Raw genomic sequence first — 566,159 nt, 5'->3', positions numbered from 1 at the left:
ACCTTCTCAAAGGCCTTGCTGAAATCAAGATAGGCTACATCCACAGTGTTCCCTTCATCTACCAGGCTTGTAATTCTGTCAAAAAATGAGATCAGATTAGTCTGACATGACTTATTTTTCAGAAACCCATGCTGACTTTTAGAGATCACAGCGTTTCTTTCTAGGTGCTCACAGACCGTTTGCTTAATGATCTGCTCTAGAATCTTTCCTGGTATTGATGTCAGGCTGACTGGGCAGTAATAATAATAATAATAATAATAATAATAATAATAATAATAATAAATTTTTATTTATACCCCGCCCTCCCCAGTCAAAACCGGGCTCAGGGCGGCTGACACCAACAGAACCACAATAAAACATAAAAACAATTAATTAAAATACAGATTAAAATACAGTATTAAAATTTAAAGTGCAGCGTCATTTCAAGTAGGCCATAAATCCAAGCCATGAGGGAGAAAAACACAGGGGTCAGGCTGAGTCTAACCCAAAGGCCAGGCGGAACAGCTCTGTCTTGCAGGCCCTGCGGAAAGATGACAAATCCCGCAGGGCCCTGGTCTCCTGGGAAAGAGCGTTCCACCAGGTTGGGGCCAGTACTGAAAAGGCCCTGGCTCTAGTAGAGGCCAATCTAGCCATCTTATGACTCGGGATCTCCAGAATATTATTATTTGTGGACCTTAAGGTCCTCCGTGGGGCATACCAGGAGAGGCGGTCCCGTAGGTACGAGGGTCCCAAGTCGCATAGGGCTTTAAAGGTCAAAACCAGCACCTTAAACCTGATCCTGTACTACACCGGGAGCCAGTGCAGCTGGTAAAGCACTGGATGAATGTGATCCCGCGGCCGGGACCCTGTAAGGAGCCTCGCCGCGGCATTCTGCACCCGCTGGAGTTTCTGGGTCAGCTTTAAGGGCAACCCTGCGTAGAGCAAGTTACAATAGTCAAGCCTGGAGGTGATCATCGCATGGATCACTGTGGCCAGATCGGTAATTGTTTGGGTCCTCTCTTTCCCCCTTTTTGAAAATAGGGACAACATTTGCCCTCCTCCAGTCTGCTGGAACTTCGCCTGTTCTCCAGGAATTTTCAAAGATTATTGCCAGTGGTTCTGAAATCACCCCTACCAGTTCTTTTAATACTCTTGGATGTAGTTCATCTGGCCCTGGAGACTTGAATACATCTAAACTAGCCAAGTATTCTTGTACTACCTCCTTACTAATTCTGGGCTGTGTTTCCCCTGCTGAATCATCTGCTCCATATTCTTCAGGTCGGGCATTGTTTTCTTTTTTGGAGAAGACTGAGGCAAAGAAGGCATTGAGGAGTTCTGCCCTTTCTCTGTCCCCTGTTCGCATTTCACCATCTTCTCCTCTAAGTGACCCCACTGTTTCCTTGTTCTTCCTTTAAAATGTTAAAATGATTAAAACATTAAAACGTTAAAATGATTGTAAAATTATTGAAATTTATAAAACTGAAAATCATAAAAAGGAGACTGCGGAAGGCGATTACTAAAATAATAAATTACTAAAATAATTAAAATCAACAACTTCTTTACCTTCTTCTCCAGGGATAAGATGGAGATCTTGGGTGAATTTGACAACGAATCCCCGCTCTACGTCTCTTTCTGCAAGCGGATTTCCCCAGAGGACTTTGAGAAGCAATCTCTGACGTACACCCAGAAAGCCCTGCAGGACCTTTACACCAAAATGGAGCAGAACCCAGGAATCTGCGAGTCGATTGTGCGCAAGAGGAAGCAGCTGGAGAGTGAGGAGGCGGGTATGGCATCCTACTTGAAGGTAAAGCTCGGGGCACCTCGAGATGTCTGGTAAAGAGGGTCGAGAGAGAAAAGAAAAAGAAGAGGCAAGCCACGAAACGGAAGTTTTCTGGATTTTGAGGCTTGCCTCTTTTGTGCCGTGTTTGTATTTAGAGCTTCTCTTTCTCTCTTCGTAGTAAACTAGCTGCTTCCAGACATGATTCAGCACAGTGGAGAATAAACCCCAGTTCAGGGGCCTGAGATGCCTCACCCTCATTGTGCCAGTTGAGCATTTAATGGCAGAATTTTGCATCAGAGTGCAAGTCTCTCTCAGAGTGCTGCCGTATCCCAATAATCCACATCAGTGGGTTGCTAATAGGGTGATGACTTTTTTACAACCTCATTTCCCTGTATCAAAATTTGATGAGCTTTAATTAAAGATTAGATGAAATCTTACTTTCAAAGAGATTTGAGTAAAAAAAAAAACCTCACGCACAAAATGATTTAAAAATTTTTATTTATCAGTTTTTTGACCATTTTTGAAGTCACTGTAAGCAGATATAAAATTGAACCCAAGCTTTAGAGACACATATATACAACATTACATAGGGCCATCAAACACACAAGGAAGCTTTTTTTAGCTGCAGTAACAGTATAGACGCCACTAGAGGACGATGTTTTGCTACCTCTCCTGTAGGTTCTTTTCCTAGCATGCCTGGCAGGGTCTGCTGGCTGAGTTTTGAGGTCCCCAAAAGGGGCTTTTACCTTGCGCAGGTGTGACATTTGTATACCCTATGTTGCTAAGAACACTCCCCATTGTAGAATGTGGCGTTGTGTCCAAATTTGATACGAAATATATATAGAATTGTTAATACAATTTTATGAAATGATAAAACGGCATACAAAATTATTTAAAATGGTTTGTGCATAACCTTTTTAAATATTTCAATGGAATATACCTCATTTTAGTCATTAATAGGCAAACGTTCATCCATTTGTGCTACAGGACATAATTTTTGAGAAAAACATTGAAAAAGTCATCACCCTAATATACCGTACAACAAAAATTGAATGTATTCCGTTCTTAGCCCTGCATCTAATCCCCATGCAAACCCACCAGGCTGGGCAACCCCACCTGACAGCAGGTGATTGACAGGGGGGTTGTCCCACCCACCTGTCCTGGCTTGGCCTGTGGGGGTGGCAGCAGTGGTGGTGACAGGTCAGGATAAGTTTCTCCAGCCCTGCCATGGTGTCCAGCCTCTCTTCCACCCAGCCAACCCTTCTCTTCCAGGCCAAGATCTCTTCACTGTTCAAACACAGCAACTCAATGGAAATGGAGGAGATTCAAGAAGAGGTGGAACAGCTGAAACGGGAAATGCAGAAGGCCAGCAACTACGCTTTTGGTTGGTCCTGCCTTCCTCTAGGTAGAAGGGCTGGGAAGGGGCTACTTCTGGACTTTGCTCCAGCCAGGAGAGGCTGTGGACATGCCATGCCTCTGAAGACATGGTTACTTTCTCCCCGAGGAACCCCGGTTTCTGGAGCTTATCTGTCGCAGGACCACAACTCCCAGCACCTGTAACAAACTACTTTTTTACTCCTTTTCAGCGGCCAAGAGGGCATCACAGTTGGAGAGGCGGGCAAGGAAGACCGTGCCATGCCAGGCCAGGCTTTCGGAGCAGGTTGTTGCAGCCATGCCCAAAGTCTTTGGTCCTTACCCAAAGCAGGTTTGTGCCAAGATGCTTTGCCCCGCGCTCTTCCCCCCCCCCCCTGTAGGAAATCAACAAATCTGTCCGTTTTGGTGGACTGGGCAATAATGAGCCTTCCCTCTCCACCCCCAAACAGGCAGAAAGATCGACGGGTTCTATGAACGCGGACTTGAAGCAGCCCCAGGTTGGCATATCACCAGTCAATCAAAAGAGGTGGGAGCTGATTGAAGGGTGGGGAGGGGGGGGCTCAAAGTGGCAAGACCATCCCACAATGCATGGGTGGGATAGAGAACGTTAAGAAGGTAGTCGAGCCGTGTTTCCCAAAACTGGGTCTCCAGCTGTTTTTGAACTACAATTCCCATCATCCCTGATGACTGGTCCTGCTAGCTAGGGATGATGGGAGTTGTAGTCCAAAAAGACCCAAATTTGGGGAACACTGTAGTAAAGTGGGTTGTTGGTTTTTTTTACAGAAACTTTGACAGGCCTCATGCGGTAAAACAATACCATGAAGCATTCGTGGAGGCAGAGCATAGCCATTGTAGTTAGTAGCCTCCTCCACCTCGCTTTTAAAATCATCCAGTTTGGTGGCCATCACCAACTTTTTTTTTTTTCAAATTTAGTGAACTACCCTGAGATCTTCAGATGAAGATCTTACAACTAAGCAGCAAGTGCAAATGAGACTGGTCTTCAACTGGCGCTTGGAGGCTGTGGTGGGCTGGATGCAGCGGTGGCTGGTGTCGATGGGGACTGGTAGGGCAGAAGGCAGGGAGCCCAACATTAGGTGGCGCCAGAGCCGATGAAAGGCGGAGCCAACTAGTTTGAGTTTTGTCCCCATCCTCTTCCCTGCTTAATTATATGAGGGCAACACTGAAACTGAGGAGGAGGAGGAGGAGGAGGAGGAGGAGGAGGAGGAGGAGGAGGAGGAGGAGGAGGAGGAGGAGGAGGAGGTGGAGGAGGGAATTGAATGGACACTCCCAACCCCTCCCCTGGTAGTTAAGTAGGAAGGAAGGCAGGTGGGGGTTGGAAGAGAGCAGGCTGAGGTTGGTGGGGCAGCACCCTATTCACCCTACAAGTGGACAATGGAAGTATGAGAGGTAGTAAATGTGACAAAATTAAGTAATCTTAATCCAGTAAAGGGAAGGTAGGTAATACCGTAATACAGGGCTTTATTCATTGAAAAAAAATGGATTTTATTTATTATGTACTAGCTGCTATGGGCCCATGTTCCTTGGGAATTTGAAGAAACAACAACAAAAAATCTGTGCAGTTTTGATATTGGTGGTTAAGATCAGTGTAGTATTGAAAGGTTCAGTCCACCATCTTGATTCAAAACAGTGTCCAGTTGGATTTAAACAAAGATGAAAACCTGTTCCTTGATTTTAGGAATCACTATGCAAAATTAGGGACGCGGGTGGCGCTGTGGGTTAAACCACAGAGCCTAGGGCTTGCCGATCAGAAGGTCGGCGGTTCCAATCCCCGCAACGGGGTGAGCTCCCGTTGCTCGGTCCCAGCTCCTGTCAACCTAGCAGTTCGAAAGCACGTCAAAGTGCAAGTAGATAAATAGGTACCGCTCCGGCGGGAAGGTAAACGGCGTTTCCATGTGCTGCTCTGGTTCGCCAGAAGCAGCTTTGTCATGATGGCCACATGATCTGGAAGCTGTATGCCGGCTCCCTCGGCCAATAACGCGAGATGAGCGCCGCAACCCCAGAGTCGGTCACGACTGGACCTAATGGTCAGGGGTCCCTTTACCTTTATGCAAAATTTAGTTATGATATCTTAAGATATCCAGATGCATAGCAAGCAAACGACTTCCCCGGTGTAGCAAAATGCAAGAAAATATCCAGCTGCATACACTAGGAGATCAAATGTTTTTATTCAGACAGGCCTTTTGCCTTGGCTGTTGTAAGTACGATGCAGTTTGTTCAACTCCTACTTATGTATTTTACCTGCTTAAGGCTCTGTATACATCATGAACACCCACGAGAACCATGGGAACTGTCGTTTGTTTAGGATACATTGGGTTATCCTTCTATAATGGGGAAAAGACAGTTCCCAGGATACTTTGGGGGGTATTAATATGTTTTAACTGTGCTTGTGTGGGTGTTGGTTGGCCACCTTGAGGCCAGTTGGTGGGAAAAGTGAGACACAATGGCGAACCATTTCCTTTCTTTGTTTTTAGCAGTACAGTCAACCTTCATCCTGTTATGCTGAGCCCCGGTGGCTGCCGTTCCTCATTCCTGGGTAGCAACACCTTCAGCAGGGCGAAACCCTCCACTATTCCAAGGTAGAGTCCACACATTCCTGGTCCTCGTTCCGCTGGTGCAAGGTGGTGTTTCGTTTTGACAATGGGCACAAAGAGCTGGCCTGTGTGGCGTCCATAGCTGCCAAGTCTCCGGTTTTCCCTGGGAAACCCCCGTTTTCCCGGCTGTCCCCAGCCGAAAAAATGGATTTTTTTTGTTTCCCCCCGGTTTATTCTGGCGTGGCGGCCATTTTGGGACTGGGCGGAGCATGCTCAGAAGCGACTTTTGATGCTGCTGTGCCCAGTTCCAAAATGGCTGCAGCGCGACTTCTGGTGTGACGGCCATTTTGGAACTGGGCACAGCAGCATCAAAAGTCACTTCTGAGCATGCTCCACCCAGTTCCAAAATGGCCACTGCGCAACTTCCGGTATGCTACTTTCGGTCCGGTCCCTTATTTTTCAGAGAGGAACTTGGCAGGTATGGTGGCGTCTCTGAGGCGCTTCTGCTAGAAAAATCCCATGGCCTTGAGCCAGGCCCTAAATGTTCCCATCTCAAGTTCATCAGTGGGAAAGACTTTTCCAGACCCTGTGAGAAGGGAAAAGGGAAAGGGGCATGGCATTTATTGTTTTTCTGGGGTGTCATGGCCCCCCCTTCTTTCCCTGCATGGGTCCTGGGAATTGTAGCCTTCTGGGAGGGCTCCCAGTGATAGGTCACAAGTTCCCTTTGCAATACTACAACTCCCAGAATTGTATATATATGCTACAGTTTGTAAGGCCTCGTTTGCACTGTGCATTTAAAGTGGAATATTATTATATTACCATATTTTCCCGTCTATAAGACGCCCCCATGTATAAGACCCCCCTCCCTATTTTTGGGGATTGCCTGGGCAGTGTGTATGGAGGTCCTAGGCTGCCCAGATGACAAGACCCCCTTCTCGGGGTTGTTAAATGATGATATTGATATTTGTTATGAGGAAAGAAAATTAATAAAAAATATTTAAAAAATAAAATGAAACGACAACGAAAACTAAAACACATTGATATACCTAAAAAGCAGTCTTTAACAAATCCACTTTAAAACAGTTGTTTAATAATAATAATAATAATAATAATAATTTTATTTATATCCCGCCCTTCCCAGTCAAGACCGGGCTCAGGGCGGCTAACAACAAAAATATCAAAGCAAGCATAAAAGAAACAATTCAATTGAAATCCAGATTAAATACAATGTTAAAATTCAATTTTAAAATTAGGAATCTACAAGTGCAACCTCATTTAAATATCTGTAGGATAAAACCTTAGGGGAGGGTAACACCGGGGTCAGACTGAGTCAGTCCAAAGGCCAAGCGGAACTGCTCCGTCTTGCAGGCCCTAAGAAAAGATGACAACTCCCGCTGGGCCCTAGTCCCCTGAGAGAGAGAGCGTTCCACCAGGTCGGGGCTAGTACTGAGAAGGCCCTGGTCTTGGTCGAGGCCAGTCTAACCACTTGAAACAGTCATGGCTCCAACCCACTAAAGAATCTTGAGAACTGTAGTTTGGAAAGGGTGCTGATAGTTGTTGTTGTTGTTTGTTGTTGTTTGTTGTTGTTGTTATTTATTAAATTTGTATACAGTGGTATTCTGGTTCTCGAATGGCTTAGTTGTCAAACTAATTGGCTCCCACATGCCAGGAACCCAGAAGTAAGTGTTCCGGTTTGCGAACGTTTTTTGGAAGCCAAACATCTGATGTGGCATCCGCTTGAGTGCAGGAAGTTCCTGCAGCCATTCAGAAGCAGCGCCTTGGTTTTTTAACGGTTTCGGGAGTCGAACGGACTCCTGGTACAGATTAAGTTCGAGAACCAAGGTGCCACTGTACTGCCCTATATGCACAGGTCTCAGGGCGGCTGCAACATAAAAACGCAATATAAAAACACGAAATACCATATCAAAGCACAAAACAGGGGATTAGAAGAATCCCAATGCCCCCTCACAATGCTACAATTTCCAGAGTAGTCCAACTAGCAATCCCTCTGCCCAGGGAACTCTGGGAATGGTAGCTCCGTGAGGGAGATAAAGGGTCTCTCCTAATGAGGCTCAGCAACCTGAACCAATGGCAGCTCCCATGATTCCTTGGGGGGGGAGCCATGACTGTGTGGTGTCAGTGGGATCTACAAAGGCGGCGCAGACGCACCGCCGTCATGAGATATTAGGGATTCCTCACGGGGGCGGTTTCTCTTTCTCTTCCAGGACTGCTGACAACAGTCCGACTGAATCTATCCAAAGTGCCAGCCCAGCCAGCACATCCTCACTTCTGAACGCACCTTTGCTGGCCCAGCCGAGAGTCAGAAAAGAAGACACACAGGATAGCGAAAACCCGGGCCCCGGTTCCCACCCTACGGGGGCCTAGATGTCTCTTGGTGTAGCGGAAGATGCTAAGCAAATGAAACTTCAGTGCATGATCCTTACCCGTGTGGTGGTTCTGATGTCCTTGCACAGGGGTAGGCAACCTAAGGCCTGTGGGCCACAAGCGGCCCACAGGGGTCGTTTAACCGGCCCACGAGCCGCCCCCGAACCGAACCGGCCGCTCGGCGAGTCCCCGTGCGCTGCGCTAAACCAGCACAGCGCGGCACAAGGACTCGCTTCCACGGCACTGGAAATCGCGTCTGTGCAGACGCAGACACCGGAAAACGTGGGTGTGCATGTGCAATCTGGTCCACAGAGGGATCTCCACTGGAGTGAACCAGCCCAGGCAAGGTAAACCTTGCTGACCCTTGTCCTAGCACCTCTGGAGGAGGAAGGGGGAGACAAAAGGGCTAATCAAGAGTGGAAGTAGGATTACCTTCTTTGTCTGCCAGGGCCCACTTAAGATTTATGCCTTTTTTCATCAACCGCACAGATGCCTCAAACACCTTATTGGCTAAACAAGCCTTTGTATCTTTACAACATAATACTATTTGGCGTCAAAACCTATTAGATATTGTATCCAGATACAATCTACCCGAGTTTAATACTCTCAAACTGATCTTTGAAAAAGACGCCTTTTTAGACACCACGAAGATAAAAAAATTCTGGGTTTTCCTACCGGTTCCCCCGAGTAAAGGCAGTCAAAATCTGTGCCAACTACCTGGTGGATATCACTGATCCCACCCTTCGGAGAGCTTTCACAATGGCCCGGTTTCAAACATTGCCAACTGCATACCTGACCGGTACGGTAGATTTACAAAAATCCCAGCAGAACACCGTTTATGCCCTTGCTTCATGAAAATTAAAGAGGATCTTATACATTACCTACTCTATTGTCCCATTTACTCGGGCTTTAGAGACGCGATGCTGCAAACTATACCCTACTCTATAATCAATCCTGAAGATAGAATAAAATTTTTGTTAGTTGATGCTAACCCACAAATTACCCATGTGGTAGCGGTCTTTGTGATGAAGGCCATGAAGGCCAGGGAAAGATTTATGGATGTTAAAGTAAAGACCCCTTCATCGTCTGTTTAACTCGTTGCTTGTTTTCCTTCTCTTTCTGTTTTGTGGGATGAAGGTTTTGTTGGGGTAGTATGTAATGAATTTTAACATTTTTAATTATTGTTGTGTTGATATTTGTGTACAGGCATGGTCCTCAAAATAAACGATTTTGTTGTTGTTGTTGGTAATAAAAAATTCTTTCCAGTAGCACCTTAGAAAGCACACGGAAGCTCATACCAATGACAAACTTAGTTGGTTTCTAAGGTGCTACTGGAAAGAGTTTTTTTATTTTGTTTTGACTACGCAAGACCAACACAGCTACTTGCTTGTAACTGTTATACTACTTTGATAGCCATTGAAGATGTTGGGGACCATAATTTGTTAAGGGTGCAGAGAACTGTAGTAGTGCTGGAAAAACGGGGGTTTCCCAGGGAATACGGGAGTGTTGGGACTCCAACAACATCTGCAGCGTCGGAGGTTTCCCATCCTTGCACTGTGGCAAACGCTTGCAAACGAAAGGGGTGCCCACTTTAGTATTTTGCGCTGGGACTTTGCTTACAGGGGTTGCTGAGCTTGCTGCAGTGGGGTGGTGGTGTTGTAGCAGGGGCCCAAAGGGCAACAATTAAGGTGATAATGTAAATCCCTATAAATCCTGAAATATGCTTATATTAGTGAATGATGGTAACCTGTTACTTTAAAGAAACCGATGATTCAGCAAGAAGCCGTTCCTACTGGGATAGAAGGTCAGCTAATACGTCAATCACAAAGAAGCAATTCATAAACTAGAACATAAATTGTTGCATCTACACGTAACACAGGTTCCCATACAGTACATGCAAACTAACAATATGTAACAGACCACGGTGAGAATCAAAGTTTAGATAGCGATGCTTATTGCGCATGTGTATTAAATATGAAATGAGGTAATGATGAATATAAAATATAAAATGATGTAATGATTTATATGATTGGTTAAATCGAAATCCTTTGTCTGAAATGTTATAAATTCCTCTGCCCCACGTTGGGCGGGGTTGCAGTTTTGCGAAAAGATTCGACTGTAACCTTATTGCTTTGCAATAAACATAATGGGACTCCTAACTCCTCTTGTCTCTGAGTTTTATTGGCTAACTCAGAAGATAAGCCATTTTTTGGCTTGCTACAGTGTGTGTGAAACCCCCGCCACGGTTTAAATTTGTTCAGAGGCTTATATTTGTTATCTGTACATATAAATTAACATGTGCTCACCTTGAGCTTCCTGGAGGGGAAACGTGGGGTATAAAATGCAAACAACATATTAATTACACGTTGGAACTTCAACTCCCAGCAGCCAGTCTGGGCCAGTGCACTGTGATATGAGCACACATACACACATGTGTGGTGGGGGGTGCAGGGGTGCCAACTTGAATAAAATATTGTGGGGGGCCAAGGTAATACCCGCCCTGTGTAATCGATCACATGATGCAGTGCACACACACCATTTGAATGGGAATGCCTGGTCCCCTCAAATATATTATTGTGGGGGCCAAAGCCCCCGGGGCCCCTAGGAGTTGGCCCCTATGGCAGGGGCAGGGCCGGATTTAGGTTTGATGAGGCCCTAAGCTACTGAAGGTAATGGGGTCCTTTATATGTCCAGCTGTCCTTTGTCCACCACAGATTGTCACTGTTTTTGTGTTGAATATATGCTATATGGAAATTTATGGACCTAATAGGTATCTAAAGCCATTTGCGCATGTTGCCATGCAACCAGTCCATGCAGAATGTAGGCACCCTATATATAGAAATGAGCAAACCAGTGATATTTTAGGGAGCAGGCTAGCAGGCCGGGCCCATGACTTACATCATAGGAGCCTGCACAACATAAAACACTGTTGCCGTATGTAGGTTTTATTTTATTGGTTTTTTATTTTATTATTTGGAAATGTACATCCAGGTTTTTGTTTTTCTTTAAATTTTTGCCCTCCCCCCCCCAAAAGAGTGGGGCCCTAAGCTACAGCTAGTTTAGCTTATATGTAAATCCGGCACTGAGCAAAGGGTGGTAAGATTGTTATATAAGGCAGAGAAGCTTCAATCTATAACAGCCATGCTTATCGTTAAATTATAATACAAGAGTAAAAATATAAACATGAAATAAAATATTATTTTTCAAGAAGCGGGGGGAGGAGAGGAAAAGCGGGGATGGAGAAAAAACAGCAGCAGCAGCAGCAGCAGCAGCAGCAGCAGCAGCAGCAGCTGCTCCCTCCTTTCCTGTAAGCACCCACGAGGCGCCACTAGGGGGCGGAAGAGGAATAAAAAAACCAACAACAACCCTGCGCCGACGCTCTAGCCTTTTCGTCGGTGGCCGCCTTGCTTTGCCCGCGCTTCCGATTCGGTGCTTCCGGTTGGGCTCTGAAGGTTTTGTGGACGAAGGAGGATCAATCGGTGAGAGCTGGAGGGGGAGGGGGCGCGTGACCGTCGGTTAACGGCTTCCCTCTTTCTTCCCTTCTGTCCTCTGAGGGTGGGGTTGCCGCTCCCAATACCCCCCTCCCTATCCAAATCAGAGCAGGTGGCGGGGAGGGGGCTTTTAGCCCCGGGAGGTATTCGTTCTCTGGGCGAGGGCTCAGCCTCTTGGTACTTGTGGCGGCGGCTGCAGGTGAGAAGAACTCCTCTGAACACGCGCAGACACTTACCCAAGGGCATTACTGTAGATAGATAGATAATCTTTATTGTCATTAGGTCCATACAGAACAACGAAATTGAAAATAATAATAATCTACACCAGACATTCAAAACCAACAAGCCTGCTATCCCATCCTGATTACCCCCCCCCCAAATAATAGACTCTGGTACCCCATAATTAAATACAATATACTCCCATAGAGACTACCTTACACTGCATTTAAAACCCAAATCGCATTTGGATAGAAACTGTTTCTCAGGCGGCTAATCCTAGTCTTCATAACCCTGTACCTTCTTCCAGAAGGCAGAAGCTGAAAGAGATCATTTCCAGGGTGCACACTGTCCTGCACTATCTCTACAGCTTTCTTATGGCACCTGGAAGCATATTTTTGATCCAAGGTGGGAAGAGTGCACTCGGTTTTCTCTCTGCAGTCTTTACAACCCTGGACAGCATTGTTTTTTCCCTGGCCGTGCAGCTCCCAAACCACACACACAGACCATAAGTTAATATAGTCTTACAGTCACCAAGGATGGGGAGGGAACTTCTTATGAAATACAAACTAATTGTATTTAAAAGGTTGTCATTGTGGTTCAAAGGTAATGAGGCCTGGGACCCCTCTTGACTTCTGTGTTTTGTTTTATTGATCAAATTTCTTCATCGTCCTCCCTTCCTTTAAAGGAGCCCAAAGAATTAAGCGCAGCTGAGGGTGCTTATTGTATTATATATACCAAATTCAAAGCTTATATATATAATATATAAGCTTTGAATTTGGTACATGTACCGACTGGGATAAAAAGCCCCACTTTAGATGGCTTGTTGGATGAGGAAAGTCTTCAGTGGGTGCCAAAAAGAAAACAGGAGGCACCAGGGGTGGGGATTCGAAAGAGTAGGGACCACCATGCTGAAAAGCCAGTTCCTATATTATATGGTGTTGATCTCCTGTTAGGATATTATATGCAGAATGACATTTCCTGCAGTCACCTCTCTTTCTGCATATTTTTTTATGCCCAGTGGTAAATCTGAATGTTTCTGGGTAATTTAAAATAATAAAGGAATAATCCTTTGGTGGTCACGGGCACACTTTCCACATTGCCTTGCAGAATGGTTGATATGAAAGTAGATTTTACCTGAGTCTGTGTGAGATTAACTGACCCCCCCCCCTGCCCCTTTTTCATGGATTTTCAGATTCTTGTGTTTTAAGAAAATGTCGTCAGACTCCAGTAAGAAACGGAAGCCGAAGGTCATTCGGACAGATGGAGGCCCACCGGAAGGCAAGAGGGGCCGGCCAGACACTGATCAGGTAGTTTCATTGTAACAGAGGTACTTGTGGGCTTCTTAGATGCTGTTTTGAAAACAGAGCGGTTTGGAGTTATGCATGTAAAAGACACTCTAGACTTGGGGTTACTGTATTTTAACTGCACCTGGGTTTTGACTAGTAACCAATTATTTTCTGGTGAGCTAAAAGTAGTAAAGAGTGTCAGGAATAAAAGGGGGTGGGAGAGTCTCAGAGCAAGCCTGCCCAATTCGTGACCCACGGAGCCTTAACACAGCCCACCAACCATGTGTAGGAATCTGCCCGGGGCTCAGTCAAGCCCCCTGGTTTTGCTGCCTGCCAAAATGGGCAGATGTTTCCAGACATAGAGAATGATATCTTCATCAAATTTCATTCTCGAGGTGTAGCAGGCTTGTGTGCTGCAGGTTTGTGGGCATAATTTACCCTTTCTACTGCTTCAAAATTAATATAACTCCCAAGAACCATCTGAAGGAGCCTTTTAGTGACTAGGATGCTGTGATGCCCCTAGTGTAGCGCTACCTCTCCTGTCTTTGAAAACAGATTCTCAGAGGGGGCGCTGAGAAATGCTTAGCCAGTGTTCTCACCTGGCCTGGAGCTTTCCCTCTTAGGCTGTGGAAGGCTGTACTCAAACTTAAACTTACTTTCTCCTTGAGCTTTAATGCGGCATGGTCTCTGAAACATGATAAACTGGAAGGGTGGTGATGGTGTTTGCAGTGCCCTCTCTGTTCCCATTTGCAGGATGCCAAATATTACAGTGAAGAGGCTGAGATGGACCTGCGGGACCCCAGCAAAGATTACGAACTTTACAAAGAGACCTGCCAGGACCTCCAGAGGCTTATGGCGGAAATCCAGGAGCTGAAGAGCAAAGGCAACAAAGACAGTGTAAGGCAGGGGTGGGGAACCATATGTGCCATCTGTGTGGCCCTTGGACTCTCCCCAACCACACACACACTCCACTAGCCTCGCTTCAGGTGTTTTTGCCTGGCTGGGATGTCTCCTTCAACTCTGAAATTGACTTTTGCGTGCCTGCATTGAAGGTAGAGAGGAGTGTGAGAGTGTGAGCAGAAACAAGCTTAATGTACAAGGGTAAAACTACATTAGCCACCCCACTCACATTTGCCTGTATCCCTGCCAGCTATGGGCATGTGGCCCCGGGAAGAATCCAATCCTCTGGCTAAAAATATTTTTCCCACCCCTGTCAAGGCATCCTAAGGTGACCGGGGGCTTGGGGGGGGGTAGATAAACCCTAGCAAAATTTAGATATTTGAAAGAGGAAAGGAGAAGCCTGGCAGATTTAGGAGACAGGGGAGTTAGGTACACAACTGGGTCTTGGGCTGTGGTCTGAAGGCACATGAGGCTCTCACCTTGCTGAAGCTGAGCAGGTCTGGGGCAGTGCTTAGATGGATGAAGACCGGGAAACCTCACAGAAACCACCTTGGGTTCCATGATGGTGTAAGAAAGGTGGGATATAAAGGTAAGAAAATTAAGGACCGTCCTGATCAGCTTCCTCTTTTCCCCCTCTCTCTGCCTTTCAGGCTTCCGAGATCGAGGAGCGTCGCATCCAGAGCTGCGTCCACTTCATGACCCTGAAGAAACTCAACCGTTTGGCTCACATCCGGTTAAAGAAGGGAAGGGATCAAACCCACGAGGTATAGTTGAGTCCAGAGAACCAGGGAAGGGCCAGTCACCCCACCCTTTCACCCCTACTTGTGTGTTGTGCTGAACATTCAAATCCAAGTGAGGAGGACAGATAGGAGAATACCCGTTATTTTGGACAGATGGAGCTAACAAATTTTATTTAAAAAGAAGTGAGATTGTATTGGTATTGATAATGCAACACCGTTTTCCGACAACATGGCTTTCTGTGTTTTCTTAAAACACACTTCCCCATGGGGTAAAATTAAATTTGTTGTTTTGTATGCTTTGCATATGTAAATCAGGGATGGGGGACATCAGACTCTGGGCCAAATGTAGCCCTTCAGGACTCTCCCCAGGCCATGTACCCTCCCAAGCTTTGTCCCTCCCAGACCTTACTTCCCTCCCCTTAGTGATGGGATGGAAAGTGTCCTCAAACTCTGATCATGCCTCTTGTATGCCTGGATGGAGGACAGAGAAAGGTGTGTTGAGTATGTGTGTAGAAACCAGCCTACTACCGGTATACAAAATAAAATTTGCATTTGTTGCTCCGCCTACTTTTGCCTCTGGCCCTGCCCACCACTGGCAGGTGGCATCTGGAAGGTTGCCCACATGAGCATATGGCCCTCGGGACTGAAAAAGGCTCCCTATCCCAATGTAAATCTTCTGGGATCTCAGTTCAGTCTCACCAACTTGCCACTTTTTTTGAGGTCACATCACTGGCCTTGTGTCTCAGCCGCAGGAACTTGGATTTTTCACTGCCCTGTCTTGTAATGATTTCGCTGTGTGCTCTCTGTTAACAGGCAAAGCAGAAAGTGGATGCTTATCACCTGCAGCTTCAAAATCTGCTGTATGAAGTCATGCACCTGCAGAAGGAGATCACAAAATGCCTGGAATTTAAGTAAGTAGCTTTAAAAAAAAAGGATGTGACTGGAGGGTGGAAACACCCCCAAAAGTTAGCCAGTAGACCAGGGATCAGCAAACTTTTTCAGCAGGGGGCCAGTCCACTATCCCTCAGACTATGTGGGGGGCCGGACTATATTTTGAAAAAAATATGAATGAATTCCTATGCCCCACAAATAACCCAGAGATGCATTTTAAATAAAAGCACACATTCTGCTCATATAAAAACACCAGGCAGGCCCCAGAAATAACCCAGAGATGCATTTTAAATAAAAGGACACATTCTACTCATGTAAAAACATGCTGATTCCCGGACCGTCCGCGGGCCGGATTTAGAAGGCAATTGGGCCGCATCCGGCTCCCGGGCCTTAGTTTGGGAACCCCTGCAGTAGACTAATGAGGCTTCAAACCTTGCGCCAATTTTGTTTTGTTAGTCATCTTTTTCTCCTCAAGTGCTGTTGACCATCCTTTTTGTCAAAGATGCAGCCTCCAAATTCTTCCAGCATCTCATTATTACAAGCCTGGCCACTTGCAAAATAAAAAAATAGCTTTTTAGAAGTTTGAACTGTAAGTTACCATTATCAGTTGGTCTGCACAACTTTGATAAGCCCATTCCAAGGCCCAACTTGAGAGCTGTCACTGAACTGCAGCTAGCTCAGCCTTGCCGTCCTTGGGCTACATGTGATCTTGGGTATAGAGGAAGGTCCTCCACACCCACACCCACTTATTTATATTTCTCTTGAACCCCTTCCTTCAGGTCCAAGCATGAGGAGATTGAGCTAGTGAGCGTGGAGGAGTTTTACAAGGAGGCCCCTGCAGAAATCAGCAAGCCGGAGATTACACTCGCTGATCCCCACCAGCAGACACTCTCCCGCCTCGACTGGGAGCTGGAGCAGCGCAAGCGGTGAGTAGGATAGCCCAGCAGCTGCCAGGTGGCTTTGAGCAAGCTTACGGTTCTCCGCCCCTTCCTTCCGCTCTGCAGTATCAGTCCTTCTAATAGCCTAAACGGAGCTAATGAAAGCAAGAAGCAAATAATAATATTTATTTATTTATAAATACCCTGCCCATCTGCCTGGGTTTCCCCAGTCACTCTGGACTGCTCACAGCAGAATAGTAGTAGTAGTAGTAATAATAATAATAATCCCTAAACAAGGCTGCCGTTAGATGTCTTCTAAAAGTCAGATAATTGTTTCTTTCCTTGACATCTGATGGGAGGGTGTTCCACAGGGCAGGCGCCACTACCAAGAAGGCCCTCTGCCTGGTTCCCTGTAACTCACTTCTCAGAGGGAGGGAACCACCAGAAGGCCCTCAGAGCTGGACCTCAGTGTCTGGGCTGAACGATGGGGGTGGAGATGCTTCTTCAGGCATACTGAGCCAGGGCCGTTTAGGACTTTAAAGGTCAGCACCAACACTTTGAATAGTGCTCAGAAATGTACTGGGAGCCAGTGAAGATCCTTTAGGACCAGTGTTATATGGTCTCAGCAGCCACTCCTGGTCACCCGTCTAGCTGCTGTATTCTGGATTAGTTGTAGTTTCCGGGTCACCTTCAAAGGTAGCCCCATATAGAGTGCATTGCAGTAGTCCAAGCAGGAGATAACCAGAGCATGCACCACTCTGGCAAGACAGTCTGCGATGTTGGCATGCTTGCGGGGGCAGAGGACCGTGCATTTTAAAGATTGCCAAAAAGTGAACAGACCTGGAAATTTAGAAGAGTGGTCCCACAGTGTTCCAAGTTTATAAATATTACGAGAATAGGACTTGAGGAAGAAGGGCTGAAATGTCAGTGGTAGAGCTGCTGCTCTGCATGCAGATGATCCTAGGGTCAGTTCCCCAGCATCTCCAGGTAGGGCTGTGAGAGCCATTTGCATGAAACCCTGGAGCACCCCCTGCCAAATGGACAAATTCAGCTTCTTATGAAGAGCAAGCGCCCTGAATGCAGAAGGCCCCCATGTTTGGTCCTCCAGGTAGAGATCCCATCCTGAAATTCTGGAAAGCCACTGCCAGTCAGTGTAGACAATACTGAACTAGATGGACCGTTGATCTGAGTCACTATAAGGCAGCTTCCTGTGTTCCCAGGCTATGTGTGTGTCCCCCTTCTCCCTCCTCTACTTTCTCCGGAAACATTGCCGCTTGTTAGTAACTGCGAATCTCTTACGTGCAGGCTGGCAGAGAAGTACAAAGAAAGTCTGGCAAACAAAGAGAAGATCCTGAAAGAGATAGAAGTGAAGAAGGAGTACCTCAGTAACCTCCAGCCTCGGCTCAACAGCATCATGCAGGTGGGTCAGGCTTTTAAAAAGAGTTGCTCTAGGAGTTCTCAGCAGGAGGTTAAGAAACCCACACACTCGGTTGGTGCAGCATGGGAGATGGCCTTCGATACACATCCAAAGCATGGATTACAGAGCTGGTGCGGGAGGTTGCTGGACTACATCTCCCATCATTCTTAACTATTGGCTGGGGGGTTGGAGTCCTGCAGACTCTGGAGGGCCACAGATTCCCATCCCTGCTGCGGAGAAAGAAAACCTGAATATATATGAGCGCTTTTCAGTAAGAACAGATTCTAGGTGGGACTTTTATCACAAGCCCCATTGACTCTGTCAGAGACCGTTGCCTTTCCCTCTCCTTCAGTATGCTGGTTATTTTACTACTACTGCAGTTATGGTATTATTATTATTTATAACAGGGTTGGACAGGCCTCCCGAGGTTGTTGGAGCCACCAGACCTTTCACACGCCAGTGGTGGGTGGGGCCAAAGCAAAAATGGGTGGGACAGCATGTGTAATTTCCCCCCTATGTACAGAAGCTCAGTTTCTGCACATTCTCACCCACATCCTGCTCTGTCCTCCACCCAGGCAAGAAAGAGGCGTGATCAGAGTTCAAGGACACAGCCCAGCCAGGCCAAAAATACTTGAAGGAGGGTTCCAGACAAGGGCCCATGAGGGGTGCAGACTGGGGCAGAGTCCCAAGGCCCAGATAGAGTCCTGGAGGAGGGGCACCCTGAACCTGCAGTTCCCCACTCCTAGGATATAAGAACTAGAGTAGCTTCAAGAGGTGTCAGGGACTACATCAAATGAGGCAGGGGGCCACATGCGGCCCCTGGGTGACAGGTTCCTGCCCCCTGTGCATTAAAGCATAATATACGTAATAATGAAAGGGCACGTACTGACAACGTAGCGTAATAAAAACAGCATCTTTGGGGGCATTTTGGTGCCAACCTGGTCTCATGGGTCACTGCCCAAACCACAGAATTATAACCCCCATTTTCCCCCCCTGTCGGTCCTCTTTCCTACCAGGCTTCACTCCCTGTCCAGGAGTACCTTTCCATGCCTTTTGACCAGGTTCACAAGCAATATGAGACGGCCAGGCATCTCCCGCCACCCCTCTATGTGCTCTTTGTCCAAGCCAGTGCCTACGGCCAGGCCTGTGGTAAGTTATTATTTCAAGGTAGCTGAGCTTTGAAGGGGCGCAGAGGTGTCAAATTTCACAGCTCCTTGCAGAAAGCATGACATTATCTGAAGACTGTCACGTGGGTGTGTCCCCACCCCCACCCTTAATCTGATCCCTGGCTCCCCTGAGTCTGCAGGGTTGTGGGAGAGGGAGAGGGAGAGGGAGAGGGAGAGAGAGAGAGAGAGAGAGAGAGAGAGAGAGAGCAGAGCTGCCCAAAACCTGATGAAGCAACTGCATTTGAGAACCTTGTTGCTTCCGAGCTTTACGGAGTTTGTGGGAGTCATCTTTGGGGAGGTGTGGCTAACAACGTCATCTCCTTCACAGACAAGAAGCTGGCTGTGGCTATCGAAGGCAACGTGGAGGAAGCCAAAGCTCTCTGCAAACCTCCAGAGGACTTCCAGGGTGAGTGAGGGTCCATAAGCTGCCTTCACTTGCTGTGAATGGCTCTTCAGCTGAGCATGTCCTTTTGCTTCCATAAGTTTCCAGGTTCAGGAGCTCCAGCGAGAGGATTCCCACTTAGCTTGGGCTGGGAAATGTCCCAGAGAGCAGCCGCCATTTGGCATAGACCACCAGCCTGCCTTGGCTTGGCACACTCCAGGACCACAACTCCCAGCATCCCTTCCCATTTGCCATGCTGGCTGGCTGGGTCTGACAGAAGTTGTTCTGCCCCAGACTGGTGCCCACCGAAAGTTACTACCCTGCAGCTCCCATCAACCCCTGCCAGCATCGCCCGAGGATCAAGGCTGATGGGGAGTCACAGTCTGACAAGGGCCGCAAAATATGGGTGGCCCACTAGCAGCTTGCATGTTAAAACTGAGCTCAAAGCTAATCAAAACTGTTAAACTTGTAAAGAGGAAATTAGGAGATTCTGTCCTTAAGGTGTCTATGCCCTGGCTGCAGTTGGATACACGTGCTCCATAACTGGGGAGGAATTGCTGCTTCGTTACTGGAGCATAAGAGGAGCCCTGGTTCTGGTCAAAGGCCCACCTAGTCCAACACCCTGTCTTCACAGTGGCCAAACAGCTGCCCCATGGTCTGAGTCGAAGCAAAATAAAAAATGTCCTTCAGTAGCACCTTAAAGACCAACTAAGTTTTTATTTTGGTATGAGCTTTCGTGTGCATGCACACTTCGTCAGATACACTTGAAACAGAAGCAACCAGACCCTTATATATATTCAGAGGGTGGGTGGGTGTGGGTGTGATGGGAATGGGTGATGGGCTGTAAGAGTGGTAAACTTGTTGATGGCTGTTAATGACTGCTGATTACTGCAATAGGTCCTGCCGGGGGGGGGGGGCAAGGGCTGAGGCTAAAGAAAGCTTGATCATGCATAATGAGATAAGAATCCTATGTCTTTATTCATCCCAGGTGGCTCCGTGGTTTTAAGCTTGGTAATGATTTCCAATTCAGCAATTTCTCTTTCCAGTCTGTTTCTGAAATTTCTGTTTCTGGTTGCTTCTGTTTCAAGTGTATCTGACGAAGTGTGCATGCACATGAAAGCTCATACCAAAATAAAAACTTAGTTGGTCTTTAAGGTGCTACTGAAGGAATTTTTTTAAAGTGGACCTATGTGCAGCAACTGGTATTCAGGTGCATACTTCCTCTGCTGGCAGAGGTGAAATATAGCCATCATGGTTTGTGGTCGTTGCCAGCCTCTTTCTCCGTGCATTTATTATTCTTATTAAATTTCTATATCATCCTTCATCCGAAGATCATGGTGGTTTACAATATAAAATAAATAAATAAATGCATGCTATAATAACAAACAAAGGACACAGATTGTTTAATCAGCCAAAGGCCTGGGAGAAGAGGAACGTTTTGCCTGGCGCCTAAAGATAATGTAACGAAAGTGCCAGGCAAGCCTCCCTGGGGAGAGCATTCTATAAGCTGAGAGCCACCATAGAAAAGGCCCGTTCTCATGTGCCGCCCTCTGGGCCTCTCGTGGGGGAGGCACACGAAGGAGGACCTTGGGTGATGATTGCAGGGTCTGTGTTCGTTCATATGGAGAGAGGCGGTCCTTTCTTTTAAAGCCGTCCAAGTTGGCGGCCATCACTAAAGGATCTGTTGCACTTGTGTCCTACTTGTTTGCTTTCCACCAGCATCTGGTTGGAACAGAATGCTAGGTTAAATAGGTCTTTGTCCTGATGCAGCCAGGCTCTTAGCATTCATTTATTTGGATTCACAGATGATGAGAGTGACTCGGATGCTGAGGAGGAGCAGACTACGGTAAGAGCTCCACATCCCCACTGCGCGATGAAATTGCAGGGAGGGAAGGGAAGTTGTGGGGAGGTGTCTCCTTCTGCCTTGAAACCGGTATCCTGTTTGCCATTAGACCTGTTCTTTCACGTCTAATGTGCCTTGTCATTCACCCGCCCCGCCCCCATTAAAAACCACAAGTGAAGGGCCTTTCCTGTGTGCCATTCCCATCATCAGGGTTGTAACAGAGTGGGGAGAAACACAGACATACTGGGACTTGGTGATGCACTTACAAACAAAACCATCTCCTTTGGTCATCTGCGTTATCATTTCCTTTTGGCTCTCCCTGGCCCTCACTTGGGAGGGACTGCAGAAAGGGGCATAGCTCAGTGGTAGAGCATCTACTTTGGCTGCAGAAGGTCTCACATTCTATCCCCAGCCTCTCCAGGTAAGGCTGGGAAAGGACTCCCTGTCTGAAAACCTGGAGAACCACTGATAATACTGAGTTAGATGGGCCGGTGCTCTGACTTTGTATACTCAAGAGCTGCAGCTCAGTGTACAGAACGTTGCAAGTTCAATTCCCTGCATCCCCAGGTAGGGGCAGGAAAGCCCTGCCTAAAACCACAGACAACCACTGCCAGTCTGTGTAGGTGATACTGAGCTAGCTAGATGGTCTGACTCTATATGAGGCAACTTCCTTTGTTCCTCGTGAGCACTTCCTTTCCTCTGTGGTGTTGGATTTAGAATTTTGAAACGGAGCTTATTCAGAATGGGGCAACAGCCCCTTCAAAGGAAAATGGAAAGATTGGGCCACCCTAGTGGTGGGGATGGGTGGGTGGCTGCGCTTGTCCCTCCCTGCTGCCCATCTCACGCTTGCACTTCAAAGCACATGGGCAGGACAGGTAGCAGCAGCCCAGGGTGCAACAGGTGTGGTGCAGAGCCACAGCAAACAAAGTGCAGACTTGCAGGGGAAGCGCGTTGGGAGAGTGGAGGCAGGAATGTGTCGTGATTCTCCCTTCCCCACTCTAGAAGCGTCGCCGCCCAACCTTAGGGGTGCAGCTGGATGACAAGCGGAAGGAAATGCTCAAGAGGCACCCACTGTCCGTCACCGTCGACCTGAAATGCAAAGGTACGTAAGAGAGCAAAGCGGCTCATCTGTTGGTGGCCCTAAACTGGGGATCTTTCCCTTCTCTGGAAGTTAGGGGTGCATGAATATGTCAATTTCTGTATCAGTTAGTTGCTCATTTTTCTAGTCTTAGGCTGGTCCCCAACATCTCCTCGGCAGCTTGCAATTCTTTGATCACACACAACACACTTTCACCAAAAAATTGTAATCGTTTTCCTGCGCCTTTCTCCCGATATTCAAGCAACTTTGCCTTAGAGGAAGTTTTGCATGTTACTTTCACTAAAACGTGGCTTTTTAATACACACTTTCCTCCCATGCATTTTTGTACACATTTCTTTGGTTGGAGAACGGCAAGCGAGAAGCGTTATCTGAGTTCAGGGATATATTTACAGCCAGGCAAAAGAACCCTCAAGGAGGGTATGAAGTAGGGCCAGGGAGGGGCACTGTATGTGGAGAAGGGGTGTGGCTTAGGAGAGGGAGAGCCCCGAGGGCCAGACAGGTAGAGAGTCCTGGTGGGCCATATTTGGCTCACAAGCCTGAGGTTCTCCATGTATTATAGCTAGTGAGTTCCAACAGGTATGGGAGCAGTTCACCCTCCTCCCCATCCTCTCACAATGGTTTAAGCACAACTGGAGGTTGTTGCTCTCTCCTTTCTCTCTCTCTGCACCTTCCCTGCTCGACACATTGCCTTCTCCCTTCCTAAACCCCTGGCATTGGCTATGTCATTGCAGATGGCAGCCTCCTCCTCCTCACCTTCTACTATCTGATGAACCTCAACGTCATGACGACGAAAGCCAAGGTGACGGCAGCTGTGGAGATGTCTATGCCCATCAGTGCCGGGTGAGCTTGACGCAGAGGGGGGTGAGGACAGGCTGTTGCTGATGGATCCCAGGAGCCGAGGGTGGGATCAGCTGGGAAATTATTTCAAGAGGTGTTGCCAAGCAAACCTGCTGTTGTGGCTCCTGGCAGAATTCTACTTTGCCCGGTGGGTGGTGGTGGTTGTTTTTTAACCCCCAAAGAAAAAGGAGAGATTCCAGTGCAGTCTTTCTGAGATGCGGAAAGTTTGTGAGTGTTTTCTGCGTACCCTTTTCCTGCAGCACCTGGCAAAGAGGTACCTCATTTACGGACCCGAGAAGCAATGTTAACCTGCCTTAGATCTTGATCAGGGGTGGGCAGGCAGTTAGCGATTTGGATCTACTAGAACCCCAAGATCTGCCAACCAGAGCCAAGTAGAAAAGGTGGCTGTGTTCTCCCTTCACTGTTGGGGGCAGTATGCTGGGGATCACTACACAGCTCCTACCTGCGGGGTTCCCAGAAGAGGCATCTGGTTGGCCACTTTGAGAACAGGAGCAGCTTTGGTCTGATCAAGCAGCCGGTCACTTCCTGTGTTCTTTGCAGGACAGAGAACTTCTGAGCCTAGGGATTTGCTTTCCTTATGAGAACTGAACTAAACCAACACAAAGGAAGACTTGCAAAGCCTTTGCAAATCTCTCCCTCTCTTTACTTTTTAGTCCCCAGACCTTAAAGGGAGGGAGGGACAAAAGCTTCTGCAAGTCTCCTTCCCCTTGCTGCCCCCCCTTTTTACATGCACACACATAGACTTCCCCTTCCAGATTGGGCCGAAACTATGGAACTCTCTGCCACAGGAGGCAGTGATGACCACCAACCTAGATGTCTTTAAAATAGGATTAGGCAAATTCAGGAGGAGAGGGCTATCCATGGCAACCAACCACGCTGGCCGTGTTCTGCCTCCTCCCTTGAAGGCATAATTGCTTCTGAACACCAGCTGTTGGAAACCACAGGAGGGGAGAGTGCTCTTGTGTTTCGAATCCTGCTTGCAGGTTTACCACAGGTATCTGGTTGGCCACTGTGAGAAGAGTACTTCTGGGATTTTGACATGGTGTGAGCTGCGCCCACCTGTCACATTTGGCCCCACGTGGCAGATAAGGCTTTGGCCTGTGGAGCCAAAAGGGTTCTGCACCCGTGCTCTGTGCTCACTATATAGGTTACAGCGCAGAAGCATCAACAGACTCACATCTCTTGCTCTACACAGGCAAAACCATTTGTTAACCTTGGGTCTTGTTAAATTGTCCACTTAACTATACAGAAGGCAGCACCTTGAAACAAGCAGGCACAGTTGCTGCCCTGCATTTGGAGTCGGTTAGCATACACAAGTGCGAATTTTAACGGTTCCATAATTTGAAGAATTATTATGGAGTAACAGAGAACAGGATTTGTCAGCTGCTGTTCTCAGATACTGAAGATCTTGAGTCTTCTGGTCCGTGTAACGGAGCAGTGGGCCTCCCATTAAACCACAATCAGCCAGAACCTCAGGCCTAAAAATTCCCCAACCTGAACTTTCCCATCTAACTGGGCAGAATTTGGCCTTCTGCCTTACACTGCAATACGTTGTTTGGGGCTGTACAAAAGATGGGCACTGCCATCGAGTTGCGCCAGGGGGCACTGTGGGCACACGAGTTTGCAGAGTCACTTGCATGTCGCTTGTAGGCATTGCAGTTATATATCCCCTCTTGAGCCTCGTTCGCCCCTAAAGAGCGGAGAGACTTTAGCGGAAGAGACAAGATCTGTCTCTGATCTCTTAATTTATCTTGGCAGCGAGACAGGGAGGAGCCTGATGAGAGAGAAGCATTCCTATGGGTCAGATAGCAGGGAAAAAACCAACAAACGGATCTATGCAGAGAGGCAGTCCCGCTCTCCCTGTCGCCCCTATGTGCCTCTGGTGCTCTGTTGAGTTGGCGAGGATAAATTGGGGGCTGATTGCATCTCGTCTCCCTGTCTGATTTAATTACTCTCTAGCAGAGTAATCGCTTCCTCTCCCTGTGCAGGGTCGCTGAGTCTCTCTGCTGAGGCTGCTTCCTCTTATTCCTCTTCTGCTCTGTGAGTTACCTCACCTCAAGGAGTGGAACTTTTATTCCCTTTGGAATTGTGTGTGTTGGGGTGTGTGTGTGGAAATCTGGCTTGGAAGCACAGCTGCCCAAATAGGCTTGGGAGAAGCAGCTTGCTCTTTCCCCTGCAGTAGCCTGCTTCACACGCAACACTAAACCATGTCTAACGTTAACTATAGTTAAAGCGGAGATGTTAGGCAGAGCACCACTTAAACCTTTGTTTATTGCATGCACACGCACACTCCCAATTAAGGCAGTTTTAACAGTGGGAAAAGCGGATGTAAATGTGCCAGCGCAATTATTCATCCTTGGGCGGTTCTGCTGTTAATGCCTGGTGGTAGCCTTCAGTCACCTGACTTCCTGCTTGGCTAACTACCCTCATTCTTAAAGTCGCTGATAACCACGAATGCTGTGATCCGATTGTGCTCCTGCCTAAACACAGGGTTCTCGGTGGCCCTCATTATCTGTGTTTAATGTGACTTTTCAGTCTAATCTACTGCTGATCAGAGAACCCGTTTACTTCTGTTGGCAGCATTTGAGGGAAAGGGGGGAGCTGTGGGGACTGCCTGCATTCAACTCTAAAAGGGGAGGGGGAATATTTATATGATCTGAAGAGAATCCAGAGCAGGCCTGCATACAACTCCAGATTCATCGTTGCGAGATGACAGTCTGCGGCCCATTTAGAAAGGGGGACAGCGCAGACGACGGGAATGGATGCAAAATGGAGTTTCGAAAGATCTGAGCGACGTCAGAATGTTCCAGCGGGCGAGGGGAGGAGAACACAGACACACACAACAGAGGTCCCTGCAGAATTCCCATGGCAACGCAGCAGAAGTAAACTTGCACAGAATCTTAGGGTCGATCATACGGGGAGATTTTTCTCTGGCAGATCCGACTTAGATGGAAATGAAACACAGTTGCACAAGAGCCCATCTAGTCCAGCATCCTGTTCTCACAGTGGCCACCCAGATTGTCTTGTCTGGGAAACCTTCAAGCAGGACCTGAGCACTCCTCCCCCTCCTGCGGTTCCCAGACCCTGGTATTCAGAAGCATTGCTGCCTCCGACCAAGGAGGCAGAGCCTACGCATAGTGGTTAGTAGCGATCAACAGCCTTGCCCCTCCTCCATGAATTTGCCCAATCCTCTTTTAACACCATCGAAGGTTGGCGGCCGTTGCTTCCTCCTGTGGGAGCGAGTTCCATAGTTTAACTCTGCTGCGTGAATAATGACTTTTTCCCTTTCTTTGCTGGATCTTCCGACAAAGGGTAGCCCAGGAGGATCCTGAGTTTCACATCGCTTGTTCCTATTTCTTTCTAGAGACTTGCTGTGCCCCGACACCCTCCTGAGCTGCCTGTATCCCGGAGATCACGGAAAGAGGACTCCAAACCCCGCCAACCAGTTCCAGTTCGATAAAGTCGGGTAAGCTGGTAATGGGCAGAGGTGCTTGCCTTCTAGGCCTCTCCTTCATGGCTTCTCACCTGCTCCCTCCCTCCCTCCCTCCCTCCCTCCCTCCCTCCCTCCCTCCCTCCCTGTGTCTTCCAGGATCCTGTCCCTGAACGACTACGTTGCAGAACTGGGGCACCCTTACATGTGGGTGCAGAAGTTGGGGGGCCTGCATTTCCCCAAGGATCAGCCCCAGGTAGGTGCAGAGCTGCATTTGAACAAGGGGGAAGAGGCAGCCCAAATCTCGATAGGCAGCCTTTGCCGGCACTGCTGGACCCAGTTCTCCAAACTGCAAATGGAGTTAGCGTTTGCTTGTGGGCAGGTGAATGAAGATGCACTGGGGGGTTTACGGGGGACATGGCTACTAGCTGTGATGGCTGCACTCTGCCTCTGCAGCTGGAGGAAGTAATGTTCCCAAACACCAGTTGCTGGAAACCTCAAGGAGGGGAGAGGGCTCTTTTGCTTGGATCCTGCTTATGGGCTTCCTATTGGGGCATCTGGTTGACCACGGTGAGAGCAGGATGCATGGGTGTGGCCAGGATTTATTTTAGGTGGGTCAGGTTTTATGTTGGGGGGCAGAACCGGGTTATCTGAGACACAGTTGGCCAGTTAAGTATTTTTATTTACTTGTTTTAGGGGGAGCAGCTGCACCCCCCTGGCTATGCCCATGGCAGGGTGCCTGATTAGATGGGCCATTGGCCTGATCCAGCATGGCTCTTCTTATGGAAGTGAGTGTGTGTTGTGTGGGTATAGATAGTCGGTGTGTGAGAAAGTTTGTGCATGTTTAGGTGGTTCCAAACCATGAGAGCAGAGTCCCAGGGCAGTGGAAGGAGGACTCAGCAATTATTCTTAGGATAGCTCAGCTGATTAGAGCATGGTGCTGATGGCACCAAGGTTGCAGGTTCGATCCCCATATGGGACAGCTGCATATTCATTCCTGCATTGCCAGGGATTGGGCTAGATCAGGCACCCCCAAACTGCGGCCCTCCAGATGTTTTGGCCTACAACTCCCATGATCCCTAACTAACAGGACCAGTGGTTGGGAAAAATGGGAATTGTAGTCCAAAACATCTGGAGGGCCGAAGTTTGGGGATGCCTGGGCTAGATCATGGGTAGGCAAACTAAGGCCTGGGGGCCAGATCCGGCCCATTTGCCTTCTCAGTCCGGCCCACGGATGGTCCAGGAATCTGTGTTTTTACATGAGTAGAATGTGTGCTTTTATTTAAATTGCATCTCTGGGTTATTTGTGGGGCATAGGAATCCGTTCATTTTTATTTATTTTTTTCAAAATATAGTCTCCCCCCCCCCTCCACAAGATCTGAGGCACAGTGGACTGGCCCCCTGCTGAAAAGGTTTGCTGGCCCCTGGGCTAGATGATCACTTCTATGACTTTATCCAGCATTCTCTTGTCTGTCAGCATAAGGACAAGTTTTAATGTTGTGCACAGAGGAATCTGGATGATGTAGGGGCCTCAGCTTTTATTATCTCATAGAATCATAGAATTGTAGAGTTGGAAGAGACCACAAGGGCCATCCAGTCCAACCCTCTGCCGAGCAGGAAACACCATCAAAGCATTCTTGACATATGCCTGTCAAGCCTCTGCTTAAAGACCTCCAAAGAAGGAGACTCCACCACACTCCTTGGTAGCAAATTCCACTGCCGAACAGCTCTTACTGTCAGGAAGTTCTTCCTAATGTTTATCTCAGATGAGACTGTGCAAGGAAATAGGTTGCAGCTGCGAGAGAATCCAATCTGGTCAAGCCAGCCCAGTTTCCTGGCTCCTCAGTGGTGTGGAGGTAACGTCACTTTTGCCTTTATCCCATTTGCAGAATCCTGTGATTGCCGATAACTCGCTGAGTGCTAGCCACATGGAGAGGACGATGAAATTGCTCAAGATGAGGCTGGAGTCCCGCCTTGCTCTACACAAGCAGTTTGCTTCCCTTGGTAAATCCCAGCTGCCTTGCTACTTCCCCCAGTAGTGACACTCTGGATTCCAACAACCACACACACTCTGAGCACCAGATGCCCCTCACCCCCACGCCTGGGACTCATTTCAGCCCCAACTTACAAAGTGAGGTGGAATGTTCCTTCATACAACAAATAATCCCTGAACAAAAAAACCTAGCATGTCAGGAAGATGTAGCTAGAGTCCCATTTCCTCTGACACTGCTAGTTTTCTGGGTGCAGAGATTTTTATTTTCTATAGAGAATCGCATCATGGGAGCCCCCTACCTGTAATCTGAGGTGGCAGCCTCCCAGATGCAAATCTGCCACCTCCAGGCCTAACTTGTTGTTTAGTTGTTTAGTCGTGTCCGACTCTTCGTGACCCCATGGACCATAGCACGCCAGGCACTCCTGTCTTGCACTGCCTCCCGCAGTTTGGTCAAACTCATGTCCGTAGCTTCGAGAACACTGTCCAACCATCTCGTCCTCTGTCGTCCCCTTCTCCTAGTGCCCTCAATCTTTCCCAACATCAGGGGCTTTTCCAAGGATTCTTCTCATGAGGTGGCCAAAGTATTGGAGCCTCAGCTTCACGATCTGTCCTTCCAGTGAGCGCTCAGGGCTGATTTCCTTAAGAATGGATAGGTTTGATCTTCTTGCAGTTCATGGGACTCTCAAGAGTCTCCTCCAGCACCATAATTCAAAAGCATCAATTCTTCGGCGATCAGCCTTCTTTATGGTCCAGCTCTCACTTCTTTATGGTCCAGGCCTAACTAGTACATCTAACTTAAAAAGCATTTTTGCTTGCTTAGAAGCAGCTAAATTTCTTCAGTTAGGAACAAGCAGCTGTGGGAGCCCCGGGGCACAGGCATGGGCAGTGGGGGAATTGTAAGTAATTATTCTCCCCATGCCTGTTTCCTTGACAAAAATCACCCCCTGGAAGCTGCTGTAGTGGCTCCTTTGGGGGCAAAAGCTTTGAGAGGCAATTTTTGGCAGGGAGATGATGTGGAGGGGGTTCATCCAGATTGCACCCCCCCATTCTCTCCACTGACTTTCTCCAAAATTGTAAAGTTTTGAAGCTACAATAGAAGGGGAAAGGAAACATATCAGCTTCATAGACCGTTAAAATATCCCACTGATCTTAACTTGAACATATAAATTAATATAGAAGAAGAGAGTTTGGATTTGATATCCCGCTTTATCACTACCCGAAGGAGTCTCAAAGCGGGTAACATTCTCCTTTCCCTTCCTCCTCCACAACAAACACTCTGTGAGGTGAGTGGGGCTGAGAGACTTCAAAGAAGTGTGACTAGCCCAAAGTCACCCAGCAGCTGCATGTGGAGGAGCGGAGACGTGAACCCGGTTCACCAGATTAGGAGTCTACCGCTCTTAACCACTACACCACACTGGCTCTCTATACACACTCCATGTGTCCGAATAGGTGTCCTGGGTGTGATTGACAATTATCAGCTATGCATTGAAACGTAGCCAGGACAATGGAATCTTCAGAGCACTGAGTAGTATGGGGCGAACACTGAACCTCTCTAAAGACAAAGGTCTAAAAGTGGGTGGCTAGCCCAAGGTCCAGATCGGGCTCACCAAGCTATGGGAATTGACCAGCCAGTTCCCACAGCCCTATCTCCTTTGTGGGATCAGACCACGATCTCCCTGACCCAGCCTTTTTGGCAAGAGTCCTAGCAACCAACAGATATTCAGCAGCTCACTGGGAATTAGCCAAGGGATCCTTGGGTCCGCTGCAGTACATCTTCTGCTTGTCACTGATTGGGACAATCTTGGTCAAACACTGCCTTTGCAGCTTCCAAGCACTTCTCTGTTCCCCCCCCACCCCCACTTCCATCTCCAATGGAGCAAGCTTTGTGCTAATTTATCGCTCATCAGCATGTTGGCCTCACCACCAGCTGTTACCTGTCAGAACTCTTTTGAGCCTTCAGAGGTTTAGAACCTTTTTTTGCTTAACCATATATGACAGGAACCTAAAGCCACAATTGTTCAGCAGCCAGATTTGCCCTTCAAGCTGCCACTTCTGAACATAACATGTTGACCTTGCTAGGGAAAGGGGACTCTCTTCGATCATATTTATGTTACTCTCTTTTTTCCATCTTGGACTTCAGAGCATGGCATTCTGCCGGTCTCCAGCGAGTGCCAGCATCTCTTTCCGGCAAAGATTGTGTCACGGTTGGTGAAGTGGACAGCGCTCACGTACGAGGATTACCTGGTAAGTGGAGTCTTGTGAGAAAGAATTGACCTGCTAAACCAGCCTTCCCCAATCTGGTGCCCGCCAGCTGTTCTGGACTGTCTGGGACTTGATGGGGAGCTGTGGCCAAAAACAGATGTGCTGGCTGGGGTGTACTCCAAAACCACCGGGTGGGGAAAGGCTGCCCTGAAATACTTGATTTGAGCTGGGAGGGAAGGGATCAAAAAAGCCCATTTAATGTCATTTCAATGCTACATCTAAGAATGCTTCCTGCTTTACTTGAAAATCATATATGTGTGCATGCTGCTTAAGAATAGCCATGTGGAGGGAGAGTCAATTACAGCTTTGCTCAGTTTGGTTGGTATCGTATCTGTTATCGTTATCATTATGTCAGGGACTGGACTGAGGAGGAATGGTGGAGACCGCCCCCTTCTCCTCCTGCTGCAATTCCCAGAGAAGAGGGGGACAGTATAGATTTAGAACAGTGGTTTGCAGAAGGTCATAGTTCAGAGGCTGTATAGGGGAGAAGCTGGGAAATATTGGGAGAGCAGCAGGAAGAAGAAGCACCAGGGGAGAGACAGCTGACAGACTCAGTGTCTTTGGAAAGCATTCTAGACCGACCGCCCCCCCCCCCCGAACTTGGCAGGCATTGAAAGTAGGAGAACAGAAAGCTCAGAGGCTGAAAGCACAGATCAGCCAATGTAGGGATGGCGTATAATAGCAGAGGTGGAGGGGATAGGACTTTACTTGGAGCAACACTATTATCCAAGAGACGGCATTTCTATGTCTCTTTCTGAATATTGATTAAAATACATTGGTATGAGCTTCTTGCCTTTCCATTACTGGCAGCCTGCTATGAGGGAGGGGGATCGGATTCCCTGAAGCCTGACAGATGATTACTATTTTAATGAGGCAATAAGTTTTTGGAAGTGGAATGCTTATTCTAGCTTTTCCATCTCTCATCGCTGGCCTCAGCTGCCCATTTTCTGCACTGTGTGTCGATCTGAGCCATCTGATCTGCGTTTGTGTTGTAAAGAGACTCCGTTGTGTGTGGACACGCAGTGTCCCTATCTCTAGACCCAGCTCACCGCCTGCTTCTCACTCTTCCCACTGCAGGAGCTGTCCTACACAAAAGATGTCGTCGAGGCCGGTTTGGCCGAGGACACACACCTGTACTACATGGCCCTGATAGAAAGAGGAACAGGTGGGTGATTCTCTTTCTCCTGTGTTTCCCCACCCCAAACAGGCTTGAGAAGAAGGCATGGCTGCCATGCAGAGGTGGGGAACATAAGAGTCACAAGAGCCCTGCTGGGTCAGGGCAGCAACCCATCTAGTTCACCATCATCCTGTTCTCAACAGCGGCCAACCAGATTGCCTGTGGGAAACCCACAAGCAGGACTTGAGCACGAGACCCCTATCGCCTCCTGTGGTTTCTTGTACCTGGTATTCAGAAACGTAATTGCCTCCAGCCGCAGGGGCAGAGCAAATCCACAATGGCTGTGCTCTGTCTCCGCGGTTGGAGGCAGTAATACTTCAGATTAACAGTTGCTGGAAGCCACTGCTTTCATTCTGAGGGCTGCATTCCCTTGTGTGCAGCCTTCCAGGGGCCGCTTGCCAGTTGTGATCGAGGCCAAGAGAACGACGAGTAAAGCTGTGGGTTACCTTTGTTCAGTGGTCAGGTTCATTGTGCATGTCTCCATTTTTTTTGGTGTTTCCTCATAAACCAAGAGGGGCTAGAAATTTTGACCATTCCATGATGATATTCCCTTCCCTTCTGTGATTAGCCAAGCTGCAGGCAGCGGTCGTGCTGAACCCAGGCTACTCCTCCATGCCTCCCATCTTCAGCCTGTGCCTGAACTGGAAAGGGGAGAAAACCAACAGCAACGACGACAACATCCGGGTACGGTGCTGGGCCCAAACCCAGGGAAGAGGACTCTCAACCAGGGAGCCTATGGCCCACCAACTCCCATCAGCCCCAGCTTGCGTGGTCAATGATCAGGGATGATGGGAGTTCCATCTGGGGAGTCACAGGTTCCCCAACCCTGATACAGGACATGGCTGGGCAATCTCCAAGGGACCCCTTTTCAACTTCTCCTTCTCTCTCCCTTCTCTGGTTCTCTGCAGGCCATGGAGAGCGAGGTCTCTGTTTATTACAAAGAGCTGTACGGTCCCAAGCCAGGCTACCAGCTCCTGACCAACCAGCTGCAACGCTTGTGTGTCGTCCTGGACGTCTACCTTGAGACAGAGACCCACGACAACAGTGTGGAGGGGCCCAAGGAGTTTCCGCAAGAGAAAATGTGTCTGCGCCTCGTCAGGTAAGGAGGAGCAGGGCATGTGTGTGTCTCATTGTCAGACTTCAGGGAATGTGCTTCCTCCCCTGTGGCAGTAAATAAGAAGATCAAACAAAAGGAAGTCTTACCTGTTAGATTATTTAATAATCACAGTGAGAGAGAAAAGAACATGTCTCCTAGAAATGGCGGTGCTACCAATTAAGGCTCACTCCCCACCCCCGGTCCTTATTAATCTATGTCACTCCTACATCTTGTAGTCTGAGCTTGTACTCTCTGCGCTTGGTGTTCTAAAACTTTCTGAGCTCTCCATGTCTTTGGAGAAGGGGGGTGAATGCCATCCAGAGACTGTGAATCTGTTAACCCTCGCTCTCCCAGTGTTTCTTCTCCTAGCTGTTCCCCATCCAGTATTTTCCAGCTTCTGCCTTCTGAACTATGCCCCTCCGCAAACCACTGTTCCAAATCTATACTGTCCTCCTGCTCCTGCGAAGATTCAGGATCAGGGGAAGGGGGTGGCTCCCACCATTCTTCTTCAGTGCAGCCCTCCTCAGCATGGTCCCTGACACTCACGCTATGGCACATCTAAAGCAGAGTAGCCAGACCTTTGGGGGGGGGGGCAGAGGGGGTTTGTGCACTTTCAGAAGATGCCCAGGCTTTGGCCCATCTCCGGGTGAAAGAACCTCTGTAGTTGCAAGTGAGCAACTTGATGCCTGGAGAGCTGCTGCCAGTCAGTGGAGACACTATTGAGGTAGATGGGCAGCTTCCATACAAGGCAGCTTCATTATGCACCTTGTGTAGAAAGCTGTGGTGTTTTTTTTAACTGGCTGTGACCTACATGGGGCTTTGTTTTTCTCTCTATCCCCTCCCAAAAAATTTGGCACACCTTGTTCCTGCTGTCTCTTCCTTCCCTCGCCGCCCTTTATCTTTTCCCACCTTGTACAGCTATGAGCCTTACTTGGCACTTCTGCTCATGCTTCTGGAGGGCTCATTTTGCCTATTCCTATTCCAGCGGGGAGGAACAGTGAGCTCTATCTCTAGCAGAAAGATGTTAATTCCCCTGGATTTTGGCGCTTTGATCTCATCTCCAGTGTCTTCTGGGAGCTGTCTCCCGTTTTTCATCTCCTGCCGTGGCGCTTTCTGATTTTTGCACCCCCAACATTTGGTGGCATTGTGACTGGGGCTCTGCCCGCCTCCTCTCAAGCACCTATGTACTTTAACAAAGGCAGTTGAAAGGAGCAAGGAAGGGTATGCTGTGAGACAGCCAGAGCCGCAGAATCTTTGTTTCTTTTCACAAAGGCGGAAGTGTGTGTAAATCCACTCAAATAAAAAGGAGAGAGTGGAGATCAGGTATTTGTGGGCAGCTGGTGTGATCAATGAATGTTGGGGTGGCGAGGGGGTTGGTGGGGAAGCAAAGGGGCATCACAAGAACCCTGCTGGGACACTTTCAAACAGGACCTGAGCGCAACATCACTCTCCCCACTAGGGATTCCCAGCAACAGGCATTCAGATGCATAATGTCTCTGGCAGTGGAGCAAGGCCATCAGTAGTTTTGCCTGTCATGACTTTGCCTTATAAAGCCAAGAAGGTTGGTAGCCTTGTGTAAAGCTTGGGAGCCACCACGTCAAGCTTGCCAAGAGCTCTCATGCACAGTTTCCTGGTTCTGTACAGTCGTACCTTGGAAGTCGAACTGAATCTGTTCCGGAAGTCCGTTCGACTTCCAAAACGTTCGAAACCAAATGGTGGCTTCTGATTGGCTGCAGAGAGCTCCTGCAGCCAATCGGAAGTCGTGGAAGCCCCGTCGGACGTTCAGGTTCCAAAAGAACGTTTGCAAACCGGAACACTCACTTCCTGGTTTGCGGCATTTGGGAGCCAAAACGTATGAGTTCCAGGGCATTCCCAAGGTACGACTATACTGTACTGATTATTTGAAAGGGGACTTTCATGAGGACTGGGGTTTAAAAGACAAAGGCTCAGATTCTGTGACTTCTGGAAGTGCACCGTAGATTCCATCCTAAAATCCAGACTCCCTTGGTGTTTTGCTTTCATGTTATGTACCACCTATTTGAGTTAAAAGGTGGCACTGTCCTTAGTGTTCTCTCGTATAGCAGTTGGCATCCTTTTTCCCTCCTTGTGGAAGATCTTTGGGTTCGGAGGCCCTTGCCTTTTTAATTCACTGCCAAGAGGATAGCATTACTTTAGCTCAAGCTAGCCAAGCCCTTTCAGGTTCTAGCACAGTGCAAAAATTATTCATTTTTCTTTATAAAAATATTTTTATACCACTGTGTCACTTTAAAAATAAATCAAAATGGTTTACAAAAATAAAACCATACAACAAAACCATTAAAAAGCTTTAAAACAGTCATTAACTAACCACTGAGGAAGGATGTATTCTTAATTGCCTGCATTGGCCTGATGGGATAGAAAAGTTTCCAGCAGGCATTTAAAAGTTGGCACAGAAGGCACCTTCTGAATCTCTAGTGGCAGAGAGTTCCACAGGACTGGGCCAATGACTCTAAAGCTTGGTTTGTTGTTGTCAAATGAGCCTCACCAACTCTGGGGATGACCAATGACTCTCCAGCAGATGATCTCATTGATCAAGCTGGGTTATAAGGGCTCAGGCAATCCCTGAGGTACCCTGGACCTAAAAATTCTTGATCATCTTCCTCTGTTACAGCCAGCAGATCTCTACAAAGGTACAAGTGTGACTTTCTAAAAGGCCCTTTCATCATGATCCTGATATGGGATCCACAGATTTTTGAAATCATTTGATGAGAAGAGCCGTCCCGCAATAGCTGTTGATACTCAAGAACCTCTCTTCTTTCCTAGGGGCCCCAGTCGGATGAAGCCCTTCAAGTTCAACCATCCTCAGGGCTTCTTCAGCCATCGCTGACTCCTCTGCGGCTGGGATCCTCCCTCCAGGCAGCTTGATGTGAGGAGAAAGAGAGAGGAGAATTGTTGCCCTCTGGGATTCTTGGTTGGCACAGTTCCAGCTTCATCCTGTCGATGACTTTCGCCAGAGATTTCTGCCCACCTCAGTGGTTTTATCCATTCCATTCTATCTGTAGAGGGTGTCGTTTTAAATATTAAATTGAGTGTGTGCTTTTACGAGTTGCCTTTTGTTGTTCATGTAGCTTATTTGAAACAGAGGGTGAGGTTTTGACCCTGGCAACATCAGCACAGCCCTTCTGGCTACACCCAGATGCTCTGCAGTTGTTCTCATGTGCAGGGCAGGTACAGAGGCAGCTGGGCCAAAAGCAGTATCAATCAGCTGCAAAGCCCTGTGCCCCATAAGTGGTTTAAGAACCATGTAACTTCTGCACAGGCAAATGGGGTGTCTGTTTTCCTACAGCCGCATTATTATTAGAATTAGAATTTATATAATGCCCTATACCAGGCATCCCCAAACTTCGGCCCTCCAGATGTTTTGGACTACAATTCCCATCATCCCTGACCACTGGTCCTGTTAGCTAGGGATCATGGGAGTTGTAGGCCAAAGCATCTGGAGGGCCGCAGTTTGGGGATGCCTGCCCTATACCCAGAGGTCTCAGGGCGGTTCACAGAAAATACCAACATAAAAACCACAATATATATAATCAAAATGAAAACAACAACACAGTAACCACCCCAAAAAAGAGCCACATTGTTAAAAGGGCTTAGGGTGTCAATTAGATCAACCAAAGGCCTGGTTAAAAATGAACGTTTTTGCCTGGTGCCTAAAGGTGAATAATGAAGGCGCCAGGCGAACTTCTCTGGGGATGGCATTCCACAGATGGGGAGCCACTGCAAAGAAGGCCGGTTCTCGTGTTGCCACCCTCCAGACCTCTTGAGGAGGCACACGAGGGGGGGGGGCTCAGAAGATAATCTCAGGGTCCAGGTAGGTTCATATGGAAAGAGGCGGTCCTTGAGGTATTGCCCTGAGCCATTTAAGGCTCTATAGGTCAAAACCAGCACTTTGAATTGGACCCAGAAGCTAATTGGTAGCCATTGCAGTCCGTCCAGGATCGGTGTAATATGCTGAAACCATCTTGCTCCGGTGAGTAACCTGGCTGCTGAATTCTGTACTAGCTGAAGTTTCCGAACCGTCTTCAGAGGCGGCCCTACGTATAATGCATTGCAGTAATCTTAACTTGAGGTTACCAGGGCATAGACAACAGTAGTTAAGACTATCCTTGACCAGAATGGGGCGTAGCTGGGCCACCAGCCGAAGCTGATGGAAGGTACTCCGGGCCGCCTGAGCCTCGAGCAACAGCAAAGGATCCAGGAGTAGCCCCAAGCTACGAACCTGCTCCTTCAGAGGAAGTGTAGCCCCATCAAGAGCAGGTGATTTCCCACCCGTCTGGTCTAGGGAACCACCCACTAACAGTGCCTCAGTCTTATTTGGATTGAGCTTCAGTTTGTTGGCTCTCATCTAGTCCATTATCGAGGCAAGACACTGGTAAGACGCATCCGTCTTGGAAGTTGAAGCCATCGCTTTCCTTGCACCTGCCTGGGAAAGGTGTCTTGTACAAAACGACTCCTGGCCCCCCCATGCTGCTCGGATCCCTGCCACACTTTTAAAATAGAGAACGCGGAGCTTCGAAGCTGCCAGGATCCATGCCAGAGCCTGACTTGCACTAAAGTGGGCTGCTGGCAGTTGCAACTGAGAAGCAGAGCGGATAGCCTGGCTAGATGGAGGGTGGGGGGAAAAAACTGTCCCTGCTGTGGGGAGAGATGTAATTGGGCTTGCTGAAGCCAGAACTACTGTTGGCAAATGCATGGCCCTCTTGTTCAAATCTTCCCCGGCTTCCTTGGGGGAAGCTGACAGGGCCTGGGGCAGGTTGGTCTCCATTTCCACCTTCAGAAAACTGCCTTCCTGGCTTCATCTTTCTGCCAAGTCAGCTGGCTCCCTGCCGCCCGAACGCAAGGATGCCGAGAAGAGAGGACTGCATTGCAGCTTCCATTAGGAGCCTATTTTTAGCCTCAGCATCTGACTTGCTTCTTTACCCGCAGAAAAGGAGAGTGCTGGAGGATGGGATGTGGGCACAGAGCTAGGAAGAGGAGTTGCAGGAAATCATAAGGGAGAGAGAGCTATGGGGAAGGGATCTGGGGCTCTGGGAGAGTGCCGGAGCCAGGCCTCCATCCACGGTCCAGATGCTGTGAAAAGGTGGGCATGTTTGCTGCATTGCATTCCTGTGCCCACTTTCACTGGAAAATAAAAACGCTGGTTGCCAAACAGGAATTCACCCACAGTGTCTCTCTCTTCAACGGGGTCCTGCAGCAGTCAATAGATTCCATAACTACATTCAGTATTAGTAGAGTGTTTTCTCTTTCAAAGTGCTTCTTTACAACAGTCCTGCAAGGCGGGCAAATAACAGCCCCACTTCAGAACAGTTTCAGCAAAGGTTTTCCAGGGAGACACAAATCCCATGTCTGTCTCTGTTCCTGGTCCCCCCAACCCCACCCCAGCCTGTATCAAAGAACCTGTGCTCCTCAACCTGGTGGCCACCTGACATTTCGGATTGCAGCTCCAAAAGCCCACCCTAGACATGCTCAGATTTTTCCAGGTCGCTTCACCTTCCTGTTTGTTGACCCCCTTGAAGCTGCTTGTGGTAGCCATCTTTCGCGGGTCAATGGGGACTTCCTTACTCTCTGTAAGAGAGTTTAGCGATTGAGCATGCCCTCATGAGCCAATCCTCTGGCTAGGCATAGGGGCCCCGTAAGTTGGCATTCAACCAAACATGCCTTGGATACCTTGAACGTCTAAACTAGATGTTGGGAACCTTTGGTTCTCTGGATGTTGCTGGAAGTACAGATGTTGCCGTTGGCCATGCTTGCTGGGACTATTGGAAGTCGTAGTTCAGCAACATCTGGAAGGCCAAAGGTTCCTTTCACCTGATACAAGAGGAACTAAAGACCATGCTTATTCTGGTGCAGACTTCAACCCCCGAGGGGTCACTGTTGGGCAAGCACACCTATGTCAGATATGTCCTCTGGGGGTCCACTTCTGGCAGTTAACAGTGGAGGATTTGCCTAAAGCTTGGAAGCAACTAGGGCCCCTGTACACTCAAAGCATTCTCTGTTGAGGGTTCCACTGCCGCAAGGGCGGCCGTCTATTCCTCAGGTGCAATAATTCACTTTTAGCTCACTTTTCTCTTTGACTCAGGGTCCAGCTGTTTATACCAAGTAGGCTGCAAAAGTACTTCCCACAGAACACTGCCTTATCATGTGGAATGCGGAGGGCAAGACCAAAATCTGACACATCTCACAGCCCTCAGACTGTCTTCCCAAAGCCAGGGTTTGAGAAGGTGGCTCAAAGCTCTGGCAGGGTCCTGGAGCCTTCCCACCTCCTGCCTAAAGCTGAGAAAGTGCTAACTAGGCTTGAGAAGGAGATAGGAAGACTCTGGGGCGGGTCAGCAAGGTTTATCTTGCCTGGGCCGGATTGGTCCCACGGAGCCAGATTGTGCACACACCTGCGATTTTCAGCGTCTGCGCAGAAGTGATTTTCGGTGCCTGTGCATGTTCAGACGCAATTTTTGGCGCGGTGGAAGTGAGTCCCTGCGCCACGCTGTGCTGGTTTAGCGCAGCACGCAAGTGGGCAGCTCAGTTCAGGGGCAGCTTGTGGGCTGGTCAAATGACCTCCGCAGGCCACTTCTGGCCCATGGGCCTTAGGTTGCTAACCCCTGCTCTAGGACCCTGTCAGAACCCTCATGCCTCTTTCCATATAAACCTACATAGACTCAGATCATCTTTCTGAGGCCCTTCTTTGTGTGCCGCCTCCAGGCCTTTTCTGCAGTGGCTCCCCATTTGGGGAACACTCTCCCCAGGGAGGTTCGGCTGGCACCTTCATTATACACCTTTAGTTGCCGGGATAAAAAGGTTCCTCTTTAACCAGGCCTTTGGCTGATTAACATCCGATGCCTTTTAAAAATGTGGCCGGGGTGGGTGGGTTATTGTGTTGTTTTTTTGTTTTTATTTGTATTATCTCGTGTTTTTATGTTGTGATTTTACGTTGTAACTGCCCTGAGACCGGGTATAGGGTGGTATACAAACAACAACAACCCCTACCCACTCAAGAACCCTACTGAGTGACCGTGGGCCTGCCTAACCTACCTCACAGGGTTGTTGTGAGGTTTAAATGGGGAAGGGGAGAACCACAAGTCACCTTGAATTCCCTGGAGGTAAGATGGGCTAGAAATGGAAGCCCTGCAGCAATCTGACCCAGGCTACCTGCCTCCAGGCAGGCAGGCAGGCAGGCAGAGGGTTGCACTGCCTATCATTGGCTCTGGCTGTGCCTACTTTTGATCTTTCTGCTTTCTGACAGGCAGTGGCTCTCCAGGGTCTCGGGGCAGAGGCGGGTCTCTCCCTGTCGCCTGATCCTTTTAGCTGGAGGCTCGGACCAGGGGCTCTTCTGCATGCAAACCACCAGAGCCACTCAGTGAGACATTGTGTTATGAAATGACATTGGCAGAGGGCACTTGCGCCCGGGAACAAGGAGAATGCTTTGCATCTCTCTCTCTCTCCTGATGACTCCTATGTATATCCAATTAACTTTCATTTTTGATGTTTGGTCTTCAGACGCCTTTCCAATTCCTGCAGCCGCCAAGAATTGTTTTGAATTGGCTCTTGCTAATTAATGTTAAGTAATTGTGCAGATATTTTCTCTTTTTCCCCCCTCCTGGGTTTTCGTCACAAAAGTGCCAAAGTCTTTTTCACCTTGTAATGGGTTTTCCATGTAGAGCAACTGAGCTCTTTTTCTCCAGGAATAAAGGGAAGGGAAATCCTTCCACTAAAGCAGGGGTAGGCAATGTGGTGCCCGCAAGATACAGCTCCTATCATCTGAGACTGAAAAGCCAAGCGACTGTGTGGTGGTGTGCACAGGAATAGATTGAATCTGGAGCAGCCTCCCCAAAATCTGGTGCCCACCAGAAGCTTTGAACTACATTTCCATCGGCCTCAGCCAGGCCCAGTTCTCTGCTGGAATGGGTCTGGATTTCTCTGCAAGCAAGAAGACCTGCTTGGAAGACTTGGTGGGCAGGGCTGGCTCTACCATTAGGCAAAATGAGGCAGGTGCCTAAGGCGGCAGATGCTGTGTGGGCTCAGTGGCCTGCTCAGCACCCAGTAACCTATCCTGCTGACTTCAGGAGGACACGATCCTATTGCAATGAGATTCATCTGATCAGCCTCTGTAGGTGGAATAGGGACACCATCGTGGCCTTCGCCTCAGATGGCAAAATGTCTTGGACTGGCAGGTTTATCTGCATCCATACTGGCTGCCACTTTGTTTCCAATCCAACCCATTTCAAAATGCTGATTTTGACCATTAAAGCTCAGGAACATCTTCCCCTGGCCTAAATGAACCTTTCTGGACACTGAAATTATCACCTGAGCTCCTCAGGAAGGGAGGTCTGGAGAATGGCGACAAGAGAATGGGACCTTTTTCATAGCAGCTCTCCATCCTTAGAATGCTCTTCCCAGGGAGGCCCACCTGGCCCCAGATTTGTCATTGTTTGGATGCCAGGCAAAGATGTTTTGTTTTCCCAATGCGGCACCAATAATAATTTGATGTTCTTTGTCCTGTGTTTTTTTTAAATATGTTTATATGTAGCTATTGCTGTGCTTCATTCTCATTGTAACTCACTTCTGGATGTTTTGTGGTTGGGAAGCAAAATAGAAATCCCAGAAAGCTGTTGTATGTGTAGAAAGAGCATGCAGAGCCAAAGGGGCAGGCAGGCAACCGGACAAAGATCTGTGCAAAGTCTCGCTCCTCCACATAGACGCTTGTCTGGCTTTTATTACTGCACTGATAAACACAGCTTGAATTCTCCAATCTGAGATGCATCTCATAACTGCTTTTGGGAAACCCCCAGCGAGGCTGATTCAAGTACACGAAGGATCGGTGTAACATACACACCCCACCCCATGTGTGATTATCCCTGTATTTGGGGCTGGGAGGAGAATGAGACAAACAAAAGCTGATTCCAGGGCATTGTTGTTTTGTGAATGGGATTCAGTCACATACCAGCAAATTCACAGTACGCAATTAAGTGGGTTTGGTGCTCTTGTGCAACAAGATCTTTCCCTCCCCTCCCAAAGAAGGCAGACTTTTTGCAGCATAGAAAGTTGATAGGAATACGCACTGGGAAGTTGTACTGGACAAATAGGAATGAATGCTCAATTGTCTGCAGGTGTCATATAACTCTGCAAGCTGCAGATCAGGACAATTTCTCAATCGGTGAGGAGTCTTAGAGTGAACGCAGGCAGCTTGCATACTTGTAGGATCTAGGACAGCCTTGAGCAAGGTGCAAAACAAGGGTGCGGGTTGCAGTGCCAAATCGAAAATACTGCTGCAAAGTGGGAAAGCCACTTGGGTATAGGCTGGACTTGTAGCAGAAGCACACCTGGGGCCAAACCAAAGGCGAAAAGGAAGATCCATTAAGAAGACCAGTGGATCCATTGGTTTTAAGTAGTACAGGTTACTTATGAGGACATTAGGATGCTCATATATATTATATGAGCAAGCTTGGGAACCAGGTAATGTTAGGCAGGAAGCCGATGGACAGTGAGTTAATGCCAAGGGATACAGAGGAAGCTGCCTTATGCAGACCACTCAGCTCAGTTTTGTCTACTCTGACCGGCAGCAGGTCTTCAGAGTTTCAGGCAGGGGGCATTCTGCCAGGAGATGCTGGGGAATGAACCTGGGACCTTCTGCATGCACAGATGTTCTACATTGAGAATATATATATATATATATATATATATATATATATATATATATATATATATATTAGCACTTAGAATTCAGCGCCACAGGACAGGGTTGTGGCCTGTAGCCTTCTGCATGAAAAGCAGGTGCTCTGCCATTGAATCCCAGGCCTTCCCTTAAGATGCAGAAATACAGGAAGCTGCTTTATACAGCATCTGGTCCATCTCAATCTTGTATTTGCTAACTGGCAGCAGTTGCCTTGGGCCTTCTGCATGCAAGCCAGTTGACCTCCCCATCTGGAAGCCTTAGACTGGGATGAGCTGCCTAGGCAAGTGCATCTCAGTCCCTAATGCTCAGGGTTTCTAACAGCCTAGTTAAAGGAACAGAGGAAGTTGAGGTCAGAGAGCATTCGGTCCAGTATACCTCCCCTCCCACCCCCATCGTTCTGCCCAGACACGGAGGTCCAGCTCAGAGGGCTTTCTGGAGGTTCCCTCCCTGCGAGAAGCAAAGTTACAGGGAACCAGGCAGAGGGCCTTCTCGGTAGTGGCTCCCACCCTGTGGAACGCCCTCCCACCAGATGTCAAAGGAAAAAACAACTCCCAGACTTTTAGAAGACATCTGAAGGCAGCCCTGTTTAGGGAAGCTTTTAATATCCGAAGGACTATTGTATTTTAATATTTTGTTGGAAGCCACCCAGAGTGGCTGGGGAAACCCAGCCGGATGGGCGGGGTATAAATTGTTGTTGTTGTTGTTGTTGTTGCTCACTGAGCCCAGGATTTCACTCCGGCAACGACTCCCCAAGATCTTGGCCATTACTTCCTGATCCCTTTCAGCGGTGATGCTAGGGACTGAACTGGGGACCTTCTGCATGCAAAGCGAATCGTTCACCACTGAGCTCCACCTGCCAAACCTTCCCTCTTGACACCCCAGAAAGGAGACCATGACACAAAGGAGATAGTCAGCTCTTTGTAAGCATTTTCATTTGCTTTTATTGCACAGAAGCAACTGGAAGTGAACGTTTGACTTGCTGTAGTGCACTTCTTTTTTCCGGTGGGTGGGTGAGTGTGTGCATGTGTGTGCATGGTGCATGGGTTTTTTTAATGGTTTTTTTTTTTAATGACAAAGGGCACATCTAATACGTCAAACCTAAGCCAGGTTTTCAGCCGGTTTTGACCGGCCTGGCTCCCTCCCAGAAAACATCGGGAACCGTTGTTCTCCTGCAAAGGGATTCTGCTGAGAAATCCCTTTTCGGTATCCATGGTAAACTTGTATTTCCCAGGGTCCCTTAAAGAATGGAGGTGAGGAACCGAAGCAACGGAACCACTTTTGAAACCCATTTAGGTTTCCGGTATAAAACGCGCCCTGAATGACCTTCCTCCTGAGACCAGCTATTGGATGAAGCTCTCGACAGTGTGAAAATGAAGACAAGGCATTTTTTTTAAAAGATCATTTTGGAATTCTCTAGCCTACTGTACATCTCCCGAAGCATAAATCCCAGCTCTAACTGCATACATTCATTTATTGCATTCGACCCATCGTTGCCCATACTTGGAAATAAATGCACTTATTTGAAAAGGGAAGTCAAGTTTTGCTCTGGATATTCCCCTCCCCTCCCTCTCCCCGTTTCTTAAATAAATTCAAGTGTTTAAATGTGGCATTCTGCGTATATCACATTCTGCTATGGAAGCTATCATAACATTATTGAACCACCTTTTGGGGGGGGGTGGCGACGGCGGCTCGGTTCATTGCTTATTTGGGGTGTCTTGTTTATTTTTCTTTCACATAAACATATTGCTAACATGAGCTCCACGCCTCGGCGAGTGAGCGAGAGTCACCACTCGCCTAAGCAGAAAAGGTCCAGCCTTGGAAAGGGCGAAAAGGGAGCCCGTCCTGAGGCAGGGAGGGCCCTTGAACAGCTCCTCCGACATCCGCCGGGTGCCTCCAGCTTCCGCCCTCTCACTTCTCGCTCTTCTTCGCTTTTTCCTCTGCCGCGGCCGCCGCCTCTGCAGCTTTGCTGTCTTTGGGGTCTGTGCTGGACGACTTCTCCACTTTCTCAGCTTTGGGCTTGGTGGCTTTGGCCGACTCCTTTGGCAGCTCAGCCTTGGGGGTCTCCTTGACCTCCGCCTTGGCTGGTTCTTTGGGCTTGGTTTCAGCTTTGGGCTTCTCCTCCGGCTCCTTCTTGGGCTCCGCTTTCTCCTTCTTGGGTTCCTCTTTCTTCTCTTCCACCTTGGGTTTCTCTGCCTCCTTCTCGGCCGGCTTGCTCGGCTCCTTGGCCTTCGCTTCTTGGGCTGGAGCCTTTGGCTCCGACTCCTTCTTGCTGGCTTTCTCCGCTTCCTTCTCTGCCTCCAGCTTGGCCTTCGCTGCTGCTTTGGTGGGCTCCTTTTCCTTCACTTTATCCTCTGCCTTGGAAGGGGCCTCCTCCTTCTTCTCTGGGGCAGGTGGCTCCGGCTTGGTGGCTTTCTTCTGGTCTTCCTCCTTCCCCTTCTTCTCCTCCACCTTGGCTTCCTGTTTTGGCACATCCTTGGCCGGGCTCTCCTTCTTGGGCTCCTCTTCTTTCTTGCTCTCCTTCTTCACCTCCTCTGCTTTTGGCTTCACCTGAGCTTTCTCCTCCTCTTTGGCGGGGGCCTTGGCCTCCTTCGCAGGTGGCTTGGCTGGTTCCTTCGGTGGCGGCTTCTCCTTCTCAGGTGACTTGGCCTTCGGTGGGGTCTTAGCTTTCTCTGGGGACTTCGCCTCCTCCTTCCCTGGAGATTTGGACTCCTCCTTTGTCGGGGTTGCCCCTTTCTCCGGAGATTTTGCTGCCGGAGACTTGACCTTATCCGGAGACTTGCTCTCCTCCTTGGTGGGAGATAGAGCTTTTGCCGGAGACTTGGCGTCTTCTTTGGTAGGGGATGCGGGCTTTTCAGGAGATTTTGTTGCCTGAGCCTTGGCCTCTTCCTTTGTTGGAGACTTTGCTTGGCCTGGGGACTTAGGTTCCTCTTGCGTCGGGGAGGCAACCGCCGGAGACTTGGGAGCTGGAGACTTGGAAGCTGGAGATTTGGGAGCTGGAGACTTGGAAGCTGGAGATTTGGGAGCTGGAGACTTGGGAGCTGGAGATTTGGGGGCTGGAGACTTGGATGCTGGAGACTTGGGAGCTGGAGACTTGGATGCTGGAGATTTGGCATCATCCTTCACTGGCAACTGAATCTTGTCTGGAGATTTCACCTCTTTTTCTGTAGGTGTTGGTGCTTTTTCTGGAGCTTCTTCCACTGCTGGAGATTCCTTCTCTTTTGCCTCTCCCTCTCCCTCTTCTTCTTCTTCTTCTTCTTCCTCTTCACCACCCTCTCCTTCAGATTCTCCCTGTTCTTCTTCCTCTTTTGCGTCTCCTTCTTCTTCTTCCTCTCCTCCCTCCTCTCCTTCCTCTTCTCCCTCTTCCTCCTCCTCTTCCTTTTTCTCACCTCCCTCTTCCTCCGTGACTTCTTCAGTCACTTGAACTTCCTCGGTCTGCTCCTCCACAATCACCGTCTCCTTCTCGGACTTCTCCACCACTTTGATCTTCTCCTCGCTCTTGACCTTGATGTAGGTGGAAATGCTGGGGGCTTTGGGGAGGGCTTCAGGGAAAGGAAAGAGGCCCAGCCCAGCTCCCATGCGGCATTCCTCGCCTTCCAGGAGCTTCCTGTTTCCAAAAAAAAGGTGGGTGGGAGAAATCAAAGGAAGTCAGAGTCTGCTAAACCAATTAGCTGCGAGTACCAATCGCCATGCAGAAAACCAGGAGGGTGTACAAAAATGGCCACATCGACACTATACATTTATAGCGCTATGATATCACTTTAAACGGTCATGACTTCCCCAAAGGATTCTGGGTGCAGTAGTTCAGTAAGGGTGCTGAGAGTTGATAGGAGACCCCTATATTCCCCTCCCAGAGCTACAATTCCCAGAGTTCCCTGGCAAGGCAAGAGGGATTGATTGTTAAACCACTCTGAGCATTGTAGCTCTGGGAAGGGGAATAAGGGTCTCCTAACAACTCTCAGCACCCTTACTGAACTACTGCTCCCAGAATCCTTTGGGGGAAGCCAAAGTGGTACCAAAGCGCTTTGAGTGTGTGGTGTGAAGATGACCAGTATCTATTTGTTTTACTTTGGTTGGTGAATCATATTTATTCCCTTGGCCTCGTTGCCAGGAAAGTGCCTGGAAAATAATGGCTAGATCTATGTCTCTATTTAGACATAGATCTTGCCATTATTTTCCAGGCAGTTTCCTGGCAACGAGGCCAAGGGAATAAATATGATTCACCAGCCAAAGTAAAACTCCACAGTTTTAATTAAAAACTCACCCAGGGAAGCAGGGTTAGTGGTCTCCCAGGGACCAGAAGCATGACTCATCTCAGCAAGAAGCTGCACCTTCAGTTGTGTGGGCCCAACTCTGTGGAACTCCCTCCCACTAGAAGTCAGGCATAGGTCATCTCCCTGCTGAGTTTCAGGTGCCTGATTAAAACCATTTCATTCCAGGAAGCTTTTGTGTCCTGAGTGCTCCTCTGATGTTTTAAAATATTTCAGGTGTTCTTTGTTTAAATTTCTGAGGTTGGAGGTTTCATTTTTGTTTCAAATCTTGTACATTAAATAAAAAAAGTCGTTGTATGCCACTATGAGACCTAGAAAAGCGGGGTATACATTTTAAAATGAAATATTTTTTTACAAAATAAATAAATAAATAAATAAACAAACACAAGGAAAGAGTGGGTTGTGGAGAAGTGGAATTGAAGGACCGAGGTGAAGAAAACAAGGCTGGACAGGCACAGCGATGAGTCTGTGCACGACAGCATGAAAGGAAACGATGCCGTGTCTGGAGGAGGAAGGGCTTACACCTGTGAGCCTTTCAGAGTAGGGATATGAAGCGACACTTACCTGTAAGCTGCAATCTCTATATCCAGAGCCATCTTGACATTCAGCAAGTCTTGGTATTCCCTCAGCTGGGCTGCCATCTCCCACTTGGTATTCCTCAGCTCATTGTCCAGCTGCGCGATGCTCTCCTATGAAAGAGAGGCAAGGAAGGGTGTGGGTCATCTTCAGAATGAAAGGCGGCCAATGAGTGAACCGCAGGGTCGAAGCTGGCCCTAGCATTAGGCAGAGTGTGAGGTGACTGACGCTGAAGGGCCACAGTGATGACCCAGTGTGGGGTAGTGGCCGGTCCAGGGTCATGGAGGAATCAAAGATCTATTACTGTATTTTTCTGTGTATAACACGCCCCCATGTATAAGACTATTTGGGGGGACTCAAATTTAAGAAAATGGGGGGAGATGGCCTAGAGTTGTTGAGATATTTGGGGGCGGGGCAATTGCCCAAGTTTGTTGAGCTTTTTGGGAGGAGATAATAATAATAAATTTTTATTTATACCCCGCCCTCCCCAGTCAAAACCGGGCTCAGAGCGGCTCACACCAATAAAATTACAATAAAACATAAAAAGCAATTAATTAAAATACAGATTAAAATACAGTATTAAAATTTAAAATGCAGCCTCATTTTAAGTAGTCCATAAATCCAAGCCATGAGGGAGGAAAACACAGGGGTCAGACTAAGTCCAACCCAAAGGCCAGGCGGAACAGCTCTGTCTTGCAGGCCCTGTGGAAAGATGACAAATCCCGCAGGGCCCTGGTCTCCTGTGAAAGAGCGTTCCACCAAGTTGGGGCCAATACTGAAAAGGCCCTGGCCCTAGTAGAGGCCAATCTAGCCACCTTATGGCTCGGGATCTCCAGAGTATTGTTGTTTGTGGACCTTAAGGTCCTCCACGGGGCATACCAGGAGAGGCGGTCCTGTAGGTACGAGGGTCCCAAGAAAATCACTAACCCAACTGACAAACGCTCACGATCGCTCATGTTGCAGAAGCAAACAAACGCCTGCCCGCTCAGCAGCCACCAATCGCACACCCACAGCGGCAGCCAATCCAAAGCAGCCCTTGCAGCAGCCACCAATCACCCACCAAATCGTCACTGACAAGTTGCAGCTCACGGCTGCAAACACTCACCCACCCCCTCTATGCACTATCCGTGTATAAGATGGCCCCAGATTTTTTTTTTTTTGCTTTTGTTTTTAACATTATTTTAGAGTTTAAAAACCTTGTCTTATACACGGAAAAGTACGGTACTATTTTTGTAGCCACCAGCATCCTAGATCTGCCCAATCAGCATGAAGTTGTTTTGCTCTTTGTGCTGATGAGAGCCAATCGGAGTGAATGGAGGAAAGCCCCTGAGGATGGGCTCCTAGGGTCACTCTGGAGAAGGAGTGCAGGAAGAACACGGAGGAGGAGCTGCTCTTTATTTTCCAAAGGTAAGCATTTAGGAACCCTGAAGGCACCAGGTTCCTCAGTTTCAGGAGAACAGTGTGCAAATACTCAAAAGGGATTCCTGGGCTTCTAGGTAAGGTAAAAAGGTAAAGGACCCCCGGACTTCTAATCCCCTCCACACACAGGTGCTTCTGGCAATGGCATTATTCAATCTTTGTTGTATGCGGAAGACGCACCTCTCTATCTTAGCCTCTGATGTTTGAGATGTCTTATTTTTAGGACCCAACCTCTTCTTATGGTTGCAATTTGTTTTCAATTGTTTTTAATGGTATATTTTACATTGTGACCTGTTGGGCAGGTAGCTATTGTCAGTGCTTTCTTTCTTGAAAACAAACAAACTTTTTTTAAGGGATGCTCTCATTTTGACTCAAGAAAATCACCATTTTATAGTTCAAATCAGGAAAAATAAATACAGTGGTACCTCGGGTTACATACCTGATTCGTTCCAGGGTGCGGTACGTAACCCAAAAAGTACGTAACCCGAACAACTGCGAAAGCGCGCTCCTGCGCATGAGCGCAGGCAAACCCGGAAGTAAATGCTTCCGGGTCCTCCAAGTAAGTAACCCAAAAAGTACGCAACCCGAAGCGTACGTAACCCGAGGTACGACTGTACATCAAATGGACAAAAGTACAAACATTCACAACATGTTTAGGTGTATGTGTCCCCCTGTGTCCCCCCCAGAAAAAAAAGCACTGGTTATCATTATCATCATATTACAATTGGAGTGTGTGCCTCTTCGACTAGGCTGCAATTGGTGTGTCTCAGGCCTCTACCAGTGGCAGTTAATGCCCACTGGGGCCGCTTGGGCAGAAGGCAAGGAGCCCAACACTAGGGGGCGCTGATGGCAGGCAGAGCCAACTAATTCTAAGTTTTGTCTCCGCCCTCCTCCTCCCTGCCAAGTTCTACAAGGGGCAACAATGAGATGATAGAGGAGGAAGCTGGCAGCCAGGGTCACTTCCCTGGACTCGTAAGTAAGAAGGAAGGCCTGTGGTGGGCTGGCTGAGGGCAGGCAGAGGTTGGTGGCACTTCTGACCAGCCTCTGATGCCTTCCAGTAACTAGCAAAGTAGATCCCAGAAGCCTGAAATCTGCCTGCATTTCATCTAGCCCAAACCCAAGCACTCTCAAGCCCCATTCAGTTCAATGGGAGGGCTATGCATGCACCGAAACCAGTGCAGTCCCACTTGAACTGCATCCAGGTCAAAGATGTTCAAGTTGTAAGGGGAAGAAAGAGATTTCACTCTTAAATATTCTCTCTCTCTCTCTCTCTCTCTCTCTCTCTCTCTCTCTCTCTCTGTGTGTGTGTGTGTGATTATTAATTATTTAAAGGTATTTAAAGATAGTTTTAAGCCACCCTTCACCACAAAAGTGATCCCAGGGCAGTAAAAGGATTGAAACCGCAAATACCAATTACAAATAACAGAAAACCAAGGGCAGATTAAAAAAAAACTGTTGCCGAAGCACTAACAGCAACATGTCAACCATCAGTATCCTGTGGCAACCTGTGGTACTGAAAACTCATTAAGGGTGGGCACCTGCCACTTCTTGGGAGTGTGGTGTAGTGGTTAGAGTGTTGGACTAGGACCTGGGAGACCAGGGTCCATGAGGAAACTGACCAGGTGTCCTTGGGCCAGGTCAACCCCTCTCAGCCTGACCAACCTCACAGGACTGTTGTGAGTACTGTAGGGGGGAGAGCCCTATATACATCTCCTTCTGTTCCTTGGAGGAAAGGTGGGATACAAGTGCAATAAATCCAAACAAAAATAACAATAAGGAGATGTGCTCAGCAGTGCAAGGAGAGGCCGGTTTCCATTGGCTGCAGAATGATCAGACACACAGGAATGTAGTATGTTGAAGGGGCATGTCTATAAATGTGACATTTACAGCAAAGAACTGCTAAATGGTGCCAGTATTGTTAGGAAGCTTGCCCATTTGGGAGAAGGTCAGGGAGGGCTGTGCATACTGTATAGGCAAAATGCACTTCTTGCCCTGGACCACTGCCTGAGACTAAAGCATTTGGCTTTCCATTCTCTTCTACAGCAGCCATATTCTAGCTTTTTGGTCTTTCCACGTCAAAGAACCTGAGTCTCTTGCAAAGGGTTCTGGCAGCATATTCTAGGATCCACAAGCTGTCCAGGTTAGGAGCATCAACAAAACACAACTCATAATAAGGTTGCTTTGAGGAGCGTTGTTTGTATGGTGTTTATCTGCATGTGTGTCTAAGGGGGGGGGGGGGTATCTTCAAGCCAACCAAACAAGGGACTCAGCTACATTAGTTTTTTTTTATTAAAAAAAAACCCACCAATGTTTTGAATGCATTATAAACATGCAACACGAGATGGCACCAGAGAGCAAATAAAAAAATCTGTGCGATTTTTACATAGCTTTTTCTTCTTCTTTTTTTAACGATTTCATTTCTAACTTTTTATAGTGCCCCCCCCCAGTGTGTAGATCCACCTAAGTTCTGTTTTTTTAAAAAAAAAAATAGCTGTATGCCTTAGGTCTCATCTAGACTATAATGTCATGGCTCCCCCCAAAGAATCTTGGGAAGTGCTGTTTGTTAAGAGTGCGGAGAGTTGCTGGGAGAGGCCCCTATTCCACTCTCAGAGCAACAATTCCCAGAGTTCCCAGTGAAGAGGGATTCATTGTTAAATCGCTTGGGAAACTGTAGTTCTCAGAAGGAAACAGGGGACTCCTAAGGGTGTTAAGAGTTCTTAACAAACTACACCTACTGTAAGCCCTACTCAGAATAGATCCATTGAAATTATCAAACCAAAGTTACTCATGCCTATTAACTCCAACCGGTCTGCTCTGAGTAGGACTGTCATTGACTATCACCCTTTTTTTCTGCGGGGGGCAAAAGGAAAGATGGCACCCTCCATGGGCGTAGGCAGGGGGGGCAGGAGGGGGCAATTGCCCCCCCTAGAAGCAGGGCCGCTGGCCAGCCTGCCCCGCTGCCCGCCCGGTGCCGTCTCCCTTCTCCATGGCTGGCTGTGGAGCGGGCGGAGGGAAAGCCAGGCAACCGCTTTGCGCGGCTCTGGGGCTTTCCCTCCACCTGCCCCGGCGATTGCAGAGGGGGAGGAGGGGATCGGAGCAGCCCGATTTCGGGCTGATCCTGGCTCCCCCTCGCCCCTGCCAATCGCGGAGGGGGAGAAGGGAGTCGGAGCAGCCCGATTTCGGGCTGATCCTGGCTCCCCCTCGCCCCTGCCGATCGCGGAGGGGGAGGAGGGAGTCGGAGAAGCCCGAAATCGGGCTGATCCTGGCTCCCCCTCGCCCCTGCCGATCGCGGAGGGGGAGGAGGGAGTCGGAGAAGCCCGAAATCGGGCTGATCCTGGCTCCCCCTCGCGCCTGCCGATCGCGGAGGGGGAGGAGGGAGTCGGAGCAGCCCGATTTCCTCCCCCTCTGCCATCGCTGGGGCGGGAGGAGGGAAAGCTGGCAAGGGAAAAGGGAGCTTTCCTTGCCCCATTGTGGCCCCTCCCCCTCCCCTTGGCCCCTCCCCTTGGCCCCGCCCCTTGCCCCCTGATTTTCATCCTGGCTACGCCCCTGGCACCCTCTTCAATCCACAGACAGATGTTCATAAGGGTGGTCGTTAGATCTTCCTTCAGTGCTGGCAGTGGGAGAAGTTTCAACACTTCGTTTCTTAAACATTCTTGTCTGTTTTCAGCCTAAGAGAGCTTGGCTTATCCTGGGCTACCCTTGGGTTATACAGCTAAGACTGGTGGATTTAATTCCAGGTGGTGAACCTATATATCACTGGACTATGGCCCCATCCATAGTCCTGGTGGGAAGCTGATGAGACCTGATATTTGAAGGGCACCTGGTTGGGGAAGTCTGTTATGGGCAGCTGCCATTGGGCCACACATTACCTGATAGGAGAGGACATCAACATGATGGCGGTCTTCGATGTCGGCCCTCTGCCTCTCCAGGGATTCCTTCGTCCCCTTGAGAGCTTCGAGCTCGGTGGTTTTGGAGTGCAGCTGATGGCGGTATTCGGAAATCTCCTCCTGTGCTGTACGGATGGCATCGGTATTCACCTTGGCCGCTTCTGACAGCTTGTCCAGCCTCACTGCAACATGGGGAAGGGAAAGGAGAAACAGCATCTATCCAGTCGCAAAGCATGCCAAAATATATCGTCAAGGAAAGAGCACCAAGTACAGGCCAATCCTACTCCATCCACAACGGTCTAAAACAGAGGTGGAGAACTCCAGTCCCAGGGGCCAAATGTGCCCCCAGGGGCTTTTGATGCAGCCTTTGAGACTCTTCACATGCTGTGCCCCTTCCTATGTGACAGACCTCAGTGACAGGCTCTCTGCTATCCCCTTAAAGGTAAAGGTAAAGGGACCCCTGACCATTAGGTCCAGTCGTGACCGACTCTGGGGTTGCCTATTTATCTATTTGCAGTTTGACGTGCTTTCGAACTGCTAGATGGGCAGGAGCAGGGCCCGAGCAACGGGAGCTCGCCCCGTTGCGGGGATTCGAACCACCAACCTTTTGATCGGCAAGCCCTAGGCTCTGTGGTTTAGACCACAGCGCCACCCGTGTCCCAGGCTGCATTTAAGCCATGCACAATTCAGAGCTTTCTACGGGCATCTCTCTCTAGCCAGGGAAGTAGGAGGCAGGATCACAAGAACACAAGTGGATCATCTAATCCAGCATCCTGTTCTCACAGTGGCCACCCAGATGCCCCAATGGGAAGCCCAGAAGCTGGATCCCAGAACAAGAACCTTTCCCCCTCCTGTGGTTTCCAGGAACTGGTGTTCAGTAGCATTACTGCCCTCCAACCAGTGCCAGATTTATGTATAAACTAAATAAGCTATAGCTTAGGGCCCCACTCTCTTGGCCCCCCCCCAAAAAAAATTTTAAAGGAAAAAAAACCTGGATGTACATTTCCAAAATATAAGATAAAAAACAAATAAAACAAAACCTACATACAGCAACAGTGTTTGGTGTTGTGTAGGCCTCTATAATGTAAGTAATGAGCCCCGCCTGCTAGCCTGCTCCCTAAAATATCACTGGTTTCCTCATTTCTACATATAGGGTGCCTACATTCTGCACGGACTGGTTGCATGGCAACATGTGCAAATGGCTTTCGATACCTATTAGGTCCACAAATTACCATATAGCATATATTCAACACAAAAAAAAAACAGTGACAATTTGTTGTTGACGAAGGACAGCTGGACATATAAAGGGCCCCATTACCTTCAGTAGCTTAGGGCCTCACCAAACCTAAATCCGGCCCTGCCTCCAACCGTGGAGGCAAAGTGCAGCCATCATGTCTACCAGCCTCAATGAATAGCTTGGTCCTCAATGAATTAGTCCTCCAGACCATGAATTCGTCCAATCACATTTCAGGGTCACATTCCAGTCTGGCAAAATCACTAAATAAGGGGATAGCTGGGACGCGGGTGGCACTGTGGGTTAAACCACTGAGCCTAACGGCTTGCCGATCAGAAGGTCAGCGGTTCAAATCCCCATGACGGGATGAGCTCCCGTGGCTCAGTCCCAGCTCCTGCCAACCTAGCAGTTTGAAAGCATGTCAAAGTGCAAGTAGATAAATAGGTACCGCTCCAGCGGGAAGGTAAACGGCGTTTCCGTGGGCTGCTCTGGTTCGCCAGAAGCAGCTTTGTCATGCTGGCCACATGACCTGGAAGCTATACGCCGGCTCCCTCATCCAATAACGCGAGATGAGCGCCGCAACTCAGAGTCGTCCGCGACTGGACCTAACGGTCAGGGGTCCCTTTACCTTTTAAATGTAGCCTATGGTACACAGGCGGCAGTGAAGCCTATTGCTCCACCCATTTTTTGCCACTGGCCACGCACACCACTGCAATGCCGGCCCACTTGCCCCAACCCCCTCCAGCTCTAGCTAGCCCTAGCTAGCACAGTTGCAGAGAGATGGGGGCAAGAGAGGAGGAAGGGATAATAATAGGCTTAAGACAATTCAGCTGCTTTGGCCAGCTCCTGATGGGAACCTCCAAGCCTCCATCACTTCACTTCCTGAGACGAAAGGGCAGCCCAGCCCCCCTCTGCTGGGATCTGCAACATGATTCAGCATCATCATCTGGAACTAGGCAAGTTCCGGGGAGTGGGGGATGAACTGTGCATTATTAGAACATTCTTAACAGAGGTTGTTTTTTTAAAAAACAACAACAACAATATACTGGTTTTGCACTCGTTTAAAGCTGTTCAGCTTTAAAAGTGGAATGAATCTTGCTCCCAATTGTACACATAGTCTTGCCTCAATATGCGCTCTTCACAAAAAAAAAAACCACAACTGATTTTTATGCTTCTTGCCTGTGTTTTGTATTATTTAAGCTGCTAGCTTGCTGCGTGTTTGCAGCATTGTAAGCTAAAAGGTATACAGCCTTGGCTATAAAGGAGGGTTAGATCCTGATCACCCACTAGATTCAGCAGGGGTTTCCTAGCTCCCAGATGCAAGAGGGAGGGGAGGGGAATTTGGATTTTCAGATGGCATCCTGTGGAGGGATAATAATCCGTGTTACTGCCTTGCCACATATGCAGGCAGATAGATGCAGAGAATGAATGTGACCCCCTTTCCCTCTCTGCTTTCCAGTCGCCCGTGCTGCGATGATGATGAAGGGTTTTTCCTTTTAATTGGGGTCATTAATGATCTGCTAAAATTAAAAAAGAAAAGGCGCAACTTAAAAAAACAGAACCCAAATCAGTTGAATGCTATTATTAAGTAGCTGTGAGCTCTTCTGACCTCTGCTCATACATCATTTGTCTCTTTGAGAAGGGCGCCTGCTGCATTCACATATTGCTTACTGCAGCATCCTGAAAAACAAACCTTAATGTGTTGGTACTTCTGATCCTCCAGAGAGGATCAGCAGCAGTAAAGGTGGCAAATGGAATGGAGCCTAAACGAATGCTGTATTCTCCATGTTGCATAAATATGTATTTATTTCATTTTATTTTATTGCACTTTTTCTCAAAGGAGCTCAAGGTGGCGTGCATGGTATTCCCCCCCCCCATTTAATCCCCGCAAGAACCCTGTGGGTAGGATAAGTTGAGAGGCTGGGTGAGAATTTGAGCCCTGGCCTCCCATGTCCTAAGTCTGGCACTATAACCACTGAACCACACTGCCTCTCTAATGTGTAGTCAACATATGGCTCTCCTCTGCAGAAGGCAGGATAGCAGCCTCTGATTTAGGAATATTTTTAAAGGGGTTGAAATAAATGCAGGATTCCTCCCCTCCCCCCCCACCTGTGGCTGGGAAATAAGTCATGATTGCTCAGGGCAGCTCTGCATTCAAAGGCAGTTAACCTCTGAATACAGGTAGGAACATATGAAACTGCTTAACTGAGCCCAACTGTTGGTCTGTCTATTTCAGTATTGTCTGCACTGACCGGCAGCAGCTCTCCAGGGCTTCAGACAGGAGTCTTTTTCTAAAACCACTCGGGGGTGCCAGGGATTGAATCTGGGACCTTTTGCATGCAAAGCAGATGCTCTAGAGCTGAGCTAGGACTGTTCCCCACTCAGCTATGACCGCCATATAGAATAAGCTTTTCCCAGGATCATTTCCAGCTAGGGGACCATAGAAAAATGATATGGGCAAGCAGTGGGTAGGAAGAGCAAAAAAAATAAATAGATGAGGTCGGTTAGAAAAAGACTGTGCGGTTTAAGTGATCTCAGAAATGAAGGGTGAGGAGAAGGAAACACCTGTGTGTTCGTGGCCATAAATGGATGGATCCTGACCAATGGAAACTAACATAGACTAACAGATTTTCCTGCATCTTGAAAATAAGGCTGTGCTTTGTAGGATTGCAAGAAGTTTTGTAAGGAGAACTATATGAATTATTGTGAAAAAGGACTAAGAAGGAGTTTATTTAGGAATAACTATTTAGCAATAACTATTAAACAATAATAGGAATAGCAATAACTATTAAAATAAAATGCAAAACCAGAAAGAAAGTTAGAAAACCATTAATCGAGGTGGACAGAGGTCCTAGGCTGTGATAGTCAAAGGTTTGTTATATTGTATAAGATGGGATGTTATGTTTGGAAAACGTGTGCAAAAACCAATAAAAATTATATCTCTATGAAAATAAGGATGTGCTTAGAAGCTAGCTCTTGTGCCTGCCTCCCCAGGAATGTGGGTGATGATGACCCACCTCGCAGGGTTAGTGTGCAGATGGATGCTAATACTGCAAAACACCTGGTCTTTTAAGAACTGCATAGGAATTATGATTTAAACAGTTGGTGCTGAGGAGGACACATCCTGGTTTGGTGGTGGTGGTGCTCAGTCTCTCCAAGCGAGGAGGAGGACCCGCCGTCTACAGAGATTGCTTTCTAGAGTGGCTGAACCAACCCCCTGCCCCACCTCCCTCTGACCCAGAGCACAGCCCATGCTGCTGCTTGAGATGCCAAAGGATGGAAAGAAAGAGAAGCTCCAAAACTTATAGACTGGCAAAATAAACTTCAGGAATTTGCCGAAATGGCACAGTTAACAAACAGTTTGAGAGGAAAGGTTAAAGAAGAATTTGTTTTAAAAAATGGGATAGGTACAAGAAATATGTTAGAAAATACACTGAGAACAAAATTTCTATGATAGCGTTTGAGTAAAAAAGGGAATAAAATTGCTTGGATTTGTAGAAAATGGGTTGTTTAAAGCAATAGGAGTGTAAAACGATATGTAAAAATAGAGATAGCATGGATTGAATATACACTCTATGACAAAAGAGGAAAAAGTATGCTGATGGAGATAACAGGAAGTCCAAAGACAAGATATTTCTTTTTATTTTTTGTATTTGCATATATTTTTCTTAACTTCTTTTTCTTCTTCGTTCCCCCCCCCCTACCCTTCCCTTTCTTTGTTGGGAAAGGAGGGCTCGAGATATTGTATGAAAAATGTAACAAACAAATGTATATGTAAATAAGCATGTGGGGGAAAATGTACAGGTTTGGTGAAGGAAAATAAATAAATATTATTCCCAAAAAAGAGAGATGCTTCTTCAAACCACCTACATACACAACTGATCTCTTCATAGTAGGATCCGCAACAAAATTTTGCAGTGTCTCCCCACGCTTTGTTAAGAGCGCTCCTTTTCAGATTTCCAGCCTGCCCTACTCTAAAAGGCTCAAGCAAACCAGTTATTCTCTCCCCTACCCCTCTTTCTTGGTTTTCTGCCTGTTCCAATTGGCATTCATTATTCCGTAGTTCCTGGGGCTGCTGGTTTTGGCTGCTTGGTTGTGTGGGCTTTTTCAGGGGGGGGCGGAGTCCCCTAATTTAATTTTCCTTCAAGTATTTTGTACTGCTGCAGACTTCAGGATTCACCAAAGCATGCTTATAAATCTTTCTCATTGGCCAATTTTGAGCTCAAATCCTGTCGGCACTCAACCACCTGAACTCAGTATTACAGGGAGCGCAAACAGCCTCCAAAGACAATGGTGTGTGTGTGTGTGTGTGTGTGTGTGTGTGTGTGTGTGTGAGAGAGAGAGAGAGAGAGAGAGAGAGAGAGAGAGAGAGAGAGAGAGAGAGACTTCAAATCTCTCCCCTTCTTGGTGGAGAGACTGTATGGTGTCTGAGGAGTGACAGCCTTAGAAGACACAGATTAGCTGACAGTTGCCCTGACTGATCTACATCTGGGTGACCTTGGGCTAGTCACACTTCTTTGAAGTCTCTCAGCCTCACTCATCTCACAGAGTGTTTGTTGTGAAGGAGGAAGGGAAAGGAGAATGTTAGCGGCTTTGAGACTCCTTCGGGTAGTGATAAAGCAGGATATCAAATCCAAACTCTTCTTCATCTTCAAAGCTCACACAACCCCACTCCAGACCTCCAGATAGGAGGCGCCCCTCTCAGAAAGGGAGAGCTGGTCTCAACAACCTCAACATACTTTGCCAGATGGGCTGGCCTTGGTGATGTCTGGGCCTGCAGGCAGCCATTCTTGTTGGGGAAAGACCTACCTCTGCCATAGGGTTCTTTTGGGGGAGAGCATAGCAACTGTGGGATCAAGGACAGGAAGCCTGGTGCATGGGGATTAGTTTACCATCAATCACTACTGCAGTTGTGCTGCCAAATTAGAACTTCTCTCAATCCCACCAGCATCTGAATCACGGCAGGTGGTTATCCACAAGAAAGCCCCTTCTGCGGCTGCTCCCATACAGTAGCTTTTCTTCCCAAGGAGAGGTTAGACTGGCTTCCTCTTTGTTATATTTCCACTGTCAGCCTAAGACCTTCTTATTCAGACACGCCTTTGAAAACTAAAGTGCAGACAATGCTGATCACTAAGCCACGGTCAGAGAGCAATGTATATTAACTGCAGGTTCTAAATCTGTTCTGGTGTATTTTAATTATTGCTTTTAGCCGGTTTGTTATTATTTTTGTGTTTTTTAAAATAATGTTTTTAAAGGTTGCATTTTTTTTGTAAAAAGGCAAGATATGAATAGATTAAATAAACATAGCCATAACACCCCTCACAAACTCAATCTGTATACATGATCAAACAGTCCCCCCCACCTGCATTTGGGGGACTTCATAACCCCTTTCCTTTCTTTTCCTTTCACTTTTTTTTAAATCCTGCAAGCCATATATCTTCCCCACATTTGCCAATAACCTGCCTCTTGTATGTGGGTGGTGTGACATTTTCGCTTAGTGGCCATCACTAACTACTCCATTGGGAAATTAAGGAAGTGACAATATGTTACGATGTCTGGATGGTTTCACCTAGAATAACCACAGGAGCCAAAATCAGTAGTGAAAATGAACTCAAAAAGCCCCTACAAATGACCATACTATGGGGCATTGGGGAGAAGAACCATCCTTTTAGCACCTCGTCTTGTGAGCAAAGGGGTGTGTGTGTGTTAAAATTGACCTGTCTGCATTGAGTGACCTTCAGGTGTCCATCTCAATTACTTTCCGTTGGTGGTTCTCTTTAGGCAGATCAAACTGCTTTTGCGGGGCCAACCTGACGATCTCATCTGAAGCCGCCTTTCAGTACAGGAACCTGCCTGACAGGACTATAATAGAGCCATTAGGTCACATCCCACTCACTGTTAAGCCTGTGCCATTTTCACAATGCAGGCATGCTGAAGAGCTGTCAAGCAACATACTTTAAAAGGACTTGTGGGACAGATAATTCTAGAAGCTCTCTCTCTCTCTCTCTCTCTGTGTGTGTGTGTGTGTGTGTATGTGTTGCAGTTTGCACCCCCAATGAAAAGGAAAGAGATGTGCTGCTTTTTGCACAATGAAAGTGCTATATGAAACATTTAGTTGAATAAATAATAATAACCTGGTGCCACCATATGCCAGGCTTTTCAATTTCTCACAATAACATAAACAGAGTTTGGCTGTTGGAGCAGGGAAATGACCCATCCAGTCCACTATCTTGTTCTCACAGCTGCCACCCAGATGCCTGTGGGAAAACCAGCTTAGATATTTGGCTCACATCCCTGCAGCTGCCCTCCTTTATGAAAGGAGGAGGGTAGGTAGAGCTGGTGGCTACCAAACAGGAATGGCTAAGGAAAGACAAGGGAGTTGGACACTGGGTGACTTAGTTAAAGCTGGACTGCAACAACAGCAGGGATTTTTCCAATCTGTAGGAAGTAAAGGTATGTCCCTCCTGCTAACTTCCCCTTACAATGCTAAGAATGAGGAGGTACATTTAGGGAGAAGTTATATGTGACTCCCCTCACCAATCCAAGGAATAAATTGTGGCATTGTGATGGGAGCCTCTCTCTCTCTCCACTAGTAGCACTCTGAGCCAGTCTTTGTGAGACTTTGTGCATGGTCTAAAGTGGTGCAGACTAGGACCTGGGGAGCCAGGGTTCAAATCGCCATTCAGCCATGGAACTTAGTGGGTGACCTTGGGCCAGTCACTGCCTCTCAGCCTAACCTACCTCACAGGGTTGTTGCAGGGATTAAATGAAGAGGGGGAGCACCAGGTACGGTGCCTTGAGCTCCTTGCGGGGAAACGGTGGGATATACCGTATATAATGCAACCAATCAATCGAACAGCGGGATCAGGACCCCCGCCGACAACGGCACAAAGGATGAGGATCAGCACCGCGGACAGCGCCTGCCCCTGCCCCGCGCCTGTCAACGTGATAAAGCAAGCGTCCTGGGGAAAATGGCTGGATCAGGACCCTGGACAGCGTCATTCCACCACACCCTGGGGGCGCTGATTGCGGGTTAGCATGGCCAGGGGCGCATGGAGAGGAAAAGAGCGGCTAGGAGGTGGTAGAGACCGTGACTCGAACTGTCCAACTATCCGGCTGGTTCTGAGAACTTGCTTTTGCTGCAGTCCCTGAAATCGGCCCGTGCTTGGGAGTAGAAAGGGCTCCGTTTAGGGGGGAAAGGTCGTAGCAAAAAGGTTAAGCACCTGCTTTGCATGCAGAAGGTCCCAGGTTCTATCCTCGGCGTCTCCAGGTAGGGCTAGGAATGTCCCCATCCAGGAATCTCTGGGGTAGCAGTGTAGCCGTGAGCTACACGGACCAATGGTCTGACTCGGTGTAAAACAGCTTAGGTTCCCTCCCACGGTCCACCTAACTCATTGGGAGGCGCGAGCGCTTGACGGACCGCCCGAACTGCATCCGATCCCGACGTTACCAGCCTTTCCGGGGCGTCCCTGCCCCGCCCCCACTTCAGCGCGCCTTTCTCGCTTCAATAGGTAGGTGTGTGGGTGGATCCCATGGGAACTGGGAAATGGCCAGAGGAGGAGGGGAAATGGGGCGGCGGGAGAGGATCGGGGCCCTGGGGAGGAGAGGAGAGGAGAGGGGAGGGGAGGGGCTGTAAGAAGAAAAGTCAGACACCCTGCTGCGCCAGCCTGGCAGCCGCCTCCGCCCCACAACCCCCCTCCCCGCGTGCAGCTGACTTTGGCTTCAAGTTACTGCAGGAGGCAGGACTGACTCAGCAGAGACTGCGGAGCGGCGCCACGTGCCCCTCTGCTCGGCCCCCAGACACAGCGTGCGTCCCCCCCCTCCAACCTCGTCCCACACATGGTTACTCCCACCATTTTCTCTCCCCACTCTCTGCAGCAAGGCGGATCGGCCCCTTTTTCTTAGGTACCTCCGCAGTACGGATAGGTCTGGTGACAGATTTCGTTCTCCTCCCGGAGGGGGGCGGGATATAGCCGCCTTTGCACCAAGGAGAGCCATGGATTCATCTTTTTTTTCCCTGTAGAAACTGCAGGACACCCTCCTCTATCCCCCCAAGAGTGACGGCGCAATACTGTACAGTACTTTCCTTCCACCGCTGTCCACAGTGCTGAATCAGTCTCCCTCTCTCCTCCCCTCCCTCTCGTATTGGTGCAATGGAGCAACGCGCCCACAGTCCAGCTATCCCCAAAGTTCACCACTGCCCCCTAAGCCCCTGAATGCATTCTCTCCCCGCCCGCCCCCCCCCCGGCCCTTTTGGAGTCTTCCTTCCCTCGCTATAGAATCTGGAAAGAGAGTCTTTCATCCACCTCCCAACTTCTTTAATAGACTATCCACCCCTTCCCTCAACATTTCTTCCCCTCCCAACGCATTTCCTAATCTTTTTCGATCTAAGCTAGCGTGCCTGACCTCCATGGCAGGACATCTCCCTCCAACACACTCCCAGCTCAGCAGCTGGGGTGGGGCGATGAACAGTGCCGCCCCCCCCCCGTCGCCCCTGCAGAATTATCTTGTCCACTGCATTGGCCTATGTTATGCAAGCAATTCTACGCGGTTCGTCTGCTTCACTTGGGGAGGGGGGGAGTTAAGCTTTACCTGTAAGAGTGTTGCTATCATAGGTTTCCCAGTTGAAGCTATTTAGACGTACTGGGGGGGCACTGAGATAAGGACACGCCCCCATTGCAACGCCTTCCTTTGCGTGGAGACTTCTATGACAAGGTCTCCATTTTTGCAGAGTAATGGCTTATCAAGGGATGCCACTCCCCACCCTGGCACGCAGAGTACAACCCCCCGCCCCGGAAAAAAAATACATTTGGAGATTCCTCCGCTCCATGCGACTTGTTTCCCTCTTGTCTTGGGTTAGGAGCGCGATTTCAGGGATGGGGAGGGAGGCGAATGTGAGAGGGGGGAAGAGAGGAAGAAATAGAGGATTTCCCCGGTATGTTTGTGTGTGAAGTTTTCGCAGCCTGCCCTTGAATATCCCCAAGATGAAATGGCTCTTTATCCAAAAAGAAGAAAAATCAGCAGATAATTTTGCAAGCGCTCCTTTTCACAGCTAACAACGACCAATTATTTAATTTGCAATTATTGATGACATATTATTATGCTTGACTATAACGAGGCGGTACATTATTAATATAATAGCCAGAAAAATATAGTCCTGGAGAGGAATGAATCATATCTGGTTCTTTGCTCCCTACTATCTGAGGGCGGGGGAGAAAGGGGACCATTAATGAAACCCACCAGCCCCCATTCGCCGACCCTTCCCAACGAAGGCGCGCTCCCAGCTTTGAAACTTCCAAATAGTTGCGGGGGGCTGTATCCGCTCTTGGATTATGAAGTGCGGGGGACACCCCCTCCATTCCTAGCCGCTCCTTTGATGAAGCGGCTGCTAGGAGACAGCACTTTCTCCCTCTGCTGCCGCTGAGGTGGTTCTCCGGCACGCCTTCCTTCCTAACTGCAGGATGGTTCTCCGACCGACCCCCTTTAGACTAAGGTACCTCCCCACGCAGCCCTACTTCCCGGCCGGCTCTCGGGTGGCTCCCCGGCGTCCCCTTCCTTCTTCCTTCCTATTCTTGGGGCAGTTCCCGAGTGGCCGCCTCCTCCTCCCTTTCGACAAAGCTGCTGCCCCCGCCCAGGTTCCCCGACGGCCCTCTCCATGTCCCTGGAAGGGTTGCGGGTGGGGTGACCTCCCCCTCCCTCCTTTGGACAAAGCTGCCCCCCTCCCGCGCAGCTCTCTTATCCCACCGTCGGGGGGGGGGGCTCCCTGACGCCCCCCCTCCTTTCCGGGATGGCCTGCCCCGTCTATAGTCTCACCTCGGAACCACTCCTCGGACTGGATGGAGCTCTTGACGGTGTGTCCCTCGAGCTGGGCGCGGATCTCCTTGAGCGCAGAGGTGACGTCGGAGCGGGCTGCGGCGTCGCGAGCCTCGACGGCCACCTGGAGGGCGCTGCTGCCTTGGATCTGGAGCAGCAGCTCGGCCACCTCGTCGTCGTGGCTGCGGCGCAGGAAAAGGCTCTCCTCGCGCAACGCCTGCAACTTCTTCTCCAGTTCGCCCTTGGCTAGCTGAGAGTCGTCGGCGTACTTGCCCAGCGCCCGGATGGCCGCCTCCACCTCCTCGCGCTGCCGGCTCTCGTCGTCCAGGCGCTGCTTGAGGTGCGCCAGATCCTCTTCGAGGTGCTCCTGCTCCAGCTGCAGCTGCCCCTTCTCGGCGCTCAGCACCACCAGCGTGCCGCGCATGTCGCGGATCTCGCGCTCGTACAGCTCCCCGATGGCTGAGCGTCCGGCCTGCTGCTGCCGCAGCGCCGCTGCCTCGGCCTCCAGCTGCCGGTTCTGCTCCTCTAGCGCCCGCACCTTGTCGATGTAGCCGGCGAAGCGGTCGTTGAGAGCCTGCAGCACCTCCTTCTCGTTGCGCCCGCGCAGGTCGCCGTTCAGCGACGACTCCAGGCTCTCAGTCGACGAGCCAAGCTGGCTCAAGACGCCCGCGGCCCCGGACGCCGACGACGCCCCCAAACGCCGGTAGCTGGAGACCGCCGAGCCCCGCGACCACGACTGCGAGTGGAAGCCGCTCGACGCCAGCGAGCCGCTGCCGCCTGCGGAGCGCGCGGCTGCCGTCGAGTAGCGCCCGCCGGCGAAGCCGGGCTCCTTGCGGTACGAGGGGCCGCTATAAAGCGTGTCCATGCCGTAGCTCATCATGGTGGTGGCGGGGAGGGCGCCGCTGCCGTCGGAGCGACACGCCAGAGAGGCCACTGCGGCAGAAGGGAGCGCCGCGGTTCTTATATACCGCACGCAGGCGGCCGCCGAGCATCCCGGGGCCGCCCCTTCTGCGAGCAGGGAAGGAGGGAGGGAGGGGGAAAGAAAGAGATGGGGTGGTAGAGGAGGAGATGAAACGGCTTCTTCTCCCCTCCCCCTCTCTCTCACACAAAAACCTACGTATGCCCGCATCCCACCCCCTCCTGCCAAAGGAAAACTCTGCAGAGCTTTTCAGTACGTACCGGGGCTCAAAGTCGTGCCCCGCCTTCCTAACCTGAGACACTTACGGAGAAGGGTTCCTCGTTTGAAAAGAGGTTCCGGGGCTCAAATTATGTGTCTTACCCCTAACGTGAGATATATTATTTAGGGGGGTGGGGCGGTATTCCCTAAGAGGTTCCGGAGCTTAGGTCTTTCCTCCACCTCCCATCCTGAGATATGTGATGGTTGAATTGTTTGAAAGGATCTGGGACTGGTGTTCGGGAGTCCCCACTCAGTATATGACTTTAGTGTAATTGAAAAGGTCCTGGGGCTCATGTCTCCCCCTCCCCCAACTCAAGGTGTATGGTGGTTTTATTGATTTATTTTTCTTTCTCCAGATTCTGACACTTAAAAAAAAATACCCATACCAAACTGTGTTACAAAAGTAATTGCTGAAAGTATAAATATACAGTAAATTAGCCCACCAAACAATATTTCAGGATTCAGATTACATTTATTTAAAGCACAATATATTACAAATAGGATTAACCATCTTCTGTTTAATAAAATATTCGAGCTACTCTATCATACTATTTTTTCCTTTACAGCATTCATTGTATTTTATAACCTGTAATCAGAACAAATGAACCCATTAATTACATCCACATTTCATTGTTAAGAGGTTCTCGGGCTCCTTCCACTGGAAGTATGTGGTGGTTAATTTTACTTAAAGGGTCTCGGGGTTCATGCCCACAAATTCCTTCATGGGCAACTTACAGGGGCTGCATATCAATGGGGGGGGCGTGGCAGGAGGCAAAAATGGGCGGGGTAACAGATGCGACGGTATCGTAGGCTACAGTTAAGCCGGGCACATTTCAGAAGTTTGTACCCAAACAGAGTCTCTCTCCATCCAAGGAATTCAGAACTGGCACATCCCAGAGGGGCAAAAGCGCAAGGGGAGGGAGATGGAGCAGAGCCAGCGAGGGGCGTGGCATAGGGAGGGCGTGGCCTGAGGGCCAGATACAAGAGGCTTGGAGGGCTGCATATGTCTCCCACACCTGAGACTGTGGTTCTTCACCCCTGATTTAAACTGAGGGCTGGAGAAGAGTGTTGGACTAGGACCTGGGAGATTGGGGTTCAAATCCCCACTTGGCCATGGTTGACCTTGGTGGCCAGCCAATGTCTCTCAGACTAACCTACCTCACAGGGTTGTTGGGGGGATTCAGTGAGGAGGGGGAGAACTGTGGATACAGCATCCAGCTCCTAGGAGAAAAAGGTGGGATATAAGAATTGTTGCTATTCCTCTGTCTCAAGAGACGAGTGTGCCTCAGGGCAGGGGGAGTCAAGCTGCTGTGATAAAGGTAAAGGGGCCCCTGACCATCAGGTCCAGTCATGTCCGACTGGGGTTGCGGCGCTCATCTCGTTCTATAGGCCAAGGGAGCCGGCATTTGTCCGCAGACAGCTTCCGGGTCATGTGGCCAGCATGACAAAGCTGCTTCTGGCGAACCAGAGTAGCGCAAGGAAACGGCGTTTACCTTCCTGCTGGAGCGGTCCCTATTTCTCTACTTGCACTTTGACGTGCTTTCAAACTGCTAGGTGGGCAGGAGCTGGGACCGAACAACGGGAGCTCACCCCGTTGCAGGGATTCGAACCGCCGACCTTCTGATCAGCAAACCCTAGACTCTGTGGTTTAACCCACAGCGCCACCTGGGATAGCAGCACCAAAGTGACCTCCCTGGGGTGTAAGCCTGGGCAGTTTGTTTGGAGGCCCTGGGCTGCCCATGAACCGTCTTAGGAACTCCACTCTGGATTTCTGTAGGGTTTACTCCTTGCCTTTTCTTCTCCCAAAGATATCCTGCAAGGCAGCAGAGGACCAGACTTTTCCTTCTCCTGGATGGGCTACCTTCCCAGGCTTAGGAGCCCCATCTGCCCCTTACTTACTTCTGCAGCATGTGCGGAAACTGCCTTCGTGACTGTTGGACCTACTATTGGTCTTGTCTGCTCAATCTGCCAAGCCTCTCTTTGCACGCAGGGGAAGTCCCTAACCCAGTGAGAGTTTGAAACCCATTGGCTACCCTCACCTGGTTTAGCCAGCCAGTCAAAGCTGTTTCCCAGCCTGTGGTTGCTGCCGCATGCTGACAGCTTCCAGGACCCACAGGCGAGAGCTGAGTGCAAGGTGAGGACCAAAACTGGACAAACCACCCCAGAAGGAGCAGGACATTTCCCCTCACCAGAGGTACTACCCCTCCCCTAACACCCCATACACCCCAATGTAAGTGCAATAAAAAAATAAATATCCAGTTGATATCTACACATCCTGGCGGTGGCTCACCAAAATTTCAAACAAGGGTCTCTCCTAGCCTTACCTGAAGATGCTGGGGTTTGAACCTGGGGCATTCTGCATGCAAAGCAGGTGCTCTGCCACTGAGTTACAGCCCTTCCCCTAACAATAAGTTAGGATACGAGTTCTTATGGTTCTAAAACGAAGAAGAGCTGCAATAAATAGGAAGCTATCTAATATCGAATCAGACCATTGCTCCATCTAGCTCAGTACTGTCTGCACTGACTGGCAGAGGCTTCCCAGGGCTTCAGACAGGGAGTGTCTTTCCCATCCCTAAATAAATAAATGAGGCGGAGAAGGTGGATTCAGTAGGTCATTGGAAATGGCAGGCATGGGAGATTGCCCCATTTTGATGAATGGGGTGCCAATCTCAGCAGATGCCTCCTCCAGCCTGCTTACCTGACTTTATAACCAGTCCAGGGGGTGGCGTTGCCTGTCAGTTTCCTTCTCCTTGATCTTTCTCTCTATAACTCGCCAGGGATGGTGGGAAAGCTAGAAGTAGTTGGCTCTGCTTGTCCTTGAATCTGGTACCACAACTACTGTTGGGCTCCTTCCCTTCCATCCTATTCCATGTCTCAAGGGACACCAGCCACCACTAGAGACTGCTCAGGTTGGAACTGAGTGTTCAAACGAAGTGGCATTACTAGTATTATTACAGTCTCAGAGCTGGGGTGGCCCTGCTAGTTCAGGCCAATGGCCCATTTAGTTCAGCATCCTGTTCCCAGCTAGCTTCTCCCGGGACTTGTGTTGAACCTTGTGGGGTTATCTCAAGAAGGAGCCCATAGCTCAGTGGTAGAACATCTGCTCTGCATTTACAAGGCCCCAGGTTCAATTCCCTGGCGTCCCCAGGGAATCACCCCTGCCTGAAACCCTTGAGAGCTGCTGCCAGTCAGTGTAGACAATACTGAACTAGGTCGGTGAATAAGTCTGACTCAGCATAAAGCAGCCGGAGTGGTCAATTTCACTCCCTGCCCAGAATAGAAAAGGGACCTTGTATGTTCTTTGCAGAACTCACACCAGCTTCCTCTGTTCACTCGTTTTCACGACTCCTTCCTGTACCCATATCCGCCCCGATCCACCCACTTCTCCACGCCGCAGACGATCCCCTCTGTTCCCTCTCAGATGCCATTTGTGACATGTGGCTGGAGCAAGCAGCAGGGGCTACCTCTGAGCGCGCAAGAGAGGGGTGGGCGCCTGCTGCTGCTGAGCTGCTGGTATTGACAATTCTTTCCCTCCCGGCCCAGGGCTTCCTACCGCAATCCAGGTGCGGGAACAGGAGGGAGGGGCCGCCTCCGCTGCTGCAGAGGGCCAGGTCATGCCAGTCCGGTCCTATTTCTGGCCCAGTTCATACGTGCGGCTGTGCAGATCCGCATGTCGCGCCAGGGAAGGGGGCGGGTTGAGATAACTCCAACTGGGAGAGTGAAGTTTCCGTCCAGGAGGGGGCGGAGGGAGAGCAGACAACCTTGATCTCTCCACTCATCCCCATCATCATTGTTTTCAAAAGAAATCTCTCTCTCTCTCTCTCTCTCTCTCTCTCTCTCTCTCTCTCTCTCTCTCTCTCTCTCTCTCTCTCTGTGTGTGTGTGTGTGTGTAGTTTAACAGCAGCAGCAGCAGCTGGGCCGTAGTCACCAAAAGTTTTGTTTTTCATTTATTGATTGCATTTACATCCAACCTTTTTTTCTCCCAGGAGCTCAAGGTGGTGTATATTAAAGGGTTCTCCCACCCTCTTCAACTAATCTGCGCAACATCCCTGTGAGGCGGGTTAGGCTGAGAGGCAGTGATTGGCCCAAGGTCACCCAGTGAACTTCAAGACTGAGTGGGGGATTGAAACCTGGGGGGGTCCTAGCCCAGCACTCTAACCACTGCACCACCCCTCTCTCTTCCTATGTTCCTGTGCAACAGAGTGGACCCATGCTGCGAAAAAGGAGTGGACCCATTGAAAATAATAATAATAATAATAATAATAATAATAATAATAATAATAATATATCATTTATATCCCGCCCATCTGACTGGGTTTCCCCAGCCACTCTGGGCGGCTTCCAGCAGAAAAATAAAACACAGTAATCTATTAAACATTAAAAGCCTCCCTGAACAGGGCTGCCTTCAGATGTCTTCTAAAAGTCTGGTAGTTGTTTTCCTCTTTGACATCTGTTGGGAGGGCGTTCCACAGGGTAGGCGCCACCACCGAGAAGGCCCTCTGCCTAGTTCCCTGCAACTTGGCTTCTCACAACGAGGGAACCACCAGAAGGCCCTCGGTGCTGGACCTCAGTATCCGGGCAGAATGATGGAGGTGGAGACACTCCTTCAGGTATACTGGACCGAGGCCGTTTAGGGCTTTAAAGGTCAGCACCAACACTTTCAACTGTACTCGGAAACGTACTGGGAGCCAATGTAGATCTTTCAAGACCAGTGTTATGTGGTCTCGGCGGCCGCTCCCAGTCACCAGTCTAGCTGCCGCATTCTGGATTAGTTGTAGTTTCGAGTCACCTTCAAAGGTAGCCCCACGTAGAGCGCATTGCAGTAGTCCAAGCAGGAGATAACTAGAGCATGCACCACTCTGGCTAGACAGTCTGCAGGCAGGTAGGGTCTCAGCCTGCGTACCAGATGGAGCTGATAGACAGCTGCCCTGGACACAGAATTGAATGGGCATTAGTTAGCCATCATGGCCATTTATTTCAATGGGTGTACTGCTCCTGGCTACCCCGTAATCCAGGAGTGAGCAACCTTTTTCAGCCGTGGGCCGGTCCACCGTCCCTCAGACCATGTGGTGGGCCAGACTATATTTTGGGTGGGGTGGGGGGGAAATGAACGAATTTCTATGCCCCACAAATAACCCAGAGATGCACTTTAAATAAAAGGACACATTCTACTCATGTAAAAACATGCTGATTCCCGGACCGTCCGCGGGCCGGATTGAGAAGGTGAAGGCCCCCGGGCCTTTGGTTGCCTACCCCTGCCGTAATCATTGAATAGAATGATGTTTTAAATGGCAAATGCTTTTAAAACGTTTCTCACTGTAACCAATTGGAGATGTTTTTAATTGTAAATGTTTTTAGAATGTTTTAAACTAAGCTAGAATGGTTTTTCTTCATTTTTATTTATTTATTAAAATATTTTATTTTCATATTTTAAAAGAAATATTCATATACATTTTCAATCTTTACACATCGAAGATTATTTGAATCCCCGGGCTTCCTCCCCACCCTCCCCCGGTTTCCATTTCCCCCCTATCCTTCTATTGCATCTACAGTGGTACCTCAGGTTACAGACGCTTCAGGTTACAGACTCTGCTAACCCAGAAATAGTACCTCGGGTTAAGAACTTTGCTTCAGGATGAGAACAGAAATTGTGCTCCGGCGGCGCGGTGGCAGCGGGAGGCCCCATTAGCTAAAGTGGTGTTCCTTTACTTAATAGAGTTTTTAAAAGGTAAAGGTAAAGGACCCCTGACAGTTAAGTCCAGTGGCAGACGACTCTGGGGTTGCAGTGCTCATCTTGCTTTAAAGGCCGAGGGAGCCGGTGTTTGCCCGCAGACAGTTTTTCCGGGTCATGTGGCCAGCATGACTGAGCCGCTTCTGGCGAAACCAGAGCAGCGCACGGAAACACCGTTTACCTTCCTGCCAGAGCGGTACCTCTTTATCTACTTGCACTTTTTGGCATGCTTTTGAACTGCTAGGTTGGCAGGAGCTGGGACCGAGCAACGGGAACTCACCCCGTCGCGGGGATTCGAACCGCCGACCTTCTGATCGGCAAGCCATGGTGCATCTGCAGCAGCACAACTGGGCGCCTTCATCTGCCCCAGCAGCAGCAACAAGACACGACTCTCCCATATTGGTCTCAACAGCCACAGCAGACGCTGCAACCGTCCAACAGTTTGACTTCGTACCCAAAGGCTACAGTTTGACTTCGTTGTCTCCCAAGACAGATGGGATGCCAACCAACAAGAAATGGGGAGATAAAATGAGAAAAACTGAAGACTATCACAAAATGGAAGACTGCCGCCTAACGCCTGCTGGAGAAGGAAACACCGCACTTAGTCACTGAATAATAGAACAGGAGAACTGGAAAATTGAAAGTGACCCCAAAGGTCATCTCGTCCAACTCCCTGCAATGCAGGAATCACAGCTAACCATGTGCCTGAGGCTCAGCAAGGAGTGTGTCCCATGTTCCTTTTTTGTATGATTCACTGAACACCCACATCGTAGCTTACAGCCCTCTCACCCAGCCTGGGAAAAACTCAGGAGATTGAGATAGCTAGACTGACAGATTTGGGATGCTATTCTAGAATACTATTTTGGCGCTCCTCTTTCTGGAAGCTCACCCCGGCATTTCATAGCAATCCCTCCCTGAAAGGATGCTCCCTGTCTATTTGCTCTGTCCTTCAGAGGACATTTCTAAAAGGCAAAGGCTTCCTCTGACCCCCACAAGTAAAGTGCTCAGAGAAATCTATTTCCCTGGGCAGCAGGAAACCCATCAGTTGCTGAATATGATAGAGCATTTTCTCTCCTCCTCCTCCTCCTCCTTTAAAGACGCAGCCGTTTCCTGGCTCAGAGGCTGCTGTTTGACAGCCAGGGTTAGATATAGTCACACACACACACACACACACACACACACACACACACACACACACCAAATGCTGAGCATTCCAGCTTCAATGGAAGCCAAGGAGAGCTGGCTTGCCTCAGCACATCTGGGGAATCTGCTCCTCTTCCAGTGAATATGCAAAAGGGAAGAAAATGCTGCCGTGTGCTTTGACCTCGTCAACAATTGTGGGGAAATGCTGGAAGAGGCAATACAGCCGAGCATCTTGGCAGGGTGCAGGAGAGGGACGAGAGATCAGTGTGACATTGAGAGGAGTGAGCCGGCGCGGGGGGGGGGGGGGAGCTCCAGGAAACTTTAAAACACTGAAGCCGAGTGTGGTTGAAAACTGAGCACCAGAGAGAGAATCCCACCGAATAAGCTAAGCAGAAGAAGAGAGGTTGGCCTCCTTTCAGCACACGCCTCTAAGGGGTATAGCTAAAGGACAGAGTGAGGGAGTACCGTCTTTTTCATTTATAACACGCCCCCATGTATAAGACGCCCCCTATTTTGGGGGACTCAAATTTAAGAAAATGGGCGGGTATTCCCCAAAGTTGTTGAGCTTTTTTTGGGGGGGGGGGGAGGGTGGCCCTTATCCTATGTCCCATCACCAAAAAACAACAGCAAATCGCCCACCCAATTGCTGCAATGGCAGCCGATCATCACCAAAACTTGCCGCAGCCACCTAGGACAGGCACCCCCAAACTGCGGCCCTCCAGATGTTTTGGCCTCCAACTCCCATGATCCCTAGCTAACAGGACCAGTGGTCAGGGATGATGGGAATTGTAGTCCAAAACATCTGGAGGGCCGAAGTTTGGAGATGCCTGACCTAGGACGATCTACGACTCGTGGCAGCAACCAATACCACGTCCCCACAATGATGTATGACCCCCAATTTTTAACATGATTTTTGAAGGGGGGAAAAATAGTCTTATACACGGAAAAGTACAGTATTTTCATCCAGGTAGTTACCAGGAGCTGAGAAAGTAGCGATGCTTCTGAATACCAGTTGCTGGAAATCACAGGAGGGGAGAGGGCTCTTGTACTCAGGTCCTGCTTGAAGGCTTCTCATTGGGGGCATTGGCTGGCCTCCTTGAGAACAGCATGCTGCACTAGGGCAAATGCGGAAATGCCCCACCAGATTTTGTCTGCCCTTAGCCAGCCTGCCTCCCTGCCTTTTTACTTACAACCAGCTCAAGGGGTGGTTCTGGTCCACAAACTTCCCCCTCCTTAAGTCTCAGTGTTGTCCCTTGATAGATCTCAGCAGGGAGGAAGATGGGGAGAAAATAGAGATAGTTGCCTCCGCCCGACACTGGCTCTGGCGCCACCTACTGTTGGGCTCCTTGCCTTCTGCCCTACCATTCACAATGGTTACAGCAGCCACTTCTGCCACTGGGACTTGCACCTTCACGACTCTCCTCATTTGCTGCTAAGGGCTTCCTACCCGATGGAACCACGAGGCATCCCTTGTTGAATGGAGAAGAGCCTCCTTGGGAACAGCTGTACAGTGTCTACAGAGCTCTCTGTGACGATGCAGGCATTATGGGAAGGATAAAGAGGAGCTAATCGAATCACACATCTCTTTGCATTAGCCATTTAATGGGGCTGCCAATTCCTTTTGCGCCATCCAGATTCTGGATGCCCTTCACAGCGCTGCGAGGAGGCTGCTGAAAGCCAGTTGGATGCATTTCATTAGGCAATGGGCCTCATTTATTATCCCCCCACCGAAAACTGCTCCTAAGTGAGATGTTAATGGACACAGGGAAATTAATAGGCAGCGTGCTTTAAAAAAACAAAAAACTTAGCTCCTTTCTCTGTACAGAACTTCTCTGCATAGGGACATAGGAAGACCCAGTGGTGCGGTAGTGGTTAGAGTGCTGGACTAGGGCCTGGGAGACCTGAGTTCAAATCCTGACTCGGTCATGAAACTCCCTGGATGACCTTGGGCCAGTCACAGTCTCTCAGCCTAACCATCCCACAGGGTTGTTGTGAGGGTAAAACGGGGAGTCAGTGAAACATGGACACCACCTTGAGCTCCTTGGAGGAAAATATAGGATAGAAGTGTAAGAAATTGTAAATACCCAGTAAGACCATCTTGCTCAGTATTGTCTACACTGACTGGCAGCAGCTCTTCAGGGTCTCCGATGGGAAATCTCTCTAACCAGCCCTACCTGAAATTGCCAGAGGTTGAAACTGGGGCCATCTGCATGGGCTCAGCCACCCCTTAGGTTGCCTTATACTGAGTCAAAACCATTGGTCCATCTAGTTCAGGCATCCCCAAACTGTGGCCCTCCAGATGTTTTGGCCTACAACTCCCATGATCCCTAGCTAATAGGACCAGTGGTCGGGGAAGATGGGAATTGTAGTCCAAAACATCTGGAGGGCCGAAGTTTGGGGATGCCTGATCTAGTTTGACGCTGCCAAAGCTGTCAACACTGACAGCAGCTCTCTAGGAGTTCAGACAATGAGCCACTGCTAGGAGTTCTGCTTGGAAATGGGATTGAACCTGGGACCTTCTGCATGCAAAACAGAGACCTTGCTGCTGAGCTATGGCCCATGAACTGCAACGGATCTCCATGCCTTCTGCCCCTCACCGACCCCAAGAGCTCTGATGGCTATGTTCCCACCCCCACCCCCACCGATGAAGGCTGTATGCCTCTCTGAGAACCAGAAAATTCCACCTAAACATTAGGAAGAACTTCCTGACAGTAAGAGCTGTTCGGCAGTGGAATTTGCTGCCAAGGAGTGTGGTGGAGTCTCCTTCTTTGGAGGTCTTTAAGCAGAGGCTTGACAGCCATCTGTCAGGAATGCTTTGATGGTGTTTCCTGCTTGGCAGGGGGTTGGACTGGATGGCCCTTGTGGTCTCTTCCAACTCTATGATTCTATGATTCTATTCTATGATTCTATGCTGCCTTGCCACCCACTCACCCTCCTTCCCTGTAAGTGGCCATGATGCCCAGTGTTGGGAAGTCAGGAGAGCAACACAGCCACACAAGCACCACCCGAATGCTGCTGCTGAAGTGGCAGCTCCAAGCTCTAGAGCAAAAGACAATGGAATGCAGGTTAGCAGTAGGTTTCTTTAGGGGGTTAATGATATGCTGGTTGGCACACTCAGCTCTGCCATTCAAGGGAGGGGAATAGCCAAAGGTAGGGCTGGCCCTGATTTAAAGGCAGCATTGGAATAGTCACAGCAAATAAGAACACAGATTCCTTCAGCTATTGTGCTCTGAAGGGAGTCAACAATTAGTTTATTCATTCTGCTGGGGAAATCTCAAGTCGGGAGCGAGTGCTGCTTTTGCACTCAGGTCCTGCCTGCAGGCTTCGTAAAGAGGTATCTGGTTGGTCATTGTGTGAATGAGATGCCAGATTAGATGGGGCCCCTTTGGCCAGATCCAGTGGGGCACTTGCGTTCTTAAAGAAGCTGAAGATTTGACACTTAGCAGCAAAACCAGCCCAGGACGTTTTGCAAACAGCACATCCTGAGTGCGGGGTTCTATTCTAGACCGTCTACAAATCATTCCACTTTATTAGCCGTTCTGCGATGCTGGCCTGAATGATAACATATTGCTGCCATCTGGAGGGGCACTCACTCAGAAAAAGCAAGTCCAAAACGACAGCAGCAACCCTGTGGTATTTGTGGCATGAAAAGCTACAGGATTTCTGCAGGTAGTTACAGGACTTGCACGAATGGGAAGTGAAGCAGTATGTTCGCCCATAAACTTTTGCAGGCACAAACAGCATTAAGTACATAAGGAGAGCCCTGCCGGATCAGGCCCGTGACCCATCTAGTCCAGCATCCTGTTCTCATGGGAGCCACTAAGATGTCTGTGTGGAAAACTTCTGGCAGGACACGAGCACAAGAGCAAAGTCCCCTTCTGTGATTTCCAGCAACTGCAACAACAACAACTTACTATTACTTATACCCCGCCCATCTGGCTGGGCCTCCCCAGCCACTCTGGGCGGCTTCCAACAGGATATTAAAAACACGATAAAACATCAAACATTAAAAACTTCCATAAATAGAGCTGCCTTTAGATGTCTTCTAAAAGTCAGTTGTTTATTTCCTTGACATCTGATGGGAGGGCGTTCCACAGGGCGGGCGCCACTACCGAGAAGGCCCTCTGCCTGGTCCCCTGTAACCTCACGTCTTGCTCCTTCAGGTATAGGCTTTTGATGGCTATTACCGGTAGTTAGGATGGCTATGCTCTGCCTCCACAGTCAGCAGTAGCAAGGCTTCTGAATATTGTGTTGGTGCTGACCTTTAAAGCCCTAAACGGCCTCGGCCCAGTAAACCTGAAGGAGTGTCTCCACCCCCATCGTTCTGCCCAGACACTGAGGTCCAGCTCCGAGGGCCTTCTGGCGGTTCCCTTGTTGCGAGAAGCCAAGTTGCAGGGAACCAGGCAGAGGGCCTTCTTGGTGGTGGCGCCCGCCCTGTGGAACACCCTCCCATCAGATGTCAAAGAGAAAAACAGCTACCAGATTTTTAGAAGACATCTGAAGGCAGCCCTGTTTAGGGAGGCTTTTAATGTTTAATAGATTATTTTATTTCATTCTTCTGTTGTAAGCCACCCAGAGCATAGCCATTTCATTATTCTCCTCCATAAATTTGTCCAATCCTCTTTTAATGCCATTGGTGGCCATTAATGCCTCCTGCGGGAGCAGGTTCCATAGTTTTTGCTGTGTGAAAAGGTTCTTTCTTTTGGAAAGCAGGATCACTCCAATAGCATCCTCAGCACAGACAATCCTGAACGCAGAATAAAAAGGACCTCTGGAGGGGCGCTCAGTGGAAGCCATGCTTAAAGGGGAGAATGCTAAACCCAGGTGCTAACTGCTACAGGAGAGCTGCTCTCTCACAGTAAGACTGTATCATAACACCTTTCACCTAACAGCATCTCACATCCTCTTCCCTCTTTAGGCCCCTGCTGCTGCCGTGGGACTGCCTTGCTACAGACATTCTCTCCTTTCTCTGCTCCTGAGCAAAATTGGCTCCTCTTCTGTTCTCCCGGATCATCTCAGGACAAACGGCAATTGTGCATCTCGCAGGCTTCAGGGATCCCTTTTGTCGCTGCTGATGCAAAATGTTTTCTCTTTCTCTCTCTCTCTCTCCCCACCCCCATCTTCCTCCCCTGCAGTGACTTCTCTCAAGTTTGCTGTTGTCAGGCAAGATGGAAAAAAGATGGAGGGCTGCTTGGAGTCGCAAACCTGCAAGATGTCCCCAGTCAATTGGCCTTGTGTCACAGGGAAGGGTTGTGCTGGGACTCCAAGATTGCATTGCCTGCCCAGCCACTGAAAAAGGTGCCAGCCAGGGACAAGCAGCTCCTCTCCTTGGCTCCTAAGAGTCCAGGCATCTAAGGTATGTCAAGGCCTGTGAGTCTCTTGCTGAGGGTGGTGCAGCAGTACCCCCATTCACACTGATGGACCAGCCTTCAAGGGCTAGTCGTCATTGGTAATAATAATAATAATAATAATAATATATTTATCAGGGCCGTCTTAAGTCCATCCAGTGCCCTGGCGCTAGTTCCCTCCAGCGCTCCCCTCCAGAGCCTCTCCAAGGGCCCGGGAGTGCCAGGTGGACCGCGGCAGCAGCGGGAGGCCACCTCCGAGGACTCCGCGTTGTGCCTCCTTCTCGTTTCCCCAGCGCTGGGTTCTGCTCAGTCAAGCTTCGCCACCAATGCACACACCGCGGGACCAGCAAGAGCTGCTTGGGCGCTGTGCGCGCGCTGGTGGCGAAGCTCGACTGAGCGGAACCCAGCGCTGGGGAAACGAGAAGGAGGCGCAACGCGGAGTCCTCGGAGAAGGAGCACAGTCCTGGCCAGATCACCGGAACCCTGCGCTCACTTGGCGCCCTTCCAGCGCCCGGCGCCGTGGTTCTCCGCGCCACTAGCGTCTATGGCTAGGACGGGCCTGATATTTATTTATACCCCGCCTGTTATGTATTAAGTTAACTGCAGTACTCCTTCTGGCCACCGTGGCTGCAGTTCTTACCCTGCCCACTGTGGCTGCAGTTCTCACTCAGGTCCACAACATGCAAATGAAGGATTGAGAGTGCTGTTCACTGATTGGGTAGCTAGGGGAAGTTTGTTACTGTTGCAAGTTACTGAGTACTATATAAGCCAGTTGGCTAAGCTACTGTTCAGTCTGGACTCGGAGCTAGAATAAAGAGCTGGTTATTTTGAGAGCTGTGTCTTCATCCTTCTTACCCACTATTCAACACCGCCCATCTGGCTGGGCTTCCCCAGCCACTCTGGGCGGCCTCCAACCAAACATCAAAAACACAATACAGCATCAAACATTAATAACTTCCCTAGACAGGGCCGCCTTCAGTTGTCTTTTAAAAGTAAAATAGTAAAGTAAAAGTAAAATCGTTGCTCATGGCCTTGACATCTGCTGCGAGGGTGTTCCACAGGGCAGAAGGCCCTCTGCCTGGTTCCCTGTAACTCGGCTTCTTGCAGTGAGGGAACTGGCAGAAGGCCCTCAGCGCTGGACCTCAAGAGTCTGGGCTGAACGATGGGGGTGGAGATGCTCCTTCAGGTATACAGGGCAGAGGGCGTTTAGGGTAGGATTCTCCTGTGAATTTGTCTAATGCCTCCTTTCTGTCTGCCTTCCACCTGCAGCCTAAAATAACTGAGACACTCTGCTCTGAAAAGTGGCGCTGGCTTTGGACTCAAGTGCAAATTGAATTGTGTCCTGAGAGAGTGGCCGCCTGTGCCCCTGCAAATGCCAAGGCTGGAGATTCCAAAAATCCACATTTCTGCAAATTGCATCAGGGGGGATTTCTTCAGGTGGAGGCTGATTGGCGTGACTTAAAACCAGCTGGGGCTACTGTAAATTGTTCTGTGTCCAGATAAGCTAATCTCCTTCTGCAAAGTCATTGGGGTCTGAATAAGCTTTTCAAATGAGATAACCAGTAAGGATTTTTAAGTGGCAAACTTCCCCCACTGACTCTTCCAACACTGCAATGAAACTGCAGCAACTTAAAAGTGGCTACGATGATGAATCAATGAAACAACAATAATTATTAAGCTCAACGCAATGATTAAAATAATGGCTAAATAAAATCCCAGTCTTTAAAGCGTACTAAGCAGCAAAGAAACAGGAACATAGGAAGCTGCCTTATACTGAATCAGAACATTGGTCCATACAGGTCAGTGTTGTCTACACTGACTGGCAGCAGCTCTCCAGGATTTCCAGGCATCTCCTAGACCTACCTGGAGATGTAAAGGATTGAACCAGGCCATTCTGCATGCAAAGCAGATACTCTGCGACTGAGCCATGACCCTTTTTCATATTCCCCATTATTTTCAAATGTCTGGCTGAAAATAATAATAATAATAATAACAACAACAACAACAACAATCCAGTTTATAAACCCACACATCTCTATAATATGTCCAATACAAATTCATTTCAAAACATAATATGACAATCCAAATAAAGAACTCATATTGATGAGGCTAACATTATACCATTTTAAATCAATTACGAGTTAGGCAATGCCAATGAAATAAAGACATAACGATGGATATTGTGTGTTTAAAATATATAAACCAGAGTCAGATGTGATCAAATGTTCCAGGGCAGTCAGGCAGAAGGGGAAGGGTTGTAGATCAGTGGTTAGAAAACATCTCTTTTGCATGCAGAAGGTCACAGGTTCAATTCCTGGCTTCTCCAGGAAGGTCTGGGAAAGACTCCGTCTTGAAACCCTGCAAGTCAGTGCAGACAGTACTGACCTAAATGGACCGATGGGTCTAGAATCAGTATAGCGAAGAGCTGTAGCTCAGTGGTAGAGCATCTGCTTTGCATGCAGAATGTCCTGGGTTCAATCCCCAGCATCTCCAGGTGGGGCTGCAAAAGGCCTGGGGAGATGCAGCCAGTCAGGACAGAGGCAGCTTCCGATCTCCCTATTAACAAATAATATAACCCAGAGCCTCAAAGGTGAGGGATATGACCTTGGGAGGCTCCTGCAGGCCAGATAGAGAGGACTGGGGGGGGGCATTGGCCCACCGGCCAGAGGTTCCCCACACCTGCTCTCTGTGGTACCAAAGGTGAGTCCAGCTGAAGGTCTCACCTTGCCTTCCATATGTCATGTCAATCGTGTGCCTTAATATGAGCCCCAGCTCAGCTTTTCAGTGTCAGGACTCAGCTTTAGAAGGCAGGAAGTAAAATTAAAAATAGTGTTACTAAAAATATGCAGAGTGTCTTTACCGTGCCTCTCAGTAATTGTAGACATACCCTCCTCCCATATCAGGCTGCAGACACAAGAGGAAGGCAGGGCAATTCCATCACCTCTGCTAGCTGCTTTTGTATCTCCCCAACGGTCACCTAACAGCAGACCTTCCTCAAGGCCTCCTGAACTGTTTCCATCCCAGCTTGTTGCTGCAAAAAGCTGCAAATTGAAGGACCATTGCCTGAGCTTGCTTTTCTCCTCTGCCCTCCTCATGCCTTTTTCCTTGTGTGTCAGGTCTTTTCGATTTTAAGCCTGGGGGGCTGAAGGCTATTGCTCCCAGCTGTTGGCTGCCTGGGGCTGATGGGAATTGTAGTCCACAGCATAGGTAGAACATCGGGTGAGCCCTGCTGGATCAGACCAGTGGATCATCTAGTCCAGCATCCTGTTCTCACAGCAGCCAACCAGACGCCTGTGGGAAGCCCGCAAGCATGATCTGAGCACAACAGCTACTCTTCCCTCCTTTTGGTTTCCAGCAACCAGAGAACACCAAATTGTCTGCCTGTGATACGTAGTCTGGGCAAGCCGCTGCTGAAAGCACTGCTCTGGTCATAGCATCCAGCTCAAACAGCATCTTTAAGGAGCATCTCAGCACACTGAGCATAACTAACAAATTGTAGCACTTCTGCAAAACATCTCTCTATCCGACACACAGCCATTTTCACCCCAGGATGCTCTGCAAACCAGGAACTTTCCAACACAGTGCCAAAATGTTTCCTCCGACCTAGCACAACATTTCCTCCTGGGCTCTCTCTTTTTCCTTCACAATCCGCACCTCCCCACCTTGGCTTCTGACCTCAGACCTGCCTGCCAGCTCCTTCGCTCTTTCCTGCCTCTCACCATCCATGCAAAACCTCTCTGTGGCTTTTAACAGCTTTGGCGTCTGGAACTGCTCCTGAGGAAAGGTGATCTTAGAGGTCCATCAAGCCTCTCCTTCCCCCCCCCCCGCCCTCCCCAGCCCTGCTGCCACCCCCAGCCTCATCTGCATCTGGAGAGGGCTTGGGTGTTTGGGCTGCAGGAGTGGCACCCCCCCCTCCGCATTGCTCTCTGCATCTCCTTCAAGAGCCAGAGTGCTGAATCATTAGCACTGAGCAGGAATAGGGGGCACCCTGGCTTGGAGGTGCCTTTTGGGCCACCCACTTTGCTTGCAGAGACTTTAGAGCAGGCATCCCCAAACTGCGGCCCTCCAGATGTTTTGGCCTACAACTCCCATGATCCCTAGCTAACAGGACCAGTGGTTGGGGAAGATGGGAATTGTAGTCCAAAACATCTGGAGGGCCAAAGTTTGGGGATGCCTGCTTTAGAGGCAGGACTGGCAGGCTAACGGCGTGGGTTAAATTGCGAGTAGCTACCTGCACGAGGAGCAATTTTAGACTATCGGGACTATAAGGGGAACAGCCAGAGCTCAAAGGTATATAGAGCATCTGCTTCGGAGGCAGGTTCAAACCCAGGTAGTGTTGGGGGGAACTGCCTCAAACTCTAGAGAGCCACGCTGCCAGTCAGTGTAGACAATAATGAGCTCAATGGACTGATTTGGTATAAGGCAGCCCCCTAGACTCCTATTAAATCCAGCCCTTTATTGAGAACAATGAGGACTAGGATTTTAACGTTATAAGGGGAAAGGCCATAGCTCAGAGACAGAGTATCTGCTTTCCGTGCAGAAAGTCCCGGGTTGAACCCAGAGTCGTGTGCACAGAAACCTCTGACCTCTGCATGGCTACAAAGACAGTCTCCCTTCCAGGCACAGATCAGGTCCAGCAGTGCTACAACGCTGACTTCTCTCAGCCCATTGAATCTACATGTCTGCAACTTAAGGGCAGACAGGGGAAATGGGAGTCATTGTGCAATTCTGATAACTGGATTTGAATGCAGTGTCTTACATTTGTCATCTAATTGCAGCATTTGCAGCCATGGTTCCCTAACTCCAGCCTCTCAGACAAGATCAGGTTATAATCATGCATATTTATACAAAACAAAAAACAAAACAACCCTCCCCCGCAGGAAGGCAGCCTCATCCTTCCTCTTCCATCTCTCCCTATCCTGGACAGGTTTGTCACTGAGGGAAAAGAGCACCATCTCCTGGTCCAGAGATGCAACAGCATCACATCTCTGTATCCTCAGGACTTTTCCCTGAAGGCTCCTGCATCTGACTGGCCTGGATTGAACCTGCTTAGCTGATGTAACCAGATCACACCTAGGCGTAGTATTGCAGTAGACACATTCCAGCCTTCTCCAACCGGGTGCCCTTCCAGATACTTTGGGCTACAAGAGTCTCTGATTTGTCCTGCCAGGTTTTCAGACAAGAAACCTTGCCCTGACAGATCTAGAGATGCCAGGGATTTGAACCTGAAACCTGCTGTGTGCAAACTAGAAGCTACACCACTGGGCTACAGATCTTCCCCAACTCCATCTAAATGCTGGCAGGATGAGGCTTAACATTATTATTATTATTATTATTATTATTATTATTATTATTATTATTTGTACCCCGCCCATCTGGCTGAGTTTCCCCAGCCACTCTGGGCAGTTCCCAATTGAGTGTTAAAAACAATACAGCATTAAATATTAAAAACTTCCCTAAACAGGGCTGCCTTCAGATGTCTTTTAAAAAATAGGATAGCTGCTTATTTCCTTGACATCTGATGGGAGGGCGTTCCACAGGGTGGGTGCCACTACCGAGAAGGCCCTCTGTCTGGGTCCCTATAACCTCACTTCCTGCAATGAGGGAACCGCCAGAAGGCCGTCAGCGCTGGATCTCAGTGCTGAACGATGGGGGTGGAGACGCTCCTTCAGGTATACAGGACCGAGGCTGTTTAGGGCTTTAAGGGTCAGCACCAACACTTTGAATTGTGCTCGGAAACGTACTGGGACCCAATACAGATCTCTCAGGACCGGTGTTATATGGTCCCAGCGGCCACTCCCAGTCACCAGTCTAGCTGCCGCATTCTGGATTAATTGCAGTTTTCGGGTCACCTTCAAAGGTAGCCCCATGTAGAGCGCATTGCAGTAGTCCAAGCGGGAGATAACTGGAGCATGTACCACTCTGGTGAGACAGTCCACGGGCAGGTAGGGTCTCAGCCTGCGTACCAGATGGTAGACAGCTGCCCTGGACACAGAATTAACCTGCGCCTCCATGGACAGATGTGAGTCCAAAATGACTCCCAGGCTGCACACCTGGTCCTTCAGGGGCACAGTTACCCCATTCAGGACCAGGGAGTCCCCCACACCTGCCCGCCCCCTGTCCCCTCAGTGCCAACTTTGGCACTGAGATCCCACAACCAGACTTGGATGTTAACTGGGGCACAATTTTATGGTTAAGAATGGAGGGGGGTGTCCTTAGACTCATCCCCATCCATGTGCATTCTTTTATCTTTATAAAAATAACTTCTTGGCCAGTCCTAAATTCCTCTTCCTCTCGCCTCATTTTACTACATTTTGCACATCGACTGCAGCCGCCTTTGGATCAGGATCCTTGTGCACTTGGAACAAGGTGCTTTTATGTCGACCAGCATCCTTTGGAAAGTGCCCTTTGGAAACAGCCCTAGTGGCTCTTTCTGGCTGCTGAGTGGGTAGCTTTGGGGAATAGATCTCTACTTCCTTTTTTCCCCCTGCTTGCACTTCTTCCTTGATACATGCATCAAGCTGCACTGGGGGTGGCATGATGATAAACAGAGTGGAAATCCTTGCAGGCTTCGACTAGGCTGGCCACTGCGAGGAAAGGATGCTGGAATAGGTGTGTGGTCCAGGTGAGCTGGCAGCAAAGTCTCTCTCTCTCTCTCTCTCATCTAAGATTTATAGATTTATACACATACACATATGTGCAGACCACCAGTTTTTGTTCTTCGTTCCAGGTGACATGCAAAATTCCTTTTGTGAAGATAGAAACAAGATGTTTTGACGGCCGCCAATTTTGGCGGCTTTAAAAGAGGATTCGACAAATTCACGGAAGAGAAGGAGGTTAATGGGAGGCATGATAGCAGTCAGCAGATATTGAAAGGGTCTGTCATGCAGACAGGACCCACACATTGTTGGGAGGGGGCATTACAAACTTATAGCACGGGCCTCCTCCCACACCCATGCCGTAATCCTGTCTCAACTAAACAGCCTCATGAACTAAAAGTTCTCTCTGACATTACATTTTCTACGTTGCATGGAAGCTCAGTGGCAGAGCATCTGCTCTGCATGCAGAAGGCTCAATGCCCGGCATCTTCAGGTGGGCCTGGGAGATACCCCTGCCTGAAACCCTGGAGAGCCGCTGCCAGTCAGTGTTGACAATGCTAAGCTAGATGGACCAGTGTTCTGACTCAGTACAAGGCAGTCCTGTGTGTCTATTTCATTCAGTCCCATCTAAAGATAAGGACTAGAATCTTAACGTCGGGAAAGTGTGGGGGGAAGTGGGGAGGGGAAAGGGTGGGAAGAGGGGGAGGAAAAGTTGTTCTGTTTTGGTGTATTTATTTATGTGTTTTGCTTTGTTTTTGGATATTCTTATAATTTCTATTAAGTTTTGTGATTTTCCTCTATTGGTTTTTGTGTGTGTGTTATTATTTTGTAATGTTTTTAAAGATTTGAAATAAAGATCTTTTTAAATTAAAAAAAAAGAATCTTAACGTTTTTTAAAAAGGGAAAGATCATAGTCCAGAAGCTGAGCACCTGCTTTGCATGTGGTAGGTGGACTAATGGTCTGACTCTGTATAAGGCACATTGCTATGCTCACATGCCTTAAGGGAAAAGCCATAAATCAGTGTTTCCATCACCAGCATCTCCAGGTGGGTCTGGGAATGTCCTGTCTTGAAACCCTGGCTAGCCATTGCCATTCAGTGTACAGCAGTGGTTCCCAACAGGTGGTCCGGGGACCCCCAGGGGTCCGCGAGCTATGCCAGAGGGGTCCGCAAGATGCTATTAGAATAAAAAATATATTAAATATATTTCGTATGATAACAGATTTTTTGTTTTGGCCGCTTCCTGCATGAGCAGAGTCTAGCGCAAAACCAGAATTAGATAGAGGCAGTAGTTCTGCTGTATGCCGTTAGGTGGCGCTTTACAAACACTACTGTTTTGCAAAGAGTACTACTAACGCTCACCTCCCCAAGATGCTTTGTGCGCGTCGGCTTCATTTGTGCGCTACTGCGCAGGTACCCTGTCTTCTCCATTCCCCTCCCTCCTCCCTGGCGCGCGCTGCCTCTTTGCAAAACAGTAGTGTTTGTAAACAAAGCGTTGTTTTTCGCAGAAGCTACAGTTCGCGTAGTTAAAAATGGACCATTGGTTAAAAAGTGGTTCATCTCATTAAGAACTGAAAATTAAAACTAACTGTATACTGATGGAGTACTCTGTTGTAACTGTAAAAAAACGTATAAATATAAAATATAAAAAGACTTAATTTGGCTCTCACTTTTTAATTTTAGGATTAGGAATTAATGGGGGTACTTGTCACAATAGCGGCTCGATGAGGGGTCCTCGAGAAAATTTTGTTGGGAACCCCTGGTGTACAGTATACAATACTGGCCTCAGAATAAGCCTATGTACATTTATAGAATTTATGCTGAAGAACATAAGGTGATTCCTGCAGTTGATGCATCTAGCATTGAACATGGAATGGTGTCAGCTTCATTTCCCAAACAACAGCAGCGGCTGTCGCTAGGCAGAGTTTTTAATGGCCTTGTAAAATCCGATTCTGCAGTCTTCGCAAGCTGCTGCCTAGAACCACCAGGAAACTATTTTATGCTTGCAAAAAGGCTTATCTATATACTTGGTGGTGGGGCACCCTCCTATTACCAGCACTCTTCCAAAGATTTCAGGAGCAGAAAAAAAGGTCTCCTGCCCCCCCCCTTCCCCCTGGAAACCTGCCACACTAAGGGGGATTGCTGCATTTGCAAAAATTTGTTGCATAGCTCTTGGGATCTCGCCAGCAATTGTCTGCAGCTTCCTGTCTCAGTAGGCAGGAGAGCTTATTGCAGACAATTCAACAGCGAGTTATCCTACCATACTTTTATGGGTGAATTGTGCATGGATATTGATCCACGGCGGCACGTTCGCAGGAAGCTTAGTCCATGGAGGAAGCCCCCCCATTCCAAATCAAGAAAATAAAATCTGGGTTCAGCTGCTTTAGGCGGGAGCTTGCAAACCATTAAGGGGGGAAAACCTTTAGACTGAGCACACTGTTTTTCTGTAGAATTCGCTGAAATTTCAAGAGAGCCAAGGTGGGCTGAGGTAGCATAAGGTGGATCCACTCCACACTGTAAGAAGAGTTTGCTGGATCTGACCACCATCTAATCCAGCATTCTGCTGTCACAGTGGCCAACCAGATGCCCCCCGGTGGGAAACTCTCAAGCAGAACTAGGGAGTAAGAGCCCTCTCCTCTCCTGTGGCTTCCAGCAACTGGTATTCAGAAGCATTGCTGCCTCCAACTGTGGATAGTAACCATTGACAGCCCTCCCCTCCATGAATTTGTTTCATCCTCTTTTAAAGCCATCCAGCTTGGTGGCCATCACTGCCTCCTGTGGCAGAGAGTTCCACAGTTTAACCAACATTCAGCTTAATCAGATGTCCACGAGTTCTTCCAGTTATTCATGTTTACTATCCTGATTTTATGGTACTAAGCTCTGATCTCTAACTCAGAGTGACCAGGGAGTCCAGGTTTTTTTTTCAGAGGACAGTCTACTTTTTGAATGGATGTCTTGTCCAATAACATCAGAAGAACTTTTCTGGATCAGGCCAGAGGCCCACCTAGTAGTCCAGCATCCTGTTCTTATAACGTCCAATCCTTTCCCAGTCCCAGCAGAAAAGGTGCACTTGGGAGAAGCAGCGAGGGAGTTTGGAGAACCGCCTCCTAAAGAACAGGTCCCGTCCTGCCCACCCGTTTCCTCTTTTCCTCCCACTCGCGTTTTTGTTCCGCCGAGGGATAGGCTTTTGCTGTCGCCTTTGGCCTTCGTTGATTGACTGGGCGCTCTCGTTGCTGCGCCATTTCATTCATTCGTTCCTTCGGCGCTTGTTGTTGTCTGCGCTTTCATTGATGCGTTCTTCCATTCATTCATGGAGCGGGCGGCCGCGTGGGCGGAGTGGCCCGGCTCCTCCAGTTACCAGCAGCAAAAGCGAGGCAGCCCCAGGGTAGGCAGCGGAGGATTGGGTTGGCCGTCGGACGTAAAGGTCTCCGCTCAGTACGGTGTCTTTCCAGTCGCCAAATATTTTGGGGCCGCGTAGGAATTCCTCCTCCCCCACTTGAATTCCTCCTCCCCATATTGGCCTGGGGCCTGAGAGTGTTTTCTTCCCGCCTGGAGCCAGAGAGATTCAGGTAGGCAGGTTCTTAAATGAACGGTAGAGGCAGGTGGGGGTGGGGGAATTAAGGGTGGCATCCTTAGTCCTGCTCATCAGGTTTGGGAGTTGGGATAAGAGAGTGGACAGGAGTTTCTCTTTTTTAATATATATCTTTTACAATCATTTTAACATTTCAAAACTCGACTTCCTTCTCCCTCTTTCTGCAGTTTCCTTAAATTTATTTATTTATTTATTTATTTATACATTTTCTGCATATTCCAAATTAACTTAATCATTTTATTCATCTACTTTAAATGTATACTCTTATAAAACTGCAGGTTGTTACAATAATCCTGCCAAGGATCTTACTTGTTTACAGTTTGTTTGCAGATACTCAATAAACGATTTCCATTCTTTTATAACAAGTTCTTGATTTCCGGTAAGTTTCACCATTTCTGCAAAGTTTTTGTATCCATTCTTCTTTCGTCGGGACTATTTTTGGACTATATAACATTGTAGTCGCATACATGAATAAATTTCTATACAGTTTGGGTCCCTATAATTCCGAAAAGGAAAGCTTCTGGGTTTATTTACAAATGTTATTTTAAACATCCTTTTTAATTCATAATATATTATTTCCCAGTAAGCTTTAACCTTACTGCAACACCACATATGATTAAAAGAGCCTTCTTTCTCAAGTTTCTCTTGAGGCCTGTCTGACTTTCCCCTCCAAAGCCGTGTGGCTGAAAGGCTGCTGAGGTGGGCAGGTATCCTTTGCATACTCTAAAGTTCTAGCTACCAGTATGAGCAGGAGGCCCCTCTGCTTCCCTTTGCTAAGGGAACAGGCCCAAAAGAGCTGAGAAAATGCTCCGGTTTTATTTCAGATTCACACCCCCAACCTCCCTATTTCAGTGGGAGGAAGTTTAGTAGTTAGTGGTTTTAGCCAGCTGCAGATCTCTTAAACCTTCATCAATACAAACCAGTATCTTTCCTCCTCCTCCTCCTCCTTCTTTGTATACTACCTTCACCTGAAGGTTGCAGGAAAGTTTACAATACTGTACAGTCATACCTCGGTTTACAACCACCTTGGTTTACAACCACCTAGGTTTACAAACACCGCGGACCCATCTGGAACGGATTAATTCACTTTCCATTACTTTCAATTGGAAAGTTCGCTTCAGGTTAAGTACAGACTTCCAGAACCAATTACACTCATACTTCAGGTTAAGTACGCTTCAGTTTAAGTACTCCACGGACCGTCTGGAACGGATTAATCCACTTTCCATTACTTTCAGTGGGAAAGTTCGCTTCAGGTTAAGTACGCTTCAGTTTTAAGTACAGACTTCCGGAACCAATTGTGGTTGTAAACCAAGGTACCACTGTACTAAAAATACATACCACCAGTGCTTTTTCTTCTAGGTATAGAAATAAATATACCCTTGCCAGTAAAAAGGTAAAGTTAAAGGACCCCTGACAGTTAAGTCCAGTCACGAACGACACTGGGGTTGCGGCGCTCATCTCGCTTTACTGGCCAAGGGAGCCAGAGTTTGTCCACAGACAGTTTTTCTGGGTCATGGGGCCAGCATGACTAAGCCACTTCTGGCGAAACCAGCGCAGCGCACGGAAATGCCGTTTTACCGTGGGGATTCGAACTGACGACTTTCTGATAGGCTCAGTGGTTTAGACCACAGCACCACCCTCTTGCCATTAGAGGGAGCTAACTCTGAACATTGTTGCTGTATACCAGGGGTGTCAAATTCAAATTCATCGGGGGCCGCATCAGCAGTTTGGTCACCCTCAAAGGGCCGGTTGTATCTGTAGGACTATGTGTCCACTCTTTATTATCATAAATTATTGTCACTGCATTCAATTATTACTGTTTTTTGTAATAATGTAAGTAATAACTAACATAGTCAGAATAATGGCAAGTAGATATTCAAATGTACAATTATTGTACAATTTATTGAAAAATGATTTTTGGTAACTGCACTGGGTGGTGGAGGCTCGCTAGGGTTTCATGCAGGATCTTTGCAGAGCTACTGGTACCTGGAGATGCTGGGGTCCTTCTGCATGCAGGACAGATGTTCTGCCAGTGAGCCACCACCCTTCACCAAAGGGACTGGCTGAGGTTGACTCAATGGAGCTGTTCTCCTGGTTCCAGGGTTTAAGGGCCAGAAGTATAAAGCAGCATCCTATGTTTCTGAGGAGATAGAGGGGGAGGGGAGGGGAGGGAGGGAGGAAGAAAAGAGGGAGTGGGAGGGAGAGAGGAAGGAAGGAAAGAGGGGAGAGAAGACAGAGATAAAGAAGGAAGGAAAGAGAGGGAAAGAAAGAATAAGAATCAGGGAGAGGAAGAAAGATGGGAAGGACGGAAGGAAGAAAGGAAGGAAGGAAGGAAGAAAGAAAGAAAAGAGGGAGCAGGAGGGAGAGAGGAAGGAAAGGGGAGAGAAAGAAGAGTAGGAAAGAAGGAAGGGAATAAAGAAGGAAAGAAAAAGAAAGAGGGAGAGAAGACAGAGACAAAGAAGGAAGGAAGGAGAGGGAAAGAAAGAATAAGAACGAGAGAGGGGAAGAAAGAAAGGGAAGGGGGGGTCTCCGCCTTGATTCAGCGCCAGAAAAGAGCGCGAAGGGACCCAGGGGCAAAAAGCATTTCCCGTGCAGCGTGAGGCAGCAGGTGTCCGTTTTAGGAGAAGTGCGTAAAGCCTCAGAGTTGCACGTTCGTGAGGCTGAGCCGCTGCTGAGCTCACGTTCATGAGGCTGAGCCGCGGCAGGAGGAGGAGGTGAGGCAAGAGGAGGAGGAGGAGGAGGCGGCTTGCCGGGTCGGTGCCCGGCAGCGCCGTACGGAGAGTCCCGAGCCTCTGGGACGCAGCAGTGCTCTGTAGCACTTTGAATCCTCCTCCTCCACGCAGCGCTGCTGGGTGCTTTGTCTGTGCTTCAGCAGCAGCAGCAGCAGCCGTTTCCAGGCACCGAGCCGTGGCAGGAGGATTCAAAGTGCTACAGAGCACTGCTGCGTTGCAGAGGCTCGGGACTCTCCGTGCGGCGCTGCTGGGAGCTGACCTGGCAAGCTGCCTCCTCCTTCTCCTGCTGTGGCTCGGGGTGCTCCACGCAGCGCTGCTCCAGCCACCTTTCTACCCCCCCACCCCCAGCTGTTTGTCGGCGCTTTGTCGGAGCGGCGCTTCAGCAGCAAGGTCCCGCTGCTGGGTCCCGCTGGCTGGGGCGCTCGGCGGGCCACATGACAAGGTCTGGCGGGCCAGATTTGGCCCCCGGGCCTTGTGTTTGACACCCATGCTGTATACCGTAATTCCAAATGGCTCATTGTCCTGGCTTCATCCCGGCTCCAAAACAGTCTGAAGGGTTCAAAATGTGCACTTGGAAGGACACACGAGGCTTACGACACACACGTCCATCTGCGAAAAGACACAGAAATTGCTCCCTTTGGCTCTTTATCTCATAATTGCTTCCATGGCGACGAAGCTGCGAATTGCATTATGTCCAGAATTGGCTTATGGAAAGCTTGCTGTGGTCCGTTGCCAGCTTGCTAGTCGGGTGAGAGTTTTCACAGGTCCAAGATTCATTACAGTAGGTGCAAGACCTTTTGCAAAAGATTTATTCAGGGTATGTCCTAGAAGGGACAATAATTGGATTCTAGTATTGTGTGGGAGAAAAGCCCACTCATACTGTGCAGAATTTTATACACTGGGTGGCAATACTGAGCTGGATCTCAAATGGGAAACCTCTGGCCTCCCGATGTTGTGGAACTCCCAGCCCAGCCTGGCCAATGGTCAGGAGAGGTGGGAATTGGAGCCCCAACAAGTTTCAAAAGGCCACATGTTCCTTGTCCTGGACAGTGCCGGATTTATATATAGGCTAAGTAGGCTGAAGCTTAGGGCCTCTAAATCTAGGGTGCCTCACCAGCCCACCCACTCCCCAGCGGGCAGTCTCTCCTCTCACAAAATTGCAAACCCAATACTTCATGTGAGGGCAGGGCAACTTGGGCCTCTAAGTCTAGGGGGCCTTGCCAGCCTGCCCACTCCCCAGTGCCGCAGTCTCCCCTCTCCTAAAATTGTAAACCCAAGGCTTCATACAAGGGCAGGGCATCTCAGGCCCAGCAACTATGAGACTCAGGACTAGCCAGTGGGGCCCAACTTGATTTTTTTTTTTTGTAGGGCCCCAGTTCACAGCCAAAGTCTGCAAAATCTTAAGGATATAAATAAAATCCATCTAGATTGCCCTGGTGCGGGGGCCCTCTTAGGAGCGGCATGTGGGGCCCAATTTGGCCAAATTGCTCCAATTGCCTTAAGGTCAGCCCTGATGAGACTGTGCAGGGGTTGGACTGACAAGCCCTGCACCTTCTGGGTCCCTGGTGTACAGACTCAAAGGACTTGTTATGGAAATAAAGGGGGGCACTTATTGGAAATCAGTTTTGTCACCTCCCCCCCCCCCGCAAACCCCGAGACAATGAGCCCAGCCACCTTTTATTCACAGTCGCATAAGCACTACATACAGCATGGCCATAAACTTGTACATATACACCCAATATGTAGCAATGGAGATTTATGTTACTGCTTTATGAATGAACACTGTGTTTTATGAATTACCTAAGAGCCACCAATAGGGAGCTCTAGAATCTGATAGCTAACCAATTGGGTACAACCAAACAGCAACCCCTATTGCTGAAAGCAGGTAACCAGCAGGGAATGCTTCTGCTCAGCCTTTGCATTGTTGACTGAACACCCCTTGCTGTGCAGATAAAGGAGAAAGTTCATAAATTGTATCCCTATTATGCTGGGGTAAACCCTGGTGCACCAGAAGCCCAGAATAGCAGCAAATAAAATCTGCTCATACGTCAGCAACTGATAAGACTTGTCAACCAGTTCTTCCAAAGTCTTCCTAAATTATAAAGCTTCAAAATACAGGCCAAAAGAAAGCAGGTCTGGGAAGAGCGAGGCATACAGTGGGCACCACCAGTGAAAAGGCCCTGCTCCGTGTAGCTCCTGCACTGTCATTTGATAGGGTGCCCACTTGCCCTCCTTCTTGACATGGAATGCTCTCTATTGGAGTCTCCAGGTCCAGTACCAAGACCATAATAAGGGAGAACAGGGACCTTGAAGTTCCTAGCAGCTGTTAATCAAGCAAGCACATAGGTCACCTTTGCACAGTCAGGACGCCTATGTCCTGGCCAGGCCTGGACCCAATCATGTTTTTGTAGAATCTTGTTTGTCCTCAGTATGGTAACCAATATATTATCAACATATATAAGCAGAAAAGTTGTCTTCCTTCATTTGCAAGGAATCGTACAAAACAAAGTGGCACTAATGAAGAAAAGTTCCAGAGTGATTACTTAATTGAGAAGGGGATTGTAAAATAAACACTGGGGCCTAATTTGAATAGTAGAGTGCCTGGTATCTGGTGGGCAGACCAAAGCACTTGTCAGAAGAGCTATGAGATTCAGGTGAGGGTCAGATGCTTTGTCAATCCCAGCAGGTATATAACAGGAAGACCCGGCCTGCCCAGAGTAAACAGTTCCTGGAGAGATCAGTAGTGATGCTGAGTTGCCCACCATCTCGGGTTTTCTATCCCAAACGGGAAATGGGAAACAGAGCTGAGCAAGAAACAGCTACACAAAGTGGACAGTCATCTCCATTGCTAAGCCTCCTCTTGTTTAGGGGCTGGCTCATTCACAACAATGAAGGAGCAGCTGCAGACATGTTCATTCATTCATTGCTGTAAGGGTGACTCCCTACAGGGAGCCAGCCCCCATCATCCTAACATCCACCTCGCCAAGCACAGGGAGCAGCAGTGGGTCTGAAGCAGCCAGGGGGGAGGGGAGAAACTCTGAGGGAGAGAGAAGCCAGCGTGCGGAACGATGGGAAAGCTCAGGGGAGGAGATATGTAGACAAGGGCTCAAGGATGCTGGAGAGCCCTTCCACCACCTTGACCGGGAGGAGGCTGAGAGGGCATCGTTCCTTCCGGCGCAAGAGTTGAGAGCACTGCGACACAGGTCAAGGGGGAGGCGTTTTGGGGTGCCCCGACTACTTTGCTGGTGTAAGAACAGATGTACGCCATTGCCGGATTCTGGTTCGGACTGAAAGGTCATGTTTTAAGCTATCTCTGCACTGTAAATACCATGCACAATAAAAATCTTTAAAGACAAACTGGACTCAAGCGGAGTTACGTACTCTAGAGTAGCCATGACGACCCTCTGACAATTGAATTTTTATGCTACTTAATCATTAGAAGATCTAAGCAGTTTGCATAAAGATAAACCACATAGAGAATAAAACAGTAAAAATTAACCACAAAACCAAACAGAACAGTTTCGACCTTTTTTATTTTTATTATTATCTTCTTAATAACCATTACTGCAGGCTCTTCGGGGCCTTGCCCGTTATACCTGCCGCCTAGGAAGGAAGGAAAGAGGGAGAGAAAGAACCTCTCGCTAACCAAAAGAACCCTTGAAACAAAATAAAAAAATTACTTCCAGCAGCTCCTTAAAGACTTAGCAGGGCAAAATGCGATAGGCCGGGCGGATGAAGCCGGCGCCTCTCTTTATCTCTTCCCCCGCCCTCCTTCCGGTCCGTCTCTCCTCCCGCCCCGGCAGTGCTTCTGCGTGGCATTTTCTTGCCCCCCCCCGCAATCCCGGGCTGCTCCTCCCACTCCTCCTCCTCCTCCTCCCGCCGTCACTTCCGCTGGAGCCGGAGCCAAGAGAGGGCGAAGCGACTGCAGCCGGAGAGGAGCTCAGCGCCAGCGGCCCCGGAGGTAGGCAGTGAGGGCCCGCCGGGGCTGCTTGCTCGACGAGCCCCCGAGCGACCCCACTACCCCTGAAGGGTTAAATGCTTGCGTGCTCTAGCGGGGGGGGGGGTCAGAGCCCCTTTGCCCCCACTGTGAGGAGGAGGGTCGTGGGGCAGAGACCCTGCCAGCTTGTTTACCTTGCTTATGGGGCAGGGAGGGCTGTAGGGAGCTTGCTTTGCTCGCCCCTTGGGGAGGGGGGTCTATGAAAGACCCCCCCTCCTTGCCTGGCTGTACTTTGAGGTTGGAGGGCAGATACCTCTACCCCACCTCGCCTGCTTATGGGGAGGAGGGTCGTGTAGGAGACCCGGCCGGCTTACTCAGCTATGGGGTGGGCAGGTTGTAAGAAGCTCTCTCTCTGCCCTCCCTTGGGGGCCCGTGAAAGACTGCTTGCCTGGAGGGCAATAGGGGATATCCACTCCCCACCCATCGGTCTGTCCGCTTATGGGGGGGTGGGATGGGGCAGTAGGAGACCTGTCCATCTGCCCTTGAGGAGGGAGGTCCGTCTGCCTGCCTTTCTTACCTATCCGTACATAATCTTCAGGCTAGAGGAGATTGCTCCCCCCCCCCGGCTGCCTGCTTATGGGGAGAGGGGCTATGAGGAGACCTTCCTGCTTGCTTGTTGTCTACCCCTTGGAGGGGTCTGTAAGAAACACCCCCCTCCCCGCCGCCGCCACCCTCTCAGTCTGTTCTTGGAGATTAAGGAATATAGGAGATTACTCCCCTGCTGCTGCCACCTGCCTGCCTGTTTCCCTGCCTGCTTATGGGGGGGGGCAATAGGAGACCCTGCCTGTCCATCTGCCCTTGAGGAGGGGACTGTAAGAGACACCCCCCAAAAAAATGCTTGTCTCTATGCATTGGGGGCAACAGGGATAGACCTTTACTTGCCTGCCTATATTATATCTATGGGGAGGGGGCAGTAGGAAGCCTGGCCTGCCCCTCAATGGGGAAGGGGCTGTAAAAGATGCTGCGCCCGCATTTGTGCATGGAGGTGGGGAGCCCTCCCACTTGGCCTCCCTACCTCCTTATGGGAAAGGGGGAGAATAGGAGACTGGCTGCCCTGCTGAGGGGGTCCCCACTTTCTAAGTGATGTCTGGAGAGCCCCATCGCATTAGCTCTTTGCTTCCCCTCTCAATGCCCTCATAGTCCAGGTCAGGTCTTAAACTCCCCCCCCCCCAAGACCCGTGAAAGCCTTTTAATAGTCATGGGTCGATTGTCCTACCTCTTGTTTGTGTGTATGTTTCTGTGAACTTTACAATATTGCATTTTTTTTGGGGGGGGAGTGTAATTTGGGCTCTGGTCCAGCCACTGCATCTGTTTCTAATCACTGGCTTGGGCTTCTTTTCTAAAAAAGACTACAAGCCAGTGATCCCTGAGCATGCACAAAGTGTATTTGAGTAAGAGAAAATGGGTTTCATGATTTTGGAAGATATTACAGTACCAGTCTCCAGTCAAGGCTTGAGTCTTCTTTTCTTTTCCCTAGAAATATCTTAGTTGCTGGGAATTGTCTGGCTTGGTCAGTTGGGCAACAAATGACCAACAAGCTAGTGTGTTTTTCTGGTCGTACAGCGCAAAGGTCAACATACTCCCTCCTCGACCTCTGACATGTAACTGGGTGAGGGGCTCTGCTTCTTTTTAAAACATCCAAGGTTGTGTAATGTGCATTTGCGCTGTGGCAGTATTTTGTGTGGGGGTGCGGTGGGGGAATCTAGGCCCTATAGATTTCACTGGGTTACAGCTCCCATGGTCCCTGACCATTGGCCGTTCTGGCCTAGGCTGATGGGAGTCCAATAATACCTGGCAGTTTGCTACCCCTTTAAAAGGGCAACTGCACACATTGTGTATGTGTGTGTTTTAGGGGGGGAACACTATTGAGTATTAAGTGTACACATAGAATTGCAGAGTCCAAAGGTCACCCAACCCCCTGCAATGCAGGAATCACAGCACACAAGATGCAATCCATGAAGTGGAACATAAGGACGTCTTTTCCCCCTCCTTTTTTTGGGTACACTCAGCTGTGAGCTATGATTGATTGCCATGCAGTTGTCTATCAAGCGCACCCTTAGTGGTATAGGAAAATAGGAAGCTGCCTTATTGGTCAGACCTTTTCCAACTAGCTCAATATTGCCAACACTGACTGGCAGTGGCTGTCCAGAGTTTTAGATGGGGTCTTTCCCCCGCCCTACCTGGAGATGCCAGGGGTTGAACCTGCATGCAAAGCAGACGCTCGTCCCAGTCCTGGCCTGTTGTGATGTAACATGTTCAATGGTGTAATGAATATAGAGGCAGGGAAGTTCCTGGTGCAAATCTCACCTCTGTCATTTGCTAGAGATTGTAGCTCTGTGGGAGCTCTCGGCAACCTTAACAAACGTACACCACAGGATACGAACGCGCCGAACCCAGAAGTACCGGAACGGGTTACTTCCGGGTTCAGCGATTCGCACATGCGCAGAAGCACCGAATGACGTCATGTGCAGAAGCGCCGAATCGCACGGCAAGCAAGCGCAGATTCGGCACTTCAGGTTGCGCACTGCTCTGGTTGCAAACGGGGTTCCGGAACGGATCCCGTTCGCATCCAGAGGTACCACTGTACAGTTCCCAGGATTCTTTCTGGGGGGAGGAAGCCACGACTTTTAAAGTGGTGTTGGAGTGCATTAGAACATTGCCACAGGACTTCCAAGTGGTCGCTAGATCTTCCTGCTGCTTCCTTTAATTGGACACTCACTTGGTTTGGTTGCTGCAATAAGTAAGAATCACATTGAAATGAACAGGCAGCTAAATTTTCCTGGATTCCCCCCCCCCTTATGCCACAAGTAACTAACTTGAGAATATGTAGGTGAGCAGGCAAACAAGGTAAAGAGTTGTGGACTAAATTTACAGCACTGTTTTCTCCCTGAGATCTCTCCCCCCCTCTCTCTTGTTTGAATCATTGTGCTTGGTTTTCTGGTTATCTTTCATCCCATTCCTTTTGTAGGTGTGAGGGTAGTAATGTATGCCTGTTAGGCAAATTCTTCACCTTAACACTCTAAATACAGTAGTCATTCCCCCAACCTGGAGCCCTCCAGATGTTTTTAGACTACAACTTCCATCATCCACAGCCAGAATGTGCTTGCTGTGGATGATGGGTGTTGTAGTCCCAAACAATTGAAGGGCCTCAGGTTGGGAGAAGGTTGTTTTAATTTAAACATTGTCGAGGCACTCATGTTGCAGTCCTTTGTGTGTCTGCTCAAAGTTACTCAAAGGGAATTATTGAGCTAAGGTATATATTATGAGGCTGTTCATCTTGACATACGTACTCCTGTGTTTGCAAAAAAGCGGTTCTGTGGGAGAAATACCTCTGCTTTGTATCCCATGTTTAATGTCAATTCCTGCCTGTTTGGAGGGATTGTTGGTCTCTAAGCCTGTAGTTCTAGCTAGCGGACTTTCAACTCCCTCACAACAAGTAGGGGGGAGTTGTTCAAGAATTTGCTGCAAAGGGCAAATGACCTGTAGGGTGAACTCTGCTTATTTATGTTTTTAGGAATTGCAAGCCACTGATAACCCTCTGCCCCCCTTCATCAATTGTAACAGCCCAGTTGTGTGAGATCTGCTTAACAAATTATTTGGTTATCTCCCTCTGTTTCTGAACTTCCTTGGTCCGTGCCGTTGCTCACATAACCCAAATAGCGCTTTCCTTGTTCAAGAGGGAAGTATTGGCAGGCTTGAATCGCAAGGTTTGAAAAAGCAAATTACTTTAAAAAAGAAAGAAAGCAGGGGATAGGAGAAGCCCCCCAAAGGGGGTAAATGCAGACTGTTACATAAACTCTCCCTTGTAAACAAACAAAAAAATCAGCCTGCAGGTGGAAAACTAGCCTGCTGTGCTAGATTTCTACTTGCAAGGAATTCCTCCTCCACATAGCAGGAACTTCAAAAAAATGTGATTCTCCACCTCCAGGTTTGGAAGTGGCATAGTATGCTGTGGCATCTTGGGCCTCTACCACCTGATGTTTCTGCTTGCCTAGGCCAGCCCTGAAGAACGTCAAGGGAAAGCTACTTTTTGGTTTCCCAACACCCTGAGTTGCTGCTTTGCAGCTGGGCTTGCAGATGACTCAAGGGAGGGAGATGCTTGCCTATTTTCAGGCTTCGAGGAAAGCTGCTTCCCCTGAAGGTTCTCCTTTCTCTGACTTCTCTGTTTCCCTTCCTCGTAATTACAAAATAACCTCCGCCTCGTGACTCGCTGCTCTTCCAGCACTAAACTTAGATAAAAGCATTAAACCTGACACACCCTCCAGATGTTTTTGGGCTGTGTGATGCCCATCAAGCCCAGCCAGCAGGGGGCCGTTGAGAGTTGCAGTCTCAAACATCTGGAGCCTACCATTTTATGAACTCTCATATTACATGCCAACTTCCCTTTTGAGTGAAAACGGGTAGAAAAGAGAGCCTGGCATCCCGAATCTGGTGCCTTCCATTTTCCAGACCTGCTGTTGAAGAACCTGTGAATGGCAGCTGCAGCCAGATGTTGCTAGCTTTGTAACTCTCCAGAGGTGGTGGATTCCCATTAGCCACAGCTTGACCAGGGGCAGGGGGCCGTCAGAGTTTTAGTACAGCATCTGCAGCAAGGATAGCCAACGTTGTGCCCTCCAGGCATCATCAGTCTGAGTTGGGGTAATAGGAGTTGTAGTCCAACAACTTCTGGCTGGCCCTATAGGTCTCCTCACCCCCTGTCTTAAGTCAAGGGCTCTATCACTTTTAGAACATAAGATGTACTGGATGGATCTGGTCCAGCATCTTGTTCTCGCCGTGGCCAGCCAAGTGCCTCTGCACAAGAGCACTCTTGTCCCCTGTGGTTTCTTGGCAACTGGTATCCCGAAGTACCGCTGCCTTTGACCGTGCAGGCAGAGCATAGCTATCAGGACTAGTAGACACTGAGAGCCTGACTTCTCCCTGAATTTAACTTTTAAACAAACTCTTCTAAAGCCACCCACGTTGGTGGCCATCGTTGCCTCCTGTGGCAGTGAGTTCCGCAGTTCTACCTTCCCTGAATCTTCCCACATTCAGCTTCCTTGGGTGTCCCTGACTTCCAGTGTTATGAGAGAGAGAGAGAGAGAGAGAGAGAGAGAGAGAGAGAGAGAGAGAGAGAGAGAACATTCCTCTGTCCATTTTCTCTATGCCGTGCATCGTTTTCCTATTGCATTTCCTCTTAACTCAACATTTTCTTCCAAAAATTGAAAAGTCTCAAAGCCAGCAGCATTTGCTCAGTGATCCCCTTGATCACTTTTATCACTTTGCTGGCCCTTTTCTGAACCTTTTCCAACTCTTACAATATACTTTTTGCGGTGTAGCAACCAGAACTGTACTCGCAGGGCTCCAAAGGCTTTGTCACCATAGATTTCTTAGAAGGGCGTTATGGTATTGGCCTCCTTGTGATATCCTTCAGTCCTCGAAAACACAGAAAAGGTGATTAGCAAGTGTGCTGGCGGCTATATTCTGACACAATTGATCCATGTTCCCCCTACCCCACCCCACGCACACTCCACTTGTGAATCATCTATTCATTCTGGAGACTTGTTGTTTAGTCGTTTAGTCGTGTCCGACTCTTCATGACCCCATGGACCATAGCACGCCAGGCACTCCTGTCTTGCACTGCCTCCCGCAGTTTGGTCAAACTCATGTTCGTAGCTTCGAGAACACTGTCCAACCATCTCGTCCTCTGTCGTACCCTTCTCCTTGTGCCCTCCATCTTTCCCAGCATCAGGGTCTTTTCCAGGGAGTCTTCTCTTCTCATGAGGTGGCCAAAGTATTGGAGCCTCAGCTTCACGATCTGTCCTTCCAGTGAGCGCTCAGGGCTGATTCTGGAGACTAGAAGATGTTATTTGCAGACCTGCCATTAACAGGAGAACATGTTTTTTAAAACTGGGAAAGTGAGAGATAAAATGTATTTATTTATAAAATAAAATAATTAAATAATCAAAACATTTATATACCACTATGTCACGTGGACTGCAAGAAGATCAAACCTCTCCAAGACTTTGGCCACCTCATGAGAAGAGAAGACTCCCTGGAAAAGACCCTGATGTTAGGAAAGATGGAGGGCACAAGAACTGAGGGCACAAGAAGGGGACGACAGAGGATGAGATGGTTGGACAGTGTTCTCGAAGCTACTAACATGAGTTTGACCAAACTGCGGGAGGCAGTGGAAGACAGGAGTGCCTGGCGTGCTCTGGTCCATGGGCTCACGAAGAGTCGGACACGACTAAACGACTAAACAACAACATGTCTCACACACACACACACACACACACACACAATCAAAGCTGGTTTGCAACAATACCTATATACATTAAAAACCACTTGGCAATCTAAAAAGTGGAGATCGTCAACTAGCTGCTACAGAAAGACTTTGGCTAGGGCATGGCAGTTTCCTGGAAGGGGTTTCTCCAGTGAGGTCATTGCTTCTAAGGCTTTCCCATCGGAGCAATGTGGATTTCACCCACCCCTACACAGGACTGAAAGTCACCGAACAAATCCGAGCTTCCTTCTCATAGCTCTCCTTTTAGATTATAAAAATTATGCTGATTTGGTCTTCTGAGATTGCAGCGACCAGCTGCGTCCTTCTGAGTTGCAACAGTGAGGACTCAGAGTAATTAAGGAGGGTGGCTTTGGGTCAGGCTGGACATCTGTGCAGGACAGGGTTGGCTCTGTGCTGTGAAAAATCTCACTCCAGAGACCTTGAACCAACTTGATTACCACATTGTTTCCTGAAGAGAGTGGAAAGGGAAGAGTAGATAAACAAGTGATGTGATGCCTCCTGAATTTGAAGATCTCCTTGAAAGTGGTGGTTTTTGTAGCACCATGGTGTATCCAGCATGGGGTAGATAATTAGATCAGGCATCCCCAAACTTTGGCCCTCCAGATGTTTTGGACTACAATTCCCATCATCCCTGACCACTGGTCCTCTTAGCTAGGGATCATGGGAGTTGGAGGCCAAAACATCTGGAGGGCCGCAGTTTGGGGGTGCCTGAATTAGAGTGTCAGGCTAGGACCTGAGAGATCAGGGTTCAAATCTCCACTTGGCCTCTTGGGTGACCCTGGGCCTGTCGCTGCCTCTCAGCCTAACCTGCCTCGCGGGGTTGTTGTGAGAATTCATTGAGGAGAGGGGCAGAGCCCCGCGCACACACACACACTACCTTAAACTCATCGGTGGGATATAAATGCAATCAACCAATGAATGAGACAGGTCTTTGCCCCAAGCAGCTTACAATCTTACTCTCCCTGCTGCTGGGCGAGGAGAAAGAGATGAACACCGCGTGAGTGCAGTTTTATTAAATTTGCAAATCGCTTCTCATAGCAATTTACAACAAGATAAAACGCAATAATGAAAATACACGAACACAATGGCTGTACGCTGCCTTCCATAGTCGGGGGCAATAATGCTTTTGAATACTAGCTGCTGGAAACTTCAGGAGGGGACAATGCCGTTGTGTCCAGGTCCTGCTTGTGGGTTTTCCACAGGCACCGGAGTGGCCAATGTGAGAGCAGGATGTTGGAATAGATGGGCCTTTGGCCTGATCCAGCAAGGCTCTTTTCTTAGGTTTCAATGTGCGGTTTCCAAAAACCTGAGGCTGGCTCAGATGTCACAGCCAGCCACATTTTGGTGAAACGTGAGCAAGTCTTGAATACTGGGATTTTTTATTTTATTTTTTTACATCCTCCATATCGTAATTCCCTCCTCCCTCTTTCTGCTGGTTTTGGTCTGCACTAGCGAAATATCTTTTTGCTTGCTCGCAGACCCAGGACTGGAAACCAGTTGCATGCCTCCAGCGCAGATTTGCAAGAAAGTGCAAAGCATCCCCCCCCCCCGGCATTCAGATGATTTCTCAAAAGCTGCGGTTTGCCTCACAAACCAGGAAAAGGGAAACAGCAGTGAGTGAGCCATTTGGCTGTAGCTCGGTGGTAGAGCAGCCACCTTGCATGCAGAAGGTCCTGGGTTCAATCCCAAGGGTCTCTCCAGCCATCAAGAGCCGCTGCCCGTCAGTGCAGACAGTACTGCGCCAGATGGACTAAGGACTTCAGACAGCTTCCCATGGTGAGCGAAGTACCAAGCTGTAGAATCGGCCTTAATGTCTGAACCAGTCCTTAAGTGTCAGGAAAAGCAGTTCAACAGTGCTTAGTCCGGCTGGGACAGTGGCTTCAAAGAACCAGCTCTGTATTATGCTCCTCCTTCAGGGATCCAATTGCTCTCAGATTTCTTTTGCTGAAGCTTCTGCAGCTTGCAGTTTGTGTGTGTGTGTGGAACTTCTCTTTAGAACTGCCTTGCTGATCCTTTCATTGCCACTGAATATGCTGTTGTTGTTTTTTTATTATTATTATTGGCATCTCCCCAGCTGGTGTGTTTTTTGTGGGTGGGGGGGAGTTATCCAGCAAACCTGGTAGTGTCTCTCTGCTCGTAGTGTTTTTAAAACCTCATTTGTGGGTCTGACCACGGTTGCTCTTCTGAGAACTCCCCCTTCCACGCCCTGCCAAAGGCTCCTTCCCGGGACTTAGGAGCCTCTGGCAAACCTTGTTAAGGCATCTCTGAAAGTCCCAGATAAGAGCCTCTCCTCCAAAATGCTGGTTTCTCTTTTGCCTCCTTTTTTTTTTACTCTCTGAATTTGTCCTTTCTCTCCTTTTGTGTCCTTCCCTCCTCTCTCTGTTTATCCTTCAGGGTTCGTTGGGCATTAAAAACCTCCTCCTCTTCTGCTGCCTGCTATATTTTATTCTTCTTTTTCAGAGGCAGCAATAAACCAGGAACCAAGATGTCAGACTCCAAGTATTTCACCACCACCAAGAAAGGTAATATGGGTTGCTTTTAGATTGTGTGTGTGTGTGTGTGTGTGTGTGAGAGAGAGAGAGAGAGAGAGAGAGAGAGAGAGAGAGAGAGAGAGAGAAGTGTGTCTAGAGCAGGCACCCCCAAACTGCGACCCTCCAGATGTTTTGGCCTACAACTCCCATGATCCCTAGCTAACAGGACCAGTGGTCGGGGAAGATGGGAATTGTAGTCCAAAACATCTGGAGGGCCGAAGTTTGGGGATGCCTGGTCTAGAGCCTTCTTTCTACAAACTGCAATCAAGGCTATAAAATTGTTCCAGGACTCTTTCCATGTCAGAGTGGCAGGTTAGAATCTCCCTAATCATAGGAGGAGAAGCCATTCCTTGCACATAGAAAACATATCAGGGAGACATGTTTGATGTGCTTTTTTAATGTTTTCATCTATGTTGCAAGCCACCCAGAGTAATATACATTTTAATATACGCTGTAAGCTGCCCAGAGGGGTATCATCATCATCAACATTTTCTTTTCTTTTTTCTTTTTTAATGTTTGTTGCTTTATTAGTTTTAGCAAGAAAAATTACAATCAACCAAAAAGAACCAAAGAATACTACGATTTTCAAATGATAAATTAAATTCTTACAACAAAACTTCCATTTTGACTTCCAGTCACCCCCTCGAGGCTCCCGGTCACCATTATTTTCTATGCTTGCCTCCTTCCTGAAATGCTATCTTTCAATATGCAGAAATCTCTCCCCCTCTTTTCAAACAAGGAGAAAACTCTCATCCATGCAGGGGAACTTAAAGAAACATTATTTTTAGTTAGTTATTTTATATTTTTGGTAATGTATAAAAAAAACAGAGAGAACAGCTATAAAGACAGATGAAAATTATAATTTGAACAACAAAACAATAAAATAGGCACACAGATTAAGTACCGTACTGCAATAATAAGTACTGCAGATGGGTTAAAATAGCAAAGGCAAAAGAAGAAATTGAGAATAAATGTTGCCTTCTCGTGAATAATATTAGTGTTATTTGGTTGTCAAGTCTAGTTCGGTTCCGTTGTGCATGTAATTAAAGAAAAGGCAAAACATATAACAAGTGTCTGGAGGTTCTAATATTTTTATGAATTTATATGAATCACCCTTTTGCATATACAGTATCTCAAGGCAACTTATAGGCTCCCCCCTCCCATTTATTTCAATAACTTGCATACCACCTTGCACCGGTATATGTAAGCAGCTCATATAATTTAACAGCCATGAAACCACAAGCAAAATTTAAGCACGCAGCATCAAAATACCAGAAGTAAACTGTTAAAAGTGAAATGATGCCTATGCTTGTTGCAATGCCTTCAGAGACGGGGCATAGCTCCCCCATGACCCAGGCTGAAACCCTAAACTGTGGTTAACCTTAACTGCTGCCTGTTGAAACAAGCCAACTTCACAACTGTGCAAAGCGACTAAAAAGAATTTCTAAAGGGGTATGAAAAACAACCGAAGGTAGCTTGTTCCTTTTGCGTTGTTTTTAAACCTAAGGCAGAAACCATTTTTCCAGCTTGAAAAGCCGGCCAAAACAGAAAAATGCCTTCACCTGTTTCCATAGGGTGGGAGCATGCCATATGTCAACAGGGATGCTGTTCTATGGAACCGGGGCAGCTGCGGCAACGGATGATTTTAGTTTTTAGTTGTTCTTAATCTTTTTTTAAATTGAAGGATTATTACATACTGCATTTTGTCGGCTGCCGCTGGGATTTGTTCGGATGAGCGGCAATTCAGAAACCTGCAAAATAATTCATAAGCTGGTTGGAGAGCATAGGAAGCGGGATATTGATTCATTTCCCACGTCGCTTTGCTCTCTCCCCCCCCCTTCCCCGCCCCCTTGCCAAAGCAGACTCTGAAAACCTGAATCATGGAGGCAGGACGCATGAGCAAGTGTTGGCTCCATGATAGAGCCTTCTGGCAGGGCTGGGAGAGCTTGAAACCTGGGAGAGCAGCTGCCTGTCAGTGTAGACAATACTGGGCTAGATGTGCCATTGGTCACCTGGCATTTTCTAATTCTTTTGGTGTCCGTAGCTTAAAGGTAGAGCACCTGCTTTGTCTGCAGAAGGTCCCAGATTCAACCCCCAGGGGCATCTCCAGGTGGGGCTGGGAAAGACTGGTACGTACCATAGAGCAGTGTTTCTCAACCAGTGTGCCTCCAGATGTTTTGGGACTACAACTCACATCATCCCTAGCTAGCAAGACCAGTGGTCAGGAATGATGGGAGTTGTAGTCCCAAAACATCTGGAGGCACACTGGTTGAGAAACACTGCCATAGAGAGTTGCTGTAGGTCTGTGTTAGCAGTACTGATCTAGACTGGGCTTCCTATGTAAGCTACTGCTCTTGAGTGCTGCCATCCTGCCTGTTGGGGTACGTTCCCTGGGTGCTGAGCGGGACCTCCTGCCACCCTGATTTAAACTTCCATGATTTCCTCCTCTCTCCAGGGGAGATATTTGAGCTGAAGGCTGAGCTCAACAGCGACAAAAAGGAGAAGAAAAAGGAAGCTGTGAAAAAGGTGATCGCGTCCATGACGGTGGGGAAAGATGTCAGGTACGTTGCCATTCTGGAGATGCGTTGGTCCATCCTCTGAGCCATTCTGGGGGGTCTCCAAATAGTTGTTGGGCTACAACTTCCATCAGCCCCAGCCAGCACAACTGGGGCTCAGTGGCTGATGCTCTGCCCCATTGCAAGTGCTCTCCCACTGAGCCTATTGCCTTCCCCATGGATTACGTGGTAGATTATGCTTCACGGTGAAGCCCCAGCAACGGTTTCTCTTCCCCAGGCTGTCTTGCTTGCCTACAGACTGTCTCGCGGTGCATGCTCTTGTTATCTCCCGCTTGGACTATTGCAATGCGCTCTACGTGGGGCTACCTTTGAAGGTGACCCGGAAACTGCAACTAATCCAGAATGTGGCAGCTAGACTGATGATTGGGAGTGGCCACAGAGACCATAAAACACCAGTCCTGAAAGACCTACATTGGCTCCCAGTACGTTTCCGAGCACAATTCAAAGTGTTGGTGCTGATCTTTAAAGCCCTAAACGGCCTTGGCCCAGTATACCTGCAGGAGCGTCTCCACCCCCATTGTTCTGCCCGGACCAGTGCTGAGGGCCTTCTGGTGGTTCCCTCGTTGCGAGAAGCCAGGTTGCAGGGAACCAGGCAGAGGGCCTTCTCGGTAGTGGCGCCCGCCCTGTGGAACGCCCTCCCATCAGTTGTCAAGGAAATAAACAACTGTCTGACTTTCAGAAGACATCTGAAGGCAGCCTTGTATCGGGACATTTTAAATGTCTGGTTTTTTATGTGCTGTAAACTGCCCAGAGTGACTGGGGAAACACAGCCAGATGGGCGGGGTATAAATAATAAAATTATCATCATCATTATTATTAGGTTGGGTAGTTTTAAGCATGGCTGTGATTTTTGAGAACATAGGAAAGGTCTGCTGAATCAGGCCAGTGGCCCATCTAGGCCACCCAGTGGCCACCTTGATTCCCCAATCGGAGGCCCGCAAGCAGGACCCGAACACAAGAGCGTACTCCCCTTTTATGATTTCCGCTAACTGGTATTTGGAAGCATTACTGCCCTCCTACTGTGGAGCCAGAGCGCAGCCATTTGGTCTAGTAGCCATGGAAAGCCTTATTCTGAATGAATGTGCCCAGTCCTCTTTTAAAGCCATTCGGGTTGGTAGCCATCGCTGCTTCCTGTGGGAGGGAGTTCCACATTTCCACTATGCACTGGGTGAAGAAGTCCCTTCTTTTCCCTGCCCTGAATCTTCTAACGTGAGTTCTGTTGTCATGAGAGCCGAGCTGAGAGATTCCTGGCCCTCGGCTCGCTGACGCTGTCCCCAGAATGGTCATTTTGGAAATGAGAGAGAGGTGGAACCACAAATGGTGGTTCTCACGAGGCCCTCTGCCTGGTTTCGTTAACTTGGTCTCTGGCCTTCTGCGCACCACAGCTTCAAGCCGTCAGCCTCTCTTCCAGTTAAAGATGTGTGGCGTAGGAAATAATCCGGATTCCAGGCTTCTCTGTTTGGATTAAGGAGGTCGGCTGTGTCCTTGACCTTCAGGGAGCAGGACTCTTCGCAAGTGCTAAGCATTTTGCGGCTTTGAAATTGGACCAGGGAGCAATTCTGTTCATTTTTATTTATTTGACAAGGCTTGTATATGCCACTTGGTCATGGCAAAACCTCGAAGCAATTTAGAAATAGAACACTGAAACAGTTGAAAGCAACTATTTATAGAACCCTTCTGCGGTGCCATGGGTCCAGTGCGTCTGGCTGTTAACCAGAAGGTTGGTGGTTTGATCCCACTCGGGGATGGTTGTGGGCAGAATTCCTGCACTAGAAGGGGTTGGACTAGATGACCATCGGGGTCCCTTCCAACTCTAAAATTCTGCATTCAAAAATTAATTAAAACCAATGATAAGGGGAGGTGGGGTGGGAAGCCCGCACCGAAATTAAAACACATGGATTGGCTTGCCTGAACAGAAATGTTTTCAGCAGGCACCAGAAAGTGCACAGCAAAGGCGTCTGTCTTATATCAATCGGCAGGGAGTTCCAAAGTGTCAGCATTGCTGCACTAAATACATCATTTTCTTACAAATGTGGAACGTGTATTTTGTGGCACATGTAACTGTACCAGTTCTGTAGATCAGAGCAGTCGAGGGGGGCATCAATGGGGTAAGACGACCTCACAGGTAAACTTGGTCCCAGGCTTTTATATACTAATAGTAACAACCTTGAACTTGGCCCGGGAGCAAATGAGCAACCAGTGCGGCTCTCTGAGCAGAGGAGCTGTATGCTGACAAGGTCACGCTCCTGCCAGTAATTGCATAAGGGAAGCCCCACGTAAAGCATATTGCAGCAATCTAACCTTGAAGGAACCAATGCACGATAACAAGAAGGGGGAGGGAAAACGTAGTAGTCGGGGGCAGGAGGAGAGGCCTCTGCATGGTGAAGCCAGAGCTGTGAATCTCAACACAGGTACTGATTTAAAAAATGAGGATGGAAAAAAATAGCATTTAACTCTGCTTTCTCCACCCTACTGCCCTCCATCTGTTCTGGGCTAGAAATCCTATTGGCCTCTGTTAGCACAGCTCTCTGGCTGGATTTCTTTGTGCAGGGAATTTTTGGTTATTAACGTCGGGGTGGGTGGGGTAGGAAGCATTCAGCGGTGTGATCGTCCAGTGGTCGTTCTGTGCAGGAATAGTGTAAACAAGCAACAAGCTGTCTGGACAGACTTAATTTAGCAAAGCAGTTGCAAAGCCTTCAGGCAGATAGTCCAAGTCTGGCACAGCAACCTGGGAAAAGTTAAGATCTTTTTCTAGCTGGCCTGGTAGGGTTAGGTATTCCTCATCTTTCTCCGGTGGAGCGATGGGAGGAGAAATCTATTTTTTTAAGTTTGGCCTGGGGAGCAGCAGGTCCGCACTGTATTGGTTTTTGCTTTGTTATTAAACCAAGAGGGCAATCTGGTATCATAGTTAGCTGCCCGGTTCTTAAGAAGGCAAGAAGGGTCCCCCTGGATGGGACCCACAGACCCGGCTGGTCCAGCATCCTGTTCTTCCAGTGGCCAACCAGGTAGGAACACAGGGCACTGCTTAATGCAGAGCCCAGGCTGTTGGTCCATCTAGCTTTGACTTTTAAGTTAAGATTCTAGTCCTCAAGGTTCTAAATAAAAAGCTGAATGAAACAGGCGTGCGGGTGACTGCCTTACACTGAGTCAGGCTATTGGTCCATCTCTCTCAGTACGGTCTATATACCAGGGTTTCCCAAATATGGGTCTCCAGCTGTTGTTGGACTACAACTCCCATCGTCCCTAGCTAGCATGATGGGAACTGTAGTCCAAAAAAAAAAAAGCTGGAGACCCAAGGGAAACCACACTGCCCTCAGCAGCTTTCTAGGGTTTCAAGCAGGAGCCTCTCCCAGCCCTTACTGGATATTCCACCGGAGATTGAACCATAGGACCGTCTGCATGAAAAGCAGGTGGTCTACCACCAAGCCACAGCACTTGGCGCCCCTGGAAAGTCCAGAAGCAGGACCTGTGTGCGAAAACAGCCCCCTCTCTACTCCCAGCAGCTGGAATTCAGAGGCATGCTACCTCCAACTTGGCTGCCTGTTGTCTTCCTGCTATAGACATCTGAAGGCTGCCTTGCATTGGGAAGTTTTTTTTTTTAAAAAAAAAAGTTTGACGTTTTATTATGTTTTTATGTGTGTTTTGGAAGCCTCCCAGAGTGGCCGAGGCAACTGAGCCAGATGGGCAGGGTATAAATAATAAAATCACCACCGTTATTAACTATTATTTCCAAGGCTTACATTTTTCCTGGCCCGCTGACCAGCTGCTATAAAGCAGCACTGCCTGGCGTCAAGGGTGTGTGTATGTGTGTGTCTCCCCCATCTGTATCCTGGTTCCTCACACCGCCTGCCTGTTCTCCGTTTCCAGCGCTCTCTTCCCCGACGTCGTGAACTGCATGCAGACGGACAACCTGGAGCTCAAGAAGCTGGTTTACCTATACCTGATGAACTATGCCAAGAGCCAGCCAGACATGGCCATCATGGCTGTCAACACCTTTGTCAAGGTGAGTTGCAGGAGCAGGAGCAGCACCTGCTCTCTGTAAAGTTTTAAAAATGGAAGTGCCTGTTTCCCCAGTGGAAGAGCATTTCGATCTTTCTTTGCATGTGTGTGTGTGTGTGTGTGTTTAATAAGTTTTATTTATTTATTTCACAAAATTTGAAAGCTGCCTGATTGTAAAACAACAATAACCACACCCTCAAAAGCGTCTTACAAAAAGAATAAAACAATGAAATGACTCAACTATTTTAAAACCCTCGAAAGTGAATTAAAATCAACGAGAAGCTAAAAAGCAAACAAAAACCCCAGCTTTGAAGTATTTTTCTGGGTTTCATTGCGTGTGCATGCACAGAAGTGCTGTACGTGCCACGCGCATGTGCAGAAGCACTAAACCGTGCCGCGTGCATGCGCAGAACTGGCACCTCCAGTTGCAAATTTCTCGGGATGCGGCTGGGCCTCCGGAACGGATCCCGTTCACAACCGGAGGTACCACTGTGTGCAGAAATGTCGAAACTTTCCGGAACAATAAGAAATCAAGATAACAAACTTTTTCTAAAAGAATGGAAATGGTTTATTGAAGATTTGCATATAAATTGCAAACAGATAAAAACATTAGCAGGATTTTTGTCATAACCTGCAGTTTCATAAGAGTATATAGTTAAAGTAGATGATTAAATGAGCAAATTAAATGAATTTGGATATGCAGAAGATACTAAAAAAATAAATTTAAGGAACCACAGAAAGGGGAGCGGAAGAATGTCAAACTTTGAAATGTTAAATCGATTCTATAACTAATGAAATGTATAAACTTGAAAAGTATAAATACCCTGTTTCTCCTAAAATAAGACGTAGCCATAAAATAAGCCGTAGCAGGATTTTTAAGCATTCAAGGAATATAAGCCATACCCCGAAAATAAGACATAGTAATAGGCACAGCAGTAATGCAGGCCGCGGCAGCAGGAGGGAAAAAATAAGACATCCCCTGAAAATAAGCCATAGTGTGTTTTTTTAGGAAAAATAAATATAAGATGGTGTCTTATTTTCGGAGAAACACAGTAAAAAAAGTCTCAAACCCTGCGGCTTTTCCTCATAGGGGAGCCGCTCCACACCTTGATCATTTGGGTTGCCCTGTTCCGAACCTTTTCCCAACTCTGCAATGCCTTTTCCATACCCAACAGGACTGCGAAGATCCCAACCCTCTCATCCGGGCCCTGGCGGTGCGCACGATGGGCTGCATCCGGGTCGATAAGATCACAGAGTACCTCTGTGAGCCGCTGAGGAAGTGCCTGAAGGACGAGGACCCTTACGTGCGCAAGACGGCAGCTGTTTGCGTGGCGAAGCTTCACGACATCAACGCGCAGCTGGTGGAGGACCAGGGCTTCCTGGACACCTTGAAGGACCTCATCTCCGACTCCAATCCTATGGTGATGGACCCACTTCTTGCCTGGGGGGAGAGGGAGGGGGGCTGTCCAGGCTGCTACACCCCTGCCCCAGCTGAACCAGGCTCCGCTAAAGGCTTTGGTTCCGGAGGGATTCCCAGGTAGTTGAAGGGAGGAAACTACTACTCCCAGCCTTCGCTAAGTTTGTAGTATAGGAACCAGCTGCAAAGAGTTATTCTCCTCCGTTCCCGGCTTACATGGTTAGCTCAAATGTGTAGGGGCCACCGGGAATTGCTAGCATCCGTGATGATTACCAAAAACAAGGAAAGATAGCAGGTTAGGAATAGGCCCCCCTGATAGGCTGTCTTTCTGATTGCAGCACCTGGCCTGGAGCCAAACTTGCATCTGTGAAATGGAAGCAGTTGAGCGGCAAAGTGCTGCCTGCTGTCTTGCACGTTTAACCAGCGTTGGGAAAATGCCCAACCCGAGTGCTGCTCCTTTTCTTTCGCCCACCCCACCCCGCTCCAGGCTTCCTACATTTTTAAAAGGAACGTCATGAGAGAACTATCGGCCGCCTCTGCAGAAGTTCCAAATGAATTTTTAATTTAGGCCAAATGGCCTCGAATGCTCCTTGGGCCTGTGGGTTGCTGAGAGAAATAGCGGTCTTGCTAGGAAGCCTTGCTTCACGCAACAATAACATTTGGTTTAATTTTCTTTCTTTTTGAGCAGGGGTGTGTTGCTTTCTACACATCTCTATATCCCCGGTGCCTCCAAGAGGCTTTTCTGTGGAGTTTTTTTTAGAGGCAAGAGCTGCCGATAACTATTTCCTGGTGAGGCCTACAAGACTTAGGTCATATTCACACCCTACGTTTAAAGCACTACGGTACCACTTTAAACAGTCATGGCTTCCTGCAAAGGATTCTGGGAACTCTGGTTTGTTATAGAGGAAGCCCCCATTCCCCTCACGGAGCTACGATTCCCAGAGTTCCCTGGGAAAGAGAGATTGACTGTTGGAGCACTCTGGGAATTCTACAGAGATAGACAGACCTGCAGCTGTAGCTCAGGTGGCAGAACATTCGCTTTGTATGCAGAAAGTCCCAGTTCAACCCTTGGCGGGCTCGGCAAGACTCCCACCTGAAACCCTGGAGAGCTGTTGCCAGTCAGAGTAGACAGTATTGAGCTAGATGGACTAACGATTTGACTCAGGATAAGGCAGCTTCCCATGTTCCTATTTTCACAGATGGTTCCTCTCCTCTGTTCCCCCCCCCCAGGTGGTAGCTAATGCTGTAGCAGCGCTCTCAGAGATAGCAGAATCTCACCCCAGCAGCAACCTGCTGGATTTGAACCCACAGTCCATCAACAAGCTGCTGACTGCCCTGAACGAGTGTACGGAATGGGGCCAGATCTTCATCCTCGACTGCCTGGCCAACTACATGCCCAAGGATGACCGCGAGGCGCAGAGGTGAGAGCTGCGGGTTGGCTCGCTTACTCGAGCTCGTGCCAATCGTGCTGCTTTGCAGGCACCATTGTGTGAGGTGCCCTTCCTTGCTTGTAGACAGCCCAGTCTGTGTGCAATTGTGTGTGTGTGTGTGTCTATGCCTATCTGTCTGTCCCATGCCTCTGTTTTTGTTGTCAACGAAGCCAAGTTTCAGAAGACTCCGTACAGATGTGGAGATTTTCTTTTAGAAAGGGCATCAGGTTTAGAGGAAACGCGAGTAAGAGGAGACATGGAAAAACTGGATAGAGAAAAGTTAAGCTATGGAATTTGCTGCCCTGGGAGGCACTGATGGCTACAGACGTGAATGGTTTTAAAAGAGGATGAGAGAAAGTCAGGGAGGGCAAATCTATCAATAGCTACTACCCACAATGGCTATTCTTGGCTTCCCCAGTCGGAAACTGCGTGCTTCTGAAAACCAGCAGCTGATGGAAGCTTTGTATTTTTCTTCCTCCTCTTTCTTTTTTATTGTTTTTCTTTTCTTTTTTGTATTTTATTTTTATTGTATTGTGTTTTTATTGTTTTTTATATTATTATTAAACATCTTTATTGAAAGCTCAAAAAGTACATATGTGCACTAAACATGGTGAGACGTAAATAAAAGAGAGAAAAAGAAAAACAGCACCCATGCAGCAGGGGAAATAAAAGGGGGCGGGGCCTCAAAATTGTATATTTTACAAGGTTGTTGGTTGTTACTGTACTTCACCAGATCTTAACCAACTACAGTATTTGTAGGAATGGATTCCAAGTAACATTGAATTTATCCGTGGCAAGTCTGTGTTTATATGCAAGTTGTTCATATGTTGCGAGTTTGTGTAAGTCTTCAATCCAATCGTAGAAGCGAGACACATTTTTATTTCTCCAATCCATCAGTATCAGTCTTTTTGCTGTGGTAAGGGCACGGAGAGTGTTTTTATTGTTTTTCTTTAGATCAGTTTGTTTTTTATTGTATTGTATATTAAACAGTTTTAATTTAATTTAATTTAAAAATGAAAATACAGTGGTGCCTCGCTTTACGAATGCCTTGCACAACGAAAAACTCGCTAGACGAAAGAGTTTTGCGTTGCGCGAGGCATTCGTAAGACGACAAAATTTTCTATGACCGCTGCTTCGTCTTACGACGCGCGGCCATAGAAAGCGGCAAAGGAAGATCAGCTGTCAGCGCGGGAAGCTGACAGCTAATCTTCCTTTGCCAGGGGGGACGGAGCCGAAACGCGGAGGTGCGGCGGCCTCCCCCTGCCTGTCTTCCCCTTGGCTCCGGGAAGACAGGCGGGGGCAAGCAGCGCCCGCTGCGATTCGGCTCCGTCCCCCAGAGCCACCGCCCCGCCCTGCACCACCAGCACGGAGCGCAACTTCGGAGACCTCTGTGTCAGGGGAAGCAGGCGAGAGGCGCCGGCGGGAGAAGGTCTTCCCCCGCCGCCGCCTCTCGCCCCGCACCCCGGGCACGGAGCGCAACTTTGGAGACCTCCAAAGTTACACCCCGTGTCGGGGGAGGCAGGCAAGGTGGTGGCTGGGAGAAGAGAGCTTCTCGCCCCGCCGCCTTGCACACAGCCGGCATCGGACGGGGCTTCGGAGACCTTCTCCAAAGCCCCGTTGTATGCCGCTGCCAGTCCCCCGGAGCCTATAGGAACGCATTGATTAAGTTTCTATGGGAAACTGGGACTCGAATTGACCCGTGGAACAAATTAATTTCATCTAGCGAGGCAACACTGTAAATAGCAACTGGAAAACGCAGGTCCTGCTTGCTGGTTTCCTGAGCTCAACTCTTCTTTTCCCCTGCCATTTTCCCAGATTACCCAATGGCTGCAGTGCAGGGCCGCAAAAACGGTTTTGTTGGTTGCAGCTCGGAGGCTGGGCTGGTGGGTCAGTGGCTCTGTGCACCTGTGAAAAATCTCCTCTGGCATTTGCCTGCTGCACCTTCCTTTTTCTTCTCTCCTCCCCCCTCTCCCCCGGGCAGCATCTGTGAGCGAGTGACACCCCGGTTGTCCCACGCTAACTCCGCCGTGGTCCTCTCGGCTGTGAAAGTGCTGATGAAGTTCATGGAGATGCTGTCGAAGGACCTGGATTATTACGGCACTTTGCTGAAGAAGCTGGCTCCCCCGCTCGTCACCCTGCTGTCTGCTGAGCCGGAGCTGCAATACGTGGCTCTCCGAAACATCAACCTCATTGTGCAGAAAAGGTGATGATGGATGCTCTGTTGGCTGCAGGTGGGCAAGGGTGGTTTGGTTGATGGGTAGCCCTGCTTCCAGGGATACAGTGAGATACTCTCAGGCATGGAACTGGGTTTGTTGGGTTTTTTTTGCTAAAGGTATTTCCTTTTATAGGGACCCAGGTGGCACTGTGGGTTAAATGGCAGAGTCTAGGGCTTGCTGATCAGAAGGTCGGCGGTTCGAATCCCTGCAACGGGGTGAGCTCCCGTTGCTCGGTCCCAGCTCCTGCCAACCTAGCAGTTCGAAAGCACGTCAAAGTGCAAGTAGATAAATAGGGACCGCTCCGGCGGGAAGGTAAACGGCATTTCCGTGTGCTGCTCTGGTTCGCCAGAAGCAGCTTTGTCATGCTGGCCACATGACCCGGAAGCTGTCTGCGGACAAACGCCGGCTCCCTCGGCCTATAGAGCGAGATAAGCGTCGCAACCTCAGAGTCGGACACGACTGGACCTGATGGTCAGGGGCCCCTTTACCTTTACCTTTTTTTCCTTTTATAATGAATATAAAACAGAGAAGCTGTTGTGGCAACAGCTGAAAAACCAGAAGATGAGAAGCAAATCTCTAAAACAGGCACGTGGGTTAAAATACCAAAGTCCATGGAAAATGATCCACAATGAATTGGAAAAAAAACATCCCAGAGAACAAAAATCCCAGAGTCCTTTCTGTTGGGGGATAATTCAGACTGAAATTCCCAGGTGTCAAACAAGGTTATTTATCTGTGGCACTATTGCGCCCCATGTTTCGTTTGCCCCAAAATGGAAAACGAGTGAGGTCCCAACCAAAGACGAATGGCAGCTTATGTTGACAGAATATGTGCAGCTTGCAGACTAAGAACAAGAAGAACATATGTTTAGAGAAGACTGGAAAACCTTTACTGAATATACTGGAAATAACTGTACAGCTGAAAACGCTGGCAGCCTTAAATTCAACAGTGTAGATAAGTTATGTTGGATGTGATAATGGAATACTGAATGGTATAGTTTCTATAAAATATGCAGGGATTTATGATATGTAAAAAGAACCATGGAAAGAGAAGAAGGGAAGTCATTGATATCTTAAGGATGTAAAAATGTCAAGTATAGTTTGAGATTTGCCAGGTTTGTGACGAGGGCTGACTTGAAAATGATGGCTCCATTACAAAACGTAATTAAAGGAATGCCAGATCAAATGAAAAGTGTCTGGAGGTTCTAGACCTTTGTCGAAATCTCAAATTATGCATAGTTTTCTCCATTATAGCTATATTTCAGAGTGAGTGGTATCAAGCGTCCGGTGTAAGATTTGGGGGTTGTTTTCCATTGAGTTGCAGTTGCTATGCGAGCTGCCAAGATCATATGTTAGTATAGAAGGTAGATCTTTCAGCGGTCCGAAACTGAGACCCACCTCTGACTCCCAACCTGCAACATGGGACCTACTTTCAAAGTTTCACTTTCGATTTACAGTATAATTACCGGTGCTAACAAGGCACACGATTCATCCTAAAATGACACTTCCGAGAGCTGTGTTGCCTAATAGCTCAGTCGGTAGAGCACAAGGCTCTTAATCTCAAGGTTGTGGGTTTGAGCCCCCACGTTGGACAAAAGATTCCTGCAATGCAGGGGGTTGGACTAGATGACTGCCGTGCTCCCTTCCAACTCTTACCATTCTATGATATTACTAAATGAAAACTTCTGTTTTCACTTAAAGACTCTTTCGCAATTTATAAGTTGCACAGCTGGGTATGTTTCTTCTTAAAGGGACCCCTGACCATTAGGTCCAGTCGTGACCGACTCTGGGGTTGCGCGCTCATCTCGCATTATTGGCCGAGGGAGCCAGCGTACAGCTTCCAGGTCATGTGGCCAGCATGACAAAGCCGCTTCTGGCGAAACAGAGCAGCGCACGGAAACGTCGTTTACCTTCCCGCTATAGCGGTTCCTATTTACTTGCATTTTGACGTGCTTTCGAACTGCTAGGTTGGCAGGAGCTGGGACCAAGCAACGGGAGCTCACCCCGTCACAGGGATTCGAACCGCCAACCTTCTGATCAGCAAGCCCTAGGCTCAGTGGTTTAGCCCACAGCGCCACCTGGGTCGCCATGTTTCTTCTTAGGATCTCTTAATCACATATTTTCCTCTTCTCCCAGACCTGAAATCCTCAAACACGAGATGAAAGTCTTCTTTGTGAAGTACAACGACCCGATCTACGTCAAACTGGAGAAGCTGGATATCATGATCCGCCTAGCCTCGCAGGCCAACATTGCACAGGTAAATCCTCCTCTCTTCCTCCCCACCCCACCCCCGAATTTGCTTCAGAGTCTCCACTGCCCTGCAAGGATTAGGACTGAAAGGAATTGCAGTCCCACAAGATCTGGAAGGCACCCGCTGTTTGGGAAGGCTGAAGCTATTGCCTCTAAAGAAGGCATTCCACTCTCCTCTCCTTCCTGCCCCAGTTTTTCAGTGTGTGCATTTTCTAGCTGCCACTCAGCATTCCAAAGTTACTGAGCATGCTCTGTCCTGGGCTTGCTTTTTCGTTTTTTTCTTTGCCCCACGTCTTCTGATAGGTGCTTGCCGAGTTAAAGGAGTACGCAACAGAGGTCGACGTGGACTTTGTGCGGAAAGCCGTCCGGGCGATTGGCCGGTGTGCCATTAAGGTCGAGGTGAGCCAAGGTGTGATCCAGAGCATCTGGCGGGCACCAGTTTGGGGGAGGCTGCCATCTATCCGGGAGAGTCGCCTGATTCTGCAAAAGGCTTAACTTCAAACATACTTGGCTTTTCGGGCATTTAGAGGCTGCAAGTAGCAGAGAGCACAAATGAATTTTGTATAATGTGTTGTGAACCCTCCCTTTTCTCTTTTTGGGGAGGGTGGGGGCTGAAGACATTAGGGAGAGGAGCAGAGAGTGCTTTTGCACTCGAATCGTGTGTGCAGACTTCCCTTTCGGGACACCTGGTAGGCCCCTATGAAAACAGGATGCTGGAATCGCTGGCCCGATCCAGCAGGTTTTTCTTACGTTCTCACGACATCCGGTAGATCTTGCCTCTTCGGAAAAGGGGGTTTGACCTTTACAGAACCTTCCAACATTAAAATTCGTTTTTCAAGGCAAGCGGTGTCCGTAGTGCTGGAGATCGACACGTCTTTGCGTGGGGAGCCAGGGTTTTTTTTAAAAGTAACCGCGTAGGAGACATCGCTCATAGCATGGGGATCCTGCCTCCCCCTTCCCAATTGGTCTTCTCTAGTATGCAGAAGGCTGCATGTGACTCTTGTTTTGTTACAGCCAGGAAATTCCTGGCTTTCCTGTTGCTGACATCCCACCTTTGCTGGGAGATAACCTAGATGTCCTTTAACTTCCCTCTTTAAAGCAAGCATCCGTAGTTTCTCCTAAGCCTCTTGGCTAAACACAGCCCCAACCACCTTTCCCTTTCTTCCTGCCCAGCAATCGGCAGAGCGTTGTGTAAGCACCTTGCTTGACCTCATCCAGACCAAGGTCAACTATGTGGTCCAGGAAGCCATTGTCGTCATCAAGGACATCTTCCGGAAGTACCCCAACAAGTAAGAAACCCCTTCTTATCAGCCCAGCTGCTGACGTGAGTTCCTTTTGGATGGCTGCAGGTCAGGCTAGGAGCCCCCCCCTCCCCTCCCCACCCCACCCCACCCTCAGTTCTATTCTGGTTTGCCTCTCCTTGAAAAGTTACCATTTTGATAACACATGGGGACGATTTTATTATTTATTAAACTTATTAGTTGCTGTTTTTAAAACTGGTGGTTTGGAATAGCTCAAGTCGATAGGGCACGAGACTCTTAATCTCAAGGTCGTGGGTTCGAGCCCCACATTGGGAAAAAGATTCCCCCCGGTGCAGGGGGGTTGGACTAGATGACCCTCGGGGGTCCCTTCCATGAGAAGGCAATTGATAATGATACAATGAAACCTAGCCAGAAATATAGAGCCGTAGATTTTTCTTTTATTTATTTTTTGCATCAGAACTGGCTCTTGATGACATGGGATGGATGCTCAGCACATGCAGAGCTGGCTCCTTGCCTTTGAAAGGTTCTATCCAGGAAGCTCCCCTGGCTTACTTATGTATTTACTGCATTCCTATCCTACCTTTTCACCAAGGGCCTCAAGGAGGCTTAACATGGTTCTTTATCTCTCTCTCTCTCCTTATTTAATCCCCCAGACCTGTGAAGTAGGTCAGGCTGAGGAGGGGCAGTCGGCCAAATGGTGGGATTTGAACCCTGGTCCTCTCCCGGGTCGTAATCTGATGCTTCTCTAACCGCTGCGCCGCACTTGGTTCTCCGCTGTCTCTTAGCTCCTCCCACCCCTCCTGTCTCCGCCCCCCCAACACGCAGGTACGAGAGCGTGATCGCCACCCTGTGCGAGAACCTGGACTCCCTCGACGAACCCGAGGCTCGGGCAGCCATGATCTGGATCGTGGGCGAATACGCAGAGCGCATAGACAACGCGGACGAGCTTCTGGAGAGCTTCCTTGAAGGGTTCCATGACGAAAGTACCCAGGTGAGACGGGGCAGAGTCTCCCACGTGGGGTGGCTGAGGATTAGGCAGCAAAGGCTGCTACGATTCCCTCTGGATTTCCCCTCCACGGTGCCTTGCAGCCGACCTCGGTCCCGGGAAGATCTTGCACCCCCCCAGGAATCCTAGAGGTTTTGTCTTGGGTGATGCACCTCTCAGGTTGCACATTAACTTCACCTCCCGCAGGTGCCCCCTTTCCTCCTGCAGCTTCCTGCTCTGACTGCTTGTGCCAATTTCTTCCAGGATGGTAGCAGTAGAACGCCACCTTTTGCAAGCAGACGATCCTAAGTTCAGTCCCCTTTTCTTTTTGCTTTCGTCCATTGCAGGTTCAGCTGCAGCTCCTGACGGCCATTGTGAAGCTTTTCCTGAAGAAGCCCACCGAGACCCAGGAGCTGGTCCAGCAGGTCCTCAGTCTGGCTACACAGGTAAGAGAAGAAGAGGTGGCCTTTTTAAAGCTGGAGGCCCCCTTTACGTCCTTGCAGGGGTTCTGCAAGGTAGCCAGGGGTGCGGAAGCTTTGTCAGCATGGGCAACCTCCTGAGAACCACATGCCAGGGGTAGGAGGGGCCAGAAGCAAAACTGGGCGGAGCTACAGATGCAAATTTTACCCTCTGTACACAAGAGGCTAGTTTCTGCGCAACACTTGCACACTTCTTTCACCCCTTCATCCAGGGCAGGCATTAGGGTAGCCAGACTCAATAGAGGACAGGACTTGTGTGCCTTTAATTGCCCTGCTCTCTTTTGAGTCTGGAAACCTTAAAGAGAAACCAGCAGGCCCTTTGTTTAATTTCCAAGCAAAGGGTCTTCTGGTTTCTCTTTAAGGTTTCCAGACTCAAAAGAGAGCAGGGCAATTAAAGGCACAGAAGTCCTGTCCTCTATTGAGTCTGGCAACCCTAGCAGGCATCCCCAAACTTTGGCCCTCCAGATGTTTTGGGTTACAGTTCCCATCATCCCTGACCACTGGTCCTGTTAGCTAGGGATCACGGGGGTTGTAGGCCAAAACATCTGGAGGGCTGCAGTTTGGGGATGTCTTATCCAGGACAAGCAAGAGGCCCGACTGGAGTTCAGGGACACTTCCAAGCCAGGAGAAAACACTCCAAGGAAGGAGGTGTGACCCGAGGAGAGTCTTAAGATCCGTATTTATTACATTTATATACCAAGGGCGGTTCCTTAGCTGCCAAGTTATCCCTTTTTTACAGGGATTTTCCCTTATGCTGAATAGGCTTCCTCGCGAGAAAAGGGAAAACTTGGCAGCTATGGGCGGTTCACATAATAAAACACAAGATAAAAACACAAGCGAATACTTAAACCGTTTTAAACTTGCCCTGGATTTATGTCCATCACCTTAAATGCTTTCACTTAGGATTCGGATAACCCCGACTTGAGGGACCGTGGCTACATCTATTGGCGCCTGCTCTCTACCGATCCTGTGGCGGCCAAGGAGGTGGTTCTGGCAGAGAAGCCACTCATCTCTGAAGAGACGGACCTGATTGAGCCGACTCTGCTGGACGAGCTGATCTGCTACATCGGCACGCTGGCCTCCGTCTACCACAAGCCCCCCACCGCCTTCGTGGAGGGGAGCAGAGGCATCGTCCACAAGAGCCTCCCTCCACGGACAGGATCGTGAGTATCCTTTGGTGGCGGTGGTGGTGGTAGTGCAGGGAGAGGGGGTTCTGTTGCTCCTCTCTGCAGCCCACTTGGTCTTTGGCCTTTTTTCCCATTCTATTTATAAAAATACTTACATACCGCCTTGCATTAAAAATAAATAAATCTTAGAGTGGTTTGCAACGATTATACATAACGCCATACAAGAGAAAGCATATATATATAAAAAGAAACCAGCAAACTGTTAGGGAAAGGTGCGTTCGACATTCCCTGCAGAATAGGAAGAGTTTTTGGCAGGTGTTCAATAGTTGGCACAGAAGGCACCTGCCGGATTTCTAGTGGCAGAGAGTTCCGCAGGGCTGGGCCAACGACACGAAAAAGGCTCAGTTTCCCGCTGTTGTCTTGCCAACTCGAGGAATGGCCAGTGGCACCCCTGCAGGTGACCCCACCGATCAAGCTTGGGGTACAAAGGTTCGGGTGGTCCCTGAGGCACCCTGGACCTAAGTTGTCTGGGACTTTGCAAATTAATGCCTTGAGTAGTAGAGGGACAGCCAGTGCAGGTGTTTTAAGAGCCGTGTCTCGTTTTGCTTGCCAGATGCCCCCGTCAGTCGTCTGGCCACCGCATTCTGCACCAGCTGGAGCATCCAAACCAGGCCCAAGGGCAGCCCCACATAGGGCATGTTCCAGTGATTAGCCTCAAGGTTACCAATTCATGGACTGCCGTGGTTGTAGCCAATGTAGCACAAAGCTGAAATCACCTACCACAGGTTCCACTGGAGAAATGTGCTGTGCCAGCAAAATGTCACCGTGCCAGATTGCTGCAGTAGATTTCACAATCTGTTGCATAGCCGGTTTCTGCTAGCCACAACTTCTGCATTGGATTCCACCCATCTGCTGGTTTAAGGGACCCTGGGGTAGGGTGGCTGGGTGGCAGAAATAGACACACACCTTTTTCTCTCTCTTTTTTGGAAAATAATTTTTTATTAAATTTTCACAAACGAAAACAGTAATTAACTCACATTTCTACCAAATCTAAATCTATACAAGTACCTTTTCACGAACCTTTTCTTTGAGTCCAGAGATCTAGAGCAGGCACCCCCAAACTTCGGCCCTCCAGATGTTTTGGCCTACAACTGCCATGATCCCTAGCTAGCAGGACCAGTGGCTGGGGAAGATGGGAATTGTAGTCCAAAACATCTGGAGGGCCGACGTTTGGGGGTGCCTGATCTAGAGAAAGACACACTCTTGAGTCAGTGGTTCCCAAACTCCACTCCGCCCCCCACCCCAGGCCACTTGGAAACTGCTGATGGTCTCCGCAGACTGCAGTTGCTACAGCAGGCAGAATAATCATTAAGCCATGTGTGCTGGATGAGATCCTGTATGATACTTAATTGGGTTTTTATTGCTGGTTTTTATTTTTATTCCATTGAATTTGGATCGGGATGCAATAAAATGCATTATGAGAAATTAAAGAAGCGATAAAAATGCAATTAACCATCACACAGCATATTATAATCGTGACGGCAGACAGAAAATTCACTGATTATATATGAATATTTTATGCAGGCAGGCAATGAAACACGCCTCCCCCCCAATGAAGCATGCAAACCACTGGTGGAACATGTGCCATTGTGCCACAGTTTGGTTACTCCTGATCTATGTCTCTCTTTTTTGGAAGGAAGGAAGCAGGCCATTTTTAAATTGTCTTCTTCGTCTCTTCCTCCTCACCCTACACTATGAACACAGGAGTGAAAGCGCAGAGAGCCCAGATGTCGCTCCAGCGGGGGCCCCCCAGTCTGAGCAGCCAGCCGTCATCCCAACCCAAGGAGACCTCCTGGGAGACTTGCTGAACCTTGACCTGGGACCCCCTGTGAGCGGTCCTCCGGTTGCCACCTCATCGGTGCAGATGGGCGCCGTCGACCTTCTCGGCGGCGGCTTGGACAGCCTGGTAAGTCTTAATCTTGCCCTCCTAAGGATTTGCAATGCAAGAGGGTGCTGCGTTTTCACTGGAGGACTTTGAATACTCGAAAACAGCAGCGTTAAATGTGGCCGCTGACGTTATGCTCTGTTGCTGTTGGTTACCTGTCTGCATATGTTTCATGCTGCCTGTGTGTTTTAAGACTGTGTCCAACTTAAGTTATACTGAGTAGGCCCACTGAAATGAATGGAACCAAGTTGGGCCGCGTTCATTCATTTAAAGCTTTAGGATACCACTTTAAACAGCCATGGCTTCCCCGCAAAGAATTCTGGGAATTCCCCTTGAGCGTTGTAAGGAAGCCCTTCTATTCCCCTCCTGTGGCTACGGTTTTCAGGGCGGTTTAATGGTCCATCTTTCTTCCCAGGGAACTCTGGGAATTGTAGCTCTGTGTGGGGAATGGGGGAGTCTCTGCTAACAACGCCATTAACAAACGACAGCTCCCAGAATTCTTTGGGGGAAGCCATGACTGTTTAAAGTGGCACCGAAGGGCTGAAGACATAACCTCTTCACTCTTGCCTTTTTGGCACGATGTGTATGTTTCAGGAGCCACCACCTCATTTTTTGTTATTGTCCGTTGTTTCAAATTGTGTTTTAATTCAGTAACCCGCTCAGGGACATTCGGGTGGAGGGCAGGTAATAGATAACAGCAGTAGCAGCCTCAGCAACAACAACAACAACAGTCGTAGTTAACAGTAAGAATAAAAATAAATAATGTGCAGTGTGAATGTGGGCTTAGCCGTGCCTTTTCATTTCCCTACTCTGAATATGACTTAAAACAACTGGACACAATCCATTAATCTTTGTTCCCGTTTTGCACAGAGAGGCAGCTGGGGAATCTGTCCGGGCCTTTCTCACACCCTTTTTGGATCAGGGCGGCCAAAAGGCGCCCGCTAGATGTTGCCGGGCTCCCATCAGGGGAAATTGGAGTTCTTGGGAAAGTCCAGAAATAAACGATAAATTGCAAGAACTCAGGCCAAAAGAAGATGGATTTCAAAAAATCTTCACAAGGTTTTATTGATGTGATGCGGAGCTTAAATGGGAATCAATCCCAATGTTGAAGGCAAATAAAGATAAATTCCAGTAAAGATCAGGACAAGGCCCTGTTTCGACTATTCTTCGTCAGCTAAGATTCACAGGTCAAAGTGTACCAAGTAAATAAATTTATTGTTTATTTCTGGGCTCCCATCAGGCCCCAGGCAACATATCCCAGTGGTCAGGGATGATGGGAACTGTCGTCTTAACTGGAGGGCATCACGTTGGCCACCCACTGCTTTAGGACATAAATAGTTAGGCATGCATGGGACAGTGGAGGATGAGCCACTTTTTTGCAAGACTAGCAGGGACACGAGCTCAAAGCTCCGCTGGGAGTTTGCAGAGGCAAAACTGTTCAGCGTGAACGATTCCCAGTATAGCTGAAGGAGCGTCTCCACCCCCATCATTCAGCCTGGACACTGAGGTCCATCTGGTGGTTCCCTCCCTGCGAGAAGTGAGGTTACAGGGAACCAGGCAGAGGGCGTTATTGGTAGTGGCACCCGCCCTGTGGAACGCCCTCCCATCAGATGTCAAGGAAATGAACAACTATCTGACTTTTAGAAGACAGGCTGAAGGCAGCCTTGTTTGGGGAAATTTTTAATATTTGATCTTTTATTGTGTTTTTAATACTCTGTTGGGAGCCGCCCAGAGTGGCTGGGGTATAAATAATATATTATTATTATTATTATTATTATTATTATTATTATTATTATTATTATTATTTATTATAGAACGGGCAGGGCAGAGGGGGTGCTGTGTTCTTCTTGTGGGGAGCTGTCTTGTAGCGCCGTGGCTGATAGCATCTGTGTGTTGTAGTCTTGAGTGACTAACCTCTCTTTCACCCCTTCTTATTTTGTCTCTTTCCCTCCTCCCACCCCCCAAATCCTGGCTTCTCTCTCTCTCTCTCTCTCTCTCTCTCTCTCTCTCTCTCTCTCTCTCTCTGCATGTGGCTGTCTCTTCTCTTCCAACTTGCCTGCTGCTTCTTGGAGATGGGGGACGAAGCTGAAGGGGTATGGTCCAGCCCTCTTACTAGCTTTCCCGTCAGTGAGCCATCCCCTTCCTCCCTCCCCCCCTTCCCTCCACTCTTTCCTGCTGGGAAACCGGGGCTGGGGGGGGGAGAGAGACGAGGTGGATGCTACTCTTAGCAGTGTTCATTGCCTTCTACCTGATCATCTCAAAGTACACTAAAAATGCAACAAACCAGATCTAATTAAATACATAAATTAGTCTGATCCAACAGGGGTGTGTGTGTGTGTGTGTGTGTGTGTGTGTGTGTGTGTGTGTGTGTTAATGGCATGTACTTGGGAGAATCCCCCTTCCCAGTCCGTCCGTCCCGTGTGTGGGTTTATCCGTCCTGTGTGTGTCCATAAATGCAGAGAAGGTCTGCAGCTCTTGCCTGCACAAGCTCCCTGGTTCAACTCCAGGTAGGGCTTGCAATTTGTCCTGCCTGAAACCTCGGAGAGCCACTGCCTGTCAATGTAGACAAGGCCGGAGGTAGATGGACCAATGGTCTGATTCAATATTAGGCAGATTTCTATAAAAGCCTCTGCATTTGCCGCCTCTTGTAAGTCACGAAGTGGCCCTTCCCGAAGGTGCGCCAACCGCTGCAGCTCTGTGTAATATCTCTTGCTCCTCTGCTCCCTACTCTCAAGCCACCTCTTGTAGGCTCGTGTCTCCAGCCACCCCACTGCCTTTAGAATTGCCTCTGTGAACTTGTAACACCTTGGTGCCTTTGTCTCCCTGCAGATGGGGGGCCCCAGTTTCGCAGCGCCCAGCGCGGTCATGCCCTCCAACTTGGGAGCACCCCTGGGCGGGGGCTTGGGAGACCTCTTCGACCTGGCTGGCGGCGTGGGGACATTGTCCGGGTCCTACGTAGCTCCCAAAACGGTGAGTAGCACTGGCCTCCAAGGAGTGCCAGGAACCAAGGGCCAAGTGGCTCTTGGTACCATTGCTTGTAAGATGCCTGGCACCTCTCTGTGGGTAACGGGCTTCTTTCCTTTGCCTAGACCAAATGGTAGGGCCGGCCCCAACAGGGAATGAGAGGGCCTGAGCTCCCTAGGTGCTCCATGAGTGCATTGGACTAGAGAAGGATCTGTTCGACTTCCAAAACGTTCGGAAACGAAGGCGCTGTTTCCGATTGGCTTCAGGAAGCTCCTGCAGCCAATCAGAAGCCGTGCCAGACGTTCAGGTTCCAAAGAACATTCGCAAACTGGAACACTCACTTCTGGGTTTGCGGCATTTGGGAGCCAAAACGTTCGAGTGCCAAGGCGATCGGCTTCCAATGTACGTCTCCGAGCACAGTTCAAAGTGTTGGTGCTGACCTTTAAAGCCCTAAACGGCCTTGGTCCAGTATACCTGAAGGAGCGTCTCCACCCCCATCGTTCTGCCCAGACACTGAGGTCCAGTACCGAGGGCCTTCTGGCGGTTCCCTCGTTGCGAGAAGCCAAGTTGCAGGGAACCAGGCAGAGGGCCTTTTGGGTAGTGGCAACCGCCCTGTGGAACGTCCCCCCATCAGAATTCAAAGAGAAAAACAGCTACCCCCCATCAGATTTCAAAGAGAAAAACATTATTAATGTTTAATAAATTATTTAATTTTATTTTTCTGTTGGAAGCTGCCCAGAGTGGCTGGGGAGGCTGAGCCAGATGGTTGGGGTATAAATAATTTATTATTATTATTACAGTATTATTATTATTATTATTATTATTATTATTATTATTATTACGACTTCCAAGAGCAATTATAACAACAGATGAAAAGGAAAAGGAAAAAAACCCGTAAAACAAATCACACCCGGGTTAAATAACAGAGGTAATGAAAGAAAAAAAGTGGGAATAAAAGTTGTATTTGCATAGATAAATAATATTAAGTATTCCTCGATTGCCAAGTAGAGTTCCAGATTTTCCAGGCTTGTGACGGTGGTTTCATTGCAAGCGATGGCCCTGCTATATGTGCAATGAAGGAATCTATGCGCAGTTATGGCATGGAACTTAGCCATAACGTGATGAGTTACGGTCGGCATACCTGGAACAGCAACAAAACGTTCCGGCACGTTTCCCCTGCGCGACTCTGCTGCTCTGTGCCGCCCGAACTTAGCAGAGTAGATTCCGCAGCATCTGGCTGTTCCAGGTGTGCCGACCGTAACTCATCACGTTATGGCTAAGTTCCATGCCATAACTGCACAATCTACCCCCAATGCATCAACTAATGTCCCCTTGCGCCATTTCAGGTCTGGCTCCCGGCGGTGAAGGCCAAGGGTTTAGAGATTTCGGGTACCTTCAGCCGGCAAGTGGGCTCCATCTCCATGGACCTTGTGCTCTCCAACAAGGCCCTGCAAGTCATGTCTGACTTTGCCATCCAGTTCAACCGCAACAGGTAAAAGCCAGTGTGCCCCAGCCCCCCACAAGGAAGTCCTCGCATGCAGAGGGGGCGTCATAGCCAGGGAGCCTCTTGTGATGATCTTTGTGTCGCTGAATGGCTGGTTTGATGAACCAACCTCACCCTCTAAGAAGTTGACTGAAGAGGCTTATCTAGCTAGGACGGAGTGGGGAATATTCTTTCCAGCCCGAGAGCCGCATACCCTCATATACGACCTTCCGGGAGCCACATGGCAGCGGTGGTCAGGGCCAGAGTCAAAACTGGGCAGGCCCACAGACTTAAACTGCACCCGCCCAATAGCATGGCCAGGGATAGCAGTCCCCGACGGAACATTTGAAAATTGCTGAAGTTCTTGGCAGACCACTTAAGGAAGCTATTCCCAAACTTGGGTCTCCAGCTTTTTGCTTTCTTTTTTTTTTTTTGGACTACAACTCCCATCATCCCTAGCTACCAGGACCCAGTGGTCAGGAATGATGGGAATTGTAGTCCAAAAAACCCCCCAAAACAAAACAGGTGGAGACCCAACTTTGGGAAACACTGACTTAAGGGGGAATTTATTTATTATTTTTGCCTTTTGTAATGCGCCCTGCTGGAGGTGGTAGGATATTGAATTGGATTCTTATTGTTTCTTGCATATTGTGTTCGGTTGTATGATGTGTCTGTGCCATTTATTAATTCCTGTTCCGACCGGTTTGGAAGAGACGCAACTTGGCAAGCAGAAGTTCCCAGGTTCATACCCCAGCATCTCCAGGCAGGGCTGGAAGTGTCCCTTGCCTGGAGCCATGGAGAGCTGCTACCAGTCAGTGTAGGCAATACTGAATGATATGGACCAATGCACCTGACCCAGTCTATAAGGCAGCTTCTTATGTACCCCTCACACTCTTGTCAGCTTCCTGCCTCCCTGATGGAGAGCGACCCAGCATCTAAACTCCTTTGCCAAAGAAAGCCTGTTGTTGTTGTTGTTGTTGCTACTGCCGCCGCTAACTGCATCTTGCTGTCTTTCCTCTTCCGTATCCCTTGCAACCCCTGTGTGCCCCCTCCCCTTCTCACCGGCTGTTCCCTTCCAGCTTTGGCCTGGCCCCCGCCGCACCCCTCCAGGTCCACGCCCCTCTTGCTCCGAACCAGAGCGTGGAGATCTCCCTTCCCCTCAACACGGTCGGCTCGGTCATGAAGATGGACCCCCTGAACAACCTCCAGGTGAGCCAAGGCGGCATCATGGGGCCAGCAGCAGATCATGTGGTGCAGAGGCCATAGTTCAGCACCAGAGCCCCTGCTCTGCATGCAGAAGGAAGCCCCAGGTCGTGTGCCAGCTTCAATCCCCAGCCTGGGCTGGAAGAGAGACCTCCCTGTGTCAAAAGGATGCCTAGCCCAGCATCCTTTTCTCACAGTGGCCAAGCTGATGCTCCAATGGGATGCCCGGAATTGTAGGTGATATACTTGCAATTCGGCAAGTATTTATGTTAGTGGTTCTGTACAGTTCTATGGAAAATCAGTGGAAGTGCAAGCGTTTACAAGGCACTGGCTTCTGTATCGGCAGGCTTTGTCCATAACACATGTGAACACGTCTTAAGGGCTAGAAACTTGAGTAGTATTCTGAAACAAAGTTCTGTCCCGTGCTCTGTGCTCCTGCAGAATTGCGGCTTGCTTTCCTAGCCCAGCTCTGGAATGTCTCTTGGTGGGTCCCAGCCTAGCCAGAGAATCTTTTCTTCTTCTTCTTCCCCCCGCTTCTCTGTTTGGTTCCAGGTGGCCGTGAAGAACAACATAGATGTGTTCTACTTCAGCACCCTCTACCCTCTGCACATCCTCTTTGTGGAAGATGGGAAAATGGGTAGGTTGGCGAGAGTCTGGGATGCAGAAGACGGGAAAACCCTCAAGCTGGAAGGACGAAAAAGACTTGGGTGCCTCCTCCAGGAGTAGTATTTTTTGCCGCATCCACACCATGTGCTTTAAACACGGCAATACCACTTTATACCCTGATGGGATTGCCCCAGAGAATTCTGGGAGCTGTAGTTTGATCTTGTTAGGAGAGACTCCCTATTCCCCTCCCAGAACTACACTTCCCAGAGTTCCCCGGGAAGAGCTATTGATGGTTAACTCACTCTGAGAATCGTAGCTCTGGGAGGGGAACAGGGGCCTCCTATCAACTCTCTCAGCGCCCTTAACAAACTACAACTCCCAGGTTTCTCGGGGGCAGGGGGAGGCCATTGACTGTACAGAGTGGGCTTTAAATGTTGTGGTGTGAAGGTGGCCCAAGTCTTCATGTGCCACAGAGAGTGGGGTTAACTCCCCTAGATCTGTTCAGCAAGCTTCAGAGCAGAGAGACTGGGGTTCCATAAGAACTCAGCAAGAACCTAGTGGCTGGATCTGACCAAAGGGGGCCTATCCAGTCCAGCATCCTGTTCTCACAGGGACCCAACTGAATGCCTCAATGAGAAGCCCACAAGCAGGACCTGAGTGCAACATCTACACATCCTCCTCTTGTGATTCCCTGCACTGCCTCTTGAAAGCAGAGGCATGAAAATGACCATGGATAGCTCCTACCCTCCATGAATTTGACTAATCCCCCTTTAAATCCCTCAGAGAATTGGTTGCGCCACATCTGTGGGCAAATTCCATAGTTTTCATTTGATGCTGGGTGGAGGAAGTGCTTCTGTTCGTCTGCCCCGAGTCTTCCAACACCTTCCTTATGCTGGACCCCAAGTGAGACTTGAAGACCACTGTAAAGATAGAAGCACCTGCCATTCTACACACTTAGGAGTACTAGACCTAGGGAAGAGGCTGGTAGCTCAGTGATAAAAGCAGTTGCAGACCCAGGTTTCTTAGGAGAAGTGGCTCCTGCCTCTCTTTAAAGGAGGGGCCCTTTTCTGGAAAGGCTTTCCCCTCTTCCCCCCCACGTCCAACCCGCTTCTGCTTCTCCCTCCTCCAGAGCGACAGATGTTCCTGGCTACCTGGAAGGACATCCCCAACGAGAATGAAGCACAGTTTCAGATCAAAGACTGCCCTCTCGGCTCAGGTGAGAAGAGAGCTGTCTAATCTAGAATAGCTGCTGGCCGTGTGCTTACATGCCCTCCTGTTCTCCAGAGAGCTCAGCCCAGCTTTGATGTGGTTCCTAGGCACATAACGGCAACGGCTAGCTGGTATTTGTAAACTGGTGTGCTGCTATACTAAGGAGCCTAGGCATGCTGCCACTTCCACTTGTATGGACCCAGCGGTAGAGACTCTCTAGTAGAGAGCCTTTTGACCTGTGACAACCAGTGCCCTTTGGGACTGGTAGGGCAGAAGGCAGGGAGACCAACAGTAGGTGGCGCCAGAGCCAATGACAGGCAGAGCCGACTCATTCTTAGTTTCTCCTCTGTCGTCATCCCTTCTGAGTTCTATAGGAACAGCACTGAGACAAGACTTAGGAGGAGGAGGAGGAACAGACACTCCCAAGCCCTGGGCTGGTGGTTAAGTAGGAAGACTTGCAGGTGGGGGCTGACTGAGTTTGGTGGGGCAGTGCCATTACATTACCCATTGTGGTGTAGCGGTTAGAGTGCCAGACTAGCAGGCTAGGACCTGGGAGGCCAGGGTTCAAATCCCCACTTGGCCATGAATCTCACTTGGGTGAGCTTGGGCCAGTCACTGCCTCTTAGCCTAACCTCCCTTGCAGGGTCCTTATGTGGATTAAAGAAGGAGGAGAAGAAGAATGTGCATCACCTTGAGCCACCTTGAGGGGAAAAAGCAGGATGGAAATGTACTGAATAAATTTAATTTTCCTAGGAAGCTGCCTTATACTGACTCAGACTCATTGGTCCATATCACTATTATCTACACCAGGCATCCCCAACCTGCGGCCCTCCAGATGTTTTGAACTACAACTCCCATGATCCCTAGCTAAGAAGACCAGTGGTCAGGGATGATGGGAATTGTAGTGCAAAACATCTGGAGGGCCGAAGTTTGGGGATGCCTGATCTACACTGACAGGCAGCAGCAGTGTTCTTCTGCAAACATAAGAACTAGGAACTTGATTCTTTCTTTTCATCTGAGAGCTGGCGCCCAGTCCGTTTTGTGTGCATGTGCAATAGCGCCACAATTTATTTGCATGTGTGTGTGTGTGTATCTGGTCCCACAGATGCAGTTAGCAGCAAGCTTCAAGGAAGCAACATCTTCACCATTGCAAAGAGGAATGTTGAAGGCCAAGACATGCTGTACCAGTCCCTCAAACTGACCAATGGCATCTGGGTCCTGGCAGAGCTGCGGATCCAACCTGGGAGCAATAACTTCACGGTATGGCCCTTCTTGTGCACCTCCCTGCTCTTTGCAGAGGTTCTCTGTATAGTTCTATCATTGTTTTAGGCATAGATGAATCTGTGATATTAACAAGTGCTTTAAAAATTTGCTGGGCGTGGTGCAAAAATCATTGCCCACCTGCTCACCCCACAGATAACACCTTAGATCTTCCCTTCCCATCTTATGCCAACTCTGTTTTCACAGAATGACCTTTCCCCTCCCTTTAGAATGTTGGAAAACAACCCACGAGGACAAAGTGATGAAAACCTTGCAGTATTATTCTATAGTAAGATACCCCAGGCCTGGTGCAAGTAGCCAGCTGGGTTGGGCACTGGCCAAGTGTCCCTCTCCAACCTGACCCGGCCGCGCCACAACTTATCAAACACACACCACTAGGGCCCACAAGTGCCTGATCTGGCTGACTGCTGGCATCAGGTCTGTGGAATTTCTAATTTTTGCACAGTGCCTAAGAAAGCAGCCTTAAAAAAAAGAAACAAACCAGGTGAGGGAGGAGGAATGGGCTGGGTTAAAAAGCCTGTGAATTTCTTAAAACGCAAGCCTCATTGGGGAGAGCATTCCATAGTTAGGGTGCTGCCACCAAGAAGTCTCTCTGGTTCCCTCAGTATTTGGGGCCCCACCCTTTCCATACATCTGAAATGAGACATGATTACCAAAAACATATCCACCTGCTTCCCCGCCCCATGCTGCCCCATTGGATAGAACTGGTGGCATGCTCTTGTTTTTCCTTCCTGTTTTGGTTATGAAACATTCTTCCCCCCCACATTTGGGGTGACAATTTAATCTATTTGTATGTGTGTGTTTTTGTTTTTCCATGTCCATCCGCCCTCCCCATGGGCCCGCCCCTCCCTGATCTTTCAGGATTTGGAGGTTAGCAGAATATTTGTGTGCTTTTCATTTTTATTTTTATTTTAAAAAATGAAATCTTCTGAATCCAGCTGCTTACTTTCCACTTCACCCCCTACCATTTTATTCCAGCCCCTCCCCCTGCCAGCTTGCGCCTGATGTTCTTTTTGGCAGTGCTGCACCACCAAGCAAGCACCATCCTAACAAATAACAGATTGTGCCAGTGGTGGGAGGGGGGAAGACTTCAGAAGAGCAACGACACTGGTGATGGGGGCGGGGGGAAGGAATGGGTGTTAATCCAGGTGTTAATCCAGATGTTGTGGGATTCCCATCTCCCATCAGCATTAGCAACCATGTCCACAATAGTCAGGGATGATGGGAGTTGTAGTTCAGCAGATGGCTCAGAACCAGAGTTTCTCCTTTCACCTTATGTGGCAAGGCCAACCTGCCCTTTCAATGGGTACTAGGGTGGTTCATAAAAACTTTTTTTTTTAAAAAAAAAAGCCTGCTCCAAATGTCTTATCTTAATACACTAGGGAGTATATAGCTATATCTGAAATTTCATGCATATCAGTTAATATCTTGACCCTCCTCCATGAAAATAGCTGTTTACTTGGCCATTTTCCTATTTCGTGAAGGCTGAAATTCCCATTCAGTGGAGCAGGGTCAAGATATTAACTGATACAGCTATATAATCCCTAGTATAGTAAGAAGAAGAAGAAGATGATGATAATAATAATAATAATAATAATAATAATAATAATAATAATAATAATAATAATAAATTTATACCCTGCCCTTCCCGGTTTAAAAACCGGGCTCAGGGCAGCTAACAGCAGATATAAAACATTGATTATAGCAAAGCAAAGCTACAGGGAACCAGGCAGAGGGCCTTCTCGGTAGTGGTGCCCGCCCTGTGGAACGCCCTTCCATCGGAGTTCAGGGAGATGAACAACTACCTGACATTTAGAAAACACCTAAAGGCGTTCCCTGTTTAGGGAAGTTTTTAATCTGTGATATTTTAATGTATTTTTATATTTGTTGGAAGCCGCCCAGAGTGGCCGGAGAAACCCAGCCAGATGGGCGGGGTATAAATAATAAATAATAATAATAAATAATAATAATGATTAAAATGTGACTTAAAAACAGCTTAAAACACAATATAAATGCAGCATAAATGTCAATAAAATTCAAAAAATTCAGGGGTCATTTTTTTGGGGGGGGGGGACCCAGTCAGTAAACATCAAATGATCACTAAGGCTAACTAGATAAGTTGGTCCTACTAGGACCAGCAAGGAGACCAGGGAAGAGTTTAAAAGATAAGACCTTTGGAGCAGGCATTTTCAAAACAGAAGTTTTTTAATGAACCGCCCTAATGGGTACCCCTCACTTTCCCAGGTTATTAACACAAGCTGGACCAGTGCTGTCTCTAAAAACCCTAGAGAGAAAAGCTAGTGTAGTGGTTAGAGCAGTTCCACTGACCTCGCAGCCTTCTGATGACACTGGACTTGCAAGTCCCACTACCCCTGTCCCTTGCCGACATCAGCGCCTTTAACAGAGGGAGGGATTGGCCGTGTCCCCAATATTCATTTAAAGCACTGCGGTACCACTTTTAACAGCAATGGCTCCTCCCCCCCCAGTCCCAAAGAATCTTGGGAGTTGTAGTTGGTTAAGGGCACCGAGAGTTGTTAGGAGAGAGCCTTCTAGTTCCGCTCATGGGGCTACAATTTGCAGAGATGCCTGGAAAGAGGGGTTGACCACTCTGGTAATTGTAGCTCTGTGAGGGGAACTGTAAGGCTCTCTGCTAACAACTCTCAGCACCCCTTAACGAACTACAGCTCCCAGGATTCTTGGGTGGGTGGAGCCATGACTGTTTAAAGCGGTAAAGCAGTGCTTCGATTATATGGTGCAGATGTGGCATTTGTTTCAGGGGAGGGAGGGGAGGGGAAACTTCCAATCTGGAAAAGGCCGCCTTGAGCTAAAACTGCAGCTGCCAACTCTCCACCCCCTGATAACTTGGCATAACCATCCTCCTTTTAATCTCTGAGCATGTCGTCTTTTAATTTTCTCTCTTCCCCCGTCTCCTGGATTAACTATGCTCCAGTTTACTAACACTGCTGGCCTAGTAGAAACTCTGCACTTGTGCATTCCGAAAGAGAGAGAGTGATACATACATAAATACATACATACAGTATATTTCCTCCTTTTCTCCTGCAGCTATCCCTGAAGTGTCGGGCTCCCGAAGTGGCCCAGCACGTTTTCCAGGCCTACGAAACCATCCTGAAGAACTGAATCCATGTGCTGCTGCTGCTGTTGCTGCCCTCCCATCTCTTTTCTGCCCCTTCCCTCCCAAACCCACCTTCCCCCCCCCCCAATCCCAGAAGCGGTGGTGAGATTTCATTGGGACCAACCAACAAACAAAAACCACCCCAAAACCCCTCCAAGCCTGCCCCTCTCTTTGTGGAATCGAATCCCTCCCGACGCAAGCTGTGTTTTCAACGCTTCTGAAATGACGGCATTAAATCGCCTAAAAATTGGCAACCGGCAAGGGGGGGTGAGGGTTTGGGTGGGGTGGGAGGATGTTGGAGAGCAACCAGGATCCGGTCTTCAGCTTCAGGGAAAACGGAGAGGTGCTGGGAAGATCTCTGGAGAGGGGATGGGAGATTTTGCTCTGTGTGTGTGTGTGTGTGTTGCATGTAAACTTCAGAATTCCTGCCTCCCTGTTCCCCTCGGCTGACGTTCTGCCTGTTCTCGAGAGCCCTGCACTCCGCTCTCTTTTTTGTTGTTTCCCTTTGTACATGTACAGAAGTTCAACAAGCAGTGTGAGATCACACGCACCGTGCTGTGGCTGCGCGAGTCAGGGGGGGGGGGGTGAGGATGGCCATTCACCACCTTAGCGTCTCCCCCCACCCCACCCCACCCCACCCTTTGCCGTCTTGCTAGTCTCTCATCTGAATAAACAATCAAACGCTCCTCGTGCTGAAAACAAAAGTGAAGTGGTTTGTGCTTTCTTTGCCCAGCCTTAAAAAAAACCAAAAGATCTCTGCGCGTGGGGGGTGGGATGGTGGGTGATAACTTGCTTATAAAGCAAGGGAGGTGGGATTGGTGACCCTGCAGATGTTGCTGCCTGACATTTATGCCAACAGGTCTGTAGGAACAAAGGATGTTGCCTTATACCGAGTCAGACTGTTGCCTCGGTATCGTCTTCAACAATTGGTTAATCTGCGGAACTCACTCCTGCAGGAGCCACTGACTCGTGCGGCTTTAAAAAGACGGCAGGGCGAATTCATGGAGGAGGAGGAGATGGCGTATCCATTGTTACCAGCCACAGTGGCTATGCTCTTGCCTCCATAGTCTGTGCCAGTATTGCTTCTGGGTACCATTTTCTGGAAACCGGAAGAGGGGAGTGATGTGTTCAAGTCCTGTTAGTGGACTTCCTATTGGGCCATCTGGTTGGCTACTGTGAAAGCGGGATGCTGGACCAGATGGGCCACTGGCCTGGTCCTGCACAGCTGTTGTGTTCAGGCCAGTGGCCCATCTAGTCCAGCATCCTGTTCTCACAGTGGCCAACCAGATGCCCGGATGGGAAGCTTGCAAACGGAATCTGAGCACAAGAGCACACTCTCTTCATGTGGTTTCCAGCAACTAGAATTCAGAAGCATTGTTGCCTCTGACAGTGGAAATTGAATGCAGCCATTAAGGTTAATAAGTTCAATAGCTGACATCCCAACCCTTTTTTTTAATTAAAAAAAAAGATCTGATTACAGATCCTGGGCATCTAGGTAAATTTAGACTCGGCTTAATGGTCCTATGGGAGGACTCAGACAGCTGTCAGTATTGCATCAGTTATGAAGCATGCGATGCCTGAACCATATTGGCCTGGGATTAGGCAATTTCCTATATTTGGGGTCAGGGTGGGGAGTGAGATTTCTTTCCTGCTGGTGTTGGCCTCCATGAAAAAATTGGAACACTTGAGTCTGTCCCAAATGTTCAGCACTGCCTCAAAGGAGGAAAACGTCTGTTTTCCCTATGTGCTGTGTAGGCAAAGGCTTGGCTGTCTGTCGCAACGAATGTGTGAGGATGTTGTGTGAATGTGCCCACAGGCAGCTGGTGCCAACTATCACGGCTGCCTCCTAGCAGGCAGGTGTTCACACCCACGGAATTAATAAAGAATGCTCGGCAACCCAATAAGTGTGAACCCTACCTTTAGGAAGAGAACACCCGAGCTCCATTGAATTCCGCATGTGTTGACCTTTACTTTGCTCCAAACTCTATAGAGCTGCAATGGGGCCCCTCTGGGTGATGTCGGACTCCAGGACCCCAGAAGTACCAGCCACCGACAATCATGGATGGTGGGAGTTTTAGTGCAGCTACATCTCAAAGCTGCAGTCTCTGGACTGTCTTCAGGGGCTGCCCCACTTTCAGTGCAATACAGTAGTCTAGGCAGGAGGTCAACAGAGTGAAAAGGGTTGTAATAGGTGACATGATAGAAGTTTATAAAATGCAAGCATGACGGAGAAAGTGAGCAGGATTTGGACCCGTGGGCATCCCATGAAGATGAACGTTGGAAGATTCAGGACAGGATTTCACCACACAGTGTTAAAACTATGCAACTCACTCAGGAGACGGTGATATCAAGACTCCCTGGTCTTGAATGGGGTAACTGTGCCCCTGAAGGACCAGATGTGCAGCCTAGGAGTCATGTTGGACTCACAGCTGTCCATGGAGGCACAGGTTGATTCTGTGTCCAGGGCGGCTGTCTACCAGCTCCATCTGGTGCGCAGGCTGAGACCCTACCTGCCCACGGACTGTCTTGCCAGAGTGGTGCATGCTCTGGTTATCTCCCACTTGGACTACTGCAATGCGCTCTATGTGGGGCTACCATTGAAGGTGACCCGGAAACTGCAATTAATCCAGAATGCGGCAGCTAGACTAGTGACTGGGAGTGGCCACCGGGACCACATAACACCGGTCCTGAGAGATCTACACTGGCTCCCAGTACGTTTCCGAGCACAATTCAAAGTGTTGGTACTGACCTTTAAAGCCCTAAACGGCCTCGGTCCTGTATACCTGAAGGAACGTCTCCACCCCCACCATTCAGCCCGGACACTGAGAGCCAGCACCGAGGGCCTTCTGGGCGGTTCCCTCATTGCGAGAAGTGAGGTTACAGGGAACCAGACAGAAGGCCTTCTAGGTAGTGGCACCCGTCCTGTGGAACGCCCTCCCAGCAGATGTCAAGGCAATAAGTAACTATTTTACTTTTAGAAGACAACTGAAGGCGGCCCTGTTTAGGGAAGTTTTTAATGTTTAATGCTGTACTGTTTTAATATTCGGTTGGAAGCCGCCCAGAGTGGCTGGGGAAACCCAGCCAGACGGGCGGGGTATAAATAATAAATTATTATTATCTACCAACATAGATAGCTTTAAAAGTGGATACGACAAATTCGTGAAGGCGGAGGACTATTGATGGATGCTAGCCACGATGGCGATTGTCTGTCTCCACGATCGGAGGCAGCCCTGCTTCTGAATACCAGTTGCTGGAAATTGCAGGAGGGAAGGGGGTTCTTGTGCTCAAGTGCTGTTTGTGGGCTTCTCATTGGGGTATCTTGTTGGCTACCATGAGACCAGCATGCCGGTCTAAATGAGTCGTTGCCCTGATCCGACAGGCTCATATATTCTCATTCCTGCTGTGGGTGCCCTCCACTTCATAGACATTCTGGCTGGGGAGATGATAAGAACCCAAAAGACCTGGAGCATACCAGGTTGGGGGTAAAGGTAAAGGGACCCCTGACCATTAGGTCCAGTCGTGACCGACTCTGGGGTTGTGCGCTCATCTCGCATTATTGGCCGAGGGAGCCGGCGTATAGCTTCCAGGTCATGTGGCCAGCATGACAAAGCCACTTCTGGCAAACCAGATCAGCACATGGAAACACCGTTTACCTTCCCGCTGTAGCGGTTCCTATTTATCTACTTGCATTTTGACATGCTTTTGAACTGCTAGGTTGGCAGGAGCTGGGACCAAGCAACGGGAGCTCACCCCGTCACAGGGATTCGAACCGCCGACCTTCTGATCAGCAAGCCCTAGGCTCAGTGGTTTAACCACAGCGCCACCTGGGTCCCTACCAGGTCGGGGGAGGCTGGTCTAAAACCAGGGACCCACCCCGAACTGCAACTCCCATCATCCCTGATTATTGGCTATGACGGCTGTGGGGCCTGATTGGAGTCGTATTCCAGCAGACTACACATTTATCAAACTGCACTACTGCTCAAGTACAAGGATCAACCAGTTCGATATATACTGTATATCTTTTGCATCACTATCCAGTGCTTATTTGCAGGCTTGGTGAAGAAGACTCTTAAAATCTGGCCTTTTCTGTTGGCTCCTTCTGCAAGGGCATCTCTCCCCTGCCTCTCTTTGCATAGTGCTAAAAAGCCATTGCTGTTTATCCTCCTTTCCCACCGCCACTCCTCCTGGCTCCTGGATATTGTCCCCATCCTATTAAACCTGTCAAACGCCTCTCAGCCTGGCATCAAAGCTCTCAATGTGCTGGGATGCTTGTCCACTGGCCCAGTTTTTTTATATTTTTGCTGAGTGAGCTGCACGGATTTGTGGGCGAGAGCTCTCTGTGTGTGCTGTTCTATTGCAGCAGTTAGGCCAAGGAGAGCCAGGCGCTGTGGCAGAGCCTTGGGAATCCACCAGAAGTCCAGTTGCGAGCCTGAGGATGTAAACAGAGCCCTGCCAAACTGCGCTTCCTGAATCTAGGATTATTGGCCAGGTATCAACCATACTTGGAATTTTGCTTCGACTACATTGCAATGTATGAGGTACGTTTTTCTTTACATTGCAATGTAAGGTAAAGGTAAAGGGACCCCTGACCATTAGGTCCAGTCGTGACCGACTCTGGGGTTGCGCGCTCATCTCGCATTATTGGCCGAGGGAGCCGGCGTACAGCTTCCAGGTCATGTGGCCAGCATGACAAAGCCGCTTCTGGCGAACCAGAGCAGCACACGGAAACGCCATTTACCTTCCCACTGTAGCGGTACCTATTTATGTACTTGCACTTTGACGTGCTTTCGAACTGCTAGGTTGGCAGGAGCTGGGACCGAGCAACGGGAGCTCACCCCATCACAGGGATTCGAACCGCCGACCTTCTGATCGGCAAGCCCTAGGCTCAGTGGTTTAACCACAGCGCCACCTGGGTCCCCTACATTGCAATGTAGCCGAAGCAAAATTCCAAGTATGGTTGATACTTGGCCAATAAATTATTTTATTTTATTTTATTTTATTCTATTCTATTCTATTCTATTCTATTCTATTCTATTCTATTCTATTCTATTCTATTCTATTCTATTCTGCTTCCAGCCACATCCAGTAGGGAAGGACTGATCTGCCAGTTTGGGGGCACTCTCCGTTTTTTGTTTTTTCCACATTTCCACTTCGACTTGCAAACTTTTCTTTTCTTAAAAAAAAATGCACACAAAAAAGAAATCAGTGACTCACCCATTGATGGATCAGTATTTGAACCCTGGGTCTCTGGCCCCACCCACCACTGGCATGTGGCCCCCAGCAGGTCCCCCAGAAAGGAATGCAGCCCCTGGAGCAGGAAAAAAGAAGTTCCTCAGCCCTGATAGTAGACTTGGGTTCTTGTTTTCCTTTTTGCCAAACCTGACGTCTCACTCTCCCCATTCCTCAAACCTTGTTCCTAAAATACTCTTTCGCCATGCCTCTGTTTTATATTGCCAGGCTGCCTCCACTCTGAACAGTCACATGGTCTGCTTATTCCTCTCCGCAAGTTTTGCCCATCTGCTCCTTAAATGTGCTAATTCCTTCCAGCTACACGTTCAGCTTTTCCATCTGAAACAGCCGCTCTCTTGGCGCAAGAGGCGTGCTTCGCGCCGCCTCCCCTCCGCAAACCCCAAAGGAGCCCAGTCCATTTCCTGCTCCTCTAGGAAGCTCCTTGCAGCCTCAACCCAGTTTGTCTGGCCTTTATAAACCGGGGTGAAAGCTGAAAGTGCCGTATTGTTTACACACACCATTTCTACACTGCTTCGGATATAAACATTACCTCCATGCAGTGTGTGGAAAGCGAACACGCCGCCAACATGTGGGGCTTCCCTTGCGCTTGATCCAGAAGCTGTGGCTACTGCAAAATGCTGCAACATGATTGCTGGCAGGACCTTGGCCTTGTCAGCATCTAACACAGGCATCCCCAAACTGCGGCCCTCCAGATGTTTTGGCCTACAACTCCCATGATCCCTAGCTAACAGGACCAGTGGTCGGGGAAGATGGGAATTGTAGTCCAAAACATCTGGAGGACCGCAGTTTGGGGATGCCTGATCTAACACCTGTAAAACCAAAGGGTGTGACGGAGGCGGGAAAGCTACCTTTGCTGCCTTCACAGCCACACAGTGATTGTATACTCTTAACACAGTACTTCCTGCACTTATTTGGGCTAAAAAAAATATTGTTGTAGGTTTGGGAGATCCTTCTGGATCAGACATAGGCAAACTCAGCCCTCCAGATATTTTGGGACCACAACTCCCATCATCCCAGCTAACAGAAGCAGAGGTCAGGGATGATGGAAATTGTAGTCCCAAAACATATGGAGGGCCAAGTTTGCCTATGCCTGTTCTGATTGATCCGCTAAGTCCCTTCTAACTGCTGAGGTCCCGTGTCCAGTGAGGTTGAAATAGGACAAGAAGAGGTTGCTGAACTAGTCAGATGAGTTTCTTTTGTGGGACAGTGATCTTAACTAGGAACAAGTGCCCTCAAGAATGAGCTAGGTTGCAAGATATACCAATAAAAAAGGTAAAAGAAGAAGAAGGTAAAGGACCCCTGGATGGTTAAGTCCAGTCAAAGGCTGAGGGAGCTGGCGTTTGTCCACAGACAGCTTTCCAGGTCATGTGGCCAGCATGACTAAACCGCTTCTGGCGCAACAGAACACCGTGATGGAAACCAGAGCACACAGAAATGCTGTTTACCTTCCTGCCGCAGTGGTACCTATTTACTTGCACTGGTGTGCTTTCGAACTGCTAGGTTGGCAGGAGCTGGGACCATAGCTGCCAAGTTTTCCCTTTTCTCACGAGGAAGCCTATTCAGCATAAGGGAAAATCCCTTAAAAAAGGGATAACTTGGCAGCTATGGCTGGGACAGAGCAACAGAAGCTCACTCCGTCGTGGAGATTCGAACCGCCGACCTTCTGATTGGCAAGCCCAAGAGGCTCAGTGTTTTAGACCACAGTGCCATTCACGTCCCACTAAGTGACTACCAATAAGTGATGGCGAACTCCAGGCTAATGGGTGGGCCTTTTCTTCACACCCCCTTGCCTAGCTGCTCAGTAGAAGAACAGCCACTGTTGTGGGGGAGCTGGAAGCAGGAAGCTGGAGACACAGAGACATGTTAGCTCTGTGCTGGATCCAAAGCGGTGGCTAAGCGAGAATCAAGATCTCTTGGAGTGTTAATGATGTGAGCCGCTCCATCCTGTGCTCAGGTTGCTCAGGTTGCATATATCTTAAAGGCACCACAATCTTTGCTGACCCCCGTTCCAAGGAAACAGAACCCTGGGTAAGCGCTTGACTGCTCTGCGATTGGGGTGGCATGTAACATGCTTAAAATGAGTGGAGTGGGGATTTAAAACTATTGTACCATGCCGGCTGGGGATGATGGGAGCTGTAGTCCAAAACACTTGGAGGGCACCAGCTTGGGGAAGTCTTACAATGCGATTATCTTTCTCGCGTGACATTCCCCCCACGGAGAGTGTTTTTGACTGGCATCCATGAGGGTCTGCTAAGCCCATCTTTGTCTGCTCTCTTAATCTCATTCCCACATCGATTTGCCACAGTGCAGACAGTGATGAGAGCCCGTCCTCTGGCGAGAGCAGGCTGCGCTTTTTGCCGCAATCAGAAATTCCTCCTCCTGATGAGCTTTTGTGCCAAGTGGAAGCTGACGGCCTCCTTGCAGCGAGCAGCCCCCTTTGTGCTGCTTTCAGCTCAGGACAATCAAGTGATTTCAACATTCTGGAAGGAACAGCATTCTCGAGGAACTCGGGCAGCCGGGCTTTCTTCCCCTCACACAAGCCAACGGATCAAGTTCATTGAACAAAAGGGGCCTGACTTAAGGCTTGCAATCACGGAACCACCGGGCAGAGACTGGCCCTCAGCCTTAAACGTTGTCTTGTGGTTTACATCCTGTGCAGGAAGATGTACAGACTGTGAGCATCTTCATCTTTTTTGCAGAAACAAGGGGATTCAAGGTTCTTTCAGCTGCACACGCATCTGGGGGTGTTCTTGGGTCATTCAGAGGTCATTGTGTTTCTTTGTAGAACTCGGAGTTCTGCCTGTCCAAGACAATCAAGATCCTTCCCTCCCTCTCTCACACACAAGAGAGGGGGGGGATGAGAATTGCTTATATACCCAGTAAATCACTGTGGCTTGCAGGAGAGCTCGTCTTGTGAATTCCAGTGTAACCCGGAGCAGGGATTTCAGACTGTCAGCCCTCTGCTATGCATAGCTGCCAAGTTTTCCCTTTTCTCACGAGGAAGCCTATTCAGCATAAGGGAATTTCCCTTAAAAAAGGGAGAACTTGGCAGCTATGCTGCTATGGAACAGCAAGCCTGTTGAGATATAACAGGTGTCCCCTCTCTGCACTTTCTGGGAACAACTGAATACATTTCTGTAAGCATTCCCAGCTGGATGAATGCTTCCCTGGGTATCTGTTTTGAATTTTCTTTATTATTTATCTGGCGTCATTTTCTGTAGCTTTTAACTGTCCTTTAGCTGTTTTATTGAGGTTTCTGCATCACCTCGAGGCATATGTGCGGAAGGCAATAAATATATTAAGCACACACATTGCTATGTGTCTGCATGAAGACCAGGAGATTAAGATCATGGGCAAAAAAGAGCCTTAAGCTGGGTTTGTGAATTGGCTATGCCCTGCCTGCAATGACTATCCAGGGTCTACAGCAGAGGGTCTTTCCCAATTGGGAGATATTGTATCCCACTTGGAGTTGCTAAGTTGGATGAGGCTGTTTGTTCCCTTGCCTCCAGGTAATATTCAGGGGCTGGCTAATTTGGCAGTGTCTGCTGCTGCTGCTGCTGGGCAGTAGTTTGCTGGGAGCCCGTGAGTATGTACAGTTCTGGCCCACCCTAAAAAGTGAATTGGGTGGAACTCGAATCTGCAACTTTTGAACACCTTTAGGGTTGCCAGACTCAATAGTGGGCAGGACTTCTGTGCCTTTAATTGCCCTGCTCTCTTTTGAGTCTGGAAACCTTAAAGAGAAACCAGCAGACCCTTTGCTTGGAAATTAAACAAAGGGACTGCTGGTTTCTCTTTAAGGTTTCCAGACTCAAAAGAGAGCAGGGCAATTAAAGGCACAGAAGTCCCGTCCTCTATTGAGTCTGGCAGCCCTATACACCTTTGCCTTGCCTTCTGTAAGCACAGTGTCCATTTCCAATTTATGGAGGCTCTCAATGGCTACTAGCCACAACAGCTAAGTTCTACCTCCACCGACAGAGGCAGTATGTCTCTGAAGGCCTGTTGCTGGGAGGAATCAAAAGCAGGAGGAGGGCTGTTGAGTTCATGTCCCACATTTGATTGGCCGCTGTGAGTACAGGATGCTGTGCCAGATGGCTGAACCTGATCCAGCAGCCAGATTTTTCTTATGTTCTTCTGAGTAACAGTAAAGGAGCACCGTTGCCTTCATGCCCCACCTGTAAGTTTTCTGGAGCCGTCGGAAGGGCCACTGTGGGATACAGGATACAGCAGGGGTCAGCAAACCTTTTCAGCAGGGGGCCGGTCCACTGTCCCTCAGACCTTGTGGGGAGCCGGACTATATTTTGAAAAAAAATATATGAATGAATTCCTATGGCCCACAAATAACCCAGAGTTGCATTTTAAATAAAAGGACACATTCTACTCATGTAAAAACACCAGGCCGGCCCCACAAATAACCCAGAGATGCATTTTAAATAAAAGGACACATTCTACTCATGTAAAAACACGCTGACTCCCAGACCATCCGCGGGCCGGATTTAGAAGGCGATTGGGCCGCATCCAGCCCCCGGGCCTTAGTTTGGGAATCCCTGGGATACAGGATACTGATCCAGCAGAGCTGCTCGAATGTTCTCTTTCATGCATCCTCACCTGGAAAACAGGGGTCTGTGAGAGTCTCTAAACCGCCTACCCTTGCAGGAACAGGAGTAGAACAGTCTCCCATTCATCCAGTTCATGTCAGTATTGTCTGCACTGACTGGCAGCAGCTCTCCAGGGTTTCAGGCATGGGACCTTCCCAGCCCCACCAGGAGATGTTGCAGATTGAACCTGGGACTTTCTGTATGTTCTACCAATGAGCTACTGCCCTTCTCCCACTTGCATGTTGGAAAGATTCAGGACAGGTAAAAAGGAGGACTTCCTCACACCGTGCCTAATTAAACTATGGAACTCCCTCCCACAGGAGGCAGGGATGGCCACCAGCTTGGACAGCTTTGAAAGAGGATCAGACAGATTCCCGGAGGAGAGGGCTATTGATGGCTACAAGCTATGATGGTTATGATCTGCCTCCACAGTAATGCTTCTGAATACCAGTTGCTGGAAACTGCAAGCGTGGGGGAGTGCTCTTGTGTTCGGGTCTTGCTCGAGGGTTTCCTATTGGGGGCATGTGGTTGGCTACTTTGAGAACAGGATGCTGGACTGGATGGGCCACTGGGCTGATCCATCAGGCTCGCCTTATGTTCTGACATTTGCAAATATTAAGCAGTAAGTCTGGGGAGAGTTGCGATGTTCTTGATGGTTCATTAAGACCTTCACCTTCCTGCCAGACTCCTCATTTCTCGATCAGGCTGAGTCGGGTGTTTTGAGTGCAAGGCTGATATTTCTTTTTATAGCTGCGGTAATTAAATCATTTCGTTAGCAGCAGGCTTAAGGCAGGGAGCTGCTCTCCTACACATTCCACTGTGCTGGGTCTCCAGAGCAGACTTGGAATGCTGGAAAGTTGTCACGATTTCCTGTTAGAAACAGCTGGTTAGCGGTGGAGATGTGGGTACTCTGTGATTTTTCTCACAGCAATTTTCACGGGTGGTGGGAACGCCAAATATACTTTGGTTTCTATAGTCCTATGAACATGTAGCTGGGAAATTAAAGACTTATCTCAGAGTAAACTGTGCTGTTAATCAACTCAAGGCCAAGCCGCCATGCATGTTCCTCGTTAAAATAATTATCTTGGGACTTTTTCTTGTTGAACTATTTTTCTTAGCTCAGCAGTAGAGCATCTGCCTTGCATGTAGAAGGTCCCAGGTTTAATCTTCAATGGCATCTCCAGAAAGGGCTGGGAAAGACTGCTTGCCTGAAACCTTGGAGAGTCACTGCCAGTCAGTGTCAACAATACGAAGGCAGCCCCCTGTGTTTCCACTTACCCTTAATTAGAACCATGTGGACTAGTAACTTCCTTTTCTTTTAAAGGGGTAGGATCATAGCTCACAGGCAGAGAACATGATTTGCATGCAGATAGTCCCAGGTTCAAGACTCAACATCTCCAGATTAAACTGGGAATGTCTCCTGCCTGAAACCCTGGAGAGTCGCTGTCAATCATTGCAGACAATCCTGAGCTAAATGGACCAGTGGTCCGACTCAGTATAAGGCAGGGTTCCTACTGGTTCCTGTGCTCTCCTTTAACCAAGGGCATCTTGAGACAACCTGTTTATTGAGCATTCAATGAAGGGTGATTAAATGACGCTGGCTTGTATAACAAGCATTCACTCTGATTTGCTTCACTAGAACTAATGCGCATCCAATGAAAGTTGAATGTTGGAAGATTCAGGGCAGATAAAAGGAAGGACTTGTTCATGTAGTGCATGTTAAACTGTGGAACTCACCTCCACAAGAAATAGCCATCAACCTTTAAAAGAGGATTAGGCAAATTCATGGATGAAAGGTCCATCGATGGTTACTAGCCACGATAGTTATGCTCTGCCTACACTCTTTGAGTCGGGGTGGGTTTCCCCAAGAGCTCCGAATCTATTTCCGTGGCTCAACCTGGATTCGCCAGTATGTGACTTAATCTCAGCCCCCAAATAGTGACAGTCTGGAAGCTTCCTCCATCAAAGGTGCAGAGGAGCCCAATTCTCATAGTAAAGACTGCAGAACTGTGAGGTTTATATCTTCACTGCCCCCCTGAGGTTAGAATGGAGACACACACACCTGCCGCCAGCATAGCTGGAAGTCTTTTTTTTTTAAGGTCCCAGTTGGCACTTGCTAATTACTTAATAACTTAAAAACGTGTGAGCTGCTGCCAGTCAGTGTAGACAATACTGAGTATCTTCCTGTGCTCCTGTGTACTAAGGGAAGTGCCAAGGCTCATAGTCCCTCTATGGATCTAACCATCAGGAAACTGAAGTTTAACGGCAGAAAAGTAAAATCAGTAGAAATTCACTCAGGCCCAAATAATGACAACATAAACAAACTTAAAATTCCCAATTTCCCTGGTAGATCACAATGCACCTCTTTAAAATGGGGGAGGGGGTGGTGTTCCTCTTTTAGTAAAATGAAATGTTAAAATAAATTCAAGTCCAGAGCTTGCATTGGCTGGTACACTTCAGGTGAAAATGAATCATGTTCACTTGCCCCCCCCCCCATTTAAAACCTTCACTAAGGAATGCATTTTAGACAATTTGACATTTCTGATGTACATTTATTTCATTCACAGTATAGCACAACTTTTCTCCAAGGAGCTCAATGTAATGTACATATTTCTCCCTCTCCTTATTTAATCCCCACAACAACCCTGCGAGGTAGGTTAGGCTGAGAGGCAGTGACTGGCCCAAGGTTCACCCAGTGAGCTTCATGGTTGAGTGGAATTTCGAACCCTGATCTCCGACGTTCTAACCACTACACTACACCACCCCGACTTTCTTCGAGACCCAGCTTCTTCCTGTGATTCTAAGTTGTTTTCACTGTTGTGTTTTGATTGTTGCAACCTGCCCGGGACCCTGAGGTGAAGGGCGGGTAATTAATAACAGCAAACAAACAAACAAACAAATGTTGATTGTGCATTGTAATCATAATACTCATTGCTTGTTAAAACTCACACACAACCAGCTGAATGTGAATGAGGCCCTGTCAATCAATTACACATCTTTCCCTCTTCAAATCACCTGCCTCGTAGTCACATAAGTGCATAGCTGCCAAGTTTTCCCTTTTCTCGCGAGGAAGCCTATTCAGCATAAGGGAAAATCCCTTTAAAAAAGGGATAACTTGGCAGCTATGCATAAGTGTAAATACATTTGCAGCTCGTCAAGACCTCGAGCCTTTTCCGGGAAGTGCCGGATGACTCACCATTTTCGTAAGTTTCGTAAGTTCAGAAGACAAAGCCAACTTTTTATACATTACATTCCCGTTCCTTTCTAGAAGGGACGCCCCAGGACCCGGGCAGCTCCACAAAAGAGACTCGGATGCCTTGAGGTTGCTCCTCGGCTGAACTCTGCTGCACGTCTGGAGAAGGAAAGGCTGCATTGTAGCAGCGAACTATGAAGTCACATTTTCTGCATCCCTGGGAAGTGAGGAGGGGAGCGGGATGGAGAGAGAGAGAAGATGCAACGCAAACCCTCTTGCTCTTCCCACATAGCTCGTCCTCCTACCCTTCCCTCTCCCGCGCTGGATTGCTTAACCAACAGATTTCCAGCCCCCACCAGGCAGAGGCGCCTCCCCTGCTCGCTCGCTCGCTCGCTCGCTCCCCCTACCACACACACAACCCGTGCATTTCCTTCCCCGCCTCGCCCTTCTCACGTGCTTGACCTCTCTCTCCGAGTAGGCATAGAGCGGGTTTCTCCTTCTGCCGCAGCTTGGAACTCTGAGCAGCGCCGGGGAAAGGCGGGCGCCCAGCACCGCAGTGCTCTGTCCAGGGTGCTGAAAGAGGAGCGATGCGCTCCGCTCCATCTTCGGCGCTCGGGAAGGGAGAGGTACGGTAGCAGCCGCGAGCCCTCCCCCGGACGGGATCCGCAGGCGAGGCCAGGGTCCAGCATGAGGACGGGGCCGGGAGGGCGCCGCTGGAGCCGGGCAGGCAGCAGCAGCAGCAACGATGCACGGCCGGCTGCGCGCCAGCGGGGCAGAGGTTGGCTTGGCGTCCCGTTCCTCAAGGTTGAGCGCCGTTTCGGAGCGAGGATCTTGAGCCGGGCGGGTCTGGATCTGGAGTGACAGCTGTCCGCCGTCTCGGTCTCCCAGCCTCCTCCAATATTTGGGAGAACTTCTCGCCTTCCTTTCTAATTGGATTAGAAGAGCAGAAAAAGTGAGGGGGGGGAACCAGCTCGCTGCTGGCACATGCGCTGCCCTTCAAAGCAGCTCGATTCGGATGGAGTTTGGGGACGGGGCTCGCCAACCAGGGATCCCGGAGCGGCTGTCCTTCAAGCTCCGGTCGCCTCTTTCTCCCTTTCTCGACTCGGTGAGTTCATCTCTCCAGTGAATCGTGAAATCTCTTTCCCTGAGGGCGGCTCAGCCGGCATCCTGCGTTCCCGGGACAGCAGCTCGATTGACGCAAACTTGAGAAGAGCTTGGAGGGGGGGGGACTTTTTGATCTTGAGTGGAGGAGAGACTAAGATGAGACGGGCTGAGGAGGAGCCACCCTCAACGAGGTGAGCTTAGGAGAACCCAGCTGAGCGACTGTAGACCCGGGGGACTTTCGGAGTAGCAAAACAACAGTCATAATGAATTAATAGTACTCGGTCCGTTAAGGAAGTGAGCGGGGTTGCGGCTCAAAGCAACGGCACGGATCTGATGTCTTGCTGCGAGGACCGACTGAAGTCAACATCAAGTCAAGCCAGTGGCGCAGAGAACTAATTTTAGACTCTGGACTTCATGGTGTCACCGCCTCCCTCCTACTTTAATGGGCAATTGGTATTACTTCATTTACTTTAAAGCGCTGCATGGAGAGGTGGGGGGCTTCTGCTCGTGCTGCTGAGTGGAGCCCCGAGCCTCTGCCCGAAAGTTTTAACCTGGGGCGCCTTCCGAGACAGGCCCCGCTCCGCCGAGGTGTCTGTGGGTTAATACACTTCTCTCCTCCGATCGCTTGCGGGGGGGGGGGAGTTTGGGAACTATCCAAGGTCCTGAAAGAAGACGATGGTGGAGACTCTGTCGGTGGCTGTCCTGGGAGCCCCGAAGGTGGGCAAAACGGCCATTATCCGTCAGTTCTTATCCCACGACTTTACAGAGACTTACAGCCCGACGGAGCGCCGCCGTACCTACCGGCCCTCTGTCATTTTCAACGGGAACATGTACGACATGAAGATTATGGATGTCCCTTACTTGACGGCGTTCCCAGCAAACAGCTCTCAGGTGGGCTTTTATTAAAATCCTCTCTTCCCCACAACTCAACCCAAACTCACCCCCCCCAATATATTTGGCTATGCAAGTGAATTCTACAAGTGAACAACAGATCACTTGCGGGATACAGTGTGGCTGTGCTGAGGCCAGATTGGTTAGTTTTCTAATTGGATCAGGGTCCTCTGTTAGGTATGATGGAAATATGATGTGGGTTGTTCAACTAGGGCAGGCATAGGCAACCTTGGCTCTCCAGATGTTTTGGAACTACAACTCCCATGATCCCTGACCACTGGCCCTGTTAGCTAGGGATCATGGGAGTTGTAGTTCCAAAACATCTGGAGAGCCAAGGTTGCCTATGCCTGAACTAGGGGATTCACTCAATGTATTATTATTATTTACTATTATATTATATATCCCACCCTTCTCCCAAGCTGGGGTTCAAGGTAGCTTACACATTTTAAAACACCATCAAAAAATACTAAGTAATAAAACCAGACTAGTTAAAAATAATAATCAAAGTGGATCATAGCACATTTAGAATCCAGTTTGCCTTGACAGCAGCCCAGTGATCAGCATCATATGATTATTAATTAATTACCTGCCCTTCACCCTAATAACCAAAGCTCAATATTGAAAACCATTAGAAACTACTTGCAGAAATAAGGCAGACCCTAGAAATATACACCTCAAGTATCCAAAGCCAGGGTGAAGGAGGTGTGTCTTCAGCATTCACCGAAAAGTGTCTAATGAAGGTGCCAGTTGCACCCCTGTGGAGAGGAAGGGAATTTCACAGTTTAGAGGACCCCACAGAATTCCCTCTCCTGGGCCACCCACTGCAGCTCCAGAGGGCAGTTAAACAACCAAGAGAGCTGCCTCTGCCAGTCTTAGCACCTAAGAGGGTCTGCAGGGAAGAAAAATAAAAAAATTCCTTCAGTAGCACCTTAAAGACCAACTAAGTTTTTATTTTGGTATGAGCTTTTGTGTGCATGCACACTTCTTCAGATACACTGAGGGAAGAAGGCAGCCTTTCAGGTAGTGATGACCACCAACCTGGGTGGCTTCAAAAGGGGATTAGAGAAATTCCTGGGGGCATAAGGCAATTAATAGCCACCAGCTGGGACGCAGGTGGCACTGTGGGTTAAACCACTGAGCCTAGGGCTTGCCGATCAGAAGGTCGGCGGTTCAAATCCCCGCAACAGGGCGAGCTCCCGTTGCTTGGTCCCAGCTCCTGCCAACCTAGCAGTTCGAAAGCACGTCAAAGTGCAAGTACATAAATAGGTACCGCTACAGTGGGAAGGTAAATGGTGTTTCCGTGTGCTGCTCTGCTTCGCCAGAAGCGGCTTTGTCATGCTGGCCACATGACCTGGAAGCTGTACGCCGGCTCCCTCGGTCAATAATGTGAGATGAGCGCCGCAACCCCAGAGTTGGTCATGACTGGACCTAATGGTCAGGGGTCCGCTTTTACCATGGCTATATTCTACTTCCACCGTTGGGACAGCTTGCTTCGTTTTGTTACTTAACACTGTGTTCTTTCCCAGGGGTGGCAAACTCAGGCCCACCAGATGTTGTTAGGCAACACGTTCCTTCATGCCTGGCCAGGGCTGAAAGGAATTGTAGTCCACAACACCTGGATTGCACTAGGTCAGGAAAGGTTTGGTGTAAGCATTTTCCTAAACTCTCATGCAAGGCAGCACGGAGCAGGAGTAAAATGTGCTTGCTTAGCTGGCTGGGTGAGTTGGCAGGCAAGCCTGGAGAACTCCACTCTCCTTGCAAGGTCTGATTTTACACCAAGGCCCTGTGCTCTGCTGTACGTAAGTCAGGTCCATAATCGTTGTTGTTTAGTCGTGTCCGACTCTTCGTGACCCCATGGACCATAGCACGCCAGGCACTCCTGTCTTGCACTGCCTCCTGCAGTTTGGTCAAACTCATGTTGGTAGCTTCGAGAACACTGTCCAACCATCTCGTCCTCTGTCGTCCCCTTCTCCTAGTGCCCTCAATCTTTCCCAAAATCAGGGTCTTTTTCAAGGATTCTTCTCTTCTCATGAGGTGGCCAAAGTATTGGAGCCTCAGCTTCATGATCTGTCCTTCCAGTGAGCACTCAGGGCTGATTTCCTTAAGAATGGATAGGTTTGATCTTCTTGCAGTCCATGGGACTCTCAAGAGTCTCCTCCAGCACCATAATTCAAAAGCATCAATTCTTCGGCGATCAGCCTTCTTTATGGTCCAGCTCTCACTACTATACATCACTACTGGGAAAACCATAGCTTTAACTATACGTACCTTTGTAGGCAAGGTGATGTCTCTGCTTTTTAAGATGCTGTCTAGGTTTGTCATTGCTTTTCTCCCAAGAAGCAGGCGTCTTTTAATTTCGTGACTGCTGTCACCATCTGCAGTGATCAAGGAGCCCAAGAAAGTAAAATATCTCACTGCCATAATTAGGACAGTGCATATCCAGCAGTTCCACCGGAGTGAAGGGGAAAGGGCAGGATGCCATTGGTCACCATCTTCTGGAACCCAACTCACATTGCCTCCAAACATGGACATTCCACTCCAGGGACCAGGCTATTGAAGACTGTTGATAGACTTGTCCATTATGATTTTCGACTATCTCACATTTCACTTTTTCAAACAACAACAAATGCCTCTAGTCCTTATGCATTTTCTGTGGGAGCTCCTAAGAGGTGGAATTCCCTCTCCGCAGAAGGTGTCCTGACACCTGCACAGTGCAGGTTTTTTTCCATATGCTGAAAATGCACCTCTTTTACCCTGGCCTTTGACACTCGAACTGCAGGACGCACCTTATTCGAGAAGCCCTGGACAGTTAAGTCCAGCTAAAGGTGACTATGGGGTTGCGGCCGGCACTCATCTCTGCTTTCAGGTCAAGGGAAACAGTGTTTGTCCACAAACAGCTTTCCAGGTCATGTGTCCAGCAGGAAAAACTTCACTGCACGCCGCTGGTTGTGATCTACCCTGAGACCTTAGGATGAAGGGCAGGTAATAAATCAAAGTAATTATAATAACAGTAGAGAGATACATACGTAGGAAGCAGCCTACGTATGTAGCAGTCAGACCGTTGGTTCATGTAGCTCAGTGTTGTCTACACTGACTGGCAGCAGCTCTCTAGGGTTTCAGGCAGGGTGCTTTTTCAACCTTGCCTGGAGATGCCATCAGGGATTGAACCTGGCACCTTCTACATGCAAACCAAATGCTCTGCCTGTGAGCTGCAGCAGCCCTTCCCTGCTTGAAAGTGTACGAGTTTGGTCTGGTGAAATCTTGGAACCCAGATGTGTGGCTGAAGGAGATGCCCTCCTTGCATCTCCCCCATAGCTAGCGGAACGAGGCAAAATTGTGCAGAAATAGTAACAACGGTTCTCTTAATGTCTGTGGGATTTGACTGCCGGTCCAAAAATAAAGTAATGAAAAGGGGGTGGGGGTGGAGTTAACTTGGTTCTTCAATTTTTGGCACTCTCCTCCAACACTCAAGCTGTTTCTCAAAGCTTCCCATCTCCCCACTCTGGCTTTTAAGAATCCTTAAATAGTAAGCCAAAGGGAAGAGTTTGTGATGCCTGCTTTTTAAAAAACAAAACAAAAAACAATTTATTAAATTTTCCAAATAAACACATTAAACAAAACAAAACATTCAAAAACAAATACAACACACACACATTTTCTCTTTTTAACAATTATTCCCATATCTCTAATTCCCAATGCTCTGCTGAGCTTTGACTTCCCTCCCTCCCCTCATTTGGTTTTCTTTCCAACTCTTATCTTGCAGTTCCTTGCTCCTTATTTAAAGTCATTTCGTAGGATTTATTTCAGTCCTGCAAGTGTCTTTAAACTTCTACAGTTCTTTTCCATATAGTCGACAAATTTACTCCATTCTTTTTGGAACTTTGCCTCTCCCTGGTTTCAGATCCTGCTAGTCAATCTTGCTAATTCCGCATAGTCTATCATTTTTGTCTGCCACTCTTCAATCGTCGGTAAATCCTGAGTTTTCCATTTTTGGGCTAACAAAGTCCTAGCCGCGGTTGTCGCATACAAAAATAGTATTTGATCCTCCTTTACAATCTCCTGAGTTTGTGATGCCGGCTGATGAAAATGTAGGCTAACCCCCCCCTCAGCCACACCCACCCTGCAGATGACCCACCTTCACTTAGGGGCAAGATGTGAGTTCCGGTGGATGACAGGAAGGCTAGTTCTGAAGAAGCAGAGGGTGCGTGGAATAGAAAGAAGACAGAAAAATAAGGGAGATGGGAGGTGAGAACAAAAACCGGAAAGCTTTCTTTAGGGTCAGCCACATTTAAAGCACCGCAGATGAAAGGCAGGCAAAAGATGGAACTAGTCCGCATGCTTGTTTTCTTCCCCTCCTGTCAGAGGCAATTTGGCCTAAAGAAAGTGGATATTGGGAAAGTTTTTCTCCCTCTCTCATAATGCCAGAACTGGTGGGCATCCAATGAAGCTGAATTTTGGAAGATGTGAGACAGATAAAAGAAAGTCCTTAGAATGGTAGAGTTGGAAGGGACTCCAAGAGTCATCTAGTCCAACCCCTGCCTAGTTAAACTATGGAACTCACTGCTACAGGAGCAGTGGTGGCCAGAAGCCACGATGGTATTAAAAGATGATTGCCCAAGATGGTTGGAGCCATGGTTGGAGACAGTAATGCTTCTGAATGCCAGCTGCTGGAAGCCACAGGAGAGGAGAGTTGCTCTTGGGCTCGGGTCCTGCTTAAAAGTTTCCCATTTGGGGCACCTGGTTAAGTACTGCGAGAGCAGGGTACTGGACTAGATGGGCTATTGGCCTGATCCACCAAGGCTCTTATCGTGTTCTTATGGGACATGTGCAACACCCTATTGCAAGCAAACTTATTTTGTGATGTGCTCTACAGATGTTTTGGCCACAGCGTGACAAAGGTCGGTCATTGGTTCCAAAGGAGCAGGTGGCTGCTTCAGTGAGAGAGAAGGGAGAGGGGTTTGGGAAGTGGGAATTAAATTCTAAGCGGACAAAAGGAGGTGGAACTGTTGGGAGACCGTACCTTTTGATCAGGCTTGGCAGAAGCAAGGTTCAGGAACCCCTAGATCAGAGACACGGAGGGGGGCTTCTTGCTGTCCTTTGAGTCCATTGCTGCCCTTATGGGGGAAGCCAGATCCTCATAGGATGTGAATGCTCTGCAATCCCCACATCTAGGTCCAGGTTGCATATATGCAGAGCTCCCCACCCCCCAGCTCAGCTCCAGCTCCTTTCAGGTGGGGAACAAGGGAGAGGTTTGTGGTGAGCTCCAGCACCTCTTTTTCTAGAAAAATAGCACTGTGTGCGTATGTGTACACAGGTGGTGCTCTGGTCTAAACCACTGAGCTTCTTGGGCTTGGTAATCAGAAGGTTGGCGGTTCGAAAGCATACCAGTGCAAGTAGATAAATAGGTACAACTGTGGTGGGAAAGTAAATGACGTTTCCGTGCGCTCTGGCACTTGTCACAGTCCTCCATGCACCAGAAGCAGTTTAGTCATGCTGGCCACATGACCTGGAAAGCTGTCTGTGGACAGGGCCATCTTAAGTATATCTGGCGCCGTGATGCAAAGTTCTCTCTGATAACACCCCCCCCGTTTCCCAGAGTTGTCAACCTTTTTTTAGGGAGGACGGCGCTGCTGGCGGGGCTGGAGGGCAGCTCTTCTGGCGGGGAAGAGGCGGAGGCTGGATGCATCGCCTCCCGGCTCACCTGGCCGCTTCGTGCTGCGGTGGCCACGGCAGACGGAGACAGGGTACAAATAATAATAATAATAATGATGATGATTTGTGACCATTATGCTCATTTGCCTTCAGCAGCATTAAAGCACTGCTGGATGAAATACAATTGCCTCTGGGCTATTTTTGGGGGAATCCTGCAACGTGTTTAACTTTTTACTCTCTGCTAACTACACATTGGAATCTGCTCTGGATCAATATTGAGTAGAATTCCATGACACATTCACCTGAGGTGTGCAGGGCAGGGACCCTTCAGGAGATGATCTCCTTGCCTGGAAATAAATGTTCAGGCTCCAGAAATGAGTGGCAGCCTCAGGAAAAGAAGACATGGGGGTGACAGGCCCCCAGCGCTCCTGCTCCCCAGTTTCATGGTATTTCATTATTACTATCTGGGTTAAAAATAAACGCTTTGTTTCCATCCCATCCTCTGAGCTTCAGCAAGCTGCTAATTGCATTTCACAGTTGACTTCAGTTGATGTGGAGGCCCTGCCTGTGTTTTGCAGGAGGTGAGACCAAAGGGAGATCTAAAGATGGAGATGGATTTAAGTTACAGCGGTGTGTGTGTGTGTGTGTGTGTGTGTGTGTGTGTGTGTGTGTTTCCCCATCCACTTTTGCTTCTGGCTCCGCTTACCACTGACAGATGCAGGTGGGGGTGGGGAGGGTTGTGGCCCCCTGGCTGCAGAACATTCTCCCCAGAGTCAAAATATAAATAAAAAAATCCTTCCAGTAGCACCTTAGAGACCAACTAAGTTTGTCATAGGTATGAGCTTTTGTGTGCATGCACACTTCTTCAGATACACTGAAACAGAAGTAACCAGACCCTTGTGTATAGTGAGAGGGTGGGGAGGGGTATTACTCAGAAGGGTGGTGGGAATGGGTGATTGGCTGATAGGAGTGGTAAACCTGTTGATGACTGTTAACAACTGTTAATGACTGCAATTGGTCCTGCAGGAAAAAGCTAAGGTGCTTAAGAAAGCTTGATCGTGTATAATGAGATAAGAATCCTATGTCTCTGTTCATACCCGGTCTCTCCATGGTTTTAAGCTTGGTAATGAGTTGCAATTCAGCAACTTCTCTTTCCAGTCTGTTTCCGAAATTTTTCTGTAATAAAACAGCTACTTTGAGATCTTGTATAGAATGTCCTGGGAGATTGAAATTCCCCAGAGAAATGTGACTGCCTGGCATTGTCACCATCAAATTTTAGGCACTGGGCAATGACTCTCTTCTTGACCCAGGCGGTTGGTTCTTAATTGCGATGATACGATGCAAGAACGTTGTAGCCTGTTGTGTTCATCTTTTAGCAGGGTGGGGCAGGATTTGTCCTTTTCCATCATATTGCAGGATGAGCACTTAACGTGTGGTTTTATTCTTTTGATATTGTTTGAAGCTTTTCCAGTATGCTTTCAGGATCGTAAGTTGCTTTAAGACATTTTATGTCTAGACCAGATGGCTGGGAGGTTACCTGCTCTTGATGGGGTTACGTTTCCTCTGAAGTATCTTGGGGGTACTCCTAGATCCTTTGCCATTGCTCAAGGCTCAGGTGGCCTCAGTGGCTCGGAGTGCCATCCATCAGCTTCGGCTGGTGGCCTAGCTACGCCCCTATCTGGAAAGGGATAGCCTAACTACTGTTGCCTGTGCTCTTTTAACTTCAACGTTAGATTACTGAAATGTGTTATATATACGGCTGCCGGTTTGGAAGCTTCAGCTGCTGCAGAATTCAGCAGCCAAGTTGCTCACCGGAGCAAGAAAGTTTGAGCATAATTCACACCGATTCTGGTCTGACTGCACTGGCTACCAATTAGTTTCCGGGCCCAATTCAAAGCGCTGGTTTTGACCTATAGAGCCTTAAATGGCTCAGGACCACAATACCTCAAGGACCGTTCTTTCCATATTAACCTACCTGGACCCTGAGGTCATCTCCTGAGGCCCTCCTTTGTGTGCCGCCTCCTTGAGAGGCCCAGAGGGTGGCAACACAAGAACGGGGCCTTCTCTGCAGTGGCTCCCCGTCTGTGGAATGTTCTCGCCAGGGAAGTTTACCTTTAGGCGCCAGGCAAAAACCTTACGTTTAAACCAGGCCTTTAGTTGATCGGTTTGACACCCTATACCCTTTAAAAATGCAGCTCTTTTTGGAGGGATGTTACAAGGTTGTTGTTTTTATTTTGAATATATATATATATATATATATATATATATATATATATATATATGGTGGTTTTTGTGTTGATCTTTTCTGTGAACCACCCTGAGACCTCTGGGTATAGGGCGGTATACAAATTCAATAAATAATAATAATAATACATTTATGCAGGGGCGTAGGAAGATAGGGGCGGTGGGAGGGGCGTGCCCCGAGTGATGTGATCCCAGGGGCAGCATCGCCGCTGCCCACCCCGCCCCAAAACGTGCACCCTGCCCCTGCGCATGGCGCGCCCCACCCCCAAACACGCCGCTACGCCACTGCGCACAGCACGCCCCGCCCCAAAACGCGCCGCTACATCACTGCGCACGGCGCACCCCACCACCAAAAAGCATGCCCCGCCCCGCCTCCAGACCGCGCGCCACATCACTGGGGTCAGCGCGCCTGCTCTCCACCCCTGGTGGCGGAGCATGAAGCTCCGCCGCTGCATTTATGAACTCACCCCATACTTATAAGACAAAATAAAGCGGGGCAAGTAATGAATAAATGTAATTAATAGTGGTAGTAATTATAAGTAGTTATTATAGCTATTTTTGTTATCATTAACTTTGAGAAGGTTTGCATCAGGATGAAAATGGTTCCCTACCTGTTCTATAGGTAAAGGTAAAGGGACCCCTGACCATTAGGTCCAGTCGTGACCGACTCTGGGGTTGCGCGCTCATCTCTCATTATTGGCCGAGGGAGCCGGCGTATAGCTTCCAGGTCATGTGGCCAGCATGACAAAGCCGCTTCTGGCAAACCAGAGCAGCGCACGGAAACGCCGTTTACCTTCCCGCTGTAGCGGTTCCTATTTATCTACTTGCATTTTGACGTGCTTTCGAACTGCTAGGTTGGCAGGGGCTGGGACTGAGCAACAGGAGCTCACCCCGATGCAGGGATTCGAACCACTGACCTTCTGATCCGCAAGCCCTAGGCTCAGTGGTTTAACCACAGCGCCACCTGGGTCCCTGTTCTATATCTGGATACAAATTTGACAGGGATGTACCTTGGTGACAGAGCATCTGCTTTGCAGGCAGAAGGTCCCTGGTTCAATCCCCACCACATCTCCAAATAGGGGTGGGAAAAGGTCCTTGCCTGAAACCCTGGAGAGCAACTGCCAGTCCGTGTTGACAACACTGAGCTGGATGGACCCATGGGCCTGACTCCGTACAATGCAGCTGAGTGACAATGTCCCTTTTCCGTTGCACCAGCTTCCCCCATCTTTTCCTCTCGCTTACCAGGAGTGGTCAGATCTGAAATCCCGAGGGCTGAGGAAGACTGATGCCTACGTCCTGGTGTACGATATCTGCAGCCCAGAAAGCTTCGAGTATGTGAAAATGATCCGTCAGCAGATACAGGAGAACAGGTGAGCGATGGGAGAGAAGGGGGTAGATTTGGCGGGGAGCACAGAATGAGGAAAGCTGCTTTTCCCTCCAGAGTGAGGCTGCAGTCCTCAACCCACCTCTCATATAGATCGGTCTTGGGGAATTCAGTGGGATTTACTTCCGAGTAACCACTCATCTGGTGGTGCAACATGACTACTCGGAAGGCCTACTATTGAACTCAGCGTGTGTTTTATTCCCAGGTAAATGGGGTTAGGATGGCAGCCTGAAAGAAGCCCAGTCCCACTTTCAAATATCCAGTGAAACACAGCTATTTGCATGGGGAGAAATAAGCCCAGCTAACACGGCCACTTTGGACTACAATTCCCATCATCCCTGCGCAGCATGGCCACATAATAATAATAATAATAATAATAATAATAATAATAATAATAATAATAATAATTTATTTATACCCCACCCATCTGGCTGGGTTTCCCCAGCCACTCTGGACGGCTTCCAACAGCAAAATAAAACACAGTAATCTATTAAACATTAAAAGCCTCCCTGAACAGGGCTGCCTTCAGATGTCTTCTTAAAGTCTGGTAGTTGTTTTCCTCTTTGACATCTGTTGGGAGGGCGTTCCACAGGGCGGGCGCCACCACCGAGAAGGCCCTCTGCCTAGTTCCCTGCAACTTGGCTTCTCGCAACGAGGGAACCGCCAGAAGGCCCTCGGTGCTGGACCTCAGTGTCCGGGCAGAATGATGGAGGAGGAGACGTTCCTTCAGGTATACTGGACCGAGGCCGTTTAGGGCTTTAAAGGTCAGCACCAACACTTTGAATTGTGCTCGGAAACGTACTGGGAGCCAGTGTAGATCCTTTAGGACCAGTGTTATATGGTCTCGGCGGCCGCTCCCAGTCACCAGTCTAGCTGCCGCATTCTGGATTAGTTGTAGTTTCCGAGTCACCTTCAAAGGTAGCCCCACGTAGAGCGCATTGCAGTAGTCCAAGCGGGAGATAACTAGAGCATGCACCACTCTGGCTAGACAGTCTGCAGGCAGGTAGGGTCTCAGCCTGCGTACCAGATGGAGCTGGTAGACAGCTGCCCTGGACACAGAATTGACCTGCGCCTCCATCAACCCCACCCGGCAGGGCCATTTTGGACTGCCACTTGGCTGGGACAGAGGGGAGTTATGGCCCAAAATTTCTGGAGGGCCCGAGGCTGGGAAGAACCTGGAGGCTTGGGGTCTGTGCATGGCTCTGACCTTCTTTTTCTACTCTATGAACTTGGGATTCCTCTTCCTCTCCTAGGGCGAGCAGCACGGGCGAAGCCCCCATCATTGTGGTGGGGAACAAGCGAGATCTGCAGCGCCAACGCTTCTCCCCCCGCCGGGCCCTCTCGCTGCTGGTCAAGAAGAGCTGGAAGTGCGGCTACATGGAGTGCTCGGCCAAGTTCAACTGGCACATCGTCCTCCTCTTCAAGGAGCTCCTCTGCAGCGTCTTGGCCCGAGGCTGCAGGAACAACCACTCTGCCATGCGCCTCCAGGGGGCGCTGCACAGAAACAGGTGCAGCCTGATGTGAGGAGACCCTGCCGGCCACAAGGGGGCGTGCTCACAGAACAATGGAATTGTAGAGTCGGGAGGGTCGTCTAGACCAACCCCCTGCAATGTGGTGCCCCCCAACACCTTTCCAAGAGGTTCGGACATTGGAGCAGTAGTGGGAATCTGAGGGCCACATCTCGGCCACCAGGGCCGTGTTTGCCCTTGAAATCCCTGGGGGGTTCTGCTTGGTGTGATGAGCACCTTGGAGGGGTGTGTGGGAGTGGAGTTTTGGGGTGCCATCGAGTGGGCAACAGCCGTGCCACGAGCCAAAATCCACGTAGCCCAGTTTTCTGTCATGGATGGTAGGTGCCTGTGGCTGAGAATCCCCTCTGCCATTTTGATTCCCCCACAATGCCATTGGCTTGGGAAGGCTGCCACCTCTAAAGGACACGATGGGAAATTTTAGATAGCAGGTGGATCCCCAGACTCGGTCACTGCAGGCAGGTAACCAGTTGTGGGGAGGAGGGAGTCAGGGAATCACTGACTCAGGAGTGAGCCCAGCAGAGGATGGGGCCTCTGATCTGGAGCCAGTGGGCAGCTGAAGGCTTCAAGGCTGTAGGTCCCAGTATAGCATCCAGAAATAACTAGCGGGCAGTCTTCACGTAAAATGCACAGGCCAGACCCTCTATTTTCCAAGGGAAGGGTTGTGGCTCTGGAGCAAACCACCTGCCCCCGTGTTCCACCCCTGGCAGGATCGCTGGGGGAAACTCCCTGCCTGAAACCCTGGAGAGACGCTGCCAGTCAGTGTCGACAACACTGAGCTAGGTGGACCACTTGGTTGACTAAGCATAAGGCAGTTTCCTAATTAATTCACCACCACCCTTTCAAAGAACAGCAAGGACTAGAATCTTTATTTTTAGGGGGGGAGCAAGAGCAAGAGTTGTAGAGCATCTGCTTCCCCTAGGGATGTCCCCAACCTGCAAGCTCGGGAAAGCCACTGCCGGTCAGTGTGGACAACATTCAGGCAACTGGCCAAGTCCTGTAAGCCTACCGGTCAATTCTCCAGCTTGGGGCTCTTGCACAGAGGGGCCCAGTTGCATGCCCACTTTTAGCACGAGAGAAGCAGCCGTATGGATTGTCAGCATCTCAGGCCTGAACTCAGCTAAATGGGTGACTGTTTCTGGCTCCACAGATGAGATCCAGTCCTTTGCGCGGTCCCACGTGACGCTCCAGAGGCATCTGTTGGGCCATAGCTCAGTGGTAGAGCATCTGCTTTGCATGCAGAAGGCCCCGGCTTCAATCCCCGGCTTCTCCAGGTATGGCTGGGAAAGAGAGAGACAAACCCTGCCTGAAACCCTGGAGAGCTGCTGCCAGCCAGGGTGGGCATTACTGGGCTAGGGGCCCACGGTTTGATTTGCTGCAAGGAAATAAGCGCCCTCTTTCCCTGTATGAAATCTCTGCATGCAAAACGCTTGAGGGAGCTGCTTGCTCCTCGGAAGCCTCAGACATCCTGCGGTTTCAAGAGGCTTCGATGAGGTCTGTGAAAACACACACACACACACACACACGAGACTGGGAGGGTCCTCCTTTCTAAGACCAGGGAACCAGTTTCGCAATGTCTGCTTGCCTTCTCAGGAATTCATCACGAGGTGACCCGTCCACAACCGCCCACCCGCCAATAGCACAATCGCCAGCGCCACGTCCATTCATAACGGACAGTGCTGCTTTTGCACTCAGCTGTGATCAATGTGGACTAGTGTGTTGCAAAAACAAAACAGGAGTCGAGGGCAAGTGGGAGGAGAAAAGGTCTCGTTCATTAAAAGCCACAATTCTCCCCTTCACCCCATCAAACTTTTGTTGGCTGGGATCGAGTGTTTGGCTTGCTTTTGATTATTTTCCCCAGAAATGCGTTGCAGGTTGGGGGGGGGTCTCAAGAGTTTTAGGGACCCCTTGCCCCCTTCTCCGCAGCTGCCACCATCACCTCTGGGTCAGAGGCTACAGCACACGAGGGTCTCCTACACCAGACTCCTTTTCTTTTCCAAGACACTGATCATCTGTTTAACATAGCCTCCAAGAAAGGGCTCCCCATTCCAGCGGTGCAATACTGGACCATCTATAAAGCACCCTCAACCAGGTCCCTTGTTATGTCGTGCTTGCAAATTGTGATGGCAGGGGTTTTTGCCGGGGGGGGGGGCGGGCGGGGGCGGCAGCAGGTGATAACGTCCTCTCAAATGCTCTTGAGCAATGGATCTCAGCCAATGGCGATGCTTGATCTTCCATCCAGAGGTAGTTGTACTCCAAGTCCCATTGGGGCTGGCACCCTTACAGGCGCCACAAAATACCCGTCCTGTATCTGTAAGAAATTGCACCTTGGGAACTCCCTGCCTATTGATTTCAGGCAGGGGCTGTTCGTTGTATTTTTTTCGCCACCTGCTAAAAAAAATGTTCTCCTTTAGACAAGCCTACCCAGCCGTTTAGAAAGCCGACGAGAGTTTTAATCTGCTTTTAGTCTATTGCTCTTTTAACTTTTTGAAAGCCTTAAATTGTTGCCATTAAGTCTGTATTACTATTTTTATCGTTTTTTTGTAAACCACGATCAGGTTTTTTGGGTGGTTGAACAACCAAGCAGTAAATTTTATGAAATTAATCGACTTCGGCGGGCAGTGTGCCCAATGGTTAGGGACAGTTCCACAACATCTGGAGGGCAACATGTTCCCTGGGGGGACACACACCTAGGACTGGTTCACATTGACCCATCTTCACACTTCTGCAATAAAGGCACAGAGTCAGAACACATGATTTTGTCCTCTTTTTTTTTACTTTCTGGGTTCTGAGAGTTCGTGGGTCAGTTCAATTAGCTACATTCGTGGGGTCGAAAGGCGGGCACTATACAGGAGGCAGCGCTCAGGAGGCGAGCGGACACACTCTGTTGTATTTATATAAATATGCATAGATTATTTAAACACACCTACAGTACATTTGGGGGGGCAGGGGGGGAGGTCTGGTTGAGGGGAAAGGAGTCTTAACGGCCCAGGTCCCAGGACGCCGAGAGGGTCCACCTGAAGAGGAATTCATGTGCAAGACTTCAGCGGGACCCTCTCTCTCTCCAAAAGCGTGACTCGTTTAAAAAATAGATAAATCTGCTCAATCGGAAGCTTGCCGTCAAGGCTGTCAAGCTTGCCTAGTGGGGAGCAGCTCCCAGAGTCTCTGTGTGGGGCCTCCCCCATCCTGTGCACATTAAACACCTTCCCACTTTGAGTCACCACTCCCAAGGGTCTATAGCGTCCACTCGGCGGGGAAGGTGCCTTTTTTAAAACACCCCCAAAGGGAAGCTGCCCAAGGGGGTCAGAGCTGAGGCATGGGTTAAATGAGGAGGGAGCAAGAGGTTTAGAGGTCAAAAGTGCTACTCGATTTGGAAGACTGGGGAGGGGGGTGGAAGGCGATCAAAGCCAACTCAAAAGAACTTTACAACGGCCGATGCAAGCGAATATCGGACCATGTCAGAAGCTCCTCGCTGTGTTATCCAGTGTCCAAGGACTTTCCCCTGAAAGCTTCTCTCTCACACACACTCACACACACATACACATAAATTTTCTACGAAGCCATGCCACTCTCCAGCCACAATTGAAAACAAACCCCAATGGAAGAACCACCTTAGAAATCAAAGGCATCTCCACCCACACAATCCTTTCAGAACAGCAGCAATATTGAGGTCACCGAAGGAGCGGTGCCCGAGGGACAAGGAAGGAAGGCTGGGCATCTGAAGCAGCCGGGAAGGAGAGAGGAGGCAACTGGTTGCCCTCTGGCACCCCTCATGCCCAGGCGCCCTCGTCGGCCACCCCAGACTCCGCCGGGCCGTGGGAAGGCTCCACAAGGGAGGCGAAGACGTTGTGGAAGGCTGCCCAGGGTCGGTACTGCTCCGGAGGGCGCTTCGAAGGACTCTCCTTGGGCGAGGCGCCCCCTGCTGGAGACTTGCCAACCCCCGCCGCCTTGTAGCTGAGGGGCGTGGGGATTTTCGAAGGGGTCTTGTCCGGCTGGGAGTCGGTGCGAGGCTTGATCATGGGGCGCAGTTTGAGTTTGTAGATGGAAGGCACACGGTCGGGTTTCTTGAGGGACGACTTGGGGCGCAGCACGACTTCCTCGGAGGGAGCGGGCGCCCCAGGGGACCCCTCGGTGGCCTCGCGGGGCAGAGAGCCCGAGTCCGTACCGGCCACTTCCATGACGCCCCACAGGCTGTCCATCAGAGGCTCGGGAAGTTCCACCCCTTCCTGGACTTCCTGCAGATCGTTCAGGCCAACGTAGCAATTGCTCTCGTCCGAGGAGCTGGACAGAGCCGGCTTCCTCCAGCGTGTGGCTCGCTCCAGAGGCACCGGCAAGTCCCACAGGTCGCAGGTGTCGGCCGAGCCATTGTGGAAGTCGGGGGGCACCATGGTACCCGCTTCAGGAACCCCTGGCCTCTGGGAGGCGGCGTTCCTCTTGGGCTCGTCTTTTGCCTCGCCCGGGAGGCCGTACTTGCTGAAAAAGTTGAGGGACGACGACGACGAGCTGGAGGAGCAGTAGGCCGAGTCGGCGGCTCCTTGATCTGGGGTGGTTTGCAGGAGGCGTGGGCCGTCACAGGCCCGGCCCAGCGGCTCCAGCTGCTCTGGCTCTCCATCCACCACCAGGCCCATCATTTGGGAGTTGGCCAGGAACTCTTCCTCCAGTCGCCGGAACAGATGCTGTTCCTGGCTTGGGTCCAGGCGCAGAGGGGTCCGGAAGGTGTGAGCCAGCTCTTCCAGCTCCCGCCCTAAACTGTCTGAGGGCTGCTGCGAGTGCCCGCTCCCGCCAGGCCGGGGCTGCTGCTGCTTCGTGGCCCCACGGCATCCCCCCAAAGCTGGCTGCTTCTGCCTCTGAGTCCCGCAGGCTGAGGGAGGCGGCGTCCGCGGCGGGGGATCTGTCGTTTTCGTGGCGGGGAGAGACCCCCTGCGGTTGGCGAGTGTCGGGCTCCGAGACCCCACCGGGGTCCCTGGCGCCCACCTGGCTGGGCTCCGGGTCCTGGGAGTGCTTCTTCCAGAGCCCCCAGGCCTCTCCTTGGGGTCTTCAGCCCGCGCCCAAGAGTGCTGCCCGTCCTTACCTCGACTGATGACCAGCACGGTGGGCTCCGCAGTGGGCCTCCCCTGGCTTCGTGCCCGTGGGCGAGGGCTCTGCTGCATGGACGGCTTGAGGTGCCCGTTGGTCATCCGGGGGCGGCCGCGTTCTTCCGCCTCAGTCCTCCGGGGCGCCAGAGATGGCCTTGGCAAGCCCACCCGGTCTCGTGACTGGCTGCGGCTGACCGGCTGCCTCTTCGGGCTGGCGTGGGCCTGAGGGCCGGTCCCTTCGCCCAGCCGCCGCCCAGGCTCCTTCCTGAGCGCTGGGCCACTGCTGCCGCCATCTTCGTTGTGCCGCCTCCCCAGTGTGCCGCTCTGTGCGGAGGACGCTGAGGAATCACTGTCTCCAGAAAGACGCCGGGCTCTGGGGGGCCTAGAGCGGAGGGGGAAAGGCGATTGTGGTGGTTAGCAGCATTAGCATTTATCCACACAAAAAGATTTCTGAGTTTCTTGCCGTAACACCATTCTTTAAAAAGCATGCTGTGGCTGCTCATCTACTACCGAGCCCGGTTCAAGTTTTTTGTGCTAATTTACAAAGCCTGAATTCTTATATCCCAGTTCAAGCATTGATGTCATCTGCCAAAGCGTCGTGGTTTGTTCCCTGAATTGGTGAGGACTGTTTGACAACAACAACGGTGGTGGTTATTGTTTTATCGGTTTAATTATTTACTTGTGTTTTATCTTATATTTCATTCTGTGAACCACCCTGGGATCTCTTGATGAAGGGCAGTATATAAACTTAATAAATTTAAAAACAAATAGTGTCGTCGGCCCAGTCCTGTGGAACATTCTGCCACTAGAGATTCAGCAGGCAACTTTTAAATGCCTGCTGAAAGCTTTTCTATTCCCCCTGGCCTACGCAGGCGATTAGGAATACATCCGCTTTGATTTTTTAAAAAACAACAACAGCAGCATGCAAACATTTTTATGAATAAATAAGTTAATAAATGTCAGAGCAGCTTACAACAATTATAGATGAAACCACATTTTCAATTTTTTAAAAAAACTTATTAAAAAGTTGAAATTGGAAATCAGGTCATTATTGTGGAAAGGTGTCAAATGGCATCAGGCTTAGGGAAAGGTTGTGGAGGTGGCATCTGCCCCCCAAAAAAACACATCTGCAAGGGTAGGTGGTCGGATTAGATCATTTAGATCATTTGTAATGAATCATAGAATTATACAGTGGGAAGCGATCACAAGGGTCATCTATTCCAACCCACTGCAATGCCCAACACGGGGCTCGAACCCACAACCCTGGGATTAAGAGTCTCATGCTCTACTGACTGAGCTATCCCAGGCCCACTGGCTGGCTGTTTCCCATGACAGTTGTACAGGTTACGTTTTCCATCATTAAGTGAAGCAGGTGCCTAAGGGAGGAGGATTTCCATTGCAGCCACCCCGAGGAGGCACCTTAAGGCTCTCTGTGCCTTCGTGAATCTATTTAGCTATTGGATACAGCAATGCTTGCCAAGTTGGATGGCTTGAAAAAACAACTAGGCAAGTTCACAGAGGGGATGGCTGTCATGATGGCTATGTTCCCCTTCCACTGTCGGGGGGCAGCAGTGGGGAAAGTGCTGTTGCACCCGGGTCCTACTCGTAAGCTTCCCTTTATCCAGGAGATACTAAAAGCCGTTTCCTGCCTAATGATCTTCTCCCTTCAGAATGGCACAGAGCTGGAGGAGGAAGTCAAACGAGCGGCACTCTTGGAAAAGTCTATGGGCTTTCCAAGGCTCAGGTGACTTGGACTGACCTTTCCCAAGCAATCTGCACAAAAGTCTGGTCTGCGCTGCTTTAACAACATCTCTGCACAGGAGAGGGTTACCCTGTGCGTGTATTACAAAGATCCTGAGCATCTCCAGGTGGCAGGTGGCAGAGGAACCAACCCCCACGGCAGGTTGCCAGGAACGGATAAGACAAGGAAAAGTCCTTACCACCTGCTTTTTATTCAATATTCACAGAGAGAGGCTTGGGAAGGCGGCCTCTTGGAATAATGGCGTTGCCCCGAGTGAGTCTCCACCCCCTTTTCTCCCACTTCCTCATTCATCATCTCTTATATAGGTGGCGCTGAGGGCCCCTTGCTTCCGAGCCCTTTGCTCTCCTATTTTCAAGGCTTGCCGGGTTCTGAGAGAGGGGCGTGGGTCTGGGATGCTTTCTAAAGACACTGTGTCCTGCAGCTGTTGCCCTCCTGGTTCTTCCTCTTCCTCCTCCTCCTCTCCCATTATTTCCCAACTTTCCCCCTCATCTGCCTCTGAGCTGTGACCTCCCTCAAATCCCTGTTGTGATTCTGAACTGTCTTCTTCTCTGGAAGGGCCTTCTCAGTAGTGGCGCCTGCCCTGCGGAACGCCCTCCCATCAGATGTCAAGGAAATAAACAACTTTCTGACTTTTAGAAGACATCTGAAGGCAGCCCTGTTCGGGGAAGTTTTTAATGTTTGATGTTTTATTGTGCTTTTAATATTCTGTTGGGAGCCACCCAGAGTGGCAGATGGGCAGGATATAAACAATAAATTTATTATTATTACTAGTGTATTTCAGCCCGTTCAATAACAGGCTCTAGATAATCCTGGGGTTCAGAGAAGCACTTGCGCAGCGCTTCTCCGAACCCTGGGACCTGTCATTGCTGTCGGCGGCAAGGGGACAGGAACGGAGGAGGAGAAAGCGCTGCTTTCTCCTCCTCCGTTCCTCTCCTGCAGCCGCCGACAGGAAGCAGACATCCCAGAGTTCGGAGAAGCACTTGCACAGCGCTTCTCTGAACCCTGGGACCTGTCCTTGCTGTCGGCGGCAGGGGGACAGGAACGAAGGAGGAGAAAGCGCTGCTTTCTCCTCCTCCGTTCCTCTCCCGCAGCCGCCGACAGGAAGCAGACATCCCACGGTTCGGAGAAGCGCTTGTGCAGCGCTTCTCCGAACCCTGGGACCCGTCCTTGCTGTCGGCGGCAGGGGGACAGGAACGGAGGAGCGCTTTCTCCTCCTTCCTTCCTCTCCCCCAGCCACCGACAGGAAGGACGCGTGCACTCTCCCCCCCGCCTCCTCCAACCGCCGCTCCTCTCACGGGCCAGGGAGGGTTGTGAGGAGGCCTTCGCCGGCCTCCACCCTCGCTTCCCTGACGTGCCCTGCAGTGAGGCAGTGTCCGGCGGGAGCAGCGGTTGGAGGAGGCAGGGGGGGAGAGTGCGCGCGCGCAGTCTCTGCTGTCCAATCCCTGTATCCCTGGGGCACATGCGCAGTACCACAGGGACACACGGGACAACTGGACGCAGGGACACAGGGACATTATTATATAGGATTATTATTATTATTATTATTATTATTATTATTATTATTATTATTATTAGGCTAGGGAGGCAGTCTCCACCATTCCTTCTCTGCCCAGCCCCTGACACTAGGTAAGGCTGGCAAAGACCCCTTGTCTGAAACCCTGCAGAATTACTGCTGGTCTGTGTAGACCAGTTAACTGGACCCAGGGAATAACTTGGGATAAGGCAGATTCCTCCAGCCAGAAAACAACCTACGTTACCTGAGAGTGTTGGACGGCCGCGAGTCACAGGTGTCCCGGTGAACTGGGGGCCCCCTCAGTGGGCTGGCAGAGCTCTGGCCAGACCTTGAGGGCACCCCTTCGTGCTTTGCGGTCAAAGGAGCCCCTGGCACCTGCCGTGGAGGGGTGTGGTCTCCTCCCGGTCCCTTGGCCGGGTGTCCAGGGCGGGCCCCTTTCGTGTGGCTCGGGTCCCCTCCAGCGGAGAGCCGCTTATCCCCGCCACGGAGGGGTTCGGAGAGCTTGTGTTGGCTCATGGCTTCAGCCCGGCGCTGGGCGCTGGGGCTGCCCGTCTGAGGGCTGCCTGGAGTCACCGTCTTCTGGGGGGAGAATCCGAGCCCCCGGGTCTGGTTCAGGCGGTGGGCTGCAACAGAGAGAGAGAAAGAGAGAGGACACCAGGACGAGTGAGGAAAGGGAAGCGAAACAAAAACAGCCTTCCATCCCCAGGATAGACAAGCATCCACAAGCCACATCGCCTGAGACGAGCACTCCCAGACCTGTGGCAAGAGAGAACTCTGCCTCAGAGATTTAATTTACATTGCCGTTTTCAAGCAAGTACAGAAGAGGAAGAGGTCTCTTATTGTTTCCTACCTTCTTCTCACCCTGAACCAATGAGGGAAGACCCTCTCCCAAACTCTCAGTGGACACAGGGTGGGATGACAATAATGGCTGGCTGGTTAGCCAAGCCAATATTTGGTGAACCTTGTTAATGGGGGGGGGAAAGAGAGCTTATTTCTGGCTGTGTCTCCTAAGTTAGGTTCCCCTGCTCTATAGTAGCAAGCAAGGATCTGTCAGGGATTCTAAAATCATTTTTATTTTATTTTTTCCATATACAGTGGTGCCTCGCTTAACGAATGCCCTGCTTAACCAAATTTCCGCTTAACGAAAGTATTTTTCGAACGGAGGTTGCCTCGCTAGACGAATTCGCTTTATGAAAAATTCATCTAGCGAATCGCGGTTTCCCATAGGAATGTGTTGAAATTCAATTAATGCGTTCCTATGGGCAAAAAAAAAATTCAAAAAAAATTCAATGCATTCCTATGGGATTCGCTGCACGAATTTTTCGTTATAAGAAAAGACCCGTGGAACGAATTAAATTCGTCTAGCGAGGCACCACTGTATATATATTTACCACATTAAAACAAATTTAATACAAATCTCTGCCAGGGATTATTTAGCTGTGATTCCTGCATTGTAGCGGGTTGGACTAGATGACACTTGAGGTCCCTTGCAACTCTACAGTTCTCTGATACTACCCGGCTACCTGGAGAGCGAACTCATGTCTTATGTTTCTCAAAGCTCACAAACGGCTAACGTCAGCTGTGCACATCCTTGTGGACTAGCAGCTTCTGCAAACTGATCTACAAAGCTGTCTCACCAGACTCTCCCTAGCCCAACCCCTCATTGCTCCATTCCTTTGTCTCATCTGCAACACAAGCTTTTGCACCAACACTTTTGGGGAGAATCCAGGAATCAGCACGTTTTTACATGAGTAGAATGTGTCCTTTTATGTAAAATGCATCTCTGGGTTATTTGTGGGGCCTGCCTGGTGTTTTTACATGAGTAGAATGTGTGCTTTTATGTAAAATGCATCTCTGGGTTATTTGTGGGGCATAGGAATTCGTTCATTTCCCCCCTCCAAAATATAGTCTGGCCCCCCACAATGTCTGAAGGACAGTGGACCGGCCCCCTGCTGAAAAAGTTTGCTGGCCCCTGTTCTAGCCCATAGTGTCGCAAGGCTCAGCATCCAAGCCAATCAGGAGGCAGAGGAAAAACAACAACAAGCAGGGTAACTCCAGGTCACTGTTTTGTGCAAAGCGCAATGAACCCACGCGGAAGGAAGCTATGATGGCCACCAGCCACAAGGGGGCACTGCGAGAATGCAGCAAATCCCCACCTTCAGAAGTTGAAAGTTCCCAGGCTTGATTATGTAGCCGTTTTTGAGGTTAATACCGTTTCATGCTGAACAACAGGAAGACTCAGAGTCAGCTGCTATGGGGTCAGTTTCCTGGGAAGGAAAACAGAAGGCTCACAGCATGGCTTGCTGAGCCTACAATGCGGGGTTGGGGAGGGGGGCAGGAGAGCAATGTTTGTAAACAATGGCAGCCCGTCCAAGGATCGTGCCAAGGCAGGTTCCCAACCTGGGAAAGATCCAGAAATCTTGGCTTAACATTATGCGCAAGCACATTCCCCAAGATGGCATAAAAAAGCAGCCTGCAGGATAAGGCTGCTGATCGAACTAGTCCAACATCCTTTCCTCACAGCGGCCAAAGGCCCCAAAGAGCCAAGTTAGACTGCCACTGGAACTGGAAGTTCTCTAAGAACATCAGAAGAGCCTTTCTGCTGGATCAGGCCAATGGCCCGTTCAGCCTGTCACCCTCTCCTCACAATGGCCAATCAGAAGCCCAGGGGAGGATCTGGGCACAAGAGCACTCTGTCCCTCCTCCGTGGTCTCCAGGGACTGGTACAGTGGTACCTTGGCTCTCAAACGCTGAAAACCCGGAAGTGTTCCGGTTTTCGAACGTTTTCCGGAAGCCGAATATCGGATGCGGTTGTTGGCTATTGTTTCCGGGGCACCTGCACCAATTAGAAGCTGCACCTTGGTTTTCGAACGTTTCAGAAGTTAAATGGACTTCCGGAACAGATTAAGTTTGGTGCTTTTGTTCTTGCTATTTATTTTGTGCTTTTGTTTTTGAGGCTTTTCCAGTTTTTGTTTTTGTGACTGTGTGGAACCCGGTTCAGCTACTGATTGATTGTGTGACTGCAGAAATGGATAAAAGTTCCACCCCACCTCACCCATCCAAACAATGACTATCATCAGTGCAGGTAAGAAAAAAAATGTTAATTTTAATTTTTATCATCTACAATACTGTCTTATTTCTTTTATAGTACAGTGCACTGATTATTGCTTTCATTTTATGGAACAATGGTCTCGATAGATAGAATAATAATAATAATAATAATAATAATAATAATAATAATAATAATATATTATTTATACCCCACCCATGTGGCTGGGTTTCCCCAGCCACTCTGGGCGGCTTCCAACAGAAATATTAAAATACACTAATTTCTTAAAGATTAAAAGCTTCCCTAAACAGGGCTGCCTTCAGAAAGTCTGGTATTCCACAGGGCGGGTGCCACTACCGAGAAGGCCCTCTGCCTCGTTCCCTGTAACTTGGCTTCTCGCAGCGAGGGAACTGCCAGAAGGCCCTCAGCCCTGGACCTCAGTGTCTGGGCAGAACGATGGAGGTGGAGACGCTCCTTCAGGTATACTGGACCGCGGCCATTTAGGGCTTTAAAGGTCAGCACCAACACTTTGAATTGTGCTCAGAAACGTACTGGGAGCCAATGCAGGTCTTTCAATTCATATTAAATTGCTGTTTTAGGGGTTGTTTTTGAAAGTCTGGAATGGATTAATCCGTTTTGCATTACAGTGGAACCTCGGTTTATGAACACCTTGGTTTACGAATTTTCGGTTTACGAACGCCGCAGACCCATCTGGAACGGATTAATTCACTTTCCATTACTTTCAATGGGAAAGTTTATGAACAGACTTCCAGAACCAATTGTGTTCATAAACCGAGGTACCACTGTACTTTCTATGGGAAAGCGCGCCTTGGTTTTGGAACGCTTTGGTTTCGGAACTGACTTCCGGAACGGATTAAGTTTGAGAACCAAGGTACCACTGTATTCAGAAGCATCCCTGCCTTGGATAAATCTGCTGGGTGTTGCATGATGTGTACACACACACACATACACATACACACACACACTGAAAGTGCGCAGCTTTCAAGAATCCCAGGAAGTGCGGCTTGTTAAGTGCGTGGGGAACTGCAGCTCTGTGGGGGCAGATGGCAGCTCCCAGGGTTCTTTGGGAGGAAGCTGTGTGCTTCAACTACAGGCTGAGTGTGCAGCCGAAGTCCTCCATACTCACAGAAAGAGGCGCAGCGGCATGGATCGTGCTTGTCCAGGTAGTGTTCCAGGGTGTCCCAGCCCCCGCCGACCCGCACCATCACGTGGTTCCTCAGCACCTGTGTGGGCAATGCAAAAAAAACCCACATCAGGTGAGCAGGTTTTTCCCGGCGGGATCAATAGGGCGGGTCCTCACTTGGAAAGGCAAGAGAAGAGAATTTCTGGGTGGGGTGCAACAGGTGCAATTGCATTTTAGATCAGTGGTTCCCAATTAGCTAATTACTGAGCGGCCATCTGTTTTTCAAAAGCCAAGGCATGGAACCCCCTACTTTTGAAAAAATTGATACCTCTGCAAAGCAATTTTTTGAACAAAATGTGGGGGAAGCCCCTAATAAGCAAAGGATTTTAGGTATACAGTAATACTTTGGTTGTCGAACGGAATCCGTTGTGGAAGTCCGTTCGACTTCCGAAAATGTTCAACAACCAAGGCGTGGCTTCCGATTGGCTGCAGGAACCACGTCGTATGTTCAGCTTCCAAAGAATGTTCGCAAACAGGAACACTCACTTCCGGGTTTGCGGCGTTTGGGAGCCAAAACGGACGAGAACCAAGGTGATCGGGATCCAAGGTACGACTGCACTAAAAAACAGACTAGGGCTGAGCGATATCTGGTTTCCAACATGGGATATTCAGATATATCACAATGTCTGGAATTGGAGATCGGGCGCGGGGATGAGGCAGCTGCAGAGATCCGGGGGGTGGAGGGAGGAGAGGAAGCAGAGTCATGTCCATAGAACGGTCAGGGGAGGCAGCTCAGATCGGCGGTGCCTTGAAATCGGCTGCCCTGCTTATATTGCTGTCTATTGCCAGGTCAAAAACGTTACCGCGGTGTGATTTCAAAACCCATTTTGGCCAACGTATTGAAAAATCAGGGTGAGCTAAAACGGACCATAAATTTTGTGATATTGCCATGCAAAAATGACAAAAAAATTAATTGGGAGGGGGAGAGAAGGGGTGGGGCAGTGGACCCCCTGAGTCCATTCCGCAGACCCCTAATTGCGAAACGCTGTTTTAGATTATTGCTCTTAAATGTCTAAAAGCTCGTCAAGGACCGGCTCTCCCATATAAAACAGCCCAGACCTTGTGGTGCCCAACAGTGGCACGCTACCCAAAGTGAGCTGCTGGAACAGGGGAGGGAGGGAGACATGTGAACAGGTGTGTTCAGGGGTGTTTTCCAGGGAGATGGGCCTGGTGCCAGTCTTGAGGTCCCAGGCTAAGACCGTTTCCTTCAATCAGGTCTTTGGCATTCCACAAGCAGAGGTTGGATGGCCATCTGTCAAGGATGCTTTAGCTGAGATTCCTGCATTGCAGGGGGGGGGGTTGGACCAGATGAGTCTCGGAGAAGCTTCCAATTCTATTATTCAATTGCCCCCTATGGGGGTGCTTGTCTTGTAACAGGTCAGGTAACACTCTGCCCTTATACATCATTGGATGAGCATCTAAGGGATTCTGCCTTGCTCATTGTATTACATTTTCCTCATTGTACCTTTGACGCTTTTTCTTTGTATAAAGCTACCGATAGATGCAATCAATGACAATAGCAATAATTATCTGATGTCACCGAGTCTAGAGCAGTGGTCCCCAAACTTTTTTTGGGGGGGAGGGGAGGCCACCCCCCCCTTTGGTTCCATAAACTCATCCCCTACCCTACGAAAAGCATTATTCAGGATAGTGGTTTGTACATCCCACTAAGGAAGATAATAACACAATAAAATTTGAAACAGTAACAATTAATTGCACGTTTTATTCAAAATCCAATTAAAACTATGTGGTTTAAATAATTTAACAAATTTGACGGGCTTGATCCAGGGCTTTTCAAAGTCTGATAATCATTGGATTATTGTAATTGAAAACTAATTAAAAATTGTTATCAAAGTCTGGTAGTCATTTACACCTTCAGTGCCCCCCCTCCTGCTGCCCCCTTGCCTCTTAGTACCCTGAGAAGGAATCCCATCGCCCTCTAGGCCAGGCCAGGCATAGGCAAACTCCGGCCCTCCAGATGTTTGGGACTACAATTCCCATCATCCCTGACCACTTGTCCTGTTAGCTAGGGATGATGGGAATTGTAGTCCCAAACATCTGGCAGGCCGGAGTCTGCCTAGGCCTGCTCTAGGCGGTGGTACCCCCCAGTTTGTGAACCACTGGTTTAGAGTGCAGCAGAAATATTATTCTTTTTTTGTGGTGGGGGAGGGAGGGGATAGGAAAGCTAGGAAGGGAGGGAAAGAGATGTATTTGTAGAAGATCTTACTCGAACAAAGATCAGGGCGTTGGAGTCTCCCACTTTATATTTACCCTCTGAGACTTTGACCATGGGAAATTGGGATGGGCAGGTGCAATGGCCCAGGATCTCTCTTACCTAAGGGGGAGGGGGAAAGAGGGGGTGGAGAGAAAAGAAAAGAAAGGTCATTGATTAGCAAACAATCCATCACAAACAATCCAACACACTGCTCCTTTGCAGCCCACAACAAAATAAAGTTGATACAAGTCCCTGCCCCTGTGCGAAGCCTAAAAGGTGAAGGTAAAGGGACCCCTGACCATTAGGTCCAGTCGTGACCCACTCTGGGGTTGCGGCGCTCATCTCGCATTATTGGCCGAGGGAGCCGGCGTACAGCTTTCGGGTCATGTGGCCAGCATGACAAAGCCGCTTCTGGCGAACCAGAGCAGCACACGGAAACGCCGTTTACCTTCCCGCCGGAGCGGTACCTATTTATCTACTTGCACTTTGACGTGCTTTCGAACTGCTAGGTTGGCAGGAGCTGGGACCGAGCAACAGGAGCTCACCCCGTCGCAGGGATTCGAACCGCCGACCTTCTGATTGGCAAGCCCTAGGCTCTGTGGTTTAACCCACAGCGGCACCCACAGAAGCCTACCTCGCAGGATTGCAGTGAGGGTCAAACGGGGGCAGTCTCCTTTTTCAGTTGCGATTCCTGCATTGCAGGGGGGGTTGGATAAGGTGGCCCTTGGGGACCCTAATAAACCAGCCCCTAGCCAGCACATCTATGGCCCTGAAGGAACCAGGGAGAATAACTCCTCCGCCCTCCACCGATGCTTGCAGACTGTCAATGAGAGTGATCTAGCCACAGACTGAAAGTTGGGGGATGTTTGGGCCTCCAGCCTTGGCAACCCGTTCAAAACAAGGAAGGGGCCCACCCTGTCTGTAGCCGGCGGAGGTGATGCAGGAGGCCAAAAGCTGCTCCCAGATGCAGTGATTTACACCCTCCCGGCTCAGGGAGGCACATCGAAAACAGCAAGGCAAATGCAGTAAACCCAGGCACAGGCTTCTCCAACCTGTGCCTTCCAGATATGTTGAACTGCAACTCCCACCAGCCCTCCAGGCAGGCCTAGGAAAGAGCTGCTGCCGGTCAGTGTTGACAATACTGAGCTAGATGGACCGATGACCTGATCTGGTGCAAGACAAATAAAAAAATTCCTTCAGTAGCACCTTAAAGACCAACTAAGTTTATATTTTGGTCAGACACTTCTGTTTCTAGTGTATCTGAAGAAGTGTGCATGCACACGAAAGCTCATACCAAAATATAAACTTAGTTGGTCTTTAAGGTGCTACTGAAGGAATTTTTTTATTTTGCTTCGACTCAGACCAACACGGCTACCTACCTGTAACTGGTACAAGACAGCCTCTCCTGTTCCTATGGATCAGGTCTCTTACTAGAGTGGCCCCAAGGCTGAGGGATGCCCCTTCCCCTCCTTTCTAGGGGCCGCAAGACACTCCCCCTTAATCAAGGGGGAAGAACCATTTTCTGCATGAGGGCCACATTGCCTTCTGAGAAAGCTTCTGGGGGCCACATGCCAATAGGCAAAAGTGGGTGGAGCAATGGATATTTATTTGACCTCTGTGCAAAGAGGCTATGTTCCTACGCACTCCTCTGTATCCAGAAAAAACAAGAGGCACTGTCAGACTCCTTGGGCACATTCCAGCTAGGCAAAAACTTTGGAGGGGGGTACGAAGTAGGCTGAGGAGTGGGGTGTGCTCCTGAGGGCCAGACAGAAGTCTGAAGGGTTGCTTTCAGAGGAGATCCGTTGAAATCAATGGGTCTAACTTAGTCATGCCTATTAGTTGTGATGGGTCTACACTGAGCTAACACTGAATGCAGTGCGTATTTATTTCGGGCAGGGTTAGAGTGACCGGCTTCAAAGCTGCCACAATGACCATTCACAGTGTTTTATCCTAGTCTTATCTTCTGGGGTTTATCCACCTTCAGCGATGAATAATCTGTTTTTCTGAGCCACTGTGATCCCTGGGGAAAGTGAGTTAATGACTCTGAAAAGAGGTAAATAAATGGCTTTATAAAAAGCGGCAGATACAGAAGAGTATGAGTTTTTATTTCCCCTCAATGGAACAAAATTTAATGCGTGGAATTTTACAAGCCTGTATAGAATAGCTCTCTTGCTGGAAGGGGGTGGGGGGGTGGGAGCGGAAAAGTGGGTTTTTCCTGCACTAGGAAAAAACAGCAGAAATGACTGCAACTTTTCCACATTTGGTTGGGGCTCCTGAAAGCAAGGACAGAGACCTCTGACACAACATCTGTTAGCAGTTTTATTTGAGAGCAGAGCTGTTTAAGCTGAAGAGCCGTAGCTCGGCAACAGAGCACCTGCTTTGCATGCAGAAGGTCCCAGGTTCAGTAGTCCCCAGCATTTTCCAAGTAAGGCTGGGACAAGACCCCCCCCCCGAACCCCTAGGAAGCCACTGCCTGCCAGTGTAGAGAAAGCTGAGCGAGATGGACCAGTAGCCTGGCTCTGTATAGCGCAAGGTCATAGATTTGCTTTGCATGCAAAATGGCTCAGGTACAATCCTAGGCATCTCAAAATAGGACTGGAGAACATCTCATATCTGAAATGCTGGAAAGCTGCTGCCAGTCAGTGAAGGGAATACTGAGCTGGGTATGGTACGAGTCAGTTTCCAGCCCTCCTGTGTGTTAGGGAAGTGCCAAAACTCAGTAGTATGCACACATAAGTTCCTAGGTTCAATCCTTGGCATCTCCAGGCAGGGCTGGGAGAGCGAGAGAGAGACCCTGCCTGAAACCCTGGAGAGCTGCTGCCAGTCAGTGTTGACAATAGTGAGCTAGATGGGCCACTGCCATGACTCACAACATCAGGCAAATGGCAGGTGTGTAGTCCCACCCACCCAGCAGAGCTGGCCCACGGAGAGATAAAGATCTGACTCTCTGGGCCTAGAACAGGCACCCCCAAACTGCGGCCCTCCAGATGTTTTGGCCTACAACTCCACTGATCCCTAGCTAAGAGGACCAGTGGTCAGGGATGATGGGAATTGTAGTCCAAAACATCTGGAGGGCCGAAGTTTGGGGGTGCCTGGCCTAGAAGATTCCCTGCCTCTGGTTTTGCAGACAACGTTGAGTTCGATAAGACTTATGGCCTTTCTTGGGATGAGTCAGCTTCCTGCTCTCCTACGTGTTAAAGGGAAACAAGCTTGCAGAAGGTCCCAGGTTCAATCCCTGGTGTCTGCAGGTAGGGCTGGGAAGGAAACTCTGGAGAGCCGCTGCCAGTCAATTCTTCAACCCCGGGTCCCCAGGTGTCATCGGACTTCGGATGCCACAATCCCTGTACATTGGCTAAGCTCGCCAGGGATGGTGGGAGTTGTAGCCCGACAACATGTGAGCAGTGTTCAAAATTCCCCGGGCTCGTTTTGCTACTGGCGCAAGACCAATGGTGACTGCGTGGAGATTTCCGGGCGCCAAAGGTTGGCGACCCCAGTGGAAAAACCTCTGCCTTACTCCATAATGAATACCTTTTTCCATTTCCACCGTGCGTATTTCTCCTTCTTGAATGATGGAACAAGCAATATAGTTGAGATCATACCATCACAGAATTGTAGCATTGGGACAAGCATCTAGGACAGGCATCATATTTCTACAAGCAGAGAGGTGGCGCTGGGTTTAGAACTGCTCTCTGCCACATGCTAGATTTCTACAAGCGGGGAGGCGGTGTCAGGCTTTTCGCAATTCCGACATGGGGCCTCCCCACTCCAGGAGTTCTGAAGTGGTACAGTCCCAAAGAGGCTTGCTTGCCTGTTTTATTCAAAAGCCCCTTCAGATGCCACCTTGCGCAGCAAAACTCTCCCACGGCAGCTTGCAAAATGTAAATATATAGCAGGATAACTTTGCTTGTGTGTCATTCCTCGCCTCACACACACATGCACACACCACTGACAGACACTCCGGGGTGTTTGAGTTGTGAGTGCCCTTTGAATGCAGATCAAACTCTGCTCCAGTCTATGGTGACCACCTGCCGTGTTGGGTTATCCAAAATGCAACGCCTAGGAGATGTAAGAAAGAAGAGGGTTCCTTTTACCTCATGTGGTGGACATGTCCACTGGTAAGTGACTTCTGGGATAAGATTTATAATGAACTCAAGAAAGTGTTGAAAAACACATTTGTTAAGAAACCAGAAGCATTTCTAGTGGGCATTGTCGGTAAGGAGATCCCTAAGAAAAATGTATCTTTTTTTATGTATGCCACGACAGCAGCAAGAATTCTACTAGCCAAGAACTGGAAATCCCATGTAAAACAGTGGACGAATGGCAGATGAAGATGATGGAGTTTATGGAACTGGCTGATATGACCGGAAGAATCCGCAATCGGGGGGAAGAAGCGACAGAAGAAGAATGGAAAGATTTTAAGCTATATTTTTTTTAAAAAATATGCAAAAGTAATATATTAAGACAGAATTAGGCTAAAAAGAAACTGTGGAATGTATGAATATGTTAAATGGAAAGGAGTAAAATAAGTCTAGAAAAGGTGAAGAAAATGGTTTAGAAATTGCTAAAAATTTAATTTGCCAAAGAACCGCAGTGGACGGGAATCCCGAGGGGATATATAATGTGAAGGAAAAAGGGGATATATAATGTGAAGGAAAAAGGAATAAGTAATTTGAATGTGTGCGTCTATTTTCTCTCTTTATTGTAGTGTTATTGTAGTGTTTTCTTTTTGTGTTATTTATTGTTCTGAAAAAATCTAATAAAAATTATTATTAAAAAAAAAAATGCAACACCTGACCCTGACACCAGCTTCCCATCTGTCTCCTTAAAAATCAAGTTTCTAGTCTTAAAAATCAAGTTTCTAGTCTTAAGTCTGCCCTGGGCAATGCCTGCCGAAATCTCAAGAAGCCAGGGAGGTGGCGGGGGGGGGGGGGGACAGGGACTCCTCCCTCTAATGACCGAAACCGGAATCCATTGAGCCAAATGGTAAACGTCATAGAATAAGTTGTGCAAATGAGAACATTGATTCATTTTCTTTTATTAACTTTGTGTAAATGTGTTTAAGGTGCATAAATCATGCAGTGGGGGAGCAGGATGTCCCTGGATTTGCATGACTGCCATGGCCTGAATGCATATTTCTCTCTTTTTTTTAAGTTCGTGCACACACAGGTCTCCTATCCCTCTCTCGACGCCTGCTGCAAATGTTTTATTTTGACAGACGGGTGACTCGCCCAAAGCCACGTCGCAGGTTTTGTGCAGAAGGCAAAGACTCCAGCCCAGCATCCCACATCCAAAAGTTCTGCCGCACTACGCCAGCTTCAAGCCTCAGCACTTCTAGATGGACACCGTTTCCCATCCACCCCCCTGCCAAGCCAGAGAGTCACACACACACCCCATTAAAAAATTCTGAATGTGCATGTCGCTCCATGTCGCTTCCAAGCAGATGAAGACACATTAATTCCTCCTGCAGCCGATCCGTTATGAAATGTTTTTTGGAGAGCAGCAGATGCTGAGAATTGGAGCACGGGTGGGGTGGGGGGTGGGGTGTTACTATTTACAGTATATAGCCCCATTGACAGAAACATCTTCAGCAGCACAGGAGAAATTAACCTCCAAAATCCCTCGTCACGCTCCGGGGTCTAATCTGCCAAGGCTTCTCCCAAACGGGCTGGAGATGAGGCAGCAAGCCGGCTGCAATTCTTTTGCAGCCGGCTCAAGAGATCTTTGTGGCACATGCGGGCTTCCAGAACACATGTGGACGGCCATCGCCACAGCAACCAGATCTCAACAGCTGTTGGGACCATGCCAGTCAAAAAGCTGGAGACAAAAGTTGTGGGGGTCGGGGATGGAAGAGTAAGCGAAACTGGTATTTTTAGTTAGTTAGCAAACGGGCGCTTCTGCTCTCGACATCTCCCATCTGGAGTGCAAGCGAGGAAGAGCTGGGAACACTTAAGACAGAGAGCAGATCGTCCGCCCCCACCACCCAGGCCGACTTCTGCACCCCAAAACCCTCCAAGCCGCAATTGTTTCCAGATTTGCCGGGGAAACAGAGAGGTTTGGAAGAGGCAAGGCAGGACTCCACCCTCTGCTGTGCACAGCCAGGAAGTTGCCGGTGGCAAACCTGCTACAGTCTCTTGGGTTTAAGGCCTGGCCACCCAGGAATCACCACCCCAGAGATATCTAGGTGGGGAGCAAGCAGTCTTGTGCTTCCACTGGGTCTCAGAAGACTCTGAAAGTCCTGCTTGCACCCATCATACACCTGGGATCGGCGCAGGAGCCTGCCTTGCAAGCTATTCCTTTTCATTTTGGGGAGCTTGCTGCCCAACTGCCGTTTTCTGCGCTCCCTCTCTCTTAACAAACACGCCTGAGCCTAGGGCTTGCTGATCAGAAGGTCGGCGGTTTGAATCCCTGTGACAGGGTGAGCTCCCGTTGCTTGGTCCCAGCTCCTGCCAACCTAGCAGTTCGAAAGCACGTCAAAGTGCAAGTAGATAAATAGGTACCTCTCCAGCGGGAAGATAAACGGCATTTCCGTGTGCTGCTCTGGTTTGCCAGAAGCGGCTTTGTCATGCTGGCCACATGACCTGGAAGCTATACGCCGGCTCCCTCGGCCAATAATGCGAGATGAGTGCGCAACCCCAGAGTCGGTCACGACTGGACCTAATGGTCAGGGGTCCCTTTACCTTTACCTAATAAATGTATGGAAAACTGAATAAATAAAATGTTCTCGTTTGCACCACTCATTCTGCAACGTTTCCCCTTTTGCTTATGCGATTCCGGTTTCGGTCATCAGAGGCAGAAGGGAGGAAGGAATAGGGATTTTATTCCACCCCCTCTTCCTGGCTTCTGAGATGTAAGTGCGATGAACACACAAACAAAAACCAAGTAACAGCAATGTGTAGAGATGGGTCGGGACCAATATGGGTTACCTGGATGCAGAATGTTAATGGGATTTTCAAGAAAACAGAGGAGGCTCGGCCCTGATCAGACTCCTCTCCCTGTCGCCTGACACACCCTGCAAATAGATTAGCATCTTTTTGTACGCCTGTCTAGTCATGCCCTGGCGTAACGTAATCAGCTGCCCATAAAACACAGCCGTCCGGCCGCCCACCCATGACTTCCCTGTTTTGCTTTCCTCAGGCAGATGCCAAGAGGTGACTATATTTGGGAAACCTCAAGAGATCTGGGGCAAAGATTAGCTCATCACATTTTACGCAGCAGCCATTCAAGAACCCAGGGTACATATTCTCTCTCTCTCTCTCTCTCTCTCTCTCTCTCTCTCATAACATAATTAAACATACACACACCCAATGCACAAATCAAAGTAACCCAGATATGGGAGAGTTCAACAGCCTTACTGCCGATTCAGCCACCTTCAGAGACCCAGCGAGGTTCAAACCTCTTCTTCCCTATGTCAATACTGTCATATATATAGCATTGTGGGTTACAGTCAATGTAGTGAACCATTTGTAGCTCAATCGGTAATGCATGAGACTCTTCATCTCAGGGTCCTGGGTTCGAGGATTGCCTTGGGCAAAAAGATTCCTGCATTGCAGAGGGCTGCATTCGATAACCCTCGTGGTCCCTATGCTATGATTTAGGGTTTTCTCTCTGGCAGCCCCAAAAGTGAGGAACTCCCTCCCCACAGAGCATCTTCATTGTAGGGGTTTAGCCATATACCTCTTGATCCAGGCTTTCTGACAATTAATGTATTTTTGTTTTGCTTTGTGCCTTTTTGTACTGTTTATAAAGCGTTATACTGTTCTGTTCCATTTGGAACTATTTTACTCATCTGTCCTGGAAGTGCAATCGCGGGGATCATTCTGTGTGCAGCCCTAAGGATTAACAGAGTTAGTGTGAAGGTCAGCTAGCCAAGAGGGGGCCAAGTGGGAGCGTTGCTTAGCAACCAGGCTGGGCAGCATGATGCCTGCTGAGATGGTGCATGTTCTGATTGGCTATGCAGTTGTGAGGGAGTTTCCCCTCTGTACGCTTGCTTGAAAAACCTCCTTCTGCGTGCAGGGCCTGAGAGAAAAGACAAAACTCCTCATCAAATTATACGCTGCTTTGTTCAGTTTTCTTCAGGAAAGTGTGTATAAGGGTTTCTTTCTGCTTTGGACTCCACCTGCATCATCACTGAAGCGGCTTTGCTAACAGTTGTATCCCTGTAATGGCTTTGTCTGCTTTTTATAACTGTATATTCTATTGCAGGCATCCCCAAACTGCGGCCCTCCAGATGTATTGGCCTACAACCCTCATGGTCCCTAGCTAACAGGACCAGTGGTCAGGGATGATGGGAATTGTAGTCCAAAACATCTGGAGGGCCAAAGTTTGGGGGTGCCTGTTCTATTGCCATAACCCACCTTAGGATCTTATGGGCAAGTAAGAAACCTTCTAAATAAACAGCCTAAACTGCTAAGAGGAACCTCCATATGCAGCTGCAGTATATACTGCTACATAACAGATGTCTTGGTGGGAAGGAAGATTGCTTGCAGCCACCTGACTCCTGGTCTCTATAGGAAATGGGAAGAAGGCGGAATAGATGGGCCTCTGTTTAGACTAATAATACAATTATTCTGCTCTTAGAAACCAACAGCAATTACGGAGGAAATAGTGGAAGAGAGTCAAAACCACAGCGGAGATCACAGGAGGTGGGTGGTTTGAGCATACGGCGTTTGTTCTGACTGGGAGAGCAGAAATGGGACGAGATGATGTTGAAACAAAACTATGATAATGGAACCAGTTCATTCATTCCCCCCCAACTGTATTTATTTCTAGCTGTAGTTAGAGTAACAAGGCAAGCTCATACGGTGTGTGCATGTTTGTTTATGTGTGGGCCAAGTTACCCTTGCAGCGAGTTTATTATCATCTGTGAAAAGCTGGACAGTCCAAGATTGTTGGCAGGTTATGTCCACCGAGGCTTCTTGCCTCGGGGCTGGTAGCTTCAAAAGAGAAAGGAAAGCAAGAGGGAGTCTGTTCTCAACGGCCCCCTCCTCCTCCTCCTCCTCAACTCGGACAATGATGTCCATAAAAGCCGAGGGCTGGGCATGGAGCCTGGACATTACGAAGCAGAAAAAAATGCTCCCTGGGACCTCTGAGGAGAGATGGGGGGTTGGGTACTTCAACCAACCTACCAACATACCAGCACCCATCTCTCTCTGGGCAGAGAATAGAGTGAGGGAGAGCGCCAAAATCTGGACCTGTGCTTTTTCTTAAGTGCATAAGAAGCAGTGTTAGATCTATAAGCTAGGCGCCAAATGGCTCAAACAGGGTTGCAGTTCCCCAAAAGGAATGTCTGGTTGCCATTTTTGGGGTACAATGGTTCTCAAGTCTTATTTTTCAAATGATGGACTGGCTGTGATTGATTCCCTGTTAAACATCTGGCTAGTTCAGATGACAACCTTGAGCCTTGGTTAAGAGCAGGCATCCCCAAACTGCGGCCCTCCAGATGTTTTGGCCTACAACTCCCATGATCCCTAGCTAAGAGGACCAGTGGTCAGGGATGGTGGGAACTGTAGTCCAAAACATCTGGAGGGCTGAAGTTTGGGGATGCCTGGTTAAGAGCTTTCGAGAACTTAAAGAAGAAAAGTCGCTTGACCCCAGGGACAGTCTGCATATACCTATTGGCCTATCCAGACCTATTGGCCTATCCAGGGTGACTGTTCCTCCTCAGGCAGCTCAGAAAAAGCCATTTGGTCCCAAGAATGAATTCCAATTCTGCAGATAAAATATAACTGATAGAATTCTACAGGGTGGGGTCTGAGTGTGTGCAAACAGTCCAGAGCCAACGATCCCCAGATGGTGATGTCAAGGGCCATCCTAGGCCCAGGCATCTTTACTTGGTCACAAGTGGCTAATTTCGAACACTGATAAGAAGAGCTTGCCTGTCCACCATCCAGTTCCCAGAGTGGCCAACCAGGTGCCCCCAAGGGAAGCCTGGCAGCAGGACCTGGCAGCTAGCAGCAATTCTCCCTACCTGCAATTCCCAAGCAGCTAGTATTCAGAGGCATAAAGCTACAGCTGCTAAGTAGCCACCAATTGCCTGGTCCTCTGCAAATGTGTTCACAGCCCTTTTGAAGTTGGTGGCCAACACTACCTTGCTGTGCAAGCAAACTCCATAGTTTTCAGTATAAAGGTAAAGGTAAAGGTACCCCTGACCGTTAGGTCCAGTCGCGGATGACTCTGGGGTTGCGCGCTCATCTCACTCTATAGGCCAAGGGAGCCAGCGTTGGTCCGCAGACAGCTTCCGGGTCATGTGGCCAGCATGATTAAGCCGCTTCTGGCGAACCAGAACAGTGCACGGAAATGCCGTTTACCTTCCCGCCGGAGCGGTACCTATTCATCTACTTGCACTTTGACGTGCTTTTAAACTGCTAGGTTGGCAGGAGCAGGGACCGAGCAATGGGAGCTCGCCCCTTCGCGGGGATTCGAACCGCCAACCTTCCTATTGGCAAGCCCTAGGCTCTGTGGTTTAGACCAGACATCCCCAAACTTCGGCCCTCCAGATGTTTTGGACTACAACTCCCATCTTCCCCGACTACTGGTCCTGTTAGCTAGGGATCATGGGAGTTGTAGGCCAAAACATCTGGAGGGCCGCAGTTTGGGGATACCTGGTTTAGACCCACCTTATTTCTGAGACACTTAGTTTTTTGAAACTGTTGTTTAACATCTGTGACCTCCCCACCCGTATTACTGGACTCCCAACTTCTATCAGCAGAAGCCAGCCTGGCCACTGATTAAGGAGGATGGGAGTCAAAGCCCAGCAGCATCTAGGAACACAATAGGCTGCCTTATACCAAGTCAGACCTAGCTCAGTATTGCCTACACTGACTGGCAGCAGCTCTCCAAGACTTAGAATCATAGAGTTGGAAGGGACCACGAGGGTCATCTAGTACAATCCCCTGCAATGCAGGAATCTTTTGCCCAACATGGGGCTTGAGAACACGACCCCGAGATTAAGAGTCTCATGCTCTACCAACTGAGCTACCCCATGGTTAAAATGGTGTTTTGATGGCTGTAACCCACTTAGGGTGAAGGGTGAGCAATAAGTAAATAAATATGTACTGTGCGAGAACAGGATGCTGGACTAGATGGGCCACTGGCCTGATCCAACACAGCTCTTCTTTTCGTCTGCCCCAAATTTTCCAACATTCAGCTTCATCTGATAGCCCCGAGTTCAGTGTACTGGAAGAAGCAAAGATCACCAGTGTTGAAGCAATGATTCTTCAACTTTGTTGGACTGGTCATGTTGTGCGGATGCCTGAAGATCGTCTTCCAAAGCAACTACTTTATTCCGAACTTAAAAATGGAAAGCGTAATGCTGGTGGTCAACAAAAGAGGTTTAAAGACTGTCTCAAGGCAAATATGTAGTATAAACACCGACAACTGGGAAACACTGGCCTGCAAGCGCTCCAGTTGGAGAATAAGCCTTTACCAAAGGTGCCATGGGCTTTGAAGAAACTCGATCTCAGGACACAAGGGAGAAACGTGCTAAGAGGAAGGCACACTTGGCAAATCCACACCGTGATCAACTCCCGCCTGGAAACCAATGTCCCCACTGTAGAAGGACGTGTGGATCCAGAATTGGGCTCCACAGTCACTTACGGACCCATTGTTAAAATCGTGTTTATGGAAGACAATCTTACTCAGCTACAAGTAATCGCCAAAGAAGAAGAAGAAGAAGAAGAAGAAGAAGAAGAAGAAGAAGAAGAAGAAGAAGAAGAAGAAGAAGAAGAAGGGGTAGGGGAACCCTCTCCCTGTTTTGCAGAGCACTGGCTATAACAGGGAACCCAGTTTACGTCTCCAAGCCCAGAATTTGCACTCGTTTCTTTTGGGACTGTCTTGGCCCAGTGAGTCAATAGCCCTTTGTATGGAGCTGTGTCATCTCCGAGACCACACAGCCCAAGGAAGGGATGCCCGGCCTGTAAAAAAGCCAGCCGTTTGCCCTCCTACTGCAAAACCCAGTGCAAAATCTGCCCTGGCACCCAACAGTAGTGCCATTGAAGAGGCAGCAGCTGTGGCAACCGGCTCTGCCCGCCCCCTGCCTGCCCCCCCCCAACCAGGCACGCTACGAAGAGGTCTCCCTCCCTGCCATCAGTGGACTTAACAAGGAATCGGGCCAGGAAGGAGTTTTAAATTAAAAAGGGCTTTGAGATTATAGAGTCAGGAGAGGTCAGTCTCTCAGCTCCTCCCCCCCACCCCCTCCTGAAAGGCTCTTATCACAGGGAGTAATCCAGATGCAAATCAGGATCTCCAGATAATGAAAAGGGGGTAAAAACAACAACCGCAACCACAGGTTGGGCCTCCCTTGGGGTCACCTGCTTGCTGCCTCCCTTACTTATCTCTACTAGCTGGTAGGTAATGTCAGGCAATGCGACAGAAAGCAGCAAACTTGCTCTGGGGAGCAGCTGGCCCATCAGAACAAGCATTGCCTTCTTTCCCCTTGAATAGGGAAATTTGAATAGCCCTCTATACTAGGCTGTGGCCCAGAGACAGAGCATCTGCCTTGCATGTCGAAGGTCCCAGGTTCAATTCCTCAATCGGCACCTCCAGGTAAGAGCTGGGAGAGAACCATGCTGGGTAGCTACTGGGTAGTTCAGTTGGTAAATCATGAGACTCTTAATCTCAGGGTTGTGGGTTCAAGCCCCACGTTGGGCAAAAGATTTTCCTGCATTGCAGGGGGTTGGACTAGAAGACCCTCGTGGTCCCTTCCAACTATGATACTAAGTCCTGGAGAGCTGCTGCCAGTCAGTGTCAGCAATACTGAGCTTATTATGTTCCTAGATGCTGCAGGGCTCTGACTGCCATCCTCCTTAGTCATTGGCCAGGGTGGCTTCTGCTGATAGAAGTTGGGAATCCAGTAATACGGGTGGGGAGGTCACAGATGTTTAACTGCCTGGGGGTTCTGCAAAAGTCAGTCAAAACCAATGAACTTATTGCTTTGTTTTGTTGCACAAAGGTAAGAGTCTCTCTGGCCATGTGCAAAGTGCTGGCTCATTTCCCACAGGACTCTCGTCCACTGTAAGAACAGCATGCTGGATTAGAAGGGCCGCTGGCCCTGACGCAGCAGATTTTCTAAGGTTCTTGCATATCCTTTATTTTAGCTTCCGCATGCCGAGGCCGCAGAGTGAATTGCAATACAAATCCATCCTTGTCTTCTTTCAGCAAAGCCCGTCTAGAACAGACAAATCTGCGTTGGTGACTCCTGACTCACATCCATTCAGCCCACGGCCTCCGCACCATAGCTGGAGGCAGCTCATAAAAGCTGTCAGCTTGCAGGTGTGAATGCCCAGCACATGAGCTGTAAGCTATTTTTGAAACTTCAAAGGAAAGCAGAGTGTGGGGGGCTTTGGCCATAGCTTTGTCGGGGCAAATCTGCCATTTTTAGGGTTGCCATGCAGACGGAATTTCCCTGACATAGCTGGAATATGGCAGCTGGTAACAGTGTCTAGGCGGAAATCGCTGAGATGTCTGGGAAAATTTGGAGAATCTCCCTAAAAACAGCTCAACAACTTTGGCCAAAAAAAAAAAAACCTCAACAGATTTTTGTGTCCAGATTTTCACTTTTTGAAATTTGGCAACCCTACTAGACCTTGAGCCACAAAGGTGCTTGATTTTACAGGGGTCTTGCAAAGGAGCAGAAAAGTGGGGGGGAGCGCAGGCCAGGGCATCAAATGTACCCCTCCAGACCCCTAGGGACTCTCTCCAAACCACCCCCTTCACCACTCCTGCTTGGCACCCTCCTTTGAATGTTTTTGCATGGGCAGAATGTGTCCTCGAACTCAGAGAATGCCTCTTGCTTGCTTGGATGCAGGGGGCGGGGCAGGCAAGTAAATTAGTTTCTGTTGCTCCACCCACTTTTGTTTATGGTCCCACCCGCCACTGGCATGTGACCCCACCCCCACCCCACCCCCCAAAAGACTGCCAACAAGGTGAAGGGGGAAATCCACGGAAAAGTGCGGAAAAACAGTCACTTGACACAAGATTGTAAAACCTCTCCTCAAACAAATCAGAACAAAGTCTTGCTGAGCACCGGACGTCATATAGCTTCCTTGCAAACTCTGTGCAAACAAATCAGGTTCAAATTAATGAGTTGTTTGGAAATAAGTCAAGGCTGCAACCACAGGCCCCGAGAACCTGTTTGCCGCAGCAACCGCACATTCTGCTCCTGCATCGAACTGCATATGAGGTCGACTCCAACGAAGTTTGGCTCAGGGCAGACCGACTGAAATTAACGAAGCTGTTGAAATTAACAAGCACCGCTCCGTCACGTCCATTTCGCCGGGAATGCTCTGGGGCACAGCTGCCAAGTTACCCCTTTTTTAAGGGAAATTCCATTATGCTGAATAGGCTTCCTCGCGAGAAAAGGGAAAACTTGGCAGCTATGCTCTGGGGTAGGAACCAACCCTGGATACAACCCAAAGTTTGTAAGTTCCTTGGGGCAGAGGCTTCCACTCTGAAAGCCGCCATGAGGACTGATTCTGAAAAACAGTCAACATACATAACAAAAAGGAAACCGGGGACTGATATAGGAGTCAACAACATGCAAGGAATCCTGCTGAGATGAAAATAAAAAAGCTAACAGAGGCTCCGTCTTCAGTATATACACTTCAAAGCAGCATCGTATAACTTTATACAATCATGGCTTCCCCCAGAGAATTCTGGGAGCTGTGATTTGTTTAGGGCGCTGAGAGTGGATAGGAGAGACCCCTATTCCCCTCAGATGAGTGGAGGGCAGGTCTATTGATGACTCTCAACCATTATCAGATTAAAGGGCACAGGGAAGGGCTGCTTCCCAGAGGCACCTAGACAGCCACTGTCAGAAGCAGGAGACTGGGCTAGGTAAACCTTGATCTGTTCCAGCAATTGTCCTTCATTTCCTTTAAGTTTGGCCCCATCTGCATGCCATGCATCCACACCACTTTAAACAGTCATGGCTTCCCCCAGAGAATTCTGGGAGCTGTAGTTTATCAAGGGCGCTGAGAGTTGTGAGGGGGCTCCTATTCCCCTCCCAGAGATACAATTCCCAGAGTTCCCTGGGAGGAACGATTGATTGTTAAGCCACTCTAGGAATCGCAGCTCCGTGAACAGAGGTTTCTTTACAACTCTCAGCACCCTCAACAAACTACACTTCCCAGGATACCTTGGGGACGGGAGGGGGGGAGCCATGGCTCCTTAAAGTGGTGTGACACTGCTATAAAATGTATAGATGGGACCATAGTTTCTGCCTGCGAAGTCTTGGCAAGGAGAGAGCGACTGGCTCTTTGGCTGGAGAGCCTCGATTGTGGCAGGCGTCCATTGTGAAGAGAGAACAGAGGCCCCAGTGATCTGCTAAGTGGGGAAGGCCCTGCAGTCTCTCGTGTTCTCTCTGTCCTCTTCAGCCGTCCTGTCCCGCCCCCCACAGCATGCTGGCCACAAGATCCTTTGCCTTCCTCTTGCCAAAGATTTAATAAACAAAATGCCACCATCACAGCGGCTGGATGCTGCTCAGACATTCCCATCTCTCGCCTAACACAGGCCAGACTCTTATTCCCGCCAAATATTTAGGACTACAAATCCCAGCCAGCATGGGCAGGGAGTTTGAGATGATGGGAGTTGTAGTCCAGCGAGGCACACTGGCCAGGGTAGCACCCTGGGGAGGTCACCTCAGCACTGCAGATGCAGCGGTTTGCCTTCACCCCTGGAGGCGCACTCCATTGTCTCTCCAGAGAGACGGATGCCAAGAACTATGAGGGCTAGGTGTCCCAGCTGTGGCTCAGAGGAAGGCAGGCAGGAGCCTGCGAGCATGCCAGCCTACAGCAGAGAGACCAGGCATGTCAGGGGTTAAATAACACGAGGTGGAATGTTACAGTGGTGCCTCGCTAGACGAAATTAATTCGTTCCATGGGTCTTTTCTTATAGTGAAAAATTCATCTAGCGAATCCCATAGGAATGCACTGAATTTTTTCAACTTTTTTTTTTTGCCCATAGGAACGCATTAATTGAATTTCAATGCATGATTCGCTAGACTAATTTTTCATAAAACGCATTTGTCTAGCGAGGCAAGCTCCGCTCCAAAAATCCTTTCGTTAAGCGGAAATTTCGTTAAGCAGGGCATTCGTTAAGCGAGGCACCACTGTACTACTGTAACTCCTGCCAGCTGCAGTACATCATCCTACCAGCTGCAGTGGTGGTGCTGTAGAGTCAACAGCTTTCTTCCCCTTGCAGACAACCCTGGTTCTGCAGAGAGAAAAATGCTGGTTCTTGACCAGGCATCCCCAAACTTCGGCCCTCCAGATGTTTTGGACTATAATTCCCATCTTCCCCAACCACTGGTCCTGTTAGCTAGGGATCATGGGAGTTGTAGGCCAAAACATCTGGAGGGCCACAGTTTGGGGATGCCTGTTCTTGACCATCCTGACTTCCCTTAAGGCCCTACTACCTGAATCGAACATCATCATGTTAATGATGAGATTAGCAAACACGACTTATATTAAATACCAGGAGGAAGCAATTTTACTATCAACACTGCTGAGCAAGCACTCCCTGGGCGCCAAAGGGAAGCTTTAGCCCCAATGCTAATTGTTGGTGGGGAGCTATTTCATGGAGATTGCAGATTGGGAGGGAAAACTTGCAACTCCCTTCCCCGTGCCAGAATTCCTGATAACCGCTCCTCCTCCTCCTCCTGCCTCTAGGCACCTGGTGTTTACTTTTAAAAACCACATAATCTAATTGCTAATCATGTCATTATAAAGTCAAATGCACGGAGGCCCTAAGCCTCTCCAGTTGAGGAAGGAGGTGATTTGGCAGGGGAGAAGATGTCTATATGCAGATCCAGAGATACAGCAGCAGAAAACTTTGCCCAAAGGAAAACCGCAGATATTTGAAGTCCAGCTGTGTATTTTTCCAACTGGCATCCAGGGTGAGAGGCGGTGAGGTGTAGTGGTTAGAGGGTTGGACAAAGAGCTGGCAGATCAGGGTTCAAATCCCCACTCGGGCATGAAGCTCACTGGATGACCCTGGGCCATTCATAGAAACATAGGATTGTAGAGTTGAAAGGGACCCTCTCTGAGGATCATCTAGTTCAGGGGTAGGCAACCTACGGCCCGTGGGCCAGATGCGGCCCAATTGCCTTCTCAATCCGGCCCGCGGACGGTTCAGGAATCAGTGTGTTTTTACATGAGTAGAATGTGTCCTTTTATTTAAAATGCATCTCTGGGTTATTTGTAGGGCATGTCTGGTGTTTCTACATGAGTAGAATGTGTGCTCTTATTTAAAATGCATCTCTGGGCTATTTGTGGGGCATAGGAATTTGTTCAATTTTCCCCCCAAAAAATATAGTCCGGCCCACCACATGGTCTGAGAGACGGTGGACCGGCCCACGGCTGAAAAAGGTTGCTGACCCCTGATCTAGTTCCTGCAAAGCACGAATATGCAACTGTTCCCAACAGGAACCGAACCTGCAACCTTGGTGTTACCTGCACCACACTCTAATCCAGGCACCCCCCAAACTTGGCACTCCAGATGTTTTGGGACTACATTTCCCATCATCCCTAGCTAACAATACCAGTGGTCAGGGATGATGGGAATTGTAGTCCCAAAACATCTGGAGGGCCGAGTTTGGGGGTGCCTGCTCTAACCAACTGAGCTATCCAGCAGGGGCAGCAACTTAATAATATTAATAATAATATCATGATGTTACATTGACGGTCCACAGCGGCGCTTCTGAGGCCTGGCAGGGCCTCCGACGCGATCTCTGAGGCCTCATGGAGCCTAGCAGGGCCTCCGACGTCTCCTCAGTGGTTGCACTGGGCCTCTGGCACAACTTTTGGTAGAAACTGGAAGTTTCATCGGAGTCTGCACTGTGGGTGCTGAGCACACACACACCCAAAAATTGTGAATGCCCGGACCTCCAGTAGTTGGTGCCTATGTTATCCAGTCACACTCGGCCTAGCCTACCTCACAGGGTTGTGGAGGGTAGAGGACTACATATGCCACCTTGAGCTCCTTAGAGGAAAGGTGGAATGTAACTGTAATAAATAAAATAAAAAAATTCCTTCAGTAGCACCTTAAAGACCAACTAAGTTTTTATTTTGGTATGAGCTTTCGTGTGCATGCACACTCCGTCAGATATCACACGAAAGCTCATACCAAAATAAAAACTTAGTTGGTCTTTAAGGTGCTACTGAAGGAATTTTTTATTTTGTTTCGACTCAGACCAACACGGCTACCTACCTGTAATAAATAAATTCTGCCTTCAGAAAACACAGCTGAGAAATGGAAGAATGAGTTTGCCTCAACCCAAGAGGGATGTTGGCCCATCAACTTGGCTCTTTCCGCCAAATAGCAGGGTGCAAACAAAGCACTATCTTCTCTAACTTCCCAGTTGCAGAGTAAACAGGACACGGAACAAAACCTACACACACACACACACACACACACACACCAGAGCACCAGTTTGGAGTCCATTATTCAGTGTTTTTCTAGTCAAAGGGAGCCTGTCGGGTTGGAGTCATCAGTATGCAAGCGGCAACTCGCCCCAAGAGTCTCCCCCTTAGACCAACAAGAGAGTCCTCCCCATTCATGGAATTTTTTGGAGGCTTCCCTGCCTTTGCAAAGTGGGCGGCTCACACCTTGCAGCAAGCAGACATTGCTGCAAGTTTCCACTTGAGGAGCCGCAAAAACAAGGACACTGCGTCTAAGAATAAAGTCAGCAATTTATCCAAAGGCATTCATTTCAGGCTGCTGGGAGGGGGAAAGGGGGGAAAAGAGAGAAAGTGCAAAGCTTCTCTATTGAATCCTAACCCCACCAGAAAATTATAGCCTGGATCATCCATGGCTCCTGTAATGTTATAAATGAGAGACCTGGTCACAGAATGAGAGACCTGGACAGAACCGCAAGCACGGCCAATTCCAAAGTATTTTCTGCTCAAAAGACAGCTACGCAGCACACAGCAGATGCTTTGCGGTGGTGCAAAGCAGGACAGCCAATGGAAGCTTCCTCAGGTCACTGGCAGCTCCCGTGTGCAGGCAGGGTTGGCCCTGATTCAAATATTAATCCACTGATCATCCGTTTGATCCAAGAAAGAGTCACACGTCTGCCACGGATGCTTTTTTTTCTCTCTTCAACATTCCCCTCCGCCCTGCACGCCTTTCAGTTACTAGAATCAAAGACGAGAGGGAAGAGAAGCAGGAGCCGTGCATGGTTGTGTATGCAAAGGAATGGAAAACACAACCTGCTGGATAGAACCTCCAGAGTCAGGGCAGTCTACCACTGGGGCCAGGCGCTGTAGGCAAACCAGAGGCTGAGAGGCATCACTTATTGGCCACGTTCACCCCATCCACAATACCACTTTAAAAAGGCATGGTTCCCCACCCAATAATCCTTGGAGCTGAAGTTTGTTAAGAGTACTGTTAGGAGACCCCCCCATGCCCCTCACAGAACTACAGTTCCCAGGGCGGTTTCACAGTCAACCCCTCTTGATAGGGAACTCTGAGAATTGTGGTGTAATGGTTAAAGAGTGTTGGACTATGACCTGGGAGACCAGGGTTCGAATCCCCACTCGGCCCTGAAGCTCACTGCGTGACCTTGGGCCAGTCACCATCTCTTTGCCTAACCTACCTCACAGAGTTGTTGTGACGATGAAATTGCACCATCGTTTGATCCTTGGAAGATAAAGGTGGTATATAACTGTTGCAGCACTAAACTCCTGACAGTGCTCTGCATCCCTTGACAAAACTACAGCTCCCAGAATTCCTTGGGGGTGGGGAAGCCATGACGGCTCAAAGTGTCTCATGTTCCTTTAAACAGATGGTGTGACTGTGGTCTGAGTCAACCGGCTGACCCATCATCTTTTGAGCACCTAGTGGAGCCTCGTGTCTCCAGATCCTGTTACAATATGCAGAACACCCCAGGCTTTGACGTCATGCCAGTGTTATTCCTCCCTCTCATTTTGTTTAGCATCTTAGCCTGATTAAGGGTTCCGGAGAACTTCTAAGACATGCTCACTATTTTGTGACATTTGAGCGGCTCCTAATAAAGGCATTGGGCCTACAGCAGAGCTTGGGATTTTATTCCCACCCACCCAATGGACCACTATGGTGAGAACTGGTTTTTTGTCATCCCAACCATAAACACCGGTAAGAACATAAAGGAGTCTGCTGGATGAGGCCTATGGCCCATCTAGTCCAGCATCCTGTTCTCACAGAGGCCGGGCACGGGGAGGGCACCAATAAGCAGGATTCAGGGACGAGAGCCCTCTCCTGAGGTTTGCAGCAACTGGTATTCGGAAGCATTGCTGCCTCCAATCGTGGAAGCAGAGTGCAGCCATCATGGCTCATTGGCTTGTCAAGTTGGTGGCAATCAATGCCTCCTGTGGCAGAGAGTTCCGTAGTTCAACAGTCCCGAATCTTCCAACGTTCAGCTTCGTGTATTGGTTCCGGTGACAGGAGAGAGGGAGAAAATTGCTTTCCCCTCTCCACTTTCTCCATGCCATGCATGATTTTACGAAGTTCTATCTTGTTGCCTCCTACTTGCCTTTTTCTCTGAGCTAAAAAGTTCCAAATGTTGCAACCTTTCCTTGTTGTGAGGGAGTAGCTCCACCCCCTTGATCATTTGGGCTGCTTTTTCTGAATCTTTCCCACTTCTACAATATCCTTTTTGAGGTGAGGCAACCAGAATTGTAACAGTTTTTTGGTGGGGAGGACAAGCTTCTCTGCAAAATAACTTGCCCGCCCCTATTGATCTCACCTGGCATTGCACAGTGAGTTGATTCGTGGGCAGTATCCGGGGTGCACACAGTTGGTCCCTGTCAAAAATCAGAGAGGGAAGGAGATGTTCTTGGGCAGGCATCCCCAAACTGCGGCCCTCCAGATGTTTTGGCCTACAACTCCCATGATCCCTAGCTAACAGGACCAGTGGTCAGGGAAGATGGGAACTGTAGTCCAAAACATCTGGAGGGCCGAAGTTTGGGGATGCCTGTTCTTGGGAGTCCAGCTCCTATCAGCCCAAGCAGCATGGCTATTGGATAAGGATGATGGAGTTCCATAAATTATGGAGGGCCGCCTTGGAAATAAACCCTCCTCAGCCAGGGGAGCATTCCAGGGGATTCTGAGTAAAGGGCCTTCTGCCATCTACTGACAAGCCCTTGTAGGCTTTCTGACTTTCCTGAACTCTCTCGTTCGTTCAAGGAGCGCTGCCTCGATAGAGCATCGTCTGTGCTCCCAATGTGTCCTCCTTTGAGACGCAGAGTCATAATATTTGTCCACCTCAGAAATAACCCAGCAGCAAAATGAATGGCACTGTTATTCCCAAGGTTATGTGCCAAACTATTAGCGAAGTTCTAGTTACAGGTAGGTAGCCGTGTTGGTCTGAGTCGAAGCAAAATAAAAAAATTCCTTCAGTAGCACCTTATTAGCGAAGTGTTTTCCTGCGGAAATGTTTAGGGAGGCTGTTTATTAAAAAGCCTAAGTGTCAACAGTAACAAAACACAGCTTCAGGGCCGTTTTAAGCGTATCTGGCACCCTGGTGCAGGCACAGCCACGCGGCGCCCCCCTGGCGGTCCGGCGCCCTGGCGCATTGCGCCACCCAGCCTTGCCTTAGAGCCGGCCCTGCACAGCTTCACTGTTAAGGCACATAGTATTTCACACTTTCAAAGCAGAAACTATCCTTCAGATCCAAAGTCAACAAAGCAGGATGAACTCACCAAACCATTTTTTAAAAAAATGTTTTTGGTCAATTAATTGTACACTGCAGTGTTTAGAACTCGGCCAGTTTTCAAAGTGGTGAGGACGATGGCTCTCACCTTCCAGAATGCTTCCAGGGTTGGCGAGTCCCTTTAATGATCCCGGCTCAAGAAACATTAAGAGGTCTCAGAGTTAACAGCATGAGAGTGAATCAGAGCAATTCACCTGGCAGCAACCCGCCAATTGTTTCTATAGGAGGCTAGCGAATGTGCCTCACTGCACAGATACCGTGACGGATTGTTTCAGCAGGTGAAAAGCCAATTTAACATGGAAGTGCAGCGGTCTACAGATACTGGCTTGCCTGAGCAGCCAGACATTATTGTGGTCCTTGCTAACCCTTCTCCAGGTCCTCTGCACTTATATCATAGGATTTGTGGAAGCGGGGGGGGGGAGGGATTCCCTGCAGCCACGCAGATCCCACAAATCTCTCACGGGGGGTTTCTACCCGTTTCAGAGCTCAGCGTAACGCAGAGATCTTCTCACCAAATCCGTGAGCCTGGGAGAAAAAACTCACGTCACGCTGAATTTTGGAGTAGAAGCCAGTTATTTTCATGCACCAAAGCTCAGCGTGCCATAAGATCTCTTTGCCCAGGTTTTCTGCAGTTTGCAACAGCCCAGGGAAGGGGGATCTCTGTGTTGCCGAGGATTCTGCTGAGCAGATCTGCAGAGGCTCAGAGAAGCATATTTTGCAGAATGGGCAAAGAGCAAAATTGGTCTCCAACAGTCATTCCATCAGGCCACAGGAGCTAGGACTGCAGAGCCTCTAGTCTTTCACTCCCCCCAGGAACTTTTCCTCAGACTGGGGGTCACATTCCCTTCTGGGAAGCCTTCCAGGGGCCACATGCCAGTGGTGGGTGTGACCAGAGACAAGGGTAGGCGGAGCAATGAATGTGGGCTACATTACGTTGTTCACAAGCTCACACACCCCTCTGTGCCTCTCCATCCAGGCAAACAAGAGACATGATGGGTTTTTGAGGGCACATTCCAGGCAGGTAAAGACACACCTGGGGCATGAAGCAGGGTCATGAAAGGGTGCGCCCTGGGGAGGATTTCGGGGGCCAGGTAGACAGGACTGTTTCCTGGGCCTGAGGTTGTCCGCATCTCCTTTAAGAAAAAAAAATGTTTGTGTACTTACATATAGTTTTGCTTCAGTGGATCTATCTATTCAAAATTTTCAGTATATTTATATACTGTAATCTTTTTGGAATGTTGAATTTTTAAAATTATCTGCAAGATGTGTGTGTGCACATGTGTATGCGTGTATTTACTTGAAATTTTATGACAACTGTATTGATGAACTCAAACACTATGCAGTTGTACCTTGGTTTTTGAACAGCTTGGTTTCCGAACGTTTTGGCTCCTGAACGATGCAAACCCGGAAGTGACTGTTCTGGTTTGCAAACTATTTTTGGAAGCCAAACGTCCGACGGGGCTTCCGAGGCTTCCGATTGAGTGCAGGAAGCTCCTCAGCCAGTCAGAAGCCGAGCTTTGGTTTCCGAACGTTTTGGAAGTCGAACGGACTTCCGGAACAGATTCCGTTTGACTTCTAAGGTATGACTGTATTTGTAAATAAACAGTAAAATACAGAGAGGCAGGAGTCTCTTGCGGGATCGTCTTTCCACATATATGTCCACTAAACCTCTTCGATCTGCGGAACTAGTGCTGTGCCAAGTGCCAAGCAATACCTGTTCCACACAGGTAGGAAATTGTTCTTTTAATGTGGCAGCACTTTGGAACTCCTTGCCTATTGAAATCAGGCAGGCATGTTCACTGTAGTATTACTTTTTTGGTGCCCACTCAAAACGTTTAGGCAAGCCTATTCAAGGCACATCAACGTTGACATGTTTTTAATCTCTTTATACTAATATTTTATCTTAAATTGTTTTTAATTGATACTTTTAATATTTCCTGCAAACTGCCTAGAAGTTTTCCCAAAACCAAACAGTGCATAAATATTATTAAATAAAATAAAACAAATTCCATTTCTCTTAAAGTAAATAAAAAAAATCCCCCGCATTGCAGAGGGATGGACCAGATGAAACTCCTTGTGGTCGTTTCTGGCTTTACAGTTATGTGATTCTGTAAAAATGTTGAATTCCTAGTGCCAAGAGAGGGAGGGGGGGAAGCTTAGCTTTTCTTGAAAGTTTCAGGTCCTTAGTAGGGATTTCCCAGCACCACAGCTCTTGTCTGACAACTCTAACCACTAGACCACATCGACTCGATTACGATGCTGACCGTTGGCGGGAAAGATGGTTGGGGGGGGGGAATCTGCAGATCTGATAAAGGAACTCTGAAGATGAGTTGTGTGCAAAGGGAGACGGAAAGCAAATGAATAAACAGTGTTCTGTTTAGGGAAACGGCATGCGAAGGAGAATCCCATATTGACAGCTGCCAAATATTTTTAAAAGGAGGGTTTTAAACAAGAGGAATTTTCCCATATCCACTGAAGCAAACCGCAAATAGCCTGCAGATCTAAATCACACAACAGCCCGAAGCCTAAGCTTGCCAAGCTGGGCAGCTTGGCTGATCCTCAATTGGGCATTTCAGTTCAAAGCGGACAGCGATGCTAAGCCCCAAACACAGCAAACAGCCGTGCGCTGTCTTCCCTGCGCTGCCTTCACTTCATAAACATCTGCAGCCTGATCAGCTGTCAGTTTATCGGACCATTTCTTGCTCTCCCTCAAAGGTCGGCATCCTCCTAACTAGAGAGACAATGGAGTGTGCCTTCAGGGGTGAAGTCAAACCCCTGCTTTAGCAGCACCAAAGTTACCTCTCTGGGGCGCGAGCCTGGGCAGCGTGTATGGAGGTCCTTGGCTGCCCAGACGATAAGACCCCCTCCCTCTTGGCCTCGCTGATGTGGTCCAAAGGAAAGCAGAGCAAGACATTTGGCACCAGCTTGGCAGCAAGAGTTACCGGAAGGAAGCATGCAAGGCACCCTCCAACCGTCTTAGGGACTCCACTCTGGATTTGTGCAGGGTTTACTCCTTAGGCTTAGCCTTTTCTTCTCCCAAAGATATCCCACAAGGCAGGGGAGATTTAAGACCAGAGTTTTCCTTCTCCTAAATGGGCTCCCTTCCCAAGTTGATGATGCACCTCACTTCTCTCTACAGCATGTGCAGAGACTGCATTCTTGACCACTGGAACCAGTATTGGCGTCGTCTGGAAATCCCTAACTCACCGAGGGTTTGAATCCCAATGGCTACCCTCACTCGGTTTAGCCGCAGTTACAGGTAGGTAGCCGTGTTGGTCTGCCGTAGTTGAAACAAAATAATAAAAAAATTCTTTCCATTAGTCCAGGCATCCCCAAACTGTGGCCCTCCAGATGTTTTGGCCTACAACTCCCATGATCCCTAGCTAACAGGACCAGTGGTCGGGGAAGATGAGAATTGTAGTCCAAAACATCTGGAGGGCCGAAGTTTGGGGATGCCTGCATTAGTCAAAGTGCAAGTAGATAAATAGGTACCACTCTGGCGGGAAGGTAAACGGCGTTTCCGTGCGCTGCTCTGCCTCGCTAAAAGCGGCTTTGTCATGCTGGCCACATGACCTGGAAGTGTACACCGGCTCCCTTAGCCACAACTCTAGAGTCGTCCGCGACTGGACCTAATGGTCAGGGGTCCCTTTACCTTTACCTTTAAGGTGCTACTGGAAGGAATTTTTTTATTTTGGTTTAGCCGGCCAGTCAAACCCCTTTCATAGGGTGTGGCAGCTGCTGCATGCTGACAGCTTCTAGGAGTTGCGGCTGAGAGCTGTGGACAAAGTACCTCAGAAGGAGCACGATGTGCCCCCCACCAGAGGTACTAGCCCTCCCCTAACATCCCAGACACCCCCTTCAAATGTAGACTGAGAATACCGAGGGCTGTGCATACATAGGAAGCTGCCTTATAATGAGTCAGACAATTTGTCTATTCTGCTCAGGGCTGCCTACACTGACTGGCAGCAGCTCTCCAGGGTTTCGGGCAAGGAGTCTCTCCCAGCCCTACCTAGAGATGCCATCAGGGATTGTAGGATTTCTTCTATGCAAAGCAGATGCTTTGCCACTGAACCATTGGTCCATCTAGCTCAGTATTGTCTGCACTGACCGGCAGCAGCTTGCCTGGGTTTCCGACAGGGGACATTCCTTGTCCTTCTGGGGAATGAACCTCAGTCCTTCTGTGTGCAAAGCAAACACACTAATCACTGAGCTTCGACTTTGCGGAACACAGAGAGGATGCAAGATGCCAGCCTCAGAATTCCGCTGAATGAAAAAGCTCAGCTTTCCTTTAAAAGCAAACAAACAAGATTCTAGACCTCATGGCTGCAAAAATGTGCTTGGAAGCAGACGCCTGCCAAAGATGCAGTAACTAAAGGAGCTGCAGAATGAGATTGATCCTGGTCATGAAATGTAGTAGCTTCTGTGCCTTTGCCCTTCCCCGTGACTATCAAAGCAGAATTAAATTCTGCAAAACTATGCCATGCAAATGCGTTATGTACCCAGGTTGCAGAATTCTGTTCTACCTAGCACAGAATTTAGACTGAAACCTACACAATCCTGAAACCCAGTGGACGGAGCAGTTTTCCCCAACCTGGTGCCCTCCAGATGTTTTAGAGATAGCTCCCATCAGCCCCAGATAGCATGATTAGTGGTGGTTGGTGATGGAAGCTGATGGTGCAAAACATATGGAGGGCACCAAGTTGGAGGAGGAAACTTCTGGCTCAGTGTTAGAAAAGCCAGGTGCATAAGCTAGGTGCCAAATGGCATATTAACTCTCAGTTATAGTTGCCACAACGGAATGTCTTTTGACTTTCCAGTGCAACAGATCTATGATCTCAACTACATTGCTTGCTGTAGCTTGCTCTTACAACAAGTCACCCGTCCTAGTATGCAGGAAGAAGAAACACACACAATGGAAATGAACATGGCATAAACGATGGACTAAGGCAGAGGTTGCCAGCATTGGTACCCAGAAATCTCAACATAGTCGCAACTGGACCTATGCCAATAGCAAAAATTGCCTGGGGAATTTCGAATGCTATGCTGGCTCAGTTCTGTTACTTCTGTAATGCTGGAAATTTCTTAACCAGGTTGGATCCTGTTCATTGATTAACTTGGATCTCCCCCCCTCCAGAAGAGGGTTATATCTGTGTTGTGGCTGTTTGTTACCCGCTGGGATAGAAATATTTTAAAATAACAGGATAAACAAACATTTACATGACTCAATAAATATGCTGACGCAATTGCTAGCCAGCCCTCCAGAATTACAGCCAGGAGAAAGGTTCCGTGTGTAAAAGGAGACACATTTTAAATAAATAAAGAGGATGCCAGCAGGACAGAAGAGACTCACCAGCTCATCCAGGTTCTTGAGGTCACACAAAGTTATCCTCTGGCCTCTGCTGGGGTAAACAGGAGACTTTGGCCCCAGGACTTCGCTCGCCTCCTCCGTCTCCAGCTCGCCATAGGCCACCTGGTCCCTCATCTCCTCCTCGATCTCCTCCTCCATTTGGATGAGCATGGGAGCCAGCATCCCGAACTTGGAGCCCTTCCTGGCCACCTCCAGGAGGCAAAGGACGAAGTTCTTCTCGTTCTTCTTCAGCACCAGGTCGTTGGTCTCAAACATCACGACATCCTGGATGCCCAGCTCCTGGCGGCACCACTGGATGAAGTTGGAGATGTTGTCCCTGGCGATGAAGGAGCCCGGCGTGACGTTCTTGGCCTGGAAGACCACCTCCTTCTGCGGGATCCTCATGAGAGCCGCCGCCTCCGGGTGCAGCTGCTGGAACTCCAGCGCAATGCGGTTGACGTTGTTGGCGTGCTGGCAGAGGTCGTAGCCGGTCTCCAGGACATCCATGAAGTTCTCCACTTGGACGTCGAGGTCGTAGAGGGTGTTGAGCCACTCGGCCAGGTCCTCCTTCATGGCGTAGAGATACTCCTCGCTGGAGCGGAAGGGGCGGATGCTCTTGGAAGCCGCCGATTGGATGTTACTCTGGTCAGCCATCTTGCATATTCCCACAGCTCATCACTGGCAGGGGAGAAGATCAGAAGATACCACAATTTACAACACACACAGAGAGAAACTGACCCTTGACAGCAGGGGCAGGGCCTTAAATCACCCACTTTACATTCACAGAATTGCAGAGCGAGAAGGGCGCCTGGGGTTGAACCCGCTGCAAGGCAAGAACAAGTGTTGCAAATCGCTGACCTAACTGGAATCTTTCCTTGTTGGGAAACCTGAGTGTGACACCATTCTCTCCCTGCTTGCGGTTTCTGAGCCCAATTCAAAGTGTTGGTGGTGCTGACCTTTAAAGCCCAGCATACCCCTGGGAGCATCTCCACCCCCATCGTTCAGCCCGGACACTGAGGTCCAGCTCTGAGGGTCTTCTGCTGGTTCCCTCACTGTGAGAAGCAAAGTTACAGGGAACCAGGTAGAGGGCCTTCCCAGTGGTGGCGCCCTCCTATCAGATGTCAAGGAAATAAACAACTATCTGACTTTTAGAGGACATCTGAAGGCAGCCCTGTTTAGGGAAGATTTTACTCTTTGATGTTTTATTGTGTTTTTAATATATTATTGGGAGCCGCTCAGAGTGGCTGGGGAAACCCAGCCAGATGGGCAGGCTATAAATAATAAATTATCATTATCATTCTTATTCTCATTATTTCAAGTGCTTTTTTCGGGGGGGGAGTGCAGGGGTATGCATACCCCTAAACATTTTGAGAATCTTAGTTTGGCCTCATTGAGGGGCAGTATTTCAATATGAGTAGGAAAATGAGAGCACCTCTAAACATTTGTTAAAGAAAAAAAAATCACTGATTATTCCCAGCCACTGATATCGTCTCTGACAGTGGAGCTAGAACATAGCATAGGAACAGTGTTAGAAACTCAGATATATAAGCTAGGTGCCAAATGGCTCCTTAAACCTAGGTTGCAGTTGCCACAACGGACTGGGGGTTGGACTAAATGACCCTCAGGGATCCCTTCCAACACTACAATTCTATGATCTCAACTGCATTGCTTGACGGTAGCTTGCTCATACAGCAATTCACTTTGGACCGGCAAGAAGGAGAAACTCACAGAGCGGAAATGGGAGTGGTATTAATGATGGACTAAGGCAGAGAAATCTCAGCGTAGTTGCAATTGGACCTGCGCCAGTAGCAAAACGCACCTGGGGAATTTCTAACTCTGCACAGGGACATCAGAACAGTCCTGCTGGATCAGGTCAGTGGCCCATCTAGTCCAGCATCCTGACCTCATACTGGCCAGCCAGATACCTCTTCTGGGAAGTCGACAAGCAGGATCTGAGCATAACAGCCCTCTCCCCACCTGCGATTTCCAGCAACTGCCATTCGGAGGCACACTGGAAAACTCAACACACACACACACACACACACACACAGAGTAGCCTTATCCTACACAGATTAACCTAATCCTTTAAAGCCGCCCAAATTGGTGGCCCGGCTTTTTAAAATTATTGTTATTAAATCCGTACACCGCCCTTCGTCCGTAAGATCTCTGGGCGGTTCACAACATAAAATTACAATACATTTGAAAAACAAAATAAAAATAAGGGCAAAAAACAAACCAACTATTCCCCCTCCAAACAACACATTTCAAAGGGTATCGGATGCCCATCAGCCCAAGGGCTGGTTAAAGAGGAACCGTTTTCAGCAGGCGCCTAAAACTGTTGGCACCACATGAACCTCCACAAATGGGGAGCCACTGCAGAGCTTCAAGTCTGCAATCCGGTTGAGAACCTCTCAACTGAGTTGTGGTGGTGGTGGTGGTCCAGTCTGCACAAATAGAAGTTGGGGGGGGGGTCAGGAGGGTTTCCATGGAGGCCCTGGAGGGGGGAATTTGCTGGTTCAGGTGCCAACCAACCAACCAACCAGGCACTGAGCCACCTCCTCGCTCAGTGCTTTTCAGGTGCCTAAACAAACTTCTTCCTGGCTCATGTCCCTCTGCTGGTAAGGATGACTCATCCCACGTACTCAGGGGCAAAGTTCCCATTCAGAGCCTGTGAACTTCAGGGAGGGACAGGGAATCTCTTTGTACTCACCTCCCCTCTCTCTCTTATTATTATTCACAGTGGCCTAATCCTGGGGGGGGGGGAGTCACAGTACAGAACCTGACCCACCCATTAAGTGGGCTTCAGTCTGAGAAGCAGCCCAAGGGTTTAGTTTGCTGCCGTTCACAGCAGCTCAGGGATCGGTGAGAGCAAAAGCATGGGTGCATCAGAGCATAGGCAAAGTGCCCTTCCACAAACAGCTCCCAGGCCGTTGGCAGAGGGAGGCTACCGTAGGCAGGTGTGCTTGAAATTGCCAAAGAGGGGTGTCTAGTTGCCATTTTGGGGGCAAGTCTGTGGCTCAGCTCTAAAGGACTGGCTGTGATTGATTCTCCATTAAACATCTGGCTAGTTCAGATAACAGCCTTTCAGCTAGGTAGGTTAAGAGCTTTGAGAACTTAGAAGAGTTTGGATTTGATATCCCGCTTTATCACTACCCGAAGGAGTCTCAAAGCGGCTAACAATCTCCTTTCCTTTCCTCCCCCACAACAAACACTGCGTGAGGTGAGTGGGGCTGAGAGACTTCAAAGAAGTGTGACTAGCCCAAGGTCACCCAGCAGCTGCATGTGGAGGAGCGGAGACGCGAACCCGGTTCACCAGATTACGAGTCTACCACTCTTAACCACTACACCACACTGGTTCTTAAAGAAGAAAAGTCACTTGATCCAGGGACGGTCCACATATATATACAGTACTGGCCTATCCCGGCCTCTTTTTCTTAATGGTGAATGTTCCTGCTCAGGCTGCTCGGAAAAAGCAATTTGATGGCAGAAATTCATTCTGACCGAACAGATAAACTGATAGAATTCTACAGGATGGGGTATTAGTGTGTGAAAACAGTCCAGATCCAATGATCCCCAGATGGGGAAGATGTCAGATGACATCCTGGCTCCCAGGTATCCTCACTTGGTTGCAAGTGGTCGAAAGCCAGGTGATTTAGCTTTGATACCTGCATTGCAGAGGGTTGGCATAGATGACCCTTCAAACTCTCCAATTCTATGATTCTACTATCTATCCCCAAGTTACACCCAGTCCCAACTCGTTCATCAGTGGTTTCCTTCCACGGGATGCAGCTGGGATGCCTTCAACTTGGAAAGGCAGCCATGCAGCTGTTGTCAACCTGCTGGCTTCCAGATATGGTTGGACTACAACTCCCATCAGTCCCAGCCAGCCAGCCAGCTGATGGGAGGTGTAGTCTGACAGATTCTGCAGGGTGCCAGTTGAAAGGGTGCTCCGCTGCTGGGGAGCTCGCAATGAAGAATGAAAGGCACTATTTTGGCATTGAGAGCAAGTGTGGCGCAGTGGTTAGAGCACTGGGCTCAGGGGACCTGGGAGACCCAGGTTCAAATCCCCACTTGGCCACGTGAAGGTCAGCAGGGGTGACCTTGAGCCAGTCACCACCTCTCAGGCTAACCTACACTGCAGGGTTGTTGTGAGGAAGAAATGGGGAGGAGTTTGTGCACCACCTTGAGCTCCTTAAAGAGAAAGGGGGATAAAAATGCAATCAATCAATCAATCATGTTATTATTTATACCCTGGCTAGTGAATCAGATTCAACAGCACACAGGGATCACCACCTGAACTCCATGGCCTCTTTCTCAACCAATCATTGAGAGGATAAAATGGGGATAAGCCAATGAGGTCTTTGAGGAGAAGAACAAAGGCCCCACCTGCGATATAACATTTAAAGCAATGTCATATCGCTTTAAACAGTCACAGCTTCCGCTCCCCCAAAGTATCCTAGGAAGTGTAGCTCCTTTAGGGTGCTGAGTCAGGAGAGACCCGCTCTCAGAGCTACAATTCCCAGAGTTCCATGGGAAGGATTCCCAGCATTCTTTGGGTGAAGCCATGACTATTTAAAGTTGTATGATACTGCCTGAGATGTACAGAGTGCAGGTGGGGCCAAACTTACAATGGAAATAAGGCTGCAATAAGTAGCTGCTGGAATAGCTCAAGGTCCACCTGGCCCAGCCTCCTGCTTCCGACAGCGGCTAGCCGGATGCCTCTGGGAGCCCAGATCTTCCCTGCAACAAAGCCCCTAACCTGCCATGCAGCTAAATAGTTCACTGGGGTTGAAAGTCTTAGCTGCAATAGCTGAAACCGATCAATAGACTTGCCCGCTATCAATCTGTCCAATCCCCTTTCACGAGCTCCCTGTGCTACTGGCCACGACCACATCCCGTGGCACAGATTCTACGTGTTAGATTTATTACCGTATTTACTCGAATTTAATGCTCATCTTTTGGGGGAGTGAAAATTAAGTTGCACGTTGCACATTAGATTCGATGGCACGTTTACATTCGCCAGCCAATACTTCTTTTGGTTTCAAGGTTCTGAAAATCGATGTGCGCGTTAAGGTTTGATGGTGTGTTAAGACTCGGGTAAATTTGGTATCCATCAGTGATGTAGCTAAAAGGGAACCCAGACATTGGCTCTGAAAGTAAGGAAGACAAGGACTGGGGTAGAGCAACTGCCTTGCGTGGGGAAGATCCCATGTTCATTCTCCAACATCTCCAGGTGGGGTTTGGGAATGCCTTCTGCCTGAAACCCTGGACAGCCGCTGCCTGTCATTGTAGACAACACTGAGCTAGATGGACCAAAGGACTGACTTGGTATCATTATTTATTACCATTATCTTACAAGGATCTCAAGGTGGTGTACATGGTTTCCCTCCTCCCCGATTCATTCTTACAACAACTCTGTGAGGTAGGTTAGGCTAAGAGATGCTGTGACTGGTCCAAGGTCACCCAGTGAGCTTCATGCCTGAGTGGGGATTCAAACCCTGGTCTTTCAGGGTCCTAGCCAGACACTCTAACCCAGGCATCCCCAAACTTCGGCCCTCCAGATGTTTTGGACTACAATTCCCATCATCCCTGACCACTTGTCCTGTTAGCTAGGGATCATGGGAGTTGTAGGCCAAAACATCTGGAGGGCCGCAGTTTGGGGATGCCTGCTCTAACCATTACATCACACCGGCGTAATAGACATCACTGTGTCTCTACAGTAACTGTGATTACCTTTACAGCCCTCTCAGACAGTCAGGTGGGGAAACAAACCTATATGTTGAAACCTGGGGCTTATCCAATTATAAAAGCAGAAGTCAGACCGAGATCAAAACAGGTCTGTTTCATTTACCGCAACCATTTCTCTCCCTGCTGCAGCTTGGAACTTAAGAGGAGGAGAAGCACAGATAAGATAAACTGGGGAGATAGGACACTTTCACCCTAAAAATCATAGCCACATTCTAACTCCTTTTGAATGAAACTGGTTAGAACATTAAAAGCTGCCTTGTACAAAGTCAGACAGCTGGTCCATCCAGTTCAGTATTGTCTGTACCCCCTCAAAACAAGATAAACGCTAGTCCTTATTATTAAGATGCTAGTCCTCATGATTCTAAAAGCGGAGCTGAATTAAATAGGAAGCTGCCAGTCAGGCCACTGGTCCACATAGCTCAGTATTATCTACACTGACCGACAGCAGTTCTCTTGGGTTTCTGGTATCGATCCTCTCCCAGCCCTACCGGGAGATGCCATTGGGAATTAAACTGGGGACCTTCTGGCTGCAAGGCAGATAGATGGTCTAACCACTGAGCTATCCGTCTCCTGCCCCTATCACGACTGAATTGAGTAGGTGGGCAGGTGCGATGACCCTGCAGCACCTGAGAGACACAATGACTCAGTATTAAGTTCTCAAACCTGTCATATGAGAAGGAAAGACAATACCACTCTGCGATTCGAGGGCTCCTGATAAGGCTAGAACAAATTAGATACAGTTGGGGTGGGAGGAAGATTGTGATTGTGTGTGTGATCACACACACACACACACAGCTTAGCAATTTGGGCTGAGACACACAATTTCATATTTCATTCATCAAGTACTGGATGAGCCACCACAGACAAACCATGAATACCCATCTCCTCAATCCCCCATGTCATGCTTCTGGGGGTTCACACGTGCAAGCTTATCAGTCGAGCATCCATGGAGGGCTTGAGCACGTGAATGGGACACCAACCCAGGCAAACTTCTACACCCCTCCCACCCACGCGACGCTTTCCAGAGGAACCTGTTCACGGGTTCGGAGGCTTCCACACGGATCACGACGGCTCAGCGCAGGGCAATCGAATGTGCCGAGCCCCCGAGGAAAAAAGCCCGCCGCGTTTGAGGCGGAGAGAGAAGAAAGTCTGACCGGCGAGGGTGACCGCCGCCCCACCCCCATCCTGTTCACACATGCAAGTCATCACTTGATGCGGCAGCCTTCCACCGCGCGGCCCGCACGTCTGAACCAGGCCCAGCCATCCTAACCCGTGCAGATGCCGTCCGCGCGTCCAACAGCTAGCCGCCCCCCCCCCAACCCCGCAAAGAAACCATATCCTATCATATAAACTCACCCGGATAACCATGACGAACCGGAGTCTCGCTTCTCTCCCCGGATCTGGGCGGGATGGGGAAGACACTCCCCGCGCGGATACACAAACCCAACGTGGACTCCCCCCCCCGGGGAGGGAGAGAGAAGGAAGGACGTCGTTCACCCCTCCCCGTCCTTCAAACACCAGCCACGCGTCATCGCACCCGGGTTCTCTCTCTCATTTCCCTTTCCCACGTGCGCCTTTCCCTCGCCGGTAACTTTCCCCCTCCGTTTTTGCGCGCGCGGGCCAAAGAAGAGCCAAGGGCGCACGGAGAGAATTCAAAGACCCCTCGGGGGGGCGAAGAGAAGAGAGGGAAGCAGCAGCAGCAGCAGCCTCGGCGACCTGTCTCCAGTGGGGAGGGACAAGCAATCGAGGCTTGGTGGGGGTGGGGGTGGGGGTCGTCGTCTCCCTTTGGCCGGCGCCGGCCCCCCTCAAGGAAGCAGGAACCTCTCCAAGGCGCAGCGCGCCGTCGGTGGAGGGAAAAGAGCCGCGCAGCAGCAGGCAAAGCCGGGAGGAGGAGGTGGAAGCGCCGCCTGCCGCAGGATCCGATCCGAGCCTGCTAATCGCTTGTTGGGAATTAAGCGGCTCAAAGAGGCAAAGGAAGAGGTGGAGCCGCTGGCCCGGCCGGGAGGAAGCTGGAGAGAGGAACGCGCCTGGGCGCGGCGAGGTTGGGTAGGTGCGCCCTGGCTGGCTACCCGCCTCCGGGGCTCAGTGCCTCCATGACCCCTCCAGCGGCGAGCGGGGAGAGCGGGGCGGGGGTCTGGAGCAGCCCCGGCTGGCCTGCTCCTGCTTCTCCACCGCCTCCTTCCCGTTGCCGGCGCCTTGATCTCATCCGGATCAGGGACGAAACACGCCCATCATTCGCTACTGCTGCTCCTCGTCGGGTCACTGCTTCATTTCTCCAGGGAGAGAGAGAGAGGAGAGGAGAGGTGCCCGGGATTTCCAAGCGTGCGTGACGCAAAGGGCCTGCCCACGCGCAGGCTGAGCTCCGCGTGGCGGGGGCAGAGAGAGGCGCTCTGCACATGCTTAGGAGGCGCTCGCTCTTTCCTAAGAAGGACCCGGCTACTGGATCAAGGCCACAAGGGCCCATCTAGAGTGGCCAAGCAGATGCCTCAATGAGAAACCCTCAAAGCAGGACGGGGCACAAGAGCGCTGTCCCTTCCTGCTCTTTCCAGGAGGTGGAAGCGTCGCTGCCTTGAGGGCTTCCGGGATAGCCTGGGGTGAAGTCCCGCTTCACCTTCTTGGGAGTCCCTCTCTTATGCTCTTGGGTTTTTGGGGGGGGGAGCAAAGGGGAATAATTATGATTTCCTCCACCCCCAGCCCCAAATTCTATAGTAAGAGAAACTGGGGCCCAAGCCTATTGGGAAATGGTGGGTCTCTAACCATAGAGCTCAGATATGTAGGAGCAGGCTGGCTCTGCCCATAGGGAGGAAAAGTACTCTGTGCAAGCTCAGAAGCCCTTGCTGAGAGTTGAAGGGATGATATCCTGGTTTGGCACTGCGGTCGGGGAGGGTGCTGTAAATTGCCTTGGGGATGGGGGAATAGAGCCTGCTTTCCCAACATTGCACTTTGAATTTCTAGAACAGAAGATCCACGAAGGGGGAGAGGATGAGGGAAGAGCACTCTGCACATGCCCAGTGGTTATGCCATTATCATCATTTCTTTTAAATACAGTCGGGCATTGGAGTTCTTACCTGATCTTTATGCTTTTCCTTGTTTTGTTTTACTGTGATAAGTCACTTTGAAGCCACCAACTTAGATGGCTTTGAAAAGAGGATTAGGCATATTGATGGGCAGGAAGGCTATCGATGGCTGGTATCCAGGAAACGGCAGTGCTCTTTCTCCACAGTCAGAGTCAGTAACCCTTCTGAGCTGGAACCGCAGGAGGGGGGAGAGAGCTCTTGTGCTCTGGTCCCGCTTGCAGGTATTCCCACAGGCATCTGTCGGACCACTGTGAGACCAGGACAGGACACTGGACTAGATAGGCCATTGGCCTGATCCAGCAAGGCTATCCTTGAGTGCAAAAATGCAACTGATAAATCAACTTCATTGATGCAGGCAACTCCTGGTTTGAATGAGAGGATTGCAGCAGCTCCCGTGAAATTTCTGCTTTTATGGCTTAAATCAGCCTTGCCAACCTGGTGCCCTCCAAATGCTTCAGAGACAGGCTCCTATCACCTCCCAGCTGTGCTGGAGGCCCCCAGAAATGAGGAATCCTGATTTAAGTGTGCTCCGAGCTGAGGCCTGGTTCAATGGCGCAAGTCTGCAGGGCTCTGTTCTGGGTTCTCTGTTCCTCTTTGAATCGGGAAGGGGGTGGGGTGGGGAGTCTTGTGCTTCCCAATTGCTATGGGAACTCCCTGGGTTTTTTCCCCCTCGCCCTCTGAGAAACACACAGACGGAAGAAAGAGAAACAAGGGTTGCTAAGCGGGGTGGGGGTGGCGGGGATAAGAGAAACATACATCCTCTTTTATTTTCTGCTTGGAATTTGGAAAAGACCCAAATAGGCCTCGAAAGCCACTCCGCTGGGTGTTAAAGAGACAGCAACCTTTTATTTCGCTGCCAACGGCCTGGTTGACATGTGTAAAGGGTGCCCTGCATTCTTCTTGGAGGGGATGCCTGTAGCTCCGGTGGTTTGAGCATCTGTTTTGCATGCAGAAGGTCACAGGTTCAATCCCCGGAGCCTCCTGGGAGGTCTGGGAAAGACTCAAGCATCCTGCCGAAATCAGTCCCATTTTCCAAATCCTGAGGACTAAAGTCTTCCTTTATTTTTAAGGGAAGGGTCCTAGCTTAATGGTAGAACATCTGCTCTGTGTGTAGAAGGGCCTGGTTTTAATTCCCAGCATCTCTAGGTGCAGTTGGGGGGGGGGGGAGAGACAAAAAAAAACCAAACAAACCACAATACAGGCAAACAATACAGAGGTAGGTGGACCAAGGATCTGAGTCATTATATTGAAGCTTCCTATGTTTCTGCTGAATCAGCCCATATTCTGAATCCCGAGGACTAGAATCTTACTTTAAGGATCATAGCTCAGTGGTAGAACATATGTTTGGCATGCAGAAGGTCCCAGGTTCAATCCCATGTAGGTCTGAGAGGCTCTTGCTTGAAACCCTGGAGAGCCTCTGCCAATGATTGCTGGCAGTGCTGAGCTAGGTGGACCAATGGCCAGACTCGGTGTCCGGCAGCCTCCTCTGCTCCTATTTATTTCTAATAAAAGTATTTATAGATCACCCTTTCAAAAAACAGCAGGGTGGCAGGAGAACATTAAAATAAAATAAAATCATTAAGAGCAGTACAGAACAATCATTAAAATGACTGGCTGTTCAAGGAGGTTTTTAAATGCAGAGAGGCCTGTCGGAATAATATATAATAATAATAATAATAATAATAATAATAATAATACCCCGCCCATCTTGCTGGGTTTCCCCAGCCACTCTGGGCGGCTTCCAACAGAAAAATGAAATAAAATAATCTATTAAACATTAAAAGCCTCCCTAAACAGGGCTGCCTTCAGATGTCTTCTAAAAAATCTGGTAGCTGTTTTTCTCTTTGACATCTGATGGGAGGGCGTTCCACAGGGCAGGCGCCACCACTGAGAAGGCCCTCTGTCTGGTTCCCTGCAACTTGGCTTCTTGCAACAAGGGAACCACCAGAAGGCCCTCAGTACTGGACCTCAGTGTCCGGTCAGAACGATGGGGGTGGAGACGCTCCTTCAAGAAAACTTCTTTCTTTCTTTCTTTCTTTCTTTCTTTCTTTCTTTCTTTCTTTCTTTCTTTCTTTCTTCCTTCCTTCCTTCCTTCCTTCCTTCCTTCCTTCCTTCCTTCCTTCCTTCCTTCCTTCCTTCTTTCTCTCTTTCTTTCTTTCTTTCTTCAAGAAAACTTCTTTCTTTTCTTTTTTGGTTGGGTTTCTGCATTTATCATCTTCCTGGCAGGCAGATATTCAGCAGGTGGGGAGGATTTCCTTTTTAATATTGTTGGAATGTTTGCGGTTGCTGATAGCTTCCATTTGATCATTGTAATAATGGATTGCTTTGAAGTCATTTCCACACCAGGTAAAGTAATTTAAAGGCCCCCAATGTCCACCCCTTCTATTTTGCTTGACCTGTCCCGTATTTTGCTCAACCAAAGGCGGCAACTCTACCTGAAGCATCTCTGCTCAAAGAGTCTTCCACAGCATGGGACTGGCACCGCTGTGTGCCTCATTCCTGGATGAGGCCTGCTGAGCATCTCTTAACATGGGGGGGGGGCAACTACTGTAACCATGCTTCTCCAGAGGATCTCAGTGATGGACCTGAGACATGAGGTCTCAGGCGGTCCTTAAGGTATCCTGAACCCAAGTTGTCCAGGCCTTTGTGTAGCAACACAACATCTTTGAAGCACCGTAAGAGCTGAGCAACACGTGGCCTTTCACTGCTCATTAAAAGCTGATTTAGGTTAGGGGATGTTAGGAAATTTTATAGGGGCGGGCACCCAAATGAGGCTTCATTTGGGAATCAAGATTGGCACAAATGCCCTCAAGGGGACCCCGTCTGATCCTACAACACCACTCTAGTATCGCACCAACACGAACCCCTCAAGATCAAGCCCTGTGTAATAAAGGCTCCTTTTCCTACCCTTTCTCTGTTGCCTGAGACTCTATGTAACCATATTTCTTTATGAATGAATACCGTGTATCTGTATTTCTAAATGAAACCCCCTTTTGCTACTCTGGCCAAGGGCTCTCAGGGATGCAGGGAACAGCCATAATCCTTTAAGCGAAGAGGTCACATAGCCAGGGTGGTGCTCCTCTGTATATCCATAATACATTCAGGTACCATCTCCTGCCATTCCCAACCCTCCGAAGCCAGAGGCAATACACACACCTGGACCCATTGTTTTCCCCCGCCAGGTACTCAAGGATCCCTCCCAGATACTTACTGGTACTTGCTTATCAATGTCCTGGGACATAGTGCATTGTTACCTTATGTTAATCCTGTTTACCTCCATGCTAATGCCCCTTGCACCTTCCCCTTTTCTAACCTTTTACCCTGTCACAAGTGATGTATGTATGATGCTTTCGATGTGCATTATGGGATGGTGGTGGGAACTTTTAAAAGTTCTTGCAGCCCTGTTCACGGTGTTCAGTCTGGCATTGAACCTGCTGCGCAGTAATAAACCTTGCTGTTTGCTCCGGATCGTGGCTGGACTCCTTCCTTTTATACTCCGCAACGACCACAGGCCCTTGCCTGATGAGCTGGGTGGCTGAGCATTCTCGCACCCAGAATTTTGCCCTAACAGGGGAAGTCCATCGTTCCTCAGGCAACACACTCACAGGGCCCAAGAATGTCACACACATTGCCGGGGGGGCTCGCTCATCTGCCAACATGAACTCTGCCGCCGCCACCACCACCCGCCCATCATGCTCTTCTGGATTTCTCACACAGGCAAAGAAGCCCGTCTCTGTGCTAAAGAATAAATGCTGCCATCATCGTAATGCTGTTGTACAAATTTATGGTGTGGCCACATTTCACCTGCAGATCTCACGACATAAAAATGCAATGCAAAATTACAAAATATACGAACAAAAAAAAAGCACAAACCCTCCGGGGGGAGAGTTGGAAAAGGTTCAGACAGGGGCAACCTAAACGGTCAAGGGAATGGAGAGACTCCTCTGAGGAAAGGTTGCAGCGTTTAGGATTTTTTAGTTTGGAGAAAAGTTGCGTAATAATAATAATGATAATTTATACCCCGCCCCAACCACTGGGTTTCCCCAACCACTCTGGATGGCTCCCAACAATATTAAAAAGCCGATAAAACATCAAACATTTAAAAACTTCCCTGGACAGGGCTGCCTTCAGATGTCTTCTAAAATCAGATAGTTGTTTATTTCCTTGACATCTGATGGGGGGGCGTTCCACAGGGCGGGCGCCACTACCGAGAAGGCCCTCTGCCTGGTTCCCTGTAACCTCACTTCTCGCAGTGAGGGAACCGCCAGAAGGCCCTCAGAGCTGGACCTCAGTATCCAGGCAGAATGATGGGGGTGGAGACGCTCCTTCAGGTATAGTAGGCTAAGGCCGTTTAGGGCTTTCAAGGACAGCACCAACGTTTTGGATTGTGCTCGGAAATGTACTGGGAGCCAATGTAGGTCTTTCAGGGGTGGTGTTATATGGTCTTGCTAAGAGTAAGTGGAGACATGATAGTAGCTTACAAAATGAGGCACGGTATGGAGGAAGTGGACAGAGGAATGCTTTCCTCCCTCTCGTAACACTGGAACACAAGAGCATCCAAGGAAGCTGAATGTGGGAAGATTCAGGGGAGCGAGAACTGCGGAACTCACTCCCACAGGAGGCAGGGATGGCCACTAACTTGGCCAAAAGTGGGTTCGACAAATTCATGGAGGGGAAGGCTATCAATGGGTGCTACCACCCAAGATGGCTATGCTCTGCCTCCATAGTCAGAGGCAGTAATGCTTCTGAATACCAGTTGCTGGAAGCTACAGGAGGGGGGAGGGTTGTTGTACTTGGGGGTCCCGCTTGCAGGTTTCCCCAAAGGCATCTGGTCAACCACCATGAGAACAGGATGCTGGACTAGATGGGCCATTGGCCTAATCCATGAGGGCTCTTATATTCTTACAACAGAAAGCTGGCATAGCTGAGTCAGTAGAGCATGAGTCTCTTAATCTCAGGGTTGTGGGTTTGAGCCCCACATTGGGCAAAGGATTCCCGCATCGCCAGGGGTTGAACTAGATGATCCTCGTGGTTCCTTCCAACTCTACAATTCTGTGACTCTGGGTGCTAATAGGGAGGTGTCGTTGCCTTGTTTCCTTTCCAGAGAAAGCCAGCTCATGCCCACTGCCCCGGGCCGTACCCTTAATCTCTCCTGTCTGGTCAATAATCAGAAAGGGCAAGGTCCTCTCTCCACCTAGCTGGGGGTGTCCTTTATTTGCACATTTTCTTTACCACAGACGGCAAGCGTGCTGAATTGACACCACCACCCCTCTCCAACCTTCAGTAACCAACACACCTTGTGATCTTGGGCCTGTGTACTCAGCAGCAACAGCTGGTGCAAATGTGGCACAGCCTCGGCCCAGTATACCTGAAGGAGTGTCTCCACCCCCATCGTTCAGCCCAGACACTGGGGTCCACCTCCGAAGGCCTTCTGGCAGTTCCCTCACTGCGAGAAGTGAGGTTGCTGGGAACCAGGCAGAGGGCCTTCTCAGTAGTGGTGCCTGCCCTGTGGAGCACCCTCCTGCCAGGTGTCAAGGAAATAAACAACCACCTGATTTTAGAAGACACCTGAAGACTACCCTGTATATCAGGAAGTTCTTAATGTCTGATGTTTTACAATTTTTAACGTGCTGTGAGCCGCCCAGAGTGGCTGGGGAAACCCAGCCAGATGGGCGGGGTATAAATTATTATTATTATTACTACTATTATTATTATTATTATTATTATTATTATTATTATTATTTTTCTCTGTCAGCCCTCACTTACCTGTCTTCCTGCTTACAACCACTCCAGGAGGTGATGGTGGCTGTCAGTTTCTTCCTCCTCCTTAGCCTTATTTTGGCCTTTGTAGAATTCATCATGTAAGACAGTGATGGCGAACCTATGACACACGTGTCAGACATGACACGCAGAGCCCTCACTGCTGGCACGCGCCCCATCGGCCCATTCGCGCTGTTGTTGTTGGTCCCCCCCCCCTTTTGTTCTTCCGCTCCTCCTACAGCTTGTCTCTGCTAGAGCTTGTCTCCAGTACAACTTGTCTCTGCTGTTAAAACCCGGTTCCTTTTTTGTTGTTGTTGTTGTTGCTGGTAGCCAGAGATTGGTTTTTTAACCCTTTCTGTGCTGTTTTTTTCTGGCGCTTTGGCAGACAATGATTGGGTGTAACAGTATTCGTTTTTTAACCCGTTCAGTGCTGGGTTTTTTGATGCTTTGGCAGACTATATCGGTGTTGCGTGTTAGTTCCAGCGAAGGTATTATTCGTCATTTATTTCTGTTCTCTTCCCCCCCCCCCAAAAAAAGCGCAGCAGCTTTGGGGCAACCCCCCCAAAAGCAAAGCAACTTTTGCACCCCCCAAAAAAACCTCCAAAACTTTGGTTAGCAGCGCCCCCCAAAAAGCTCAGCAACTCTGGGCACTTTGTAGGTTTTTGGGTTTGGTTAAATAATTAGTTTCTGGTTTATTAAATACAGTTATATATTACAATTATACATTTTTGTTATTTAAACTATAAATATCACGAAATTATGGTTTTTTTCTCGAAGTGACACACCACCCAGGTTATGCTCGGTTTTTTGGCGAATTTTGACACACCAAGCTCAAAAGGTTGCCTATCACTGATGTAAGAAGAGGATGGGGACAATACAATTTTATTTATTACATTTATATCCCACTTTTCCCTCCAAGGAGCTCAAGGTAGCACACACGAATGTATTTCTCCTCCTCCTCCTCTAATCCCTACAACAGCCCTGTGTGCCAGGTTAGGTTGAGGCGCAGTGAGAGCCCAAAGGTCAGTACCAGCAGCTTAAAAAGCATCAATAGGAGTATAGCATCTCTAGATCAAGGGAAGTAATAGTGCCACTGTATTCTGCTCTGGTCAGACCTCACCTGGAGTACTGTGTCCAGTTCTGGGCACCACAGTTCAAGAAGGATACTGACAAGCTGGAACGTGTCCAGAAGAGGGCAACCAAAATGGTCAAAGGCCTGGAAACGATGCCTTATGAGGAACGGCTTAGGGAGCTGGGTATGTTTAGCCTGGAGAAGAGAAGGTTAAGGGGTGATATGATAGCCATGTTCAAATATATAAAAGGTTGTCATATAGAGGAAGGAGAAAGGTTGTTTTCTGCTGCTCCAGAGAAGCGGACACGGAGCAATGGATTCAAACTACAAGAAAGAAGATTCCACTTAAACATTAGGAAGAACTTCCTGACAGTAAGAGCTGTTCGGCAGTGGAATTTGCTACCAAGGAGTGTGGTGGAGTCTCCTTCTTTGGAGATCTTTAAGCAGAGGCTTGACAGCCATCTGTCAGGAATGCTTTGATGGTGTTTCCTGCTCGGCAGGGGGTTGGACTGGATGGCCCTTGTGGTCTCTTCCAACTCTATGATTCTATGATTCTATGACCTTGTGAGCTTCATGGCCAAGTGGGGAGTTGAACCCTGGTCTCCCAGGTCCTAGCCTGACACTCTAACCCAGGATTTCCCAAACCTGGGTCTCCAGCTGTTTTTGGACTACAGCTCCCATCATCCCTAGCTAGCAAGACCAGTGGTCATGGATGATGGGAACTGTAGTCTGAAAACAGCTGGAAGACCCAGGTTTGTGAAGCACTGCTTTAAGCACTGCACCACACTGGTTTTGCGATGGTATTCTAGAGAATAGGATCATAGGAAGAGTGTGGCTACTGCATCAGGATAATGGCTCACTTAGTCCAGCATCCTTTGTCACAGTGGCTAGCAGATGTCTATGTAAAGCCCGTAAGCAGGATCAGTGTGCAATCATACTCTCCTTACTTGCAATTCCCAGCAACTGGTTTTCAGAGGAATATACTGCCTCTGGCAGGGGAAGTGGAACATAGCCGTTGTGGCTAATAGCTTCATCTTCCATGAATTTAACAGAAATTGTCTACGTTACTAGTCCTCTTCGTGTTGGCACCTTCCGCCTCAAAATGCTGCACTGAATGCTGGGGAAGTGTTCCAACTCTACTTGCAAAGCTGGTTCCTAACAGGATCCTCATATTCCAGGGTCCTTGTATTCCAGGCAAAGAGGTCCTGTAGTCTATGTGCAGATTTTAATTTTAATTTTATTTTCTCTGTGGCACGGTAGGCTGTATGGGGTGGCGGAAATAGATGGAATTTGGAAAGAGACTGAAAATGCCTGTGCATGTTTTCTGACAATTTTGCATGTGGACAGTGAGACTTACCTTCCAAGAGAGAGGGAGGGATCCGGCACGCTATGTCCCTCAGCAGACAGACAGAAACACATTCCCCTCGGTGCCAAAATAAATACTAAATAATTTAAGCTGCTTTAATATATTTCTTTCACATCGTCTACAGTCCTTTAATAATTTAGCGCAACCTGTAATGGAAGCTGCATGGAGAGGTAAGACAATCTTTTCCAGAAGCTCCGTGTTGACGGAGGAATGGGCAAGCTTTCGAGTTCACACAGGGTGCTTCATCTTTCAGGGAGGAAAGGTGGTGATCTCTATGAACCAGTGATTATGCTGTTCACTAAATGCAACGATTCCTGACCCTTGTGCCAAAAGGGTCCAAAGAAATTTAGTAAGATCTGGGTACCTTCTTGATATCTGTAAAGCCAGTCCTGTAAAGCCAGTGTGGTGTAGTGGTTAGAGCAGGCATCCCCAAACTTCGGCCCTCCAGATGTTTTGAACTACAATTCCCATCTTCCCCGGCCACTGGTTCTGTTAGCTAGGGATCATGGGAGTTGTAGGCCAAAACATAAAGACATCCAAAGAAGGAGACTCCACGTTCCAGCTTGTCAGTATCCTTCTTGAACTGGACACAGTACTCCAGGTGAGGTCTGACCAGAGCAGAATACAGTGGTACTATTACCTCCCTTGATCTAGTCCAAGCGTCCCCAAACTAAGGCCCGCACCCCGTTGTCTTGAAACTAGAGAACCCTGTGGTTTCAGTGTTTCTAAATCGATTAATCCTGCTCACTTTCTCCAGATTGACCGTAGGAGCCCATCCTCAAGAGCTGACTCGCCCCCTTTTGCTCTGGTTGTTCCAATCAGCGCAAAGGGTGATAAGGCTTTGTGGCTAAAATGCTCCCCTTGCATGCTGATTGGACGTCTCTAGGTACCTGGAGATCCTAGGCCACTACACCAGGCATCCCCAAACTTCGGCCCTCCAGATGTTTTGGCCTACAACTCCCATGATCCCTAGCTAACAGGACCAGTGGTCAGGGGTGATGGGAATTGTAGTCCAAAACATCTGGAGGGCCGAAGTTTGGGGATGCCTGCATTACACCTCTGGGGGTAACCAACACAGTACCCACCAGAAGTTGTTGGAATACCACTCCCATCAGCCCCGAATACCCTGGGCAATGGTCACAGGGGTGATGGAAGTTGTAGTTAGCACAGTTGTTGTGGGGATAACACGGCGAGGGGGAGTGCAAACGCCCACATGAGCGGCAGGCCCTTTCCAACTGCTTTCTACTCTCTAGAAATACCACTGCCTGTCTCCAGCTTCAGACAAACGGGTGGTGACCTCATCCTGCCTGTTGCACAGCAGAGTTGGCCCGGGATTTGTCAGCGGCTGAGTCATGACCTCATTGGCTCAGTCTGAAGATTTGAAACAAAACAAACCCCAGCTGAACAAAGCCAGAGGAATATTACAGCCTGAAAGACACCCAGATACTAGGAAGCAAGAAATCGGCCGGCGTCCTCCCCTGCCCTTCCGGCAAGTCACAAGCAGCCTTCCCCAACCTGGCACACTCCCTCCATGTTTCGGACTACAACAGGGGTAGGCAACCTAAGGCCCGTGGGCCGGATGCGGCCCAATCACCTTCTCAATCTGTTTTTATATGAGCAGAATGTGTCCTTTTATTTAAAACTAGTGTAATTCAGCCCGTTGAGTAAACGGGCGCTAGAACATCCCGGGGTTCGGAGAAGCGCTTGCGCAGCGCTTCTCCGAACCCTGGGACCTGTCCTTGCTGTTGGCAGCAGGAGGACAGGAACGAAGGAGGAGAAAGCAGCCCTTTCTCCTCCTTCCTTCCTCTCCCCCAGCCGCCAACAGGAAGGAGACATCCCGGGGTTCGGAGAAGCGCTTGCGCAGCACTTCTCTGAACCCCGGGACCTGTCCTTTCTGGACGCACACACACACACACTCTCCCCCCCGCCCCCGCCAACGCTCAGTCCGGCCGGGAGCGGCGGTTGGCGGCCGCAGGGAAACGGTAGGTGGGGGGGAGAGCGCGCACGCGTGTGCGTCCAGTCTCTGTGTCCAATCCCTGTGTCTGTGGGGCACATGCGCAGTAGCGCAAACCCAGGGACACAGGGAATACTGGACGCAGAGACACTTGCACTTTATTATATAGGATGCATCTCTGGGTTATTTGTGGGGCATAGGAATTTGTTCTCCCCCCCCCCAATATAATCCGGCCCACCACATGGTCTGAGGGACAGTGGACCAGCCCACGGCTGAAAAAGGTTGCTGTCCTCTGGACTACAGCTCCCATCAGCCCCCAGCTAGCGCAGCTATGGGGCACCAAAGCTGGCTGGGGCTGATGGGAGATGGAGTCCAGGACCTAGTTCCCAGACCATGAAGACAGGGCTGTGTCCATTTCACAATGGCACAGCCAAATGTGGCCCAGGGTATAGAACCCAGAATCTCAGCTTTTTATCCCCTTAAAAATACTGTAACTGACACATCCAGTGGTGGTGTAGTGGTTAGAGTGTCAGACTAGGGCCTGAATTCTAATCCCCCCACTCAGCCATGAAGTTCACATTCAGAGTCTCTCAGCCTAACCTACCTCACAGGGCTGTTGTGAGGATACAATGTCTGTGAGGCCGGGTAAATTGTACATCACCTTGAGCTCCTTGAAGGAATAATAATAATAATAATAATAATAATAATAATTTATTATTTATACCCTGCCCATCTGGCTGGGTTCCCTCAGCCACTCTGGGCGGCTTCCAACAAAATATTAAAATACAGAAATCCATCAAACATTAAAAGCTTCCGTAAACAGGGCTGCCTTGAGATGCCTTCTAAATGTCTGGTAATTGTTGTTCTCTTTGACCTCTTGTGGGAGGGCATTCCACAGGGTGGGTGCCACTACCGAGAAGGCCCCCTGCCTGGTTCCCTGTAACTTGGCTTCTCGCAACGAGGGAACCGCCAGAAGGCCCTCAGCGCTGGACTGAGGAAAGGTGAGATATAAATGTAATAAATAAAATTCTTCATTTTTTTTTGGTACAAAATTGTAGAATTTGATGGGACCCCCCCAGGGTCATCTAGTCCAACCCCCTGCAATGCAGGAATCTCAACACTTGGTCACCCATCCAATTTGAAACCATAATGGACCCTGCTTAGCTTACCACCCTTCATCCATAGATCTCAGGGCGTTTCACAACATATATACAGTGCTTTTTCCCTAGAAAAATAGGTGCCGGTACTCCCCATGAAGTTGTTACAGTAAGTGCCACATGGAAAAAAATGTGCTGGTACTGGATGCCATTGAGTACCCCCTGAAAGAAAGCACTGGTACACAGGAAAACAAATCTATCAAGCCGAAAAGCAAAACGGGGGAAAATATTGCAAGCACATTTGTTGTGCTTGGTGGTACTAATTCACAAGTTTTACAGCATTAATTATTATTTAACTATCAAGTCTGATGCACAGAGAAATGGCAGAGACTTCCAGTCTGTTCCTCCTCCTCTTAATACAGTGGTACCTCAGGTTAAGTACTTAATTGGTTCTGGAAGCCCGTACTTAACATGAAGCGAACTTCCCCATTGAAAGTAATAGAAAGTGGATTAATCCGTTCCAGACGGGTCCGCAGAGTACTTAAATTGAAAGTACTCAACCTGAAGCGTACTTAACCCGAGGTATGACTGTACCATTCTTGCCTGCTCACAGTAGTCACTACTGAGTAGTGCATTAGCAGAGGGGATGTGCGAGACAGGGGAGTGCTTCTGGTCAGTTTTCCATCTGTGAAATGGGTCTCATTTAAGGCCCATTTAAGGTGGTGGTGGAGAGCCCCCTTGTGGGGATGGGGGCCTTGGCGGCTGCCCTAAACTGCCAACCATCCCACCCCAGAGGTACCCAATTCTATTCATTTGAATCAACTTCTCTGAGCCCATTATCTCTCCCCCCTTCGCCGCTCCCATCTTCTCCAATTACGTTCTCCTTCTAATGTAACATCTGGCAACGGCTTGCACCCCCCCCCTGCATCTCCTTTGCGGCTACACTTCTGGCTGGCAAAGCACTCAGATCTATTATTTTTCAAAGGAGAGGGAAAACCCAACAGAGTGGAACTGTATCCTGTAAAATGCTACCACCTGCTGTTGAGATGCCTCTGTGCAGAAGGGAAGGGCTGTAGCTCAGTGGTAGAGCATCTGCTTTGCATGCAGAAGGTCCCAGGTTCAATTCCCAGCATCTCCAGGCAGGGCTGGGAAACAGATTGCTGCCTGAAATCCTGGAGAGCTGCTGCCAGTTGGTGCAGGCAATATTGGGCTGGATGAACCAATAGGTTTGACTTAGAATGCTTCCTTTTTAATTCAACTCAATTTTTTAAAAGAACAATAAGGACTAGAATCTTAATTTCTCTTCAGGGGAAGAGTGGTAGCTCAGGGGGCAGAGCATCTGCTTTGCTTGCAGAAAGTATTAGAGAGCTATGGTTGGGATGTACCTTCAACACATTTATCGCATTGTACAAATGGAGTTGTGGGTTGCTGGCCTGCCAGGGCCTATTCCCAAGCAGTGTAGTTTCACAACTGAGCGCACACACATTGTGATCTCACACTCCTTTCTCCTGGGACTAATTTTATTCCTTGAAACTTGGGGACTCGGTTGAAAACTCTTGTCTCAAGCCACAGTTTATTGGGCTTCATTAACTGTGGTTTGTTCCAAAGCCACAAGTAGCTATGGTTTGTTTGTAGAATACAAAGCCATGTTTTAATCTGTCATATAAAGATCTGCTGGCAAGCCCAGTAGATGTGATCATCATAATTAAAAGCTTCCTTAGCTCTAACCAGACATTCGGCTAAGTTAGGGCGGGATCTGTTCCTGCCTCCTCTGTATCATTTACTGGAAAAAAGAGCAAGACATCAACACATGAAAGAACAGAGTACAGCGCTTCAATTATTAAGCAGCAACCGAGCTCTTTCAATGTACCCAACCCAGGTTCCCCATAGACAAAAGCAATGGCAGGAAACGCCCTCTGCAATTAAAGTGCATAGGGCACACGACCAATGGAGCATGCACATTTCAGACTCTGGCCATCGTTAGGATAAGTGGATAAAGAACATTGCAGAGCAAAAGGGGCAGAAAACAGGTCTCTGCTGCACGTAGCTTAAAAGGCGAATTCAAAATAGAGGAGGAGGAGGAAAAAGGGGGACCCATTGGAAACCCAGACACATGAAGAATAGGAACATAAGCAGCTGTCCTTGCTCCATCAAGCCCACAGGGGATGTTTCCTGTGCTACCTGGAGATTGAACTGGGGACCTTCTGCTTCCAAAGCAGATAATAATAATAATAATAATAATAATAATAATAATAATAATAATAAATTATTTATTTAAAAAATTTCTGAAACAACAAGGCATATAAAAATACACACCCACACAACAGAAAAGAGAAAAGAAGAAGAAAAAACAATACAACAACAAAATACAGAATACAGAAAATACCACAATACAAAAAATGCAAATAAAAAAACAAAAATTCTAACTTATTAAACTTATCTCCAATCTAATGACTTCCTCGTTCCCTCTCCTTCTGTGATTCTTTTCATCACTTCTGTAGTAAAGTCTAAATCTTGTATAAATTCTGTTGTTGTTTAGTCGTTTAGTCGTGTCCGACTCTTCGTGACCCCATGGACCATAGCACGCCAGGCACTCCTGTCTTGCACTGCCTCCCGCAGTTTGGTCAAACTCATGTTCGTAGCTTCGAGAACACTGTCCAACCATCTTGTCCTCTGACGTAGTATAAATTCTACTTATTACTTAATATTCCCGTATTTTTTATATCTTTTACATTTAATCCTATTATATTCTATCTAAATCTTTCTTCTGAATAAAATAAAATCCTTATTTCTAACTATACTTATCTCTTGCCATTATATTATCTACAACCTCTAATTTTTCTCCTTCACTTCCCTTATTTCTAATCTACAACAACAACAACAACAATATATTATTATTATTATTAGCTGGGTTTCCCCAGCCACTCTAGGCGGCTTCCAACCGAATGTTAAAAACAGTACAGCATCAAACATTAAAAACTTCCCTAAACAGGGCCGCCTTCAGTTGTATTCTAAAAGTAAAATAGTTGCTTATTGCCTTGACATCTGCTGGGAGGGCGTTCCGAGGGCGGAACGGACCGAGGCCATTTAGGGCTTTAAAGGTCAGTACCAACACATTGAATTGTGCTCGGAAACGTACTGGGAGCCAGTGTAGATCTCTCAGGACCGGTGTTATGTGGTACCGGCGGCCACTCCCAGTCACTAGTCTAGCTGCCGCATTCTGGATTAATTGCAGCTTCCGGGTCACCTTCAAAGGTAGCACCACATAGGCATACCTGCCAAGTCCTGGACGGAAAGATCCGGGATCGGCAGCCCGCGACACCGGAAGTTACGTAGACGCAACTTCCGGTGGCGCTTTGCCCTTCTATGGGCACCAGAAAATGGCGGCGCCGGCGCCGGAAGTCGCTTCCACGCATGACCGGAAACACGTAAAAGCAACTTCTGGCGCCGCCATTTTCTGATGCCCATAGAAGGGCAAAGCGGCACCAGAAAAATGGCCGCCGGCAGAAGCAGTTTTAAGGGACAATATCGGGATAAAAAGCTAAACGGGAGACCGCCGGGAAACGGTAGGAAAAAAGGGGTTTTCCCGGTGGAAACGGGATACTTGGCAGCTATGCCACATAGGGCACATTGCAGTAGTCCAAGCGGGAGATAACCAGAGCATGCACCATTCTGGCGAGACAGTCTGCGGACAGGTAGGGTCTCAGCCTGCGTACCAGATGGAGCTGGTAGACAGCCGCCCTGGACACAGAATTAACCTGTGCCTCCATGGACAGCTGTGAGTCCAAAATGACTCCCAGGCTGCGCACCTCGTCCTTCAGTTACCCCATTCAGGACCAGGGAGTCCTCCACACCTGCCCGCCTCCTGTCCCCGCAAAACAGTACAGTACTTTTGTCTTGTCAGGATTCAACTTCAACCTCAACCTCAACCTTTATTGAGATGATTTATTACTAAGCTACAGTCGTTCCCCATCGCTCCATCTAGCTAAATATTGTCTACACCAGGGGTCCCCAGACTTACCGGGCTTCAGGCCGGAGAGTAGGGGAGTGCGCGCGCAGCGGGCCGGAGGGCGGGGGAGTGCGTGCCCGTGCGCATGCGCACACGGTCGGGAAAAAATCGCCGAAAATCGCTTGTGCGCATGCGTATGGGCCTCCCCCGACCCGGAAGTGCATCGGAAATGACCTCTTCTGGGTCGGGAGAGGCCCATACGCATGCACACAAAGGATTTTCAGCGATTTTTTGCCGATTTTGAAGATCGTCGCCGTGCCGTAAGAGCGGGCGGCGGCAGCGGGCGGCGGGGGTCGTCGCAGGCCGGATTGGGAGGCTAATTGGGCCGTACCCGGCCCGGGGGCCGTAGTCTGGGGACCCCTGGTCTACACTGACTGGCAGCAGCTCCTCTGGGTTCTTGGTGGGGGTCTCTTCCAGTCCTGCCTGGAGATGCCGGGGATTGAACCTGGAACCTTCTGGAAGCAAAGCAGGTGCTCTGCTATGGAGCCATGGTCCTTTGCTCTGAATGTGTAGAGGAACAGTTCTTTAGTGCCAGAAAACCGCCTTAGAAATGCAGGTGCCATAACCCATTCAGCTTCCTTCCCTGCGTCACTGCCCTCCTGCCGCAGCCCCGGGTAGCCCATGTTGGGAGATTCATTCCCCGTGTGCAGTCATAGGTTTGTTGTCTGTCATATGACTGTATGTGTTTTCATTCCACAGAGTGGAAGTGACGTAGACAGGATGTTTGTCTTACTGTGTTCCTAAGTGGGACTGTTATTCCTTTGTTCATTCTCTTTGCTGTGTGATGCTAGAGCAGGCATCCCCAAACTGCGGCCCTCCAGATGTTTTGGCCTACAACTCCCATGATCCCTAGCTAACAACAGGACCAGTGTTTGGGGAAGATGGGAATTGTAGTCCAAAACACCTGGAGGGCCGAAGTTTGGGGATGCCTGTGCTAGAGAGAGAGGGACCCATGATGAAGAGCTCCGTGTGTGTCTATGTGTAAATAGTTTAGCCAAATGCTGTGCTACTGAGTCTGTTACGCAACTGCGCAAACCTCTGCGTATCTGTGAAGTGTGCTGGTGTTCATCTGACACCAGTCGCTGTGATGTTCGGGCTGGAGAATGCTTATGAAGCTCCCGAACGATCGCCCAGGAGGGGGAGGACATGCCAGCCGGGCATGTGTCTCTGCCAGGGTCCTACTCGTAAGTAGGCCTTTTCCTGACAGCCCATCCATGGACATCCTGGGACCACCACCCTCCAATGACTTTGCAAACGGAACTGGAAGGAGATAGGAATATAGGAATCTGCCTTATAAATGAGGCAGATGATCTGTACAGCTAGCTTTCTTGACACTGACTGGCAGCAGCTCTCCATAGTTCCAGGCCCAGCTCTGCCTGGAGTTGCCAGGGGTGAATGCCACAGCAGGAAAAAAACCGATCATTTCAAATTCTGTAGCATTTTGTGTCCAAAGCACTTCTCAGCCTCTCTTTCATTTGGGTCCTTTCTCCTTTCCCTATTTTACCAAGGGCTTCAAAACCTTTGCCTTTTGGTCTGTGCTGGCCTGCCATCATCACAGAGAGGTCACATGACACACACACCCCAAAAAAAGCATGACATGACAGCTTTCTGGGTGGGAAGTGATGATGTCATGGCAACCTCATCAATCATTGTGCAGGACTTGTCATGAGGTCACCGGCCAAACTCTAGAGCAGGCGTCCCCAAATTGCGGCCCTCCAGATGTTTTGGCCTACAACTCCCATGATCCCTAGCTAAGAGGACCAGTGGTCAGGGATGATGGGAATTGTAGTCCAAAACACCTGGAGGGCTGAAGTTTGGGGATGTGCCTGCTCTAGAGGCTCAGGGCTTAATTGTTTGAGATAGTCAACATATAATACTAGTGAGATGAAAAATATCTCTTTAAGAAAAAATATTTCCCGGAAGTTAGAGCAGGAAGGTTTAAGTGTATCCATGTGTGCCTGGAGCTTGAAATAAATTTGCTTTAGATGGTTTTCAGCTATGGAACGTTTCTGTAAGCTGCTCTCATCCCTTCAGCTCCGGGAAGGCAAAGCTTACATAATGAGGGTGGAGTATCTCTGATCTAGCACGGATGGTACTTCTAAAACTAACAAGCTGCTTTTGTCCTTCTTTTGATGGAGAACAGCTTGCACCAAATTTAGATGAAAAAAATAATGAGGCTTCCTTTGTTTATTGTGCACCTGTAGTATTCTTAGCTTTTTTAACATTAAGAGTCTGGGTGTGGAAACCCAGGCCTGGGGGGCAATGGTGGCCTAGGACACCCAGCCACCTGCCAGACATGCCCCTGATTTGGTAATATTTCCCCCCTTTCATAACATTTATATACCACTTGGTTTTTTAAAAAAGGTGCCCTCAAAGGTGATATTGAACTGTGAAAATACCATTCTTGTTTTGCCTGGATGGAGGATAGAAAAAAGGTGTAGAAGCCAGCTTACTGTATGACCGGGGTGGGGGTGGGGATATTTACATGCATTGCTCCGCTCAGTTTGGCCTCTGGCCCCACCCGCCACTGGTATGTCTGTGTCACACACACACACACACACACACACACACACACACACACACACACACTGCAAAAGTTGCCAAGAAAAGAGTTCATCATATTAAGGTTCTCAGCCACCCCAAGTTGGGAGCCCCAGCAGGGCCAGAGCACTTAAAAGTATTTGCAAACAATATTCTCGGGCATCTGCTTGTCGGGATTTCTCAGCTGTAGTACAGTTCTGTCGCATCCCATCAGCTTCCAGGAAATGAGACCAGATTAAGTCATCTGAAGGACAGAGCTGAAGGGGAAAGGTTTCCCTAGCCAGCCAGCCCTGACAATCCTCTATGGATTCTTACACACACAGGGCAGGGCAAAAACAGGCAGTTGCAGGAAGCTACTTTATACAGATCAATTGGTCCACCCAGTTTAGGACTGCCTACACTGACTGGCAGCAGCTCTCCAGGGTTCCAGACAGAGGTCTTTCCCAGCCCTGCCTGGAGATGCCAAAGATTGAACCTGGGACCTGTTGAGTACAAACTACCTTAGATGCTCTACAGCTAAACTATGACCCTTCTGCTACAAATGAAGCAAGAATCTAGTCCTCGTGATTCTGAATGAAGGGATCATTTAAAGGAGAGACTGCTTTATACCTAGTCTGGCCACTGGATCCCTTAGGGACTGCCCACAATGACCGGTAGGCAAGGGAACATCGCCAGCCCTGCCGTGAAATGCCAGGGATTGAAACCGAGACCTTCTGCATTCAAGGAAAATGCCTGCCACTGAGCTATGGTTCTTCACTCTCTTGATAGCCCTAGTCCAGTTTTGCCCAAACCGAATGACAACAGTTCTCTGGGGTTCTCAGCAAGTAACCTTCGCAGCCCTGCTTGGGAGATGTTGCCGGTGGATCCTGGGACCTTCTGCATGCAATGCAGATGTCTACCGCCTGAGGTCCAGCCCTTCAGGCACACCAGAAAATCAAAGCCCAGGGATGGAAGCTTATTCTGACATAGCTCAAAAATAATGCTGCACTTCCAAATGGACAAGCTGCCACCTAGTGGTCAAACCACCAAAAGCCACTACCGTAGTCCCAGGTTTTCCCTCCGCCAGCATCAATTAAAAAACAAAACAAAAAGCCACCCCAAACCAAGAATTAAAAGCAAACATGCTAGAATACAAGGTGGTTCTCGAAGAGCAAGCTTCACTGGCTCTTAGAAGTCGACTTTTAACTGAAGTACAAGAAACTATTTTATACCCAGTCAGGCCATGGATACCGATCTCAGCATTGGTTCTTCCACGTTACTTACTGCAACTCCCACCATCCCTGCCCATTGGCTGTTCTTGCAAGGGCTGATGGGAGTTGTGGTTCAGAGAAGCGGACACGGAGCAATGGATTCAAGCTACAAGAAAGAATATTCCACCTAAACATTAGGAAGAACCTCCTGACAGTAAGAGCTGTTCGACAGTGGAATTTGCTGCCAAGGAGTGTGGTGGAGTTTCCTTCTTTGGAGGTCTTTAAGCAGAGGCTTGACAGGCATATGTCAAGAATGCTTTGATGGGGTTTCCTGCTTGGCAGCGGGTTGGACTGGATGGCCCTTGTGCTCTCTTGCAACTCTATGATTCTAACATCTGGAGGTACAAAGATCTTTCATCTAGATCAGACATAGGCAACCTTGGCTCTCCAGATGTTTTGGAACTACAACTCCCATGATCCCTGACCACTGCCTGTTAGCTAGGGATCATGGGAGTTGTAGTTCCAAAACATCTGGAGAGCCAAGGTTGCCTATGCCTGATCTAGATATCTATGGATTGGAAGGCAGTCCTTTTAGCAGGCCTACTTGGAGATGCCAGTGGTTGAACCTGGGACATTCTGCATGCAAAGCAGGTGCCAGAGTACTGAATGACAGGCAATTTTATTTTGGGACTGGATGCAGCAAGGGCAGCTGTAAACTGATGTGTTGTTTGCAGTATTATTGGATTTGCATTGTTTAAAATGTTTTAGTCCTTTCTATATTTCTTTATTGCCGAGTACCACTTTGGTATTTTGTGGAAATATGAACACTTTCATAAATAAGTGAAACAGCACAATGGCAAATCTGATTTAGGTACTGCATAGGTTCCATGATATAACCAGCCCCAGAATCATGAAACAAAAGGTCAATAGAAACCGAATGTTTCCTTCATGTATGCATAAGGATCCTGGCTATGCTTTCATAATAGGTTGGTCCCGTAACACAGAACTGAATTGCCTTGCAGATCTTGTTTTATAAGGTTGTTTTTTTTAAGATCTCTCCCAGTGGTGTGAGTTGGATTGATTTTTGCTGAGACTCTCTCAAGATATACTCCAAAGTGCAATTACCATCAGCGCCCACCCCATTCCTCCTCTGTTCTTAGAAAATGCAATAGATTTGCAGTTTAATTTCTTCCTTCCACTACACAGGAACCATAGGAGAGCATAATGAAAGGCAGGCAGCCTCACAGATAAGTCTTCACTGATAGTCTTTCAAGGCTGCTAAATGCAAGGATGAAGGGTTGTACACTTATTGTATACTTATTGCAGAAGTGACAGAATTTCAAATTCAAAAATACTCTTTAAGCCAGGAAACCTGAATGCATTATTCTAGCTTGTGTGTCTACACCAGTCAAGGAACAGAGACAACAAATGCATGTATAACTAAGCACAGGCTCCTCTAATCAACACTTTTAGCATGCTTGTGCTATTTGCTCTCCAGCTTTGCAGAGGTCTTACCTAAGCATGGTAGAGATCAGATAAAATAGTTTCTGATAAAAACCTTCTAGCAGTCAGCCCGGGCAGCTGATTTTCTGCAGGGAGCACAACACTCCAGAACAGAACTGTAGTCTGGTACAATAAAGTGCGAAGGTGAAATGAGAATGCATCTAATGAGCCCAGCAGTGTGCTTTTATACAGCTTTGAGATAGTAAAGACTAAGGAGCTTTTGAAGCAACTGCTGCCTCTAAATACAGGAAACCATGTACCTACAATGGGTGAAGAACCCTTTTCAACCTGGGGTCAACAGAGCCAGAGGAAGGGGGTGGGGCAATGGATGTGACCCTTACCTGCGCAAAGTAGACTATGCTCCACCCATTTTGCAAAACATCAGGAGATTGTGAAGGCAGGCAAGAAGCTTCAACACAGTTCCAGGATACTTGAGGAAGACCCAAGGGATGGGCAGAGAACGAAGGGGCCTGAGGTTTCCCCAACTGTTCACCATGCAGGTGCAGGCTGTATCTTAGCCAAGTGCACTTCACAGGCCTGCTTCAGTCCTTCTCCACTGGCAGTGGCCCTAGGACTTTGCAAGCCACAGTGTGACACAGAGCTCCTTGGTGAACCCAATGGCCACCACACACCAGGGAAACCTGAAGGATGCTTGCCCACCTACTGGAGTCACTGCTGTTGCGAAGACATGCTAAGAGGTGTTGCATTTATAAACATTTGGAAGTTTATTTAAAAAACATCACAACCATTAACATTGTTACAGATTTTAAGTTTCCTTCCTCCTGGGTCTTCCACACAGATTTACTGAGCATGCTCACAACAATGGTTTTCTTATGGGTTTTAGTTTAAACAACCATTTTTAAAAGGAAAAACTACGAGAGAGAGAAAAAGAATAACTCAGCACACTACCATTTAACTTTGTTTTAATGTTTCTCCACAAATGGTGAAAAATACTAAGTACAGACGAGGAATCATCATAATGTTGTGGTCAACATTATAAATATGGAATTATAAATTTAAAACATTTTCTGGTTTAAAAAATAAATCTGGTAGTAAATGCAGTCCTGCAAGGGAGAGGGGGTGGCTTGCCACTAGTAAGGCCGGTCTCTGCGGTCTTGACGATGTTCTCCCCTGGCAAAGGAAAGAGAGGAAAGGGGGGGCGGGGGTCAGACTCACAACCACATACCCAAAGGCTACCACATCCCAGGGAGAGAAGATTTCAAATAAGAGCCTGTGGCCGCTACTAACAGCCTCCTCCTCCATTTTTTTGCAGCCCAGAGCCCTCCCCTCCCCTTTGTTAACACCACTCACTTCCCCCTCCCCAATCCTTACTTGTCCATCTTCCCTGGTCCTCCACGCCTGCCGCCTCTGCCTCCCATTTGCTCCATAAGAGGTCCAGGTGGGCCCCCAGGTCCTCCTCGCCGACCTCCTCCGAAGCCCCCTCGATCCATGCCCCGGCCTCCTCGGAATCCGCCTCTGTCTCCACCTCGGCCACCTCGGAACATCCCTCCAGGGCCGCCGCGATCCATCAGGCCTCCTCGACCTCCTCTCATGCCACCGGGGCCGCCCCTGCCACGATCACCACCTAGTGCAGAAAGACAGCACCACTCAATCGAGCAAAAGGTTGCTGGGAAGGTGGCAACCCCAGACAGGCAGCTGAAGGCTTGCCTCGGAAGCGCAGGCAGCAGGACCCAGACATGCCCAGGCCCACAAAAATGACCAAATGATGGCACATGTCTGTGTTGTATAGGTGTGAATGTGTGTCCCTACTGGAGTCCCTACTGCTTAAAAATACGGCACCTGTTCTTACAACATGTGACAGAGCAGCAACAGCAGCTAGAAGAGAAGCTGCAAGCAAAATACCATACAGCAAATGCCCACTTCCCATATCGTTCTCACCCTTTCTGCAAGTCCCCGCAAGGAAGGATACCCTCATTTTAACGTGGTTCCCCATAACCTGCCCTAACTGCTGATCATTCTTACTGGAAGCAACTACAGGAAAAGACCCAGATCAGTATTTCCCAAAATTGGGTCTCCAGCTGTCTTTGGACCACAACTACCATCATCCCTAGCTAGCAAGACCAGTGGTCATAGTTGATGGGAATTGTAGTCTGAAAAAACAGCTGAAGATCCAAGTTTGGGAAACACTAGCCTAGATTCACACATCAACCATAGAGGAAGACTTGAGCTGCTCCTCCTAGTGCAACTTAATGTTTGGCCTTAAAACAGGCTGGCGATTCTTAAACTGAAGTTATTGCTCATGGGCTGTGTACAAGCTAGCAGAGAAAAAACAGCTTTGGGGTCAAAACTCTTAAGTTTCCAACACAGAGCTCGGTATGCAGCCCTCCCACCTGTAAATTGAGCCCAAGTAGGAAGTGTAAGGAAGTGGGCAATCAGCTTCCAAGTCAGGCTTGAAGCCTGGTGGAAGCATGTGAGAAGGTAGGCTGTGATGACAAGAAAAGAAGAATCAGTTTGCGTAACAGCGTGAGAGTGTAGGAAAACATCCATAAGCACCTCCATTGAGAGAGAATAAACAGAGCAGAGAGCAGCTAGGCCACTTCGCGCCAGATTCTATAGATCAGGGTGGGGATGGTGTGGCCCCCCAGATGTTGCAGGACTCCAATTCTCATCAGCCTCAGCCAGTAGTACCTAGTCAGAATTGATGGGAATTGTAGTTTGGAGGGCTACAACCTTGGCTCTAAATGATGTTTCAAACAGCCACTTCTAAGTTTCCATTGAGGGCAGGCTGGTGCTGTTTGTTTTCAAGATCAGCACATAAGGACAACAGTGCCTACAGGGGAATTAAAGTTGCAACTCAAACACACCCGTAGAGGGGCACCAATCAAGACAACGCCATTTGCCCTTGCTCAATTACTGACTCAAAGCATCTTGCAACATGGCACCCCACCTTTCCTGAAACTGCCCAGGGCCTGCCATTTGGAGTTGCATGGCATTGGGCAAAGTCCCCTCCCCAACTTCCTCATATTGCAAGCTTGAAACTCATCCCCATTAAACCAACTGGTGAATCAAATCAATAGCTTCTCTTCATGGCTACTCCGTAAAGTGCTAGGGGTTCAAATTGTGAGGGATGGCTCCCCATAGACAAGAGGCCTCCAGGAAAGCTGGGTGGTGCCACCGTTGTGCTTTTGTGATTTAATTTAACAGAGAGCGATGCTTTCATGCTTGTTGTTTCAGTGTAGTGTTTCAAAATGTTCTCTCATATTGACCACTTTGAGCAGGGGCAAAGAGAGGCAAACAAGTGATTTCAACCGACAAGCCATTGTACGCCCCCATGTCCAGCACCTGCCAGCCTCATTACCCATTTTGTCCAGCTTGGGAAGGTGAGTGAAACTGAAGCCATGCAAGAGATTGGTGATGGGAGTCAGGAGAAGGGGAAAGGGAACGTGTGCCTGATTTCAACAACCCTTAACATTCCCTCCCCTCGATCTCCACATGCAGCTTGCACATACATGGCTCTGAGCATTGAACACCATGTGCTCTCCTGGGCAGACTACGACTGCTGCAGGATATGGGAGAGGAATATTACCAGGATAAAAAATTAACTTGTCACCACCAGCAAGTAGCTTGGCTGCAATGGCCTACCAACATTGCACCACACTCCCCTTTGCATGTCCAAGCCAGAAACCATGTGCCTGGCTTTTGGTCTGGCCAGCCCCCCATGAGTCATGGGTGCAACCCCTGGAGATTCTTGGGCTTTTTTCCATTTTGGGCACACCGCTCCCCATCAGCCACCCCACTCCCAGAGATAGTGTCGAGTGATCCCTGCCCGAAGTCCCACAAAAAGCTGGAGCCAGGTCTGATCAGAGCAGCTCCTCCACCAAATGTGGCGCCACCCCACCTCCAGCATAAACCCTGGCAAGGTCAATGTGTCCACAGTCAGTGCTTCCAAAAACCAACAGTGGCCATTTTATGACGACTGTGAATGACGCAGCGTCACCTCCCCATTTTACTCTGCTGGAAGTGTATACACAAACGAAGGAAAAATATACCACCTGTACAGTTCCCTTACCACTATTTGTCCCGTATATGAGCCCTCTAAGTGGCAGCGGTTTTCCAAGCAAGAATCCAGGACCTTGTGAACATCACATAAGCAGAGGTCAGTGTCACATATTCCGACTCCCACCCCAGCTCGCGGACAAGAGGAACATACCTGGAGGTGGGAAAGGTGGAGGGAGGAAGCCTTCCGGTTTAGGAGCCTTGCACTGGTTGCATTCTGTTCTCCAGGCAAAATTCTGGTTTCCACACCCCCTGGAAAAGGACCAGTGTTTAGTGAGAGATGCCAAGTGCATTTCTTGGCTGAACATGAAAAAACAACCAAAGCTGGGGAACTGGGGTGGGGGAGAGCCAGCTGACCACAATTTCATTCACAGCTGGGGTGGGGGAGCACAAGGCAAGCCTCTACCCAGAGGCAAATTCATGTGGACCATCTTTTGAGGACGCTTTCCCATGAATAACTAAGGAAAGGAAAGTCAGTGGAAACAGGCTATCTAGCCTTTTGGGTCACACAGCTGATTGGGCCTAGCAGGAACACATGCTTACAAGGAACCTAGCAACATTCTAGGTGAGCTGGTAAGTGAATTACTGAGGTGGTGGCCGGTACCCAACAAAAGGGCCTGGGAACTATGTCCACACCCAAAATATTACCATAAATGAATTGCCTAGCTGCATCCTGGGGTAACTACCAAGCAGGAGTTCACCAGGATAGCCCAGCCAAGATCTATGTTGACTCTCATGCACAGAAATTTGGTGAGAGCAGAGAATGAAACACAGTGACTTACGGGTTGGGGCACTGCCAGTCTCCTGCTCTGTGCTGGACATTTCCTCCACCAGAAGGGTTTCCTCTCGATCCTCGTGGTCCTCTTGGGGCAAAACCACCACCCCTGTCACCACCTCGGCCTCCCATGCGGCCCATGGGACCACCAGGACCGCCTGGGCCCCCAGGACCTGGGCCTGAAAGAAGACATCTGGTAAGTTCATGAGCACACCACAGAGCCCTTGGGGGCTAACAGCACTGGCCAGCGTTAGCCAAAGATTACCTCCACGGAGTGGGGGAGGCATGCCACGTGGCTCACGTGGGGGCATCCCTCCTCGCATGCTGTTCAGCGGCAGCTTCTTCCGGGTGAGAGAGACTTTGAGCTTGCTGCCCTGGAAGTCTTTGCCTGAAACACACAAAGCACAAGTCTCTCTGTGAAAAAGAGCTTCACTGCTGCAGAGAATGAACCACCCACAACTGGGCAAGTAGATCCAAGTCACACTGCTTGGGTAAATGAAGGCCTGCCAGGCCTTTGGAGGGAAGTTACAAACTTTGCAGCTTCCATAACTGAGGCTAAAGTAAAGAGAGGAGTATGCAACACTCAACCACTCCTCCGGTTTCTGAAATTTCAGCAGGCATTGTTCACACACTTCTGTGTGTCCCACTGCCCCAGCCATGCTATTGAGCATCTAACATATCAGTGCAGAGCTTTCCAAACTGTGTGTCAAGACACATTTGTGTTGGCTGAAGTGAAGGTGTGTTGCACATCCCCACACTTCTCTCAAAAGGGGTTAGATTAACCTCTGGTTTGCTAGTAAAACTGAGTTATTGTATCACGAAATGATGCATGCCTAAAAAGTGTGTCACCAACATGAAAAGTTTGGAAAACTCTGTTAGTGTTTAAAGCCCTAAAGAACCAAGGCCCCAAACACCTGAAAGACCACCTCCTTCCCTTCTCAGTTGTAGCTCCTAAGTTGTGTAACTCCTTTCCCACAGAGGTGCCTCTGGTACCTTCATTATATGGCGAATGCTCAAGATGAAACTCTTTACCCTGGCTTTTGACACTTGAGATGTGTATTTTTAGGACCCACCTTTCATAATTTTAAGCTTTTAATATTGATCAATATTGTGTTTTAATATTAATATTGTGCTTTAATAGTTGTAACCCACCCTGGGAACTTAAGGTGAAGGATAATAAATTGCAGCAGCTGCAGCAGTAACTGTAATATTCTAAACAAAATAAAAAAAATTCCTTCCAGTAGCACCATAGAGACCAACTAAGTTTGTCATTGGTATGAGCTTTCGTGTGCATGCATCGAAATGCACACGTTAGCTTCTCTGTTTACATATATAGACAGAATAGCACAGATACCTGACTTGGGGATATCTATCATCATCCCCATATATAAAAAAGGCCCTAGGGATGATCTAGCCAACTACAGGCCCATAAGCCTCTTGAATATAATAAGTAAATATACATCAGACATCTCAGTGAGAAACTGTGATTGGATAGAAAAAGCAACATACTCGATGACGCACAGGCAGGATTCAGAAAGGGGAGATCTACAATAGACCACTGTCTGATCTTGCAACTTTCAGCTGAGAAATATACGTCGCAATATAATTCCCATCTTTTCGCAGCATTTGTAGACTTTAAAGCAGCCTTTGATTCCATCATAAGATCCTGACTTTGGGACAAACTTAGCAAATGATCCATTGACCGTCACCTGCTGTTGTTAATAGCCAAACTTTATAACAATACACGACTTCACATAAGATGCAACCGAGCTGGTCTACTTTCTAACTCAATTAGAACAACTAGGGGAGTTAAACAAGGGTGTATATTGGCCCCTTTTCTGTTTAACATCTATATAAACTCTCTCATAGTACAGCTACAAGGGATAGATATGCATGCCCCCAAACTGGCAGACAAAAGGTTGCCTATCTTACTTTACGCAGATGATGCTGTGATTCCGTCCCAGACACAGATGGGTCTCAAAATAAGAACTTAATACTGCAGAGAGGAGCAACTGTCAGTGAATTACCAAAAAACAAAAATCATGGTCTTTTCCCACAAAAAGAAAACATACAGATGGTGTACTTTGTTTCAACTACGCAAGACTAACACGGCTACCTACCTGTAACTTGTAATATTCTAATTCACTCACCATCAAGCCATTCTACAGCTGCTTTGGCAGTTGGTGGGTCATCATAGCACACAGTAGCATCTCCTTTTGGCTTCCCTGTGTCCTTGTCAAGGTAGATTGTTATCATGGGTTGTCCAGTTCTTTTGTTCATCTAAGGGGCGATGAGAGAAGACAATCACACTCTGGACAGGAGTAAATTCCAAGGCTAGAACACCCCCACCCCAAAGTACTATTCAGTAAAATGCTTCAAAGAATATCCTAGAAAGGCAAATGTTATGTGACTAATCATCATCAAATTTCATTTTAAAAATCCCACCTTGTGCTTTACTAAGGCTTAGATGGTCATGCCACACATTTATTTATGTTAATTAATCTTATTAGTCACTTGCCACCCGAAGGTATTCAAATAACTTATAGCAAAGAAAAATATGCAATAAATAATACCATAAGGTGAAATAATGCATTAATATTTCATATAACCTAACATTTATGGGGGGAAACCCAAAAAAGAACGCATCACCCATTTAAATAATAGTGAACAATATTAACAATACTGAAATGATAAACAAAACAATACTTTGACCCACTAATTAACAAATAAGCAAAACCTCAAACCCCACCCACCTAGTCCAAAAATAATTCAGATCAAACCAACAATTCCCCCCCCTTTAACCTCCCCACCCAGAACTCTGGTGTCAAGGCCAGCTGTTACTATCAGTGGTTAGTGTGTCCAGTGTCTTCCAGGGATGGTCTGGAATCTCTCCTCTCCTTTCAGGGGGAGGAGAATAGAAGGTATTCTTGGGACAATGTAAGACACATGGGAAAACTTAAAAACCAAATCACATGGGGGATTTGTATCGCCTCCCCCACAACTCCACCAAGTAGCTTGACAGGCGGCACCTTACAAATCGTGTTACTTACCTTAACAACGCCACACTGTTTGAAGAAGTCTGTCAGATCCTCTAGGGTCACATTGTCAGTCAACCCCTGGACATACACTGAACTGTTGTCAGCATCATCATCTAGGTCTATGGGTGGGCCTGAGAGGGGGAAAAAATGTGTCACCAACTACAGGCCACCCCAACAGCTACGGGAAGCAAACATTGACCCCATCCCTCCCTCCAACAGGGTTACTACCCATTTCCCCCCCAAAGGTAGGAGGTCAGAGGATCCAAGTGAGGAGAGGCATCAGAGGCAACCACAAATAACAACTGGCTTCTTTGAGACCGGAAGTCTCAAAGAATGCCATTTAACTGAGCTTCAGACAGTTTAAAAATGCATACTCAATAAAACACAGAAAAGGCACGACGAGCTCCAGGACTGTGTAGGGCGGCCCTCAGTGAAAGGACACACTCTTAATAACTACTGTCCACAATGAAGGCAAAACTAGTAAGGGGCTGATCAGTTTTCCCAAAGCCCCGAGAAGTGTCTAATTCTGTCAATCTCCAACATTAAGATGAACAAGCAGCATTTTACTTTAAGTGAGAAAAGACTGCATTCTGTTGAGGGTGACTAATGACATGGGACCCATTCCACAGAATTAAAGAATTATCTGAAATTACCTAAATCAAGATCTGGCCCTTCATCCATGTGTCCTGCCGTCCAGGAAAGAGAAATCATAGAAGAGATTGTTAGTGCACGCCTTGCAAGCTACGCTACCGACACACACACAACTACCTATTTACAACCGCCATTTGATGGCATGTGTTAAAACTCAAATTGACCGTGTTATAAGAATTTTGAGGTCATATCTATATATATATAATAATTGTTCATAAAACATGTACATGAATGTACAGGCACATGTCTGAAGCAGCACAGGAAGACAGGCCTTTCTGACACCATTTTGACTCTCTCTCTGACCAGGTGTTCCTCTGCAAGGAAGAAGTGGGGTGGGGGGAACCTTCTCATTGTCTCAGGAATTAAAGTGATAATCCCTGGCATCCTGATACCTGACTGCCAGACAAAAGGGTGTGATTAACTTGGCTGGGAAACAGGGAAATGTAAATATCTCTCAATTTTGTTGATTAGGTTTTGGGGGGCAGGGGGCAGGGTCCAGACTGCTCAGATTACTGCCACCAGACCTCCCCTTTCATGATGTACCTATGATGAATCTAGGGAGGGGGGTCTTGGGCTACACCCCTTCTGTGACATATGGATGATGCTTCTGGGGGGTGGGCTGAAACCAATTTCAAATTTCTTTTTAAGGGCAAGACATCTTTGTTTGGGGTTCCTTCCTTGTTCTCCTGTGTGAGAGGAAGGACCCTGTTGCAACAGCAAAAATAAAAGTGCCTTGCTTCGTACGTCCTGGTTTGGTCTCTGTTATTTGGTGGGCAGGAGACGCTTAAATTCGTCTGCTTGCCTGGATCCTTGAGCTCTCCCTGGGTCAAGATCCATTTCTCTGGGTTCATAGGAACCAGCTTAAATTTTACAACAATTTGGCGACCACTTCGGGGACCCAGTTTTGCCTTGAGCTCCGGGTTCACTGAGGAAGGGGAGCCCAGCGCGCCCTTGCCTCTTTTGCAGGGGGGTAAACCAACCTCAGGACCCGAGGCACTTGGTAGTAATTGAGAGTCCAAGCGGGACCCCCAGGACGAAGCAACGTTTAAAGGGACAAGGCTGTTTTTTTTCAGGAACCAGTTGGAAGCTGGAGACAACGGGATTCGACTGAAAGGATCGGTCGTGAGTATTAAAAGGGGACACCTTGGGTGAGCTAAGAACCACAGCAACTAAAAATCTATTTCTCCACTTGGACTATCCTTTTCTACTCTCCTCTTTGGACCTTAGTTGCAGCAAGGCTGCCAGGCACAGTTACAAGGTAGAACTGAGGTCCAGGGCAACAGTCTTTACGTTAAACGCAGAGCTCAGAAAGACTGTCCCAGCTCCCTTCTGCCAAACTGAGCAGAAGTCTGAGCAAACTGTCGCTTTTCTACCAATCTGGGAATCTGGCTATCCCAGCTCTGTTTCCTATTCCTCTGCTCTTAATCTTCGGGTGAAGACGCCCCCCTGCCATGGCGACCTTTGTTAGGTATGACCCATGACCAGAGATTGCAAGTGCGCCCGTTCCTTTCCTACTACTCTGTATCTCTGTATTCCTCAGTTCCGACCTGACATTGCGTAGGCAAGCGTTCAGTAGGATATGAGTCTAGTGTGTAAGAGGCAGGGAAGTTGCTGTGGAACCCTCAGGCAATTGATGACCAGTGGGAGGGTTCCAATAGGGTTTTAGCTGCACCAGGCCGCCTAGTAGTTAGTGCACGCGAACGGCAGGCAGGAACACCACTAGGACGTGGGGGTGAGTCATAGACTCGGGAAGTTAAGAGTGTCCAGGAACAGGGTCGGGGACCCGAACTGCAGTATAAAAAGGCTTAAGTAAAATGGGTGCAACCCACTCTAAGGAATTCCTTTCCCAGACTCCCAACCGAGGCAAAGCACAACTGAGGCTTGGCTCCGGTAAGGACTTTGAGGATGAAAGTCCACTCCAATTCGTTCTCTTAAATTGGCACGAAATCCCCGGGGCGGACAAGCTTGAAGGGAACCAATTGCAAAAACTTTGTAAGAAAAAAACACTGGGTCCGCTTTACTATGGACCACCCAGATGAGGGGAAATGGCTACCAGGAGGTTCCTTTAACATACAGTGAATCTCCGCTTTAAAATTAACCCTGGTGAACTCTGAATGAGAAAAGTTTTGTGAGGAATCCTACAAAGTATGTTATGGTATAAAATTATATATGTTTGCATGTTACATGTTGTCTGTGTTGTCTGTGAAGTGTATGTGCGTCTGATCCTTGTGTCTGCTATAGTTCATTGTTCCCCTTAAAGTAAATGAGAGATATAATCCAGGTTTAGGAAATTAGGGGTTTGTGTAAAATTTGGCCATGACACCCACAGACTGCCTTTTTTAAAGCATGCATAGTTTAAAATAATATAATAATAAGGCAAGCTTGCTTAAATAATCTTATGTAAGGGCTTGATCAACCCAAAAACAATGGCAAATATTTAAAAGAGTGGAGGTAGTGTGTAAAGGTTTGTTTTAAAGAGGCTGTAGAAGGCCATTTTTTCCTCTCCAAAAGTAAAAAGAGGGGGCAGGATGAAGGAAAATAAGAGTAGTAAGTTTGAAAATGCTTGCTCAATGCTTTGAAAATATTTTGAAACTTGAAAATGTTCACTTCATGAGGTGTGCAAATGTTTGTTATTGAGAGAGGCTCTAAAAGGGAGTCTTCCTCCAAGTGACTAGAGGAATATTGACTAAAGGAAAATTGAACAGCTATTCCTATAAAGGTGAATTGTTTGTCAAAAGTAGAGCTTCCTTAGCCAGGAATTGTCTATCTGAGTCTAGTTTTAACTTCAATTGTGTTGGGCTCCTGATATCACCTCTTAAGGAAAAAAACTCATCTGCTAAAGGGTTCTATATAAAGTTGGTATTTTCATTCAAATCTTGTGAATCCTGTATCTTAGAGGGTTAGACTAAATGACCTCAGGGTCCCTTCTAACCCCCATTTTAGAGCTATGTGAAAGGCAATGTGTCTGATGTGGTGATGGGTTGAAATTCAGCCCAGCTCTGCTTTCTGGCAAGGAAAGATTATTGGTTTTCAGAGTTGGAACAAGAGTGTAATTGTTGTTTTTGTGGAGTGATTATATAAGTTTTTATCACTTTCTCTATTAAGGGTTAAAGTTTAAGCACATATGAAAGTCTTGAACATTTCCCAATCTTTCTCTAGAGAGTAAAAGTGGGGTGTATGTGCATACCTACCCCTTTCTGTACAGAAAGGGGGAGCGGGAAGGGAAAAGGGAGATTGTAACCTTGAAAATGTTTGTTTGTGAACTCACAATATTTAAGGTCTGTGTCACAAGGGAGCCATGTGCTCTGTATGTAATGTTTCACCATGTGACTATGGAATATGGTGTTCCTTCTAGGGAAATGTTATTAAAAGTAGAGGATCCATAGCCAGCAAATGTCTATCTGAGTCACTTTAACCTTGATTCAAATGGACAGAATGGTTTTAGTAAGGAAGTAAATTCCCTCTTAAACTGTTTATCCAATCTTAAGGTTTGCTAAAGGCTTCTATATAACGTTGGTACTTTTAATCTTCCCCTTCCTTATTTTTCCCTTAGTACACACATGTGCTTCCGTGATAGGGCATAGCCTGTGTTTCCTTCCCAGTCAGGCGTCTGTACTCAAATGTATGTGTATCCTAAGGGCAGTGATAGTGTTGAGATCCCCATATTTCAGAAGGGGTGGACTAGATTACTCAAGATCCCTTCCAACCCTTTCCAAACTTGCAAAAAGGAGGGAGAGAAAATGTGTTTGTAAGCACTGAAAAGTGAGTTTCTGTGTAAAATCTAACCCTATTTTAAAATCTACTCTTTCCCCTTCCCTTCCTTTATTCAGATGGTAATTTTGTCAAGAGGTGCAGCACTTTAAAAAATGGTACAATAGACTGCCGAATCATGAACTCTGTACATGCACAGAGGCTATGTCAGCTTGAAGAGGAAAATAGAGGAGAAAAATGAGGTTTTAACTAAGGGGCGAAAAGGTTATAATCTGCTCATGAAATATTATTCAAATTTCTTAATGTAAAGCTTTGAACCACTGAGGGAAAACAACCTCATGTGTGTTACTGGTCCATCAAGGTTAAGTGGTTGCCAAGTTCCAAAAATCTTAACATGCCAGATTCTTTCCACAGGTATAAATAGCAGAGTACTACTATAAGTCTGTCTCTTGAGTAGTTTATAAATTAATTAAGAGGTTCAAGGTTATGCTTTGCACATGAAACTTAAATTTAAATTTCCTTATGTAAAAATAAATAGATAAAGAACCATTGAGAACCATCAACTGTTTAGAAGCTGCCAATTCCAGTTCAACATGCAAAACTCTGTACATTTTAGGAACATTTCCTGACTGATTTTCACATGAAATAATTTTCCCTTTCCAGCAGAATACTGAGATTCAGGGTGTGGAGAAATTCTTTCAGAACCTTAATGCAAAATTATCTCCCAATGGGGGGGGGGACGCCACCTAAACAAGCCCCTCCACACTTGGAAATTCATAGAAAATTGCTGTCTACCAGTTGACAGACTATGCAAACAAAAGGCTCCATTTCTTTCCTAGCAGGTACTCAGGATGGATACTTATCTCTCATTTGCATTTCACCCCGAAGCATTACCCTATGTTAATATAACCCTCCCTTTTCTAATGTAGCAATGATTGAGTGTTTTGCCAATTCTTTTCTTCCACAGCAAAAAAAAAAAAAAAAAAAGTGAGGAGTGAGGAGATACAAACAGTAATTTCATTTCTCTTTGGCGCTTCTCTTTAGCTTATAAATAATCTGCTTCCATTTATTATATCAGTTTTTCCATTATGTCTATGAAATTATTCTAACAATAACCAGGTAAAAATTGTTGTGTGAGTGGTAATCTAAATTTTATTTTGTTTTATTTTTGTATCTTTTTTTTTTTGTATTTCTACTTTTTCTTTCTGTACATACAAATGTAGCATCTAAGTCATTCTTTCCTGTAAATAATAATAATAATAATCCCTTTCAAACAAGATACATGAACCTCAAAGAGAATTCAGAACCACATAAGGAAAATGTTAATAACTTATCGATTGTGTCCTAATTAACAAAATTTTTGTCCTTTGTTTCCTCCACAGCCAAACTAGGTGAAGTAAATTAAACTGACTGAGTAGACAATAACAGCAGTAATTAAATAACTATGATCTTATATTATTTGCAGCTCCCCAAGAAGAAATTTCTAGAATATTCTCCCCTTTCTTGACTATTTATCACTATTATTTTTTAACTAATTATATCTTCAGGCCCCAACCCCCTGCAGGCCTATTTTCAAAAGGATGTTTTACAGGAAACCAAATTGACATTTTATCTCTTTGATCACAACCTAAGAAGGAGGACCTAGAAAGCTATAACGTTTCAGCAAGGTTTAGAAGTGCTGTTATAGAAGTACTGTTAACTTCCTCCCAGTGACTCGAAGGCAGACAAGAAAACCCCCTTGTTGGAGATACATGCAAAAGCAGCAAGAATTATCTCAAGTTCACCTGATTGCCTCAAGATATACAAATGGCGTATAATTAATAATTTGAAGGTTTTGTGCATTATGTGTTATATAGGAATACTGAAATGTGTCAAATGACTTTGGGACAAAGGGGGAAAGTGAATTGCAAGGACATTCTCTCTCCTTGACCTCAAGACTCTGTGCCCTAGGATTTAAAAGCAGCCGGAATTGTCTCAAGATCATGATGGCCTCAAGACATACAACTGATATATAATTATTATGTTTTATGTTACGTGATATTCTGCAGAAACCTTGACCTATGTCTGACAAGTATATGTTATTTCCACAAAAGGGGGGGGGCATTTTTGTGTGTAATTGCTTTCATGTTTTATGTATAGTTAGTTATTGTATAGTGTAACATTCCTTATGCACCCAATGGTGGTATTATTCCTTATACGCCCAATGGAGGACTCGCCCAATGGAGGACTCATGTTTTCTAAAAGATCAGGCGATTGCATAGTCCATTGTTGAGATTTAGATCAATTTATGACCACATTTCCTTATCTCACCTGGCACTTTGTAGTGTGCCAGCCTTCTTTTTACCAAGAAGCAGTTTCAGGATTCATGAAACCAGCAGATACAAGAAGGTGTATATGCCTTGATTTACCTGGAATGATTCCTTATAGAATTAAATTGACCAATTTGGACATGTGCCCTTTTCAGAATGGTTTTTATGGGGCTGTATAAATTATAATTGGGTCAGTTCTAATTGGGCAAGTGTATCCAAGGTGCAAGTAGCTTTCTTCCTTTAAGAGCAACTGGGCAACTCCCTACAGTGCAAGGCCAGAGCCTATAATAAAGGCCCATAGAAAGCCCAAGGCAAAGGCATCTCTCTCATGACATGTCCAAACCTGTGGCAGCTATGGTGAGTGCCAGGCGACATGGTCAATATGAAAGCCCTAAGGGGATTCACCAGGGATTGTTGCTGTTGTGCCACGTTGGAGGTGTGCAACCAGAGGAGAGCTAGCTTTTGACACCTGAGAACACACAAAAGGGTAAACAAGCAAACTGCACTTTCCAGTCAATATTGGTGGACCATCCTGTTAAGTGTAATACATAGACCATTTTTGAGAAATGCTTCTCCCAAAGTACTAAAACAACACATCTGGTTATTCTTTTGTGGGGCAACAATTTTTAAGAAAAATTATAGCCCCAAATGGGGAATTGTTATAAGAATTTTGAGGTCATATCTATATATATATAATAATTGTTCATAAAACATGTACATGAATGTACAGGCACATGTCTGAAGCAGCACAGGAAGACAGGCCTTTCTGACACCATTTTGACTCTCTCTCTGACCAGGTGTTCCTCTGCAAGGAAGAAGTGGGGTGGGGGGAACCTTCTCATTGTCTCAGGAATTAAAGTGATAATCCCTGGCATCCTGATACCTGACTGCCAGACAAAAGGGTGTGATTAACTTGGCTGGGAAACAGGGAAATGTAAATATCTCTCAATTTTGTTGATTAGGTTTTGGGGGGCAGGGGGCAGGGTCCAGACTGCTCAGATTACTGCCACCAGACCTCCCCTTTCATGATGTACCTATGATGAATCTAGGGAGGGGGGTCTTGGGCTACACCCCTTCTGTGACATATGGATGATGCTTCTGGGGGGTGGGCTGAAACCAATTTCAAATTTCTTTTTAAGGGCAAGACATCTTTGTTTGGGGTTCCTTCCTTGTTCTCCTGTGTGAGAGGAAGGACCCTGTTGCAACAGCAAAAATAAAAGTGCCTTGCTTCGTACGTCCTGGTTTGGTCTCTGTTATTTGGTGGGCAGGAGACGCTTAAATTCGTCTGCTTGCCTGGATCCTTGAGCTCTCCCTGGGTCAAGATCCATTTCTCTGGGTTCATAGGAACCAGCTTAAATTTTACAACAACCGCACTGCAAAAAAACTTGCAATGCACACCCTTTATGCATTTGCTGCCGAGATCAGCTTGCTATTTTAGCAGCTTTCTAAACCATCACCTGATATTACACTTGGTTAAAGGGGGCTTTCTTGGGCCAATCAGTGCTTGTTTACCACCAGTTACTTTATTTTTTAAAAAACCAAAGCCGCTTAAAATGATTTCCTTCCCCAAATTAAAGGAGTAGTTCCTCTCCATACATCATCACCCTTTGTTTACCCTTCGTTCTGTAACCGTAGGTTAAAACCTTATAGACCCCTAGGCATTGCCGGCAGTACCCATTAAAAGTCTCGTTGCATATGGAATTTTAACGACTTATGAAACTAATAAATATTATGGGCTTTTTATTTTCTGGTTGCATTTTTTTTAAAACACTATCCCATTGTAATGCTCAAAAACTTACCACCAGGCTTATTGAAGCCACCTCGCTCTCCAGCGCTGCTGGGGGGATAAACGAAGAAATGAAGGCCTTTCCCTTTAAAAAGCCAGTACCGCTCGGAGCCTCTGGGGCTCACTGGGAAGAAGGGCACTGGCTAAACATATCCAAACAATGCATCTGTCTGTCTGTCTTTCTTTCTCTCTCTCTCATCTTGTCACTAGGCCTTTCTTCAGGGCAGCTTGTTCAAATCTCCTTTACACACACGCAACCTTTGCTTGCCTGAGTTTGGATGCCCCACGGTGGCAGTTGGACCCTTTTTTCATGGCTAATGGTATTAACAATGCAATACTTGGCCCCCAAGAAGTAAAAATGGAACCTTTCCATATATTTATTGGCTTATCAAAACACACAAAGATTTTATGTCCACTGGTCAACTCCCTCCTAATTTTGCATACATAAAACTGCACCCTCAGCCTCCTGCGAGTGAGGCCTGCAAACCAAGCTCCTGGGCGGAGGACCTTTAACATTAACAGTTGAGGGGGAAAAGGAGAAAAAGAAGATACAGCAATCCCTAGAACACAGTTCAGATGACAAGTCACTAAAGTCATACATTCAGGTCTCTACTGGATTTAACAGTCTCTGTGGAAGGAGAACTTACAGAATATACCAGGGTACAAAGGCCTAAGGGTGCAGCTTTGTGGATACAATAAAACACAGCACAACAAATCAGTGCATTATTTTAACATGGGGGGGGGGTGCCGGACGGAGAGAAGCCACAAAACATAATTTATGGGCAAAAATGTGCCCAATTAATAAAGTGCCACTAAAAATGGCTTTTTGGGTGCATGTGGAAGAATCATTTGGATGGAAGTAAGAAAGGAGGGAGAACGACCACTAACTGTTAGCAAGTATTGCACCTTTAACCCATAAAAGATTTAATATACACAATTCCAAGCTGTTGCATGCAGCTTTGTCTCTTTTCCCAAAGTATATATACCATATATGTAATGTTTCCCTTTTTTAACACATGTTTTTACACTTTAATTTTACACAATTCTAAAGTTATTACACCTCCCCTCTCGTTTCAATACCAAACATGAAGTACTATATGCAGTTACCAAAGTTACAGAAGGTTTCCATTTATACAATGAACACATTTGGTTAAAAATATTCTATGTATATTTTTTCCTCTCCATATGGACACCGTGTCTAGTCCCACTTTTCATTATGCTGCCGGCTGAGTACTGAGTACGGGTACTTTTTAAGTATTGAAGTGTATACAAGGCTCTCACTTTGTAACCTGTAGCATATAAATGCGACAAAGCATGTTAAAAAGTTTCCATGTTTAACAGCCAGTGAAAATATAAAAAATATTGAGGCAATGAAAGAGGGCACGTTAAGAACATTGGGCTCCTTACCTGCAGGACAGACACTGAAATGCATCACCACACCATGGAAGGGGCCATAGTTCCCCTACCCTGGCCCTTGGTGGCCAAAGTAAGTGTTTCATAGGGCCACCCTGGGAATGGGGTCTGCCTAAGGCCTATAGCGGTTACATTCCCTCCCACTCCCCCAATGCTAAGGCCACTATACACGAGCTTTTGATTATGGGGGTGAAATTGCCCTACTTTTTAGGGAGATCTTTATAAAAGAAGAAAGATGTGGTGATAGCAATTTCAAGTGTCTGCATCTACTTTAAAACACATCTTAGGAACACCTAACAGATGAAATCTTTATAATAGAACTAAGGAGCCCTTTTCCATTCAAGCCAATTTGAAAGGGTTACTCTTCAATATGTTAAAATGGCTTGATCATTAACTGAACAGCTTTTGAAGCAATAAAAGCAGTTGGACTTCAATAAAGATTTCAAACCATCTGGATTCATTTTAGTAAAGCTATGCAGAGTGTCTCTTTTGCCAGTCAAGACTGCTATGTGCAGTGGGACTGTAAGGCAACTGATCTGTCAACTGGACCCCATGACATCTTTTTTCTGCCCTCCCATCTTCCTAGTCCAAATCTGTGACCATTTTGGTTTTGGGGGTAGCACTCTGCATAGCTCTATATACACATGGGTGGAACACACACAAGGACACCCTTCATTATTGAGCCTCTCAGTTGACCACCATCTCTTCCACCTTAGATAAACCAGTAATGGAAAACAAGTACTGACTAAACAGGCTTCCCAAACCAGATTCAACCATCAGTTAAAATGGCTGAACTGATTCGGGACACCTGAAAGCTCCAGCATGGAGCTGCATCCAGAACTGTAAGCGATTTTTAATTATTATGATTCTGGTTATTATTGCACCATGTAGGATCTCTTCTCAAATTCCAAACCAACCTGAACACACGCAACAGCTACACTAGAGAGCTCTGGGCTTCAAAGAGCATCCTGACACAGCCTATTCAGCTTTGACACGAGCTCAGAGAGCTACTGCCAAGAGAACACACAGCTAGGGCAAGAAAATGCTTTACAAGAGCAGCAGACACCATGGTACATACCTGCGATATCAAACACCAGCAAGGAGGAATGAATGACATGCGGACCTCTCAGAAGGGGTGTGTGTGTTCAACCCAACAGTTCTTAAACCCACAGAGGGTTTCGTCTCTGTTCATCGTGGAAGGGAGCTGAAAGTTTCACAATTTGAACACCCAGAACCCTCTTGCCTCCAACCCTCAATTAACTGCAGGTAAAATGTATCCTGCCCCTATTCCCCGTTAAGAAAATGTTTCCATGAATTCATTAGTCGTATATATTACTCGCTGTTAATTAGATTATCTCCATGGAAAAGTGGTTTGCATTGACATCTTTCAGCCCTTCTTTCCATTGCACACCCTATGGGGTAAAACCAAATTAGGTGAGAGGAAGAAAAGGTTTGCTCTTACCCCATTCCGCCGCGGCCTCCTCCTCCCCGCCCACCTCTGCTCACGCCTGCACGGTCAAATCCCCCTCTTCCCCTGCCCCGGCTATCAGGGCCGCTCAAGCTTCGGCTTTCTCCTGGGCCTGAAAAGCCTCCCGAGTCCTGGCCATACACCCCCATGCTGCTGGGGTGGTCTTGACGGAATGAACCTAAGGAATAGTCAACATGGCAATTTTAGCAAAGTGGCAAAGAGCATTTATTTCCTTCCTCTAGAACGTTAACATGCAGTGACCCTCAATGGTGAATTGAAGCATTCATTAAGGTAGTCACAGGTACACAAAATATCAGCTGGAAAATACTTGATTTTTTTCAGCTGGCTTTTACACTTTACTTCACTCTTTCCCACCCCACCCCAACAGGTCCAACCAGCAAAGCACACAGAGGCATCTTTTCTACCTGCTTCATTGGGGGGGGGCAGATTTCCCATATATTCTGGCAGAAATCCAACCATATGTTATATATTATTTGTAAGGTGCCCAAAAAAGGCTTGATCTGTTTTTAGCAAGAATAAATCTAAATTGACAACAAAACATTGACCAAACTAGTGAAAAGAAATATGATATAAAACTGTGTGACCAACACTGTACTGTAATATGTTGCTTTATATTGTTTCAATATAACAAAATGAAAGCATTGAAAAATATTAAAAAAGAAGGAAAAAGGAATCTGGGGAAACTGTGCCCCTGCAGATGTTCTTGGGTCACCAATTCTCATCACCCCCAGCAAAGATGGTCATCAGTGGGGGTGATGGGACAAGCAGTGCATTTTTTTTAATAAAAAAAAGTACAAATATGAAAGACAGGCTAGCTGAAAAGCAGAAACACAGCACAGGTTTTGAGGTTGTTGATTTATTTATTTATTTAACACCTGAAAGCTTCCCAACCCCACCCTTAAATCAGAAAACCTTGATTCAAAAGTCCCGATTGCCATCTTGGGGTTGATAAGAACACTCACTTGGTTGCCCGTAGCTGCTGCTCTGCTGACTGTATTGGCTGGGAGTCTGACTATATGATCCAGTCGGAGGTGGGTAGCTGGTGGGGGGCTGCTGCCCATAGCTACTTTGCTGCCCATAGGTGCTCTGTTGTCCATAGCTGCCCTGCTGACCATAGCTACTCTGCTGAGAGTAAGTGCTCTGATCATAACTACTGGGCTGCGAAGAAGAATAGCTGAAAAGATATGTCAAAGGACAGGAAAACGGCACTTAGTAAAACAGTCTATTTCCACCCATACATGTGCAAAAGCATAAGCAAACATGCATAATTTGCCCTTGCCCAGGCTGACCTATAACTACAGAAAACCAGACCAGTACACACCACTGGCCGCCATAAAATTGACAAAGCTGTGACCAAAAAAACCCCCAAAACCCTTACACCTGCACATTTGCAGACTAGAACGATGCATACTATTAGTACTTTGCCACCAGGTTGCAACCATGTAGGAAATCAAAACACTACTAGTCTATTGTGTTTTTGCTGTGGCCAAGGATACAGCCTCACTTTTGTTTTTCTCTGATGCCTATATCTTTTGGAGATTGCTTAAGTCTTTTGCCATGGTAAATGGCAGTACAACTAACCAGGTGGCTGGTGGGAGAAAGGCAACAAAGAGAAGCAGACCAAGTTGCACTGATCACCGTAGTGCTGCTATGACTGGCTGGTCTGCCTATTGCCTTCAATGTTACTCTGAGGAGCAGGTCACCAAGGTAAATAATTATCCATGGTATGCCAATACAGTGGAACCTCGGTTTACGAACACAATTGGTTCCAGAAGTCTGTTCATAAACCGAAGTGAACTTTCCCATTGAAAGTAATGGGAAGTTGATTAATCTGTTCTAGACGAGGAAAAACACCCCCTAGAACGGATTAACCGCTTTGCTCCGATGCCTTCGCAGAGGCCGGGGAGCGTTTCCGCGACTGGGCTGCAGCCGCGAAAGCGGTCCCCGGCCTCCGCAAAGGCATCGGAGCAAAGCCCCAGCCTCCGGAAGGCATTGGAGCCGGGACCGGAAGCCGGGGACCGCTTTCGCGGCTGCACAGCCAAGTCGCGGAAACGCTCCCCGGCCTCTGGAAGGCATCGGAGCGAAGTCCCGGCTCCAATGCCTTCCGGAGGCTGGGGAGCGTCGCGAAAGTGCTCCCCGGCCTCCGCAAAGGCATCGGAGCGAAGTCGCTCCGATGCCTTCCGGAGGCCGGGGAGCGTTTCCGCGACTGGGCTGTGCAGCCGCGAAAGCAGTCCCCGGCTTCCGGTTGCCGGGGACTGCTTTCGCGGCTGCACAGCCCAGTCGCGGAAACGCTCCCCGGCCTCCGGAAGGCATCGGAGCCGGGACTTCGCTCCGATGCCTTCCGGAGGCCGGGGAGCGTTTCCGCGACTGGGCTGTGCAGCCGCGAAAGCGGTCCCCGGCTTCCGGTAGCCGGGGACTGCTTTCGCGGCTGCACAGCCCAGTCGCGGAAATGCTCCCCGGCCTCCGGAAGGCATCAGGGCGAAGTCCCGGCTCCGATGCCTTCCGGAGGCTGGGGCTTCGCTTTGATGCCTTTGCGGAGGCCGGGGAGCACTTTCGTGACTGCAGCCCAGTCACGGAAACGCTCCCCGGCCTCCGCATAGGCATCGGAGCAAAGCCCAGCCTCCCCGAAGGTATCCGACGCTCCGATGCCTTTGGGGAGGTTTGGCCTTTGCTCCGATGCCTTCGGGGAGGCCGGGCCTTCGCTGCGGGCCTCCAGGAGGCATCGGAGCGAAGGCCCGGCCTCCCCGAAGGCATCGGACGCTCAGTAGACCTCCGGCACCTCGGTTTACTAACTTCCGGGTTAGGATAGTTCGTAAACCGAAAGTTCGTAAACCGAGGTGTTCGTAAACCGAGGTACCACTGTAGATATTAAGAATCGTAACTGTTGCTCCTCTGCATTCCAAGGTGATGTAAGTCACAAAAAGGAGTTGATGTTTCTAACCATCCTCTAAAGCAGTGTTTCCCAACCAGTGTGCCTCCAGATGTTTTGGGACTACAACTCCCATCATTCCTGACCACTGGTCTTGCTAGCTAGGGATGATGGGAGTTGTAGTCCCAAAACATCTGGAGGCACACTGGTTGGGAAACACTGCTCTAAAGTGGGGGGGCGGGAGTTTCCGCTAGAGGACCACATTCCCTCACAGACAACCTTTTGTGGGGGCTGCCTACCAGTGGTGGGCGGGGCCAGAAGCAAAGGTGAGCAGGACAATGTATGTGATTCAACTTTGTACCATAGGCACACAAAAGTCAGAAGCTTCCACACATGCATATATTCCTCCATCCATGCAAACAAGAGCATTAATCATGGTTTAAGGGCATACATGGTTCAAGGATGCAAAATGCACTCAAGGAGGCTGCAGGACAGGAGAGGGGTGCAGTCCGAGGAACTGCATTCAGCACCTGGGCCCGAGGTCCCCCCACCATCACCACACAAAACATCATCCAGTCAGATAGCAAATACATAACAGATGATACATACTGAGAATTCCAGTAAACTTACCTGGTGGGAGGATAGGATGGAGGTGCAGTAACCGGCTGCATAGGGTAACTGCCAGGGACCTGGTAGCTGTAGTTACTCTGTCCATATCCTAGACTGGGCTGGCTGTAGCCTGATGTGCTTGACTGAGGCTGGGTAGTCTCTGCAGGCTTGGTGCCATCCTGAGCTCTAAAAATTAAATCCATCCGTGGGGATAAATCTTTTAGGAGCCCCTGCCTGCCTTTCATGTCAGGCACTGGCAACCTTATGTACTGCCTTTACATGTTAACACTTAACTGCAGGTGGAAATTATATTTCAGAAGATTACTCAGGACATTTTGCCTTCAGGATTTGCCTTAAACCCTAGGCTAAGATTTGAGTTTTGATAACAAATATAAAAAACCATTTTAATTTTATTTATATCCCCCTCCCCTTCATCACACAGGGCAGGCCACCATTTTAAATACACTAAACTTATAAAAATTAATATTGATGTATGATTCAAACATTTAGTACAATCCATCCATTGACTGCCACAGAAGCCACAATTGTGCTTCATTAACAGAGGGGAAAGAATCCTACTCTGAGTGCCATTTAAATGTCTTGCCAATCAAAACACCAAAAGCAAAGTACACCAGATGTGTTTTAAGGGGTTAGTACAGGCATCCCCAAACTTCGGCCCTCCAGATGTTTTGGACTACAATTCCCATCTTCCCTGGCCACCGGTCCTATTAGCTAGGGATCATGGGAGTTGTAGGCCAAAACATCTGGAGGGCCGAAGTTTGGGGATGCCTGGGTTAGTGCCTGAATACATTTTGTCTTTTTATCCAGAGTGAAAGAAAAATACATGGCTATTATTCCACATGGCAATTCATAGAAAGAACTTCATGTGAGTTCTGTTTCATTCAAGCATTACGTGGAGAGGAGGGGAATGTGCCTACAAACCACAGAATTATCAAAGCTGTAGGGCAGAAGCCAGACAAGAGGATAGTATTCTCAAATAGTTTTTCCCTGACCCAAAAGTATAAGAATGTATATGTTAATGCAGCCCATTTTATTTCTATGTTACCTTGCAGGTGCCGTTGTTGCTGGCTGCTGCCCATAGGTGGGGTAGGCAGGCTGGGTGCCATAAGCAGATGGGGCAGCATAAGAAGCCTGGGTGGTGGTAACCGTGGCGGTGGTTGTATCATAAGCAGCAGTGCCGTAACCTTGGACAGGCTGGCTATAAGCCTGGGGAGCAGTTGGGGCGGTATAGCCTGCAACAAAAAGAAACCTTATTGAGAAGCTTACACACTTGTGCTTCTCATCACTTTTGATTACTGTGTCTAAGCATTTAAACTAAGGACCCTAGTGAAATGCTCTATGAAGTCAAGGAAGCCTGAAAACAAAAATGCTTTGTTTTCTAAAAATACCGACAGGGAAGAGTCTAAGTAATGATTTTTTTTTGTATCAGCTTAAAGAGAGCTACTTTGGGGGGGGGGGCATATCCAGAAGCCATCTCTAAATCCAAAATATAGTTAAAAGACTAAAGGCAATGTCAAAGTACTAGGATGATTCCGATAAAACTAGTGCCCTTGCACTTCACGGGAGAAATAATGCAAAAGGAAACCCATCACAAGCCACTGTCAATGTACAAAGATTGAAGCCTTCGCATATTTCAACCATTCAATGACACAAGATGGTTCCCAGGATTACAGAATGGACAGCTACTCTTTGCTAGTCATTATAACTATAGTCCTAAATCTATGGCAGACTAGAATTTTCAGCCTCATTTCAAATGTAAATCAGGCAGTATACTTAGAGCTCTTGAAAATTTCCACATTTGTACAGGTGGATAACAGTTTTGAGAACTAATTCTCAAATGTTACTGTGGAACTTGAAGCAGAACCATTTTGCACATTATGCAATATGATGTGCTACTATCACTTCCGATTGCAGGGAGGGCCACTCTTTTGAACCCTCCAGATAAACAACAAAACTTGCCTTATGCAGCAACCAACCAAATCAATGAGAAAGATTTAGAAGAGCTCCCATTTCTGATAAGCTATTTTAATACATGCAGGGAGCTGGGGCGGGATTAAAAAAATACAGCCACTTTACACACACTCCTGAAATCACTGTGGCCTGAAATCAAAGTGCAGGAGAGTTTGACAGCAGCCAAATCGCATGCCCATATGCGGTCATAATGCACAAGGTTCTCAGACAAAAGAATATAAAGCAACAAGGCTCTATTCTCCTTCTCTGCTGCTTTGAAAAGACAGCAGTACTGGGTAACCATCACGGTGACACTCCTCCACAGTGACTCTTGTAATGATTCTAACATCCAGCCTTTAGAAGCATATTTCAAGCAACTGGCACCAAACTGTAGTGAAAGGTACTGTCTCAAAACTCTTATGAAGCATTTTTCAAAAGCTCCAGGTGAAGTGTAACACAAAAGAACCAAAAAATGAACTGGGAAAATATGGGTAAGGATTGTGAGTGGCTGGAACCTTGAATCTTGCCACAGTTTGGAAGAGATTGGAAGTGGTTCCCAACTTTTGTAACAATATATTTAACAATATGGAATTAAAAAGTTAGGGGAACTACTGGCATGGGAGGGGGGAGTGGTCAACTACTACTTCAGCTTAGAAATCGTATCCAGGATATGCTGCCCCAAGGGGGGGAAATCAGAAATCCCACTAAGCACTGCTCAAAACCTTGGGGAAGGCTGAAGGGAGCTCCTTGGACCCTGTCCAATATATGGACCTAAAAAATAATCATGCAGACCCAACATTGTAATGAAAAAGCTATGACACTAAAATTCCTGTGGTGAGGTGTAAAGAAAGTTGGACCAACCACAACATTGCAGTGTAGCAATGTGCTGCTACACGAATTTTAGTCACTACATTATTCTGCTTTACCTCCAGTTCGACTGTGATCCGTGCTCACTGACCACACTCATTCTTCATGTGGCTGGTCTGGGGTTCTCTCCTCTCAACTTTGTTTACTTTCTTACAATATTTGTTTTCCCCAAGACTGCTAGAATCCCACCCCCCTTGTGCATCTGAATACTCACAACTTATACAATAGTCACAGAGGAAAGGAGTGGTATGTTCCAACCCCCCCCCCCATTTTTCCTCCTCCTTGGGTTTCTGAACAAAGCTTTTTTCAAATATTTCAATTTCCTTCCAGGGTCTTCAAATCTGTAAACTCAGAACTAGATTAAACAACTGACTCCTCCATTGTTACCCTACCAACTTAATCATTAAAAACAGAGCTGGGCCAGTAAATTGCTGCTGATTTGAGAAAAGTAAAGCAATTCTTCCAACTGTGTACAGTATTTGATATACCTGCATAAGCATTCAGTCATCTTGGCATGCAAGGAAGAATTAGATCCTCTTCCTGCTATGCCTGAGAGAATTTAGAGAGCCTATTTTATATATCAGGTATCTACTTTGCATGCTCAAATGCAGTGCCTTCAGGAAACACCCTCCATCCCTACCTCTTACTTGGGCAAATGTAGAACTGCAAAAAGTACTGAACTGTTTGGGGAACATTCCATTCTGCTGGTCTTGATGCCTTGTCCTACTAGCAGTTTTAACTGCAGGAGTTCCATGCAACAGTTGAGAAGCCAGGTCTGAAACTGACATGTGCCACTAGCACTGAGTCCCTTCTCTCTTCCAAATACTCTTAACCCAAAAGACTGCGCCATTTCCAGTAAAGCAGTTGTAGTAGAACTGAGATTCTATACTAATCTATTTAACTATAGGTCTCATAAATATATGCCAAATTGGAAACATTTTAAAACATCTGCATCGTTAACTACAGTTATTTTTACTGGCTAAATCTACAACTCGAAACAGTTTCACCATTCTGTTGTTTAAAACCTCGATCTGCCAACGCAGTAGTTATTAGTTTTAAGCACAAGGAAAAAACATGCTACTTAAAACTGTAGCCAGGATGCTGTTTGCAGTGTTTTTGCATGCACTTTAAATTCAGACTATAGATCAAGTGGTTGCTGTACAACCTTCAAAAGGTAGGTCTATTTTTCAGACATCAAAATAAAGCATCAGGACGAACAGAACTTCAGTTTTAACACAGTTTAGCACAAGCAAAATAATTTACAGAGCATTTATGACAACACTGAGGTAAATGTCTGAAAGTGGAACCAACATGGAACATGCAGAGATGGTGGCTGCAACAGCTGAATGTGTCTAATCATGCTGTTCACCCTTTAGGACACCAGGAAGACAGCTGAGTTTGGTTAGCTTGAATCATCTTTGTTCATAGCTGTCACTTTAATACTTAAGCTTTATCCATACAACACAGTAATCAAAAAGAGCTCATGAATGGCACCCTTTCTACAGCAGATATGCTGCTGCAAAGTAACATGAGCAGCAAACATTGAATGGGCTGTATTGCAAGTTTTACTGCTAGAATAAAACCACCTAAAGGGTTAACACCATAAATTTAGACCAAATGAACAGCATTTCCCATGCAAAATTGAGCAGGATATTCAAACCTGTACTGGTCCCTTCTACTGTGGAAAGCACAAGACAAGAAGTAGAGGGCAGACTATCAGAACAGGCAAGCAGTCTTGTGAACTACTCATCCTCGAGCAATAGAAAGGTTTAAGAGAGTCTTAGTACTGTCACAAACGGTAGAGTGCCTCATTCCCCAGGTATGTTAGCATCTTGCTAGCAGCATTCTTCAGCAATGTCTCAATCTCAATGTGAACCAGTACCCAAAGTGATCCATAATATTAAAGTCTAATTTGCTTTACAAAAAGTTCCCACCCTCACATTAATTTAAAGCCTCCAAAGCACAATGAAAAAATAAGGAGACTGGGTGGGAAGAGACACAGGCACACTTACCAGTTGGAGGCTGCCCATAAGAACTTGCATATGCGGTTTGCCCATAAGTAGCAGTTGTCTGAGGCTGGGTATAGCTGGCATCCGTGGGTTGCCCGTAGGTTCCATAGCTTTGTTGCCCATAGGCCTGCTACAAAGAGGGAAAGGGTTCATTTTAACTTTGGGCTCTACAAAAGAGATTTTAAGAATTTGATTTGTACAGAAAAAGTCTGTAATCGCATGCAACAGAAATGAGATGGATGAAATCCCACATCCTGTATCAAATACAGTGGTGCCTCACAAGACAAAAGTAATTCGTTCTGCAAGTCACTTAATCTTGCGATAATTTTGTCTTGCAAAGTGCAGTTTGCCGCGGCAAAAAAAAACCCCGCCGAAAAACTTCGTCTTGCGAAGCGCCGAAAACATCGCAAAACGCTTTCGTCTTGCGAGTTTTTCGTTGCACGAGGCATTCGCCTTGTGAGGTACCACTAAAACTTCCTGCTCAGGCAAAGCAGATCCACAAACCCACGAGGTGCCAGGGAAAGTGGAGACAGGTGTATAGTAGAACTGTCAGTTAACAGCTAGTAAGTATTATTGGCCATTCCATGAGTCTAATTCACTCTGTTTCGTCATCCGGAGGACCTTAAGGTCCATAAATAGTAACAGAGGTCCCAGGCCCGAAGGAAGTCATATTAGCCTCAACTAGAACGAGGGCCTTTTTAACACTGGCTCCGACCTGGTGGAACTCTCTGTCTCATGAGACCAGGGCCCTGTGGGACCTGATTTCTTTCCGCAGGGCCTGTAAGACAGAGTTGTTCCGCCTGGCCTTTGGCCTGGACCCAACTTGATCCCCTCCCCCACTTTCCCTTTCCGTATGAGGCTGCATTTTAATTTTAATGTTGTATTTAATCTTGTTTTTAAGTTCTACCTTAATCAATTGTTTTATATCTAGTGTTAGCCACCCTGAGCCCAGTTTTGGCTGGGGAGGGCGGGGTATAAATAAACTTCATTATTAATTATTATTACCCATGCCGTGTACTGACCAGCACCCAAGCAACATGACATAGGAAGAGCTAGCTGAAGGACAACAAAAGTTAATTGAGACACCTCTAGCACCTAGCTAGAAATTAACAAAATTAAAGGCCTTGAAGCCATCAACTGCTGCTTCCCAGTTCCTTTACATAAAAAGAGGGTTATTTTATTCTCTCTTGTTTTCAGGATATGACGCAGCCCCTTTTAAAATTTCATTTCTGTGCCAAGTCCCTTAATACTTTAATCTTGCATGGCAACTACCGGTAGCATGTTGCAATTAAGTCAGGCCTGGCAGCCATCACATAGCAGCCCCGTGTTTTGTTTCCATGGCTCAACACGATGGGGGCTGCCCCTCCCACAGGGCTTTGCTGCATTTGTCTTCCAAGGGTTGTGTACACAGGCAGGCAGGAGCAAACTGCATTGACAGGGGAGCAAGAGCAGCAAACAGCCAGCTTTCCATTGCTTGCGCCCAAGGCTATGGCTACTCACTGAATGAGTACACACCCTGAATGAATACTTGCAGCAATAGAAATATACTTTCTAGCAGCTAGTTTTAAAAACCCCAACAGAAAATATGGGGGTAGATGCAATGCCATTTAGCAACTTTTTCTTTTGCAAAAAGGTTGTGGTTTCATTTGCATTTAGAGGGGAAGTGGCTTCTGGTTCATTATTACCTGGGTGGTCTGCGCATATCCTTGAGCTGGCTGAGCAGCATATGCAGTGTAGCTGAAGGGGGGGAAAGAAAGAAAACTGAAGTTGTAGAATATAATGACTAATGAAGGCAATGCCTTCATGAATAACCTTCAAAACAGCAGTACTAAAACAGTTTGTTATTAAAACTCTGCAAAGTCCTTAAAACATAAAATACATTACAGGAATTCTAAACCAAGTCTTCTTTCAAGAATAGGCTATATTTATCTTCAAAGAAACTTAACTTACCCCTGCTGGGCTGCTGCTTGGCTGTAGGTACTATAATCTGCAGGTGGTAAGGAGACATAAAATCAAGCATAAGAGGAGATGGGTGGGGGAGGAATCATTCAACACCTCTAAACATAAGCTCAGAATCTAATGTTACACCCACCCCCTTATGTTTGTCTATTAAAAACTCCCCTGAGATGCATCAGCTTGTGATTCCCTTTCACGAAGAGAAGCTGGACCAATTAAAAGCAACACTATTGCAAACCCACACACAAGTACTGTAGCTACCGTGTGGTTTCCCAATGGAGGTCTGAAATCTGTTGTGTATTAAAATCCAAGATTGGCACCACTTCTACAGCTTTTTCAACCTAACCCTTCCCCACCCCAAAATCATCTATGACCTCAAGTTCCATTTTGGAAGTTACAATTTCTTAGTCCTACTCGATGTAAAAGCCTTTTGAGAGGAGCCAGAGGCAATGCATTTGCTTATTTACAGCCAAATGTCACTTAATATTCTCAACTCCATTAGGCAAAGAGTCTACTTTCATTTATTTTGCTGCCAAGCCAGGTTGTCAACATTGAGATTATTCAAATTGACTAAGGTTTTCCTGAAATTTGTCCTAAGATCTTTCTCCAACACGAGTAGCAAATTTTACTATACACAATGTTGAAAAAGGAAGCAAGGCAAAGCACTTGCTACCGTATGTACAGTATTCCTACTGATATAGTAAATGAACACTTTTGACCTTTTTAACCTGCACAGTCTAATGTTGTATTACTATAGGAAAGTAAGAGAATTTGCAAAACTCTTCACTCAACAACAAAGGAAAGGTCTATGACAGGGGTGGCCAACTTCCAGAAGACTGTGAAGTGATTTACCCCCGTTTTATTGGGGTTCAGGGAATAAAGTTACGTTTGGGGGAGGGCTGGCAAAACAGCCTGCCTCACAGCTAAAACTTCGCCTTCCTTTCAAGGAGAAAATGCAGCGAAGGGAGAAGGGGCGGGGCCAGGTGCTCATAGAACTTCCGGGGGGGGGGGGGATCGACCAATCTACCTGTTGGACATCCCTGGTCTATGAGAAGATCCATTTTGTACCTTTTAATTTAACTGCATATCAATTACCACAATTCAAGTCCATAACTGTTTTTTCCTTTATCTAAACATTTAATCCCCATATTGTGATTCAAACTGCACAAACATTACGATTAAACATTGTGACACTGTCACACCATTTTAAAAGCTAGTATTTGCAAAAGATCTTTGTTAAAATGGGACCAAGAAGGCCCAATCCAATGGGGGCAGGGACCCCAGACTTCCTTAAAATAGCTCTCAACTCTAGGAAGGGGAGAATTGCATGATCACTTGAATGAAATACAAAATAAAGAAAATCTAAAAGCTGCAACCTTCTGCCCTGTCCATAACTGACTTAAGAGTTCATCAATTCAACTATGCACAATGAGTTCTACTTCAAAAGCCACCATGTAACTCTGTCACATATGAAAATGAGGAATGTGGGCCGTTACTGACCTTCAAGCAGGAACTTACTATTCCAATCATACTCCCAGCAGACTGAGATTTTAAAGTGGTTACAACTATGATTTGTAAAAATTATGCAAAATAGCACAATCTGATAAAACTGAAGCCTACTCTTCACCATTACACAAGGGAACAGAACAGCAAACATTACTTAAGAATGCCACGTAGGGCATTCATAAACCCACAGCACTTATCCTCAGGAACCAAGAAAAGAGTACATGGTTTGTGCCACAAATTAAGAGAATATGGCTTCCAGTAGGAATGAAAAAAACATTCCAATGTGTTAAAACAGCTGGTTTTCATGTGATACTCTTATTTAAAAAATGAAAAAGCTTTTGATACACATCCAATTTCAGTGGCACCGTGGATTTGTAAGCTAGCTATTCCACCAAACTGCACTTTTTAAAAACTTGTTTTCACAGTAAGTTATCTTTACCGGGTATTAAATAAGTCATTGCACTATTGAACTAGTGAAGACTGGGGATTCTGTTTGGACACCCCCCCCCCAATATACACCTGTAAGTTTAAAAAACAATCTGCATTGTGCTTTACCCATTACAATTCCCATTCTGCGATCTATCTCCTAAAAGCATTTACACAGCTGCAATCACGGCACAAATTTTACAATTACTACATAAATGATTTATGCAGCAGTCACATGCCAGAAGGCACAATTTCCAACTACCCTAGTCAAGAATGGTGTGTAATTTTGTAATGTGCTAACAATAGGTCTGTTGTATGAGTAATAGGGCATCCTTATTGGGCAAAGTCCCACTGAACTCAGGACTTTGCAGTAAACATACCGTACTTAGGATGAGACTGTAATTGTCCCAACTCTTACCAGGTTGTTCCACTTTAAGATTAAGTGGCTGATTTCCCAATTATATCTGTCCTTAATGGCTAGACCCTAAATGGGCCAACACTAAGCCACCTGGAATATGCACATACAAATGCACAAAACCATTCACGACTTAAAAAGCAAAAAGCCTACTCTTTCACTACACTACTTACAGTATTTTTAAAATTTATACCCCACCATTCCTCCCAAAAGACCCCTAAAGTGATCAGCACTTGTTAATGTATAATTATTATATTAGATGACCATGAAATAGCAACAGACTTGATCAGATGATGAAATCTGTTAAATAAGGTAGGCCAATATTTGGATAGCCAAGGGTGCCATACTTCCAGTTCAACACACTTTGAGCACAAATGATGCCACACAAAGAATGTAAACAGCAGCAGAATTTGAAGGCCCAGTAATATTGCAAAGTCTCCTTCCAATACTCTCCCCTCCCCTTGGATCCTCGTTTGACCTCTAGCTCTCCTCACTCATACCCACAGAGAGAGCACCTTGTCTGAACTAGTCCTTTTAAGTTTTGCATATTTTACATCTGCAGCAATGGAAGGTGAGGTTTTGTTTTAAAGTATTAATGGCATTAAGTTTATTTTAAAACAAAAACCCCCCAAAATTCTACTAGAGCAGGGAACAGCAATGAGGTTTTCTGGAATGTATGTAGTGGGGAAATGAGTACAGTGGTACCTTGGTTTACAAACTTAATCCATTCCTGAAGTCCACTCTTAAACTGAATCCGTTCTTAAACCGAGGCGTGCTTTCCCTAATGAGGCCTCCTGCTGCCGGTGCCCTTCCACCGTTCGGATTCTGTTCTTCGACCAAGGTAAAGTTTGCAAACCGGGACACTACTTCCGGTTTTGCAGAGTTCATAAATTGAATCGTTCGTAAACAGGGCTGTTCTTAAACCGAGGTACCACTGTACTAAGATGAGAAATTGGTGATTGCTTTTCTTTTTTCTTCTTGTTCTGGTGCTACTACTGTTGTAGCAAAAAATGTATTTTTGTACTTTAATCAGAGTCCACAGCATCTCCCAAAGATATAACTTATCCCCCATCTGCTTTATAGACAAAACATGTGAGAATAACAAAATCATAGTAAGTCAAACTAACAGTAAACACATATATTTTTCCATCTCTCCTGCTGGTTTTTTAAAAATGCTGTTTAACATAGCTTAAATATGTTAAAATATGTTACTTGCTCCTTATTTTAATATTCAACACAGACCAAAAGAAAAAAGAAAAATGAGCTCCACCAAAGAAATTTCACTATCCCAAGCCAAATTCTTCATATACAGTAAGCCTGCAACTTACTTAGGGGTTATGATCCAGGGATCATGCCAAAATCCAAAATCATGTACAGTATAGTCAAAACACATTGTATTCAATGGCGAGTGGGATTGCTAAACTCATTTTTCCTGGATCCCCACCAGCTTACTTTAAAGCTGAAAGCACACAAGATAAATTTGTTTAAGTTGCATGCTGTTGCTGAATGTTCTATCAAAAGAAAGGGATTCTTCTTCCCTGGATCAGTTTTTGCACCAGAATCAGTTGGTAATCTCTCATGGCATTTTTTTGTCCCTGTGGTTTTCAGAGACAGACCTGTATAGGCACTTCATTTCTTCTCTGGATCAGTTTTGTTGCAAAAAATTTATTCTAACAGAATGGAAGCCTACTTCTGTACAGACTGCAATGAAAAGTGCACCCTGAGTTGCTTTTATTATAATCTGCTTTTGAGGACACCCCCCTGAAAAAATGTATACATTGTAATGCATTGTTTATGTTTTGTGTGCATACCAATACACATTTTGGCCAGGACTACATACAATTCTTTAAACTATTTATAGGTAGCTGATTTGATTTACAAGTCCCATTGACTTCATTTTGGGAGATGGAGGCTAAAAGCATGTGTTCAACTTTCCCCCTGGAATCCACAAGCCATGTGGCTAAATCTTATGCATCTTCCCTCAGAAGGAAACCCAATAGAATTATTCCCCAAACATAAAAACTGTCAGCAGCATTTTAATGTACTTATTTCTGTCTGTAATATACCCAAAATGCTATCTTTGGAGTAAAGAGGCCAGCTTCCCCAGCCCCGTGCATGCACATGTGGGTGGGTATATGCACGCATCCCTATGCATTAATGAAACACATGCAGTACACACACAATTTCCAGCAGGGCAGCTGTGTTACATCTGCTGTGTAACACCCACCCCAAATCTTGTGATACCAAGACTAATGAAGTTATTTTATTTGTGGAATACTGTCCACCTTCATCAGAAGCCTACATAAGAAAAACAAACTGGGAAAAAAAAGTGGTGAAAAGGCAAGTGGCAGATGTTTGCCGTACTTTGCCCTCCTTCCCTATTATCTGAAAAGCAGGGTGCAGCAAAGAAAAGGAATTCCTAATAATAATCAGAGCAGCTTAGTGATAATACCGCATCTCTTGTATTCTTTTCTCTCTAATTCTCTCTGTGCGCCAGACATTTTTTATCATCATTGTTAATTTATAATTATTACAGTAAACAACGTCATCACTGTTCTTGTGGAAGAGGACGGGCGCATCATGCCACGGGGGGGGGGGTGCAGCACCCCTCTTCTCTATCCTCTCCCCGCCTCGGTTGAAGAGCAGAGTAAAATAAAAGCCGAGAATTTGTCGATTTACAATTTAATGGGAGGACAGGAAGAAAGGGTCTTGAGGCTGAGTAATGAGTTTCTAAATAAAATTAACTGTTTGCCCTCAAGGCCCTCCCTTACCTCACACGGCTCCCGTCTTTCCATTCGTTAATTTATAAATTGAATCAAGTTAATTATTTAGCCGGGGAGGGCGGGCGCCCGGGGGGGGGAGTCCTCTTGCAACCCGTCGATTTACAAAATAATTTTGTTTTTAAAAAAATGTAATTGAGGGGAAAAAGAGGAGAGGAAGTGTGCATTGAGGCCTGCACCGGGGGCGACACCAGAATCCACTTCCTCCCACCCCCACTCCTTCTTTTTCTCCCTCCCTTCCTCCCACGAGGTTAAAAGAGGCCTGACGCTACCAAGAAGACGCACGGCGGTGGGACACCGCCCCTCCCTCTTCCTACTGACCCCCCCCCCGCAGCCAGTCACGAAGTCGCACGCGCTTCCCGCCGCCGCCCCTCCCCCCACTTAACGGCCGCCCGGCAACCATTTCCCTCCCCCCACAGAGAATAAGAACTTTCCACAAAAGACCGCGGCTTCCCGGCCTCCCGCCCCGAGCCCCCTTCTAATTCCCCCATCACGGAGGAATCCCCTTCCTCCCTCCCCGCTCCCAAGGTCTCCCTCGCCGCCCCCGATTAAGATTAGGCCTCGCCCGGCTCTCCTCACCCGTCGACGCCATTTTCTTTCTCTCTCTTTCTTCCTCCTCCTCCGCCGCCGCCTCCTCCCTCACTAACGTCCTCCCGGTCTTTCTGCCGCTGCGCACTGCGCAGGCGCGAGGTTTTCCACTCGGGGCGGCACCACTGTGCGATGTTAAAGCGGGGGGGGGGGCAGCGGCGAAGGAACGCGCCACTTCTTTTCTTCCTCTTCTTCTCTTTGTATTTATCCTAAATTCAAGTTGCAGTCAAAGAAGTCAAAAAGAGAGCCAGGGGAAACATGCGGAGGAAGGGAGCGGTAGGGGCTCTTTGAGCGTGGAATTGTGTCGGACGCTCGCAACCCCTCCTGTTGAGCGGCTGGTTCCGTCCGGGAGGCTTTAGGGATCCTCGTCCAAGAGGCCGAGCGATTGAAAAACGCCGGGAGGGTGTGTGTGAGTGACATTAGGGAAGGGGGCGGGCTCTCTGGGAGGGTTTGCCCAGAAGGTGATTGGCGGCGGGGGTGGGAGAGTAAGCTCCTTTGAATGTAGAGAAAATGCCTTCGTTTTTACAGTATCTTCTTTGCTCAACATGGCTTTCCCACCCCACTCCCTACTTTATCCTCACAACAACCCTGCGAGGTAGGCTAGGCTGGGAGGCAGTCCCTGACCCGACAAGCCACCCAGCCCTGGCCTCCCAGGGACTAGTCAGGTGAACTAGTGGGAGGGCCAGGGCTCAATTTCCCCTCTGCCATGAAGCTCACTGGGTGGTGACCTCGGCAATCACTGCCTCTCAGCCTAACCTACCTCTCAGGATAACATTGAGAGGAGGGGAATTATACGTGCCAGCTTTTGGGTGGGATAGGAATACTGTACAGTAAATAATACAACTCCCATTGGCCCCTGCCTGCATAGCCAGTGGTCAAGGGTAATGAATTTGGGAATACAGCAACATCTGCAGGGTGACTGGTTTCCCCTCTGGATTACATCAGTACTAGTTCCCCACCTTTCCCTCCTATGGACCACTTGAAAATTGCTGGAGGTGTTGGCAGACCCCCAAACCATTTCTCTTCCTGTTGTGAGCATTGCAATGTACAGTGGAACCTCAGTTTATGAAGACCTCGGTTTATGAATTTTCGGTTTACGAACGCCACGGACCCATCCGGAACGGGATTAATTCACTTTCCATTACTTTCAATGGGAAAGTTCGCTTCAGTTTATGAACGCTTCAGTTTATGAACAGACTTCCGGAACCAATTACACCCATGCTTCGGGTTAAGTAAGCTTCAGGTTGAGTACTCCGCGGACCCGTCTGGAACGGATTAATCCACTTTCCATTACTTTCAATGGGAAAGTTCGCTTCAGTTTATGAATGCTTCAGTTTATGAACAGACTTCCGGAACCAATTGTGTTCATAAACCGAGGTACCACTGTACACTGGAGACAGATCCTGCATAGTTTTAAATAACCGTACTTTTCCATGTACCGGTATAATACTAGGTCTTTTTACCTTAAAATTATGTGAAAAACTGTGGGTCATATTATACACGGGGCAATCTGCCTCTATTTTCTTAAATTGGAGTCCATAAAAATAGGGGACGTCTTATACATGGGGGCATCTTATACATGGAAAAATATGGTATATTTTTACAAACATGCCATGGGTGAAACTCACTGGCCCGCAGTTTGGGAGCCCCCAGATTGCAGCAGCCTGCCACTTTACTCTGAGTAAAGATGAACAGGATGCAGCTGCGTTTTGTTACATTATCCAACACCTCTTTCAGTATCTACAAACCTTAAATATCTAGAAGTTTTGGTGTGCAAATCTAGTTACGGTATTTATCATAGCCTTTGGCCTCCATAGCAGTCTATTCAAAGGACGGGGGTCCTAAATTGCTATCAGCTGCAGTAGCTTTCATTTGATAATGTCCATTTCAAAATAATGCACATCAATAATGTACATTTCAGAAAAATGTGTGTGCATTTTTTATGCTCTTGTGGGGATGGCAAATCACAGCATGTGGATGCAGTCTAGTAGGTAAGGCGATGGTGGAGAAACTCCAGTCAGCTCCTCCACGATCTCTGCAACTCAGCAAACACCCAGTGGGAATTTAAAACTGAGCTTGTGTCTGTCTGCCCACTATGTCATGGTTGGGTCCCGACATGGTCCCATGGCAGCCATTTTGAATTGTGCTACATACATGGCAGCCATTTTGCAGATGTCTCAAAATTCCAGATGTGCCCACTGGCTCCCAAAGTTTTGGAAACCTGTGCTATCTCTCCCACTGCACCCGAGTTCTGAGTCTCTAACCTCCTGGAAACCCTGATGGCACCCAGTGGGTGTCATCCAGCAGCACCCCCCTCCCAATACCTCTCAAAGCTGCCCTGTTCTTCCATCTCATGAGTTTCTTCTGTCCTATCCTTACATTTTCCTGACTTTTTAAAAAGTGTTCCCCTCCTTGGCACACCTCTTTCTATGTACTGTAGTTTCAGAACAATTAGAAAGGAAACTGTTTTTTTTTAAAAAATACAGGTATTGTCATTTCCCAGGAACTGAGGGCCTACATACTGTACAACACAGTTTGGACGCGGGTTTTTCACAGTGAAACATCCCCCACAACTTCAGTTTTGGAGACCCCCAATGTGATGCTGTATTGTTTTAATATGCTGTATTGTTTTAATATTCGATTGGGAGCTGCCCAGAGTGGCTGGGGAGACTCAGCCAGATGGGCGGGGTATAAATAATATATTATTATTATTATTATTATTATTATTATTATTATGCTAGCATATTTCTTTATGACAGATTTTTTTTAAAAAAAACCCAGCACCACCAAAATAAAATATAGATGATTATGTGTTACGCTAGCAACTATACTATTGGGACTGGCCTTTCATTTTCTGGATTGTGTTTGGAAAGGGAACTCTTATTTGAGAAAACAATTAATACATCTAAAAACCTTTCAAATACAAATGCAGACTTCTAGTGAGTACGCCAGGGGTAGGCAACCTCAGGCCCGTGGGCTGGATGCGGCCCAATGGCCTTCTCAATCCGGCCCACGGACGGCCCGGGAATCAGCATGTTTTTACATAAGTAGAATGTGTCCTTTTATTTAAAATGCATCTCTGGGTTATTTGTGGGGCCTGCCTGGTGTTTTTACATGAGTAGAATGTGTGCCTTTATTTAAAATGCATCTCTGGGTTATTTGTGGGGCATAGGAATTCGTTCATTTCCCCTCCCCCTAAAAAAAATATAGTCCGGCCCACCACATGGTCTGAGGGACGGTGGACCGGCCCACAGCTGAAAAAGGTTGCTGACCCCTGGTGTACGCAGAAAGGATATTTTTTTCCACTGGCTTGCACCCCATACTAGTTCTATTCAGAATAGACACATTAAAAATGGACCCAGGTTAGGCATGCCCATTAACTTCACTGGGTCCACTCTGAGGTCTAGCATTAGGGCTGCTAAATAACTGTGGGGGTTTTCTTTAAAAAATAAAAAGCCCAACAACTTTCGGGGCGTCTTATCTTCTCTTAGGAGACAGAAGCTGTGTACATCCCTTATATTAAAAGCATATGTCTTTCTCCAAAGAATCCTGGGAGCTGTAGTTTGTTAAAGGCATCCTGTCAGTGCTCAGCACCCTTAATGAACTACAGTACCCAGGATTCCTTGAGGGGGGGGAGACACATGCTTTAAACATTTATTATTCTTCTTTGGCGATCACTTGTAGCCGAGTAAGATTGTCTTCCATGAACACGGTCTTAACAGGGAGTCTGTCTCACCATGACAAGGTGATGATCCAGCGAGCTAGTTTAGAACACGTGGCCTAGGCAGTCCGAGACCGCATAACAGGAGCTCCACGCACGGAAATCAGTTTTGCACTGGCACCATGCTCCATTTTGGGAACAACAAAAATGTCGCAAACCCCACCATTATCTGCTCTTTGAGGCTTGCAATCCAAATGCAGCCTGGAGTCTGGAAAAGTGATGCAAGCGTGATTTTTCAATTTTATTTTAAGCCCATTTCCGAGAAATTGAAATAAGCAGGTGATCATTAAGAACTGAGTGACTGCACTGTTTAGTTGCTTAATTCCTTAACCCATTTCCAGGGCAAAAAGCCCAGAGAACGAAAGGCGCTTACTTCTAAGTAGACAATAAGAAGAACCTGCGGCTGGCTCACCCTGTCCAGCATCCTGTTCTCAATACAGCAGTGGAAATCCGCTCTCAAGAGTAAAGCCACTCTCCCCTGCTGCGGTTTCCAGCAATTGGCATTGCTGCCTCTGCCTGTGGGAACAAGAGAACATAGCCATTGTGGCTAGTTGTAAAATTCTCCTCTTTTAAAGCCAGCCAAGTTGGGGGCCTCACTGCTGAGTAAGCAGTGCCGAAAAGGAGGGACTGAGTAAACCATTTCTGCACAGACCAGCAAAAAAGAACAGAGAACTGAAACTCATTCCTACCCTCCACCCTCCAAAAAACAACAACCACCACTAAGGACTTTGCAGAAGCAGACGGGGTCTGAGTTCTAATCTTGTCCCCCGGACCTCCTTCCTTTCTTGTTCCTCTTTAGCGACGCTCCCTTGCCTCGTTGCAAAAGCATGTGCGAAGCCGCATAGAGAGGACCAGCGCCGACCGGCCCCACAGATCCCAAACTGCCATGTCCAAAATGGCTGCGCGCTGGTCTTTTTCTGCCGGCTGACGAACTGCCCCATCCGGCCGGTGCAGCCCCATGCACGCAGCCAGCCTTGCGCTTGGTAAAAGAAAAAGAAAAAGGAATAGGGGGCGGGACCGGGGGGGGGGAGAGAGTGTTCCCCAGTTTTCTCCAAGCAATGTTCTTGCCCAGTGGGAAAGAACTGCAAACAGCAGAGATTGAGGGTGAGAGGCTGCAAATCAAAAAGGAAGGAAGGAAGGATCTGGCTGCCTTCATCCCCGTCGTGAGATGCTGGGCCGGTGGATGTTGTAAAAAATTTTGGATCAGCTCAGGCATGCGAGCTTTTCTCCCAGAAATTCTCTCCTGCACAATCGTGAAAGGTGCAGGGTATCCTCTTTTGCATACCCCCCCTTAAGTTATTTCATTTATGTTCAAAACCAGTTGCAGCTTTTTCAAAATGCCATCTGGTTGCATCCTGCAGCAGTGAGTTCCATAAGTGCCTTGTGCATCGTGCACTCCTTTTTTGGGGTCGTCTGAATCAGCTGGATTTCACTCTACATGGGAAGAAAAACTGTGTTCCAGCATTGATGAGGGGCAATCCTCTCACCTGTAAGACCTTTAATCGCGGGATTGTGAGGCACCAAAACCAATCAAATGCAGAGCTGGGCGTGCACTTTGACAATCCAGGGCCTTCCCAATGTTTTGGTGGCTCCCATCAATCAGTTGTGGTCCAAAAAATGTGAGGAGGCTGCCTTGGACTGAGCATAGGTCCATCTAGCTCAGTATTGTCTACACTGACTGGCAGCAGCTCTCTGGGGTTTCAGGCAGAGAACGCTGCCAGCTCGACCTGGAGTTGCTGCTGGGGGAATTGAGGCTGGGAACTTCTGCATACAAAGCAGATGTTCAGCCGCTGAGCTCGGTTGGTGAGGGCTGACTTATAGGATCAGGCCAAAGCAATTTGCCACAGCTCAGTTGCCATGTGGTCAAATTAATCATTGGGGTAATTCTAACAGGTTAATCTGGGCAGTCAGCAGGAGCCATTAGTTAGGAGCTACAAACCTGACGTTCCCCCTGCCGCCCCCCAGGCATAATCCCAGGAACCGTAGTTTGTTAAGGGGGTTAGGAATTGTAGCTCCGTCAGGAGTAAACTCAGGATTATTTGGGGTTGCGGGCCTGACTCTTAAAGTGCTGTAAATGTGGATGCCCCACAAATCCCAGAGTCTTTACTAGGTGTACGCTCCTCTGATTAACCAGTGATTAAAAGCTTCAGCAAATGGGTGGCTTCTTGCCTGCCTTCTGGTTAATATAAACCTGACACTTTCTCCCTTGTCTTTTCCTTCCCCCTAGGGGCATGCTGATGAAGAGCCTTTGGAGCAGGCCATGGGGGTTATGGCGCCCCCCAGTTGCATCGTTCACCCTCATGGTGCTTCTCTGCCTATTCTGGTTGGCGGGCATAGACGAAAGCTTGGCGTTATCGCCCAACCTCCTGCTCACCAGCCCTTTCCAAGGTATGCTACCCGAGACTCCTGCCCCCTCCCCTGGTGTGTTGCCTCCCTAACCGTTCTGGGCTCCTTGGGTCCAGCACACCACTCTCGTCCCACCCCCCGGAATCCCTTGTGGGTTTTTATTGATACAAACTGTTTTTATCCTGCCCCCTCGAAGCCCAAAAAGGCTCCCATGCTGATAACGGCAAAGTTTCAGGTTCGATCCCCGCATGGGACAGCTGCATTGCAGGGGGTTGGACTAAATGACACTTAAGAGTCCCTTCCAACAGGATTCCAGGGCAGCTGTCAACAACCAGTCAGTCCTTGCTCTCTGGGTTACGATTTCCAAGACTTGACAGAAAAGGGATTGGGTGGGGGTGGGGAGTGAGAGCATCCGTCCCTGTTTCTTGGTTACAGAATTCTTGGCCATTACGATGTAAATTTGCCTCTGCTTAAAAGATGGATATTGATTCACTGGGATGATAATAAAATGCCCTTGAACAATGGCTAGAAGACATGACTGCTCTTGCAACATACAAATGGATTGCTTTTAGACTTGTGTATGGGCAAATATAATGATATTTGGAATGCCTTTATTAAAAAAAAATCACGAGGGCTGGTTAATAATTTTTATACTTGTTAGAATAATTGATTCCTCCATTTCAGGCGGTTGTACTGGATGAACCTTGAAGGGAACGTTCTTTCCCATGTGGTGGACTTGCAAAAGGACAAAAGAGTATTGGGAAATAATCCATAATGAATTGGGGAAAAAATTGTTTAAAAGTACTTTTCCAAAACAAAAACAAAAAAAACCCCACAGAGTCCTTTCTGCTGGGGATAATTCAGATGGAAATTCCCAGGTGTCAAAAAAGGTTATTTATGTACTGTGGCCCATGTTTTGTTAGCCCAAAAATGGAGAACGAGCAAAAGAAGAATGGCAACTTAAACTGACAGAACATGTGCAGCTTGTGGTCTATATAATAATAATAATAATAATAATAATAATAATAATAATAATAATAATAATAAGTTTATTTATTTATACCCCGCCCATCTGGCTGGGTTTCCCCAGCCACTCTGGGCGGCTTACAACGGAAAAATGAAATAAAATAATCTATTAAACATTAAAAGCCTCCCTAAACAAGGCTGCCTTCAGAGAACAAGAAGAACATACGTTTAGAGAAGATTGGAAATTTTTTATTGAATACATGGGAAATGGTGTACACTTGAAAACATTGGCAGCGTTAAGATAAATTCAGCAGCGCAAATAAGTTTTGATGGGTGCCATAATGGAATACTGAATGGTTTTGTTTATGTAAAATATGCAGGGATTTATGATATGATGCAAAATGAACCATGGAGAGAGGAGAAGGGAAGTCATTGATATTTTAAGGCTGTTTAAATGAGTACAGTGGTACCTCAGGTTACAAACACTTCGGGTTAGACTCCGCTAACCCAGAAATAGTACCTCGAGTAAAGAACTTTACCTCAGGATGAGAATGGAAATTGCATGGCGGCAGCGGGAGGCCCCATTAGCTAAAGTGTACCTCTGGAACAAATTAAGTTCATAACCAGAGGTACCACTGTATTTTAAATTGTAAAACAGAAAAGTTAATAAAAATTATATATATATGAAGAAACTAGCTGGCTAGGCCACGCGTTGCTGTGGCTCATCCCTGTGATTCCCCCCACCCTGTCCCGATCCATGACCTATCCTGTCCCCTCCTGCCTCCAACCACAGGCAGGCAAGCCCCCACCTCCATTCGGCCTAGTCTGTAAAGGCGAGCCTCCATTCGGCCTAGTAGCTGCAGTACCAGTGTAGCCTCCGATAGAGGGCCAAGGTTTTCTAGCTGTAGTACCAGTGTAGGCGCCACTAGAGGGTTGCAACCTTCTATTTCCCAGCTTCCCCGGCCCTCTGAGTTCAGGGTTCCAAACCAGTGGGTTTTACCTGGTTTTCGTGGCACAGGTGTGACATGTGGGCAATCTATGTGCATGGAAACACTCGCCTATACCCATGTGACGTTGTGGCTAAATTTGACTGCGATCGGACAAGCGGTTTGGGAGAATGCCGCGTTTTAACGAACTTGGACCCTCTACATTCATATATATGTACTAGCTGGCTCTGCACGTCTTGCTGTGCATTAGTCTGTCAAATGGAGGGTAATAGGCCCACTTCAGATCCCCCTGAGCCTCAGAGTCCCCCTGTTTTACAGGATCTCGTGGCGGAGGCGGGGTTTGTGGGTGTGGCGCGTTGTTGTGGCTAATCCCTGTGACTGCCCCCATGTGTCCCGATCCATGATCAATTCTGTTTGTCCCCCCCCCCCCCGTGACCGGCGTATCTCATGACGTTTTGAAGGATGGTATGGTATTTTTGTCTTGTGGTTATTTGGAGGGGGATTTGGGGGAGTAGTGGTGCTAAATTTTAAAGTAAAAACCCCTTGGCGTGCCCCCAAGTGCGTTGCTGTGGGTTATTCCCCCCCCCCGGGGCCTAGTGGGGGCCTGGAAGGGGCCTACATAAAACAAAGGCCGTGCTGCAACCTGCGATCCGGGCGCTCACCCTCTCCTCCCCCACCCCGGCCTAGTGGGGGCCTAGCAGCCTGGCAGGGGCCTAGGAGTCTGATAATGGCCGCCTTGGTGGTTTCAGTTGCTTGGTTGATGATGTCATTATTTGGTTTGTGGGTGTGGTGTAGATTTCACAGGAAGGGAGGGGGTGTACTGTGGGAGGAATTCCACTTGAGGGCACTGTTTTATTTTGAGGAAAATCAGGTTTCTACCTGCCCAGGTGTGAAATTTGAGGGATTTTTTTTCTAACAACGATTGGGGAGTGGCCTGGATCATTGTGTCTAAATTTCAGGACGATCGGTCAAGCGGTTACGGAGAAAAGTGGAACACGCAGTTTCACGATTTTTACATTTTTATATATAGAGATATATAGAAGATAGATAGATAGATAGATAGATAGATAGATAGATAGATAGATAGATAGATAGATAGATAGATGAACCTTGGGGTCCCTTCCAACTCTACAATTCTGTATCCATATATTGTATTTTACCACAGTTTCAAGCACTCCCCCCCCTTTTGTCCTTATTTTGACTTTTTTCCACTTTATTTCTCGGCTGAAAATTTTCAACAGGACAATAATAATAATAATAATAATAATAATAATAATAATAATAATGGCACGTTGTCGACCACCCCCTGCGTTTCCTCCCCACAGCGTATCGCCTCGTGACCTACTGCCTGTGCCTCACGGATTCTCCTTTGTTCTTCCTCAACCTGCTCCTCTTTCCACTGCTGAGTTGGCACCAGGAGCGATGCCAGGGCACTCTGCGCTACCTCCACTCTTCGGCACTTGGCGCTTTCGCCTCGGCCCTCCTCTACCTCCTCCTAGCTTGGCTGCAGGGTGCTCAGGCCGGCTCTGCTGTTGGGGGCTACACCCCCGTGCACCTGGCCTTGCTTGGGTGGCCCCAAGGGCATCAGAGACAGGGGGGTCCCCGGAGGTGGGCTTCCCCTCCTCTGCTGGCTGTGCTGCTGCTGGGTCTGAGCTGGATTCTCTCCCCCAGCTCTCCTTTCCTCCTGCATCTGAGCGGGCTGCTCACGGGCCTGGCCTGTATCCTTTCCGAAAAGGTGGGTTGGGGGCATAGTTGCCAAGTCTCCCGTATTCCCCGGGAAACCCCTGTTTTTCCAGCTGTTCCCAGCCGAAAAAACGAATTTTTTTTTGTTTTCCCCCGGTTTATTCTGGCGCGGCGGCCATTTTGGAACTGGGCGGAGCATGCTCAGAAGCGGCTTTTGATGCTGCTCTGCCCAGTTCCAAAATGGCTGCAGTGCGACTTCTGGTGCGGTGGCCATTTTGGAACTGGGCAAAGCAGCATCAAAAGTCACTTCTGAGCATGCTCCGCCGAGTTCTAAAATGGCAGCAGCGCTATTTCCGGTCTGCTACTTCCGGCCCGATCCCTTATTTTTCAAGAAGGAATTTGGCAGGTATGGTTGGGTGTTAACTGCTGGTTTATGGTGCATCATGTTGGCCCTTGTGAGAGCAGGAGGCTGGACCAGGTGGGTCCAGCAACCAGGGTCTGCTTAGGTTCTCATTTCCCTTGACGCCGCAGTCTGGGCTGGGGTCTTCTCCCCGCTGGAATTATCAGAGAGACGCCTGGAAAAGCTGCACAGCGGAATCATCTTTAAGACCCTCCCGGGAAGAGGCTCTTTCCTCCACTTTGTCCTGTCCCCGGCAGGACCTGCTGAAATCCTCCCCACCGCCGACCCAGCCGCCGGGAGAGACAGGTAAATTTGGAACCCTGGTTTTCTTTGTAGGGCTGGGTGGGCGAAGGAGTCGTCGTTTGAGACAATAAAAAAAGATGAGCAGCAGATTTCAGGCAGGGGACATTCCCTGCCCTGTTTGGAGATGCCGGGGATTGAACCTGGGAAACTTCAGATTACAGTCATACCTTGGATCCCGAACACCTTGCGAGTCGAAACGTTTTGGCTCCCGAATGCCACACACCCGGAAGTGAGTGTTCCGGTTTGCGGACGTTCTTTGGAACCCAAGCATCCAACGCGGCTTCCGATTGGCTGCTGGAGTTTCGGAAGCTGCGCCTTGGTTTCCGAACGTTTTGGAAGTCAAACGGACTTCCGGAACGGACTCCGTTCGACTTCCGAGGTACCACTGTATTAGGGAATGATTTGTAATGAAATGAAAAAAATGTTTAAAAGAACACACACACACACCCGTCCCAAAAAAGCCCGAGGCATTTCTTCTGGGTATGATACAGACAGAGGTAGCCAGCGGGTGAAAAATGCTATTTATGTATGTAACAACTGCATGGCAGCTGAAAAATGATGGAATACGCAGAGCTAGCGGGCCTAACCAGCAGGGCAGGAGAACAAGAAGAAAGAGGAATGGAAAACATTTGCAGAAAAACTGTTGCATGCAAAATGAAAACATTAGCAGGATTATTGTAAATTCAACGGTATAATATGGATTAAGATAGAATGGAAAGGGGGAAACCAGACGGAGGAAATATAAGTCGTACCTTGGCTCCTGAACACCGCAAACCCGCAAGTGAGTGTTCCATTTTCAAACGTTCTTTGGAACGTGAAGGTCCGATGGGGCTTCTGCGGCTTCCGATTGGCTTCAGGAGCTTCCTGCAGCCAATCAGAAGCCACACTTTGGTTTCCGAGCATTTTGGAAGTCAGAATGGACTCCAGAACAGATTCCGTTCGACTTCCAAGGTACGACTGTACTCAAGTTAATTTTGGAAATACAAGGAAACCATGGAAGGAGAAGAAGGGAAGTCGTTGGCTGTATTGTTCTATACTTAATTGTGGAGAAATGTATACCTGAAAATATAATAAGTAAATATTTGGGGCGGTGCGGGGTGGGGGTGGGGAACTGGGAACCTTTTGCAGGTAAGTGCCACACCACTGAGCTTCAGTCTTCTTTGGCTTAAGATCACAGCCTTGCCTATCTTTTCCTCTCTCCCAGGATTCCTCGTTCTCCGGAGTCGCCAACCCAAGCGTTTCCCCCAGCAGATTTCCCTACGCAGCCTCTCTTTCTCGCTTCGCCACCTGCCTCTTACTGGAGTGGAGAAACTGCAGCTCTGGAGCAGGAACTCAGTCAGTCAGTTGCTGCTGGTTCCCTGCCTCCCTTCCCCGCCCACCACGGGGCTTTGAGTGCTCCTTTCTCGGCCCTCCAAAGATCCCTGATGGATGAAGAGCTGCTCCGAGCCGGGATCCAGGCTTCTCTGCAGGATATGGCGGAGGAAGAGGTGAAACTTTCCAAATCTTCGGTTTCTTCTCTCCGGTAAGGGTTTCCCGGGGGAAAGCTAAGCTTCCTTCCTGATGGGGTTTGGGGGGGGGCATCAGAGAGGGCAGTTGCATCTTGCATGGGGCTTTGGTTCCAGGAGTTCTGCGTGTATGTGGAAATTGCAGGTCCCCAAACCCTTAGAGCCAACCCTGTGGCTAGCAGGGGTGTGGGGTGGGGGAGACATTTGGTACCAGGTAACGCCAAGGGGACCAGGCGCAAACAGAGCTTTGAAACTCTCTGCCTTGCTTTAGAAGGCAAGGCCTGCTCAGCACACCAACTCCGAAAGGCTAAAGATGCTCACGAGAGACCTTCTGGGATCTCAGATGGCTCCATGAGATCTCACGTGAGCATCCCAGAGCTGGCATGCTGAGCAGGCCTTGCCCCCCAAGCAAAGCAGAGCTTAAAAGCTCTTTTCGCCCCAGGTAACCCCAGGCAGACAACAGTACATTTCCAAGCACAATTCAAAGTGTTGGTGCTGACCTTTAAAGCCCTAAACGGCCTCGGCCCAGAATACCTGAAGGAGCATCTCCATCGTTCAACCCGGACACTGAGGTCCAGCGCCGAGGGCCTTCTGGCGGTTCCCTCCTTGCGAGAAGCAAAGTTACAAGGAACCAGGCAGAGGGCCTTCTCGGTGGTGGCGCCCACCCTGTGGAATGCCCTCCCACCAGATGTCAAGGAAATAAACAACTATCTGACATTTAGAAAACATCTGAAAGCAGCCCTCGATAGGGAAGTTTTTAATGACTGATGTTTTAATATATTTTTAATCTTTTGTTGGAAGCCGCCCAGAGTGGCTGGGTAAATCCAGCCAGATGGGCGGGGTATTATTATTATTATTAATAATAATAATAATAATAATAATAATAATAATAATAATAATATGTTGTTGTTGTTGTTAATATGTCATCCATCTGACTGGGTTGCCCCAGCCAAACTGGGCAGCTCCCAGCATACATAAACACATAAACATTAAAAAACCTTCCTTTCAGGACTACCTTCAGTTGTCTTCTAAAAGTTGCATAGTTGTTTATTTCCTTGACATCTGATGGAAGGGCGTTCCACAGGGCGGGTGCCACTACCAAGAAGGCCCTCTGCCTGGTTCCCTGTAACTTTGCTTCTTGCAATGAGGGAACCGCCAGAAGGCCCTCGGTGCTGGACCTCAGTGTCCGGGCCAAACAATGGGGGTAGAGACGCTCCTTCAGGTATACTGGGTTGAGGCTGTTTAGGGCTTTAAAGGTCAGCACCAACACTTTGAATTGTGCTTGGAAACGTACCAGGGGCCAATGCAGATCCTTTAGGACCAGTGTTATATAGTCCCAGCAGTCACCAGCTTGCCAGCCTGCCTTTATCCACTTATGTTTGAAATCACACGTTAAATGTGTATACTACGGTTGCCGATTGCGGCCTTCTCACCTGGCAGAGGGCAACGCGTGAAATTTGCCTCCCTGAAATTGATGCCACCCTCCCACGCCCTGCCCTTTCAGGCTCCAGCAGCTCCAGAAAATGGGCTTCCCAACCGAGCAGGCAGTTGTGGCGCTGGCAGCCACGAGCCACGTGGAGGGTGCCGTCTCACTGCTGATCGGAGGCCACATCGGAGACCAAGCTGTGGTGACGGCAGAGAGATGCTCCGCTCAACGCTAGTGACCTCCGGGCACCAGCTAGTGAGTGGACAGAGGTTGGCAAGCCAGCCCGAACGGTGCCAGCGTCCGGGCAGAAAACCAGCCACGGCTGGTGGAGTTGAGCGGGGATTCGCTGTGGACTCAACTGGGAAGGAAGGAAAGCGGAAGGTGGGCGAGACCCACCATTGAAGCCAAGGCCACCCTGTTGCTATGGGGCAGCTTCCATACAGCCCAGCCAGGCTGGTGCGTCAAGAGGGCAAGAGTGGAAGACAATGCACATATATCAAGGGCTGCAAGACGCTTGGGAAATCCTCCAGAAGAGACCCAGTGGCTTCTTCCATCTGGGGATTCTTGGAATAACAAAACCAGAGGTTTCTCCTGATTGCAGTCGTTTTCCCATGTGTTCCATGGGTGTTTGTGGAAACCATCTCCCGAGACGTGTCAGGAGGTGGTGGGGACACGGGCAAAAGCCGCCCCCAGTGGCCAATCCGTCTGGGCTGCCACACATTAGGCATTGTTCGTGAGAAAGGGAGCCCTCTCCATGCCTACGAGCTCCGCCACTCACCCGGGAGATGTAGCAAGGATCTCAGTTCCGGGGTTCGGAGTTTGACCAAAAACATCCAGAGCTCAAATCTGGGCCTTTTCCATGCATCCACTTTGAAGTGAGGGGCAGGGTGTTCTCACCCCCACGCAGAACAGAGTCCCGTCCACACTGTATGTTTAAAGCACTCTTAAAAACATTCAAAGGAATAACAGATGACACTGAATTCTGCATTGCAAGGGGGGCGGGCTGGATGACCCGTTGGGGCCCTTCCAATTCTGTGATTCTATAACAGTTCCCAGGATTCATGTGTTGGGGGTGGGAGCCACAACTTCCCCCAAATAATCCTAGGAACTGTTGTCCGTCAAGGTGTTCCCAGTGCTTTTTTTCTGGGGGGGATGCAGGGGGACGCATACCCCTAAACATTTTGTGAATCTTTGTACTTTTGTCCATTTACTGTATTTATTTTCCCCAGTTGGAACTATAAAATGGTGATTTTTCTGGAGTCAAAATGAGAGTATCCCTAAACATTTTTTTAGGAAAGAAAGAAAAAATGCCTTGGATGTTCCTAACTGCTTTCAGGGCTGTTCACAAGCTACAATTGCCAGGATTCTCTGGGGGAGGGGGGGGGGAGCCATGACTCTTAAAGCAGTAGTCGAGGACTTCAAAAAGTAGCCTTTGCCAAGCTGATGCCTGATGGACATTTAACATAAAATGCAGCAAAGGACCCGTACAGAGAGCATCACCTTAGCTCAGGCTTTGAGGCAAAGCCCTCCACACTCCCTTCAATTCAGGCAGAGGCTCGCGTTCAGTGAAGCTTTATTGACCTGGTCCCTGTTGTCAGCCAAAATCCCAGAGAGTACATACATTATATGGAGGCAGACACACATAGATAAACACACACACACATCCTTCTCTCTCCCTGATCTGCTTTGCCCACAAGACTTTGCATTAAGAGTACAGTAGTCTGATCGTCTCGAGGCTTCATGGTAGCACCAGCTATCCCACCTGTTGCAACATCTAACCTCGGTTTGAATCGCCTTCGCAGCCCACTTGACAACTTCGGATACACGGCTTGCATGCCGGATCTGATCCAGTCGCTAAAATTGTACCCGGAGATCCAATCACAAAGGACGCAATCGTTTGTTGGGACAGCCACCGATGTAGTTCTTAAAACGTCCGCACAGTTCAGCGTTGGCAGCTTCTGCCAGGGAAGGGGAAATGTTTGTCCTCTCTCCACAAACACGCACTGCCAGGCATCCCAAGCGAAAGAGAAACCCCAGGAACCCCTTTGACCTGACCCTACTAGGGCTCCCCATTCTTAAGAAGCGAGCGGAAAGCAGGAAAACTTTTGTTTTCCTGGCAGAGATATTGTGACGTCTGCCACTCCTGAGCTTCCACAACTGCGGTTGAAAACAGTAGTCCAGAAAAGCCCGGTTTCTCTCCTCGTTATCTTTGCCCGGGCCAGGCTATGGGGGGGAAAGGGGCGATTCAGGGACCAGGAGAAATTTAGCAGAAAAACTAGTTAAATTTCCAGGTCAAAGTCCCAAGCGGTAGAAAAACAGCAAGCTACAGGAGAGGGTGCAGTTGTGCTGTGCAGAGGGAAAATATCCCCGTTTAAATAGCACCAAGGGATAAATGGCTTTCCCTACGAGACAATCAGGCGGCCACAAATAATGCTTAGCGGCTTACTTGTGGCAGCAGCTTGTGGGGTGAAGGTGTGGGGTGCATTGCAGCAACCGTTACTTTTACACACACACACACACACACACACACACCTTTGCGCGAAATAAATACGGAAGCAAGCTGTCGGCAAGCAAGCGCCCTCCTCAACACACGCCTCTCCACTGCTTCTTCATGGGGGGGCAGTCCAAAGTGGGAGGAAGGGGGCTGGGTCTTGGGGGGGGCACCCCGAAAGAGGCCTCTCGCGCCCTCCCCCAAAAGGATGCTCTTTGTCTGTACCTGCCAACGGGCAGGCCAACAGCCTCCTCCTCATTTCGTCTCCTCCTCGCTCCTCTGAGAGAGGTGGTGGGAGATCATCTTGTAGGCTGCCAGGCTCTCGTCGCGCTTCCCCCGGTCGTAGCCAGGCATGCTGGTGGAGGAAAAGCCCAGTCCTGATCCCGGTTCCGGTTCTGTCAACGGAGAGGAAGGACAAGCAAGAGTCAGAGCTGAGCCGCTTTTTGTCCGCTGCGGAATTTGGCAACCCAAGAACCTCGGTTGTCATTTTGTGATTTTAAAAAAAGAAAAAGAATACAAGTTTCTGGTCCTCATGGTTCCAGAGGTGTGAGAAATGTCTAGGTGGCTCAAGCGGAGAACCCACAGCTGCCCAGATGTTGCTGAAGTCCCATGCTTGGCCAGCAGTCAAGGAGGAAGGGAGTTATAGTGCAGCAACTTCTGGAGAGCCTGCAGGTTCCCCATCCCTGCTCAAGGAAAACAAACAAGGTGTGGGGTGCTCCCTAGGGATTCTGGGGGTTCCTCCCGCCATGCCTGTATTCAAAGATGACTGCAAGATCCAGTGTCTTCCAAGAGCAAAAGACTTGATTTCCTCAGTGTAAACTAAACTAACTGCTGTTCCAAATTAATTTGAAGTGGAGAAACTGCAGAAGGAATCTCACCCTTAGAATGAGCCTATCTCAGCCTTGGGTTCCCCAAACGCTGTTCTGCTACAACTCCCAGCCACCTTTGATTCATGCTGGCTGGTGCTGGTGGGAGTTGTGACCTCAGAGGACACATGGGGGGGGGAGCGAAAGCTGCCTAACTGGGTATTTAGCAACATCGCCTGGCCACAGCAGGCAGATGGAACCCCCACCTGCAGGGGCAGTGTATCTGAATGACAGGGAACAAGAAGCAGGGGAGAAGCTGCCCCCATCGTATATCCTGCTTCGGAGCTGCTGCTGCTGCTGCAAACAAAACGCTGCAAAGTCAATCCCTTAGCTGCGGTCAGCCACGGGACTCTCTCACCCGAACCTCTGCCAATGGTTCCTTGCTAACGTCCTTCTCGGATTGGTTGGTGCATACCCAGGTGGGTGAAGAGGCAGGTCAGTGCTGAGCCGACCTCCTCCAGGCAGATTTAAGCTACAAGGTGCAAGCTGGCTTGAGAGGAGACTGCCACTGAGCATGCACAGACTTCCGTCGGAAAGGCAGGGGTCTCCTCCTTGCCCGCCCCATGCTGTTGGGATACCCAGCAGTCTGACAAATCCAATACACCCTCACGCTGGCGATAACTTTTAGTGCAAGGCAAGCAATTTTTTACTTCTGAGCTCATGCTTGGAGGGGTGGGGAGGAAGAGGAGCAGTCCCTCCCCACCCCAGCCATCACCAGGCATATCCCTTCCCCTTAAGTCTCCCTCCACCCCACCCCAGTGGCTATGGGTCAGGAAAGGCAAAATCCCAGCAGCTCTGACCGCAGCAGGGCTATGGAGGGGGTGGGGAATTTAAAAAACCTGGACATTGTGGACTAGTGGCATGCAGAGTTTTGGGGCAGGATGACAGGAAAGGAGAGAAAGCCCATGTCTGCAAGCGAAGTGGGGGGGATCTCCTGGCCATGGGCTCTCTGCATTGGTGAATGCAGCATGCTGGGGAAAGGGGAGAGGGAGAGAGGGGGATCCCCCCCTCTGTTGTTACCTGGCCAGATGATAGCTTCCAGCAAGGTGACCCTCCTAGACAAGAGCTTCAGCTGGGCCTGCTGCTCTAGGAAGCTTCGTAAGCTAATGGCCTGATGGGAGATTGAGAAGAGCAGAGCGGAAATTCATTCACCCTCATTATGGGGAAAGGGTGGAGAGGAGGGGAGAGGGAAAGGGGTCTGAATCTGAATCTGGAATCTTTGGAGGGGTGTGTGACTGCAGGTGGAGAATTTGGGCAGGGGGCTCAGGAGATATAAAGGTGACAATTCCCCCGGTCGTTGAAAGACATGATACAGGATTTTCCACTCTTTACTTATGGGGTTCAGGGGCATGTAAAAGCCTGTGCCTTTAAAAAAAGAGGGGTTCTGTTTCTCAAAGTTTCACGCATAAAAGGAGCTGTGTGCTGGTAGCTAACTTCACCATTGAACTGTAGGATCTAAAAGGGTCAGCTAGCCCAAGGCAGGAAGTTTTTTTCCTTGAAATAAAATAAAATAATAAAATATAATAAAGCTTCCCATTGGTAGACCTCTGTTCTCTTCAGTGGCTGGGGCACAAGTGACATTATTATTATTATTATTATTATTATTATTATTATTATTATTATTATTGGAACAGGCACCTCCAGAATCACTAAGGCGCCACATACTGATTCGCCCAATGGCTCCGGAGGATGCCAAGGCAAGGTTTCACCATCCATCACCCCCTAACAGCTCTCACTTTGCACGGAGAAAGCAGAAGTTTCTCCGCCCTCTCTCGTAAACGCTGGAATTCATGGATACCCAAGGACACTGATTGCTGGAAGATTCAGGTCAGAGAAAAGGAAGTTCTCATTCAGGCAGCACAGAGCTAAACTATGGCACTTGCTCCCACAGAAGGTTGTGACAACACCAACTTGGATTGCATTAAAAGGGGATTAGGCACACTCAGAGGTTCAGGCAATTAGTAGTTACCAGCCAGAATGGCTCTTCCACTGTCGGAGGCAATAAATGTTTCTGAATCCCAGATGCTGGGACTCACAGTTGGGCAGAGTGCTCTTCCACTGATGTTCTGCTTGTGGGGCTTCCCATTGGGACATCTTGTTGGCCACTGTGAGAGCAGGATGCTGGACTAGATCAGCTTCACTCAGCCTGATCTATCAAAACTGTTCTGATGCTCTCACGAGGCTGGAGTCCAGACCCTTCAAGTGTCCCTATTTTCCAGGGATGTCCCTGATTTAGAGAAGCCATCCCAGTTGTCATAATGGTTGTCATATCCTTCCAGGTATAGAAGGTCTGTATTTTGTAGTGTACACCATTCCCTGATCCAGGAGAGACACGCTGCCTCATAATAGACTTTCAAATCTGGCAGGGAAAATCCCCCTCTTTCTTTGATATCAATTAATAGTTTATGTTTAACCCTTGTCCTGCTTTTCCTAAAGATATCCCTATTTTCATTGGGGGGGAAATGATGCAGAAATGACTCCCGAGTTGTCTGAAGGCAATCCTGTACAGTATATGGAAGGTGTTTTTTTTAAAAAAAATGTTTAGTTATGTTTTAATATATGTTGGAACCTGCCCAGAGTGGCTGGGGCAACCCAGTAAGATGTGTGGGATATAAATAGTAAAATTATCATTATAGAATGGGACGTCCCTATTTTCATCGGAGAAAGGTTGGAGAGTATGGGTGTCTAAATCTACATGCTGCTCCCAACTTACAGAGGTATCTCTTCTGAGAGGCAGACACTCCAAATGTCCCTATTTTCCAGGGACTGTCCTGGATTTACAGCAGCTGTCCCGGTTTCTGATTTGATCCAAGAATGTCCCTCTTTTCCTTAGAATGTCCCTCTTTTCATTGGAGAAATGCTGGAGGGTATGGAGTTATGCAACCCCCAAGCTAAAGAGATAACTATGCAACCTTTAGAAGACATCCGAAGGTAGCCTTGTATGGGGAAGTTTTTAAATGTTTAATTTTTGTTATCTTTTTAAATATGTTGGAAGCCGCCCATAGTGGCTTGGGCAACCCAGTCAGATGGCTGGGGAATAATAATAATAATAAATAATAATAATAATAATAATAATAATAATAATAATAATAATAATGGAATAGGATGCCCCTATTTTCATTGGAGAAATGTTGGAAGAGTATGGAGATTCCAATCCAGGAAAAAGCCCTGCTTTCCACCTTTCTGCATCCTCCTCACCTCTAGCACACATCCTGGGATGCCCCTGGAGTGGAAAGGTGGGGAAATGAATTAATGCAAGGAGGTTTGAGGTCTGGTAAAAGCCCTTTATGTCGCAAACTGACCCTAATAAATTGATGGTTGCATTAAAATATCAGCTATACTGATCCAGGGTTGTTATTAGCATTTAAGTTGCAGTCCTAGACACATTTGCCTGTGAGTAAACTCAGCTGAACTGGGTGGCAATTACTTCTGAGTAAATGAGCCTACGATTGCTCAGAAAGTTGCGCTCTCAGTTGAAAGGGAGAGCAAGTGGCTGTTCTCTCCTGCTGCCGCCACCAGAGGGCGCTGAGCTCCTACCTTATTGGAGGTGTAGCCACCAGAAGCCCACCACCTCAGTTTCCCCACACTGAGCATGCTCAAACTGCTACACATGCTCAGTAGTAGCAACTGAAGCCCTCTGCCCACCCTTCGAAAAATTTTGCAGTTCAGTACAAGACTACATAGGAGACCCTGGGGGAATCAAACTGCTTTGACTGCTCTGTTTTGTTACTGTGGTTTTTGCAAAGCAATTTCCCCCAATATAGTGTAGCTTTATATGGTCTTTTCACTAGGACAGCATTTAGTCCATACACCATAGCAGTACTGTTTTCACAAATGCAATGGTTTATATGCACTCTAATATATGTGTTTTTGAACACATCACTCGGCAGTAGAACTGCACCACAAAATTCAGAGAAGTGCAAATTTCACAGGGTGGCTGTGTTTCGGTTCACACATTGGTGTGGACACTGCAAATTAGGTAGGCTTGCCTTGAAATGCGGACGGAATCGGAATTCTTCCCCCACCCCATCCCTGGCTGTGGCTGATGGGAGTTGTAGTCCAAAACATCTGGGGAGGGAACCAAGTCGGGGAAAGCAGAGTTGGATCTCACAGCCTCGATTTTCGGTGAAACAAGAAGAAAAGATGCTACTCTGCAGTAGGAAATTCGGGGACGTGGGCATTTTTGACAGAAAAATACCCTGGAGGGAAAATCTGCCTTGTGTGTGTGTCTAATTCCACTAGATTCCACCCCATCAACAGTCCTTGGTTGTGAGCAATATGGCCGTTCTCTGTACATCTACTGCCAGGAAAAGGAGAGTGGTGCTTATGGGATTGTTTGCCTCTGCATATTCTCCTTTCTTTGGATCATTTGTGTGGCCTTGAGCAGAGGCTAGCTCCGAGTCTGGCCCAGACTAGGTTCATCTGTGTCCACACCAACACCCCATCCTAAAAACACCAGCCCCACCCTGGTCCCGATTCCCCACCTGCCTTGTTTGAGTGCTTTGATTGGAAAATCGCTTTTGGTTAGCAATATTCTTTGAATTTTTTATTGTATCCCCCCCCCCCCCGATTTCATGCTATGCTTTTGAGGGGGGGAATATGCCCCACCCCATTGTGTTCCCCAAAGGCCTCCTCTCTCTGCCTTGACCATGAGCTGGTCTTCCTGAGATCTGCAGTCCATCTCTATCTATCTGCCTGGTGACCATGCTTGGATGCAGAAAAGTTCATCCCCGTACAAGGAAGGAGAGCAATCGGAATAAGTTTTATCAGAGCCCGATGCTGTAAGAGTAATTTTTCTATAAGGATCCCCTATTTGGAGAGTTCATTTTCTATTCCTCTCCCATGACCACTGATTGTATGAGCACAAATAAAACTAACACTGGACTGAGAAATCTTTCTCTGCGTGTGTTTTGAAAACCATGACACTCTACAAGTTTTGTTAAGTTGCTTAGAGCTTCTCTATATAGCAAGTGACTAGTAAACGGTGTTTCCGTGCGCTCTGGTTTTTGTCACGCGGTTCCGTTGCACCAGAAGCAGTTTAGTCATGCTGGCCACATGACCCGGAAAGCTGTCTGTGGACAAATGCCGGCTCCCTCAGCCGGAAAGCGAGATGAGCGCCGCAAACCCATCTGGAGGGCCACAGTCAAAACATCTGGAGGGCCACAGTTTGGGGATGCCTGGAGTAAACCCTAAACAAATCCAGAATGGAGTCCCTAAGACGGTGCCTTGCATGCCCCTTCCTAGCAACTTCTGCAGCCAAGGTGGTGCCCAACATATTGCTCTGTTTTCCTTTGGACAACATTGGCGAGGCCGAGATGGGGATCTTGTCAATTTGGCAGCCTAGGATTCCCATATGCAGTGCCCAGGCTTGCGCCCTGGGGAGGTCATTTAGGTGCTGCTAACGCAGAGGTTCGGCTTCACCTCTGGAGGTGCACTCCATTGTCTCTTGAGACAGACAGATGCATTAAACCAAGCAAAGGCAGGGATATCACCAGGGCCAGATGAAATAATGGCTAAATATTACCACAAAATGAGTGAACAGCTTGTAAACCCATTAAAGGATGCCATGAATGAATTTTTAAAAACAGGTGAAGTCCCAGAAACATGGAAAGAGTCCTGTATAGCTTTAATTCTGAAACAGGATTCAGATATAACATTGGTTAAAAACTATTGGCCTATATCATTGTTAAATAATGATTATAAATTATTTGCATTTGTGTTGGCAAATAGATTGAAAAATGTTCGAAAAGATCATATTCATCAGGATCAAGCTGGATTCGTTCCCAAGACAAATTAAAGATAATATTAGAAATGTGTTGAATATTATTGAATACCTAGAAGTTAGAAATGAGAAGAAAGCAGCGTTGATGTTTATAGATGCGGAGAAAGCATTTGATAACATTTCTTGGGACTTCATTGAAAGGGTGATGGAGCAGATGGGTTTTGGAGTGAACTTTAATAAGGGGATAAGGGCTGTTTACTCAGAGCAGAATGCAAACATAATTGTAAATCGGGTAATAACAAATAAATGTAATATACAAAAAGGAAACAGACAAGGTTGCCCACTATCACCATTATTGTTTACAGTATTCTGGTCCCAGAAGTGCTGACCAGACATATAAGAGAAGATAAGGAAATAGTAGGAATAAAAGTAAAGAAAAGTGAACATAAATTGAAGGCCTTTGCAGACGATCTGGTAATTACAGTAGAAGATCCAAAAAGTTCTCCCCCTAAAGTACTGGTAATGGAAAAAAATTCAAGAGTTTGGTCAAGTGTCAGCGTTTAAACTAAAGAAAAGCAAGACTAAGATGTTATTTAAAAATCTTAAAGAAAATGAAAGGAAAGAAATAACAGAAAGATAGGAATAGAAGCCCACACAAAAGTAAAGTATTTAGGTATATGGTTAATAGCAAAAAATATTAATATATATAAGGATAATTATGAAAAAGTTTGGCTAGAAGTTAAAAAAAACACCCTTGAAATATGGAACAGGATGGATCTATCCCTTTTAGGAAGGATTGCAGCAATAAAGATGAATGTACTCCCAAGGATGTTATTTCTTTTGCAGACAATACCAATAATAGTAGGGACTGCATGCTTCAAAGAATGGCAAAAAGAAATTTCAAGATTTGTCTGGAATGGGAGAAAAACCGAGGAAAAAAAACAAGATACTTACAGATGTGTAAGAGAGAGATAGCTTCTCACTTCCAGACTTAAAGCTGTACTATGACGCTGCAACCCTAATATGGATCCGAGACTGGATCAAACTTGACAGAGAAGAGATAACAGTGGAAGGACAAGACAATAGGTTTGGATGGCATGCTTATTTATGGTATGGGGAAACCAAAATTCATAAAGGATTCAATAATCATATAATAAGAAGAGTGTTGTTCAAGGTATGGGACAAATACAAAAACTATTAGAACCCAAAACACCTTGGTGGTTATCACCTATTGAGGCATTATCACTAAAAACATTGGGAAAAAGGGAGACTGGCCGACATATAGAGAATTGTTAGTAGAACAGGAAGGAAAACTAGAATTGAAAGAATATGAAGAAATAAAGGAACATCTTCAAAGTTGGTTGCATCGTAAGCAGCTTAAAGATATTTTTAAAGAGGACAATAAAAAGGCTTTTCATACACGGTTTCTAAATTCCAAAAGGAAGTAATAGAAGAGAATTAAAGAAAATGTATAACATCCTTTTGGAATGGGAAACGAAAGATGAAGAAGTGAAATCAGGCCACAATATACAATTTGAAGATTGGACCAGGGCCGGCTCTAAGGCAAGGCTGGGTGGCGCAATGCACCAGGGCGCGGGCCGCCAGGGGGGGCGCCGTGCTGCTGTGCCCGCGGCAGCTGTGCTGCACGCTGCGCCCACCAGACAGCCGTGCTGGGAAACGGGGCGGGGGGGGGCCGCCGGAGGGATCTTCGCACCAGGGCGCCAGATATGCTTAAGACAGCCCTGGATTGGACAAAACTTTGGAAAGTAAATTTGAAATTTACGGGTTGTATATTGCTAAGAGAAAACTACATGAAAATGATGTATAGATGGTATATCTCGCCGGTGAAACTAGCTAAAATATATAAAAATGCACAGAGGGAATGAGGTGTAAAGAGGTTGAAGGGACTTTCTATCATATGTGGTGGAATTGTAAAAGAGTTAAGGTATACAGTGGTGCCTCGCTTAACGAATGCCCTGCTTAACGAAATTTCCGCTTAACGAAAGGATTTTTCGAGCGGAGGTTGCCTCGCTAGACGAATTCGTTTTATGAAAAATTCATCTAGCGAATCGCGGTTTCCCATAGGAATGCATTGAAATTCAATTAATGCGTTCCTATGGGCAAATTTTTTTAAAAAAAAAATTCAATGCATTCCTATGGGATTCGCTAGACGAATTTTTCGTTATAAGAAAAGACCCGTGGAACGAATTAAATTCGTCTAGCGAGGCACCACTGTATTGGGAAATGATTTACAATGAATTAAAAAAAATGTTTAAAATAACTTCTGTTAAACAACCAGAAGCCTTCCTGTTGGGCATTTTAGGGCAAGACTTACCAAAAGAGAAAAGGACACTATGTATGCGGGGGGGGGGGGGGAGAATATTGCTAGCACAGAATCGGAAGACTGGAGAAATTCCAACGAAAGAACAATGGCAAGAAAAACGGATGAACTACGCGGAGCTGGCGGAGCTGACACACAGACTCCGAGAAAAATGGGGATTTTGAAAAAGAGTGGGAACCTTTTATATTATATTTGCAGAAACAAAAGAAGACTATTGATCTGATTGTAGGATTTAAATAAACTTTCACAAATTTAGGGATAGGGAATAGGTAATGTAATAAAAGGGAAAATATGATATTTGTAGAAAATAGCAGAACATATTCCCGTATTAAGGTTAATAAATCAGAAATGGAAGTCGAGGGAAGTCAAAAGGGGGGGAGGGAGAGATGTTTATGTAAGCTGTATGTTATAAGTATATTTGTAATGAGAGAAAAGAAAATTAATTTCAAAATTTCAAAAAAAAAGAAAGATGCCAACAACAACAAAAATTGGGGTTTTTTTTGGGTGTGCAACCACTTCCTGATGTCACCATGCTTAAACAGTGGGTCGTTGCCATGGAGGCCATGCCATGGCTGAGCCGTCCTCAACGAATTGTGCCAGGCCTGCTCCCCACAGGACCCAGAGAGTCAGTCCAGTAGCCAGCCAAGGGCTCAGTTGAACCCCTGGATTTTGCAAAAGGCTGCAAGAACAGGGCAAGAACGCCCTAAGCAGATCACCATACAGACCTGGGCAGGGTCTCCCCCACGGTGGCCCCCTTTTTCCTGACCCCTCCTGGCCTTGGGGGGGGGGAGAGCGCAGGGGGAATTTTGTCCTGCTGTCTGTCTCTACTCACCATGCAGCCCAATCATTGTTTCCAAGATTAAAACCCTCTCAGCTAAAATCTTCAAAGCCTCTCGCAGCTGGTGCAAACCCTCCCCCTGCGGACGAAAGAGAGACAGACACGGCCGTGAAGGGGACGCACGTGCGGGGGGGGGGGTTGCGTGTGTGCATGCGCGCAAATACGTGCAAAAGGGCCAGGGTGAGAGGGAGGTGGGGTGGGTGTGAGCTGAGGCTTGGCATGCCTAACCCTCCCTCCTCCCGTTCGCATTTGTTTCAGCCATCAGAAACAATGACAACAACAAAACACACACACACACACCAAGGGGCACAATTGCAAACATCGAAAGTGCATCTATCAAGTATCTACCATGCACCTGCAATTCCGTTAAGGAGTTTGAGCAAACAATATCATTCAGCTAGCACAGCTCGCAGGGAGAGAAAGATCTGGTCGGAGGGAAAAGTGTGTTTCAACCTGAAACAGGGGCAGCTTCCCCTTGCACCCTGGACCAGCTGCCTTATCGCTGCTTTTGCCTGTGGCCCTGCCCACCCCAAGCATTCCCCTCCCCTCCCCAAAGGGAATGTGGTTCTCAGGCTGAAGAAAGGTTTCTCACCCCTGGATTACACCATCAGAAATCTTTCCTGAGCCAGGCTGTGTTGGTACCCAAGATTCCCTGCCTTCACTCCAGGTGCCCGCCCTCTGCCCGCTAAGCTAGCCAGCTGCCATCAGGTGCAGCAGAGGATGCTGTCTTGGCACCAGTGGGTGCCACGTTCTGCATCGTTGCAGGCCGGCAAATGCCTTGGGGAGATTTAACCCCCCCAGGAAGCAACACTGGTGGACTTCCCAACAGATCCAGAAGTTCCAGCAAGCGGAGGGTTAACCCACTGCCAGGCAGTGCTGCGCAATAGTGTTGGACTGGGACCCGAGAGAGCTCAAATTCGTGAAGCTCACCTCGGGCCAGTAACTGCTTCTCAGCCTAACCTACTTTGCAAGGTTGTTGTTGAACGAGGAGGGGGAAGGACCATGTAGCTGCTTGGAGGAGAAAGGTGGGCTTTAAATGCAATCGATGAAGCTGCTTTTGCAAAGGGAGAAAGCTGGCTTATACAGAAGCAGGCTGCTCGGTCCAGCCAGAAGCTCCCGCAGGAAGGATGCCAAACCAAAGCAAAGAAAATTAACGGAAGAACCACAATGGCACAGTGCCCCAGATACTGTGCCGCCTGGGCTTGGTGTTGAGAAGACATGAGCTTTCCCTCCTTGCTCAGGAAGTCAGGTGTGTGGGCACAGCAGAAGCACATGCATGGGTGGTTAGTAGCAGGGGGGGAGGTCCCAAATGCAGCGACCTCGAGGGTGGCATGGATGTGGAGAGAGAGACGGATGCAGTAACCAGATTCCCAGAACTATATCCCTGAGGCCACATTCCCACCATTCCTTTTAAAGTGCTTTGATGCCACTCGGAACAGTCATGGCTCCCCGCAAAGCCTTTTGGGAGCTGTAGTTCGTTATGGCGGCTAAGCAGTGTTAGGCGAGACCCCCTATTCCCGCTCAGTCCCCCGAGTTCTCTGGGAAGCAGCAATGACTGTTAAACCACTCAGAACTGCAGCTCTAGGAGGGGGAGAGGGGTCTCAGCATCCTTAGCTAACTACAGCTCCCAGAATCCTTTGGGGGAAGCTGCAACTGTGTGAACGGGAGGGATACTGCTTTAAATGAATGGGGCCAAACACACAGAGCGAGGGGAGAACAGTCCCTCTCACTTCCACCGGGAAGGAGGGGAAGCTATCCCAGTAAGAGCTAGGAAAGCAACGTTCCAAGTTGGGGCGAGTGAGACAGCTGAACCTAAAAGCAGGAACATCTTTCCAGTTACAAGCAAAAGCACGGTGGAAGCTGCTTGCCAGCGAGTCAGAGCATCTGTCCAGCTCAGCGCTGTCTGCAGTGGGGGTTCTCAAAGCGGTCAATTCTGACCCCCTCCCTGGAGGTTGGTGGGCCTGTACTGGGGCTGAAAAGACCTAGGCACAGAAAAGGCACTTGTGGCCTATACACTCGTACCTTGGAACTCAAACAGAATCCGTTCCGGAAGTCCATTTGACTTCCAAAACGTTCGGAAACCAAATTGTGGCTTCTGATTGGCTGCAGGATCCTCCTGCAGCCAATCAGAAGCCCCGTCGGACGTTCTGCTTCCAAAAATAGTTTGCAGACCAGAACAGTCACTTCCGGGTTTGTGGCGTTCAGAATCCAAAATTCTCAAGAACTAAGCTGTTCGAAAACCAAGGTACGACTGTAGTGGGAATTAGGAGTCTCAGAAATCAAGGGCACGAGCATGTACAGAGTGCCAATGAGGAACCTTTGCATCTAATAAGACGATTCCACAATGCAACAATACTCCTTATCCTTCGGTTTGTGGTTCCTAGCAATGGGGATTAACAAATGTCCATTACAGATTGATTTTTATTGACTTTATTTCGTTCACGTTTCCTAAGAACTTGGGTTGGGGGTCTTTGACGACTTCCTAAGTTGATGAAAGGGGTCCATTAAGTCTGGGAGTTGGGAAGCCTTTTCTGCAATTATTTGGGGTTGTTGTTTGTTTTTTAGACAGGCAAGTCTTTCCCATCCACAGGTGGAGATTGAACCAGATGCCCTACCAGTGAGCTACAACCCTTCCCAAGTCTTCCCCATCAAGGGGAGGGCATCTCTTTAACTCATACTTCCCCAATCTGGTGCCCTCCAGATCTTTTGGACTACAATTTCCATCAGCCCCAGCCAGTGGCAGAGGTAATGCAAAGCGGACTCCTCTCCCCCCTTTTGCACCACATGTAACAACCAACAGAGCAGAGGTGGAATTTACATATGTTGCCCTGCCTCTGGCCATGCCCACCACTGGTATGTAGCCCCCTAGGGCAGAAAAAGGTCCCAATTCCATGCCTCAGAGGAACAGACAGAATGCAGGAGCATAGCTGACAAGTCCCAGTTAGAAAAATACGGGATCAGCAGCAGCGGCACAGGAAGTTGCTTTTACACATGTCCAGACATGCGTAGAAGCGACTTCCGGTGCCGCTGCTGCCCGATTTCCGGTGCCCAGACACGGGCACAGTGGCACCGGAAGAAATCCGGGGGAATTACGGGATATTTCGCCATTCGGGATGACAGCGGGAAACGGCTTCAAAAACGGGGGTTTCCCGGGGAAAACGGGAGACTTGGCAGCTATGCACAGGAGTTCTGGCACCAGCACATCAAGCCCCTGGGCAGAGTGGGGTTCAGTGGGGGTGGCGGCCAGGAAAAGAGACAGGCAGGCAAAGAGCCCTCAGACAAGGATCCCCGGATACCTCCCCCCATCTCTAGACTTTGAGGCATATTCCAAATCAGGAGTGAGGGACTTTGGGCCTTCCAGATGTTGCTAAACTACAACTCTCATCATCATCCCTGGCTGTTAGCCACGTTTGCCGAGGCTCATGGGAGTTGTAGTCCAGCAACATCCTGAAGGCCCAAGGTGCCCGCAGAACTGTTCTCCGTGCCTCATTTTATGGCCTTTGCTTCTGGCCTGCCTGAGCTCGCAATACGATCCAATGCATATTTTACCCAGATTGGAGCCCGGCTACGTTCAGGAGGAATGGGCAAATTTTCTCCATTTTGTGTTTTCTCAAACTTTCCTGCCATTCTGCGATTTAATTTTTAAGCCCACAGCAACTTGAGACTCATTTTCCCCTAACGCACAAGAGTTTTGCACTCAGTTTTTCCTTACACACGCAGAGTTTTACATGCAACTCTCCCTGACGTATTTCTCAGAAGACTATTTTGCCATGGAGCGGGATGGACATTTAATAACAGTAGTAATATCTGGCCTTTCTTTGGTATGCTTTCCCCCACAAGCATATGCATTTTTCTGGACACTTACCCCAGGTATATTCAAACCAAACCAAACCAATTCCCACCTATCCCCGCCCCGCAGTTCTTTAGCATTCATTTGGGCTCACCCTCCAGGAATAAAATTTTGCATTGCAAAATTTGGATATGTGGAAGTTTTGAAGGGAGGGCCGCATTTTCGTTTTCATGTCTTGTTTTGAAAAATGCAAATCAAGGTAGGTTCCACCTTTAAAATGCAGAGAGTTAAGAGGAGATTCTCTAGTCTCCCTCACGGAGCTACAATTCCCCAAATTATCAGGGAATGAGGGTTGATTTAGGTGTGATTACTGCACTGCAAAAGGTAGGACTAGTGGACCTTTTGGGATGCCTTCCAACTCTACAACTCTGTTGCTTAGCCACTCTGGCAATTGTAGCTTTGGGAATGGGGAATTTGGGGGTGGTCCTAAAAAAAAAACCCTCAGCATCCGTAACAAACTACAGTTCCCAGGATTCTTTGGGGGCAATCCAGGACTGTTAATAGTGATAGGATACTGCTTTAAATGGATGGGATGGGTGATGATGACCCAAGCGTTTTGATGATTGGAGCAGATGTTATTTCAAGGGGCAGCAATGAAACAGAGCACAATAATAATAATAATAATAAAAGCTCCTGGAGGCTTTTGCAAGGGGAGACTGGAATGAGGGTTGCCAAACGGCTGGAAAGGGAGAAGAAAATATGGACCCACCCACTCTGTTCTTTCAAAAACTCTCCCGATCTGCAGAAATCAGCCCGTGACACTTTTCGCAGTATGGAGCCACAATCGGTTGCCAACATCTGCACACCAAGCTGCTCCTAAAAGGCAGAGCTGCAGCAGCTGGTTGAAGAGTTGGCAATCCTAGTTGGGATCGTGCCTGAGCGTTCTCGTTCTCTTGCCTACCAGAGGAGAAAGGCAACCTCACACTTCTGGTCCTGGTTTCAGGCTGCATTGGCCAGCAGCAAGAAAGCTGGGCTTATTTCTCCCGCTGTACCATGCAAAGGAAGAATTCAGCATCTCCAAGATGAGGAGCTTTCTTTTTTTAAAAAACACTAACAAGTTTCTAGTCTTTAAGGCTGTGGAAATAGGCTTAAAAGCCCACAAAAATGTGGACACAGAAGATTTACACCAGGCACCCCCAAACTGCGGCCCTCCAGATGTTTTGGCCTACAACTCCCATGATCCCTAGCTAACAGGACCAGTGGTTGGGGAAGATGGGAATTGTAGTCCAAAACATCTGGAGGGCCGAAGTTTGGGGGTGCCTGATTTACACAGTCTATATAGATCATCACGTGGTTTTTCTTGGCAAAAACTTTGATTATCAAAAAAAATGTTCTGTTCATGCAGAATACGCACTGAGTTCAGAGAAATAAAATGTCTGGTGAGGCAGCTTTTGGCTCACGGTGGCTCGTGTCACACAATAAACCTTTAAGGCAGCTTTCCTTCCCCAATCTGGCCTCCCTGCAGACGATTCTGGACTTCAACTCCCATCAGCCTCAGTCTTGTGATGGGAGAAAGGTTGTGCTGGCTGGGGCTGATGGGAATTGTGTTCCAAAATCAGCAGGTGCTGGTGGGGAAGCTGCTTTCAAGGTGCCGCGAGGCTCTTGGCTGTTTTGCATACAGCAGACTGGCGCAGCTACGCTAGGGAGGTCTCAAGATAATAGGAAAGCGCCTTCATTTCCTGTACCCATTATCTCTCTCGCACCCCCCCTAGAAGCCTGCCAACTTGGCTCACGTTTGAGTAGTGGAAACGGGCTTCTGTTGATGAGGGTAAAATGGGGGCAGAGAGCTGGGGATCAGGGCAGATTTTTGCAGGTCCAGCTGGTTCCCATGACTCAGTGTCCCTTGGTTGAGCTAGCAAGTATCTGGGGTGGGGGAAGAGGAGAGAAAAGGAGGGTCCCCACCCGCACCCCACCCTCCAAGCTTACCCAGGTGCCTTTCTCGCCTGGTTCACCTTTGGGCCCCGGCTCACCCTGAAGCGGAAGGAGAAAAGGCATGAGAAGACAAAGGTTTTGGGGATCATGTTATTGCAAAAGAAATCCTTCAAATGGGAAATTGCATTAGACCCTCTTCTGCAGTTGTTGGAACATAGGAAGCTGCCTTACACAGAGTGTAAGGCCAGTGGTACATCTAGCACAGTATTGCCCGCACTGACTGGCAGCAGCAATCCAGCATTTCAGACATGGGGACATTCCCAGACCTACCTGGAGCTGCCAGGCATTGAGCCTTCTGCATGCAAGCAGTTAGACACTCCAGCTATGGCACTTGCCCCCTTGCTGAATTGTGCAAAACAGCATATAACGCCAAAGTGCCGAGTTCAAGAGCCACGTACTGTAACAGCGGGGAGAATCTTACATGCAACATTTTGGAAAAGCACACAGGGAACCTAGTAAGATGGATTTATTAAGATAACTCTGGGAGCATTTGAGTACTGCAACATCTCATTGTCATGATTAGAGATGAAGAAAGGTTTCCATAAGCTGGAAGCGGTTGGAAATTAATAACCAGCCCAGGAGAAAGAATTTGCAACCTCAGGCAAAAACCGAATATCAGTGAGAATTGGAAGGGCTCCATAAAGGCTTATGACCTCACAGAACTCGCATTAGTGACCTATGATATAAACGTATGTAATACAATAAAAAGCTTCATACGGGTGTCAAGGAAAACAAAAGCTTTTTTCTTTATAAGGGTTAAGGACGGAGGGGGGGGAGGCAGATTATGGATGCTGTCTTGGGCATGGAGACAGGCCATTATAATAACTGTGTAATGTTAAGAATCCAGTACCTAGAGGAGGCTTCTCCCTGCCAGACTTGAAATTATATTTTGAAGCCTCCTGTATTTGCTGGATCCGGGAATGGATAAAACCAAAAAATACAGATCTATTAGATTTGGAAGGATATGATAATAGATTTGGCTGGCATGCATACTTGTGGTACGCAAAGGCAAGAGTACATCAAAGTTTTTGAAATCATATTACAAGGAAAGCAATTTTTAAAGTTTGGGAGAAGTATAAAAGATTATTAGAACTGTGATTTTTAAAAAAAAATGATTTGTATGCCAGCCTGGGAACTGAAGAGCTGGGTATAAATGCTTTTGAATCGAGGATGATGAACCTGTGCAGGCCTCACATGTCACTGGACTCAACTCCCATCATCCCCGATTGTTGACCTTGCTGGCTGGGGCTGATGGGAGGTGGAGTCCAACAACTCTCTGGAGGAACCCAGGTCCCCCAGCCCTGCTTCAAACGAATCAATGAATAAGTGAATGAATGAAAGTCCCAGGGAGAACAGTGACCGAGGAAGTTCTCATGTAGTGTAAGAGACTTTTCTCAGAATGTGCAGAACTTCCCTGGTTGCTGGAGTTTGCCACTAGCCACCCAAATTTCTTGCACCCACCCTAGCAGGGTATTCTCTCCTCCTCTGCTGTGCCACACTTACGCGTTCTCCATCGAGACCTTGGCGGCCAGGATATCCTTGTGGTCCCTACAGGAGAGACGAAGGAGGAGAAAAAAGAAAACCTGAGTCACAGAATCATAGAACTGTAGAGTTGAGAGGTACCTCAAGAGTCATCTAGTCCAACCCCCTGAAAATGCAGTCCATGGCTATATGCTTCGGTTCTCCTGCCCCACGAGCCCTCCAGGGACCTGCCTAAAAACCCTTTTCGCTCTTCATCCTCTGCTAATAATAATAATAATATTTTTTTTCCGCCAGCCACTCTGGGCTGCTCCCAACACAGATTAAAAACAGAATAAAACCTCAAATATTAAAAACTTCCCTAAACAGGACTGCCTTCAGATGTCCTCGAAAAGTCAGATACAGTGGTACCTCGGTTTACAAACACAATCGGTTCCGGACGTCTGTACTTAACCTGAAGCGTACTTAGCCTGAAGCGAACTTTCCCATTGAAAGTACCAGTAATGGAAAGTGGATTAATCCATTCCAGACAGGTCCACGGAGTACTTAAACTGAAAATACTCAAACCGAGGCGTACTTAAACCGAGGTATGACTGTAGCTGTTTATTTCCTTGACATCTGGTGAGGGGGCGTTCCACAGGGCAGGCGCCACCACCGAGTAAGCCCTCTGCCTGGTTAAAGCAAGTGCAGGGAACCTCTGGCCTTCCATAATTTGCTAAACTACAACTCCCACCAACCCCTTGCTAGGGCTGAAAGGAGTTGTAAATCAGCAACATATGGAGGGCCAAAGGTTCCCCACAGTGCTAAAACAAGCAGTCAGGATTTGAACCCAGGTCCTCTGGAGAAATATACGAACACGAGAGCCCACCCCCATGTCCGATCCTGACCTGGAGGGAGGTGCCTGCTTCTTTATATAGCTCTGGGAGAAATCCCACAGGGGAAGTTCCTCCAGCCCCACAGTGCTTTAAGAGCTCTGAGTGCTCCACTGAGGTCCCTGTTCTGAGGGACAGAGGGCTGCCACCTCCCAGCCAGCCATTGTAGGTAGGCTTTCGAAAGCTGCTTGATGTGCAGACGTCAGCAGAGGTAATAACAGCTCTATATCTTGTGGAGAGAAGTTCCTTGCTGGTGGATGCTAATCAAACCAGTTCTATTTGCCTAGTTAAGGACAGCGCAGTTTAAGGAAGCTGGAAGCTGATTCTTAGCTGTGATTCCTACATGTATCCAACCATACAATTCTCCGATGCTATGAAACTTGGATGTAAGTCTGAGAGCACAGGATTTTTGGAGGCTGGTACTCACTCTCTCTCCTCTCTCTCCAGGGGTACCAGCTGCCCCATCGGCTCCTGGGGTTCCGGGGCTCCCCTGAAAGAAAGCACCGTCACAGTTTCAAACAAGGTCTCCCCAACCCCGCAAACCTTTCAACTGTGCAGTAGGGTTGGCGTTTTGGCCCACGCCAGACTCCCCTCCTCTTTGAGATTTTTACCCTCTGTGGCAACAAACCCCACACACAAACCACAACTAGACTTGTGCACCCCCACTTTGAGGCTAATTCCCAGGCATCCAATATTCTTTGACTGGAGATGCTGCTGGGCCCTTCTCTGCTGAAGCCTCCCAGATATTGCTGGACTGGGAGCCTTAAAAGGAGTGGGACTCCTGTTTATGTACTTGTTATTGCTCCCTCTTGCTCTCAACTGTGGGGAATAAACCCACAGTGATAACGAATGCATTCTAACACTTTGGAAAGGTTAAGATTTCTCCTCCCATACAGATGTTTTCAAAATTCTTGAATGGCTGTTTTGGAGCCTGCTCGTTCAACTGTTTTAGTTTATGTTAAACTTGAATAAAAATAAAGTCCCCATAATAATAATAATAATAATAATAATAATAATAATAATAATAGTAATAAAGTTTAAGATTTAGTTTGGGGAGTTTTTGTGTTGCATTTGCACTGTTGTTATTTGCATTATCGTTATTTGCATGTATCTGTTTATTCTCGGGAGCCTGTTTGAATGAAAGGTGATGTACAAATAAACAGCAACATAACACGACTTGCATAAGACGCAATTAATAATAATAATAATAATAATACAACAATGGATCTCAGTTGCAAGGGACTGTTCTTTTGCAATTCAATAAAATCTTTAATAAAAATTATTCCAAGTCAGTTGCAAGGGATCTCTCCCCACCCCAAATACCGTGGCAGCTAAGTGTTAGTCCCAAAATACTGGGAGGTTCCAGGCCCTGGAAAAACACCGCCTTCTATTCAAATCATGAGCTCAAAATGCAATTGGGCTGTTTCCTCCCAGAAACCCTTGCCTCCTCACATCAGAGATTAGGGGTACTACTTACATCACGTCCAGGCTGACCTGGGATTCCAGCTGGCCCTGGAGGACCTACAGGGAGAAAGAGGTTTCACACCCCTGGTCAGCAACTAGTTTTTGCTGCTTTGAGAAGGGAAGAGCTGGGGGCGGAGGGTTAAAAGCCCCCCAAACCTCCACTGGAGAGCCAGTGTGGTGTAGTGGTTAAGAGCGGTAGACTCGTAATCTGGGGAACCAGGTTCGCGTCTCCGCTCCTCCACATGCAGCTGCTGGGTGACCTTGGGCTAGTCACACTTCTTTGAAGTCTCTCAGCCCCCCACTCACCTCACAGGGTGTCTGTTGTGGGGGAGGAAGGGAAAGGAGAATGTTAGCTGCTTTGAGACTCCTTTGGGTAGTGATAAAGCGGGATATCAAATCCAAGCTCTTCTTTTCCAAAGTGGCCAACCAGAAGCACCCACAAGGTGGCAGCTGTAACTACAACCTTCCCACCCCACCCTGAGCTTTGTTGTGGCTGTTGCTTCCCACCCCCCAGGGGGCAGGATTTGGCCCTGATCTGTTGCAACTCCCACTTAACACCGTGCGACTCCCTTTCCCAGCTGCGCCTAGCAGACCCGTGCTCTAGTCTAGGCGGAGGAAAACAATTCCTGCCACAGTCAGAAAACACTTCCAGCAACTTTCCTAGAACGGAAAGTGCAATAATCAAACCTGCTAGGTAAAGGTAAAGGGCCCCCTGACCATCAGATCCAGTCGTGTCCGACTCTGGGGTTGCGGCGCTCATCTCGCTCTATAGGCCGAGGGAGCCGGCGTTTGGCCGCAGACAGCTTCCGGGTCATGTGGCCAGCATGACAAAGCTGCTTCTGGCGAACCAGAGCAGCGCACGGAAACGCCGTTTACCTTCCCGCCAGAGCGGTCCCTATTTATCTACTTGCACTTTGATGTGCTTTTGAACTGCTAGGTGGGCAGGAGCTGGGACCGAGCAACGGGAGCTCACCCTGTCGCAGGGATTTGAACTGCCGACCTTCTGATCAGCAAGCCCTAGGCTCTGTGGTTTAACCCACAACGCCACCTGCGTCCCTTAATCAAACTTGCTACTAGAGGCCATCAAGGTATCAAATGACTTGAACTATCCGCCATGGATGGCAACAGGCTGTATCGTTTCCTACCAGGACGCTCGCAGAAAAGGTTGGAAAAAAAGCATGAAAAAACTGTTGTGGTGGTTGGGAATGGTAGGTCTGCAAAGGCCGGCTGAGGCTGAGTGGGAGTCCAAAACATTCAGAGGGCGGATCGAGTCCATGCAGCTCACATGGTCTCTGGATCGTCGGCAAGCCACAAATTCCATTTCAGCAGACAAATACTATGGGGAGGGGCACTTCAAGCGTTCAGGGTGGAATGGCCACCTTTTGCGGACCTGGCTTTTGACAGGTATCTGCATGGTGACACCATCTGGAATATATCCTGTGGTTCTTCTCCCTATCTCTTCCTAGAGTCCCTTTGGGGAAGGGCCAAACATGGAGGTAGGGCATCTATCCGCCTTGCAAGTCCCAGATTCAGTCCCCGATGGCATCTCCCCAGGTACAGCTGGGAATGTCCTCTCCTGAAACCCTGGAGAGCTGCTGCTGGTCCGTGTGGACAATATTGAGATAGATGGAACAATGGTCTGCCTGTTTGCCTGCCTGAGGAAGCTTCACCTTTTGCTGTTTCTGTAGGAAGGGCCAGAGCTCAGAGCATCTAAAGTCCCAGGCTCAATCCCCAAATGAGTTTCCAGGTAGGGCTGGCAGGCAATTCTCCCTGAAACCCCAAAGAGCTGTTTGCCCATCATTCCCCCACCCCTGGGTGAAGATACGGGGCCAAAAAGAGACTTACCCATTGGTCCTGGAAGGCCGGGCGGCCCAGCCGGACCAGTGACCCCTGTTTCAATGAAGGTGTTTGACAGAAGTGGGTCCCCTGAATTACACAAACAGAGAAAGATCAGGGAATAAGTGAGACCTGGAGACCAACCAGGCTGGTTATTCAAAGTATTGGTTTCTATACCGGTTACTGCCAAAATAAGCCTCTGAGCACACACACACACACACACAACCCCAGGAAATGAGCAGCCCTTTCTCAGCACTCAGGCACAAGGGCCACATGCCAGCGGTGGGCGGGGCCAGAGGCAAAAGTGGGCGGGGCAACAAATGTTAAAAAAACAAAAACCTTTCTACACTCCCGCAGCCCTCTTAGTCCTCCACCCAGGGAAGCAAGATCTGAGTTCAAGGGGACATTCCACTCAGGGCAAAGCACTCAAAGAGGGTGAGATGCAGGGCTGCCCAAGGGGGCGTGGCCTGAGGAGAGTTCCAAGGGCCAGGTAGTGAGGCCAGGAGGGCCGTATCTGACTCGCAGGCCTCAGGTCCCCCACCCCTGTGGCCAATACACTTCCCTTGCCTGGGAGGTTACTCACTTTGATCCGGAATGGGTGATAACTTTGGTCCCACAGGGGCTGGTGGACCTGGGGGTCCAGGGGGCCCTGGGAGGCCCTTCTCTCCGGGGAAACCTCTTGCGCCATCCCGCCCGGGGGGACCAGGAGGCCCCTGAGGCCCTGGAACAAAAAACAAAACAAAACAAAACAGCACAATGGTGAGCAATGAGAGCTGAGCCAGGAAAGGTGGGTTTCTTCCAGCACCTGTGGGCAAGTGGTATCCATTAACTTCAATGGGCTTACTCTGATTAGGACTAGCACTGCAGCCGACTCCCAAGTAAAATCACAGACAGGTCAGCAGTAAATGATACAAATACAAATTACGTATAATGCTGAAAGGCCTGTGGGAAATCTTGAATGAAAAGAATGTGAGCAGACAGCCCGGTCTCGATAAAAAGGAAAATGCCTTGGCCAGGGTGCCACCACTGAGAAGGTTCTGCTTCGTGTGGCAAACTCCACGTCGTCGTTATGTTGTTAATGAGGATTGGGGTTGGCATGCATGTCCTGGGGTCTGCTGCTAAAACTGTCAACCCAATTCCTTTCGCTAAGTCAATAGGCCCTAGCCAGCTTTATTGAGAACTCCTGTTTGCCATAGGTAGGTAGCCGTGTTGGTCTGGATCGAAGTAAAATAAAAAAAATTCCTTCAGTAGCACCTTAAAGACCAACTAAGTTTTTATTTTGGTATGAGCTTTCGTGTGCATGCACACTTCTTCAGATACAGTGAAATGGAAGTTTCCAGGCACTTATGTAGAGAAGGGGTGGGGAGGGGTGGGGATGGGGAGGGGGGATCACTCAGAAGGGTGGTGGAAATGGGTGATTGACTGACTGATAGCTATTGATGACCGGAAACGAAATAGACTGGAAAGAGAAGTTGCTGAATTGCAACTTATCACCAAGCTCAAAACCATGGAGGGACCTGGTTTGAACAGAGATATCGGATTCTTATCTCATTATACATGATAAGCGATCTTCAGCCATCTCAACCCTTGCTTTTTCATGCAAAACCATTTGCAGTCGTTTCCGGTCATCAACAGCTATCAGTCAGTCAATCACCCATTTCCACCACCCTTCTGAGTGATCCCCCCTCCCCATCCCCACCCCTCCCCACCCCTTCTCTACATAAGTGCCTGGAAACTTCCATTTCACTGTATCTGAAGAAGTGTGCATGCACACGAAAGCTCATACCAAAATAAAAACTTAGTTGGTCTTTAAGGTGCTACTGAAGGAATTTTTTATTATTATCCTGTTTGCCATGTAAGCTTGGACAATATGTTGCCATGGGAACTAAATAGCTGGCTGAAATAGCTGGATGAAAAAAGGTGACACCACTCCTTCTCCTGATTGGAGGTGATCTTCTCCTTATAAGGCGCAAATGGGGAACCCGTGGCCCTTCAGATGAAACTCCAATTCTCCTCAGCCCCAACAAGCACATCCAACAGGTCAGAAGATGGGAGCTGGAGTTTGACAATATCTGGTGTGCAACAGGCATCCCCATTGCTAAGGGGTTCAGAGACACAGGTTTTTTGCTCCGAGCGGCTTGCAGCTGAAGACCGGGAGCGTGCAGAGACGGGAGGGGAGGAAGCGAAGGGGGAGATTGGATTTGGCAAAGGCAACCCCTTCCCACTCACTCCCTGCTCTCCCCCTCCAAAAAAAAAAATTTTAGCTCAGGGAGGTCCAGAACAAAGAAGTGGGATTTGCGAGAGAGAGAGAGAAGAGCTAGGCCTGGGAGTGGGGTGGGGGGAAGAGGGTGGTGAATGGGGTCTGTGTGGGGTTGGGCTGGCTGGTTAATGCTTTAACTCCAAACGGCCAGAGGCAACTTTCTCTGGGACACTTTCCAAACCAAATAAACATTAAGTAGACCCACAGAGACGGCCAAGTACGACCACAGCTCCGCGTGAGCTCAGATCCCCAGCCTTGTTTGGCGGGGAGGGGGGTTGCTTCCACCCCAGCAAATCCCCCCTCCAAAAAAAAAAAAAACCACTACGAGAGACTTCGAGAGACTTCAAGATATCCGCTACAATGATTGTTTTTCCCCCAGACTTCTGATCATGGAGGCAAACTTCCAAACCATACCCTCCCCGATTTAACATTGGAGACACGCTTCACTCTCGTGTGTGTCCCCTGTAGGTTTTAGACCGGGAGAGAAAGAGGGCACACGTACAAACATTCATCCTGCAGAGGAGCCTATGGCGCACACCACCACGTCACTGGAATGAGAGACAGTGTGGTGTAATGGGTAGAGCATCAGAGTACAACGTGGGAGAGACCAGGGTTCAAACCCCCACTGAGCCACGTGAAGCTCACGGGGTGTGACCTTGGGCCAGTCACTGTCGCCTAGCCTAGCCTAGCCTACTTTACAGGGCTGTTGTGAGGATTAGATGAGGAGGGGGAGAATCGTGTAGGCCACCTTGGGCTCCTTGGAGGGAGAATTCAGTATATGAATGTAATAATATATAATTGGTGGTCCGTGGACCCCAGCGTTTGTGTGCCACCATTTACATAACAAAAACTAATGTAGAGATATCAACATTTTCAAAAGTACTTAGCTAATTGGGAGCTGCTGGCCTAGTCGCTGCCGTTTCTTTGCAAGGCAAGGCAAGCTCAAAGCAACTTGCAACAACATCAAGAAAGGTTTCTTTCATCATTCGCTAACAACTGCAAGATCTATTCTAAAGGAAGCTTAAACAGCCAGATAAATGGATGGGCTGATGAGAACATCTCACAGGGATCAAGAATATGATTAAACAAATCGTTGCTAATGCATAATGAAGGTAAAGGGACCCCTGACCATTAGGTCCAGTCGTGACCGACTCTGGGGTTGCGCGCTCATCTTGCATTATTGGCTGAGGGAGCCGGCGTACAGCTTCCAGGTCATGTGGCCAGCATGACAAAGCCGCTTCTGGCGAACCAGAGCAGCGCACGGAAATGCCGTTTACCTTCCCGCTGTAGCGGTCCCTATTTATCTACTTGCACTTTGATGTGCTTTCGAATTGCTAGGTTGGCAGGAGCTGGGACCGAGCAATGGGAGCTCACCCTGTCGCGGGGATTCGAACCGGCGACCTTCTGATCAGCAAGCCCTAGGCTCTGTGGTTTAACCCACAGCGCCACCTGTGTAATAATAAAGTCTAACAAAAAAATGCATGAACGTAATCTAGAGCAGTGTTTCCCAACCTTGTGCCTCCAGATGTTTTGGGACTACAACTCCCATCATCCCTAGCTAGCAAGACCAGTGGTCAGGAATGATGGGAATTGTAGTCCGAAAACAGCTGGAGGCACAAGGTTGGGAAACAGTGATCTAGAGGATACACCCCCAGAACTAACCCAAACAATACCCCTTAAACCCTCCAGGTGTTTTGGACTGTAACAGGTGTGGGGAACCTTTTGCCCTTCAGATGTTGCAGAGACATCAACCCCAGAAAGCATGGCCAATGGCCAGGGGTAATGATGTAGTTCAGCAACATCTGGAGGGCTAAAGGTTCCCCACACCTGAACTGGGTCTGATGGGATTTGTAGTCCAAAACATCAAACTATATCCCTCCACATCAGGAATCCCCAAACTTCAGCCCTCCAGATGTTTTGGACTACAATTCCCATCTTCCCCGACCACTGGTCCTGTTAGCTAGGGATCATGGGAGTTGTAGGCCAAAACATCTGGAGGGCCACAGTTTGGTGGATGCCTGCTCCACATGATTCATTTCGAGCAGCAGAAAAAGGTCCCTGACTGATTCAACAAACAGGGCTCTCTGGAGACTTGGGAGGAGGGGGTCTCCCCCAAGGCTGCTAGCTAAGTTGTTTTTAGCTGGAAATGCAGAGGATAGAACCTGGGTCTGCCTCCATGGAAGGAGAAGGCGGAGCTGCACCTGTAGAGCAGTGGCTTGCTTCCCCAGCCTGAGGCTTACCTTGTGGTCCAGCAGGGCCTTTGACGCCAGGTACGCCTGACGGGCCGCGGATGCCAACGTCTCCTTTGGGACCCACAGGGCCTGGGGGTCCCTGCGAGGCCAGCCTCCCTGAAAAGGTTTGGAAAGGGAAGGCGGTAACAGTCAAGGAAGGTGCACATTCACAAGATCACAACATACACTGAAAGCACATAACTTAGCTTGGGAACTGTAGTTTGTTAAGGGTGCTGGGAATTGTAGCTCTCCGGTGGGGGGAAACTACAGTTCCCAGGATTCTTTTGCTGGGAAGTTGTGTGCTTCAGACATATGGAGTGGCCATAGCTAAAAAGGGATGTGTTGAGACTGAGATTCACGGCGAAGACACAGCGAGAATTTCAGTCCTTGAGAAAGCGAAAGTAAAGGGAAATTGCTTGAAGACCTCGGATTACAACAGGAAAAGAAAAGATGAATGTAAAATGAACATTTCACACAGAAATTCACAGTCTCCTTTTATCAATCGTCATCAAAGACCCTTCTTCACGCGGCCCTTCCTCAGTATGAAAATGGGCCTTTTCAGAAGTGGTTCCCCAACTTGTGCCTGACACTATTGCTACATATCTTTTGATCTTTTTTTTAGCCATCTATGGCCTTTCTGCATGGGTGGGATGTTTTGATGTCGTTTGTTTGCTTTTAAAAAAACAGAATTGTCTTTCATAATTAATTTTTAATGCTGCTTTTAATGTGTATGCATGTTTTCTTTTTCCCTTAAAATATTGTAAGTCGCTTGAGTACATACCATCCCGTCCAGGTATGGTGGTCCTCAGCCTAACTCTGGGTCCTGGAGAACCTGCTGAATACAGAGGGGGCAAGACGTTACCTGGAGCTCCTACAAGCAAGGCTATGTTAAGAGTGTAACACATGTACACCCAACACAGTGTCCCTGATCTTCCTTCTTTCAGGATCTCTGGAATGCTGCTGTTGAAAGTGCAGCAGCAGAGATCATTCAATTAGTAATCAAAACAAAATTTAAAAAATCCTTCCAGTAGCACCTTAGAGACCAACTAAGTTTGTCATTTTGTAATGTAAGGGTTAATTCTGCTCTTGTTAAAGTCAAGTGGCCAAGAGCGGGATAGGTGGAAGTGTTGCTTAGCAACTAGGCAAAGTGACATGATCTTTACTGAGGCAGCATGTGCCGTGTAGTTCTGGGCAAGTTTTCCTCTGTACGTTTGGTCAAATCTCTTTCTGCTATGTACAAGGCCTGACCTAAGTAAGAAGAAACCTCCCTGCTCCTTTCTCCTCAGATCATACACTGCTCTTTGCTCAGTAAAGTGTTATCGGGATTGCTTTTCTCTCTGTACTTCACCTGTGCTTTTTAAGTGACCCTGCTACCAGCTGCAAGGAGACACAAGGACTTTAAACCCTAGACATGGATTCAATCAGGGGCAGAACTCACTGCTGGGATGAAAAGCCTGGAGACACACACACACAGAGAGAGAGAGAGAGAGAGAGAGAGACAGACAGACAGACAGACAGACAGACAGACAGACAGACAGACAGAGAAAACTAAGCCAGACCCCATTTGTACACAAAGGCAGGGAACATTCTCTTCCCCATCCCACCCTCTGCGATCCAGCAGTTTTGGAAAATGCAGCACACATCAACCCTTTGAATGATGACTCCTTCTAATTTGAACTCAGTGCTCCCATGAGGGCATGACTGGACCACGAAGAAGGAAGTGGGAGATTCAGTCACCCATAGGGTGTAGGGCAGTATATTATTATTATTAATAGTTTAGTCATGACCCGGAAAGCTGTCAGTGGACAAACACCGGCTCCCTCGGCCTGAAAGCGAGATGAGCGCTGCAACCCCATAGCCGCCTTTGACTGGACTTCACCGTCCTTGGGTCCTTTACCCTTTTTTTTACGTCTTAGGGTTGCAACGCCACAAGTTACAACTGCGCTAGAACAAGGGCCCTTTTGCCACACAACCATCTTGAAGCGAGTCTGAGGTCCCCCACCATGGCATCCTATTCAGGCAACGAAAACCCTGCGTCAATGTGGGACATCCTATTTTACTTGTTATTTTGTATCATATTTACTGTTTTTAATTAGGCTTTGTAGTAATTTTGGATTATGCGGAATGCTTTATCTGAGTAGATGTAGCAACCGAGTAACTTTGTTGTTCCCGCAAGGGGACAATGACAATAAAGATATCTTATCTTACATTCTCTGCAAGGCAGAAACGCAACAGGGGAACAACAGCAGTTGTTCACGGCGCATCATGTTCAGGGTTCAGCACACCTTTCCTGTTGGGTGCAATGAATGACAAAGCGACAAGGGAAGCCCTCGCACGTGTCCCTTCCTGGAAAGAACATCTCGCCACCCTTTCTGCCCATTGTCCTTTTGCAGCTTGTGCAAAGAGGAGAGAAATATTCCATCATTAATTATTCCCGTCTTCTCCTCCCCTCTCTTCACCCAAACCAGAAACACATGTTCTGTCAGAGCGAGGGAAGGACCACTAAACCTTTCCAGCTGCAGAGAGCTCCAGCCAAAGCCAGGAAGCCTCGCCAGGCCCCGGGACAGTCCCCGTCAGCCAGCTGCTTTCAATTTTGGCCCCCTCGCCTGGTGTGCTTCTCACCAGCCCCAATGCAATGCTGGCAGCGGAATTGGGAGGAAGGAGATGGCGGGTGGTAGGAGGAGAGAGGAGAAGAGAAGAGGCTGGAGCTGATCATCAGAAGCAAAACTCCATTGTCCCTGCTTCAATCCTGGAGAAGGCAGGGCCAGTCTTAGGATGCCGCTGCCCAGTTTGTGAAAACCTCAGCCAGTTTTGCCAGCCAGCCCAAACCAAATCGCTGCAGGTCAGCTATGATTCCACAGAAAATCTACACAGAATTCTGGTTTCAAAGAATCTCAGCTTCCCCATGCTGTCCTACTTAAAAATAATAATAATAATCTAATGCATAGTTTAGTGGTTAAGAGTGTCAGCCTAGAATCCAGGAGACCAGGGTTCAAAACCCCACTCAGCTATGAAGCTCACACTAGGGTGACCTTGGGGGTCAGTCCCTGCCTCTCAGCCTCTCAGCACATCATTTTGAGCTCCCCAGTGGAATATGAATGCAATAAATAAAATAAATAACATGTGCTTGAAAAGGCAACATGTGACACCTTTGCTAAAGCCAATGCATGGTGTGTTTGCAAAGCCTCTAGACTTTGGTCACCTCCAGACTGTCAAGTAATTTGCAGGAGCGATGGAAGTGCATCCTAGAAATTTCGGTGTGTGCTATTGAAGTGCTTCGTCCCCCTGGCAGCCAAAAAGGGCAGCCCACCTTTTTCTCTCCTCTTCTCAGCCACACCCCTTTGTCTCCTTCTCTCTCCCCCCACTCCCTTTTCTCTTTCATCTCTTCTCTTCTCCTGCACCCCTTTCCTGCATGCTTGCCACCCACATGAAATGAGGCCTAGCAGGCAATTGGGTTGCTCACCCCTCTTGAGATGAAAATGGTTGTTTTCCAGCATTGCTAAATGTCAAGGACAGTTGCCTTGAACTAGGGAGGCCTAAACCCATACACTTCGGCTCATTCAGGGAGGAAGAAGCAAAGGATAAAAGGATACTCCCTCAGACTTTCCTCGAGTTTAGGATCCGTGCACACACACGCACACACACACACACCCTCTCCGAGCAAACTGGCTTCTTGCTCCATCTTGCTTTTATTTATTAAAACATTTGCATCCTGCCGTTCTGTCCCAGAATGGGAACCTCAGTGTGGCTAATGACCGTCAAAACAAGCACAAAACTCAGGTCCCAGGACCGCCAGAAAAGGACAGACAAGGCAAACAAAGAAGCTGAGGCTTCTTGATGGCCACCCACACAAAATGCACAACTACACTGTCATCTGTTAGCACATCCAGACAGCAGGGAGGCTAACAGCAGGGGGCGCCAGAGATTATATCTATATTGGACTAGACCAGTGGTTCCTAAAGTTTTACAAGCTATAGCCCTCTCTTTAGCAGTTCTGACAACCCAACTACAGAAAATAATAGCATAATAAAATTTAAAAGAGTAACAATTAATTGCACATTTATTCAAAATCCAATTACAACTACAGGTATTTAGTTTAATTAATTCAACAAAGGTGATGAACTCGATCCAGCAGCTTTTCAAAGTCTGGTGGTCATTTACACCTCCTGTGCCCCCTGCCTCCTAGGTAATCCCACTGACTCCCAGTGGACAGTACCACCCACTTTGAGAACCACTGGACTAGGTGACTCTTTGAGTCCCAACTCTACAATTCTACGTGGAGCCAACTAATTCTAGTTTTGGACCCTATAAGGGCAACCACTGAGATTGAGCTGGAGGAGCATCACAGATTGGCTGGACACAGAGAATGAAGGTCAGAGGGAGAAGAAGGAGCAGAATGGGAAGAGGAACTTCCAGAAGCTAAAGAGGTTACAGGGTTTAGTGAGCTGGAAGAGTCTACGGCTGAGAGAAGTCCAGAATCAGAGGCAGATGTTGACGCAGGAGGGGAGGGAAGCCAAGAGGCAGAGACAAGTGAGGCTGGTGTTTCCCCCTCCTGCTGTGACAATCCCCACTCCTCCTGGTCTCCCAGAACCAGAAGAGGTATGTTCAGGGAGGAGCAGAGACAAGCACGCCGGCGTAGTCTCAGATTGCTTGGGAAGGACCTGAGGATGGAGGAGATTTAGGCAACTGTGGAAAGGCGGAGACATTCAGCCTCCACAACTGCCTACCCAGAAGAGTTGCTGTGCTGATTAGGCCTCGCTCCCTGGAACAGGTCTCGTTTCATCTAATAAAGAGTTAACTTCACTTACTCAGTGTGATTTAATGCCGGGTTGCTCCCTGGCAGGTAGGAAGCCGCTAGGCAGGGCCACCCCCTGGACTGCTTGTATGTAAGAAGGCAGGCAGGTGAGAGCTGAATGCAGCCAGACTGAGGTTCATGGGGCATTGCCCCATCAGGCCTGCCAGAGTCTAAAGGCATGAAGGAAGTGTTGGAGCTAACCAGGCAAGGAATTCACAGGCGGGGCCACCACTGAACAGGCCTCGTCTCCTGTGCCCACCCTGCCACACCCCAGGTGACCACTGGAGATCCACTGCCTCCCTCCTTCCTTGCTTACCTTTTGCGCTTTCATCCCCAGGGCTCCCCTGAGCAGCCAGGGAGCCCCACAGGGCCACAGAATCAGGAGAGTCGCCTCCCTTAGGAGGAAGCCGTCTGCCGGGAACCAGAGAGGGCAGAGATTCAGCCGCAGAGAGGGTCGCTACCTGAAGACAAGGGGAAACATCTCCAGCAAAAGCAGGCAATAGGTCTTCACCCCTGACGCATGCACAAGCAGGGAGACACAGGCCTAGAAGTGGCATGGTGGCGGTGGGGGCAAGGAGAGAGTGACCACTGGGTGGTTGAGTATGTGAGGGTTGTGTGTTCAGATCAGTATGCTAGCTATATTGGCTATCGTATGTGATTAGGAAGGCAAGAAGGCATCCTTTTCATTCCACTCTGTGTCCCCCACATGCAGAGCTGTTTCCCTTCTGATGCAGTTGGTCTTTGATGAAATTGCATAACTTTTTTTTTTTACATTTACATGCCGCTTGATTGAACTAAGACCTCTAAGCTGATTACAAGAAATATTAAAATTATCAATTAAAAACAAGGAAAAGCATCTGGGGGGGGGAATTAACGGCGAACAACATTAACATTCATGTGTCTGGAGAGGCTTGCCTAAACAAAAACAAAATAAGCAGGCACCAGGAGAAAAAAAAATACAATGAAGGCACCTGTCTGATATCAATAGGCAGGGAGTTCCAAAGCTGCCACACTGAAATAACGATTTCTGATACGGCTGGAGAGGTGGAGGAGAGGTATTGGATAAAGCAGCCCACCTGAGACTCCCCAACCCCTCTGTCCCTTCAAGAGTATATAAAATTATATTGAAAGAGACTGACCTTTGCTTCTAAGAAGTTGACCCTCTCCAGCAGCTCTGAGAGTTTGCTGCAGTTTAAACAACCTGGGGAATCAGGTGAGACAGGGAGAAGTTAAAACGGGCAGTTAACGTTTATTTATTTTTGGTGGCCCGGAGGCCACCTTTGCCCTTGGTTAATTCTCTAAGGACCACATGCCATCAGTGGGTGCGGCCACCCCACTCTCACACACCCCTGCATCTCCAGGTAGGACCGGCAAACATCCTCTCTCTGAAACCCTGGAAAGCCACTGCCAGTCAGTGCAGGAAATGCTAAGCTAGATGGACCAATGGCCTGACAGGGTAAAATGCAGCTTCCTAGGCTCCTGTTTAATCCAACCCTTTACTCAGCAGAAGGAATCTTAACTTGTTTTTTAAGGAGAAGGGCCACCTAGCTCAGAGGTAGAGGATCTGCTTTGCATTCGGAAGGTCTCAGGCTCATCCCCCAAAAGGCATCTCCAGCTAGACCTGGGAGAGACTCCTTCCTGAAACCCTGGAAAGCCGCTGCTCCCGGTCACTATAGGGCAGGCATAGGCAACCTTGGCTCTCCAGATGTTTTGGAACTACAACTCCCATGATCCCTAGTTAACAGTGCCAGTGGTCAGGGATCATGGGAGTTGTAGTTCCAAAACATCTGGAGAGCTAAGTTTGCCTATGCCTTCTGTAGGGCAACACTGAGCTTGGTGGACCAATGGGTCTGCTGCCTATATTTCCAGAAGGTACAGGAACTGGCTTTGTGAGCAGAAGGTCCCAGAATCAACCCCCCCAGCATCTCCAGGTACGGCTGGGAGGGACCGGTGGGTGTTGTAGTACAAAGTCTCTTCTATACCCAATAGGTCCCAGCAGAAAGTTTCTCCTGCTGGTTCCAAAGATCTCAGAAGCCTGATGCACAGTATCTCTGACCAGGGCTTGCAAGTGCGGCTTCTCCTGTAGCCTCCCTGTTGAGATACGACTGGCACCAACTGCCTGTGCTTTCCAGAAACAATTGAAGACGTTTTGTTTTTATTATGTATTTTGCGTGTGTTTTTATGTTGTGAACTGCCCTGAGTTCCATGGGTATAGCACAATATACAATTTACTATTATTATTATTACAGTCGTACCTTGGAAGTCGAACAGAATCCGTTCCAGAAGTCCGTTCGACTTCCAAAATGTTCGGAAACCAAGGCGTGGTTTCCGATTGGCTGCAGGAGCTTCCTGCAGAAGTTGTGTCGGAAGTTCGGGTTCCAAAGAACGTTCACAAACCGGAACACTCACTTCTGGGTTTGTGGCGTTCGGGAGCCAAATTGTTCGAGTCGCAAGGCATTCAACTTCCGAGGTACAGCTGTATTACTGCTTTCCCAGCTGGATAAATGGGTCTTTGTGCTGAGTGTCTATTTTGCATTGTTTAAGTTTTGTCTTAAATATAGAGGCTGTTCTTTTGTGCTTTCCACTGTTTCCCGCTGCTTCCCCCCCCACACACACACACACGTTGCCTTGAGGCCATTGTGTGGAAGATGATTATTAATAATGATCGATGATGATGTCTGAGTGGGCACCAGGTTGGGGAAGGCAAATTTACACTACTGCGAAAGCAGTGCCAGAGGGACAACCGGGAATTTCTCATCCTGCAAAGGGGCGCCAGCACTCTGCCAAGGCAGCTCAGCCAATTCCCACACTGGGCAGATTAGTGCCTTGCATTGTAGAACCAATTCTATTAGCCCCCTGGTGAGGTGCTGCAACCGTGACAAATATCCCTGCTGCCCTTATTGGAGGGGAGTGGAAAGAGCAGGATTTTTCACTCATCGCTAAGATCCAACTAATGGGAATCTGAACTGCATACACACAGAGACCTTGGAACAAGCAAGTAAGAGCTGAAAGCCATGAAAGAAATCTCAAACGCTCTATACCCAACACAGACCCAGTGCTGGTATAGTGGTTAGAGTGTTGGACTAGGAGCTGGGAGACCGGGGTTCAAATCACCCGCTTGGCCATGAAGCTCACTGTGCTCTCAGCCTAACCTCCCTCGCCATTTCTGTGGTCTGCCCAAAATGCCAAGATCGAAGGGGAGGAAAGCAATGGTGCAGTTTGGGTAGGACAACATACACCAGCCCAAGGGCAAGGGCGCTCTGCTTAAAAACCCTTGGGGAAGGTCTCCTGGAGGAAAAAGCTCTCGGTGGCTACTAGGCAGAACAGCTACTGGTATGCTCTGCCTCCACAGTCGGAGGCAGCGATGCTTCTGAATACTGGTTGCTGGAAGCCACAGGAGGGGAGAGGGTTGCTCTAGTAATAATAATAATAATAATAATAATAATAATAATAATAATTTATACCCCGCCCTTCCCAGTCAAGACCAGGCTCAGGGCGGCTAACAACAAATATCAACACAAGTATAAAAGAAACAATTCAGTTAAAACGCAGATTAATACAATGTTAAAATTCAATTTTAAAATTAAAAATCTACGAATAAGATAAAACCATTATGAAATAAAACCTTAGGGAATGGTAACCGTGGGGTCAGACTGCGTCAATCCGAAGGCCAAATGGAACAGCTCTGTCTTGCAGGCCCCACGAAAAGTTGACAAATCCCGCAGGGCCCTAGTCTCCTGGGACAGAGCGTTCCACCAGGTCGGGGCCAGTACTGAGAAGGCCCTGGCCCTGGTCGAGGCCAGCCTAACCACCTTGTGACTCGGGATCTCCAGTATGTTATTATTTGTGGACCTTAATGTTCTCTGCAGGGCATACCAGGAGAGGGGGTCCCGCAGATACGAGGGTCCTAAGCCGCATAAGGCTTTAAAGGTCAAAACCAGCACCTTAAACCTGACCCTGTACTCCACCGGGAGCCAGTGCAGTTGGTAAAGCACTGGATGAATGTGATCCCGCGGCTGGGACCCCGTAAGGAGCCTCGCCGCAGCATTCCGCACCCGCTGGAGTTTCTGGGTCAGTTTCGAGGGCAGCCCCACGTAGAGCGAGTTACAATAATCAAGCCTAGAGGTGACCATCGTATGGATCTAGGGCAGGGGTCGGCAAGGTTTACCGGCCGTGGGCCAGATCACTCCCACAGAGATTGTCTGTGGGCCAGACTGAAGCAGCGTGATGCCGGAAATTGCGCCTGCACATGTCCGCAACGCCAGAAATCGCCGGAAATTGTGATTTTAGGTGTCTTGACATGTGCAGACGTGATTTCTGGTATCTGCGCATTCACAGATGCCATTTCCGGCACCACTCAGCGAGTCCCCGCGCTGCGCTGGTTTAACACAGCGCGCGGGGGACTCGCCGAGCAGGCAGCTCGGCTTGGGGGCGGTTCATGGGCCGGTAAAATGGTCTTCGTGGGCCGCATCCGACCCATGGGCCTCACGTTGCCGACCCCTGCTCTAGGGCTTTGGTCCTGCTTGATGGTTTCCCACTGAGGTGGCCGCTGTGAGCACAGGATGCTGAGCCATTGGCCTGACCCTGCAGGACTCGTCTTGGGTCCTCAACCCTCACCAGAATAAGCTGCAGGCTGGGCTGGCAGTCTGCGCAAAGGGGTGGCCCCATGAGCAGCGTCCTGAGGATCCTGGTAGCCAGCAGTCTCTGAAAAGGAAGAAAAAGACAGGGGAGAATTGTTTAGGGTTGTGGCAGGGAACCTATTTCAGCCCGAGGGCCAGATCGGAGCTCACCCAAACTTAAGCACACTTAAAAAATACACATGCCACATTGTTGAGTTGTTTGGCCCTAAGCTAGGCACTATTCTTCCCACCAAGCATTTAAACAATTGTGGCTTTTGCCAAAGAAACCCGGGAGCTGTTGTTAAGGGTGGTGGGAGTGGTCTGGAGGCCACAAGTTCCACTCCCAGAGCTATAGTTCCCAGATCTCTGCTTAACCACTCTGGGAACTGTAGTTCTGTGAGGGGAGCAGGGGTCTCCGATCAACTCTCAGCGCCCTTAACATGCTACAGTTCCCAGAATCCTTTAAGGGAAGCCACGGCTGTTTAAGGAGTTATGCTGGTGCTTTAAATACCGTGTGGGCAGAATTATAGGGACAGAACTACCCAAACTGAACAGAAAATTATTCATGTATGCGACTACGGCAGCAAGAATGTTACTTGCCCAAAAATGGAAAGAAGAAGAAGAAGTTCCAGCGAAAGAAGAACGGATACAAAAAACTTGAATATGCTGAAATGGCGAAACTTACTGGAAAAATAAGAAATCAAGACAGCAAACTTTTTATAAAAGCATGGAAATGGTTTATTGAATATTTACCAAAACAAAAAACCAAACAAACTGTAAACAGGTAAGAACATTGGCAGGATTATTTTAATAACCAGCAGTTTTATAAGAGTATATATTTAAAGCAGATGAATAAATCATAGAATCATAGAGTTGGAAGAGACCACAAGGGCCATCCAGTCCAACCCCCTGCCAAGCAGGAAACACCATCAAAGCATTCTTGACATATGGCTGTCAAGCCTCTGCTTAAAGACCTCCAAAGAAGGAGACTCCACCACACTCCTTGGTAGCAAATTCCACTGCCGAACAGCTCTTACTGTCAGGAAGTTCTTCCTAATGTTTAGGTGGAATCTTCTTTCTTGAAGTTTGAATCCATTGCTCCGTGTCCGCTTCTCTGGAGCAGCAGAAAACAACCTTTCTCCCTCCTCCATATGACATCCTTTTATATATTTGAACATGGCTATCATGTCACCCCTTCACCTTCTCTTCTCCAGGCTAAACATACCCAGCTCCCTAAGCCGTTCCTCATAAGGCATCGTTTCCAGGCCTTTGACCATTGAGTAAGTTAAGTTGATTTGGAATATGCAGAATTTTTTTTAAAAAAAATGTAAGGAAGAGGGGGGGAGGAAGTTGCGTTTCAAAATGTTAAAATGATAATAAAATTATTGAAATGTATGAAATTGAAAATCATAAACAAAAACTAAACATAAATAAATAAATACAGTGTGGATGTAGCCATAGGGCTGTCGCACGCCACTATCAGAGACAGTTTGTAGCGCAATCCTAACCCCAGTTGCTCAGATGTAAGCCCTGTTGGATTCAGTGGGGCTTATTCCTGGGGGAGGTGGGGTTAGGGCAGCAGATGTATGAGAACCTCTGAATGAGGTTCCTGTTGGCATGTGAAGTCACTGAGGAAATCCGCTGTCTGAATTACTTGGAGCTGCAGTTGGCTTCCTCCAGGTGGGGGTCTGTCTCCTACACTGGTCCGGAGGGCTGGCTTCCCATGCTGGGATGGGGTGGGAAAGGAACGGGATTGCCTGAGATTGCCGTCTGGTTCTTCTCTCTCTGAGCCAAGCTTGCATCCCCAACTCTGCTAGGTAACAAAGCCTTTCTGCTGTTTCAGATCCCCAGGAGGAAAATTATTCCTAGGGTGGTTTCTGTGGAGTTAGCCCGGCCAGGGAATTTGGAAATTCCCCCAAACCCTGATCACACAGTGGAAGGTAAAAGGTAAAGGGACTCCTGGACGGTTAAGTCCAGTCAAAGGCGACTATAGGGTTTTGTAGCGCTCATCTCCCTTTCAGGCCAAGGGAGCCGGTGTTTGTCCACAGACAGCTTTCCACGTCATGTGGCCAGCAGGACTAAACCGCTTCTGCCGCAACAGGACACCGTGACGGAAGCCAGAGTGCATGGAAATGCCGTTTACCTTCCCGCCACAGTGGTACCTATTTATCTACTTGCACTGATGTGCTTTTGAACTGCTAGGTTGGTAGGAGGTGGTGCAGAGCAACGGGAGCTCACTCCATCACGGGGATTCGAACCGCTGACCTTCTGATTGGCAAGCCCAAGAGGATCAGTGGTTTAGACCACAGAGCCACCTGCCACAGGAGAAGGGCCGTTGCTTAGGGGCAGAACTGCTGCCAGTCAGTACAGATAGCACTGAGCGACATTGGCCAATGGAGAAAGGCTGTAGCTCTGTGGTAGAGAATCTGCTTTGCAGGCAGAAGGTCTCCAGTTGAATCGCAGATACCTCCAGGTATCGCTGGGAATGTCCCTGGAGAGCTACTGCCAGTCAGTGTAGACAGCACTGAGCTAGATGGGCTGATAGTCTGATTTGGTACAAGGCTGCTTCTTATGTTCCTATTTAATGCAACTCTTTATTTACAATGCCGAGGACTAGAAACTTAACCTTTTTTAAGGGGAAGGGCCATAGCTCAGAGGAAGAGCACCTGCTTTCATGCCTCTGCTCTGCTTGCAAGCTGGCCCAGCCATAGCTGGAAATGAAGCATCAGATCAGATGGGTCTTAGGACTGAAGTCACCAGAGCTCTTTTCATTCTGTCCATAGCTACTATTTTTTATTTTAAAAAAAACCAACAACAACTTGTTGGTCCTTAATACAAAAGTGTGGGGGCTACCTCTAAGCAACTTACGGAATAATTAAGAGCCAAAGGCATAGCATAAAGGAGAAAGCCCCAGGACACGGGTGGCGCTGTGGGCTAAACCACTGAGCCTAGGGCTTGCTGATCAGAAGGTCGGTGGTTCGAATCCCCGTGACGGGGTGAGCTCCCGTTGCTTGGTCCCAGCTCCTGCCAACCTAGCAGTTCAAAAGCACATCAAAGTGCAAGTAGATAAATAGGAACCGCTATAGCGGGAAGGTAAACGGCGTTTCCATGTGCTGCTCTGGTTCGCCAGAAGCGGCTTAGTCATGCTGGCCACATGACCTGGAAGCTGTACGCCGGCTCCCTCGGCCAATAATGCGAGATGAGCCCCGCAACCCCAGAGTCGGTCACGACTGGACCTAATGGTCAGGGGTCCCTTTACCTTTACCTTTAAAGGAGAAATCAGGACCTAAGCATACTGCCTCCGACAGTGGACAGTACTGAACACATCAATAAGAGTTAGTAGCTGTTGATAGCCTTATTCTATAGTGTTTCTTTTTATTGTACAGGCAACCCCCCTGTTTACGCACCTTCAATATCTGCATAAAGATGTCATTGAAATACCACCAAAAGAGCGTAACAGGGGTTTTGCAGGATTTTCCAATGGGTTTCAATTATATGCAATTTCACATAACCCCCTGCATAAACAGGGGGCCACCTGTAATTATCTGTATGTTTTTAACAGAGATACAACGGCTAAAACTGGGTGGGAAATCATTTTAAAAAAACCCAATTAAACATTAACAGAATTAAAACTAACCATCCAACTAGCATACTCATATATATAATACACACACACACACACACACACACACACAAACACACACAGTGGTACCTCAGTTTAAGAACAGCCCTGTTTACGAACTATTCGGTATAAGAATGAACTTTACCTCGGTCTACGAATGGAAGCCAAACGGTGGAAGGGCACCGACAGCGGGAGGTCTCATTAGTGAAAGCGCGCCTCAGTTTAAGAATGGCTTTGGTTTAAGAACAGACTTCCAAAACAGATTAAGTTCGTAAACCGAGGGACCACTCTGTGTGTGTGTGTGTGTGTGTGTGTGTTGGCTGGTTGGTTAGTTTTAATTCTATTAATGTTTAATTGGTTTTTAATGACAACCCCCCCCCCCACATTTTAAGCTGTTATTATTTTATCTGTATGCTGCCTTGAGTCCCTGTTAGGGGAAAAGGCAGGGTGGGGGATAAACGATAATAATTATCCTTCACAAATTTGTCTAATCTTTTGTTAAAGCCTTTCAGGTTTGTTGGTCATTACTGCCTCTTGTGGGTGGGAGTGAATCCCATAGTAGTTGAACCACTAGTTTGATTATCTGCTGGTAGATAGGAGAAGCTTTCTTCAGCCTCCCAGTACTTATTTGGGGGCACGCTGTGCTATATAGCCTGAGACAAGGTTGTCTCCATAAGGCTGTCGCAACTGGGTGGCCAGAAGGATGTCACCATCACCCCTGCCTTGTCCCCACCCACTCACCCCATCCTGATTTCAAGTCACAGCAGGTCAGGGCGTCATCAGCCGTCCCAACCAATAAGGGAACACGTTGATCTCTCGATGGCTCATCCTGAGACCACCCTGAGGACCACATCTCCCCTTTCCCCTTAATCTGAACTGGAAGGCATTTGGCAATGTAAATATTTGCTTTGAAAGGAGGGGAATGGAAGAGAAAGGAGGGCGGGTGTTTGTGCAGATCACAGGCATGAAGCGATGCAGCTGGCAAGATAGAAAAAGGAGGCAGTGAGAAATCTCTAGGCTTCTAGGGGTGGGGATTACTGGGGGGGCATTAAGAGGTAAGGGGTGACAGGGGGCAAAAATGACCATCAGTCCAGTTTGTTTAAACTGGTATCACTAGATCAAGTTCACCAATTAAACTAAATACAGTGGAACCTCGGTTTTCGAACGTAATCCGTTCTGGAAGTCCGTTTGACTTCCGAAATGTTTGAAAACCAAAAATCAAAGGGCTGTCGGCAAAGTGAAAATGGAAAAACGTGCCGTGGAAGCCATTCAACTTCCGAGGTACGTTCGAAAACGGAAACGTTCACTTTCGTGTTTTCAGCGTTCGGCTTCCAAAACGTTCGGCAGCCGAGATGTTCGAAAACCGAGTTTCAATTGGATTTTGGGGGGGGGGGAAAATGTTCAACTAATTGTTCCTGTTTTGAATTTTATTCTGCAATTATCTTCGTCAGTGGGTCGTGCAAACTGCTATTCTGAATAATGCTTTTTGTAGGGTAAGGGGCACTGGGGTTGAGTTTATGGGGGAAAGTTTAGGAGCCACTATATGTTCCAATGGGGTTCCCCTAAGCAGGACCTAAGCACTACAGTCAGTTTCCCCACTTGTGATTTGCAGCAACTGGTATTTAGAAGCATTACTGCCTCTGACCGAGGGGGCAGAATATAGCCATTGCAGTTAAATAGCCCTCATAGCCTTATATTCCGCCATAAATTTGTCTAATCCTCTTTTAAAGCCTCCCAAGTTGGCCGCCATCACTACCCCTGGTGGGAGTGAGTTCCATTATCTTAATTATATGCTGCATGAAGAAATTCTTCCTTTTGTCTGTCTTCAATTTTCTAACATTCAGCTCCATTGAATGCTGCTTTCCTAGTATTTTAAGTGGGGGGGGGGCTTTTTCTGTCCACTTACTCCAAGCCATGCACTATTTTAAATATCACTATTTTGTTCCTCCCTTACTCTCTTTTACCCCTAAACTGAAAAAGGAAGTTTAGTTCCTGGATAGATAAGCTACAATTAACTGGAACACACAAAGGCATGGTAGCTCTCCCTTCTATTTATTTGTTTACACATTTGTTTGGTTGATAAACCTGCATCCTGTTTTTCTACTAGACTCCTCCAAGTAGCTCCCAAGCTAACTGAAAATGCAAGGAATATACGAAAGGTCACGCTTTCCTTGCATGACTCCCTCTCACGATCAGCCCTGTTCTCATTTCACACTCTAAGTTTCCAGTCCTTATGATCACAGAGGCTAGGTGCCAAGGAATAAAATGCAGGGACAAAATAACCTGGGAGAAGACTTGCCAGGAGCAGGTAAGAGTTACGTGTCGTGGCGTTTAAGCCATTTGTTGGGAGCGTGGTGATGTCTAACCTGCTTATGGAGAGGGGGTTCCAAATTGTAATAATAAGGAATGGGAAGAAATGTGGCATGCTTTATTGCAGGGTTTTTTTTTCAAACATGGCCCCCAAGTCTCTCTTTCAGGCCCTCAGGACCTTACCCATACCATCCCCTTCTCTTGCCACACTTATCCCCCCAGACCACACCTCTCACTAGCACTGCCTCAGTGCTTTGGCCTGGGTGGAATGTGTCCTTAAACCCCAAAGTCTCTTGCTTGCTTGCCTGGCAAGAAGGTAAAGAGGTGGAATAAGCTTCACATAAGCAGCTCTGCTTACTTTTCTCCCTGGCCCTGCCCATCCTGGCCCTTGGGAGGTTGACCGGAAAGGAACACAGCCCCTCAGGCTGAAAGAGTTTCCACACTTGTACCTTTATGGGAAATCCCCGAAATAACAGAATCAAAGAATTCGAGACTTGGAAGGGAACCCCAATAGTCATCTGGTCCAGCCCGTGCAATCGCAGCTAAAGAAATCTCTGACAGATGGGCTTCTGGCCTCCAGATAGAAACCTCCAACAAAGGAGAGCTCATCACCTTCCGAGGTTGTCCATTCCACTGTCACACAGCTCTCACAATCAGAAAGTTCTTCCAAATGAGTCAGCAGTGTGATGCAGCAGCTAAAAAAGCCAATGCAATTCTGGGCTGCATCAATAGGAGTATAGCATCTAGATCAAGGGAAGCAATAGTACCACTGTATTCTGCTCTGGTCAGACCTCACCTGGAGTACTGTGTCCAGTTCTGGGCACCACAGTTCAAGAAGGATACTGACTAGCTGGAATGTGTCCAGAGGAGGGCAACCAAAATGGTCAAAGGCCTGGAAACGATGCCTTATGAGGAATGACTTAGGGAGCTATGTATGTTTAGCCTGGAGAAGAGAAGGTTAAGGGGTGATATGATAGCCATGTTCAAATATATGAAAGGATGTCATATGGAGGAGGGAGAGAGATTGTTTTCTGCTGCTCCAGAGAAGCGGACACGGAGCAATGGATTCAAACTTCAAGAAAGAAGATTCCACCTAAACATTAGGAAGAACTTCCTGACAGTAAGAGCTGTTTGGCAGTGGAATTTGCTGCCAAGGCGTGTGGTGGAGTCTCCTTCTTTGGAGATCTTTAAGCAGAGGCTTGACAGGCATATGTCAAGAATGCTTTGATGGTGTTTCCTGCTTGGCAGGGGGTTGGACTGGATGGCCCTTGTGGTCTCTTCCAACTCTATGATTCTATGATTCAAATGTTTAGCCAGGATCTCCTTTCTTGTCATTTGAACCCATTGGTTCAGGCTCTAGCCTCCAGAGCATCAGAAAACAAGTGTTATAAGGGGCAGGGTAAGAGGAATTTGCCCCCATGCATTACGAGACTACCAATGTACAGAGAGGGGACAGTTTAGCCAGAGAGAAGCCATTTTCTTGACTTCATGGTTCAAAAGTCAAGAGAAGCCTATTCTGCCGTATCAAGGTAAATTAATCCCCTGCTGACCCAGACAGTTCCTCCAGACCTCTTGGAAAACACACGCACCCTTTTACATAACCCATTGCTAAATCCTGTCTCACACCCACATGGAAACTTGCATAATCGCACCTCCAGCCAGATAACCAAAAACGATAACGATCACCCATTCTCGGAACTTCCACCCTCCCAAATCCCCGCCTGAGGTGCCCTCCCTTGTACTTTTCATGACCCAGATTCAGCTGAACCATGGACCTTTTTAAGATATATATATTTATCCCTAATAAACTATTCCGTTGTTCCTTTAGTAATGTTATGGTGTCCTCTATCATGTTACCCGATGCATCTCCCTATTCTCTACTCTGTATGAAACTGTATCTATTTACGAAACCGCAATAATATAACCTTGCACTGATACCTTGAACCTTTCTATCAAATTGTACCTGTTTAAAAAATCCTGCCATCCTGAAGAATTAATTGTTTGACTCTACTATTTGCAAAGGTTTCCACTTATGCACCCTTCTAAGCTTTTAGTTCGTTGTCCTTGATAAAATGTTATAAGCTGTCAAACATCGCTCTGAACTGTGAACGTTTTACCGCTGTTAGAATTGTATCCTCTCTGTGTATTATTAGTTACTGTATAATATCTTCTTCTTCTTTAACTTTAAGTGTAGTCTTTTCTCTCTATTGCAAACGTTGAATATTTGTATAAACTTTGTTGCAAGTTAATAGGCACCTCTGTGGCACAACATATTTTACGGACTGTTTCCACTTCTTCTTGATACCACACTGCCACCTAGCCAGTCTAAAAGAGCACGACTCAAATACACACTTTCAGTGAGAACAACAATTTTATTTGATAAACAGGTGTTATCAACAATCTTCCCACATCCGCAGAGTCTTCCTGTCAAACAATAAGGAGACATGCATAATCATTACCTGGACTATCACCATGATATCTTACATCAAGAATTCCATCAACCCCTTTGTCCTCTCGCGATTACCCCCTCCCAGAACCCATTTCCCCACCTTTTATGCAATTCTGTACTATTGGAAATGAAACCTATAAATTTGTGAAGCTTCCTTTGTTCGGGGTCCCTTCACTTCAACTTGCTTGTGTGGACGGATCGCTATTGCAATAGCTTTATTATTTAATTAATAAAGTACCTTGCTTCGTACGTCCTGGTTTGGCCTCTGTTATTTGGTAGGCAGGAGACGCTCAAACTTCGTCTGCCTGCCAGGATACCTGGACTCTTCCTGGGTCAAGGATCCACTTAATTCTAGGACCGTGTAGCTCTGCAAATTTTTACAACAGTTTGGCGACCACTTCGGGGACCCAGTTTTGCCTTGAGCTCCGGGTTCACTGAGGAAGGGGAGCCCAGCGCGCCCTTGCCTCTTTTGCAGGGGGGTAAACCAACCTCAGGACCCGAGGCGCTTGGTAGTAATTGAGAGTCCAAGCGGGACCCCCAGGACGAAGCAACGTTTAAAGGGACAAGGCTGTTTTTTCTTCAGGAACCAGTGGGAAGCTGGAGACAACGGGATTCGACTGAAAGGATCGGTCGTGAGTATTAAAAGGGGACACGCGGTGGGCTGATTACTGCAGCAACTAAAATTCTAAAACTTCACTCTTCACTGTTCTCTCCTTTTCTGTTTCTTATCTTGGGCTCTAGTTGCAGCTAAGCTGTAAAGGCATAAGGGATAAAGAAGAATTAGAGCCTTTGGGATCCGTCCTTTCGTTAAACGAAATACCCAGAAGGACGGACCCAGCTCGCTCCTGCCAATCTGCGCAGGAGTTCTGAGCAATCTACCCAACCTTTTTTCCGTATTCCTCTGCTCTTAATCTTCGGGTGAAGCCGCCCCTAGACACCCCCGATCCCCACCGGGAAGTGACGGGGTTGTTCTAGATCGCAAGGTCACCCGTTCTTTTCAAAAAACCTTCCTTCCAAGGCTAACCACCCGGCATTGCGTGGGCAAGCGTCCAGGGCAGGTAGTCTTTCTATTAGATTGTAAGAGGCAGGAAAGTTGCTGCAGGACCCTAGGCAATTGATGACCAGAAGGGGGTCCTTAGGTATCTAGCTGCACCAGGCCGCCTAGTAGTTAGTGCACGCGAACGGCAGGCAGGAACACCACAAGGACGTGGGGGTGAGTCATAGACTCGGGAAGTTAAGAGTGTCCAGGAACAGGGTCGGGGACCCAGAACTGCAGTATAAAGAGCCAGAATAAACATGGGTGCGCATAATTCAAAGGAATTCCTGTCCCAGACTCCCAGCCGTGGCAAAGCTCAATGGAAGCTTCGCCAAAGTGGGGACTCTGAGGATGAAAGCCCATTACAATTCATATTCGAACATTGGCATGAATTACCTGGGGTGGAAAAACTTGACAAAAATCGGCTAAAAAGACTCTGTCAGAAAGACTGGATCCGCGTCACTGCGGACCATCCAGAGGGGGAAAAATGGATCCCGAGAGGTTCCCTTAATGCCCAGCGAATCTCTGCACTAAGAATAACACTGGAAGACCAATACCCCTTGCAAATTCGATATCTCAACTTATTTGAAAAGGCAAAAATCCTTCTTAAAGGGACTGAAGGTCCAACAGCCCCACAAATGCCAGTAATAACGGAAAGGAGTTCAAGACCCCCACCGTACCAGGAAACAATTATAGAAGAGCCGGTAGACCAGCTCTGCAGCCCTGCCGAAGCCCCGGCACCATCTCCTTCTAACGCAAACAGACAACGGGAGGCTGAGGTCCAAGACTCCCGGAGTGCAGTGGAGGGCGGATCTGTAACTCCTGCCATGCCTAGTCTAAGTCCAGCACCTCAGGGCAACCTCGAAGCCCGAATTCCTGCTGAAGTACCCCCCCAGCTAAGTCCTGTTGCTAGCAGAACTCGTAGTCGTGACCCAGAAACCAATTTAGTGGAGCAACTAGTGACAGTTTTATCGGAATTAAAGGGATCGTCCACAAAGGAAAGAGACCCCATAGAAAAGGAACCAGAGGCTACCGAGAAAACCCAGGGACAATATCCCTTAAGGTCAGTCCCAGTTTCAGATGGGACGAACTTCGTCTATTCCCATGTTCCCTTTTTAACCTCAGACCTACTGAATTGGGCTCAGCAGATGTCGACCTTAAAAGACAATCCTGACATGTGCTATCGTAAAATTGCCATTATTTTTTCTACTCATAATCCCTCCTGGGCAGACGTACACATGCTCCTGAATGGTCTTTTTAATGAGCCCGAACGGGAGGAGATTTTAGAGAAAGCAACAGAAGCCCTAAAATTACCTGATGTCCAACTCAATAAACCTGCAGGGATCGAGCCTCTAACTGCAGCCCAACTTAGAACCGAACCAGAATGGGACTATAACACCACGCCTGGGATTTGGTATCTGAAGGCGTTTCGAAAAGCCATCTTACATGGGATAAGGCTCGCGGGAAAAAAATCTACAAATTGGACTAAGATCAGGGAGGTAACCCAAGAACCTGATGAAACTCCCACCGCCTTCTATACCAGGCTAATAACCGCCTTTCGAACATGGGGGGGGATCGATCCTGATACCCCAGACAACCAAGTAGTGGTGAAAAGCTTCTTTAAAGACCAAGCTTGTCCAGACATCAGAAAATTCCTCTCCCTCCAAGTAGCCTATGAAGGGAAACCCATGAGTGAGATCCTCGGGCTTGCGAAAACCATTTATGATGGAAGGGATGAGAAAAAGAAAAAGGAGGCAAGGAAGGAAAAGGAGGACGATGCTAGAGTCCTCGCCTTGGCTTTGAGTGCAGCCAGTACCGCATATAACCCCCAACCTAGTTACCCCTTCAGAAATTCAAAGGCTCCCACACAACCTAGAGGGATGAACGCACATGCAAATCGACAAGCCTCTCCTTACCAAAGGGCTAACAATGTCCAGCATCGAGAGACCACCTCTCAATGCTTTTTCTGCAATCAAATAGGGCATTTCAAGCGAAATTGTCCATTATTCTTAAATACCGTGGCACCAAAACCAGCTCTAGGGATGGGATCCAATGCAGCACAAAACCCTAACCCGATAGCGCCAAACCCTTTCCAGAATCGGCGCCCATTCCAACTACCGCTGGAATTTAACCAGGAGCAAATGCAACCCACTCTTAATTCAGAGACTAACCAATGACAATTAAACGGGGATCCTTCAAACCTTGCCCTGGTATGCCCGACAATTGCCTTATCAGCCCATGACCCCATATGCACAATCACCATAGATGGCCATGAGTATCAGTGTTTACTAGATACAGGGGCAACTTTCTCAACTTTAAACGACAGTCATCTGAGGTCCAGTCAGCAAAAACAACGTATAATGGGCATTGATGGGATCCCCAGGACATGCGCTCTTTCAGAGCCAGCGAAAGTAACGATAGGGCCCCTGACTGCTGAGCACTCATTTCTACTGACCCCGAGCCCTGTCAACCTACTAGGGCGAGACCTACTATGTAAATTACAGGCAACTATAACTTGCAGCACTGAGGGTATCTACCTCCACATGCCAGAAGAGGCGGCAGTCTCCTTTCAAGGCATTTTAAAGGAAGAAAACCTGACTGATTTAGAAATACCAACCCCTCTGATTGACAAGGTACCAGTTCACCTATGGGGAAATACTAATACCTCTGTGGGACTCTTAAAATCGGCAGATCCCGTTGTTATTAAATACCGCACTGATGTCCCATACCCCTCCATCAAACAGTACCCCTTGCCGCAGGAGGCAATAGAAGGATTGAGGCCAATGATACAGGATTTTATGGATCAAGGCATCCTTGTTCCCTGCGTCAGCCCATGCAATAGTCCACTCCTGCCGGTACGCAAGCCATCACCCCCGGGTGCCCCAGTTAAATACAGGCTTGTCCAAGACCTCAGAATTATCAACAACTTTGTGATACCCCGCCACGCCATCACCGCCAACCCTAATACAATTTTGACCGGAATCCCACCAGATAGTACATATTTCAGTGTCATTGATTTATGCTCCGCCTTCTTTTCCATAAGAGTGCATGAGAAAAGCCAATTTCTGTTCGCCTTTACGTGGGAAAAAGGACAGCTGACTTGGACTAGACTCCCACAGGGATATGTAGAGAGCCCAACAATTTTTGCTTGTGCATTGCATAGGGACCTACAAGACCTCTCCTTTCCTGCTGGCTCCTCCCTTTTAATATATGTAGATGACTTGATAATTTGCTCCACCTCCGCAACTAATTGCCACATGGACACCGTCCATCTACTAACCGCCCTTGCCGACAAGGGCCACAAGGTCTCACCAAAAAAACTACAATATTGCCAAACTGAAGTAAAATACTTGGGCCACATAATTGGCCACGGAACAAGAGCTTTGACAACTGAAAGAGTAGATGCTATAGCTAAGGTTCCCCTGCCAAAGACCAAGAAACAGCTCCGCGGGTTTCTAGGAATGAGCGGATTTTGCAGGTCATGGATCCCAGGGTATGGAGAATTAACCAAACCCCTTGTAAAGATGACTAATAAGGACGAACCAGAACCCCTTGAATGGTCCAAAGAAAGCCTACAAAATTTTGAAACTATCAAAAGGGAACTGAGGTCCGCTCCAGCCTTAGGATTGCCAGACTACCGTCTCCCCTTTTCGCTGTTCGTGCATGAACAGAAAGGGGTAGCCTCCGGAGTTCTGACACAAACCTTCAGAGGCCAGGAACGTCCTGTCGCCTACTACAGTATTCAATTAGACCCGGTAGCTAAGGGGACTGTAGGTTGCCTCAGGGCAATTGCTGCCGCTGCGGAATTAGTGGACAGAGCCCTAGAAATCGTTCAAAATCAAGAACTAATCCTAAATGTACCACATGCTGTAGCCACCTTGTTAAACTTACGAAACTGTCAACATTTTAGTAACGAACGACTAAATCAGTACGAAGCTGCCCTGCTCACACCATCCAACGTGCGCATTAAAAGAGTCAATACCCTAAATCCAGCCACCCTACTGCCTCTGCCCGACGACGGGACCCCCCATCACGATTGCACCTTAGCAGTCCGCTTGGCCGAAAGGCCACGGGAAGATTTAGACCACCTTCCCTTGGAAAACCCAGATATCTCAATCTTTACAGATGGAAGTTCCAAGGTCGTGGCTGGAACAAGACAAACTGGGTACGCTGTGGTAACACACGACACCATCCTAGAAGCTGCACCTATAAACCCGCGCTACAGTGCGCAGGCAGCTGAGCTTATTGCCCTTATCAGAGCTTGCGAATTGAGTGAAGGCAAGCGCGTAAATATCTATACTGATTCCAAATATTGTTTCGGACTGGTACACGCTACGGGTACCCTCTGGAAACAGAGGGGATTCCTAACAGCTGCAGGAACACAAATCTCTCACGCACCGCTAGTGAAAAGACTAATGGACTCCATACATTTCCCGAAGGCCATCTCAGTAATACACTGCAAAGCACACACAAATGGCACGGACTTTGTCTCCTTAGGGAATAGTATTGCGGACGCCGCTGCCCAGAAGGCAGCGGCCATGAGAGGGGAAATGTATGAAAATGAATTTCAAGCCATCTTAGTTCCAGCCGATGTAGACTTCAATCGAATGTATCGCACCGCTAGTGTAGAAGAAATAAGCTCATGGCAACAACTGGGGGCACACCAAAGGGACAATGCGTGGGTTTTGCCGGACGGACGTCTAGCAATGCCTAAAGCCTGGGTACCCCGCCACCTCCGGGTTTTACACAATTTCACACACTGGGGAGCAAACCGCCTAGCAGACAGCATCCTTAGGCATTGGTATGCCCCAGGTGCACACCAATTTGCGAAGGCAGTATCCAAAAATTGCACCATCTGCGCCGGATTCAACCCAAAACAAGAACCACGCAAACCACCAGGGTCTAGACCTTGGGCATATATACCCTTTGAAAGCCTACAACTAGATTTTGCAGAACTCCCGAACTGTATGGGGTTTAAACAATTACTTGTCATAACAGACCGACTTTCAGGTTGGCCAGAAGCTTTTCCATGCAAACGAGCAAATGCTCAAACCGTTGCCAAAATCCTCATGCAGGAAATAATTCCCAGATACGGAGTTCCACGTCGATTAGACTCTGACCGTGGGACACATTTCGCTGCAGAGGTAGTTCAGTCTGTCACCAAGGCATTTGGAATTAAATGGGAACTCCACACCCCGTACCATCCGGCCTCTTCAGGTCAGACGGAGCGGATGAATGGACTTATAAAAACCCAATTGGGAAAAATCTGTAAGGCTACCGGGCTAAAATGGATAAATGCTCTTCCGTTAGTCCTACATAATATTCGTAGCCAGCCGAGAGGACTCTTGAAACTATCTCCCTATGAACTCCTGTTCGCCAGACCCTCCCCGACTCATACCACCCAACTCCCCGTCTCTGAGCTAGAGACTGGGGAAAACGAACTGACTGTATATGTTACACAATTACAACGACAACTAAAGAAACTACACCATTATGCAGCAACCTGTCAGAATGTTCCCCTTGATGTCGATGCTCACTCCTTCACGCCTGGACAGTGGATTTGGGTTAAAACTTACAGGCGAGCCACCTTACAACCCCAGTGGGAAGGACCCTACCAGATTCTCCTGACGACCCCAACTGCAATCAAGGTCTCTGAACGTTCTGCCTGGATTCATCACACCTTCTGTAAGTCCGCACCAAACCCCAACGACCTGGGTGACGTTGCAAGGACCTCCCCATCTTCCATCAACTCCACCGAAGACACCGTCCCACTCGACAATCCCGCGCCAGCCATCGAATCCCCCCAAGACCCTCCCGAGGAACCCACCTCGATCCCAATAACAGCCAAGGAAGGTGACCAAGGAGACCTGGAGAAGTGGATGTCAAAGATCCTTGTAGTACCTGAACCAGACGACCCAGATCATCCACCCATACGAATGCAGTTCCGGAAACAGAAATGCCACGACACCGGGAGCGGGACCTGAAACCCCAGTTTTTGTTTTACCTTCCCTTTCTCATACCACCTTCCCAAAACCCAACCCAGTTTTCCCACCCTCCTCCCTTATCTTTCTCAAACCCCAAAACCACCACCCCCTCCCTTCCCTAACTGTATCGTGTCTGTCGAGTTCTTTCTTTATTTTTATACAGATTTTCGCCTCTGCCAACCCGTGAGATGGACCGGACCCTGCTCCTGGGATACTGTCTCGCCTTCATCATCTACGTCGCAGCCCAGCAGCTCAATTGTGGAGAAAATCCTTCTGAGTTCTTCTTCCTGGATCATCGGACCGTCGACTCCTCTGACCCTACTTCCTTGAACAACCTTGGAGACTTCAAATTCTGCCTTCCCGGAACTAAGAGGTGGCTACCACATGCCTTTCGACCCCAACTGCGAGGCACCCAAACCTGGGAATTACTTATAAGGTCTGCCTCCTTCTCTATATTGGGACGTGCTTTCTTTACCCTTGACCATTCCTGGAACCGGTTAACTTGCCACAATGGAACTTCTCATCAGACCCAATGGGGCACCACTATTAAGACTTTTGACCCCGCAGAACAAGGACAAGGACTTTGGGGGGAATACACGGACTCTATGCATTATGACTTTTGGACTTATGGATTCATGTGTACCAATCCATCCACTGCTACGACCATTCAAGGTATCTGCGTTCGAAAATTTTGTTGTATATGGGACATAGGGACGGCATCAACCTGGGAAGGAAATAGGTATGTCGAGGGATGGTTACACTCAGTTGGAGGTGGGGCTAGTACGGAATGGGACCATGTAGGACCCCAGAGATGCGGGGGAGTCTCAACTGACCTACACTTACTCCACCGACAGGACCCTTTACAGCCCCTCGGCACTGCCCCTAGAAACGTCAACCTTACAGGACTTCCCTTGCCCCCGCGCATTTCCGATATCTCTGCATGGCAAAGTAATACGTACGTCCAGCTCCTTCAGCGGGCCGCCCATGCCACGAATTTAACTGACTGCTGGATCTGCACCCATATCCCATCCCACATAGAGCAGGGAGTGCCTTTCGTTGCAAACCCCCTCACCCTCCAACAGTATAAGAGTACCTACCTCCTGAACCGGAACCTTACTTTCTTAAAGCCCACTTCACAGTATATATACCTGAGTGGTGAGTCCCAAGGACCCATTTGTAGAGAATTTACAGGAACTGGAAGCCATGTGGGTTCTAGCAAATGCCCCGTTACGATCTTAATAAACCCCGGAGAGGACCTCACCTTAGTCAGGAATCACACGCATTCCCGTTCTTACCCTGATCTCAAGTCTGCCCTGACAGCCGTCTTGTTCCCGTTCATTCAAGAATCACCCATTGACGGTCTCATAGAAGCCTTTAGCACCGGACGAATTGGGAAACCCCTCAGCGGGCTATTCTGGCTCTGTTCCTCCCGAGGTTATACGTGGGTCAGTATTCACATGAGAGGATCCTGCTTCCTCGGCCACATACACCCAGGGTTCCGGGTAACCCAGGACTTACCTACCGGCCGCTTGAGAAACAGGAGGTCCCCGACTACCCCGTTAAAACCTAAGGCAAAGGCAGAGACCTGGCTCCGCGCAGTGTTCCCAGCCTATGGGGCTTTCTCGAACCATATGGACATCTTAAAACTAACGGATATTTTGTTGCGGTTCATCAATGAATCTGAGGCCGCCACGCTAGCAGTGTTAACAGAACTCACTCAGGTCCGATCCCTCTCTATTCAGAACCGCTTGGCTCTTGATCTCCTCCTGTCAGCGCAGGGCGGGACCTGTAAGCTCATCGGGGCGGAGTGCTGTATGTATGTATCCGATCAGACCCTGAATATAACAGCACACCTCCGAGCCATCGATTCCCTAACAAAAGATCTCCACGAGGTGCAGAATGAAGGGGTCTCAGACTGGGATATCTGGTCGTGGCTTCCCAATGCCTCCTGGCTCAGGGAAATCGTGAAAGGCACCCTTTTTCTAGCTCTATCTTTGATCCTCCTCCTTACCTCCCTTTGCTGTTGCCTCCAATGTTTCCCGGCTATGTTAACTCCCCGCAGACAAAAGCCCTCCCCAACCTCCTTTCAAGCTCCGTTATGTCCTTCCCCTGAGTTCCCCGAGATAGTACCGATGTTCCACCTTGGGAGTGGGGAGTACATTACCCCGGTGTGCGGAAATAATTTTTAATTACTTAAAAATTAATCCGCAGAGAGGGGAAATGTTATAAGGGGCAGGGTAAGAGGAATTTGCCCCCATGCATTACGAGACTACCAATGTACAGAGAGGGGACAGTTTAGCCAGAGAGAAGCCATTTTCTTGACTTCATGGTTCAAAAGTCAAGAGAAGCCTATTCTGCCGTATCAAGGTAAATTAATCCCCTGCTGACCCAGACAGTTCCTCCAGACCTCTTGGAAAACACACGCACCCTTTTACATAACCCATTGCTAAATCCTGTCTCACACCCACATGGAAACTTGCATAATCGCACCTCCAGCCAGATAACCAAAAACGATAACGATCACCCATTCTCGGAACTTCCACCCTCCCAAATCCCCGCCTGAGGTGCCCTCCCTTGTACTTTTCATGACCCAGATTCAGCTGAACCATGGACCTTTTTAAGATATATATATTTATCCCTAATAAACTATTCCGTTGTTCCTTTAGTAATGTTATGGTGTCCTCTATCATGTTACCCGATGCATCTCCCTATTCTCTACTCTGTATGAAACTGTATCTATTTACGAAACCGCAATAATATAACCTTGCACTGATACCTTGAACCTTTCTATCAAATTGTACCTGTTTAAAAAATCCTGCCATCCTGAAGAATTAATTGTTTGACTCTACTATTTGCAAAGGTTTCCACTTATGCACCCTTCTAAGCTTTTAGTTCGTTGTCCTTGATAAAATGTTATAAGCTGTCAAACATCGCTCTGAACTGTGAACGTTTTACCGCTGTTAGAATTGTATCCTCTCTGTGTATTATTAGTTACTGTATAATATCTTCTTCTTCTTTAACTTTAAGTGTAGTCTTTTCTCTCTATTGCAAACGTTGAATATTTGTATAAACTTTGTTGCAAGTTAATAGGCACCTCTGTGGCACAACATATTTTACGGACTGTTTCCACTTCTTCTTGATACCACACTGCCACCTAGCCAGTCTAAAAGAGCACGACTCAAATACACACTTTCAGTGAGAACAACAATTTTATTTGATAAACAGGTGTTATCAACAATCTTCCCACATCCGCAGAGTCTTCCTGTCAAACAATAAGGAGACATGCATAATCATTACCTGGACTATCACCATGATATCTTACATCAAGAATTCCATCAACCCCTTTGTCCTCTCGCGATTACCCCCTCCCAGAACCCATTTCCCCACCTTTTATGCAATTCTGTACTATTGGAAATGAAACCTATAAATTTGTGAAGCTTCCTTTGTTCGGGGTCCCTTCACTTCAACTTGCTTGTGTGGACGGATCGCTATTGCAATAGCTTTATTATTTAATTAATAAAGTACCTTGCTTCGTACGTCCTGGTTTGGCCTCTGTTATTTGGTAGGCAGGAGACGCTCAAACTTCGTCTGCCTGCCAGGATACCTGGACTCTTCCTGGGTCAAGGATCCACTTAATTCTAGGACCGTGTAGCTCTGCAAATTTTTACAACACAAGCTTTCTTCATCTTCGATGGGACAGCCCTTCAGATATTTGAAGATCGCTATCCTATCACCTCCCGGTGATATCCACCTCTGCCAGCTGTTGCTTCCTGCGTAAGTTGAATTGAGCTGCCTCTTCCCCAGAATGCTTTATTAAAACGTGTGAGGCTTTCGCCATGAAATGGTCTGAGATGACCACAGCAAGCAAAGGAAACGAGGTGGGCCAACGGGATCTCGAGGAGGGCGGCTGTGCTGCTGAGCCAGCAAGGGACACTCGACAAACAGGAAGGGCGAATGATTTCCCTTGGAGGCTGTCACCTTCGTAGGTCAGGTGGTTCAGGAGATGAAAGGATGCCGTCACAGAAAGGCAAGCGCCACGCCTAGGAAAACAGATCGCTGATCAAGCAGGCAGGGCCTGTCGAAAGAGGAAGAGGAGGGGGCCCTGCACCTCTGACTAAAACGCTCTCAATTACCTCCGCCACTGGAGTACAGGAACAGAGTGCTTTATACCGATCCAGAACCATTGCTCCATTTAGCTCAGTCTTGTTTAGACCATACCCTCCAAGTGTCCCTGTTTTCCAGGTTGCAGTCCCAGAATTACAGAAGCCGTCCTGGTTTCAATCCCTCTTTTCCTTTTTTCCTCCGCGTCTCAGAGAACAATTAAAAGTTCCGTGTCTTAGGTGCAGAAATAGAGTCCTTTCCCCCCCTTTTGTTAGTTTTTAAATTTTAAATTTCGACAAAGTAATAATCATAAATAAAAAAGGATAAAAATGTGCACCCCACCACCGAGACCATTCCATTGCAACTATCCGACCTCCCAAAATTTCAACACCTCTTGTGATGGTTTGACCCCTTTCCGTTTTTTTAACAGTACAAATTCTACAAACACCTTCCATATCTCCTCGAAATCATTTCTCCTGCACATTCCCCGTCTTACCTTAATGGCACATGTTAATTTATCGTTAATAGCTATATCCCACTCCTCTTTACACCATTCTTCCATTTTATATTCTGCTTGCCCCTTCCACTTCCTAGCTATAATAACTTGTGCAGCTGTCAATAAATTTGTGAGCAAGTCCTTCATAGCTTTCCACATCGTGGAAATCATGGTGCCTCTGGGCTTTTGGTCAGCTTTAACCCAGTCATTTCTGTTATCTCCTTAAACACCCTTTGCCATAAAAATTGTACAGTGGTACCTTGCTAGACGAACGCCTCGCGGCACGAAAAAAATCGCAAGACAACAACGTTTTGCAATTTTTTGGCAGACTCGGAAGACGAAGTTTTCTAGGGCCGTGCCATAGAAAATGACTAAAATAAAATGGGATCCGAATAAAAATTATGTTGAAACCAAGAGCCAATTCAAAAACAAATTTATAATCCTGAATCTCCCTGGCAAAACAGAGCATTCTCTCTCAAGAGTTTTCTTCTCTTGCCAATGTGCCTCCTTTCAAAGGTGACTTATTTCTCTCCCTCTTCCCCGCCTCTCCCCCCACCAGCCTCAGTCGGTCTCCCCTCCACCACAAACCTCTCTCATTTCCTACTATGCTCTGCCAAATTCAATACAGGGAGTATCCATCCATGGGGTAGGATTTCACAATAATGGGATTTCGCACCAGGTGTCCCTTTTCTTTTATTACGGATCACTTCTGACATCTTGGCTGCCTGCCACCTGTTATGATCGGAGCCTGCTGTTTGGAGTTACCGACAATGCCCCCCCCTTTCCATGCACAGTCAAGCAAAGCTGGGTTGGGGGGGGGGGGCTGCGCAACCCTTCACTAAGGCTCAGGAAGTGTGTGGAGTAGTTTAAGTGGAGCTTACCTCCCGGCTACAAACCATCCCTCCGTCTTGTCACCACGATCAGTGGCATTCACAGGGCCGGCTCCTTCGTGGGGCAGAGAGAGGAAGCTGCCTCTGGCCATTTATGCTTGGGAGAGGCAACAAAATACAGGGCAGGTTGTTCTGTATGCCCAATGCAAGCCCTGCTGCCTCCAGGTGTCCTGGAGCCAGTTTTAAATAGAGCCACTGCCTCTTGTGGCAGAGAGTTCCACATTTTAACCATGCACTGTGTGAAGTGCTTTCTTTTTTTAACTGCCCTGAATCTCCCAACATTCAGCTTCGTTTGATGTCCACGAGTTCAGGCATTATGACTGAGAAAGAAAAGCTTGTGTCTATCCACTGTCTCCATGCCGTGCCTTATTTTGGACCTCTCTATCTTGTCGTCTTATATATCCCATCTAGATAGCTGGGGTAGCTCAGTTGGTAGAGCATGAGGTGAGAGACAGGACAAACAAAGAGAAAGGGCTGGGCAGGGAGGAGGAGAATAGCAAGTTCAACTCTGAGTCTCAGCATTGTGGGTTCGAGTCCCATGTTGGACAAAAGATTTCTGCATTGCATGAGAATGAGTGTCCCGGGAATTGTGGTCCCTTGGGGGTCCCTTCCAACTCTACTATCTCTCTGTGTTTTTATAAATAGAGTACTAAAGTTTCGCTCCTCAGCTTTCCCACCAAACTCTCCCGGCTTTTTGCTTGGGGATTTTCCATTTCTTCTTTGCCCATGTGCATCTTAGCATCTGGGAGACTTGGGCGCTTGCTCACATCCTTCCTTGCTTCAAAGACAAGGGGAGGGAAAGAGACAGGATGAATCGGTCAGCTTCGTTCCGGGTCATCCTGAGTCATTGCTTCCTTCAACCCAAACCAAGTGGACATTGAACTTCCTCCTGCCATTTGGGATTTGGGGCCCAGACACAAGATCAACATGAGTCGTCAGCTAGGAACCACCTCAAGTAGCCTCTCCTCGCCCAGCTCCTGTCACGTCACAGGAACATTAAATTAAAATAATAATAATAATAATTAGGTGATTTATAAATGCATTCGATAAGCAAACACTCTTAGAGAATTCTAAATCGTATTGCTCTGTGGTAAAAGGTAAAGGACCCCTGGACGGTGAAGTCCAGTCAAAGGCAACTATGGGGTTGCGGTGCTCATCTCACTTTCAGGCCGAGGGAGCCGGCATTTGTCCACAGACAGCTTTCCGAGTCATGTGGCCAGCAAGACTAAACCGTTTCTGGTGCAACGGAACACCATGATGGAAACCAGAGCACACGGAAATGCCATTTACCTTCCTGCCGCAGTGGTACCTATTTATCTACTTGCACTGGCGTGATTTCGAACTGCTAGGTTGGCAGGAGCTGGGACACAGCAACAGGAGCTCACCCCGTCACGGGGATTCGAACCGCCAACCTTCTGATTGGCAAGCCCAAGAGGCTCAGTGGTTTAGCGCCACCCTGTTGGCGTATTTAAACTGAGTAACCGCGCCACAAAAAGCATTCGGAGGAGACTGCAAAGTATAATTAGGAGTTGTTTTAATTAAAGAAAGATAACAGAAGTTACATTAACTACAAGGACATTAGAGAAGCGGGACCCGTGCAGTGACCCACCACCCAGGGTACTGAGAGAGGTACGCAAACCTCCTTATATACTATATCCAATTGCTGACACACCGTAATTCACACAAACTTAACATCACCTGCTGTACTGCCTCACAACTGCAAAACTAGGTCATGACATTTACCTCTGGCTTTTAAAGAGAGACACATTCTTGTGAAACAGTAATGAACCTTGAACCTTAAACCATTCAACACGGATGTCAGGGGGACTCCTGACCAGCACTTCGCCCAGCGACAGCACGAGCAGCAAGTCAGGAGAAGGGAATGAGGAATGGAATGGAGCGGACTGGAGAGAGGGCTCAGTGAGGCGTCTGAGCCCTGGCAACGCTATGCGGAACAGAGCGTGCAGGAAGGGCTCAGAGACGCATCAGAGCCGTGGCACCGCTCTGGTCGAGGGTCAGCGGATGAGGGGCTCAGCGAGACATCGGAGCCCAGGCGCCGCCCCAGCCAGCAAGAGGGGAGACCTCTCCTTCTGACGCCCGAATTGAGGCGCCCGCCCACACGTAGGGCAAAGGGGCGGCGTTTTGAGGTGCCCAGGCTTTTATGCTGGCTGAAAAGCAGACGGAAGCCATTGCCAGGTTCTGAACTGGACTAGACGGTCATGTTTTCTGCTATCTCTGCACTGTAAATAGTATGCACAATAAAACTCTTAAAGACAACACAGACTGGAGGGTCTTTACTCGAGAGTAGCCGCAACAACACCCAAGTCCCACCTACTCTGTGGTAGCAGCTCTCGGCACGCTCAGCAAACCACAGTTCCCGGGACACTGCTACTCAGCCTTCTGGAAGGTTTGCGCAAGTTGCTGCAGGAGGACCATGAGAAACATCAGGGGAGGGGTGTCTGTCTCTAGAACCGAGGCGAAGCCGACTAGCAACCTTGGCATTTGGGCTATTGCCAGGAAGTTTGACATTATTAATGCAATCTTACAATATTCATAGTATTGAAACGTTGTGGGTTTCTGTATGTTGCCGTACAGCACGGTCGCATCTTATGCGCATTTAACTTGCGCACTTTCCAGGCTGAAAAGGCGCAGGTTAAATCCAGGCAAGGCAGAGGGCAAGGGGACCTTTCTCGCAAGCTCCTTGGGACGACTTCTTGCCAACTGCTTTGAGGTTTCTCCCCTTTACGATCACATGGCATATAAATGTTGCAAAAAAAAAAATTAAGATAAATACGTTGCCTCTCAGGGCGGCTGCACACCAGACAGCGGCACATAACTTTGCCGCCCATCCTTCACTTTCCCCTTCCCCACTGTTTCAGACCGTAAGACCCTTGGGGGACCTGTTTATTTGCTTACATATCTGTACAAAGTAGCAAGAAGAAGAAGAGAAGGAGGAGTTTGGATTTGATATCCCGCCTTATCACTACCCTAAGAAGTCTCGAAGTGGCTAACATTCTCCTTTCCCTTCCTCCCCCACAGCAAACACTCTGTGAGGTGAGTGAGGCTGAGATACTTCAGAGAAGTGTGACTAGCCCAAGGTCACCCTGCAGCTGCATGTGGAGGAGCAGGGAAGCGAACCCAGTTCACCAGATTACGAGTCTACCGCTCTTAACCATTACACCACACTGGCTCTCGAATCACATTATGGTCATATCAATGCCAACATTGATTCTTCCATTGTGGAAAGTTGGACTGGATGGCCCTTGAGGTCCCTTTCAGCCCTACAATTCTATGATTCTATGAACCGAGTCTGATCTCTGCGCCCACCCAGCCCAAACCGGCTGCCTCGTACCTGCCTCGCAATTGGCACCCGTGTGTCCTGGACAGCATTTCCACTGCAGAGCCGTGACCGTCTTGTAGGCCTGCTTGTACGTTGGCCTGACAATCGTTCTATAGCTGAGGAGAGACAAAAACCAAAATGGCTTCTTCAGGCAACAGGAGCGACAAGCGCAGAGAGCCTGGGGCTTCTGTGGGGGAAGGGGCGACTCCAGAAAGAAAGTGTGGGGCTGTAGAGGGAAGAGCAGAGTGGGTGGCTGGAGGGCCAAGCACCAAGGAGACCAGGGTTCAAATCCCCTTGCAGCCATGATACACCCCATAGGTAAGCCTTGAGCCAGTCACTGTCCGTCAGCCCAACCTAGCCGGCAGGGTTGATATGAGGAGAAAATGCAGGGAGGTAAAATTCTGTAGGCCACCTTGAGGGGGAAAGGAGGTATACAGTTTTATTCTTTTTGTAAACAGCTTCAAGGTTTGCTTTTACAATCAAGCTGTACATGGTACCTTGGTCCCCAAACACCAAAAACATCAAAGTAAGTGTTCCGGTATGCGAACGTTTTTCAGAAGCCGAACGTCCAATGCGGCTGTCTGCTATTGTTTCTGGGGCTCCTGCACCAATCAGAAGCCGTGCCTTGGTTTTCAAACATTTTGGAAGTCAAACGGACTTCCAGACTGGATTAAGTTTGGAGCTTTTGTTTTTGCTATTTATTTCGCACTTTTGTTTTTGAGGCTTTTTTGGTTAATTTGTTTTTTTCTGACTGTGTGGAACCCAGTTCAGCTACTGACTGGTTGATTTTGTGACTGCGGAAATGGAAAAAAGCCCCCCATCCAAACAATGACTATCATCAGTGCAGGTAAGGAAATAATAATAATTTTAATTTTTATCATCTACAATATTTTCTTATTCATTTTATAGTACAGTGTATTGATTATTGCTTTCATTTTAAGGATCAATGGTCTCGTTAGATATTAAAATTGATGTTAAATTGCTGTTTTAGGGGTTGTTTTTAAAAGTCTGGAACGGATTAATCCGTTTTGCATTACAGGGGAACCTCGGTTTATGAACACCTCAGTTTATGAATTTTTGGTTTACGAACGCCGCGGACCCATCTGGAACGGATTAATTCACTTTTCATTACTTTCAATGGGAAAGTTTGCTTCAGTTTATGAACGCTTCAGTTTATGAACAGACTTCCGGAACCATTTACACCCATGCTTTGGGTTAAGTACGCTTCAGGTTGAGTACTCCGCGGACCGTCTGGAACAGATTAATCCACTTTCCATTACTTCCAATGGGAAAGTTTGCTTCAGTTTATGAACGCTTCAGTTTATGAACAGACTTACGGAACCAATTGTGTTCATAAACCGAGGTACCACTGTACTCTCTATGGGAAAGCGTGCCTTGGTTTTGGAGCGCTCTGGTTTTGGAACAGACTTCTGGAACGAATTAAATTTGAGAACCAAAGTACCACTGTATGCACATTTTATGAAATAAAAAGAATCAATGTAAGGATAAATACATAAATGGCATTGGCAACAGAGGTCTTAAAGCCAGGAAACCACCAGCCAGTATGTCTAAACAGACCCACCACACCTCCTCGTTTGGCCTGCGGGGTAATTTTGGCCAAGCCCCGCCCACCGGCTGCAGATATGACACAGGGTGACTGGCAGGTGTCAAGCCCCACCGACCCATCAAACATGACCCACTTGTTTGGAAATGGAGGCAGGCAGAGCTCGGTTTCCATGTTTTGGGGTGTATGGGGAGGCGAACAAGCTGGAAAGGATATGGGAGGCTGGTCAAATGCTTTCGGCTTCCTCACCTGCCCCCCGTGCAAGTTGTGGGCCACCAGCAGCTCTGGAACACTCTCTGGAGGTAGGTGCCATTCTGGATATGACAGGAAACCGTCCGGGTGACAGTGTAAGAACACCAATTCCTGAAAAGAGACAAGAGACACAGGATGGATCACCAGTTGCTGAGGAACAGCAGCGGAGGCGGAATATGCCTTTGCCCTCGTGTTATGTGCCTTCTCTGGAAGCTTCCGGAAGCCCCAGCTGCAGCAGAATGTGGTGGCCAGACTGCTGGTGAGGGCATCTGACTGACAACATGCTGCACCGCCATTAGAGCCCACTTACGGTACAACCAAGCCAGGTTCAAGGTCCTTGTATTAATTGACAAAGTCCTGAACAACATAGGTCTGAGGTACCCCAGGGATTTTTTGAGTCCTTCTATCCCAGCTCGATCACCATCTATTATGGATGCATTGCAGGGGGTTGGACTAGATGACACTTGGGGGTTCCTTGTAGCCCTTCAATTCTCTCTTTCATATATACTGTTTCTGTGTGTGTGTGTGTGTGTGTGTGTGTGTGTGTTTTATAATTTAAAGTACTCATTTTTACATCCTTAAGATATCAATGACTTCCATTCTTCTTTTTTCATGGTTCATTTTACATATCAGAAATCCCTGCATATTTTACAGAAACTATACCATTCAGTATTCCATTATTACATCCATCATAACTTATTTACACCGATATCTTAATGCTGCCAGCATTTTCAGCTGTACACAGTTATTTCCCAAATATTCAATGAACGTTTTCCAATCTTCTCTAAATGTATGTTCTTCTTCTTCTTTTATTCTATATGTTAAGTCTGCAAGCTGCGCATATTCTGTCAACTTAACTTGCCAATCTTCTGTAGTTGGGACCACTCTTTTTCCATTTTGGGGCCAACAAAACACAGGCTGCAATAGTGGCATACTTAAATAACCTCTTTTGAAACCTGGGAATTTCAGTCTGAATTATCCCCACTTATTCTGAATTAAAGAACCTTTTAATTTGGGTGAAAGAGGAGAGCGCCAAATATGGTCTGAAGCTCAACATCAAAAAAACTAAGATCGTGGCCACTGGTCCCATCACTTCCTGGCAAATAGAAGGGGAAGAAATGGAGGCAGTGAGATATTTTACTTTCTTGGGTTCCATGATCACTGCAGATGGTGACAGCAGTCACAAAATTAAAAGACGCCTGCTTCTTGGGAGAAAAGCTAGACAGCATCTTAAAAAGCAGAGACATTACCTTGCCAACAAAGGTCAGTATAGTTAAAGCTATGGTTTTCCCAGTAGTGATGTATGGAAGTGAGAGCTGGACCATAAATCGTCAAAGAATTGATGCTTTTGAATTATGGTGCTGAAGGAGACTCTTGAGAGTCCCATGGACTGCAAGAAGATCAAACCTATCCATTCTGAAAGAAATCAGCCCTGAGTGCTCACTGGAAGGACAGATCGTGAAGCTGAGGCTCCAATACTCTGGCTACCTCATGAGAAGAGAAGACTCCCTGGAAAAGACCCTGATGTTGGGAAAGATGGAGGGCACAAGGAGAAGGGGACGACAGAGGACGAGATGGTTGGACAGTGTTCTTGAAGCTACAAACATGAGTCTGACCAAACTGCGGGAGGCAGTGCAAGACAGGAGTGCCTGGCGTACTCTGGTCCATGGGGTCACGAAGAGTCGGACACGACTAAACGACAACAACAATTCTGAATTATTTTGCATTCCAATTATTCTGAAGAAGTGTGCATGCACACAAAAGCTCAAACCAATGACAAACTTAATTGGTCTCTAAGGTGCTACTGGAAGAAAAAAAATTGTTTTCGTTATCCCCAACAGAAAGGACTCTGGTTTCTTTGGGACAACTCTACAATTGCGACCTTTGCCCCGGGATGCGAGTGTAAGTCGCGCTCCAGCAGCACGGCAGTAGCAAGAGGTGCCATTAGCGAAAGCACACCTTCATGTTACAAGCGGTTTCCTGTTACGAATGGACCTCTGGAATGGATTAAGTACATAACACGAGGTACCACTGTACCGTCCTTGCCTTCTGACAAGGACACCTTTGTGTGGAAGGTGCAAAACACTTGCGCGAACAAGCAGGATGCTGGGCTACACGGGGTGTTGACCTGACCCAGCCGCTAGGCTCTTATGTTATTGGCTGTTTGGATGACCTCAAAAGTCCCTTACAAGTCAATCATTTCATCTTCCCCCTACTCTTTTGGTTCCCCCACCCTAATGAAAGAAAATTCAAGGCAAGAGCTAGAATCTCAATGGGGGTCAGGGGTGGTGCCAACCTGAATAAAATATTGGGAAGGGGGCAGGTAAGCCCTGCCCTATATAACTGATCACATGACGGGGCACATTCACACCATTTGAATGGCAATGCCCGGCCCCCTCAATTTTCTGGGGGGAGGGGGCCAAAGGGACCTTGGCCCCTAAGAGTTGGCACCTATGGTGAGGAGGCCAGCACCCTCCCACCGAGCCCCTAATGGCTACAACACCAAAGCAAAAACGTGCAGTTGAAACCGGTGTGCGAAGCCCTTTGTGACCCCAGGAATATTCCCAGCCCAGACTTTCCCCAGTTTGTGATTGACAGCTTACTCGGTCCAAGAAACCAAAACACTGTGAGTTGCCAGATGGACACCCCGCTGGCACTGAAGTGAACTGCCTCTCCACATTCTGAGCCAGGAAGAGGGTGTTTGTGTGTGTGTGTGTGTGTGTGTGTGTGTGTGTGCCTGTGTGTCCATAATATAGGGGAGGAGAGAGCGAGAACTTGAAAAGGCTGGAAAAGGGCCCCGGAGAGGCGATTAAGCATTCCAGAGAGCAAACAGGAAGGGGAATTCCCTCCAGCCCCAGAAACCTGGTGCCAAGTCTTGCTCTTGAGAGGTCTGTAATTTTCCGTGCCAGAGTCATAAATCCCTGACTGGCAGGATGGAGAAAGGAAATACTCACTCGCCTTGTGGGGGGTTCGCAGGACCTAGCATTGCTACTCTCTCCATCCGTCTGGCGTGCACATATAAGACACGTTAAGTCTTTGGATTCCAGGCAGCGGCAAGCTTTTCCAGGAGAGCCGGCAAAAGGGCCAGGTAATGCGAGATCCTGAGGTTGCCAAAACACATGGAATCTGGAGGTCGCCTTTCAAGCCCCGATCTAATCTAAATGGAGACCTTTCAGCGGGTCAAGTGCTGGGGGTGGCCAAGCAGGCTCAGAACAGCAAGGGCCTGATGTCAGTGATGTGCCGAGGCATCCCTCCAAGGGGTTCCTATTTATCAAAGGCTTAAGAACACAGGGAAGAGCCTGCTGGATCAAGCCAATGGCTCGTCTAGTCCAGCATCCTGCTCTCACAGGGGCCAACCAGATGCTCCAGCGAGGAACCTGGAAGCAGGACTCGCCTACAAGAGCATTGTGATCTCCAGCAACTGGCCTTCAGAAACATCATTGCCTCCAATCATGCCGGCAGAGCACAGCCATATTGGCTAGTAGCCTTTCCCTCCCTAAGCTGTCCCAGTTTGGTGGTACGTGTCCCAGCGTATCCCAGTTTGCCCTTCCAGGGGGAGGGGATGCCTTATAAAAAATCTCACAAGTGTGAGTTGATAGACCTGCTGCATTTTTCGGGATTCAGCACCACTGCCGTGGTTTCTGGAAATTAAGGGTGCAGTCCTATTTTAAGCACGTCCAATTGACACATGAAGGCAGATCAGAGGCGGAACGGGGCAGGGATGCTCGGGAGCCGGGAACAGAACCCTCACGCAATATGGTTGCTGCCCGCATAGAGTCACACGGTGACAAAGTGCAATTTGCATACGAGTAAGTTTGCAACCAACCTAGTTTCCTGCCAACCTAGTTTCCTGCCAACCTAGCAGTTCGAAAGCACGTCAAAAATGCAAGTAGATAAATAGGAACCGCTACAGCGGGAAGGTAAACGGCGTTTCCATGTGCTGCTCTGGTTCGCCAGAAGCGGCTTTGTCATGCTGGCCACATGACCTGGAAGCTATACGCCGGCTCCCTCGGCCAATAACGCGAGATGAGCGTGCAACCCCAGAGTCAGTCACGACTGGACCTAATGGTCAGGGGTCCCTTTACCTTTACCTTTTAAGTTTGCAAGGATTACACTGCCATGTCCCTGATGGAGGCAATAGATATCTCAGGCCTGTGGGGCAAGTGTGTAAATAAGGCAGGGCGATCCTGTGGTATGCTCAACTGATGTTATTGGACTCCAACTCTCATCATCCCAGGATGTTGGACTGGAGGGTGTTGGGAGTCTAGCAATATATGGAGGACCACAGATTTCACCACTGCTTGTGGGCTAGAGACCTGCTTCCTTATCATCACTTTAGCGGCAGGTCCCTTCATGGAGACACAGCCCCTCCCCCTTCTTTGATCATACAACCATTTTACAATTATTCGATAATAACAACAACATTGCAACAGTCAATGCAGATCTCCATGCGTTGCCTTTCAGCTAGATCGACTATTTCCTGCACATGTAGATGGGCAAATGATTTGGAAGGCTCCAATGTCACCTTTAAGAGTGACCCAGGCAGTGCTTTCTGTGAAATTCCATTGTACGCAGCAGAATTTGCATGCCATTCTCTTGAGACAGAAGCCCCTGGGTTTGTTTTTCAGGGTTCCTAAACACCTGGTTCGCCAGAAGCGGCTTTGTCATGCTGGTCACGTGAGCTGGAAGATGTACGCCGGCTCCCTCGGCCAATAACGCGAGATGAGCGCCGCAACCCCAGAGTCGGTCACGACTGGACCTAATGGTCAGAGGTTCCTTTACCTTTAAACACCTCCTTGGTGTTCTTCCCATGCCTCTCCTCCAGAAGGACCCTAGGAGCCGATCCTCATTGGCTGGCTCACCTCCTTTCGCTCTGATTGGCTCCCATCAGCACAAAGGGGGAGGAGCCGACTTCTTAGGGGCTAGAAGACTCCCCTTTTGTGCTCATTGGGTGGGTCTAAGATGCTGGAGACAAGATCTCTGCTGGGACCCTGCAGCTGCAGAAATAGTAAGGGGTCTTTGACTCTCCCCCCCCTCCCAATACGCCCGGACCACTTCACCAGTGTTCCTCTTGCAGTAAATTGGTGGGAGCTGGCAGAATACAGTTTCACATGGGAGCACACTACCCAAAAGGGGCTGAGGGTCAAACAGAAACACTACTGACAAGATTAGGACTTTGGAGCCCAGTTAATATTTGCTTCCCACACCACAGCCTTGAGAAAAATTGCCCCTCCTGGGACCAATAGCAGCTGGCGGGGAGGGGGGAGATATTCTTGATGAGAATTACAGTGGGTGGAAAGAGTTAAAGCCCCCTCTGTGCTCCATTAATGAACTTGAACTTTTCAGGCTTATAGAAAAGGCAAGAAGGAGGTGACAGGATGGAAGTGTATAAAATTACGGAGAAAGTGGATTAAGGGAAAAAATCCTCCTTCTTGCATAAAACTAGAATTCGTGGAAGTCCAACAAAGCTGAATGTTGGGGAAGTCAGTACAGATAAAAGAAAGGACTTCTTCACAGTGCATAGTTAATCTGTGGAACTCACTCCTACAGCAGGCAGTGACAGCCACCGACTTGAAGGGCTTCAAAAAGTGGGTTAGACAAATTCCTGGAAGATAAGGTGTTTTTGTTTCCCTCTGACCTTTCCCTAGTCAATGTGGTCAACAGCGATGATAAAGCTGTAGCCCAGGCATCCCCAAACTGCGGCCCTCCAGATGTTTTGGCCTACAACTCCCATGATCCCTAGCTAACAGGACCATTGGTCAGGGATGATGGGAATTGTAGTCCAAAACATCTGGAGGGCCGAAGTTTGGGGGTGCCTGCTGTAGCCCAATGCCATAGCAATAGCCATATACTGCCACTTCAGTGGGTCTACCCTGAGTAGGGCTAACATTGGATGCAGCAACCCTCTATTTGCAAGCATCCCCAAACTGCGGCCCTCCAGATGTTTTGGCCTACAACTCCCATGATCCCTAGCTAACAGGACCAGTGGTCAGGGATGATGGGAATTGTAGTCCAAAACATCTGGAGGGCCGAAGTTTGGGGATGCCTGCTCTATTGCTTTCGCTGCAATCCCTCTGGAAAAGCTTTCCCTCAAAGTTGTTGAGCTTCCTGAAATTCACCACTTAAAACAACAACAACAACAACAAACAAACAACAGCACACAGGTTTGTTGCAAATGTTGGCCAGACACTTTGCTGACTTGTCAAAAGCCAGATTTATAAGGGCTGGGGTCTATCTCTTCCCACACATACCAGTTCAGCCCCAAATCATGCATGCCTCCACCTTTTACACAACCCCAGAGGTTCAAGCCAGCATCCCAGCAGAAGCTTCATTGTGTTGCAGCCTCACGGATGAAGCAAGATCAAAGGGATCTCAAGCAACTTCTGCCATTCCATTCAGCATGAGAGGCAAGGATTCGGCTGCCCAGCAACCACTGCCCCGCACAGTCCTTAAACCAGAAGAGACCACCTACAGACAGGGCTCCATTCATTCCCAAAAGGAGGGGAGCCAGTCTCAGGCCTGCCTACATCGCTGAACTGCATGCTGCACTCTGCATATAGGGAAAGCGTGGCAAAAGACAGGTCCCTTCCAACTCTAGAATTCTATTTATTCTAGAACCAGTGTGGTGTAGTGGTTAAGAGCAGTAGACCCGTAATCTGGGGAACCAGGTTCGCGTCCCCGCTCCTCCACATGCAGCTGCTGGGTGACCTTGGGCTAGTCACACTTCTCTGAAGTCTCTCAGCCTCATTCACCTCACGGAGTGTTTGTTGTGGGAGAGGAAGGGAAAGGAAAATGTTAGCTGCTTTGAGACTCCTTAGGGTAGTGATAAAGCAGGATTACTTCATGGATCAATGCCTTGTCGTGGCGAAGGGGCTTGAATAACTCAGAGAAGCTATGAGCTATGCCGTGCAGGGCCACCCAAGATGGACAGGTCATAGTGGAGGGTTTTGACTAAACGTGATCCACCTGGAGAAGGAACTGGCAAGCCACTCCAGTATCCCTGCCAAGAAAACTCCATGGACAAAGCCGAAGAACTGATGCTTTTGCATTATGGTGCTGAAGGAGACTCTTGAGAGTCCCATGGACTGCAAGAAGAATAAACCTATCCATTCTGAAAGAAATCAGCCCTGAGTGCTCACTGGAAGGACAGATCGTGAAGCTGAGGCTCCAATACTTTAGCCACCTCATGAGAAGAGAAGACTCCCTGGAAAAGACCCTGATGTTGGGAAAGATGGAGGACACAAGGAGAAGGAGACGACAGAGGACGAGATGGTTGGACAATGTTCTCGAAGCTACGAACATGCGTTTGATCAAGCTGCGGGAGGCAGTGCAAGACAGGAGTGCCTGGCGTGCTCTGCTCCATGGGGTCACGAAGAGTCGGACACGACTAAATGACTAAACAACAACAACAACAAAGCAGGATATCAAATCCAAACTCTTCTTCTTCTTCTTCTTCTTCTTCTTCTTCTTCTTCTTCTTCTTCTTCTTCTTCTTCTTCTTCTTCTTCTTCTTCTTCTTCTATGACAGCTGAAAGGAAAGGAGACCTGATGGAGCAGGCCTGCCCCAGCAGAACTAATGGAGTGAGGTCGCCAGACTCTGACCCCAGTCTGCTGTCCAAGGGCTCAATGAGGACGGGAAACTTACTAAGTCTCTTTGATCATTTTTTAGGGGGTTGGGGGAGGGGTCTCACAGGGGTCAAGGTGGTTACTCTTAAAGGCTGATAAAAAGCCCCATGTCTTGAGCACGGGGTTAATGGAAGGGGGGGGCGACAACTCCCCTACTTCTGACATTCCTGTCACATTCCTCCTCAGCATCATGCCAGCCCCACGGCCACCACCTACCTCCTGGAGCAAGGCCATGCGACACCCTCGCCACTGCCCCCCCCCGGAGCCCATCACAAAAACCTCTTTATGCCTTGCCTTCCCCCTGTCAATCTGGCCTCTTCTGGGCCTGAGGCTTCAGGCTTGTGGGTGGCTGGCTGGCTGGCCAACGACCGCTCACCCCAGAGCAGCTGGAAGGGGTTGTCACTAGCGCTCATGGAATGTGAACACTCAGCAACAGGGCTGCCCTTGTGGCCAAGATCCCAGCCCGCCAAGAGGGACGGGCTCCCTCCCCCCCTCACCCCAAAACTGGGCCCACCGCAAGATGCGCTCTGCAGCTGTCTCGATTCCGCTCTCCAGCAGCAAGACCTCCCTAGACACTGTTCCTATGACGCCTGGGAGGCAGGCTGCCTGGTCTGGGGAAGAACGTCATCTGGCCAGCATTGCCGATGGCTGAAAGGGATGCTCTCCCTTAAGGCAGGGCTGCCCCTCCCCAAGAAAGAACATAAAAATCCAAGGAGAACCTTGCTGGATTAGGCCAATGGCCCATCTAGTCCAGCATCCTGTTCTCACAGTGGCCAACCAGATGCCCGTGGGAAACCTGCAAGCGGGATTTGAACCCAAGTCCTCTCCCCCTTCTGCAGTTTCCAGCAACTGGTACTCAGAAGCATTGCTGCCTCCGACTGTGAAGGCAGAGCACAGCCACTGTGGCTGGCAGGAGTGCGCTAGAAACTCAGATATGTAAGCTAAGCACCAAATGTCTCCTTAAGCCAGGATTACAGCCGCCAAAATTGAATGCCTAGTTGCCATTTTTGGCCCAGACAAGTCGTATTTTTCAACAACAACAACAACAACAACAACAACAACAACAATTTTATTATCTATATCCCGCCCATCTGGCTGGGTGGCTTTCAGAATACACAAAACATAAAAAAGCATTAAACATTAAAGACATCCCTAAACAGCGCTACCTACAGATGTCTTCTAAAAGTTGTATAGTGGTTTATCTTCTTGACATATGAAGGGAGGGTGTTCCACAGGGAGGGCGCCACTACTGAGAAGGCCCTCTGCCTGGTTCTCTGTAACTTTGCTTCGCACAGGGAGGGAACCAGCAGAAGGCCCTCGGAGTAGGTTACATCAGCGTCCGGGCTGAGCGATGGGGGTAGAGACGCTCCTTCAGGTATACTGGACTGCGGCCATTTAGGACTTTAAAAGTCAGCACCAACACTTTGAATTGTGCTCGGAAACGTACTGAGAGCCAATGAATATCCTTTAGGATCAGTGTGTTACACGGTCCCGGCGGCCACTCCCGGACACCATTCTGCCCATTCTGGATTAGTTGCAGTTTCCGGGTCACCTTCAAAGGTAGCCCCACGTAGAGTGCATTGCAGTAGTTCAAGTGGCAGATAACCAGAGCTTGCACCACTCTGGCGAGACAGTCCGTGGGCAGGTAGGGTATCGGCCAGTGTACCAGGTAGTGCTGGTAGACGGCTGCCCTGGACACAAAACTGACCTGCGTCTCCATGCATTTGCAGATGGTGGAGACGTCAGGTGCCATCCTGGAGCCCGGGCATCTTCACTTGGTCGCAAGTGGCCGGTAGCCAGGTGCAAAATGCACCTGGCCCCTGGCTAATTTCAAACACTGCAGAGCAGAAAACTTTTGTTCCTAGGATTCAGGGGGGAGAGATGACTATCAAAGTGCCTTAAATGTATAGCATGGATATGACCCAAAAGTACATGCATGATGCAGCCTATGCCGTTTTATTTAATTGAAATATTTCTATGTCACCATTCATTTACAGAGGGGAAAAATGCCACCAAAGCAAGTCACACCAAAAAATAATTTAATGCTCAGGAAAAAATCTATCTAACTTATCAGGAAAACAATGAAGGCATTCAGGGGAATGGCTGTAGCTCAGTGACAGAAGATTTGCCTTGCAGAAAGTCCCAGTTGTTCAATCTCCACATAACACTAGGAGAGAATCCTCTCTGAAATCTAGCCAGTGTCGACAATACTGAGGAAGAAAGACCAACGGTCTGACTCGGATCGTGTCAGAGTATAACTTAGCAAGGATACACAAAACCCATTGTCCTCTGTCAAAGGACAAATAAGGATGGGATGCGGCACTCATCTTGCTTTCAGGCTGAGGGAGCCAGCGTTTGTCCATAGACAGCTTTTCGGGTCATGTGGCCAGCATGACTAAACCGCTTCTGGCACAACGGGACACCGTGACGAAAGCCAGAGCGCACAGAAACACCGTTAACCTTCCCGCCGCAGTGGTACCTATTTATCTACTTGCACTGGCATGCTTCCAAATTGCTAGGTTGGCAGAAGCTGGGACACAGCAACGGGAGCTCACCCTGTCGCGGGGATTCGAACCGCCGACCTTCTGATCGGCAAGCCCAAGAGGCTCAGTGGTTTAGACCACAGGGTCCTTTACCTTTACCTAGTAAGGTTTCCACTATCCCCCTCCACTTGACTGCAGTGTTTACTGAAGGCCAGAGCGGAACCCGCTTGAAATGCAGCAAGCAGAAATAAGCATATATGGCTGCAATGGGCTACCATCACCTTGGCGGTTCAGAAAATTCCATAGCCCCAACACGCTTGATGCTACCCGACTCCTGCATTGCCATCACAGGCAAGCGATGGCCCAGAATGAGCCAGGATGCTCCACCCCCAACCTTATCAGGGTAATGCCTATAATTAGCTGTGGTCATTCAAAGAGTAGGAAATGCTTCCTTTCCTGCCTCCACATTCTTTTCCCCCTCTCAACCTGGTGCAGCAGACTTTGTAGCAGGAGCCCAGTGCCTTTTCTCAGCCTGGGGGCTACATGCCAGGAACTGAGAGTGGGCAGAGCAACAGGCATAAATGTCTCCCTTTGTACAGCAGGCTGGTTTCTAGTGCTACAGACTCTCTGTCCTCCAAGCAAGCAAGCAAGCAAGCAAGCATCCTCATCAGACTTCAAGGACACAGCCCAGCCAGGCGAAAACACTGGAGGAAGGTGAAAGGCAAGGCTAGGGGCCAAATAAAGGAGAACAGAGGGCCACATTTGGTCCCTGGGCCTGAGGTCCCTCCCCAATGAGGCTTCCCAGGCTAGGAATGCCAGTGTGGTATAGTGGTTAGAGTGTTGGACTAAGACTTGGGAGGCCAGGGTTCAATTCCCCGCTCAGCCACAGAAATTCACTGAGTGACCTAGGGGCAGTCACTGTCTCTCAGCCTAAACGACCTCACAGGGTTGTCGTGGGGATGGGGAATAAACGAGGCGGGGGAGAACCATCTGTGCTGTCTCAAGCTCCTTGGTGGGATATAAAAGTGATAGATAAAGAACAAGTGGCACCTGTATTTGGGACATGGGCCACCCTTGCTTAACTTGCCTTGTTCTATGTACACTGTTGCAGGTGTCCTTTGCTTTATTTATTGCTAGCCAATGTTGCTAGCAAAACCTTTGGAAGGGCCCTTTCACCAAGACTTGCTACCCCAAAAATACGTGTCACAAATAAGGATGGCAGAGAAATTTGATCCGGTTCGCGTTTTGATGCGAGCTGACATAGCTTGTACTTCCCGAGCCAATGCGGGAACCAAAACCACAGCTACCCTTTGCCATTTATACCTAAATTCAGTACTGTAGCTAGATTAGTCATTACCCTGCAAGACCCGCAATACAGACTAGGAGCGCTCTAAAACGATATTCAAAATGAGGGTAGGGGAGGTCCTATCATTTCACCATTCCTTAATTTCCTTCACTGCAAGTATAAAAGTTAATACAACTTTTATATGGTTATTTAAAACATGCCTTCAGAACTAACCCTAACTTCAGAGCTGACAGAGCACAATTAACTTATCAAATTCACTGTCACCAGATCCATTGGTGGCCAGCAGCCCAGGCGGTTTTCAAAAGTTGGTGCAAATTCACATAGTCTGAACACATCCATTACTCTCTCCATCCCCATCCCAGCTGGTTGGTATATCATAGAATTGCAGAGTTGGAAGGGGCTACGAGAGTCATTTAGTCCAACCCCCTTGCAATGCAGGAATCCTTTGTGCAACACGGGGCTTGAACCCACAACCCTGAGATTAAGATTCTCACGCTCTGCTGATTGAGTTGAGCTTGCTTTTCTCCTCCTCCCTGCCCAGCCCTTTCTCTGTGTGTGCCCCGTTGTTTCTCATTTCATTTTTATTTCTTATGCTATTTGTTCCCTCTGTTTACTGCCCTTCATCCACCAGGGTGGCAACAGCAGCTAAGACAATAAATATCAGAAAGGGAGGGTTGCAGTTCAATGGCAAAGCGGTCACTTTGCATACAGGTCCTACATTCATTCACCAGTTCGTCTGCATATGTGGGAGGAAACCATTCCCTGCCTGAAACCCCAGAGAGCTGCTGCCTGTCAGTGTGACCATCACTGATCTACAAGGGCCAATGACTTGCCTCGGTATTGAGGCAGCTTCATGTATGATTTGATCATTAGCCACTCTGGAAACCTTTCTTAGTAAATAACATGACTGTGCGGCATAATGGCTAGAACACCAGACGAGGACCTGGGAGAGACCAGTGTTCCAATACCCACTTGGCCAGGAAGCTCACTGGGTCTCCTTGGGCCTGCCTCTCAGCCTAACCAACCTCACAAGGCTGTTGTGGAGGGTTACATAAAGCTGGGAAGGGGCATGCATGCCACCATAGGTGCCAACTCCCTGGGACGCTGGGTGCCCCAGCACCCACAAAATTCCCCATGAAGGGGCCCATTGTATGACGCCCACAGCCCCAGGTACCCACAGTCGCAGGGCCAAGCCAGCACTCCTGCACACCACTTTGAGCTCCTTGGAGGAAAAGGTGAACCTATGAATGACATAAATAAAATAGGAAACCTACATGGGGCTCCCCTGTGTAGGAGCAGTCTATCTGCAATGAGATAAATCAACAGGGCTTGCCAGCTTCCCAGAGGCAATTCGATAGGCCTAGCCCAAGGAGCTCTGGGCATTAAAAAGCACAATCCGCATTAAGCCACCCGGAGTAACCACACGCCCGCCTTACCTCCGATTGGCGTACTGGAGCCCCGCGCGGTTCCAGGTGCAGCTGACCGGCGCCGGGAGCAAGCAGCAAAGCCACAGCGCAGCTCGGAGGCAGCCCGGCCAGCGCCGCCGCCTTCTCCCGGCCGTCTCCATAAGGAGCCGCGGGGCAGCTAGAGAGCCGGTCCGTCCTCCTCCAGGCAACCGTGTTTCTGATGGCGGGGAGAATGGGTGGAAAACCTCCCGAGCGAACCGTGCGTGCACCCCGACGCGCATAAGGCTCGCCGGCTTAAGGAGTCCTCATTGAGACGCCCAGCCAAGGCAACCGCGCGAGAGGAAACGTCCTCCGCTTGGCAAAGGAGGGAGAGAGAGAGAGAGAGAGAGAGAGCGCACAGCCGGAATAAATCCAGGGGCTTCAGCCAAAACAGAGCGGGGGGGGGGAGCTCAGCTGCGCGCTGCTGCTGCTGCTTACAAGCTGCAAACCCCAAATATATAGAAGCAGGAGTGAGATCTATCTTTTAAAAAAAGAAAAGAAAAGCACGGGAGGAGAAAATGGCATTCAACTCCTTTCTCTCCGCATCCAGCTTGGCTACAGGAGGGCGCTGGTCAGCTGCTGCGCGCGCCTGCAAAAGCGTGCAGGCTGCGCCGGATAGATCAAAAGAGCGCAAAAGTAAAAAAAAGGGCCTCCTCTTTCCTCCTCCCCCACAAGCTGGAGGGCCCCGGCAGTGGGGAAGGGTAGCCTTACGGGGGCTGGATTTCCAGCAGAGGGTGGAGGAGGGGGGCGGAGGAGAACTTTGTCTAGCCTGAAACTCTTAACCCTTCCCACTTTCGGCTCAAGGTGCCTCTGCCTTATTTGCAAAATATATTTGCATATCCAATGCAACATATATCTATAGTTCACCTGCAAGTCCCTCCCCTTTTCTTACCCCCCCCCCCACCTTCGACTAGATTGAGGAAACCAGAGAGAGTGGCCGAGGTTTTTGCAAAGGGTCCCCTCCCTCCTCATTTGCCCCCCCCCCCGCTCTCAGTCTTTCATGTTCAACCCCTCGAAATGTTCCCCTATTCACTCTTGGCCTTGTTAAGCAGAAAAAGAAAGGACACACACACACACACACACACACACACACAAAGAAAGGACACACACACACACACACACACCATAGCTGCCAAGTTTTCCCTTTTCTCCCGAGGAAGCCTATTCAGCATAAGGGAAAATCCCTTAAAAAAAGGGATAACTTGGCAGCTATGACACAGACCGGCTTTTTTCAGGAAGCCAGCGACTCCTGTCTCTCCCCCACCTCCTGTTGCCAAGGTAGCCTTTACAAAGCAGAGGGGGGCAGATTCGGCATGTGATGAAGGGCAACTGCGTGGCACCCCAAATCTGCCCCCTTTCCTTTGTGTGGAGCTGCTCCAAGAGGGTACCTGCACATAGGCAGGACCTGCAAAAAGAGTCGGCAGTGTGTGACCCTTGTTTAACCTGTATATATATATATATATATATATATATATATATATATATATATATATATATATATTCCCCTCTGTGGGAGAAATACAGCTCAAAGGAGGACATCTCAAAGGAGAAGAACAACCAGGGGGAAAGAGAAGGGTTGACTTGCCCCATGACCATTATTTCTCCACTTAACTTCAGTAAAACTTACCCAGGAAAAAAATCCCATTCACCAGTTTTCCCCAGTTCGTTTCACTCCATAGGTTTTGAAGTACAACTCCCATCATTCCCAGCTGGGAGCTGCAAAACCTGGGAGGAACTGAGTGTGTGTTGCTTGCAACATCTTTCTCTTCTCTCTCTCCCATACCACATCATCTTCAGGGCAGGATGCTGTTCGTCAGCCCCATAACCTGCCACCTGGAGCATGTGCTACCTCAGGGGTCAGCAAACTTTTTCAGCAGGGGGCCGGCCCACTGTCCCTCAGACCTTGTGGGGGACCGGACTATATTTTTTTCGGGGGGGATGAACAAATTCCTATGCCCCACAAATAACCCAGAGATGCATTTTAAATAAAAGCACACATTCTACTCATGTAAAAACACACTGATTCCCGGACCGTCCGCGGGCCGGATTGAGAAGGTGATTGGGCCATATCCTCTTGCCCTCTCCTCAATCTAGGCCTCCGGTGCCCCCCACCCTCAGATCATGCAATGCAGCTGCTTTGTGGCACTGTGTGTGTGCTAAAGTGACTTAGGGGCAGCTTCTGGCAGTGCTAGGGTGAATCATAGAATCATAGAGTTGGAAGAGACCACAAGGGCCATCCAGTCCAACCCCCTGCCAAGCAGGAAACACCATCAAAGCATTCTTGACATATGCCTGTCAAGCCTCTGCTTAAAGACCTCCAAAGAAGGAGACTCCACCACACTCCTCGGTAGCAAATTCCACTGCCGAACAGCTCTTACTGTCAGGAAGTTCTTCCTAATGTTTAGGTGGAATCTTCTTCTGTGATGATGGGTGGAAGAAACATCATCACAGCCTTGCCCGGGGGGGGGGGGGGGCAGTTTATGGAGATGCACCAAAGGGCCGAGGTTGGTACCAGGAGCAATTGAGCAATCTTGCATGGAGATAACCTTGTGCGTTCTTCTATGGGAGCAGTGCATGAAGAGCAGGGTGGTTTTGCCTGAGCAGCCAAGACCCCCACTTTGTTCTGCTTCCCTTGCTCTCTTCATTCCCTCCCACCAGGAACAAGAACATCTTTATCTTCGGGGGGGGGGGGAGAGCTCGCCAACGCCAAAGTCACTGGAGGCTGTTGAGATGATTCTCATTCATCACTCTACCTTGTAACCGCTCCAAGAGCTGTCTCTAAGATCTATGCGTGTCTACTCCCATCTCTCTACATGTGGTGTATGGGCATGTGCATTTATAGATATGTATATACACACATAACATATATGCACTTTATTACTTTTTTTTCTAATTCAGCAACCTCAACCAAATACATGCCCAGAAGGACAATGGTCTGACTCTTCGTGACCCCATGGACCAGAACACGCCAGGCACTCCTGTCTTGCACTGCCTCCCGCAGTTTGGTCAGACTCATGTTGGTAGCTTCAAGAACACTGTCCCAACCATCTCATCCTCTGCCGTCCCCTTCTCCTTGTGCCCTCCATCTTTCCCAGCATCAGGGTCTTTTCCAGGGAGTCTTCTCTTCTCATGAGGTGGCCAAAGTCTTAGAGCCTCAGCTTCATGATCTGTCCTTCCAGTGAGCACTCAGGGCTGATTTCCTTCAGGGTTTGATCTTCTCACAGTCCATGGGACTCTCAAGAGTCCCCTCCAGCACCATAATTCAAAAACATCAATTCTTCGGCGATCAGCCTTCTTTATGGTCCAGCTCTCACTTCCATACATCACTACTGGGAAAACCATAGCTTTAACTATATGGACCTTTGTCGGCAAGGTGATGTCTCTGCTTTTTAAGATGCTGTCTAGGTTTGCCATTGCTTTTCTCCCAATAAGCAGGCTTCTATTAATTTCGTGACTGCTGTCACCATCTGCAGTGATCATGGAACCCAAGAAAGTAAAATCTCTCACTGCCTCCATTTATTCCCCTTCTATTTGCCAGGAGGTGATGGGACCAGTGGCCATGATCTTGGGTTTGTTGTGGTTGTTTTTTGGATGTTGAGCTTCAGACCATATTTTGTGCTCTCCTCTTTCACCCTCATTAAAAGGTTCTTTAATCCCTCCTCACTTCCTGCCATCAAGGTTGTGTCACCAGCATATCTGAGGTTGTTGATATTTCTTCCGGCAATCTTAATTCCATTTTGGGATTCATCAATCCCAACCTCAACCTGTGCCCCAGCTCTAATCTGAATTAAGAGCACTAGAGTGTGTACTCATTTAAGGAGAGACATTGCCCCCCAGTGGTTAATACAGGAAGCCGACACAGCCAAAGCTGGCCAGTGGTGTCCATTCCCCAAAGCACTACTCACTCAATGTTCCCTAAAAGCAGGATTGCCACATCATTTGCCCATGCTACATCCCCTCCTAGACACTGTGCAATTATTAAACGATGTCAGGCATGGATGGGGCAGGTGGGTGGGGCTTGTGGGGAAGCTGGGGCATATAAAGCCCGCTGGCTGGAGGTTCCCTATCCTTGCTTCAAGAGGACCTCCATGCCCTCAAAACCTTTGAGAACTGATGACTTCTGGTGTCATGGACTGGCTTGGATGCAAAGTAGTGGTGGGGGCACCAGCTGGGAAACACCCCCAAGCAAAGAAGGCTCAGAGCCAGGGGTTGGTGGTAGAAAGACAATGAGTGGTCAGAGGGAGAAGAAGGAGCAGAGTGGGGGGGTGTCAGAAGCTGAAGACGTAACAGGGTTTAGTGAGCAGGAAGAGTCTGTGGCAGAGAGCAGTCCAGCCTCAGAGGCAGGAGAGGAAGGGGGCCCAGGAGACAGAGAGACATAGCTGTCAAGTCTCCTTTTTTTGCGGGAAACCCCCGTATTTAAATCCGTTTCCCGCTGTTATCCCGAATTGAAAAAAATCCCGTAAATCCCCCGGATTTATAAAGTAGCTCCTACCGGCCAGGGAGGCTCCTTCTGCGCATGTCTGGACATGCGCATAACCGATTTCGGGTGCCGCTCTGCCCATGTCTGGGCACTGGAAGTCGGGCAGAGTGGCACCAGAAGTCGCTTCTACACATGTCTGGACATGCGTAGAAGCAACTTCCAGTGCCACGCCGCTGCTGATCCCTTATTTTTCAATCCGGGAGTTGACCGCTATGCAGAGATGAGGTAGGCTGCTGAAGAAGCCAGGGAGACTCCCCATCCTGCTGCGACCGGCTTCCCTCTTCCCTGGTCTCCCAGAGCCAGAAGAGGTATGAAGAGGGCGGAACAAAGGCAGACAAAGCAAAGAAGTCTCAGATTGCTTGGGAACAATCCAGGGGAGGAGGAAATTTAGAGAGTTATGGGAAGGCAGGGACCTTCATTCCTTGCAACTGCCTCGACACTGTGGCAAAGTCCACCGGGAAGAGTTGCTGTGCTCACTAGGCCTTGGCTGCTTTGTTTCTTTGAATCAAGAGTTAAGTTCATTGACACCTTGTGAGTTATTGCTGACCTGCTCCTGACTCCCGCCTTGGAAAGTAGCTGGAAATCACAACTAGGGAAATTGCTGTTGCACTTGGTTCCTACTTGTGACTTCCTGTAGGCGTCTAGTTGGCCGCGGTGAGGATGTTGGACTGAATGGGCCTTTGACCCATTCAAAGCACGGCTTTTCTTACATTATTGAGGAGCATTCCTAGTTCATATATAGCTTCAGTGATCAGCAGCAGGAACAAAGTTTTCATGCTCATAACACTCAAACTCAGAGTCACCTGATAGCGTCGTTTGGTAGTAGGTTTAGGATAGACAAATGTGAGTCAAGTTAAAACTCAACAGATGAAGTTTGCCACAGCTGCACCTGTTGAATGTTGGCTTGTTTAGCAGCTAAAAGGAGGGGACTGGAATATGCAGGAGCCCAGCCAAAATAAAAGGTGACCACTTTCTGATAAATGTAGAGCTAACGTGGGCTAGGCTGTTCAAAGACAGAAATACTATAGGCCAGGTACGTCCAACTCCCAATAGACCGCAGTATAAAAAAACTGGCCGTGATCTACCCATTGTCGCACCAAAGTTGTTGACCTTTTTTTAGGAAGCCAAAGTTCTTGAGCTTTTAGGGGGGGGAAGGAGATCGCTGAGGGGCCAGAGATCTACCAGGAACACCCTACCAGTAGATCATGATCTACCTGTTGGACATGCCTGCTATAGGCAAAGTATATGAAAAGCTCAATCAATGGGAGTTTTTTGGCCTGCCTTGAGCTATCAAAAAACTCCTGGCAGGCACCCAGGCAGAGATTTTGTGTGTAATTGTGTGTGAGAGACCGATAGGTACATGGGGAGGGGATGGAGGCTGGGGGACCCCTTTGGAAGAAGGCCCCCGACGTGTCTTAGATTGTTTATGTATAGAATTTAGCTCAATTAAACTAATTATGGCATGCTCGTTTCCTTCAGTTTTTCAGCCAGTTGCCAAATTCTGGTCCCCAGATCTGGCTACCTCTGATTGCAGCGCACAATCCTTCATTGTGGAAAGAGCTCCGATGTTCCAGGGACGGTGCCAGAGGGCTTGCAACGCAGATGAACACCTGTGTTGTCTGTAAACATCGTCTGGCAGCGTCGGGAGGAGGATAGGCTCACAGACAAGTGAAGGGAGCATCTCACGCCCCACATCCATCGCAGATGCATCTCAGTCAATGAGTCCTTCATTTATTTCCCCACCCTTTTTTTAATGGTTGCTCGGAGAGGGGAAGGTTCATAGCTCAGGGGTAGAACAGCTGCTTTGTATGCATAAGGTCCCAGGTTCAATCCCCAGTACAGTATCTCAAAGTAGGGCTAGGAGAGACTCGCTGTCTGAAGCCCTGGAGAGCTGCGGCCAGTTAGTGTTGGCAATACTGAGCTAGATGGATCATTGATCTGACTCGGTATAAGGCAAGTGTTCCTGTGTTCCTAGGAGGAAGATATTTCTCTTGGGGAAAGGCTGTAACTTAGGCTCCATCTGCACGATAGTTTTAAAGCCGTTTCATACCACATCAAAGTCACTGTCTCCTCCAAAGAACCCTGGGAACAGTAGCTTCTCCCCCTTTTTATTTTTTCTATTTTATTAAAGTAAATCAAACGAATCAATGCAACAAAAATATCCACACCATGCACTAAACTGCCAACCCTCTGGATGTTTTGGACTACAACTCCCAGAACACCCCACCCCACCCCCCACCAGCCCAGAAACTATAGCACAAAACATCTGGAGAGTTGAACTTGGCAAAGGCTGTCTTAGAATAGCACCTCCTGAACCATCTTCTGTGACTGCACAGATCAGCAAGCACCCCCTTATCTTCTGCAGAACACAATGTGAACAACAGCCTTCTAGGGCTGGGCCCTGCCTCGCACTAAGGTTGCAGTCCATACACACTGAATTGGCCTGTATTTTTTGCTATCCTTGTGTATGGACCTGTTTCTGCCAAATTTATGGGGCATGGGTCCTTATCTTTTCCTTCAATATTAAAAAGGCTCGGCCGTTTCACGCCCCTATGGAATGTATTTTATATTTTCCTTTCCTTTCCACCCCAGTCGAGAAGCAAATTCTCACAAACCCTGCTGCGGGAGGTTATTTGGAAGAGCTGAGCTCTGCAAACAGGGCAAGGTGCAGCGAGGAGTCAGTCCTTTCATCTTATTTTCTTTTTGTTGAGTCTCCTGCAAATCGGCGTAAGAAGGAAGGGAAAGCAGATGGTGTTTATTACGGCGGACCGAGTGCGAGGAAAGAAAAGCGGGGAGACGTGGGGGGGGCGCGGAGAGCATAGCCCGTCCTATTGTGCTCTAAATTAGTTGCAGGCCAATGGCTGGGCTGTGACAAATTCCATATGCTGCCGGGGCGCATTGTTGTGCGAGCAAGGGTGACAATTTATTGCCAGCCAAGAGGGACAAAGGACTTTGCAGAGTCGAAGGCCACTTTCGTGGGATTATGTGTGTGTTGTGTGTACGTGCGTGTATTATTCATGTGTTTGCATGTACGTAAGAGATATTTGTGAGCTGAGTGGTTTTGGAGGTTCTTCACAAAGGCCCATAATGGCCAACAGACTTCCATGAGAAACAGCTTCTCCACCATTATAGAGCTCTCCAGCCCCCCAGCCCAGTCATGTTTTGCTTCAGGAGAGGGCGACGTGCGTCCCCTGCTAGGTTTAAGTAGGGTGGACCTGAACCGCCACAGGTCTGCCTCATGTCCTTATTGAGTGGCCCTAGATTGTAGGTTTCCCCAGTAGTGATGTATGGAAGTGAGAGCTGGACCATAAAGAAGGCTGATCGCCGAAGAATTGATGCTTTTGAATTATGGTGCTGGAGGAGACTCTTGAGAGTCCCATGGACTGCAAGAAGATCAAACCTATCCATTCTGAAGGAAATCGGCCCTGAGTGCTCCCTGGAAGGACAGATCGTGAAGCTGAGGCTCCAATACTTTGGCCACCTCATGAGACGAGAAGACTCCCTGGAAAAGACCCTGATGTTGGGAAAGATGGAGGGCACAAACCTATCCATTCTGAAGGAAATCGGCCCTGAGTGCTCCCTGGAAGGACAGATCGTGAAGCTGAGGCTCCAATACTTTGGCCACCTCATGAGAAGATAAGAATCCTTGGAAAAGACCCTGATGTTGGGAAAGATGGAGGGCACAAGGAGAAGGGGACAACAGAGGACGAGATGGTTGGACAGTGTTCTCGAAGCTACAAACATGAGTTTGACCAAACTGCGGGAGGCAGTGGAAGACAGGAGTGCCTGGCGTGCTATGGTCCATGGGGTCACGAAGAGTCGGACACGACTAAATGACTAAACAACAACAACAAGATTGTAGGCCAAACTAGACAAAATGGGGCAGCCATGTTTGTTGTCCACACATCTTCCTGAATTGCACCGTTAAACTATGGAATTCCAGACCCTCCAAGTGTCCCTATTTTCCAGGAACAGTCCCAGATTTAAAGAAGACATCTCAGTTTCTGATTTGATCTGGGGTTGGGGAGGGCGGAAAGGATAGCAGGATCTAATAAATTTGCTATAGGGACGTATGGATCTGAACTTCCGATACATGCTGAAACGCTGTCCTGGAGGAAAGGCCCTTGGGACTCTGGATAAAAAAGTGTGGAGCAGCGGCGGCTTCAAGGTTTTCATGAGAATCTCGGCATTTTCAAGGCATGATATGGATGTCAGAAGGTAGAAAGCTTGGAAGCCACTGTGTTAGGCTTCGTGCCTACCCACCCACCCACCGATGGGGCTGCTGATGGTAGTGCTCCTGTTTTTTTGTTTTGTTTTTCTCTCTTTCAGATGCGGCTGCCATTCTGTATTCTGCCACATCCCACCCAGCGGCCATTTTGTGACTGGCGCCCACGCCACCCTCTCAAAATCCATAAATGTGTCCAGTGGCCCCAAGCTTGAACCTGGACTGAGGCCTTCATAAAATGTATCTTCAAAGGTATTTTATCTTTTATCATGTCACGAGTTCTGGGCCAAGAATACAGCTGAGGTGGTAGCCTTGGGCCCCTCAACTTCCTTCCTGTATTTTCTGAGCTCTTTCTCAAGGATAGGAGTCAGTTTTTAATGTTAGAAGTTAATGATAATTTAATTAAGAAGTAAGAAGTAATATAAAAGGATAAGATGTAAAAGATAGGGAAATAAGGTAGTATTAAAGTAATAATTAGAAATTATATAAGATTTAGAGTTTACTACGGATGATATGTAAATAATCGCAGAAGGAGGAGGAATGAGGAAGACAATAGATTGGAAATAAGGGTTATAAGTTAGAATTTTTTTCTTCTTTCTTTTTTGTATTTTTTGTAGTGTTGTATTTTTTGTATTTTGTATTTTCTTTTTGTGTTTTGTATTTTTGTATGTTTTGTTGTTTGAGAAAATTTTCAATAAATATATATATTTTTAAAAAGGAGTCAGTTTTTAAGCCTGAAAGCTGTACGCCGGCTCCCTTGGCCAGTAAAGCGAGAGGAGCACCGCAACCCCAGAGTCGTCCGCGACTGGACCTAACGGTCAAGGGGGCCCTTTACCTTTTAAAATCAGAAATATATAGCAAAATGTGCAAGAGGAATTCCTCAGGAGGAATGAAGCCACAGAAACACACATCCCATCGCATATCCTGGTCCTGCAAAGTCTCAGGCGTGATGACCAATTTGTTACTTTCATTTTATTGAAAATATTTAATACATTAAAATACTTGTGTCTTTAAAAATGTTTAGAAAGCTCATATGCAGACTCTGGCTTCTTCACATTGATACACCCCATTCAGTTGTACAGCTGGCCAGAAAATCTTTTTTTTTTCCATTCTTCACCAACCTGGAATCCTCTGTTATGGACTATAACTCCTATCAGTTCTGACCATTGTCTGTCTGTCTGGGAGAGATGTAGTTCAAAACATGTGCAGGGCATCTGGCACATATTTTTGGTCATGATGCGCTGCAATGGCTTTCCATGAGAGAGCTATGCCTGGGTCCCTTCCTATTTTTACACAGGCCCTGTAGACGTGGATATTTCTGTCTGTTTTTAATTGATGCTCGCTGTTTGTACAGTTATTACTTTATTTTCGTTTCAACTTGGAATGTTGTTTTAATACTGTCGTTTTAGATACTTGCAATAAAAACACACGAACACACACAGTTTCAGGTTTTACATTGCAAATTGCCTTGAGAATGTTTTGACCTTTAAAAGCTGTAGAAAAGTATTTTAAATAAGCATGGCAACCTTCTGTTAGAAAATGACCGCCGGTGTACTACATCATGCTATCATGTTTGTGGGTGTGCGCCATTTATATAGTTGTGCATTTGGGGCAAAAATGCACACACACACACACACACACACACACACACACACACACACACACACATTTTCAGCCACCCAAAATTTAGCTCTTAAGAAAACTGCAAAGGGAAGCAAGGGATTAACAGAAGAAGAAGAAGAACAGGAACAAGTCACCTTTGAAAAAGCATCCCAGAATTGCCTCAAAAAGCAGGCAAGGAGAATAATTGGTCAATGACAGAGACCAGAAGGCTGAGATTGCCACTGGCAAGGACAAGAGCCTGCTGGATCAGACCAATGACCCATCTAGTCTTGACATCCTGTTCTCACAGTGGCCAACAAGATGCCTGTGAGAAACCTTCAAGAAAAACCCAAGCACAAGAGCACTCTCCCTTCCTGTGGCTTGTTATTCAGAAGCATCACTGCCTCCAAAAATAAACAGGGACCATCAGAGCATATTCAAAGTACATGTACAATAAGGCAAGGCAAGGCGATGGGTGGGTTGCAAAATGACTCCATTCCTTCCAGCCACACTACATCAGAGACATGTAGGAACCATGCTTGGGTTCTGCTTCAGGGCTTTGTCTGGAGCTCTCATTCTATTCAAAACAATATTTTGCCAATGTTATCTGCACTATTTGCTGTTATACACAGGTGCGTCTCCCAGAGATGCGTGTTGTTGCATAGATAAGTATCTCTTCCAGATTTTTATCTTCAGTCTCCTATTTGGGCTGGGAAGAACCTCGCAACTTGCGTGTGGGTAGTTGTGGGCTAACATCCAAAAGGCCTAACCAACCAGGGAACAGCACATCCTTTGAGGGTGGATTGGGACGAACAATACATGCCCAGCGGTTGACCATACTCCCTCGCACTAGACTAGAAGCTAAGCGGATTTCAGATTATCTGTTTTGCATCCGACATCAGCCACAAAGTTGGCTCTTCTGCAAATAGTCTTGTGAAAACAGCAGGTTGTGTGTGTGTGTGTGTGTGTGTGTGTGTGTGTGTGTGTGTGTGTGTGTGTTAGAAAGCCGAACCCACCTTTGTGTGAATGCTCGGGCAGAAGAAGCAAATTGTTAACTCAAAAGTCAATACAGGATATGGTAAAGCAGATCCAGCGGCAACGCTCCCCGAGTGCACTCCTTAGGGTTACATTTTAAAGGTGTCCTTAGCACCCTAAAATAAAAGGATTTCCATGGTGGCTCACCATAACAAAACAAAACAAAACAAAACAGTCTTGAGTACTGCTGAAAAAGCAGTCATTTTAAGAGTGTTTGTGACAGTACCTTTTTTAACACCTCCCAAAAACTTGCCTGCTGGATCAGGCCAATGGTTCACCTAGTCCAGCATCCTGTTCTCACAGTGGTCAAGCAGATGCCTATGAGAAACCCTCAATCTGCCTCTGACACGGTGGTAGAACGATATATATCCATCAGGTTGAGTAGCCACTGTCTCATCCTCCTTGGAATTTGCCTAATCCTCTTTTAAATCTTATAGTCTGTGTGATGTAATGATTAGTGTTGGGACTGTGACCTGGGAGAGCAGAGTTCAAATCTCCACTCAGTCATGAACTGGGTGACCTTGGGCCAGCCACCCTCTCTCAGCCTGCTCTGCCTCACAGGGTTATTGCAAAGATGAAATGGGGAGGAGCAGAACCATGCACACAACCATGAGCTCCTTGGAAAAAAATATGGTATATAAATGTAATGAATAAAATTGTAAACACAAGACAATTTCTCTCCCTTTCTCCGCTCTCTTGTACCTATGCTGCCCTTTCCAAGAAGTTGCTACTTTCAGATCCTGTTTGCGAGGTTCCAGAAACACAGTTGAACACATAAAAAAACAAAACAGAAAGCTGGAATATAGATGGAAGTTTGGGGCCTGATGATTAGGATAGGTCCAGCGGGATAGTTTCTTAATCATCTTTGTTAGTTAGGCCTCTTAGTGTCCCACGTTTGCTAAGTGCTTTGTTGTTTTTTAAATGCAGTAATGTAGCATAGTGGTAAACCACATGCTTTGCAGATAAAAAGCCCATCTATGAGCCATGACACGGGACGCGCTGTGGGTTAAACCACAGAGCCTAGGGCTTGCCGATCAGAAAGGTTGGCGGTTTGAATCCCCACGACGGGGTGAGCTCCCGTTGCTCGGTCCCAGCTTCTGCCAACCTAGCATTCGAAAGCACAGCAAAGTGCAAGTAGATAAATAGGTACTGCTACAGCGGGAAGGTAAATGGCGTTTCTGTGTGCTGCTCTGGTTCACCAGAAGCGGCTTTGTCATGCTGGCCACATGACCTGGAAGCTGCATGCTGGCTCCCTCGGCCAATAACGCGAGATGAGCCCCACAACCCCAGAGTCGGTCATGACTGGCCCTAATGGTCAGGGGTCCCTTTACCTTTATGAGCCATGACAGCGACATTCTACTTCCACTACTGGAAAGGAGTACGCCACTGAATACCAGTTCTCAGGGAAACACAAGTGGGGTGAGTTCTGCTTTTGCACTCAGGTCCTGCTTGGAGGCTTCCGAAAAGAGGCATCTGGTTGGCCACTTTGAGAAAAGGATGCTGGAGTAGTTGAGCCTTTGACCTGATCCAGTGGGGCTCTTGCTTTCAATGCCCAGCATGTCCACCCATGAGATTTCAGGAGAGACCTCAGCATCTGGAACATCAGAGCAGGTGTGGGGGACCTTTCAGATGATGTTGCTGAACAACATCTCCCACCAGCTCAAGAAAGCATGGTCAATGTCCACGGATGATGCAATTTGTAATTCAACCACATCAGGAGAGCTGAAGGTCCCCCACACCTGCCCCAGAGGGAAGCCACAGCAACCAGAGCAGGGTAGATGGGCCACAGCCTGACTAAAAATGAAATCTGCTACATACATCCCAGCCAGCAGAGAAATGTGTATTTTTCAGGAAAGACCTGCAAGTGATTAAGTTGTCTGAAATCAGCTGAAGAACTGCAACAGGGCAGATGGAACCAAACATGGTTACAAGACTGTTCTGGGAGACTGGAATCTATCACCAAGGCTTCCAAATAAAGAGTTTCTGGGTGGCTTTGGCAGAACCCAGTCAGCTGCCTCTCAAAGCTCAATTGCAGCCGGGTTTGTTCCATTCCCCAGGCACGGCGCAATCATATATACGTCAGCCACATTTGTTCCCAAGGGTCTGCTCAAGCTGTGAGACTGCAGAGCCTGAAGACTTCCATAAACTGGGGTGTCTTGCATTCCAGCCCATGTTAGGAGACCCACTTCCACCTCTCTCCTCCTGGCCTTCCTATGCCCATTCATAAATCCTCCAGCCTAAGGAGACCCTAAGACTGGGACATCAACTGCCACCCCAAAAGCCATGCATAGATAGGTTAAAGAACAATCATTTGGGCCATGGACCAGGGAGTTAGAAAAGTCAATCTAGTCTACAGTATAAGTACAGCTGATTTTGCAGAGAACAAGGAAGTGAGCTGAGAACACAGGAAGTTGCCTAATGCAGTCAGACCATTGGTCCATTTAGTTCAGAACTGTCTGCACTGACTGGCAGCAGCTTTCCAGTATTTCGGGCAAGGTACATTTCCCCAGCCCTACCTGCAGAATGAACTGGAGACTTTTTGCATGCAAAGGAGACACTCTGCCAAGAGAATGAGGTCATTCCTCTGAGGTCTCATGATTGTTACAAAACAGCTGACTTAAACAGCAAGGTGCCTTATACCCAAGTGAGATCACTGGTTCATCTAGCACAGGCATCCCCAAACTGCGGCCCTCCAGATGTTTTGGCCTACAGCTCCCATGATCCCTAGCTAACAGGACCAGTGGTCGGGGAAGATGGGAGCTGTAGTCCAAAACATCTGGAGGGCCGAAGTTTGGGGATGCCTGATCTAGCCCAACAGTGCTCAAACTCCTTTTTCAGGCAGGAGCCACTCTCAGCTCTATCTTGAAGTGTTGGGGATTCTTCACATTCTGCATCCAAAGCAGGAGCTCTGCCACTAAGCTTTGGCCCTGTGGAAAGCTGAGAGAGAAAAAGCAACACTGCTATGTGATGGCCATTTAATTTGGACACTCTTAAGGGAAGCAAGCAACAACACTCTTAAGGGAAGCAGGAAAAGGCTGGAAGGGGGTGCCTCTAGCTGTCAGCACCTATATAGGTGCCAAAGCTGCAAGGGGGATTTGGATCATGTAGCGCAGCATTTAGAGCAGCAGACTTTCTAGACCTGGCACCCAACATTAGCCCAAGCATGAACTTTGGGACTTGCTTTGTAATCTTTTTACCATCTATTTGCATAGTAAACTGCCTCAACAGTTGAAAGACCCAACGATTTAAACAGCTTTCTCTAGGGTGGCAGCTTCTAAATGATTTGGACTCAAATTCCCATCAGTCCCAGCTAGAGCAGCAATGCTGCCTGGGGCTGATGGGAGCTGTAGTCCAAAACATCTCTAGGGCAGCAGCCTGGGACAGGCTAATTTAGAACTCTTTAGCCATGGTAGGAAAGGCTCCAAAAGCCTCCGCCACCAAAATTACAGCCTTCGATTATTAAAAGCACATACCTACAGACTCAATAAGCAAGTGTGGCTGCACTGCAGGGGGTAAAGACAGAGACTTGAACAGCATCTAAATCTACTGCCCTCCGAAGGCTTCCTTCAGCCTTTAGTACGTCTTGGGTGGAAAGACAAGGAGCGATTTTCAAAAAAGACACATAGATTTATAATTATTTCCAAATTTTGTATTGAAGTCAGTGAAAGTGTGTTACACTTTTGTCATGTTCATATTGTTTGACGAGTAATCTCCCAAACCAAGAGGGTAAAATCTTGGCTAGGTTCTGAGGAATCTAGCGCAAGCCCCTTGAATGCTCACGTGTTGGTGGTCAAACACTTAATACAGAAGGCCAGGAGCCAAGAACAAAGTGACTTCTTTTTCTCTCAACTCAAGGGGGAGAGAGAGAGAGAGAGAGAGAGAGAGAGAGAGAGAGAGAGAGAGAGAGAGAGAGAGAGAGAGAGAGAGAGAGAGAATGAATTATACCGGACTAATGCAAGCCGCTTCCAAGAATCCTAACTGATTCCACTGTTCTGAGCAAGAGCTCACATTGCACGTTTACTGTGTTACCAGCTTCTTCCATCTCTGTTGTCTGACCATTCCCAGGAAATCTAAGTCGTTGCAAAAGACATCAGAGTCCAGAGATTTCACATGGAAAATCACAAATGCTTTTATTACACTAGTTATTTGGAATAAGGAAGTTAAACTGAAATGTTTCATCCAGAAGGTATCATTCTCTTATATGCCAGCAAGCCCCTTCCAAAAGCTTAATGCACATGGTCAGATCTGATCAAAGCTAAGAGAGATCTTGGCTGCAGAGGCAAAATGTTGCAGGAAATCAAAACAGAAGACCACTGAAAAGAAATGCTAGCCAAGCAGCGATTCGGATAACATTGTGAATATATAGCACAAGCTGCTGAAATATACACACATCAACTTAAAAAATAAAAATTCACAGTAACTCCAAGGGCATGAACAACTTTCTCCAGCTGAAGGGATTACCAGAGACAAGCTGAAGGTACAAGCGCTGCCCATGTGGGAACGCCATGCGGATTTTACTCAGGAGCTGGCAGATTCTGGCAGCTTGTCTTGTGCCATATGCTGTGTGGCAGCTGCCTTGCCAATGGAGTCCTACTTCTTTCTGCCTCCTCTTTCTTTGAGTGCTAAGTGGATCACTGACCCGCTGGTCATGTTGTAATAAGCCAGAGAGTTGGAATCTTTGATGAAGATGCCCTGAAAAGACAAGACACGAGAGGGTCTCAATAGTGCTAAGCTTTGTGCTTGGTAAGGAAAACAACACCCACCCACACCTGGAAGTGGCTTTGCACTGGAAGGAAACCATAGGAAGCTGCCTTGCACAAAGTCACACCATTGGTCCATCTAGCTCATCAATGTCTACACTGACTGGCAGCCCTACCTGGAGAAGCTGGGAATTGAATATGTGATTTCATGCATGCAAAGCCACTGAGTTATAGCCCTTCCTTCATGTATTAAGCATGGAATGCAAATCATGGAATTTGTGATTTAAGCTTGAAAAAGGCAAGGGAGCAGATATGGTACAGGGCTAGGATCTTAAACCACTCAGGGTTAAGTGGAATGCTCTCCTCAAGGAGGTTCAGCTGGTGCCTTCATTATATATGTTCAGGCTCCAGGCAAAAATGTTTCTCTTCAGCCAGGCCTTTAGTTGATTAACATGCTACATACCCTTTTAAATGTGTTTGTGGGAGATGGTGGAGAGGAGAGAGGTTATTGGTTTGTTTTCGTTCTTGTTTTTATTATGTCTTTTGTTTCTTGTATTTTTATGTTGTGAACCCCGAGATCTATGAATGAAAAACGGCAAACTAACTAATTAAGGGTCAACAGGACCACACACACACCTCATATTGGAGCTTCTGTTTCCCAGCAGGCATTCCAGTGGCCTCATGAATCTTGACCTTGATAACAGAAACCTAGGAACCAGAAGAAACACACAAAAACCTTCAATGGAATTGGGCACTCTGCAAGGGACTTGTACAGCACATGCTTGGGAAACATAACATGATAGATAGGAAAAGGTTTGCAATGAATTGTCATAAAAGGAAAGCTGTACCAAGCAAGAGAGAAATGAATTAGGGAGCAGGGATGCCAAACGGTGACTCATCAGTTAAATCTGGTCAGGTATTTTACACCCAGGAATGGTAAAAGCTTTGCCTGCTGCTTCATAGTTATAAACAGCCAAGCATTGTTCTCTCTTTTAATGCATGCTGTGCATCGTTGCATGTTAGTACTGTACTATATTATTATTATTATTACTACTACTACTGTATTATATTATATTTCTGAGGTGCTTTTCCCAAGCTGGCTTATAGAAATATAAAATACATGCAAATATACAGTGTTTAAAACTCAGCAGTAAAAGAGCGATCCAATATTTAATACTAAACACATACACCCCATTAAAATCAGCAATATAAAACTGGAAGAATATACAAGAATATAGTCTCTCCCCCCAAAATTAAAAACGGATGATCAGGAAAAGCAGCCCATTAGATGACATCAAATGCTTGAGAACAGAGGAAAGTTTTAAAGTGGCGCCAAAAAAGACAGTATCAGTACCAGGTGGGTCTTGCTGTGGAGTCCCCCCCCCCCTACAAACAGGGAGCAACTCTCTGAACCTCTCCAGAATGAAGAGAGACTTTGGTGTAGATCTTAATGCATGGGTAGATTCATATTGGGAGAGACATTCCATTAAGCAGTGTGGTCCCTGAACTGTGTAAACCTTATAGGTTAAATCTAGCACACTGAATTGGGCCTGGAAATGCACGGCTGCCAGTAAAGTGCAGCCAGAACAGGTGTCAAAAGATACAATCACCTGGCTACAACAATTAATCTGGCTACTGCATTCTGCAGCAGCTGCAGTTCCTGAAGAGTCTTCAAGGGCCGCCCCACATAATCTAACATATTTTTATGTAACTCTCTGCTGCAACACCACCTGCACTCCACAAGTAGTAAGACAATATTTATAGATTGCGCTGGTTTTATTAATGGCACCTGGCCGGATGGGGATCGTTTTATGAAGCAAAATACTCTTTCCAAACCCCAGATAACTGTCTGAAGAGCAAAGCAGTCATTGAGAACAGAGAAACTGGCCACCCATTGCTTGGGTCACATACCTGGTCAGAGAGAGGGAGGGTGAACACCAGCACCTGGCCATTCAGCTTCCATTCTGTCTTGTCCTGCATGTTAGGAACTTGAACTTTGACTGTGACTGGGCCCTAAGGGAGTAAGCAGAATTACACTGTTAAGAGGTGTGTGCTTAAGAGCACAAGAAGAGCCTGCTGGATCAGGCCAATGGCCCATCTAGTTCAGCATCCTGCTCTCACAGTGGCCAACCAGATGCCTGTAGGAAATCCACAAGCAGGATTCGAGCTCTCTCCCATCCTGTGGTTTCCAGAAACTGGTATTCAGAAGCATTACTGCCCTGACTGTGGAGGCAGAGCATAGCCATTGTGGCTTGTAGCCATTGATAGCCATCTCCTCCATGAATTTGTCTAATCTGACAAAGAAGAAGGGAGAACCAATGAGAAAACAGATACGACCTCTGCTTCTTCCTGGAAGGCTGCCCTTCCAAGTTTTGAATCCCTTTCCCTTGCAAATTCCCCCATTCAGATTGCAAATGGAGAACTTCAGGCTGGCAACCCAGCTTAATCAGAATGTGAAGGGTTGCTGATCACCCAACTCGCCAGAAGATTCCTCTGGCCTAAGATCAAAGCACCACTATTTATTGAGGCGCACACCTTGTTTCTGCGCAGGAATTCCTCTTCCGGCATCAGGTTCTCTTCAGATTTCAGCTTCTTGGAGGCCGGCTCATCATCCATGGGAGGTGGAGGGTGGACAGGAGGCATAGGGGCCGGAGCACTCACTGGCGCCACAGGAGGAGCTGGAACAAAAGCTGAAGCAAGGGGGGGGGTATTTATTTTGCAGGAAAATCACTAACGGCTTTTGGAGCAAAAGACGTGGACAGAACCCTAAAGCAGTGGTGTCAAATGTAGAAAAAGCCTGGTATAGTCCCATATCTATTTCTGCTTGAGAAGGTAGCACAGGAAGCATGTGCAGAGGCATCTTCCAATGCTAATCAAGGGGAAACAACTCACTTATGAGCTTGCTTGCATGAAACAACTAAGAAGGGGGGGGGGGGTGTTTGTGTCTCCGCTCCCATCCTCCAGGCCTTTAGAAATAAGGTGATTTTAAGTTTTTGGTGTATGCTAAAAACTGTTTTGTTCACCAAAGCACTTTCAGAATGGTGTTATTGGTTATGCATAGTACTAGTCACTGTGAAGATGTGGAGTTGTATCTTTAAAAAAATATATGTTTTACTTCTCATGTATCAAATGCCTTTTATTCTTTTGAACGCTGCTTTGGCTATTTTAAATATTAAAGCATTTTATATGTGTGTTTTTAAAACGTAAGCAACAATTTTATAGAAAGGCAGGGTATAAAAATAGCAGGGGTTTTTTAAAAAATAAAATAAGTTTAATGACTCTAGAGGGAACAGTGGCCTTTGCAATCTCCACTGGTGTCTGTCCGTGGCACCAGAGAGAAGTATGGATCCTAAAATACATTTCCTGGTCATAAGAAGGTGGAATGGAAATCTCTTGAAAGAGTTACATTTGACACCATTGCCTTTAGGGAAAGAAAAGAGACCAAAAGAAAAAAGAAAAGCAAGAGTAAGTAGAAACTCCCAAGGCATAAAAGCTGTGTTAAAATGAGATTAGTTGAGCTAAAAAGCCTAGGAAAGTTGTCAGCTTCTCCTATCCAAGCACTGCGAAAGTCAGGACATCACACCTGCTAGAAGTTTAAGCTTCAGTGCTTCTAAGTAAGGAAAATGTGGGAATGTAGAAAGCTCTGCTTTGTAGCAATAAAATGAAGGTTAAATAAATGGGGGAAGGGGAGAGAGATGAACGCACCTAAACACATGTGATGCACCTGCTATCGCAGAGTAGGCTAAAGTCCCTTTCCTAGGCTTTGCTTCAGCTGTGTAGGAAGTTAATACCAGTAGTCCTTGTTTCCTTAAGGGTCCCCATGAACTATCCTGGGCTGCAACTGCACATGTGCTTGACCAGAAGTGTACAGCTAAAAATGCAGTATGTGAATCTGGCCTTGCTCTGTTCCCTGGGTTTCAAATACTTAGGTCTGGCGACTACTTTCCACCCACGTTGTTGTTGTTTTTTAATAAAAAATCATAGATCTTTCAACTCCACTGTGAACTCTTTGGCTTGGAATGACTGGGGTATTAAGCATTTAAGAGAATTTCAGAAATTTCAGACAAGAACACTTCCACATGACAGCCAGGGATCTAAGTGACTCGATAGCACCTTATTTATGTACCTTGAGCTACTTATCTCAAACCTGGATGGCAGTCACTGAAAAGAGGGAGAGCCACACATAAAGGCGAGATGAGGGGGGGGCTTAAAGCTACTTTGCAACAACTGTGGTGGGTGTGAAGCAACTGAAACACAGACAGAAGACTCTGGCTCTTTCCAAGGGCACCGAGTGGCTCTTCCTCTATTCCTGCCTTTGTTTCTCTTGCAAAACGACAGTGTCTGGAGAACTGGCACCCAAGCTAGCATGCAGCCACAAGAACCTCTGAAGAGCGGCGACAATCAGGCCCAGTAGTCTACAAAAGGTCAAGAACTATTGACACACAGAGACGCACACTACAGCCAGGAATCCCCGGTACCACTCTGGACAGACAAGAGAAGTGAAGGCATGCAAATTAAGAGCTCGACTTGAAGGTTAGTGATTAGCTGAGTTACCTCCGAGGTCACAATGACACTTAAGAAGTTACCTGGACTGCTGACTGGTCCCTGTCTGTATCCTATATTGTAACAATTAAATACAATTAGTCAATGGCTTAGCTCACCTGAAACCTATGAGATAATAAAATAGTGCCTGTTTAGATTTCATTATTTAAAACGGAAAACTCTACAGGAAAGCACAAAGGTTCCAGGGCGCTCCTTTGTCCCATACAATGGTCAATAATATACTGTAATGTCGCAGAGCACACTTTCAACTTATTGGGTTCAAGAACTGGGGTTGGCAGTGTGTGCTTTTGCATACCTATCCGGAAGAACGGGTCTCTGATTTAAACAGAAAACTTGCAAGCCAGCTCCTGTGTAAATGCAGCCAGCACCAGAGACAGTCTTTGTACATCAGTGAAGCATCCTAGAGGATTGAAAATGCAAGATCTAGTCTACCCTCATCCCCATAGATGGTGGGAAGAATGATCTTCGGCCATGGAAGAAATTGAAAGCAGTCTGCCTCAGTTTCTCTGTGGAAAAGGGGCTATGGCTAGGAAAAGGTCAGGGAGCATAAACAATAGACTATGCAACAATTTTTAACCCTTCATGTGAGAAAGGGAATTGGAAGGCCAGGGAAAATGAGGATGAAATTCTGAGTTCATTTTGGGAGGGGAACAATCAATTTAGAACAAATAGGAGGAATTCTGTTTCTGCCCAACATTTCCTCCCTCTTCTTTTCTAGACTTCGAACTTTTGGGAGAAAGGAGTCACCTGTATAACTGTTACCAACTACAGATATATATTTTTTTTAAAAAGGACACATGGTGATCATCACAAAGCAATACATAGGGCAAAACTGTCACTGTGGCATCGTATCAAAAGAAAAGATGTCACCAATTTCTACACAACTGCTATAATTCATTTAGCAAATGCAGTGACTAAATTTTAGCAGTGGGTTGACCTCCAGGGCTTAATTCCATTGCAGAAATGGTTTTTCAGTATGGAGAATCCCAATGAAGCCTGCAGGAACTTTTGTTCAAAGACTTGCAGGTAAAGTACAACTGCTTAATGCAGAAGCTATAGGACCACTGAGAAAAATGTACCAAGAGAAGCAAATTCAGAGACCAGGAGCAATTCTGATGGGCTTCCGCAATTCCCAAAACATATTTAGCTCGAGGCGAGATTGTTCAGCAACTGACCTGTTGGCACAATCATGGGAGGGGGCCGTGGAGCCATGATGGGCGGGGCCGAAGGTGGCATCGGAACCACGTTGATCCGAGGGGCATGTATGATCGGTGGCATCGGAGCAGCGATGACAGAGCCTGGAGGTAAGCGGACCACGGAAGTCATTGGTGGGCGAGGCATGACGGGAACAGCACTGACAACTGTTGTACGGACAGGTGGTGGCATCTAGAAGACGTAAGAACACAGGAAGTTGCTTTATGCTGAACCAGGCCATGTTGGCCCATCTAGCTCAGTATCGCTGGTACAGACTGGCAGCAGTTCTCCAGGGATTCAGACAGGGAATCTCTCTTGGCTCTACTTGGAGATGCTGGGGATTGAACCAGAGGTCTTCTTCATGCAAAGCATGTGCTCTGCCACTGAGACATGACCCTTCCACAAGCAAGGAAATTCATCTTACAAGACGCAAATTAAAACCAATTTGGCAGAGGGAGCCAGAAGAAGTCCTCTGTTAAGCAGAGGAGCTTCCTATGGAACAAGAGGGGCTTACCGAGGGCGGGCGAGGCACCGATGCAATTGGCGGAGCGCTGGTTTGGATGTTTGGGGCTGATGAGAGGGGTGGGGGCTGGGGCATCTCATTGGGTTTGCTCGGACCAATCTTCTCCTTGCTGTCATCCTCTGGCACCAGCCCTTTGGCCTTATGGATAGCCTCAATCTGCTCCTGAAGGGTAATGTTGGCCTGAGCTGCCTGCTGAGTTCGGGCCATGCTGCCAGAGTGGCCATCCCAGGTCACCTAGTAAAACATAAAACAGGTGAGTCTTAGTGCCTCTTGCTTTCACACTAACAAAAGTTAAGCCTCTGGAGGAGGAGGCTTTCTTTCCTTCACACTTCCGGTAGCAGAGTGCTTTTTAGCCTGGCTTCTTGCCATACCTTCTCTTCTGGTTTCTGGATCTCTTCTTCCCCAATTTTCTTGCCGATAGCTGTCTCTTCAACACCAAAAATATCGGTACGGCGCTCAGCCAGCTGTTTCAAGCTGCTTTCAATGTCCAAGCCTGGAAAGTATGAGTAAAATGAGAGAGTTTGCCATGGTTTGGGGTTGTGTGTTTTTTTGTCCTTCAAGATAGGCCACTGCTCATAGGTTCTAAGCCATCTGTTGTCGCTACTCCCATAAAATGTGCAAACAGAAATGGGAAGCACTGAAAAATGTAGCCATCTGAAAATTTTGGCCGCCAAGATAGTGTTCTACCTTCTCCATTCACTACTTTGTCAGGGTTCTGGACAACCCAAACCAGACACAGGTTTTTATATACATATTTCTTATGCTTATAGAGCCCACTGTTTCATCAAAAAACTCAAGAGCAGGTGACATGTGGTTGATCTTCAAATGTGTAACTGTCATTGATTTTAATTCTGTTTAGAATACAGTGGTGCCTCGCTTAACGAATGCCCTGCTTAACGAAATTTCCACTTAACGAAATGATTTTTCGAGCGGAGGTTGTCTCGCTAGACGAATTCATTTTATGAAAAATTCGTCTAGCGAATCGCGGTTTCCCATAGGAATGCATTGAAATTCAATTAATGCGTTCCTATGGGCAAAAAAAATTCAAAAAAATTAAATGCATTCCTATGGGATTCGCTAGACGAATTTTTCGTTATAAGAAAAGACCCGTGGAACAAATTAAATTCGTCTAGCGAGGCACCACTCTACAGTATCCCTGGTCTGCACTCTCTTGGTCACTTATACTACTTTTAGCATGTCATTTAGTTGTACTTACTGCATTCTGGATTATTAACTAGGTATCATTTTTTTCTTTTATATACTGTACATTTATCAGTTGCTTTGAACATCCCCGTTTGGAGAGGAAAATACTACAGAATCAAATGAGTTGCAGTGTAGTAAACACACCTGCCCCCAAAACGCATTTTGAAATTTGATAACTACCTGTCGCTTGATAGTTGTCCTCTTATAAAACTAAAGTTAATCCAACGTAATTCATTTATCTATTAATTTATTAACACTGAATGATTCTAAATATTTCAGAAGAGCACTTTAATATCTGACTAGTTTCCTTCAGGCACGTATAAACATGTAATCAAGGTTAACACAAGAACAAAATATGTCGATAAAAGACCACTCAGAACCTTGCTGGACTGACCTGGGGCATAGACCTCGTCATCGCTCTGCTTCTCCCGGAGAGAGCGATCCCTTTGCTCCAACCAGCGGGGATCCAGAAGCCCAATCCGCATATGTTCTTGCATTTTGCTGGCAGGGATTTTCTCCCCCGTGATGGGGGAGACAAGATACTCATCTGGGGCCGGAGTTGGTGGCAAAGGCTTAGATGCTGGAGAGGGGAGAGAGAGAAGAGAGATATACAGTTAGAAATGTTTTACGTGACCATTGGATCTGGAATGCAACCCATTCACCAGTCACAAAACCCCACCTGATCTTAACCCCAAGCTTACCTTTAGGGTCATAATCTTTCCTGACAATGACTTGGTCTGGAGTAGGAGGAAGAGGTGGTGGCATCGGAGTTTCTGGAGGTGGTGGAACTTTCTGACTCTCATCATCGTCATCAGAGCCCTTCAAAAGATTTTTTTAAAGTGAAGGATCATGAAGCAGGATTCTCTTGAAAGGCTCAACTCAGCTTTCTTAGTAAGAAGACAAACCAGGCTTAAGCAAGTCTCTTCCTCAATTTAAGCTGGCACCAGTTAGCTCAATTGGTTAGAGCATGGTGCTAATAATGCCAAGGTCATGGGTTTGATCGCCATATGGGTGCATATTCCTGAATCGCAAGGAGCTGGACTACGGTAAATGATCCACGGGGTCCCTTCCAACTCTATGACTCTATCATACCTTTGGAGCTGGCTTGTTTAAGCCTTGAGCTTGTGAAAGGCTTCACTTTGAACCATCGACAGACTTGTGGGAATACGAATGTGCAGCGTGTTAAGCAAAGGATCCTTACGGGGCTTGGACTAGACTGTTTTCAGAACCCTCTCTCATCCCTTGCAAGTTTACGGCTAAAGGACAAAGATCTTCTAAAACTTTCGGAACCTTTCCCCCACCACCAGACATTAAAACCGGAGCCCCAATTTAAGTTCAGCAGAACATTAAGGTCCAGCACACCAGCTATGCAGCACAAGAAACAAACTATTATGAACATTACTTTACTGAGTACGGGGATTAAGAGATTCAGACTACTTTCAAGCTTCACCACACCGAAAAGGCTTTCCCGCAGACTAACTGCTCACCTCATCCATGTCCTGCACTTGGGTATCCTGGTCCAGCTGAGATGGTGCCTCCTCAGTCTTTTCTTGTTTCTCATCTTCATCATCTGACTCCACTTCCATCTCTACTTCTTCACTTTCGCCAAACTTCTCATAGCGCTCCTGGATGAGAATTCGAGCACCTAGCTCCTCGGGAGTGGTGGGAGGTGGGAAGTTCCCTGCAAAAAAAGGGGGGTCATACCTTTGGTGAAACTTAAGTTACACAGCTGAGAAAAGCATCGTGTGTCTTCCCTAGACAAGCTCCTTGTTAAGGGGCCACCTCAGTGGGAAGTGGCTGGGCAGGCCGGGGGTGGGGGCTTTTGCTAGCTTCACTTTTTCTGATATTTGTGGGATTCAAGAAACAGAGTTCAAATGCTAATCTTGCTTGCTGCTTCCATTTTATTTGCACCTGCTTTTCAAGTATATTACAGTCAGTCTTCTCCAGGACTCCCCTTCCGAGGGAGGCTCAGAGGATGACAACAAGGGAAAGAAGGACCTTTTCAGTTGTGGCTCTGTGCGTGTGTTTTCCCAGTAAGGTCCACCTTTAGTGATATCTACTTGACACCACGTAAAGATGTATATTTCCCTCCCCCCACTAAGGCTTTTGATAGACTTGAGATGTTAATAGTTTACTGCCCAAGTTTCCTGTGGCTGTTTTGTGGGTTGATGTGTTCTGTTTTTATGGCATAATGTGTTTATATTTATGTTTTTAAATGTAAGTTGCTTGGAGACCTTCGAGTAACAAGCAGCTAACTAGAATAATAACTATAATGATGATGGTGATAATAATATAGTAATATACAGACAGTTGCCAGAGGACTTTGTTGGAAAGTAGCCATATAGTGCTTCCTTGGAGGGATAGCAGATGAGTTATTCGATACAGTAATACCTCGGGTTACGAACGCGATCCGTTCCAGATCGCAGTTCGTAACCCGAATAGTTCATAACCCGAACGTGATGGGCGCCGCCATTTTGCGCATGCGCAGATCGTGATTTTCGCGGATCGCTCGAGCGCTGCTTCTGCACACGCGCGGCGAAAACACTTCCGGGTTTGCGCAGTTCGTAACCCGAACTGTTCGCAAACCGAGGTGGTCGTAACCCGAGGTACGACTGTATTTTCATTGAGTCAAAGTGGCTTTTCCCTTCCTGACATATGCACAGAGCCTTCTTATGTTGGTTCAATGAGGCTTTGAGAGAGGTCAAGCAAAGTAAATGACCCAACCTTGCTCGGAGGGCTGGAAGTCCACGGTTTCCACCACAACAAAATCATGCCAATCGATCTGGGCATAAGCAACGCGCTCTCGCTCCTTTTCCTCCTCTTCTTTCTTCCGCTCTCGCTCCTGAAACTTGGCCCACTCCACTCTGTAACACGCCTGCCCAAAGCATCAAATAACTTTTTTAAAAAAACAGTAACTGTGTTTTTGGATACATTCTTAAAAGCATCAAGGTCGACTGCTTTCAAGTGCCCCCAAAACTCAGCTTGAAGGCACTGGCTAGGCCATATCCTCCCACTTCAGTCATGGGAAGAGCTGGGTTGGTGGTAAATGCAGATTTTGCTGGCTACCAAGGCTAGTTCAGATTAATTGGATCACTGCACTTAAGAATCTGATGATGGTAGACTCATTTGAAAATTACACATTGTGGCATATTTTGAGAGGCAGTGTAGCGGTTAGCGTGCTACACTCTGTCCTGGGTCCAAATCCCAATTCAGCCATGAAATTCACTGGGTGACCTGGGCCAGCCATTACCTCTCAGCCTAACCTACCTCACAGTTTGCCCCTTTGTAGGAAAGGTGAAATAGAAATGCAATAAATAAAATAAAAGGTCTTATTACAAATAAGGCCACTGAGATGTAAGACTGCAATTCTACACTTGCTTACCTAGGAGGAAGCTCCACTGAACTCAGCAAGGCTTACACCTGGGTAACATATATACCTCTATAGGACTGCACTAAGTATTGGCAGAAATTCAAAGTGATATAAGATGGTTAGCTCAGAAGAGTGCTTTCAGATTATTTAAACCTAGCAAAGGGCAGTCATGTAAAAAAACTCTGAAATGCTTACCTGATCCAATACTTCTTTGGGGTTTTCTGCCTCCTTCTTAAGTTTTATGATCAAACCCTTGGGTGGAATCAAGATCTGGGGGGGAAAAAAATCAACAGGCTACTGAGACATCAGTTCCAATTAAGGGTTTTCTTCTTGCCCAAGCAATCAATAGTCTGCATTAAGAAAAGCTTGCAGTATGTATAATTTATGCAAAATAACTTCTGCCAGTTATTTTTTATAGTTTATTCCAGGTTTGCAAGTCACAGTAATGGGCTGGGAGGTATGTGCAACACTTGAGGTCTTATTCAAACACCCACTCAGCTTCTGAGATATCAGCAGGAAACGCCACATTTTCAAGCATATCTTAGCAGCCATGAGGACTAGAAACTTGTTTGTTGAGTTGTCAGTTTCAAAGAAAAGAATAATTCTGTGCTTTGGGGGGGGGGCTCTCCCAGTCTTTGCTGAAAGTAGGAACACTTTAAGGAACAGTACATGTGCACATGATGCAGGGAAGATGGCAACTATTTGCCATAATTGGCAAAGGGTATAGCTATGACTTAGGCAAGCCAGCTCCTATTAGACAAAGCCTCCATATTTGGAGGGAGCAGTGTTTCTGAATGCCAGTTGCTGGAAACCACAGGAGGGGAGAATGCTAATGTTCAGCTTGCTGGCTTCCCACAAGCATCTGGTTGGCCATTGTGAAAACAGGATGCTGGACTAGATGGGCCACTGGCCAGATCCAGCAGGCTATTCTTATGTTTTTAACAAAAGCAGAACAAATCATTTCCACTGCTTCTCCTGTTTGCTATGGAACAGATTTTGTTTTTATCTTGCCATATTCATACAAAGAATGTGCAATCAGTATTAGGGCACCTTAATGCCTGGAGTGTGCCTACTTTCCCCTTCAAAATCCCTGCAAGCATTTCTTTTCAACCCAGACAGCAAGCCTTCAAAGTCTGTCACTTTGAAATTCACATGTTGCTCTGCGTAAATAGAACTGTCCTCAAGCTTGCTCAAATGAATGCTCCCGGCATCTGAGACTTGTTACCTTAGTGTACTGCTCAACCAGTTTGGTGAAGTAGTTGAAGAGACTGTGCTGCGGGCGCAGGAAGTCAAATTGGTAATTCCTCTGCTCTTTCTGCATCAACTGGGTAAGGAACTGCCTGCCGTTCCGAGCAACAAACTGGGCTGTCAGCTTTACCACGTCCAAGTCGAAGGCTGAGATTGAGGGAGGGTCTGCAATGAACTCAAATTCCGGAGGAGGCTCTTTCGGAACCACAGTCTCCTGAATCACCTGGGCTTGTACCTGCGGAAGGAAGACAGAAATAGATCACCGCTCATATCCAAACTCACTTAGGTGCCCAGGTCAGGTGGTCCCTGTATTTGCTGCTCTGTGGTTTAGAAACCATTGCTAGCCAGCCTCTGCCAACCGTGTGCCCTTCAGATGGCTTGGCTATGTTGGCAGGGGCTGATGGTAGTTGCACTCCAAACCATCTAGAGGGCATCAGGTTGGTGAAGTTTGTTCTTATCTCCACAGTGAGCTGGTGTGGAGAACCTGTGGCCCTCCAAATGTTTCTGAACTACAATGCCCTTGGCCACTGACCCTGCTTGCTAGGGCTGATGGGTGTTGTAGGTAAGCAACATCTAGAGGGCCAAAAGTTCCTCACTTCTGCTAGTGAGGCATGAATGCAAGGAAAAGGCCAGGAGAAACTTGTTGGCAGTTGGCCTTCCCTCCTGAAGCACCATGAAAGATAAGAGACAGATGAAGACAAGAGAGGAACTGCTTACCTTTTGGGGAAGCTGCTGTTGTGCACTCTGCTGTGCCTGCATGACTTTGGGAATGGCTGCCGAGGGCTCCTGTGCCTTCCCTTCCTTGAACTCATTGACTTTGTGGCGATAGTAGGCATGGTAAGGATCGTTGGGGTTCAAGAAGTTAAATTTGGGGTTGTTGATTTCATTCTGCCTGATACGGGCTTCAAACTCAGGACCATTTCTGGAAAGGTTATATAGCAAAAATCAGCACTAAACCAAAATTGCCAACCCTGAGTCATAGAATCATAGAGTTGGAAGAGACCACAAGGGCCATCCAGTCCAACCCCCTGCCAAGCAGTCCTCACTGCCTTAGTCCCTTTACACATTTGATTAGCTATGCATGCTGAGGCTGCCTCAACCACCCTCTTAGTTTATCTCTGCAAGAAGCTGCTATTCCAAGAGTCCAGTCTAGGGTGACCTACCTGGCTACAAAGCTGGCTGTCTTGTCCACAATATTCCGAACCTCTGGAGGAGGATAAATAATTCCCACCACGGGCTTGGCTGGTGTTGCTTCTTCTTTCGGTTCATCTTCTGGCTGAAATTAAAAGTGAATATGGCATAAAAAGAAAGCATACTGAGGATCTTTCAAAAACCAGTTTGCTGAGGGGGAAAATCAAGTATTCCCTCAGAGCAATAGTCTCTATTGCAGGAATATTTTGTTCTGCTGTGAAAGACTGAGCTAAACATCAAAACCCCTTGTTTAAATCTCCTGAGTGGGATGGCCTTAGAAATGTAGCTATCATCTCAGTTTCAGGCCCCCATCCCACCCTTTGTTATCTTTCTGCCAGCGGATGAAGACTGTTTTATTCCAACATGCTTTGGGGGGGGGGGGCTGTTTTTAAAGCAATTGGATTTTTTTTTAGTAGTGCTGTGTTATTTTCACTATGTCTTTCAATGGATCTTCTTTTATATTGTTTTAATTCTTTTATAGTTTAATTACTTTTTAACTTTTATCTTAAGTATTATATTCTATATGTTGTTAATCTTCTGCATTTTATCTGTGTTCTAATTTGTTCACACTGCCTTGAGTCCTGGTCTGGGAAATAATGCTCTGTATTTGTGTGTGTGGATAGATATCATCATCATCATCATCATCATCATCGTAGTAGTAGTCTGGAGGGTGGCAGCACAATTGTTATAGATCTTCAGACGCCAGGCAAAAGCCTTCCTTCTTAAACCAGGCATTTAGCTCTTAATTATCTATGGCCTTTTAGAGTGGGTAGGATGTTTTAATGTGTGCATTAATTTTGTTTTTAACCCATTTTTGTAAGTGGCTTTGAGCCGTCATGGCAAAAAAAAGCAGCTTATAAATTTAATAAATAAATAAATAAATAACCACATTTCCCATCATCACCAGCCAGAACGGCCAATGGCCAGGGGTGATAATAATAACAATCTATTATTTATACCCCGTCCATCTGGCTTAGTTTCCCCAGTCACTCTGGGCGGCTCCCAATCGAGTGTTAAAAACAATACAGCATTAAATATTAAAAACTTCCCTAAACAGGGCTGCCTTCAGTTTTCTTTTAAAAATAGGATAGCTGCTTATTTCCTTGACATCTGATGGGAGGGTGTTCCACAGGGCAGGCGCCACTACCAAGAAGGCCCTCTTGTCTGGAATGTAATCTCACTTCTCGCAATGAGGGAATCGCCAGAAGGCGCTCCGCGATGGATCTCAAGCATAGCTGTCAAGTTCTCCCTTTTTTTTAAAGGGAAATTCCCTTATGCTGAATAGGGAAAAGTGAAAAGTTGACAGCTATGATCTCAAGTGTCCGGGCTGAACGATGGGGGTGGAGACGCTCCTTCAGGTACAGTATACAGGACCAAGGCCGTTTAGGGATGATGGGAGCTGGCAGTCACGCAACCTGTGGGGGGCATAGGTTCCCCCATTCCCCACTTTACAAAATTCCCATACATCCACGCACCCGCGGGCTGCAGACTACGCCTCCCAGCATGCACCGCTCTCGTCCCGCAAGGCATCCTGGGAGGAGGATCTTCCCCCTTCAGGAGGCCTTGGCCGGGGTTGGAGGGGGTGGAAAAGATGAAGGACCCTCAGAGAGTGGGGTTCTGCTAAACGGACTAGGCCGAAAATTACCTGCTTGGCTTCAGGAGGCGCTGGCTGGGCAGGCGCCATCGCCTGCACAGGCCCGGCCGGCATGGCGGCTCTTCGCTCCGACGTTAGACGCGCGGCGCTCAACAAAACACCGAGCTCGGCGACAAAATGTCGTCGCCGTCGGCCGTGGCTGCGCGCGCAATGCAGAGCGGCCACGTCAAAGGAAGGAGGAGCGGTATAAATGTGAGGGGGGGGGTGTTTAGCGCATGCGCGTTGTCCTCTTCGAGCCCGTTTGACGCATCGGAGACGATGGAGTCTGTGCTCCCCTGATTCTTCACATAAAGTTAAGGGAAATACTTCCAGAGCCTCTAACCTGCACTTCCGGTCCCGAGCCCATTATTTGTTTATGTCCTTGCGAATGAAAACATGATTTTAAAATAAAATAAAATAAAGGATACACCTGATCTATGCATGTTAACTCGAAAGTAAGTCTCATCCTGTTCTAATATCAAGCACAGTATAGATGAGTTTCACCCTGAGGGATGTCAAGGGAACACCTCCTTCCACCCAGTACTGTGTAGAATCCTGGCCAATATCGTTGTGAGCGGGGGCAAGTGCGATTTTTTTTTTGCGTGCATCTGATTTTTAAAAACAGTTTGTCAGACTTTTTCCGTTTTTGCATTCTCTTTCTCACATCCCGCCCCTCCCACCCGGATTTCGTTCTGATCTAACAGCCCAATAATCCAACTTTAATGCATCTGATCAAGGAAACTCTGCTATCGCAGTATGTATATCCCAGGCATCCCCAAACTTCGGCCCTCCAGATGTTTTGGACTACAATTCCCATCTTCCCCAACCTCTGGTCCTGTTAGCTAGGGATCATGGAAGTTGTATGCCAAAACATCTGGAGGGCCGCAGTTTGGGGATGCCTGGTATATCCCTTATGTCTCTAAAGTGCCACAATAAATATATTGGGTCTTCGAAGTGTCGGGCATCCCCCTCCCCCGGGCCTCCCGGATTCCTTTCCTAACATGGCTCCACTCTGCATAGAGCGACTGGTGAAACGCGAACCGAACGTTTTGTCAAACGCATGTTTCCCCGTATCTCTATAGAAAAGGAAGAAGGGCGGGGCTTATACGCTAAGTTGCAAAGGGGCGCGCCTAAGAAGCTCTCGGGGTTGCCATGGCAGCGGAGGCTTGGGAAGAGCGGAAGAACCTGGCTGCGGCTGCGGCTGCGGCGGCTGTTTGGCAGGTGGGTCTTGCCCACCTCGTCCCTCCTTTGGGCGGGAAGGTGAGGAAGTCTATTGGCAACAGGGATTTCCTCTCCCCCGCGGCTGAGGCTCCTCGCCAGCCTGGGCTACTCGTGGCTGCTTCTGCTAGTCATCTTGGGCCTACACCCCAGTCAGGACCCTCCTCCCATCAACCCTCCTTGGTGGAGATCCATTCCCCACCCCACCCCCGCAATATGGACCCTTTAAAGGCACTTCAGCAAGTGTGTGTCTGAGCATGTGCAGAGTGCCTTTCTTTCTTCCTTCCACCTCCTCCCACCCCCACCCCATGTAGGCGAGCAAGGTTAGGTTAGGGCTGCTGTTAACAATCCCATCAAATCATATTTAGCAATTATAGGAAATGTGATCCTAGTATGCACAAAGCTATACAAAGCGTGGGTGGTGCTGTGCTCACACCACTGAGCCTCTTGGGCTTGTCAATCAGAAGGTCGGAGGTTCAAATCCCTCCGATGGAGTGAGCTCCCATTGTTCTGTCCCAGCTCCTACCGTACCAACCTAGCAGTTCGAAAGCACACCAGTGCAAGTACAGTGGTACCTCGGGTTACAGACGCTTCAAGTTACAGATGCTTCAGGTTACAGACTCCGCTAACCCAGAAATAGTACCTCGGGTTAAAAACTTTGCTTCAGGATGAGAACAGAAATTGTGCGGCAGTGGGAGGCCCCATTAGCTAAAGTGGTACCTCAGGTTAAGAACAGTTTCAGACCTTCAGAACGGACCTCCAGAATGAATTAAGTTCTTAACCCGAGATACCACTGTAGATAAATAGGTATTGCTGCAGCAGGAAGGTAAACAGCATTTCTGTGCACTTTGGTTTCCGTCATGGTGTTCCGTTCCATTGTGATTTAGTCCTGCTGGCCACATGACCCAGAAAGCTGTCTGTGGACAAATGGTGGCTCCCTTGGCCTGAAAGCAAGATGAACGCCCCAACCCCATAGTCACCTTTGGCTGGACTTAACCGTCAAGGGGTCCTTTACCTTTACCTTTAGTATGCACAGTGTCCTGGGAGTCAGTCTCCTTGTATGCAGGATGCTTCCTAATAAAATGTGTGTAGGAGGATCCCATTTTATGCAGTAGCATGCCTGCCAAAAGCTAGTTTTAAGAGGTCGTCTCTTCAGGTTGCAAGCCGCAGCACAAATTTAGCAAGCGGGGAGCAAATTAAGTTAATCATGCCTACTTTGCAAGGCAGTTTTTGAGACTGTCGATAAGACAATGTGTTTTGTACGCTGCTTTAAAGTAACGGAGAAAAATATCGGTACTGTAGTGCTTATTGGGGAAATTCATGCCGCTGCAAACTCTAGTGGCTCACAATTTTTCTGGTTGTACAGTCTAGTGAAATGAGGGCTAGGGAGGAATGTGGCCTGGGGAATGTTTTGAGAGATGGATAAATGGCGGCTGAAAGGCTACATTCAAACCTGAGGCCTAAAGTTCCCCGTGCTTGTAATACGGTTGGGGCATGATTTGTAGGGAACTCAGGAAGGAAACTTAACCTTCCCCCTCTTGAGACTTTCCCCCTGCCTTGACTAGCCTGATGAAGGTAGCTGGTCTTGCTTGTGTCTTTCCCAGGAACATCTGCCCTAAGACCCGGTTGGTGGTTGGTGGAATGACATCAGCGTGGCAACATGGTGACCTTGCTGGTTAACCAAAACTACATGGAGAGTCTGCGGAAGGATATTACAGATCTGCAGGGAACCATACTCAGCGTCTTCACCCGAGCCGGGGCCGTGCGCTACCCGTCCTGGAAGTTTCCTGATAAGTTGTCCTGTGACCTGGACCTGGTTGCTTTGCTTGAGCACTACGACTTTGCACAGAATGACCCTGAGTTTACCCATCATTCCCACGTGGTTCTTCTGGAACTAGTGATTGACAGGTGAGGGTAGGTCCGGCAGTTCTGCAATGATTCCTTGTTGAGCCACTCTTAACTCAGAATGGAAGTAAACCCCATTGAATGCAGGAGGCACAGGTTTTGAATTAGATTACTGCATCCATTATATATGTGGGAATGTTGTGGATACTAGGAGAGGATATATTTATTAAATACTAGCTGGCCCTGCATGCGTTGCTATGCGTTAGTCTGTGAAATGGAGGGTAATAGCCCCCCTCCAGATCCCCCTGAGCCTCAGAGTCCCCCTGAGTCGAGGCAAGATACTGTGGAGAGGGCAGGTTTCATCCCTGTGTCTCCCCCCACCCTGTTCTGACCCATTACGTATCCCTGCCCCCTATTCGGCCCCCCATCCCTCCCAGGCAGGCCCCTACCTCCTCTTGGCAATGTTGGGCCTTGTTGCTGGAAAAGGCCTGTTTTCAGTTGGTTTGGTCTTCAACACCCTGCTGGATGGATGTATGTGAGTGGTGGATCTCGTGGTGGAGGTGGGGTTTGTGGGTGTGGTGTAGATTTCACAGGAAGGGAGGGGGTGTACTGTGGGAGGAAATCCACTTGAGGGCGCTGTTTTACTTTGTTGAAAAAGAGATTTGTACCTGCGGAGGTGTGAGATTTGAGGGATTCTTTTTTTCTAACAATGCTCGGGGAGTGGCCTGGATCGTTGCGGCAACATTTCAGGACGATCGGTCAAGCGGTTACGGAGAAAAGTGGATCCCACACTTTCACAATTTTTACATTTATATATATATATATAGATTATCCTTCCTAATTCAAGCTAGTGAGTCATATATATATATATATATATATATATACACACACACACACACACACACACATATACATATATATATAGCAGAGCTCGTTCCTCTTTACACAGCAGAAAGCTAGTTGGTAGATTTGTTTGAATCTCTTTACTTAAGCAATCCAATCTGGCTTTGTTCAGATTGGAGTATATTCCTGGTAAGACCCCTTTTATCCCTCCTAAAAAGAATAAAGACACAAGAAGCTTCTTTTAAAAGTAACAAGAAGTTTACTCACATTCAGTTCACAGTTGGATCCCTGAAGGCAGGCTTTAGCTTGTAGTTACAGAACAGATACAGTGTGGCTTACATCATTGTAAGGATGGGCCCATGTGCTGCTGGCAGAGAGCCAGCAGTGCAGTCCAAGAGAAGAAAAGGCATCAAAAGAGGAAGGTAGCTGCGTGACTTTACCTTTTGTGGGATCTCCAAGGGTCACACCTGGTCACATGCAGGGGGAGGATGCTCCAGACCAGGTAACAGGAAGTTCCACTGGCTGGATCAACATCCCCGTCTGTGTCCACTCTAGGCAAACAGGAAGTGTTGTACATCCCACAATATATGGGGTTTTCTTTAAAGAGGAGGGGCTGTAGCTCAGTGGCAGAGCAGTGTCAGGTTCCATTCCTAGCACCTCCAGGTAGGGCTGGGAGAGACCTCTGTCTGAAAACCCTGGAGAGCTGCTGCCAGTCAGTGTAGACAGTACTGAGCTAGATGGACCAATGGCAGCTTCCTACAATCCTGTCTGGAAACTTCACCTGCCCCAGAACACATTGGAGGGTGCGGTGGTTGGTTTTGAGAACGTTTTTTGGTCTGCTGCCAGTAGCTGCTCTGGGCTTCCTTTCGGAAAGAAAATTGGGGTTCAAACGCAAACTACAAAACTGAAGCAGGATGTCCTTTCTGTCCTCTGAAGGTTGCTGCTGCTGCTCCAAAGCTTCACCAGATACACGGAGAGCCTAATCAGTGAACAAGCCGTGCCCCCATCAAGAACAACAGGACCATGCATGTCTGTGGGGCTGGCTGTGAAGAAGTACTGGAACAGCATGCTGAAATTGGGATCCCTCTACCAGCAGCTGGCACCTGAGGTAGGCTGCCCAGGTGGGCTGGTCTGCTTCTGCATGCACACTGAGCAAACTTTCCTCTGGCCAGATAGGTGTGGTTTATCTCCCTTCACCAAGCAGTGGGAAAGTACCAAGAATATTTCCATGCAAATCTGAAAGGACCAGGGAGGTCTACTGCTGAAAGACCCCCCAGGAGATGCAGGGCTGGCTGTACAGGTGCTTGAGGTTCCAATCCGATCTTCTTTCTTCCTTGGCGATCGCTCATAGCCGAGTAAGATTGCCTTCCATAAACACTGTTTTAACAGTGAGTCCGGAAGTGACCGTGGAGGCTAATTCTGGATCCACACATCCTTCCACAGTGGAGACGTAGGTTTCTGGGCGGGAGTTGACCACAGTGAGGGCTTGCCAAGCGTGCCTTCCTCTTAGCTCGTTTCTCCCTTTTGTCCTGAGTTTGAGCGTCTTCAAAGTCCAAGACACCTTTGGTAAAGGCCGTTCTCTAATCGGAGTGCGTGCAAGCCAGTGTTTCCCAGTTGTCGGTGTTTATACTACATATTTTTAGATTTGCCTTGAGAGAGGCTTCAAACCTCTTTTGTTGACTGCCAGCATTTACGCTTTCCATTTTTAAGATCGGAATAAAGTAGTTTCTTTGAAAGACAATAATCAGGCATCCAAACATCACAAGTCCAAAGAAGTTGATGTTGAAGAATCATTGCTTTGACACAGGTGATCTTTGCTTCTTCCAGTATACTGGCATTAGTTTGCCTGTCTTCCCAAGTGATGGGTATAATTTTTTTGTAGACACGGTTGGTGGAATCTTCCGAGGAGTTGGAGATGGCGATACCCACCTGTCAACATACAATCACGCACTTAGGCTGTGGTCTCAGGCTGCCAAAAACAGTGACAGGGAGGGTTTGCTGTATCACAGGCTGCAGGATTGCCCTTTACAGCAAGGATGGGGAAATGTGTGGCTCTCTGGATATTTCTGGACTACAACTCCCATTATCCCCGAGTCAACCAGTAGCCTTGCTGGCTGGGGCTGATGGGAGCTGGACTTCCATCGACATCTGGAAGGTCGCAGGGCCCCATCCACGCCTGGTTTGGTTGATTATACTACAGCACCATAAAGCATTGCAGGTATCCAAACAGGAAGGCAAATGATCTTCCGTCATAAGCTCAGTGCTGGAAAAGCTCCTTGAGCACTTCTACGGGTGGAAAGGTGGGGGTCAACCATTTTTGCTATCAGCACAGGTCAAGTTGCCATCATTTGAATCCTTGGGAAGAGTTACGAGTCACGGTCACAAGGGCATGTGGTAATGGCTACCAACATGGGTGGCTTTAAAAGAGGGTTTGACCAATTTATGGAGGGTCATCAGGCTGTCGGTAGCTGCTAGCCACAATGGCTGTGTTCTCCCTCCAGTGTCTGAGTCAGTACGCCTCTGAATGTCAGTTGCCAGGAATCGCAAGTAGGGAGGGGGCTCTTTCACATACATCCTGCATTCATGCTTTACATTGGGGCATCTAGTTGGCCATGGATGCCAAACAAGATCTAGTAAGTCTCTTTTTACATTCTTATATTTCTTATATTCTCAGTATCAAACTATGCAGGGGTTATTGTCAGATAATAATGATGGAGTTACTTTAGTGGTGGCTGAGTTTTTGTGCTCTGTTTACGCAGAGAGATTGGGCCACTGTGGAGAGGACCAGGGGATGCTAATTGAAAATTGATATATTGTTCTAAAATATCAATTCAATTAATATGTATTTTATTTCATGAAGTTTATAATGTGAATGTTTTATTCATAATTTTGTTCTGAAGCTTCTGAACTTGTCATGCCTAATAAAGGTTATTGATTTGATTTGTATCAAACTATGTCTGATCACAGCACATGCCCAAACTTGCTTCCCCCCCCCCAAACCTTTCATGTGATCCCTCCCAAAATAAAATAAAAACCTGGAAAGTTAATGCCGCCCTTTCTCTTTTATACCTAGAAAAAACGCAGCAGAGAGGATGCTGTTGGCACAAATGCTTCCTTCCAGGAGGCGAAAGCTGAGAACGAGTCTTTAAAAATCTGCTTCTCGGAGTCAGATATGACTTTGCCCAGCTTTCGGTCCTCTCCTTTGAACTTCTCGACCAGCAGCAGGCTGCTGGACGGTTGCCCCGCCACCTCCTCAGAGGCACCGCCAGCCCGGGGGGCCGCCAAGCCCATCTGCAGCACCCACTGTCAGACCATCGAGTCATCCCTGGTGCCTTGCGACGCGTGCGAGAGGGCGCAGCTCAGCCTCCGGGAAGTGGGCAGTGCCATCATCGGCATCTGCAACAGCCAGAACCTCCCGTCGTCTCTGAGCAGGTTCCTGGAGATGGTGGAGGAGACTCTGGGCCGCAAGCCGCTCACGGCTGTGGACATCAGCTACTGGGCGTCCGAGCAAAGCAAGGACCTCTCCCGGATCAACAAGCACCTCCGGAAGCTGATGGAACTCATCAACCCTCTGAAGGGAGAGCTGGAAGAGTCCGAGAGGCAGAAGGGCGAGCTCAAGAGGCAGCTGGAGACTTTTGACAGTCGCCTTCAGAAGGAAAGAGAGGAGCAGGAACAGAAGAGGAAGGAGGCGGAGCGGGCGTTTGAAAGAAAGAATGAAGAGAGCCTGCAGATGATGGCCACCCTGAGGATGGGCAAGGAGGACCTCCAGAAAAGTGAGCATCCTTTCCCGTCTCTTTTTTTTAAAGCCAGCTCACATCCACACCGTGTATTTAAAGCAAATTTGTACCATTTTCATAGCCATGGCTTCTCCCAGGGGATCCCTGGGAGTCGGTGTGGTGTAGTGGTTAAGAGCAGTGGACTCGTAATCTGGTGAACCGGGTTCGATTCCCTGCTCCTCCACATGCAGCTGCTGGGTGACCTTGGGCTAGTCACACTTCTCTGAAGTCTTTCAACCTCACTCACCTCACAGAGTGTTGTGGGGGAGGAAGGGAAAGGAGAATGTTAGCCGCTTTGATACTCCTTAGGGTAGTGATAAAGCAGGATATCAAATCCAAACTCCTCCTCCTCTCAGAAGTGAAATTCTATGTCACAGAGTGGCTGGATGCTGAGGAATGGTGGGAGGCACCAGCTGGGGAATCCCCAAGGGAACCCCCAGGGGGATTGGAGTAGGGTGAGTGGTCAGAGGGAGAATAGGGAGCAAATGGGGGGGGGTCAGAAGCCGAAGAGGCAACAGCGTTTAGTGAGCAGGGAGAGTCTGTGGCAGAGAGAAGTCCAGAATCAGAGGCAGAAGCAGAAGCTGGAGAGGAGCAGGACAAAAATTCTACACTTCTCACGTATTATATGTTCAACCTCGTACCTCGAGGTTCCCAAATGCCTTTGGATTTGAACATTCCGAATGATCGAAAACCAAAAGTGAGTGTTCTGGTTTCCGAACATTCTTTTGGAAGCCGAATGTCCGGCATGGCTTCCGCTATTGTTTCCTGTGCGCCTGCAAAATCGGAAACGAATTGGAAGCCGTGCCTTGGTTTCTGAACATTTCGAAAGTCGAACGGACTTCCAGAATGGATTCGGTTCAACCTCCGAGGTACGACTGTATAGTTAGTCCTATCTAGAAACCTGTCCTGTGGATGTTTTTGGACTCCAAATGTCAGGCGGATTTAAAGGAGCGCGACTGGTTTGGTTCAGTCGCACTGGGTGTGGAGCCTCGGGGGTGCCACAAATATGTTGTAGACAGGATGGTGCAAGGCGGGGGGGAATCTTTGGCATTGCACAGGGTACCGCTGAAATTTGAGACCCCAAGGACTGTGACTGTCAACAGCTACAGCCAGCACAGCCAGTTGTCCGGGAAGATGGGAATCATAGAATCACGATGGAAGGAACTCTGTGGATCATTTCATCCAACCCCCTGCAATGCAGGAATGTGCAGCTGTCCCTTATGGGGATTGAACCTGCGATTTAGAGCATCTGGAGGGCAACAGGTTGCCCATTCTCCATTCAGATACCTGCCAGTCTGTGGCTGCACATGAATATTTTTAGAACACATGGCTTCCTGCAAAGAATCCTGGGAACTGTAGTTTACCCCTCAGAGAGCTACACTCCCTCAACAAACTATAGTTCCCAGGACTCTTTGAGGGAAACCACGTCCTTTAGATGTATGGTATGGATGTGACCCCAGTCTGTCCCAAACCTTTGATTCCGAAGGGCTCCTGCATTTCCGCCTCAGCTTCCGTCTCAACAACGGGCTGTCAGTGCAGACACACCGAGCTACCTGGATCGATGGGTCTGGCTCAGCATAAGGCAGCTTCCTGTCTTCCTCTACGGTCCATGCTGACCGGTGACATTGTTTGACTACTTCTAGAAGCCGCTGCCCTGGAGCAGAACATTACCACCGTGAAAGAGAAGCTCCAACGGCAGGAAGACACCATCCAAGGGCTGGGTAAGAGGAACACCAGGCAGCATTTCATACAGGCCATTCCCAAGATTCAGAACATTTAATGTAATTTATTTCAGAAAATATACTGCTTGACTGTAAAAAAACAAACCAAAAACACACAGTATCTTGTTGCAGTCCTTCTAACTGTCCCAAAAAATAGACCAGTGTCATTTTCTCTGTACAGTACTGCTGATGGAAGAAAGAGGGATCATAGAGGTATAGAACTGTAGAGTTGAAAGGGGTCCCATGGGTCTTCTGTTCCATGCCCCTGTGATGTAGGAATCACAGTTAAATAAACCTTGGCAGATGGCCATCCAGCCTTGTTAAAAATGCCCTGTGAACGAGAGGCTGCCACCTTCCAAGGGAGTCTGTTCCACTGTCCTTTTGCCATTGAGAAGTTCTTCCAAATGTTTCGTCGGAAACTTGTTTCTTGTCATTTGAATCTGTTGGTTTGGATCCTACCCTCTGGAGCAGCAGAAAACAAGCTTCCTCCATCTTCCACATGGAGGCTGAGAGAGGGTGGCCAGCCCCCTCTCAGCCTCAGGTGAATACCTGAAGGAGCGCCCCCGCCTCCATCGTTCAGCCCTGACTCTCAGATCTAGCATTGAGGGCCTTCGGGTGGTTCCCTCCCTGCGAGAAGTGAGGCTACTGGGAGCCAAGCAGAGGGCCTTATCGGTAGTGGCACCCACCCTGTGGAACGCCCTCCTGTTAGACGTCAAGTAACTATACAATCTTTTGAAGGCATCCAAAGACCTGTATAGGGAAGTTTTTTTTTAATGTTTGATGTTTTATTATGTTTCTGTATATGCTGGAAGCTGCCCAGAGTGACTAGGGCAACCCAGTCAGATGGGAGGGGTACCATTATTATTATTATTATTATTATTATTATTATTATTATTATTATTAATATTAATATTATTGCCAAAGTGGTCTATAGCGGGGAGACTTTTTCAGCCTGGTGAAAGAATGAATGGAAATGCCATGGTGCTTATTTCCAAGTACAGTGGTACCTCGACTTACGAACGACTCGACAACCGAATTTTTCGACTTTACGAATGGGGCAAATGGCCGCACGCTTACGAATTTATCGACATCCGAACGGAAACCACGGCGGTTTTAGATAGGGTTTTTTCGACTTACGAATTTTTAGATGGGGTTGTTTCGACTTACAAATTTTTCTGTTTCCAATGCATTCCTATGGGAAATCGCGTTTCCAATGGCGCTTTTCGACTTACGAATTTTTCGACCTACGAAGGTGTCTTTGGAATGGATTAAATTCATAAGTCGAGGCACCCCTGTAACAGTGCTGGATTGTGGCCACCACTTTTTGCAATTTAACTTTGAATGTACAGCCATACCTTGGATCCCGAACGCCTTGGTACTCACACGTTTTGGCTCCCGAGCGGCTCAAACCCAGAAGTGAGTGTTCCGGTTTGCGAACGTTTTTTGGAAGCCGAATGCCCGACACGGTTTCCGCAGCTTCCGATTGAGTGCAGGAAGCTCCTGCAGCCAATCGGAAGCTGAGCCTTGGTTTTGGTACCATTTCAGGAGTCGAACGGACTCCCGGAATGGATTAAGTTCAAGAGCCCAAGGTACCACTGTATTTAAGAGCCAGCCTCTGGGACCAGTCTGACTCTTGCTTCCTTGCCTGAAATCTGAACTGGCAAACCACTGGTGTGCGGGCATGATGCTCTTGAGCTATTGTGCATTCCACAGAGCGAGCGAAGCGCGAGCTGTTGCAGGAGGTGAGGGAGACGAAGGTGTCCAAAGCAGAGGTGGACAAGCTGAAAGGCCAGCTTGAGGTCCTCACGAGCCAACTGGAGAGTACCAGGCAGCAGCTGAATGGGGCCATCACTGAGCTGGAGAAGGAGAAGGCCAAAGCTGAGAGTGTGCTCCGACACAAAGAGGTGTGGGCAACTCTCCTGTCTAGGGGCATCAGGGTGGGCAACCTATTCTTGATGCTGTGATTTATTTCATTTATCTCCCACCTTTTCCTATAAGGAGCTCAAGGTGGCTTGCATACTAGTTCTCCTCCCCGCAACCAACCTACATGGTAGATAGGACTGGCCCAAGGTCACCCAGTGAGCTTCGTGGCCAAGTGGGGGGTGCGAAACCTGGTCTCCCAGGACCTAGTCCAACACTCTAACGAATACACCACATTGACTCTAACTCCCAGCAGCCCCATGACGGAGGAGGCGGGTCGGATCTCATTCCCTGTTGCAGTGCATAGGAATCACCTTAGAATTACAGAATCATAGAGCTGGAAGGAACCACAAGGATCATCTAGTCCAGGGTTTCCCACACTTGGGCCTCCAGCTGTTTTTTTTGGACTACCATTCCCATCAGCCTTGCCCACTGGTCCTGCTATCTAGGGATGATGGGAGTTGCAGTCCAAAAACAGCTGGAGACCCAAGTTTGGGAAACACTGATCTAGTCCAACCCCCCTGCAATGCAGGAATCTTTTGACCAAGGTGGTGCTCGAACCCACAACCCTGAGATGAAGTCTCGTGCTCTACGAATGGAGCTATCCCAGAGTGAAACCACTGGTCCATCTAGCTCAGCGCTGCCTACACTGAATGGCAGCAGCTCTCCGGGGTTTCACGCAGGGAATCTTTCCCAGCCCTACTTGGGGGATTGAACCTGGGACCTTCTGCAAGTGAAGCAGCTTTGAAACCTCCCGCAGAATGCAAACTGGGGTGCCTTTAACCTGTCATCCCCCACTGTTTACAACCTGCCCCTTCGACATGACGAATCGGCTGGTCATTGGCCTTCCACCTTGCATCTGTTGAGTCCAAACTAACAAGATCTCTCCCCCTCGTGCTGAAGTCCCTGCAGACCAAGCACATGACTCTGATGAAGCAGCTGGATAATTTGGACCAGGAGTGTGAGCAGCTGAAGACCAGCCTGGCTGACAGGGAGGAGGACCAGTACCTCTTGAAGGAGAGGCTGAAGGAGATGCAGGAGGAGAAGTGGGAGATCCAGCACCAGCTGACAGAGCAGCAGGTCTGTAGAACGTGGGCAGGGCAGGGATGCCTGGCATGCCCAGGCCATGTCTCGCCAGTGCAGGACAAATTGCACAGAGAAGGATGATAATTCTCATCAAACTGCGGCGAAAAAGTTTCTAGCCATTCTGCCGTGTTAAACTTTTATACGCCATAATCTATGCCAGTTTTTGCCAACCTGGTGGCCTCTGGCTGTTTTGGACTACAACTCCCATCAGCCATGCTCCCAACAGCCCCGGCATCCTATGGCTGTGTTGGCTGGGGCTGATGGGAGTCGTAGTCCAAAGAAGCTGGAGGGCACCAGGTTTAACCGCACCCCTCCTGTCTCGCTGCAGAAGCTTCAGCAATATCAAAGGCAACACGATGACCATGTGCAATATACAATGTACAATATGAAAATCTTTATAGAATTTCTTCAGAACGTGTGATGTTCTGAGGAAATCCTAGAAAGATTTTCATATTGTGCATTGTATATTGCACATGTTCATCGTGTTGCCTTTGACATTGCTGACTCACTTCTTGCAACACAGGGGTTTGTTTGTTTGTTTGTTTATCACTGCAGAAGCTGACTGAGCGAGCGCAGAAGGAAAAGCAGAGCTTGGAGCAGCATGTGTCTGAGCTGCAGACGACCGCCTCTGAGCTGAGAGAGCTGGTTGAGGAGCTGAAAGACAGGGAGAGGCTGCTGGTCTTCTTCCCGGACCTTCACATCCCTGCGGAGGCACAGTTTGAAAGTAAGGAGGCCAAGGGAAGGGAGGTCCTCTGTGCCAGGGGGAGGAGCTAATGGGAGGAAGGGGAGGGGCTTAGAAGTTGCACCTAAGAACATCATCAGAGTCTGGGTGCTGGATCTGGCCAAAGGGGACCCATCTGGTCCCAACATCCTGATTTCGCAGTGCCCAACCAAATGCCCCCAAGGGAACCCTGCAAGAAGGACCTAAGCATTTCTCCCTATCTGTGATTCCCAGTCACTGGCATCCAGAGGCAGACCACAGCTGTCATGGCTAATACCTCTTGCTATTAGGTAGCGTCGCCTGTCGTTTAGCAAAAACTGTTTCCCTAAATAAGGGAACGCGGGTGGCGCTGTGGGTTAAACCACAGAACCTAGGGCTTGCCGATCAGCAGGTTGGCAGTTCGAATCCCCGTGACGGGGTGAGCTCCCGTTGCTCGGTCCCAGCTCCTGCCAACCTAGCAGTTCAAAAGCATGTCAAAGTGCAAGTAGATAAATAGGTCCTGCTACAGTGGGAAGGTAAACGGCGTTTCCGTGTGCTGCTCTGGTTTGCCAGAAGCAGCTTTGTCATGCTGGCCACATGACCTGGAAGTTGTACACCGGCTCCCTCGGCCAATAATGCGAGATGAGCGCCGCAACCCGAGTCGGACACGACTGGACCTAATGGTCAGGGGTTCCTTTACTAAATAAGCACATAAGCGAATAACAGGCTCAGTGGCAGAAGGTTCCAGGTTCAGTTCCCAGGGGTCTCCTGCCTGAGACCCTGGAGAGCTGCTGCCGGTCTGAGTAGGCAATATTGAGTACGATGGGGCAATGGTCTATCTCAGTATGAGGAACCTTCCTGTGTCCAGATGTGCTCCTATTGTAGGCCAAGGCCTCCTTAGTAATCTGAAAGGGATAGTTTAGGGAAGAGAAAGGGGCTGCTGAGTTAAGGGTCTGGCCTTGACACGCCCATTTCAATGTTGTGAGCCCGTGATGCCCAGTCCGTCCTCGCTGGCTCTGTCACAGGAACTGGGGACGTCATGGAGGACATGGGCAAGCAGCTGCAGGCCAACAACATTCGTATCAGCATCCTAGAGGAAGAGAACTCGCGCCTCCGAACCGCAGTGGCCAAAATGAGAGAGGCAGCGCAGCAGGAAGGGCCTAAGGTAGCTCCAAAATGGGAAGAGCCATTGCGACGGGAGCAAATGGGGGGGGGGGTTGGTTATATATACCGTATTTCGCAGACCATAACACGCACCCAGTTTTTAGAGCAGGAAAACAAAAAAAAATATTCTGAGTGCGGTGCAACAGCAAACAGCCTGCCCACCGCTCCCAAACCTTCCCGGGGCTTCATGGGAAAGGGGAGGCTGCCGGCAGAGCGGTGAGGAGGCTGGCAGTGTAGGGTTTAGTGCTGGATTTAGTCTCTGATCTGTGACTTTTGAGGGCTAGTCCCAGTTATTATTCTCTTTGCTGCTTTTGATGCCCCATATACAAAACCCTCTCACATTCAGAGTAAGCTTGGGCTTGCTCTCCTGGGTGTTGAATCAAGCCAAGGTGTGGATGTGTGTGTTTGTAGGGGTGTGTGTGTTTTGAATCAAATAAAGGGGGTGTTGAATAAACTCAAGGGGTGTGTGTGTGTTGAATCAAGTCAAGGTGTGTGTGTGTGTGTGTGTGTGTGTGTGTGTATTTGTAGGTGGGTGTTGAATCAAATAAAGGGGTGGGGGTGTTTAATAAACTCAAGGGCTGTGTGTGTTGACATGACACACACTTCAAAACAGCTGAGCGATGCTGGGAAGCTTTCCCACTGCCCTAATGAGCCCACGATCTTTTGAGCTCTCTCTCTCTCTCTCTCTCTCTCTCACACACACACACACCAGCAGGATCTTTTGAGATCTCTCTCTCTCGTTAAAGCAGCTGAGCGACCCGGTACCCCTTCCCTCTTGTTTGCCGCGATTTCGGGCTGCTTCTTGCCCCTGCACCTTCTGCAGCTGGCGGGGGCCCCTGGAGGGAGCGGAGAAAACCCAATTTTGGGCTTCTTGTCACACACACCCATTTTCTGCCGCTGACAGGGCCCGCGGAACGAGCGGAGAAAGCCCGATTTCGGGCTGCTCATCAAGCCCCCCCCCCACCTTCTGCCACTGGCGGAGGCTGCGGAGGGAGCAGGGAAAGCCCACTTTCGGGCTGCTTGTCACCCCTCACCTTCTGCCGCTGGCGGAGGGACTGGGGAAAGCCCGATTTCGGGTTGCTCCTTGCTCCCAAACAGCTGGGAGCTATGGCTCTGGCGGCAGAAGCATCCCTCCGCTCGAGGGATCCACTGCCATCCGTGCCTTCACTCCATAACACTCAGCGACTTTCCCCCTTCAGTTTTAGGAGAGGGAAAGTGCATGTTATGGTAAAAAAAAATACGGTAAATTGTTTTATAAATAAGTAAAACAGAGGTGCCACCCATCGCCTAAGGCAGGCATGTCAAACCTGCGGCCCTCCAGATGTTTTGGCCTACAACTCCCATGATCCCTAGCTAGCAGGACCAGTGGTTGGGGAAGATGGGAATTGTAGTCCAAAACATCTGGAGGGCTGCAAGTTTGACATGCCTGTCCTAAGGTATATCGGAATTTAATATGGAACTCCTCTCTCTGCAGCTTGTTCCTCCAACCCAGCTGTGGAATCTGTCCTCTCCCCAAGACAGCGGGACGCACATGCCTACCAGGTGAGTGTCCTGGTTTGAAGCATCCTCCAACCATGAACGAAAAAAGGCCCTTCCTCAGCCCCCTCTTTGCATCTGCTCTATCTGCAGGCATCCCACACAGACGAGTGCCCAAGGAGCAACGCTGAGGCCTCCTGCCAGCCCCAGGAGCCCAGGCAGCCCGGCCCCAAACAGATCTAAGAGCACCCGCAGTGCCTCGAAGAACGGCTCCCCCGTCCGAAGGGCCTTCAGCAGCCAGCAGTCAAAGCCGTCCATGGGAGAGGCCGCCTGGAAACCGGCATTCACCTTCGTCTCCGAGGAACCAGCCACCCGAGCCCACGCCCGGGGGAAAGGGAAAAGCAGGACCCCGAGCCACTCGGGCCGTTGCAACAGGAAACACCAGAAATAACAATAAAAAAGGCCCTGCAGAGCAAGTTCAGAAGGTTGCCAACATTTCCAAAGCAAAGCGGGGAGTGGGGGGTGGGGATTGGTTGGTGGCGAAGGGAGACCAAATGGCTGGACCTCTCCCTGGCCGCAAATAATCATCGGTGCAATGCTGTTCCTGTGCTCAGGCGGTCGTGCGCCTTTGCAATGGTGACCCCTCCAGGTGAGCCTCACCAAAGGCTTTATGGGTGATTGAGGAGTTCACGAAGGCAAGGATGCAGGAACCATCTTTCTGTGTCTTTTGCCCTGCTCTGAGTTGCCAGGTGTAGTAACCTCCCTGCAAACAAAAAACAAACCCACAATAGCGTGGGGAATTTGGCTTCAGTTTTAAAAAATCAACCCCGCTCCCCCCAAAAAAAACAATTACAGTTTTTAAATGAGAGAGAGGCGAGAAAAAGGTATTAGCTTCTTTCCCCTGAAATCCAGTCCATTGTGGTAGGACGGTCACCTGAGCACAGAACAGGCATTCTTTGGCAGGGTGAGGAAGGTTCTCCAAGTGTGATTGGACCAAAAGCAAACTAGGAAGGTAGGAGTAAGAACCTCAACAATATGCATGTCACAACTGTGATGGCCACGAGGGGCTGCGACCAGTGGAACTTCTCCCTAGTTAAAGTAATTTGTGTGTTTAGCTCTCCCGCATCTTCCAACAGGAAATGCAGTGTTGGAGGGGATCCTCAGAGGGGAAGTGACCCGGTCAAGGATCTGCTGCAGAAAAGAAGCATATCACTGTAATGCAGCTGTCCAATTTTTTCTTAGCTCCTTTTCTGACCTCGGGGGTAAAGCCAAAAGCTTTTTGTCTTAACTTGGGTGGAAAAGGCCAAGAACTCTTCCCTGCTAAATGCTGCGTGTGGATTCTAGACAAGAACACAAAGCAAAAAAGCAGCATAAATGGAGCTCAACATTTGGGGAATCTCAATGTTGTTGTTATTTTTAAAAGCCTGTTTCCAAAGCTGTTGGCTGCAAGTACGGGCCTTCTAAGCCCCTCTGCCTTCCAGCTGCATCAACTGCCTCCCGTTCCCCGTGGAGTGAGGCTTCCTAGAATTATTTTATAGTATTTCTGAACCTTATAACTTGTGCTTCACAAGAACAAAGTAGCTTCCATTAATTACAGTTGTGGACATAATTAAAATAATACCATGTGCAATAAAATTATGACATCAATCAATCAATCAATCAATCGGTATGAGACAACTAAACCTGAACTGTCATGCAGGGGGATCATACTCTAAAAAGTGTTTTAAAACAACAACCCCAAACCCCAATTATTTGAAGCCCTGGGATGTGCTCAGGACTGTCCTCTGTCCTACCTAGGGATCCCTGCTGTCTCCTCCCCCCCCCCCGTTGACAGAAGGCAAGTGGGGGTGAGGCTGCCCCACCTGTGGCCCTTCCATCGCCGAGGGGAATGTTCTAGGCAGGGGGAAAGATGGGATTGCAATGGAATGCTGCTGAGTCAAGCGTCTTGTGGCTTAGATTTTCTTCTTTTTATTAGTACAGTTGGCTCTTTACACACCCCAGCAGTGCCTCGAGTGCCGTGATGCTCTCCGGAGAGGGCTCTGCGGCCCCTCCATAACCCCCTGCAGTCCTGCCCAGCCCCTTCTCTCTAATAAGTTAGTATAAATAAAGCAAGCATTTCAAATTCCCCACCCTCCCCAACCCTAAGCAAGTGAAGCCTCCTCCCATCAGGAACAGTGCAAGCTTGGGGAGGGGGGACCTTGCAAGGTGGCAAAACAAGGTACAAGCAGAGAGTTTCAACCCCCCCCCAACACACACACACCCCTACCTGGGTTCATACTGCACAGATGCTCCACCAATGGTGCAATTGATTTAGCCCAGCACAGAAAAGGCCAGAGAACAAACACATTATTTTTTAACACATACACACACACTTCCCATCTCAAAGGAGCCCCAAGTTCCAAGAGAGTCATTTCCTCCATGTCCTGAGCAGCTGCCATGGCGTCCAAACATTCTGGGGGAAATTGCTCTCTCCCTTGAAATACAAGCAGATTGATCCGTAAAGGCGGGCAATCGTCGTGCTGCTAACTGTCTTGACAGCAGTTTCCTAGGCAGGGAAGGAAATAAAAGAGGAAGGGGTATTTTACTAGAAAGGAGGGAGATCCCCCAGGCCATGAGGCCTGTTGGTGAGACAGCGCTCCGGCCGCTATTGCGAAGCTGTGGTCCTTGTGGTGTCAGGTGTCGTGACCACTGGGGTCATGCTGGCTGGCAGTAAAAAGTCCCAGCATCTCAAGGGCTGCAATTTCCCCAACCTTGCTCTAAGGCAGGCATCCCCAAACTGCAGCCCTCCAGATGTTTTGGCCTACAACTCCCATGATCCCTAGCTAAGAGGACCAGTGGTCAGGGATGATGGGAATTGTAGTCCAAAACACCTGGAGGGCCGAAGTTTGAGGGTGCCTGCTCTAAGGGCCACAGGGGTGGGGGAGGTGAGAGGGGGATATCCCAGGAGGGGAAGTGGATGAACGGTTGGCATGGGCAGCGGAAAACAAAAAAGAAGGGTGCCTCTGAGAAAGAGCAAAACTCCCCAAATGGAGAACTCGCTTGCTTGCTTGCTTGCTGTTCTTTTTTAAAAGACCCAAGAGCAAAAGGCTTGAGCCTTCAGAAACCTGTTTTTAAGAAAGAAAGAAAGAAAGAAAGAAAGAAAGAAAGAAAGAAAGAAAGAAAGAAAGAAAGAAAGAAAGAAAGACCAACACCAAGGCACAGTGTGTATGCTTCCTCCACCCGAGAAAGGAGACCACTTCCCGCCTTTTAAGGGACACACACTTAAGAAGTGAGGAAGTAACAGCAAACATCACCATGGCTTTCCATCCTGTTCCGGCAGCTGAATGGGAAGATGAAATTCTGGGTTTGGTCGGTAGGGCAGAGTGGGGTTTCCCACCTTGGCAACTAGATCACCAAAGCCAATTCTAGGTTGCTCTTCTAGCTGCAGTAATCTCTGGCCATTGTGAACTGACAGAAGAGCATGGATTGAAAATACAAATTGTGGGTTGGCATTTGGTAGCTCAACCCAAGCATCAAAACCCAAATTTTGATGCTGGGAATGTATCAAGCAATAATAAAGACCGCCCCTGAAAATATGCAGAGTGCCTTTCTCTTGCCGCCAAGTATGTCAGCCCCCATGCAGCCAGGATTAGAGGTTGCGACCACCAGGCAAGACTCGAGACGGGGCAATTCTCTGCTGCCCATCAACGCCAAGGTGGGGCACTGGAAAGGGAGAGGGCAGCCAGCTAGGTCTATAATATGGTGTTTCAGCTCCCAGGTTTGTTTAACCTTCCCAGCCCCATGTATGCAGAAGTGGCTAGTGAAAAGCAAGAGGTGGGAAAGATCTGGGCAGCAGCTGGTCCCACGATGGACGGGGAAGGGGCCTTACCTAAAATATTGTGTTTGCAGAGGGGGCAGGTCTGCTGCAAGAGGAGCCACGGATCCACACAGTCCCGGTGAAACTCATGCAGGCATGGCAGCACCCGGAGACACTGTTGGGCAGATTGAGAGAGTTTCAAGAGCTGCATGTCCCTCTGTGAAGAGCTCAACCCATAGAGGCTGCGGGACAGGGAAGAAGGAAAGAGTCTCACCCACCCACCCCAATACTGGCTCCCATTTGAAAAAGGGAAAGGCCACCATATGGGGAAACTGCAACATAATGTACATTAAGCAGGGCCCATTACCTGATTAGAGAAATCTTAAGTTGGTTAATTGTGTGGGCTTGTCGACTACGCTAAGGGAAGAGCTGTAACTCGGTAAGAGAGCACAAACTTTGAATGCAGAAGGTCTGGGTTCACTTCGCAGCAGACCCGATTTAAGTGGTCAGATAGCCTTTGACAACTTAATGCTCTCTGTCAAAGATGTGGACAAGGTGGACCAATAGTCTGATCTGTTCCCCGTCTTGTGTCTCTTTCAAATTTGCACATGGCTAGAGGGGGGTGGAAGAGCCTTTATCGGGCAGCATCCTTGTTTTGCTGTTACATTAAGCAGGCACTGAGTTCTCGCAGGCACCACTGCGGAAGAGGCTTGCGGCCTGAAGGTTTTATAAATGCATCCCTGAAAACTCTGGTATCTCGGGTACCTGATTGAGGACAGACCACTTCCTTCTTCACACAGCTGATGACTGAACTATGGAACTCGCTCCTGCAAGAGGGAGTGACGGCCATCAAGCTGGATGGCCTTAAAAGGGGTTTAGACAACTTCATGGAGGATCTGTCTTATCAAAGGCTACTACGGTAGCCACAATGGTTATCTTCTGCTGTTGGGCTCAGGTCCTGCTTGTAGGCTTGCCACAGACATCTGGTTGACAGATGTGAGAAAAGAATCTGGGATCAGATGGGTATTTGGCTTGATCCAGCAGGACCCTTCCAATGTTCTTATGTTCATTTTTAGTGGCTAAAATAACCTTTTAATCTATTAATCTACGCGGCGGCGAAGTCTATGAAAGGTTGCAGCCACAATATTAAGGCACACTAGTTGGGAGGTGGTGATGTGTGAGAGTTTGTGCATGCAGGGCTGTGGCTGCGCATGCACTGCGTCTGACTAGATACGCCATAGGCTTCTAACTCCACTCAGGGCTTCTAGATGCAAACTTTAAAAGCACAGAGGATGCAGAAGCCCTCCCACAGAAATCCTGCAAGGCACCGAGACACGTCGGCCTTTCGGCAAGCGCTACCTGGTTCTTGTGGAACCGGTCCAAGCAGATGGCGCAGCTGTCGATCTCGTGAGCCCATCTCCGGGGCAGCTTCCCAGGGTGGTAGCGCCGAGTCTTCAGCGCCGAGAGCCTCTGCACGATGTGCTGCTTGAGATCGAGCTGCAGGAGGAAAGGCCAGGGTGAGCCTCAGCCTGAAACCCAAATGGGAGCTTTCCGCTAGGGGTGAGCAGGGCAGAGAGAGCAAGCTCACCTCGGAGTCCTGGTCGAGCCGGCTGTGCCGGGACTGTCGCTGTGCCTGCATGATCACGCCTGTGCAAAGGATCAAGGCAATGAGCAAGATGGCATTCCACAGCTGTTGGAGATACTTCTGCAAGGAGGACACACACACACACACACCGCATAAGAAGTGTGGCCCCATCACATACTACGGTTCTAGGTCAGGAGAGAAAGGAGGTAGCCCAAGATGGCATCAGACTGTTGTTTATTACAAAGGGTTGGTGGACTAACCAACAGCACCAGGTCTACCAATGCAATTTGTACAGCTCAACATGTTTTCCATGGGCATCTGGTTGACAACAGTGAGGATATGATGCTAGATTAGATTTTTCGGGGGGGGGGGCACCAGAACCGCCACTAAATACGAGGGCATTTCTTAACAGCACAGCAAGAAAAACTCCACCTGTCGATAGTTAAAAATAATAGCCTTGCAATGCGCTTCCGGGTACTGGAATACTGTTCAGATACAGCAGTTCCCTGGAAGACAGCCAGGTGAGGTGCTGACGGGACTCCCAAGCTCTGTAAAATGCCTGCAATTTATGCAAACGCATGGCACGTTGAAATGCAGACTGTACAAATGCAGATTTGAAAGTTTCCTAGTCAAAGCACCCCAGAATTTGTTCTATGAAGGGAGATCTTCAATCTAGAATTTTAGCACTTCTGCTAAACAATTGCATTCCTAGAGATCTTTTGAGGAGAGCCACAATACTGAAACTGGTTTCATATCAGAGTAACATCAGTGGTGTGCATCTGCAAAGCCTAGGAGATGTTAAATGAGCTAATATTATTTTAACTTGAATGGGCAGTGTGTGTGTGTGTGTGCTGTACACACACACACACACACACACACAGAGCTGCTAATCTTGCTCTTGCCAACCACCTATCTCTCAACAGCTTGCTCCTCCATTGATTGATTGACTGATTGATTTTAGCAAGATTTAATAGCATCTCATTTTTACAAAGTTTACTTTTAGCAAGGGAAAAACCCTGAAAATGCACTTGGTCCATGTTTGCAAAAAGCCAGTTTAAAAAAAAAAGAGAAAGAGAGAGAGAGAGGAAAGCATGCAACAGCTGATGCAAGAACAGATTTTACATACTAATGGAATACAAGTTTTGCTCTCACTATCCTCTTGGAAACCATATTTCCCAGGAGAGTCCAAGCTGAAGTACCTACCTAAAGCCCTACCCCATCTCTCTGTCACCAAATGAAATTCCTGCACATCATCTTGTGCAGTACTTTCGCCACTGGCGTATAACAAAGTAATCTTAATTATAGTAGACGACTGCTGCTCTCATTTCCTTCAAAGAGCAGTTGGCCCAATTCGGCTATGGCGCAAGGGTCAATATGGTTTTAAGCAGAATGCCCGTCCCCTTCGATCCAGCAAGGGGTACCAACCTGGACTCTCGAGCTGTTCTCTCCTGTGCAGATGACTCCTTGCCACTCTCCATAGAGACCACCCCGGGACAGGCCACAGGTTGACCACAGAGTCAAGGTCACTCCCTTATAAAGGAGAAACACACAGAGAGAGAAGGTTTTCAGGCTGAAGTCCAATAATGGAAGCAGACAACAGGCATCGCAAATATTTAACCCATTGGATGACCAGCCCACATATCTTGTTCCCCTGCTGAACAATGAGGGAATTGGGGGTTCAAATATATACTGTGCCAACTGGAAGATAAGCTCCCATTTCCCTTGAGGATTACATACCACGTTTTCCAGTAGCACCGCTTGGTATGTTATCTTTGCTGTTGCCCGAAGACCTCTGCGGGCAAAAATTAAGAAGAAAATTAAGGATTGTCAGATCAGGGGATTGCCAATGCGGCCCCTGCAGGCACCAGAATGCCTGCCAGGACCTCAAAGGGTGCCCACGAAAGGTCTCTGTAAAAATACCCTGGAAAATCCTCAATGCATAAGAGACACCGCCCCTTCCTTCTGTTCAGAACAGAGGAAAGGTGCAAAGAGCTTCTCTCTGTGAGTGAGCACAGGGGGTGATGGGGTTGCCTTCCCCCAAAGATGCTTGCCTGGCTCCGTCCCTAATCATTTTGCATTGCCAGGCCAAGACAGGTGCTTTCTAGGAAGCTGGCTTCTGCTTTCTCTGCTGCTGTGATTGGATGCGTGGGAGGAGGGATACTGGCGCCTATTGGGGTCATTTCCTGCTTCATCTCTTAATTTAGCAACATTCTCCATTGCTTTTAAATTGCTCTCATCAGCTGCTCCGCATCCTTCAAGAAAGTAAAACAAACCAACGTTGACCTGCCTGCCCGAGCCAGCAATGGGAACCTCATGTAGGATCTCCTGCCGTCCCCAAAACCCAACCAGTCTCACCGTAGCAATGCTCCGAGGAGCTTGGTAACGTTTTCTGAAGTCTGGACAACAATCACAGGCTTGGAGAGGACCTGGGAGACATCCAACTGCAGTGGGGAAGAGGAAAGCGAGAGTTTAAAGGGGCCGCTGGTAGGGCTGGTGGCTCCTTCAGGCCATCTTAGGTCCACCCTTCAGCCAGAAGGACAATGGAGAGGGAAGGGCTGCTGCTCACCTCACGGATGGCGTTCTGATTCAGCGCGAGGATAAGCAAAGCCGAGGCCCCCAAGACAAGGGCGCGCTTCATCTGCAGAGGGAGAAACCGCAGAGATACAGTAGGCTAGTTTTTATATACTGTACCATATTGGCCTGAATATAAGCCACACCTTTTTTTCTCTCTTCAAAATTCCAACCATGAAAAGTTAAAGTGCGGCTTAAATTCATGTGACCTTACAAAAATTGGCTTTTTGACGGTATCGCTGCTGAAACATATGGTAAAATGGAACGGGTATGAGTGCCTGCGGAATTTTAAGGGAGCGGCTTATATTCGGGTATTGTCTCCTCCCCCCCCCTTGAATTTTAAAGGTACGGCTTATATTCGGGTGCGGCTTATATTCAGGCCAATACGGTACTATACTCAACCCAGGCAAGCAAGAAGCATGATTAGAACTCAAGGACAAATTCCAGCTTGGCATAAGCATTTCTTGAGGGTGTGACATGGGGCCAGTGAGGGGTGTGGCCTTGTGAAGTCCCAAGGGCCAGTCGGAGAGACCTGGAGAGCCACATTTGGCCCCCAGGCCTGAGGTTCCTCACCCGTGCCTTATACCGATAGTCTCTTGCCGCCTTTGCAACGCACAAGAAAACGTATCTCAAAGTACAAGAACGTATAAAACCCCAGCAATCTGAGCAGCACTCAATTCTGGGGGGCACATCAGAGGAATGTGTTACGTAACGCCTCACTACTGACAGGGTCGCCATATAGTTAAATGTTCAACGCTGACCCTGTCTCAAGAAACAGCAATTTTCCCTTACTCAAATCAGAATGTAAAAAAGTAAAAAGAGCCTGTTGGATAAAGCCAGTGGCCCATCTATTGCAGCATCCTATTCCCACAGTGGCCAACTAGAGATGCCTCTTCAAGAAGCCCACAAGCAGGACCTGAGCACAAGAGAATTATCCCCTCCTGTGGTTTCCAGAAAATGGTCTTCTAACTGTAGCATGCCTATCACGGTTGGTAGCCACTGATACCTTTCTCCTCCATGAATTTGTCAAACCCTCTTTAATATGCGCTACGTGAAAAGGCACTTGCTTTCACCTGTACTGAATTTTCCAAGATGGGACGACAACTCCCATCATCCCTAACTAGCAGGGCCTGTGGTCAGGGATGATGGGAATTGTAGTCCAAAACAGCTGGAAGACCCAAGTTTGGGAAACCATGCTCTAAACCAGGCATGGCCAAACTTGGCCCTCCAGCTTTGGGACTACAATTCCCATAATCCCTGACCACTGGTCCTGTTAGCTAGGGATGATGGGAGTTGTAGTCCCAAAACAGCTGGAGGGCAAAGTTTGGCCATGCCTGGGAGTCTAAACCAAGCTAAAATGGCACGCAGAAAGTCCCAGGTTCAATCCCCAGCATTTCTAGGTAGTGCTGGGAAAATCTCCCCTGCTTGAAATCCAGGAGGGCTACGGCCTGTCAGTGTGAACCATAATGAGCTGGATTGACCAATAGTCATCTTGATTCCGTATAAGCAGCATCCTAGGAACCTACCCAAAAAGAAGAAGGTTGGATCACACCAACAGGAGGAAAAATAGGAGCCTTACCTTGTTGACCACAGCAGTGGTAAAGGACTCCTCTTTGCTGCCTCGTGTGAGATCCGCCTGCTCCTCGCCCACTGGGACGACGCCAATCCAACTGTCATCATCCTTCAGCTTGGGGTCAGTGTCCCCCACCTAGAGAAAGAGTGAGCACTCAGCGTTAGGGTCTGTAGCCACCCGTGGTCATCACCAGCTTGCCAACACTCCCAAGAAGAAAGGGATATGACTGGCCACTCTCTCCGCAGCCTTTAGAGCAGGCATCCCCAAACTGCGGCCCTCCAGATGTTTAAGCCTACAACTCCCATGATCCCTAGCTAACAGGACCAGTGGTCAGGGATGATGGGAATTGTAGGCCAAAACATCTGGAGGGCCGAAGTTTGGGGATGCCTGCTTTAGAGGGTCTTCACTTAATTGATGGGGAAGAAAGGGGAATCCCCAGAGAGACAGCAGCTGTTTGGTTTTTGGTGGGAGGGATCAGGGCGTTCACAGTAGATACTGGATGGTTATCACTTAACTGAGAGGCAGGGGGAAATAGAGGCTTCATCTGGGGCAGGAGAAACCCCTCTTACCGACAGGGAGTGCAGACTCCAGCAGGCCTATCTGCAGGGAAGGCGATGCCATTTGACTGACAAGTTGCAGAGGACAACCTCCAAGGGAGGCACTGGGGTTTCCTAGCAGATACTGGAGAATCACCATCACCACTCAAATGAGCAAGTGGAAGGCAAAGAGGGGTCCACCCTGACCTTTGACACATGAGATGGGAGCTTTACGGCCCACCCTATTCCTGTGACTTGTTTTAACTGTTGTCAATATCGGATTTTAAATTAGGATAACCTGCCCTGGGGGTCCTGATGCTGAAGGGTGAGCTGCTGTCATTATTATTATATTACTACTACTACTACTATTATTATTATTTACAGGGAACAGATTCCTACCTAATCATGGGGGGGGGCAGTATTTGTTGCTATTATCATTATTTATTACTATTATTTAACAGGAGCTGGTTCCTATCTAGCCCTTTTGTTGGGGGGGGGGAATGGTTATTATTATTACTATTATTATTACTGTATATAAGTAATAAGTCCTGCATATAAGTCCTGCATATAAGACTACTTTTTAACCCAGGAAAATCTTCTCAAAAGTCAGGGTCGTCTTATACACTGGGTCGTATTTCTTATACGGCGAGTATATCCCAAACTCTATATTTTAACTGGAAAATTGGGGGTTGTCTTATACGCTGGAATATATGGTATTACTACTATTTGCAGGGAGCAGGTTCCTACCCAGCCATTTTATTGGTGGTGGAGTGGGGTGGGGAAGAGAACAGTATTTGTTGCTGTTATTGTTATTTACAGGGAGCCGGTATCTACCTAGCCCTGACCAATAAGTCAGTGGAGGGAAGAGAGACAATGGTAATAATAATAATAATAATAATAATTTGCAGGGAGCAGGTTCCTACCCAGCCATTTTATTGGGGGGTGGGGAAGAGAATGGTATTTGTTGCTGTTATTATTTTTATTATTTTTATTTACAGGGAGCCAGTTCCTACCTAGCCCTTTTGTTGTGGGGCGGTTGGGGAGGGGGAGAGAGAAGAGAGAGAGAGCCAATGGTTATAGTTACAATTATTTGCAGGGAACAGCAGGTTCTTACCCAGCCATTTTACATTTTTTAAAGACAGCCCTGTTTAGGGAAGTTTTTAATATTTAATGCTGTAGTGGCTGGGGAGACTCAGCCAGATGGGTGGGGTACAAATAATTTATTATTATTATTATTATTATTATTATTATTATTATTATTATTATTATTATTATTATTATTATTATTTGGGAAAGGGAATGGTATTTTGTTGCTGTTATTCTTCCTGTTCCTATTCTTTAGAACAGGCACCCCCAAACTGCGGCCCTCCAGATGGTTTGGCCTACAATTCCCATGATCCCTAGCTAACAGGACCAATGGTTGGGGAAGATGGGAATTGTAGTCCAAAAATCTGGCGGGCCGAAGTTTGGGGATGCCTGCTTTAGGGAGTGGAGGGGCTGGCAAGGGCCCTGAGGGTGGATCTTTAACGGGGAAGGGGGGATCCCCAAACAGATCTGGGGAGAGGGGTTCATTGAAAAGGGCGACGGGGAGGAGGGAGTGGGTCGCCCCACCGCGAGATGGGGAAGGTCGTCGTGGGGCCGCCGCTCACCAGGACGAGGCTGCCCCGGATGGCTTCCTCCGCCTCCTCCTCGCCCTTTTCCTGGGGCCGCTTCTCCCCGCGCTCCGGCTCCAGGCCGGGCCTGCCCAGCAGCGCGCCCTGCAGAGTGTAGCTGCTGCCGGGGTCGCTTCCCTCGGCCTGCTGTGCTGGCTGCTCTTCGGGCGCCGGCGGAGGAGGAGGAGGCGGCAAGAGTAGCACCTCCACCTGGGCCTGCCCCGCCGCCGCCGCCACCAAGAGGCCGCCCAGGTGGCTCAGCAGGCACGAGAGCAGCACCGGCGCCCGGCCGGCCGAGCTCGAAGCCGCCGCCGCCGCTGCCGCCGCCATCATCGCGTCGTCCCTCGGGCAGGCCCGCCTCTCCTGCCCTTCTTCGCCTTGGAGCGGAGGAGGAGGAGGAAGAACAGGAGGAATCCGCCTCCCTCGCGGAGGCACCGGCCCGAAAAGGGGAGCCCAGGCCGGGCACAGCGAGCAAGGTCTGCCCGGGAGGGAGCTTCCGGAAGCCAAAGGAAATGTCTACTCAGGAGTAAGCCCGGTATAGCGCTCAGCCGGGCTTGTGTTCTGAGTGTGGCAAAGAGGACGCGCAAAACGGTGCGCGGCTGCTGCCTAGAAGCAAAAACCCCCGCCGCCCCAAGGTGGGCTTGTATAGGATGGGTAGCCTGAAAATGGGGCAGGTCTTGGTGGTGGTGCCTACTCGGTGCCTACAGGTGAAACTCGGGAAATTAGAATATCGACGAAGAGCGCATTTATTTCAGTAATGCAACTTTTTATTTTTTATTTTTATTTTTTACAAATGCTTTCTTTTGGAAATTTCACAGCAATAAAACAAATAGTTACAATAATACAAAAATAAACACCGTTATTACATTTCATTAATTACATTCCATTTATAATTGACCCGCCTAACAACACTGGAAGGACAGATCGTGAAGCTGAGGCTCCAATACTTTGGCCACCTCATGAGAAGAGAAGAGTCCTTGGAAAAGACCCTGATGTTGGGAAAGATTGAGGGCACTAGGAGAAGGGGACGACAGAGGACGAGATGGTTGGACAGTCTTCTCGAAGCTACGAACATGAGTTTGACCAAACTGCGGGAGGCAGTGGAAGACAGGAGTGCCTGGCGTGCTATGGTCCATGGGGTCACGAAGAGTCAGACACGACTACTGTAAACGACTAAACAACGACAACGACAAATAATTACAATTGCAACAAATAAAGGCTTGGCATATCTTGCTTTGCATGTCATGCATCTATCTCATATATTGGTTTCACCTTTTAAGTTGCATTACTGAAATAAATGCACTCTTCGACGATATTCTAATTTGAGTTTCACCTGTAGGTCGGTGGGGGAAGGATGCGCAGAACCTGGTCGCAGCAGCAGCAGTCCTTTTCCTGCCTACTCATAAAGCAAAGCCGTGTGTGCTTGCAAGGCGACTTGCTTGCTGTCAGGTGAAGTGCTGGGAGCTGCCTAACTAAAACAAGCACACACCAAAAGAGATCACAGCTGAAAACACTGGCGTGGCAGCAGTCAGATAATTTCCACAGTGCAAACAAGTTTTGATGGATGCAATAATGGAATACAGTACTGTACTGAATGGTATAGCTTTGGAAAGTGTTATAAGAATTTTGAGGTCATATATATATATATATATATATATATATATATATATATATATATATATATATATATATATATGGGACCCAGTTGGCGCTGTGGTTAAACCACTGAGCCTAGGGCTTGCTGATCAGAAGGTCGGCGGTTCGAATCCCTGTGACGGGGTGAGCTCCCGTTGCTTGGTCCCAGCTCCTGCCAACCTAGCAGTTCGAAAGCACGTCAAAATGCAAGTAGATAAATAGGAACCGCTACAGCGGGAAGGTAAACGGCGTTTCCATGTGCTGCTCTGGTTCAGCAGAAGCGGCTTTGTCATGCTGGCCACATGACCTGGAAGCTGTACGCCGGCTCCCTCGGCCAATAATGCGAGATGAGCGCGCAACCCCAGAGTCGGTCACGACTGGACCTGATGGTCAGGGGTCCCTTTACCTTTACCTATATATATATATATAATAATTGTTCATAAAACATGTACATGAATGTACAGTACAGGCACATGTCTGAAGCAGCACAGGAAGACAGGCCTTTCTGACACCATTTTGACTCTCTCTCTGACCAGGTGTTCCTCTGCAAGGAAGAAGGGGGGTGGGGGGAACCTTCTCATTGTCTCAGGAATTAAAGTGATAATCCCTGGCATCCTGATACCTGGGTGCCAGACAAAAGGGTGTGATTAACTTGGCTGGGAAACAGGGAAATGTAAATATCTCTCTTTTTTGTTGATTAGGTTTTGGGGGCAGGGGGCAGGGTCCAGGATGCTCAGATTACTGCCACCAGACCTCCCCTTTCATGATGTACCTATGATGAATCTAGGGAGAGGGGTCTTGGGCTACACCCCTTCTGTGACATATGGATGATGCTTCTGGGGGGTGGGCTGAAACCAATTTCAAATTTCTTTTTAAGGGCAGGACACCTTTGTTTGGGTCCCTTCCTTGTTCTCCTGCGTGAGAGGAAGGACCCTGTTGCAACAGTGAAAATAAAAGTGCCTTGCTTCGTACGTCCTGGTTTGGTCTCTGTTATTTGGTGGGCAGGAGACGCTTAAATTCGTCTGCTTGCCTGGATCCTTGGGCTCTCCCTGGGTCAGGATCCATTTCTCTGGGTTCATAGGAACCAGCTTAAATTTTACTTCAAAAGTATGCAGGGATTTACAGGATATGATGCGTAAAATGAACCATGGAAAGAGAAGGGGAGCCATGGATTTCTTAAGGTTGTAAAATGAATATTTGAAATTGTAAAAAAGAAAATTTAATAAAAATTATATAGAGAGAGAGAGTGATGTAAAAGAATGATAAAGAATATAAAGGAAGACTGGGAAAGGTTTGCTGAATAGTTACAGAACCAGTATAAACAAGTGAATAACCTAGCAGGTCTTGAGTAAATCCAGCAGAATAGACGGTAATGGGATTTATAACCGATGAAGAAATTTGAAGTTGAAGGATTTGGAATATGTGGTTTAATCGAAAAATAAAAGGAACCCGGAAAAGAGTGGAAGGGAAGTCACCAAAAGTTGTACAACCCGGGGGGGGGGATGGGGAGTATGTTTGTTTTTCTTTTCTGTCTCTGTATTAAAAATGCAAATTTAGAAATAATCCTCAATGGGACTTATCCCAAAGGAAGTGGAGATATGTGGGGTTTTAACTGGCCCATAGCTTGATTTTGTGTTACCTGGCTCTGATTTTAATTGTGATTGTTTTTCTTTTTAATTTGTATTCTTTTATTTGCTTTAGAAACTGATCTGTTAGGGTAAAAAGCATTTTTTAAAAATCCCATAGATAAAAAGCAATGGGGGTGTTGCACCCTAGCTCAACAAACAAGCCCCATGAGCTACCATGAAATTTAATTTTGAGTGAGTCCTCCTAGGTCAAATGAGGTTTGTTTTTATTTGTGATGTATATTTCTCCTGCTTTGGGATAGATAGACACCAGCAGATGCTGATGATCTTTCAATATTTGGTTATTCTCAAAATTTGATTCCGAAGCTCAGTGATATATATTAAATGTCCCCCTTTCTCCCATTCCACCAAAAGCAATCAATCAGTTGTTCCAATTGACACAATCTTCCCACTGTATTGATTCCAACTGTACCAATATTATATCATCTAAAACGCTCTGAATGAGAGAGTTGGAGAGAGTCTAGCTAGGTTGGACTACCCTGAATCAAGAAGGATAAATACCAGGGCTCACCAACATGGTGCCCATATGACCACATGGCCTTTCTTCTCCTGAAATTAGGCTTCAGAGAAGCATGCTATTGTACTACTGCTTGGTTGCTGTGTGTGTGCTGTGCCCCCAACAGTTTATCCAGTTTGCAAATGTGCCCATGGGCCCCAAAGGGTTGGTAACCACTAACATAAGATTCTTAACTGGATGGGTCTCCCTGCTATGGAGCTGTTGTGGAATATATAACATCTGCAGGAGCATCACTGGCCATTCCCCAGATTGGTGAGGCTTATCTGACAACAGTAAGAAAATCATTTAGTGTCATTGTCCCAGGCCTGTAGAATTTTCTGCCAATAGAGATTCAGCAGGTGTTTTCTGATTTGATTTTTAAACACCTGCCGCCATGCTCCTGCAAGCAATTAAGGATACATCTTTCTGAAGTAATTAGCTGATTTATGTTTCTAACTTTTTAATACGGTTTTATTGTATGGGTTTTATGAACTATTGTTGCAAACCGCTCTGGTATTTTTTTAAATGAATGACAGTACTGTATATAAATATTTTATCAATAAATAAAACATTTGGGTTTGGTTAACGGTATTATGTATTATGTACATGGATCTTAAGAAATTGCAGTGAATTTCAGAAGATTCTTCTTAATGCACCGCCATGGCTGGTAGCTGAAAATGACATCAAATTGTCCATTAAGCTAAAGAATTGTTTTGGATTCCATTATCATCACTTATTATTTATACTTGTTCATCGTTGTTTGCAACATGACTCAAAGTGACTTACAGACCATTAAAACAGAAAATTTCTCAAACATTTAAAAACCCTAACACAGAATAAAACATAAGAATATAAAAGTATTAATCCATTAACAAAAATAAAAAGACTCCCACTCCACTAAAAGGTGGAACAGTCCACAATCATATGCAGTTATGATTAAATTAATATCCAGACTGCTGGGTAAACCAGCATGTTTTTACTTGGTACCTAAAAATGGACAGTGTTGGTGCCCGGCGAGTTTTTCTGGGGAGAGGGTTCCAAGAATGGTCTCCCATGCCCTATTGGGGCCTTTTTGACAATCCCACCTTCCCATTCGATCCCAGGGAGGCATAAATGCCAGGTAGTGGCTAGGTCATGTGAGGGATTTGTAGGGGATTGGAAGGGAATTAAATCTGAGCCTGATCTTGGGCGTGCAGTGCAGGGTGAAGCGATAACAACTTAGCAGAGTTGCATTAGGAACAAGTGAGATTTAGCTAAATGGGCAAAATCAATGAGCTGTCCACGCGAAGTAGGCAAGTGGAAAGACAGAAACCGTGCAAGCTGGTACTAGCCCTGGTGGTTGGAGGCAATGTCTCTCTCAGTGAAAGTTGCTGGTAATCACAAGTGGGGAGCTGGTTTTTTATAAGCTAATAGCAATAGACTATACTCTCTTGATTATCCTTATGCAGAAGGCCCCAAGTTCATTCTCCAGGTAGGGCTGGAAGCGTTCCCTGACTTGAAGTCTTGCAAGTTGCTGTAGTGTAGACGGTATTGAGCTAGATCAAGGTTTCGCAAACTTGGGTCTCCAGCTAGGACTACAATTCCCATCAGCCCTGCCCACTGGTCCTGCTAGCTAGGGGTGATGGGAGCTGTAGTCCAAAAAACAGCTGGAGACCCACATTTGGGAAACCCCGAGCTAGATGGACCAACGGTCTGGCCCAGTATGAAGCAGCACCCTGTATTCCTAACAGTCCGGCAAAGTGGGTCAGTATTGTTAGCTGGCACACACTGCCACACTGACAGGGGCTGATGATGGGAGCTGAAATCCAAACTATCCGGAGGGCACCAGGTTGGCGAAGGCTGGCCTAGTACTTTGAATCGGAGGCCACCTGGTCACAGCTACAGCCGCTCAACTGAGCTGCCAACAGAAATCGTGCAGGTGTGTAAATCCCGCATTGTGGGAAGAATTTTGAGAAGGGTGGGAAAGCGATGGACGTGTTGGAAACCCAGAAGAGAAGTAACCCAATAGGCAGACGTTTGGGAGAAGGACAAAAAAGAGGAGTAGGGAGCTGTCTTACTCTGTTGGAGCTGGTCGGATAAAGGAGGGACATTGCAGGTTCAACTGCGAAGAACAAAGGGTAAGCCTGCCATTTCTGTAGGAATGATCTTCCTGGTCTTAATCAGAAAAATGTAGAGCATGGGTTCCTGAACAGTAGAGCACCTCAGATGCTCTTATCACTCACCTACACCCCCCCCCAAAAAAGAGTATTGTAATTAGCAGCCCATGGACTGCAAGAAGATCAAACCTATCCATTCTGAAGGAAATCAGCCCTGAGTGCTCACTGGAAGGACAGATCCTGAAGCTGAGGCTCCAATACTTTGGCCACCTCATGAGAAGAGAAGACTCCCTGGAAAAGACCCTGATGTTGGGAAAGATTGAGGGCACTAGGAGAAGGGGACGACAGAGGACGAGATGGTTGGACAGTGTTCTCGAAGCTACGAACATGAGTTTGACCAAACTGCGGGAGGCAGTGGAAGACAGGAGTGCCTGGCGTGCTATGGTCCATGAGGTCACGAAGAATTGGACACGACTAAACGACTGAACAACAACAATTAGCAACCCAGGAAACTGCTGTCTACCATTTACTGGTTTTCCAGGTTTCAGGCATGTTATTCCCGCCAGCCCTACCTGAAACATCCTAGGGATTGATCCTGAGACTTTTTGTGAGCACAACTGAACTACAGCCCTTCTTAAAAATAAAAAAAATAAAAATCAGTGCAGGGTATCATTGAGTGTGGAAAGTATTCTCCTGAGTTTATCATCTCCTGGCTATAATTCTCTTTTAGAAGCAGAGTTCTCTCCAAGCTCTCCAGATCTTAAATCTAAGATGTCTATCAAGAACATAAGAAGAGTTTGCTCGACCAGACCAGTGGCCCATCTAGTCCAGCATCCTGTTCTCACAGTGGCCAGCCAGATGCCTGTGGGAAATCTACAAGCAAGACTTGAGCAGAAGAGCTCTTGCCTCTCACATGTCGTTTCCAGCAACTAAGATTCAGAAGCATTGCTGCCTTTGACTGTGCAGGCAGAGCATAGCCATCTGAGAGCCTTCTCCTCCGTGAATCTGCCAGGTCCTATTTTAATGCCATCTGGGTTGGTGGTCATCACTGCCTCCTGTGAGAGGGAGTTCCATGGTTTTAACTATGTGCTGTGTGAAGAAGTCCTTTTTTTGATCCATCCGGAATCTACATCAGAAGAATTCAGCTTCATAAGTTGGCTGTGCTCTTCGCGCGTGATGAGAGATGCTGTCCCAAAAAATCTGCAAGGTGCCAGATTGGGGGAGGCTGGTGGGCACCATATCATGAAAAGTGATACATGATGCAATTAGAGAAAGCAGTGCTCATTTACTCTGCTTGACAATTGCCCCTTTGGTTCCAAGAAGCACATTCTTGTTTATGACCCTATTAAAATGGGTTGTGTGTTGTGTTCCACATGCTGCATTATTGCTGGGCAGAATCCACGGCCCTATAGATTCTGCGGAGTCGGTTGTCTACTTAGTGACACCCACAAAGTGTAGCTCTACCGATTAGTTCAGTTTCTTGGGAAGGAAATCCCTGTTGAAACGCCAAAAGCTTTTGGGTGTTGGCCTCACTGGGCGAAACTGAGAATGACCCATTTGAATCTCCCTTAGTCTTAAGGTTAAGGGGCCAACTCCCATACTTTCAGAAGGAGGCACCTCATTTTCTTAAGCTGCTCCTCCGCCTACCGTCCTGGCTTAGACATTTGATCTCCTGAAAAATGCCACCTTCTGACGAGGCTGGTATCCTGCAGAAACAGGATGTCCAGTTACTCGCTGCTGCAAAACACGAGCAGATTTGGAGAAATGAAATTCTGCACAAATGCAAATTTAGAAACCACTGTTATCCGTTTAAATAGATACGCAGTAAGCCCGCAACTTACGCGAAACTTTGGTTTCCAGGAACTGTGCACAAACGCAAAAATGCATAAAACTAGGAAAGCCCCTTAAACAACCCATGACAAACCCAATGTAAAAAGAACCAGCACTCACCAGCACTCTCAGACCACCTCCGCTTGCCCTCCGTGCTCTCTCTAGGCCCTGATGCACTCTCCAACTCTGACGACACCCAAATATTCTCCCAGGGGGAGTGCAATGGTTGATGCAAATGCCAACTGTGGCTTCCCCCTCTCCCACCTCCTTTTGACATTTTTCCTACCGCTTATTTTGAATTTCCCCACATTTCCCCAATTTATTTTTCGATTGCCTGTGTAAGGTTGCGATCACCCAATAAAAGTTGTGGGATTACTGTCCATTAAACCTCACCGTGGTGGGAAAGAGTTTGACCAGGTGAACTGTGGATGGGCTTGATCCAGGTGCCAACCACTTAAAGGTTTTCTTACAATCAGGTGATGTATAAATTTTGTAAGGGTGGGGAACTAAGACAAACCACAACGGATGACCAAACAAATGTGAAGGTGTTACTGGGAGCATTAAATCTTCGCACTAGACATAGACTGGACCATGGGCGTACCCAGGATCAAAGCTGGGGGGGGCACACCAGCCATGCCCCCCAGCCACCCGATTGGCTAGCTGGCAATGACGTGGCCAGGATCCCCCCAGGAGGCATGGTCAATGTCCACGCCCAGGGGGCCGTTTGCAAGGCAGCACACGGAGCCACCCGCGCTTGCACTCCTGCCTTGCCCGCTCATTTAATGGCAGCGGTGACTAAAGCAAGGTAGCAGCAGCGAAGCTGCCTCCATTGAAGGAAACCTGGACCTGGACCTGGGCTAACTTCAGCCCACACTCTTTCAAGTCACAGCGAGCACAGCACAGAAAGTGCTGCCCCACAATGCTCCACGGCATTCAGCGTCCCTGCCTGTCCTCTCCAGCTGCCCTGCTTCTAGGGGGGCAGCTGCCCCCCCTGCCCCATGCTGGGTACGCCCATGGACTGGACAATGTTTCAAACAGAGGACTAGCCTATGCAAAGTAGGAGGCAAGGCCACCCTCAACAACAAAGCCCTAACATCGGAGCCATCTCTTTGATCTGAGCTCAGCTGATGTCAGAACTGGCCAGGGATGATGATGGGAGTTTTAGCTGAGCAACATCTGGAAGACCAAAGGTTCCCCACACCTTGTCTCTTCTATAACCTGACCACCTTAGTACCATGGCCTTTGACCTTGGTGACCCTTGGTGACCTTGGTCTGCCTGCATTGTCTCAACTTGGCCAAAACCATTATGATTATAATTATGATTATTATATACTGCCCTTCACCTGAAGCTCACAGGGCAGTGCCAACATAAAAATACAAAATGAGAACACAAAAAACAAAATAAAAACAAGCCCATAACCCCCCTCCCACAAACACATTAAAAAGGCAACAGAATGTTTAATCAGCCAAAGGCCTGGTTATAGAGAAACATTTTCACCTGGCACCTGAAATATATGTAGTGAAGGCACCAGGTGAGCCTCCTTGGGGAGAGCAGACCACAGATGGGAACCCACTGCAGAAAAGGCTCGTTCTCGTGTTGCCAATGTATCGTAGAGGAGGCACATGAAGAAGGGCCTCAGATAATGATTGCAGGGTCCTGGACCCTTGAAGTTTCGCGGTCCTGAGCTGTTTAAGGATTTTATAGGTCAAAACCAACACCTTGAATTGGGTCCGGAAGCTAATTGGCAGCCAGTCAGTGCAAGTCAGGCCAGGATCGGTGTAATGTGCCCAAACCGTCTTGCCCCAGTCACCAACCTGGCCACCAAATTCAGCTGAAGTTTCCGAACCAACTTCAGAGGTATAATCCATGTATAATCCATTGCAGTAATCTAACCTCGAGGTTACTAGAGCCTAGACAACAGAAGTTAGGCTATCTCTGTCTGGATAGGGGCTGAGCTGCGCCACCAGCTGTCGTCGATGGAAGGCACTCCATGCCACCTGAGCCTCAAGTGACAGTTAAGGATTCAGAAGCACCCCGAAGTTACGTACCCGCTCCATCAGAGCCCCATCAAGAGCAGGCAACCTCCCATCCATCTGGCCTAGGGAGCCACCCACTAACAGTGCCTCCGTCTCATTTGGATTGAGCTTCGGTTTGTTGGCTCTCATCCGGTCCATTACCCAGGCAAGACATTGGTCCAGCACATCCTCAGCCACACCTGCAGATGTAAAGGAGAAGTAGAGCTGTGTGTCATCACATATTGCTGACAACTCTGGATGACCCAAGTCAGCAGTTTCGTGTCGTTGTTCAACAGCATGGGGTATGAAATTGAACCCTGAGGGGGCTGAAGAACACTCCCCAAGCATCATCCTCTGGAGACGACCTACTTGGATGGAAGCTCTGGCAAAGCAGTGCCACCCACCCGCAAATCGGACAGCCCCTCCAGAAGGATACCATGGTTGAAAGTATCGAAAGCCATTTTTCTTTCTCTCTGCAGCCAAGCCTGCACATTGATGTTTGGGCCCCCGAGACCAGACTAACACAATTCCACACCACACTTTACTTTGCATTCCTATTCGAGGAGAAATTCTCCACCCTTTCCAGACACTGGAACAAAAGCGCAGGGTCAAGACACACGAAAAGCGACAAGAGGGTTCAACAAACAGGTTTGATAGGGTCGGCATTCCAGGGTGCAGCCTCTATACTGCCGGAGATCAGTATTTTTTGAGAGATTAAACTTCTCAGAGTTCCCTGGGGAAGAGGGATTGACTGTCGAACTGTTCTGGGAATGGTGTGCATATAAATGCATATATTAATGAAAGTTGCATTAATGTATTTAATTATAGACAACTCCCCATTGATGTGCGTTCAATGCACACATGACGGCGCCCGTGCGCATCGCCGCAAACCTGGAAGTGGCATGAAAAGGGGCAAAAACAACCCCGAAAGAGCACAAAAATGCCAAAAGCAGCATGAAAATAGGATCTAGCAATCTCTTGAGGCTTTGCAAGTGCAATTCCAGGACCCTTTGCACTGACATTTGAGGCCTGTGGAGAGCAAGGAGGTTTGTGGTGGAGTTCGGTGTATTTTTGTTTTAAAGGGTTTTTCAAAGGTTTCCAGAGGTTTAGAGCAGGCGTCCCCAAACTGCGGCCCTCCAGGTGTTTTGGCTTACAACTCCCATGATCCCTAGCATGGGTGTACCCAGCATGGGGCAGGGGGGTGCAGCTGCCCCCCCTAGAAGGCCAAACCGCCCGACTAGGGAAGCAAATACCCTGCGCAGGCGCCCCGCTTGTTGACACGGGAGGGGGGGGAGGAAACGCTGCTGGTGCCGCAGCTCCTCGGCGGCGGCTCCTCCTCTCAGCCTGCCCTGCCTACATTTGCACCAATTCCCGCCCACTAAAGCCTTCGCGCCTCCCAATGGAAAGCCCTGCCGGGCGGCAACCTCTCCTACCTAAAAGTTCTCCTGGGCTGGCAAGCGAAGGAGACGCGGCTCTCTGCATTGGTTGCAGCTGCTGCCGCGCTCTGCCTCCCAGTAGGCTGCACTGCGATCGTTGGCGCCACGGGCTGGGAATCGCCCCCTTCCCCCCTCTGCACCCCCCTACCCCCCCTGAGTTAGGAGTTGCTACTGAGACTCCTCCTGGGCTGGGAGAGGAAGTGCACCGACAGGAGCCAGTTCAGCCTTGGTGGGCAGAAGCCTGCAAAGGAGGAGTGGAGGGCGGCGTCCGAAGGCGGTGGTCGTGGCTGCTGTAAGGAAACTGCGTGGGGGCGTTTGCATCGGATTGCCGGCGGCAGGAGTAGCCCAGCGGCAGTGACCCTTCCTCGCCGCCCCCCACCGCTGGCAATAGGAAAGGAGCTGCCTTGGGGGCAGCACAGCTCTCCGCTGTGCAAGGCTTCACAGAACTGTGAAGGCTTCGGGGGGACCTGGAGGAGGGAAAGCCGGGCCCAAAGGGTTTTTTCAGGGGGGTGGCTAGCCGTAAATGGATGGGAGCGGTGTTTTCAGAGCAGGGCCGTCTTAAGCATACCTGGCGCCGTGGTGGTACGGATCCCTCTGGTGCCCCCACCCGCCCCGTTTCCCGGCGCGGCGGGCACAGCTCACTGTGCAGCTGGAGCCCTGCGCAACCCAGCCTGGGCGTAGGGCCGGCCCTGGGCCAGGGGGTGCTGCCCGCCCCCTGTTGTGACGCCCCTGCACGCGGCAGAGGCGGCCCCAGGCCTGCGCCTCTCCGGAAAGCAGCCTGAAGCCGCTGAACAGCTGAGAGGCGCGCCTGGTGGCCTGGCATCCTGGCGCTCCGCGCCACCGGACCCGGGCCTAGAGACGGCCCTGCTTCAGAGCAGGGGGGTTTCGTGTGAGAGAGTTTAGGGGGTTCATTTAGAGGCTGCAGCCGCCGCCGCAGAGTCGTCGGGCCCGCTGGCCCTGTAGCCCCGCCCACATTCCCACTTTGTGGCCCCTCCCATGCCTTGGCCCCGCCCCTGAACGACCATGGCTCCCCCCCCTAGTTTTGATCTGATCCTGGGTACGCCCCTGATCCCTAGCAAATAGGACCAGTGTTCGGGGAAGATAGGAATTGTAGTCCAAAACATCTGGAGGGCCGAAGTTTGGGGGTGCCTGCTTTAGAGGGTTGTCCAGTGGTGTTCCCAATATACGCATAAATGGGGAGTTGCCTGTATGGAAAACTGCTTTGCAAAAATTTATATATTAGGGGGGAATCGCATGAACATGCTGTCAAGCTTTATTGAGGATTCTTAAGAATAAATTTTTGGTTCAGAAATGTGGAGAAATGAACTTAAGGTTGAAAAAACAAGAAGCATAGAGAACTGATACCGATGGATCAGTCCATGCCTAGCTCAGAGGATCCCACTGTCCTGTTGAAATGAGATTCACCTGCCAGCTTTGGTGCTTGGAACTGGGGCAGGAACAGTTTGCAACACAGTCCTTTGCCAGCTTGCAGAATGGTTTGGACAGGCCTGCTGGGCACCTACTGCTATTTCTTCATCCCCGCCCTCACACCAGCCAACCGCTTCTCCTCTCCCGTCAGAAACATTTTGAGCGAGACAAGGCTGCCCATCTCTCTCGGGCTCCTTTCCAAGGATTTCCTCATGACTGCAAGTCTGATGCTCTGACAACAACAGAACAAATTAAGTGTTTGTGGTGCCGTTGCGCTAATGAGGGTTGCTTAGCAGTTTCGCCCTGGGAGTAAGTCTGCCAGCTCCGGATATTAACCATTCTGATACCTGAGCAGGTTTCAAAGGGAGAGTCACCCAACAGGAGCTAACTGCTAACGTTCTCTGCCATTATTTATTCATATTGAAACAACCAAGCTAATCATTAAGCCAATTAATACAGCCAAACAAAACAGACGAGGAAGGTTTTTCAAGTGGAGGGCCACATTTCCTTCTTGGCAAGCTTCTGGGGGCCGTATGCCAGTGGTGGGTGGTAAACAAATGTACCGGTAGGCGTAGCAATAAATGTCTATTTTACCTTTGTCCCATAAGATAGTTTACACCCATCCACAAACCCACACCTGTCTTTATTCTCCAAACAGCAAGGAAGGGGCATTACTGGTATCAGAGTTCCGCCAGGCCAACACATTAAAAGGACTGTAAACAGGGCCGTCTTAAGCATATCTGGCGCCGTGGTGCAAAGATCCCTCCGGCCATATAGTTGGCGGGGCGCAGCTTCCATCCTAAGCCTCTGCAGGGATCGCTCTCCTCCCGCGGAGGCTTGGGAAGGAAGTTGCACGTCTGCCAGCCATATAGTTGGTGGGGTGCGTGCAGCTGGTGTGCATGCAGGAGGGAAAGGGGAGGCCACCGGCAAAGCCGCGCAGCTCCCCCACTCGCTGGGGCGGCCTTGAGAGGCCGGCGCCTGGCGCAACGTGCCAGTAAGCCCAATGGGAAAGACGGTTCTGGCTGTAAAGCATGAGTAGGGAATCTTTGGCCCTACAGAGAGATGTTGGTGGACTACAACTCCCATCAGCCCCAGGAAACACGGCCAATGGCCAGGGATGATGGAAGGGCCACTGGTTCCTCATACCTGTCTTAAGACCAAGCATCCCCAAACTGCGGCCCTCCAGATGATCCCTAGCTAACAGGTCCAGTGGTCAGGGATGATGGGAATTGTAGTCCAAAACATCTGGAGGGCCGAAGTTTGGGGGTGCCTGCTTAAGACAGCTGAAGAACCTCACGAGCAAATATATCCTAAATAGGCTGTCCTCTTCTATTGCTGGTACTAGGACGCTACATTTTAAGCAGTCAAATTAGGTTAGCTTTTTTACATTGTTTTGTATGAGGCTCTATGGATTTATTTTATGCACTTGTTTCTTTAAAAAGTTTTTATTTATACTTTTCAAGTTTATACATTTCATTAGTTTTACAATCAATTTAGCGTTTCAAAGTTTGACTTCCTTCCCCCTCTTTCTGCGGTTCCTTAAATTTATTTTTTAATATCTTCTGCAGATCCAAGTTCATTTAATTCGCTCGTTTAATTATCTACTTTAAATATATACTCTTATGAAACTGCAGGTCGTTACAATAACCTTGCCAATGTTTTTATCTGTTTGAAATTTATCTGTAATATTAAATTAACCATTTCCATTCTTTTATAAAAAGTTTGTTATCTTGATTTATTATTCCGGTAAGTTTCTGCATATTTCTGCATATTTCATACAAAAACTTAACGGATTCAAAAACTTATGGAATATTCTCTGCACTTGTTGACCTGGTTCTTTTTTTTATCGTTTACAATACACGTTAATTTTTTTTGCTGTTTATTTGGTAACTGTGAGGTGACTGAGGCACAATTTTGTGGAGGGCTGGCACACTGATAAACTGATGGTGAGCAGAGGTGTTGGGGTCTGGGGCTGCAGGCGGTCCGAAGAGCTGCAAATATTTTTGCAGTAGGGTCCCTCTCTCTCCCACATCTAGCCTTGGCAAGCTGGCTTCTTGATGCCTTCCAGTGAAAGGTGAACAGTTACAGTAAGTGGAAAGGATGCTACCAATTTATCCTAAGCAATTCTAGATTTACTCTCTCACACACACAAAATTCTAGCAACTGGTTCTGAATCACTCTTTTCTTTTTTAGGCTATCCTTTTCTTCGTCGCCTAGCAACGCTGCTTGGAAACTGCAGCAAACCCTCCACCCCACAAGCACACACACACACACACACACACACAACTCCTAGATAATTCTGAACTGGAGCTTCTTCGATCTTCCCTAGGGATTAGATCCTGCCTGCTCTTCTGTGCATTAGTAAAGTTATTTTTAAACTAGCCTGGCACCCACCTTTCCCAAATGTTCACTCACCTTTTGCAGAATGTGCTAAATCATGATTTGTTGAGTTGTTTCTTTAAAAAAAATTGAATGTGATTGGTGTGTTCTCTCAAGTGTGGACAGGCAAAGCACGACTGAGGGTTTTGGGGGTTCCTGTGCCTTTAGTTATATGTTTCCTGCTGTCAGCTTCTGCCCCTCCTATTGCTTCTTGCTGAGCATGGCCTTGGTATGGCTGGCTGGAGGGTTGTGGTCCAAAACAGCTGGAGGGTGGCAGGTTGGCAAGGGCCGGTTTAGAGGATTCCAGTGGCAGTTAGAATCATAAAATTGTAGAATTTGAAGGGACCCTGAGGACCATCTAGTCCAACCCCCTGCAATGCAGGAATATGCAGCTGTCCCATATGGGGATTGTACCTGCAACCTTACTGTTGTCAGCACCACGTTCTAACCAATTTTGCATTCCAGTGTTGGTGACCTGGTTTCTCTACCCCTTTCTCTACGCTTCCTCGGCTTGAGGTCTGCATTCCTTCTTCCTGGGCCACTTTCCAAGGGACAGGTGGATAGGACTGGAACCAAAAAGACTCTTGTCTTGGAACATTAGACTAGGGCCACATCTGGGTCCAGGCCCTGTAGTTCCCCAGTCCTGGTAAAGAGGGAAAGATAGCGAAGTAAACAGCAGGGTATTACATTATCAGTAAGATTCAAGATGTATAATTGTTAAAGGCAGCTCAGATATTTCATTTCCTAAATTAGGATGGACCACCATGCGCATTTTGTACACCAAATATTCCAGATAAAATTCCTGGCACCTCCGTTCATTTAAAATACTTTCTGCTACTTTTGAGCACAACATTCTCCAGGTAACTAACAAAGGCACAACTTTTTTTCTTACTTTTTTAAAATAATTTTTATTAGGTTTTATAAAAAGAAAGAATAACATCCATATAATTACACATTGTTATAACATCCATATTCAAAAATAGAAAATTAAAAAAAAGAAGAAAAACAAAAAAAATAACTAAACATTAACATATCCATATCATTTCCCCCCCTCATTTTAATAGAGGACTTCCCCGGGTCCCCCTTCTAACGGTTCATTGTTTATCATTCTTGGCAGATTCTATATCTTATTGTCCAAATCCAATTACAATATCCTTTTCTTAATTTTACATCTCATTATCATATCTAACCTATTTTCAATTATATCTCACTTATTTCCTTTATCTGCAACTCCACAGTTGCTTATAAATCTCCTCATACATCAATTCTACAATATTTTTTATAATAAATTCTAAATTTCTTCCATTCCTCTTCCACCTTCTCCTCTCCCCTTGGGTTGGCAGTAAAATAATAAGCTAGAACAATTATTTTTTTAAATTAATTTTTAATTAAGAAAAAAGGGATGAAGAAATAGAAATGTTGGCCACTCCCAATGCTGCGTGAGCATTATAATTTTAGGATTATAATTCACAGGGCCAGGAATGTCAGGGTTTTAAGAGAAGAGTCGGTCCCAATCCTACCTGGAGATGCTGGTGATTGAATGCATGCAAATCAGATGGTCTGACACTGAGCTGTGGCCCTTCATCGTATCGAGCTAGGCCATTGATCTGTCTAGGTCACACAGGCTAGCAGCAGCTATTCAGGATTACAGGCAGTCTTTCGCTGCCCTTTCTAAGAATGCCAGGAATTGAACCTCAAATCTTCTCATGCAAAGCAGACACTCTACCACCGACGCTTCGACAAATCCTACCCTGTACAATGTTTTGCGCACGTGGAACTGAAACGAAACTCTTATGGGGTTGGAGAGAAAGTTTTACGTTGTTTCCGAAACCATTTTGATTAAAAAAAAATCAAGGGCCCCTTCTTCCCACGTTGTCTAATCTCCACCCACTCAAATCTGGACTGGCTTTAAATCGAGCTCCTTCTCTTATGCTACTCACAATAATAAGTTCATGGGTGCAAGAGTGGGGGAGGAAAAACGCCACTCCTTCCCGAGGTTGTTTTGATGTTTAACTATCACAGCTATAACAAAGGGCGGCGTGCCAACAGATTAACACGATGAACAAGGCAGATGAACACACCCGCCCACATGAATTACTTACGCTGTGATGGTTGAAATGGGCAACTGCTGCCACTGAGAACAGCAAGAAATTGTTATGGCATGGAGTGTTCAGGATCCTGTTCCCCCCTCCCTGCATTCTGCGGCAATGGTCTTCATTGGGCTGTTTTGGGGTACAAAGTACCACACCAAAACCTCCTATTTGTCCCGTGATTTCAAGTCACAGGTCCGAGAGGCCAGTCGGGTTTGCTGTGGATTGATGTTGGTTCCCATTCAGCAGTAAAGAGCGGGTTTTCCCTGGGGAAAAGTGGCGGGACGAAAGGAAAGCCTCTCGGGCTGTAAATCGAAAGTGTGAGTGAGCCCTCTGAGCAGCCATAAGAATACAAAAAGAGCTTGCTGGATCAGGCCACTGCCCCATCTAGTCCAGCGTCCTGTTCTCAAAGGCCCCTGCCAGGTGCGCCAATGGGAAACCAATTTGACCACCAACTTGGATGGGTTTAAAAAGAGGATCAAACAAATTCAGGAAGAAGTCTATCACTGGCTACTAGTCATGATGACTGGGCTCTGCCTCCACGGTTGAAGGCAATAATGCTTCCGAACACCAGTCCAAAGAACAGTTGCTGGAAAACCACAGAAGGAGAGAGTGCTCTTGCGTTCGGCTCCTGCCTGCAAGCTTCCCTTTGGGGCATGTGTTTGGCTACTGTGAGAACTTGATGCTGGACAAGATCTAGCAGGCTCCTCCTGTGTTCTGCAACACTGTTCATTTGCCTAAGTCTCTGCTAAAGATATTTGGGCGTATCCCTCAGAAAGCCCAGTGGAATTGCGTCTGCAATTATTTTTAAGCCTGGTGCCTTGGCTGATTTAAAAGTTTTTATCCAGTGGACATATAACAAGGGAAAATATCCCAGAGAGATAAGTGGGATTTGAATCAACACATTCATAAGGACTGTGATACACGATGATCAAAAAGACATACAGTAGCTGAATTGTTTTAGTAGAGTTGTAGGATATACAGTGGTACCTTGGTTCCCGAACGTCTCTGTTGACTACCGTTTCGGAACCCGACGCCAAAAGCCTGGAAAGAAATGTTTCCGTTTTCAAACGCGCCTCGGGAGTTGAATGGTTTCTGCTGCGTGTTTTTTAATTTTCTCTATTGCATTTGCAGCCAGCCCTTTGCGCCTCAGTTTTCGAACGTTTCGGAACTGCAACGGATTGGAATGGAATGGATTACATTCGGGAACCGAGGTACCACTGTACTATGAACAGGGCTGGCTCCACTGCTAGGGGATGAGGGGTGGGAAAAGAGACTGCTATGTGCTACATGACCTGTCCTGTATATGGTATCCCCACCAAACTAGGTCTATTGACCTCAGGTGTGGTTCAGGATGCTATTTTGTCACATATTGGTACTGGTGCAAGGGGAAGAATCTGCAACATGGGGATAATCCTTAGTGGCCAGATGGAAAAGGGAACCTTTAAGAAACCTTTAGTTTCATTGGCCCAGTCCTGTGGAACTCTCTGCCACAAGAGATTCAGCAGGCCCCTTCTCTGCCAACTTTTAAACAGCTGCTGAAAACTATTCTGTTCTGCCAGGCTTACACACAGGCATGTAAGAACAACACATCCTGCCACAATGGTTGATGTCTGGTTGTAATTTTTTAATATATATTTTTCAATGTGTGGTTTTATGTATTACAGTATTCTAAAGCACGTGGATATTTTCCCTATGAAATAGTGGCATATATACAGTATAACGTGTGTGTGTGTGTGTGTGTGTGTGTGTGTGTGTGTGTGTATATATATATATATATATATATATATATATATATATATATGTAAAGGGACCCCTGACCATTAGGTCCAGTCGTGACCGACTCTGGGGTTGCGCACTCATCTCGCATTATTGGCCGAGGGAGCCGGCGTACAGCTTCCAGGTCATGTGGCCAGCATGACAAAGCCGCTTCTGGCAAACCAGAGCAGCACATGGAAACGCCGTTTACCTTCCCGCTATATTTATCTACTTGCATTTTGACGTGCTTTCGAACTGCTAGGTTGGCAGGAGCTGGGACCAAGCAACGGGAGCTCACCCCGTCACAGGGATTCATGGGTGTAGACAGGGGGGGGCAGGAGGGGGCAGCTGCCCCCCCCTAGAAGCAAAAAATTATTGTATTTTACAGACCATAACCAATACTTTGCCCCTCCAAAAACTGAAGTGGAAAGGGCTTTGCTTTAGCAAGAGCAGCTCTCCACTTGCTGGGGGCGGGAACACAGCTGTAACAAAAACACATCAAATAAATAAAGCAAAGTGGCTACCAGTACTTAAGCAGTTAAGACAATGGAGCAGAATATCCCTTCAGGCAAGGTCCACCCTATTCACCCTATTGTTATTCAGTGGGAGTTGTTAATGGGCATTCAGGGATCGCATTAACAGTTCTATTGGCGATTTAATGAGGGTGCAGAGGATTCAATTTGACTAAGGTGGCCCTGCAAGGCTAAAAGGAAGTGAATAAGAAGGGGGGGGGGCTGTAGCTTTGATAGACACAGTGATGTTTATAAAAAGCATTGGTGTTCCAGTCTGCCCCTCCTCCTGCATCTGTATACTGTAAATCAGGGGTGGCCACCTCCCAAGAGACTCTGATCTACTCACAGAGTTAAAAACTGGGAGTGATCTACCCCCTTTTGGGGGGTTCAGGTCAAAGCTGTTGAGTTTTTTTAAGGAAGGGAAGCCCTGTTTTGGGGGGTTTAGGTCAAACTTGTTGAGCTTCTTTTAGGAGGGAGGGAGGCCCATTTTTGTTTAGGGCTTCAGGTCATAGTTCAGCTTTTTTTAGGGAGGAGGAAAAATTTGGGTGAGCTTTTTTTAGGGGTGCCAGTGATCTAGCAGTGATCTACCACAGACATCCAGTGATCTACTGGTAGATCACAATCTACCTGTTGGACGTGCCTGCTGTAAATCAAGCAGAGAGAAAGCTGCTTACAAGGCTCCTGTACAGGTGTACCGGTATCTTCCTCTTGCTGCAGAGTTCTAGCATCACAGCGTCACCCAGAGGCACCCACAAATGTGAGTTATCCCTCTCTCTATTTCTTCCTTCCTTTCCTCCCTCTTCCATCCTCAATAAAATACTGGGGGGGGGCAGATAAGCCCCACATAGAAAGCCCATCAACATGGGGGGGGGGGAGGACTCTTTAAAATACAGTATTTGCGAGTAATTTCTTTGGGGGGGGGAGGCACCTAGGCCTCTAGGAGTTGGCTGCTATGCCTAGGACAATTCAAGAAAGCAGAATCATGCATATGCTATGGTAATATATCAATAGAATCATGGAATTGTAGTCGGAAGGGACCACAAGGGCCATCTAGTCCAACCCCCTGCAATGCAGGATTTTTCCCCCAAGGTGGGGCTTGAACCCACAACATGGTTGAAATATTATGCTGATATGCAGCAACGCCTCGGAGCTGTCGTGACTGCGGCCGTGCCTTCCCTCGCCCTCACCCGCCCTGCCACCCCCTCTCGCCTGCCCGACCCTCCCATCCTCTTGCTGCAGAGTTCCAGCTTCACAGCATCACCCAGAGGCACCCACAAATATGAGTTATCCCTCTCTCTATTTCTTCCTTCCTTCCCTCCCTCTTCCATTCTTAATAAAATATGGGGGGGCAGATAAGCCCCACATAGAAAGCCCATCAACATGGGGGGGATGACTCTTTCACATACGGTATTTACTAGTATTTTTTTGGGGGGGGAGGCACCTAGGCCTCTAGGAGTTGGCTGCTATGCCTAGGAGTATGACAATTCAAGAAAGCAGAATGATGCATATGCTATGGCAATATATCAATAGAATCATAGAATTGTAGTCGGAAGGGACCACAAGGGTCATCTAGTCCAACCCCCTGCAATGCAGGGATTTTTTCCTAAGGTGGGGCTTGAACCCACAACATGGTTGAAATATTATGCTGATATGCAGCAACGCCTCGGAGCCGTCGTGACTGCGGCCGTACCTTGCCTTGCCCTCGCCCACCCTGTCACCCCCTCTTGCCTGCCCGACCCTCCCGTCCTCTCCAGCCAAGCAGGGTAGCCGCCGCCGTTGCCAGCCCCAGAAGCACAAGGTGGCCGCTGCCGCCGCTGCCGCCACCACGATGTCGTCAGGCCAGCTGGCCCTGTAGCCCCGCCCACGTTCCCACTTTGTGGCCCCGCCCCTGAATGATCATGTCTTGCCCCCCCCTAGTTTTGATCCTGGCTACGCCCTTGCAGGGATTTGAACCGCCGACCTTCTGATCAGCAAGCCCTAGGCTCAGTGGTTTAGCCCACAGCACCACCTGGGTCCCCCCTAATGTATATATATATATATATAAATGTAAACAAAGACTGTAAATGAATGTGAATTGAATTGAATTTCTCCCCACTCCCTTTCCCGGATCAAAGCAGTTTATCAATGAAATGTGTGGTGTGGCAGGAGGAAAGTGACTTTTAACTGGGAGGCCAAAGCCCAGAGAGTCCAAGGTTAAAGCAGGGGGCGGGTGTTGTTTGGCTCAGGAGGACTACCTAGCTGGGTAAGAGTCCCTGTGTTCTTCTCTCTGTGAGAGCTGCCAGTCACTGCAGGCTGGTGGGGAGGCCAAATGACAGCAGGCCGCACCTTTGCAACACCCCTCCTCCTAGGATGCCAACTTTGCCTCTGCTCTCCCACCTTACCTTGAGCTGCAGTTTCGTGTACGGACACCGATCCCATGATAATGCTTATCACATCTGCCACTGATTACCATAGCTGCCAAGTTTCCCCTTTTCTCGTGAGGAAGCCTATTCAGCATAAGGGAAAATCCCTTAAAAAAAGGGATAACTTGGCAGCTATGCTGATTACTGCACATTGACCTGCTGTTCAAGCAGGAGGAGATAGCACAGCTGATCTCTGGGTTTTTGCTACACACACACCCTTCCTTGGCAGTCCAAAATGTAGGCTGCAACAATCGGCAAGCAAAACTCTTGCGATATTCTGCAAAGCGATGCAAGAGAGGCTGTGTGGTATAGTGGTTAGAGTGTCAGACTAGGATCCGGATGGCCAGAGTTCAAATCCCCACTCAGCCATGTGTAGCTCACTGGGTGGTGACCTTGGGAAGATTTCTGGCTTTTGCAACCTATGCCTACCTCACAGTGTTGTTTTGGGGATGGAATGAGGAGGGAGAGAACCATGTACGCCATCTGGAGCTCCTGGGAGGAAAAAAAAGGCAGAATATGAGTGCAATAAAATGTAAATATAAGTAGTTATCCAGATGCATTTCAAGTAGGAATTAGATTTCTTACCTGGTCCCAGGGTGGGTTACAACAATATAAAAAGACAACATTAAAATCAGTTAAAACACATTTTATACCTCTGGCCCTATTGATCTCTGTATATACATTTGTTAGTACCACCTTATTATTCTGATCTAAATTGTTTCAACCGATTTCAATATAGCATTATTTTACATTTTTTTGTGACTCACCCAGGGACCCAATTTTGAAGGGTGCACAATAAACCAAACAAAATATTAATTCAATTGCCTTCCGGGTGCAATTGAACTACAACTTCCATCGCCTCTGGCTATTAACCATTCAGAATATGAGCAGCCTGCTGGATCAGGCCAATGGCCCCATCATGGTTCAGAAAAGGGCAGCCCATTAAATGTTCAAGGGGTTGGAGCCACTCCCCTATGAGGAAAGACTGCCGTGTTTGGGGCTTTTCAGTTTGGAACAAAAGGCAAGGAAGGGGTGAGACAACAGAAGTTCACAAAATGCAGAATGGAGAGCATGGTTAAAGGAATGTTTATCTGCCTCCCTTGTAACCCTAGAAGTGAACTCGTGGACATCACATGAAGCTGAACGCTGGCAGATTCCATGCAGATCCAAGAAAGGACTTATTCATGCAGCACAGTTAACCTACGGAACTCACCGCCACAGGACGCAGCGAAGGCCGCCAACTTGCATAACTTCAAAAGAGCAATGGACAAATTCACGGACGGTTAATGGCTACTAGCCATGATGACTATGCTCTGCCCCCACAGTCAGAGGCAGCCTAGCTTCTGAATCCCAGTTGCTGGAAACCACAGGAGGGAAAGACCTGTGCTCTTGTGCTCGGGTCCTCCTTGAAGGTTTTCGCATTGAGCCATCTGGTTGTCCGCTGTGATGCTGGACCAGATGGGCTGTTGTTGGCCTGATCCAGCCCCCTCTCCTGATGCTCTTGTCCACCTACCAAAGAACAAGGCCATGCTCCTTCTTTACCCGGTCAGTTGGCAACCCTGCCATCTCTTCCCCCTTCCTGTGCGTGCCTGCACTTAGAGAGCACCCCATAGCTTCACAGAGCATGAAAGGCCAGGCCTCAGCTGCAGCCCCACGCCCACCATCTATGATGCGCAAGCAGGCCTGGCTCTAGGGGTAGTCTCGGTGGCGCGGGGTGCCAGGGCGCCGGGACGGCAGGTGGGCGCTGCGCGGTGAAGCCCTGCGGAAGCCGTGCTGCGCGCTGTGCCCGCCCAGTAGGGCGGGGGTGCCAGAGCGATCTCCGCGCCACGGTGCCATGGCGCCTGACCTGCTTGAGACAGCCCTATGCGCAAGTGCCAGGGCTGCATTTGGTTTGATGATAATAAAAAAATTATTATGAAGCTGTGACATTCTGCTGGTTAAGAGAATGGTTTACTCTAGAAGATACAGATCTCTTGGACTTAGAAGGTTTTGACAATGTGTTTGGTTGGCATGCTTATGTATGGTATGATAAGATAAAGGCTCACAGAGGGTTCAAAAATCATATGATTAGAAAATCATTGTTTAATGTATGGATTATGTATAAAGATTTGCTGGAAAGGTTTGATGAGGCCCTAAGCTACTGAAGGCAATCGCCCCCTTTATATGTCCAGCTGTCCAACAACAAATTGTCGCTGTTTTTTGTGTTGAATGTATGCTACGGTATATGGTAATTTATGGACCTAATAGGTATCTAAAGCCATTTGCACATGTTGCCATGCAACCAGTCCAAGTAGAATATAGGCACCCTATACTGTATATAGAAAGGAACAAACCAGTGATATTTTAGGGAGCAGGCTAGCAGGCGGGGGCCATTACTCACATCATAGGAGCATGCACAACACAAAACACTGTTGCTGTATGTAGGTTTTTTATTTTATTTGTTTTTTACCTTATATTTTGGAAGTGTACATCCAGGTGTGTTTTTTCTTTAAATTTTTTTGCCCCCCCCCCAGAGAGTGGGGCCCTAAGCTACATCTTGTTTAGCTTATACGCAAATCCGGCACTGGCCGGGTGCGCAGAAAAGAGACCCGCGCCCGCGCAGCTCGCAAAGAGGCACGTCCCCTTTAAAGGCCGGGCCGGGGCGTGGCTTGGGAGCCTGGCAGAGCCCGGCTGGCCATGAAAGCCCTCGGAGCGGAGCACCGGCTCGGCATTCGCCGGTTGGATCAGCTGCAGCAGCGCGGGCCACCATGAGCGGGTACGTTGGCGACCTCAGCGCCAAGCAGGAGGAGGCGCTGGCCAAGGTAAGGAGAAGAGATGACCGAGAGGACTAGGCGCATGAAGCTCGTCCATCCATTCTTTCTCCGCGTTGTTGTGTTTACTTCACTCAGTTCTTAGGGGGCTGGCTCAGTCAGATCCCCCAATTCTGAGCCCAGCGTAGACCCATTTCTTAAGAAGGAAAGCACACGTAAGCAGTAGCCATGGGGGCTGATTCTCTCCCCCCCACACCCCCGCGCCCTGATTTGACTTATCCGGTTTCGAGTATCCCGCCCCCGTCCTTGGTGCTGCAAAAGACGCCCTGCGATCTCCAGGGATAACACTGCCCACTTCCCTTGAGCCCAGGAGGTGTCATGTAGCCTGGCTCCGTGGAAATGTTTACTCAGAAGTCGCCGCCGCCGCCCTCCTTTGATTTCTAAGGGAGGGGTTTCATGGGCGTAGCCAGGGGGGCAGGGAGGGGTAGCTGCCTCCCGCTAAAATCAAGTAAAAAAAAATTACTTAACTAAAAGTAGAAATTGTAAGAAGATCTTGACAGGTTTTTCCTGAGCACTTGGGGTCAAAAGAAAGTTATTTTCAACAACTGCTGTTGAAACGTTTCAGTCCGAACCTGCTAGACAGAGCCAGGCAGAGGATGGACAGGTGCCCCACATTAGTCCTGGCCACCTGCCCCCCCCCTAACATAAATCCTGGCAATGCCCATTTTGGGGGGGCTATGCACGTGCAGGGTTGGAGTGTTTTTTTTGGGGGGGGGAACCTCTGCAATCATCCTGACCAGTCTACCTTGCAAGGTTGTCGTGTGGTTGTTCTTTGTCTCCTTCCCTTTTCTCTCTCGCCTCCTCTGACCCCTATTTCCCTAAGAGGTAAACAGTGGGTCATGATAGCAAGCGAGATCTCTCTCTGGCACATACCTCAAAGCTCTTCAGCAATGCCTGCGCAGGTGAGAGACTTTCCCTGGGGGTTAAGTACAGGGCAGCTTAACCAGCGTCCAAGTGGGTAACTTACATAAGGTTGGCCGGGCCAGGCCAAAGGTCCGTCTAACTAATCCCATGTTTTGCGTCCCAGTAGGTGCCAGGCGTCAGGGGACCCAGGTGGCGCTGTGGGTTAAACCACAGAGCCTAGGGCTTGCTGATCAGAAGGTCGGCGGTTCGAATCCCTGCAACGGGGTGAGCTCCCGTTGCTCGGTCCCAGCTCCTGCCCACCTAGCAGTTCGAAAGCACATCAAAGTGCAAGTAGATAAATAAGGACCGCTCCTGCGGGAAGGTAAACGGCGTTTCCGTGTGCTGCTCTGGTTTGCCAGAAGCAGCTTTGTCATGCTGGCCACATGACCTGGAAGCTATACGCCGGCTCCCTCGGCCTATAGAGCGAGATGAGCGCCGCAACCCCAAAGTCGGTCACGACTGGACCTAATGGTCAGGGGTCCCTTTACCTTTTTTAGGTGCCAGGCAGTGAATTTCTGGGGAAGTTTGTCAGCAGGGGAGGAAATCACAGCATCTCCTGTCCCCCTCGCTTCCCACTAGTGGTTCGCACCCCCAGCACCTGAGACTTAGAGGTGCAAGTAAGTCCTGCCACAAATGGCACTCCTCTTCAGGCCTCCATCAACTGTTAAAAGAAGCCTTGTTTGGGGTCCCCTTGCCTGCTATGTTCAACTGCAGGCTAGCTCATTTTGCCCAGCTTCTAGTTCCTCTGCACCAGTGGTTTTCAAAGCGGGTGATATGACCCCCATTTCATTTCTACTATGAAAGCTTCGGGACCCTGGAGGCGTCCCAGAAGTGACTTTCAGCCACATGGTTTTTTAAAAAACTGCTTTGAAAAGTGCATCCTGCATGTAAATAACATTTCCCTAATTTTTACACACACACCATAACTCAAAAACTATCCAGCATAGGATTTTTTTATTCACACCAGTATCTCCGACATGTGAGATAATCCAGTATGGCGATTTTAATCAAAATCTGACATGTAGTAGTTAATTTAAAAAATAAATTGTGGTGATCTGTCATGGAAGAACCCTTCTGAAGAAGATAATGGTAGTCACTCAGACCTCGCTGCTGGTGGCAAAGGGGCCTCTCCGTAACAGTTCAGGGCCCCCCAAATGTAGGTCCACCACTGCTGCCACCTGGTGGGGTCACCTTGTGCAAGAAACTGGCAGGAGGAGGAGGCGAGAATTTTTATCAGACTTGCTGGATTCCCTGGCCCAATTCATCATGTTTCTTGAATTAATTAATTAAACTAAATAGTTTCCATTGGATTTTGATTATTGCAATACGGTCTTTCTTAGTGGGTGAGCTAGGGGACACTGGGGATGAGTTTAAAGAACCTGGGGGGGGCAGCCTGAAAAAAGTAGCCTGCTCTAGAACCCCCTTACCTGACTCCACTTTTTTCTGCTTGTGTAAGCTCAGAGGTCCTTTGCTGGACAATTTTGGGATTCTAAAAACAGAGGGGATCCTCCATGTTAATTTGCAAACTTGTGTACATTTGTGTCCTGGTTTGGATGCAAGAAGAGTCCCCTTTGTATATACTGTAGAAGCTTCTACCTTATTTTGGGACGGTCCTGTTTTTTTTGCTTCCGATGTGATCGGCACTCAGCTGCCTGAGTTTGCTCTTAGAGGGACAAAATGGACAGTGCAACGAAATGTTGCAATCTATTCTTACCTTTCCCCAGAACTTAGTGCTCCTATTCAGGGTGCAAACCAGCCAGTTCTCCTCCAGCAGGCTTAAAGTTTTGCGCAAGAAGCTCGGCTAGGTCCTCCTCACTCGAGTGTCTCTTAATTGCTTCTCCACTTTTGCAAACTCTTCAGGTCGCTCCCTCTTTTGTTTCTCAATGGCCTCGTTTTTTTTCATCAACATCTCCAGCTGGCACTCACCACCTGAATATGCTATTGGAGTGAATTAAGGTGATTCTGCCTGTGTGAACACAGAGTTTTGGCTCTGCTGTTGTGCTCCTGGCTAATTGACCTCTTGGCCCTGCAAATCTGCATCCTTCAGTTGTTTTAAACCTAGTGCCTGTTGCCATATCTTCTGGCTGCAAATTTTGCAAACCGTATCTATTGTTTTGTTTTTATTTATTGTTTCCTCTCCCCCCCCCCCAAAAAGCAAATCCCCTTCCTAGGAACATAAGAAGATGCCAAGCCAGACCATTCATCCATCCAGCTCAGTATTGTCTGCACTGACTGGCAACAGCTCTCCGAGGTTTCAGGCAAGGGATACTCCCTGTTCTTCCTGGTAATGCCAGGGATTGAACTTTGGGACCTTGTTCTGCCTCTGTGTTATGATCCTTCCCTTAATTCACAGGAACCCAGGAAGCTGTGTTCTACTGAGTTCATCTAGCTCAGTATTGCTGCACTGACTGGCAGTGACTCTCTCTAGGGCGGGCATCCCCAAACTGTGGCCCTCCAGATGTTTTGGCCTACAACTCTCATGACTCCTAGCTAACAGGACCATTGGTCAGGGATGATGTCCAAAACATCTGGAGGGCCGAAGTTTGGGGATGCCTGCTCTAGGGTGTCAGGCAGAGGACCTTCCTGGAGATGCTGAGGATTGAACCTGGGACCTTCTGCATGCAAAGCAGCTGCTCTGCCACTGAGCTATGGCCCTTCCCCAAATAATTCTGGTCTTGAAGTTTGGTCTTTTCCACTGATGCTGCACCTTTGATCAGTTGTATAAAGGCTGCAGATTTTGTAAAAAAATAAAAATGCACGTGCATAAGGAGAGCAGGCTGAATGATGATCTCTAGTCTGGCACCTGTTTCCCATAAAAAGCATGGTGTATCGTCACAGATGTCCTCTTGAGAAACTCACTTGGCAGGACATGAAGGCAATAGCTTTCGTTGGCACCTGGCGTCCTTCGGACCTGCAGAAACATTTCCTACAGCAAAGGTTTACTGGTAGAGCAAGCGCTTTGCATTCAGAAAGTCCGAGGTCCAGTCCTTGGCAGAGCCACTGCCAGAGAGAGTAGATAGACAGTAATGATTCAGATGGACCAATGGTCTGACTCAGTCCAAGGATGCTAAACCAGATGGGCCATTGGCCTGATCCAGCATGCTCTTCTTATTTTCTGAAGAGGATGGCTTTTAAACACTGCTCAAGTAGGCTGTGTTTAAAGTCGCATCCACACTGCACACTGGTTCCCCCGTGGAATTCTGGGAGCTGTAGTTGACTCCTTGCGGAGCTAGTATTCCTAGCGCCAGTAAACTACACTTCCCAGGATTCCTTGTGGGACATCATTTGTATGCTGTATATATGTGGTCTTGGTTTGGGTGTGGGCCTTTTTATTTATTGTATTTAGTTATTAAAAATGTTTCCCTACCGCTGCATCATAAAAAATATATCACAGCGATTTACAACAATATAAAAACATGAAACCAAGCTTATAAAGTTACAAAGACGTTAAAAGCAAGAAATGAATTAAAACCAAATATCAACAGGCCAACGTAGGGGGACGTTGTGAATAGACCTGATGGCAGAGGCTTGCACAGAACTGAGCCAATGGCACTCCATTGACCCACCCTGTGGCATTTTTTAAATAAATAAATAAATAGGGGTTTGGGGCTTAGAATTTCTTTTTATGCTAGGTGGTCTCTCATACTTAGATTGCTCAGCTACTAAGTAGGAAAGCATCTCAAAAAAACTGTAAAAAAGAATAATCATGTATGTTCAATGAACATGGAAAAATACAGATATAGCCAACTCACGGGAAGCTTGAAGGCAACAGGAATTTTAAGGCTGAAAACTTTCCCTTGTCTAGGGCAACTTTCACCACCCAGGTGACCTCCAGATCTTTTGGATTACTACACTCCCCAGCCCGTGGTGGCCCAAAACATTTGCCCCAAGGAGCAAGCCCTACTGAAAACAATGGAATTTACTTCCAAGTAACTAATAGGCTTGTACCTATTCTCTCAAATTCTCTTTTTTTTTCTTGTTGTAAGCGTTTCTGTAAATGCAAGGAACAGAGGACCTGGAAAAGGCTATTTTTCTCCCTTAAAGACCCGAAGAGGAAGAAAGTCATTGGGGAAAGGCCAAGACTCCGGGGCATCTGTTGCCATCATCTGCAGAGAGGCGTAAAGCCTTGCAGTCTTTGCCCTGGAAAACACAGGCAGCCACCCTGGACCAAATCAGGTCATTGGTCCATCTAGCCATCATGGCTAGTAGCCATCGATAGCCCTCTCCTCCATGATTTTGTCCAACCCTCTTTTAAAGCCATCGCTGCTTCCTGCAGGAGTGAGTTCCATAGTTTATGTGATGCATGAAGAAGTCTGTCCTGAATGTGTGGCACAATGGGTCAGCGTGTCTGTCTGTTAACCAGAAGGTTGGTGGTTCGAGCCCACCTAGAGATGGCTGTGGGCAGGATTCCAGCATCGCAAAGGGGTGGACCGGGTCTGTTCCAACACTATGCTTCTATGATTCCAGCATCAGTGGGCGTCTTACAATGGGAGCACAGCCAGCCAGTACGCACATAGGAAGCTGCCTTATACTGAGTCAGACGATTGGTCCGTCTAGCTCAGTAGCGTGTGCTCTGACTGGCAGAGGCTCTCCAGGGTTTGGGGTAAGGAGCCTCTCTCCTTGCCCTGCCCGGAGATAACCTTGGCGATTGAATCTGGGACAGATGCTCTAACCACGGAGCCAAAGCTCTCCCCCAACGCTTTGGAAGATGGAAAATGTTTATGACTGACACTGGGGAAAATAGTAAGTGATGGTCCCAAGCGGGTAGCTTGTGAGACAGCATTTCACAGAATGTGTACCACTACAAAGTGGGTCTTGCTCTGCCCTGAAAGGTTGCATAATAATAATAATAATAATAATAATAATAATAATAATAATAATAATAATAATATGACCCAGCCACTTTGGGCAGTTCCCAACAAAAGATTAAAAACACAAAAAATCATCAACCATTAAAATCTTCCCTGAACAGGGCTGCCTCCAGATTTCTAGACACAAAGTTTATTGGATTGGCTTCAAAGAGCGGAGGACGAACAATTGCAGTAGTAATTAAAAACAGATTAATTGCTCTCTCTTTTGTAGGCCTCGAACAAGTTCAGGAAGACTCGTGCAACATTCTCATGCATTCTTTTGCATAATTGGCAATGCTCAGCTTGCATTTCTGAAATAACAAAGAGTCTTGTGGCAGCAGGTTTGATTTATTAACGCAACTCCCCACTTTTTCTTTTTCTTTTTTTTTTAAATGATCTCCTGCAACGCTTAAACAGACGAGGGCAGGTTCCCTTCGCCACCAGGCTGCAATCGATGCATCGCTCTGCGGGGTGTTCCACAGGGTGGAGGAGCTGGCACTTTTGCCAGGGGAATGTGGTTGCTTGGAGACTGGCAGAAGGGGTGGCATACAGAGTGCTGCATTCACGAGGTTTGGGCACTGGGGAAACTGCACAGGCTCTTTTCACGGTGCTCGGTATTTTGCGGCCATAGTGAATTCAGAACTTAGAACGGGCACTCCTTGCTTCGCTTACACTCACCTTTGTCAAGCCCCTTTTCTACCTGGGAGGTTCGGACTCGTAGAGGCCAGAAAGTAAGCCAGGAAGTGCTCAATTCAAGCCTTGCTCAGGCTAGGCATTATCCTCCCAACCTCAGTATTCCCATCTGCAGTATGGGGATAACGATATGACATTTTACTTTCTTTGCCAAAACTGTTTGCACATTCATATCCCATGTATCTGGAATCCCCAATGTTACAATGTCGGGGGGACGGGACGCTGCTTTTTTGGACTGTTTCTTTATGGGGGTAGGTGATTTGCCTGTTCTAATATTATCAGTTTTTCTTCTGTGAAATGGGTGTTTTCTGGTATCCACAACAATTTCCTTAGGTTTCCAAATGTGCCACATGTTGTGACGTGGGGTTTGTGATTTCAGCTCTCTTGACAAAACATGCTGGAGACAGTTCTCTAGTAACAGCTCTTTATTAAAGTGAACAAGACTGAAGACTGAGGAGAGGAAAGCTACATTTATAGGGACAGGGGACTAGCTAGGAAGGGATACATTTTGGAGGGAACAATATCAAGCAATCACAGTGCTGCCTTTTGGAGGAAACCAATAAGACAGAGGATCCAAATACAGCAGCTTAAATGAACCAATAGTAGCTGTACCCTCTGGAACCAAAAGGCAGTTACTTTATCCTAATGCAAATACAGACAATAATAATACAGATATAAAATCCTTTGACTCAATACACAACACCCCTCCCCCCCTAGTGAGCACAGCAGACGTAATCCCTCAGGTACTGTGGGGTCCTACAACTTCTACCTGATCTCCTGACAACAGGTGTTGCAGGTTCTGGATTGGGTGTTACCTGTGGTGGAGGGGCTGCTATAGGGGTTTCATCAGGAACAGATGGAGTCCCAGACATCTCAGGGTCCCCGACCTGTACCTCGTCATCATGAGGACTAGCAGACCCTGGTTCATTTGCTGAAGCCCCTGGTGACTGTACCTCTGGACCATTTTCACTCTGGTCTTGCAGCTGTGCGTCATTAGCCAGGGATGAATTATCTGACTCCTCCCTGCTGAGCGCCCGGCGCCTCAGCTGATCTATATGTCTCTTCCAAACTTGCCCATTTTCCAAGGTCACATAATAGGACACAGGTCCACTAGCCCGGGTGATCACACCGGCCACCCACCGCGGACCTCGTGAATAGTTCCTCACCCAGACCAGATCTTCAGGGGCGAGATACCTTGTTGTGTCAGTCTCAGCCTGGGGGGTTGCTCTTGAATTACGGTTTGGCATTTTATCTGGGTGGACATAATCCAGCACCGTTACCAGTCTTCTACCTAAGAGCAGCTCGGCTGGCGACTTGCCCGTCGCAGTACACGGCGTCGCATGCTGCAAAAATAACATTCGCGCAATGCGAGCCGACCAGTTACCCTCCATTAAGCGCGCAATGGATTCTTTGGCTGTTCTTACCATGCGCTCAGCCTGCCCATTGGAGGATGGGTGAAAGGGCGCGGATGTGACCCCTCTTATAAAGTTATCAGCCAAGAATGCCCTGAATTCTTGGGATACAAAAGCTGCCCCATTATCTGATACAATGGTCTCAGGTAACCCGTGGGTAGCAAACAGCTGCCTCAACACCTTGATTACGGCAGCTGATGCCATGCTAGGGACCATCACCACTTCTAACCATTTGGAATATGCATCAACGATAACCAAAAAGACCTTCCCTTGGAATGGCCCAGCAAAATCTATGTGCAGCCGGCTCCAGGGAGTCCTGGACTGCTCCCACCAGTGGACTGGTGCTCTGGCCACTTCTGGCCGCACCTCTTGGCATGCCTTGCATGTTCGTACCCATTGTTCTATGTTCTGGTCCATTCCAGGCCACCACACATAACATCGGGCTAGCGACTTCATCCTGACCATTCCCGGGTGTCCCATGTGAAGCGTCTCAAGAACCCTGTTTCTCAGTGGTGCTGGGATTATCACCCTATCTCCCCATAGGAGACAACCCTTATGCATGGACAATTCGTGCTGCCTTGTCGCATAAGGCCTGCATTTTTCTTCATGCGGACCACCTGGCCACCCCCTCCCCACCCAAGTGAGCACACGGGAGAGAACAGCATCTTTCCTAGTTTTCTCAGCTATATCCGTAGCTGTTACAGGAGCCCCCGGAAGTGTTTCTAGCATCATAATGTGCTCCGCCGGAGCAGGATCCTCATTGCTCCCGCCAGGAAGGGGCAATCGACTCAGCGCATCAGCATGGCACAACTGTTTCCCCGGCACATGGGTCAAGGTGTACTGGAACCCATTCAGGAATATTGACCAACGCAACATTCTGGGGGAGAGAATTTGTGGCGTTTGTTTGTTTGGGTTGAACAACCCTAACAGTGGTTTGTGGTCCGTTTCAATGGAGAAATGGCGACCGTACAAATAATCATAGAACCTTTTGATTCCGGACACAATAGCCAGTGCCTCTTTATCAATTTGAGCATAGTTGCGCTCTGTGGGCGACAACGTACGGGAATAGAAAGAGATGGGCTTTTCCGACCCATCCGGTTCCCTATGACTCAGCACAGCCCCCAGACCGTATTGAGAGGCATCACATGCCAGGACCAGCGGCTTTGACTCATCATAATGAGCAAGGACGCTCCTGCTACTCAGCATTCCTCGCAAGGAGTCAAAAGCCTTCTGCTGCTCCCGCCCCCATCGCCACACATTCTTTTTCTGCAATAGTCTATGTAATGGTTCAGCTACCGAAGCTTTCTGGGGTAAGAACGAATGATAAAAGTTAATAAGTCCCAGGAATGACTGCAACTCCGTCTTGTTCTGTGGTCGTGGTGCCTCGATGATGGCCTTAATCTTAGCATCTGTGGGGTGGATGCCTGATGCATCAATTTTAAACCCCAAGAAATCCACAGTTGGCACCCCAAAACTGCATTTTTCTTTTTTCAGTTGCAACCCCACCTCCTTGAACTTGAGCAACACTGCACGGACACGCGCAACCAGTTCCTGTGGGTCTTTTCCAGCAATCAAAACATCATCAAAAAATGGCAAGACCCCCGGCAGACCTCTTAACAGGCGTTCCATGAGCCCTTGAAAAATCCCTGGGGCCACACAAACTCCGAACTGTAATCTGTTAACTCTGAACGCCCCTTTATGTGTGACAATAGTCTGTGCTTCCGCTGATTGTGGGGTTACTGGCAGCTGTTGGTAAGCTTGTGCCAGGTCAATTTTGGCGAACACCTTGCCCCCAGCCAGTTTAGCCAACAGATGTGATACGACTGGAATGGGGTATGAGTTTCCCCTGAGTGCCTTATTGATAGTACATTTGTAATCTGCACATATCCTGACTTCCCCATTTGCTTTAAGGGGTGTGACGATTGGAGTCTCCCACTTAGCAGAGTCCACGGGTGAGAGAACTCCCTGCTTGACCAATTTATCCAGCTCTGCCTCGATCTTGGGTTGCAGTGCAAATGGCACTCGCCTTGGTTTGAGTCGGATTGGAGCCACCCCGGGGTCCAACTCGAAGTCAACTGGGGGCCCTTTATAACAACCCAGTTTTCCATTAAAGAGACCAGCAAATTCCTTGCATAATACCTCACTCATCTCAGGGCAGGTTTGGATTGAATTAAGCCCTGAGATACTCAGTCCCAGGGCAGGGAACCAGTCAGTGCCCAGGAGACTGGGGCGACTGCCCTTCGCAATCACCAGTTTGAGTACAGCCTGTTTGTCCCGGAACTGTACTCTCACGGCACACATTCCCATAACATGGATGCGGCCTGCTGAGTACGACTGCAAGGTTGCCGGAAAGGGCTCCAGAGGGGGCAACTTACCCCTGGGGAAGAATGTCTTCGCGGTCTGGTCCGACACGATGGTGAATGCGGATCCGGAGTCCACCTCCATGTCGCACTGCTGACCCTCAATCTTCACCTTGACGTGTGCCTTGCCTTGCGCTGGAAACTGCACGGCCCTCCCGTTGATCTCCGTTACGTAGTGGCAGTCCTTTAGAAAACGAGTTGCTGTGGGCGGTCTGCGATGCTCCAGTCTAGGTGCTCCTGTCGCTCCCGACGCCGCCGATCTACAGACCCTGGCGATGTGACCCGTCTTTCCGCACGTCTGGCAGATAGCATCCCTGAAACGACAACTCTTCCTTTCATGGTTTCCGCCACAACCTGGGCAACTGCCTCGGCGATCTCTGTGCACTGTGCAGGCCTGACGCACCGACTCGACCCCACGGACTGGGCTCTGGCTCGGAGTAGCCTCTAGCTCGTCCATGGCATGCGCAACTTCTATCTGTGGCTTAGTGGCCTTGCGACTGGCATCAAGCTCCTCTCTTTCATAATTCTCCGTGGCGGTGGCCTCTTTCAAGGCTGAAGCAAGGGTAACCTCTTCTTTAGCCACGATGCGTCTTCTGGCTTTCTTGCTGCCTTCAGTCCAATATAAATCCCCCCCCATAATAGTTGAGGCTACTGTTTTATGAAATATATCCCTGAAGCTATAGTTCTCCCTCTGCGTACCTCTGCGTTTTGAATACTGAAATCTGTCTTTTTAAGAGAAGCTGTATCATTGCATTTGTGTTGCCACTGGGGCTTTCCAGCAGCTTCTGGAATAAGCTGCTGTAAATTGGCCACAGTTAGCTCTGAGCTGCCATGTCACTAAATCAGCTCCAGATGTCATACAATAATGTCACACTTGTCACACGGGCTACTGAACTGGTCGCATAGGGGCCCATCGAATGATTTGAACTCCCATTAGCCCCAGCCAGTGTGGGTGTATGATGCTGAGGTTGATAGGAGTTGTGGTCCAAAACATTTAGAGGCCCTCAGGTCAGTGGCCCCCACTGTAGGGGCCACTGAGCAACTCTGCACCTAAGTGTAACCTCTCCCAAATATTCACGGCAGGATCCAATTCTCACAGCCAGCCAGCTGTGTTGCAGTTGCCTAGCAACCGGAATACACCTTCCTTATTCAATAAATGGGTGGCGCTGTGGGTTAAACCACTGAGCCTCTTGGGCTTGCTGATCAGAAAGTCGGCGGTTCGAATCCCCGCGACAGGGTGAGCTCCCGTTGCTCAGTCCCCAGCTCCTGCCAACCTAGCAGTTCGAAAGCACGTCAAAGTGCAAGTAGATAAATAGGGACCACTCCGGCGGGAAGGTAAACGGCATTTCCGTGTGCTGCTCTGGTTCGCCAGAAGCGGCTTTGTCATGCTGGCCACATGACCTGGAAGCCGTACGCCGGCTCCCTGGGCCAATAACGTGAGATGAGCGTGTAACCCCAGAGTCGGTCACGACTGGACCTAATGGTCAGGGGTCCTTTTTCCTTTACCTTTATTCAATAAATATTTCTTTCTTTCTTTTTTAAAAATATGTGGAGTACCAGTTACCAGGGGCGTACCCAGGATCAAAACGGGGGGGGGGGAGAGAGGGGAAGAGAGAGAGAAGGAAGGAAGGAAGGAAGGAAGGAAGGAAGGAAGGGGTGAGAGAGAGAGAAAAAGGAAGAAAGAAAGAGGGGGGAAGGAAGGATGGAAGGAAGGATGGAGCTCCCGTCCGCCCCCCCCCCCAACTCAGGCTGCTCCTCCCCCCTCCCATGTTCCTGTCGCTGGCTGCAGCCGCGGAGGGGGCGAAAACAGCCCGATTTCCATAACCCGCAACGACTTTTCCCCTTCAGTTTTCGGAGGGGAAAAGTGCGGGTTATGGTCCGTAAAATACTTTTTTTTTTTGCTTCTGGGGGGGCAGCTGCCCCCCGCCCCTCGCTGGGTATGCCCATGCCAGTTACATGCCTAGAGCTTTCAAATTCTCACACAACTGTGAAACTCACTGTGGGCCAGTCACCATCTTTTAGCTTGACCTCCTGCACAAGGTCGTTGTGAAGACCCTTCAGTGAGGCAGCAAATGCAGTGGTACCTTGGTTCTCAAACTTAATCCGTTCCAAAACCAAGGCTCGCTTTCCCATAGAAAGTAATGCAAAACGCATAAATCCGTTCCAGACTTTTTAAAAACAATCCCTAAAACTGCAATTTAACATGAATTTTACTATCTAACGAGACCATTGATCCATAAAATGAAAGCAATAATCAATTTCCTGTATTAAAACATAAATACCGGTAAGTATTGTAGATGATAAAAATTAAAATTAATTTTTTATTCTTACCGGCACTGATGATACTGTAGTCATTGTTTGGATGGAGGGCTTTTATCCATTTCCACAGTCACACAATCAATCAATCAATCAGTAGCTGAACCGGGTTCCTCACAGTCACAAAAACAAATTAACCGAAAAGCCGCAAAAACAAAAACACAAAATAAATAGCAAAAACAAAAGCGCCAAACTTAATCTGTTCCGGAAGTCCGTTTGACTTCTGAAATGTTTGAAAACCAAGGCGCGGCTTCTGATTGGTGCAGGCACCCTGGAAACAATAGCCGACAGCCACATCAGACGTTCAGCTTCCGAAAAACGTTCGAAAACCGGAACACTTACTTCCGGGTTTTCGGCATTTGGGAACGAAGTTACACTTGGGAACTCCCTGCACCTTGACCTTAGGCGTGTGTCTTTGCTGTATCATTTTTGGTATTTGTTAATGTCATTTTTTTTGTCCAGGCAAGCCTCCCCAGGTATGTAAAGCTGGCATGCATTTTCATATGCCTTTTTAAAAATAATGCATGTTCCTAACTGTCAATTTTATTTATATTTTGGTGTTGTTGTTCTTTTAAGTCTGCCTGTTTTTAACTTCAGACTCTTTATTTATTGTTTTAGTGTACATTTTATGTAAACAGCTTAGCGCCCCCCCCCTACCTTGCCCACCCAGTTAAGTGGTATACAAATTCTGCTATCTAAAAATACATAAAATAATATTTCCAAGCTGCTTTTCAACAACTTTCCCCAGCTGGAAACAAATATGTAAATCCCATTTGAAAGCAAACATTAAAATATAGCAGTTCAAAACACAAGCCAATTAAAAAACGCCTTGTACCTGAAAAATTAATTAAGAGCGCCAGGAACCCCCCAGCTGCATGTACAATAAAATCTTTGATTGAACGCCATAGAAAAAATATTCATCCCTAGCAACCAGGCACTTTTATTTTTTCCTCTGCAAACATGGGAGCTAGAAACCTTAAAGGCAGGGAGGAAAGGATATCTACCATAATCTGCATTGGATACCATTTGTAATTTCTTTGGGATCCTGTTAGGTGGAATAGAAATTTTGGCAAACTACAGTGAACTTCTGCAGGGAAACATGCTGTACCTGATAAGAACAATGTTCCACCTCATGGCATAGAACATTAAAAAAAACTATAGGTGTTGCCTGTGAGAACATGCTGGGAAGCTGCAGACCAAGGTGTATTGCCAAGCATCTTTAATTTCTGACATCTGTAACCCAGTTTCTTTTCCAACTTTTTTCTTATGAGCACTTCCAAGTTTTTCTTTCCAGGTTTGGGGGTTCCGGATCTTTGCTTTCGGAAGCAGCGCTAGCATGGCTTTTCCCAAAGTGTGGTACATGTGCCCCTGCTGTGGTCTAAACCACTGAGCCTCTTGGGCTTGCCGATCAGAAGGTTGGCAGTTTGAATCCGCGTGACAATCCCAGCTCCTGCCAATCTATCGTAGCAGTTCAAAAGCACACCAGTGAAAGTAGATAAATAGGTACCGCTGCAGCGGGAAGGTACCGGTAAACGGCGTTTCTGTGTGTTCTGGTTTCCGTCATGGTGTCCTGTTGTGCCAGAAGCGGTTTAGTCATGCTGGCCGCATGACCCGGAAAGCTGTCTGTGGACAAACGCCGGCTCCCTTGTCCTGAAAGCGAGTTGAGCGCCGCAACCCCATAGTCACCTTTGACTGGACTTAACCATTCAGGGGTCCTCTACCTTTACGTGATTCTCACAAGTTTGGGAAAACTTGCGTAGGGCAAATCGGAAGCTTTGAAAAGGGTTCTTAAATTGCACCAGCCTCTTTCATACGTTTTAAAACTTCCTCTCGGTTATTTTATACTTCCAGTAGTTCATCACCTTGAATTTTGCCTCCAGGTTTTGTTGACTGCAAAGAATATATGTCGGGTCACTGACCTTTCCACACTGCCAAGTGGATTAGCTTCCGAGTCTTGTACGGCTTATAGATCTGGAGCCTCGTTCCAACTCAGATAAGGCCTGTAGCTAGAGGGATGCCTTTTGCATGTGCCGGTGGTATAAATCTCTGCAAAATTCTCCCAACTTCCTTTCCCTTTTTCCTCTTTGCACAACCCTTCCATGCTGGCTGTTCCTAACGATACAGCTGGCAGTGGCTGGGCTGATTATGACCCAGTTCTGGCTGCAATAATCTAATTAGCTTCATTAAGAAGAGGGGGGCCTCCAGCATAATGTTGTGTTTCTCGATGTCTCTCTTTGCACCATGGAGTTGTGCAGACCTCTGGAAGCTGGTTGGCATCTCTCCAAGCGCTGGATCGATTGTGTATGCTGGGATAGGTTCATTTCCTGCTGGAGTGTGCGGGTTCATTATTTTCATTGTTTACAATCTCTTTATCCTGCCCAATATAAATTAACAGCATTCACGCTAGAGCTAGAAGGGGACCAGGTGTGTGTGTGTGTGTGTGTGTGTGTGTGTGTGTGTGTGTGTGTGTGTCATGGTAGTATCAAAGCATAATGCCGTGTTCAAAACGATGTACCGCAGAGGTTGCTATCATGTGTGATTCTTGCAAATGTTGAATTATGTGGCAATAAGACTGAACCCGAGAGATCTACCTAGCAGAAGAGACATCTGACGCAGAAAAGCGTTGTTTGCCTTGGAAAGAGGTGGCCCTTTGCACAATGGGCATGACCAGATCTTGTAATTAAGAGCATTTGGCAATTCAGTTTTACTGGCTCCATCGCAGGGAGTTCCTTGGCCCGGTAGGGGTTGGTTCACATATGTTGATATTTGGTAACAACATCCAGTACAGTGGTACCTTGGTTCTCAAACGCCTTGGTACTCAAACAACCTGGAACCCAAACACCCGGAAGTAAGTGTTCCGGTCTGGGAACTATTTCCGGAAGCCGAACGGGCTCCGTTTTGAGTGTTATGTTTCCGATTTGAGTGCCACACTTCCGTTTTGAGTGTTACACTGAAGTCTGTCTGTTTTTTCTATTTATTTTGCCCTTTTGTTTTTGCGGCTCTTTTTGTGACTGTGTGGAACCCAATCCAGCTACTGATTGATTGATTGATTGATTGTGTGACTGCAGTACATTGTTTATTGTTTTCATTTTATAGATCAATGGTCTCGTTAGATAGTAAAATTCATGTTAAGTTGCTGTTTTAGGGGTTGTTTTTAAAAGTCTGGAACGGATTAATCCGCTTTGCATTACTTTCTATGGGAAAGCGTACCTTGGTTTTGGAACAGACTTCCCAAACAGATTAAGTTTGAGAGTCAAGGTACCACTATAATGGTTCACATGTCAGAATGGGACCATCACAGAGAGAACGTGACATGATGCCACTTCCTCACCTTGAGCCTCCCGCTCATTTGTGCAGAGAGGAATCGAGCATGTCCGAAGCATTTTATTTGCCCAGGCTGTTCCTCACCACTGAATATGGTTAGAATCATAGAATCATAGAATCATAGAGTTGGAAGAGACCACAAGGGCCATCCAGTCCAACCCCCTGCCAAGCAGGAAACACCATCAAAGCATTCCTGACAGATGGCTGTCAAGCCTCTGCTTAAAGACCTTCAAAGAAGGAGACTCCACCACACTCCTTGGCAGCAAATTCCACTGCCGAACAGCTCTTACTGTCAGGAAGTTTTTCCTAATGTTTAGGTGGAATTTTCTTTCTTGTAGTTTGAATCCGTTGCTCCGTGTCCGCTTCTCTGGAGCAGCAGAAAACAACCGGTTGTTGAAGCTGGACCCTGCATTTGATCATTTTGATTTCTGTTTTATATAATACTAGCTGTGGGTTATTTGTCTGATTTCCCCTACCCTGTGCTGATCCATGATGTATCCCTGTGATTCCCCCACTCCTCCTCTCACCCCCCCCCGGCTTATCCCTGTAATTCCCCCTCGTCCCCCTCCCTCATCCCTGTGAATCCCCCAACTCTGTCCTGATCCATGACCTATTATGCCCCCTCTTCCCCCCACCCCACTTACCCCTGTGATTTCCCTCCTCTCCTCTGTCCAACCACCACCACCACCCCCGGTTATTCCTGTGACCTGTTCATTTTGCACGAAATCATTCCCCCAATGTGCGTGTTTTTGCCCTGTCCCAACCCTGACTCCCCTACCCATGTGTGTTATGTGAAATAACATTTATTCTACCCAAAGGCACGGCCCTGTAAAAGGCCCATATTCAGTTGATTCTATGCTGCGGCCTATTCGGCCCCCCCCATCCCCCCCAGGCAGGCCCCTAAATCCACTCAGCCTAGTCTGCAAAGCTGAGGCGAAATACTGTGGAGAGGGCAGGTTTCATCCCTGTGTTTCATCCTCACCCTGTTCTGACCCATTACCTATCCCTGCCCCCTATTCGAGCCCCCCCTTCCCCCCTAGGCAGGCCCCCACCTCCACTTGGCAATTTTGGGCCTTGTTGCTGCAAAAGGCCTGTTTTCAGTTGGTTGCTGTGGAATTTTGTGATGTCACCTGGTGGCGCGGCTTTCGAGGCAGCAGTGGGGCGATCTGCCTTTCTATTGGATGCCACTGGAGTCTTCAGAGCTTCTGCTGGTGATGTCTAATTTGGGCGCCACTTTTTTGTGTTTAATCATTATTTTAGGTATGAAAGGTTTCCTTTTTTGGAAAAAAAATTATGCCAGATCCCTCACTGATGGGCATGGAATGTTGTGGCCAAATTCGTTACATTACAGTTCAGCGGTTACGGAGAAAGGCTGTGACCTCTGCGCACACAATGCCTACATTTTTATATACTGTATATCAGGGGTCCCCAGACTACGGCCCCCAGGCCGGATGCGGCCCAATTAGCCTCCCAATCCGGCCCGCGACGACCCCCGCTGCCCGCTCTTACGGCGCACGGCGCGGCGGCGATCTTCAAAATCGTCAAAAAATCGCCGAAAATCCTTTGTGCGCATGCGTATGGGCCTCTCCCGACCCAGAAGAGGTAATTTCCGATGCACTTCCGGGTCGGGGGAGGCCCATACGCATGCGCACAAGCGATTTTCGGCGATTTTTTCCCGGCCGTGTGCGTGTGCGCATGCGCACGGGCGCGCACTCCCCCGCCCTCCGGCCCGCTGCGCACGCACTCCCCTGCTCTCCGGCCCACCGCGCGGTCAGCGCGGCATGCACCGGCCCGAAGCCCGGTAAGTCTGGGGACCCCTGCTGTATATAATGGTTTCAGATGCTTGTTTTCGATATATTGTCTTGGATATTTTTATTCAAAAGCTTTGTAACTCGCTTAGAAATTAAACATTGTACCACGTTAAACAGTCTGGGCTTCTCTCAAAGGACCCCGGCAACTAGAGGAGCAGGAAGTTGTATTGTGTGGCAGTACTGAACTAGAGTTTGTTAAGGGTGCTGCGTGCTGTTAGGAGACCCCGGTTACGTCAGCTGTGCCTGTTCCTTGAGATGTCTGGTTTGGCCGCAGTGACACACGCCTCAGTTACATCCTGTTTGGATCAGCTCTGCATGGGGCTGCCTTTGAAAAGTGCTCAGAAACTTCAACTGGCTCAAAAGAGCTGCAAACAGAGAGCTGACTGGGGCTGCTTTAGGCTATGGCTCCACCAGCTATTTGTCTGTTTCCAAGGCACAATGCGAAGTATGTATTTGTTTATGTATTTATTTATACATACCCCGGCCCTTTGGCTAGGTTTCCCAAGCCACTCTGGGCGGCTCCCAACAGAATATTAAAAACACGATAAAACATCAAACATTAAAAACTTCCCTAAACAGGGCTGCCTTCAGATGTCTTCTAAAAGTCAGGTGGTTGTTTATTTTCTTGACATCTGATGGGAGGGCGTTCCACAGGGCGGGCGCCACTACCGAGAAGGCCCTCTGCCTGGTTCCCTGCAACTTCACTTCTCGCAGAGATGGAACCGCCAGATGTCCCTCGGAGCTGGACCTCAGTGTCTGGGCTGAACGGTGGAGACACTCCTTCAGGTACACTGGACCGAGGCCGTTTAGGGCTTTGAAGGTCAGCACCAACACTTTGAATTGTGCTTGGAAACGTACTGGGATCCAATGCAGGTCTTTCAGGACTGGTGTTATATGGTCTCAGCGGCCACTCCGAGTCACCAGTCTAGCTGCCACATTAGTACTGATAATGACCTATAAAGCCCTTACATGGCTTACACCCAAGCGATCTGAAAGACCTCATTCCCTCATACGAACCTGCCTGGGTTCTGAGATCTTTGGGGGAAGCCCTTTCCTCGGTCCTGCCACCCTCACAGGCACCCTCACAGGGATGTGGGAGAGGGCCTTCTCGGTGGCTGCTCCCAGACTTTGGAACTCCCTCCCTAGAGAAGCTAGACTGGCTCCCTCCTTGCTGTGAAGACCTCCTTGTTCCACCAGGCTTTGGGGAACAGACTGCTCTTAATGAATGGGCTGATGTCGTGCTGTTTTTAGTGTTGCAAGCCGTTCTGATCTCCAAGCGGTGAGAGATTCCAGGGGTTCCTGGCGCAATTTCCAAGGGTCCATGGTTTATTTAAACATACCATACTTTTCCATCTATACCGGTAGGATAGATGGAATAAGACTCAAATTTAAGAAAATGGGGGGAGTTGGAACAGAGTTGTTGAGCTTTTTTTAGGGGGGGGGATTGCAGAAAATCACTCACCCGCCCCTGTCACAAGATCCACCTCCCATATGTCCCACCGCCGGCAGAAGCTGCCAATCACCCGCCCAACTGCCAGAGCATCAGCTAATCAACACCACCCATTGACGCAGCAACCAATCACACCGCACAATAGCCGCTGACAGCCGCAGCAGCAACCAATCAAATGTCCACCCTATGTACTGCCCATGTGTAAGGCGACCCCCACTTTTATGAATGGGAAAAAAAGAATCTTATACATGAAAAAGTACGGTATATACAACCTGAGCCTGCAATGCAGGGGTTCTCAGTGTTACACTCAAAGAAGGTCTTCCCAGTTCCATCAGCACAGTCCAATCAGACATCAGCCGATTCATTGTGCTGTCCTAATACAGGAGTAGTCAACCTTTTTATACCTCCTGCCCACTAATGCATCTTTCTTGATGGTAAAATTTCCTTACCGCCCACCAGTGCTTGATGGAAGCAGGATTCAGCTTGTGCCGTAGAACCCCCTACCACCCACCTAGGATCCTGAACCCCTGCTAGTGGGCGGTAGGAACCAGGTTGACAACCCCTGTCCTAATAGCACATCCCTAGGCTATTGCCCAACACAGAAGCTCAACCTGCCTTAATTCGCACTTGACACTTGGCTTAATTAAAGCATCATCAGTGTCTAGCACACACTGGGTCTGTTTACCCAGTTTTAACAGTCCAAACATTGATTAAATTCTAACACTACTGGTTTCAGGAACGTAGGGTGTCTGACACCCATGAACAATAATTACATTATTGCAATTATTTGTGTGTCTTAAACCAATTTTATATATGTATAGAGTTTTAATTCTAATAATGTTTAATTGTTGTTGTTTTCTATATTTTTAGTGATTCTTGGTTTTTATCTGTAAGTCGCCTTGAGTCATGTTAGGGGGAAAGGCGGGGTACATAGGTGCCAAGTTCCGGATTGAAAAATCCGGGATCAGCAGCACTGCGGCACCGCAAGTCACTTCTACATGCGTAGAAGCGACTTCCGATGCCGCTGTGCCCATTTCCAAAATGTCCACAGTGCCAGAAGTCGCTTCTACGCATGTCCGGAAGTGCATAGAAGCGACTTCCGGTGCCGGCGCGGCACCAAAAAAACATGGCCGCCGGCAGGAGCTCCGTAATCCGGGGGAATCCGGGGTATTTTGCCATTTGGGACACCTGCGGGAAACGGTAAGAAAATACGGGGGTTTCCCGGGGAAAATGGGGTACTTGGCAGCTATGGCGGGGTATAAACAAACAAACAAACAAAAATACCCCCCTCATGGAACTACAATTCCCAGAGTTTGCTGGGGAGAGGAATTGATTGTTAAGCCACTCTGGGAACTGCAGCTCTCAGCACCCTTAACAAACTATAATTCCTAGGATTCGGGGAAAGCCAATGGTTGTTTAAAGTGGTACGATACTGCTTAAAATGTATAGCGGAGAGAGCTATTTTATTTGGAAATAAGTCCCACAGTATTCAACAGGACTTATATTCTGGGGATGTGTAGGTAGCATTATAGAAAAGTGTGAGAGCAAAACTCTGTAACGGGATCCTAAATCTTTACACATCCGTGTTTTTCATTTTTCTCCTCAGTTCCGCGAGAACATCCAGGATATCTTTCCTCTGATGCCTCTCACAGAGGACTACTATCTCTTGAAATGGCTCCGAGGTAAGAAGGCCTGGGGGTTGTTTGCTTTGTGCCAGGGAACACTTGATGTAGTGGTTAGCTCAATAGCATCTGCACCAACTGGCAGTGACTCTCTAGGATTTCAGGTGGCCCTTTGGGCTAAAACCACTGAGCCTCTTGGGCTGGTACCAAGAAGGATGCAAGACGCGGGTGGCACTGTGGGTTAAACCACTGAGCCTAGGGCTTGCCGATCAGAAGGTCAGTGGTTCGAATCCCCGCAACGGGGTGAGCTCCCGTTGCTCTGTCCCAGCTCCTGCCAACCTAGCAGTTCAAAAGCACGCCAGTGCAAGTAGATAAATAGGTACCACTGTGGCGGGAAGGTAAACGGCGTTTCCGTGCACTCTGGTTTCCGTCACGGTGTCCCGTTGCGCCAGAAGCGGTTCAGTCCTGCTGGCCACATGACCCGGAAAGCTGCCTGTGGACAAATGCTGGCTCCCTCAACCTGAAAGCGAGATGAGTGCCGCAACCCCATAGTCGCCTTTGACTGGACTTAACCATCCAGGGGTCCTTTCTCTCCCAGCCCTACCTGGAGATGCTGGGGATTGAAACTGGGATTTTCTGCATGAGCAGAAAAGAACCTTTTCTCTGGTTCTTTGGTGGTTTTTGTAGACTTGCCTGCAAGTGCTCCCAAGTGTAAATATATCGGCTGCGGCCTGGAAGCTGGTATGGAGAGCTAGACAGGCCTTTGCAGGAACAAGAGGAATGTGTGTGTGTGTGTGTGTGTGTGTGTGTGTGTGTGTGTTTATCTTCCCTAACTGGGATGAACGGAGAGAGTCGTGTTTTTTTATCACCCAAGATTCCTTTGCTTGCACTTTCTCTGTTTGGTAAAGTCCAAAAACCAGAACGTCCCAGGCACGGGCTTTGCATTAAACACAGCGGGTTCACAAAGAGGCGGATCTTGTTCAGAATTCCAAGGCCGGGCCCAGGTGACTGAGTGCTCAATCCAGATAACAATGTGTGTGGCTAGCCATGGTCACGCAAACTTGGTACAGATTTCCCTGTTCTTTTTTAAACGGAGACACCAACCTAATATGCTCCAGGTCAGCATTTCTCCACCTCTTCCAGCCCATACCCCCTTTTAGCTAACGTAAAAATCCCACACTCCTCCTTTAAGCCTGGTTCCTCTAATTATTTTATTATTTTATTTAACTTTTACAATGGATTGAAGTTTTGTGATTTTTTTAAAAAAACTTATATCTGCCTATATACATAAAAACGTAAGGCTGTTGCCACAATGCAGTTTGTGCGGCTGCCAAGTCCCACAGGAGGAATGGCAGGCCGGCAAGCGAGTGAACGGGGTGGAGCAGGGGCGCTTCACACAGCGGTTTAGTGAGGCACTTTGTGAAGTGGCTCCCCAGTCATTTAAAAGGGGAAAGGGCCTTGGATCAAGCTGGGGGGGGGATAGGTGAGGGGGTGGGTGAGGTGTAAATTGAGTGGAGAGCGTCTAGCAAAGGAGCAGGTGGGTTGTTGAGTGGAGTGAGCAGGGGGGGCAGTCCCTAGTGGTACAATTTTTTAAAAAAATACTCACCCCTCCCACCCTGAGATCTTCATACACCCTCCTGACCATTTGTTCTTCTCACTGGGGCTGATGGGAGCAGATAGTTTTGTGGGGGTTTTTGTTAACCTGATTTGGGAATGTTTCCACTCGCTTCAGGAAATTTCCTGTCGCTCTAGATCAGGCATCTCCAAACTGCGGCCCTCCAGATGTTTTGGCCTACAACTCCCATGATCCCTAGCTAACAGGACCAGTGGTTGGGGAAGATGGGAATTGTAGTCCAAAACATCTGGAGGGCCGAAGTTTGGGGATGCCTGCTCTACATCAAGGCTAGTCAATGCGGTGAACGCCAGACGTTGTTGGACTACAATTCCCAGCAGCCCCAGCCAGCCTGGCAAAGTGGGCAGAGGCAATGGGAGTCGTAGTCCAAAACATCTGGAGGGCACCAGGTTGGGGAATGGGCAAACTTGGAACATATTTTTATTAGGCGACTCATAATCAAAATAAGCTGGATTTTTTTTAAAAAAAATCTCTCTTTCCTTCTCCATGATGGCTCACCACATTGCTGTCTCTGTTTTATTACATTTATATGCCAGCTTTACTCCAAGTAGCTCCAAGTGGCACACATGGTTTCACTCCTCCCCACTTTATCCCCACAACACACCTGTGAAGTAGGTTAGGGCTGACCTGTGTGCCAGGGAAGAGCTTCGCAATAAGTGCAATTAAACCCACAGAGTTTCTTCTTCAAGTCCGCCAGACTCTTATTTCAACCAGTTCTGCCACTTGAGACTCTGCCCTGGAGTTTCTTCCTGTTGGGAAGATAAGGCTCTCCAGTGCGAGATTAAACATTATCTGGCTGTTATCGCAGCCTTATCTCCCTTTCCCTGGCCCCTGATATTCCCCGAAGTCCTATTAGCCCTGTGTTGCAATGGAGAGATGTTGCAACACAAGGGGCCGGCCCTACCATTAGGCGTAGTTACCCATTCCCCCTCTTTCTCAGCTGATACCCTAGTGAACATACCACGGAGCTGTGCCCCTTCCTCAAATGGTGATGCTAATAACGTATTGTCAGGGCTGGTGTACGGCTTCCCACAACCAAAGACCACCAAGGCTCCGTGATGGCTTTTCAGATTTTAATACTATATACACATGTACAGTTCAGAGTTCAGAAAGACATGACTTCCTATTCCGAGTCAGAATCCGGAACTGGCGCACGTCTCGATCTACGCCAGCAAAACAACCTCGGCCCGCCTCGTTTCCTTCTTTGCTCCTGACGCTTTCCCCATCTACGGACCTCAGGGGAGGGAGCGGGGCCAGACCTCTCCCCCGAACTGCTCAACAGCCTCGATTCCCCAACTTCCGATACCTCCCCTGCTGCAGTACCTTTGGACACCTCCTCTTCCGCGCGTGCATCGGTAGCATCCCTAGACCCCTCCGCCTCGCTCAGAGCCCTTGCACCGCCTTCCAGCTCGTGCTCCAGCCAGCCCTCCTCTTGCTCAGCTGGTCCCCTTAGTTCCTGTCCCTGGGCGAACTCGCTCCCCACCCAGAGTCCACTGACATGTATGTATTAGAGTATCATTAGGAGTGTACGGAGCTGCCTTATGCCGAGTCAAACCAAAGGTCCACCTAGCTCAGTACTGTCTACAGAGACTGGCAGCAGCTCTTTGGGGTGTCAAGGCGGGGATCTCTCTCAGCCCTAAGTGGAGATGCCAGGGAATGAACCTGGGACCAAGGCAGATGCACTACTGCTGAGCTATTATCCTTCCCACTAAAACATCATCATCATCATCATCATCATCATCATCATCATCATCATCATCATCATATATTTGTGAAAATGTGTGTTTAAGGCCCTCAGGCGAGCCCTGCTGGATCAAGCCAAAGACCCATGTGGTCCAACATCCTGTTTCCACAGTGGCCAACTCGTAGTCTCATTGTTGAGCAACAGCCTGCAGAGCTTAGTGGAGTGGGAGACCAGCCAACTAGAAGGTGTCGCTGAGATCATAGAATCATAGAATCGTAGAGTTGGAAGAGACCACAAGGGCCATCCAGTCCAACCCCCTGCCGAGCAGGAAACACCATCAAAGCATTCTTGACATATGCCTGTCAAGCCTCTGCTTAAAGACCTCCAAAGAAGGAGACTCCTTGGTAACACTCCTTGGTAACAAATTCCACTGCCGAACAGCTCTTACTGTCAGATGTCCTCATCCAAAGTCAGGTCCAGTCCTAGGGTCAGCCAAACAGCAACCCATGTGGTCAGATGGTCCAGGGGGCAGGGAATCCGATGATCAGGTGGGGTCAAGGGTCAAGATGAGCAGAAAACAGCAAGGAACTACAAGTATTGTTTATAACCGCTGACTGCTGCTGGAAACCCTGCTTAAGAAGGTTTTCATCAGCACCTTCTCCTCTGTGCCCTTGAGGCTGATTGGCTGCGGCTGGAGTCAGTCTGCCTTCTCCCCTTCGAGCTGCTGTTCAGCAGGCGAAACAGACTCCTGGCCCATGAGATTCAGAAGTGTTTCCTTCTCCGACAGTGGAGGCGAAATGTGGCCGTCGAGGTTGGTCCTCATCCATGAATTGGCCTGAATATCCCTTTTAAAGCCATCCAAATTGGCTGCCACTATCTCTTGGGGGAACAAATTCCAGAGGTTGGCTCCTGGATCCTTTTTGGCTGCCTTTTTCTGAACCTGTTCCAGGCCTTGCCACCTGGCCTACTTGCCCTTTTGGTCTTGTTTTAATCAGGGGAAAACCTGCCAAAGGATAAGAGTCCATAGATCAGATTCAGGTGCTCTGCCTGTCACCTGAAATCTGCCAGAAGGGGTTGCCTCTGGCTGGGAAGCCTCTGACTTGACCTGGCCAGAAAGAAGATTCCACCTAAACATTAGGAAGAACTTCATGACAGTAAGAGCTGTTCGGCAGTGGAATTTGCTACCAAGGAGTGTGGTGGAGTCTCCTTCTTTGGAGGTCTTTAAGCAGAGGCTTGACAGGCATATGTCAAGAATGCTTTGATGGTGTTTCCTGCTTGGCAGGGGGTTGGACTGGATGGCCCTTGTGGTCTCTTCCAACTTCCATGATTCTATGATTCTATGATTCTATCTCCCATCTCCCTCCCCCACCCCCACCCCTTCTCTCTCCTTAAGATGGATCCTGACCTTCAAAATAAACTTGGTTCTTGCAAGCTACTGCCCTCTGGTTCAGTGGCATTTCTTGGGTGTGATCCTGAAAAGGGAGATGTTGTCAAGGTGTAATTAATCCTTGAAGGCGCTAGCTGTGAAGAGCCGCCCTCCTAATCCCTGATTATGTTCCACTGAGAATAAAAACAGGATCAGGCACTCCCCATCAGACACCTACACCCTGGGGTCTAATTAACAGGTTGCACCAGCTCCTGCGGTAATGTATAGTGACCGGCTACCTGCTTGTCGCACAAACAATTGTACAACTGATATTTATAAGGAAGTCAGAGGTGAAATGGTAACCTCTGCTGCAGGATTTTGTAATGGTTTTGCAAACATCAATGGTTATAGAACAGTAGAGCTGGAATGAACCTCAAGGTTCATCTAGTTCAGGGGTCAGCAAACTTTTTCAGCAGGGGGCCGGTCCACTGTCCTTCACACCTTGCGGGACGCCGGACTATAAGCCACCCCCCGACTCTCTCCTCCCTTCCCCACAGCACCGGATAAGCCCCGGTGGCTGCTTACCTGTGTCTTGCGAGCAGTAGGGGCTGGCAGCGGCGGCGGAGGGACGATGAGTGGCGCACGAAAGGGTTACAGAGAGGGGCTGCTTAAAACAGCGGCTGCTCAACAAAGCCCAGCCCCCTTCTTTCTCTAGGCAGGGCAGGGAGAAGCCAGGAGGGAGGGAGGAGGAGGCGGCGCCACCGCTGTGTGAGGGAGAGGGAAAGAATGTGCGTGCTGCCGATCCGCATGGCGATTCCCGGACCTTCCGCGGGCCAGATCTGGAAGGCAATTGGGCCTGATCTGGCCCGCGGGCCTTAGTTTGCCGACCTCCAACCCTGATGCAATGCAGGAATTGCAGCTGAAGAATTCCACTGGCTGAAGAATTCCACTGTTAAAAAGCTCTTGGCATCATTCCTAACATTTAGACAGAATCTCCTTTCTTGTCATTTGAATCAGTTAGTTCGGGTTCAACCCTCTCGAGCAGCAGAAAACAAACTTGCTCCATCTTCCCCGTGACAGCCCTTCAGATACCTGACGATGAAACGGTCACGTTTGATGTGAGAAGGAGTGATGGGAAAGCAGGAATAAATAAAAGTGGAGACCCTGGGGCCAAATGACGCTCGCTCAGCGTGTCGCTTTTAAGTTGGGCGAGTCTTTGTTTACCACAAATGGCAGCTGTGGGGAATCCGTTTTTGAAATGTAGCGACCTTGCTTGTTTATTGGAAGGATTTGCCCTTCAAACAGAAGCACATCTGGAAATGGGTGCAAATAGGGCGCAAGCCAAAAGAGCTGGGTACATATAGGTGTTGTTACCTTTTAGCACAGGTATTTTGCAGGTTGGTCTCTAACCCTTCATGATCTTCTTTGCAGCTCGGTGTTTTGACTTGCAGAAGTCTGAAGCCATGCTCCGGAAGGTAAGAGGATTATTATTATAATTATCAAAACAGATCCATGAAAATCATAAACTTCACATTGATAATTTGTATAACGCAGTGGTTCAAAAACAGTGGTCTAAGTGCCACTTCATTCAAGTAGTCTGCAGTGTGACTGTGGATTTGCAACTGAAAGCAGGAGAGCGCATGGCTGTTGTGTTACATATTCATATTGCTTTTTAATTGCATTTTTAATGCTTGTCTTTCTTTACCTTGCATTTTATGTTATTGTATAAAATACCATTTTTATTTTTATTTTTGCATTCTCTGGAATTGTAATACAGCAAAATGCACTATATATGAGAAAGCAATAAAAATACAATTTAAAATCACGCAGCCCCTAGTATAACGTCGCACCACGTCCACAACAGGCAGAAAAATCATTAAGTGGTCCATCAAGACCCTCATTTTGGGGGGGGGGGGTTTGAGGATAATGCATCCCAGCAGGCTCAGCATATCACAGAATACATTGGTTCCCAAAAGGCTTTGTAAAAGTGGCCTAGTTTGCATATATAACAACTTAGGGGCTGCCACAGAGAAGGCCCTCTCCTGGGCTCCCACCCACCCCCTGAACTTTTGAGTGCTGATCTTCACTCCCAGGAGTGTCTGTAGGGAAGGAGGTGGCCTTTCTGGAAACGGGTCCATAAGAATTTAGGACTTTATAAACACCTTGAATTGGGCCTGAAAACAAACCCGCAGCCGGTGCTGCTGTTTGAGAACAGCGGTTGTATGAGCTCTAAGGTTAACGCCAGCCCATAATCTGGCTGCTGCATTTGGGGCCAGCTGCCATTTCTGTGTTGCCTTCAAGGGCAGCCCTATCTCGTGTCTGACCTACCATTTGTCTTCTTCACTAATAGCTTTCCCTTTTTTGGTTCCCCCCCAAACAGCACATTGAATGCCGGAAGCACATGGATGCAGATCATATCCTGGATTGGAAGGCCCCAGAGGTGCGTTCCTAATTTATTGGCTTTGTCCATATGTCTGATCCTGCCCCAAATTTTCCTCTTACGCATAACCAGCTGCCTCTTTACCCTCGGCCTGCTCACCTGCTTGTATATTGACACCCACAGGTCATTACGAAGTACATGGCCGGGGGAAGATGCGGTTTTGACCGTGAAGGCTGCCCCATCTGGTACGAGATCATTGGACCTCTTGACGCCAAAGGGATCCTCTTCTCAGCTTCGAAACAAGATTTGCTTAAAAAAAAGTTCCAGGACTGTGAGCTTCTACGGCATCTGTGTGTGGAGCAGAGTGAGAAGGTAAGGCCTTGGTACCCGGCCTAGAATGCCTGGTTTTATGTCTGCCACATTCATGTCCTACAGGCAGCAACCAATTTTACATGCGTTCAATTGATGCATGATCGCACATGCGCATCCAACATTTCTCTGATGAAAATAGGGACATCCATGGCTGGCTTGCCCTAGCCACTCTGGCCAGCTTCCAACATATATAAAAGCATAATAAAATATTAAACATTTAAAGAGTTTGCTATTACAGGGCTGCCTTCAGATGTCTGCTGAAGGTTGTATCCTTATCTCCTTGGCTCAGGGGTTGCATAACTCCATACCCTCCAACATTTCTCCAATGAAAATAGGGGTGTCCTAAGGAAAAACGAGACATTCCGGGATCGAATCAGAAACCGGGACTCCTGCTTCTGTAAATCTGGGACTGTCCCTGGGAAACAAGGACGCTTGGAGGGTGTGCATGCATGCACCATGGTGGCCCAGAAGTGGTCGGAAAAGGGGGCGTAACAGGGCAGGGGCATAATGGGCTTATGCATGCGCCACCGTTGCACATGATGACCTGGAATACAACCCCAACGCAAATCGGAGATGGCCTGCACGTTTAAAGTACAGTGGTGCCTCGCTAGACGAATTTAATTCGTTCCACGGGTCTATTCTTATAACGAAAAATTCGTCTAGCGAACCCCATAGGAATGCATTGAAATTTTTTTTGAATTTTTTTTTGCCCGTAGGAACGCATCAATTGAATTTCAATGCATTCCTATGGGAAACCGCAATTCGCTAGACAATTTTTTCGTAAAACGAATTCGTCTAGCGAGGCAACCTCTGCTAGAAAAATCATTTCTTTAAGCAAAAATTTCGTCTTACAGTTCGTTAAGCGAGGCACTACTGTACCATGATACGATTTTAAACAGTCATGTTTTTTTCTTCCCCACCCCCTCACAAAGCTACAATTCCCAGAAGTATTTGGCAAGCTTTCCCTCTTTGCAGGGAACTCCAGGAACGGTAGCTCTGCGAGGAGGAATATCGAGGTGTCTCCTAACTACTTTCAGCCCCCGTAACAAACTACAGCTCCCACAGCTCTTAAGCGTACTTAACAAACCACAGTACTGGCAGGCTTGTCTTAATGTTCTTAAGAGGCTCTCCTTTAAAACATAGTCTTCTGCCTGTGGTCACCTGTTACATTGGCTATGAATTTTTGTGTCATACCCTCCAACTCCCGGATTGAAAAATCCGGGATCAGCAGCGGCGCGGCACCGGAAGTGGCTTCTACGCTTGTCCAGACATGCGCAGAAGCGACTTCCAGTGCCGGGCTGCCCGTGTCTGCATGTCTGGGCACCAGAAATCGCTTCTGCGCATGTCCAGACATGGGCAGACAGCCGGGAGCCGGGACATGGCCACCGGCAGGAGCTAAATCCGGGGGACTTACGGAATATTAATCAATTCAGGATGACAGCGGGAAACTGTAACAAAATACGGGGGCTTGCCATGGAAAAACGGGAGACTTGGCAGCTATGAATTTTGTGTGGAATTCTTCAGCACAGTCACCCACCAACATTCTGGCCATGGGATGGTGGGGTATCCGATCTCAACTGCTAAATGTAAAGAATAGCCAACCTGGTGCCGACCCGGATGTTTTGGGACTGTAATTTCACCCTAGCCAGGACAGCTTTATCACATTGTCCAAAATGGATTCCTGGTTGCAGGGGGTTCGACTACTAGATGACCCTTGTGGTCCCTTCCCACTCTAGAATTCTGTGATTCTATATAAACATATGGAGGACACCAACATGGCAAAAGGTAGGGGGAGGAATGGTTGTAGATGTTTTTGTCTAAACCATGTTTTGTCTTTTCTCTCTCTCTCTCTCTCTCTCTCTCTCCCTCTCTCTCTCCCTCCCTCCCTCCCTCCCTCCCTCTTTAAAGCTGGGGAGGAGAATTGAAACTGTCATGATGATTTACGATTTTGAAGGGCTGGGCCTGAAGCATCTCTGGAAGCCAGCTGTGGATGCCTATTCTGAGGTGAGAATGGCAGGGAACCCACCCCATTGCATCGCTGAATGAATGTATCTGCTGTCTGGGGTGCAGTTTTAGTCCTGTACAGCGGTACCTCGGGTTACAGATGCTTCAGTTTACAGACTCCGCTAACCCAGAAATAGTACCTCGAGTTAAGAACTTTGCTTCAGGATGAGAACAGAAAATGCATGGCGGCAGCAGCGGGAGGCCCCATTAGCTAAAGTGGTACCTCAGGTTAAGAAAAGTTTCAGGTTAAGAACGGACCTCCAGAACGAATTAAGTTCTTAACCCGAGGTACCACTGTATATTTGTCCCAAGAATTCCCTCCCCACAACAGAATTGTGTGTGGCACCTTCAGTATGTCATATGCCGGAGACACATCTCCCCACCCCCAAATATATTTATTTGATTTTCAATATTCAAATTTACATTCATCACATACCATATTACAGTGGTACCTCGACATCCGAATGCCTCGACTTCCGAAGGTTTCGACTTACAAAGTCGGAAAACCTGGAAGTCTTTTCGCCGTGTTTCCCTTTAAATGTTAGAGAATCTAGATACATTAATTGCTTCATAATTTGGCATATAAAGCACCTCTGAAATGTTTTCCTGACTCATTTCCCCTCCTACCCTTTCAGCTTCTTGCCATGTTTGAAGAGAACTATCCTGAGTCCCTTAAACAAGTCTACGTCATAAAAGGTGAGCCTTGGAAGCAAAACTTGGGGTGGGAAACCCCTTTCAAGCCTGAGGACCTCAAGGGAAATCTCTGGGGACACATGCCACTCAGTCTACAGTGGTACCTCACAAGACGAATGCCCCGCAAGACTAATTTTTCGCAAATCGCGTCTTCCCATAGGAATGCATTGAAATCTAATTAATGCGTTCCTTAGATGGGCAAAAAAAGAAATTTCAGTGCATTCCTATGGGAAACCACGATTCGCAAGACGAATTTTTCGCAAAACAAATTGACTCGCGGAACGAATCAAATTTGTCTCGCGAGGCATCACTGTATTTCTTTGCCTCTGTTACAGCTCCCAGGCTCTTCCCCGTGGCTTACAACTTGGTGAAGCACTTTCTGAGCGAAGACACTCGGAAGAAGATTGTGGTCTTAGGAGGTGAGTAGGATCTGCCTTTGCTGGTTCCAACATTTCTAGGAAACGGGAAACACAACAGAGGGCAAGCCGAGTACTCCCCCTCCCCAAAAAAGACCAACCTGCACCCCGCACCCCCGATAAAATGTGGCAAGCGAAGCAAATACAAATGGGTGTTAAGCCCCTGCACTTTGGACTCTGCATTTAATACCTTGCTAGCTTTCCCCTTGGGTGCATATCACCCTTTTTTTTCCCTGGTAGTGTACACAGCACATGGAAAACATAGGAACATAGGAAACTGCCTTCTACAGGCTTGGATCATTGGTCCATCCAGCTCAGTATTGTCTGCACTGACTGGCAGCAGCTCTCCAGGGTTTCAGGCAGGAAGTCTCTCCCAGCCCAACCTGGAGATACTGCCTTTGGGGATTGAAGCTGGGACCTTCTGCATGCAAGACGGATGCTCTGCCACTGAGCCATGAGCCCTTCTCCTACAACAGCTATAAAGGTAAAGGGACCCCTGACTGTTAGGTCCAGTCATGGATGACTCTGGGGTTGCGGCGCTCATCTCGCATTACTGGCCGAGGGAGCCGGCGTACAGCTTCCGGGTCATGTGGTGAACCAGAGCAGCGCACAGAACACTGTTTACCGTCCCGCTGGAGCGGTCCCTATTTATCTACTTGCACTTTGACGTGCTTTCGAACTGCTAGGTGGGCAGGAGCTGGGACCGAGCAACGGGAGCTCACCCCGTCGCGGGGATTCGAACCGCCGACCTTCTGATCAGCAAACCCTAGGCTCAGTGGTTTATTTAGACCACAGTGCCACCTGCGTCCCACGACAGCTGTAAGAAGAAGCTAAATTGGGAACTGCCAGTTGATATTTAGATGGATTGAAGGCCATCGGCAAAGATTTGTGACTCCCAGATGTTTGAAAACAGCAACAAGAATTCCCACGCCCACCCTAAATTATTGTCAGGCTTCGGGGACTCGGCTTCCTCCCCCCTCCCCCTTTGGCCGTTGATAAGCAGGACAAAGTGGAAAAAAGTCTCTTATTTAAAGAGTCTTTTAATGATCACAGCAAAAGAGCAAAGCATCCTTTCTCGGAATGAAGGTGTTCCCAATTAAGGTTTCCACCCACTTGCCCCCAGTCATTTCCGCATCTCACAACCTGATCTTGCAACCACCGTGCTTTTTGTGTAGCCACCTTATCTGCTCTACATGACCTTGGACTGATAGGCTGGACACTTTCCAGCGAGAGAGAGTCTGTTAGCTCTGTCTCTTACAGTTCTTCTCCACTTTGCTGTTCACCCCCCAGCTCTTCCCAACTTTTGTCTTCAAAACTATGCCCCTCTGCAAACCACTGTTCCAAATCTATACTGCTCCACTGCTCCTGGGCAGCTTCCACCATTCCTCATCATAGCAGCACTCCTCAGCCTGGGCTCTGACAATTATACTGTTGAAACAAAGGAAGTGGGAAACTAGAAAGGGATTTGCATAGCTGCCAAGTTTTCCCTTTTCTCGCGAGGAAGCCTATTCAGCATAAGGGAAAATCCCTTAAAATAAGGTATAACTTGGCAGCTATGGATTTGTGCGCACCCAGCTCTACTGCTCAAAAGCAAAACTTCTGTGCTTGGACTTCTCTTCTTCTAAATCTGAGTGTCGTTTGCTCCTGGCTCCTATTCGCGGATCTGGGGGATTCTGCTCTAGTAAAGCAAAACAAAGTTGATCCCGCAAGCCTGGCATCTGCTCAGTGCTACCCACGTGAGCCAAGCTTATTTGGTATTTGTTTGGGAATTTGGTTCCTCTGGATTTCAGCCAAGGCTCTGTGTCTTTCTGGACATGACGTCTCTTCTTAGAAACAGTTCTCTGTAAATCACCACCCTGAAGCTCTGTAAATCACCACCCTGAAGTCCCAAGCTGGGAGGAAAAGGTTCCTCCTCCTTTCTCCGGGACCTATCCTTCCTCTGTATGGCTGAAGGGAGATTTAAAGCAGATTGCCTGAGGCCCCTCCTGCTGCTGCCTGGCTAGGTATGTCTTTTTCCAAGTCCCTTGTTTTTACCCTGCAGCAGACATCATAAAGCTTCCCTGTATTCTGGGCAGCAGAAATGAATGAATGAATCCATTCAGAAAACCTGCCCTTAGCTGTTTAAAACTCCACTCCATAGTCATATACAGGAGCAGAGCTGTTAGCCACAGGAAGACAGAGCAATTATTCTACTCACCCACCACTGCCTCTTTTTTTTTTTTTTGCTGAACATTTATGGTAGCTTCCCTTTTAAAAGTAAATATGCCATATCCCTATCTTCTTTTAACTTCTGGCAATGTAAAACAGCAAATGCACACAAGCAGCATCGCTGCTGTCTTTGTCCATGGAGTTTTCTTGGCAGGGGTACTGGAGTGGCTTGCCAGTTCCTTCTCCAGGTGGATCACGTTTAGTCAAAACTCTCCACTATGACCTGTCCCATCTTGGGTGGCCCTGCATGGCATAGCTCATAGCTTCTCGGAGTTATTCAAGCCCCTTCGCCATGACAAGGCATTGATCCATGAAGGGGATCAAACCTATCCATTCTTAAGGAAATCAGCCCTGAGTGCTCCCTGGAAGGACAGATCGTGAAGCTGAGGCTCCAATACTTTGGCCACCTCATGAGAAGAGAAGAATCCTTGGAAAAGACCTTGATGTTGGGAAAGATGGAGGGCACTAGGAGAAGGGGACTTCAGAGGACAAGGTGGTTGGACAGTGTTCTCGAAGCTACGAACATGAGTTTGACCAAACTGCGGGAGGCAGTGGAAGACAGGAGTGCCTGGCGTGCTATGGTCCATGGGGTCACGAAGAGTCGGACACGACTAAACGACTAAACAACAACAGCATCGTTGCCCCAGTTGCACAGCAATTCTGGCCAATCACTGCAAAGGTACAGGGATGGCTGCGAGCTGTGGTCCAAAAACATCTGAACAACACCAGCTTCGGGAAAGGCTTGGTGTTCACCTCTTTATTTATTTAGAGCCATTTGCGGCCCGCTCTTCAGCCAAAGGGGGGGGGGAGAGCTCTTGGAGTGGCTCACATCCAATCACTTAGTCTTAGAACAAGACAGTCTCCGCCCACGACACAAAAGGGATGGGGAGGGAAGAGGGAAAAAAGCAAACTCAGGCCACCAGTTCTTAAACAGTTGTTCGTATAGCGGCCAGCTGCTCTTTTATGTTGTGAACCACTCTGTGATCTTCGGATGAAGGGCGGAATATAAATTTAATAAATGAAAATACTGTAATAGAAACAGTTCCTGGGTAGGAAGTGCCCGATGAAGCTGGTCTTTTGGCAGAGCTGATGGAATGGATGTTGACAGGTGCTAGTTAAGGGAGAGGAGGGCTGATAATATTGTCAATACCAAATATAAAAACCTGCACAGAGCATGTATTGTTGTTTTGGAGGTGGGGATGGTTAGAAAGCGAACTGAAGCCCGTCTGTGTGTGAAAAGGGTCGGGGTAGTGGTGTTGACATTCACCACAGTGTCACATGACACCCGCAAGTGTGATTGAACAACGTGCCAGTATATTATTTAAAAAGCCACAGTTACAAACAGACATTGTATTACAGTGCGGAAGGAACATTAGAAAGCCATACTGATGTTATAATTAGGAAAGCTAAAAGTATCTAATGGGCAGAGTTCGAATGGCTGTTTTTTAAATATATGACTTGATTTTTTTTCTTATATAAGGGTTGAACATTTTTGTTTTTATAAAGCTCTATAAAGGGAATCTTTGTATGCGTTACTACAGTACTTCGTAATCTGTGTACATTTGTCTTTCCAAACTACGATGCTTTGTAGTTTAATTTTTTGGGGGTTTTTTGGTTTGTTTTCTTGTTATATTTGCTTCTTCTTCTTTTTTGATTAACAAAACAATTATTAAAATAAAAAACTAACTAACACAATACTCCCCAAATGCACCCCAAATCTTGCCAAGGCTTTGTGTCGAGATGCTGGCCAGGATAAGACACAGACAGCTAGCGGCTTATAGAAAACCTGGCAGATTGGAGAAGGGGAAATTTTTGTGTGTGGGGGGGGGGGGTGGACTGTGGACTCCAGGGACTTTTGCTTACCTGTTTAGTGAGATTGATGTTTGCCCTCAGAGGCCTACCTGGGCCAGCGACCGAGGAATGTTCCCTGAAAAGCGGCTGCGAGGTTGCTGACCTGTTCAGCCACTGCGTTCTCAACTGCAGGGTGCAGGAGGGATGAGAGAGAAATGGACTGGCTTGCGGAATCATAGAATTGTAGAGTTGAATGGTACACCAATTCTAGTCCAGGGATAGGCAACCCTGGCTCTCCAGATGTTTTGGAACTACAACTCCCATGATCCCTGTTAGCTGGCCCTGTTAGCTAGGAATCATGGGAGTTGTAGTTCCAAAACATCTGGAGAGCCAGGGTTGCCTATGCCTGATCTAGTCCAACCCCCTGCAATGCAGGAATGGCAGTTGAAGACTCCCTGACAGACAGCCTTCCAGCCTCTATTTAAAAGCCTTCCACTGCTGAAAGGCTCTCACCACCAGAAAGTTCTTCCTGGAGTTGTTGGAATCTCCTTTCTTGCAATTTAAATCCATCGCTTCTGGCCCTAACCTCTGGAGCAGCAGAAAACAAGCTTGCTCCATTTCCCATATGACAGCCCTTCAGATATTTGAAGAGTAAATGTCAGCTCTGGAGAATATTAACCTTTGCTGGTTACTCTCCAGCTTTTTCACAATCCCCTTAGACCAGGGGTCGGCAACCTAAGGCCCATGGGCCACAAGCGGACCATGGGGGTCGTTTAACCGGCCCATGGATCCCCGCCGCCCGCTCGGTCGGCTCCCGTGTGCCACGCTAAACCAGCGCAGAGCAGAGCAGGGACCGCCTTGCGCGACACTGGCTGGCTTTCCATTGGCTGCAGGAAGCTCCTGCAGCCAATGGCAAGCTGCGCATGCCTCCTCTGCACTGGAAGGAGCACCGGAAATAGCATTTGCGCATGTGTGCGTGCGTGCGCACTCCGGCCCACCGCGGTGTCTGCGGGACCGTGAACCGGCCCAAGCCACAAAAACTTTGCCGGCCCCTGCCTTAGACAAATTGCTTGCCGGTTGTATTGAGTCGGTTGGAAATCAATTTCTGTCCAATAAACGAACCCTCTCGCTTTTCTCCCAGCTAACTGGAAGGAGGTTTTGCAAAAGCACATCGACCCCTCACAGATCCCCAAGGAATATGGGGGAACCCTCACAGACCCAGATGGAGACCCCAAATGCAAGACTATGGTATGGACACTCATTGGATAGCATTCAGGGGTCCTTAGCCCTTGGGCCGGGGTCTATCCTCAGAAGCTAGGGAAGTTTGCTGGCCTAAGTTTGGAGGAGGCAGAAAAGACTGGAGCCTGGATAGAGGAACGAGACACAAGATTGCAAGGCAGGAAGCAGCTGGAAAGAGCTGGACCCAGACAGCCATGCAGAGGGGATGCTAACTCTGCCTCCTTCTGGTTTCCAAGGCTTGTGGCCCACCTTTAAATTCTCAAAAGCATGTTACTGCTTTGCACACACTAGCTAGAGAACTTGGTGTGAGCTGATCACAATCCAGTCAACATCTAAACAACAAGCAAATATTTTTTGTTTATGGGAGAGCTTCTTTGACTGCTAGGTTAATTATCAATTCCTCAAGATTTTCTAGGCCGTAACCTCTTGTACTAAGACAGACCACTAGAAAGCTAGCAATTCAGAGACAATTACTTTGGCTCTGAGTAGAATGGTTTTTACAGAATTAAGACGTTGGGCCACACCATTTGTTGAAAGCATTATGGCACCACTTCCATGGCTTTCCCCTAAGAATCCTGGGAGCTGTCGTTTGTTCAGGATACCAAGAGTATCCTGAGGAGACCCCTATTCCTCACCCAGAGCTACAATTCCCAGAGTGGCTTAACAATCAATCCCTCTTCCCAGGGCGGGGCGACAATGGTGGTGGGTGCCCATTTGGACCGATAGGGCGGAAGCCCGGGAGATGAACAGTAGGTGGCGCCAGAGCCACTGGCAGGTGGAGCAAACTGGTAGAAAGATTTGTCCCCATCTTTCTCTTCCTTTCTGAGTTCTACCAGCGCAGCACTAAGGAAGGGCACCCACCACCATTGCCCCATGCAGGTGGGGGCTGGCTGAGGGGCAGTACCCCATTTGCCCTAATGGAGCTGCCATCAAGGGATGTTGGGAGTTGTAGGGCACCTGCATGGGCTACCCCTGGAGCATAGGCCAGGTCTAGGGCTATGGCTGTCCAGACCCAAAAAGGCCTTAGACTTTGTTCCAGGCTGCTCAGAAAGCTGAGGCGGAGGCTTCTAGATGCAAAATCAATGCCTGGCAGACATCACCACCTGCCAAGCAACCAGGCTTATATCAATATAGGGGGAAGCAGCTCTTTCAGTCTCTGAGCTCATCACCAATGTGATCTTGTGCGCAGCTTAACCATGGTGGAGAAGTCCCCAAGAAATACTACGTGCGAGACCAGCTGAAGCAGCAGTATGAGCATTCGGTGATAGTGAATCGGGGCTCCTCGCAGCAGCTGGAATACGAGATCCTCTTCCCGGGCTGTGTCCTGAGGTAAGCCGAGGCAGGTGCAAACCGTGGGCAGTGAGCTGAGGAAAGTGGAATTCTGGCAGCTCACCCATTTTAATATTTTCCTGGCCCACCCTCTGGGCGATGTGCGGTTCTCTCATCCCATTTCACCCACAGGACAATGCTGCCAGGTCATAGCTGCCAAGTTTTCCCTTTTCTCGCGAGGAAGCCTATTCAGCATAAGGGAAAATCCCTTAAAAAAAGGGATAACTTGGCAGCTATGTGCCAGGTAGCTTAGGCCCAGAGTGACTGACTGTGGCCCAAGGTCACCCGGTGGGTTTCACGGCTGGGTGGGGGATGCGATCTCTGGCCTTCCAGGGCCAAATTGAACGCTCTGGCCACTCCACCATACTGAACTACAACTCCCATCATCCCTGGCCGTTGGCCACGCTGGCTGGGGCCGATGGGAGTTGGAGTTCAGCAGCTTTGGGCAAGGGGACACGCTCCACTCCAGCAATCTAACCCAGGCATCACCTCCCCAAACGAGAACTGACATTAAAAGGCAACAGGCTATTTCATCATTAATCCCATTACAGTGGTGCCTCGACTTACGAATTTAATCCGTTCCGAAGGCACCTTCGTCAGTCGAAAAATCCGTAAGTCGGAAAACGCCATTGGAAACGCGATTTCCCATAGGAATGCATTGGAAACGGAAAAATCCGTAAGTCGAAGCAACCCTACCTAAAAATCCGTAAGTCGAAAAATCCCTATCTAAAACCGCCGCGGTTTCCTTTCGGATGTATCGAGACATTCGTAAGCGCGCGGCCATTACCCCCATTCATAAGTCGAAAAATTCAGTTTTCGAGTCGTTGGTAAGTCGAGGTACCACTGTATTGTTCCAGCAGTAAGCTTTTAATCAAAGATGCAGGGGACCTTTGCTGGACAATATGCACTCTGCACAACCATCATGGGGATGGGGGCATCATCAGGCAAAATGGGGCAGAGTCTGTACCACTTCAGAATGCGGAGGAATGAATGCTTCTCACAATTCCTAACCTTCCTTCACTTCTCCCCACTCTCCTCTGATATCCCTGCTTATAGGTGGCAGTTCATGTCGGACGGGGCCGATATAGGCTTTGGCGTCTACCTGAAGACCAAAGTTGGGGCGCGCCAGCATGCCAGCGAAATGGAGGAAGTGCACCCCAACCAGCGCTACAACGCCCACATGGTGCCCGAAGACGGCTCAGTCACCTGTGCGGATCCAGGGATCTGTAAGTGGTACCCAGGTCTCTCACTTTCCAGCTCCCCACCCCGTCCTTCTTGAATGGACTTGAGTTCATCTGTAGGGATGTACTTTATTTTGCATAGAATTTCGCGGGGAATTCCAACCTGCCCCCCTGCATGTAGCGTGCGCTGTAATAATGCTCTTATGCAATATAGCCCCCCCCCCCAGTGTATCATTTCTGTACACCATGTACGTACATAGAATTGTAGAGTTGGAAGGTACCTTGTGGGTCATCTAGTCCAACCCCCTGCAATGCAGGAATCAGATAATATTATACATATTATATTACAGTGGTACCTTGGTTCTTGAACTCAATCTGTTCCGGGAGTCCGTTCGACTCCTGAAACCGTTCAAAAACCAAGGTGTGGCTTCCGATCGGAAGCTGCAGAAGCCGTGTCGGACGTTCGGCTTCCGAAAAATGTTCGCAAACTGGAACACTCACTTCCAGGTTTGTGGCGTTCGGGAGCCGATTTCTTTGGGAGACAAGCCATTTGAGTGCCAAGGTACCACTGTGTATATATATATACATACTAGTGGATTTTAGCCCGTTTAAAAACGGGCGCTAGAGGAAGCGGCCTGCCGGGACTGGCTTGGCGGTGGCGGGTCTTCCCGCCACCGCCAAGCCAGTCCGCAGCGGGGGCTTTTCGCCGTTTGCCTTCCCCTGAGGGGGAGGCAAACGGCGAAAAACCCCGCCGCGCCGCAATTCGGCTCCGGGACTGGCTTGGCGGTGGCGGGTCTTCCCGCCACCGCCAAGCCAGTCCGCAGCGGGGGTTTTTCGCCGTTTGCCTTCCCCTGGGGGAGGCAAACAGCGAAAAACCCCGCCGCGCCGCAATTTGGCTCCGGGACTGGCTTGGCGGTGGCGGGATGTTCCCGCCACCGCCAAGCCAGTCCGCAGCGGGGGCTTTTCGCCGTTTGCCTTCCCCTGGGGGAGGCAAACGGCGAAAAACCCCGCCGCGCCGCAATTCGGCTCCGGGACTGGCTTGGCGGTGGCGGGTCTTCCCGCCACCGCCAAGCCAGTCCGCAGCGGGGGCTTTTCGCCGTTTGCCTTCCCCTGGGGGAGGCAAACGGCGAAAAACCCCGCCGCGCCGCAATTTGGCTCCGGGACTGGCTTGGCGGTGGCGGGATGTTCCCGCCACCGCCAAGCCAGTCCGCAGCGGGGGCTTTTCGCCGTTTGCCTTCCCCTGGGGGAGGCAAACGGCAAAAAACCCCGCCGCGCCGCAATTCGGCTCCGGGACTGGCTTGGCGGTGGCGGGTCTTCCCGCCACCGCCAAGCCAGTCCGCAGCGGGGGCTTTTCGCCGTTTGCCTTCCCCTGGGGGAGGCAAACGGCGAAAAACCCCGCCGCGCCGCAATTTGGCTCCGGGACTGGCTTGGCGGTGGCGGGATGTTCCCGCCACCGCCAAGCCAGTCCGCAGCGGGGGCTTTTCGCCGTTTGCCTTCCCCCGAGGGGGAGGCAAACGGCGAAAAACCCCGCCGCGCCGCAATTCGGCTCCGGGACTGGCTTGGCGGCGGCGGGAAAAGGGGGAGGAATTCCTCCCCTTCTTCCCGCCGCCGCCAAGCCAAAGCGGGCTTCCCTCCGCGCCCGCTGCCGCTTCGGCTTCCTCGGGTTCCCCGAGGAAGCGCCGTCCCATGCCGGAGGTGTGCGGCAAGGCTGCCGGGGGGGGAGCGCTTCTCTCCCCCGCCGCCTCACCGCGCACCTCCAGCATGAGACTGGGCTTCGGAGCGGCGGTTGGCGGAGCGGCAGTTGGCTGTTCCCTGTGTCCCGAGAGCGCGGGTCCAATCCCTGTGTCCCTGGTTGTCCCTCCGTCCAATCCCTGTGTCTCTGGGGGACATGCGCAGTACCCCAGGGACACACGGGACAACTGGACGCAGGGACAACATGGACATTATTATATAGGATACATACATACATACAGATAGATAGATAGATAGATAGATAGATAGATAGATAGATAGATAGATAGATACACACACACACACACACACACACACACTGTACATATATAACATGTACATATATATATATATATATATATATATATATATGTACAGTGTGTGTGTGTGTGTGTGTGTGTGTGTGTGTGTGTGTGTGTGTAAACTACATATTGGGCTACTGCTGTTTGGGTTTGTTTTTTTGTTTATCTTATTTATTTCAGAAGATTAATATACCACTTGATTGTAACTAAAAAACAAAGCAGTTTAGAAAAAGTATAAAACAATAGAATTTTCTGGGGTGGCGGACCTCAAAGACCTCCAATTCCCTGTGGAAAGGGATTGGCTGTTAAACCGCTCTAGAATTGCAGCTCTGTGAAGCGGGTGGGGGTGGAGGGAATAGGGTCTCTTAACAACTCTTAGCACCCTTAACAAACTACAGCTCCCAGAATCCTTTGGGAGAAGCCACGGCAGTTTTAAAGTGATACCCTATTGCTATAAACGTATGGTGTGCGTGTGACCAATGTCTTGACTTAGGTTTTTAGCTCCTAAAACAGCAAACTGGGCCATTCCTAAAGTTGCATTTTTATTCTGTGGAAAAAATCTGGCGGCTGAAGGACACCGGGTCTTGCTTTTCTTTCTGCTTTTCAAAGTCTTTCTTCCTTGGGGGGGGGGGAGTTGAATCTTACTTCAGCACCTAGCGATGGGGCAATATCCTTAACCGTACCTCAGGAAACTCGTAGGAATGATGCATGGCACAGAGAAAGTAGATAAAGGAAAGTTTTCCTCCCTCTGGACATCCAGTATTGAAGCTGAGTGTTGGGAGATGAAAGAAAGGACTTCTTTTGAACTGTGGAACTCACTGCCGCAGAGGCAGTAATGGCCGCAGACTTGAAAGGCTTTAAAAAAAGGATTTGACATATTCATGGAGGAGAAGGCCATTGATGGATACTAGCCATGGTGATTCTGCTTTGCCTCCTCAGCTGGAGGCAGTAATGCTTCTGAATATCGGTTGTTGGAAACCCTGGAGGGGAAGAGCTCTCAGGCACTGCTTGCAAGTTTCCCTTAGGCACCTGTTTGGCCACTGTGCGAACAGGATGCTGGGCAAGATGAGCCATTGGCCTGATCCCAGCAGGCTCTTCTGACATCCTTAAGGCCTGTAAGCCTGTAGTCCCGTCTTTACCAGCTGCCTAATCGTAGAGCTGGCTGCGCTTCCTGCAAAGGGACAGAGTTTGGCTGTTCAAAAGGCTTCCTTCCTCCGGCTAGGGTGGAGCTCAGTACAGTCGTACCTTGGAAGTGGAACGGAATCTGTGGGGCTACCTTTGAAGGTGACTCGGAAACTACAACTAATCCAGAATGCGGCAGCTAGACTGGTGACTGGGAGCAGCCGCCGAGACCACATAACACCGGTCTTGAAAGACCTACATTGGCTCCCAGTACATTTCCAAGCACAATTCAAAGTGTTGGTGCTGACCTTTAAAGCCCTAAATGGCCTCGGTCCAATATACCTGAAGGAGCGTCTCCACCTCCATCGTTCTGCCCGGACACTGAGGTCCAGCGCCGAGGGCCTTCTGGCGGTTCCCTCGCTGCGAGAAGCCAAGTTGCAGGGAACCAGGAAGAGAGCCTTCTCGGTAGTGGCACCCACCCTGTGGAATGCCCTCCCACCAGATGTCAAAAAGAAAACCAACTACCAGACTTTTAGAGGACATCTGAAGGCAGCCCTGTTTAGGGAAGCTTTTAATCTTTAAGAAATTAGTGTATTTTAATATTTCTGTTGGAAGCCGCCCAGAGTAGCTGGGGAAACCCAGCCAGATGGGCAGGGTGTAAATAATAAATTATTATTATATTATTATTGTAAGTCCGTTCGACTACGAAAACTTTCGGAAACCAAAGTGCGGCTTCCGATTGGCTGCAGGAAGCTCCTGCAGCCAATCGGAAGCTGCATCAGATGTTTGGCTTCCAAAGAACGTTTGAAAACTGGGACACTCACTTCCAGGTTTTCATCCGAGTTGCAAAGCGTTTGGGATCCAAGGTACGACTGTACTTGCTGGGTGGCACTCTGGGCTCCCGGGGGTTTCGGAAAGGGGCGACGGCAGCCCTGACATGACACTTGCTGTCCTTTTTTCTCTGCCCACGCAGACGTCCTGCGGTTTGACAACACGTACAGCTACATCCACGCCAAGAAAATCAGTTACACGGTCGAAGTGCTACTTCCGGACAAGAAAGTGGAAGAAGACTTCCAGAAGGTGGAGGAGCAGACGAAAGAGCTGAAGATTAACCACGCCTGATGGGGCTTTCTCTCCCCTCCAACCCGCAACCCCCCCCCACACACACAAAGGCGGCAATCCTAAAATCCTTGGGAGGGGTGGGTTTATTGGGCAGAAGAGTGGAAGGAACATTCCCAAGGATGGTGGGGGGATTTGATTTGGGGCGGTGGAGTGGATTATTTTTGCAGTTGGACCTATTGGTCTCTTCCTGTCCCTGCTGTGGGACATTGCCCACCAGCAGCTTTTTTTTTAGGGTAATGGGGATTGATTTGGCGATGCTAATGGGCAGAGGAGAGCTGCTTTTTCTGTCTCTCAAGCTCTGTAGCCCGGCCTCCATGTTTACATGGCCCCCGAGACCCGGCGGGCATAGCGAACCTTTTTTCCTTCCCTCGTGGCGCTGCATTTCTTCAAGTCACAGGCCACAGACCAGTGGTGTGCAGGGATACCCCCGTTTTCTCCCCCCACCGCTTCTTTCTCTTCCTCTCCCCCCCCCCAGGCTGCTAGGACCACAACGGATCACTCATGCCAGAGGTCTGAAATGGTTGCGTGCAGGTAGCTTCTGAAATTAGGCCGCCTGTGGCCCTCAGAGCATAATTCCCCCACCCCTGCAGCAGGCGCAGGGTTGAAAGAGCAGGGGGAAGTTTCGGGACTCCTTGCCGGATCGGACTGAGTGCCCTCCAGGTGCTTTGGACTACAACTCCCATCAGCCCTGACCCAACACGTCCACATTTATTTAGTACAGGATTTCCCAAACTGGGGTCTCCAGCTGTTGGTGGTGTTTTTTTTTTGGACTACAACTCCCATCATCCCTAGCCAGCTGGACCAGCAGTCAGGGATGATGGGAACTGTAGTCCACGAAAGCAGCTGAAGACCCTGCTCTGGTATGCCTTTTACCAAAAAATAACAAATCCCTTTCTGGCTGTTATAGAGTGAACCTGGGGCCCTCCGGATGTTGCTGGACTACAACTCCCATCATTCCTGACCATCGGCCGTGCTCCCAGATGGGGCTGGTGGGTGCTGAGAATCCAACAGCATCTGCAGGGCCGCAGGTTAGCCACGCCTGCTCTGTGGATGTGTTTAAGCCTTCCTCTGCTTCCTTTTAAAAAAAGCCACCTTAGTTTACCGCCCATCACTGCCCTCTGCGGTGAATTCCACAAGTGCACAGAGCACGGTGCAGAATCCTTCCCTTCAAGACCAGGCCTGCGTCGCCTGGGACCCATCCGTCGGAAGCGGCTGCCACCAGCCGTGTACTGGAACCGTGTACTTTTCCGCTCTCCTAGTTCTGACTGTTCCCAAGAACAGCAGGCACCTCTCAACCTCTGGCAAGGTTTCAGCAAAAAATGTATTGGGGGGGGGGGCAAGTCGGAGTGGCTCTCTCCACGCAATGCTTGCTTCCATTAATGGATTGCCTTAAATCCACCTGCCTCGTTTACATTCCACGCACCTGTGACAGGTGAGGTGGACATTGCATTGGCCCTGGATGCCTGCATGGCATTGGTCCTGAATGTCTGAAAATCCTGCACATTTTTTTTTAAAAAAAACAGTTTACAGGGTAGGTTCTCACCTCAGTTTTTTTTTGGTTGTGGGATCTATGCTCAGCAAGTGGGTTTCAAGTTGTACCTGCGACACATTTTCAGAGAGGGAGGGGAAAGCTTAGGAAAAGGCCACTTCTTCCCTGCCTATCTCTTTGCTTATGAACTTCTCCGCCGAAATTCTTGAGTGCGTGGTCAGCGCTGGAAAACTGGAGGCCCAAGGAAATAAAACTTTCCCGATGGACATGTTCACCGTTGGCTCGCAGCTAAACCCAAGTCTCGGACACCCAAGTGTCCAGAAACATAGCACTTTTGATCCCCTCCCTCCCACCCCCACCTCAATTTTAGTTTTTCAGTTACTGTACCTTGAAGATGAGAAATGTTAATAAACATCTGAGTTGGTATGCATAGCTACGTCTGTTCATGGCAGGGTTTTTCGGGGCTGCGGAGGGAAGCAAGAAAGGACCTTGCAGAAAAGATTGATTAAGAACAAGACAATCCCTGTTCCGCAAGCTTACCATGCACAAGATGCATCACGAAAGGAAGGGGGGATGAGGAAGGTTGAGGAAAACAAGCAAACTCAAGCACATGTTCAGCACTTGAGTTATTTGTTACAGTGGGGCTTGTGGGGTATAATCATCCTCATCCTCATCAAATTTATATACTGCCCTATATCTGGAGGTCTCAGGGCAGTTCACAGAACAAAATCAAAATATAAAACCACAAAATAGATAATCAATAGTGTAGAACTTCCTGAGGAATCATGCCCTATGTTGACTTATTTATCTGGCCTAAGGAAGTTAATAGAGGGACGCGGGTGGTATGTCTTTTCTTGAAAAAGAAAATAGAGGGTGGAATGTTCAAAAGTGTACTCCCCTAAATGTAGCATAAAGTGGTACAGTCCAGAAAAGTGCTAGCCAATTTATTTAAATAATTTTTATCCCACTCATCAGCTGGAAGGGGGAAAAGCCTCCCATCATGGCTTACAGATCACTGAAAAAAGGCATTTCTTACTTTCTGTCTTGCAATCTTAAACAAACAAACATACATACATACCTACACGGCACAAAAGGAAAAATAAACGGGGAGGGAACTAAAAATATGCAAGCTCAGGTATGAGTTATTGGTTACAAGTTCTGATGACCAGCTGCCTTCTGCAATCTCATTTCCATATTCTTGTTTAGGAGGAGAGAGAGGTGTATACAATAAATCCTACTGAGTTGGGTGGCCGAAGCTGTGCTTGGAGAGACTAAAGACCTCTGTTCTAAGTGGATGGGACGGCCTCAATGCGACTGCTTGGTGTCCCAGATGGGAAGTTGAGCAGACGCTACTAAAAATCTGTTGTTTAAATTGCTGACAGGGACCCAGGTGGTGCTGTGGGTTAAACCACAGAGCCTAGGGCTTGCTGATCAGAAGGTCGGCGGTTTGAATCCCTGTGACGGGGTGAGCTCCCGTTGCTTGGTCTCAGCTCCTGCCAACCTAGCAGTTCGAAAGCACGTCAAAATGCAAGTAGATAAATAGGAACCGCTACAGCGGGAAGGTAAACGGCGTTCCATGTGCTGCTCTGGTTTGCCAGAAGCAGCTTTGTCATGCTGGCCACATGACCTGGAAGCTATACGCCGGCTCCCTCGGCCAATAATGCGAGATGAGCGTGCAACCCCAGAGTCGGTCACGACTGGACCTAATGGTCAGGGGTCCCTTACCTTAAATTGGCTGACATTAACACTGGACTCAGAAATGCTAGCCAGATAGAAACATAGCAGATCCATAGGGTGCAGAAACTGGTTGAGCAGGTTCACAATTTGCCAACCAGACAATGCATTTTCCATCTGCGTTTTCGCTACCCAGCTACTTACCTGTCACTACCAATATATTTATAACTGGGAGTTAGATTTAGGGATCCCTGTATCTTTAGCACTTATATCTCTCTCCCCCCCCAATGAAAATGCACTAAAACCATAACACATAAAACCAGGAAGCTCTAACTCATACAGTATAGGGTGCAGTGCCCACATGTGTTGGGGAGGAGGGAGAAATGCCATTCAGTTCATGTTTTAAGGTGTATCTACCAAATCCACATTTTCCAGAATGGAAACAGCCATTCTTTGAAATTTGCACTTCTCTGAATTTTGTAATGTAAGTCTTCAGTCAAGTAACTTGTGCAAAAGGGTACAGTGGGTACAGTGTGTGCAAATGCATCTCTTAGTGAAAATGGCATACAAATATGAGGGGAAGTGGATTTACAAAATTGTATATATTAGGCAAAATTGCATATGAACAGGTATATATTAAGTGGTAAAAGGCTCTGAAAGGTTGAGGAATTCTCATGAGGGCTAAAAATAAAAATGCAAATGCATGTGGAAATATGGAGAACTCAGCTTGAGGAAATAAGAGGAACCAAAATAGACGTGATAGGCGTATTTGCAAATTACACAACAGGCAATTCAAAAACAAAACAAAACCCTCTGTTGGGACTTAGAGATCCTCAGTATCTGCAGTCTCTCTCTCTCTCTCTCTCTCTCTCTCTCTCTCTCTCTCTCTCTCTCTCTCTCTCTCTCTCACGCACACACACACACACGTTTGTGGGTGTAAAGCGCAAAGATCTGATAACATTTCTCTTAGCAGCTGCTAAAGATTCCTAAAAGCTAGAAACATCCTCTAGGTTCTCATTGCAAGGCTAGTACATGGGATGTTGGAGCAGCCTTGGCCAACTTAAGGAACCCCGCCCCCCAAATGTTTTGAACTGGTTGTAGCTGATGGAAGCTGTAGTTCAAAATGTCTGATGGGCTGGCAAAGGCTGGTCTGGAGCATTGCTTTAGCTGAGAAAGCAATGCTACACACAGTAGCTCAGCCAGTGACACGGCATGGCAAGTTTTATCGAAAATGTGATTTTTCCGAGCATTCTGGAAAGGCAGAAGTACTACTCTGTACTGAAGATGGATTGCCGTACTTTCCCACTTTCTCCCTTATATACATAAAAATGTAAGCGGTCGTCACGCATGAGGGAATGGCAGGCTGCCCCAGTGAGGTTTAACAGAGGGAGGGAGGATCTTCATGCAGCAGCTTAGCAAGTGCCTTCCCCTCCTTTCAAAGGTTGTGGGGCTTGGGGCAAAAGGGTAAGGGTGTTGGCTGTCGCAGCAAGCTGAGGAAGCAGACCCTAGTTCTGAAGTATTTGCTCTTTGACTTGGTCTACCCACCATGGAGAAAATGTGTGATATTTCTTTCTGACGTCCAAATACAGTGGTACCTCGGTTTATGAACACAATTGGTTCCGGAAGTCTGTTCATAAACTGAAGCGTTCATAAACTGAAGCGAACTTTCCCATTGAAAGTAATGGAAAGTGGATTAATCCGTTCCAGGCGGGTCCGCGGAGTACTTAAACTGACGCGTTCATAAACTGAAGCATGGGTGTAATTGGTTCCGGAAGTCTGTTCATAAACTGAAGCGTTCATAAACTGAAGCGAACTTTCTCATTGAAAGTAATGGAAAATGAATTAATCCGTTCCAGATGGGTCCGCAGTGTTCATAAACCGAAAATTCATAAACCGAGGTGTTCATAAACCGAGGTTCCACTGTATGTTGTTTTATGCTTATTGTTCCTGAACAAAATATTTAACAATGAAATACTCATTTCTTTAAAATATAAATGCATGCATGTGCTCTTTACTATTAGTTTGGTCCATCTAACAGGCTTCAGGGCTTGGAGGTAGTGATTCCTGTATCAATTTAAGCTGGAGAGAACAATCATGCAACTCCACTTTTACAGCCAAGAAGACAATGAATTGGATTTTAAGCAAACCAAGCTCTGACAAACCACATGACGAAAACAAAGTACCTTTCAATGGGAGAGATCCTATTATCTCTACAGTTCAGTGACAGGATGCATGCAATCCTGTTCCTTGCATTTCCAGTTTTAAAGGGATCCAGCATAGGAAGTGCTGGAAATGCCTCCTAAAAATACTGTAAATAAAAATCCATTTATGTTTTCCTTCTTGAACCGTGCATGTATCTTCGTATCTGGTGGTCACTCAACATCACGTGCCCACCAGCCTGTGCTTTCATAGGCGGACCTAAATGAGACGGGAGGCATTTCCGGCTGGTGTGTTAGCCATCTTTGTTAAGGGCGGAAGAGTTGTTTAGGGATCCTGCGCCAATTCCTGTCTTTGTGTACAATTAGCCTAAACCTGGAGTTCCTCTTTTTCATTAAGAAAAACGAGAGACCTGTGATACCTTGAAGGCCACGCCTCTATTGTGGCACAAGCTTTTGTGGGAATCAGGGGTAACTGGTCAAGAAGGTTTTGCTCCTGGCATAACAAACAAATTATGATCTCCTAAAGTACATTTAATACTTAAAAACACGTCCGATATCTTTTTATGAGCTAGGATCGCTTGAAGCATATTACTGACTGGACAGACACACCCTTTTTTCTAGAATGCTGTCCCAGCTATGGAAATCTGCTAAACGGAAGCCGAGTTTGTAATCTGTTTTGGTGCTAGAAGAAAACATTTTTATTTTCTGACGTCTGTTAGATTTTGATTCCTGATTAGGAGGTTTATGTGGTCAGGCTGTTGCATGGGTTGTTGTTGTTTGTTTGTTTTTTAACTCATAAAAAATTTAGTTTGCTAATTGTTTTAGAAACCATTCTGATCGTTTTTAACTGAAATGAAAGGGAGGAGGGAGTCCAACATGGACATGAATAAGCAATTAGGAATCGGCCCTACCGTTAAGCAGCCACTTCTGGGGAGCAGAGAGAGACGTGTGACCGCCTACCCGGGAGCCCCTAAACTCGTTTCCTGCCCTAAAGTGAACTGGAGATCTTGGCTGCTCGGATTTAAAACACAGCTGCCTCGGCCTAAATCAAATCCCCATTTAATCCCCTGCTACCAGTAGATAAGTGTAAACAAAGTGCGCCATCTCGTGGTCTGAACGCACTCGTCTCCATCTCGAGATTCCGATTTGAGCCATCAGCGCCCTTTTCCGGGTTTCAGTTTTTCTGTTCAAGCTGCGAACACACTGTGTCCCGAAAGCACATTATTTCTCCCCCAAAAGAATCTTGAGGATTGTAGTAATTGGTTTTTTTTAAGGGTGTTGGAAATTATAGCTCTGTGGGTGGTCAAAGCTGCAGCTGCCTGGTTTCATTTTTATTAATTGCATTCATACGTCCCAAGGAAACTCAAGGTGGTTCAATGGCTGGACCCTGCTCCATATTATCCTCACAAGGTATAAACTAGACTAAGAGATGGTGACTGGGACCCAAGGCGTGTAAGCAGTGAGCAGCACAGGGCCAAGTGGGGATTTGAACCCGGGTCCCTCTCACTCTTAATTTATTATTTGCCTGTAGCCTGCACCCCACCAGGCGTTGTGACCGCCAAAAACCTGGAAGAAGACATGAACCCCTCTGGGCGACCTTGGGCCAGTCAACTGTCTGTCAGCCTAACCTACCTCACGGGGTTGTTGTGAGGATAAAGTGGAGAGGGAGAGAAAGCATGTACGCAAGTCTGAGCTCCTTGGTGGAAGAAGGATGGGATATAAATGTAGTAGTAGTAGTAATGATGATGATGACGACATAGGAAGAGCTCTTCACCTGAATCGGGCCAATAGATAATTTAGTGGATTTCTGCCTGCTGCTGAGGGGCCAGTATATTTATTGCATCGATATCTCACCTTTCTCCCCCACCCCCCTCCTCCAAGAAATGAATAAATGACTCTTTATTTGCGTCAGCCGAACAACAATACCATATGCAAAGAATAGAAAGAAAAAGTCAATTATATAAAATACATTTTAGGGTGTTTTTTTTAAAATCAATAGTCAAATTTAGTGGATCTTATTCGGATTGCCCCAGCTAAAAAACCTTGCAACCTTTGCTGTCACCTGCTCATCGTGATCTGCCAAGAAGAGAAAGGACACTGTGGTAGTAGTGGTTGGGCGCCCCGGAATGGACAATAAAAGAGGGGTGGTAATCTCATTCCTCAAGTCTTTATAAAGAGTGCAAGCCGGAAAGCCATGCGCCACCGATTCCAAGGAGCTGACCGTGCCCGCAGACATGGTTCTCCCCCTCCCCACTCAATCCCTACAAGTCACAACAGCCCTGTGAGGTAGGTTGAGGCGGAGAGGCAGTGCCTGGAAGAGCCACCCAGTCCACTCTCCAGGTCCCCCCGCGCAATCGCGCGCTCTCCTGGGCAGGGAGGAAGCTTCTCTCGGCGGCAGGGAAGCTAGGCAGCCTGCCTTCCTTCCTCCTCCTCCTTTGGGGCCGCCCCTCTCCGCGGCCAGGCGGCCAGTGGGAGGCGGCTCGGCTCCGCCCGGTTCCATTGGCCTCTGGCTCCGCGGCGCCGTGCGCCCTGCGGCGCGCTTTGGAGAGGAGGCCCGGCCTGCGCTGGCCCGCCCGCCCGCCCGGGACTCTTCCCCGATCCCCGTCCTTCCTGCTCCTCCTGCCCTTGGCGCCCCGGAGTAGCCGGCCATGGGATCGCCGGCCGAGGAGCCTCCGCCGCCGGACCTTTACCGCGACACGTGGGTGCGCTACCTGGGTGAGTGGCCGCCGCGCCGCGCGCCTCCTCGGCAGTCCCAGCCTCCTTTCAGGGCGGGAAATTTACTCTCGAGGAAGCCCGCAGGCGCCGGAAGAGCGTTTTCCCCACTGGGACTGCCTTCAACAAGAAGTTGGCGGACGGGGGTGGGTACATCGGGCGGCGGAGACTGATCGAAGTAAAAGGCAAGGAACGCTGTTCACAGGATTGGGCTGCGGTGAGGTTGCTAACTGCTTTTCTGCAAGGGCTCCTGTGCCTTCAAGCTCTTTCGCCTTCTTAGGCACAGGAGTTCCATCGAGGAAAGAAGTTGGCAACTCTCGTCCCGATTTACCGCCATTTAGCGCCTTTCGGTGAAATAATGTTAATAATAGACGTGTAGCTTTCAGGGCACAATACTGCAATGCCCTGAAAAAGGTAGAGTATACATAGGCAATGATGATGTATTTCTAGGTAAAGAACGAAGCACCTGGGAGATCTGGGTTCAAATTCCCCATTGAGCCATGAAGCACATGGGGGACCTTGAGGATCTGATACTTACCTCTTAATCCAACCTACCTCACAGGGCTGTTGTGCGGATTAAATAATGAGGGAGAGAAGCATGTCTGTCCCTTTGAGCTTCTTGGAGAGAAAAAGTGGGATAGAAATGCAATAAAATAGCATACCGTCACCTCCCTGAAGGTACTTTCCAGCAGAGCAGTTGTGTACTGCTCAGAAGTAATTCAGTGGGTCTTACTCCCAAGGAAGTGGGGTTCGGACTGTGGCTTTAGTTTGGAGCAACAACAAAACCCAACAAGCAGTCTTGCGGCACCCTTTTTTGAAGACATTTATTATGGCAAAATTAAAAAATTCCTTCCAGTAGCACCTTAGGCACCAACTAAGTTTGTCATTGGTATGAGGTTTTGTGTGCATGCACACTTCTTCAGATACCTTCTTCAGATACTTCTTCAGATATATATTTTTTTAAATTGTTTTGTTTTGACTACGCCAGACCAACATGGCTACCTACCTGTAACTATTTATTATGGCACTAGTTACAGGGAGGTAGCTGTGTTGGTCTGACGTAGTCGAAACAAAAAATAGAAAAAATTCCTTCCAGTAGCACCTTAGAGTCCAACTAAGTTTGTCATAGGTATGAGCTTTCGTGGTATCTGAAGAAGTGTGCATGCACACGAAAGCTCATACCTATGACAAACTTAGTTGGTCTCTAAGGTGCTACTGGAAGGAATTTTTTTTTTATTATGGCATTAGCTTAGGATCGACACTCCAGTCTACAAGAGCTTCTGCAACCCTTAAGCCTACCCGCTGATGAGAATACTGTACACCCTTCTCATTCCACACAAAAGATAACACAGGGGGTAATGGTTCTCATAGATACCAGAGAGATAGTGGCCATCTCCAAGATTGGCAGGTAAGGAGGCCTTGTCTGGCTGGCATATACAGTACCGGTAAGCATGGTAGGGTCTTTTGAGTGGCAGTTTTCTGGCCTCCCGGGTGAGGCACATCTGCTCCTCTCGTTATTGACTTCCAAGAGGAATTTGGAAACATCCAAAGTTTAGATCCAGGCATTTGATGGCAGAAAGAGACTCTTCCTGGCAACCCTGAAACTGCTTGAGAGAATATTTTAAACTCTTTTTATAGGTTGGTTGTTATTGATGCATTTTCCACCATGGGCCCCTTCACCAGGAGTAAGGATGTGATATGAATTGAATGAATGAATAAATAAATAAATGTTGTGGAGCCCAAGGATGCGAGATATTTTTTAATTTACTGTATTTTTAAAAAAAGAATGGAACAGGGAAAATACATTCCCCACATAAGTGTTTGGGTACAAACCTCATGATCCATATGAAACATACAGTATAACTTTCCAGATATACTCTTTATAGCTATTGTACATCTGCTATATATTTTGATAAGTTGTTTCTCACAGAAATGCAAACCAAATTCAGTTTCTCCTTCCTCCCTAGTTGCTGTCTCCATTGGGCAAATGGGCACTGCAAAGGGGAAGGAGGCTTCTTAACTTTCTTGACAGCTTCTCTATTAAAATCTGTCCCTGTCCTTTCAAGTTGTTTTTTCTCTTGTTGAGGACAGCCATTTTAAATAGAAAATAATCATCATCAACATGGGGAAAGAATTAAGGATCCCCTTGGTTTTCTGTGTTGTTCTGTATCATTGCTACATAAATGACGCTATCTTCAAAGAAAATATTATTTTTATTAATTTCCTGCATTTATATCCCCCCTTTTTTCCTCCAAGGAGCTTAAGGTGAGATATATGGTTCTCTCTCTCCCCATTTTCATCCTCACAACAGTCTTGCGAGGTAGGTTAGCTTGAGAGATTGTGACTGGTCCAAAATCAACCTTCAAGGCCAAGTGGAAATTTGAACCCTGGTCTTCCAGGTCCTGGTCTGGCACTGTAACCACTACACACACTGGCTTTTTTTTAAAAGAAGATTTGCAGCAGCTTCTACTCTTAACTTTGCAGTGGTTTGCTGCCAGGGGACCACGGCTTCTGTGACTATATTTAGGTGTCCTTGTCTTTAATGACGACTGCGGGACAAAACTTTGCACAACCGAATGTCACGTGTCCCTCTTGACCTAGTGGCCAGAGCAACTAGTTTATGTACCGAAAGCACTTGCTTAAATCTCCCCAAGTCCGGCTGGGAAAACTGCTGCCAGTCACTGTAGACAGTACAGTGGTACCTTGACTCTCAAACTTAATCCGTTCCGGAAGTCTGTTCCAAAACCAAAACGTTCCAAAACCAAGGCATGCTTTCCCATAGAAAGTAATGTAAAATGGATGAATCCATTCCAGACTTTTAACAGCAATTTAACATGGATTTTACTATCTAACAAGACCATTGATCCATAAAATGAAAACAATAAACAATGTACTGCAGTGTCACAATCAATCAATCAGTAGCTGAACTGCGTTCCACACAGTCACCAAAAAAGCCACAAAAACAAATACAAAATAAATAGCAAAAACAGACCGATCTCAGCGTAAGACTCAAAACGGAGCATGTTTGTTCGGCTTCCGAAAAAGTTCGCAAACCGTAACACTGACTTCCGGGTTTGCAGTGTTTGGGTTCCAAGTTGTTTGAGTACCAAGGGGTTTGAGAACCAAGGTACCACTGTGCTGAGCTATGGTAGATGGACCTGTGTTTTGACTCTGTACAAGGCAGTTTCCTGTGTTGACGGTCTTGGGCAGCTGTTGAAGACACAGCTCAAAAACACCAGGAACACGTGATGAAAAACTGGGCAGGGTGGAGGTGGTGTGATGTGGCAGCTTCAAGGGTGAAATGTCAGCTTCCGTTCAGTGATATTTGAGAAGCAGGATCCCTCGTGCAAAGTGTCGTTTGCCGGGAAGTTTCTGCTGCGTTGGGTGGCAGGCAGCTCTCAAGGTGACTTTCTCTGCACCTTGGGAAGGGCTCTGCTAGGGCATCAGGAGGAGACTGCGGAAGCTGCCTCCTCTGAAGAGTGCCAAACAGCGCAAAATGGCTGCATTGCTGCCCCTCTTTGCAGCACAGCGAAATTTAATCCTGTAGGAACAGCTGCGGCAGGCAGGCAGGCAGGAGCGAGACGGACGGTGGAGGTTATCGGCAGCAAATAAAGTTAATGCAGTTCTTATGCTTTTGTCTTATCTGGTGGTGCTTGCGAGGTCAAACACCCCCCTTATCATACTTTCACAACAGCCATGCGTGGCGGGTTGGACTGAAGGAAAACTGGATAAAATTTGGAGGATAAAATTTGGGCGTGACCTTGTTGAGTTCCTGGGAAGGAAGAAGTGTGGTGTAGTGCAGTGTTTCTCAACCAGTGTGCCTCCAGATGTTTTGGGACTACAACTCCCATCATTCCTGACCACTGGTCTTGCTAGCTAGGGATGATGGGAGTTGTAGTCCCAAAACATCTGGAGGCACACTGGTTGAGAAACACTGGTGTAGTGGTTAGAGTGCCGGAGTAGGACTTGCAATACAAGGGTTCAAATCCCCACCATGAAGCCTCACAGGGTGACCTAGGGTCAGCCACCAACTCTCAGCCAAGCCTACCTCACAGGGGTGTTCTGTAAAATAGGGAGAGGGAGAAGTGTGTTGAGTTCCTTTGGCGAAAAGGTGGGATATAAATAAATACTTAATGTAATATATGAACTGGGTGGGTTGGCTTCATCCCATCTGACAGTTTTTAGGATATGTTCATCATATACCCTAGGCTTGGTGTTGGTTGGTCCCCCAAACCGTAACCCAGTTCACTGCAATCCACTGAAGCTTAAACTAAAAAGACATGCTTAAATTCTGCTCCTATACACTTCTCGTAAACAGTACGCAGTTTAGATGTTTGTGCACATTCTGTAACCTCACATACCTCAGGCAGTGATGGAACACAAGCCATTCCCCTCCCTTTCCATCCCATATTAATAAAATATGCTGAGGCTTAGATTTAGTGGAGCTGAATGGATCTCATTCTTCATATTTCAGTTTCATTGACAGGTGGATTATTATTTACAAATTCATTCACACAAATAAAGTTCTTGCAAATATTAAAATTCTTCAGAATCTTAGGACTTCCCTCCTCTCCTCCGTGGATTCTTATCATTGTCAACTGCATATTATAAATTTATCCAAATTTCAGTCCTCCATTGTATCCAAAGTCTTTGCGACATTGCAAGAGCTATTTAAAGCATGCCAAAGTGTTCAACTGTTTACAGTGTTCTTTTAAATACAATCAATGTTTGTCCCATTCTCTATTGAAGTTTTCATCCTCCTGATTTCTGATTTTCCCGGGCAATCTTGCCATCTCTGCATAATATAGTAATTTCATCTGCCAGTCCGCTTTCGTAGGTATCTTGTCATCTTTCCAACTATTGACAGGTGGATTAAAATAGGGCTGCCGTATTTGAATCCGGACACAAAAGTTGTTGAGCTTTTTTTACCTATTTCTTTGGGAAATTGCCAAGTCCGAGATGAACTACCATTCCAAAATTCCACCCGGGCACAATTTCCGCCTGTTATGTCCAGGAAATTCCTGGTGTGTGGCATCCCTAATTAAAATGACAAAATAGAGACAAAGCGAGAGAACTTTGACCTTCGTTACAGGTTACGCCAACGAAGTCGGGGAGTCTTTCCGGGCCATCGTGCCTGTCTCGTTGGTCTGGGCCAGCTACGGAGTAGCGACTGCCTACGTGGCAGCTGACGCAATCGACAAGGGCAAGAAGGCGGCGGCTGTGAGTACAGACCACGGGACGAAACCATTTCTCAAGTCAAGGGCCATGTTCCCTTCTGGGGGCCGCACGCTGGTAGTGGAGCAAAGATTTTACCTTTGTATATGAAGCTGTTTTGTGCACACACGTCCCTCTCTGTCCTCCATCAGGGAAGCAAGAGGTGGTGTCAGAATTCAAGGATTCATTCCAGCCAGGAAAAAAAATGTTTAGATTGCAAAGCTAGGCTAATGTTGTCCGGGGAGGGTTTTGAGGGCCAGATAGGGTTGAATGTTGGAATATGTGCAGTTTGCAGACCTAACATATAGAATAAGAGAACATGCATTTAAAGAAGATTGGAAAATGTTTTTTGAGTATATGGAGCAAAACTGTGTTTATTTGAAAACGTGGGCAGCATTCAGATAATTTCAACAGTGTAAATGAGTTTTGATGGCTGTACCAAATGGTTTAGTTTATATAAAATATGCAGGGATTTATGTTACTCAAAATGAACCATGGGAGGAGAAGAAGGGAAGCCACTGATATTTCAAGGTTGTTTAAATGAATATTCCAAAATGTAAAACAGAAAATTTAATAAAAATTGCAGAGTTCAGATAGGGTTGAATGTTGCCCCCAGGCCCGAGGTAAACACAGTTATATTTTTATCGTTTCAAATAGTTGTTTTTAATTGTTTTTACTGATGATTTCATTCTTTTACTCTTTTTGCAAACCGCTTTGAGGTTTTCTTTTTAAACGGTCGAGGGGTGTATGGATTTTATTAAATTAAAAAATAAATAGATGAAAACAATGATTAATATGATTTATATACCTCTTTCATTTCAAGAAGAAGAAGTTAGCAATCACGTGGATAAATTGGGTTTTAGGTGTTTCGTTTTTAAATTACAGTGGACCCTCTAGTTACGTACCGCTCTGGATACGTAACTTTCGGGTTACGAAGGCGGCAAACCTGGAAGTGTATACTTCCAAGTTTCACCGTGTGCACAGAAGCAACGCGTCTGCCTTTGGACTTTTCGGGTTGTGGGCGGACCCCCGGAACGAATTTAATTCGTATCTGTAGGATCCACTGTACTTGTTCAGAAAAAGAGTGGGATGGGAAACCTGAAAGGGATGAAGGTCAGTTTCTTTTTTGGTTTTCTTGAAAGATCTACATTGGCTTCCAGTACATTTCCGAGCACAATTCAAAGTGTTGGTTCTGACCTTTAAAGCCCTAAATGGCCTTGGTCCAGTATACCTGAAGGAGGGTCTCCACCCCCATCGTTCTACCCAGACACTGAGGGCCTTCTGGCGGTTCCCTCGTTGCGAGAAGCCAAGTTGCAGGGAACCAGGCAGAGGGCCTTCTCGGTGGTGGCGCCCGCCCTGTGGAACGCCCTCCCATCAGGTGTCAAAGAGAAAAACAACTACCAGATTTTTAGAAGACATCTGAAGGCAGCCCTGTTTAGGGAGGCTTTTAATGTTTAATAGATTATTTTATTTTATTGTTTTGTTGTAAGCCGCCCAGAGTGGCTGGGGAAACCTAGCCAGATGGGCGGGGTATAAATAATAAATTATTATTATTATTATTATTATTATTATATTAAAAGTTTTAAGTCCGCACACCTTTCATCCTTCCTCCGGTTGACAGGCGAAGGCCGTGGACGAAGGGAGGAGCAGGCATGCCGCAGTGGCAGTCGTGGACACATTCATATGGCAGGCTCTGGCTTCCGTGGCCATTCCTGGCTTCACCATTAACCGCATCTGCGCAGGGTCACTCTACCTCATGGCCAGCATGACGCACTGGCCTCTCTCGGTCAGGAAGTGGGCCACCACTGCCGTGGGACTCTCGGCCATTCCTTTCATCATCAAGCCCATCGACAGGTACGGGCAACTTCCACCCCTTGGGCACAGCCAAGGATTAAATGCAAGGGATGAGCTGTATCAACCTTGAAGAAGCCCTGCTAGGTGCTGTGTACTTCATCCCTCATCCGCCCTAGCCACCGGGGCCCATTTTGGACTACAAATCCCATCAGCCCCAGCCACTGGGGGGGGCATTTTGGACTACAAATCCCATCAGCCCCAGCCACTGGGGGACATTTTGGACTACAAATCCCATCAGCCCCAGCCACTGGGAGCCATTTTGGACTACAAATCCCATCAGCCCCAGCCACTGGGGGACATTTTGGACTACAAATCCCATCAGCCCCAGCCACTGGGGGACATTTTGGACTACAAATCCCATCAGCCCTAGCCACCGGGGCCATTTTGGACTACAAATCCCATCAGCCCGAGCCACTGGGGGACATTTTGGACTACAAATCCCATCAGCCCACCAACCAGCAGATGCTAGGGTTGATGGAAGTACAGGCCTGCCAACTGGGGTTGAATGGAGTTGTAGCCCTAAACACCTGATTGGGAAAGGTTATTATTTGAGGTGGTGACCTTGAAAGGGCAACTTGCCTTGCAACAGATCAAGACGGCCTCACATTTTAAACCTCACATTCATACCATGTACTGTATTTAAAGCACTACGATGCCTCGTTAAACAGTCACAGTTTCCCCCATAGAATCCTGGGAAATGTCGTTTGTGCCGAGAGTTGTGAGGAGGCCCCTGTTCCCCTCGTGTTCAGTTCGTACGTTTACTGTTCCAGCCAAAGGCCATGACAAACTTGTATTAAGCAATAGTATTAACAAAATAATACAGAACACATGTCCATAGTATAAAAAGACTCGCAGAGCTACAATTCCCAGTGTTTCCCGAGAAGATGGGAGTGCCTGTTAAACCTCTCTGGGAATTGGAGCTCTGCGAGGGGAATATAGGGGTCTCCTAACATACTATAAGTCCCAGGATTCTTTTGAGGAAGCCGTGACTGTTTAAAGTGGCTTCCTAGTGCCATAAATGTGTGGTGTGAAGACGGCCAAAGTACTCTGACATACCGTAAGCATGGCTGAACAGCCGCCTTTTCAAACTAACATTCCTTAGGGGGAACAGAGCAATTCTGTCACCAATGGGCCTTTATTTAATCTCACACTGGGATACTGATTTTCAAAATAGGGTATGCCACCCCTCACCTCACTTTTCTCATTTAAATCGTGTCTCTGCGTTCTCTTGGGTAAATCGATGTGAATAAATTCAATCCCTGGGCAAGAATTCAATCTGTCTATAAATAAACATTATGCCCAGAGTCAGCCAGCGACATTGTGTTCTCTTTGACCGATCGATGCAGAATGTCATGCCCTAAGGTCCTGTTCTCACTGGTTATTTATAAGTGGCACCCCCTACAGTCAGACCCAAGGAAACACGTCTTCACTGAGAGACTGATTCTGCTGTTACTTCCCGTCGCTTCTTTGCAGAATCTGTTTGCCTACCTTAGATTTCTGTTCCATTCCTGCTCAACTTCTAATCCTTATTCAGATGTGCATTCTCCTCACATGATAACAGTCACGTTGGGAGAGGCAGGGAGGGTCTTTTTGGTGCAGATTTTATACGAGAGCATCAAAAAACAACACATACGTCCCAAATGCCCCGGAGGAATTTCTTGCTTCCAAATACAGTGGTACCTTGGTTTTCTGACGTAATCCGTTCCGGAAGACGAAACGTTCGAAAACTGAAAACTCAAAACGGAAGCCTCAATACGGAAAACTGAAAACAGAAAACAAAACGGAAGCCTCAGTATGGAAAACTTAAAACGGAAAACTCAGTACGGAAGCCGCATTTCATATTTGACTTCTGAGGCGTGTTTGAAAACTGAGGCACTCGCTTCCGGGTTTACGGCGTTTGAAAACCGAAACGCTCGACAACGGAGATGTTAGAAAACAGAGGTACCACTGTAGTTTTTTTGTGTGGATCGTACTATTGTTTTACCTCTCTCTCTCTCTCCTGATTCCTCTGGTGCAGGTCAGTGGATTTCTTGATGGACTCCAGTCTCCGCAAACTCTACAAGACAGAAGAGTAAGAGGAAGTCCTCCTTCACCTGGCCTACCACAGCCTCCGGTAGCGAAACCAGGCTATCACCCACCCTCAAAGCCACTACCACTTTCTCTGTGGTCTCCATGTTATCTAGACTTCTAAAATATTGAAATCCAGCTTGGTGGGACCTGTGCTTAACCAATCCAGCTTGGTACTGTGGAGCCAACAAGGATGGATCTTCTGGCAGCTCAGGATGTGTCCTAAAAGCCTACGTAGAGACTGGTCCATTTCCCATGCCAACAGAACTTGCACGTGGCCTTCTAGAAATCCTTTCACATCCTTGTTCAGGTCAATGCCAGCCCAGATAAGGGGGGCGCTGAGATGTACTTAAAGCACAACCTCTTATTATTTTTTTGTTTAGGGTTCCTGGCAGCTGTTTCTCAGTAGCAATGTGGACTAGCATGCTGACAGTTTATTTTGCACTGTGAACCCCCTCCTCCAGCCATGGGAGTGGTTAATTGCACTAACCCGTTAACAACTTAAGTAGAGCCAGTTCTAAAGGGTTCCCATTACTGCTGCTCAGCTGAAAAAGTTATTTGTAGTTCCGTCGATCTGGCTTGATGATAGCGACACTGTACACACTATGCGTTTAAAGAATGACACCCCTCAAAAAATTCTGGGTTTATAGCTCCGGGGTAAACTACGGGAGATGGAAGGGATTCAAAGTTTTATCCTAGTCCAACCCCCTGCAATGCAGGAATCTCAATGTATGCTTCCAATGCATGGTGTGTACCCAAGCCAGTGAGAATTTTGGCATCTAAATAAATGAAACAACTTTCCAGATTTGATTTCTCCTTTCTGGGTGGCTCACGCAGTTGCACCATTTATGAGCCCCTTCGGCATTTACATGGCAATGCTAGAGCTCCAATGCACTTCAGACTATCAGGTGCCCTGTGGTCATCCTCATGAGTTGCATAAGAGAGAACTGAGCTGTACTCCATTAACCTGCCCTACACAAAAATTAAAGTTTGGACTGATTCTTCTACCCACTTTTGCTTCTAGCCCCCATCGCCACTAGCATGTGGCCCTTGCAATGTTGCCAAGAAGGGAATGTGGCCCTCCGGCTGGGGTGGCAGGGGGAAGTTCCTTCAACCAAGAGGAGAAAGTTCGACTACGGCAGTAAAGCTACACAGCGATAAAAGGGAAGCTTTCAACACACATTTTATTTTTGCTTTAGGGAATAGAGAGTTAGGCCTCCTCTGGCGTGTCGCTCTTGATCTTGCAGTAGTCAACGTTAGATTCCTTCTCCACCTCTTCGTCGACAGCCAGGTCTCCAAGGACCAGCTGGAGCTCCGTCTGGAATTGATGCTCCTTGCGGTTCTTCAGGAGTTTGTGGCCTTTGCTGGTGCGGGAGTAGCGGAAGACGGCCAGGCCTAGCGCTACCGTAGCCCCGGTGAAGAGGACCGCCAGCACACAGCTGCCCCCAAAGGAGATGCTCACCAAGAGGAACGTCTTCATGGTGTGGCATCGTCCTGTAAGGGAAGAGACATTTAGGGAGCCATTTTGCTGAAGTAAGATGCCCTCATTCAGGTGTAGGGGAACCTTCAGGCCCTTTGGCTGTTGCTGGACTACAACTTCCATCAGCCCTAGCAAGTGTGGCCAATGGTCAGGAGTGATGGGAGTTGTAGATCAGCAAACATCTGGAGGACCACAGGCTCCTCACACCTGCCATAGATAGAGTATCCCAGGCATCCCCAAACTGTGGCCCTCCAGATGTTTTGGCCTACAACTCCCATGATCCCTAGCTAACAGGACCAGTGGTCGGGGAAGGTGGGAATTGTAGTCCAAAACATCTGGAGGGCCGAAGTTTGGGGGTGCCTGGAGTATCCTCTCGTTATATTTATATCCCACCTTCCCTGCAGAGACCGCCAACTGGCTTATGTGCCCCCCCACTCATTTCCACACACCCCTCCCCAAATCCTGAGAGATAGATTAGGCCGAGACTCAGATGTTTGGGTCAACAATCAATCAGTGAGTTTTCCTGGCCAAGGCGGGATTTGAACTTCAGTCCCCCAGATCCTAAATCTGTCTCTAACCACACTGGCTCTGATGGGCCTCAGATGTTGTAGGCCAGGGGTGTCAAACTCAAATTCATCGGGGGCCGCATCAGCAGTTTGGTCACCCTCAAAGGGCCGGTTGTATCTGTAGGACTATGTGTCCACTCTTTATTATCATAAATTATTGTCACTGCATTCAATTATTACTGTTTTTTGTAATAATGTAAGTAATAACTAGCTCTGAAAGCAGAAACATAGTCAGAATAATGGCAAGTAGATATTCAAATGTACAATTATTGTACAATTTATTGAAAAATGATTTTTGGTAACTGCACTGGGTGGTGGAGGCTCGCTAGGGTTTCATGCAGGACCTTTGCAGAGCTACTAGTACCTGGAGATGCTGGGGTCCTTCTGCATGCAGGACAGATGTTCTGCCAGTGAGCCACCACCCTTCACCAAAGGGACTGGCTGAGGTTGACTCACTGGAGCTGCTCTCCTGGTTCCAGGGTTTAAGGGCCAGAAGTATAAAGCAGCATCCTATGCTTCTGAGGAGAGGGAGGGGAGGGAGGAAGGAAGGAAGGAAGAAAAGAGGGAGTGGGAGGGAGAGAGGAAGGAAGGAAAGAGGGGAGAGAAAGAAGAGTAGGAAATAAGGAAGGGAATAAAGAAGGAAAGAAAAAGAAAGAGGGAGAGAAGACAGAAAGGGAGAAAGAAGGAAGGAAGTAGAGGGAAAGAAAGAATAAGAATGAGGGAGAGGAAGAAAGATGGGAAGGACGGACGGAAGGAAGGAAGGAAGGAAGGAAGGAAGGAAGAAAGAAAAGAGGGAGCAGGAGGGAGAGAGGAAGGAAAGAGGTGAGAGAAAGAAGAGTAGGAAAGAAGGAATAAAGAATGAAAGAAAAAGAAAGAGGGAGAGAAGACAGAGATAAAGAAGGAAGGAAGGAGAGGGAAAGAAAGAATAAGAACGAGAGAGAGGAAGAAAGAAAGGGAAGGGGGGGTGGCCGCCTTGATTCAGCGCCAGAAAAGAGCGCAAAGGAACCCAGGGGCAAAAAGCATTTCCCGTGCAGCGTGAGGCAGCGGGTGTCCATTTTAGGAGAAGTGCGTAAAGCCTCAGAGTTGCATGTTCGTGAGGCTGAGCCGCTGCTGAGCTCATGCTCATGAGGCTGAGCCGCGGCAGGAGGAGGAGGCGGCTACCCGGGTCGGTGCCCGGCAGCGCCATGCGGAGAGTCCTGAGCCTCTGGGACGCAGCAGTGCTCTGTAGCACTTTGAATCATCCTCCTCCTCCTCCACGCGGCGCTGCTGGGTGCTTTGTCTGTGCTTCAGCAGCAGCAGCAGCAGCAGCAGCAGCCGTTTCCAGGCGCCGAGCCATGGCAGGAGGAGGAGGATTCAAAGTGCTACAGAGCACTGCTGCGTTGCAGAGGCTCGGGACTCTCCGTGCGGCGTTGCCGGGCGCTGACCCGGCAAGCTGCCTCCTCCTTCTCCTGCTGTGGCTCGGGGCGCTCCACGCAGCGCTGCTCCGGCCGCCTTTCTATCCCCCCCCCAGCCCCAGCTGTTTGTCGGCGCTTTGTCGGCGTGGCGCTTCAGCAGCAAGGTCCCGCTGCTGGGTCCCACTGGCTGGGGCGCTCGGCGGGCCACATGACGAGGTCTGGCGGGCCGGATTTGGCCCCCGGGCCTTGTGTTTGACACCCGTGTTGTAGGCTACAACTAATCACCACTACCTGTTGAATCAGCCTGTTCTCACAGTGGCCAAGCAGATGCCCGCAGGAAAGCTGCAAGCAGGATTTGAGCACAAAAGTCCTCTCTGCTCTGGCTTCCAGCAGTTGGTATTCAGAAGCATTGCTGCCTCCAAAGTTTGAAGGCAGAGCACAGCTATTGTGGCTAGCAGCTATCTTCCCCGCAGATTTTGCCCACCACAATTTCAGGCGCCCAGATCAGATTGTCGGTGAAAACCCAGATTGTGGAATGCTCCCCCGCCCCCCGAGAGGTTCTACTGGCGCCTTCATTATACACCTATAGACGCCGGGCAAAAATGTTCCTCTTCAACCAGGCCTTTGGCCAATTGACATCTGATGACCTTTCAAATGTGCTGTGGAAGGGGGGGATTATTGGTTTTTCCCCTTTGTTTTTATGTACTGTTTTTTGTTTTTTAATATTGTGATTTTATGTTGTGAACCACCCTGAGATCTACAGGTATAGGGTGGTATACAAATTAAATAAAAATGCAGTGCAGTAAATAAAAACCCAGTAACCCACCCTCTGAAACTTAAGCAGCACCTTAGCATATACTTTTTTTTCCCTTTAAACAGCTAAACCAGTCCTTCTGGGGCTGCCTATTTTGAGTGACTCTCCTGGAAGCTTTGGAGCACGGTTTCCAGCCCCAGAAGAGACCAAGTTATTCAGAAACAAGAAACACAAAAACCAACCTTCAAACCACGGGACATCTTCCTTGTGCACTCTCAAAGGGCCAACCACTCTACTGTGGAGCTTTCCTTCACCCCAAAATGCTGTTTGGAAGATGGGATAAATAGTTTTAGGGAAGGGAAGCTACGATTCCTGCAGGAACCCAACAATTGCTTCTATACCAGCCTCCAGTGAGCTTCAAATGTTGGGGCTCCCCTCCTAGTTCCAGCAGCCAGCATTGCCAATGGTCAGTCCTAACACATCAGGAGGGCACTCAGTTGTGGAAGGCTCATGTACACAGCATTCTGCCTTATCCTAGATAGCTCAGCTGGTTAGAGCCTGGTGCCAATAACGCCAAGGTTGCAGGTTCGATCCCTGTATGGGACAGCTGCATACTCCTGCACTGCAGGGGGTTGGACTAGATCAGGCATCCCCAAACTGTGGCCCTCCAGATGTTTTGGTCTACAACTCCCATGATCCCTAGCTAAACGGGCCAGTGGTCGGGGAAGATGGGAATTGTAGTCCAAACAATCTGGAGGGCCGAAGTTTGGGGATGCCTGGACTATATGATCCTCGGGGTCCCTTCCAACTCTACAATTCTATGCTCTCACTATATGATCTATCCAAAAAGTGGGAAATTGCAGTAGTGGGAATGAGAACCCCATAAGAGCCGGCTGGATTAGGCCAATGGTCCACCCAGTCCAGCATCCTGCTCACAGCAGCCAACCATATACAGTCATACCTCGGTTTAAGTACGCCTCGGTTTCAGTATTTTCAGTTTAAGTACTCCGCGGACCCGTCTGGAATGGATTAATCCACTTTCCATTACTTTCAATGGGAAAGTTCGCTTCAGGTTAAGTACAGACTTCCGGAACCAATTGTGTTTGTAAACCGAGGTACCACTGTATACCAAGGGTCAGCAACCTTAGGCCCATGGGCCGGAAGCAGCCCAAAGAGGTGGTTTGACTGACCCACGAACCGCCCCTGAACCAAGCTCCCTGCTCTCGCGCTGCACTAAACTGGCATGGGGACTCGCTTCTGCGGCACCAGAAACCACGTCTGTGCACGTGCAGATGCCAAAAATCACGGGCATGCGCAATCCAGCCCATGGAGGGATCTCTGCGGGACTGATCCAGCTCAGGCAAGATAAACCTTTGCCGACCCCTGATATATACCTTTGGGAAACGCAAGGCAGAATTTAGGCTTCCCTTAATATATGCAATTATTTTCATGATTTATTATTGGTTGAAGAACTTCACCACCAAAATTGGAGAAGGGCAAAATTTCAAAGGGCAGCTGCGTTTCAGTTCAAGAGTTTATTTCTGGAAGGTGCTCACATTAAAATGCTATTTGAACTAGATTCCTAATTGCCACAGATCGGTGTGAATGGTAAAAATTCACCACCCACCTCTTGCTGCTTGCATTTCAATTATTGTTTTGGTTTACTAGACACAAAGGCTAGCTTGCAGGTACCTTTCTCGCTTCCAGGACTGGGGGGCTCCCAAGGGCAGTGGCTGTTGCAGCACTTGCAGACATAATTCTTGGATGGGTCATCTATGTTCTTCCAGCTAGAAGGGAACAAAATCACTACGAGTAATACGCAGCAGAGATTTTACTTTCTTGGGCTCCTTGATCACTGCAGATGGTGACAGCAGTCACGAAATTAAAAGACGCCTGCTTCTTGGGAGAAAAGGAATGACAAACCTATACAGCATCTTAAAAAGCAGAGACATCACCTTGCCTACAAAGGTCCGTATAGTTAAAGCTATGGTTTTCCCAGTAGTGATGTATGGAAGTGAGAGCTGGACCATAAAGAAGGCTGATCGCCAAAGAATTGATGCTTTTGAATTATGGACTGCAAGAAGATCAAACCTATCCATTCTGAAGGAAATCAGCCCTGAGTGCTCACTGGAAGGACAGATCCTGAAGCTGAGGCTCCAATACTTTGGCCAACTCATGAGAAGAGAAGACTCCCTGGAAAAGACCCTGATGTTGGGAAAGATTGAGGGCACTAGGAGAAGGGGACGACAGAGGACAAAGTGGTTGGACAGTGTTCTCGAAGCTACGAACATGAGTTTGACCAAACTGCTGGAGGCAGTGCAAGACAGGAGTGCCTGGCGTGCTCTGGTCCATGGGGTCACGAAGAGTCGGACACGACTAAACGACTAAACAACAACAATACGCAGCAACTGTTATGGGAAGCTGTATCTTTGCACAAAACTTACCAAGGCAGTGTACAACCCTTTAAAACAATGCAACTTCTTAGGAATTGTGCATCATGCACTAAGTTAAGAAGATATAAGAAGTTCACCTTTGTATTCAGTTGTTAGTCCTACTCAGAGTAAACAGATTGAAATTAATGGCCATGGCTAATTTAGGTCCATTAATTTCAGTGGGTCTTAAAAACCTAATTGGATTTACAACCAATTGTCTCTTGTGTCAAATTCACAACGGCAAAGAAACCAAACAGCATGTCTTCAAAACATCTGGTCAGACAAAATAAGTGCTTAAGGATGTGGTCAACAGATGTTTAACTAATATCGAACGCATTCTTGCTTTTTTTTGTTTGTTTGCAAAGTATGACACAGGTCCAGCGCCGAGGGCCTTCTGGCGGTTCCCTCGCTACGAGAAGCCAAGTTACAGGGAACCAGGCAGAGGGCCTTCTCGGTAGTGGCACCCACCCTGTGGAATGAATGCCCTCCCACCAGAGGTCAAAGAGAACAACAATTACCAGACCTTTAGAAGGCATCTCAAGGCAGCCCTGTTTAGGGAAGCTTTTAAAGTTTGATGGATTTCTGTATTTTAATATTTTGTTGGAAGCCGCCCAGAGTGGCTGGGGGAACCCGGCGAGATGGGCAGGGTATAAATAAATTATTATTAATTATTAATAATAATAATAATAATAAATTTAGTCCTGGGGTGGGGGGAGGTCAAGCAAGGACTTGCAATAAAAGGGGCTTAGAGCTGACCTGGAAGAGATGCTGTCAAAGTAACAAGCTTTCTTGCCAAGGCTTGAAGATGTCTCTCTGCTCCATGCCGACAGGAGGCAATGAATATAGATCTAGAAAAGGAGAGAAGTTAATTTTTTTGCAGCAGATTTAAAACTGTCACAAATATTTATTTGCTAATTACATCTACGGTATTTGTGGTTCCCCCCCTCCCCATGTTGTGTTCACAAGAACCCTGTGAGGTAGGTTAGGCTGAGATTTAGCAAATGGCCCAAGGGTCACCCAGTGGGTCCTAGCCTGACACAAACCACTACAACCACGTTGGCCAATGAAAGTGGGTGTTTTATTCAGCCTGCATGGGGGCATCCCTGCAGAGGCACCAACTCACACTTGCTCTATGAACAATTTTTAAGAACTAAGGGCTTCCCCAAAGAATCCTGGAGATGGCAGCCGGAGGAAAATTACGCGAGAAAACCAGGAATTCTCTTAACGGAACGTCAGCAGCATCCTAGAACATAGACAATTACTCCAGAGAGATTCCTACCTCCTCTGAGTCGCCGGTTAGCAAGAAGGCAGGTATTGTGAACACCATCGCAGGGTCTTCTCTACGGAGCCACCTGACCTTGGGGCCGTCACCATACAGGCACCTGGCAAGTTAACCATGAAAGTGGAAAGAGTGGGGTTTTGAGTGTCGGAATAATTTTTTAGGTATTGCCGGGGGGGGGCAATCTTTTTCCAGTTTTGACCCAATTTCCCACACTGCCTCAGGGCTGAGTACAATCCAGTTTTGAAGTTGCTGGATCTGATATCTGCCAAATGCGCTGTCAAAATATTGTTTTTTTGTTTAATGATGAACTCATTTTAACACACTGCCCCATTTCTGCTTTAGTGGTGGTGGGTGGAAGGGCAACCACATTGAAACACCTTTGTTGTTGGTATTGTATTATTATTATTATTATTATTATTATTATTATTAAATATACCTTGCCCATCTGACCGGGTTGCTCCAGCCATTCTGGGCGGCTTCTGACATATATAAAACCATAAGGTAAAGGTAAAGGGACCCCGACCATTAGGTCCAGTCGTGACCGACTCTGGGGTTGCGCCGCTCATCTCACATTATTGGCTGAGGGAGCCAGCGTACAGCTTCCGGGTCATGTGGCCAGCATGACTAAGCTGCTTCCGGCGAACCAGAGCAGCACACAGAAACGCCGTTTACCTTCCTGCTTGGAGCGGTACTTATTTATCTACTTGCACTTTGACGTGCTTTCGAACTGCTAGGTTGGCAGGAGCTGGGACTGAGCAACGGGAGCGCACCCCACCATGGGGATTTGAACCGCCGACCTTCTGATCGGCAAACCCTAGGGCTCAGTGGTTTAACCCATAGTGCCACCTGTGTCCCAGAAAAAAAATTAAAAACCATAATAAAACATTAAAAGACTTTCCTATACAGGGCTGCCTTCAGATGTCTTCTAAAGGTTGTATAGCCACTTATCTCCTTGACATCTGACGGGATGGCGTTCCACAGGGTGGGTGCCACTACCGAGAAGGCCCTCTCCATCTGTTAACAGAACGGCACACCACTTACCCATGTTTATCTGCCAATATGTAGATCCTCCTGAAATGGCCATGGTTTCCGACATCCTTGCCGTAGCACTCGTCAACGAAGAGCTTGGGGGACAGGCCTGGACTCGCCTGGACTCTGGCCTCAAGGTGGATCAAAGCACCTTCGACGTACTCCCCGGGTTCAGCCGCAACACTGAAGTCTTCTGGGAGAGAAGTTGGAAATTGTGTGTGGTGCGGACCAGCCCATGCAGATGTTACATCCTGCCACACAGATAGCATCCGACACCTGCCTTCCTCAACCTGCTGCTCTCTAGACCAGTGTTTCCCAAACTTCGGTCTCTAGCTGTTTTTGGACTACAACTCCCATCATCCCTAGCTAGCACATGTGCACCCTCCTCCCGGCATGCATGTGCACACAACCCCTGGGCACCAGCAACCAACACTATACCACTGGCAGAGCCTATTAATGGCTACTAGCCACAATGGTATCAGCCACGTGTGGATCCAGAATTGGCCTCCACAGTTATGAACGGATTCATTGTTAAAACTGTGTTTATGGAAGACAATCTTACTCGGCTATGAGTGATCGCCAAAGAGGAGGAGGAGGAGGAGGAGGAGGAGGAGGAGGAGGAGGAGGAGGAGGAGGAGGAGGAGGAGGAGGAGGAGGAGGAGGAGGAGGAGGAGAAGAAGAAGAAGAAGAAGAAGAAGAAGAAGAAGAAGAAGAAGAAGAAGAAGAAGAAGAAGAAGAAGAAGAAGAAGAAGAAGAAGAAGAAGAAGAAGAAGCAGCAGCAGCCTTCTGAAGGCTGGCACTAGTCCTGATCGCTAGGCATTCCACCCGAGACTGATGGGAACTGTAGTCCAGCACCCTCTGGAAGGCACCAGTTTGGGGAAAGACTGGCTTACACCAATGTTTCCCGCCTTCCTAGTGCCCTGCTTGCAGTTGAGCATTAAGATGCTGGTTCCAAGAAGGATGCAAGACGCGGATGGCACTGTGGGTTAAACCACTGAGCCTAGGGCTTGCCGATCAGAAGGTCGGCGGTTCGCATCCCCACGACGGGGTGCGCTCCCGTTGCTGGGTCCCTGCTCCTGCCAACCTAGCAGTTAAAAAGCACATCAAAGTGCAAGTAGATAAATAGGTACCGCTTCGGCGGGAAGGTAAACGGCGTTTCCATGCGCTGTTCTGGTTCGCCAGAAGCGGCTTAGTCATGCTGGCCACATGACCCGGAAGCTGTCTGCGGACAAATGCCGGCTCCCTCGTCCAGAAAAAAAGCCAGATGAGCACTGCAACCCCAGATTCGTCCGCGACTGGACCTAATAGTCAGGGGTGCCTTTACCTTTTTACCAAGAAGGATAATCTTTTACTATGGCACAACTGAACCCCAAAATCAGGGTGCTAAGGGAAGCAACCATTGACTCTTGTGGGTGGGAGTGTCATCTTACCATTCAACACTCTCAGGGAGAAATTCATCTTTGCATCACTGGCCTGAGCAGCTTGCAGAAGCTGGACGCGGGGCTCTGCGCTGGCTGCCGTGGAGCGAGGAAGCATTGGCAAAGTGGTTGCCGTGGGCTCTGTGGCATCGGCATTGCTGCTCCACACCAGACCCTTTGCAGCTGGAGATAGAGAGGGAGAGACACATCAGCTGGGCTAACTCCCCATTGGCACCTCCCATTGCAAATTTTAGCCTGAAACTAAAGCCAAGATGCCTTGGTTGCCAGGATTCCTGTACTGATCCTGATGCGCCCTCAAATATTTGTGACTAGGAGTGGATGGAACTGTCCATTTAGGTTTATCTCAAGTTCTTAGTTTTTTTAATTGCAAGTTCCACTCCCCACATTTCTACAGTTTTCATAAAAACCTCAAAAGGTTATCATGAGAATCTACCAGCATCTTAGTGTGAGTTTCTCCTAATCTGCCCATTTCTGTATGCAATTTTGTTTAATAATTTTAAGCAAGGTCCCCTTATGCAATGCATTTTTTAAACACTAGTCTCACTAACATATGTACATTTCCATGCTTACTTTCCCTAGCCTATGCAGTTTTACTCACGTTACTTGGCTAGCAAACTGCATAGAAAAATTCACTGAAATCTGAATTCCAAAAGATGGCTGTGCTTTGGAAAGTTCAAATCAGGTAAATTTGCCTTTAAATGTGAGCTGAATTGAATTTCTTCTCTATCTCTAGTAGAGAGAGCCATTTTCAGTATTCAGAAAACCCTCTTCTTCCCAGAGTGGTTTGACAAGCAATCCCTCTTCACGGGGAACTCTGGGAATTGTAGCTCTGGGAGGGGAATAGGGGTCTCTTCTAATAACTTCCAGCTTGCTTAACAAACTACAGTTCCCAGGATTCTCTGGGGGAAGCCAGGCCTGTTTAAAGTGGCAGGGGCGTGCAAATGTTGGAGCCTATGTTTGGTCCCTTAATTCCAGTGGGTCTGCCTCACATCCCCTTTCTTGACATTAAACAAGTCGCCTCACCATGAAATATCCTATTGAAGAGTCCCAGCTCTGCGGTTGTCGCTTGAGGAATGTTAGACCCCACTGTGGCCAAAATCTGGATGGCTGAGGAATGAAGGAATCAGGAATTTTAAGAACTTGACCCTCAACCCACTGCACACTCTTGGACTGCAAACACATTGAGGTCAAATCTATTTTGCAGGGAAGTGTGTCAAAATACAGTATTTCATAAACGGCAAGATGAGAACCTCAGGGTTGGTACATGTTATGTACTGAGCTGAATCCTAGAACAATAGGATTCAGAATCAGCGGGAGCTACCCAATCCAACTCCAGGTGGAAGTGAATCCGCAACCTGATTGGCCTGCAGGAGCAGCCAATCAGGCGGCTGGCAGAAGTGAATCTGCTACCTGATTGGCCTGTAGGAGCAGCCAATCAGGCTGCAGGCAGAAGTCAATCCACAATATAATTGGCCCACAGGTGTAGCCCTGAAGTAGCCAATCACGCAAGGCCCATTGTGTAAATAATGTATATAAGCAGATGGTTTTGGGAAAAGAGCCATTCGTCTTCTCTTCTTCTCCTTGATGAATATGAGCTGAATAAAGAGCATGAAATTCACTCTCGACTCCGAGTATATTTCACTGGCGACGAGGATGGGATCCTGCTGAGCTGACTGCCACCACGCACTGCACCGCAGCACCGCCACCTGCTGCACCGCTGCATCGCACCGTGCATCCAGGCTTCAGCTCCAGGACCCAAGGAACCCAGAATGGCAACCGACAGCAGCTTCTTGCCATTCAAACCAGCATCAGGAGACTGGGAAGGGTACGCCGCCCGTTTCAACTTCCTCCTGCAAGCGAAAGAAGTCACCAACGATGCCATGAAGAGGGCGACATTCTTCAGCGTCTGTGGAGAGGAGACGTTTGAAATCGCCCGGGCTCTCCTTGCACCTAGAGATGTCGCTACCGTCTCTTATAAAACAATAATGGAACGGCTGAAGGAGCACTTTTCACCACAGCCCTCGGTGGTAGCTTGCCGAAATGCCTTCTACGCAAAGCGGCAAGCCCCGGGGGAAACCATAACTGGGTTTGTGACCTCCCTCCGCCAAGCCGCCCGGTTATGCAACTTCTCAGAGTTGGAGAACATGCTTCGTGACCGCCTCGTCGGTGGCCTGAGGGACGAGATGTTGCAACGACGCCTCTACGCCAAAAAAGACCTCACGTTCCAGATTGCTCTGGAGGAAGCCCTGGCAACCGAAGCCGCCGAGAGGTCAACGCAAGAGGCACGACCGGCCCCGCCATCCCAACCGAGGGTCTACCACGAAGACCTCACCGACGAATCCGAATCTGACAGGGAGGAAGTACACCGAGTACAGCGGCGCACTCAAGCAGCACACACACCACAGCAGCCTCGACGAGAAGGAGGGAACTGTGCAAGCTGCGGGGAGAACCACGAGAGGAGGACCTGTCGTTTCCGCAACACAGAGTGCAGGCAGTGCAGAAAATTGGGACACATCGCCCGGGTGTGTCGGGCTCGACTCACCCGTCGACAAGCATCAGATGACCGACCCAGGAGCCCCAGGTCACACGGCACCATGCACCAAGGCAACTCGACGGAGATCACGGACTACCAGGTATTCCAGTTGCCCCATCCCAGCACAGAGAAAATTTATATAGAGGTACAGATAGAGGGAGCCCCATGCCGCATGGAGCTGGACACGGGTTCAACTCTATCCATAATCTCGGCCCGAACATTAAGGGAACTGTGCCCTAATGGGGGTCCCAAACTAAGGCCGGCCCCATTCACCCTCCGGGACTTCCAGAAACGTAAGGTCCCTACAATGGGGGTGGGGACCTTCAGGGTGCAATATCGAGGGTGAAAGCAACAATTGGACTTGCTGGTAGTTAAGGGCCCCTACGTTAGCTTACTGGGACTGGCATGGTTTGGACCTCTGGGGCTAGCCGTTACCGGGGTGAACCGCACTAGCTTACAAGTGGACGTGGACGCCATATGCAAAGAGTTTCCAGGGGTTTTCGATGGGGCATTGGGACGATATACAGGACCCCCCATTGCCCTACAGCTAGACCCCGCTGTACGACCCATCAGGCACAAGGCCCGCCGGGTCCCGTTCGCCCTGAAACCCCGCATAGACGAGGAATTGGACCGGCTCGTGGAGCAAGGAGTGCTGGAGCCGGTGCCCAACGCCCCCTGGGAAACTCCAATTGTCACACCCGTCAAGCCTAACGGTTCGGTCCGCATCTGTGCAGACTACAAATGCACCATAAACAAGGCTCTCACGGCCCATGCATACCCAGTGCCAGTGGTCAGCCATGTCCTCGCCACCCTGGCTGGGTCAAAAATCTTTGGCAAACTGGACTTGGTCCAAGCGTATCAACAGTTGCCTGTGGACGAAGCCACAGCAGAGGCTCAGACGATTGTGACGCACAGAGGGGCATTCAGAGTAAAGCGGCTGCAATTTGGCGTTAGCGTGGCACCAGGCATATTCCAGAATCTAATGGACTCTCTCCTTAAAGGGATTCCTGGCGTCACCCCCTTCTTCGATGATGTACTGATCGCCGGGCCCACACCAGAGGAATTTGAGGACCGCCTCCGCTCCGTCCTGCACCGTTTCCAGACGGCGGGCCTCAAGGTGAAGCGGGAAAAGTGTTTACTGGGAGTGCCGCAGGTGGACTTTCTGGGATTTAAGGTGGACGCAGAAGGGGTCCATCCAACCGGTGACAAGGTACGGGCCATTTGTGAGGCCCCAGCGCCCAAGAGCAAGCCCGAACTTCAGTCATTCTTGGGACTATTGAACTTTTACCATGCCTTCCTTCCCCATAAGGCAGCGGTAGCGGAGCCCCTACACAGACTCCTAGATAAAAGGGCCCCTTGGGTGTGGGGCCAGCGACAAAGGGCCGCATTCCAGGCAGTCAAGGACTTGCTCGTCTCGAACTCGGTCTTGGCACACTTCGACGAGAGGCTGCCAGTGGTGCTGGCATGCGACGCCTCTCCCTATGGCATCGGCGCTGTCCTGGGACACCAACTCCCGGATGGAAGAGAGGTGCCGGTGGCATACTTCTCCCAGACGCTTGCTGCAGCCGAACGAAACTACTCACAGATTGACAAGGAGGGTCTGGCAATCGTGAAGGGCGTAAAAAAATTCCATGATTTCTTGTACGGGCGGCCCTTTACCATAGTGACTGACCACAAGCCGTTGCTTGGCCTGTTTGCCCCCGAGAAGCAGACCCCCCAAGTGTTGTCTCCACGTGTCCTCAGGTGGTCAATTTTCCTTGCCGGCTACCAGTATGCACTAATCCACCGCCCTGGGAAGGCGATGGGCCACGCAGATGCACTCAGCAGGCTACCACTACCAGAAACAGGCCCCGACCCAGCGCCTGCGCAAGAGGTTATGACCCTGGAGCTGCTTCCCGACCGACCCATTCAGGCACAAGAAGTTGCGCACCATTCCACAAAAGATAGGGTCATCTCCCGGGTCCTGGACTGGGTGTGGCGAGGATGGCCCAGCAGCAGCCCCGGGCCAGAATTCGCTGGCTACACAAACCGCAAACATGAACTGTCGGCCCACAAGGGGTGCCTGTTATGGGGAAGCAGGGTTGTTGTTCCCCAGCCCCTCCGCAAAAGGGTCCTCACAGCCCTACACGAGACACACCCAGGGGTAGTGAGGATGAAGGCCCTTGCCAGGAGTTATGTGTGGTGGCCGGGGATTGACAGAGAGATAGAGGCCTGGGTCCAACACTGCCAGACCTGCCAAGAATCCCGCCCGGATCCCCCAAGGGCCCCAGTCCAGCCCTGGGAGTCCGCCCGACATCCATGGTCACGCTTGCACGTGGACTTCGCTGGCCCCTTCCAGGGAAAAACATTCTTCATAGTGGTGGATTCCTACACCAAATGGCTGGAGGTCGCACTGGTACCGTCCACTTCTACGGCGGCAGCCATCCGGGTACTACGTAAGCTGTTTGCAACCCACGGGCTCCCTGACACCCTCGTCTCGGACAATGGAACCGCATTCACGTCAGAGGAGTTCCAGACCTTCACAGCGCAGAACGCCATCCGCCACATCCGCTCAGCACCATTCCACCCTGCCACCAATGGCCAAGCGGAGCGCATGGTGCGGACCACCAAGGACAGCCTCCGCCGCATAACACAAGGGGACTGGGAATACCGCCTTGCCGCATTTCTTCTAGCACAGCACAGCACCCCAAGCACAACGACGGGCCGGAGCCCAGCTGAACTACTCATGGGCCGGCGCCTTGCAACTAGACTGGACCGACTTCACCCCGACAGAGCTCAGGATGAGGTAGTGGTGGGGAAAGGCAGGAACCCCCGGACATTTGTGGCCCAGGACCCAGTGTATGCAAAGAATTTTGGGGCAGGCCCAGCATGGGTACCCGCCACAGTCACCAAGGTGACCGGTCCCGTGTCGTACGAGGTACTAACGGAAGGGGGGCAATGTTGGCGCCGCCACTGCGACCAGCTACGGCGACGATTCCCAGGAGGAACCCGGGAGGAGAGCGGGACAGAGGGGTCCCAAGGGGACAGCAGGGCAGTGAGGCCTGTAGAGCGAGAGGGGTGGGCAGGGGAAGCAGAAGCAGTAGGCACAGAGGGGCGCCCCGAGGCTGGAAGGACACCGGAACCAGAGTCACAACCTAGTGGTTCAGTGGCGCCAGACCAGACAGCCCCGGCACAGCCAGCAGCCTCGGAACACGAGCCAGAACCAGAACCCCTGACCAAGGAACACCCCAGGCCACAACGCACACGGAGGCGGCCTGCAGACCTTGGGGACTACGAATGCAACTTCCCGGGCAGGACTGGAACTTAGAGGGGAGGGGTGTTATGTACTGAGCTGAATCCTAGAACAATAGGATTCAGAATCAGCGGGAGCTACCCAATCCAACTCCAGGTGGAAGTGAATCCGCAACCTGATTGGCCTGCGGGAGCAGCCAATCAGGCGGCTGGCAGAAGTGAATCTGCTACCTGATTGGCCTGTAGGAGCAGCCAATCAGGCTGCAGGCAGAAGTCAATCCACAATATAATTGGCCCACAGGTGTAGCCCTGAAGTAGCCAATCACGCAAGGCCCATTGTGTAAATAATGTATATAAGCAGATGGTTTTGGGAAAAGAGCCATTCGTCTTCTCTTCTTCTCCTTGATGAATATGAGCTGAATAAAGAGCATGAAATTCACTCTCGACTCCGAGTATATTTCAGTACAGAATAACTTAATCTAGAAATGCATAGCCAAAAAACTGGACTGTAGCAGGTTATGTGAACCAAATAGCTTAATGCCATCTCTATTAATATAACCTTGCTCAGAACGTATTTGGGCATTAACAAAACCTCACTTTCATTCACAGCTGAGAACATAAAGAGAGTCCACCTGCTGGATGAGGCCAGTGGCCCATTAAAGCACAGCATCCTGCTCTCACAGTGGTCAAACCAGAGACACAAAGGGAAGCCCCCAAAAGCAGGATCCAAGCACAAGAGCACTCCCCACACCTGTGGGTTCTAGCAGCTGATGTTCAGAAGCATTATTTAGCATAGAGAAGACCCCCAACATGCCCTCTGGAACGTACCCTCCATCCTTTCTCCGATGAAAATAGGGGCATCCCATTCCATAATGATATTTTACTATTTATATACCCCACACATCTGACTGGATTGCCCCAGCCATTCTGGGCAGCTTCCAACATATATACAAAACACCATCAAACAGAAAACATTAAAATCAGGGACACTTCCCTGAAAAATAGAGACACTTTGAGGGTCTGCCAGAAACTTACCCAACACTTCAATAAACACAGCCGCCCACCAGAAGCCAGTCATCATTCTCCTGAAGAAAGACAAGGAAAGAAAGGGGGAAACCACAAAATGTTTTCTTAAATAGGCTGAGAGAGAAAATTAAACACACCTGGGCCTTCCTTAATTGTTCCAAGTCTCCTATTGGCCAGGAACCCTAATTTGGTACCTGAAGTCATGAGCTACAATCCATAACAGGTGCCCTGTGGAGCTGCAAACCTCAGAGGGATTTACTTCTGAGTAAACTGGTTTTGGTATACAGTACTCACATTGCATGTCTAAGTTTTCAGAGGGTTGCTGATTCCAAAGCATGGGAGGTATATATCCAATACAATACTTACAGCCTGTGCTGGTGTAGTGGTTAAAGTGTCAGTCTAGGACCTGGGAGACCAGGGTTCGAATCCCCACTCAGCCATGAGGCTCCCTGAGTGGCCTAGCTCCAGTCGCTGCCTCTCAGCCTAGCCATCATCCCTAGCTAACAGGACCAGTGGTCAGGGATGATGGGAATTGTAGTCCCAAACATCTGGATGGCCGGAGTTTGCCTATGCCTGGCCTAGCCTACCTCAGAGGGTTGTTGTGGGGGGATTAAATGGGGAGGGGCAGCAGTCATGAAATTAAGACGCCTGCTTCTTGGGAGAAAAGCAATGACAAACCTAGACAGCATCTTAAAAAGCAGAGACATCACCTTGCCGACAAAGGTCTGTATAGTTAAAGCTATGGTTTTCCCAGAAGTGATGTATGGAAGTGAGAGCTGGACCATAAAGAAGGCTGATGCTTTTGAATTGTGGTGCTGGAGGAGACTCTTGAGAGTCCCATGGACTGCAAGAAGATCAAACCTATCCATTCTGAAGGAAATCAGCCCTGAGTGCTCACTGGAAGGACAGATCGTGAAGCTGAGGCTCCAATACTTTGGCCACATCATGAGAAGAGACGACTCCCTGGAAAAGACCCTGATGCTGGGAAAGATGGAGGGCACATGGAGAAGGGGACAACAGAGGACGAGATGGTTGGACAGTGTTCTCGAAGCTACCAACATGAGTCTGACCAAACTGCGGGAGGCAGTGGAAGACAGGAGTGCCTGGCGTGCTCTGGTCCATGGGGTCATGAAGAGTCAGACACAACTAAACGACTAAACAACAACAACAAAGCAGGATATCAAATCCAAACTCTTCTTCTTCTTCTATGACAGCTGAAAGGAGGAGACCTGATGGAGCAGGCGTACCCCAGCAGAACTAATGGAGTGAGGTCGCCAGACTCTGCCCCCAGTCTGCTGTCCAAGGGCTCAATGAGGACGGGAAACTTACTAAGTGGCTTTGATCCTTTTTTAGGGGGGTGGGGGAAGGGTCTCACAGGGGTTCTCCTGTAATATTTCGGAAAGTTTTATAATTTATGTTGGAAGCCACCCAGAATGGCCAGGGGGAACCCAGTTGGATGGGTGGGGTACAAATAGTAAAAGGGAAAGGTAACCCTGACAGTTAGGTCCAGTCGCGGATGACTCTGGGGTTGCAGCGCTCATCTCACTCTATAGGCCGAGTGTCAGAGGGTTGTCGTGACTACTCTAGAGTAACTCCGCTTGAGTCCAGTTTGTCTTTAAAGACTTTTATTGTGCATAGTATTTACAGTGCAAAGATAGTTTAAAACATGACCTCTCAGTCCGAACCAGAATCTGGCAATGGCGTACGTCTGTTCCTACGCCAGCAAAGTAGTCGGGGCACCCCAAAACGCCTCCCCCTTGACCTGCGTCGCCGTGCTCTCAACTCTTGCGTCGGAAGGAGCGATGCCCTCTCAGCCTCCTGGTCAAGGCGGTGGAAGGGCTCTCCAGCATCCTTGAGCCCTTGCCTACATCTCTCCTCCCCTGAGCTTTCACATTGTTCTGCACGCTGGCTTCTCTCTCCCTCCGAGTCTCTTCCCTCCCCCCTGGCTGCTTCAGACCCACTGCTGCTCCCTGTGCTTGGCGAGGTGGACGTCAGGATGATGGGGGCTGGCTCCCTGTAGGGAGTCACCCTTGCACCGAGAGAGCCGGCGTTAGTCTGCAGACAGCTTCCGGGTCATGTGGCCAGCATGAGTAAGCTGCTTCTGGCAAACCAGAGCAGCGCACGGAAACGTTATTCACCTTCCTGCTAGGTTGGCAGGAGCTGGGACCGAGCAACCCATCGCGGGGATTCAAACCACCAGCCTTCTGATCGGCAAGCCCAAGGCACAGTGGTTTAACCCACAGCGCCACCCACGTCCCTTTTTACAAATAGTAAAGTTATTAAATAATAAGGAATAGGACATCTCTACTTTCATCAGAGAAATGTTGGGGGGTATGTGTAAGATGTACAGTATTAGCAACATTAAGTAATACCTACCTGCATTGTATAGGGACCCAGGTGGCACTGTGGGTTAAACCACAGAGCCTAGGACTTGCTGATCAGAAGGTCAGCAGTTCGAATCCCTGCGATGGGGTGAGCTCCTGTTGCTCGGTCCCAGCTCCTGCCCACCTAGCAGTTCGAAAGCACGTCAAAGTGCAAGTAGATAAATAGGTACTGCTCTGGCGGGAAGGTAAACAGTGTTTCCGTGGGCTGCTCTGGTTCACCAGAAGTGGCTGTCATGCTGGCCACATGACCTGGAAGCTGTACGCCGGCTCCCTTGGCCAATAAAGTGAGATGAGCGCCGTATCCCCAGAGTCGTCCACGACGGGACCTAATAGTCAGGGGTACCTTTACCTTTACCTTACCTGCATTGTATATTTAATCAAATGCAAGTATTCGTTATTTAAACCCTAAAAGACAATGTCTTTTGTAGTTTTTATAGGAAGGGAAAGGGAACTAATTAAAGGGTCCAATGACCTGGTTTCTTCTGCATAACTCTGTAAATTCCCACATTTCTGCCCCTTGGTTTCACAATAACCCCCCATATTAACTCTTAACTCCCCTTTGCTTCTGACTTCTCAGTCATACTGAACTCTGTTTAGCCGCTCAGGTGCTGATGAGCGCCTTGGAAAAAGAGAAAGAACATCTGAAGAGTCAGCTGGATGAGGCCCTAGATATGGCAACCCTAGTGTTGACCCAAAAGAGAAAGAATAAATGCTTCCCGCTCTTAAAATGCCATCTCTACATCTTCTGGATTAGAGAATACCAGCCTAGGCTCATTGCCTCCATATTGACAAGTTTTTCTTTTTCTTTTTAAAGCGCTGGGTACATTAAGACGCCACCGTCCTGTGTAACTAAGCAGGGTTCGTTTTTTAATCAAGCATATTCTACACTGGCATTAATGCTGCCACAGTCGTGCTCAGCATTCAACAGCGCCCGAGTCATCAGGCCCTCGACCTCCCTGCGGGGTAGGCAGAGTCTCTTCTGATAACCGTTGTAGAAGCAGAAGCCCAGAGACAGGACAGCCAGCACAGCCAGCTCCAGGAGCAGGGCGCCCACAGCAGGCGGCATTACATTTCGTTTCCCACCTGCCGGGAGAGAGAAAGAGAGAGAGAGAGAACTTGGGACTCTGCCTTATATAGAATCAGAGCATTTGTCCATCTAATTCAGCACTTCCACTGACCGGCACCAATGCTCCAGGGTTTCAGAGAGGGCGTTTTTTTATTTCCGTAATATTACCTAGAGATGCCAGGATTGAACCATTTGCAAGAAAGGCCGGTGCTCTGCCACTTGAGTTACAGCCCTTACCACCCCCACCCCCTCCTAGCATTTCTGGCATGCTTTCAGCTGTCCAAAAACACCCAATTTATCTAGTGGTAAATGGCTGCCAGTCCACTTCTGGGCCCAATTCAATTAACCTTCAGGTAAACTGGTCCCAAGCCATTGAGGGCTCTACACACTGTTGTAAGAATTTTAAGGTCTCAAATATAGAATGAATTTTGATGAATGTGCACACATATCTACATATATGAACCACGTGTCTGCAATAGTACGGGAGAGCAATCCTGAAGCCATTTTGACTCTCCCAATGACCTCAGATATTCCTCTGCACTAAGGGAGGCCAATGGGGGAAACCTTCCCATTGACTTTTTGCTTACAAATCCTGTCTTAAGGGTGTATTTGTGTATGAATAGGGTGAGCCTGTGACCTCGATTCAGGAACTAAAATATTAACCATCACAGAAGAATGGTCGGGCTGCCCAGGTAATGCAATTAGCAACCATTATCAGGCAGGCAGGATTTCTGTTGTAGACCGCCTCCTTCAGTGATGTATGTATGATGTTTTGGGGAGTGGTCTTGGGCTACAGGCAGGGGTGTAGCAAGGGGGGCGTAGGGGGTGGGCGACCCCGGGTGCCACCCTGGAGGGGGTGACACTCGGTGCCCCCCCCCTGCGACTCCCACCCCGCCGCCCGGTAAAAAGTCTTGCTCGGCGGCTGGCTGCTTGCTCATTTGCTTGGCGCGTGCTATGCTTCTTCCTGCAGAGGTGGAGGCAAGGGGTGGGCCAGAGAGGGACATCAGTGGCCACCCCAGCAGGAAAAAGCAAAGTGTGCCTAGCAGGTCAGCGAGCAAGCTGCAGAGAGAGGTTTTTTTAAAAAACCTCGCTCCGCGGCTTGCTTGCGGTTTGCCTGCACCGCCGCTCCAGCGCCGGGATCCCAGCGCTGGAGCGGCACCACTGGCAACCCGCTCCGTAGCACGCATGCGCAGCGTCACTACGGAGCGAATGCGCGCTACGGGTGTCCGAGTGGCTTCCTACGCCACTGGCTACAGGGTGGGCAATTCCAGGAGTCTATTAAGGGCTTGCACACTGTTGTTCAGGGTTCTCCTTCCTCCTGCGTGTGGTGAGTGGGGACCCTGTTGCAACAGTTCCTTGAATAAAGATCAGGCTTACTAGCTACTTTGCTGCTCAATATACTCTGGTTGGCCTCTGTTATTTTCTCCTACCGATATGGAACCTACTTGAGGACTCTATACGGGCTCCGGAATACCCCATAAGGGAAAGGGAGCAGTTTTTCTTATAACACAAACACACACAAACAGAGAGAGAGAGAGAAGGGGGGGGAGGGAGGGAGAGAGATAAAACCACCTTGGTTTTGGCCCAGGGCATATTGTTTGATGACTTACCTTACCTTTGCGACTCCTCCTGACAGCAAGAGAGCCGTTTGCACCCAGTTCTCCGTGGTCTCCATTTTGAGCCAGTTTCTGAATTGTGAAACGAGTCACCACCACGTCCGATTGCCATGGACGGGCTTCCACAGACAGACCTGAAAAGAAGCGATGGGTGCCATAGCTGCCAAGTCTCCCGTATTCCCCGGAAAACCCCCGTTTTTCCAGCTGTCCCCAGTCGGAAAAACGGATTTTTTTGTTTTCCCCCGGTTTATTCTGGTGCAGTGGCCATTTTGGAACTGGGCGGAGCATGCTCAGAAGCAACTTTTGATGCTGCTTTGCCCAGTTCCAAAATGGCTGCAGCGCAACTTCTGGTGCGGCGGCCATTTTGGAACAGGGCAGAGCAGCATCAAAAGTGGCTTCTGAGCATGCTCCGCCCAGTTCCAAAATGGCAGCAGCGCTACTTCCGGTCTGCTACTTCCGGTCCAGTCCCTTATTTCTCAGGCCGGAACTTGGCAGGTATGATGGGTGCAGATTTTGGTACGGCCAATTCAATCGCTGCCGTGTCCATTTCCAGGGATGCATTAAACAAACAAACCATTAAAAAGGTGTAGAGTTACCTTCCAGATCTCTCCGGTGGCGAGGCCCAGTCGCTCCACATGTTGAGTCACAGCAGCTGCACACAGAACTGGATGGACTATCTAGGAGCTCCCATCTGTGGAGAGAAGAAAAGCCGTCAGCTTTTGAAATCAAGGGCTCACTGACACTTCCTTTTGCGCCGCATGTCTAGGCACAGCTGCAGGCTTTCCAGGTCTGTGACTAAGCAGGTTCTTTTTATTCCACCACTTGCATACGGGAAAACCCGCGTTTTACTGCTGAATTGAAACAGGCGGCAGTTGGGTTTTCTGCTGCTTGCCGTTTGCTCCAATTCAGCGGAAAAAAATGTGGGTTTTCCCAGAGAAAGCAATGGGACGAAAAATGAAGAGGGGAAAAAAGGACCTGGAAAGTCCAGATCTGTCCCTTGAAAACATGGAGCAAAGGAAAGTGTGGATGAGCTCGAAGTTGCAGACTTGCAAAGTCACAGACCTCACAGTACCCACACACATGCTGGATTTATTCTTTCACCAAGCATTAGAGCAGGCATCCCCAAACTGCGGCCCTCCAGATGTTTTGGCCTACAACTCCCATGATCCCTAGCTAGCAGGACCAGTGGTCGGGAAAGATGGGAATTGTAGTCCAAAACATCTGGAGGGCCAAAGTTTGGGGGTGCCTGCATTAGATTAGGATGAAAGGAAACAGATTTAGTCTTGTTTACATGCTCCGACTGGAAGCCTCATGTCTCTGGGAACTTCCTTCTGATGCAGTGTCTGCTTACATCAGGGGTTGGGGAATCCCAGGCCTCTTCCTGCCCCAGAGGCCATTCCTTTCACTGGCCCTGATCCACACCCTCTTAAAGGGGCTGGAGGCCCAACCAGCATGTGTCTTTGGAACTGTGATCCTGTCTCTTGCTTGCCAGGGATGGAGAGGGGTACCTGTGTGCAGAAAGCTCTTTTGAATTGCTTGGAATGACAGCCTCCACTCCAAAAAAGGAGTTGCTCCACCCACTTTTGCCTCTGGCCCCACCCACCACTTGAAACTCCCCCCACCTCCCACCAACTCAGAAGGCTGCATATAAAGAAATGAGGTCACTGGTCTGAATAAGGTTCCCCCCCCCCCGCCACTGGCTCATAGGGGATGATCTCCCAGTGATGTACCAAATTGGGTTTCCACAGCAACTGCAGATTTTGCACTGAACAGCAGGGCCTGACAAAGAGACCAGTCTGCTCTAGAAACATGCTCTTTGCCGGCTTGTTATTTTGGAGCAAGTCATAGACGCCCATGGAACATTTTTTAAATTTGAAATTGAAATTGTAGGCCTGCCCACTGTGTGTGTGTGTGTGCGCGTACACACACACACACACAGTCCAACATCCCTGGAACGACATACCCTCCAACCTTCCTCCGATGAAAATAGGGACATCCCATTCCATAATGATAATTTTACTATTTATACCCCCCACATCTTACTGGGTTGCCCCAGCCAGTCTGGTAAGCTTCCAGCATACAGTGGTACCTCGCTAGACGAATGCCTCACAAGACGAATTTTTCGCAAGATGAATGCATTTTGCAATTTCAATGGAGACTCGCAAGACGGAGTTTCCTATGGCGCGCTTTGCAAGACGATTTTTTTCGTCCCAAAGGGTGCCTCGCAAGACGAATTTTTTTATTCGTCTTGCGAGGCACCCTATGGGAAACTGCACTTCAATGCATTCCCAAGGGAGCCGCTTCACAAAACGAATTTTTCGCTATACGAAGCGACTCGCGGGACGAATTAAATTCGCCTTGCGAGGCACCACTGTATATAAAAACATCATAAAACATTAAGGAAACTTCCCTATACAGGATTGCCTTCAGACAGCTCAGGAGGTGGATAACTCCATACCCTCCAACATTTCTCCAATGCATATAGGGACATCCTAAGGAAAAGCGGGACATTTCGGGAATCAAATCGGAAACCGGGATGGCTTCTCTAAATCAAGGATGTCCCTGGAAAATAGGGACACTTGGAGGGTCTGGAACGAGCCTCTCAATATTGGTCTTACACACTCAACACCAACTAGCCAAAAGACTCGCCACTCACAGATCCCTTCGGCAAAAACCTCTAATGAACAACCCACCCCCCACAATCCTTACTTGTCAGTATCTCTGTGAAACGAGCAGGCCTTCCTCATGTGGTCGGCGGGTACTGCTGGGTCCCAGGCTAAAACTTGGCAGTGAAGGTAAACCTGGCAAGAGGAAGGGATTGTGCTCTTGATGCTGTTGGGACAGTCATAAGTGACCATGCTTTATTATTATTATTTGTTGCTGCTGCAGAGGAGGGCAACCAAGATGCTCAAGGGTCTGGAAATCAAGCCTTATGAGGAACAGTCGAAGGATCTGGGTGTGTTTAGCCTTGAAAAGAGGAAACTGAGAGGAGATAGGATAGCCATCTTCAAATGTCTGAAGGGCTGTCACATGGAAGATAGAGGATAGGACTCTGGAGGATAGGACTCAAACCAATGGCTTCAAGTTACAAGAAAGGAGATTCCGACTCAACATCAGGAATAACTTTCTAACAGTAAGAGCTGTTTGACAGGGTGATGGTCTCCCTCGGGAGGTTGTGGACTCGCCTTCCTTGGAGGTTTTAAAGCAGAGGTTGGATGGCCATCTGTTTGGGTGTTTTAGTTGAAATCCCTGCATTTCAAGGGGTTGGACTAGAGCAGGCACGTCCAACAGGTAGATCACTGGATGTAGATCGCTGGCTCCTCCCAAAGAAGCTCAATGTCTTTGGCTCCCCTAAAAAAGGCTCAACATTTTTGCCCTGCACCCTCCAAAAATGTGGCGTTCCTCCTCCCTAAAAAGCTCAACAACTTCAACCTGAACCCCCCCAAAAACAGGGCTTTCCTTCCTAAAAAAGCTCAACAACCTTGACCTGAACCCCCACAAAAGGGGGTAGATCACTGCCAGTTTTTAACTGTGAGTAGATCGCAGTCTCTTGGGAGTTGGCCACCCCTGGACTAGAGAACCCTTGGGGTCCCTTCCAACTCTACAATTCTATGACTAACTCAGGTATCCCCAAACTCGGCCCTCCAGATGATTTGGGACTACAACTCCCATGATCCCTAGCTAACAGGACCAGTGGTCAGGGATGATGGGAATTGTAGTCCAAAACATCTGGAGGGCCGAAGTTTGGGGATACCTGAGTTAGTCATAGAATTGTAGAGTTGGAAGGGACCCCAAGGGTTCTCTAGTCCAGGGGTGGCCAACTCCCAAGAGACTGCGATCTACTCACAGAGTTAAAAGTACAAAATGTAGCACTGGGAGCGAAGTTCCGCTTCCATTCAAACAGGTTTCTAGCCCCGAGGCTACACAAAGCATGGATTAATGAGTCGACAGCTGCCTGCCGAAGAGCGGGTGAGAGGTATCACCGCAAAATTGGAGGTTATTTCAGGAAATACTGGCGCAAGGCCTATTAAGAGTTCAGTTACTTACATCAGTGTCTATCTCAACGAATTCAAAGGCCTGCAGAGAAAGATGGAGCACTTCCGGAGTCTTTCTAGGGAGGAACCGGGAATTTGCAACCCTGCTGTCCACAAGGCACCTGCCCGAACCCCAACAAGAAATATATATATGTTTTAAAAAGCACATCTCATTCGGAGGACAAAATGCACCCATTTTAGCAGATGCTACACAATTGTCTCTCGATGCAAAAATCGAGGCGACACTGGCAGCTTTAAACAAAAAATAACCTGGCACTTAAGTTTATTATGGATCAATGGCATTTATATCCCATCTTTTCTCCAGGGAAGGCAGGCAGAGCCCCCCCCCCCCTCCATTTCAACCCTGTGAGGTAGTTTAAGCTGTGAGTGAGCGACTGGCCCAAGATCACCTGCTTCATGACCGAGTGGGGATTTGAACGTGGCTGCTGCAGAAAGCAGGACTCTCTTCTGACCCCCTTCTGATCCTGTAGCTCAGTGGTAGAAAGTCTGCCTTGAATGCAGAAGGTCCAAGGTTCAATCCTTGGTACCTGCATATCAGGTGGATTCCTATTTAATTAAGCTCTGGGTTTGTTTGTTTTTAAGAACCTTAAGGATAGGCTCAGTTGGTTAGAGTGTAGTGCTGATAACACCAAGGTTGCAGGTTCTATCAGGCATCCCCAAACTGCGGCCCTCTAGATGTTTTGGCCTACAACTCCCATGATCCCTAGCTAACAGGACCAGTGATCAGGGATGATGGGAATTGTAGTCCAAAACATCTGGAGGGCCAAAGTTTGGGGATGCCTGGACTAGATGATCCTCAGGGTCCCTTCCAACTCTATGGTTCTATGGCTAGAACCTTTATTTCCAGGGGAAGGGCTGTAGTTCATTGTTAGACAACACTGAGCCAGAGGAGTCAGTGAAGGGTCATAGCTCAGTGGTAGAGCATCTGCCTTGCATGAAATAGGTCCCAATTGGCATCTCCAGGTAGGGCTGGTTTGTCCTTTGCACCTGAAACCCTGGAGAGCTGCTGCCAATCAGGGCTGGCAATACTGAGCTAGATGGGTTGTTGAGTCCGACTTTGTGCAAGGCACACTCCTAGGAGATGCCCCATGCCAGGTTGCCAGGTCTATGAGCCACCTTTTAAAAGTCCGCAGCATACTCCAGGCCGTGGCAATAAATTGCAATTTTAATTTTCTAGTCCAGGCATCCCCAAACTTCGGCCCTCCAGATGTTTTGGACTACAATTCCCATCTTCCCTGACCACTGGTCCTGTTAGCTAGGGATCATGGGAGTTGTAGGCCAAAACATCTGGAGGGCCGCAGTTTGGGGATGCCTGTTCTAGCCCACCTTTCTTCCATCATGAAACCCTGGATGGAGTACGAATGGTTCCCCAGGTGGTCTCCCATCACGACACCGATCAGAAAGACCCAGGCTGGCTTGGCTTCAACAAGGTGGAGGCCTCCTGTGCCTTCAAGGCCATATGCTGGGACCAGGGCATTCTGCCCGATGTTTTGACTATGGGCAGAGCCACACTCCATGCTCATCCAAAGCACCCTGGGGACTGCAGTTTCCCCCATCTCCAGCTACAATCTCCAGCATCCTTAAACTACAGTTCCCAGGATTCTCTGGGAGAAGGAACATGCTTTGAAACACACTTTGAGTGTGCTTTAAATGCATGGCATGGATCTGCCCTGGAGCTGCAATCATCATTGACTATGCATGCTGCCTGGGCCTGATGGGAGTCGTAGTTCAAAACACCTGGAGAGCACGAGGTTGATGAAGGCTGCCTTGGCTGGTGCTGCCTGGTTCTCCAGCAAGTGTTTTGGACTTCAGGTTCCAGAACATCTGACATACTTAACAGCAGAATCAAGCAGTTGGTCCCTTACCTTTCTCACCCTGATCTGGCCACAGTGATCCATGCGACGGTCACCTCCAGGCTTGATTACTGTAACTCGCTTTACGCAGGGCTGCCCCTGAAGCTGCCCCAGAAACTCCAGCGGGTGCAGAATGCCGCAACGAGGCTCCTTACGGGGTCCTTGCCACCGGATCACATTCATCCAGTGCTTTACCAGTTGCACTGGCTCCCGGTGGAGTACAGGATCAGGTTTAAGGTGCTGGTTTCGACCTTTAAAGCCCTATGCGGCTTGGGACTTTCGTACCTACGGGACCGCCTCTCCTGGTATGCCCCGCAGAGGACCTTAAGGTCCACAAATAATTTTGGAGATCCTGAGCCATTAGGTGGCTAGATTGGCCTCAACTAGGGGCCAGGGCCTTTTCAGCATTGGCCCCGACTTGGTGGAACGTTCTCTCACAGGAGAACAGGACCCTGCAGGATTTGACATCTTTCCGCTGGGCCTGCAAGACGGAGCTGTTCCGCCTGCCTTTGGGCTGGACTCAGTCTGACCACTATGTTCCTCCTCCCTTATGGTTTTGATTTGGGCCATTTTAAAATGAGGCTGCATTTTAAAAAATAAAAAATAAATCTGGATTGTATTTTAATCCGCATTTTAATCGATTGTTTTTCTTTCTTTTATGTTTTGTTGTGATCATGTTGATGTCAGCCGCCCTAAGCCCGGCTTTCGCTGGGGAGGGCGGGTTATAAATAAAAATTATTATTATTATCATCATTATCTTGTGTCGTTTTGTCCTACAAAACCTGGAATTTTGTTAAATCACGAACCTACCTATTGTACAGCTTGGTAAGGCTGTTCCCCTTCCATCCACAGAACTCAAAACCCCCCAGCAGGGCCAGCTCTACGGCAAGGCTGGGTGGCGCAATGCACCAGGGCGCCGGGCTGCCGGGGGGGTGGGGGTGGCGCACAGCTGTGCTCATGGTAGCCGCGCTGTGCGCTGTGCCCACCAGACAGCCGTGCTGTGAAACGTGGCGGGGGGCGCCGGAGGGATCTTCGCACCATGGTGCCAGGGCGCCAGGTATGCTTAAGACAGCCCTGCCCCCCAGTGCAGACTCACCCATGGTTTGCAATGACGACGTAACTCTGGGGCGATGTGCTCAGGTCTGGAGTTGTGGCAGCCACACACGCGTCCACAAAAACCTGCAAAGGCTGGTGGAAGGAACGCTGTACAGCAAACTGAATGTGGATCTGAGAGCCCAGGGGGAAGTTGCTGGAGGACGAGGGGGCGCTGAAGTCCTCTGCAAGACAGAAGAGGCAGGACTTTTAGGAGCAAGGAGGGGGGAAAGGTTGCTGCACCCTCTGAGGGTGGGCCCATGCCAAGGGTGGGCAGAGCAAGGTGGAACAAAGGGCAAGACTCTTTCTACAGCTGGCTCTATTTCCCACTCAGAGGGTGGCATTCATCATCATCACCAAACCTTTATTGGCATCACTTACAAACATTCAAAATAAATAGGCCAGTGAGCTCTCGTCGCCATTTCAACAGTACAGTCACTTCCCAAAGGGAAGAAGAGGCAAGCAATCTATTTCACCTCTGTGGGTCTCCAGCAAGGGCAGGGTCCTGTAATGTACTTTGGCGGCAAAAAATCAAATAGAGGAACTTAGCTACTGTCTTGGTGAGCTCCTGGTCTCTCCCCTGTAATTAGAAGCGTATGACCTCCATCTCTGGTTTTCATACTGGGATACATAGTTCGTCTAGGAATTGTTGGCGGAGATCACCATACATTTTACATTTAAGGACCATGTGAGCTAGAGTTTCCACCAGGTGGGCATCACATGGGCAGATCCTATCTCCTTCTGCCTACTCCAGTTTGCAGGTGGCATTCAATTGCTCATGAGCAGACCCACTGGAATTAATGGACATTATGAAGGCCCAATCTGCACGATACATTTATAGCACTCTTATTACATGCTATTACATTGCATTTATATCCCACCTTTTTCCACCAAGGTGGCATGTATGGTCCCCCCCCCCACCTCATTTCATCTGCTCAACAACCCTGCAAGGTAGGCTAGGCTGAGAGGCAGAGACTCGTCCAAGGTCAACCAGAGAGACTCATGGCCAAGTTAGGATTCAAAGCCTCGCCTCTCAGGTGAGACTCCAGACTCCAACATTACACCAAACCAACTCTCCACTTTAAAAGGCAATGGTTTCCTCCAGAGAATCCTGGGAGCTATAGTTTGTTAAAGGTGCCAAGCGTAATTTGGAGACTCCCGTTTCCCTCCCAGAGCTACAATTCTCAGGCTTATTGAACAATCATCTCTTACCAGGGAACTCTTGGAAACTGTAGTTCGGGAACTTCCTTCCTAACAACTCTCAGCATGCTGAACTACAGTTCCCTGAACTCTCTGGGAGAAGCCATGACTGTTTAAAGTGGTACGATACTGCTCTGAATGTATATAATGCAGAGGGGGTCTAAGTTTGCTCCGTTAATTTCAGTGTGCCTGCTCCAAGTAAAATTTAACCAGATACTTCCTAGAGAATCTTATACTTCTCCATCCAGCAACCAGGCAGCATTATCACAGTTCGATCACACATGCCACTGGAATTAGGAGGCTGTGCCTATCATTGGCTCAGGCTCCACCTATCAATGCATCTAGCTCCGCCTACTGTGAGCCTCCCCACCCCCACCCCACCCATCTGGATCCTGTTGCCTACCGTTCATTAAAGTGCCGGTGAACGTTAGCCTACTGGAACCAGAGAGATGGCCGGTGACCACTGTCACTTGTGGAGGAGTCGTCGTCAAGCGCCCTGCGCTGGAAGAGAAGAGAGTCAGTCTCTCCTTGCAAGTGTTACAGCAAGCCACCTCAATGTGGACTAGGGAAGTGAAGCGACGAGGGGTGCTGTGCCTTCACCACTTCGAAGTTCCAAGTCGCAGTGCAACTGGGCTTATTTTCATTAGGTTGGAGAGAGCACGGGAGCCTTCCAATTCACTTGCATATTTTAATGAAAGCAAATTAAAAATTAGGAAGATCTTTCTGAGGTTAAGAACTATTCAAACAGTGGACCGGAACTACATGGCCGAATGGCCTTCTGTTAGGGATTCTTTAGCTGCAATTCCTGCATTGCAGGGGACCCTTACAACTCTACAATTCTGCAAAATCTTCCAAACATGCCCCAAGTCACCCTTCCCCAACCTGGTGCCCTCAGATCCCAGCTAACTGTGTATAAGATAGCAGCCTCAAATCACTGTGGCCCAACTCCGAGAGCCTTCTGGTGGTTCCCTCACTGCGAGAAGCGAGGTTACAGGGCCTTCTCGGTAGTGGCTCCCACCCTGTGGAAGGCCCTCCCATCGGATGTCAAGGAAATAAACAACTATCTGACTTTTAGAAGACGTCTGAAGGCAGCCCTGTTTAGGGAAGTTTTTAATGTTTGCTGTTTTAATGTATTTTTAATCTTTGGTGGAAGCTGCCCAGCGTGGCTGGGCGGGGTAGAAATAATAAATTATCATCATCATTATTTGTCCCCCTTTCCTCCTCCAAGTAACCTGCATGCTTTTAAGAACTACTATACAGTATGAGCAATTTTTTAAAAAATCTATTTGCTGCCTTAAGAATGCTGCGTTTCACCAACGGGAAAGCTTTCCTGGTGGCCTTTGCAGACATCAGACTGTATATATCCTTAGCAGATTTCTGCTGCAAAAAACAGACAAACAAAAAACAACCTTTACAGGAACATTCCTCCTGCAGCTGAACTCTTAAGAGAGACGCGTTTGGATTCACAACTTCAGCTCCACTTTTGAACGCTGCTAACATCCATCCTCTTCACCCCAAAAGGCCTTTCCCATGTCCACACATGCAGTGCTTACTCATAATCGGTACAGTTAATCCTCTCCATGAAAGGGCTCCTGCTGTAGAGATCGGACCGGGTGGATGGCGGCCTGTAGACCAGGCTACTAGAATGCTCTACCATTGCGCCAGAGATCTGCAAGAATAAAAAACTGAGACGTTAGCATCCAGATAATGGATGCTCAGCCAAAGTCCACATTCACACCATACGTTGAAAGCAGCATCATACCGCTTTAAGCAGTTGTGGCTTCCCCTGAAAATTCTGGGAGCTGTAGTTCATGAAGGGTGTCAGGAGTTGCTAGGAGACCTTACCTCCCCCCGAAATTCCCCTCGCAGAGCTACAATAGCCAGAATGGCTTAACGCTCAACCTCTCTTCTCAAGGAACTCTAGGAATTGTAGTTCTGCGAAGGGGAATGGGGGGTCTCTTCACAACTTCCAGCACCCTTAATAAACTACAGTTCCCAAAATTATTTAGGGGGAGCCACGACTATTTTAAGTGGAAATGTGATGCTTAAATGTATGGTGTGAAAGAAGTCAGTTGTCCAAATTTCTGACTTTGCGTCTAGATACATACGGTAAATTCATTTTAACACAGCCCATTTTGTATTTTTAATTTTTATGTATGCAATTGTTTTAAACTGTTTATAGGTTATTGTATTGCAAATCAATGCCTTATGAAAGTAATTCAAAGATGAAATAAATGATAATTCCCTTTAGGGAAGTTTTCAATGTTTGATGTCTTATCGTGTTTTTAATATCCTATTGGGATCCGCCCAGAGTAGCTGGGGAAACCCAGCCAGATGGGTGGGGTACAAATAATAAATTATTATTATTAACTATCATTGTATACACTGCAGCAGCCTTTGGCTGTAAGCAATAAACTTGACTGACTGACATTATTATTATTAATTATTATTGTTGTTGTTATATGCAAAGTTTATTACTCAAATGTTTGTACTTCGAGGGCCCCTTCCTCATTTCCCCTTTTTGGCAATGCCTAGACGACAGGCTTTTACTATGGAAGTAATATAAAGGTAAAGGTAAAGGGAACCCTGACCATTAGGTCCAGTCGTGACCGACTCTGGGGTTGCGGCGCTCATCTAGTGTTATTGGCCGAGGGAGCCGGCTTACAGCTTCCAGGTCATGTGGCCAGGATGACAAAGCCGCTTCTGGCAAACCAGAGCAGCACACAGAAATGCCGTTTACCTTCCCGCTGTAGCGGTTCCTATTTATCTACTTGCACTTTGACGTGCTTTCGAACTGCTAGGTTGGCAAGAGCTGGGACCAAGCAACGGGAGCTCACCCCGTCGCAGGGATTCAAACCACTGACCTTCTGATCAGCAAGCCCTAGGCTCAGTGGTTTAACCCACAGCGCCACCTGGGTCCCCATGGAAGTAATATACCCACCTTGAAATGGGAGCCCGCTTCAGTTCTTGAGACACAGAGAAGCTTCAGGGCATTTCTCTCCAAACCTCAATGAGGAACTTTCCTGCAGTTCACTCAGTGGAGGCTGGCCCATTAGGACAAAGGGGGTGTTGCCCCACCAACCTCAGTCTGCCCTCAGCCAGCTCCCACCTGCCTGCCTTCTTACTGACAGCTAGTCCCAGAGGCTGACCTGGAGATCCCCTTCCTCCTCCTTAGTCTCAAGTACTGCCTTTATAGAAGTCACAAGGGAAGAGGAGGAGGAGCACAAAACAAGAATTTGTTAACTCATTCTGACATTGGCTTTGGCGCCACCTACTGTTGGGCTCCCGACCTTCCGCCCTATGAGCAACATTCTTCAGCCGCCTCCTCAGCAACCGGCACTCCAACCCACCCAGTCCAGCTTTAGCAAGTCACCACAGCAGCCTGAAAAATCCTGGCCCTCAGAACACTCACCAGCCGTGCAAAGCCACATTCCTTCAAGTGGTATTGGAAGTGGAAGAAGCCCTTCCGGTTGTCCTCAAAGGAAGGGGAGCAGCGGCCGAGCTGCAGATATTGTGGTTCCAGCCTGAGACCTGTGCCCCAAGGGTCCATCTTGACCACTAGATGGATGCTGGTCCTGTTGCATTCATAGGGCATGGAAGTTGCAGGTACTGCAGTGGGAGGGAGAAGAGTCAGAGCCGACAGATACCTAAAATCAGGCATCCCCAAACTGCGGCCCTCCAGATGTTTTGGCCTACAACTCCCATGATCCCTAGCTAACAGGACCAGTGGTTGGGAAAGATGGGAATTGTGGTCCAAAACATCTGGAGGGCAGAAGTTTGGGGATGCCTGCCTAAAATGCTTGTAATCATGGGCAGATTGTAGGAAGGAGCTGGGCCTCTAAACCACTGCTCTTAACCACAGTTCCCTGTTGCATCAGTGCTAACCACAGTGAAGGCTGACGAGATTCCTCCTTCTAACTGCTGGAAACAATCCCAGACCCTGGTTTCAAACCTTGGTTAAGAGAAGAGGCAAGGAACCTTTTTCAGAACAAGGGCCACATTCCCTCGTAGATACCCTTCGTCGTGCCACATGCCAGTGGTGGGCAAGTGTGGAGGCAAAAGTGAGGGGGGGGGCAACTGATGCGGATGTTACATTTGTGCAGTAATTTAACTTCGACACACACTTGCATACCCCCTCTCTACTCTCCATCTGGGCAAGCAAAGGGCATTACTGGTGTTCAAGGACACAAGCCAGCCAGGCAATAACCACTCAAGGAGGGTACAAAGCAGAGCCAGTGAAGGGGTGTGGCCTGGGGAGAGTTCCAAGGGCCAGGTAGAGAGGCTTGGAGAGCCAGATTTGGCCCCCGAGTCTAAGGTTCCTCTCATCTGGTTAAGTCAGGCAGCAGAAATTTGAGCCAGAGAATAAATAAAGCACACAGTCCCATAGGGCTCCTTATTTTGTAATGCATCCCCCCCCCCGCCCCATGTCGATGTTGCTTTTTAAATATTAGATTTTAGGTAGGCTGCCCTGTGTACTTTTGTAGATAAAGGTATAAACTCAATAATAAAATTCAATAATGATATTTTGAAAAGCAGGAACAAAACAGATTTAAATGCAGGGATTGGCGAGGGGCAGTTCTGGGTTCAAGTGCCTTCTCAGCCCACATTGGTCACTGGAGATCCTCAGCCCTATTGTTTTCAACATAAGCCTCCCTCAGAGGCTTGTAGAGGGCAGTGAGTAAGAAGAGATACTCATGGTCACCCCCTCAAGCCTCCAAACTCGCAGCAAAGGAGATGCAAGCCCAGCTGGTTCATCTCGACAACATGGCGACAACTTTGGAAGATGCATTATACCAAGTCAGACCACTGGTCTGTTTCAGTGCTTCCTGCACTGACAAGTAGAAATTCTCCAGGGTTTCAGGTAGAAGTCTCCCCCACTGGGGATTGAACCGCCGACCTTCTGCATGCAAGGCCCTGCCACTCAGCTGCAGCCCTTCCCAAATGCAATTTGCAGGAGAAAAGATGATGCAACTTACCACTCTGAGCAGCAGCAGCAGTCACCAAACTCCAGGCAAGAAATACCACCAAGCTCTGCTTCTGCAACCTCATATTGACGCTCTCAGCTTCCAATGCAGAAAGAAGGTAGACACCAGCCCTTTAGCTTACTCTAAAGCACCTGTTTATACCCGCTCCCACCTTCTGGGGGCGGCTCAAGCCACTTTCCCAGGTGCACAGGTGATGAGGATTGCTTTTGATCAGCCTCCCTCTCCATCAGGAAGGGAGCAACATTCCCCAGAGGTAATCGCTGAAGACACTGGTGATAAAAGGACATCTGAGCTCTTCTGTTGACTGAGCATTTGTGCGTGCAAAATCTGGATGCCACCCCCCCCCCAATCAAACGGTTGGTCTTAGTCTATTACAGGCTTAAAACGCAGCTAACTTTTTCCAATTCAGATTTAAGTGGGTTTGGGGAGGAATGCATCAAAATGTAGCACATTTCATTAAAAAAACAACAACAACAAAACACATCTAGGATTGATGTGGATTGTGGTTAAGTCTTGTGGGCATACCATTTCCCAGACCCGTGGAGGGAGCACACCAGATGTAAAATGTTTTTTCCTCCTCCACAATCACTTTCCTTATCGCAAACAGCCCATTTTGGGTAAAGCGGATTTGTTCTGCTAGAAAAGCATTGTTGAGTTTTATCACCATGTACCTGCTTTAATGGGGGCGGGGCGGGGAACATGTATCTACCCAAAGGGGTGAGAGAGCTGGACTAGCAGCCCAGATGCAACCTGTTAAAGGGGAGGATGACCCAATGGTTACAGCAATGGCATTATCTGTTTGATTTACTTATTATAAACTTCCTTATCCACTCTTCAGCATAAGGTCCCAGTGTAATATATACAGTTATTACAAAAACGGATAAAACTGTTGCAATGATAAAAGCAAGTAAAACTGTTCCAATCTGGGCAATATACATTCAGCCAATGCAGAGCTGTGTAGAATCGCCAGCTTTTCCAACCAGCTGCTATAACTGTGTCTTTAATAACAGTCTGATGTGCAGATGTTAGCAGCTGCCCGTGAGGGTCACCTAACAATATTCACAGCACATTAGCAGCATTAAAGGCACAGAAGCAACCTCGTGCTTTCCCCCCTTGCCTGGTCAGTTGGCAACTCTATCAATGGTGAAAGGCTGGTTTGAATTGCTGGGTGGTGTACAAAACACCCCCGTAAGCTATCAGCTTGGAAAAGCTTCACTTCCAGGTTAGAGTACTGTGTTCTCAAGGAAAACTGAGGGGTTGTGTAGGTGCTAGAGGCCCAGACCTGTGTAAAAAACCTTGCTCTTTAATTCTGCATGTGTGGTAAGTAGCAAGGAGCCTGCAGTTACGGTACTCTGTGAGGAAAGGCTCTCAGAGGTTCTTTTAATTCTCATCTCATACTTAACTGCAACTGTATGCAAATACAGGCCTTTATACAGATGGGGAGTCATGGAGGAGGACCCAGAGGCTGGTCCACACCTTTTATGTACCACTGAGTTCAGCAGACTTTGCCTCCTAATAAAGCCACCATTGTAAGTGCACTAACTTGAGAGTAAGTTGCTTGGAACACAGCAGCCATGCATGCTTAGGGCTGTCACCCGGGCCTTTGTATATTTTACACGGGCTTCTAAATCTTAATGGACAGAAGAACGTCCTGTGCTTTAAATGTTTGTTGGATGATGTGTTTTAAATGTATGAATGGGGTGGATCTGCTCTCCCCATTGATCCACCCGCTTGGCCCAGCAGTCTCTGCTCATCCTCCTCTGGTGCTCAGAGCCAGCACGATGCAATTTGGTGCCTGAGGCAGAAAATTCAAACGGACCTCCCCTAAGCAACTGGGGTTGCTTCTCAACAAATTGTTATTTGAGCGTTCAACCTGATTTCCTTGCAGAAAAAAATTCCTTCAGTAGCACCTTAAAGACCAACTAAGTTTATATTTTGGTATGAGCTTTCGTGTGCATGCACACTTCTTCAGATACACATCTGAAGTGTGCATGCACACGAAAGCTCATACCAAAATGTAAACTTAGTTGGTCTTTAAGGTGCTACTGAAGGAATTTTTTTATTTTGCTTCGACTCAGACCAACACGGCTACCTACCTGTAACTAAATCCTTGCAGAAAGTTAGCAGCAAGATTATGTTGGCTAGTTATAAAACATTTGTTTTGATTTGTGCATGGGGAGGTTAGGCGATGGTGCACCAAGCAAATATTATCCTGCACTTTGGGGGAACCATTACCTTCCTTATCACAACACATTCGTTTTGAGGGGTGGGGAGAAGAGGCAGGTTGGTTGTGGAAGAGCGCCAATTCAACATCAGTTGTGCACCCTGAAATCGCCAGTATGTGATTGAATTCCACCCCAAAATGGCAACTGCCGGGAAGTGCCCTGATTCTCATGGGACACAGTTGTCCATTGGGAGGTTCTCCTGTGATGTTGTCACTAGATAGGCTCTGCTGAGCTCCAGAAACTGTGCTCTGCAATTCCTTCGCTAGCTGGCATCACATAGGCTGCCTCATACCGAGTCGGTTCATTGGTCCACCCTGCTCAGTATTGTCTACACTGACTGGCAGCAGCTCTCCAGAGTTTCAGACAGGGAGTCTCTCCCAGCCCAACCTGGAGATGCTGCCTTTGGGGATTGAAGCTGGGACCTTCTGCATGCAAGGCAGATGCTCTACCGCTGAGCCACGGCCCTTCGCCACACCCACACCCCAACCCACCCCAGCTCACGCCACCACTACAAATGGGGAAAAAAGAATCCAGAGTCTGAACACCTCAAAGACCTTTGTATTATAAACAGCCTTACATTATAATTATTTTACAAAATTATAGTGATTTTTAACATTTCTCATCTTTACAAGTGGAGAACATTAGACATGTATACTGAGTTAATGGTGTGTGTTTGTAGGCATATATACAGAGAGAGAGAGAGAGAGAGAGAGAGAGAGAGAGAGAGAGAGAGAGAGAGAGAGAGAGAGAGAGAGAGAGCTGTGATGGAACAGACAGGAAGTGATGCTGTTCTGAATTATTGTTATCAGTCACAGTAGGACCCGCAGTAGCCAACAGGGTGCCCTTGAGTTATTGGTCTACAACTCCCATCATCCCTAACCATTGCTAGCTGCAGGGGTTGATGGCAGCTGAAGTTCAACAGCTTTTGGAGGGCCCCACCTTGGCTGTCCCTGAAGTCATACATGGGGAAAGGGAGCCCCAAAAGGATCTCCCTCGCTGTACCCTTCTGAGTACACTCCCCACATTTTGGTTGCCTTTTAGCACCACCCAGGTCCTAAGCAACTCCTTGTGGTGGAGATGCTCACTTGTGCACATTTAAAGCACATGACTTCTCCCAAAGGATTCTGTGAACTGGATGTTGTTAAGGGTGCTGGGAACTGCGAAGGGTAATCTACAGCTCCCAGGATTATTTGGGGGGAAGCCATGTGCTTTAAATATTTGGTGTGTAGGCAGACGCCTCTCCTGGGTTTTTTTGCTTTGTTTGTTTTTTTGCAGTGAGAAGCAGCAACTGGGAAGCCTCCTCCCTCCCACCATTCCTCTCCCGCATCACATTCTGAGTGGAGCCCTCCCTGTAAGCACACTAGTCCTCATCAGATCCCGTTGCTTGTCAGGGCCGACACCTCCTCTTTGAGGAGAGAAACTCCAGGACCCTCCAACCAGCGAGGACATTAGCTCTGGCAGGGACGGCGGAAGTTTGGAGGAAGACAACATGGGACATTCTGCACCTTGTGGACCAACCCCCCACAGAGGTGTATGGGAAACGGTTCTGCTGGGTGATGATGACAAGGGTCACATCCACACATCATACATTGAAATCATATCACTTTCTCAGAAGAATCCTGGAAACAGTAGTTTGTTCAGGGTGCTGGGAATACTGGCTCCGTTATAGGTAAACTATGGTTCCCAGGATTCTTTAGGGCAGGCACCCCCAAACTGCGGCCCTCCAGATGTTTTCGCCTACACACTCCCATGATCCCTAGCTAACAGGACCAGTGGTCGGGGAAGATGGGGATTGTAGTCCAAAACATCTGGAGGGCCGAAGTAACAGAATAACATAATAACAGAAAGAGGTACATTGGCACAAATTGGGTTTGTCTCTAGGTAGTATTCCAGGGTGGAGAATTCAACCTGAGTTGATGAGCACCCATTCTGAAAAGACTCGGCTCCCAAGGACCATTAACTAACACGGCACACACACCATACATTTAAAGCACACGGCTCCCCCCCCCAGGAATCATAGGAACTGTAGTTTGTTAAGGGCGCTGGGAATTGTAGCTCTATAGGGGAGAAACTACTTCTTTGCAGGAAGAAGCCATGTGCTTTAAATGTTGAACGTGCTTTGTATATGTGGCGCGCAGTCCTGAGGTCTTCCAGTTATACGTCAAGAGGGTCTATAGTTCATGTTCACCAAGAGGCTTTGCTCACGTGAGGCTGAGGGTTTAAAGGGCAACGCGGCACTTTTTGGTTGGGTCACATTTGCACCATACATTTAAAGCATTATGATACTAATTTAAACAGGCACGGCTTCGCCCAAAGAATTCTAGGAGCTGTACTTTGTGCTGGGAGTTGATAGGAGACCCCCCCTAATCCCAATTCCAGAGCCACAGTTCTCAGCACGGTTTAACAATAAATCGCTCTTCAAAGAGAGCTCTGGGAATTGTTAGGGGTCTCCTAACAGGGCCTGCAACAAACTACAGCTGCCAGAATTATCCGGGGAAAGCCATGCCTGTTTAAAGTGGTATCATAGCACTTTAGATGTATGGTGGGAATGTAGCCTTTTTCTTTGTTGCTTATTGTGGTTTGAATGTCCAGGGTTGGTGGTGGCAGTGGATGGGGAGCATTTCAACCCTCATGCCATTTGCTGGGCTACGTACTTAGAGGTGCCTTCTGTCCTTTTCCAAACAGCCCCATTGCTTCAGCTGCTTTAAAAGAAACAATACAACCCACACCCACCGCACTTCTTGCTAACTGCTAAAAGTGACACACACACACACACACACACACACAGAGAGAGAGAGAGAGAGAGAGAGAGAGATGGCAAGAGCAGCCTTTGCTGGCAAACCCGAGTCCCAGTTTTACTGGGCATTTTATTGTATACCTCCAAAGCAGCTATTTGTAAGCACCAGAATGTGATTAAAAGAGGGATCTGCTAAGGACGTGGCTGATCTTTCCCCACCTATAGAGGATTGAGGAAGTCGACGGTGCCCTTGAAACTAAAAGAACTAAAAGAAAAGGAAGTGTGTCGATCCTGGCTTTCATGTACATACAGCAGCCTTTGCCTACCCTGGGCCCTCCTGATGTTCTTTCTGCACTACAACTCCCATCAGCCCCAGGCAATGCTTGCTGTCTGGCTGGGGCTGATGGGAGCTGTGTTGCCAAACATCTAGAGAGGGCCCCAGGTGGGCAAAGGCTGCTGTCCAGTCTATCGCTGCCAGGTGAGTCAAGAAACAACAGTTTCTTGTTGCCTCTCACGCATTGTGGCTTGCGCAATCCTGAAACAGAGGCAGATTTCAGTGCACAAAGGAACACACTCGATCATCCCCCCCACGGAGCAAAAGACACTGGGCTGTTTCAGTCTTAGGAGTGCACTGCCAACAACACAGAGGGGTGAAACGCCACCTTTGTGTTGGAGCTTAACTTGCGTGTGCAATTAACATAAACAAACACACACACTCATTCACAGTTAATGTGTTCGCAGTAATGTTTCAGTTCGCAGTAATGTTTCAATCCCCTGCATGGACAATATCTACACTACACATGCATAGCAGTTGGCTATTGATTTAACTGCTGCGGGTGACCATCCTGGGAGCTCTACTACAGTGAGGATGCTGACCAGGGGCTCTGCCTCCCTCTCACAGAATTACAGTGGCCTGGATTCTCAGGGGTATTACTATTTAATGTGGTGCTCTCCAGATGTTGTTGGGTTCAGAATGTCCCTGTCAGAGATGATGGGACTTGCAGCCCAACCACATCTGGAGGGCAAGGTGTTGGCTACCCCTGATTTAACTAGTTTTAAGCCCGCTGTATAGATATCCCCATAGACAGATGTCCAATATTTGTGTCTTTGCGCATACGTTCAGAAATGTGCTGCCCATCCGGCACATCCTTTGTCCATCCCTGCAGATGTGAGCAAATTACACGTGTGTTGACTTCCCTTCTTTAGAAAGGAGCATCCGTCAATACATGCAAACACATACATGTGCGAATAGCCACACAAGCACAAACAACCAAGTTTCTCCCGGCCAGGAGGACGAAGGAAGCAGGGTGGGTGGGGGGTGGCAGCTCATCCATCACTGTCCACAGCAGTTTGAAACAAGAGTCAAGAGGAAGAAAACCAGAGCTCTAAAGAGTTAGCAAAATGCTGCAAATTGGCAGAGGTGTCCTGATGCCGTTGTCTGCTGCTGCTGCTTGCTCTGCTCTCAGCTGGAACAGGGGGGTTGGCTCAAGTGCTTGGACTCTGTGTGGCACCCAGGGGTGGCGGGGCCCCATCTACTTCAGCCCTTGCCTGTGCCGCAACATCCCCCTCCTGGCACAGCCTGGGCCCCAAATGGATGATTAGATGGTGCCCTCCCTTGGCCTTGGCAATTCCTCTCCTTTTAACCGTTCAAGCTTGCTGTCCCTTTTCATTCTGAGGCTAGTTCAAGCATTGGATGGTGGCAAGCAGGAGCCGTATCTGACCATCTAAGGTAAAGAAGAAGTGTGGGTGGGGGGGGGCGGGTGGTTGGGAGGACCAAAATGAAAGCACCTGGTTGTTCTCTTGGACGGGGCACATGGCTGTCAGGAACAGGGATTGTGCGGCCCTCCTACCACTTGAGGAACTCGCGCACCCAGCTCCACAGCTTGGTGACCCAGATGTTGGCCCCCAGGTCCGTCAGGTACTGGATCTCCGGCGTCAGCATCTTGCGGCAGAGCTTCCGGTGCTTCTTGGGGATCCTCTTTTTCAGATTGTAGCCCAGGATGGTCTTTTTGCCAAACGGCTGCCACGGTTGCATGCTGGATTCCTGGATGGCGCTGGCATCCACCGGGCGGCCCCCGTCAATGCAGATGTTCTTCATCTTCTCATTCTCTTCCTGAAGCCTGGCCACGTCCCTGGCCATCCTCTCACGCCCATAGGCTTCCACCTTGCGCCAGAAGGTGGCGTTGAAGTGCCGGTAGAGTTTGGCGTCTATGAGATTCCAGGTCGTGGCCTTCTGGTAGAGCTCGTCCGTCAGCCTGGAGACGCTGGAGTCATTCCGGGCGTTGAGCTTGAAGTAGACGATGTCTTCCAGCTCCCAGCAGAGCAAGTCCTTCAGAAGCACCAAAGACTCGTCAAAGTACTCTACCAGCATGACCAAGTGGAAACGCTCGTCCACTTCGCGGATGTACTGTTCAACTAGAGGGCTGTTGGCATTCATGCTACTGTCATAGCCCAAGTCGAAGAAGAGGAGATTCTGGAGGTAATGTGCACCGAATCCATTGGGATTATAGTAACGCCAAGGGTCCTGCAGGAATTCGGCCAGCTTATCGTCGTCCGACAACTTCCAGGTCACGGGAATGATGCGCCCGAAATAGTGGAAGGAGGACTCAAAGAGGTAGGCGGGGTCCCGCAGCACGGTGACGAAGATGGTGTCGGCCGGTAGCAGCTTGCGCACCTCCTCATAATGGAAGCGCATGTGGTTGCAGATGATGTTGAAGCACATGCCAGGCTGGTAGTCCTGCACTTGACTCCGCTCAAAGAAGGAGGGGTAGTAGAAGTCGTTGCGTCCGCTGGGAAAGGCGAACTTCAGGCGGTGCTTCTCCCCAAAGCGGAAGAGGATGTTGATTATGGTGCTGCTGGCTGTCTTGTGGGTCTTCAGGAACATGATGTCCAGCTTGGGGTGGCACTTCTGTGGATTGTGGCTACCGTTGGCCAAAGCCGGCAGCCGAGCCTGGGAAGGGTAGGAAGAGCACGAGTAGGGGATTGGGACCCTAAGGGGAAAGCAGAGTCAACAATCAGGATCTCTCCAGGAATGCATAAGGAGCTCTCTCACCATCTTCCTTGACTGCACTACGCTTGGCAAAGGTCCCAGACCTTCCTCTAGCTTCCAGTTTCCACTGGACATTCATTTTCAGCAGTTGAATGTGGTTTGCTAGAGGAGGTAACTGATTGCCAACGCGTTTCTGGGCCCAATTCAAGATGCTCTCAATGGTACTTAGATCCCTAAATCAGTGTTTCTCAACCTTTTTTGGGCCAAGGCACACTTGTTCCATGAAAAAAATCACGAGGCACACCACCATTAAAAAAGTTAAAAAATTTAACTCTGTGCCGCCCTATATTGACTATATAATTATGACTGTAAGAAACACTTGCCAATTGCTGTGTTGGTTGCAATCTCCTGTAATAAGGCTTCACAAGCCGCTGATTTCTCTGCCAGCACAATCCTTTGCTCAGCAAGTTTCAGGTTGAGCTCATCCAGCCAGCTTCTTTAAGTTTGTCTAAATTTTAGTTTAGTTTGTCTAAATTTTGCCGCGACGTGCGGCGACGAGAAGGGCGATTTGCATTGTCACGTTCCTGGCGGCCGCCAATAATTATAACTAACCCGCCGGAAAGGAAACCGGCTTCCTGCCACGACGTGTGCCGCGGAACAGTGGTTGAGAAACGCTGCCCTAAATGACCTAGGCCACAAATATCTGTAGGACCATCTCCATCACTACCAAGGTCTTTGTGTGTTAAGATCTGCAGAGAAGTTCTGCCACCCTCCAAAGTGCAGAGAATGGTGGCCCAGGAGAGGACTTTCTCTGTAGTAGTCCCTGAATTGTGGAACTCCCTCCCCACAGAGGTGCTTCTGGTATCTTCATCAAACAGTTTTCACCATATGCTCAAGATGCACCTCTTTACCATGACTTCTGACACCTGAAATATATTGTTATAAGTTTGTGGGGGGCAAGACTCTCCTAAAATCTCTGGATTAACTAAAGGGGTTAGAATTTAAGCAAACCCCTAATTCTGGCTTTAGTAAATGTTGGAATTTAATCAATGGATTTAACATTGAAACTTTCTGAGACCTGCAGGTTTAGGGCAGTGTGTGTGTGTGTGTGTGTGTGTGTGTGCGCGTGCGCGCGTGTGTGTGCGCGCACACACACACACACACACACATAAAAAAGGTAAAGGGACCCCTGACCATTAGGTCCAGTCGTGACCGACTCTGGGGTTGCACGCTCATCTCGCATTATTGGCCGAGGGAGCCGGCGTATAGCTTCCAGGTCATGTGGCCAGCATGACAAAGCCGCTTCTGGCAAACCAGAGCATCACACAGAAACGCCGTTTACCTTCCCGCTGTAGCGGTTCCTATTTATCTATTTGCATTTTGACGTGCTTTCGAACTTCTAGGTTGGCAGGAGCTGGGACCAAGCAACGGGAGCTCACCCCATCACAGGGATTCAAACCGCCGACCTTCTGATCAGCAAGCCCTAGGCTCAGTGGTTATATATATATATATATATATACATATATATATATATATATATATATATTACATGTTACATATAACAACAACAACAACAACTCAACAGTGTAAAAATACAGGCTAACCAGGTAAATGGGGATGCAAAGGCAGAGCCATTAACCCAGGCATCCCCAAACTGTGGCCCTCCAGATGTTTTGGCCTACAACTCCCATGATCCCTAGCTAACAGGACCCGTGGTCGGGGAAGATTGGAACTGTAGTCCAAAACATCTGGAGGGCCGAAGTTTGGGGATGCCTGCATTAACCCATAAAGCAAGCCATCAACAAGGCAGGAGACCTTGAGCTCTAGGTATTTAGCAATAGTTAATCACAGAGTTGGAAGGGGGAAGTTTCCAGGGTTACAGTGGGTGAAGATGTACCAGATAAGGAGGGAGGGGTCCCTCCCTCAGTTGTGTGTTGGTGGACAGAGATCAAAGGGGTTTAGGATTTCAAAGTGGATGACTTAACTGAACACAGGGGAAAGTGCCACTTTGGCAAGCAGTTTGGTAAAGAGAGGAAGTGGGGTCTGAGCACCATGTGAGCTGACTGTGACAAAGAGACACAGAGAACGTGGCTGATTTCTCTGTTTGCAAACCCAAACCTGCTATGCTTATGGGAGAAGCATAGGGGTGTTCCTGCTCTGAACCCATCCATAGTAGGCTCAGGTTGTAAATATGTGTAAATAAACCATATATCATAAAAACACTTCAGACTCCACTGTGCCTCATTGTTCTAAAAGGAAACACAGACCCTAGTAAGTGTGCCTGGTACCCCTGGAATCTCCAAGTGGTGTGAGAGAGATGGATGCTCACCAAATTTTCTAAACTGTAGTTTGGGAGGCGCAGAGGGCCTGGGTGGGCACCGAGAGGTGACCGAGGGTGCTTTAAAGCCACAAGCACCACATTGGAGATTCCAGAGCTACATATTCACCAGTGGCAGAGTGGACTGTACCAGTACAGTGCTTTCCAACACTAACCCTCCCACACAGACAACCCAATTCCTTGAAAACAGAAAGCTAGCACATCAAGGATAACATTTCTTGCCCAGCCCCCACATGCGTCAAGTTTTCTACTTGCAGGGAATTTCCATGCATGCCCCTGAAAGAAAACAGATCCCCTCTCCACCTGAAGTGGTACAGTCCATTCTACCCCATCAGGGCTCAATCCCTTCAATCTCCTTCGTACATATATTCTGTTCTGAGAGCCTTTCTGTGGAGGCAGAACAGGCTGTGGTTCCGCTCATGGTCTCTTGGTCCACACGTCTTCTCCTGTGCACACCAGACTCACTCGGTCATGCTGACTTGTAAGGGTGGGACGGCGTAGGAGTACAGCAGCAGCATGAAGCTGGTTAGGAGAGTCCCCAGGATGAGGCCCTTACACATGGACTTCCAGTTCTTCCCCTGACGCACCATCGCAATCGCCTGAAAAGGAAAACAGAGGGAAAGGGCAGTGAATTCATGGGCAGATTCCTAGAAGCAAGAACACAAGAGGCTGCCTTATACCAGTGTTTCCCAACCTTGGGTCTCCAGCTGTTTTCGGACTACAATTCCCATCATCCCTGACCACTGCTCTTGCTAACTAGGGATGATGGGAGTTGTAGTTCAAAAACAGTTGGCAACCCAAGGTTGGGAAACACTGCCTTATACTATGTCAAACCTTTCGTCTATTTATCTCAGTGTTGTCTATACCGGGGTGGTGGTGGTGGTGGAGAACCTCAGGCCTGGGACCCTCCAGCTCTTTGCATATGGCCCTGAGAACTCACCCCAGGCCACACCCTTCACTAGTATTGCTTTGAGCCCCAAGTGTTTTCTTTACCTGCCTGGAAGGTGTCTCTGAACTCTGTTAAAGATCAACCTCATGCCTTATATACCCAACTGACTGCTGAGGGTTTCCTGCAGATTCCATCTTAGCAGGAGGTCCATTCCATACAAAGTGGGTGTGGCGGCGGCTGCCCCCCTTTGGTATTCTCTCCCTCCCATCTCTGTTTTCTCTTTGGCACCTGCTGAACACCTTCCTCTTGAAGTTGCAGTTACTGAAGTGGGAGGGAGAAGAGTCAGAGCCTAAAAGGTTTGTAATCACGGGCCTGCAAGAAGATCAAACCTATCCATTCTGAAGGAAATCAGCCCTGAGTGCTCTCTGGAAGGACAGATCGTGAAGCTGATCTTTGGCCACCTCATGAGAAGAGAAGACTCCCTGGAAAAGACCCTGATGTTGGGAAAGATGGAGGGCACAAGGAGAAGGGGACGACAGAGGATGAGATGGTTGGACGGTGTTCTCGAAGCTACGAACATGAGTTTGACCAAACTGCGGGAGGCAGTGGAAGACAGGAGTGCCTGACGTGCTATGGTCCATGGGGTCACGAAGAGTCAGACACGACTAAACGACTAAACAACAACAATCATGGGCAGATTGCTTAACCATAGTTCCCTGTTGCATCAGTGCTAACGGCAATGAAGGCTGATGAGATTCCTCCTTCTAACTGCTGGAAACAGCCCCAGACCCTGGTTTCAAGCCTTGGTTAAGAGAAGAGGCAAGGAACCTTTTTCAGAACAAGGGCCACATTCCCTCGTAGATACCCTTCTTCGGGCCACATGCCAGTGGTGGGCAAGTGTGGAGGGAAAAGTGAGCGGGCCAATTGATGCGGATGTTACCTTTGTGCAGTAATTTAACTTCGACACACACTTGCATACCCCCTCTCTACTCTCCACCTGGGCAAGCAAGGGGCATTACTGGTGTTCAAGGACACATGCCAGCCAGGCAATAACCACTCAAGGAGGGTACAAAGCAGAGCCAGTGAAGGGGTGTGGCCTGGGGAGAGTTCCAAGGGCCAGATAGAGAGGCTTGGGGAGCCAGATTTGGCCCCCGAGTCTAAGGTTCCTCTCATCTGGTTAAGGCTGGCAGGAGAAATTTGAGCCAAATAAATAAAGCACACAATCCCATAGGGCTCCGTATTTTGTAATGCGCTCCCCCCCCAAAAAAACCCTACACACATACACAGACAGACAGACAGCCCTTCTCCCTCAAGTCTATCCTGACAATTTGCTCAGCAACCTCCTTGCTAGCAGTGAGCAAAGATGAAACATGGAAAGGCTACAGCACCTGCCTGCTGTCAGGAGGAGGAGGTCTGCTGAAATCAGACCTCAGAGTGGCTCCAGGAGCTTCAGTGGCTGGATGGAGCAAATGCCTGCTCCTTTCTGAGGCAGAGAGAATGCCTGAGCTCCCGGTGTGCGAGTGTCTGCAATGCAGCAGCACTGTCCTCTGTGTCAGGCCAAGGAGACATACTTCCTGGGGCTTTGCAGTAGCAGAGCTGGCAATGGGCATGGCAGGCAGGCAGAGTTTTGGGTGAGAGTGCAAATGGGTTGCTCCCTGGCTGGCAGCCGGGAAGGTCTGATTGAAGGAGCTCTGGGTATCCAACCAGCCATCCTCAACCTGCTGCCCTCCGCGTGTTTATTTTTTACCCCCTGCCAGTTTAAAGGGCCTTAAATTGTTAATAAGTCAAAGGCCCTGGGGGAAGAGAATTATTATTATTTTGCCTGGCAACTAAAGATACAGTTGGGTGCCTTCCCCTCTCTGCCAAGCAAGAGTGCATGGGATTCCAGGGTTTGTGCTTCTTTGACAGAGACTGTCGTAGCTTTAAGAAATATGATTTATTCACATATTTACACCTTCAGTTTGCATGGGGGAATCCACATCTTACAGCACGGTCATCTCAAGAGAGACTTGTTCCGGACAGCAGTGCAACACTCAGCCCAAGGCCTCTCTCCCAAATCCGCTGTTCCTAAAAATTAAGCCTCCCTAATTCAGTTGCATTCTAATTGTCAGTTCTTTGGATGCTATTACGGTAAGTACTACTGGTTAATCCCCTCAGGTGTTCCCTGATTTTATCAACACTTGTTGATTGACTAGGATTAAAGACTGGTACACACTGAGAACATTTACCTAGGTCTACTCTTCACATGCTAATTGCTGATGCTCAGAAGTGGGTACACACATTCCAGTACACATGGATCTTAATTACATTCTCAGACTTTGAGAATGTAATAATAATAATAATAATAATAATAATAATAATAATAATAATAGTTAGAATTTTAAGGTCTTATATATATATAATAGATGTTCATAAATGTACCAAGCAAACACATACAAATATAGGTTACAGGTAAGTAGCCGTGTTGGTCTGACGCAGTCAAAACAAAAAATAAAATATAAAAAAATTCCTTCCAGTAGCACCTTAGAGACCAACTAAGTAGGTCATAGGTATGAGCTTTCGTGTGCATGCACACTTCTTCAGATACACTGAAACAGAAGTCTCCAGACCCTTATGGTATAGTCAGAGGGTGGGGGAGGGGTATTACTCAGAAGGGTGGTGGGAATGGGTGATTGGCTGATAGGAGTGGTAAAACTGTTCACGACTGCAATTGGTCTTGCAGGAAAAAGCAAGGGGTGAGATGGCTAAAGAAAGCTTTATTATGTATAATGAGATAAGAATCCAATGTCCTTATTCAGACCAGGCCTCTCCATGGTTTTAAGCTTGGTAATGAGTTGCAATTCAGTTGTCAACAGGCTTACAACTCCTATCAGCCAACCACCCATTCCCACCACCCTTCTGAGTAATACCCCTCCCCACCCTCTCACTATATATAAAGGTCTGGTGACTTCTGTTTCAGTGTATCTGAAGAAGTGTGCATGCACACGAAAGCTCATACCTATGACAAACTTAGTTGGTCTCTAAGGTGCTACTGGAAGGAATTTTTATTTTTATTTTTTATTTTGACATACAAATATGTAAACCACATGTCTGGAACCCACAGAAAAGTCCTGAAACCATTTTCTCCCTCCCAAAATGACCTCAAATATTTCTCTGCAAGGTCGAAGGAAATGGGAAATCTCCCCATTGTCTCTTTCACAAATCCTGTCTCAAGGGCACATTTAAGATATGAATAGGGTGTGAGCCTGTGACCTGGATTTAGGAATTGAGTAGTTATAACAAAAGAGTGGCCAGGATGCCCAGGTAACCCAATCAGGTAACCTGGCAGACAGGAAAAACAACACACCCAGATTTCCGCCCCTTCTCTGATGTATTAAGGGGGTGGTCTTGGGCCACACCCCTTCTGTGATCTATGTATGATGTTTCTGGGGGTGGTCTTGGACTCCAGGGCGGGCAATTTATGATGTCTATATAAGGGCTTGCACGCATGGCTCAGGGTCCCTCCCCCCCTCATATGTGTGTGTGTGTGAGCACCCTGTTGCAACAGCTTTAATAAAGATCAGGCTTACTAGCTGCTTTGCTTCTCTGGTTGGTCTCCGTTATTTTCTCCTGCTGATAGAGAACTTACAGAAGGACTCTATATGGGCTCTTGGGTACCCCATAAGGGAAAGGGAGCGTTTTTTTCTATAATAAATAATAATAATAATAACAATAATTTATTTATTTATACACCACCCATCCGGCTGGGTTTCCCCAGCCAGATTAATATCTATGTGTAATTAAAATCCATGTGTAAGATGCACATAATCATTATTTAAACAGCTCAAACCCCTTGCATAATACACAATGAGACTCTCTTTCAGCACATCTCAGTTACAACATACAAGTTTTAATTAAACCCCAATATTTACTTAGCCTAAACATTCAGCACCACAAGATCTATTAGAACACATAATGAAGGTGCCAGGCAAGCATCGCTGGGAATGGCATTCCACAAAGGCAGAAAAGGCTCCATTCTCATGCCTGCCACCCTCCAGAACTCTTGCGGAAGAGGCACACAAAGAAGGGCCTCAGATGATGATCACAGGGTCCCGGTTGGTTCATATGGGGAGAGGCAGGCCTTGAGGTATTGGGTCCTGAGCCCTTTAAGGCTTTATAGCTCAAAACCAACACTTTTAATTGGGCCTGGAAACTAATTGGCAGCCAGTGTAGTCGGGCTGAGATTGGCGTTATGTGCTTCAACTGTCTTACCTCAGTCAGCAACCTGGCCACTGAATTCTGCACCACTGAAGTTTCCAAACTGTCTTCAGAGGCAACCCCAAGTATAAGTTGTTGCTGTAATCCCTAGGGCAGGCATCCCCAAACTTCGGCCCTCCAGATGTTTTGGACTACAATTCCCATCTTCCCCGGCCACTGGTCCTGTTAGCTAGGGATCATGGGAGTTGTAGGCCAAAACATCTGGAGGGCCGCAGTTTGGGGATGCCTGCCCTAGAGGTTAAAGCAGCTAACCAGTTTAATCTAGAATATGCCTCCTAGCCGAGTTTAACTTTGTGGACTACAACTTCTGCCAGCTTCAGACTTTGCTCCCATCAGCCTTAGCTTCATACAGCCATGTTGGCTGGAGGGGGGACTGATGGGGGCTGTAGTTTAACACATCGGGAGAGCACCAGGTTGGCGAAGGCTGGTTTCCTTAATGTTGACTGAGTCATAGCAAGGCAAATGTTAGTTCTTGCATGTGGTGGGTGGGTGTCTGGCAGCCCATTTGCCCTGAGTAGGTAGCCATCATAGGCTGTCATACACGCACAATCTTCCCTCTCTGTTCTGGGGTTCTGGGCCGAGTCAAATTCACTGTTCCTGTTTGATTCTCCACTGTTTCAGTGACTGCTTCTGCCCCTGCCCTCAGTGACCAAGAGACTGCCAACAGGGTCTCCCTTGCCAAAGCAGTCTGAATCCTTTCACCCTCCCCACATTTCTGTGCCCTTTAGCACAACCCAAAACACCTGGAGGGCATCAGGGTGGCAAAGGCTGGGGTAATGGAAGGAACTTCTGCACGGAACACTTTCTGTATGGAGTTTCATTATGGAGTTTGTGGTCTATTTCACCAGCTCAGCTCTCAAGGATCTCTTAGATGGAGTAGGTCTAGTCTTGCTACCCAAAAACTCTTGAGGGTGATGACAGGGCACTTGGCTCAAATGCTAGAGACTCAGCCCCTTGCACAGTCACCAAATGGCCAAAGGGAGGGTTGCAGCTCAGTGGTAGAGCATCTGCTTTGCATGCAGAAGGTCCCAAATCTAATCCCCAGCAGCATCTCCAGTGAAAGAGAATGAAACCCTGAAGAACTGCTGCCTGTCAGGGTAGGCAATAATGAGCTACATGGTCTGATTCAGTAGAAGGCAACTTCCTATGTCCCTATTTAAATCGGCTCTTTATTCAGAAGCATGAGGACTAGGATCTTACTCTATTTTTAGAGCAAGGGTTGTAGATCAATCCTTAGCAGCTCCAGGTCAGGCTGGAAATGCCCCCTGCCTGAAACCATGGAAAGCCTCTGACAGTCAGCATAGAGAGGCACTGAGGCTGTGTGTATGCCATACATTTAAAGCACATATCCCCCCCCCAAAAGAAAAAAATCTTGGGAATTGTAGTTTGCTAAAGGTGTTGGGAATTATAGATCTGTGAGGGATACATTACAGTTCCCAGGACTCCTTGGGGGGGGGGTGTTCAATATGCTGACATGGTATAAGGCGCCTTCCTACATTCCATTTTCCATCCCTCACCTTATCTTCAAAAATACATTCTAATTTCCCCACATCATTAAAGAACAGATAAATATGTAAGGCAAATAAATGATTACAACAAAACGATCAAAATCTACGTACATCAAAACAAAACCCGACAAGGGAGACAATTCAAAGCAGCATCATGCGTGTGAACAAAAAATCAAGCCCCCAGCTAATTATTACCGGCTTTGCGAGAGACACAATCTAACGAGGACAGAGCTTTTCGCTTGCCTTGGCGTCCTTGGGAAGTTCAATGAGAGTGAGGGAGAAAAGATCTCTTTGTTACTTATTTCACCTTTTCCAGCTAGAGAGTAGGAGCCTGCGAGAGATGGCGACACAAAAGCACCCACCAGCAAAGTTATCCAGCTGAGACAGAAAAGGTCAGATTAGAGATTTCTGACATTTCTGAAAGAAGAGGGGGAAAGAAAGCGCATTCATTCGGAGAGGTAAGACTACACACTTATCCACACTTACCTTCTGCCTTACACTGCCTACCGGTAGGCACAAGTCTGTGCTTTAAAGCTCTGTCTTGGAGCGCTCTTTGTTCCGCGCTGGAGCTTTCCCCATAAAAACACGCTCATTAAAGCTGAAGTGCAATATTAGCCATTTGTTTTTTCTTGGATGGCTGCTGGCTGTGATTCAGCAGTAAAGGAATGGTTTCCCGGGGTGAAGAAAAGAGCACTTGGTTATGGAGCTGTCTGTTCTTGGAAACAGTGGAGGAAAAGCAAGTGTGGATAAGCACTACTTTGGCTATTTATTTCATGGGCTTCCATTCTAATCTGTTTGGTAAAGGTAAAAGGTAAAGGGACCCCTGACCATTAGGTCCAGTCGTGATCGACTCTGGGGTTGCGCGCTCATCTCGCATTATTGGCCGAGGGAGCTGGCGTACACCTTCCAGGTCATGTGGCCAGCATGACAAAGCCACTTCTGGCAAACCAGAGCAGCACACGGAAACGCCGTTTACCTTCCCGCTGTAGCGGTTCCTATTTATCTACTTGCATTTTTGACGTGCTTTCGAACTGCTAGGTTGGCAGGAATCTGTTTGAAGGGAGGTTAAATGATGCAGCACCACGAGCAAGTGTCACCCTCCGTTTCCAAGTCCATTTTCATGCTACTTTTCCTCTTGCAAAAAGTCCGATCTTTCGCTACAAGTCCAGTTCAAGGGCAAAAAGCATTTAGTGGCACTTTGCTAGAGGCTCGCAAATATATTGCGGCCTCTGTTTGATGGTCGGGGGGGGGGCTGCTAGCTGGAAGAAGGCTTTTATCAGTTAACAACCAAATTGGGGTGGGGTTGGTATGTTCTTCTGGATAGCAGCTGGCAACTGATTAGGTTTCCTAATCAGCCATTAACATGTGGGATAGCAGCTGGCAACTGATTAGTAGGTTTTCTAATCAGGCATTAACATGTACCTGGAGCTGCCCTGAAAGTCAGGGCTCAGGGTGTCCAGCTTAAGCCAAAGCTTGCCATTATGCTGGCAAGAGCCCCAATTATTGGCCCAGTCATGTAAAAAGCAGTCAAAGGGTTCTAGGGCATATGCAGAACGGCAGCTAAGTTCTCCACCTTTCCACAGCAACCTGCATTAAAAAAAAATCCTCATGAAAATTTGCCAGCATTTTAGTGCAAATGTCTAAGAATTTAAGAACACTGCTGAGTGGGGCCAAAGGAGGCCCATGTACAGTAGGAGGCTCAGGGTAGTGGGTTTGAGCCCCATGCTGGGCAAAAAGATTCCTGCACTGCAGGGAGTTGGACTAGATTACCCTTGTGATCCGTTCCAATTCTACAATTCTGTTATTCTAGTCCAGCATCTATTCTAGTTCTTGCAGTAGCCAACCAGTGGCAAGCCCACAAGCAGGACGCAAGCATTTAAAGCCCCTCCCCCAATTCTGGAAACTAGTTATTTCTAGATTTCAAAAGGAAGTGATAGAAGAAGATGTGAAACTCTGAAGAAAGCATACAGTATTTTGGTAGAATGGGAAACGAAAGATGAGGAGGTCGGTTATGCTTAAATGGCCCCAAGATATAAGACATAATATACAATTCGAGGACTGGGAACAATTGTGGAAAGTAGATTTAAAATTTACAGATTGTTCTCTTTTGAAGGAAAACTACATGAAAATGATGTACAGATGGTACATTACACCAGTAAAAATGGCAAAAATGTACAAAACTGGGTTAAATAAATGTTGGAAATGTAAAGAAAAAGAAGGTACTTTTTATCAGATGTGGTGAGAATGTAGAGAAGTTAAAATATTTTGGGAGATGATATATAATGAACTGAAAAAAATGTTCAAAAGGACATTTCTAAAAAAAAAACCAGGAGCATTTTGTTAGGGATTTTAGGACAAGACCTGCCAAGGAAAACAAAGAATGTATGCTTATTAGAGCAAGGATGGAAAAATGAGGAAGTCCCAACGAAAGAACAATGGCAAGAAAAACTGATGAGCTATGCAGAACTGGCAAAGTTAAGATATAAACTACGAGAGAAGGACAACCGAAATTTTAAGGAAGAATGGGAACTTTATACATACTATTTAAAAAGACAACAAAAGGACTTGGACTCCTTGGCAGGTTTTGAATAAACATCCACAATTTATTAGTAGAATATAGGATAGATAAGGTAAAGATATGTACAATTTTATAACATGCAGAGAATAACATGTGCAAACAAACGAGAGAGGGGAGCTGAGGGAAGTCTTGGGAGGGTGGGGGAGGGAGGGAAGCAGGGGAGGGTATAAAAGGGGGGAAGTAATTGGTTATATTGATTGAGGATGTATTTTGTTAAATTTGTTTAATAATTTTTTTTCACAAGGAAAAAAAGAAAAGAATTCTGGAAACTGTAGTATACACCTCATAGAGTTACAATTCCCAATGCCTTTAAACGGCAACTGCCAGGGTTATGGGGTGGGGGTGGGGAATGTACTTTAACTGTGTGTACATAGCCGATGCCAATGACCAAGTTAAGAATATACAGTGGTACATTGGATTAAGAACTTAGAATCATAGAATCATAGAATCGTAGAGTTGGAAGAGACCACAAGGGCCATCCAGTCCAACACCCTGCCAAGCAGGAAACACCATCAAAGCATTCCTGACATATGCCTGTCAAGCCTCTGCTTAAAGACCTCCAAAGAAGGAGACTCCACCACACTCCTTGGTAGCAAATTCCACTGTCAAACAGCTCTTACTGTCAGGAAGTTCTTCCTAATGCTGAGGTGGAATCTTCTTTCTTGTAGTTTGAATCCATTGCTCCGTGTCCATTGCACCCTCCTCTATATCAGTGTTTTTCAACCTTTTTTGGGCCACGGCACACTTGTTCTATGAAAAAAAATCCCGCGGCACACCAACTCTGTGCCGCCCTATAGTTTAGTTTGGAGGGGAGACGTAATCATTACACACACGGGTGCAAAAAGTGCATGGTGTAAAAGTTGGAGTTTAATGGCAAAAGACTGTTGAGGGGTTCCTTTGCGGGTCTGTTCTGCATTATGTCCTTGGCGGAGCCACTCGCCGCCTTCTCCCCGTGCGCGCAGCCCCGGCGGCAGAGTTTCTGCAGCGGAAGGGAACAAACGACCGACCGACATCCGATCGGTCCCTGTCTGTGTGGGCTGGGGCTTCTTGGTGAGGCTCCCTTTTGAGGCTCCCACATGCGGCTCCGGAGCCGCGGGTTGCCGACCCCTGGGCTAGCAAGAAGAGCACCTCACCTTCTGCAGGACTCCTTGCCGAAGAGGCCGCTCACTCCCGCGCCAACCAAAAAACTCCCGGGCGCCGCCAGCAAGAGGAGCGAGAGCGAGACAAACAGCCGCGGTGGTGGCTGTTGAGAGCTGCGCTCGCCCCGCCCCCGTCATGACCCGGCCGGCTTCCTTTCCGGCGGGTCAGCGCCCCTAATGGCGGCCGCCAGTCACGTGACAGGGCAGCAAATCGCCCTTCTCGTCGCCAGCGTCTCCCGGCACACCAACCAGCGTCCCGCGGCACAGTACTGTGCCGCGGAACAGCGGTTGAGAAACGCTGCTCTATATGACATCCTTTAATATATTTGAACATGGCTATCATATCACCCCTTAACCTTCTCTTCTCCAGGCTAAACATACCCAGCTCCCTAAGCCGTTCCTCATAAGGCATCGTTTCCAGGCCTTTGACCATTTTCGTTGCCCTCTTCTGGACAGGTTCCAGCTTGTCAGTATCCTTCTTGAACTGTGGTGCCCAGAACTGGACACAGTACTCCAGGTGAGGTCTGACCAGAGCAGAATACAGTGGTACTATTACTTCCCTTGATCTAGATGCTATACTCCTATTGATGCAGCCCAGAATTGCATTGGCTTTTTTAGCTGCTGCATCACACTGCTGACTCATGTCAAGTTTGTGGTCTACCAAGACTCCTAGATCAGGCATCCCCAAACTTCGGCCCTCCATATGTTTTGGCCTACAACTCCCATGATCCCTAGCTAACAGGACCAGTGGTCATGGAAGATGGGAATTGTAGTCCAAAACATCTGGAGGGCCGAAGTTTGTGGATGCCTGTCCTAGATCCTTTTCACATGTACTGCTCTCAAGCCAGGTGTCACCCATCCTGTATTCGTGCCTTTCATTTTTTTTTGCCCAAGTGTAGTACTTTACATTTCTCCTTGTTAAAATTCATCTTGTTTGTTTTGGCCCAGTTGTCTAATCTGTTAAGGTCATTTTGAACTGTGATCCTGTCCTCTGGGGTATTAGCCACCCCTCCCAATTTGGTGTCATCTGCAAACTTGCTCAGGATGCCCTCAAGCCCATCATCCAATCATTGATAAAGATGTTGAATAAGATTGGGCCCAAGACAGAACCCTGTGGCACCCCACTAGTCACTACTCTCCAGGATGAGAAGGAGCCATTGATGAGCACCCTTTGGGTTCGGTCAGCCAGCCAGTTACAAATCCACTGAATGGTAGCATTGTCTAGCCCGCATTTTACCAGCTTCTTTACAAGAATATCATGGGGCACCTTGTCAAAGGCCTTGCTGAAATCAAGATAGGCTACATCCACAGCGTTCCCTTCATCTACCAGGCTTGCAATTCTGTCAAAAAATGAGATCAGATTAGTCTGACATGACTTATTTTTCAGAAACCCATGAACTTAATTCATTCTGGAGGTCCGTTCTGAATGAACTTAATTCATTCTGGAGGTCTGTTCTTAACCTGAAACTGTTCTTAACCTGAGGTACCACTTTAGCTAACGGCTGCTGTGCAGCCGCCGCACAATTTCTGTTCTCATCCTGAAGCAAAGTTCTTAACCCGAGGTACTATTTTTGGGTTAGCGGAGTCTGTAACCTGAAGCGTCTGTAACCCAAGGTACCACTGTAACAAGAGCCTGCTATAGTCCCAATAGCTCAACAGCCTTCCTTTCGCACAGCAGCCAAAATCATTTGCTAAGTGTAAACAGTGGGATTTTACAGCAATCCAAAGACCCTTTCAGCTCCAGAAATGATAATCTCTTGACTATCCTTATGCGGAATGTCCCAAGTTCACTGAGGTCCAGCACCGAGGGCCTTCTGGTGGTTCCCTCCCTGCGAGAAGTGCAAATTCAGTAGGTTCTCCTTTTAATATGAACTGAATAAAATGTATCCCACAATCAAACTAAACTTCTTGCTAAGGCTGCAGCCCATCAATTTCCCTTCTTGGTAGTGGTGCCCTCCCATCAGATGTCAAGGAAATAAACAACTATCTGACTTTTAGAAGACATCTGAAGGCAACCCTGTTTAGGGAGGTTTTTAATGTTTGGTGTTTTATCATGTTTTTAATATTCTGCTGGGAGCTGCCCAGAGTAAACAAATAATTATTTCCTGCCAAAATAATTGCAAAATCTTCAGTGACTCAAAAGCATTCAGATTTGGCATATGAGCCGTGTGCAGATTTATTGAACAGCACCCAAATTTTGAATGTTACTGTGCATATACAAACTGCCAAGAATGGGCTTCCTTCCAACAGCACCCTCTCCATATCAGTCTGAAGTTGTGGGCACACTATACGTTTAAAGTACACACAAAGCACATCCTCTACCCCGCCCCCAACAATCCAGAGAACTGTAGTTTACCCCTTTCAGAGCTACAATTCCCAGCACCCTTAATAAACTGGCATACATACGAGAGAAGCTAGGGTTGAGGGATGGATGCATGGTTCTAGCTGGCTGCATTATGTAGCTGAGATTCTCATCTCAATGAATAATGAATGGAAATTGTAAATAGATCCTGAACTGAGTAACAAGACTCCCTTATTCTTTCTTGACATTCAACACTGCATCCCAGTGTCTTTATGTTGACCTTTCCCTTGGAGGCTGATCCACAGAAAGAACTGGGAACCCGATACAAACTGGAGGGGAAAGAAAGAGAGAGAGGTTGCGGGGCAGAGGAGGGAGGTCCAGCCTCTGCCTGGTTTGGCACATAGGAGACCACCTGGAGCTTTGAGACACCTGTTTGACTGCCTTTTCTTATACTGTACAGTCATACCTCTGGTGACGTTCGCTGCGGGTTGTGTACATCACAGGATACAAACACGCTGAACCTGGAAGTACCGGAATGGGTTCCTTCTGGTTTTGGCGATTTGCGCATGCGCAGAAGCGCCGAATGACGTCACGTGCATGTGCAGAAGCGCCAAATTACGCAACGAGCATGCGCAGATTCGACGCTTCAGGTTGCGCACTGCTCTGGTTGCGAGCAGGGCTCTGGAACGGATCCCATTCACATCCAGAGGTACCACTGTATATTATTTCATGCCACCCAGTGGCAGATCATAAGGTACCGCTGCCCGGGATGGGCGCATGGGGTGTGCCCCAGAGGGGGGCAGGGGGCAGAGGGAGCCCACCAAGGCTCTCATCACAAAGCAGCACGTGGGGTGCACTTGTACACCCCAGCCCAGTGGAGAGAGGTGGCAAGGCTGCCACCGACTCTCCTCCGCTCCACCCCTGGGTGAGACCTGACCCAGGAGTGGAGCTGCGGCTGGGTGTGAGGAAGCTGGCAATGAAGGAGCCTGTCATGGGAGCAACTGATCGCACTCCCTCCAAAAAATGCACCCAGGGCTGTGCCCCTCCCCCCACTACACCACTGACACCACCTCGGTCTCTGGGTGGTGCAAGATTCCAGGGGTCCAGGGTTCATGTTTCCTGGGTCTCCCCCCCCCCCGGGCGTTTAATCAATCAAAGGCCCATGTGGGTTGATTTCCTTTCTCTGTATTCCATGTCATACTTTGATCACTTGTAATGAAATCCACATGGTTAAAAAATGCTCCTATCATTGTTCTTTAGTCACTGAATTCCTTCCCATTTAGTTTCTGTGTTCTTGTTTCCTTCTGCGGTGTATAATGGAGGGAAAAAAAGTTGCATTTTGGTAAGTATGGGGGACAAATGAGATTCTGTTAGTATTTAAAGGTGAACCTCTATACTCTCACTTTCCAAAACACCATACAAACCAAAACACAGCCACCCGTGAAAATTCACACATCTCTGAATTTTGCAATGCAGTTCTCTAGCCAGGAGATGTGTACAAAAATGCAGGGTAAACTGCATAGAAATGAATGCCTTAGTGAAAAAGCACACCAAAAATGCAAGGTATATGGGGAAACTGCTTTGCCAAAATGTGTATATGAAGCATAAATGCATATAAAAATGTGTGTAAGAAGAGAAATTTGCGCCAGAATTCTGATGAATGTTCAGGAGGACTTATTTTACAAAATTTTCAAACTGATGTGGAACCGTAGAGAATTGGAAAAACAAGAAATAGAGAATCCAAAACTGTCAGATTCAGCCACCCCTACATTCTGGTAACCCTAAAATGTAGGAGTTTATCATACACTATCAAAGGGTTGCCTCCATGCTAATGCCCTTTTAGTGTTGCTTTTTAAAGAAATAAGATTTCATTTTGACAAAGAAATAATCATAAATAAATAAGAATAAAAATGTGCACCCCACCACCATCTTTCTGATACAGTATATGGTTTATTTATACATATATACAACCTGCGCTACGAAGGAGGGGTCCATAGCATTTGCACCCCAAGAGGGTCCTGTTTCTCCCATTGCTGCTGCCTCTAATTCAGTCAGCCCACATCATACTCTGACCACCCCCAGCTTGCTACCACTTGTAGACTGACATGCTTCCCCCCTCAATTACACCACATCTAACTGAAATGCTAAAGCTTCCTCCTAACAAAAACTCAGGCACTGTCTTCAGACTAACTATTTCAAAGCTCAGGGTGGGGCTTCACCCATCTGTTGGTTGGCAGAGAGTCTGTCAATTGCTTTCTTTATAGCTCTCCACCTTCCCTTTGTCCACTTAAATTGTCCATCTCTACCTGACCCAGGAAGTTGGTTTGAGCTGTTTAACAGGCTAAACCAGCATCTGGCCATTTTAATACTCCTGTTGTTCGGTCCCAGCTCCTGCCAACCTAGCAGTTCAAAAGCACGTCAAAAAGCGCAAGTAGATAAATAGGTACCGCTCCGGCGGGAAGGTAAACGGTGTTTCTATGCGCTGCTCTGGTTTCACCAGAAGCAGCTTAGTCATGCTGGCCACAGGACCCAGAAAAACTGTCTGCGGACAAACGTCACCTCTCTTGGCCAATAAAGTGAGATGAGCCCCGCAACCCCAGAGTTGTTCGCGACTGGACTTAACTGTCAGGGGTCCTTTACCTTTTTTAATCAATTAAACTCCAACACCCACTAGACCCAGGAATTTACGAGAGTCAAGGCTCCCACAAATTCATAACAATATGAACGTAAGACTTCCGGAGAGACAAGATGGTGAGCACCACAGCTGCCTGGCTATTCCCTGTGCCGGCAACAACGCCGCTGCCGTCGCCGTGATGGGGGAGAACCAGAGAGGCCACGCAGAGCCCCTAGCCCCCCCCCAGCAGCCTTGACCCCACCAGGACTGGGAGCACCCTACCAACAGCCCAGCTGTACAGAAAACAAAAAGCAAAAGGAGCACCAGCTTGCCACCGCAGCCACCACCAAGGGAGAGGGGTAGGTGGGTACTGGGAGGGCCAGGGAGACTGTGAGGAATCGCGTGGCTTAGCCCTGGCCCAATCCTGAGCCTACATCCCCGGCTGCTAGCGCAAAAAGAGCAGGCCGGGGCCCAGGGGGGAACCGTGCACCGGAGACCATCCCGGGGGAAAACAAGTGCAGCGTGGGACCTCCCTTGCTGGAAAATTCATCATCATCATCATCATCATCATCATCATCATCATCATCATCATCATCATCTTTTTCTTTGAATAACTGTAATGGTATCCATGCAGGAGGCCTGAACCACTGAAGGCCACTCCCTGAGACTGCCGCATTAGCCCTAACCCAGAGACCCGACATCCAGCCCCCGCGGTGAAATTAAAACAGCGGTCCCCAAACTAAGGCCCGGGGGCCAGATGCGGCCCAATCGCCTTTTCAATCTGGCCCGTGGACGGTCCGGGAATCAGCATGTTTTTACATGAGTAGAATGTGTCCTTTTATTTAAAATGCATCTCTGGGTTATTTGTGGGGCGTAGGAATTCGTTCATATTTTTACCCAAAATATAGTCCGGACCCCCACAAGGTCTGACCCCTGAATCAAAACTTCCTGTGAGTCAAAATGACCACCAATACATTATTTTAATTACGGTACATACACAAACCCATTTTTCATTAGTACCATTAGTTTTCATTTTTTATTCATTTTCATACAGTTTCTATTATTAATCACTTATTTATTATTATTATTATTATTATTATTAAAAATACCCCCCTTTAAAATTCTTTTAAAAACCCCAATATGAACATAAGAAGAGCCTGCTGGATCAGGCCAGTGGCTCATGTAGTCCACCATCCTGTTCTTGCAGTGTTCTTGCCAACTAGATGCTTGCAAGCAGGCCTTAAGAGTGCTCTCCCCTCCCGTGGCTTCCAATGGCTTCCAATGGCTTCCCGTGGCTTCCAATAAGAGTGCTCCATAAGAGTGCTCTCCCCTCCCATGGCTTCCAACTATTCAGAAGCATTTTTGCCCCCAACTGCGGAGGCATCATAGATGGCAGCCATTGATAGCTCTCTCCTCCAGATATATCTGTCTGCATGAAGCAAAGGGTTTATTCTCTTGACATACCGTACTCCAATATGGACTTTTCAGGCCTGCCTCGACAGTTAGATTTACATCTCTCGTGCATTCTCTCACTGCCCATCCTCTGTATTGACTTTCCGTACAGTATGAGGGTTAATAATTAATATGCTTCAGAAGGAACTGAACCTGCAGTGACCCAGCCACTCAGGTAGTTCTGGGGGTCCCTTTTTTTACGCAAGGAACTTGCAATTCTCTACTACTGTAGAAGTGAGAATCGGTTCCTGCCTCTTGCCCCAATGGTAGCTGCCCGCGAGGGTCAGAAAGAACTACTGCATGTATGATGTGATCTGTTACAAAAGCCGGGTGCCTGCCCCTCTCTCTGCCAAGCGGTGGCAAGAGCCCATGGGGTGCCAGGCGCACACACAGGGTCTGTGCCCCTTTGGAGAAGAGAAGACACGGCGGAGACTGTTGTGCGTTACAAAATATGGTTTATCCACCTTATCCCTCCCTTCAGTCTGCATGGAGGGAGTGCAGATCTTAATAGCATGATCATTCCAATAGGCAGTGCTGCAAACAGCCTGCAGGCAGCTTTCCCCAAAGACGGATCTCCCCTCCTCTTCTCTCCCAGAAACCCCTTGCTCTCCCCCAAAGCAGTTACCCTGACAACCTCCCAAATACCCAGTCTCTCCTTACACCTGGGGGCAAGAGGGAAGTTCCCTTGTATTGTTAATGGCCTTTATTGTTCTCTTGATAGCTGTAGCTAGGCCAGGGTGGTTTGCATAAGATGGCACAGCTCTCCAGTTTATGTTTTAATCCAGATCCCAATTAATAAAAATCCTAGCATTTATTAATTCCTAGGGTTTAGGGGGATCCCCACCCCCCCGTCTATAACATTCTGGTGGTTCCCTCACTACGAGAAGCGAAGTTACAGGGAACCAGGCAGAGGGCCTTCTCGGTAGTGGTACCCACCCTGTGGAACACCCTCCCACCAGATGTCAAAGGAAAAAACAACTACCAGACTTTTAGGAGACATCTGAAGGCAGCCCTGTTTAGGGAAGCTTTTAATATCTGAAGGACTGTTGTATCTTAATATTTTGTTGAAAGCCGCCCAGAGTGGCTGGGGAAACCCAGCTAGATGGGCAGGGTATAAATAATGAATTATTATTCTTATTATAAGGGACCCCTGACCATTAGGTCCAGTCGTGACCGACTCTGGGGTTGCGGCGCTCATCTCGCGTTATTGGCCGAGGGAGCCGGCGTACAGCTTCCAGGTCATGTGGCCAGCATGACTAAGCCGCTTCTGGAGAACCAGAGCAGCACACGGAAACGCTGTTTACCTTCCCGCTGTAGCGGTACCTACTTATCTACTTGCACTTTGACATGCTTTCGAATTGCTAGGTTGGCAGGAGCTGAGACCGAGCAACGGGAGCTCAGCCCATCGCGGGGATTCGAACTGCCGACCTTCTGATCGGCAAGCCCTAGGCTCTGTGGTTTAACCCACAGCGCCACCCCTGTCCCTGTCTTAGTGGCAGTACACTGGAACTAAACAGAGTAAACGAAAGCTTGCACAATATAAATTATATTGCACATTCACCACTGGGTTGATGAGAGATGGCAATATGCTTCAAAGGTAACCTGTTGTGTTTCATGGCTGAAAAAGGATATAAACACATCCCAAAGCACCCAAACCTCAAATCAGTTTGATTCCATTTTCCTGATTCCTGTTTGGGCTTCTGGGTATTCAGTCTAAAGCTTTTTCTTTTTTAACCTAAGCGCACTATTGGGTTAATAATTGGCAGGAAAATGCAAGTTGAGGAAGAAACAAATAAATGCAAAACCTGTGCACAAAAGGTTCAATTTCAGCCATGATTCGCTAGGGCTAAGTCCCACACCGTTAAGCATGGAACATAGAGGAAAGAGTTTCTCAGAGCTGGTACACACAGTGCAATTTCTTCACATAATGCAAACACATGGAAAAAATTCACAAATGCACATCAGTTTGCACCACACAATCTCTAGCAATTACTAGACATCACCTTCAGCCCAATTCCCAACCCATCTCCTCCACTTCTTGTTGCCTTACTCTCCCCACTCTTGCTGGCACACAGCATAACAAACAGCCTGGCTTTGTACTTCACCTTTCCCTCAGTTTAAGCACCTTCCAGCAAACCTTCCTTCGCCCTGTCACCACCAAAGCAGAGTTTGCCAGGGAAACTTGGGGATGCTTCTCCAACATGGGATGGCCTCTCCGCTAGCAGACCTGCTTACAGCATCCTAGAAACCCTCTGCCGGTGTTGGCAAGCCTTGGCCAAAGAAGGGGGTCTTTGCCGGAGCTGAGAGGAGCCTCAGGAAGGCCCACCACCACTGCCGCCAAGGGCTCTCCACCTCATTGCAAGGGCCAGCTTCCTCTTTTGGGAAGCTTGTAGGAGCCTTCCACCGTCTCCCAGGAGGACAACGTTCTGGAAATCAACTCTTGCTGCTCCTGCTGCAACCCAGGCTGACTCTCCTAGCTTTGCCTCTCTCTTCCCACGTCAGGGAATACAGAGAATTCTTTCACAACGGGCTCCCAAGCCAGCTCCAAGAACAACAGCATCATTTGTATGTCTCTGCAGTGCTGGTATCAACAAAGACATTGTCCCTGCCGTCCCTGCCTTCTTTTCCCTGGCTCTCCTGCTAAGAGCAGCAGAATCCAGCAAGTCTTCTCCACAGCCCTGCCTACCATAGCCAGATCAGCTGAAAGCATGGAAAATAAAACAAATCTGTGGCTCAGAGGCCAGCGCAGGACTCACATTAGGTGGCAGAGAAGGCAAGACTGCACCAGGTTTGTACGTCGGTTCTTGGGCGAGGGCTGGCAACGGTTTCTACGTCAGCTGAGATTTCAGTAAATATACCCCTGCTCTGCTTCCATTCAGTAGGAAGGTGAGGCTTGCACAAACAGGAGCATACCATCACTCTGGAGGGCTATTATTTATGGAGGCCAAAGGCACCACCCTACATATAAAGAAGTGGGATCTACAGGTTTGGGAAAACCTTAAGATTTGCAGAAGCACAGAAAATATTGGCAGGGGGGAGGAATTACGATGGGCTAGGGACGCGGGTGGTGCTGTGGGTTATACCACTGAGCCTAGGGCTTGCCGATCAGAAGGTCGGCTGTTCGAATCCCCGTGACAGGGTGAGCTCCTGTTGCTCGGTCCCAGCTCCTGCCAACCTAGCAGTTCGAAAGCATGTCAAAGTGCAAGTAGATAAATAGGTACTGCTCCGGCGGGAAGGTAAACGGTGTTTCCGTGTGCTGCTCTGGTTCGCCAGAAGTGGCTTAGTCATGCTGGCCACATGACCCGGAAGCTGTACACTGGCTCCCTCGGCCAATAAAGCGAGATGAGCACCTCAACCCCAGAGTTGTCCACGACTGGACCTAACGGTCAGGGGTCCCTTTACCTTTACCTTTAGGGACCCCCAAAACAGCACAATGCAGGCTGAAACATGTTCAGTGGGCATAGATTTTTGACTGACTGTTGGGGG

General features: G+C 48.2%; 17 protein-coding genes, 3 long non-coding RNA genes and 2 other non-coding genes across 52 annotated transcripts; 11 read left to right on the top strand and 11 right to left on the bottom strand.

The window, feature by feature from the left end:
• Window positions 1-1,561: 1,561 nt before the first annotated feature.
• On the top strand, window positions 1,562-8,900 carry LOC148683110 (uncharacterized). Of its 2 annotated transcripts, none has more exons than XM_088660177.1 (6): window positions 1,562-1,783; window positions 3,032-3,143; window positions 3,346-3,464; window positions 3,583-3,659; window positions 5,629-5,730; window positions 7,911-8,900. In XM_088660177.1, the coding sequence occupies exons 1-6, from the start codon at window positions 1,562-1,564 to the stop codon at window positions 8,068-8,070; spliced, it is 792 nt and encodes a 263-aa protein (XP_088516303.1). In that variant the 3' UTR covers window positions 8,071-8,900. The 2 variants fall into 2 exon arrangements, with proteins under 2 accessions (XP_088516303.1, XP_088516302.1); XM_088660176.1 differs by having other exon boundaries at window positions 5,626-5,730.
• Window positions 8,901-11,511: 2,611 nt separating this feature from the next.
• Window positions 11,512-36,279, top strand: THOC5 (THO complex subunit 5). The gene is made up of 20 exons (XM_035098927.3): window positions 11,512-11,549; window positions 12,973-13,087; window positions 13,820-13,963; window positions 14,617-14,730; window positions 15,520-15,617; window positions 16,377-16,523; window positions 17,781-17,895; window positions 18,909-19,041; window positions 19,387-19,464; window positions 21,246-21,286; window positions 22,286-22,385; window positions 23,114-23,222; window positions 26,605-26,706; window positions 26,830-26,926; window positions 28,560-28,674; window positions 30,804-30,907; window positions 32,003-32,090; window positions 32,671-32,786; window positions 33,011-33,201; window positions 36,001-36,279. The coding sequence occupies exons 2-20, from the start codon at window positions 12,992-12,994 to the stop codon at window positions 36,062-36,064; spliced, it is 2,052 nt and encodes a 683-aa protein (XP_034954818.3). The 5' UTR covers window positions 11,512-11,549; window positions 12,973-12,991; the 3' UTR covers window positions 36,065-36,279.
• Window positions 36,280-43,469: 7,190 nt separating this feature from the next.
• On the bottom strand, window positions 43,470-65,078 carry NEFH (neurofilament heavy chain). The gene is made up of 4 exons (XM_035099223.3): window positions 64,102-65,078; window positions 53,037-53,236; window positions 47,737-47,861; window positions 43,470-46,508 (listed from the first exon to the last, which is right to left on the bottom strand). Exons 1-4 carry the CDS (start codon window positions 64,979-64,981, stop codon window positions 44,813-44,815), a joined length of 2,901 nt encoding a protein of 966 aa, XP_034955114.2. The 5' UTR covers window positions 64,982-65,078; the 3' UTR covers window positions 43,470-44,812.
• A 14,846-nt stretch (window positions 65,079-79,924) lies between these two features.
• TRNAA-UGC (transfer RNA alanine (anticodon UGC)) lies at window positions 79,925-79,993 on the top strand. The gene has a single exon. It is a non-coding gene; the product is annotated as a tRNA-Ala (tRNA).
• Window positions 79,994-94,321: 14,328 nt separating this feature from the next.
• On the top strand, window positions 94,322-135,499 carry AP1B1 (adaptor related protein complex 1 subunit beta 1). Of its 2 annotated transcripts, none has more exons than XR_015947563.1 (21): window positions 94,322-94,383; window positions 103,163-103,224; window positions 105,689-105,794; window positions 109,677-109,812; window positions 110,984-111,229; window positions 112,456-112,646; window positions 114,637-114,858; window positions 117,005-117,125; window positions 117,422-117,517; window positions 118,292-118,407; window positions 119,206-119,371; window positions 119,713-119,811; window positions 120,748-121,007; window positions 122,736-122,937; window positions 125,746-125,886; window positions 127,227-127,372; window positions 128,443-128,572; window positions 129,119-129,203; window positions 130,302-130,388; window positions 131,487-132,532; window positions 134,726-135,499. XR_015947563.1 is itself a non-coding variant. In XM_035098206.3 (21 exons), the coding sequence occupies exons 2-21, from the start codon at window positions 103,188-103,190 to the stop codon at window positions 134,798-134,800; spliced, it is 2,817 nt and encodes a 938-aa protein (XP_034954097.1). In that variant the 5' UTR covers window positions 94,322-94,383; window positions 103,163-103,187; the 3' UTR covers window positions 134,801-135,499. The 2 variants fall into 2 exon arrangements, 1 of the variants encoding a protein (XP_034954097.1); XM_035098206.3 differs by having other exon boundaries at window positions 131,487-131,641.
• On the top strand, window positions 127,433-127,532 carry LOC118076637 (small nucleolar RNA SNORD125). The gene has a single exon (XR_004691539.2). It is a non-coding gene; the product is annotated as a small nucleolar RNA SNORD125 (small nucleolar RNA).
• Window positions 135,500-148,273: 12,774 nt separating the features above from the next.
• RASL10A (RAS like family 10 member A) lies at window positions 148,274-160,889 on the top strand. The gene is made up of 3 exons (XM_088659297.1): window positions 148,274-149,828; window positions 158,940-159,094; window positions 160,362-160,889. Exons 1-3 carry the CDS (start codon window positions 149,613-149,615, stop codon window positions 160,630-160,632), a joined length of 642 nt encoding a protein of 213 aa, XP_088515423.1. The 5' UTR covers window positions 148,274-149,612; the 3' UTR covers window positions 160,633-160,889.
• A 592-nt stretch (window positions 160,890-161,481) lies between these two features.
• GAS2L1 (growth arrest specific 2 like 1) lies at window positions 161,482-211,437 on the bottom strand. 2 transcript variants are annotated; one of them, XM_088659296.1, is made up of 6 exons: window positions 211,301-211,437; window positions 202,488-203,162; window positions 175,465-175,572; window positions 173,181-173,277; window positions 169,229-169,607; window positions 161,482-166,091 (listed from the first exon to the last, which is right to left on the bottom strand). In XM_088659296.1, exons 2-6 carry the CDS (start codon window positions 203,136-203,138, stop codon window positions 164,405-164,407), a joined length of 2,922 nt encoding a protein of 973 aa, XP_088515422.1. In that variant the 5' UTR covers window positions 203,139-203,162; window positions 211,301-211,437; the 3' UTR covers window positions 161,482-164,404. The 2 variants fall into 2 exon arrangements, with proteins under 2 accessions (XP_088515422.1, XP_034954765.2); XM_035098874.3 differs by lacking the exon at window positions 211,301-211,437 and adding an exon at window positions 209,589-210,474.
• A 21,065-nt stretch (window positions 211,438-232,502) lies between these two features.
• On the bottom strand, window positions 232,503-267,062 carry EWSR1 (EWS RNA binding protein 1). 5 transcript variants are annotated; one of them, XM_035097960.3, is made up of 18 exons: window positions 266,978-267,062; window positions 261,266-261,302; window positions 261,001-261,052; window positions 259,319-259,445; window positions 255,535-255,721; window positions 254,490-254,654; window positions 251,953-252,164; window positions 250,964-251,147; window positions 248,102-248,139; window positions 240,285-240,317; window positions 239,644-239,762; window positions 238,744-238,873; window positions 236,859-236,981; window positions 236,601-236,772; window positions 235,973-236,070; window positions 235,832-235,894; window positions 233,134-233,386; window positions 232,503-232,932 (listed from the first exon to the last, which is right to left on the bottom strand). In XM_035097960.3, exons 1-18 carry the CDS (start codon window positions 266,988-266,990, stop codon window positions 232,893-232,895), a joined length of 2,046 nt encoding a protein of 681 aa, XP_034953851.1. In that variant the 5' UTR covers window positions 266,991-267,062; the 3' UTR covers window positions 232,503-232,892. The 5 variants fall into 5 exon arrangements, with proteins under 5 accessions (XP_034953851.1, XP_034953852.1, XP_034953853.1 ...); XM_035097961.3 differs by having other exon boundaries at window positions 248,102-248,136; XM_035097962.3 differs by lacking the exon at window positions 235,832-235,894.
• Window positions 267,063-271,523: 4,461 nt separating this feature from the next.
• On the top strand, window positions 271,524-281,549 carry RHBDD3 (rhomboid domain containing 3). 3 transcript variants are annotated; one of them, XM_088659238.1, is made up of 6 exons: window positions 271,524-271,690; window positions 272,935-273,095; window positions 276,292-276,684; window positions 277,181-277,355; window positions 278,557-278,874; window positions 280,362-281,549. In XM_088659238.1, the coding sequence occupies exons 2-6, from the start codon at window positions 272,939-272,941 to the stop codon at window positions 280,516-280,518; spliced, it is 1,200 nt and encodes a 399-aa protein (XP_088515364.1). In that variant the 5' UTR covers window positions 271,524-271,690; window positions 272,935-272,938; the 3' UTR covers window positions 280,519-281,549. The 3 variants fall into 3 exon arrangements, with proteins under 3 accessions (XP_088515364.1, XP_060125405.1, XP_088515363.1); XM_060269422.2 differs by having other exon boundaries at window positions 271,576-271,967; XM_088659237.1 differs by having other exon boundaries at window positions 271,577-272,070.
• Window positions 281,550-281,839: 290 nt separating this feature from the next.
• On the bottom strand, window positions 281,840-357,341 carry EMID1 (EMI domain containing 1). 9 transcript variants are annotated; one of them, XR_015947379.1, is made up of 18 exons: window positions 356,774-357,165; window positions 343,921-344,034; window positions 342,120-342,223; window positions 317,878-317,964; window positions 314,400-314,461; window positions 313,577-313,721; window positions 309,247-309,300; window positions 308,475-308,582; window positions 304,558-304,695; window positions 303,984-304,064; window positions 302,152-302,195; window positions 301,102-301,164; window positions 299,827-299,871; window positions 298,318-298,362; window positions 292,536-292,620; window positions 284,661-284,751; window positions 283,000-283,169; window positions 281,840-282,241 (listed from the first exon to the last, which is right to left on the bottom strand). XR_015947379.1 is itself a non-coding variant. In XM_088659233.1 (17 exons), exons 1-16 carry the CDS (start codon window positions 357,022-357,024, stop codon window positions 283,030-283,032), a joined length of 1,566 nt encoding a protein of 521 aa, XP_088515359.1. In that variant the 5' UTR covers window positions 357,025-357,341; the 3' UTR covers window positions 281,840-282,241; window positions 283,000-283,029. The 9 variants fall into 9 exon arrangements, 6 of the variants coding, with proteins under 6 accessions (XP_088515359.1, XP_088515360.1, XP_088515358.1 ...); XM_088659233.1 differs by lacking the exon at window positions 284,661-284,751 and having other exon boundaries at window positions 356,774-357,341; XM_088659234.1 differs by lacking the exon at window positions 284,661-284,751 and having other exon boundaries at window positions 309,247-309,297; window positions 356,774-357,338.
• LOC148683109 (uncharacterized) lies at window positions 326,161-326,636 on the bottom strand. The gene is made up of 2 exons (XR_015947381.1): window positions 326,499-326,636; window positions 326,161-326,235 (listed from the first exon to the last, which is right to left on the bottom strand). It is a non-coding gene; the product is annotated as an uncharacterized LOC148683109 (long non-coding RNA).
• LOC148683108 (uncharacterized) lies at window positions 333,408-336,816 on the top strand. Its single transcript, XM_088659231.1, has one exon. The coding sequence runs from the start codon at window positions 333,469-333,471 to the stop codon at window positions 335,467-335,469; it is 2,001 nt and encodes a 666-aa protein (XP_088515357.1). The 5' UTR covers window positions 333,408-333,468; the 3' UTR covers window positions 335,470-336,816.
• A 14,887-nt stretch (window positions 357,342-372,228) lies between the features above and the next one.
• SF3A1 (splicing factor 3a subunit 1) lies at window positions 372,229-387,901 on the bottom strand. Its single transcript, XM_035098659.3, has 17 exons — window positions 387,762-387,901; window positions 386,089-386,201; window positions 385,643-385,847; window positions 384,903-385,160; window positions 383,873-383,947; window positions 383,032-383,182; window positions 381,795-381,988; window positions 381,009-381,126; window positions 380,702-380,887; window positions 379,476-379,597; window positions 379,096-379,338; window positions 378,563-378,773; window positions 377,411-377,440; window positions 375,360-375,514; window positions 374,736-374,837; window positions 373,461-373,532; window positions 372,229-372,816 (listed from the first exon to the last, which is right to left on the bottom strand). Exons 1-17 carry the CDS (start codon window positions 387,822-387,824, stop codon window positions 372,715-372,717), a joined length of 2,400 nt encoding a protein of 799 aa, XP_034954550.1. The 5' UTR covers window positions 387,825-387,901; the 3' UTR covers window positions 372,229-372,714.
• A 1,005-nt stretch (window positions 387,902-388,906) lies between these two features.
• On the top strand, window positions 388,907-405,157 carry CCDC157 (coiled-coil domain containing 157). Of its 5 annotated transcripts, none has more exons than XM_035099057.3 (11): window positions 388,907-388,970; window positions 390,572-390,875; window positions 392,592-392,763; window positions 394,729-395,428; window positions 397,075-397,152; window positions 398,866-399,056; window positions 399,976-400,152; window positions 400,714-400,882; window positions 401,884-402,023; window positions 403,497-403,564; window positions 403,652-405,157. In XM_035099057.3, the coding sequence occupies exons 2-11, from the start codon at window positions 390,628-390,630 to the stop codon at window positions 403,947-403,949; spliced, it is 2,241 nt and encodes a 746-aa protein (XP_034954948.3). In that variant the 5' UTR covers window positions 388,907-388,970; window positions 390,572-390,627; the 3' UTR covers window positions 403,950-405,157. The 5 variants fall into 5 exon arrangements, with proteins under 5 accessions (XP_034954948.3, XP_034954947.3, XP_060125277.2 ...); XM_035099056.3 differs by having other exon boundaries at window positions 388,907-389,009; XM_060269294.2 differs by lacking the exon at window positions 401,884-402,023.
• Window positions 405,158-405,441: 284 nt separating this feature from the next.
• RNF215 (ring finger protein 215) lies at window positions 405,442-415,596 on the bottom strand. Of its 2 annotated transcripts, XM_035099310.3 has the most exons (10): window positions 415,209-415,596; window positions 413,030-413,158; window positions 411,446-411,517; window positions 411,235-411,320; window positions 410,617-410,671; window positions 410,305-410,409; window positions 408,883-408,999; window positions 408,654-408,791; window positions 407,367-407,469; window positions 405,442-406,043 (listed from the first exon to the last, which is right to left on the bottom strand). In XM_035099310.3, exons 1-10 carry the CDS (start codon window positions 415,542-415,544, stop codon window positions 406,021-406,023), a joined length of 1,164 nt encoding a protein of 387 aa, XP_034955201.3. In that variant the 5' UTR covers window positions 415,545-415,596; the 3' UTR covers window positions 405,442-406,020. The 2 variants fall into 2 exon arrangements, with proteins under 2 accessions (XP_034955201.3, XP_088516008.1); XM_088659882.1 differs by lacking the exon at window positions 407,367-407,469 and having other exon boundaries at window positions 405,451-406,043.
• A 23,981-nt stretch (window positions 415,597-439,577) lies between these two features.
• SEC14L2 (SEC14 like lipid binding 2) lies at window positions 439,578-484,978 on the top strand. 2 transcript variants are annotated; one of them, XM_035097769.3, is made up of 12 exons: window positions 439,578-439,736; window positions 460,471-460,546; window positions 466,601-466,644; window positions 467,550-467,609; window positions 467,733-467,921; window positions 469,830-469,925; window positions 470,561-470,621; window positions 470,954-471,037; window positions 476,175-476,281; window positions 477,462-477,601; window positions 478,658-478,827; window positions 482,911-484,978. In XM_035097769.3, exons 1-12 carry the CDS (start codon window positions 439,683-439,685, stop codon window positions 483,057-483,059), a joined length of 1,230 nt encoding a protein of 409 aa, XP_034953660.1. In that variant the 5' UTR covers window positions 439,578-439,682; the 3' UTR covers window positions 483,060-484,978. The 2 variants fall into 2 exon arrangements, with proteins under 2 accessions (XP_034953660.1, XP_088515818.1); XM_088659692.1 differs by lacking the exon at window positions 439,578-439,736 and adding an exon at window positions 449,214-449,355.
• Window positions 463,179-467,733, bottom strand: LOC148683107 (uncharacterized). 2 transcript variants are annotated; one of them, XR_015947481.1, is made up of 3 exons: window positions 466,544-467,733; window positions 465,209-466,261; window positions 463,179-464,806 (listed from the first exon to the last, which is right to left on the bottom strand). It is a non-coding gene; the product is annotated as an uncharacterized LOC148683107 (long non-coding RNA). The 2 variants fall into 2 exon arrangements; XR_015947480.1 differs by having other exon boundaries at window positions 465,209-467,733.
• LOC148683106 (uncharacterized) lies at window positions 481,852-488,945 on the bottom strand. Of its 2 annotated transcripts, XR_015947483.1 has the most exons (3): window positions 488,406-488,934; window positions 484,936-485,012; window positions 481,852-481,986 (listed from the first exon to the last, which is right to left on the bottom strand). It is a non-coding gene; the product is annotated as an uncharacterized LOC148683106 (long non-coding RNA). The 2 variants fall into 2 exon arrangements; XR_015947482.1 differs by lacking the exon at window positions 481,852-481,986 and having other exon boundaries at window positions 484,556-485,012; window positions 488,406-488,945.
• Window positions 488,946-490,889: 1,944 nt separating this feature from the next.
• On the top strand, window positions 490,890-501,031 carry MTFP1 (mitochondrial fission process 1). 2 transcript variants are annotated; one of them, XM_035097768.3, is made up of 4 exons: window positions 490,890-491,096; window positions 496,186-496,313; window positions 497,929-498,161; window positions 500,179-501,031. In XM_035097768.3, the coding sequence occupies exons 1-4, from the start codon at window positions 491,030-491,032 to the stop codon at window positions 500,234-500,236; spliced, it is 486 nt and encodes a 161-aa protein (XP_034953659.3). In that variant the 5' UTR covers window positions 490,890-491,029; the 3' UTR covers window positions 500,237-501,031. The 2 variants fall into 2 exon arrangements, with proteins under 2 accessions (XP_034953659.3, XP_060125251.2); XM_060269268.2 differs by having other exon boundaries at window positions 496,186-496,385.
• A 368-nt stretch (window positions 501,032-501,399) lies between these two features.
• LOC118076195 (zona pellucida sperm-binding protein 3) lies at window positions 501,400-536,547 on the bottom strand. The gene is made up of 17 exons (XM_088659691.1): window positions 535,637-536,547; window positions 534,073-534,269; window positions 532,214-532,329; window positions 531,064-531,161; window positions 529,465-529,645; window positions 526,508-526,616; window positions 525,170-525,261; window positions 523,057-523,151; window positions 522,460-522,594; window positions 511,628-511,711; window positions 510,596-510,766; window positions 509,178-509,358; window positions 508,134-508,236; window positions 507,611-507,702; window positions 506,115-506,209; window positions 504,665-504,745; window positions 501,400-501,722 (listed from the first exon to the last, which is right to left on the bottom strand). Exons 1-17 carry the CDS (start codon window positions 535,707-535,709, stop codon window positions 501,439-501,441), a joined length of 2,187 nt encoding a protein of 728 aa, XP_088515817.1. The 5' UTR covers window positions 535,710-536,547; the 3' UTR covers window positions 501,400-501,438.
• Window positions 536,548-538,408: 1,861 nt separating this feature from the next.
• Window positions 538,409-565,575, bottom strand: GAL3ST1 (galactose-3-O-sulfotransferase 1). Of its 5 annotated transcripts, none has more exons than XM_035098710.3 (3): window positions 565,430-565,575; window positions 546,400-546,533; window positions 538,409-543,597 (listed from the first exon to the last, which is right to left on the bottom strand). In XM_035098710.3, exons 2-3 carry the CDS (start codon window positions 546,522-546,524, stop codon window positions 542,454-542,456), a joined length of 1,269 nt encoding a protein of 422 aa, XP_034954601.1. In that variant the 5' UTR covers window positions 546,525-546,533; window positions 565,430-565,575; the 3' UTR covers window positions 538,409-542,453. The 5 variants fall into 5 exon arrangements, with proteins under 5 accessions (XP_034954601.1, XP_034954599.1, XP_034954598.1 ...); XM_035098708.3 differs by lacking the exon at window positions 565,430-565,575 and adding an exon at window positions 564,779-565,396; XM_035098707.3 differs by lacking the exon at window positions 565,430-565,575 and adding an exon at window positions 553,075-553,796.
• Between the last annotated feature and the right edge of the window lie 584 nt (window positions 565,576-566,159).

This window comes from Zootoca vivipara, chromosome 16, assembly GCF_965207765.1.
Source record: "Zootoca vivipara chromosome 16, rZooViv2.hap1.1, whole genome shotgun sequence".
NCBI lineage: Eukaryota > Metazoa > Chordata > Lepidosauria > Squamata > Lacertidae > Zootoca > Zootoca vivipara.
The sequence above is the reverse complement of the archived record's forward strand: the minus strand, read 5'-3'. Positions and strand labels throughout refer to the sequence as shown.

What these genes read in the sequence shown, in the direction of transcription:
- LOC148683110 (XM_088660176.1), top strand. Translation starts at nt 1,562, where the DNA reads ATGGAGATCTTGGGTGAATTTGACAACGAATCCCCGCTCTACGTCTCT. An exon ending in GGCCAGCAACTACGCTTTTG is followed by an intron (nt 3,144 to 3,345) that starts GTTGGTCCTGCC and finishes ACTCCTTTTCAG; the next exon opens with CGGCCAAGAGGGCATCACAG. An exon ending in TCACCAGTCAATCAAAAGAG is followed by an intron (nt 3,660 to 5,625) that starts GTGGGAGCTGAT and finishes CTTTGTTTTTAG; the next exon opens with CAGTACAGTCAACCTTCATC.
- THOC5 (XM_035098927.3), top strand. Translation starts at nt 12,992, where the DNA reads ATGTCGTCAGACTCCAGTAAGAAACGGAAGCCGAAGGTCATTCGGACA. An exon ending in GAGCTGGAGCAGCGCAAGCG is followed by an intron (nt 16,524 to 17,780) that starts GTGAGTAGGATA and finishes TCTTACGTGCAG; the next exon opens with GCTGGCAGAGAAGTACAAAG. An exon ending in GCAACGACGACAACATCCGG is followed by an intron (nt 32,787 to 33,010) that starts GTACGGTGCTGG and finishes GGTTCTCTGCAG; the next exon opens with GCCATGGAGAGCGAGGTCTC.
- NEFH (XM_035099223.3), bottom strand. Translation starts at nt 64,981, where the DNA reads ATGATGAGCTACGGCATGGACACGCTTTATAGCGGCCCCTCGTACCGC. An exon ending in GTCCGAGGAGTGGTTCCGAG is followed by an intron (nt 53,237 to 64,101) that starts GTGAGACTATAG and finishes CCCATGTTGCAG; the next exon opens with TGAGGCTGGACAAGCTGTCA. An exon ending in ATAGAGATTGCAGCTTACAG is followed by an intron (nt 46,509 to 47,736) that starts GTAAGTGTCGCT and finishes TTTTGGAAACAG; the next exon opens with GAAGCTCCTGGAAGGCGAGG.
- AP1B1 (XM_035098206.3), top strand. Translation starts at nt 103,188, where the DNA reads ATGTCAGACTCCAAGTATTTCACCACCACCAAGAAAG. An exon ending in TGTGGAAGATGGGAAAATGG is followed by an intron (nt 129,204 to 130,301) that starts GTAGGTTGGCGA and finishes TCCCTCCTCCAG; the next exon opens with AGCGACAGATGTTCCTGGCT. An exon ending in CTGGGAGCAATAACTTCACG is followed by an intron (nt 131,642 to 134,725) that starts GTATGGCCCTTC and finishes TTTCTCCTGCAG; the next exon opens with CTATCCCTGAAGTGTCGGGC.
- RASL10A (XM_088659297.1), top strand. Translation starts at nt 149,613, where the DNA reads ATGGTGGAGACTCTGTCGGTGGCTGTCCTGGGAGCCCCGAAGGTGGGC. An exon ending in TCCCAGCAAACAGCTCTCAG is followed by an intron (nt 149,829 to 158,939) that starts GTGGGCTTTTAT and finishes CCGTTGCACCAG; the next exon opens with CTTCCCCCATCTTTTCCTCT. An exon ending in CAGCAGATACAGGAGAACAG is followed by an intron (nt 159,095 to 160,361) that starts GTGAGCGATGGG and finishes TTCCTCTCCTAG; the next exon opens with GGCGAGCAGCACGGGCGAAG.
- GAS2L1 (XM_088659296.1), bottom strand. Translation starts at nt 203,138, where the DNA reads ATGGCTGACCAGAGTAACATCCAATCGGCGGCTTCCAAGAGCATCCGC. An exon ending in TCAAGAACCTGGATGAGCTG is followed by an intron (nt 175,573 to 202,487) that starts GTGAGTCTCTTC and finishes CCTCCCCCTTAG; the next exon opens with GTAAGAGAGATCCTGGGCCA. An exon ending in ATGCCGCTGCGCCTCTTTCT is followed by an intron (nt 169,608 to 173,180) that starts GTGAGTATGGAG and finishes TCTCTGTTGCAG; the next exon opens with CCCACCGCCTGAACCAGACC.
- EWSR1 (XM_035097960.3), bottom strand. An exon ending in GCCTCCCCCACTCCGTGGAG is followed by an intron (nt 236,773 to 236,858) that starts GTAATCTTTGGC and finishes GTCTTCTTTCAG; the next exon opens with GCCCAGGTCCTGGGGGCCCA. An exon ending in TCCACCTTTCCCACCTCCAG is followed by an intron (nt 235,895 to 235,972) that starts GTATGTTCCTCT and finishes GATGTTCACAAG; the next exon opens with GTCCTGGATTCTTGCTTGGA.
- RHBDD3 (XM_088659237.1), top strand. Translation starts at nt 272,015, where the DNA reads ATGTTCAAAACCAGTTGCAGCTTTTTCAAAATGCCATCTGGTTGCATC. An exon ending in GCTCACCAGCCCTTTCCAAG is followed by an intron (nt 273,096 to 276,291) that starts GTATGCTACCCG and finishes TCCTCCCCACAG; the next exon opens with CGTATCGCCTCGTGACCTAC. An exon ending in CCAGCCGCCGGGAGAGACAG is followed by an intron (nt 277,356 to 278,556) that starts GTAAATTTGGAA and finishes CCTCTCTCCCAG; the next exon opens with GATTCCTCGTTCTCCGGAGT.
- LOC148683108 (XM_088659231.1), top strand. Translation starts at nt 333,469, where the DNA reads ATGGACCGGACCCTGCTCCTGGGATACTGTCTCGCCTTCATCATCTAC.
- EMID1 (XM_035099171.3), bottom strand. Translation starts at nt 357,024, where the DNA reads ATGCGCGTCGGGGTGCACGCACGGTTCGCTCGGGAGGTTTTCCACCCA. An exon ending in CCAGCCTGCAGCTTATTCTG is followed by an intron (nt 314,462 to 317,877) that starts GTGAGGGTTGAG and finishes CTGATTCCCCAG; the next exon opens with GTTGTTTAAACTGCAGCAAA. An exon ending in AAGGTCTCGATGGAGAACGC is followed by an intron (nt 298,363 to 299,826) that starts GTAAGTGTGGCA and finishes CTTCCGCTTCAG; the next exon opens with GGTGAGCCGGGGCCCAAAGG.
- SF3A1 (XM_035098659.3), bottom strand. Translation starts at nt 387,824, where the DNA reads ATGCCGGCCGGGCCTGTGCAGGCGATGGCGCCTGCCCAGCCAGCGCCT. An exon ending in TGACGAGGTCTATGCCCCAG is followed by an intron (nt 379,598 to 380,701) that starts GTCAGTCCAGCA and finishes CATACTTTCCAG; the next exon opens with GCTTGGACATTGAAAGCAGC. An exon ending in TCCCATGATTGTGCCAACAG is followed by an intron (nt 377,441 to 378,562) that starts GTCAGTTGCTGA and finishes GTTACAATATAG; the next exon opens with GATACAGACAGGGACCAGTC.
- CCDC157 (XM_035099057.3), top strand. Translation starts at nt 390,628, where the DNA reads ATGGTGACCTTGCTGGTTAACCAAAACTACATGGAGAGTCTGCGGAAG. An exon ending in AGACACCATCCAAGGGCTGG is followed by an intron (nt 397,153 to 398,865) that starts GTAAGAGGAACA and finishes TGCATTCCACAG; the next exon opens with AGCGAGCGAAGCGCGAGCTG. An exon ending in GTGTGCTCCGACACAAAGAG is followed by an intron (nt 399,057 to 399,975) that starts GTGTGGGCAACT and finishes CTCGTGCTGAAG; the next exon opens with TCCCTGCAGACCAAGCACAT.
- RNF215 (XM_088659882.1), bottom strand. Translation starts at nt 415,544, where the DNA reads ATGATGGCGGCGGCAGCGGCGGCGGCGGCTTCGAGCTCGGCCGGCCGG. An exon ending in CCACTGCTGTGGTCAACAAG is followed by an intron (nt 411,518 to 413,029) that starts GTAAGGCTCCTA and finishes CTCCCTCTGCAG; the next exon opens with ATGAAGCGCGCCCTTGTCTT. An exon ending in ATCAGAACGCCATCCGTGAG is followed by an intron (nt 411,321 to 411,445) that starts GTGAGCAGCAGC and finishes TCCCCACTGCAG; the next exon opens with TTGGATGTCTCCCAGGTCCT.
- SEC14L2 (XM_035097769.3), top strand. Translation starts at nt 439,683, where the DNA reads ATGAGCGGGTACGTTGGCGACCTCAGCGCCAAGCAGGAGGAGGCGCTG. An exon ending in GTGTGGAGCAGAGTGAGAAG is followed by an intron (nt 467,922 to 469,829) that starts GTAAGGCCTTGG and finishes CCCTCTTTAAAG; the next exon opens with CTGGGGAGGAGAATTGAAAC. An exon ending in CTGTGCGGATCCAGGGATCT is followed by an intron (nt 478,828 to 482,910) that starts GTAAGTGGTACC and finishes CTGCCCACGCAG; the next exon opens with ACGTCCTGCGGTTTGACAAC.
- MTFP1 (XM_060269268.2), top strand. Translation starts at nt 491,030, where the DNA reads ATGGGATCGCCGGCCGAGGAGCCTCCGCCGCCGGACCTTTACCGCGAC. An exon ending in CACGTGGGTGCGCTACCTGG is followed by an intron (nt 491,097 to 496,185) that starts GTGAGTGGCCGC and finishes CCTTCGTTACAG; the next exon opens with GTTACGCCAACGAAGTCGGG. An exon ending in ATCATCAAGCCCATCGACAG is followed by an intron (nt 498,162 to 500,178) that starts GTACGGGCAACT and finishes CCTCTGGTGCAG; the next exon opens with GTCAGTGGATTTCTTGATGG.
- LOC118076195 (XM_088659691.1), bottom strand. Translation starts at nt 535,709, where the DNA reads ATGAGGTTGCAGAAGCAGAGCTTGGTGGTATTTCTTGCCTGGAGTTTG. An exon ending in TGCTGCTGCTGCTCAGAGTG is followed by an intron (nt 534,270 to 535,636) that starts GTAAGTTGCATC and finishes CTCCCACTGCAG; the next exon opens with TACCTGCAACTTCCATGCCC. An exon ending in CCACCGGAGAGATCTGGAAG is followed by an intron (nt 522,595 to 523,056) that starts GTAACTCTACAC and finishes GCTTCTTTTCAG; the next exon opens with GTCTGTCTGTGGAAGCCCGT.
- GAL3ST1 (XM_035098710.3), bottom strand. Translation starts at nt 546,524, where the DNA reads ATGGTGCGTCAGGGGAAGAACTGGAAGTCCATGTGTAAGGGCCTCATC. An exon ending in TTACAAGTCAGCATGACCGA is followed by an intron (nt 543,598 to 546,399) that starts GTGAGTCTGGTG and finishes CTTTCCCCTTAG; the next exon opens with GGTCCCAATCCCCTACTCGT.